The 487,500-nt window shown below is 40.5% G+C and overlaps 21 protein-coding genes and 2 non-coding genes across 66 annotated transcripts in view; 14 read left to right on the top strand and 9 right to left on the bottom strand.

Moving 5' to 3' along the window:
- LOC121325964 (guanine nucleotide-binding protein G(o) subunit alpha) overlaps positions 1–32,378 on the top strand; it is a 71,824-nt gene extending 39,446 nt beyond the window's left edge. The window contains exons 4-8 of one of the 3 annotated variants that reach the window (XM_041269062.1): positions 15,066–15,226; positions 17,934–18,062; positions 18,472–18,601; positions 21,279–21,432; positions 30,572–32,378. In XM_041269062.1, the coding sequence (XP_041124996.1) occupies positions 15,066–15,226; positions 17,934–18,062; positions 18,472–18,601; positions 21,279–21,432; positions 30,572–30,759 (762 nt within the window). In that variant the 3' untranslated portion in view covers positions 30,760–32,378. Of the gene's footprint in view, positions 1–15,065; positions 15,227–17,933; positions 18,063–18,471; positions 18,602–21,278; positions 21,433–22,158; positions 24,338–27,166; positions 27,321–30,571 lie in introns of those variants that run through there. The other 2 variants (XM_041269061.1, XM_041269060.1) reach the window with 2 other exon arrangements.
- Positions 32,379–38,017: 5,639 nt separating this feature from the next.
- Positions 38,018–44,960, bottom strand: LOC121325966 (tumor necrosis factor receptor type 1-associated DEATH domain protein-like). 3 transcript variants are annotated; one of them, XM_041269065.1, is made up of 6 exons: positions 44,448–44,956; positions 41,912–42,022; positions 40,310–40,460; positions 39,807–40,087; positions 38,729–38,915; positions 38,018–38,401 (listed from the first exon to the last, which is right to left on the bottom strand). In XM_041269065.1, the coding sequence occupies exons 2-6, from the start codon at positions 41,915–41,917 to the stop codon at positions 38,097–38,099; spliced, it is 930 nt and encodes a 309-aa protein (XP_041124999.1). In that variant the 5' UTR covers positions 41,918–42,022; positions 44,448–44,956; the 3' UTR covers positions 38,018–38,096. The 3 variants fall into 3 exon arrangements, with proteins under 3 accessions (XP_041124999.1, XP_041124998.1, XP_041124997.1); XM_041269064.1 differs by lacking the exon at positions 44,448–44,956 and adding an exon at positions 43,129–43,371; XM_041269063.1 differs by lacking the exon at positions 41,912–42,022 and having other exon boundaries at positions 44,448–44,960.
- Positions 44,002–47,563, top strand: fbxl8 (F-box and leucine-rich repeat protein 8). The gene is made up of 3 exons (XM_041269059.1): positions 44,002–44,069; positions 45,348–45,506; positions 46,334–47,563. The coding sequence occupies exons 2-3, from the start codon at positions 45,370–45,372 to the stop codon at positions 47,310–47,312; spliced, it is 1,116 nt and encodes a 371-aa protein (XP_041124993.1). The 5' UTR covers positions 44,002–44,069; positions 45,348–45,369; the 3' UTR covers positions 47,313–47,563.
- Positions 47,564–48,105: 542 nt separating this feature from the next.
- On the top strand, positions 48,106–57,044 carry hsf4 (heat shock transcription factor 4). The gene is made up of 12 exons (XM_041267605.1): positions 48,106–49,696; positions 50,906–51,014; positions 51,495–51,622; positions 51,931–52,055; positions 52,704–52,779; positions 53,040–53,107; positions 54,139–54,238; positions 54,922–55,028; positions 55,396–55,590; positions 56,014–56,119; positions 56,359–56,424; positions 56,679–57,044. Exons 1-12 carry the CDS (start codon positions 49,571–49,573, stop codon positions 56,736–56,738), a joined length of 1,266 nt encoding a protein of 421 aa, XP_041123539.1. The 5' UTR covers positions 48,106–49,570; the 3' UTR covers positions 56,739–57,044.
- Positions 57,045–59,934: 2,890 nt separating this feature from the next.
- Positions 59,935–66,229, bottom strand: ogfod1 (2-oxoglutarate and iron-dependent oxygenase domain containing 1). 5 transcript variants are annotated; one of them, XM_041269502.1, is made up of 13 exons: positions 65,961–66,229; positions 65,107–65,252; positions 64,911–64,957; positions 64,170–64,270; positions 63,955–64,071; positions 63,143–63,234; positions 62,793–62,921; positions 61,671–61,784; positions 61,413–61,492; positions 60,936–61,216; positions 60,515–60,643; positions 60,315–60,373; positions 59,935–60,117 (listed from the first exon to the last, which is right to left on the bottom strand). In XM_041269502.1, exons 1-13 carry the CDS (start codon positions 66,118–66,120, stop codon positions 59,956–59,958), a joined length of 1,617 nt encoding a protein of 538 aa, XP_041125436.1. In that variant the 5' UTR covers positions 66,121–66,229; the 3' UTR covers positions 59,935–59,955. The 5 variants fall into 5 exon arrangements, with proteins under 5 accessions (XP_041125436.1, XP_041125435.1, XP_041125437.1 ...); XM_041269501.1 differs by having other exon boundaries at positions 65,107–65,255; XM_041269503.1 differs by lacking the exon at positions 63,955–64,071 and having other exon boundaries at positions 65,107–65,255.
- Positions 66,230–67,887: 1,658 nt separating this feature from the next.
- Positions 67,888–71,916, bottom strand: LOC121326090 (cleavage and polyadenylation specificity factor subunit 5). 5 transcript variants are annotated; one of them, XM_041269258.1, is made up of 7 exons: positions 71,374–71,916; positions 70,443–70,643; positions 69,967–70,030; positions 69,253–69,357; positions 68,924–68,999; positions 68,724–68,838; positions 67,888–68,234 (listed from the first exon to the last, which is right to left on the bottom strand). In XM_041269258.1, exons 1-7 carry the CDS (start codon positions 71,490–71,492, stop codon positions 68,213–68,215), a joined length of 702 nt encoding a protein of 233 aa, XP_041125192.1. In that variant the 5' UTR covers positions 71,493–71,916; the 3' UTR covers positions 67,888–68,212. The 5 variants fall into 5 exon arrangements, with proteins under 5 accessions (XP_041125192.1, XP_041125193.1, XP_041125190.1 ...); XM_041269259.1 differs by having other exon boundaries at positions 69,253–69,342; positions 71,374–71,914; XM_041269256.1 differs by lacking the exon at positions 71,374–71,916 and adding an exon at positions 70,941–71,313.
- Positions 71,917–72,237: 321 nt separating this feature from the next.
- On the top strand, positions 72,238–80,637 carry LOC121325807 (5-hydroxytryptamine receptor 3A-like). Of its 4 annotated transcripts, none has more exons than XM_041268864.1 (11): positions 72,238–72,458; positions 73,523–73,633; positions 74,068–74,184; positions 75,536–75,693; positions 76,805–76,849; positions 76,947–77,056; positions 77,494–77,663; positions 78,213–78,373; positions 79,011–79,218; positions 79,527–79,736; positions 80,053–80,637. In XM_041268864.1, exons 3-11 carry the CDS (start codon positions 74,076–74,078, stop codon positions 80,334–80,336), a joined length of 1,455 nt encoding a protein of 484 aa, XP_041124798.1. In that variant the 5' UTR covers positions 72,238–72,458; positions 73,523–73,633; positions 74,068–74,075; the 3' UTR covers positions 80,337–80,637. The 4 variants fall into 4 exon arrangements, 3 of the variants coding, with proteins under 3 accessions (XP_041124798.1, XP_041124800.1, XP_041124799.1); XM_041268866.1 differs by having other exon boundaries at positions 79,527–79,561; XR_005951370.1 differs by lacking the exon at positions 74,068–74,184 and having other exon boundaries at positions 79,108–79,218.
- Positions 80,638–80,967: 330 nt separating this feature from the next.
- nlrc5 (NLR family, CARD domain containing 5) lies at positions 80,968–119,452 on the top strand. 4 transcript variants are annotated; one of them, XM_041268861.1, is made up of 52 exons: positions 80,970–81,065; positions 86,430–86,733; positions 87,223–87,294; positions 89,618–89,683; positions 90,088–91,813; positions 91,948–92,031; positions 92,301–92,384; positions 92,685–92,768; positions 92,938–93,027; positions 93,425–93,481; positions 94,195–94,239; positions 94,484–94,567; positions 95,100–95,183; positions 96,088–96,177; positions 97,479–97,544; positions 97,835–97,903; positions 98,070–98,153; positions 98,237–98,320; positions 99,050–99,139; positions 99,333–99,383; positions 99,747–99,809; positions 99,900–99,983; positions 100,299–100,382; positions 101,072–101,161; positions 101,544–101,603; positions 102,420–102,503; positions 102,834–102,917; positions 103,370–103,459; positions 104,405–104,470; positions 104,629–104,709; positions 105,043–105,126; positions 105,805–105,888; positions 106,031–106,114; positions 106,462–106,548; positions 107,195–107,275; positions 107,659–107,712; positions 108,294–108,377; positions 108,742–108,825; positions 109,167–109,250; positions 109,582–109,665; positions 109,988–110,074; positions 112,911–112,994; positions 113,108–113,191; positions 113,553–113,636; positions 114,022–114,105; positions 114,511–114,594; positions 114,984–115,067; positions 115,685–115,768; positions 116,264–116,347; positions 116,517–116,600; positions 117,171–117,254; positions 117,672–119,445. In XM_041268861.1, the coding sequence occupies exons 2-52, from the start codon at positions 86,442–86,444 to the stop codon at positions 117,751–117,753; spliced, it is 5,907 nt and encodes a 1,968-aa protein (XP_041124795.1). In that variant the 5' UTR covers positions 80,970–81,065; positions 86,430–86,441; the 3' UTR covers positions 117,754–119,445. The 4 variants fall into 4 exon arrangements, 3 of the variants coding, with proteins under 3 accessions (XP_041124796.1, XP_041124795.1, XP_041124797.1); XR_005951369.1 differs by lacking the exon at positions 117,672–119,445 and having other exon boundaries at positions 80,968–81,065; positions 116,517–116,739; positions 117,171–117,252; XM_041268862.1 differs by lacking the exon at positions 115,685–115,768 and having other exon boundaries at positions 80,968–81,065; positions 117,672–119,452.
- A 1,088-nt stretch (positions 119,453–120,540) lies between these two features.
- LOC121325447 (copine-2-like) lies at positions 120,541–149,819 on the top strand. Its single transcript, XM_041267923.1, has 16 exons — positions 120,541–121,101; positions 127,886–128,070; positions 129,879–130,058; positions 130,270–130,344; positions 131,522–131,593; positions 131,691–131,774; positions 132,818–132,907; positions 133,785–133,883; positions 135,892–135,978; positions 136,309–136,368; positions 138,591–138,724; positions 139,114–139,168; positions 140,805–140,856; positions 141,310–141,443; positions 148,587–148,823; positions 149,280–149,819. The coding sequence occupies exons 2-16, from the start codon at positions 127,903–127,905 to the stop codon at positions 149,385–149,387; spliced, it is 1,635 nt and encodes a 544-aa protein (XP_041123857.1). The 5' UTR covers positions 120,541–121,101; positions 127,886–127,902; the 3' UTR covers positions 149,388–149,819.
- Positions 138,118–172,837, bottom strand: LOC121325448 (PSME3-interacting protein-like). Of its 6 annotated transcripts, none has more exons than XM_041267925.1 (9): positions 172,741–172,836; positions 169,503–169,575; positions 169,155–169,293; positions 158,842–158,940; positions 158,030–158,151; positions 156,285–156,418; positions 155,659–155,723; positions 153,760–153,962; positions 153,353–153,654 (listed from the first exon to the last, which is right to left on the bottom strand). In XM_041267925.1, exons 3-8 carry the CDS (start codon positions 169,279–169,281, stop codon positions 153,769–153,771), a joined length of 741 nt encoding a protein of 246 aa, XP_041123859.1. In that variant the 5' UTR covers positions 169,282–169,293; positions 169,503–169,575; positions 172,741–172,836; the 3' UTR covers positions 153,353–153,654; positions 153,760–153,768. The 6 variants fall into 6 exon arrangements, with proteins under 6 accessions (XP_041123863.1, XP_041123862.1, XP_041123859.1 ...); XM_041267927.1 differs by having other exon boundaries at positions 153,825–153,962; positions 172,741–172,835; XM_041267929.1 differs by lacking the exons at positions 153,353–153,654; positions 153,760–153,962 and adding an exon at positions 138,118–138,155.
- Positions 172,838–176,375: 3,538 nt separating this feature from the next.
- On the top strand, positions 176,376–188,242 carry LOC121325828 (RING finger and SPRY domain-containing protein 1-like). Its single transcript, XM_041268914.1, has 15 exons — positions 176,376–176,667; positions 177,614–178,147; positions 179,684–179,736; positions 180,630–180,742; positions 181,075–181,201; positions 181,474–181,532; positions 181,782–181,848; positions 182,152–182,283; positions 182,978–183,093; positions 183,547–183,690; positions 184,559–184,670; positions 184,974–185,076; positions 185,466–185,618; positions 185,967–186,071; positions 186,886–188,242. The coding sequence occupies exons 2-15, from the start codon at positions 177,798–177,800 to the stop codon at positions 186,980–186,982; spliced, it is 1,731 nt and encodes a 576-aa protein (XP_041124848.1). The 5' UTR covers positions 176,376–176,667; positions 177,614–177,797; the 3' UTR covers positions 186,983–188,242.
- A 698-nt stretch (positions 188,243–188,940) lies between these two features.
- LOC121326300 (ADP-ribosylation factor-like 2 binding protein) lies at positions 188,941–194,233 on the top strand. 4 transcript variants are annotated; one of them, XM_041269557.1, is made up of 7 exons: positions 188,996–189,140; positions 190,281–190,344; positions 191,018–191,079; positions 191,351–191,475; positions 191,582–191,667; positions 192,110–192,197; positions 192,271–193,218. In XM_041269557.1, exons 1-7 carry the CDS (start codon positions 189,122–189,124, stop codon positions 192,277–192,279), a joined length of 453 nt encoding a protein of 150 aa, XP_041125491.1. In that variant the 5' UTR covers positions 188,996–189,121; the 3' UTR covers positions 192,280–193,218. The 4 variants fall into 4 exon arrangements, with proteins under 4 accessions (XP_041125490.1, XP_041125491.1, XP_041125488.1 ...); XM_041269554.1 differs by lacking the exon at positions 192,110–192,197 and adding an exon at positions 193,227–194,233 and having other exon boundaries at positions 189,033–189,140; positions 192,271–192,367; XM_041269555.1 differs by lacking the exon at positions 192,110–192,197 and adding an exon at positions 193,227–194,233 and having other exon boundaries at positions 189,034–189,140; positions 191,369–191,475; positions 192,271–192,367.
- Positions 194,234–195,082: 849 nt separating this feature from the next.
- On the bottom strand, positions 195,083–202,638 carry LOC121325245 (plasmolipin-like). 3 transcript variants are annotated; one of them, XM_041267643.1, is made up of 6 exons: positions 202,407–202,638; positions 199,927–199,972; positions 199,092–199,279; positions 196,386–196,556; positions 195,981–196,094; positions 195,083–195,787 (listed from the first exon to the last, which is right to left on the bottom strand). In XM_041267643.1, exons 3-6 carry the CDS (start codon positions 199,239–199,241, stop codon positions 195,668–195,670), a joined length of 555 nt encoding a protein of 184 aa, XP_041123577.1. In that variant the 5' UTR covers positions 199,242–199,279; positions 199,927–199,972; positions 202,407–202,638; the 3' UTR covers positions 195,083–195,667. The 3 variants fall into 3 exon arrangements, with proteins under 3 accessions (XP_041123577.1, XP_041123578.1, XP_041123579.1); XM_041267644.1 differs by having other exon boundaries at positions 199,092–199,508; positions 202,407–202,637; XM_041267645.1 differs by lacking the exon at positions 202,407–202,638 and adding an exon at positions 200,793–200,810.
- Positions 200,899–200,981, top strand: trnal-cag. The gene has a single exon. It is a non-coding gene; the product is annotated as a tRNA-Leu (tRNA).
- On the bottom strand, positions 201,253–201,335 carry trnal-cag. Its single transcript has one exon. It is a non-coding gene; the product is annotated as a tRNA-Leu (tRNA).
- A 6,263-nt stretch (positions 202,639–208,901) lies between the features above and the next one.
- tgm2l (transglutaminase 2, like) lies at positions 208,902–219,892 on the top strand. Of its 2 annotated transcripts, XM_041269526.1 has the most exons (13): positions 208,902–209,121; positions 209,663–209,839; positions 210,638–210,868; positions 211,703–211,821; positions 212,046–212,174; positions 212,900–213,077; positions 213,588–213,726; positions 213,905–214,008; positions 214,387–214,629; positions 216,385–216,651; positions 217,404–217,564; positions 218,299–218,435; positions 219,110–219,892. In XM_041269526.1, exons 1-13 carry the CDS (start codon positions 209,007–209,009, stop codon positions 219,261–219,263), a joined length of 2,154 nt encoding a protein of 717 aa, XP_041125460.1. In that variant the 5' UTR covers positions 208,902–209,006; the 3' UTR covers positions 219,264–219,892. The 2 variants fall into 2 exon arrangements, with proteins under 2 accessions (XP_041125460.1, XP_041125459.1); XM_041269525.1 differs by lacking the exon at positions 208,902–209,121 and having other exon boundaries at positions 209,147–209,839.
- Positions 219,893–224,571: 4,679 nt separating this feature from the next.
- fhod1 (formin homology 2 domain containing 1) lies at positions 224,572–282,276 on the top strand. Of its 4 annotated transcripts, none has more exons than XM_041269332.1 (25): positions 224,572–224,945; positions 229,711–229,817; positions 234,987–235,051; positions 249,126–249,193; positions 251,434–251,539; positions 253,339–253,433; positions 254,020–254,131; positions 254,496–254,590; positions 256,595–256,738; positions 259,359–259,738; positions 266,174–266,314; positions 267,359–267,463; positions 269,219–269,272; positions 270,436–270,605; positions 272,154–272,300; positions 274,415–275,388; positions 276,122–276,277; positions 276,520–276,702; positions 277,058–277,177; positions 277,426–277,587; positions 277,875–278,065; positions 278,589–278,781; positions 279,119–279,290; positions 280,362–280,538; positions 281,532–282,276. In XM_041269332.1, the coding sequence occupies exons 1-25, from the start codon at positions 224,781–224,783 to the stop codon at positions 281,606–281,608; spliced, it is 4,359 nt and encodes a 1,452-aa protein (XP_041125266.1). In that variant the 5' UTR covers positions 224,572–224,780; the 3' UTR covers positions 281,609–282,276. The 4 variants fall into 4 exon arrangements, with proteins under 4 accessions (XP_041125266.1, XP_041125267.1, XP_041125268.1 ...); XM_041269333.1 differs by having other exon boundaries at positions 266,207–266,314; XM_041269334.1 differs by lacking the exon at positions 269,219–269,272.
- A 1,716-nt stretch (positions 282,277–283,992) lies between these two features.
- LOC121325223 (sodium/hydrogen exchanger 5-like) lies at positions 283,993–312,756 on the top strand. The gene is made up of 16 exons (XM_041267598.1): positions 283,993–284,584; positions 293,599–293,901; positions 294,587–294,750; positions 295,129–295,207; positions 296,742–296,919; positions 298,082–298,302; positions 298,711–298,913; positions 300,430–300,519; positions 300,732–300,802; positions 301,111–301,240; positions 308,190–308,278; positions 308,905–309,031; positions 309,442–309,609; positions 310,341–310,413; positions 310,876–311,007; positions 311,914–312,756. Exons 1-16 carry the CDS (start codon positions 284,194–284,196, stop codon positions 312,453–312,455), a joined length of 2,961 nt encoding a protein of 986 aa, XP_041123532.1. The 5' UTR covers positions 283,993–284,193; the 3' UTR covers positions 312,456–312,756.
- A 33,163-nt stretch (positions 312,757–345,919) lies between these two features.
- plekhg4 (pleckstrin homology domain containing, family G (with RhoGef domain) member 4) lies at positions 345,920–401,798 on the top strand. Of its 3 annotated transcripts, none has more exons than XM_041267974.1 (23): positions 345,920–346,042; positions 355,783–355,980; positions 360,956–363,308; positions 366,801–367,010; positions 367,454–367,577; positions 367,938–368,031; positions 371,323–371,409; positions 372,999–373,115; positions 373,852–373,950; positions 375,158–375,306; positions 378,695–378,833; positions 379,109–379,231; positions 379,570–379,761; positions 389,408–390,399; positions 393,399–393,648; positions 395,170–395,259; positions 395,711–395,935; positions 396,438–396,608; positions 396,729–396,909; positions 397,130–397,246; positions 397,339–397,602; positions 397,935–398,158; positions 401,712–401,798. In XM_041267974.1, the coding sequence occupies exons 1-23, from the start codon at positions 346,040–346,042 to the stop codon at positions 401,715–401,717; spliced, it is 6,408 nt and encodes a 2,135-aa protein (XP_041123908.1). In that variant the 5' UTR covers positions 345,920–346,039; the 3' UTR covers positions 401,718–401,798. The 3 variants fall into 3 exon arrangements, with proteins under 3 accessions (XP_041123908.1, XP_041123907.1, XP_041123905.1); XM_041267973.1 differs by lacking the exon at positions 401,712–401,798 and adding an exon at positions 398,819–398,879; XM_041267971.1 differs by lacking the exon at positions 401,712–401,798 and having other exon boundaries at positions 397,935–398,311.
- A 528-nt stretch (positions 401,799–402,326) lies between these two features.
- LOC121325475 (BTB/POZ domain-containing protein KCTD19-like) lies at positions 402,327–411,745 on the bottom strand. Of its 6 annotated transcripts, XM_041267979.1 has the most exons (19): positions 411,482–411,745; positions 410,631–410,907; positions 410,051–410,355; positions 409,454–409,601; positions 409,145–409,336; positions 408,736–408,858; positions 408,290–408,506; positions 407,849–408,015; positions 407,306–407,427; positions 407,062–407,204; positions 406,742–406,825; positions 406,091–406,199; positions 405,139–405,814; positions 404,668–404,826; positions 404,213–404,257; positions 403,827–403,981; positions 403,524–403,625; positions 403,044–403,169; positions 402,327–402,413 (listed from the first exon to the last, which is right to left on the bottom strand). In XM_041267979.1, the coding sequence occupies exons 3-18, from the start codon at positions 410,336–410,338 to the stop codon at positions 403,047–403,049; spliced, it is 2,853 nt and encodes a 950-aa protein (XP_041123913.1). In that variant the 5' UTR covers positions 410,339–410,355; positions 410,631–410,907; positions 411,482–411,745; the 3' UTR covers positions 402,327–402,413; positions 403,044–403,046. The 6 variants fall into 6 exon arrangements, with proteins under 6 accessions (XP_041123913.1, XP_041123914.1, XP_041123911.1 ...); XM_041267980.1 differs by lacking the exon at positions 402,327–402,413 and having other exon boundaries at positions 403,039–403,169; positions 403,524–403,565; positions 411,482–411,744; XM_041267977.1 differs by lacking the exon at positions 402,327–402,413 and having other exon boundaries at positions 403,039–403,169; positions 410,051–410,351; positions 411,482–411,743.
- Positions 411,746–413,761: 2,016 nt separating this feature from the next.
- tppp3 (tubulin polymerization-promoting protein family member 3) lies at positions 413,762–418,511 on the bottom strand. The gene is made up of 3 exons (XM_041269316.1): positions 418,204–418,511; positions 417,690–417,843; positions 413,762–415,746 (listed from the first exon to the last, which is right to left on the bottom strand). The coding sequence occupies exons 1-3, from the start codon at positions 418,389–418,391 to the stop codon at positions 415,555–415,557; spliced, it is 534 nt and encodes a 177-aa protein (XP_041125250.1). The 5' UTR covers positions 418,392–418,511; the 3' UTR covers positions 413,762–415,554.
- Positions 418,512–429,604: 11,093 nt separating this feature from the next.
- Positions 429,605–460,515, bottom strand: zdhhc1 (zinc finger DHHC-type containing 1). 5 transcript variants are annotated; one of them, XM_041269114.1, is made up of 12 exons: positions 448,734–449,009; positions 448,136–448,385; positions 446,394–446,615; positions 445,976–446,151; positions 445,151–445,252; positions 444,331–444,455; positions 443,912–444,067; positions 441,867–441,988; positions 440,076–440,161; positions 433,476–433,599; positions 431,898–432,000; positions 429,605–431,053 (listed from the first exon to the last, which is right to left on the bottom strand). In XM_041269114.1, the coding sequence occupies exons 3-12, from the start codon at positions 446,613–446,615 to the stop codon at positions 430,500–430,502; spliced, it is 1,770 nt and encodes a 589-aa protein (XP_041125048.1). In that variant the 5' UTR covers positions 448,136–448,385; positions 448,734–449,009; the 3' UTR covers positions 429,605–430,499. The 5 variants fall into 5 exon arrangements, with proteins under 5 accessions (XP_041125048.1, XP_041125044.1, XP_041125046.1 ...); XM_041269110.1 differs by having other exon boundaries at positions 443,912–444,070; positions 448,734–449,008; XM_041269112.1 differs by lacking the exons at positions 448,136–448,385; positions 448,734–449,009 and adding an exon at positions 460,345–460,515 and having other exon boundaries at positions 443,912–444,070.
- Positions 460,516–478,875: 18,360 nt separating this feature from the next.
- The window catches only part of hsd11b2 (hydroxysteroid (11-beta) dehydrogenase 2), a 19,767-nt gene continuing 11,142 nt past the window's right edge, over positions 478,876–487,500 (top strand). The window contains exon 1 of the mRNA XM_041267473.1: positions 478,876–479,249. Coding sequence (XP_041123407.1) covers positions 478,976–479,249 — 274 coding nt within the window. The 5' untranslated portion in view covers positions 478,876–478,975. The remainder of the gene's footprint in view (positions 479,250–487,500) is intronic.

The following is a 487,500-nucleotide window of genomic DNA, read 5'->3' on the forward strand; positions in this document are numbered from 1 at the left end:
TAAGAAAACCAATCAGGATTATATAAAAAGTACTGCATTCAAGGGAACACACGTGACATGATTGAATTTATTCTCAAAGAAGGATAACTTTTGAGTGTGTTTGCTGCCCAGCTGAAGAGTGTGAAAGTAACTGAGCCTCTGCTTCTAGAACAGTCTAGAGTATCTCAATTTTCAAGCCCTCACTCAAAACAGACACATAATGCAATACAATCCAATGTTACTTATTTCTTACTGAGTTCTAAACATTGTAACACCTAGGGTTCTATTCACTTAACAACACACTGTTAAAGGTGCCTCTCCTTTAATGATTTCAGTCATAGCAGTGTTTAGCATCCTTCACTGTCTTGAACATTTGACTCCTTTATTAGCTATAGTCACTCTAAAAAACACTGCTGTTGTACGACCCTATTTAGCACATGTCCTCTGAGTGCCACTGCAGGGCAGCAGAAGGACCGTGGTCTCTGTCTGTACTTGGGCCGGTGGCAGAGGAGGGGGTGCCAAGTTGTTTTGGGGAGGCCACATTATGGAATAGGTGATCCAAGTAAAATAATTCACACCACAATATGACCCTCGAAATTCTCAAATTAGATACCGTTACACACTGCGCGAAAAGGCGGACCCTGCAGACGGGGTGGCTAATGGGGGGGGGGGGGGGGGGAGTAACACCCCTGGTTAACAGCAATAACATATGTTATAGTTAAATATATGTGTTTAACTAGACTTTGATTAATGATTTGTTATAGATTTGTTTTTATCTCGATCTGGGATCTGAACTGGGGGGGGGGGGGGGGCACGCCTCCCTATGGCCCTCCCCCTTGGCTCTGCCAGCCCTGGTCTCTGCTAACTGGGATGAATTAGGAACTGGTTGGTGCCAGTTGCGGTGGTTTTTGGAAGTGGATTACTGTCCAGTAAGAGCTACACGGCTGGCAGACCACAAGCAATTTCACTGCAACCCCCAATGAGAAAGAAGAGAAAGAGAGAGGGGAATGGAGTTCAAGTGCTTCAGCTGTTGCCAGAGTTACAGTGAAAGGCATTTTTGCTGCGGTTTGCACTGTGCTCTTTATTTCTAAATGAATTTGATACAGGATGTTAACAAGGCGAAAACTGTCTACTGTATAGGTGCTTTACAAAATATACTGAAATGTGTATTATATATTTACATAAACACTATTTTTTTAATTAATTATATATATATATATATATATATATATATATATAATATATATATATATACTAATATATAATATTATAATCTTTAATGTTTATCTATATTCTAAAAAATGCCTGGGTACTTTAAAAATACCTACCTGGGTAATTTCAACAAATCATTTAAAAATGTCAGGCGAAAAATGATCGATGAAAGGCAGTAAAAAGCCATTGCTCATTGTATTATGTGGGCTTTAAAATAATGATTTGTTCTTGGGTTAAAGGAAAAACCTCATTTCAAAATGTAATTAAATACCTATCAGTTATGCTCCATGGTATATGAAGCTTCAATTAATAAAGAGTAAGCGTTCTTTATTCCGATCTTAATATGGGAATGTTTATTTGAAGTCAGGTGGAAGCGCTTTGAGCACTGCTTGCGCTCCATTGCCAGGGTGTGCCTGATGGGCTGTAGTGACATCTTCCTTCCCACAAAGCTGATATCCAGGATATTCAGTGCCACTGAAAACAAACAATCAGATACTTAATGCTACGCCAGCATATTGAACCAAATTAGTGATAGGCTAATGCTGACAATTGAAATTTATTTTCGTTCCACGTACTGCGGTACAGTACAGCTCATCTATAATTATTCAGTTTAAACACAATGAACTAAATCGCACCGCTGCCAGGCAGTGTATTGTGTGTGTTTTAGCACTTTATGCATATGCATTAGGCTGAGCTGGAGATTGTTCTGTAGTGAATGAGGAGGGGGTAGGGGGGTCCTGTGTATTTTTAGCCCTGACCTGCTTTGTTCTGGTTGGCTAGTGCAGGGGGTGCACTGAGGGAATTAAAAGAAGAAAATAGCTTATTTTGAAGAAATGGCAAATGCAAGCTCTTCGAGGATGTGGTGGAAGTGAAGCAGCAGTACCCAAGCCTGGAAGTGAAGCGGCAGTACCCAAGCTTGGAAGAGAAGCGACAGTACCCAAGCCTGGAAGTGAAGTGGCAGTACCCAAGCCTGGAAGTGAAGCGGCAGTACCCAAGCTTGGAAGAGAAGCGACAGTACCCAAGCCTGGAAGTGAAGTGGCAGTACCCAAGCCTGGAAGTGAAGCGGCAGTACCCAAGCTTGGAAGAGAAGCGACAGTACTCAAGCCTGGAAGTGAACGGCAGTACCCAAGCCTGGAAGTGAAGCGACAGTACCCAAGCCTGGAAGTGAAGCGACAGTACCCAAGCCTGGAAGTGAAGCGACAGTACCCAAGCCTGGAAGTGAAGCGACAGTACCCAAGCCTGGAAGTGAAGCGACAGTACCCAAGCCTGGAAGTGAAGCGACAGTACCCAAGCCTGGAAGTGAAGCGGCAGTACCCAAGCCTGGAAGTGAAGCGACAGTACCCAAGCCTGGAAGTGAAGCGGCAGTACCCAAGCCTGGAAGTGAAGCGACAGTACCCAAGCCTGGAAGTGAAGCGACAGTACCCAAGCCTGGAAGTGAAGCGACAGTACCCAAGCCTGGAAGTGAAGCGGCAGTACCCAAGCCTGGAAGTGAAGCTGGAAGTGAAGCGGCAGTACCCAAGCCTGGAAGTAAAGCGGCAGTACCCAAGCCGCTGGGATACTGCTCGTCACTGGAACACAAAGTGCTGTGACAGGCTGCCGGAGCACTCTGCGAGCAGGGTGCAGGGAGGGTTGCGATCGCACAGGGACAAGGGAGGCCTTATTTAATTAGCTGTTGTTCCAAATGGAAGATTAGAGCTGAGGAGGCAACTAATACCAGCTAGCTATTGACTTTAAATAGAGATAGCAAGAGAATTCAAAAACAGCGAACAGCTTCATATTCTTCTTCATTTTCATATATATATATATATATAGAGAGAGAGAGAGAGAGATTTGCTGTTTTTGGATTCGCTCTCTATTTAAAATAAAGTCCTCTCCACTCTGCTCAAGTGCTCTGCACAATGTTTGCCTAAAATTGTATTCCTGCGAGTGTTCTGCACGTCATTAATGCCTTTACGAGGCCCTCCGTGGCGAGTTTCTGCACTCAATAGTGCACAGTGGGTGCCAGTCCATCCTCACCGCTGAGCTGCTGAGCCCTGGCTGTTGACTAGCAGGGTCTGTCTGCAGGAGCGTCTCAGCCTCTTCAGGAGCCCAGTGGCTTTCATTAGGAGGCGTGGCAGCCTGTCTGCAGCATTGAGATCCGACCAATTGAAGAGTCTCAGGGAACTAACCAAAAAACAAAACCAGAAAGACCAAAACACTGTAAAACCCTGAATAAGCATGTTCTTATGTGCATGTGTGTGAAGCCCTCACCTTTCACTTGCTTTAAATCTGTCTCAAAACCAGCATTCAGTTCACCAAGATCAAGAACTTGTAGAATAAAGAACACCCCCCCCCACACACACACACCTGTCCAGAGCAAGGGTACCATCTACAGGCCATGCTTGAGACCATGTGGACATTCTGCTCAGTGGGTAGATAGTAGGGGGTTATAGGAATACCCCTTTTCTGGATTGAACCAGGTAGTTTCTAGGAGAGGTCTTCTGTCTCATCTGAAAATTTGAAAAAAATGATATCTTGTTTATGTAGAGCCTACAGCACTGCAGAAATAAAGAATTGCAGTTCCAGCCATTTTCCTTGACTTGGTTATTGGCTCCCGGTAAACCCAGAGAGCGGTTTTCTTTTTTTTTGTCATCGCTGTTTAATCCTCCCCTCTGGATATGGAGTTCCTTGCGGAATATTAAACATGTTCTATTCTGATTCCAGTGACTGCACATTCTTGTGGTTTATTATTTCTTTATTTTTGTGTTATTGTTGTTGTTGTTGTTGTTGATTACCCTACATGGCAGTGCTCTGACGCCTGATTGGCCCAAACCTCTTGGTGCGAAGGACACTTCATTCCCCTCCTCGGCCTGCGTTTTCATTCCTTTTCCAGAAGCTGTCTTCTCTTGGCCCTTTGCTGTAAGGAGACAAGCGGTTGCCATAGAGACAAAGCTCCTAAGATGTTTAGAGTCTCTGGGATCAGAACATTTGCACCCACGTGATTTCTTTTTTTTTTTTAATTTTTAATTTCCTGCTCTTTTCCTTCTTTGTTATTGCACTATGTACCAGAGAACAGTATAGTCAGTCTGTCTAGACAGAGAGAGAGAGAGAGAGAGAGAGAGAGAGAGAGAGAGAGAGATGGGGTGGGCAGGGTCTTGAATCGTGATTGACAGAGAAGCTAATGTGAATAGACTTGAGGCTGCTCTCCATACAAAGGACCTGGGAGGAAGTTGCATTTTGGGTTTTGTTTTGGGTTGCTATAGATTGCTGTAGGGTTGGTGGTCGTGGTTGAGAGGGGAGGGTTCAGAACCAAAAATAGCAAATCCAGCAAATCCTCTCCAGGTCATTTCTTGTTTCTTTCCTTTATTTGTCAAAAAATAAAAAGGAGAAACTTCTGAAAATCTTGCTTGTCAGGTGTACTGGATATGCAACAAAGGTGTTTTTTCAGACCAATATAAAACCCAGCCCAGATACTAGACGCAAGTCCAAGGTTTCAGACACATTGTTTAGATAAAAGTTTTCTGTTGGTAAAATCATAACAAGCTGTACAATGATGAGACAAGTAACATGGTGAAGAACAGAGCAGAATAGAAAAACATAGCAAACAATGGAAAGCATTATTGTAAATGTGTGATAAACTGCAACATTACAGTGCAATACATTACTCATGCAACATCCCTTAACAGCATTAGAAAACAAAGCTCACAGCTGAGTAACCTGCCCTTGGAGCAAGCCACTGAAAAATATCTTGAACCTAAATTCACCAAGCATGTTCTTCTAAAGTTTTGCTCCATGCATGCAATGTGATTCAATCTCTGATAGGACAGAAACATGCAGGATCCACATGGGGCCACAAAGCAGTATATGATGCAAAACCGAGCCACTCCTGCAAACACACTTCTGCACTCCTGCCCCAGCCCCTGCTAATTAGCGGCCACTTCCCTTTTTGTGTTGAATAGCACTGTGGCATGTCGAAATCTATAATTGCATTACTTCTACACAACTAGCTAAACAAAGCCTAATTAATATTCAGCTTTGTCGGGTCCTGTTATGTGGTGATGCTGATATTGGTTGTTATTCTGTACGCTGTGGCCCGGCCCTTCTTCCTCTTTGGCAGGCATTCAGCAGTTTGAAAGCACTGCTCTGGCAATCCTATTAAAAGGTGGGGAAATATAATAAACAACCCAAATTACACAATTTAGTCTACAAGCAGCACAGAAGAGATTTACTGTCTGGAGGTTTCTAAAAATAAGGTTTAGGAGACACCTAATGAATACAGGGTCTGCTTTTATAAATGGCCTGCCTCACTGGATATAAAATGGAAGTCTTGGTGTAAATTAGAAGGGTATAGACATATGCTGGTTTGTAATGTCTGTAGATAGATAGATAGATAGATAGATAGATGCAGTTTGTTAGATAGATATATGAAGCCAATTTTCCAAGTGTTTTGTTATATCCTTATGTGCTGGGGAAGGACGCTTTTTAATATAGATTAAAATTAGGGTCATGTAGTCATACTTGTTAGTTAAAAAAAGAAAAAAGAAAAATAATGCAAAAAAATAAATAAATCCACTTTCTAGATTTTATCAAAAGAATGCTTCATTAGTCAATCAGGATTCATCAGTCAACCTGTTTGTTTTTTCAAGGTTAGTCATTTTGTAGAAGTCAGAGCCTGATAGTCCTGGCAAATTGAGTGACAAAAACTACTTAAAATAAGCAGCAGGCCGCGTGCAAGCTGGCAGTGGGGGTGAGGACGGGGATGGGCTGATCCGAGTACTAACCCACAGCTCCAATGTGAATATCACTGGATCTATAGGGACCCGGAACACAGCATGGTGCAGGTCTAAACCTGATAACCCCAGTGCACAGTCCCGATCCATGGAGGGGAAAGTGATGCAAGAAAACACCCAACCAGGAAAACTGATACCAAATAATAACGCAGGTGAATCTTTAGATTTGGCTTACCCTTATCCAAGTGGGGTAAAGTATAGGTATGCATGGTAAGCCATGGTAAATTATTGGCAATGCATAGTATAACCGTGGAAAAAGCACAGGAAAAACTGCAGCATTGCTTTGACTTTTATAAGGGACTGAAATCATGATCACTGCTAAAGGAATGCTTTTTGCAAAAATTTCATCTGGATGTTATCAATGCAAATACGTGGTTCCTATTCACTGCCCATTTCATTCTGGAGAATTTTGATCACAGTGATATTTGATTTGTCTTGTGTGTATGTATGTGTGTGTGTGTGTTTTTACTTTAAATGGAGCAAACAGTTAGCAAATCAGGCTCATTGTGTACTAGCTGGATATTGTGAGAAATGCATTTAGACCGCAGGTGCATTTCGCTCCTTTCTATGGCTCTTTGTACCAATTTGCTGCAAGAAAGTGTGCTACAGAATGCCAAGATGGGATATGGGAAATGACAGTGATCAGATCACAGTGGCCTGCCTACCACAGTGGAACAGCTGTAGCTGTTGTAAACTCACACCTACAATGAAGACCCAAACACAAGTAGCTATATTGTATTTTTTACAGAATACATTGTCTGTAGAGAAACTGGTAGCAAAAGGAACCCACTGAAATCCTGTATCGAACACCCCCTGTCTGCAGTCACTGCCCTGGGCTGAATGCTCATTTGTACCTGCAGGGTATGTACTGTAATACAGCAGACCTGGTTTTACATACAGTTTGTTGATAACAATTGAATCATAATAAGGCATACTAAGTATGGTACTGTAAAACAAAAACAGTATTAGTATTAGGCAGGCGGGCGGGCGGGTGGGCGGGCTGGCGGGCGGGCAGACAGACAGACAGACACCAGAACCCTAAAATTTGGATGTTACAACCTGCCGGTGAGTGCTGAAAGTATTCCTGGCTCTATGTTATTATCAAATAAAAGAGTGGAAATGAAGGCAGAGGCATATATTCTGCAGCATGGGAAGACCACACCCTGCTGATTATATCCGCCACACTTCAAAATGACTTTGCTTAAAGACATTTCACACCTGAAAAGAGACAACCAGCATCACCTTATACCTAAGAGGTCAGATTTATGGGCCAGCCTGTACATCAATAACACAGTGTATGGTTGTGGAGTTATATAAGGGTTATTTTATGGTCCATATCTGAGTAAATCATTTATAAAGGGTAGCAGAGTTGCCTTCAGGTTTAGGTTTAACCCATTTGTATTCAGTTCAGGGAGGAGCCGATTCTTTTATTTTTGTCACTGCTGTTCCTGTTATACCCATATAGCCCCTCCATTGGCACTGCTGCTGTTCATTTTAGTGAGTATTTGAACAGGAAAGCTGAAGCACTGAAGAGGCTGTGCGGTGTGGGCCTCACGTTTCTAAAGGTTCTGCCTCACTGTGGAATTGCAGGCTCTCAAAGAGGCCCTCATCAACAGGATTAAAGGAGTGCATTGAAGTTGTTATCCCTCTCATTATAAAAGCAAATTCCTATTTTAAAAGGCCTAACTGCTTTGAAAACTGTGATAATCTTAGCAGTTTAGAAAACAAGTGAAGCGTTAACTAAGTGGTTGAGGGGTGCAGTTAAATATTTCATAAAATCAATAATGTAATGACTGAAGCACTGAAGAAACACCCTGTGTGGTTCAGGCTGCATCGCAAGAAAGGTCTTGGTTGCTGTGGCAACTAGCTCAGGCAGTCACGTGATGCGGGAGGAGCGGAAGGGGGGAAGGGCGAGGAGGAGAACCCATTGATGACTGAGAGGCAGCCCGGTTGCATGTGTGGAATATGAAAAGGCGCTGGAGGTTGTAGCAGGGGTGTGTGGTCTTAAAAGATCTGCAGCAAGGGAGCACTGCACAAGCATCAAAAAATAAAGATGCGTTGTATACCAGGTTTAAAACTGAACTGTGTAAGAGCGCCACCTGTCTGCCAGCCCTGGGATGCACTTGAAAGCATTCATACCCTGTAGAGAAATGTTTGATAAATAATAATAATATGAATTAGTATTTGAAATAATACGACTGTCTAGCCTACAGCATAATTGACCCGCTCTTTTTGCACAGTTTATCCTTCTTGTTGGGTCAAACAAACTCTTCCAAGGTAGGGTTTGGATTGCTTGTTTGGATGTTATACAGAGATATCGATGTCATTTTTATTTTTCTCTCCAAGGTGTCAGTCAGCACCATTCTGCTGGTTTATACTGCAGAGAGAACAAGCAGGGCTCATTCCCATATGCATGTGCTGAATGGAAAAGCATCAGTCTTGCAGGAGGATTGAAAAGGGGTGCAGCACTCAGGCAGTCTGTCTCAGCAGCTGTTGTCAGGAAACCCCTTTCAGTGTGTTGCAAATGCTGCCTTCAAGTGTCCATTCTCAGAACTGCACAGCAGGTGATGGCATTTGACAGCCCAAAGGAATCTGTGTCTCCCATGCTCCTTTAAAAAAAAAAAAAAAACTGAATGAGATTGATTAATATTGCCAACACTTCATTAGGACAATCAAGTTTATAGATCTGCCAAATGTCCTGGGGAGACTGGATTGAAATGCAGACTGTTGACTATTCGGTCTGTCAGCTGTGGAACTGGAACTGTAGGCCTGTTGTTAATGTGTTCTCCCTTAAAGCTTATACATATGAGGTGGGCTTTTAAAACTGTTTATTTCTTTTGGTAATTCACTTTTTAGGTTGTTTTCCTATATGAAAATGTAATATATTATACTAAAATTATTTACAAATCCAAAGCAGTATGCTATAAATATGCTAGCAGCATTACTAATTGTAAACTCGTAACATGCTTTCATTTTTATAATCGTTAGACTTTGTTTTTTTATTATTATAAAGATATTGAAAATAGGGCATACAAGCTGACTAGCGCTTAACACAAAACCACAGCTGTTGACAAGCACAGGACAAATATTCCCTTTCTGTGGGTTGGGTGTGGCAGCAGGGGGTGTGTACTCTGGGTTGGGCGTGGCAGCAGGGGGCGTGTACTCTGGGTTGGGTGTGGCAGCAGGGGGTGTGTACTCTGGGTTGGGCGTGGCAGCAGGGGGTGTGTACTCTGGGTTGGGTGTGGCAGCAGGGGGGTGTGTACTCTGGGTTGGGTGTGGTAGCAGGGGGTGTGTACTCTGGGTTGGGTGTGGTAGCAGGGGGTGTGTACTCTGGGTTGGGTGTGGTAGCAGGGGGTGTGTACTCTGGGTTGGGTGTGGTGTGTGTACTCTGGGTTGGGCGTGGCAGCAGGGGGTGTGTACTCTGGGTTGGGTGTGGCAGCAGGGGGTGTGTACTCTGGGTTGGGTGTGGCAGCAGGGGGTGTGTACTCTGGGTTGGGTGTGGCAGCAGGGGGTGTGTACTCTGGGTTGGGTGTGGCAGCAGGTGGTGTGTACTCTGGGTTGGGCGTGGCAGCAGGGGGTGTGTACTCTGGGTTGGGCGTGGCAGCAGGGGGTGTGTACTCTGGGTTGGGTGTGGCAGCAGGGGGTGTGTACTCTGGGTTGGGTGTGGCAGCAGGGGGTGTGTACTCCGGGTTGGGTGTGGCAGCAGGGGGTGTGTACTCCGGGTTGGGTGTGGTAGCAGGGGGTGTGTACTCTGGGTTGGGTGTGGCAGCAGGGGGTGTGTACTCCGGGTTGGGTGTGGCAGCAGGGGGTGTGTACTCCGGGTTGGGTGTGGTAGCAGGGGGTGTGTACTCCGGGTTGGGTGCATTCCCATTGAGACCAGTTTTTTGGAGCTGACAGTAAAATGTTATTCACAGTATCATCTAGTGTAGCTTGATACAGGGATGTGGAGGGAGTGTCTGGCCGTGTCAATCTGGCTGGACTGGGGTCAGAACTGTTTAACCTCTGCAGAGCTGTATTCCGCCAACTATGTAAAGAAGCACAAAGAAAACTGGAGAAACTTCTAGAAGCACACTGAAAAAGATGCCAAAACGGGGGCTGATTTGAGCCACCTATAACGTCAGCCTCCTGGATCGTTTTACAGCACTGGATTTAAGAAACCCAGGATAACCACGAATCAGCAGGTGATGCAATCCAGGCTGGAAAAAACAATAAAATCCAGTTAGGGATTATCCTGCTGGGATATAAGCTAATCAAATCAATGAATTACATTGTATTAATATTTTACATTGAGTCATCACACTTCAGCCAAATTACTGTGAGATTCAACATGTTTTGCATGTGTGCACACAGTACAATAAAATACAATTCAATTCAATTCAATTCATTTCACATTTCTATAACCCCAAAGCGCTTCACACACACACACACACACACACACACACACACACACACACACACACACACACACACACACACGCACAAAGAACAATTAAACTGTTAATTAAAATAAATTATAAAAAATTGACACAAATGTGGTTTTAATTGTAAAATTTAAAAAAACTAAGATAAAAAATCATATATATATATATCTATATTTATATATATATATATATATATATATATATATATATATATATATATATATATATATATAACATTTGAATTAAAAAAAGCTTGGAAGTTGTCTATATGCAGTGCCGCCTCAAGACCGTCCTGCCAGCACCCTGGTCCCATTAAAATCACTGGACCTCACGTCTACCTCATTCTACCAGCCTTGTTGCAGCAGAAGCAGGAGGATTCACACATCCATTTCATTTGATTGCTGTCACTCGGCTCTGAACAGACAGCCGTCATAAATGGTTGTGGGGAGATGGGGCTAAATAGTTATTATTATATATTTTGCCTTTCAGTTTGTGTATTAAAATGTGGATCGTAAATATTACCCATTAATAACAATGTCATGATCATGAATGTATACACACAGACGAGTTTAGCAGCCTCTAATCAGCAAATTAAATGTTGTTACTGCTGTGTGCCTCTGATCTTATGACTGTATAATGAGCTGTCTTTGCTCACGTCGCCTTTCCTGAATGCAGTGATTAGATACCTAAGAGGTAGAATTCAACAGCCAATTCTAAAAGCCTAGTATCAATGCAATTCCACGAAGCACAGAACTACACTGAAACTCCTCGTCCACACAGTAGTGGGTGTTGGGGAGTGTTAAGCTGAGGGAACACAAAGTCACTTTGTGGCTTGGAACTTGGTTTCGGGGCACTGTGCAGCATACCAGAGGAGATGCCTCAAACCAGGTCTCCCTGTCTCTTGGAACCAGGTTTCAAGCCACTGTTCATGAAAAATTGGCTTCAGCTTTGCACATACCCAATTGAAACGCATGGCTTTTCAGGCTTCAAGATGTGTTTCAGTGGATGCTTGAATCGTCAGGTTGCTAGACTTCTGCCTTCATGTTTAAGATGGAAGTTCAGCAGCATTGATTGATTCTGTAGGGCTCTGTCCTTTGGCTTTCCTTTGCCCCTGATGCGGAGGCATGCTCCGTTCCTTTGACTTTTGACAAGCTTTCTTCCACGCATACCACTTTCAGAATGGTGCCCCTCTGCCTAGGAAGTGAACCAAGGGTGCGGATGGCAGACACTTAGGCACCTCATGCTCGGTTGTTGTGAAATGGAAGCAAGTAAACCATGAACTAATCCCCCTGGAGCCTGTTCTACCTTGCGAGCACCTAGCTCAGACATTTTCTGATTCGATGTCAGCCAGCCTGCATGCTGGTCTTCCTAACAGCGCATTGGTCCCCCTGCTTGCCTCCTAGGCAATGGAGCTCTGCCTCCAGTCTCCCTGGCCAATCAATTCAGTCTCCTGACTGGGTCTTTTACCCCTCCCTTCCAGGTCATCTGTCTAGCTAAATGACTGAAATCTCGAGATGGCTGACTGATAATGTATTCACTTTATGTCTACGACATGAATTATGAATAATACCGTTTTAATTAAAATCTAAAAGGTCACATTCGTTCTTGCTTTTGAACTACCAAATACCAGAATGTTCTACGAGGTGCTTCATATTTTTCAAAAAAAGCCTTGGATTGTCTCTGTTGTACTTCCCAAGCAGCACGGCATAGTCTTTAAAATAAATAAGGTCATTCTCATTAGAAAACAAAGCCCTTTCATAAAGGCTAAAGTCCAGTAGGAAGAGTCTGAAGTAGTCATCGTCATCAACATTTTATTATAACAGGTACATCTCAGAGAGCTGCACAATCAACAGCCAGCCTAAAGAGCATGGAAAAGCTCAAAGAAATATGAGAGCATTGCCACAGATTTGACACTTCAAAGTCCCACATTTATTTGGCCAGTTGCTGAGGTGACAACACAGTCAACTTGTAATAAGTGTTTAGAAGTCATGGATGAACCAGTTCTGATAATGCAGCATTACAAACATGTATTGCAATACGGCATCATTTGCAGCACACCATATGGCCAGGGCTGTTCTATTTTTACACTGTTTGACACACCACCACTAGGTAACTGGCATAGTCATTCGAAGGTGCTGAAACGCAGGCTGTTCTTTCGGAGGGCTGCTATTGGCTGTTTCAGGAGAGAGACCTGCTCTGTAAATGCTGTTTATTCCCTTGGCTACCTGGGGAACGAACCATCTCCCTGATTCAGAAGCGTGCTGTTCTTCTGCAGTCCCAGGAGGGCGTGAAATACAGAAGTAGCAGCAATGTGATATTCATTAAATGAACTTCCTGTGGGACGGCGCCCCCTGTCTGTCAGAGGTGCACCAGGATGGGGAAACGTGCGGCGGCTGACCTGAAATGCAAAGCTCGGGGGTTGAGAGACTCTCCATAGCCTACCTGCTGAGGCAGGGCACTGTTTTAAGGTCAGGCCCAGTTGGAGGCACGTCCTGGAGAGGAAATGCAAGCTGTTGCCAAGGCGTTAATTGCTCTTGAGCTTCGTAATGAATGTGCATTGCTGAGTGTGTGTATGCGGTGTGTGTCGGCTTTCATGTTTTAGGTGCTGACATGTGGAGTTTCACGTCAGAAATTAAGCTAAGTGAACAGTATGTGATCAGCAGCACAGTGCGGTACATAAACAACCCAATACCATTTTCAGTGTGGAGTCTTTTTTTATTTTTTAAATGTAGATTCTGAATGACTTTTCTCCTCCAGCAGTTTAATTAGTTAGTTTTATGATTTAATGTAATGCTCAAAACTAAGAATTTCTCCAGGCTTACCAGTGCCCTTAGGAACTATTTATTCGAACATTGCAGGCTTTTCTTGCTGAAATATATGACATCATTAATTAAAGACATGGTTTCTTGTAGACAGTTTGGTCAGTGAAAGCATGCTAAATCACAGAGGTGTGGTAAATCATGGTGAACGATATATAAAGCATGGTACATAAATAGACGAGCTAGTACTAAGCTAATACTTAGATACCAGCTCTAACCAATAGACTGCCTCACAACCCTGTAGTTTTATACATATTACAATAATTGCTATGAAAAGGTGTAGCAGTTTAAAGTCGTTAATTAGGAGGACCTCTCTTATCATCAGTGTGTAGATCTATGAGCCAGTTACTCCCTGCTTGAAGTGCAGTGATCTGGTGTGTGAAGCAGGTAGCATGAGAAAGATTGCTGTGGTGTGGTGAGATGCAGCCTGAAGCCCACAGACGCATAGCTAACTCCTAAAGTCTGCTTAAACTCGCACGAAAGTACGCTGGTTTTCATGACCACCTATAAACAGTGCAGTCCTGTCCTGTCTCACTAGTCATTGACCTGCTTTACTATTCTAATCTTATTATATCTAAACGTGACTCGCTGCTATCCCGGTTAATGAAGCCCCAATTACCATGTGCTTTCTTTAAATAGCACAGCTGTGAGCGTGGAGCACAGAGCTGGCCTTGTGCTGGGCTCCAGTGAGTTAGAGTCCTGGACTAAAAATGGAATTGTGCAATTCCTGATTAATTGCAATTAGAATGTTATTGTAATTGTAATTGTAATTGTAGTTGAACCTGCTAGTTAGATTTGTTATTGTAACTATACCTTGCAATTGCTTGCTTACAGTTAAATTACACATTTATTTGTCATTCGATCATTGAAAGAACAAATGAGGATGCTCTCCTGTGTAAGAGTCAGCTGCTCGACTCTGCAGTGCTTGTCTGGGGTTAGCAAGTTGTTTTTGTTGGGCAATTACTTTTCTTGCTGATGTCTGTGGTTTGCCGTTGCGACTGGCTGTCCGCTGCGTGGTGTTTATTTTTCATTTCTCTTTCTAGCTGGACTTCATTTTTCACAACATTTGTTATGGAAAAATGATTTCATTCCTCTGGAGGGACTAAAGAACGGCAGTGCTAACGGCCCAAAGGGGGGATGTATAGAAACAGATCTGCTCATTATCTGCAACCTTACTACCTGCTGCACTGCACGCCTTCCCCTGCCCATTGACACTGATCACAAGTGCAGCTCTCTCCTTGTGCTGCCTGGACTGCACTCCTCAGTGTTAAGAAGTACTGGATGTGATGAGTCTCTGGTTTTCTTTTTTTAAACCTGAGCAGTTTGGGATGGGTTGGGGATGTCAGCGGCCTTAACAAGTTCTTGTTCAGACAAGGTTCAGTAAACAGTGCTGATGTAATGGGTTATGCGATACACTGCCGTTATGTATTCTGTCCCGTGTCGGTGAGATGAAATGAGGTTAAGAGCTCTAAAACCACAGATGCAGAGCAGCCTGGCTCGCTGTCATTGTGGTTAGGATGCTTGCTTGCGGTGCGCAGGGTCGTCGGGTCGCGCCTAGCGTCTGCCCTGTTACACTGGGAGGAGATCCCTTGATGCATGAAACAGTTCTGTCACTCCCTGTTTGAGCCTCTAATGGCAAGACCTTGGCGTCTCTCAATGGCTTGTATTTTCACTTTTGACTACATTTAATAACTGTCGCACAGTGGGGGCCACTTTACAATAGTAACTGCTTTAACCTAAATGCTATTTTATAAGGTGGATCGGTACCGAGCACCGTTTCCCTGAGTGAGTTGAGTAGCCCTGCATGAAGGAATGCATGTACTGCGTGGGGAGTGACGGCTGCTGTTTCTCCCCTGTGTCTGCAGGCTGATGCCAAGATGGTGTGTGATGTGGTGAGCCGGATGGAGGACACAGAGCCCTACTCTCCCGAGCTCCTGTCAGCCATGATGAGACTGTGGGCAGACTCCGGCATGCAGGAGTGCTTCAACCGGGCCCGTGAATATCAGCTCAACGACTCTGCCAAATAGTGAGTACCCAGCACCCAAATCTGAATGGCTATGTTAAGGTATAGAAAGGTTATAAATGACCAATCTTGAGGTGCTCTCATACATTTGCACACATTTCTACACCACCTCAGACTGGGACCTGGGAGTTCCACCGTGATTTCTGACAGCACATGATAACATACGGCTAAGGTAAGACTGGACCTTGAGGTCCCGCCAGGATTGAAAGGGTTCATAGAGCTGGAAAACATTTTTCCAGAGGAGAGGGCTGTTGCACACCTCCATCAAACCAAGCTTTGGCCTTGCAGTCTCCAGCTACTGTGAAAATGTTATTTTAGGATCTGACGCAATTGATAATTTGTAACAGACAGTGCGTTTCCCTATGGGGTGGCAGTGCCATACAGCTGGAGGGGGATTAAGCTTTGCTAAAAATGGGATCTGTGATTACAGTGATTGCAGGAAAGAAGGGTGCACAACACTGCCACTTCAAACACCATTAGAATATGAAACCATGGATACGGAGCGCCAAATAAAGGCATAAGTAACAGTGGCCTGTTCCATGATCTGGAGAATACATACACTGTCGGTGCAGTAAGTAGTGTTTATCATACAAGACACAAGATCTTAGCCATCAGTTTAGTAGCAATGACTGGGGACAACATTAATTACCCAGGGAGTCCACTCAGACCTCTTGTTTACTAAATATCTTGGTATGTTTCCTGAGTGAGTAATCGCCTCCCTCTTCAAAAATAGGCAAACAGTTTATAAGAAGGCGTCCCGTCCCACAAATACAATGGCACGCAAGTGTTACCCATTTATTACCATCGCAGAATGACTGGCCGGGATCATTTGCTCTTATATATATTCAATCTCAAGACAGGAAGACCACCTATCTGTTGTGACAACTTAGTTGGCCCCTTGGCCAGTCATTATAAGCCAGCTGGACTGTATTTTAAATAGAGTGATAGGAAAAATGCTCCACTTGACAGCCACACACCAGAGTGATATATTGTCAATGACGTTTTTGTTCCAAGTGTGCGGAATGGCCATCAGGTTGCTGAAAGGGGTCCGCTCCCTCTTGCTTGCGCACGTTCCTTCACATCAGCTCTCTTCACTGAAGCCTCTGTACAGCAGCAGCTCCAGCCCTGCATTAGAGCAAGCTAGACAGGGCCAGAGACCTCTAGAGGCACGTGACTCTCTGCAGGTCCCTGGGGGAGTTTCAGTGTCTAGCGCTGCTTCTGATTTGTCCCTCCTGAAACCTACATTCTTTTTCCATCACTTTGGCGCAGCTGAACATCTTGTCTAGGCTGTTATCAGGAGGGATGATTTTAAATAGATAATAAATAGTGGAGGTACATGACAGAATTTAGTGAACGATGTGAAGTGACCGGAGCACTCGGATCACCCGGGGTCCTAGCCCACCCCACCCCACCCCCGTGCACTGGTGTAGATGAAATCCTGCCGGGTCACTTGTATTTCGACGCGTTATATATATTATATAATATATATATATATATATATATATATATATATATATATATATATATATATATATATATATATGTTATATCGAATCGCTGTTACAGAGTCCCTAGTCTCACAATACTAGTCACCAGAGTGGTCTGGTGAAAACTGTGAGGAATATGGGAATCCGATGATGCATGAGGAGGGGTGTGCATGATTAATTTTATTGGTCCAGAATCCGCAGTGAATTGAGCTTGATACACAGGAAAGATCCAGCCAGCTGAGGGTAATGTAAGCCCGGGGGAGCAGTGCCATACAGCTCCCTCAATATCAATTCCTGCTGCAGGACATGCAGTACTCAGGTGCAGAGATCTTTCACTGAATCCTATTGATTTGTGCTGGAGTTACTGTTTCAATTGCACTGGAAAGAGCTGTTCCTTCTGCGTAACTCTCACATTTCTCTGTTTGTGCTATTCATAAGTGTTGTGAAAACTGAAACCCGAACAGAAACTGGTGAGCTGCGGGTGACCAACTGAGGTTGGGAACACATTTTCACTGACCTCTTACTGGGCCGGAATTCTTTATGTGGGATAATGTGCCGGTAAAGCAAGCTAGCACCGACTCTACAACTGCCCCACTGTACAACTACCCCACTAAACAACTGCCCCAGTCTACAACTACCCCACTAAACAACTACCCCACTCTACAACTGCCCCACTCTACAACTACCCCACTCAACAACTGCCCCACTCTACAACTGCCCCACTCTACAACTGCCCCACTGTACAACTAACTAAACAACTGCCCCACTCTACAACTGCCCCACTCTACAACTGCCCCACTCTACAACTGCAGCACTCTACAACTGCCCCACTCTACAACTGCAGCACTCTACAACTGCCCCACTCTACAACTGCAGCACTCTCCAACTGCCCCACTCTACAACTGCCCCACTCTACAACTGCAGCACTCTCCAACTGCCCCACTCTACAACTGCCCCACTCTACAACTGCAGCACTCTCCAACTGCCCCACTCTACAACTGCTCCACTCTACAACTGAAGCACTCTCCAACTGCCCCACTCTACAACTGCCCCACTCTACAACTACCCAACTAAACAACTGCCCCACTCTCCAACTGCAGCACTGTACAACTGCCCCACTAAACAACTGCAGCACTTTACAATGCAGCACTCTACAACTGCTCCACTCTGTGGTAAACTAAAGGTGCCTGTGTCTAATTTCTCCTGGGTTTCTCTCCTCCTAGCTACCTAGACAGCTTAGATCGAATCGGGGCTGCAGACTACCAGCCGACAGAGCAGGACATCCTGAGGACCAGAGTCAAGACAACTGGAATCGTAGAAACTCACTTTACATTTAAAAATCTCCACTTCAGGTCAGTCGCTGTTCCGCTTTGTTTCTTTGATTTTGAAGTTCCTTTTTTTAAACTCTAACCCTAACCCTAACCTTGAACCCAACCACAACCCCCAACCCCAACACTAACCCTAACTCTAACCCCAACCCTAACACTAAACCTAACCCTAACCTTGAACCCAACCACAACCCCAACACTAACCCTAACTCTGACCTTAACCCTAATCCTAACACTAACCCTAACTTTAACCTGGAACCCAATCACAACCCTAACACTAACCCTAACTCTGATCCTAACACTAACACTAACCCTAACCCTTGCAGAATGTATTCCTTTATCAAAAAATGAAACTTTCTGAAGAATCTTTTCCATGTAATAAATACTGTATGGAGATAAAGGCTTTAGAAATTGAGTTCGTGTTGCTTCCCAGGCTTTTTGATGTGGGAGGCCAGCGATCAGAAAGGAAGAAATGGATTCATTGCTTTGAGGACGTGACAGCGATTATCTTCTGCGTGGCGCTCAGTGGCTACGACCAGGTGCTGCATGAAGACGAGACCACGGTGAGTTCAACACTTCTTGTACCGTGTGCCTCGTTTTCAAAACTTGGCTAGTGGATTTCAAGTAAATCCACTCGCTTCTATCAAGCTCAGTTCCTTTTTTCTTTTGTGTTTCAACTTGGCTTTCACTTATTGCCGTGTTTTGCTCAGTGTTGCTGTTGAAGAAATATGCAAAAGTGTGATTTTTTTTTTTTAGTTTTAGAGCTTTATTAATGAAGATCAATGTACCCCGCTTTGAGGGCCAGCCCCTTTATGTGTAGATTTCCTAAATATATCTTTTGCAGGGCTACACGGCACTGCATAAAACCTGTTTAATAAAGGGGACTCCACAGTAAGAGAAGTCTAAGTTAAAGATGCATTCAGTGTCACAGGTGTGGGTGAATCTGCTTATTATATTTGAGTTTGTGTTTTTCTTGCTTGCGTTAAAAATAGCAGTTCATGTAACAAGAGTTGTCTTTTCTTCCTTCGATAAGCCCTGTTGTGTTTCTGTGTGAGCATTCAGCTAACGACCTGGGTTCTTGTGACACAAATTATACGTAGTTTCTTTTTGGAATGAGGTTTGTGATTGCACTGTTGCTCTGAATAACCTTTAATGCATTTTCTTTGCAGGTTGTTTTTGTCAGTAGGGAATTGCTGCTATGTGTAGAACCCTAACGAGGATCTGTAAACTGAGTACAGTAGCAGAGTCACTCGGTTTATTCAGCTAAAGATAAAAAGAAAGAACTTCCCCGTGAACATACAGTATCTGGTCCTCACAGTGTGATGATCGCAAGGCAAAATGATCTTTCTTCTCATATAAATGTTCCAATTTTCCCAGACAATCGTACCAATAGTGCTGAAAACAAACAACAGAACTATATCATCTTAACCCTGTCACGCAATTTAAAATGTCATTTTCAGCCATGTCATTTTTTAACATTGCAGATTCTTCAATTCTTTAATTCTTTAACATTTACAGATTCTTTAATCTGCACGGGAAGTTGACTCTAATTCATGATTTAATGAATATTTGAATCCGCACAGCTGGGTTCCCCTTTGCTTTCTTCAGCACAGCTATTTCAGTTTCTATTGCCTATTCTTATATCACTCGGGGCAAAGGCTACATTGTTCTAGAATATCGGAACATTTCAGAAGTACATTTAAGTGCTTTTCTTGAGTATTTGTGGATTTTATGATCATCGTGCAATTGCAGGTACAGAAAATATCAATTCACCGTTTATTTAATTTGCAGCTGTTTTCTACCTTAAAGTTGGTTTAATGATAATATTGCTGTATATATTGTGTCTACCTGTTTTGAATATTTTCTATCGATCTGTGTTGTCTAGTGTTGTAATGTGTTACACTGTACTGTATGTATGTTGAACTGTTTTATAGAGACAGTAACTGGATGCAATAATGCTATTGGTTTGCAAAGCTGGGAAGCACAGCATGTGGAGTTTCTATAATTTTTTATTGTTTCTCCTAGATTTAGGAATGTTCAGTGCAGTCCTGTCCTTGACATTGTATTTGCTTTCAGTATACTGTGTGCTTAGTGTTAACTGGTAAGAAGGGAAACACATGTGATGTCACATACAGTATGAGGTGAAGGCAACGCCTGTCTTTTCAATGGTGGGTTCCCAAGACTCTTTTGGGTGCGCGTCTGTTTTCTCTGCTCCTGCACCCCCGTGCCCAGGCAGGAAGGTGGGCCGTGCAATCACCGTGCACCCTGGCTTCGGCCTTCTTGCTCCAAACATCTTCCAAGCGCCTCTGCACTTCACAACATTCCTTCCATCGGCTGACTTTTCTAACAAAATGCTAAAAACACAAGCGATTTTGAGAGACCAACCAAAATTTGGCAGGTATGAAGCTTCTCTTAAAAAAATTTCAAAACCCCTCCAAAGAGTTGAAAGCAGTACTCTGTGTTTGCGTGTGACTCCTGTGTGTGTGACTTTGCCATGAGCTCTCTCTCTCTCTCTCTCTCTCTCTCTCTCTCTCTCTCTCTCTCTCATTGCAGACTGTGCAAGTCCTCTTCCTAATTTGTTATCCTCTCTTGTGATTTTTTTTTTTTTTTTTGTTGCCTTATTTTATAAAACGCATGTTCTTGATGGAAGGCCTGTGATGGTTCCTGTCAGTGCATTTTGAATCAGTGGGCTTCTATCATCTGGCTAATTGTTATTTCTCTCTCGTTGTGGCTTTCTTTTTAGTCTTGCTAACTTCTGCAGTTGACTGCACTTTCTATGTTAGTGTAACCTCACCCTAACCGTTATACAACCCACCTCCAAATCACGCTGCTGTGAGGGTTGAGGCAAAGTCTGCAACCCTTGAGTGACTGCTTCCGACTCTCGATTAATTCAAGGATCTCACCCATCCTTGGTTAATTTACCTAATACCATGTGTGCCGGGGAAAAAAAAAAGAAATAAAGACAGAAAGAAGTTTGCATGACCTGAAGAGTTAGATCCAAGCATTGTGCAAATGCAGTATTGCTGCACACGCATGGTGCATGACCCTCACCTCCCATAGATAACCCTGTTTTATTAGTGCAATGTCAACCCTGCGAGCTCGAATGCCCTGTAGCTATTAGTTGTGTACAGACGGTGCAGTAGTGTGTCAAGAGAATGTCGTTTTTTTTCTTCTGTTCTTTTAAATGGGAAGCTTGTCTGCAGGTCTAGGCAGCTGATGCTGTGTCCTTTCTGTTTGCAGAACCGCATGCATGAGTCTCTGAAGCTATTTGACAGTATCTGTAACAACAAATGGTTTTCTGACACCTCCATCATCCTCTTTCTAAACAAAAAGGACATATTTGAGGAGAAAATTCTGAAATCCCCACTGACTATCTGCTTTCCAGAGTACACAGGTAAATAGGAGCTTTCCAAAATAACCAAATGTTTCTATAAACACACTGAATAAATGTACAGTTATGTTTAAAAAATCGATTCTCCTGCCCTTGATTGCTTTTAGTACTGTTATCAAACAGTAGGTTTACTTAACTCTGAAGCTCCTCTGAAAGTAAGACATTATAAAGCAGTCTTGTGCTGTACATTGATTAACACAGAGATAGGGGGATGGTTTTTGTGCTTTAAAGAAAGCAGACAGTTTTGGAATCTGAAAAGGGCAGGTTTAATTAGCTGTCAGTGTAGTCGCTTATACCTATGAGTCTGACAGATTGCATCTGCAGCTGTAAACAGCTCTGTGGAGGCGAGTGGGAGGGTGATAAGAGGATCCTAGTGACACTGCAGCTGAAGAAATCTGGAGTTTCAACGCCCTAAGTGGATGTCTTCCAAGTGACTGTAGTCATTAAAGACTACATCATATTCAGCTGAATAACGTGCTCGACGATACCCTTATAAACGTTTACCACAGTAAAAGCAAAGCAGACCAGGGTATTGTAAAGCATAACAAAAAAGGTGGCAAACTATGGTAAATGAAAAGTAATAATCGTGGTAAAACCTGCTAAACTACCGCTCAGATTGGCTGTGGTAAACTTGTGTAAGTGTAGCTTCATCCACTAATAGACCTTCAGTTTCAGTCTTTCATAATGTTGTTTTTTTTTCTTTGTCTTTTTTCTCCTTTGTTCCTTCAGGCCTGAACTCCTTTGCCGAGGCTGTGGCGTACATCACTCTGCAGTACGAGAGCAAGAACAAGTCTCCCAGCAAGGAGATCTACTCTCACATCACCTGCGCCACCGATACCAATAACATCCAGTTTGTCTTTGACGCTGTAACAGACGTCATTATCGCTAACAACCTGCGGGGCTGTGGATTGTACTAGGGGCAGACAAAGACACCAAAATAAAGAGTTCTTTCTCTTCAGGTTTACATCCACAAGTGTGCAGCCGGTGGAACTGTCTCACTGGGCTGATCTTAACAGCGGTTAAAACTTCTCCCTCGTATCTAGGAACACTTTCTTCTTTTCTATAGTAGCCTATAGCTACATCTTCTTAAAAATCCTTCCTTTTCACTGCACTAAGAAACCAAAAGCTTTTAAAAATAACTTAACAAACTTAGCCTAATTAGAGGTGCAGGTTTAAAACAAATGACAAGAGTTTACCATTTGAAACTGGGATTCTGTTAGTGGTGTCAGTGCTCTGTAGAGATCATGTGATCGCGCAGGATCCACAGTACAGTAACGGTCATTTCTCTCAGCCGTCAAACACCTGTCTAAATATAATACGTTGTTGATTTAAAAACTTGCCAGAAAAAATATGCTGTACACTGAACATTTTCTAAAAAGAGTTTTAATTTAAATGAAGTTAATCTCATAATATGAAGGTTTTTATTTCTAACTTTGTGTCTTTGGGCAACCCATCCAGGGATATAATATACATTTAATATCAAACACTCAAGCAGGGGCCCCAGAGGATGCCCGTCAAGCAGGTGTTTACAGCGTGCAAGACTGCCAAACGTTGTTTGCGTTTTCTTATTTTACAAGATGTACGTTGTCAGTTAGGACGGAGTGACGCGTGCATCTTTAGAATGCAACGTGACGTGAACGCTCTTCAGTGTATTTGTAAATAATGTGACTTCGTGTCTTTGATTTTCACTGTATTAATTGTAAAGTTGGGGTCAGTCACATATCTGATTTAACAGCTCACACTTTGCTATCTAAATTGCCTTGTATTTAGTTTACGCGGTGTTAAAAGCAGGGGAGGTGGGTGTGGCCATTAGAGCATTGAGTGTGTTTACAGTTTGTCTCGGGTGTGCTAACACATAGGTGCTTTTATAGGCTCATTTATAGACTATTAAGAGTCCGTTTCAAATGTCAGTGTTAATATTTTGACTGCAATATTAGTTACAGCGCATGTAAACTTTACTACAATGAACTACCAAATGCACATCCTGCTGACTTAATGGATTCCAATAGTGCAACCTCCTGTAACAATTCAAACTTGAGCGTTTGTACCAGAGCTGTGTTGATACCATGCAGTATACTCAGAGAGAGAGCAGAGAGACTGATGCATGTTCTTTGCCTTCTACTGTAGAAGTATTACTGAAAGTGTTTGTGACATTCAGTGAGGGATGTGTGTTTGCTTTTGGAAAGGCAAACATTCAGTTGGCTGGCACACCCCACACCTGCCTGTTGAGATACGTGCCAAAATATCCACTGTGCTGCTTGCTCGAGTCTAAAGTCACTGTGGCCTTGAAATGTTTCTCGAATCAGGCACCTCCTTATTATCGCTTAACGTGGCGCTATCACACGTGATTTACCTGACCTTACTCATATTCTGCAGACTTGCAAGGCTTTTAATGTCAGACCATGCAGGAGATATCTTATCTATTTCACCCAAGCAAGCAGAGCTTCAGTGTGATCAGATGTGCCACTTGTCTGATTGGCTCATTTAAACCGTTGGTTTTTTTTATTGCCTTTCAGATATTCAGTCTTAAAAGTTTGCAAAGCTGTTGCATTGAGAATCCTTAGAAAAAACATTTTGAACCTCATAGACTGCCAATCAGTCATTAATGATAGACGCTAACTTAAGCTCTTGAAGCTGTCACTGTAACGCCGGTCTTGAGAACTGCTTGTCCCATTTATAATAATAAAACTTGATGTGGAAATGTAATTTAGCACAATGTCTTGCCAGCGAATCTTTGGAACTTCTGCCTAAATCTAATGACATTTTGTTATAAGAAAAGACTCAATTTACTGTGAATGTAGGAGTGGTGATGTTCAGCAGGTCTGGTGAATCTTGGCTGCTCACTCAGATTCCATGAAGCGTTTTGCTATTGTAATTTATTCTGCAATGTAAGTCATACAAAACATTTTTTTAAATGTGTATTAGAGGAGGTGAATATATAAAAAAACCCAGAAGAACACTACTCTACAGTAAACTTTTCAATGCTCCATTAAACTTACAATGTACATGACTCCAGTATTGCGTGATTTACCAGTGTGAAGAGGAAAGCATATGCAGTCACTGATGTTGAGTTTAATGGTAATTCATTTGTAGCCCCTTCAGTTTTGCCTGTCTGTCCCCTAACAGCCCTGCTTAGCAGCACAGGTCAATGTGCAGGGACTCCTCTCAGGCTGGGTTCCTGGTGTGTGTGTGTGTGTGTGTGTGTGTGTGTGTGTGTGTGTGTGTGTGTGTGTGTGTGTGTGTGTGTGTGTGTGTGTGTGTGTGTGTGTGTGTGTGTGTGTGTGTGTGTGTGTGTGTGTGTGTGTGTGTGTGTGTGTGTGTGTGTGTGTGTGTGTGTGTGTGTGTGTGTGTGTTAATTTCCCCCATTCTTGTATGAGGGCCCTGTCAGCTTTGCATGCACTTAAAGGAATACTTTATACCCTCTGAATTTGCAGAAATGTATTTAATTTTTTTTGCAATTACTTTTGCAGGAGTGTGTATCCTTCCTCTCCTCCAAAGATCGGTGTTGTAGCCAAATATCATTTTGATAAATAAAACGTTGCAAAGAAAATGTTGCCTTTAGTGTTGAAGCGGATCAGTAAATAAGTAAATAAATCAATCCTGCCTTTGACTACTGAATGTCATTTTGCAAGTTATGCCTACTGACCCATGCAAACTTGGTTTGATGACAAGAGCTTTTATTTTTGGAATGGGGGGGATGTCTAATTTTGTTCTTGAAACGGACTGCATTTGCCCACGTCCGAATTTTTTTTGCCTAAGCATGGATGGGAGTGCATTCAGGTTAAAGCTACATGCCGGTTTATAGTGGTAGCGATGTTTACTTCGCAAAGGGATATAGTTATACAAGAATGGCAGCATGAGTTTTAGCAATGTGCAGCGATTCCAGCAACTTTCTAGCTGCAGAAAGAAGAACTTGGTAACTTGGTGCGTTGTTGTCCGTCCATGAGAAAGTTGCTAAAAACTTACCACATGCTCACACACATACACGGACACACACACGCACGCATGTACACACACGCAAGCACAGACACTCTTCTGAATATATATGAAAGCCCTGGTATCCTCATCAAGTCTGTTCAGCACTACCCTCCGAATGGCCCGTTCACCCAGCTCTGTAGATCTCCTATTCTTCTTGCTTGCTCACACGTTGCACTTCTAATTTCTTGCATGCTTGTTAAAGCTGCATTTTAATGTCATTCTGTATTCAAGTGGTTGTCAGTTTGTTAATAAATCCTTAGTTGCTGTAATTATTTATTGATTGGTGATTAATGTATTTATTAGTAAGATGTTAATAAAGTGCCAGCTCTTTCCCAGTGTGAGAGTGTGTTTAATTCTCTTCTCTCTCTCTCTCTCTCTCTCTCTCTCTCTCTCTCTCTCTCTCTCTCTCTCTCTCTCTCTCTCTCTCTCTCTCTCTCTCTCCCTCTTTGTTGTTCAGAAACATTTGATCCCCCCCCCCCCCCCCCCCCCCCCCCCCCCCCCCCAGTGAAACAGCATTTTGTTTCAAAATGATTTCAGTACAGGTATTTACAATTTAACAAAGTATCTGGAGTCCATCTTCCTCCACATGTGAACCAGTTAGTTTGCTACAGTGACTGGTATCTTTACAAACAAACCCTGCATCCTGAGGTTGCTGCTGGTTCATTGCATGCCCCATTTCAGCTGGTTTAGTGTTTTAACTTCAAGCTGTCTGTAGCCAGTTTGTTTGCGTGGTCATACTGAACTAACGACTTTTACAGTTATGGTGCATGTCATATTAACTGATCTTGTTCCTCTGTTTTACAATGAAATTAACTTTGACTGAAATCTTAGGCATTTTGGACAGTGCTAAAGTATGATTTTATTAACCCTTGAACTACTTGGTTATGCAGACACGCCCTGTGTCCTGAGTAACTTCATCAGAAGCAATACAAAAATGTTTTAAGTAGTTTTAATTTAAGGAGTTTTGGAAGAATTTGAGTTACTGTTTTAAGGAATGTTTTATTGAGGACTGTATTTTTAAAGCCTGTTTTATTTAATTGAATCAATCCCAAAACCATTTTTTCAACCATTTGAGTTTATTCTCATTTTTTTTTTTTTTTAACCTTCCTTAGGATAAAAACATGCCTTAAAACAGTCTTTAAAGTTTTGTGAATAGCACCTAGTATTATTATTATTATATACAGTGCATGCTCATGTGTGATGGGCATGTGAGCTGGTAAAATGTCACAGATTGACCCACTGTTTTCCAAAGCTCGATTCTTTGTCTGTCACCTGCAAGGTTTAAAAATCCAATTTCACTCACATGTGAAGTGGTGGGCTGGAGTTTAATGTGCATGAAGTACTGGATGCAGGGTATGAAGACACAACATCTCCCTCACCCTTGGTTGCATGGTCCCTCCAGGGCAGGCTTGAGACCTGCTTGCAGGGGGAGGGCTCTCATTGATGGTCCTTTTCCTGCTTTCTAGATAGACGGGGACTCGCAAGCACTCAAGAGGTGCTGAAAAGGGTGTACACTGCAGTTGTTTATAGTTCTTTATTCTGCATTGTTCCTGATGGCTGCAATACAAAATTAACAACATGTTGCTTCCTCTTTGTGTGTTAATACGAGTGCTTAACTACTAATGCTTTGGATATCCTTTCTCAGCGAATCACTTTGAAATAACAGTCCTGCTTTTCAAAGCTAACCTGTCCTTTTCCTTTCTCTCCTCTCCCTTTCTCTCTTCCTCTCTCCCTCTCTCTCCTCTACTTCCCGCTGCAGAACCGCATGCACGAGTCTCTCATGCTCTTCGATTCCATCTGTAACAACAAATTCTTCATTGATACTTCCATCATTCTCTTCCTCAACAAGAAGGACCTGTTTGGAGAGAAGATCAAGAAATCTCCCTTGACCATCTGCTTCCCTGAGTACACAGGTAGGAATCACATCACCGGCACCATTGAAATAACGGGGGGAAATATATTTGGGGTCACTTCAGTTTAGGGTGTCATTATATAAATGATTGTTGTAAAAACAAGGAGAAAGTTTATTGTAATGGATTTTTATTATCTCTAATCATAATCTATAACTGGTAATAACATAATTCATAACATGTTATAGATTGTTCATAACATGTTTATATATTGTATAAAAAACACTTAAGACATCTCTAAACTAGTGTGTTTCCCTGTTTTTTTCTCATCAGTGAACCGTACCCTGTAAGACAATTGATACAAAGGTCTCAAATGTAATTACCACGGTTGTCACTAGATGGCAGTGTCAAGCATTGTTGCTCCCTCTGGAGAAGTTATTGATCCTTACTGCCTGTCGAATAAGACAGCTTGCTGTTTGTTTTTATTCTCAGAAACACATCAAACATTGGGCTGACACACAGTTCCGAAATCTGTTTTGAAACCGGAGTGCATGTTTTGTTTTGGCCATTAAAGGGTTAATCACCACTCGATTGTTCGTTGGTAAGACCCCTGAGAAAGTTACTGTTCAATTGTGATGGCTGTATGGGCATCTGGAATGAACTTTTTTGTCTGTTGTTGTTTCAGCTTCCTCTCCAACTCTCTCGCTCTCTTTCTCTCTCCCCTCTTTCACAAATCTAAGAAATTGAAAAGAAACGCAGTTTAAAAAAAAAAAAAAAGCCGGAGGTGCTTAGCGTTGCAAAGTGCAGTCTGAATGAATGAAAGAAGGAATCCCCCCCCCCCCCCCCCATTTACAGACTCGGCAGTGTGGGCGGGTTCTTTCTCCGATTGATAGAAGACTCTAGCCTCTCAGACGTCATGAGCGTCAGTCCTCCCGCAGGCTGGAACTGGCTCTCAGCACTGGCAGGACCTATCTGCTGTTTTGACAGAATGGACCATAATGGTCTTTCATGGCTCCCTGAGCAAAGATGAGTAACCATTCTCTGGAAGTCGCTAGCCTGCCTTTGAAGCCTACACACTAAATCTTCATTGTAATGATTTGAATCAGGGTCCTGCCGTTCTTGTAACTCGGCATTAGTCCCGTGTCTTGTGTCTGTCTTTTTCTTAAAGCAGCTTTATGAGTTTAGGAGAAATGGTGTTCCGATCTGCTGATGTTTAGACTCCATTACGTCTCATCAGTGAAGACCTATCCTCTAAAAAACCCTTTTCATCTAAACGATCCTCTTAACCAGTCTGGAGGGGCGTCCTTCCTCCGGTATCTCAGGGGAATGAACATGATCCCAGCACCTGTTTTATACACGCTTTTTCAATGATGCCCAGTGCAGTTCAGATAAAAATGGGCTTGACTGCATCTTCCTGTAAGAGGAATAGAAATGCATCCAGGGTTAGAAACTCACGCTAGCCAGTCGCACCCAGTCCTGGTTTTCAGACTATCCTCAATTATATATGTACATGATCAGGTATGCTGAACTTTGTGCAATCAGTTACCCTGTTACAGAATGGGTTCCTCTCCCTATAGCTGCATGAACAGTTCCTAACAGTGAGACGTACTCAGTAATATGCCCAAACAAGCGTGATTCTGCAGTCCAAGACTGGGTGCAGGACTCATTCCTAACCCTGTGCATCTGTTCATGACCTGAGCGGAACGTGACTGTGATTCATGGTTCTATAAGCAGTGTTCTGCAGCTCGTCCTTGCTCTGGATGTGGGCCTGGTGGGTGCGTGGGCACACAGGTGGGCAGGTGGCTGGGTCTCTGATGGGCGGCAGAACGCTCGGAAGCTCAGATTGATTAAACATCACCACGATTCGATTAGATCATCCAGAAAGAGAGAAGAGTTTTGGTGCTCTGACTATGCACCAAGAGGTCCCTGACTAACACGCAGGATGGCTAAGCTGTTTACCTGAAACAAAACACAAAAACCACACAGGTTTAATACAGCACTTTGCACTGACTGCTCGGAGCACACCTTTTGCCTCCTTCTACTCAGAAGCCCCGAATATACTGGCTGCTGACTATTTAAACCCTGCACCTGGTCCTAATTTGTAATGATCCCCAGATGCGGGTGATAATTAAACAATAAAACAATTTAAACAACTAAACACAAATGTGCATTCGCACGTGTTTTTGAAAAAAATGAGAATAAAATCTTTAAAAAGGTTTTATGGATTGATTTAATGACTTGTCCAGTGCTTGCCGTCTTCACTACAACACGCAAACCAGTGCGTGATCCCAAAGCAGACATTTTCTTGCGAGGGTCCTTGTCAGAATAGCTTACTGCCTGCTGCTTCATGCAGGGAGGAACCAGCTTCCCTCGGGAAGGGCGCCAGCAGCAACAGGTTGCAGGGACCAGGCATCATCTGCCTGGGAAGGAACAGATGGAATTTGGACTCTTATGCAAGCATTAGCATGGAAGTCAGATATGCTGGCGGACTAAAGCACCCAGTCAGCTGCAGTAAAACAAACGCCTAGATTGTCTGCTCCCACCCTCACTTGCTGATAGGAGGACCCCCCCCCCCCAAGCTGCTTTCACAGTTCAATATTTTCTCTGCACTCCTGCAGCTTGTGTGTCCCATTCTGCATCCCGTATTTTTTCCTGCTGTTTCATTTGTAAAAGCAATGTGTTTGGAATGGCAGACTCCTCATTACAAGGACATGCGTCCCTATGTTAGGGTTCCTTGAGCCCATTCATTTGCATTGAGAAAAAATAAAACAGGTGTCTTTGGTATGTCTGTTACTTTAGACAGCACAATAACCACCTTGTTTTGTGGCTGACCACTCAACAAAGCATCCCGAAGGACAGCTCCTGATGGCTTTTGACTGTCTCCTCAACACTGTCGGGTTGGTTTTGAGTTTTTGTTGCATTAAGGTGCTTTGACAAGGGCTGCTGTTCTCTTCCACTTGTCTGCCATTGACGTATGCAATGTAGGCCACATCAGTCAAAGTGCCTTTATAATAGGAAATGCCAACAGCATCTTGTGCACATCTAGGGTACTGCTTACAACAATGAAGGAAGCCTGTCTATAGAGACACTGATCTAGACATGTATGATAGGCAACTAGAACTGAAGAGCAGCTCATCAGCTCATGTTAAAGCACCCTAACGCAGGCTTACAAAAAAACAGAAGTGTAACAGGAGACAAACTATGACAGTGCAACTTGAAGCTGCTTGTTCTTTATTCTAGGTATTGGGATGTTTTGCAAGGAGTTCTCTTTTTCAACCCCACTTTTATTGTCTCTCCTCTCCTTGCCTCGTCAGGACCCAACGCTTACGAGGATGCAGCTGCCTACATTCAAGCACAATTCGAGAGCAAGAACCGCTCGCCCAACAAGGAGATCTACTGTCACCTGACCTGTGCCACGGATACAAATAACATCCAGGTGGTGTTCGACGCTGTCACTGACATCATCATTGCCAACAATCTCAGAGGCTGTGGCTTGTACTGAGCGCTGTATACAAACTCATTTGGTAACTGTTATTAAAAATGCAAGTTGGTAAATAAAAGCGTAACGTATATATATATATGACAAAAAATAACAACAACAAAAAAAATAACAACAACTTTTTAGTTTATCTCAAAGAGCTGGCGATAGAACGGATCTATTCAAAACCCAGTCCCTCTGGTCCAAGGAAGCGAGAGACTTCTCATTCTCCACCCAGTCCCTTCTCACTATGTTTACTGATCTCAATGGAACAACCCTTTTTTCTTACAGAAATTACAACAATATTACGTGTCATTATTTTATTATTTAAGTTTTTTTATTCTTACTATTTGTATTATTTATATTGATATTTATTGTGAAAAAGGGGGCTGGCTTGAGGCGTTTTTGCCTCTGAATTTACAGTAAGAACAAAACAATTCTCAATACAAATATCGGGCTGGGTTTTCACTACTTTCTTAGTTCTGTTCAGCTCTTTGATATTTTAGAAATATTTCTGAGGACACGCAGGACAGCACAATATTAGCTCTTGCTCCATTTGTAAAAAAAAAAAAAATTTTGTAAATTTTTTTTTCTTCACTTGTGCGGAATGTTAATCCTCCCAAGTTGTCCACAGTAATGGGGCTGTATGTTTCTCCCGAGTCTGTGTGGGATGCACAGGGGTTTCCTTCGCTGCACAACACGCTAACGGCATATTAGCCAATGAAATCTGAAATATGTCATATTGGTGCCAACCTCCCCTTTGGCGGGCTTGGGATAGAAGTAGAACACTAGGTTATTGTAAGAAAGAACCAAAATCATGTCAGGAACCATGTAGTTTTGTTTTTTAAATCCCTCGCTCGCTCGCTCGCTCTCTCTCTCTCGCTCTCTCTCTATCTCTCTCTCTCTCTCTCTCTCTCTCTCTGACATTTTGGCCATTGTACAAAAAAAAGAAAAAAATTCATAAATCATGTAAATGTAATGTTATGCGCATCGAATGGTGGCTGTGTGGTTGTTTCCTTATAACACTAAGTCAGGTTCTAGCCAATACTTTGAAAGAATGACTATTTGAATGACTATTTCTCATGCTTTGTAGCTATTATAGATCCCCTCCTCCCCCTTTTTTAATGTTCTATTGTTTTTTTGGGGGTTTTTGTTTGTTTTTTCAACGGCTCCAAGACCGAACGTTCTTAGTGACCGATATTGATGTAAATGGACTGCACTGATTCCTTTCCTGCCTGATTGCTCTGCATTTGCAAGCGTCTTTACTGCACTGTCTGTTTTCAGAGCACTGTGAATCACAGGCAGTCCGGCTGTACAGTTAACATGGCTCATGTGCTTTCTCTTAGTCTCTAACTGTAATCCAACTGTCAACTGTCACCCTTCCAGAAAAGCACAGCCCTCGCTGGCCAGCAGATTCAAAACACGATAAATTCATATTCATTCATTCTCTCTCTCTCTCTCTCTCTCTCTCTCTCTCTCTCTCTCTCTCTCTCTCTCTCTCTCTCTCTCTCTCTCTGTGAATGCTTTTTTTGTGCTGCTTTTCTCTCTCTTAGTGAATGGTGTTTCTCTCATGTGGGATTTTTGTGCTGCAAAACCAATCGAATGTAGTGTTTACAATTAAAACCACAGTTTTCATCACTTCATTCTTTGTCCTTTCTACTTTGATTATAACTTTGATCTTTTCACTTAAATAATAATAATAATAATAATAATAATAATAATAATAATAATAATAATAATAATAAATTGCTTACATTATTATCAATCACCACTGTAAAAAAAAAAGGAAAATAATAATAAAAAAAACATGAAACAGTAAATATACAGCAAATGAAACCCAGTGGCTGATGAGAGCCGTACGTTTGTAAGCTTTCTTTTACCAATCAGTGTTTTTTTTGCTATATATTCTAGACACTGCCGGTCTTTCTCTTACAATGGAAATATTCATGTGATGCTCAATAAAGGGAATGTTTGTCTGTACCCACGGTCTCCCCAAGTTTGCTTTTCAGACTTTGTTGTTTTCTTGGCAGCTCCTGTAGATTGGGTTAATGTGTGACCAGCAGCATGGTTTCCATGTCAGCTGACGACAGCGGGGGGGGGGGGGTTCACCTGGGCGTCTTTTGCTGCTGCTGCTGTTGAGATAATTGAGAAACCACTTTCTGAAAACCAACATGTCTAACACCCCATATATCTAGAGAGAGAGAGAGAGAGAGTCTGTTTGGTGTATTTTTGTCTTTACATGCTAGAGCTTGATGAAACCCAGTGTACAGGTAATGGGAGTCTTACTTCCATCCCTGAAACAGCAGTGGTATTTATATCATGGCACCCGTTACAATCGAATGAACAGAACCCCTTTCACGATGATCCACCCGTGTATTATTCTATAGAGTCAGCCTCATCCCTGGGGCTTCAGAAGCAGTACCATTGTCAGATTTGTAAGTCATCTAATAAGGTTTAACAAATCCTTTCTAACAACCTGCCGTGTGTTCTATTTTATGTTAATTTACTATAAACGCCAAACAATAGCAGTTATGGCTGATTATGATGTATTTTGGAGAAATTTCACATTTTTCTTGAAATGACAAAAAATAAAATGCATGCGTTTTCCACCAGAGAGTGGAATCTGATTGACTTCAAACAGAAGGGTCAATAGTGTGGTCATCTTGAGATCACAGTGAAACCCCTTTTGATTCTCTTGTGTTGGGTCAGTAGTGTGGTCATGTTGAGTTCACAGTGAAATCTCTTCTCTTTTGATTCTCTTGTGTTGGGTCAGTAGTGTGGTCATGTTGAGTTCACAGTGAAATCTCTTCTCTTTTGATTCTCTTGTGTTGGGTCAGTAGTGTGGTCATGTTGAGTTCACAGTGAAATCTCTTCTCTTTTTATTCTCATGTATTGGGACAGTAGTGTGGTCATGTTGAGTTCACAGTGAAACCCCTTCTCTTGTGTTGGGTCAGTAGTGTGGTCATGTTGAGTTCACAGTGAAACCTCTTCTCTTTTGTTTCTGTTGTGTTGGTTATCTTAATGGACATGTGCTGAAGGGTTTTGGAAGATGTAAGTCAGCAGGGGAGACTAATTTAAAAAAAATAATTAAAGCATGAGGATGAAATAAGAAATTCCTTGTGATTGTTCAATTTCCAGAGACTGTTAGGATGTTCTTTTATCAACATGCATCATTAATGTAACATTTAGTGAGCCAACTCCACTTGTATATACATTTCAAAAGAGGTTACTGTGACCTCAACCAGCAAGAGCTATTTTGGACCAGCAGTTACATCCTGGTTTGGTTTTGATTCTCACAAAGTGCAATGATCCCAACTGTGTTCAACCAACAGATTGGTTCAGAAAATAAATGCCATAGCAATACATTAGGCAGTACCAAAGGGCTTTAATCTTGCACTTTCCTTTCAATTTATCAGCACATGGAAACATTCATATTGCACAATTGCAATGGTAATTGAGCCCAGGTCTGATAAGGACTGTTTAATTGGCTAATTAAAATTGTGGTTGGAACACAGGCTTGGGTTGCAATAACTGGATCAGAAGAGACACAGGTGGTTTGTAATAAAGACTGGTGACCCTGTGCATTGTGGTCAATAAAACTAAATGAAATGAAGCTTCAACACTGCCCTCAGCTGGTACTGCTGCAAAACTGTACTTTAACTGTTGGCCTGTTATCGTACTGTGTAGTAGGTACCTGGTTGGGCAATCATTTCTATTGAAAGAGATTTACGGTGGTATTGAAACAAATATTAATAATCATTTTTAAAAAGTTTTTGCTGCAAGCTAATTTAAAAAAAATATATAGTTTTTCGTAATGCTTGTTACAAGTAATTTGTTCTACTGTATATATTTGTATTACTGTCAAACCACTGAGAGTAATGGGTTTGCTAGATTTCAACCCAGTCCCCCAAGAAAGACCAGCACAGCATTTCACTGAACTAGCAAACTGCACCAAGAGTAATTATTACACATTATTACATTTTGTGGACCTGGGGATAAGTGGTTTTAATGTGTGACTTGAACTGGATTTAAAGCCAAACCTTTTAGGTCTATAAGGTAAATTAAACAACTCATTTTCAAAAGAAGAGATTAATAACACTCGTGGGATTTGAACCAATTACCCAGGGAATCAGTCACCAAATATTTGTACACTATGTAGAGTGAGACTGGGTAATATTTTCAACACACAAGGCAAGACGTGAATCACCTGAACCTGCCTGTAAGGGAGACCCTGATAGAGAGGCGGGTTTTGAATACAGCGGAAGATACAAGTCACAGGAATGCATCACAAAAAACAATTACAAGTCAGAAAACAGCAAGACAACAGAGTTGACTCAGGAATCCACTGGTTACTATGTATGGTGATCTCATATGGGAGGGATACAGAAACCTCTCTTCCACTCTTAATATGGGAACATACGAGAGACACAAATGCATGACGACCTCACACGAGGATGCCATTTTATTACGTGTCCAAAACTACTTTCTCAGTCAGCTATTTTCAGTATTTCACGCATGAAAGGATTAAACAAAGGAAAGAATTAGAAAAGAACAGTTGAGATGATTATTAGCTTCCTCTGGTAACCCTGAAAATAGGTGGGATTTCTTGAAACTAACCACAAGTGAAAACTTTGATACAGTTTAAGCTATTCGTCTTTATTTTTTTGCCCCTCATCAGTATTATGTCTTATAAAAACTGTTAAAAAATCAGCTGCTGAAAAAACAAAAACTGCTGCTGCTAAGAAAGCTGACATCTGCAAATAAATGAGTTCCAAAGCCTTGTCACACACACCAGACTACAACATTGCTGGAGAAACAAACAGCACGCACAGGGTTAAACTAACCCATGAACCACGTTCATTTTCCCTTGAAAACATAACATCACAAGTCCTATGGAATTTGATACGTTACATTTAGACTTCACTTTTGCATTAACAACATAAGAGTAAGTTATCATGACCATATAGGAAAAAGAAAATTTAAAGAACAGGAGTAGATGCCAGTAAGAAATTACAAAGAGCCCGTTCTCAAACGAGGCCAACAGCACTTAATGGGTTAATAATGTTAACCCTTGCAGTCCTGCAGGTCCTCAAGGTCCTTCCTTCTTGTAACGCCATTTAGAATTCTTAAAGTCCTGACGTAACGTTAAAGTCCCATTTAACAAAATATATGTAAAAAGAAAAAATAAAATTATCATGTAAACTCAATAAAGGAGTTGAGGACTGAAAGGGTTTAATCATGCTTGCTCTGCTAAAATGTGTTAACTGCTTTGAGGGGATCTGGTCTGGAAAGGCACTATATACAGTAAGTGCAACATATTTCATAAGTTAATACGCTGAGGGTGTCTCTGATTGTTATGAGAATTGTCATCTTGTGCACTCCCAAACTGTGGGAATTGATTTCTGTTATAATAAGCAATACCCCGCACTTATGAATCACGATACAACAACAATACAAAAGCACACTCAACAATGCATAGATGCACGTGTTTAAAAAACAAACGCAATTAACATTGATTGTCAGACTGTAGGAAAAAACTGATTTCACTCAAGCTGTGGAAACAGGTTTGTGCTAAGGGCAGAGGAGTGACATGCCAGAAGCCTTTCTAATCTTTTCGAATGCTGGTGAATGAGCTGCCTTCAACCCTCTGTCGAGTGAGAAAGCATTCTAAAACATTTCAGGGAAGTTGGATAACCATCCAGAGCTTTCTAAAAACAGATTCACTATTAGCGGTTAAGCCTGAAGACAACGTCAGCACTGAACAGAAAAACTGCATAACCAGTGTCTGCATGTTCTACAGCAGGGCTGCGTTCCCTGGAAAGAGAATTCCCTTGCCTCTGTGGAAGCTGCTGACACTAAAGCAGGGGCTCATCTTCATTGCAGCGCCATGTTGACAGATGCTGCCGTTCCTTGAACTGCTGTAACTGTACTTTCATCTAAGGCTTTCATTTAAGAGACAGTCCATCTGCCTCCTGACGCGGTCATAGGACCAACACCCCAAAAACTGTGGAATGCCAAACCTCCTTCTCAAAGCCAAGGGAGTGCCTGCTAATTCAATTATCACACCGCGATTACAGATTACATTAGCCTTTCCCATAAAATAATAATAAAAAACAATCATGCATACAAGGATTAAAAACTAAACACCTGCCTATCTATTTTAAAAATAGCACTAATGCAGCAAGCAATGAAGTGTCTGGCTGTGAATACTTGATTGCCAGTCGTATACTGGAAGATCACTCCTAACACAGATTCTTTCTTGGAGTCTGCGATAATGAGGTGCTCTGAGCTGATCTTTGAAATCTTTGTGGTCAGATTCCTTCAGCTCAGAGCCTGTGAGCTATTATTATTATTGGCAGCTCAAATGGTGTTGGAAGATCAGGTGCAGCATGCTTCCCGATCTGCACAGGTTTTTATTCAGCTGTACTACAGCTGGAACTCCCAACATAACCTATATAATACGAAGCAGGCAGCTGAAAGCCAGCTCTGGTTTGTCTTTCATATCCCATGCACCGTGGGGCAGGGGAGACACTGTTTTTCATATCCCATGCACCGTGGGGCAGGGGAGACACTGTTTTTCATATCCCATGCACCGTGGGGCAGGGGAGACACTGTTTTTCATATCCCATGCACCGTGGGGCAGGGGAGACACTGTTTTTCATATCCCATGCACCGTGGGGCAGGGGAGACACTGTTTTTCATATCCCATGCACCGTGGGGCAGGGGACCACTTCTTTTCAAAATGTACTTTTTTTTTTTTGTTTGACATGGAGTTGCACAGTTGACTAATTTAGGACAAATGTAAAATCCTGCTATAGATGGGGCAAATGTGGATCGGATTCACAAACAACAGATTACATATCACACATATAAAAAGTCTGTTCATCATGTTCTCAGTGCGAGTACACAACAGCACAAGGTCATTTTCTATTAACGGTCCTATTAAGAGATCATCACACAGATTATACACAGAACCCTGTGGTATAAGAATGTCATGCTAAAACTCATTTCGCAGAGATGGACTAACAGGTAAAAAGTGTGAATGAATTTTACTAAGCTTCTCTTACTACTACTGTGTGTTCTATCACTAAACATTTTCTATTTAAGGGTGGATATACTGTAGATAAAGTCAATCAGACTAGAAACTATTAGATCCAAAATCTCTCCATTTATGGCATTAGATGACCCCCCACCCCCCTCCCCCCGCAGCTATAAAATAAAAAACAATGGTCTTCATTAAAACGTACAGGAACAAAAATCAGAAAGAAAAATCAGAAGTCGTAATGGCAGGTCTGTATTGACAGGTAATAAAAAAAGAAGGTGACTAGAGTTAAGAAGAGGGGGTTCATGCTGCACTCGGCTCACTGCCTCTCTGCAGGCTGAATATCCAGCATCCGCTCTGCGATTCCCATCAGCCCATTCTCCTCCAAGGCGCTAATCAGCCTGCTCAGCTTGGCTTTCTTCCCCTCGGACTGGAGGAACTTGTTGAGCATCTGGTAGGCCTGCTCATAGAGGCCATCCTTGTCGAACTCATAAGCCAGGTTATCGATGGCAGGGTCCTTCAGGGCTCTGCATCCTTTCTGCAGAGAGCGGGCAACCTTCTTCCACTGCTTGCCAATTTCAAAGGCAAACTTCTGGTGATCCGAGGAGGTTAGCCGCCTGTCATCTGAAAGAACGGTTTGCTGCCTTTAATTTAGTGAAATTGTGACAAATGTGGTACCATTATTAACGGGTTAGGAAATAGCAGACAGGTGACAGTACAGTTGAAAGCTCGTGTTTTGAAATGGTATGCTGTTTTTAATTTAAAAAAAAAAATTGTGGATAAAATATTTTATTGTTTTTTAAATTGAATGTTTATAAATAAAGTCAAATTCATTAGTTCATCATATTCTACAAAAAATCATCAACATAATACATTTTGTATTTGAGTGTATAAAATACAGCTGTATTATGTATCTACCCTTAGACTTGATATTTTTATGCAGTCCCTTACCGTAAACTCTTCCTTGGAACTTGAAACTGTTGCTCGGGAGCAGAGAGCCTTCTTCCCTGGAGTTCAGGGAGGAGGATGAGGAGGAGAAGCCTTTGAGCACGGCTTCAGAAGGATGCCTGTTATTCAGCATCAAACTCTGAAGAGTCTTCTCCAGCTGGGCTACTTCATCATCCCTCAGCCTATCCGGCTGCAAACACAAATTGGAGGCGAACCCTGGGTCACTATGCATTTCATTATTTAGTGTTAATCAAAGGGGAAAAACTGCACTCAAAGCTACTCTCAAATTTACTGAAATATACCTTTGACCTTGAACTGTGCTGCCGTCCAACTGAAATGTCTGTTACGTGTGAAACACAAGTGTGTGGTTTGCATTTCTTTTTTGTTCAAATTTAGTATGTCCAATTATAATTTACCCCCCGATTTTCTCCCAGTTTGGAATTCCCCTCACTGCAGCAATTCCCCACAGGGCTCAGGAGACCCGAAGGTTCAGTGGGCGTCCTCTGATTTTTCACCCAGGAACTCAAGAGCGGGTAACTGTGAGCTACTGACTTCTGGAGGACAAAGGCCAGCCCTTGACCAGCAGGGTTCACTGTAGAGCGATGAGGAGAAACATTTCCTGTTGGTTTTATCTCCCTAATCCACAGGAGTGCCAGAGCCAATGCGACGCACCTTTTGGAGTCCCCAGCGCAGACTGGCCTACTTTGCACAGCCAGGACGCAAACCTGAGCTGTATGAGTCACCAGCGCACCACACGGCTTGCGCTTCTACCAGGTGAGCCACTCGGGGGCGCCAGCAGTTTGCATTTCTTTGATTAGTTATTTATTTGTGTCTCTGAAAAGGTCATTAAAGGCATAATGCATACTCTACACTTTGAACAGCATGGTTTACACTCGCTGTGCTTTGTGTGTGTGTTTTGATATTTGTAGCCACATGTGCTGGGTCACTAGTCAACTGGGGGAGTACTAAAATAATCTCACTACCCTCTTCACAGTGCAGGGTGCTTGTGTGTATCACTGAAGCCCCTCCCCTGGTATCCCTGTAGCTTTTAAACTACAATATTGTAAAAGACTCTTCTCACCTGGGCCTCCTTGATGCAGCGCAGACAGCGACCTCGATCTTTAAGAAAATCGTCCAGAGTTTTTCTGCCAGTTTTGAGCTTAGTATCAATCTCCAGTTCCTCTGTGACGGAGAGCACTGCCCTCAGGTGCTGACCCAAGCACTGCTTGAGGCCTGCACTGGCATAGCTCTCGAGAAACGTCGTGCAGTGCATCTCGTCAGAGAACTTGATCTGGATTATCAGGTCTGATTCAGTGTTGTGTATTTTCAGAATTTCATACCCATCCAGGCCACCCAAGGAATCTAAAGCAGTGTGAGACAACGGCAAACATATTGTGTCTGAAGCTGTGGCGAAAGCTAGTTACCGTTAACTTCACCTTGCAGGGCGAGCTCAAACTCCTTACAGTAGTGAGTTCTCTAACATACAGAGCCACAGGACATTAAAGGTGTCATTTAAGAGTGAATCACAACCTAGCGGGTTAGCCACTAGACATAGCCCAACCCAAGACACACTGGGCTACATACCTGATAGGGTTAGCTTAAGAGCTTTGAAAATGTTGATTTTCTGTTCCGGGTTTTTGTACAAGGCTGGAAGATCTACCTGTTGGAGGTTTGACTGAAGGAAGAGAAACGCACTTCCAGCCCACCCCCCAGATCCGCTGCTTGAGGTCAGTTTCTGAAAGAAAAAACACAAGCAAACAAAAACCACATTCAGCACAGTTGCCATCATTCCTTTCAAATCCCAATTCCCTTCACTGTCCGCCCAGTCAACCCAATACCTACACATAAGGATGCGCCTGTACTTATGAAAGTTAGCACATGTTTTAGCACTGAAGTAAACAGCGCTGATTTTTTTTTGTCTTTTGTTTTTTGGCACGGTCGTCGATGTCTAGTACTCATCAACACCCTATTTGTTTAACAGCTCTTCCAAGCAATTCCAATTCCAAGTACTTCAAAGCAATTCCTTCGAAAGACCTAGAACTGGAATTGGAAATGTATTTTAAAAAGGAACTGGAATTGAAAAAAGATAATTGACTCGACCCTGCTTGCAGTATCTCTCTCATCCTCTCCTTGAAAACAGGAACTTGCAATGAAACACCTCAGGTCCCTCAGGATTTACAGGAGAAGTCTATAACAATGTTAAATGTTTCAGTGCTGCAGACCTGTGTACCGGACTAGAAAAGAGAACTCCACTTAGAAATGTAAATACAGTATAATCGTAAATCTAGAAAAACTACTCACTTCTAAATCTTTTGTAGTCACCTATGTATTACTTTAGTATAAATAAATGTTAATTTGGATTCATATGTTGTTTTTTTCTGACTTTATGTGAACGAAAAGACACACATTTGCCCGTTTTCCCATTGGAAATAGTGATATTTTGAAATATCACTGTCCTGGTCACAAAAGCAAAATTTGTGGGGAATAATAGCCATTTTCTATACTTTTGAGGCATAAGCAATTAGGAAATAACACTTACTACCCAGGAACAAAAATTGTGTTACATAGTGTAATTAGTTATCCTTGGTTGGTCTTAGTACGGACATCTCTGGACCACGCATGTGAATCAATACTGTAACTATAATTTAAAGCTGAATTACACAACAACCCCACTGTCTGTACAGGGTGTGACATATCATGGGGTATACTGTTGCTTCGTGCTGCATTAGATTCTCACCAGCCAGAAGACAAAAGAATCATAAAACCAATATGGGCCAGGCTGTGTGAAACACACTGTTGCCGAATGAGCAGATCTAATCAGTGACAGATATTGAAACCTCCTCCTTTAAATCAATCTGTCTGAGATATACATTGTGTAGAAAAGTACACTGATTGTGTACAAATACCCAGCACAGTTCTGATGAACACTCATAGGCAAAAATGATGATGTTTGCATTTCTTCTGCTTCTTTACAATGTGTTATGTATTAGCATTGCTTATTATGAAACATTTTGCACTGTTGAGCTATCTGTAACACCCGCCACCCCCACTGCAGTAAGCAGAACACTGGCCTTAGACATTAGTACTGTATTCCCCCCAAGTTGAAAAGCCTCAAAGCTATAATGTCACCAGGCTGTTTCGCACTGCTGTGCATTGCTATAGACAAAGTGGAGCATAGTACACTACCTCCATACTGTCTGCCTCGTGTGCATTACGTGTTGCTTAAGTCCAAACCGCGCTTAAAATTTAGGCTTCTTTAAAGCTGCATGATCCACTGCAAAATCAAATCTCTAAAAACTGGAAGAAAAAATGAGAATGAGTCAGAGCATTGGAATGAGTCAGTGTGTAAATAGCTCTTGCCCAGCTTCATGAAGACTCTCTGGGAGGAGTCAGGTTGAGCAGCCAGTATCAGGAGTTTCAAAGTGTTTTGAAGCTAAGAGTAATTTCATTATTCTCAGAAGAAACTTGGCCTGCCTGCTTGCATGATGGAGCCCAGGCTGGTTCATATTTCCAACGCAGTCCCAGTTTGTCACCATGGGAGCAAAACAAACACACACAGCTTCTGAAAGTTTCTGACACCAAACTAGGAATGACACACACACACACACACACACACACACACACACACACACACACAAAGACTCAAACACACACAGACTCACACAGGTATAGTTTTTGTGTTTAAATAATTATTAGGTATGGTTAGTTAGGTTGTCGATTTTCTCAATTTCTCAACGTGAATAGTCGTTTACACAGCAACCCCTATAAAAAATATCAGTGTTATAAACTGTGCTCAAAGTGTGGATAAGTGTATGAAAGATGCGGTAAAAACATGGTAAAGAACATTTAGTAGATTACTGTACTAGTCAAAAGTTCATAAATAATAATAATTATAATAATAATAATAATGAATAAAAACAATAGTATTACTTTTCCTAATGCTGGGTAGTCAAATTTATCTTGGTTTGCCATGTTTTCTTAATATGCTTTTTCTGGGATTAAGAGCTTACCTTTATCACACATTGCTATGCCCTTTGCTACAGTACACTTTTATAAGGCGTAGTTCTCTTTTTAACCCACTCACTAGTAGCAGAATGAGATCTGCTGTGATTCTTAGCGATGTTGGTTTGGTACATTAATGCAATAATTAATAAATATAATATGAATTCCCAGATTTGTTTACCGACTCAAAAATAATGACCTGTAAAGTGTTCTAAGCCATTACATTTAAATATTTATCCCACAACCTCAAAAACAGAAGTTTTTAACATTGAAATACTTCTTAAACTCAATGGAAATCGAAAGTATATATCATTTTTGTTTTATGTATATCATTTCACAATATAAGCTGAAAAGACATGGGCATTAATAACTAATAATTTAAACAAAAATGTTGAACTTACCACTCTAAAAAAAAAAAAAAAAAAAAAAGTGTAACATAAATACACGCCCTACACAAGCGCATCCGGATTTCCCCAGATGGTCTCAGGTCGTACAGACTTCAAAATACACCTTGACAGAGTGAATGGAGCTTATGTTTTGAGGCAGTGACCAAATCGCAAACAATATATTGTTGCCGACAGGAAACTTTGAGGAACACCGATATCTCAATTAGTTTTTTATAAAAAAAAAAAAAAAAAAAAAAAAAAAAATCTGCTCTCTCTTCCTGTAAATTACAGTTGGTCACATGACCCCCGACATTCCTTAAATTTAAAATTACCAAACACCGCCCCTAGAGCCAGGGATGAGAAACTGCAATCTCATTTAGGGGTGCAGTGGCTGCAAATGATTACTGATTGATTGAAAGACTGTACTGCACATTATGCTTTGTTCAGACTGCTTTCAGTTTGACTCAGGTAATTAGTGTCAAAAAAGGCAGTCTGCCGTTTATGCTATTGTGCATCACCACGCATCGTTTTATAATAATAATAACAATAATAATAATAATAATAATAATGGTGCATCATGTAGATTAACGTGTACACTTAGTTGTCGATTTCCTATTGAAGTTGGTGTTGTGAAAAAAAAAAAAAACACTGAGCGACATAGCAAAATAGAGGGAGATGAACAGTGGGCGTTGCATAGAGTAAATTCTGCTTTATTTTTGCCAGGTTACATGGAATATATGGCAAGTTTGCATACTGTAATTTTAGGAATCTGGATTTTATAAACCCGCATTGCTGCAAATGTACACTCACTAACAGACACGCCCACGATTTAACTCCGCGTTTTCAATTGGTTGACACGCAGTTTTTTGATGACGTGACAGATACTAGCTCGCTTGCTTTCTGGGAAACAAACAGCTGATTTCCACAGAGGGAGGGTGTGTGTTCGTTGAAAAGCGGTAAGACTGATCTTATTTTTGTAACATTCTGCTAATAAAATGGACTGTAGCTTTCTTATAGATTATAAACGTTTCGAACTATAGCACTTTTTCAGTAAAAAAGTACAGTTTTGTTGTTTTTAATTTTAATTTAACATGAATTCATATATTAAAATAAGTTGGTTCAGAATTAACACTTTCCCATACTAAGTTGTGCATAAATGTACATTATTTTTCAGTTTGGTAAATATCACCTTTTTAGAGGCATACCCTATGGAAATAACTGGCTTTCAACAGAAACTGAATTTAGTTAGGTAAAAGCCCACTAAGTCGTGCTTTTTAAATTACAATACAGTGGAAAATGTAGCTTTATATTACAAAAAAAGAATGTATTACTACCAGGCTTCCCGGCGTCGTTTCTGTAACTATGGTTACCATGTTCACTGAGACAATCTGAGACCAGGCCAGGCCTGCTTCTCTTGAAGAAAGGTGATCAAAGGTAACTGAGACAGGTAAAACATACCAGAGTGCACTGGGGTGTGAGTTGAAAAGCCTGAACTGTGAACAGTAAGTGTGTGTTTCACAGCTTTGAAAGGTGGGGTAAGTCAGCGGAAATGAATGCTAAGACATTCTGTTCTTTTCTTTGCAGATTGTAAATAAGCAGCTAGAGGCCCGTTCCACATTACGTGTGTTACAGTTTGGACCCTCCTGCATTGTAATATAGGCTGAAAACTTGGTGGAACACATTTCTAACGTTATACAGCCAAAAGCTTCTAAAAGAACATTTTCTTTCAAGCTAGCTTTCTTGATTGAAATGTTCATAAGGAGTGTTTTCCAGAGTTCTTAGTGTTGCTGTAGCGCATGTAATGTGGAATGGGCTCAAACTGGAAAGGAAAGACAGACAGGTGATTTTATGCTTTGGTAAAGGCTTTTGAAGACAGACATGGAAGGCTGTTGTCACATATACAATGCTCCCTCATTGTAAGAACCAGTTAGCTGTCTCCTGTTTTCACTTGCCTTCATGTTATAAGGTGAAACTGTTAATTGTGGCTCCTGACTACAACGTTATAGAGGGGGTGCACTGTATCAGGGCTTACCTGTCAGGTGTATATTATAAATCATGTATTTCCAATTTGTTCATAGTTTTTTTTTTTTTTTCAAAATTTAAAATGCAAAAATATTAACTATTTGCATTTCAAAGTAAGAGTAAAAAGAAAAAATGAGTCAAAATGACAAGGGCTTGTTTTGTATTTATGTTTGTTTTTATAGTCTCGGATTTACAAGTCGTTCCTTTTTCAGTGAAACTTGCTAGAGCTCTGTGATGGAGATCCCAGTGGAAATTCTTGCCCAGATCTTCTCCTACTTACCTCTCTGTGACAGATACTCTGCATCCTCAGTGTGCAAGGCATGGGCTGAAGCCATCTCGTTCCCAACTATCTGGTATTACACAGAGGTCAGGTGGGTTAAACAGGGCAATGTAGCAGTCCTGTAATGCAATAGTATTTCATGAACGATACAGTGGAACCCCTGTTTGGAGAAAAAGGAGTTAAACGCACCAGGCTCCAGTTTCACAAAGTACTGCCAGCACTTAGCAGGCTGTTAGATAGCTAGCAAGCTGTCTTATTTTTACCTGTTTAAATGTTTTGGTTTTTTTTGTTTTTTAAGATTGAGCGATAAAGTTTAGTAGAAATCTGTTCAGCAAGTCTATATGATTAAAGGATAAATGGGTCATTTTATGGAAGTGAATTGGATTTAGCAGACTACTACCTAGAACTGCTTTGTGAAACTAGCTCCACTTGACTACCTCAGTTTAGATTAGAGGGCAGGTGTAGAGGAAATAATGCACTCAATATGAAAGAATAAAATCACACTTTCTGTGTATGATTGTGTGTGTGTGTGTATATGTATGTATGTATGTGTGTGTATATATATATGTATGTATATATATATATATATATATATATATATATATATATATATATATATATATATATATATATATATATATATATATATATATATATATATATATATACACTGTTTCCTCAACAAAGATATTCAGACTTCAAAAGCTGCTTGTACACAGAGAATAGTTGCTGAAAATATGTCATCTCTTAATGTAGGATAAACAAAATACTTGAACTGTGTGCCATATGCTTATTTTTTGTAACGCAGCCCTACAGTAGCTTTCAAGTATTTTGGTATAGAAAGATTGTGCGTGTAAGTCTTATCCTGGTGTTTTTGAGAAGGAGACTTTTTAACTTCATTTAAATTCTTATTCACAGTTGTGAGTCTGGAACTGAAGAACATGCTTTACAGACATTCTGCCACTTCATGACTAAAGTCAAGCACCTGAAGATAGTTCTGAATCAGTCAGAAGCGATCAATCGTGGCATTGCTATCAAGGTTATAAAACATGTGACCGATGCAAACAGCAGGCTGAGAAACCTCTGTGTCAGTTGCACAGGAGAGAACCCTTTGTTCTACTCAGGACAAGATATCCTGCAGACCTTTAGAAACGTCTGCCAGAACGAAGCGAGCGGTCTGTCTCTAAAGGAGGTTGATTTCCGCCACATGCCTTTCACTCTAGATGATTCTCTTATTATGCTGATCGCCACCAGAAGCCCACATTTACAGAGCCTGTATATCAATAACCAGACCCTGGTGTGCAATGTAACTGCAGAAACGGTTAAGCAGGTATTGACAGTATGTCCAGAGTTATCTGCTCTGGGGGTGTTCTATGCAAGTTTGTCGGAAAACGTGCTCAGCGAACTGCTGAAGCCAGAGAGACCCCCTTTCCGATTGCTGGAGCTGTTCTGTGAGCGGCTGGACAAGTACATCCCTGCTATTTCCAGACAGTTTTGGGTGGCACTGTGCAAAAGGCACCCGTCGCTATCTGTTAACATGATACTGGATCACACTTTACCTGCGAAGAAGATCACATGGATTTTACAGCCCGGAATCCCCATGAAGAGCCTGGACCTAATCACATACACATACCTGGTGAAAGAAGTCAATTTTGTAGCAAAAAACTACCATGCTTCATTGGAAAGGCTGGTTCTGCAGACCACATCCTCGGAGAAGCTGAACTCGGCGCTGACTGAGCTAGCCAGCTGCTGCGTCTGTCTGAAGGAGATCCACTGTTACTGCGTGGTTTCACAGGAGGTGGTGCAAGCCTTCATATCCTGCTGTCCGCGGCTGTGGAGGTACACGCTAAAGACTGTCAAAGAACCGCACCCATGGAGGTGCACTGTGATAAAGTGAAGCCAGCGGCAGGTGAACGATTTAGGGACAGCCTAATTGTGCTTCATCGCATATACTGTAGGACAGGGTCTTTACTGTATAATGACGCAAACAGGCGTACAAGTTAATAATTGGGTGTACTCTGTTTTATGTTAACTTGCAGTTATTCCTTTGGTTTCAAGCAGCGCTTGCGTCAAAGTACAGTAGTCTCCGCGTATAGGAACACCTCCTAAGAGAACGCTTCACCTAAGGGAACACCCTTGTGGTGAAACAGATTTTTCCCATTGTAAATGCCCCATCTAAAGGCACAAGAACTTCACTTAAAAGAACACCTTCTTGGCACAGATAGTGATGCGTTCACAACAGATACAGTACTGTTTTGTAACCTGATAACTAATTCATCATCATCAAACGTAAATTGTCAATGCAAGAGTGTCTTGAGGCATATCATTGACTCGTTTCGATTTCTGATTTCCACGAGTGCACCTCATCGTACAAAATGTCATGTAAACAAATGGCGAAATGCGCCGTGGTTTCTGTTGTTGCAAAAAGTTGAAAATTGTTAGAGCTTTTGAAAAACCTGAATGAGACACAAGTCACAGAGCAATTTGTTGTTTCCCTTTATGAGTTGCTTCACAGTTCTGTTCAATAATGTCTTGTACACTGCTGCTGCATTTTGTAACGTGTGTAGGGGTGCTGTGTTCATTTAGTTTGACAGTTAGTTTGTTACTTTATTATTATTATTATAGTTTATTAATATACACTTCCCTATTGCTTTTCTTTTACTTATTCAGTTTATTTCATATGTCGATGCACATGCATCATGACAAGTAATGCATATGTATTTATTTATTGATTGATTGATATTGTGTCTGGTGGCTAACTCCGTCTTGGAGAACATCTCGGCCTTAAGAACATTTTGTTTGCTTCCCGAGGGGTGTTCCCTTAGCTGGAGACTACTGTATAAGCACCCCCCTTACTCCCCCTGGCTAAGGATCATTATAAATTGACATTACTGGATAACAGAGCATGGTAGATTGAACTCTTGTGTGTGCATTTCTAATATAAAATCATTTGTATTTTTACTTTCATGTGTGTCTGTTTTTATTACTTTTGAAATGCATTGGAGGTTTTGCCAGTTTTGCTCCAGTGGTGGTTGTAGTCCCCTGTTCACAAGTGTACATTCTATGTGCACACAGCTAGCTAATATAAACACAGTATCAGGCAGAAGCATAACATGTAGAACTACGTGTCTCTTTAGGTGGATAACTGAATTGATGAAACCTAGGCCTTTTCTTGGTATATATGAGTTTCATGACAAACGGTTAGTTTTTCTGCAATCCCTGTTGTAAAATGCTCTTTAAAAAAAGAGTCCTGCTTATAAAATCATCCTTTAAAATTCACAAGGCTCCTCTACATTGTGGTCTAAAATCAGGCATCGCCCAGTAAAACCAATTAATTCAGGTTTACACAATCAATTTTGCACAAGCTGTGTCTATCACTGAAAAACAACAAAAGGGCGTGTCTAAAATGTATTTTATGTTTAGATGTTTTATAGATTAAAATGTATTTTCACAAACAACATGCCACCTAATTATTAAATATTTATTTGCGGTGCTGTGTATCTTAATCAAGACTTTTAATAAAAATGAAAACGTTTTTATTTCTGGTTATTTTCAAAGTTGTATCCATGCACCTTGAAACACATCCTTGCTGTGTTCGAATGCCCTGCTGCGATTTTTATGAAAACATCAGTAAAAATGTGATTTGAATATATTATTAATGGTGTGGTTTTCATGTTTTATTTTTTAAAATGACCACAGCATCAATGAGTGTTCATCCCATTTTTAAATATGTATCTTCATCTGCTACATGACTGCCAGAAATAGCAATTCACCACCATCATCACGCAGAATGCAGCTGCTGTACTGTATCCAACCAGATCTGACTCAGTTCAGATCATTGAATTTCTTGGAACAAATGGTGTTTCAACAATGACCTGCTCGTTCAGCTGTTAGCGGTGCTTCTCTTTTTGCAGCATTATGCTAGGAATGACTGTGTGCATTATTCACAGCATTGTGATGCGCTATATTGTTCTTTTATTCGCGCCATTGTTCCACGTGTATGGTGATGCGGTCAGCTTTGTGCTGACTTTGCATTGTGCGAGCACAGCTGATATGGCTCAGTAATGGGTCAGTGTCAGTCAGAGTTGGATAAGCCTTGTACTGTTACAGAGATGGAGTAGTTCCGTGCTGTCAGTTATTATTTTACTTAGCAAAATGCAGGAGTCTCCGAATTCTATCGGCATGGATGGAGGGTACACCAGCAATGTCCCTGCCTTCCTCACTAAACTCTGGACGCTGGTGGAGGATCCTGAAACCAACCATCTCATTTGCTGGAGTGCCGTAAGTACAAAACTTCTGAGGCCCAGTTCCTAAAACTTTATTTTTAGACCTTTTTGAAAGCCGGCTCTTTTTGTTTTCGTAAGCTTTCTCCAAGATTAGATAACCTCTTTGAAAACTGTTAGATATTCTAAACTTTATTTTAATTTCTCAAAACTGCCTTTAAATTAACACTTGCATTGAAGTGCCCTTTTTACAGTTTTTTAAATAATTTTTTTTTTTAAGTCTGTTTTTGTGAACATAATAAATACAGTTTGATATTTATAAAACTGCTCTAGGTTTTTGTTGGATTTCTTAAAAAAAAAAAAAAAAAAAAAAGTTTATTTAATCCATCATAGATAACCCTCTCCCAGTATTCGATCTCTTACATTGTTTAACTATGTCTGTCGATATGACAAACCTGTAGATGAAAATACTATCTATACCACTTGGTATTTAGACCTTTTCCCCCAGTGACAGAATGGCAGAGATATTCTCTGAATAGGCCTAATACCAGTGAAAGCAGTTTCTTAACCTTGGACACCCTCATCAATTGTCCACAGTTCTTGACAAAAAGCAACATACAGCCATCCCATAACAATCTGTATAGGTTTGATTTGGAGAATGCACACTGTATGTAAGTTAGGAAAAGCACTATATCTGGAGAATGGCAGTTATGTAAGTCATGCACCCTTCTCTTCAATCTGCAGTAGCTGTCTGAATTACTAATGCAATGGTCTGGTCATTTTTAGTTCAAATGGACTGCTTCATCAACACTCATTAGACCTCCTAGTTCTAGGTATTCTCACACAGACTGAACAAGAAAGGAATGAAAGATATTGCCATCTAAAACACAATTAGATTCCCTTACATTAATAGGGGCAAACAGCATGCTAAGAAGGGAGGAGGCTAGATGGTGTGAACAGTCTCTTCTCGGTCCTATCAGTTTGTATGTTCTTGTGTTTCTAATCTATATACTGCATACATTCATTTTGGGAAAGGGTAGAGATTTAGAAAACAATAACAAAGGTTTGAAATTGTACCATTGCATGTATTTTATGATTTGGGTATTTTGCTTGTGTTTTGTGATTGGTAGTAAGGTATCTAATGATATTAACTTTCCTGTACATTACAGTAGATTTTATTGTGTGTATTATACATAGACTTACACCTTTAATTTAAAAAAACAATTTAAAAATAATGATATATTGTTTTTTGTCACTCGTTTTCTAGACTGGTGCAAGCTTTCATGTCTTTGACCAGGGCAGATTTGCCAAGGAGGTGTTACCGAAATACTTCAAACACAACAACATGGCAAGCTTCGTTCGGCAGCTAAACATGTGTAAGTGTCATGCAAGTCTTCCAAGACATACTGCTGTTACACAGAGAACAGCAGGTGAGCCATTCAGATGCACACCGGAGAGAGTTTCATAGATGCTATTAGCAGTATGACTAAACTGTGTATTTCTAAGGTAGCATTGTTCACAGGGGATAGGTTGGATAGGGGTATTTTAATAATTGGCAAAGATGTTTTACATATAATAGTGCAGTTCTGTAAGTATGCTTTGCTGCATTCGATTGTTTGTTCAAACCCAAAGCTAGCAACCTTCATTTGAACAGCGGTCGATTTTAGAAACGCTGTGTGTTACCCTACTGTCTGACTTTGTGCAGGAACTTCTTTACCTTTAATCAACCTGTTCATTTCCTCGCTTTTCTCTCGCCAGTAAAGTACAATTAAATAACGTCAGGCAGGGTAACTGTAATATACTGAATACTTACAAAGGCTGGATAGGTTTTACTCTGTGCCTGTGATTCTGTGCAGACGGGTTCAGGAAGGTGGTGAACATTGAGCAGAGCGGGCTGGTGAAGCCGGAGAGGGATGACACTGAGTTCCAGCATCTGTACTTCCTGCAAGGCCATGAACTCCTCCTGGAGCACATCAAGCGGAAGGTAGGAGCGGCTGTGTGTTTCTGTCTGTCTGTCTATCTAATTACCAGTCTATCTGCCTTCCTGTCTGTCTGTATCTGTCAGGCTACTTATCTACAGTGCTGCTCAATAAGTCTGAGTGACAGAGGATCACATGATGTTATCCCTGCAGTGAGAGTCTTCTGGGCATCTGCTTGGCATTTTGAATGGAGGCCCTCCCCTTTGCTGACACTGGCCTGTGCTGCCGACCTGCAATTGAACTCCTTAAAGTGAAGCGGTACGAAGCGATGGCCTGCCTGACTCTCTCTCTGCTCTGTTGCATTCTGTGTCAGGTTTCACTAGTGAAGAGCGAGGAGACGAAGGTCCGGCAGGAGGATCTGAGCAAACTGCTGTATGAGATGCAGGTCCAGAGGAGTCAGCTGGAGAACATGGAGTGCCAGATGCAGGACATGAAACAGTCAGTATCCACAACCAGCTGATACAGCTGGGCACCCAGGGGAGAAGGGGGCACTGAAGGCAACGGTGCAAGCCCTTGATAAATCCCACTTTTTGAAAACGGGGAAGAATGGGTTTGAAGTTCCTAGCATTCTGTTGTTGTAATTCTGACTGGGTAGCCTGAATACTGCCGGAGGTTTGATATATCACATATCTGACTTCAGGCCTGTGCCTGCCATGTTAGCCACTTACAAAGAGAGATCACGCATATTTGTGCTGATGACTTCAGTTTTTCCATGATTTTTGTTTCCCAATTATAGTAATACACAGCATCAGTTCTGTCTGTTTTCTATAAACTATCATGAATTGACCAATCAAATCATGAAGGGTTCAAGTCTAAATGTATCACATTACATAAAATCAGCTAGTGTTCAGATTAATATAATCAGCTAGTGTTCAGATTAATATAATCAGCTAGTGTTTAATAGATTAATATATTTTGTACTTAATGGGTTAAGAAAGACTAAGAGTTTGTAAGCAAGTCTCTGAAACACTTCATGGTGGCTTTGCAGACACGGGTTATCAGTAGGTCAGTAGACTGTTTGATCAAAGTACTCCAGTGAAAAGGTTCTGAGGTGTATATATAACGGAACATGTGTTAATATTCCAGTCAAAACGAAGTCCTTTGGCGGGAAATTGTCTCTTTAAGACAGAACCACACACAGCAGCAGAAAGTAATGAACAAGGTAAGATAACATCAGCTTCCTTACTGAAATATCCAACTCCAGAGTAACTAGCTGCAAAAGAAGAGCTAAACCATGGAGAATCCGAGGACTATCGTGCATCCAGTAAGAGAAAAGGACCTTAAAGTCACATGACACAGTGAGGTCCTTTCCTTTTAACTAGCGCTCCCCCCCCCCCCCCCCCCCGCTCTGGTCAATTCTCAATGCCTTTCCTTCAATCTGTAAATCACTAACTCCTCATTCATTCAGATCTGTGTTTACAGCTGATTCAGTTCCTGTTCAGCCAGATGCAATTGAACTCGCACAGCAGCGTTGGAATCAAGAGAAAGCTGTGAGTGCACACTGCATTGCACGCACACACACAAACACACACATGGGGCGGGATTCCTAGTTGATGCACTAGCTCAGCTCGAATCAGTCACCTGACAGCCTGTTCCACAGGCACTGTACCCTGAGTGAATTGAGAGAAGCGCTGAGTCAGATCTGCTGACTGTTTCTGTTTGAACGGGGCAGATCTCATTCTATAGAAAGAGCCCTGTCAGCTCAGCTCAGGTCCTTTATTTAAATACATGACTGTGGTGGTGCTTGTGGGGGTGGAAAGAGTAAAACAAGTGTTGTGGTGGCGGCTGTGGGGATAGTGACACTTCCTGTAGGAGAACATTAGAGATGCATTCTACACTTTGATTAATACCTGTTCAGGCTTCAGTACAATATTCATTTTCTTGTTTGTTTTCTTTGTGCTCTTATTATCAGTGGTTAAAGTGGAAATCTGGAGGGGGGAGGGGCCCAGTGCCTAACCCACAAGGCTATTACTCTATCCACGCCTTCACTTGTAGTGGATTCCACTTCTCCAGGGGGGGCCCATGTGGGAAGATTAGGCCCATATCTGTTACTTGTGCCCTGTTTTATTTAAATAACAGTTGTTAATATTATCCCACACAATGGCATTTAACTGTACGGTTTCTGTGTATAATTGCATGCTCCTCCACAAACTTTCAATTATCCTATAATGTTGTTTCAGCTCCTCTTGCCCCCCAACTCCTTAATTTGAATCACTCATTATTATAACAGAAATCATTTTGTACAGTTTGGCATCTCACCTTAAACTGCACAAGATGGCATGTCTTATACCAGTGGTGCACAAAGCTTTTATATGCTGTCCCTTTAGTTTTAGTCACACCCCTTACTGACTCTCTGCGCCCCCCCACTTTGTGCACCACTGTCTTATGCAATCAAAGACAAACTGCACACACCACATTTACATATATTAAGATTGTATACAAAACGACTGCAGGACTGCACTGTACAAGTGCAGAGTCTCCCTCTAGCTTTAACCCTCTCTCTTGTCGTCTTGTTCTGCAGACCTCTCATGCTGGACGATGGAAATGCTGCCCCGCCCGCCTCCAAGTTTAGCTATCCTCTGTCAATGGAGCCTGTTCACGAGTCATTCTTTATTGAGTCTGTAAGTCCTATTCAGCGAGAACATTTTTTACATCTCACACTCCAGACTAACCTTTCTGTGAGTGAGGCTTACCAAGGGTGTGCAGGTCAGTGTTTAACAGGCTTCCAGAAATTTAAAACGCACTCTCTCCACGCACCGGGAATCCGATGAAAATAAGTATAATAATAAGCACAGCCCTCAATGGCCAGTAGATTCAAAAGATAAGTTCTCTCTCTCTCTCGCTCACGACAGCATAAGATTCAAGATAACTCTTTTCATAGCACAAATTCCAGAAGTCTATGTAGAGTGCTTCTACTCCTTACTGTATTGTCTGAGTTTATGAATAGCATTAACAGCTTTATTTAACCTACTTTGAGGTCTATTCAATTGATCTTTCAAGTATTACAATTTGAGTTCCAAGGTCTATCTTTACAGAATTTCAGTCTGCAAAAACACACAAAGTGCTATTTAGTAGTGGCATTGAGATCTACTAAAGTTTATTTTAATTGATGTTTTTATCAATATTAAAGTATGAAGTCTGGCTAATACCAACTGCATTGCTACAGCACTTAGCATCCATTCATACATGCTGGGTTGGAAAGATTTGACTCTCCTTTAACATAATTACTACCTCTGATTGAAATGTGATTCTTTTCATTGAAAAGCATGTCTTATTTGACCATGTGATGCACCTTTCCTTTCAGCCATCCACAGAAACTGCCTCCTGTTCAAACAGTGTTGTAATGGCTGGTGGACCCATCGTATCGGATGTCACTGAAGCGCCACAGCCAGGTTCATTGGAGGAATCCAGGTGAGAGGAGTGACTAAACAGGAGTGCTAGCCAAGCTTACAAGCACAGAGAGCTAAATTAATAAGCATTATTGGCACTGGCACCCATTGCTTGCAATTGCACTTTGATTTGGGATATGGTGGTCATGTTAGCATTCACACTGTTGAGATGTACCTGTGCTGGACCTGCAGGCACAAAGTTGCAAAACTAAACCAAACTAATCGTGCTGATATATTTGCATCCTTTGCTGCAACTACACTTGGATTGGGGACATGGTGAACTTAGTTAAACCTGTACTGTCTTTATAGATTTACATCTCAAAGGCAGGTTTGACCAGGCTTGTTTTGCTAAGAGCGTGCTGTTTGTTCTGATGTGTGTGGGTGCGCAGGGAGAAGTGTCTGCTGCTGATCAAGGAGGAGCCGATGAGCCCCAGGCTGCAAGGGCGTGGGGAGGCGGTTTCGCTGGGCTCCTGCGAGGGGTGCGCCGAGCCGCCCGTCCTGCCAGTCTCCATGGTGCAGTCCGTCCTGGAAGGCCAGGGTGCGGGGGGCTTGGAGAGGAGGACCAAGAGAGCTGCACTCGAAAGGTGAACCCCAACCCGCATGGTGCACTACACTCTCCCTGCCATAAGCCAGGTATTAGGCTATATCACGCTGGACATTAGATCAGGCACCCCGTTGCCTATCTTCACTACACACCAAAGTGATCTGAATTCGACACCCTAGCATTGTCAACCAGTAAGTGCCTCAACCAGGGTCCTAACCCTAACATTAACCTTAACCCCACGCTGTGGTTCAGTCATAGGTCCTACAGAGGCGGCTGTCTTCTTTGGAAGACTTACGCCACCAAGATGTTGTGATGCACAGTACCCAGAATAGAACACGCTGAATAGACAGTTTAAAACATGAAATGCATGTGCTGTTTTGCTAAGTTTATTTTGTTTTTCTGAAGGAAAAAAAAAAAAGGTTTTGATTTTGTTTACCAAGCTGAACTGTGTTCTTTTTTGCAGGACAGAAATGAGCGACAGTGTGGAGAATGTTGATATGAGCCTTGAGGATCTACAAGTGCTGTTAAGAAGTCATCAGCAGAACTTGGAGCTGTCCTCTGCCATTGAAGTGAGTGAAAACACAACTGTGATCAAAATAAAAAATAAAAAACAAGGTGACTGTTGAGGTGGACAGACGTGGGCTAGTTGTACCCATGTAATAAATGATGCTTTTCTTCTAGTTAATGCCATTATTCTATTATTATTATTATTATTATTATTGTTGTTGTTGTTGTTGTTGTTGTTGTTGTTATTATTATTATTGTTGTTGTTGTTATTATTATTGTTATTATTTTCTTTTTTTAACAGCCGTTCAGTACCAGTCTTCCTTATACTGAATGGAACTTTACAGACATGGAAACTCATTTGAAATCAGTGAGTTCTTTGTTGGCTTTGTTGATGACATCCTTCTAGTTTTATATGCAAATCCAGTTTTGATTCCTTCTTGATCTTTGAGAAATGCATTTTGATTTTAAATCCTCATGCTATAAAAAGTTTTTTTTTTCCCTTAAAAAACACCGCGCCCCCCCCACCAAAATAATCTCTGCATTTTTTACGTACAGGTACAAAAAATACACAGATTTTATCTAGTTTGGGAGAGTAAACTTTTCTCTGTTTACACTTTACAGTACATGTTTTTGCACCAAGATTCGGAAGCGTACAATGGATCTGCAAATGAAGACCAGTGAAGCCCCAAACACAGTGATAAAACGAACTTGAGTATCAACAGAAGGAGGTAACTTCTACTTCAGCCTTAGGTTCTCATCCAAGACAAGAGTATTGCATGTCAGCGCCTAAAACTGCACTGTTTATTAACCAGTGCTGATTAGGCCATCCAAAAACAAGTTCCCCAGGCTGCTATAGAAACTGTAAAGAGCTCTACGATGACAATGAAAAGAAGGGATCCAATCCGAGATCCACTGTATTGAACCCTCAACAATGTGGATTCCTCTCTCCATGTGATATGAACTCGCACTGCAAGTGGAACAGCCTACTACCGGTATCCCTTTTTATATAATTATCATTGTTATATTTTTGAAATACTGTATATTTGTATTTAAAATTTTATATATATATATATATATATATATATATATATATATATATATATATATATATATAGTACATGCATAAAGGATATAATCATGTTTTTAATTTGCATCACTGAATGAGTTAATTACCATATCTTGCTTTATTTGCACATTGCCATCAGTATTTCATATTTCTTTAAGCAACAGTATAAATGTGTTTATTGTGCTATATTACAGGCCTTTGCTGTTTTTATTGATTTATTTTTGTTCATTATATGGAAAATTGTATATTTTTACATGCTCCATTCACCCTTGCCACGTAAATTAAAAAAGCGATTGATGCGACACTAAAGCCTCTTGGCGAATCTGAACCTGAAGCCACAAGGCAGATACCCCCAAACTCTCTGTGTCACAGTGCAGTGAACAAACAACGACTCACCGTCAGAAAGCAACCCGGTAAGATAAGGAACGCATACTGTTACAACCCCGCCCTGTGGCTCATTTCCTAGCACTTTACTGGGGGGAACGCTTTCTACATGATTTGATCATGCTTTATTAAGGGTAGTGTGAATACAGTACCAGATCTTCCACTTACAGGTACGGTATTCATCCAGGAGACAGGACCCCTAAATCCCAAGCCACTGAGCTATTGCACACCCGATAAGAATATTTAAAAAATGCACTTGTTTAAACATTAAGGTCCCATATTCATAAAGACTGTGCTGAGAACACACGACTGCAATGCACTTACCAGCATGTCAGCACTTTGAGTATTTACCTTATGGTTTGCACTGCTGCACCTGTCACACTCTCTCTATATTGAAGTATATCCATATGGTTTACACTGCTGCACCTGTCACACTCTCTCTATATTGAAGTGTATCCTTATGGTTTACACTGCTGCACCTGTCACACTCTCTCTATATTGAAGTATATCCTTATGGTTTACACTGCTGCACCTGTTACACTATCTTTATAGATGCTTGTGCTCTTAATTAAGAAATGTGCAATAAGATGACCATTGGAATGTAAAGAAAAATGTAATGTATGGGCTTTACTAAATACAATGGTAGACCTGCACTACAGTGGCAAACACATTGCACTAGGAATACACACTGCGTGAGCCCAGGTAGGCTTGATCGTGAACAGTCCTTGTTTGGTTTTTATAGACAATGAATTTGGTGTGGTATGAAATGGTTGCTTATATCTTGAGGATTTTTTTAAAAGTTACAGTACTGCTTTCATTTTTCTTTTTTTGATGAGAGATGAAATGAATGTAACACCAGCAGTCAAAGAATTGCTGCTTGTTTAGGTACAGTAATTAGGGCTTCTGATTTTCAATTTCGATAAAACACCCCCAATACAAAAAAAAAATGAATGGGTGTGTATCCAATAAACACTGGAAAAACAGTGGCAATGGTTACTCAATTCACACAGACAATTCTACTACAAAAAAAAACACCTTTTCCAGTGCAGCTGGGCAATGTCCCTCCTTTCTGACTTGTATCTACCATTAATTCATTCTTAATGCTTGAACCCACACCAGCTATGGACTGGAAGCACATTCCTACATTTCCAGTGGAGACTCTGCTTGTGAGATTCAAAACGAGATTACAATTAAGAATGGGGGCTTGTTGACGAGATTTAAAGCTGTATTACAGTTACAATACGGAGGTTTTACAACAGAACTGCAAACTGTTGCGAAATGTTAAGTGCCTACACACAAACACCCCTGAAGAATGTGCCATGACCATGAGGATTCTGTTGTGGAAGACAGCAAAGGAAAGAAGGTACAACTTAAGTGTGTAAGTACTGTTGAGTTACTACTATACATATTTTGACAGAAAACAACGGGCAAGCATTTTGGAAAGTAACCAAAAACAATAATGTCATACAGTATATAAAAAGCGAAAGCCCCGAAAAAAAGATTTACACAAACCTCGAAAAAAAGCTACAAGCACCAAAAAATGAAATTAATAAAAACTGAAAAACAGAAGCCTTAAGTATAATGCATTTTTTATTTTATGCTGAAATAGCCAATATTCAGTGGTATTATGTTTATGCAATTTGTGTAGACGGGTAGAATAGTGGCTTTTTTTTTTAAATGTTACTTTCTTATTTCATAACACACAGTTAAGCTCTGTAACTCTGGATATTGTGTATCAAAGATGAAGGCAATGGATTATCTTTGTCTTCTTCAAAATTAATAAACTTTTTGAAAATCTTTAGGTGTGAATGTTTTGTGATTCCAATGACAGTTTTTCTTTAACACTGTGTAGAAATGCAAATCGAAATGCTACAGTCAAACCGGTTTATAGCTGGTTAAGATGCTGTCTAAAATGTTCTGTGTAAACCCAGTCCAGCTGCACGAACCGAGGACTGGATTACAGGGATTCTGCAGAACTCAGGTGTCGACATTCAGGCGAAGGAGGGTCATTGGTGTTGATCAGGCTAACCATTTCAAATGAAACAAGTGAAGAAGCAGCTGCTTGGGTTTGTGATGATCGCTGCTTTTCTGAGACTGTAATTCACACAAACAAAAGCAGCTGTTTCTTCACTCGTTTCACTTGGAGTGGTAAATAAGCCCCATCCACAGCAAGGACCCTCACCTGATTGTGGAGAGCCTGATCCAAACAATTGATTTGTGCAGCTCTAATATCCAGATGAGTAAACCTGGACAATGTGTACGTTTTAAACCTGCTTATAAATCCCAAAAGTAGTCTACATATCAGTCACTTACTTGATAAACCACAGGATTGGGAACAGAGTGGGAATCATAGATCAGAGGTGTTTCATACTGGTTTGACAGTCTTAAACCCTGCTTTGTTTCTCTCTGATTGAGGACACCAGCCAGTACAGTTCAGGGTGTTTTTAATCATTCATAGTAAACAAAGGAGAAGTCATAGAATCCTTGTCTGTCTGGGTTTTGCCTCAGACGCTCCAAGCTCTGGTGATTAATGTGCTTTACAAACTTTAATGTCTCTCTGTCTCTGTAAACCAGGGCCAGGGAGTTGTTCTCTGGATAGATGGTCAACAGCTGCAAAAAAAAAAAAAAAAAGAAATGTAAATAAATAAAAGCACAACTGTTACTAAACAACCATTCATCCAACGGGGGCGCAGGCGTCATCACGTCATACGCTCACTCATTCTTAACACATTTCTAACACAGCTGCTTCTTAGTAACAGCTTGTCGATAGTGGGGACTGCAGGGTTCTGCAAGAACTTGCCACTTACCTCTTCATCCTCTCCGTTTGCAATATATGACGTAAATCCTCCATATTCTGTCTGCCAGTCTGAAACATAAACCAAACAGCATCTTACACGAGTGCTACATCCAGTAGTTGTTTTTCACCGTACACACTGCTTTGTTGCATGTAGTACAGTCTGTATGCAATGTAGCAAAGAAACAACAGCAACACTGTTCATCCAGCTACCTTCGCAGCCGAGGAAGAGCAGCAGGTCCAGTGCGAACTCTGCGTTCCCCACGTCGGTGTCGTGAACGATGGTGTAATCCCCGCGCCTCCACCGCCGCAGCTCCCCACGGCACACAGGAGCGCTCCACTCTGCAGGGGGACACAACCTCGGCAAATCAGACCATTGCATTCCACGAGAATCAGGACTTCACATTTACCACTGGTTCAAACTGCAGACTATGCATCGTGCTGATGCTTTTATAGTCCTGCCTTTCTCTCACTCACCCCATGCAATGCAACAGTGCCACCTACTGCAGCATTTATATATCTGAAAGGGCCTAGTATAGGGTAGTGCAATGCAGAAGACTGACCACCAAAGTGCACTTGGTGGAAACGCTTCCTGTAGAAACAAAACGCTGCTCTACTTCTCAACGCTTCATACCTCCCATGGTCTTTCCTGGCGCTTCTTTTTCTTCTAGCCCAGCAATGGAGTTCCCAGCGGCATCTGAGGATCCAGCTACAGTCTCGTCAGTCTTCTCCTCTTTCTCCTCCTTGTCATCATCATCATCATCATCTTCTTCGTCGTCATCTCCGGACGCCAGGTAGTGCAGCTTGAGCCCAGTGAAATTGGAGAGCAGCAGGAACATGGCCTCCGAGGCCAGCAGCTCCCAGCACTGACTCACACACTCTGGTAGGGCAGCCTCCTCCGCACACTCATAGCACCTTCCAAAAAAAATCACAGGGATCACAGCAGCCAAAAACGCAAGACGCCCACAAATCAAACTACTGTACTCTCCTGAATCCCCTCTCTGGGGCACAAGGCTCTACCTAACCCCCGGTCAATTGAACTATCAAGTATTCTCCAACAAATCAATGTCCTCCGGTGTGTATAGGACAGACAGAAAGATACAAAGTTTACCTTTTGTTAGGAGGTCCTCTTCTTTTCCAAACAATATCTGACTTTCGTAGAGCTTCACACACCATGTCAAACTTGTCTGCCTGAACATGCACAAAGATTTAATTTAAGTGACATGTTAAATGACAGTGACGCATCTCTGGATCTCTGTGTACAGTACATGCACGTGGTGGATAACTGAGTTGGACATATGAGTGTAGTCTGTACTTGTAATAGCATGCGAACAGATTTCTATCCAACATCAGCATTTAAAACAATTACCTTGAGAAAGTCCTTTAAGAGAATCTCAGAGCTCTCCTCAAACTCCTCCTGCACCTGTGCCTGGTAAGCCAGGTCCATGTACTGGGGGTTCACCCACTCATAGAGCAGAGACTCCTGGGGACACACACACACACAGACATCACAGCCATTGAACCAGAACGTTTCTCCAGACTCCACTGGAAAACAACTCATTAAACTAGCTTAGCCATCCCAATTAACACACTAAGCACCCAAACAATCTGGATTTATGGAATTTGATACATTGCACTGAGACTTGACTTCTGCAGTTAACAAAATTAGAGTGAGTTATCATAACAATACAATTAAAGGGGACATTTAAATAGCAGAGAAATGCCACTTAAAAAAGATCCTAAATTACAAAGCAGCCTGTCCTCAAATGAGATTAATAAACAAAACACTTCAGAGGTTCTTCAAAACAGATTAAATGCCACATCTGTTTTAACTGAAACGACCCCCACAGACCCCCACATGTTGTTTCAATAACTGTGGTCACAGCTGTCAAGGCAATTTGCCATTGCTATATTAATACAGTAGCAAGACTGAACCCATTAGGAAAGGGAAGGTGCCTGGGCTTGTCACCTTTTGGAACTACTGTATAATTATAATGGACTTTGGTGGAGTACTCCTTAATAAGTGTATAAAATATCAGGTTAAACCAACAGCAAGCAATTGTTTCTGCTCCAATTCCTGATATTTAATAATTAATTCAATTTGATATTTTTGTTTAATTAGTGCAATCAGTACCAGTGCACGTCATCTCTAGCACGAATCAAGAACCATGTCAACAATGATTTAACCCTGAGAACACTGCACAAACAGCCACAACATATGCTCTGATGCAAACAAATGAGAAACAAACTTCCAATTATCTCATCACATGAGCACTTTGCTTTTGTTATTCATGGTAGTACATTTTTAAGCGCTTTAAGGATAGGGATTCCAGAATTTATACTTGATCCCAGGACTTAATAAGAACAACAATAACCATCTTCAAAACCTCCAAGCATGTTTTCCTTGTTTATTTTCTCGGGGCTGCTGGTTGTGAATGGTTTTGATCGGGTCTGTCCTGACAAGGCTGAAGATTCAGTAAGGGGAGCATACGTCACGTGGTATGTGTGGGGTCCGGGGCTGCGCGGGTTCCATATACCGGGGGGGTCTCTCCAACGAGCGCCCGTGAAACCAGCCGCTCACGGACAGCCGCCGCTTCCCTTCCGAGGTCACTTCAGACACCTGGCAAACGTGAACAAGAACATGTCACAAACCACTGCGCTGGAAACCAATCAAAGCTCTGCATTTCTAGATGCTTTATAGGTGCTGTGTTAAACTGAGGGAACACAAAGCCACTTTTTTGTGCAGGAACAGTGGCTTGAAACCTGGTTCCAGGAGACCTAGTTTGTGACAACTTTGCTGCATCAAACCCTAAGTCTCCCTGGGGGTGCTAAGACATTTACCTGGTGGAAGGAGACAGGCGACACCTCAAAGAACACTAACGTGTTGAGAGAGGGTAGCAGGGACTTCACTATCTGCTGAGGCTGGCAATGCTCTGATGCAAACAAATGAGAAACAAACATCCAGTTAAGTGTGGCTCGCCTTTCAGGCATACTACCAACAGGGCTGGAGTCAATACCTTTTTTCAATGCCAGCTCCTTTTTAAAATCAATTCCAATTCCAATTCCAATCCCTTCGCACACACATATTTCAGAGACACAATAATTGTTGCGATTGTTCAACTGTTTTCATCGGAAGCCAATTTCATTGACTAACAGTGATCAGTTTAAGTCCTGTGTTGCCACTGTGTAAGCTCATTTTAACAGAATGCAGCTAATTGCAATTTTGATCAATGATGTGTTGGAATTGATCACAAGGGAATGGGAATTGGAATGGAATTGATTTTAAAAAGGAATTGTAGATGCAATTGGAATAGAAACACAGGAGTTGAGCCCCAGCCTGACTCCACTGTTATGAGCGCTCTGGTAGCATGGCTGCATTTAAAAGCCTCTTTAGAACAAGCTTTACCTCTCAGTTTCACAGACCCTGATTAACACTAATCTCTCACTACCTAATGTTACAGAAGGTAAGGCAGCCCAAGATTAGGGCTAACCAGGGTCTGCGAAGCCACCCCCAGAAGGGTTAACTCTGAAAGGAATCCACAGCTAGAAAAGAACTCCAGTGGACTATTTCATTTGCCTTCCTCGTCAAGTACTACTGTACATCACAACCACATGACAGACTGAGCACTGTCGAAGGGATTTGAAACAGTTACCGTCTGTGCTGTACAAGTCCAGGGTGCCTCCATCACTTCTGTCCCACGGGGGAACTAGATAAAGGATGAATGCTACCCTCCTTCCTTCCAACTCATCATCGTGACAAAGCAGAACATCTATTAAAAAATATATATATATATATATATTTATATACGGCCACAGCGTTTATTTCTGAAGTGGATCTCTGCTGCACGTGTGTGTTGTCACAGCTTACCGGTGTATTCATACTTTGCACAGGATATGTCCACAGTGTTCTCCAGCTCCACCTGCATGATCTCCGAGAGCCAGGACCGAAACTGTTCAAACAGCACCTTTCTGTGTGAACGCAATCCGTTAACACAGGAAACCATCAGGGAGTGGCATTCTCATAAGAAATGTTAGAGCAGCAGAAGGCACACACACACACAAGAATGTACATTGTGACCGTACACACACTACTGCACAGATACAGCTGTTAAGAATTTTTTTTGTATATTATATACGGCTACACCTCTTACTATCTCTAGTATTTCAGTAATCTCATTTTAAAGTACGTGTTGTGTGCATGCAGTGAAAAAAATGCCATTTTAATAGCAAAACATACAGACCATTTTAAAGGTTGTTATTAAGACAAGCGTGAAACCACTCTCCCTGGTCCCCCCCTCACCCGGAATGCCCCACAAGCGAGTGTGCAAAAGCTGATCCACTCCTACAGCAATAATCAGGCACAAGAAACCTTATGTAACAGGGGGAAGGCTGGGCGCGATCTGGCAACCCTGCACACAGCAAGCAAGTCTTAACCACTATGCAAAAGAGCCAGGCTCACCTGCGTTTGTGGTTTTAGAGCTTTTAACCTCATCTCACTGACAGGGGACAGGACAGCATCCGTAACAGCATCATATCACACAACACTGCCCGCTACGCTTACTAAACAAAATAATTTAAAAAGTACAGGAGAGAAATCCTCCGTGCTTACCTCAAAGCTGAAATATGGGAGTCTTTCCTCTTTTTTAAGTCAGCTGACTGTCAAAATGAAAGTGTAGCCGGTTTATTTCACACTCTGCCACAGCTAAAACAAAATCAGTTTAATGAAAGACAATACACACTCAGACTACACTGCTCATTTCTAGGGTTTTATTTACTGATTGATTGACTGATTGATGTTGTCGTACCTGTTTAAACTTGTACAGGTCGTTGGATTTCTGATGGAAGTTCAGGTCCAGAAGCTCTTTCTGCAGCCCTTCAAGGAAGCTCTGACTCTGAATGAAGTCTTTTATTATGCAGTGGGGGAATGGGTTTGCATCCACTTCTATACCTGCTTCTGAGGAAACAGACCAAAGCACCAGGGTCACATGGCAATGTTCACTTCCAAACACCAGCTTTTTAATGACGAGCCATTAAGTACCAAAGCATTTTTTCTTTGAAAAAAAATCACAACACAAGCTGTATTTATGTAATTTGGTGCACTACATTCAGGCTTAACTTAGCAGAGTAAGTTATCATAACAATATAGTTCAAGAGAAAATTAAAATAACAGGCAGATGCCAGTTACAAATGCTCCAAAACAATTACAAAGTAGCCTATCCTCAAATGACGGCAATGGCACTTAATGGGTTAATGGAAGATATAAACATACTGGACCGACATTAGGATCTGCTCACTGGCAACAGATAACACAACGGTGCCGATTTAACAGTGATCTACTATTGCAAACCCTACCATAGTGAACTTTCACTACTGTATACATACACAGCATACAGCGCAGTGGAGGTACTGCTAGGATTTCAGACAGCGTTATTATAGTTATGTAGAATACATCTGCAAATGATTTTGTTAAAATAACAACCGCACATTTCCCTTAGGCCAGCTCGGCTGTTTGACCTCTTCCTTTAATAATATACTGTTTGTTCTCTATACTGATGACCCTCCTAGCCGCTGTCTGCAATTCAGTTTAGTAATGTACAGTAACCCGCGGTTTGCTAACATTAGTGCAGAGTCTGGACTGCACGTACACACACTCTCTTACCATGCGAGTATCGCTCTTTCCTTCTCCAAGTCTCTCGCACTCTGTTTTTTACCACTTCTTCGTTGATTACATCTGAAATTCCGACTTCTTCTTCTCGCTTCTCTTTCTTCTTTCCTGTGCCCTGGCTCTGGATGTTTAAATGCTTTCGTTTTGAGTTCATTTTTCTGCCCAGGTGAATTTTTTACAATGTCTTTTCTAAGCGGTGTACGCATATAACTGTAACACCAGAAGCTGAGCAGAAATTCAGAGCCTGAATCGCGGCTGCTGAAAAACAGTCACGTGGAGTCGGGTGGTTGAAAACTACAACTCCCACAATCCATTTCTCTCTGCCCACAATAGCACGACAAGAACAACAAACAGGATTATCAAGGCTGACGCTTTTTTTTTTAAAGTTACTTATTTTTTAAGGCTGACAAAACTGCTTTATTGCTGCCATCTACTGTTGAGTTCAGGAATAAACAAGCAAAAAAATAATAATGTTTCCATAACTACAGTACCATTTGGGAACTTGCGAAGTTGATCTGTGTGTATCTCTGAAACGCATATACCCGCACTCAATACCCACAAGTATCCAGTTACAGTGACGTTTTCTGGCGTATTTTCTGTACTGTAGAATGTCATACTGCACGGATTCATCTGCTCCCACATCACACTTAGCCTTGAATTTATATTTCTCTGTACAGGGCTCAATTTATGGATATGTATGTGTATATAGTCACTCATATTCATCCAGAGTGGTAGAACATTACCTACCAGTAGAAACGCTAGAAAATTAAGCAAAAGTGCCAAGCCTCATTCATTTCAGGAAGTTTGTGTCCTGTTTTAGGAGTGACTTTTACAAAAGAAGGCCAATGATAATGCATTCAAAATATATACAGAAACCTCACTCATTGGATGATCCCTCTTTGGCCTCTCTGAATAAGCAATTTACACGTGTCTGAATATTTCTTGTTTTGAGCAGTGGATGAGCAAACAATACATTCAAGCTTAACAGCAGCAACAAGTCCAGCCCTTTTGTAGCCCGGTGATTCTGGCTCCACTGGCACTAGAGTAACTAGAAAAATAGCATTTCGCCTTGAAAAGGTCTGCACTTGTAAAATTCCAGCAAAACAAGCTAAATTGCTTAAGACAAACATTCCAGCTGAATGACAAGGGCCTTAGCTGAACATTAGTCTAGTTGGCGTGGTTTCAGTTTCATTGCAAGTTATGGGTAAAAATCAGTCATTTTGGTTGTGTCAATATCAGTTAAGGGCAGTTGGTAGCAGCTAGTTTACATGTAACGTGAGAAGCAATAATGTGGAAATATGTATTTTATTATCAAGTGATGGCAAAAAATGGATATCACTGGCAACAATCTTCAACACACTTGAACAGACCAGGACCCTCGAGCCTAACCCATTTAAAATTAGCAATATTCATGTTTGGTGCAATCCCTTGTGCAAATAACACTCATCAAATCTGTGGAATTAAGCTATACCATAAAACATATTTACACCACTACATGGTGCCTACCATTGATCACATACTTACCCACGAAGGTCGAAGAAGGTGTTTTTTTTTTTTTTTTTTTTTTTTTTTTTTTTTTTTTACACACACCATACCTCTACACCACTTCATAGACAGATGAGTTAGTTTAGTTACACAATTAACTCAATGCATTACCTCACAAGCTACTCATTACAGATGTTGGAAAATATTTTACCCCAGTCTGTCCAATACAAAAAGGCAGCAAGCCTGGAATTTACACTGTAATGTGTTAATGGGGTTGACAACACATTTCTGCTGGGCTGTCAGATATGCTAATATTAAAATGAAACTAAACGAAATTAACACAGCTTGAAGTGTCTGGCTTCTAGACGCAAAGCATTACTTAAACCTTTACAAAGTGTCCACAGTATCTCTTAATAAGTACACAGCGGACAGACTGTCCAGGCATTGGGCAACACTTTTAATGAAGTACAAAAGTGGTAGCTATACTAAAAATGATAAATGTTTAACACAAAGCCTTCACTCCATTATTTAAAACAATTCACTTTTATTTTTATTTTTTTTTTTTTTTTAAATCAAGTTTAACCAATTTCTTAAAACAAGGAGACACTTTACACCGCTGTAACAAAACAATTAACTTTTTTTTGTTATTGTATTCCAAGGAACTTTCGTCCATATCTTCTTGCACTTTCTGAAGCTGTGCTCACAGAGACAGTTTCCTCAATCAATCAGTTAATCAAGTGTGCTGGAAAACTTGGTGGCGATCAGTTGTAAATAAAATTGAACCTGAAATATAAAAATAAAAGCTTTAATTAAAATGACAGGCAATGACCAGAGTGATGGAAACATGATTCCCACTGCATAGCAGTTTGATCCACTCCTGGTTTTACTATGAGTTTAATAAGACACACCTGAGCTTGTTATCTAAACACTATGACTAATCAGACTTGTAGTAAAACCTGGAATCAGTGAAATTGCCATGCAATAGGAGTCTTATTTCCATCCCTGCTATCTACTCAGCAATTTGGGTGTAGAGTGCTCCCTGGATATTTCACAAGTTTAACTCCAGATAGTCCACGTTAATTGTACTTGAAATGTATATTTTACTCTAGATGCCTTCACACATTCAATATTTCAAGTCAGGTAGTAAAAAAACAGGAAGCACTGTATATTTCAGTAGTATTTACTTAACATCTGGTAATGGACAAATTAAACAAACTGTATTCTATGCAATTGTACAATTACAAAGGTGTCCCTTAAACACATTTCTCTCACCTGCTAAGAAGCTGTGGCAGACTGGAGATGATGGGTCCGTAGCCTGGGGCGTTATCATACAACTCAAACAAGGGAGCCGCTACAAGTTTGTAGTTTTTTGGCACAGCGAACAGAGCTGCAACAAAACAGGGTAATAAATTAAAGAGCTGCAACCGATTGAACAGAGAACTGCACAGCCATAAAACAACAAACTCACTCACCTTTTTCCTGCAACTGCACCAGGAAAAGCTTCTTGTGTTCCTTAGGTTTAGTGATGTGAGCAGGAATATATGGGTACTGCCAAAAAAGGCATGGAAATGTATTGTTAAAGCAAGAAACAAAAACATAACCACTGCAACTAGCAAGTATCAAGCTGCTATGAAAATACACTAGTCTCAGTTTGTTTACTCTACACAAATACATTTATCCAGAGCACACTGTGCAGATTTGTGTTAAAATGTCATACAACTGGTCCCTGAAACGCACCAATCTAGAACTACCCAATTACCAGCTTGATTGTTTGAATCTAACTAGAAGGCTGTTTACTCACCTGCGGGGGTTCAAAGTTTGGTCTCCACCAATTTCCAATGCAGTCATCAATTACCCAATCCTGCTGCACACCATCCTGACGCCCAAGAATCTGTGGGTTAAAAAACTTTTAAAAACTAATTGCATGTCGAAAAAAGGTTGAGCAGTTTAAACAATCATATAATAATTGATACCGAGATCATAGTTTAAATCTTTACATATAAAAAAGGTGAAGGAGCAGTACATTTTACAGATTTGTATTTTAGAATGCATAGGAAAACACAAGTGTACTGTACTGTGTGTTTCTTTCTACACAGCTAAAGGGCTATTTTTTGCAGTTCATTATTTGTTAATCATTTGTTGTGAGGCAACTTCTTTTTAGTAGATTTTGAGCCTTGGTTCTATCTAGGATTCAGGTTGTTTTGTGAAATCAACAAGCAGTGTTGCTTCACGACACGTTCCCCTGCTCTATATGCTCTTCAACGACCTGCTCCGGATCACAAAATCAAACCTGTACTATAACAGAAACGCTAATGGTGTTCACAATTATATTCTAGGTTTGCAATTCAGTTCCTAAAATCCTAACAATGAACACACACATCTCTGGAGAACCTGGTGAGCGAAATTACAGCACTGCTTAGTGCTTTATGGACCCAACTGGCGTTATTTTATAATTGAATCCTGTCCCCTTTTAAATGAAATAAAGCTCTCAATACACGTTAGAAAAAATGAATACCTCCGTCATAAGACGCTTCAGTCCTTCCACTTCATCTTCCCCCGGGTTGAGTTCTCCTCCAGGTCTAAGAGAAAAGCAAAATGTACATCACTTGTGTTTGCAAATGATCCATATCTTATACAGCACATCAAAGGTGAAATGTGCTGTAATCAGGGTGGTTCCCCGTGCCTTCAGGAGAACCAACATCTAGGTTATGGCAGTGCCTCATGGTTACAGAATATAACAGGTTTGTGTTATTAAACTGGCAAGAAATACAGGTGTGACTCCTCAAAAACACTGCAGATCTGTGTACTATTATACATGGGCATCTGTTACTACACACACTGAAACAGGCAGCCATATAACCCCTTGCAACCCCAGGTGCCTACGGAAATGCAATTTTAATTGTACAAAATATATTGGGGGGAGGGTGCAACTTGAAACAGGCTTTATCTAGAGAAGCCTGAGAGTTTTCACTGTGCAATGTGTGTACTCACAGTTTGAAAAACGTAGTCCCCAGCTGCAATAACAAAACGTGAGGCAGTCTGTGCTCGTGGACGATCAGGACCCCCTCCACCGTCCGCCTCATTCCAGTCTTGTCAAACTCCTCCCGCATGCGCTGGAACCGCGCCGCGACCGAGCTGTCTTTCTCATACAGAGGCTCCTTCGTGCCAAAAGTGTAATTGGTTAGCGGGTACCTGAAGAGGCAGCAGAAGATACGCTGGTTAAACTGCACCGTTAGGGGCCAGGGCACACAAATGGAATCACATGCATTCTAGATTTGGACTGATTTATTTTTATTAAGTACAAGCTGAATTAAATTAATAAACTTTATTTGTAGTATAAAACCAGAAATACAACAAATGCTAGAAATACCAACCCATCTTTTGATAGGGCAGGTAGATAACACACCATCTTATCCTAACTAATGCGATTCAAATACAGCAGGTTATACATATACTCGTTAGGTCCTACTGCAGTGCGCATCACAACACCTGTGTCCACCACACATTTCCGCACAGGACTTAGCACTGGGGCTCCCTGAGGCGAAGCGTTGGCTCCCCACAGCCCAGTGCCCGAATCCAAGGCAGGCTGGATGCTGGCTCACACTCCACTGCTTGTGTACCTTCCCTGCCATTAACTTAAGCGCTGTATGACACCAGAAGCCCTTCCCCAAACAACTGCACAGGAATATATTTTAAACACGAATCATCATTTGAGATGTACAACAGAAATAATAATTAAAATGTTTTATTTATAATTATTGCTTAACCGAACCGATTATAATAGCTGAAGTTATCGACTGCCCAATAAATCCGAGTCGTATTAAATTACCGCTATTACAACTTAAACGCACATGGTAATTCAACAATGCATTGTGACTGTTGAAATGCTGAAGCAGAACAAACGCACAGATATTACACTCACAGGTTGATGGTCCTCTCCAGCGTGAGCGGTTTGTTCTGCTGCATGTATTTGTTATCGAATTGATTCAGCCCCCGGCGGGGCCAGCCTGTCTGGGAACGGTTGGGCAGGGTTACCGACATGACTCAGAGACGGGTGCTGTCTTTCACTATACACCCTCAAACCTAGAGCCCACGTATTTAATATCTAAATATCGCTTTCCCCGCGGCGAGCTCCCAAAGGTTAAATCTAGGGGAAGAGCAATCAAACAATGCTCCACCCGCTCCCTCCTGGCAAAGAGAAACTGCATCCGGAGCGCACACAGGCCTTTCCCGTGTTGCGCTATCAGCACTGGCAACAAGCCGCTGATATTTGTACGTTCCGACTCGTAAAAGGCTTTTGAATGATCGCAGTCTAAGCTTAGTTTCTATTTTCTAACGAGCAAACATGAACGAAATAAAGGCAATAAAGCGATTCCGGACGAGGGAGTCTGACTAGCAGGATCTCTTTGTGTTTTGTTGTTAGGATTGTTGCCTCGTCGATGCAAAAAAAGTAAACGCTTTCAAAATGGCTCCAACGCAGTGTCGTCATCAGCGTAACGCGCTTCTGATTTTTGTTTTTGCGTAACAAGCGTTAACGTCAATCATTAAAATAAAAAACAAAAAAAAACTAGCACTGTATTTGAAAGAAACATCTAAATAAATGTGTCGATAAATAAAAAAAATAACATTTGAACAACGTCACGTTTTCCGTTAGTCTTATTTTTAAGCTTTTAGTAAAACACGGTATATCTATATATTATTATATATATATATAAATATATATAATTTATATATATATATATATATATATATATATATATATATATATATATATATATGACCAACATAATTAACAGATCCAATTATAGGCTTTACCCTCCTGTTCCAAATCACATGTTACTGAGAAGAAAAACAACACATCTGCATCTGAAACAAAGCCTTTTTGCCTTTACAAAACCCACATTTATTTAAACTCACAAAATCTCCCCACAATAACAACCCCGTGTTGCACAAGCGCTAGCCCGTGGTCGAGCTGTCTGTGACAGTGCTGATAAACGGTCGTCATAGGTAAGCATATTTTCCCGTTAGGGTATTTTGTTTTAACAGTTATTATACAATTATTTATATCTTAAAACAAAAGAACAAGTAATAAACTGCCGCACTTGAAAATATATTAGTCATATAGTAGTCGTGGTCAATGTGTTTCTTTTAATTCGCAGTGTACATATTATTATGGTTTTCATAAAACTCCCACGGCCCGTTGTTTTCCTTTACTTGCATACACCTGAGTTTTTCGTTTAATCTTTCAAGTAATAATTTTAAAACAAGTCAATCTCATTTTGTAAAATAAAAAAAATCTAATCTTTTCTCTGATGTAATAAATTCTACAGCACTAACCTGTTTGAATGTGAAAGTAGACATGTTTATTTATTTATTTATTTTTAAAGAACCAGAAGAATATGTAAATATGCTTTTTGATATTACCAGTACAAACTGCACTGCCAGTAAGAACCCCTGAAACATTGCTGCAATAGTTTAACACATTCAATAAAAATAGATATTTTTAATTTTATTAGCCTACAGTTAGGGAAAGGGAAATGGGCAGTTTTATAATCCCGGTGCAAATTCTCCATGGTCAATTTTCCATATCTCATTCCTTCGCTACACCACAGAGAGGCAGCAGGACACTGCAACGATATCATCATGAAGGCATTTTTCTGCTTCAGCAACATTTTTGAATGTTATCGTTTTTATCCACTCCCACAAAAATGAAGGACATTCTAAATTGGGGGGAAATAATTGGGCACACTAAATTAAAAAACAAACAAAATAAATTCTAATCACAGACCTGTTATTTTGTAGCATGGATGGTAACCCTAACCCAATAAGTTAAAAGTTTATACTGTTACTGTTGACAGTCATCTAATGTTGTTCCTCTGTAACAGAAATTGTATGTGGATTTAATCAGTTATTTGTATGGATGTGCAAATACAACAATTTTATATCTCTGTTTCTCTTTGCACAAAATCGACAAGTGGTTGATATATAATTTATTTTTTTATTTCATTATTAAATGACCAGTGGAACAAATGACTGTGCTTGCAGCATCTAACTCTTCTGTTGTAACCCAGCTCTCACGGGACAATTTCTCTAAAAGAGGAGAGTGGGAACTTCTGCATGTTGATGTCCAGAACCGAAATCTTTCTTTCAGTGGCATTCTGTACAGTCAAGTCAAATACACGGTAAGAGTCATCAACAATGAGAAAAAAAGACATAGCTTGCTGTGCAGTCTGAAGTAATTGCTCAAGGGAGGAATTTGAGTCTCTCTCAATATTATTCATAAGAAATATTTATCGAAGATACATTAACCCTACTGTGCACGTTTCATATGTCAACAAGAAAAGCAAACTCAGAGGCGTCTTCTTGATCTGCTAACATTCTCATATTTCAAGTGTTTGAAAAAGTGTATTCGATTGTACTTGATAATATTCTGTTAATTTCTGTTGCAACATTGATCTACACTTTTGCAAATTAGGGTTACTGCCTGTACTGGTTTTCCCTTTGTAGAGTCACAGTCCTAATTTGCAACTATAAGTACAGTGTATGTAAAAGATGATAAGATGGCATTTGACTCATCTTCAGTATTATGTAATGTGTTGTCCTTGATCACTTAAAGCTAGGAAGATGTTTGTGAATAAAGCAAAACCTTTACAAAGTCTTCAAGAAATAACACTGTTACATACAGTCATGGCAAAATCTGTTTTCATCATACTTACTATCGTTGCACATTTGGGTAAGTGTCATTTTTTATATACATTTTCTTAAAAAAATAAAAATAAAAAATACTGTGACATACTGGTAATACTGGTAAAGTATAGCAAAATGTTACATAGCATAATGACAGCCTAGACAAGAATGGTCAAGGATAGAAAGAATGGTAAAAGGATGGCAAATATAATTTTTACAGTTTTCCCATGCTTTTCCCTTGCTTATACTCTGCATTTCCCATGGTTTACCCTGGGTTGCCACGTTTATTAATATGCTTTCAGTAGTTCGGTACAAACACCAATCACAAAATGTTTTAGTACAACTATTTATTGTGGAGAATGTGGAGTGTGTGATTTCACAGAGAATTATGATGTATATACGCTTTCATTTGGCATCAAACCTAACTTGGTTTGAGGGCTGGCTGCCTGGCCGAATGGACGAGGCGGAGACCCCCATTGATAAAATATAGAATTTTTTTTTAAGAAAGGTGGCGATGGGGAGGTGGTGGGTTACAATGAAATCGAAACGCAACTGAGAGGAAAGTGAAGAGGGTATTTATAGTGCTAACGATCTTAATTAGCTAATGTGTAAATTGAATGATTCAATTTGGTGACTCAGAGATTGGTGTCTGACCCTCCTCCCGAACTTTAATTAAAAATATCAATTACCATACCTCTCTATTGTTTACAATGCTTACCTATGCTTTAACATGCTTTCAATATATTGTATTACACTTTGCTATGCTTTTAGTATGGGAGACTTTCATAAAGGGCCTTAGTATCTCTACTTGCTTATTGGATATTTTATCTTCAGCTTTGTCTGTCATGTTTTATACATTTGCTTTTGAAGTTTATCAGCTGGTTTCACAAATGAGTGCTATTTGGGTCTATGAAAGCAGAGCTAGATTTCAAGTGTTTGTTTTGATTATGCTTTAAATGTGAATAATATCATTTTTTTACGTTAATTCACATTTTTTTAAAGAAGGAATCTAATTCCATGTTAATGTTAAAATATAAGAAACAAACCAGAAATGGATCACGTCCCAAACATTACCAGCCTGATTCTCATGGGTCATATTACTTGAGTTTATAATTGTACTCACCCCTTGAAAACCTCATTAGGTTAAGCTTGTTATGTTTGTTAAGCTTGCTATCAGTGGGAATATGCGGACATCAGAGCAGGGAAAAAATATGCAGGAGCTGTATTTTTCAGATTGAATCTACCCTTTGTCAAATATGCTAATAATGTGAATTGCTTTTCAGTTTCAGTCCTTTATTAAAGCAGATTTTACTCAAGCTAAGTTCCCAAGCTCTGAAAATCAGGCATACCCACTGATGTAACGTCACTTTAGGGTTAACACAGGTGTTTTTTTGCAGGTGTTTTGTTTTCTGAGGATTCCTGCGAATATTTTCAATTGATGGAACATTTGAACCTGACTGATTCTGTGCGTTTTTTACAATCCCGACCAGTAGATGATTGGAGAAAGCCTTCTCAAGTCTTCATTGACTCTACCGTGGCTAACATTATTCAACTGGTAAGAAACTCAGGGAGACCACGTTGGCATGGATCAACAATTCAACTTTTTAAATTTTTTTTTAATTAAAAACAAATGGGGGGGGGGGTTGCATGTTTAATGTATGGTTCAAACTGTTTGTGCAGTATAAGAACATTTCTTTTTTACATATATGTTTTGCTTCCTGAGTTAAAGCAGAGCTTGATGATGTCATTTTAGTAGAGCTTGATATCATTTTAGCAGAGCTTGATGATGTCATTTTAGTAGAGCTTGATGTCATTTAGCAGAGCTTGATGATGTCATTTTAGTAGAGTTTGATGCCATTTTAGCAGAGCTTGATGTCATTTTAGCAGAGCTTGATGTCATTTTAGCAGAGCTTGATGTCCCACACCCTACAACTAAATTGAACTCTGGTGAATTTAAATAAAATAACACATCAGTCTAATCCATGGGCACATTTCTAATCTATAGAAAGCTGCACAAGTACCAGCAATCAATGACTAATAGTGTTAAATATAAGCAGTTAAAATTGCTGAAGATATACTTTTAACGTGCAGCAGTAAGTAATGCCCCATAATCATGGTTCTGTTGCTGCCGTAAATAGTACAAAAATGTGTTCAGTGGGGCAGCATGTTTTATATATTTTTTCCATGTAGTACTCCCAATTATTTTCTCCCTCATTTTCTCCCCAATTTAGAATGTCCAGTCATTTTTTCTTCTCATCGCAGCAATTCCCCTCACAGCTTAGTAGATCTGAAGGTTTAGTGGGTGTCCTCAGATCCCAGGGACAAGCCAGGTTCCTCTTTTACACCCAGGGACTCGAGAGCGGATGTCAGCAAGCTACCGGCCTCTGGAGGACCAAGGCCAGCCCTGCAGGTGTCCGCTCTGATATCACTGGATGCCTGGCCAGCAGGGTTTGCTATAGCATGATGAGGAGAAGCAGTCCCTGCAGATTTTGCCTCCCTAACACATGGGAGCGACAGAGCCAAAGCAGCGCTCCCTTCAGAATGCCTTCGGAGTGTGAACATGCGCTGTATGATTCACCCTGCACACCATAAGCATTCTTTTAAATATTTACGTTTATTTTCCTTGGTCACAATAACTGGATGGTTTTTGGTTTGTTTTTTACTAGGAAGGGATGACACAAAGCCTTACAAGTCTGCTGTGGCTGGACATGGTAAGTACTATTGCATAGCACAAATCCATTGCTGTATGTATTTACATTTTAAAACTGCTTCAGTGTTTGTAGACTAACTGGTACTTGTAAATTACAGAAATGGAAAAACAGCTTTATATCATGGGATCCTAATAAGTTTTGTGGAATGGAGTCAATGACAATACCATTGGACCTGTTGTGGTTACCAGACCTCTATATCTATGAGGTGTAAGTGTATTTCACTGCAGTAGAGAGCTGTCACATTCTGCAGTCTGCAACACATATCTATGCTGGGTTGACATATTACCTTTGAGTGTGAAGCTGTTGCATGAGCTTCTGGCTTGTGTGTGTGCAGTTGCTGTTTCTCCTCAATGAGCTACAGCGAACACTGCTACCCGGTGATCTCAGAGCGGAACCTGCAGGGCTGGCCTTCGTCCTCCAGAGGCTTGTAGCCCACTGACATCTGCTCTTGAGCTCCTCGGTGTAGAAGAGAAAGCTGGCTTGGTCATGGGATCAGAGGACACCAACTGAACCTTTGGATCTCTTCAGCCGTGAGGAGAGAAAAATGTTTAGACATTCTAAATTGGGGGAAAATAATTGGGCACAATAAATTAAAGAACAAATAAAATAAAATAAATTCTAATCACAGAACTCTTATTTTGTAGCATGGATGGTGATGCAAGCCCTGTGGTTAATATTTTAGAAGTGAAACATGATGGCTCAGTTAAACATTCCAAGCCTATAAGACTTGTTAGTGCCTGCACGTTGGACATTTTTGGATTTCCTTTTGACACCCAAAAGTGCACAATAACTTTTGGTCCTTATGTGCATACAGGTGAGTTAATTAAATTAAAATATACAAGTTCAGATACACATCTATTAATAAACTTAATGCATAAACAGATATATAATATGTATCACAACAGAAGCAAAGATTGCTGGTGCAGTCTAATGCTGACCCAACTATTGGAGCTGCTAGTTCCAATTAAAGCTGTTTTAAAACAGGCACCAAAGCTGCATCTGCTTAGATCAGATAGAGCTGCTTGAGAGAGCAGGGTTTACAGTAGCACATCTCTTTCTTCCATTGTAACAGTTCCAACCTCTCAAATAAGCAAACGAAACATCACTAAAACTAACTCTTGATAGAAATAACTTAATCCAGTAAGTTAAAAGTTTATACTGTTACTGTTGACAGTCATCTAATACTGTTCCTCTGTAACAGAAATTGTATGTGGATTTAATCTAATCAGTTATTTGTATGGATGTGCAAATAAAACAATTCTATATCTCTGTGTCTCTTTGCACAAAATCGCACAAGTGGCTGAAGGTTTCATTCAATACACTGTTATAATTTCTTTTTTTTATTTCATTATTAAACGACCAGTGGAACAGATGACTGTGCTTGCAGCATCCAACTCTTCTGTTGTAACCCAGCGCTCAAGGGATAATTTCTCTAAAAGAGGAGAGTGGGAACTTCTGCATGTTGATGTCCAGAACCGAAATCTTTCTTTCAGTGGCATTCTGTACAGTCAAGTCAAATACACGGTAAGAGTCATCAACAATGAGAAAAAAAGACATAGCTTGCTGTGCAGTCTGAAGTAATTGCTCAAGGGAGGAATTTGAGTCTCTCTCAATATTATTCATAAGAAATATTTATCGAAGATACATTAACCCTACTGTGCACGTTTCATATGTCAACAAGAAAAGCAAACTCAGAGGCGTCTTCTTGATCTGCTAACATTCTCATATTTCAAGTGTTTGAAAAAGTGTATTCGATTGTACTTGATAATATTCTGTTAATTTCTGTTGCAACGTTGATCTACACTTTTGCAAATTAGGGTTACTGCCTGTACTGGTTTTCCCTTTGTAGAGTCACAGTCCTAATTTGCAACTATAAGTACAGTGTATGTAAAAGATGATAAGATGGCATTTGACTCATCTTCAGTATTATGTAATGTGTTGTCCTTGATCACTTAAAGCTAGGAAGATGTTTGTGAATAAAACAAAAGAATTGTTATCCCAGTATATAAAGTAACGCAATATTAAATTATTAAATTATTAAACCTATTAAAAGTATAATTTCAGGGGTGTGCAGTTGCATTGTAACCAGATTCATTTGCTTAGGAAAATGAAGATCAGTTCATTTTAAATAGCTATAATGTCTAATATCTCTTTTTTTCAGATAACATTAAAAAGGATACCAATTGTGTATGTGGTGAATTTGATATGCCCAGCAGGGCTTCTGATAATCTTGGATTTTTCTGGCATGTTTATTTCAGTAACTGGAGGGGAAAGGCTGGGGTTCAAGATCACAGTTGTCCTTGGATTCTTGGTTCTGCTTCTAATATTAAATGATCAGCTACCCAAAACAGACGTGTTTCCCATTCTAGGTAACACACAACACAACTATAGAGCTGATATTTTTCACATGGGCAACTACCTTCTTAAATTTATAAAAATTGTAGTAAACTTATCATAGGTACAGTGTGTCCTAAAAAAGTGTGATTAATGAAGACCCATGATGACAAAAACAAAACAGTAAAAACAGCAGCCCTCGTCCCATGGTATTCAATCCGTATTTCGATATTATCTGTAACATCCTATTTTTAAAATGTAACTTTCATGACTGTTAGACCCTTTTTTTGTCATCTGCCTATCAAATGCAATGTAAATAACGTTCCTCATATTGCATTCACAGGGGTGTTTTGCGGACTTTGCTTTGCACTGATGATAGTAAGTATAATGGGTACAGTCGGAGTCTTGTACATGGTGGAAATGTCATCCGTGAGCTCTGAGGTGCCGAGCTGGATGAAAAAGTGGGTGCTGAAGCACATGGCAAAAGCCCTTCTTGTGAAAACCAGTCACACAGCAGATACAGGAGCTGATGAGAGCATTATCGGTTTCTCAAGTAAGACCTTCCAAGTTATGAAAATAGAAAAAGGCAACAAAGCTGCTGCACACAGGAACACTAAAGTATTTCTTCCAAGCTAGTTTTTATACCTGATTTGATCATTTTCTTTAGTGTCTCAATTTGAACCCAAATTATTGTAATCTGTTGATTTTGTACAGCTGTCCTGTAGACTTGTTAGTTTACTGTCACTGCTGTAATTGTATTGAAATAAAGATAGCGCATCAATTCTGTTCCCACATTTTACAACAATAGTGTCTATATTACTGTCACACAGTGTCTTAACGCTATTGTGCTGATTATCTGCCTCTCTCAGATTCCAGCATACCAAGAACATCGATTCGAATGAAAAAAGCCACGGAGAAAACAAGCACGAAGGACAGTAGTGAAGCAATACTGCTGAAGAAGGTGCTGCTTGAAATCTTAATGATCAGACGCCACTTGGCCAATGCTAAACTCAAGGAGGAATCACAAAATGACTGGCACATGGTTGCTTATGTCTTAGACAGGTTTATCTGTATATTTTACTTTTTTAGCGTAGTAATCAGTATGGGAATATTAATTACTGTTTGGGCAATCCCACACATTGATTCTGCTTAAATTTGGAATCAACATGCTACTAGAGTCATTTTTGTTATCAGCATGAAATAAGGTATCGAGGAAAGCAAAAAACTAAGACATCAACCACCTGCCCAGTGATATTAGACAGTGGCTTAGTTCAAACCCCATTATATTTGCTGACATAAAGAATTCTTTTTTTCATATAACACTTTATTAATTCTTTTTTTTTTTTTTTTAAATAAACAAACTTGCCGTACAAGCTATTTATATTACTAAATGGATTATTTCAATAAAGCTTTCATTTTAAACCAAGAGCCAATTGTGTTATTAATTATGAAATTGTCTCTATTGTGACTTCTGGTATTTGAAAAGAGGTATGAAAACATGGTTTGAGATGCGCCTGGGCAATTTCTATATTGGCCTTTGTATTTGTTGATTTTTATATCCCGAGATCAGTGAGTATTTGTTGAAAATAGACTTGACCTAAAGTATTCTTGGCAATGCAAAATCTTTCAATTAAATAGTGTATTTAGCACTGTGTGTATTATTTTAGTCTGCCCCCCTTTTGAAAACCCCAAAAGGACAACTCAAGTCGATATAATGACGGTGAAAACTCGTGACATCGTGAAACACTAGATGGCAGTAATATGAATAATCTTTTTTTATTTCTCGGTCGGTTGCTGCAGATTTAACCTGAAAATAAAACTATTCTAGTTTGACTTTCACTTTCAGATTCCCACATCACAGTGCTCAGCACTCCAAGCTCCGGTAAGATGCAGAATATAGAAATGAATCATTGTTTAAAAACATTTTATTAATAACTCGCTTATACAGGGTTAAGGAAGAGGTTCTGCTAAGCGTTACATGTGTGTAAAATGTGTTACCAGTACGCAGGAGTGCACGCAACGCCGCTGCCGTACAGAAAGGGGTTAATCGGGGTGCGCCTTTGTTTAGTGAGAATAATATAACGCAACCTATAGATTGGCATATATGGATATATCTATCCATATATGGTAACGTTGCTTGTATGGCTTTTGATGCAAAGGTTGTGAGCAGCAGGGTTAATGTAACATTAATGCGACTGTATTATAATGTGCCCAGGAGCGTTCAGAAAACGGGGATTCCCAGACGCTCATGGGACGCCTTATACAATAAGATATTACTACTGAATAGCATTACACTTCGTCCTGACTTCAATACAACTGAATGTCTGTAATATTTCACTTTTGGGATGAAGTACTGTTGTATTAGCATATTGTACATGTGTACGAGTGGGCCTAATTAAGAGTTAAAAAAACAAACAAAAAAAAAAATAACACGTTATTTTTATTTTAATGTACAGAGTGAGGGGCCGGTCCTCATAAGTAAGTAAATATTCTTTAAAATAATACTCACATTTCAGCGAGGGTTCATTTATTAAGCAACGTGCAGGAAACCTAACTAGATGAAGCAGGTGCGACCGAGATTGGAATGGCTGCGTTCAACAGTTTAGAGATCCAAGCAGACAGAGCAGAACTTTACATGAATTCGGTTTTCTTTCTGGCAATGTACAGTACAGTTCCACATGCATCACGCAATTCAGAGACAGAGACCAGGTGATGTCAGTAGGGCGACTTTTTGTTGTGGTCCTTCAACCCGCTTTCAAGACAAAGAACAAATGTTGGGAAATTGTTATTGTTACAGTGTAATTTAGCTAGCGTGGTATTATGCCGGTGATTCATGGTTCATGTAACAGTAGTTACGGATATTCAATAATGCTCGAAGCCGACTACAGCACTGTTGTTCTTTAAAGGCTGTCAAAATATATTCAAATTATAATACAATTTACATCAGATATTCCATTAGATCAGTAATGGAAGCTAAAAAATGAGCAGGGCTGATATTATTGTTCACATGAAAACACAAAAGGGCCCACATGTTCCAAGCGATGCGCAATCCCTTCGCAAAATGAGTGCCTCGCAAAAAATGTGTGCTTTTGCACAAAAAAATTATATTTTCCAACACGACACAAAACAGTTGCGCAAAGTTGGATAGTAGCAGTTTTTTGCTCAATTTGCAAATGTGTTTGTGCCTCGCAAAACCACCTGCGCATTCAATACCAGTATAGCAGAAATGCACAAGTGCTACGCGTGAATGAACAGAACAGCAATACTACACGACAATGGACTGTTAACAATACCCTGCCAAGCAGCTGTCAGAGGTGCACAGTAAATACCAGTATTCCTCAGAAGAGTCAACACTCAAATGTAACCTGCACATGGATTGCAGAATCAAAGCTCAACACCATCAGTAGGATTGTCACCACCGAAGTTGCATTCACACCCCCACAAATATATAAATAAGCTACTAAATGGAGCATTGAAACAATGGAGCACAGGATAGTGTAGGTTATTCAACATATGACTTAAATAAAAAATATATTGTAGAGACTTGCTAACTGGATAAGTGTCAGCATGAACGAGACGGACAGACTATCTCTATAGCATCAAACTCCATTCTTCATTTAACTTTAAATTATACCTGAGTGCGCAATTACCGGGTGAGTGGCATGAAAAGGAAAGGAAGTCTTTGGAGAACGCAACTACATGGATATGTTACGGGTTGTGTCCTTGGGCACGGCAGCCCTTTGCCAATGTTGCCGAGTCTAGGGCGCTTAGTAAACGCATGTAATGGAAACATTATGCGCATGGCAAGCCTGTCACGCTTATCGCAAAACTTAGCCATTTTCATTCAAATTTGGCCTTCGGAACAATTCAAATATTTTTGTGCTTAAGCATATGAAATTTGCATACATGTATAAATTTGTATCTAATGTTTATCATTATCACAGGATGGCTGATAAGTTAGATATTTAAAGGGCCATCACAGACTCTGTGGAATTCAAACATGTATCTGTGCTCTGCTGTTTGCTGGGAAGTGAGTTTATGATTCCTCTACTTCTGTCTCCATAATTGTGACAGGTGTCACACAAATATGAGTTGATGTTACCTAGTCTAATTCATGCACATTTTTTGACTTTCTTGTTTTCTGTTACAGTACCGTCTGTTTTTTTTTTTTTTTTTTTTTTTAATTTCTCAGTATTACCCGTGATCTCGCTTATCAAACTTTTTTTTTGAAGAACTGTAAGTCGCCCTGGATAAGGGTGTCTGTTATAAGAAAATACACACATACATTAACAACAACAACAATTAATAATATTAATAATCCAGCTGGAATCACATGTTTTTTTAATTGCCTATATACATATATAGGCTATAAAAAAAAACTTGACAGATCCTGGGGGACAATTAATTCAAGTTAAATAAAATGGGCTGAACGGGCAGTGGAATAAGAAAGAAGCACATTTCACACATTAACTTTACTATGTATAAGCAGTGTATTTGATATTGAACCCTATGTGAATGCAAGGTAAGGAGGTGCAAACTGTTGCTTGATCGATCTAGGGTTTATATACTGCTGTATGTGTCTATTAAAATAAAGCTTTCCTGCATCATACAGGTAGTTGTTTAGTGTCTACCGGCTCGGTCTATGTTACGTACCGACGGTAAGTACTATGATAGCGCGCAGCTCTTGACTCTGGTTTAGGAGTTATTCTTTCAGCACTAAGAAAGCGTGCTTGGGAAACTGATCAGTTTTCTTTCGGTACGAAAGAACGATCATGATTACATCTTCCCTGTTTATTTTTTAAACATGTATTAACACTAGTGATGCTGTTGTTCACAATCGTTCTTTTGAATATAATCATTATATAGATGTGGACAGAACCTTGTATGATCGCAGGGTGTTTTCCATGGTAGTAGAACCTCGGAAAGCGCCTGCATTCCACTTAAGTGATTGGATGAATGATGTGCGCAGGGTTGAGGCTTGCTTTTTAAAAGTGTTATTTTGTGACTTGCAAAACTGGTTTTGTGCTGGGCGCATAATTTCGAACACGGAAGGATCTTGCAAACTGCCACTCCAAATTGCGCTATGCATACATTATATTTGTGCACAGCGCAAAACGGATTGTGGCACGCGAAAAACGTCACAAATTGGCACTTTTTACGCATTCCGCATAACGGCCATTTGCGACCTTCATAACCCTTAGTATTTGTTGTTGTTTTTGCTGTTGAAGATTTTCAACCAATTGTGTCACGTGTAACTGTGAAGATTACTGGTTTGCCACATGTTCTTGAAATTATAGCAATGGCAGCGACATACATTTGAACTCTTCTAATGTCCTTGCCTTCATTACAGCGCATTGAGTTTAATTAAAACATTTGTGACAGCTGCTCGTTCCAGTTTGCAGGATTATTTGGAAGAGCGTGCTTTTACAGGAGTCATCTCTCGTTCACCAAATGAAAATAAGGTAACATTGTAATAGTACAACCGTCAATACAACTAAAAACAGCATACAATGCCATAGCAATTTAATTAAAAAAATAAGAAAACTACCCAGGACAGCATAACACACTTTCATGTTGGTTATTAAAATACAACCATGCTACACTGACTTCAATCATAATGAAAGTGGATTCAGCTTTTATTTTTGTGGTAAAGAATCCTGTTAAATAACGTAATGTTTCTAATATTTAACCAGAAAAATTAGATTGCTTTGCCGGATTTAGTTTAAAAACAGACATGTTAACAAAAACATACTTAAAGGTTTTGAAATGTGTACTTTCAGATATAATTTATAAATATTGAAAACGCCTATCACAAACTCAACATTTATCTCTTATGTTGGATGCCAAGTGTACAATAACGAGTTCTGCAGATTTATCTGTTAGTTACTTTTAAAGACTGAGGCATTTTTCTTTTCAGATTTAATTGTCATATTGACTTTAAATGTTGAGTTTGTGATATGTGTTTTCAATGTTTATAAATTATGTATGAAAGTAATACATTTCAAAACCTTTAAGTATGTTTTTATTAACATTTATGTATTAAGCTAAATCTGGGGGGGGGGGGGATTACATTTTTTGGGTTAAATATTGAGAAAATTCTGAGATTTAAGTTAAACCCAGGATAAAACACCTGGTAAGATATGTGCATTTTTTTTTTTTTTTGTTGTTGTTGTTTTTTTCATTTAGCACCCCATAGAATCCTTCTACAGCGTTTCTTAAAAACAATCAAATTAACCAAATTAAAGTCATTTTTATTTTATCAAAAACAAACCTTAAAAAAAGTCATAAATAATATGCAAGTTAAATCATTGTCACCAGAACTACTACTAAAAAACAAAAACAAAAAAAAAAACAGTGTTGAGGTATGATATGAATTAGGCTTTGTTTAATAATGACTTGCTCCTCAGCTCCCCAGGCTGGTGGAGGGGTTCCTGTTAACCACTCTCAGGTTGTGTCAAAGAAGAATAGATGCTGAGTTTAGGAACCCACGATAGAGAATGTGGCAAACCGTGGCATATTGTTATCTATTTTGTGGAGTTCTGGTAGAACTCGCAGTGTCCAGCCTCAACCTAAGCCTTAGTGCTGAATGATACAGTTTAATACATTCTTTATTTAGTTGCCTCTTTTGTTCGCTTCTCATTTTCAGAGCCTTGCTTTCATTTTCAGCTTTACTGTTTGGCAGTTGATTAGATGTGTGCTGTTGATTTCGGTTTCTTTTTTGGGTTTTTTTAATATCAGTGCTGCCCATACTGCAGTGCTCAGTACTTCGCCTATGGGCAACATTGTGGAGTGCAACGCCAACATGCTTCCCTATTATTATTATTATTATTATTATTATTATTATTATTATTATTATTATTTATTTATTTCTTAGCAGAGGCCCTTACCCATCTCATTTCAGAAAATCTTCTGACACGCCTGAATAGTTAGTAAGCATAGCAAAAAAAACATTGATGCAATTACAACAATAGAGAGTCGTCCAGAACACAGGTAATAGGGTGTTAAACTGGGATACAAAACCTGTCAGGGCATTAGAGATCATGCAGTCCTTTTAAGATCCTCAGCATTGGATCATTGAAATAGGCTCCAACAACTTGCTGTTTTGAGATTATTTTGAACTGAGAGAATTAAAAACTACCTAAAACAAATAACAACAAAAAACCCAGCCGTTTTTCCAGGATGTTCCCCTTAATCACAATGAATGCAGTGGATGTGTGTATGGCTCAGTGACTGGTTTCCTTTGCAGCTATGTTGCAGAATGGATGAGGTCGACCTGTACTCGGAGCTGGGCGCTGTGAGGTCCCAGTTGGTGGAAGTGCTCAGTCTGGAGGCTGCTGGGGTTCTTCAGCAGCTCTGTAGCTTGCTGAATGCAGAGGAGCAGGAGGAGGTGAACAGGGCTGCAGACAGGAAGGGGAGAGTCTCACTTATAGTGGATCTGTTCAGGGACAAAGACACCGGGACATGTCGCCAGTTCATTGAGACTGTCTGCATGATATGCAACGGGTTGCCCATGCAACTGGAAACAAGGCTAATGTCTGCAGCCGGAGATGGTAAATAAAACAAAATATACACTTACATCAAGCATGGATCACTGACAATGAACCCTAACCTTTAAAAAGAGAAGGAGTGTGGAGGCGAAATTTTAAATAATTAATATTTTATGCCATGTGGAATCTCTTTGGCAGTGACTTTCAATGGTATCCCAGTCAGTATATCCTGCAATCTACAGCACACTGTCCACTTTTGATACACGGGCATCACAAAGGTTCCCATTGACAGCCCAGCGTAACAGCCTAGGAGTATACCTGTAGACAACTCTATGCTTCTGTAATATAAAACTCTTCAGTTTTCCTTTAATTATACTGCATATAACATAATATACCACACAGTCCCACTGCGTTCAGCAGAGGTGTCAGGGTGCTGAGCTCGCATTTTACATTTACTTTGTTCAGTTTAAAACAGCTTAAGCTAATGCAGCAAGTCTGGCAGGTTCGTTTTGCAGCATATTATTGAGATTCAGGGCACTGTTTTTTTTTAAGGCAATCCTAATGAAACACCCCCTACAGAGTATCCAAGCAGTGCTCAAGATGATCCATCTCACCCATTCCAAGGTAAAGGTGTATGAACTGTGTAGCTATACTCTCTCTCTCTCTCTCTCTCTCTCTCTCTCTCTCTCTCTCTCTCTCTCTCTCTCTCTCTCTCTCTCTATATATCTCTATATATATATATATATATATATATATATATATATATATAATGTATATATATACAGTGCCTTGCAAAAGTATTCAGACCCCTATCCAATTCTCTCATATTACCGAATTACAAATGGTACATTGAAATTTTGTTCTGTTTGATATTTTATTTTTAAACACTGAAACTCAGAATCAATTATTGTAAAGTGACATTGGTTTTATGTTGGGAAATATTTTTAAGAAAAATAAAAAACTGAAATATCTTGCTTGCATAAGTATTCAACCCCTGTGCTATGGAAGCTCCCAATTTGCACCGATGAAAGAAATTGCCCTAACGAGGGCACAATTACCTTACCATTGGCCTCCACCTGTGAACCATTAAAGTTGCTGTCACATTTTCTGGATAAAAACCCCACTGTTGAAGGATCATTGGTAAGGCTGTGAATCTGAAGGAAAATGAAGACCAAAGAGCATTCTACAGAAGTTAGAGATAAAGTAATACAAATGCATAGATTAGGGAAAGGGTACAAAATAATATCCAAGTGTTTGGATATCCCAGTGAGCACAGTGGGATCAATAATCAGGAAGTGGAGGCTGCATCACACCACCCAGGCACTGCCAAGAAAAGGCCGTCCCTCAAAACTCAGCGCTCAAACAAGAAGGAGACTTGTGAGAGAAGCCACAGAGAGTCCAACAATCACTCTGAAGGAGCTACAGAGTTCAGTGGCTGGGAGTGGAGTAATGGTGCACCAGTCAACCATATCAAGAGCTCTGCATAACACTGGGCTGTATGGGAGGGTGGCAAGAAAGAAGCCATTACTCAAAAAATACCATCTGAAAGCACGTCTGGAGTTTGCCAGAAAGCATGAGAGTGACCCAGCTGTGAGGTTTTGGTCAGGTGAGACCAAGATAGAGCTTTTTGGCCAAAACTCAAAGCGCTATGTGTGGCGCAAACCTAACACTGCCCACGCCTCAAGACACACCATCCCTACAGTGAAGTATGGTGGTGGCAGCATCATGCTGTGGGGATGCTTCTCATCAGCAGAGACTGGGCATCTTGTTACAATTGAAGGAAGAATGGATGGAGCAAAATACAGGAAAATACTGCAAGAGAATCTGCTTCAGTCTGCTAAAAAACTGAAGCTTAGGAGGAAATTCACCTTTCAGCAGGATGTACCAATGTTTCAATGTACCATTTGTAATTCAGTATATACATATATGGGTCATCATTGTTATTAATGTTATTTTGAACCATAGGTTCACATTAACCCTGATGTGTTAACAATGGCCCTGAACAGTAAGTGGTCTTTAGCATGCTGCTGTCCATGTCAGATAGCATGCTGTGCCAGACCATGCAGTTCTCTTTTAATTCTTTTTTAGACTTCTTAGAAATTACAACGTCCTACTTTCTGCTATTTCTTGTTATTATTACGTTTCAGATCTGAAATGTTATCTTCTGATCAGGAACAGCCTCTCCATGCTTCAGTTTGCATTTACAACGAAACACATCTTTGTGCTGATATTCCCCGTGTGGTGCCTAATAGAAGCTCTTCTTAACATTTAAGTAACATGAGCTGTGATGTCTCCTAGTATAGTGATAGCAGCAGCCCATGTTGTCTGTATCATTTTCAAAAGGAAGCCAATATCATTATTATAAGGCATCTGCCAAGCGATGACTTCCAAACAGCTGCCAAACATGCAACTAAATCTTGACTGTCCTAAGCGTTGCATGTTAGTAATGATCTTCACCTGCACTAAGAAACATTATCAGGTGAAGGGACGCATGGTTTGGGCATGAATGTTTTCTTCAAGCCAACTAACCTTTAAAATGCCTAAGGTTCTAGTGACTAGGTAGGTTAATACCTAAGCTTCTGGGCTACAAGGTAGCTGTGCAACTATCTATATGACTTTCTGAAACTATATACTATTTATATTTACTGCGTGCACATTTCCTTTGTAAGTATGTAGGGGACTTTACAATAACTTCATCAATAACCCTGTAATTACACTATTACTGCATGTGATCGTGACATAGTCATAACATAGTTACTACACAATCACATGCTGCACGGTGTAGATACAAAAAGTGTGACCTGTTTGTATAGAACCATTTGTTTTGTGCTGCCATGTTAAACAGCACCTGTACTAAACAACCCTTAACAGCCTCTGTTTGCAAGCTCTTTAGTAACCAGTGATGACATCATCTCCTTGATATCGTTTGTTTATTCATTTTTTTTAGAAATCCCCAGACGTCGCCCTGCGACTGAATCTGTGCCAGCTACTGAAACGAAGCACCCTCGGATTGGTGAGATGTGTAAAACAAACCACTGCCCCTTACACCGTGCTTTATATCTCTTTGTTTATCATCTTTCCACCTTCACTTAATGTTGGGGGTGTTTTTTTAGTCTAGCGCTGTTGGGATTGTGTATGATGGATGTCACATACCCACCCTGGTTTATGGATTGTTTTTACTAACTTTCTTAAAAGCATTTAAGAGGGTTTTAAAATGATAAAGATATAGATCTGGAACCCCTAACATATTTAGGTTTGTGGGGACTCTACTAAACACTTTTGAGACTTTAGCCATGCAATCAATGCACATTGCACTGTCCATTTCTAATTCCGTATTTGCAAGATGAAATCAAATAAATATGGTCCATGGATGCTCAGCAGGCATTTTTTTTTGTTTGTTTTTGCTTCATACTGCAGATTTTGCTGAAAAATACAAGTCCTCGATGATGAAGATGCTGCTGCTCAGGTATGAAAAAATCCCTGAAGACCCGCTGAAGCGGGGCACGCTGGACAAGACGTTTATAAGCATAGTGAAGAAGAACGTGACGAAGCTCAGGGAGCGGATCGACAGGACTCGAGATGAGCCCTGTGTCTCGCAGGACTCTGAGGATGGCACAGGCACCATGGTAAAGATCTCAGACTTACTTGAACCGAGCACTACCTCCGATTCTAGAGTGATCGTCCTGCTAGGGAAAGCAGGCACTGGGAAGACAATGCTCATGCACAGCATCTGTCACCAGTGGGCCAAGGGGACCTTCTCTCAGCTCCAGTTTACCTTTCTCTTTGAGTTCCGGCAGCTGAACCTCGTAAAAAGAAAGCTAACACTGAGGCAGCTCCTTTTTAACTTCTTCCTGTTGCCGGAGGAGGAGCAGGACGTAGTATTTGAGTTCATATCCTCAAACACACGGGGGGTCTGCTTGATATTCGACGGGTATGACGAGTTCCTGGGGAAGTTCAGTCCGGCGAGATCTGATATCTGCCGGGACCCCCTGAAACCCCTCTCTGTGGCCGAGCTTTTCTCAGGTCTGTACACTGGAAGCATCCTGAAAGGATGCACGCTGCTCGTCACCTGCAGACCCAAGGATGTTCTGGACCTGCCCCTGAGTGCCGTGGATCGCGTAGGAGAAGTCTTAGGGTTTGACCACAGAAGAGTCGAGGAGTACGCACTGCACTTCTTTAGGGACAGTCACTACAAGGAGCAAGCCGTGGCCTACCTCATGGACAACAGGAACATTTTGAACATGTGCTACGTGCCAGCGTTGTGCTTCATCAGTTGCGTCTGCCTCGATGACTTGCTTTCCACAGGATCCAGCCGGCCTCTGCTTCCCAGCACAATGACTCAGTTTTATATGAACATGCTGACAGCTTTCCTCAGGAAGAAGGAAGCGATCTCCAGCTCTGTGGCCACCGAGCCACTGCTGCTGCAGAAGTACAGACAGGAGATCAACGGATTGTGTCACCTCGCCATGAAAGGACTGGAGAAAAGTAACATTGTGTTTTACACTCGGGACGTGCCGGAGTCGGTCATGAGGTTCGCTTCCGAGAACGGATTTCTCACGGCGTTTGAGGTCAAGAAGGAGGACGGGACGAAAGACCTCGGCTGCGCCTTTGCTCATCTGACCATGCAGGAGTTCTTCGCTGCCTTGCACTTGGTCACTAGCAATAGCATCACTGAGTCCCAGCTCAAGAAAAAGTTCAACCTGAAATCGAAGTGGATATCCAGGAACGACCCCAAGTCTGTGTTTACAGACATGTTCCATATCTTCGTGTCAGGGCTGTCATCGCGAGAATGCACTCAGTTTCTCAGCAGACTGGCCAGACACGACTTACCCTGGGTAGAAAAGCGTCAGAAGGTTATTTTAGAGATTTTGAAGAAACTGGCAGCTTCCAACCTTACCGGTCCAAAAATCATTGAACTGTGCCATTGCACGTATGAAACCCAGGACCTGGAGCTAGCGAAGCTCATCGGGGCGTCCTTGAGATACGAACTAAGAAACTTCAGGCTCACACCAGTGGACATGATAGCTTTAGTATTCGTGATGAATACCGGGGGGTTGAGCGTCTGCTTGGATATCGCAGGCTGCTCCATGGAACGGGACTGTCTGGAGGTTCTGGCCAGCTGCAAGACCATCGACACACTCATGTAAGTATCATATGAAATTGTAAAACAAAGTGACAGCGCCATTAGCCTGTGTAGATTTGTATCCAGAGTGGCACTGAAATATTTTCACTTGTACATTTTGTTTTTTATTTAATTTTATGTTTTACTTCACACAGCTTCCGGAGCAGAAAATACAACGACAGATTCGCAGAAGCCTTGTCTGCTGTGCTACCTAAGATTGGATCTCTAAAGAGGTTTGAGTAAGTAGCCGTGCAAGGAGCTATACACACACAGCTAGCAGCAATGTGCTGGCACACCAAGACCTGAGAAACAATACAAAAAACTGTAGACTAGATTAGTTTGATTTTCATAACCACCTGTCAGTTATACTGAGTAATGTAACAGAACAGCTGACCTCCATAGAAAACAATTGAAGGTCAGTGTCCATTTGTTGTCCAGTAAATGTTTAAATAGTGACAGTATTTAGACTTGCTGCCACATGAACCAAGCCTCTGTTATCTGCTTCCAGGTTTGTCGGGGGTCATATTACCGAACTGGGAGCCACTAAACTGGCTGTTGCAATTCCGCACTGTCATCATCTTGAAGAGATAAAGTAATTGCTATTATTTACAGTATATTATAATTCCAATTGTTAACATGCTGTGTGCGTGACTAGCAACCAACAAAGTTCCACACTTTGAACTTGATTTGTTTGTTGTATTAAATAAGGTTTGGTTTTATAACTGGTGTTTTGTGTGAAGGTTATTACCTGTGGTTACGCCCATATTTATAGTTTGATGTTTGGTTCCAAAGTAGAGATGGCAAATAAGCAACAGCTACAACGACAACCAGCTTAGACCCTGCTGTTGAGCTTTTGTGGTTTGATAACAGCGCCTTTTATGTTATTTTGCAGTTTTAATGACAATTTCCTTACTGATGAGGGAATATCAGAAATTGCTAATTCTTTTCCAAACATGAAGAACCTCTATAAAATGACGTAAGTTCTGTATGGTATTTTTACACTAATTTGTTCTTTACCTCTGCAGTATTTAACACAGTGCAGTAGGCTGCAAGTCAGAAACAAACAAACAAACATATACACACAAATGTGTGCATATTCAAAAGACTGGGCTCTTCATTCATTTGTTTCTTCATCTCACCCGCAGTTTGGATAACAATGCTGCTACAGTGGACGGCACCCTCTCCCTGGTCAAAGCAATGAGCACATGCTCCAACATTGAGGAAATACGTGTTCTGTAAGTACTATCTGACAGGGCAGTGATGTCTAATGTATTATGATACCATGAGCTAGCTTCACTAAGCACATGTACCAGTTTGCCTCAAGCAAATTGTTAATGCTGCAAACTTATTAATAAACAACTAACTCAGTGTCAATAAGTTCTTTTAAAATAGTACCTACACCTTAAGTATTTTAAGTGTAACACTTCAGGATACATTTGGGGGTTTAGCTTTGTGTGTTTTATACCACTGGCCCCAGCTCGTCCTTTAAGTTCTCTTGCCTCGTTTCAGGGTACTAATCAATGCTTACGGATAATTATCTAGCAGATTCTTTAACTGCTTCATGCCAGGTTGCAGGGGAGCAATCAGCTGGGGCAATTTTTTAAAGTATTTATTTATTTATTTTTATCCAAGGGGGACCAAAACAGCTGAAGTCATTTTTACCAGGGGCTCAGGAATCCTTCCAGACAGGTAAGATCTCTTTACCACACAAGCATATTCAGTGGAGGTAGACACAGAACAGAAGGCACGCCTTTACACAGAGTACCGAGGGTAGAGAATGAGTTACCTAGCCATGTTGTTGATGCTGACAGTCTGTGAAGTCACCCAGGACTATTAAATACTCAGTGGTGCTGAATTTAGAAATACCAAAAGAAACTCAAAGTCCACGACACATTCTTCAACTAGAAGTATTTTTCAGTGAAGACAATTTTGTTTCCTTTTGCTCTAAGTGGTAAATCAAGGAAATACAGTTGTAAGAATTGTCTCATTGAGGTTTGAACTTTTTACATTTTATTCAATATTCTGCTTTCTTTTTTATGAACAATGTATGTGGATTTTTACCAAATAAAAACAAAACAAGCGAAACAGATGACACCTGAAATGTGTATTTTAAAATGAGCAGGGGCAGCATGCATCTGCTATACATCATATTACCAGCTGTCCAGCAAGTAAGCAGCTAGCGTCCAAGCCAGCATGCACAGCCCCTTAACTTAAACCACAAACTGGCCCGCTCCCCTCTCTGTGAGCCAGCCTCTTCACCTGAAAGCCTTGGGTTATGCACTGATTAGTGAGGTCTCTCCATTGGCTTGGCAAACAGTGAACCTCTTAATACCAGCCTCAGATATTGGATTGATTCTTTGGAGCTGCTCAGGTTGCTATATTCTTGTGGTCTTTGTTCACAGCTCCTCAGGAGAAGCCACTCGGTGCAGCTTGAACAGGAAGCTCAGGTATCCCTCAGAGCTTATATTAGTCTGTTCTGTACTTTTGTAATTGCAGTGTGTTTTAGGAAGCTCCTTCTTTGCAGTGTAGATACATTAAGGAAGCACTCCACTTTTGCCATCATGTTGTAAGTACAGGTACTGTACTTGATGAACTGCCACTCTAGTGCCCTTTTTAAAGGGGTTCGTTTGTGTGTTTGACCGTGTTGATTGACAGTTATTGAAACATCATTTTTTTATTTCTGTTTCCAAGTCTTGTGAAGTGCAGCATAACCTCACAGCATGTGGGGAAGCTCTGTGAGATTTTGCAAAGATGCTCGGGGCTCTCTGAAGTTGAGTAAGTACAAGAGCTGTTTTAAAGTCACTGAACACCTGTAGCTTCTTCACTGTGCTGGTCCCTGCAGAAGAAACTTCATCCCACCAGAGGAACCAACTTTCCAGACCCTCACTGAATTGTGTAGCAGTTTATTCCATTCCAGGTTTTATTACGAGCTTGATTAGCCACAGTGTGCAGGTAAAACGTGTCTGAGTAAAAGCAGGAATGGATCACACTGCTATGCAGTTGGGAGTCTTATTACCATCCCTGTATCTTATTGCAACCTCCCCTTTTTTTTAAACCAATGGAGAGTAGATTTTAGTCTATGTTTTTAATATGTATGATTTTAATATGTATGTTTGCCTGGGTTTCTCATTGATCAGCTGGGGGATTCCTCCAGAACTACTTCATTTATGCTGCCTACCCCTCAAGCTGTTTGGGAGGACACCTCTATTTTGTCCTCTGTGTGTCTATTTGCGATAAACTTCAGTGTAATAAAAAGCATGCATTACTTGTGAATGTATGCAATTCCTTTTTTTTTTCTTGTAACTAGCTTATCAGGAAATGATCTGCAAGATGACGGATGCAAAGTTCTGATTGACTGTCTTCCAAAACTCAATATTTCAAAGCAGATCATGTGAGTAGAACATCCTCTACATCATCTGGCCCGCTTTTTCTAATTAGCTTTTTGTATACTTCGAAACATTCGTTTTCTTTTGAATATTCATAAACTGATTTACATTTTCTCCCCATTCCTCATCCACTCAAAATATTAGATTTTCATGCCAGTATTTCAATTTATGTTTTATTAAAGCTAGTTACGGCACCCAGCACAACAATCAGAATTTGATTGGTCAACAGAATCAGGTTTGTTTGTGAACAGAGAACCAATGTGCGATGATTGAACGTCGTTTGATCCTCTGATGCCTAACGTGCCTTTTTGGAGTCAAAATAAAACAGCATTTTAAACAAAACATTGTGTATTTCCTATTCCAAAAATGTACCATGAAAATATTGAATGATAGACAAAACCGGGTGCAAATTAGTAAAAACTGAGGTTCATTTAATAAAGAATCCTGTAATTCCAGGTAAAATCCTCTATAGACCGGAAATGTGGAACACTAAATATACTGGACAATTGTTTGCACTTTAATTTACATGGGATTAATGGCTGTGTAGATGCATTGTAATAACTGGATAACTCCTGCACATTCATAGTCCAAACTTGTGTTAACACATGTAATTACACGACTGGTTACACCATGGTACAAGCCATTCCCATTTAATTACACACTTGTTCCACCAGTGGTTACCATCTAGGAGCAGGAACCATTGGTAGATGTCATGTTATTATTACCATGTTATTACATGGTTATTAGTGCACCCATAATATAAAGTTCTGCATTGTGCATTTTTATGTTGCTGGTTTTTGTATTCATTCATAGTTTTTGGGCTGTCTAAGTTATGGCAGAGAGAGTGGGATTTTGTTTTGGTTTTTGTCACTGAATTACCTGTGTTTTTCTGTACCCTTCCCTTCACAGTCTGAGTAACAACCACGTCTCGGTAAAGGGATTGTGCTCGCTGTCACACTCCCTCAATGTCTGTCCCAACGTGGTTGAAGTGGAGGTCAGGTAAGCGAGACTGTCACCCTCCCCCGGACAGACCTGTCTGTTCTGTTGTCTCTTAATACTGCATAGTTATTTTCTTTAAGTGATATTGCAGTAATCATGAAGGCCTTGCATGCAGTCAGTACTCTAAAGCTTCCTAACATGCGTTTGTTTGGTCTCCTTTGCACAACAGTCGCTATTATGCACATTCCATACTGTGCTTTTAGAGTATCAGAATCCACAGGTAGCAATGCAATAATCATTTGCAGAACATACCTCCGTCATGAGTTTTATCAGTTATCATGAGCTAACGCAGTATATTATTGTAGGTACATTGTACTGTATTGTAATAATTCAAAGGTAAAACTATGCTAAACTAAGGCAAGTAGACCCTGTTTCGTCTAATGCCTTTTTCAGTGTACCCCGAGGGAGTGTGGTAAACCGTCTTATCTACTTGACTGTTTCTTATGTGTTACCTTTGTACTGTGAGCAGCAAGCTGTGAATTGCAGCGGTAGAACATGTGTTTGTTAAACTTAAGAATAAAAAACAAAACTGACTGAAACAGAAAATGACATTCACAGTGAATCTAAAACCACAAGAAGACGTTATTAACTGCAATGCATTCAATAATAATAATAATGACTGATGGTTGCACAGTGCAATGCATGAGCAAGCTTGAAGCAGGAGCTGTGATTCAACCACAGGCTCTTTTACAAAAGCAAAGACCTTCTCATATAGAGTAAAACTCGAGTGGCAACTGAAAATAATCATTGCCGTGCAATTGTGAGTTTTTGTTTTAACATCAGCCTGTTAGATGTTATGGCAACAGGTGCACGGGTAGAAAACCATCTGAACGAAGTGAGAGGGGATGGGTTCAGATTCCTGTCTGAGACACACCCTCCATCACTGTTTATCTATATACAGTAGATTCATCCCATCTGTTACTTTGACTGTTGTCGTTCCGTTGTTTGAAATGAAGCTTGGTGGATTTCAGTATGCTACAGTTCTGCGTCAATAGCAAGGGCCTTGCTGAATGCCCCTGCAGGATTTCTTTAGGCTGCTGTACACACGTTCACGTCAAAGTACTGCCTTGAATCAGGTACAGCTCACCTTCCCCATTGTAACTGTCTGTGTGCATCACTTTCAGTGCACAGCAGTCGAAATAAAAGTGCTGCATGCAATTCAGTTTATGTTTTCATGTTTTAAGTCACCTAAATGAAAGCAGTCTTCATGAACACATGCATGGAAAGAGGTCCACACATGGCTTGCTAAATGTGTTCTGTTTTTCTGACCCACATTCCTAACTTACAGTTTTGTTCTACAGACATAAATCTCCAAAAACAGCAGTTATAAGGTTTGCAGGATCATCAGCAGGAGGCACATCTGACAGGTAATCCACAAACATTTTCTTAATGCAAACTTTATAAAGATTCATGCTGTTCTTTTTTGGAGGCAGTCAGGTTAGCGAGCTTGCAGGAAAGGAATTGAAATAGTCCCACTGGATAGCAGTTTGAACCTGCCCAGGATTCAGAATGAGCTTTAGAAGTGGGCACTACAGTAATTGGATTAAACTTATGCAGTGGAATTACTTTATTGTGGTAGCAGACCAGGGGAAAAGAAGCAGTCATCACAGTACACAATTAAATGATCATAACCCTGTTTTTTTTGTTTTTTTTGCAGCGATGCAAAGGGAGGTGACTCAGGAGGGAATACATTGAAACAGAACTTAAAGGTTTCGAAAAAACTCAGGTATTATTAAGTGGAGATGAAGATGATGATGATGATGATGATGATGATGATGATGATGATGATGATGATGATGATGATTATGGTGATGATTATTATTATTGTTATTATTATTATTATTATTATTATTAGTGATAATATTATTGCTGCCTCACGTTATCTTTTACAGGCTGACAAGCTGTAATATTCAACCAAGGCATCTTGAGAAGCTGTTTCAGACAGTGAAGCTCTGCAGTGATCTAGAGGTGCTCGAGTGAGTAGACAGTGCAGAGATATATTTGTATTTGAAGGCGTGTGTGAAACAAACAGAGTAACTAATCCCGTGTGACCCTGCAGCTTGTCAGACAATGCGCTGGGAGACCAAGGGCTCGCCAGGCTCGTCAAACACCTGCCGGGATTGCAAGGAATCAGAGTCATCAAGTGAGTCTTCCTGGAAATACAGAGATCAGACCAATAGAGGAAATAAGAACCGGAACCATGCGGGTCCGCGATGCAGTGAGGTCAGAGGACAGAGTCCCTCAGGGTCCTCCCTCCTGGTGCAGTGAGGTCAGTGGACAGAGTCCCTCAGGGTCCTTCCTCCTGCTGCAGTGAGGCCAGAGGACAGAGTCCCTCAGGGTCCTTCCTCCTGCTGCAGTGAGGTCATAAGACAGTCCCTCAGGATCCTTCCTCCTGCTGCAGTGAGGTCAGAGGACAGAGTCCCTCAGGGTCCTTCCTCCTGCTGCAGTGAGGTCATAAGACAGTCCCTCAGGATCCTTCCTCCTGCTGCAGTGAGGTCAGTGGACAGAGTCCCTCAGGAGCCTTCCTCCTGATGCAGTGAGGTCAGTGGACAGAGTCCCTCAGGATCCTTCCTCCTGCTGCAGTGAGGTCAGTGGACAGGGTCCCTCAGGGTCCTCCCTCCTGATGCAGTAAGGTCAGTGGACAGAGTCCCTCAGGATCCTTCCTCCTGATGCAGTGAGGTCAGTGGACAGAGTCCCTCAGGAGCCTTCCTCCTGCTGCAGTGAGGCCAGAGGACAGAGTTCCTCATGGTCCTCCCTCTTGATGATGTCATCCGTTACCTTAGAGACCCGTCCTGCTTCATTGTTAAGTCTGCTATCCACTGAGATGAAGTAATCGTGAAGGTCCTGTTGTAATGTCTCTTGTTCCCTGCAGTGTCAGTAATAACCAGGTCACCATGGATAGCATTCTCTGCCTGGCAGGCTCCTTGTGCACATGCAAAAACATCTGTGAAGTTGACATGAGGTACGTAGCACACTTTCAAACAGCTGGCAATACAAACAGGTGCTGTAAAAATCACTGGGCTTGAGTCATTCAGCTCTAGAGAGGTTGACTGCACTATACTATGGCAAAAGTAGTGTAGTATGCTGTAGAGAATGGAACATGTCAGTATGCAAAATATTTTTTTAACATAATTGCTTTTTTATTTATGTTTTAGTTCTGGAGGTGGTAAAAATCTGTTCATAAAATTTCAGAGAAGTCCTGTAAGGTAAGGAATATGAACTGTCCATCATCATTAGCGTCATAACCATCTTCGCACAATGTTTTCAGATAATAAAAAGGCGCCTAATAAAGATACCAAACCTGAAAAAAAGAACAACTCAGACTGTAGTGGCTTGTGAATAGCCTGGAGTTCTTCCTTATTCCTTTTAGAACTTTAAATGGTGTTTATTCCTTTCAGGCAAAAATTGAGCTAATAACCATTCAGAGTAAATAGCTTTGAGAATCCAGCCCTTATGCACACTTAACTTGCATCTGCTCTGGGACAGACCCTTTAAAAAGAAGTGCCTACATTATTTTTTCAATGCTGTCCCACTCTCTGAAACTCTGTTCTCAATGTTTTCTTACTCAGTGGAGCTCCCAGGACCTGTTCTGAAGAGCATAAAAATGGTCAGCGCTTTTCAAAGAGATTCAGGTAATGTTGTTAGTTAAAACCTTCTGTTTTGTGCGATTGTTGATTACGTGCGACTATTTATTGACTAACTGACCGCTGTGTGGTGCTCAGTCTTAGGGAGAGTGACATTAATGCAAGGAACATGGACAGACTGTGCAGGAGACTGATGCAGTGTGAAGGACTGGCAGAACTCGAGTGAGTATTTCTTTGTATGTTTGTGTGTGTGTGAATTGAATTTAGAGAGGCTGGTTGGTGCCATGCCGTGAGAACTTCATCTCACAGCTGTGCAAGCGAGAGCTCCTCAGTTGTGTGTGGTGGTTTTACATATTATGCTTTAACCACGCAGGTTTGAATCTGTTCTGTTTTTATGAATAAGGATTTTCAGGCAGGGTACAGTGTTGAGGAAACGCTTCGCCTCCCATCAGTGGCGAACTCTGTTTTCTAATACATTCTTATATTGATTCGCTGTTTACAATGTAATTGTCATGCTTTTCGTCTTCTCTTTTCCAGTTTTTCCGACAGTGTGTTGGATGATAAATCCATAGAGAAACTCCTGAGCCATCTACCGCAGCTGCAGCCGTTAAAACTACTGAAGTAAGACTTTTGTTTAGTGAAAGTGCTGGCTTGTGGTAAGCATAAGGATTCATACCATTCTTCCCTTCACAGCGATTGTAAAAGGGATATGAAATGAATTGTACTGAAATGTATGCTTCAGTGAATCCTATTTAAAGAGCAGCTTGATATGACTACGAAACATCACAGTTATATGTATTCTTTTTGACACTTTAAAATAGCACAATTCATAATGGATTCCATCTGAATAGCATAGGATTAACATCTCCCATGTCTGTGTCATGCGTACATTCAGTGTGAAGTTCACTCATGCATCAGTGCATACTGTATACAGTTCAACATCGCTTTAAAAATGGTTTAAAAAATGGTTTCTGAAACAGAAAATCATACACAAAGTTAGGGTTGCTATATGACTCCATGTACACACCCCAATGCAGTGTGGTAAGTGTAGTCCTGCTGTGAAAGGTACCTGAGGCATTGTGGTTGAAAAGCCTGAACTATCCCAAACTGTCCTAGTGTGCATGGAGTCACATAGTAACCCAACACAGTGACTCTTAACAAGAGGACGAGTACACTAGTTATGATACTGCAGCTGTAAATGCTCATGTATGCTGCATTTGGCAGTTGAGAGGATGTGACATTGATTTCTCTTGACGCATGAGAATCAGAATGGCACCTCTGTAACAGTCTCTTTCACTTTCCTGGTGCAGCATTAGCAACTCCAGAATCTCAACAGATGGAGCGTTACTGTTGGTGCAGTCTCTGCTGCACTGTGAGCGTGTCAGAGCCGTGGAACTGAGGTGAGCTCCTCGCCAGACACCCACGCATTCTAAAACAAGCAGAGGAACTAAATGAATAAATAACTGAGTTGTACTTAATGTTGTGAGTCAGTTCTTGCTGGTTTTATGTAGTTCTGTTCCTCTCTGAAAATTTGCACAACATAGATGCCTACGTAATCACTGGCCCAGAATGGCTCAGTATTGCCCAAGTTTGTTTGTGGTTTTGTGGTTTGAGTGTAATGCTGTTGTTAAGCAGAAAATGTCATAGTGTCGTAGTGTTGTTGCCTCCTTTACCTATCCAACATATTTCCTGTATATAAAACTATTAGTATGAGCATTGTGTAGCACTACATTTCAGTTTTGTTTCTGTGTTTGTTCATTTTTTTATTTTTTAAATACACAGGCCCAAAGGTGAAGCCTTCATAAAGTTTGTGAAAATTAAAGCAGACCAAGCAACTTGCAAGTAAGTTTCTATTGAAGCTTCCACACCCAGCCCTTCTCACTGTGTTCTGGTATTGAAGCTTCCACACCCAGCCCTTCTCACTGTGTTCTGGTATTGAAGCTTCCACACCCAGCCCTTCTCACTGTGTTCTGGTACTGAAGCTTCCACACCCAGCTCTTCTCACTGTGTTCTGGTATTGAAGCTTCCACACCCAGCCCTTCTCACTGTGTTCTGGTATTGAAGCTTCCACACCCAGCCCTTCTCACTGTGTTCTGGTATTGAAGCTTCCACACCCAGCCCTTCTCACTGTGTTCTGGTATTGAAGCTTCCACACCCAGCCCTTCTCACTGTGTTCTGGTATTGAAGCTTCCACACCCAGCCCTTCTCACTGTGTTCTGGTATTGAAGCTTCCACACCCAGCCCTTCTCACTGTGTTCTGGTATTGAAGCTTCCACACCCAGCCCTTCTCACTGTGTTCTGGTATTGAAGCTTCCACACCCAACTCTTCTTATTGAAGCATTACTTGGGGCCTGGTTCCAGATATTGCTCTTTCCTTTATTCATGTTCTATCTTTTTTTGTATTCACATGGAATTGTAATGAAGGACCACACAGTCTTTTACTAACTCATCTTTGAAAATACTGCTAGCTCCACTATTCTCTTGTTTGGTGAAATGAGGTCAAACTGAGATGCCACCAAGCCCAGGCTATACTATATAAGTAGACTTCCTGTTCCGTGCTCTGCAATACTGCATTCTGATCCTTCTTGCAGACACAGTGCACTGTTATGCTGTAAAAAATATTGATTTGATCACTATTGGGTTTCTTCTAATCTACAGGTTAAATGAATATAATCTGGACAAGAAGAACATCGAAAAACTTTCCTGGATACTGGAGCAGTGTTCTCATCTCTCTGAAGTGGAGTAAGTTTACAGCTGTGTGCGTTCATCACTGAGAAACAGTGAGAAACTCGTACCCCAAAGACACACCATTGCTTTAGGGAAAGTGTCAAACATGCCTCTTGAAAGTTTTATCAACAGGGAAATAACACAGGCGCTGTATTTTGTGATTGAATCTTCCCCTTAAAGTGCTACTGTGAAACATTTTAGTTTTCTGCATGCTTTCAGGTGGTTTATTGTTTATTTTCTCAAAGGGTTATTGTTATTTATTGTTTATGAAACAATCATTTTAGTGGTTTCCAAATTGAGTGCAATGCTTGTAGTATAATTTCCCGAACTGAACCTGTGTTTCAGTTTGTCCAGCAATTTACTAAAGGATGAAGGAGTGAAGTGTTTTTTGGATTCCTTACCTAGACTGCAGATTTCAAACGCTGTCAAGTGAGTGTCAGTCTTTCGAAATACTTCAACACTGAGTTGCAATCATAACGTCAATCCAGTAATTTCATAAACCTTTGCTTGAGACTCGAAGAATTCACACAATCAATATATTTCATAAATATTTGTTAGTTAAATAATGCTTTTCAAAACCTTTTTTCTGTGGTTCCTGGGGGTAAATTTCCTCACCAGCATGTTAGTAAATGCCTTCCAATCTTGGCATGTGACTCATTTAGAGCATAATGGCTGCTTGCCATAATAAAACACAAGGGTTCCTTTATACTTCAGGGGTTAGTAATTATGGTCCTGGTTTAGTGAAGCACTTCATCTGGCACAGATCAGTGGTGCAGGTGTTATTGGTTCAAGCACCTCATTTAGAACAAGGCCTAAATAACCTTTAACAAAACAAAATAAACACAGTTTCTCCTCGACCGTCTCTCCCTTTTATTCTGCAGTCTCAACAATAATAAGATCTCCCAAGTCGGGGTCCTATACTTGGTGGATTCTATGAGTATCTGCAGCCGGGTTGTGGAAGTTGAAGTTTGGTGAGATGAATCCTTTTTTTTTATTGTCTCTGCCTGTGCAAGAATGGCATTGGTCCAGGCAGTGAATGTGAAACCACATCGTACACATGCGCGTTACACTTTCAGTTTCTGTGCATTCTGTTCAGAACTTTCTGTTTGGTTTTGCTCTTCATGGTTGATCTATTATGAATCTGATGTGTGATCCCTGCCTTTCCCTTTGTTTTCATTTTACCATGCCATGCACATTTCCTTTATATAGCGTTCTTTATATGTAAACATCCTGGGGCACTTTACAAAAACAAACAGCAGGCCAAAAGTGATCCAACCTGCTCTCCAGTGAAAGGCCAAAGCAAAGAGATACGCTTTGAGCTTAGATTTAACACAACCTGCCAGTGAGATTCAAAGCGTGGGAGTGTGAGCAGTAAAAATACTGTATGTTATTAATCTAGTTTTTCTTTTAATAACCAAGAGGCCATCATTTGCAGATCTCAAAGTACAAGCCGGTTTGTAGGGAGTAAGTAACTGATGAGACAGGTAGGGCCACAACCATGAATAGCCTTGCAAGGGAGGAGCAGTGGTTTGAAATCAATGCTGTGCTTCACAGGAAGCCAATGAAGTGACCTTCAAACTGGGGAAATATAGCAAATAGACTTAGTGTGTGTATGTATTCTTGCTGTTGCATTTTGTGTCTGTTGCAATCTGCAAACAGGGAACTACAATAATCAACCACAGAGGTTACAAAAGCATGCCATTTTATGAACTAATCTAGTCTTGTTTGCTTGTTTTCAGTGCCATTGTATGAACTGATCTAGTCTTGTTTGCTTGTTTTCAGTGCCATTGTATGAACTGATCTAGTCTTGTTTGCTTGTTTTCAGTGCCATTGTATGAACTGATCTAGTCTTGTTTGCTTGTTTTCAGTGCCATTGTATGAACTGATCTAGTCTTGTTTTCTTGTTCATTACGCAGCTTGGGGACAGAAGAGAAATCCCTCATCAGGTTTATCCAGGGAGAGGAAAGGATCGGGGCTGTCAGGTAACAGAAACAGCAGCATTGAGATCGGCCACAGTTTAGATCATTAAAATAGACCCCGTAGTTCCTCAATACACTACTAGAGTATAACTACAGTGTTAATATAGAACACTCCACATGCATGCAGAGGCAGTATTCCAAATCCAGGTGTTTTATTTTAGGAGTATTTTGCAAGGCGACGGTCCTTCTGTGTCAGAGAGGGTCAAGGCAGGACCTTGTGCTGCAGTTCCCAGACACATCAGGTGTGTTGGCTTCATTCTTGTATTCTTGTGCTGATTTTTCTGATAGGGGTTTTTAACTGTATTGCCTGCATTGCTTTAGGGCTGCAGACTTTAGTAATACCTGTGTTTGTATAGCACCTGCATATTTAACAAAACGTTGGTTTGTTTCGTTAATGAAGAACTGCCTATACACTTCATTCCTATTTCGATATGTGTGACACATGTGGGCGAGGATAGTATAAGAATGATCAGAATTTAAAAAGTAAGCCCATGATAAGAAAGTGCTCAGTATTGTATACCCAGGTGTGTGCACGTTGTTCAGTATCCTCTGTGTAACTGTGTCCTCTCTTGCAGTCTCAAGGAGTGTAGCTTTGGGCTGGAACACTTAGTGAAGCTGGCTGGCATTCTGGAGAGGAGCCCCAACTTAGTGACGCTGGAGTGAGTGTTGAAACAGAGTAGCACAGCAGAGCATGTAACACACAGACAAATCAGCTTGAAGCAAGTTCAATGTGCTGCTTGGAGCTTTTCAAATACTTTTTCCTTCCCTTTGTTTGATTAATTTTTTTTTTTTTTTTATCCGTGCTGCTTAGTCCAAAGTACAGTTTTTTTTTTAATATTTACTTGGCTTGCCTCGAACTTTTATTAAATAAACTTAAAGTAGGGTTATATTAAAAGTATTGTTATATTACTTAATGTTTATCCAGTAGGGGTGTGCTGATACCTGTACTCGCACTTCAAGAAGTATTTATCGGCAGGTATTAAATAGATCCATTCATTACTGTGTTTCAAAACCAGAACAGCTGTCCTTCCCTCAGCTTTACAATTGAGTACCAATCTACATCAACTAAGTTCCACATGGAGTGTTTTAAAAGCTACCAGGAAGTGAATTTTCCACTCATCCGGGGTGCTTACATTTTTACCCTCGGAAACGAGGTACAGCAGTATGGCAGTTAAAATTAGAGAAAAAATCACTTCCAGATGGCTTTTAAAACCATGGATGTAGAAATGAATTCCCATTGATTGGTCCTCAGTTGTTAAGGCGAGGGACAAGGCAGTTGCGAGTGGATTATCAACACACCCCTCGTACCCAGTCTTTTATTTTCTCCTCTTTTTTAGCCTGTCCTATAACACACTAGAGAAGGAGGGGCTTCCAGCTCTGCAGAATGCATTGGCTAATCTGAAATCTCTGAGGAGCCTGCTGTGAGTGTTATTAATGTACCTCAATGCACGTGGTATACCTGTACTATTAGATTACACTTCAACTCCCATTTCCTTCTTGAATAGTCTGGCTGCATTAGAATATTACAGGCGCTGTGTGTTTTATGTGTCTTTTCTTTACCAGAATAAGGAACAATGGAATGACTTTCGAGGCTGTTGTAGATCTTGTCCGAGAGTTAAACAGCTGTCCGGATGTGCTAACAGTAAGGTAAGATCCACGCGGTACATGAGCACGACTGCATGACGCAGGCAGAGAGGTCTGCTTGCATGGATCAATGCTGTGTCGAGATTCACTCTGCCCTGTTACGGAGGGATGCATTGATGAAGTTAAATATTTGTCTGCTTTTTGTATTAAATTCACATAAATGATTAAGAATCCTGCCTTCATTCATTTCTCTTTCTGCATGTGCCCGTCACCCTGAGCTTTCAACCTCTTATCCTTCAAAGCCCTTATCATCTTCAGCATGCCATCATTTCAGGTGTGATTGCTTCTAGCTGTGAACCTGCCTGCGTTGTTTTCATTTTAACATACAATGATCTTGTTGTTAATGTCAGAATTGAAGAGCCATGGATTCAGTCTGAAGGGGCTGTTGGTCTAGTGTCCACGTGCATTCGGCTCAACTCAAACATAATGGAGATCAGGTAAGCTAGTCCTTATTAAGTGCTGAGGGTTCTAGCCTTCAATAACTTTTTTTTCTAGATTTGGAATCTGTCTTGCTTTCATTCAAATCCAGTGACAGAATCTCAATTTCAAAAGCCCCCCATGCTCAGTTTGTGTAACAAGATCTGTGAGCGTTTCCCTGTCCATTTTCATTGTTTGATGATGTGTCAATATGCTCTTGCGTTTCTTGTCAAATGTTAGGGGAGTTCACGACTTCTCAGTGCAGAGCTGCTGTTTGCTTTGCATATCGTTTTGAATAACAGTTTGAATATTGTTATGAATAATGCATATCCTGCATTGGCCACTGAACTAATAATTTCTTTGATAGGCTGTTACAGGAAGTTATCTGTGGTGCCCTTTAGCTCTTAAACTCAGAAACCCATTTCAGGATGTTGGCACTAACTAACGCTCGCCTCACCAGCCATCTACAGTATATTGTTTGGATGTGCAAACGTAAATAGTAACATCTGTTTCTTTAAATTTCCACTTACGCCTGAAGAAACTTTTGAGGTCTTGCATATCTTAGTTAATCTAATAAAGATCTCTTTTGAGGGTTGAAGTATGATTAAGGTTAATGAGTGCTGTGAACTCGTCTTCATGTAAACGGGTATGTTCTTTCATTCTCAGGGTTCATAAAAACACTGTCCACATCACAATGGAAAACCCAAATCTACCCACAACAGGAAATACGGACTCTGCAGTCCACAGGTACAGCATCACTGTCTGACAGTCTTCCACTCTTTGCCTGTTGCTTTGTTGTTGTTTATTGAACACGGAGCAGTACTTGTGTAAGAGGTTCATGCCCAGCCCTGTTACATCAGTGCCATGACCCAGATCTCAGGTTAGAGGGGGAAGAGTATGACAGGCAGTGTTGTGCGATGCACTGTTGTTATGGATTGTGTACAGTCCCCTGTTGGTCGGATGCCATGAGGTTAGAGGCTCTAAAACCAAGAATGCAAACGAGCTTGTTCATACCCTGCCTCCACCCTGTTACACTTGCAGAATCCCAGAAGGCATGTAAAATCCTGACAATGCTTCTAAACAGAATGGGTGTTGACTTTATTAACTGTGCCTTGTGGTTTGTGTTGCAGAGATCTTGGCTCCAGAGCTAGTGTATATGCAGGGAGTCCTGTGAGATTAATTAGGTAAGAACAGTTTTGTTGTAACGATACAAGGCGCTACAAGTCTTTTATTAAATCCTGTTTATTTAATTGAAGAATAGTGTTTGTTTCACAGTTTAAGTAAATTTGAAATCAGCTCATTCTTACTGAAGGTCTCTTTTATGGCAGTTTTCTAGTTTTGTGACATTAATTTCTATTACAAGACAGCATAGCGCTATTGAACTAGGGCTCTGCACATACTCGCACCCATGCTCGTAATTGCTTTGAAGAAGTGTTTATCGGCAGGGATTAAATGCATCCATTCATTAATGTTAAAAGTGTGGAAGTTAATTGCCATGGATTGGTACTCAGTTGTAAAGGCGAGGGAAGGACAGCTTTTCTTCTTTTGAAATCGACACATTACTGAACGGATTTATTTAAAACCTGCCATTAAAAACTTCTTGAAAGCAAGAAGGAGTATCACCCTACTATTGACACTTAGGAGTAAAACAAGTTGTTATCTTTCTATCACAGGTCAAAAACACTGGAGATTTCCATAGGGTTTTGAGTCACTTGGTATATTATTCCAGTATAGTGACTTGTTGTTTTCTTGGTATATTTCACAGCTTGATTCATTGTGGATTACAAGACCACAATCTTCCTCTTCTTGCATTCCTTGGCAAACACTGTTTGCAGCTACAGGAACTGGAGTAAGTGTTGTGTTCACACTCTGTGGCAGCCAGTGCACTTACTGTGGCAAGCTGCGCTGTGCTGTGAATGGGAACCTTTGTGACATGTATCTATTCAAACTGTACCCTGTCCTGCCATCATGAGATAACAGTATTTAGAATCCCAGTGAGACATTCCTCTTGTACTGCATATTCTAATTACACACATCCTTACAGAGTAACTCTACTGTAACTACAATTAGTGCTGTTATTGAAGTGCGGGGTGATTGTTTCACTTTGATTTAGCGTCTCTTGGTAGAAAACACATGTATATGTTTATGAGTGGTCTTGTACTGTATTGTACTGTACTGTGTTTGAGCTCTAAGCACGTCTTTCCATTGTCCAGTTTGTCTCACAGCAGCATTGGAAGCACGGGAGCAGTCACCTTGTCACAGATTCTCCCTTCTCTAGGGAGACTGAAGAAACTCAGGTGAGGAAGTCTGTGTTACTACCAACGTTGCCCAGGGAGCGGTTTCCTAGTAACACTTCATGTGCTTGTGTGAGCACATGCTTGGTAATACTCCCAGTTACAGGAAGCACCTTACAGGGTAATCAGAGAATACTCTTCAGTTAATCATATTGTACTGTATATATTATATTATAGTGAATCCATCATATTTCACTTTGTATCTTCCAATGATCCTCCTAAAATAATGAAGCTCCTATTGTGATATTATTCAGTAATTACACAGTTACACGGAAACATTAATAATTACATTATTACACTGCAGTAACCATATAGTTACATAGTAACTGTTATATATATTTCAGCCTTGAGTCCACACAAACCACAGCATATGAAATGGTGCAGTTGGCTGCAGGTCTGTCCAGGTGCCTCAGTTTAGAAAGCCTGAAGTAAGTACCAGAGGAGTTTAATCCTTACCCCATTAAATCCGTTGTCCTTAATCCTTACCCCATTAAGCGATATTGTCTGTAATCCTGAACCCATTAAATGCCGTCTCCTAATTTGAGGACAGGCTACTTTGTAACATTTTTAACCAGCATCTACCTGTTAATTAAATGTTCTCTTTCACTGTATTGTTTTACTCTAATGTTGCTAACTGGAAAAAAGTCAAGTCTAAATATAATGTGTCAAATGACATGAATACAGTCTGTGTTCTGATTTTTTCGGATTTATACATTGTGCACAGATAGAAGATGTTTGACTTTGTTTTGCTCACCCTAGTTTGTCACACAATAAGATTGGGGATGCAGGAGCGACTGCAGTGGCTGATCTCCTACCAGGAATGTCTCGACTCAGACAGATAAAGTACGCATTGAATATGAGCATGATGTACTGAATTGTATTTACACACAGTACAGTATTACAGTATGAGTATCCCTATAAATAATGACTATAGCAAAAGCATAGCAAAATGAAATCATTGTAAAGCATAGGTAGGCATTATAAAGCACATAGCGGGATGATAAATCAAGTTAAAAACATGACAAACCATTGCAAACTGCACAGTATCAGCAGGGGAAAAGCATAGGAAAACTGCAACATTACCTTGCAAATTGACCATGGTATTCTTTTATAAGGGTATGTTGAGTTGCTATGTCACTGCTTTTGCCTGTTTGTTTTTTTTCAGCATTTCCCGTTGCAGTACTGTTTCCTCCACGGGGGGGTTAGTGGTTGTTCAAGCACTTTGCAAGTGCACCGCCTTAGAAGAGATCAAGTAAGCGGTGCCATTTCTGCAGAGCTGTTAATGCCTGGTCATTTTTACGTTGCATGTGGCCACCTAGTGGTTGGTATTGGTAATACTGTATCTGCACACACTGACTTTACCATTGAACGTTTCAGGGCAAGGGCAAGGGCATGTTCTCAAAGTCTTGTAAATAAGTGGATCTTAACGGTAGGCATGTAATCGAATGGCTGCAAGCAGTGTACTACAGTAGTCACACAAAGCCCTGGTTCATTCTTATTACACTATGTAACACAATTTTTGTTCCTGGGTAGTAAGTGTTATTTCCTAATTGCTTATGCCTCAAAAGTATAGAAAATGGCTATTATTCCCCACAGACTTTGCTTTTGTGACCAGGACAGTGATATTTCAAAATGTACCTATGAGAAAAATGAGAAAATGGGCGAATTTGTGTCTTTTCGTTCACATAAAGTCAGAAAAAAACAACATATGAATCCAAATTAACATGTATTTATACTAAAGTAATACAAAAATGACTACAAAAGATTTAGAAGTGAGTAGTTTTTCGAGATTTACGATTATACTGTAAATCACTTTCATGAATCAGCCCCCAAATGTAGTCTCCCATCATGTTCTCGTTATACTGTCCTTGGTAGCGGCGTTCAAAGTCCAGTATATCCTGGTGGGTACGCTCCCATGTTCTCCTTGAATTTATCAAGATGAGCATCAAGGATATGGACTTTGAGGGACATCCTACAGCCCATTGTGCCGTAGTTCTTCACCAGAGTCTCAACCAGCTCCACATAGTTTTCGGCCTTGTGATTGCCCAGGAAGCCCCGAACCACTGTGACAAAGCTGTTCCAAGCTGCTTTCTCCTTACTAGTGAGCTTCTTGGGGAATTCATTGCACTCCAGGATCTTTTTTATCTGTGGTCCGATGAAGACACCGGCTTTGACCTTTGCCTCAGACTGCTTAGGGAAGAAGTCTTGAAGGTACTTGAAGGCTGCCGACTCCTTATCTAGAGCTCTGACAAATTGTTTCATAAGGCCCAATTTGATGTGCAGTGGTGGCATCAGCATCTTCCAGGGGTCCACCAGTGGCTCCCACTTGACGTTGTTCCTCCCCACAGAGAACTCGGTCCGCTGTGGCCAGTCCCGCCTGTGGTAGTGCGCCTTGGTGTCCCTGCTGTCCCAAAGGCAAAGATAGCAGGGAAACTTGGTAAAACCGCCTTGGAGACCCATCAGGAATGCCACCATTTTGAAGTCTCCTATGACCGCCCAGCCATACTCATCATACTTCAAGGCGTCCAGCAAGGTCTTGATGCTGTTGTAATCCTCTTTGAGGTGCATCGAGTGAGCCAGGGGAAGAGACGGGTACTTGTTACCATTATGGAGCAGCACGGCTTTGAGGCTCCTGGATGAGCTGTCAATGAAGAGGCGCCACTCATTCTGGTTACAGGCGATTCCGATTGCCTCGAACAGACTGGTCACATTGTGGCAGAAGCAGAGCCCATCTTGACGGGTGAAGAAGCTGGAAAAAGGTTGGTGACGCTTCCTCTGATCTGCGACTTGCACACTTTCATCCAACAAGTTCCACTGCTTGAGCCTAGACGTCAAAAGCTCGGCATTGGACTTGGTGAGACCAAGATCTCTAATCCAGTCGTTGAGGTCTTTTTGGTTGGGGTAGTATGGGTTTCTCTCCTCAGCTCCACCTCTGAAATTGTCATCTGGATCTACAACATCTTCCTCGCTCTCTGACTTGCTGCTCTCTTCTAAAGACGGCTGCTCTCTCTCCGGAGGAGTGGGTACGGGGAGCTCATGGCAGTGTGGCACCGGGGCGATGGATGAAGGAAGGTCCGGATACGTGATAGCAGGTGCATTCTTGCCAGTCCGACGTTTGGAAGGGTCCACCATGCAGAAGTAGCAGTTGCTTGAGTGGTCAGTGGGTTCCCGCCAAATTCTTGGGATAGCGAACTTCATGGCTCTCTTTTCCCCTCTGTACCATCCTACAAAAATACATTTATTTCACCCATGACTAATGTGTAAGAGATTCTCGCAACATTTTCATATATGATATATTTTTTCAATAACATTGAAAATTGTAAAACATTTTAAAATTAAAAACTTTTACAATTTTAAAAATTTTAACAAATTTTATAACATAAAATTCCAAGCAACAATTGTCCATCTTACCTTCCAGAGTTTTTTTGCAGTGCTCGCAGGTGAAATGAGGTGCCCAGGGTTTGTCTTGATCCCCGACAGGCATGCCGAAATATGCCTTGTAGGCCTCACACATCTTAGCAGATGCTTCCACAGAGTACTTTTTCGCTCTTGTCCTGATAAATTGGCCGCAGACATAGCAAAATGCGTCTGCCAGATGCTTGCAGCCTCTTGATGCCATCTCAGAAAAATGCAGATATGTATCCACTTAGGCAGCTGGAACTAAACTGAACTGGTGGGCTTAAGGCCCCTGTATTTATACTACTATTTATATTACTGGAAAGTTCTAGCAAGTTCTAGAAGTTACTCCAAGTTTACTCAGCACTGAATCTATCTGGAATGTTCTGGAAAATAGGTAAATTTCAAAATATCACTGTCCTGGTCATAAAAGCAAAGTTTGTGGGGAATAATAGCCATTTTCTATACTTTTGAGGCATAAGCAATTAGGAAATAACACTTACTACCCAGGAACCAAAAAAAAAAAAAAATTGTTACACTGTGTTATCATCACTTTCAGTAACTTCAACAACAAACCAAACCGTGATATCATAGATCTGCGATAATCAGCTGTCTCTTTTTTTATTCAAACAATTAGTCTCTTGCATAGATATATGTCTGAGTATTTCATAAGTATCTCTTGTTGGATACAGCTTGGACGCACTGCAGCTTGATCCCCGGGGGATTACCTGCCTCGCTGAAGCACTCTCAAGTATGACGTCAGCGAAGAAGTTAATGTGAGTACGACATCACGCTGTCACACAAGTAATAGGGAAGGCGTACAGCCTAGTAGAGGAACAGTTCATCTCCTGTGTCATCGCTCCTCACGTTGGGCGCGTTTCTGTTTCAGTTTGAGTGAAGTCAACACAAGCGCTGAGGGCGGCGTTTACCTGGTGGACTCCCTGAAGGGGTGCACCCGAATTGAAGAACTCGAGTAAGTTCCCTGTTATTAAAATCTATTTTGGCAAAGAATATTGTGCAATTATAAATTGTGGATCCACAGGGAAGGCAATGGGCAGGAAGGTCAAATCTCAGATGATGCATGCACCCCACACAACTGGAGAAAAGGAGGTACAGTCATAGCACTGTTGAAGTGCATTGTGTAATATCCTCTAGCATTGCACTGGCAGCTGTTTTTGCTGAAAATAGATTTTGTGAATTAATAATAAAGCAACAAGGAAACGCATTTGAAATAAAAGCAAAAAATAAAAAGAACTGTATTCTAATCAAACTCCACAATATATGTTTGTTATGCTTGCTTGTCATTCCTTGTTTTTATTTATTGTTTCTTACAGTCTGGGAAACAATCAGATCGGGGACAAGGGAGCTCTTAAACTGGTCCAGCACATTCCTGGCTGGAAGAATCTTCGAAAAATCAGGCAGGTTACCAATGCAGCTCTATCAGCACTCTGAGGAATCAGAGGAGAGCTTTCAGTGGCAGACGAGATCAGCATATTGATTACTGGAATTATAATGCATGCACATTGATCGAATGAGCAAACCTATAGAGTCACATCCAGAATTATAACATGGGCTTCTGGAAAGACCAAAATCACATTTTTAAAAGCAAGTTCTGCACATTCCTTTCAGCTCTAGTTATTATAAACAGTATATATATATATATATATATATATATATATATATATATATATATATATATATATATATATATATATATATATATATAAATAAGAAGGGGTCTCAGTGATGCTAATACACTCTGCTTTATTTATATTGATGACATTTAATCTGTTATTTCTTCAGCCTGTCTCAGAACAGCATTGGTGACGCAAGCGGAAGGAAACTTGCAGACGCTCTTTCAAACTGCAGACTTATTGAAGAGATCTGGTAAAGACAGCTCATTTATACATATACACTTGTTTACACTAGCAAGAGATAAAAAATAACTGGGGACAGAGCTTCCCTTATTTCGAGGGAAAGCATGTTCCAAAGATGATGCGGGTAACTGGCGAAAGCCAGATCTCCCATTGATCAGAGCCTTGTTTTTAGAACAACCAGCAATCATTGGTCACCAGAGCTTGGGGCAAAGTCTGTAATACAATGACTTGGAGTCACAAAGCTCTTTATTTCAAATTGTCATCAGCACAGTTCTTTCACAAATGAAACAAGCTCCCAATAAAGTTATTAAACCAGAAATAAAAAGCATAGACATTTCATTCAAGGGCTTGCAAGTAGTCTTTAAGTTGTAGTTGTTAATGTACTTTAAAAAAAAATGTTATTATATTTATTTAGTTTGGCAAATAACAGCATTGGTGATGAAGCTGCAGTTAAGCTGGCTGATGTCTTACCCATCATAACACACCTAAAGGTTTTAAGGTAAGCCTTTACTTGCTGCAGAATCGTGCACGTTCAGTTTAGAACGAGTAACTGCAAATATCTGCGTTGTGTTGTGTGCAAGATATGTATTGAGTGAATCGCAAAATGCATGCATGCAGCACTTTAGAAAGTTTTAAAGATATTTTTGAGTGTGCTTTTGAAAGAACAAGTTACATTGAGTCCTGCTAGTTTTAAAGTTTCAGATTTGTAGATCTAGCACATTGTAATTACCCTATACCGTTAAGCAATGTGCAGACACTAGTACTTTAGCGCCACCTACTGGATTTCTCCGTGCCTGTACCAGCAATCTGTGTCTGGACTCTGTACTGCCTCTGGGCCTGGATTAGCATCACATCAGAAGTTACATTCATGTTTTGTGCTCTTGTCAGTCTTCAGGCTAATAGAATCACTCCACATGGTGGCTCCAAACTGGCCCAAATGCTTCCCACTTGTAAACAGTTGGAGGAAATCAGGTAAGAGCAACTCTCCAGCCCTCTCTAGACTTCCAGTTCAGCACTGCATGCTTTACAGGGGCTGCTTGCTTCCGCTGTTCCATATCTAATACCCAGCGATTCAATATTATATTGGAACTTCGCTGTTTGGGCAAAATACTCATTCAAATTGGATTTAAAAAAAAAAAAAATCAATACTTTTGTACAATAATTACGTGCATAATTAATGAGCATTCTCGAAACACAAGCACGATTAAACCCTTTGTATCCTGGATCCACAGGTAGGGTTCTATAGTAGAAAACAGGATATTTGTGAAAGATTTTGTTCAGTTTTTCCACTTTGATAAAAGACACAGCAGGGTAACTACTCTGTGGGCAATGGAGGCCCATGGCAAACAGGAGTTGCCTTGGAGACGGTGCAAGAACAATACCTAGAGCAGCTTTGAGCCTGCTCTTGGGTAGGACACACTCCCATCGACTGAGACAGCGATGGCTGCGTTTACGCTACCAAAAGGGGCTCCCTGATGTCACGAGGATATTTCAGGTCCACAGCATCCTGAAGTACCTTCAGCTCTTTGTTTTACCGTCAGCATTGTTCAGATTTTTCAAAACCTTGTGCATTTATTTTTATCCTCCAGTTTGTCACAAAACACGATGGGAAGAGAAGGAGCGATTCATCTTGCAGACGCGCTGCCGCGTATGAAGTCTTTAAAGAGACTGGAGTAAGCTGTTTAAACTCAAAGCCAGCTTCCTTGCTGTCATGGATCTGTAACCACAATGCAAGCAGGAGATTTTCCGCGTTCTTGTTTTTGAGATTGAAAGTGACCTAGTTAAATTCCTCTTAAATGTAGGGTATCAGAGCGGAAATGTGTGTCACTTAATTTAGCAACTTCTTAAAATAAAAATAAAAAACTGGGAAATGTTCTGTTCAAGTTGCTTTGGATCAGAAAAAAAAAAAAGATTCCGATAATTGTCTGTATGGAGGTCTGGAACAGAGGTGTCCAAACTCAAGGCAAAAATAGTCTATAACCCACATTCAGGAACAAGTGCGTTCTGTCAGTATGAATAAGTACATTGACTTAACTGAGCACTAACATTCAAGGGATGTTTGTGAGTGTGCATTATGTATGATTTGTTACAGATAGCCCAGAGGCATTTGTATGGATTCACTGCTATTATTTGATTTATTTTCTGAACACTGCTGTTTCTGTTCACAGTCTGAAGCTGATAAACATCAGTGACAATGATTCTATCCACCTTGCTGCCTGCCTTGGCCACTGCCCTACCATTGAAGAAGTCAAGTGAGTGTGATGTTACCTTTCTGCATTGACACTGTTTCATCAGAGTATTGTTGCAGTTGGTTCACTTTTTTGCACAGCAATACTGTAGATACACAATGACGACAAACCAGTCCCGCACGAAACTCTATCAATCATCTCTTTTCTTTCACACATGTCATGTTGATTTCAGTCTGTCCTGGAACAACATTGGAGATGATGCTGCGCTTAAGATAGCGGAGATTCTGCCCAGAATGAACAGACTGAAAGGACTGGAGTGAGTAGCAGGAACAAGAACACATTCTGTGTACAGTGAAACCTGTGTCATCCAGCCCCCCTGCATGCCAGCATGCCTTCCCACAGCCCCCCAGCTGCTGAGCACAGGCCTGCTCATAGTCTTGAGGTCTGTCTGGAAGGTAGAAATCCCCAGGTGTTCTTGTGAATCCTGTGTCTGTTAATAAGTTCATTTACAGCACATTCATGAGCATTCATGTTTTTTTAATTAAGTTGCTAAGACCACCAGCATGGCTTGGTTTCTAAATATACATTCTAGCAGGAATTCTTAGTCTCAGTGTTGTGGTAATGCCATGAATAAATATGGAGACGAGTGGATTGCTTCCTGCTATCCTCACAGGTGTAATACACACAGCCCTCCAGGTATTTTCCTGCAGGATTTGCAAGGTTCCAGATTTGTGCCCTAGTACAAATATTTCTCACTTTGTAATGTTGAGTGGTTGAAGAAGTTATTTAGCACTTGATATTCCTACAGTGGTATCAATAAAAAAAAATCTGTAGTAGAAAAATTGACACAAGAGAGTACAAAAATGAAACGCTTTGTATTTTGCAGTTTGGAGTGTAATAATATTACAGAGTTGGGGGTGAAGAAACTAGCGGAGAGACTCTGGAATTGCTCTGCAGTGAAAGTACTGAGGTGAGTGATTCAAAAAGTTACTTTAGAGTCTCTTATTTCAAAAAGGATATCTGAAGAGCTGAAGAGGCTAGAAATAAGAGACACCCCACACACGATACATTAGTATTACACAAGTGTTATAGATCACAAAAACTCATACTGTAGCCCCTACTGGGCTGCTTTTTTAAAGCTGTTCTGCATTTGCTGTGCTCGGGGTGACATTTGTACACAGGACAGTAAGATGTGAACTGGGATTTTGACGATCATTTCTTTATTTCCACTGTAATTTATAATGATCACTATATATATATATATATATATATATATATATATATATATATATATATATATATATATATATATATATATATATTATATTACAGTATAATTGCTCAATAATCCTTTACTTCTTTTCTGCTCAAATATTTCTTCATTTAGACTGTGGAAAAACCAGATTCCAAAGGAAGTCGCTCAGGCTCTCCAGGATAAAGATTCAAGACTGAATTTCTCTTCCATATGACACACCCCTGTCCAGCACTGTGGCGTGGCAGAGTGAGACTACTATAGAGCTATTTCATTGCACTGGATCTGTTCAACAGATGAAATCTAATGAATGTGATGACTGGTTTCATTGAAACCTACTGTAATCCCAAAAAATGAAAGCACTTTAGATATCCTGTTTGCACTGCTGATGTATTACGATTGTAAATGCAAGGTATTATTTAAAAACGTCTTGACTGCTGTTATTTATGCTGTGTACAGCAGGGCTCGTCTGCATTCATGGCTGTAGAGCCTTTACTCTCATCTTATCTGACCGCCAGGGACCAGAATCCATAACGCCAGTGCATCACCCGGCACTGCCCCTATGCAAATATAGAGCTGCAAAGCCAAGACATTTAACCTAAGGCTCTTGTGTCTGTAACTGCTGCTGTCCTGCCTTTAGCAATAATGACATTGCATATATATGTAGATAGATAGATAGATGGATAGATGGATAGATAGATAGATGGATGTGTATTAGCTCGTTCTGAGCTGAAAAACATCAGGTTCTATTGCTGTTCAGAAGGCCAGGCTCAGCAGCCTCTTTTACATGAAGAGCAAGCCGAGAGCAAAGACACATTGCAAAACAGACAGTAACGTGGCTGCTGGGTCTCTGAGTGAACTGGAACATTGTTTAAAATGTATATTTATGTTTTATTTTTTTTTTAATTTATTTTTTTACTAAAAGTCTGTAGGAATCCAGTGGCATTCTGATCCCTTGTAAAAGTGTGCGATGGTAAAATAGCTGTTGCCTCAGATTTTACCATGCTTATACCATGCATGTACAGTACTGTCACTCTCTTTACTGTTGTTTTTGCAGTCATCCGCAATGCTAAGCTCACATGCTTTGACCAGTTTTCCCTTTCTTTCCAATGCTTTCCCGTTTCCCTTTCCACCACACTTTGCTGTGCTTTCCCCATGGTATACACAGTGAGCTCTTATAAGGGATGGATGAATAATTGAAAGCACCGGAAGACTAAGGGTAGCTCTGTCTTTGTGTTAGTCACTAAAGAGTTCTGTTTCAGAGAATGTTTGTGTGAGTCTTCATTTTTGTGATCAAATTATTTTGTCAGCTTCCTTTTTTCATAAAAAAAATATATTGTTTTTGCTCAATTCACAAGTCTTGTTTGTGTGTGTGTGTGTCCCCACAAGCGCTATAAATATCGGGTTCTGGGCATTGAACACTGAAGTCAGTTTAATAAACACATCCAGAACTTAAAAACAAAGAATTCTAAGGTTAAACTAGAAGAGACCATGTACTTGAGCTTCATATCGTTTTAACCAAGTTTAATAAAATGCCTTTGCATAGCGAAGCTAATGTCACTTCTCACTTTATTTATTCTGAGCCAACATATTTTAAAATCTCTTTGCTCACTTGTATTTGATAAACACACATTTCATGCTCCATTTCTATTGTATCTGTGAGAGTGGTTAACTGGCATCAAGACTCCACTTATAGATAATAATAAAAAATAAAAACCATACTGAAATATAAAGATATTCAAATGTGTAGGTGGGCATTACCCTCTGCTACCAGAAGATGGCAGTGTTGTAACAGTCTAAAAACCACTGGTGCTGCTGCTATCAACGGAGAAAGGGGTCAGTGTCCGGCTTTCTAAAATAACAAAATAAAATAAAAACTTTGGAATTCTGCCCGCTGTGCATTGACTGGGTCTGTTTTTTTTTTTTTTTTTTTTTTGTTTGTTTGTTTTTTTTAAATTAATATTACGTGACCCTTTCTTGAAGAGAAGAGTCATCCCTTGGCCTTGCAAAAGACTTTGTTTTGAAAATTCATCATAACTTTATTGGTGCCTGTGGCAGTGTGAAGACCATTGTAGGCTGTTCAGTTGATTTGGCTGAGAAGGGGTTAATGCCAGCTCAAGAAGCCCAGGTGCATGTGGTCAAGTTCAATTGCTAAATTGAGTGCTGATTAACCTGACTACCTGTATAGAAACACCTGGGTCAGTTTGAAAGTGAGTTCCGAGACAGGGCACCCGTTGGGCCGGGATCATGTACTGGTTAAAAAGTTCTGCTGGAAGGTTACGTCTGTCTGTATTTTGTGTGACCATCAGCCACCCTGTTAGTTTAGTTTATTCACTTTGTGCCCGCACAGCCAGCACAAGGAACATCTCAATACTGCAACCGCTAATACAAAGAGAGATCCAGCTCTGCTCCAGGAGTCCATGCTTTTTTGGAGCTATTCACTATTAGTTAGGCTTATCACTTACAATAGTTTTTAATCGTTTTTGTTAAAAGCTGGAGAATCATTATCCACAATTTCTGTATGATATCATTCTTTTAATCATCAAAATATGTATTAGCAGCTAGGGCATAACATAGTATATTATATAATATAATATATATATATATATATATATATATATATATATGAGTACCAAATGAACTGGTTCAAGTTTTAGAATCGTTTCAAATTCTTTAAAAAATCTATGCATTTATTTGAACATATTTTAGACGGTCGTAACCTCACAGACTGTAGGTAACAAGAACGTGTAAGACTGACGTTCCCTGTAAAATGTTATCGGATAACAAACGCCTCAACCATAAGCAAAAGCCAGCCTATATTGGGAACTGCCCATAGCTTGTCTTGCATGTGTCGTCACTTGAACTAGACGCGGTCCATGCTGATTGACCATTATATTTGCATCAGCACGCGTTAACAGCGAGACTGCTCTTTAGTTTGAAGCAAACGAAATGGACTTCATTGAGAACCAGTTTGTGAGCTCTGCCAGTGGGTATAAAGTCAAGGGTCCCAAAGCCAAACTGAAATCGAAAGTACGCACCTCTTGCGAGTATAAAGTACCGATTACACAACAGCAAGCAAGTGTTCATCGTCACGGGATGCAAAAATAAACCGAACGTATTCCACCCTGACTGCGCGTCTACTAGTACCACAGTATATGTAAAACACTAGAGCTAGTGTTTGCAAACATCGCTGGTAGTGCTGCTGTCTGAGTAATGCCCATGCCCTTTTCTGTTTTGAAGACGGCGTTTGAATTAATACACATCACATCAGAGAGAAGTGTTGGTGCTGCTGGAGTCGCCCAGATTGGGCGGAGCTGTTCTGTGCAAACTAAACCAGACAGTATCGCTGCCACAACACAGGCAGAGCAACGGCAACATTATATCGGCTATTAATAATCGAGCTCTGAAAGACAGTTCTTTTTGAAAATGCACTTTTTGGATATAATGCTTTCAACACATGCAGTTTTATAACTAAAATAAAAGACGTTTGCTACTTTGGACTGAACGGGAAGGAGACGGGGGGAAAAGCACCTAAGTACGGGCAGTACATAGTCAGTATTTTCGGGTAAGTAGCTGGCTTCATAAAAGTTCAAAATGAACAGTGGGTATTAAACTACAGTGACAACTCGGGTTGGGTACGAGGGGACGTAGTTTTAAAAAAGGAGCCAAGAGTCAACGCTTTCCCAGAGTAATATAGACTACAACCCTATTTTAGGCTACATGAAGTAAGTGACAGAAGTTGTTATGTGTGTGTTATTTGTTGTTGGCTACAATGACACAAATGTTTGAACGTGCCTGTAAAGAAAGGAAGCAGAAACGAAAGCAATTCGTTTAGATAAAGTAGGACGGGGAGCAGTTTACAGGGAGATATGAAGATGTGTTTGTGCTGTGTGTAGATGCGGGAAGCAGGGAATTCAAATACAAACACACACACGCACGGGGTAATTAACGAGTCAGAAACCTAGACCAAAAATGGGAAGGAAATGATTTTGGTTTACTAATAGCTTGCTTAAATGCATACAATTACAATAGGTGTACAGCCGTTCTGATTCGTACATGGAAATGGCCGTTGCTTTGTCAGCGTCAATAACGGAGCTTCAGTTTAAATCTTACACAATGCTTCAATTCATATCGAGTTGTTGTTGCTTAATGTTTGTACTTGCACTGCAGTAGGCAGCAGTACAGCGCAGGGTTATTCTCGCAGCAGTACAGCGCAGGGTTATTCTCGCTGCAGTACAGCGCAGGGTTATTCTCGCAGCAGTACAGCGCAGGGTTATTCTCGCTGCAGTACAGCGCAGGGTTATTCTCGCTTATTCTCGCAGTACAGCGCAGGGTTATTCTCGCTGCAGTACAGCGCAGGGTTATTCTCGCTGCAGTACAGCGCAGGGTTATTCTCGCTGCAGTACAGCGCAGGGTTATTCTCGCAGCAGTACAGCGCAGGGTTATTCTCGCTGCAGTACAGCGCAGGGTTATTCTCGCTGCAGTACAGCGCAGGGTTATTCTCGCTTATTCTCGCTGCAGTACAGCGCAGGGTTATTCTCGCTTATTCTCGCTGCAGTACAGCGCAGGGTTATTCTCGCTGCAGTACAGCGCAGGGTTATTCTCGCTTATTCTCGCTGCAGTACAGCGCAGGGTTATTCTCGCTGCAGTACAGCGCAGGGTTATTCTCGCTGCAGTACAGCGCAGGGTTATTCTCGCTGCAGTACAGCGCAGGGTTATTCTCGCTTATTCTCGCAGTACAGAGCAGGGTTATTCTCGCTGCAGTACAGCGCAGGGTTATTCTCGCTTATTCTCGCTGCAGTACAGCGCAGGGTTATTCTCGCTGCAGTACAGCGCAGGGTTATTCTCGCTGCAGTACAGCGCAGGGTTATTCTCGCTGCAGTACAGCACAGGGTTATTCTCGCTGCAGTACAGCGCAGGGTTATTCTCGCTTATTCTCGCTGCAGTACAGCGCAGGGTTATTCTCGCTGCAGTACAGCGCAGGGTTATTCTCGCTGCAGTACAGCGCAGGGTTATTCTCGCTTATTCTCGCTGCAGTACAGCGCAGGGTTATTCTCGCTTATTCTCGCTTCAGTACAGCGCAGGGTTATTCTCGCTGCAGTACAGCGCAGGGTTATTCTAGCTGCAGTACAGCGCAGGGTTATTCTCGCTGCAGTACAGCGCAGGGTTATTCTCGCTTATTCTCGCTGCAGTACAGCGCAGGGTTATTCTCGCTGCAGTACAGCGCAGGGTTATTCTCGCTTATTCTCGCTGCAGTACAGAGCAGGGTTATTCTCGCTGCAGTACAGTGCAGGGTTATTCTCGCTGCAGTACAGCGCAGGGTTATTCTCGCTTATTCTCGCTGCAGTACAGCGCAGGGTTATTCTCGTTTATTCTCGCTTCAGTACAGCGCAGGGTTATTCTCGCTTATTCTCGCTTCAGTACAGCGCAGGGTTATTCTCGCTGCAGTACAGGGCAGGATTATTCTAGCTGCAGTACAGCGCAGGGTTATTCTCGCTTATTCTCGCTGCAGTACAGCGCAGGGTTATTCTCGCTGCAGTACAGGGCAGGATTATTCTAGCTGCAGTACAGCGCAGGGTTATTCTCGCTGCAGTACAGCGCAGGGTTATTCTCGCTGCAGTACAGCGCAGGGTTATTCTCGCTGCAGTACAGCGCAGGGTTATTCTCGCTGCAGTACAGCGCAGGGTTATTCTCGCTGCAGTACAGCGCAGGGTTATTCTCGCTTATTCTCGCTGCAGTACAGTTATTCTCGCTGCAGTACAGCGCAGGGTTATTCTCGCTTATTCTCGCTGCAGTACAGCGCAGGGTTATTCTCGCTGATTCTCATTCAGTACAGCGCAGGGTTATTCTAGCTGCAGTACAGCGCAGGGTTATTCTCGCTGCAGTACAGCGCAGGGTTATTCTCGCTGCAGTACAGCGCAGGGTTATTCTCGCTGCAGTACAGCGCAGGGTTATTCTCGCAGCAGTACAGCGCAGGGTTATTCTCGCTGCAGTACAGCGCAGGGTTATTCTCGCTGCAGTACAGCGCAGGGTTATTCTCGCTGCAGTACAGCGCAGGGTTATTCTCGCTGCAGTACAGCGCAGGGTTATTCTCGCTGCAGTACAGCGCAGGGTTATTCTCGCTGCAGTACAGCGCAGGGTTATTCTCGCAGCAGTACAGCGCAGGGTTATTCTCGCTGCAGTACAGCGCAGGGTTATTCTCGCTGCAGTACAGCGCAGGGTTATTCTCGCTGCAGTACAGCGCAGGGTTATTCTCGCTGCAGTACAGCGCAGGGTTATTCTCGCTGCAGTACAGCGCAGGGTTATTCTCGCTGCAGTACAGGGCAGGGTTATTCTCGCTGCAGTACAGGGCAGGGTTATTCTCGCTGCAGTACAGCGCAGGGTTATTCTCGCTGCAGTACAGCGCAGGGTTATTCTCGCTGCAGTACAGCGCAGGGTTATTCTCGCTGCAGTACAGTGCACGGTTAAGAATAGTGTGTATACCGTAGATTCTGAGTCAAGACTCGCAGTGAGTCTAGTACCAGAGTGAAAGGAAGCCCCTCCTATGTCTTTTTTGTTTCCCTTGGCGAGCTAGTTTATAGAACAGCATCTCTGGCATTGGTGTCAAGTAATGCAAACACTGCTGTTTTATTATAGGGGGCTGCAGAAAGTGAGCTATACGGCAACACGTGGTGTTTTAATTTCCATTGCACACCCCGTCTCAACACATGCACGGGAAAGGGAAGCGCTTTGCACGCTAGGGGCAAGGGTGTCAGCATGGGAGTATTGATGCAGCGTGTTCTACTATCTCATGAGTTATTAAAGGTTGGAGTGCCCCATTTTAGAACTGTGTGTGTGTATATATATATAATAGAAAGTCTGGAAGAAGTTCCAGTTGCCCCACCTTTTATGAATGTGAACAAACTGGATAGCCAACAAGAAGAAGTGGAGTGTGCAGACAGGATTAAGGATGCAGCAGACAGACAGATACCACCCAGGAATTTTGTTTTTATAATGTATCATCATAGAGGAACACTGGGGCTTCAATCTGTCATTTTTACACTAGACATCTGAACATATTTCATCACTAGTTTCTTCTTTTTTAAGTGTGATTACAAACAGAATGGAAGAGTGTTAAAACTAACAGGAAGAGGCATCTGAATTACATATAAATCCCATTCATGTGGGAGGAGGAGGTGGGGGGGGGGGGCTTATTATACAACAGTCCATTCATAATCACACTGCACATTTCTTTGAACAGCAATATCAAACATCACTTAAAAAAAATGCTGAAATAAATAACTAGACATCTATTTCTTGTAAGTTTTTTTCCTCATCTACAAAAGCAAAACTGTTGCTACAAAAGATTTTTCCTTTAATTCTTTGTTTTTGAGAAATTTCTAGAAATTATAAATTTCCACTGGGGTATGTAAACCTTTGACTAAAACTGTGTGTGTGTGTGTGTGTGTAGATATATATATATATATATAGGTAGTTATTCTAATAGTTTTTGTGTTGTGATGTTCTTCACCACTCCCCATATATCTGGAGCATTGCAAGGAAACCAGACGAGTACTGATGGAGCGAATGGCCTCCTTTCATTTTAACAATAGGATAAGATAAATCCATGAATCATTTAACAGTGACATTTTAACATTGCAGATTGAACTCCAGATGCAGTATAATATAAAGTGTGTGAGTGACATATACATAAAAAAGTATGCATTTTATTCAGACTGCTAATTCCAGTAAGTGCTCTTTGAAGTACAGTATCCTGGGAAGTGGAGGGGATCAGCAAGCTCTAAAGCTGTTTCCAGTGCCAAATGCTTTTGCCAGGGCAATGGAGCTTTTATGAGCCGACTCTTATTAATGAGAATGAGTTACACACATATTGCTTAAACATTATCATATAGACATAATAATGTAGCACGTACTTACAAACAGAAATGAAGCAGTGGTCAGTTACCTAGCACTATAGAAGAAGCAGGGTCAGTCGTCCGGAATGTATGCTTTTTGAATGCACCTCCAAATGCTGCTGCTTTTTACAGACTTTGCAACTATTTGCATGGAAAGCCTAGTTGCTGGCTTATCTCTGTGTGTCAGGTGAAGGGACTAGTGGGGCTACTTTAAATAATGTAAAAATACAAAATAAACTCTTCCCTTATGACTGTACAGAAACCCAGAATTATATTTTCCCTTATAAAAGTGTGCTCTTTGCCCTTTATTGTATGCACCTGATCCCTCTAGTTTAAAATCCTGATCTTCTTACCATAGACCACATTGAGTAAATGCCTTTCAAATCATCAGCATCATTTCACCACTGCTGGGAAGTACCCTTCTGCTCTCAAACTGCATCCCCTGGATTTGCTATCGCCCCTTTTTGACTAATCCTCATGCAGATGAAGACCTTTGTGCAGAATCAAAGAGAGACCTCTTCACTTCGGATAAGGGCTGTTCATTCATTCCTCTAAGGATGACCACATGCTAGTGCAACACTGAAGGTCTAACTCGTAATTAATAAAGAATATAAAGGGATTAAGGATCTAGGTAAGTGGTGTTTACACATTTGGGCTATGAAGAGTTTCCATTGAGGACATTATGGTTTTGCAGATTACATTGTTGTTGTGACTGGGTTGAGTTTTCCATCACGTCACAGTCTGTTTCTTGAGACCAGATCATGTGGAAGGGATGTACAGTAGCTATTAAAAAGGAAGGTACTAGTTAAAGGTGTGTCATATCTATATATAAGCAGCTTTGCAGCGTGTAAGGAGCAAGCAGTGTGGCGTCCGTGAATTCAGAAAGGTTCGGGGAATTCCAGACCTGGATTAAAATAACAGTGCACATGCTTTATGGGCCCTGCTTTGGGCTGGGGGGTAAGTTTGCTGTTTAATCTGTACAGTAATATTCCAGTTTGTTTCTCCTTTTGCAATTCGATGCTCATTCGCTGCCTGATAGCTAGTTGTTCCACAGTGGACGGAAAGTCAGAATGAATTCCTTTAATACTGCCAGAGTCTGGACTGAGTCTGATTCACGGGTGCCTGCTGTTAACATGTTAGAATCAAGGAAGCGGGGATCTGTGCCATGATTTCCTTTTTTTAATTTGAAATTATTTCTTTGGCCTGAATGTGTTGTTTTGAATTACTGTACTTTGAAGAAAGACAAACTAGTTGGCAACCTTTAATTGGAATTCAATTGTAAACTCTGAACTGTTGTTTTTAAAATTGAACAGCCTTCTTTAAGCCCTTACTTATACTAACTGTCTTTTGTGAAGTGTTCCTAAAACCTGTCAGAGATCATTTATTGAAAGTGATTTGTGTTCAGAGTGTGAATGCTGTCTAATGTAACCCTATTTATTCCAGGTCAGAGACACAAAAAAGAGCAAATGAAGCAATGTTCTCTGTGCCTGAATCCTGAAGGCTAATCAGTCACTTCACTTTAATTAGAGAGGAGTTAAATTGCACTACAGGGCAGTTCTGAAATGCATTCTCCATTGCCTTGACAGCTAAGCACCTAAATATATACTGTAAGAGTGTCATCTGTGAACTTGTTTGCAATGTATTTTTAGTTCAGTGGCTTATTAAAAAAAAATATATATATATATATATATATATATATATATATATATATATATATATATATATATATATATAAAGCTTTAAAAAAAAAAAACAATGCACTCTCCTCTCTCCCAACGCTGTCAGTGGTCACCCTGTAATTGAAGCAAGTGTCACCCAGCACTGTGCCAAGACTAGATTTTCATTTAGTAATAGTGTGTACTTGATGACCAGAAGCAATGGTGCAGTGTGAGTTGAATATTCTATTTATTGGTGCTTTGATTACAGGATTTATGTACAGTACATAATTTGCAGGAGCCAAACAAGCCTTGATAATTAGATGGCTGAGTGAAATTTCACTCTTTCCACATTGGTAAGCCACTTCTGCAGCAGTAAGAGATGGAACAGCCGTCCTGTCCCATCAGCCTGCCCCAGTGCTCAGCCTCGTGTGCTGCTGCTTTGTTCAGAAGTCTTAGCGGCAGCTTTCTGCTGGCTTGTGGATGTTGAAAATCTTGTGGCTTTCACACAGCCTCAGTTCATCGTGCAATAAAGAGAAGTAACACAGCTGCTCCCTTTTTGCACTTGCAGTCTGATGAGGCTGATATTGACGTGTTGAATGTGTTTTTAAAGAAACTGCTGTGGTTTAAATGTTTAGAATGCTTTGTTGTTGACACTGAGTGTGTGATCTACATTCTCAGCTATCAGTGTAGCTACTGCAAATAGGTTCCAATGGAGACATGACTTATAAGAAGAAGAAGCGGCAGCAGCAGCCTCGTTGCTCTTGTTCACGTTGTTGGTTATCGCTGTGCTTTGCAGGCTGTTTCACAGACTACATGGCCTACACACTGAGCCCTGCCCCGGGGGGGCCTGTTGGGACCACATACTGCGTGACCAAGGTGGAGCTCTCCGTGAGCGGGCAGAATCTACTCGACAGAGATGTCACCTCCAAGTCAGACCCTTTCTGCGTTTTGTTCCTGGAAGTTAACGAAAAGTGGAAAGAGGTAGGTAATAAATAAATAAATAAATAAAACCACACTGCACAGAGTGAGTAATAAAAATAAAGAGCTTTAAACACAACATCACAGTTCAGCTGACCTCCTACGCACAATAATAAACAAAACTAATTACAACAAATAAATGAAAACCCCAAATGTACAATATATAATTTCAGCTTGGTGACATGGACAAATCACTTGTGTTCATGTGGCTTGTATGTCTGCAGAACCCCTTCGAGGAATTGCAGCCTTATTATGTACTGTTGGGTGTATAGTATTCCTTATGTAATTCACTGTAGCTTATCTGTCTATCTATCTGTATATTACGAAAGGTGAGAGCTATCCAAGAGTCTGCGGGGTAAGCTAGCACCTCCTAGTACTCCTTCCAGTTGATCTAGCCCTTTATACCTGGTGTTCAGTGACTCTTTGAACAAGGATACGAATGAGAAAGGTTAGTTAGAACTAAACATCTAGTCCTGAAATCAGCCCAAAGCACATATAAAAACCAGTCTGTGAAGTAATAATTGCAACAACACTCAAATCCCAGCCTGTCATGAAAGCTGTTTCAGTTTTAATATATTCAGGTCAGATTGACCTTTTATGCAACAGTGCGTGGTACAAGCTGAACTGTGGGTGGCGTTTACAAGGCGGGGCTCAGCGCCTTTGTGAAAGGAAGTTACTGAATGAGAGCATGAATGAGATGAGAGTCCTTGTAGCCAAGGTAACCCAGCATGCAAGATTTATGTTGGAACAGCATCAGATGATTGAATATTAAAAGAATGAAAAAGAAAAAAAAGTACAAGTGCAGAAGATGAGGTAGAAAACCCGCTAACTGCTAAATAAATTAGCATTCATTGGCATTTCCTTGAGGTATAATCTTTGGATTGAAAATGCGTTTGTCCTGATGATTTTAAACAGCCGGATCTTAGTACAGCCGGCCTGAGAGTCTGACACCCTTTCCCTGTATTTGCTTTGCATGTTGTGAGGATGATAATCAATAAATCACAATTGATCCCAGTGTCTAAAAAGTCTCTTAACAATTATCTGCTGGCAGCGGTGACGCTGGAATAATTAAACTCCAAACTCTAGCCAACACCTTTTAACCTCGAGTTAAATGTCAGGTTCACTGAACGTGGTCTTGTTTTTCTTCAGCCAGTTCATCAGACACACCTTTCTGAAATGCGAGACCCCCGACCCTTTTCTATTTCCAAGCAACCGCAGGGACTTCTGTTAGAAAGAGACATTGCTTGCCAGCTGCCGAAGCAACATCATTTTCAATAACAGAGGGAGGTGGGGGGGGGGGGGTCGACCAGAATCATAATGCATCAGAACAGCGCAGATATGAGAATTGCTTTGGCAGCCCCAAACAAAAGGAAATAATACATGCCCCATGAGCCTAGCATTCCCTGTGAATATCAATGACATGCATACAGGTTTGTTTGCTTTGCAGAGGAAATTGAATGGGAGTGGCACACTTGCCAGTGTAGCTGTGGGGTAAGCCTCAGGTTTAATAATCCTCAGTAATGTGGTGCCAGGGGGCTGGATCATCAGCAAGAACAAAAGACAAGTGCCTTGCCGTTGAGTCATAGAGCACAGTTATTAGTCACCACTGTTTGTTTTCTTCACTTTTGATAAATAGGCTTTGAAACCTGCAGTTTAATCATGCATTACTATTATTATTATTATTATTATTATTACTGATTTGAAAGTGTTGATATAACGCCCACCCTAATGTTTTTATTTGTTTGATGATATTAAATGCACACCCTGTCAGTTGTTGTTTTATCCTCTTGTTTTTTTTCCGTGCTTTGCAGATCAGCAGGACGGAAACAGCTATAAATAACCTGAACCCTGTTTTTGGGGTGAAGTTTGTGATTGACTATCACTTTGAGGAAATACAGAAGCTGAAGTTCGCCTTGTTTGACCAGGACAAGCCGAGCTTGCAGCTATACGAGCATGACTTTCTGGGCGAATTCACCTGCACTTTAGGAGTGGTACGTTTTCACTGGAGCAGCAGATTGCATTTCTGTGAACCTGTGCAAAGTCATAGTGAAGTTTCTTCATGACTGTCATTACAGTGCAATCAGTGGAAACTAATGCATCTACAATCTAGTGTGCTTAAAAATGTAAAAACTGTTTAAAACCTTAAATCACTTTATGTAATCCTGGCATTGCATTAGTTACCCATTTGCTGTATTTTTTCAGGTAGTTTCCAGCAAGAAACTGACAAGACCACTGGTGCTGGGAAACGGAAAGCCAGCTGGAAAGGGAACGATAACGGTACAAGTAAACTGGGTTCCTTTATTAGTGTGACAGTAATGTACTGGGGCCCATTCAATTGATCTAATCAACAGCTGGTCTAAATACGGCTACTGAGATCATTGAAGTCACCAGGGGGCTGGGGGTTTAGAGCTGACACTGTATTAGATCAATTGAATAGAGCCCCATTGTCTTTGCTGTGATCAGGGCTAGAGAATTACAAGGGAGGACCACTGCACTGGCACTGGTGTGTATTGCTGTCTGTTCTGGTAAAGTCCCAAACCTGGGAATGATTTCAGTGTGAAATATTTCCGAGGCCTTCTGTGGGGCGATTCTCAAGGATTTTCTTTCACCTTGTTTTCTGAAACGATTAAATGTTGAAGAGATTTGAGCATTTAGGTATTGTATTGTTTCCGCTCTGCCACCATGACATGCTTTTCCTGCTGAATGTGTTCACATGCTGTGTATTTCATGGATGCAGTTCTAGGTGTGGCACAGGGGCTAGCTGGAGGGGTTGGGCAGCTCCTATCTGTAGGTCTATTCAAAGCAAACTGGGAAGAGCAGGAGAGGAACGTTACTCATGCCCAAGTCAACATGCGCAGGCACACGTCACAGTGACCTCTGATATGTGGGGAAAAAAGGATCATAAAACCTGAGATTGCAGAAGGAGTGAAGAACAAACGTGATCTTTACACCCCGCTTGTGTTCATCCTGAAGTGTGGCTCATGATCAGTGATGAGCGTTTCCTGGTGGAGGAGGGGAAGCAGTCTTTGGAAAACGTTGCCTGCGTGTTGGAAAAACTGTCTTGCTGTTCAATTCTATTGGAATGTGAAGACTTGCATTCACACTTGGCTCCACCCCCCACCCCCCCAGTGATGGTGTCCATTCTCTCTAAGCTATGCACCCAAAGTAAACAAACCCCTGTCCACATTATCAGAAGTCCTTGTCTAAAAAGTGTTTTTTTTCTTGTGATAAAAGGAAGCTGCTGTCAATACAGTAAACTAAAAATAATACCCAAGAAGAAAGGAAAGCTAAACATGTGACATCTTTGAGCCAAATGGCTGTTTTACAATAAATCATTTACAAATAAACTGTATGGGTGTCTCCGTGTGTGTGTGTGTCTTATCTATAGATATTAAAAGACATGCTGTAGAAAAAAATGTTTTTTTCATTCAGATCTCTCTCTTTCTTCTTGTAGATAACTGCCCAAGAATTATCAGATAACAGAGTAATATCAATGAGCATGGCAGGCAGAAAGCTGGATAAGAAGGTAAGTCCGGAGCTTTGCTCCAGAATTGGAATTACTGTGCAGCCTAATCCGTACGAACCCGAAGTGAATTCCTAACCAGCTCTGCGTCTTGTTCCAGGATTTCTTCGGGAAATCAGATCCATATTTAGAATTTCACAAGCAAGGGGATGATGGGAAGTGGATGCTAGTGCACAGAACAGAGGTACGGGCTGTGATCTTTCCAGGAAAACCAACTCAGTTTTTTTCCATTCTACTGTTTGTTTTTCTGCCACATCAGTCTAAGAGGAAATGGGCCATGTGTGTCATTAACTATATTTTAGATTTTGTAAAAATAACATGTGGTTATTTTTGGATTGGAATATGTATACATATTTCATTCTTGCTGTAAAGAGAAAGGGGCATACATAACTATGTAATAACATGTGGTTAACCCATTATCCCTGCTATTACAATGTAACTACTGATGGAATATGGGTGCAATTACAAAGGGAATGGCTAGTTGTTACTGTGTTGTTACTATGAAATGACTAAACTGTGTTCAGAAGACCATTCCCCTGTATAACACAAGTAGGAGGCAGTGTGTTAGGAATTAATACAGTGTAATTACATGGTTATTCATGCACTGTAATCCGGAGTGCTACTGGTGGTAATGAAAACGGGGGGATTCTTCAACATTAAGCATTAAAATATTAAGCAGCTGCCCCAGCTACATTCGCAAGAGGAAGGTCTGTGTTTATACAATAGAAGTGACATGTGCAGTTTTTACTTTGGTACAGTACAGCTTTCTTATTTATATGACAAATACATGTATTTACTTATTTAGAATGTCAACATTTAAACGTTATGTTATGCCATAGTAATATCAATAGAATTATTTATCTTTTAGTTACTAGCTTTTGTTAGTTGGAAGTAGCTTGTCACGTCCAGCACATTGCCACCCAGCGGTGGTTTGTAGTTTGTAGCATGCCATTCAAGGACGTTCTCTTTTTTTGGAAAAGAGAGATACAAATTGTAACATAGTTTGCATTGCATGCCTGAATGCCTCGAACACGAAAGGATTTGATTCGTTTGGATCAGTCTTCGACTGGCTCTGTTCCATGGGGCTCCTGTGAAGTGGAGAACAGTGCATTGCTCTTGTTTTGTCATCGTGTCAAACCAGCCGTCGCTGGCAACAAGGGCAGCTGAGTAGCTGGGTTGAGATCGTGGGCGAGCGCTTCAAGAGATTTCTTGTGCTCTTGTTTGCAGGTTATAAAGAACACGCTGGATCCCGTGTGGAAACCTTTCAGCATGCCTCTGATTTCACTGTGTGGCGGAGATGTGGAAAAAACCATAAAGGTAACTTTTTTTGTTTACAGGAACCTTTATTTTTTAACAGGGTCCTCCCTTTTTAAAACTAAGTAAAAGACAAACCACAAACAAGAAAAACAAGCAAAAAACAAAAGCAGTGAAAGGAAAAGTTTAATGTTTCATATTGTCTGTAAGTTTCACAAGGACTGGCTTCACCACAGCAGTGAAGGAATCCAGTCTAAGAACCACTGGATTTAACTTACTAGATGGGCTGCCGGGAACAACCTGAGCAGAGACACTGAGATATAAACACAAGACAGATAGAGACAGATCATCCATGATCCACGATTCAAGAAGAATCCTGCCTGAATTCTGAACGCTTCAAGAAGAATCCTGCCTGAATTCTGAACGCTTCAAGAAGAATCCTGCCTGAATTCTGAGCACTTCAAGAAGAATCCTGCCTGAATTCTGAACACTTCAAGAAGAATCCTGCCTGAATTCTGAACGCTTCAAGAAGAATCCTGCCTGAATTCTGAACGCTTCAAGAAGAATCCTGCCTGAATTCTGAACGCTTCAAGAAGAATCCTGCCTGAATTCTGAACTTCAAGAAGAATCCTGCCTGAATTCTGAACACTTCAAGAAGAATCCTGCCTGAATTCTGAGCACTTCAAGAAGAATCCTGCCTGAATTCTGAACACTTCAAGAAGAATCCTGCCTGAATTCTGAATGATACAAAGATACTATACCAAGGGGCATTCTCAACTCAACATACTAGCGATGACATCACAATGGCATGAATGTATATAAAAAAAAAAAGAAACCTAGCCACAGTGATCCTATCCTAGCCTGTATTCTAAATGCTAGTAACATCTGATGTAATTGAATGTTGTTGCTTCTTCTTCTTCTTCTTCTTCTTCTCAATCAGATAATGTGCTATGATTATGACAACGATGGAGGCCACGACTTTATCGGGGAGTTTACTACGACGGTGTCAAAGATGTGTGAAGCGCAGAACACAACGGAGGTACTGACTGGCTTACCACAGCGCTGAAAGCTCAGAGCACAGCCGCCTGAAAGCATGGAAACTTGGGGTGCAAAAATTCATTAATTCATTGATTATTGATCATCTGTCCATAAATTTTCTGAGCTTCGATAACATATTGGTGAATCGATGCATCAAATTAAGGCCCTTTTTGAAGTCTCCTGTTGCAGGTTTGCATTAAAACCGTGAGTGTGTGAGAGTGCGCTTCTTTTAGTGCTAGTACGGTAAATTAGCGCGTTGCTAGGATACACACTTTAGGCCTCTACATTTCCGATGGACAAGCCAAAGGAGTAGACAATTGTATTCACGTTTTCTTGATTTAAAAATTAAGGCAATGTTGTTTTTTTTTTTTTGCTTTGTTTTGTTTTAAATCTATTAAACCTACCGTTTCAAAGCATGTTGTGTTTGGCTTACATGCCAATATTAATAAAAAGAAACTGAATTTAGTACGGCGGTTAAATGAGTCAGGATTTGTGAGATTAATTTAAATGTTTCGCATTGCTTTTGGACAAAATGTCAACAGTAATGAACAACCATAGTATATATATTTTTTTATTATTATTATTACAATGTTAAATGGACATCTAATGCAGAAGCAGGCATAGAAGTCCTTTGTATTTTTTTAAATATAATCTGAGGTGTTCTAATTTTGAATAGAAGTTGTGCCTTTTTATTTAACTATTATGACAAACTGTGTTTTTAGTTCATGGATCTTGAAACGTAATGTTTCTTCTTTATTTTGAAAAATAAAAAGTCAGTGGATCGATTATTGTTGATAAATGCCAATACGATAATCGAATATGAAATTAGGGTGCCAATTGCACCTCTACTGGAAAGTAGAAAGTACAAATATGCAGTCGCAGAGATCGAAACTCTGGTCGTTAAAACACTCTGAGCAGTTGCTTAGGGACTCGATGCTACACCTTTCCATGTGAATTTAAATTTCCACGTGAATGCAAGTGCTATGAAATAGCATGGTGGTAATGACAGAAACCAGCGCTATTCCACCTTGCATTCTGATGAAGCAGCATTGGACTGTTAAGCATTTGACCATCGTCTCTGGTTCAGATTATAAACCCATATATAAACCCCAAAACATATTTCAAACCGAAATGGATGCGCAAGATGTGTAAAAAATAAAGCCTTTTATTATGCGTTACCTGGAGAGAAGTACATGCTCAAACCAAGAACACATTGACATTAGCAAGCATGGTGTCTCGCTCTATACAGAGATCATCGCTGCTGCTGTTTTTTCCTGGGAGTATGGTGACATCATTTGCATTCCTATTAACTTCCATCATAATTGGTGTTTGTTCAGATGTGAGCGCTCAGGGTTTCTTTTAAAAGTCTACTCATGACAGCTTTTCTTTGAGATGCAAATAGGCTTGTCTATTTATGCCCTGCGTTGGGTTTTTATACAATAGCAATGGCATGACAATGTTCCCTGAAGAACGACTTACACGGAAACAAAGCCTACCTTAGCTTTTAGTGAAACACGGCAGATGGTGTTGGCTATTTATTTCCTGGTATATAAGTGCAGTATGTGTATAATCTATACATTGAGTTTATAACTAGCTGCTTATAAGGAGTAAGGCTTTGTGTGTGAATGGATATGTATTTAAATGATTATTATATATTTATAACCACTGGGAATGTTGTTCCCCAAAAACCTACTGTAATGAGAACGTCTTGTCTAAGTAGGACAAGCTACAAATTACACAAATTAGCCAAGTGACTTTTTTCCATCACCTGTGAGATTTGAAGATCATTTCAAATGAATGACCTGAACATCAATACATCCCCATTTTACCATGGTTGAAGAGATGCATTTAATTAACCATGTTTAAGCTGTATCAGAATGCACAGTAAAGGTTCACTACACAAGAATCTATTGCTTCTTTTTCCGAAACCAGCACTACATGGTATGGGATTAGACCTGTTTTCACAAGCACAGAGATTGAATCCCTTGTTTATCTTTTCTTTGTTGTAGATCGAGTTTGAATGCATTAACCCAAAGAAACAAAAGAAAAAAAAGAGCTATAAAAATTCTGGCATCATCATTCTGAAATCATGTAAGGTGAGTGTGACTGAAACATGTGAAGCTTAATCCCTTCCTTATCAGCTGGCAGCACTTTCATCATGCAGATACAGCCAGCCCGAAACAACCTTCTTTTAAAGGCATTCCGCAACAGCTAATCCATGCATGCATCTAGCATTCCTGTTACTGGAAATGCAGTCTCAGTCCTTTCTCAATGTGGTGCTTTTTAGTGAGACTAGATTCGTGTCAGCAAGCGTTACTAATACAGTAATGCGAACTGTTTTAATACAGTATTTGTTTTGTGTCGCTTGTCAGTTTTGGATAAGCTGCAAGAGTATGAGACTGAATGCCTCTCTTACAATTTTACAGATTGCAAGAGACTACTCGTTTTTGGATTACATTCTCGGTGGCTGTCAACTAATGTTTACCGTAAGTAATTTTAGTTTTGTAGTAAGTAAGTGTTAAAAAGAAGCTATGACTTCCAATGAGCTGTCCCCACGCTGTGTGCAGGAAAATGAGTAACAGTACGGTCCTGATCACTGCACAGCATGGAGCGAGTAACAGTACAGTCCTGATTACTGCACAGCATGGAGCGAGTAACAGTACAGACCTGATCACTGCACAGCATGGAGCGAGTAACAGTACAGTCCTGATCACTGCACAGCATGGAGCGAGTAACAGTACAGTCCTGATCACTGCACAGCATGGAGCGAGTAACAGTACAGTCCTGATCACTGCACAGCATGGATTTCCAGAGCTGTGTGACATCACTCTACACTGCAGCCACAAGTTGACTGGTCAGTTGTCTTTTGTGGTGGTGCTCATTCCTTGCTGTGAAGCTGAGGGAACACAAAGTCTCTGTGGCCTGAAACCTAGTCTCCTGAAACCAAGTTCCAAGCCACAAAGTGTCTTCGTGTTCCCTCAGCATTGCACTGTGGTCTTTGGTTTCCTGTTTCCAGGTGCATTGTGGTATGTTGCAATACATATCATGCTGTTTTTTTACTTGCATTTATTTTTGTTTCTGTCATTTTTACAAGTTAAGAAATACTAAAAGAAACATCTTCAATTCAATGCCAAGAGTTTCGACTAGAAGTATTTTTCTAAATGTCTCCAATGCCAACTAACTAACAAAAGAACTTGTGTGGCCCTTTATACTTAGCATGAACCCTATAACTTAGCATGAACTGGCAGGGGGGGTAGGGAATGGTGCTAAAAACAGGTATGAGAATACATTGAATATTTTTAGTTGAGAATAATACTTATAATATTAATGATAATAATAATAATAATAATAATAATAATAATAATAATAATAATAATATATAAATAATAATAATAATAATAACCTTGAAGACTGTAGAAAGACTGTTTGAAATGTGTCTGTGAACATTGTGGATGGTGAATGCAATTCCGCTTGTCCAGTGCACTGGTCTATATATAAATATAACAGGGTGTTTTTCTATTTACTCGCTGGTCTAAAGACACGCAGGAAGAGAAGATATGCGTTACTATGGAAACCACAGCGCTGTGCAGAAGCTTGAACTGATAAATGAAGGCAGTGATTCTAGTGAATAGGGGAAAAAATATGATAAATGAAGTTTTTTTTATTTTTTATTAAAGCATGAATCATTTCAATTTTAGATCTTTTTTTCAAATGTTTTTTTTCTATGCTATCTAGCCACATTTAGCTACAACAGATATGGAAAGGTTATTTAGAACTGCCATAATTTGGAGCCACTCTGAATAGCCTATTGTCCATTTTAAATGAACATTGATTAAAGATTGAGTAAAGAGTGAAATGTTATGTCACATGTCTTTAAAGATTTATAAGATACAGTGTTAAAAACAAATAGAAATAAATCAAATGCAGTTAATGATGTGTTGTTCATCCACACTTGCATTGAATTGCTGGCTCTCATTGTGAGGCTGTTGACCCCTCTTGTAATATACAGCATATTTAGACAGTGCTATGTTATAAAGCTGTACTGTGTACAAAGCGCAGGTTCCAGAAGCACACATTTCTATATCCAGTGAGACAGGATGCTTTCAGTTTCTATGGTAATGTACAGTTAGCTGCTATTCTCAATTGCAGTGGGGGGTGGGGAGGGTGTTCAAAAACGTCTCTGTATTCAGATCCCTGCAGAGTTGAGCTTTATTTCTTCATGTGCTGTTTTTTTCCTCTTCACATTCCTCCCGTGGACTGAACTGTTATTCAGCTGGAAGAGGAAACAACGAGATAATGCTCTGAAATGTGATTATTAAGCAGCACAAAAGATGTGCCATGTGCAGCCTGTGTTACAATCCCAGTAGCAACTGCATGCCCAACATCTTGCAATGTCACCAGACCGGTGTCACTCACATTATAATGCAAGAGCATTTACTGAGTGTTCGGTGTTTCGGGATCCCAATTATTGGATTTTATGGTTTTCTGGTCTCATGTAAAGCAAACAATGCGTTTCACAGCCAAAGAGGATAATTGGAGGAGCAGCTAAAGCCCTTGTCACATGGTTAATTAATTATACCAAAAGTTAACACTCTGCTTTGTACATTGGAGCGTGTGGATGTACCCGCAAGCCAGGCAACTTCATGCCAGCCACGTATAAATAAAATGACTACTGGATCATTACGTCATGCTTTTTTTTTTTCCCTAGGTTGGCATCGACTTCACAGCGTCCAATGGAAACCCACGGGATCCCTCCTCGTTGCACCATATCAACCCCATGGGGATGAACGAGTACCTGGCAGCGATATGGGCAGTGGGGCAGATCATCCAAGACTACGACACGTAAGCCCCTCCCACTATTGAGTGCTTGCAGTACGGTTAGGTATTATAGCAATGTGTATACAAACACCTCGATACACAGGTTTAACTGGTTCTTTATGGTTGTTTATTGATTGTTCGATTGTGACGGGCACGCAGACAACGGTACGATAACAACAGTTCTGCGATATGCAAAGTCACACATTCCAGCTATACCAATATCACAAGTTTGCACGTATGATTATGCATGCAGGCTGGACTGTGCATGTGTAAATGATATACTTGGCACACACTGTGTTCCGCTGTTCCCGGGGGGCGGCAGAGTTGTGCCTAATGTAGATGAGACCCAGCTTCAGGATTGTAGGCTTTTCTCTCTGTGCAGGATTTAAGGGATGATTCTTTTTTTCTTTCAGAGACAAAATGTTTCCTGCGCTGGGATTCGGTGCCCAGCTGCCCCCGGACTGGAAGGTAAACTGCTTCGGTGCCCAGGGTTTGAGTGACACTATTCCAGCTTCACCAGCAGGATGGTGATGAGGATGAACACAGCACCTTTTAGAGGGAATATCAGTGCAGAGAGACTAATCAGACTCTTTTATTACGCTTTGATGATCACTAACGTAATTGTAATTAGCTGGTTTAATGAAGCATAGTAAAACCATGACATAGCACTTGTAAACACATAGTCAATGAGTGGTGATGAGCAAACACAATATGGGCACAGTCTTTCAGATCTTCATGAAGAATGGGATTTCCTTGTATTCAGATCCCTTCAATATCCCTAGAGCTTGGCTGTGTAGGCTGAGCTGTATGTTTTTGTTTGGTCTTGCCATCACCAGTTTGATTGTGTGAAATGCAAGGATTCGGTTTTTTTTAGCAATATTACTTTAACCCTCTCCGCCAAATGATATTACTGGTAAGCTTGCAAACTCATGCAGCGTACGTGATTCAAGGGGTTTCAGTTGAGTGGTCCGATTTATTAATTCATGAATGAATTACTTATTGAAAGAGAAATATTGTTGATCTGCCTGTTTTGTTTCGGCTGCCCGATTAGTGGCGGGTACTAATTTATGTGGCAGGAGTGTGTGTACCATCAGTGTGTGCTTGAGAAAAGTGTGTCAGTCCGTGCTTGTGTGTGTGTGTCAGTGTGTGCGTGCGTGCGAGTGTGTGTGCGTGCGTGCGAGTATGTGTGTGTGCATGCAAGTGTGTGTGTCTCTGTGTGTCAGTGTGTGTGCGTGCGTGCAAGTATGTGTGTGTCTCTGTGTGGGTGTCTGTGTGCGTGCGTGCGTGCAAGTGTGTGTGTCTCGGTGTGTCGGTGTGTGTGTGTGTGTGCGTGCATGCGTGCGAGTATGTGTGTGTCTCTGTGTGGGTGTGTATCAGTGTGTGTGTGTGTGTCTCTGTGAGTGTATGTGTGTGTGATGGGGAGTGTGCCAGGAAAGCAAACAAGGTTGGATTATGAAGCGCAACAAAGAAAACCTTGTTTTGCTCAACCCAGATCTACAAAAGCAGCTCCCAGTGGAACGTTTGTTTACAGCTGCAGACAGATTATTGGGCACAGCTGTTTTAAAAACAGGAGCTCGGAAGTGGGAAGTGGAAGTTGCGCTTTAACCTAAAGAGCAGAGTGAATCTAAGACTGTCAGTAGAAGCATTTCAAAGGAGCATGCTCCCTTACCATTGAAAAGTGACAGATTTGAGAAGGCTTGGAGTCAAAAGCCAATGCTGAAAATATTATCTCTGTAGCAGCTGCCTTGCAAAATGTAAAGTTAGATCTCCCTTTGTCCTGTGCGTCCATGTATTGTTTTGGTTCGTGGAGCTGAAATAGAGTGTAGTTATTGGGTAATGCTCCAGTAAAATCCAGCTGCAGCTTACCAGGCTGTGGTATAGCCAGATCAAATACCTAAGCAACTTGTTCTCCCAAACTGTTTTTACTGCTTTTATATTTACAATAAATAACTACATGGAGGAATACAAAACCACCAGCTCTTGTCAATCCACAAGATCCTTTTGTGTTTGAGTGTTCATATTCTAACCCGTCCAGAACAGCATGCACAACTTTTAATATGTTCTGTAAGCAGGGGCTTCTAAAAGGGGTTTTCTGTTTCCGTAGGTATCGCATGAATTTGCCATTAACTTCGATCCCACAAACCCCTTTTGCTCAGGTGCGTATTCCCCAGTCCCATCCTTTTTTAAATCGAATTTGAGTTACCCTTTTGTTTTTTTTTTGACGTTCCGTTATTTCTTGATTTCGTCAGAACAGAATTCAATCCGCCGTGGGTTGCAATTCCCCAGTCCATCTGCGCTACCTGCACGAACCTTAGAGAGGCCAACAGCTAATTAAAATGAATTGGAACACTATTGGAATATCGCTGCCATCCACACTCATTTTGTTACAAAGCAGAATCACGTGGGTTTTGTAAAACCAACACTTCATTGAGGAAGCAATACATTGAAATGATCCAATTTACTCTAAAAGTTTAATGGTATAAATAATAGAATATGATTTTATAGTTATTTCTTTAACTTGCTTTGCATTAGCATTCTAAGAGGGATGTTATTTTGATACATTTTGTGTGAAGCTACTAATTAATTTTAAATTGATTTCCTCTCTGCAGGTGTGGAAGGGATAGTCCAGGCGTACTCGGCATGTCTACCTCATGTACGGTTTTATGGACCGACAAACTTCTCTCCGATAATCAACCACGTCGCCCGCTTTGCATCTCAGGCAGTGCAACAGGAAGTAGCCGCAGTAAGTATAAAAAGAATAGTATCTGTACAGGTGCCCTTTGTAACTTTTGCATGGCATTGGTGTATCCGAGTTGAAATGAAGAACACAGTCACATGGGTGGGATATCCTGCCATCATTTTAAACCCTGTTTAATTTAGAATCTGATGTCAGTACTGTTCAAGCTGTAACTTGTTTTTTTTTCTACAATGTGAAACAGTGATCCCCTTTATTTCAGAGGTCTGATTGATTTCGTGATCTAAGCGTGGGTGCAATGGAAAGGCTTTGTAATTGCACAGTTAAATGACAGCGGTGCTTCGTAGTAATTGAGGTTTTAAAAGCAACAATGTTTAAAGTTCTGTTAGTTAACACTGTGAGGAACCCTTCCATTGAAACAGGCCTCAGCACTGTTTTGGTGTGCATTTCCCAAGCACCCTTCGTTCTTGGGAAAGTAATGTGTATCATTATGCTAGTAACAGGCCCCAGTGGGACCAGGAGGGAGTGCCAGGATATAAATAACCTTCTTGCTTCTTTGCAGAGTATCTTGTGACTGAAGGGAGGTAATGACCGCCAGTTAAACACAGTTAAACACGCTGGGGAGGCTCTGGGAATGACTTGTTATATTTTATTAATGCACTGTTGGTCGCCTATATTATTTTCTATCAGCCATTATGAAAAGTCAAATAGTTACATACAGGTCTGTCAAATAACGCAGATGTATTTTAAATCAGAAATGTTTGTTGTTTTTTTAATACTGTTAAGTTTCTGATCTATGCGATGCCACTCTTCACATAGTTTCATTCATTCTGAATACCAAAGAGCACTGCATTCAATTCCTTAGTGGTTGATTTCAAGTAGGCAAGCTTTATAAACGGTGCAGATGACACTTTGGTGTTACTGGTTTTGAGAATTCCCCACTTTATTTACCAGGTCTGTAGAAAAGGCCACGGTGTGCAGTTTTTCATTGTCTTTAATCAATGTAACAGAGCAGTCTGGGCGCAAACTGGTGACCCCGCGCACCGCAAGTGAGCGTCCTAACCACTGTGCGGAAGAACCGGGCTCGTCTGCATCCGTGGTTATAGAGCATTTAACCTCACCTCATCTCACTGGCAGTGGACAGAATCTGTAACAGCAGTGCACCACATAACACTGCCCGTTCTGCGGCAGCTGACTGCAGTGAATTCTGTTTTATCACCCGTGAGGAGACACTATTGCAATGCCATTAAATTTAAAGTTATTTTTAGAATGGATTTGTATGAAACTTGTAGTTTCTAGAGGCACTGAAGCAAGGAAAACAATCTCTCTTGACCATGCATTGGCGACTCTGTCTTTGTTTTATAATGGAGCGGTTTATTACACCTTGTTTGGTGTAGGCTGGCGATCGTTATCTGAGCCATAGTGTCCTGCTGTTAGCTGGATGATCGTTTGACTTGGTTGTTTGTTCCTTAGTTAAGCGATGCTGCCCTGGAGTTTCTATACCATTGTTTTAATAATATTTATTTGAAGATTATCATGCTGGGTCGATCCACTGAGAGGAAGCATCTTGTTTGCAACGATGTCCTGAGCTGTTACTATTTCCCACGACCGGGTAACCGGGTGCTTGATAGCTGAGCTACAGTTTTATTGACCTGCATTGTGATTGAACCTGGACAACCAGCATCAAGGGAATTCTTTAGTCTGAACCAGGGTTCAGTCTGAACTGGCTTGGGGACACTGGCGTTCCAGAGGAAGTGTTGCAACTTGTCTGTGATTCTGTGTAGCGCGCCACTGCTGTCACACTGGTGAGACTCGTCACAATCATGCCTCTGAATACATTTATGCTCATCTGTACTGCGTCTGTTTCAAACTGGTTGGAGATCACTATAGCAACATATTATCTCTGTAGGCATTGTTTCTGGGATTGCTCAATTCTCTATTGGTGATTGTTGAGGACAGCAAGGATTATCAGAACATTTATAATACAATCGTGTTTGATTTGCCAATTTATTTCAGTTCTCTGAAACTGCTTGTGTTGGGCGATTTGTGTTAATGGTAAGAGTTTTACATTATATATATATATATATATATATATATATATATAGATAGACTCAGATACGTGAAACCCTGCTGTAAAAGTACCTAAAGCACACAAACCCTGATCTTGTGTAATAAAGCTTAGTGAAAGCATAGGAAAAGCATGGGGCAAAACTGCACAGTTACAATGCAAATTCACCATGGTGATCTTTTGTAAGGGTTTGGCTATATATCATATGCCTGAGATGAATTCAGCATTTTTAAAAAAGCAGTCATAGTAAATGTTAAAGTCATTCTATGTAGTAACTGTAAGAATGATATTCACAGCAAATACATACACTAGAAATGCATAACTAACAACATTTTAAATATGAGGGAGGGGGGTGGGGGGGTTGTCCAAACCATAAACCAGTTCAAATAAAGACGTCTCTAAATGGGCACCATGTACAGTATATATGACTGCATCGTACAAATGTGTTTACTGAAGAGTTCAGAAACAATATGTAAACGCTGTTCTGTGCTAGAAAATGTGACTTTTGACAATCTTTCCATGTAGGAACAGTGCGTGCTTTAGTGAGAAATCCAGACAGCTGAACAGTGTAAGACTGGTTAGAGGGGATAATAAGCAGTCATTACTGTGTTTCTGCTGGAAGGCTGTGAATGCAGAATGCACTTACGTGTAATTGCATACTGTCATTGCACATGCTGCAACATGCTCCTTTAATCTACTCTAGAGTTATTATTGTTTCTTTCCATTGATAGAGACATAATAATACAATAATTCACACAGTGTGGTTTCACAGTCCAGGGTAGAAATATATCCGCTTTTTCAATGGATCACTTCAGAGGCACCGCACCCTTTTTGGATGCCCAGTAGTCTGGGAAAGGGATAGCAGGTGTTATTAATATTATTCGTGTTTTATTTCCAGTAGCTACATGTGTTGTACTGTGTGTTTCCAGTGCTGCTTGGTGCTGTTCTTTTTAAGCACACTGTACCTGTTGCAAAGCACACCTGTCCACCTTTGTAAGAGGTGCAGAGGGATGTTTTTTCTTCTTTTTTTTACTGCTTCGTTCGGGACAGAGCGCTTTCTCTTGCTGCCGTGTCAGGTCCTCCTTGCTACTCGTGAAGCAGAGACTTGAGGCTGTGTGAGATGATGTATTTTAAATTGGCTAATAAACCACTCAAGTGTCTCTCAGAAAGCATGAGGCATGTGAAACCAATTCAAACTCCCAAATGAGGGGGCTCCTGAATGGCGCATCTGGTAAAGGCACTCCTCGTAGGGTGCAGGATGCGCCCTATAGCCTGGACGTCGCCGGTTTGAGTCCAGACTATTCCACTGCTGACCGTGGATGGGAGCTCCCAGGGGGCAGCGCATGATTGGCAGAGTGCCGCCCGGGGTGGGAGGGCTTAGGTTGGCCAGGGTGTCCTCAGCGCACCAGCGACCCCTGTAGTCTGGCTAGGCACCTGCGGGCTTGCCTGTAAGCTGCCCAGATCTGAGTTGTCCTCCAACGCCGTAGCTCTGAGGCGGCTGCACGGTGAGTTTCCAGTTTGAAAAGAAGCGTTCGGCTGATGGCACATGCTTCGGAGGACAGCGTGTGTTCATCTTCGCCGCTCCCGAGTCAGCGCGGGGGTAGTAGTGGTGAGTTGAGGCTATAGATAATTGGATATGCCAAATTGGAAGAAAATAATAAGATAATTGGCGACTACTACATTTATATATATATTTAAAAAAAAAAAAAAACTCCCAAAGGAAATTCTGTCCCTGCGCTGTTCCATTTTAAATAACCTTTTTGTCACTTTTCAACCACAGCAATGACAATTCTGACAACCAGCGAACACACCCCCACCCGTCATGACATCTAATAACTGGGCTCAGCAGCAGGAACATGGTTATCCATTGAAACTGTATTGCATTTGTCATAACTGGGAAATGATCAGTGTAAAACAGCTGTGTGTTCAATAACCCGTGGGTTATTCATATTGTCAAAGATTTGGGACTCATTATGGTTGTGAAGTAAACATTTAAAAATGTACCGATAACTGGTAATAATAAATCAGAATTGTGTCACGGACTTGCAGTATATATATATATACACACACTGAATGAGCAGCAAAGCAGAGCTGCAAAGACGGTCCCCAGTTGATGCAGCTAATGAGAGAATGAGAACCTGAGAAGCTAATGAGATCCTGATGATTAGGTCTGTTAGTGCATTAAAGACCCTGGCTTCTGAATGAGAACAGCAGGGGAACTGGACGCTATCAAAAGGGGGCTGTCCTTATCAGTTGCAGCTGCCAGCATAACTAGTGGTCGGCTTTGATAATCTGCGCAGCGGGCGAGATCTGAGAAAAACACCCGCTTTAGTCTTTTATAACCACGCAAGAAAAACAAATTACCAGTGGCTCCAGGGTGCCCACGCTTGTTATCTGCTGCAGGAGGTCAAATAAACCCAACAGAACAGGGCTGGCTTTTCATTAGCGTGGACAACAGGGGGGAAAAAAAAAAAAACCCTAGTGTTTGCTAAACAAGTCTCCTGTTTTAAATTTAATAAGGTGATTGTAACTCAGGAATCTGCACAAGTTTTCAGCAGGCCAGAGCTGAAGTTTTTGCAGGTTATTAAAATGGTTTTGCTGGTTCGAGCAAAATTCCTTTCATTGTAGACTTTGACCATCAGCTGACATGGCAGGAGTGCAGTAAAGTGTTAAATCAGAAGAGTACAGTAGCTGTAAACGTGGGCTGAGGAACAAAAACTCCCTTTAATGAGGGCCAGACTAGTTCTCACGAACGCACAACAGTCGTGTCACTGAAGAGCAGACATTCAAAGGCAGCTAAATGTCAAGTCAGCACGCAAACAAACAGAGACACTTGTGTGCAAAAAAAAAAATCCCCTTTCTTGCTGAAGAGCAACATGCCGGACCAGATAGATACCTTCAAAATGAAATCCGAAGGTTTCAGAAGGGGGGAGTCACGATGGAAATCAGCAAGCTTGGAGAATTAGAATCTGAGCACAAAGAGCGTTTTATAGAAAGAAAGAAAAAAGCTTGATTAAATCTCTGTTTCTATTTAAAGGAGTTCCTGCACTTGAAAGACAGCTGTACTGGATAGTTATTCAGACACAATGTACCTTTTATGTCATTCAATAAACTTTGTCACTGAACAGTCTCCTGTGCTAACTGGCATTTTTATTACCTTTATTACATTCCGAGCAGACATCAGCAGCCAACTGCCTTATGAACTGCAGCTAGTCCAGTATCACCAATGTTTCTTGCACAAGAGCCTGGGAAGCATTAAGCTGCTATAGATCCAGTTCATTGGAGGATACTGGCACGTTAACATATAATGAGGGCCAGTTCTCTTGTGTTTAACACGTTTTATTGTGATTTCTAGCTGTGTGTTAAAAACCGTGATGCACAAGACATCAGCTGCCTGAATAGTAACGATAAGAGCTACTGCATGTGAGAGAAAATAATTCATCACGTCTGTAACGCTGTGGCTCTGCATTCAGTCATGGGATACAAAAAGGACAAGAGGCTCTATGGAAAAGAGATTGGTCGCAAAAGGAAAGTGGGAATCTTCTCAGCTGAATTCTCCCCACGTTATTCAACAGGAATAGTTGTTTTCGAGAAGGTTAACCATGCAAGTCCTGTTCTGTTTTCCATCATGAAATGACTTGATGCTTTCCTGCTTCTCCTGCTTCATGGTGTTTTTTCCTGTTGGTGTCTCTGTAGGATCGGTGTAGTAAAGTCTGCTCCCTCAAGTCTTACTGGCCCTGTGTTTAGACAGTGGTATATGAAAACACATCTTGACAATGATCCATTCTGGCAGGCTGGGACCACCATTGTGCCAGAACAGTGAATCATCAGAATGAAATAAATTTTGGATTGCGGCTCTCCAGGACCAGGGTTGGCAATGTTCTATGCAATCTCTAGTACTGTCTTCTCCAGATTTGTGTAAAGCTATAACAAGTACAGTACTCTGCTACAAACAATTAAGCACTCGTCAACACACTCATTTATAGCACATAATCGATGCCAGGTCTGCATCAGTGCCTGAGGAGCTCATACCCTATACTGACACTATGGAGGGAGGTGGACAATTCACAGCACAGACCGTACCGTTGGATATTTGTATCACCTCACACCTCGCCCAATACCTGTTTTACAGTAAGCAACTCTGGTAGGGGCATTCAATACTGTTTCAATATAGGATTAAACAGGTTTCTAATGTGTAACATGCCTGTCTCTGAGTAGCCCTTCTTTGTTTGAAGCAGTGTAGTAGAGTAGTCCCTATGTACTGTACAGTTCTGAAGGTTGAAATTATCTGAAGTAAGCTTTATAACTACTCCATAAATGCCAAGGTCGGGAGGCAGAATCTCTGGATAAAAAAAAAAAAACAACCTCAAATGACTCTTTTATGTGTAGCAGACAGTAGAAGACTTGATAAGTGACTTTTTAAAAGTGTATTTGCGCAGTAAATTGAGAACGCCTCTGCACATAAGTCCCAGCTTGCTGTCTGTCATATTCATGTTGAGTTATGATATGCATGGAGTGTTTATCTGTTTGTCATTGTCCGTGTTGCTTTAGATTTGCTGAAACAAGATGTTTCAAGAAGGGACACTTCAGTAATGTATATATATATATATATATATACTATATATACTTAAATTATATTATATATATTATATACATATATATATATATATATATATATATATGACTGTTTGGTTTTTTTGTTGTTGTAATCAAAACTTACGACATCTTTCTACGTATGTTTGTACTTACGTTTGAACTTTTGACGAAGAAGGACTGCTTGACCCCAATTTTACATCCAATGTAGGGTATGGCTTTTATTAACCCCCCCCCAGTGTACACAGTGCAACTTAGTGGTTGAATGTTGTAATTGCAATAGCAATTTAAAAGGAAACATAAAGTCTAAATATTCACCTCAAGTTATTCCAGCCCAGGTCTTTGTTCCGACCATGTTCAGTAAACCACTGACCAGGGCTTAAAGTCAGTGAACTGTACCAATAAAAAAAGGACTGGACTGCCCATCCAGGACTGGAGTTGCCTACCCCTTCCATTACCCTGTGGGTTCTGTGATCTTCTGATGCTGATAGAATCCATGTGATGACGTGCTGGTCTGCTTCATTTTGCAGCAATATTTCATCCTGCTGATCATCACGGACGGCGTGATCAGCGATATGGACGAGACACGCCACGCCATCGTGCAGGCCTCCAAGCTGCCCATGTCTGTCATCATTGTTGGCGTGGGGAACGCAGACTTCGCCGCCATGGAGTTCCTGGACGGAGACAATCAGATCTTGAGGTCGTATACCGGCGAGGAGGCAGCGCGGGACATCGTGCAGTTTGTACCTTTCAGAGAGTTCAGAAACGTGAGTGCCCAATGCTCTTTCTTTCTGGGCAGCACCTTATGCGAGGGAGTTTCAAAAATGCTTCTCTAGTGATGACTGTTTTGTTGTGAAAGAGAAGACTTTGTTTTTTTTACATTTTTGTGTGCCAACTATCCCTGTGTATCTGTTTAAAGGCAGGGGTTGTTTTTTATGTTTTTTTTGTTTTTGTGATATTGACAGAGTCAAGAATGTCAGAGTAAAACAAAGCTGAGATGTTTGAGATAGGGTTGGGGTCTATTTTTCAATTCCATTCTCTTTTTTAAAATCAATTCCCAGTTCTTTATCAATTACTGAAGTAAAGCTTTGAAAATATACCCCAACATACTCAAACTACACCTTAATAAAATCAGTGAGAGCTTTGTGAATACTGCCCATATCCCATATCATCGCTGTGGCTATAATAATTGTGCTTTTTTCTGCTTGTTTGCTTTATCTCAGGCACCAAAAGAAACGTTGGCCAAATCCGTTCTGGCAGAGTTACCCCAGCAGGTCTCACAGTACTTCAAGCAGAAAAACCTGACGCCATGCAGCTCCGACCCTGAATAGACACACGCCAATCAATTCATCTTGCATGTTGCCAAAACCTCTAGCACTATTTTACAAAAAAGAAACTGCATGAAAGAGTTTTTATTCGCTCTGCCTGATTTTTAAACTACCGTCTTAATCAGCATCCAAGTCTTTTAAGAAGAACTCCCCCGTTCTTTCGGAAGAAACTGCAGAACACTAACTGGGATCGGCAGGAGGGAGCAGTCGCTGTCATCTAGTCTATGGTCTAACAGTCTGTAATATTTTTTAAATATTTTAATGTCAATATCTTAGAGTTATATACATATGAGCCTGTCTTGGTTAGTGACTTGTTAACTGTGATATAAAAAAGCAGTACTTTTGTCAAGTTCTACATGTTGACTATTTTATACTGTTTACTTATTGTTATCTTTGTTATACTCAGGTTTCAAACCAGTCAATAAATATACTTTTAACATGACACATTTTAGTTTTTGGAGTCCTCCCTTTTACATATTCCTTTTTTCTTTAGCTAATCCATATCATGGGAGAAATGTACAACATCAACAATGACTGAAGATGAATTGAATTAGGAGTTGAAAGGATGCAAATCTGCTCCCAAAATAGAGACATGTTTTATTAAAGCAAGTTTTTTTTAATAGGTGCCTACACTTAGCTGAGTGGATGTTAACAAAGTATTTCTACCTTTAGCTGCCCAGCAATCTTTTGTTTTCCTGAGTGTAACCCTCAGGTGTTCCTTTTTAGTTTTTTGGCCTGTGTTTGGAGTGGGGGCCTGGCTGAAGCTATGTGGGGCAGGGCGGGACAGGACAGTATATAAGGAGGAGCTTTTGTTAATGCAGTTAGTTCTGTGCTGGACTCTGTAGTGAAGGGTATTTTCTCTTGTCTAATTCACAGTTTAAATTTCAATGCTGGTTGACCAGATAACCTTTTACAATCACCTTTTACAATCATTCTGAGAAAGTAATGGTAGAGTTCCAGTACTGATGCATGTCATTTTATTTTATTATTTTTCCCTCTGATACAGCAGTTATTTTTGGGGGTTTTTTTTGCCACTCCGTGTCAATGGTCACTGAATGCCTATTTCCACAGACATTCTGTTAAAGATGGATGATACAGTACCAGTACTAAGGAATGTGCTTTGCTAGTGGAGAGCTTATCCAGACAGCCCGGACGAGGATTGGACCACGGGATCCCGTGCAATTCCTGCCAAGTAGAGAAGTCCCCTTCCCCATTGCAAGGGTGACAGCTACCAAGTAAGTGTTTAATTAGCACAACGCTGTCTGGCAGATATGCCATGGTTAAATGAGAGTGTTTTGCAGCACAATAGCCCTGGTAGTAACTCATGTATCCCCGAAGTCATGACTACAGCAATATCCACTCACAGTATATTCCAAAAAACACAGGACATGTTGGCGGGAGAGAAAGTGCTAAACAATATGGTGTAATTCCAATGATCATACTTGCTGAAATCCTTGCCACAGAATAACCGAGACACAGTATACCTGCTTATAGTGATCGCCCTGTTTTTAAAGAGTTTCCCCAATCCTTACCTGATTTCCAGCTATTCTGAATTTAACACTTTTTAGAAGAGGAAGATGCAGGTTTCCTTACAGCTAAAGCGATCTTTAGGCGACTAAACAAACTACTGTCTGCTTTCTGATAAACCAGCGTGCTGCACAGAAGGCTTCTATGGAAGACTGAACACCACTGAGGTGGGGCACTGCAGCTTTAAAACTGTGCAATGGAACGACAGATCATCCTCGGGCTAATTTAACGTGGGCTGCACAAGAAGGGGAAATCAGATGCTTCTTTTGACAGGGACTGCAGGATATGAACATGGAGATTAGAAAATAAAATTAAAGTAATATATAGACCATTGCTTAATTGCAGGCTACAAAACAGAGAAGGCATATATAAACATAAACAATGAATATATATACATATAACAGGTGGAGCCCAGCTACACACTGCTGGCACCAGGAAAGCCACCCCTAACAGCTCTGCATGCATAAGAACCCTTAATCCTTAACACCCTCTACCTGCCATGAGCCCTGGGTCTCTTTCAAACAGACTGAATCATATGGTGTTGCAAACTCTCTTCGCTCGCTACTCAGGAAGTCAGCTATAAACCCAGACCTCCTGAGGTGAAAGGTATGAAAGGATGTGAGCCTCGTGTGGGACATTTCAATAGACAGTAATGGAAAGAACAACAAGTGCATAATAAAGCGTAAGTGTTAGTGTATTAAGGATGCATTCAGGACACTGCACACTGAGCGCTTTCATTAAAACGTGAAGATACCACTAATGAGCGAGCGTTACTGTTCTTGAACAAGTGTCTTAATATTTTCATGAAATAACTTTGAAAAGCATAACTTCTGATTAGACATGCAAGAACAAACATGGTAAAGAATGTAATTAATGAAGTTGCCTTGTAAAGACGTCTTTTTAATTTGTTGGCATTAAAGTGCCTAAAGCCGGTTGGCATAGCTAATGGTATATCCATTCCATAAGGAATTATGAAGCGGGTGGAGGGGGACACACATAATCAAAATGTAAGAGGCATGACAAAATAACATGCTATCTTTCTATTTATTTTTAGTTACCAAGCAGACAGATACTGTACTGGTCAGCTCCAGTAACCTCTTTATTAGTGTGCCAGCGATTTCAGCTGATTTTGCAAAGTCTGTTTAAATTAGTACCGGGACTAACTGTTGGTCTGTACATATAAATACAATCACAGAATAGAAATCTCTCAGGATTAAAATAAACTGGTTATACTTTTAAACAGACTTTCAAATTGAAGGAGAGAAACCTTATTTATACAATGGTTTCCTTCTGGTGGATGCAGTCCTTTTATAGTCTATTGTACAAACGTGTATGAAAAACATACATTTCAAGCAATGCCCTGGCATTAATTTAAACCCTAAGTGAAATGACTGCTAGATCACCTGTTCTTCAGAGCAAAGGAGCTACCTTTCAGACTGGCTGCCAATGGTGGTCCAGCACTCCTAGTGAATGTGTAACCAGTGTCTCTAACGTTTTATACAAACTCACACCTTCTGTATGCACTCAAACTACTGCGTATGCTGGTGTTTGTTAACGAAAACAAGTGGTTGCATGGAGCCAATCTGGTTTTGTCACAGGACATGGCCTTTCCATTTCCTCCTTAAGGTTTGATGCAGAGGTTGCAAATTACTTCTAACATTTATGTATGCTAGAAGAATTGGACAGTAGGCAAAGAGAACAGCATGGATAGCTTTTGCTGGACGCTTCAGTAACACAGCTTTAGTTGCATAAATGTTACAATTTGAAAAGTAATCGTATGTTTTAGCTAAACAAAGCACCAGCAAAGCAATTAGCTATTCCTCATCAAAACCCTTTAACCACTATCAATTACTCGGAACAACCTGCAATGATGGCTCTGCCATTCTGACCTAACTTTGCTGTGTGCGTCTTATGAATCCCTTGTTATGCATTTTTGAAAGGAATATCAAGCACTTTACACAACACATGTACTCCTTTAAGCATCCACAGAATGGGCTATTTTGGTTCTGTGGCTTTGTTTCACAACCCTGCAGCACAGTGTAGATGGCTAGCTGCTACACCCAGAGACTGAGCACCCCTGCATGTGCTCAACTGTCCCCTCAGAGAAGTCACATGATATTTTAGGCTTCAGCAGACACTGCTCTGAGACACCCTGGTTTACATCAAAGTCGGCCCTGACTGATTGTTTATTGCTGTAAAAATAAATCTGCACACTTTCTACAAAGCAAAGCTAGTTTTTACACAAGTTCTAGTGATTCAAATTGTCAGTACTAATTGGTTGACCTCTGGTTGCACAGTAATTGCTGTATGGCCTTGTAACGGAACGGCAAATCAACATTACCTTCAATACAACTTAGGTTCGGATTCAATGAAAAAAAAAAACTTTAGACCCAAATAATCTTGTTTCAACACGACTAAAGTAACCAAAGACAGAAACAAAATAAATCAAAGTATTTATTTTCAGTTTTCAAAATCGCCACGTAACTTACAGCCATAATGTTTACATATTTTTTATATGAAAGAAAAATCTTGCTGTTCACGTTCTCTCTGTGCGCTGTAGAGTTTGAAAAAACCCTCTACCTAAATAAACCTTGACATTTCTGCCAAACATTAAGATGTGACATTTGAGAGCCTGGTATGCCTTCCGCTTGGTTGAATCCACAGTCTACTTAAAGAATCCTTCAGTCACATTCTCGCTCTGCAAAAGCGACATCAAATCTTCCCTTTTCTGCCGTTGGTCAAACTATATGGATGGAACACACAGGTAATTAGAAACACCACTGGAAGCCCAGGACGCTTGCATCAGCATGACTCCGACAGAACACACGCACAGGGTCATTTCGCTTGCCTCTCTGGGTTAATGGTCAGAGTGCAAGACAGAGGAGATGATGCTTCCTGCTGAGATAATGGTACCTTCGCTGTCTGTGCTAGAGTCGGAGTCGCTGCTTCCCGAGTAGGCCCCCAGGCCTGGCAGAATGCCCACACACACCGCCACAGAGGGGTGGTGCACCACAGAGCCAGCACCCGAGAACCTCCCCACCGCCTCGCTCCCTGAGGACAAACACAGCAGCTCATTAAACAGAACCTGGACCAGGCTGCCCACACGGTGCACCACAGAGCCAGCGCCCGAGCCCCCCCCCCGCCTCCTCACTCCCTGAGGACAGACACAGCAGCTCATTAAACAGAACCTGGACCAGGATGCCCACACGGTGCACCACAGAGCCAGCGCCCGAGCCCCTCCCTGCCGCCTCACTCCCTGAGGACAGACACAGCAGCTCATTAAACAGAACCTGGACCAGGCTGCCCACACGGTGCACCACAGAGCCAGCGCCCGAGCCCCCCCCCCGCCTCCTCACTCCCTGAGGACAGACACAGCAGCTCATTAAACAGAACCTGGACCAGGCTGCCCACACGGTGCACCACAGAGCCAGCGCCCGAGCCCCCCCCCCGCCTCCTCACTCCCTGAGGACAGACACAGCAGCTCATTAAACAGAACCTGGACCAGGATGCCCACACGGTGCACCACAGAGCCAGCGCCCGAGCCCCCCCCCCGCCTCCTCACTCCCTGAGGACAGACACAGCAGCTCATTAAACAGAACCTGGACCAGGATGCCCACACGGTGCACCACAGAGCCAGCGCCCGAGCCCCCCCCCCGCCTCCTCACTCCCTGAGGACAGACACAGCAGCTCATTAAACAGAACCTGGACCAGGCTGCCCACACGGTGCACCACAGAGCCAGCGCCCGAGCCCCTCCCTGCCGCCTCACTCCCTGAGGACAGACACAGCAGCTCATTAAACAGAACCTGGACCAGGCTGCCCACACGGTGCACCACAGGGCCAGACATTTTAAAGTGTATTTCAGAACACGAGTCAAGGGATCCTCAGAACTGTGGGCTGGTCCATTCAAGTGCATTAATGTAGGGGAGGCTTGAGCTTGCTCTCTTGTGCTTGTTCTAACCTTTTTATTACGGCATATGAAATTTTAGTTTTTTTAATGACTTTCTGCCCCCTCTGACTCCTATGAAATAGGACACTAGATTCTAAATAAGTCTGTTTTTCTTTTCACTAACTTAGTATTAATTGATGAACGCACCAGCAGTAAGCATGTGAATGCTGCACAGCTCCAGACTCTAATTAGAAGTCGTCTCATCTGAATCTCAGTATACAGTATATATTTTTTATGCTGATTAACCCTGGGGAGAAGAAATAGGGAAAAATGACTACTGCTAGCTAATTCCTCAATTAAGAAAATTGACGAGGCGTTCGGTGCTGTAGGTGGGAGACAGAGGGTTTGGAGAACAAAGAAAATACCGGGGGGAGTTTGCGGGTACTGTTTAGACAGTATTAACTACATAGCCTGAAACGGTTCAGTTAATCTGTTAAGTATACTCTATTGTTTGGACCCTACTTCAACATTAAGAGAATTTTCTATTCAAGTGAAGGAGCTGGATTGCTGTCTTCTTTTACCTTGGTTCGACACCTTCAGTGCTGTACCTGGTAAGAATGTTACTTTTTTCTACAGACAGAGCTGGGCTAACATTGGGATGTGCAGGGCATTATCAGTAGGATGTATAGAGGGAGTTTGGGGCTCTAATACATGGAAATGCATGAACTAAACAAGTTACATTAAATAAATACAGTTTGATGATAAATTAAAGGGGAGGGGGATCTGCTACAATGTACCTTAAAAAAAAAACACACACACACACACAATTTTGATTTGCGAATCTTACTCCGGTACTTTACCTCGATGGCTGCTGTCCTCTTTTATTTCTAACTTCTGTTTCTTCACACTGTCTGATGTGTCTGAACTAAAATAAAAAGGACAGGAAATGTGATTACAAAAAACTTCTAGACCACCAATGCCAATTAGGGCTGTTTGTTTTATTTTCAAATGCAGTGGTTTTGCAGCTTCATTACAAGCCAGCGAGTTGTAGGAGTACAGAACTGGACCTTTAACAGAAAATAAACACAACCCTCTGAACTATTAAAGCATACTCTTTCCAGTTCATCTTTTCCCTTACAGTTAACTGACCCTTAGCAGAGACTGCACCACTGTGAAAACCCGTCAATCTGCAGCTTAAGGCTGAATACCAACCACTGCTTTCCTACCACAAGAAGAAAGGTATGTGTGTCAACTGCTGTAACCCTAAAAATCAAACAATGAAACCACCAAACCAAACTTATCATTCATTGGTATCAGTCACTCGCTCTTCCACCTTCAACTTTTGGTTTGGGTTTAACTCATTGTCAAAGTTTCCCACAAGGGCGCTGAAGAATCATGTCAGTTCTGAAAGCTCCATTCTTCTTTCCAGACCCTCTGTTTCAGAGCCCCAATTTAGGGGCTGCACAGCCTTGTTCACAGAGCTCACCTCCTGCGTTTGACAGCTCCTGCCAGAAGCTTGGCCTGAGAGAATGTGTTCTTGTTCTCCACTGGTTTAATCACTGCTTTCTTCTCTGGTTCTTTCCTGGTCTCGGTGTTTGCTGTCAGTTTTGAGAGAGTGCTGTGAGAGCGGGGGGGGGGGTAGGGGTTAAGGACAACTGTTTTCGCCAAGACATCAAAAGAGATTGGAAAGCTTCTAGATACAAGCAAGTGCTAGATGTTACAGTGCTTATATTAGGATGCTGACTCTTTTTCACGCCCAAACTGCCCCTATTTTGTGCAAAGTATTTTCTTCCTAGTTTTGTACTGTAAGATTTTTTTTTTCCTTTCAGAAAATTTGCTTTTGCACTTAAACTAGGGCCCTACAGATCTGAAGGCTGTTAAGAGATTCTAATATACAAACATAGGTACACCACGAAAAAAATGTTTTACTCAACAAAATCAAAAAGTATTTATTAAACTATTGGAAATGGTAATGATTGATGGATTGCAGGATCGAAATATTAATGCCAGTGCGTTCTCCAATGTACTTATACAATAACTTGGGTTTTTCCATTTTTAGGCGGCACTTTTTTCCACCATGAAACAGAGGCTTAATTATCAGACCACACTTTACTAAGTGATGTGATTCGTTTAGAAAGATTTATGCAGGGATTACTTCTCGTAAGTGGACGAGGAGAATGTAGCGGTTAACTGTTATGAAGAGTTACACACGTGGTGAGTGGAGTCCGTTCTGAAACGAAGACCATAAGGGCAAACGAATTAAATTAATTAAAAAAAGCATGATATTGTCTATAAAGACAGGATATTTTATGGCACCACAGAGCTACTATACAGTCAAACCGGCTTACAGGGAGTGGAATTTAAATGATGACAGGGGGGAAAAAAAACAAACTGCAAATGAGTAAGAATAAAAAGTGTTATGCATTCCACGATGTAGAAGTATTATTTCTGCTGCTAATGTTATCTATTCCATTTTTTCTTATCCTAATAGCAGGATGCTAGCGAGCTTCAAAGCTGTTGAGGAGCATCTGTGAAAACACACAGCTCTCAGAACTGCTACTCATGAAAGCATGCGCCTCTCAAAGGCTGCACCCTGCATTCTACCTCTTCGTTAACAGAGAGAATCGTGCGCTGTTTTGGAAGAGCCTGCCTGTAATTCATTAGTGCTCTGTGCCTTCACTCAATCTAGAGCAGGCAGAGGTGTGCAATGTTTCACTTAGACTTGTCACAACCCCAGCATGTTTATCAAGCTGAAGCCTTAGACTATGTAGCGAACAGCAGCAAGACTGCTAGAAGAAGAGCCGTTCACATACCGTATACTCAGAACAATGAATACTTCACAACCATGGCAAATGAACCCACCGTTGTCCAAACTATCAGGCAGAACACCGCTGAAGACAATGGATCAGCCGGCTCTTTAAAGCTGAAAGCGCTTTACCGTTTGTCGCTTTCCAACCAGCTGATTTCAACAGCACTCCACTCAATCTTTCGTTGACTGCCTTTGGCATCTTTTCAACTAAAGCTCCAGACGTTTTAATAAATCATTCCCATTCCGTTTCATCTTGCATACAGTTGCAATGTCTGCAAAATGAAAGCGTTGTAGAAGAGCATGTGAAAACGTGGGCTGCTCAGGCCCTTGGGGAATGCATCATCAATGTGGAACACCAGCAACAGTGTTGCACTTTATGAGCTGGAGGCATTTGATTTGCTCCTTGGTGTTGGAAAGGATATTCTGTATTCATTCAATTCCTTCAGATCTTCATCTCTCCGCTGCTTCTCTACCAGCATCTGTTGCCTGGAAACCTCATCCAGGAAATTAGTTTCATCCTCGTCCAGACACTTCACCATGTTTTCTGAATGGAGAGATAACATGGTTTCCTTCTGCAATTACTGCACACAAAGGTCACTCTCAAACAATCAACAGGCCATCTCCTAATTGTCAAAACAAATGAACTACAGAAGCCTTTGTGTTACAAGGTCTGTCTTCAGGTTGTCAGTGAACATGTGTTAACATATATATATATATATATATATATATATATATATATATATATATATATATATATATATATAATATAAAAATACCTGCAGCAATCTGACAAAGAACTGCTTTTTTCAGTCAATGCAAGCCATTCACTTAGGGCTGGAAAATGAGTCACACACAGCTTTTGTTGACTCATTGCGGCTAATTACTTTTCACCAATAAACAGAAGGGCTACACACACACACACGATGACCACTCATAGGAACAGTCATAGCTTTATAAAGTAAGGCACACTCACAAACCGACCAGTGGACTCTATGACCAGGTCATGTTTGTAGACCATTTTAAACAAATATAGGAGTTAACCTGTTTATTTAATGCAAAGAAACAATATTATGAACTATACCACTTAGCATCTTTTATGGTTTTAAATAAAATAAAGTTGGCATTACAAGATACGCTCATCTCATTGTGTGGGTTATGATGAGGAGGTCTCCCAGCATGTTCAATAAAAGGAAGCACTCTGGGTTCATTCTGACACTGCTGCTGCAGCTCTTACTGAATTTGAACTGCTCCTCATACTCCTGCTGTTTCTTATCCTTCTGCTCCTGCAGCCGGTCAAACAGAGATCGAGGGTCATACACCTCCTCCGGGCATTCTGAAAGAAACACAGCAAGTTAACAAGCGTGAGCCGCACCTTGCCAGCCTGGGTGCATGACGGCACATTCCTGCACTGCAGCTTTCGATCCGGAGCCTGAATACAGCACATTCCTGCACTGCAGCTTTCGATCCGGAGCCTGAATACAGCACATTCCTGCACTGCAGCTTTCGATCCGGAGCCTGAATACAGCACATTCCTGCACTGCAGCTTTCGATCCGGAGCCTGAATACAGCACATTCCTGCACTGCAGCTTTCGATCCGGAGCCTGAATACAGCACATTCCTGCACTGCAGCTTTCGATCCGGAGCCTGAATACAGCACATTCCTGCACTGCAGCTTTCGATCCAGAGCCTAAATACAGCACATCCCTGCTGTCACTCCAGAGTCTGAATACAACACATCCCTGCTCTCTCACTCCAGTCTGAATACAGCACATCCCTGCTCTCTCAGTCCAGTCTGAATACAGCACATCCCTGCTCTCTCAGTCCAGTCTGAATACAGCACATCCCTGCTCTCTCACTCCAGTCTGAATACAGCACATCCCTGCTCTCTCACTCCAGTCTGAATACAGCACATCCCTGCTCTCTCACTCCAGTCTGAATACAACACATCCCTGCTCTCTCACTCCAGTCTGAATACAGCACATCCCTGCTCTCTGTCCAGTCTGAATACAGCACATCCTGCTCTCTCACTCCAGTCTGAATACAGCACATCCCTGCTCTCTCACTCCAGTCTGAATACAGCACATCCCTGCTCTCTCACTCCAGTCTGAATACAGCACATCCCTGCTCTCTCACTCCAGTCTGAATACAGCACATCCCTGCTCTCTCTTTCTCCAGTCTGAATACAGCACATCCCTGCTCTCTCACTCCAGTCTGAATACAGCACATCCCTGCTCTCTCAGTCCAGTCTGAATACAGCACATCCCTGCTCTCTCACTCCAGTCTGAATACAGCACATCCCTGCTCTCTCAGTCCAGTCTGAATACAGCACATCCCTGCTCTCTCACTCCAGTCTGAATACAGCACATCCCTGCTCTCTCACTCCAGTCTGAATACAACACATCCCTGCTCTCTCACTCCAGTCTGAATACAGCACATCCCTGCTCTCTCAGTCCAGTCTGAATACAGCACATCCCTGCTCTCTCAGTCCAGTCTGAATACAGCACATCCCTGCTCTCTCTGCTCCCGGAGTCTGAATACAGCACATTCCTGCACTGCAGCTTTCGATCCGGAGCCTGAATACAGCACATTCCTGCACTGCAGCTTTCGATCCGGAGTCTGAATACAGCACATTCCTGCACTGCAGCTTTCGATCCGGAGCCTGAATACAGCACATTCCTGCACTGCAGCTTTCGATCCGGAGCCTGAATACAGCACATTCCTGCACTGCAGCTTTCGATCCGGAGTCTGAATACAGCACATCCCTGCTCTCTCACTCCAGTCTGAATACAGCACATCCCTGCTCTCTCACTCCAGTCTGAATACAGCACATCCCTGCTCTCTCACTCCAGTCTGAATACAGCACATCCCTGCTCTCTCACTCCAGTCTGAATACAGCACATCCCTGCTCTCTCACTCCAGTCTGAATACAGCACATCCCTGCTCTCTCACTCCAGTCTGAATACAGCACATCCCTGCTCTCTCACTCCAGTCTGAATACAGCACATCCCTGCTCTCTCACTCCAGTCTGAATACAGCACATCCCTGCTCTCTCACTCCAGTCTGAATACAGCACATCCCTGCTCTCTCACTCCAGTCTGAATACAGCACATCCCTGCTCTCTCACTCCAGTCTGAATACAGCACATCCCTGCTCTCACTCACTCCAGTCTGAATACAGCACATCCCTGCTCTCTCACTCCAGTCTGAATACAGCACATCCCTGCTCTCTCACTCCAGTCTGAATACAGCACATCCCTGCTCTCTCAGTCCAGTCTGAATACAGCACATCCCTGCTCTCTCACTCCAGTCTGAATACAGCACATCCCTGCTCTCTCACTCCAGTCTGAATACAGCACATCCCTGCTCTCTCACTCCAGTCTGAATACAGCACATCCCTGCTCTCTCAGTCCAGTCTGAATACAACACATCCCTGCTCTCTCACTCCAGTCTGAATACAGCACATCCCTGCTCTCTCACTCCAGTCTGAATACAGCACATCCCTGCTCTCTCAGTCCAGTCTGAATACAACACATCCCTGCTCTCTCAGTCCAGTCTGAATACAGCACATCCCTGCTCTCTCTCCAGTCTGAATACAGCACATCCCTGCTCTCTCACTCCAGTCTGAATACAGCACATCCCTGCTCTCTCACTCCAGTCTGAATACAGCACATCCCTGCTCTCTCACTCCAGTCTGAATACAGCACATCCCTGCTCTCTCACTCCAGTCTGAATACAGCACATCCCTGCTCTCTCAGTCCAGTCTGAATACAGCACATCCCTGCTCTCTCAGTCCAGTCTGAATACAGCACATCCCTGCTCTCTCACTCCAGTCTGAATACAGCACATCCCTGCTCTCTCACTCCAGTCTGAATACAGCACATCCCTGCTCTCTCACTCCAGTCTGAATACAACACATCCCTGCTCTCTCACTCCAGTCTGAATACAGCACATCCTGCTCTCTCACTCCAGTCTGAATACAGCACACCCCTGCTCTCTCACTCCAGTCTGAATACAACACATCCCTGCTCTCTCAGTCCAGTCTGAATACAGCACATCCCTGCTCTCTCAGTCCAGTCTGAATACAGCACATCCCTGCTCTCTCAGTCCAGTCTGAATACAGCACATCAAGTTAGTATCAATTACGGTTCCTTTTGCCAGGGGTGAAAAGCACATCTGATAAAGTTAATTGCTGCTGAAAGGTGGACTTCATTTTCCAAGGTGTCACTGACGGGGAATGAAATCGTCACACCTTTGTCAAGAAACCTGGCCTTCTGTCATCATGGGCTCTTTCTCTGAAGCGACCGAACTTGCAAGAGGCTTTGTAACTGGGCAGTGTACCAGGCCAGTCCGTCCAGCATGCAGGTTTGATAAACTGAAAGGAGGAATAAAATCAGTACGGCATTAAAAGAAAGCTGCTCTGTCTGCTAAGAACAAACCCCCAGGCCTGATCCAAATCTCTCCCCCTGGGTATCAGACTCATGAAAGTAAAAATAGTTTGAGTCCTTCCAAGAGAACTCACCTGAAAGCACTATTTGCAAGCCTAGCTGGAAACAGCCACACATACATACAAAAAGAAAAAGAAAAGACAAATCTGATTCTGTTTTACATATAGTGGCAACATGTTTTGGGAGTGCTGCACAGAAGAACAATCGTGTATTGAAAACCAGTCAGTTAGTGAAGAGCCCTTCCACAGTACATGTGCATAAACAATACTTTAGTTTGTCTACCTGCCAAGGCTGGGTATATGGTTGGTGTATTTTTACAATTAATTTAAAACAGTTGTTATTCACAGCTACAGTGCGCTCCAAGTTTGTTCATACAGAAGCCAGTGGCATGGCAACACTCCTCGCCTTGAAAACATGAAAGCAAGACTGCTTCTCTGCTTGTCCTTGAAGCATGAATCCTGTTTGCAGCCCCCATTCATTCATTTTGATTCCATACTGTGTGATTCCGTTCAGTCTATTAATAGCATCTCTTTCTTACTCCCCAACAAAAAGTTTTGTAACTCGGCCGAGCTTTCAGCTTCTGCCTTCCACAGGTACAACACAAAAGGAGAAGAAAACAGAGTTGTGGCATCTAATTGATAGGATTTATATGCCAGCTTGTTTGTCTGCTCAGTCTTGGTTTTAAGTATTTATAATCTGTAGCACCGGCACAATGAAATATACCTGCACAGTACTTTTGACTGGCAGACCTGAGCTAGAGCTGAAACCTGACAGGCGGCCCCAGGCAAGCCGACCCCCACGAGTTTATTGATCTACTTCTTTTTATTACGCAGGACAGGAGATACTTTTAGTGAGACATTATTACCTGCTGTGCTCTTCAGATTTTTTCAGCCATACATCAACACACTGTAGCTCGATCTGCATGCAATCCTTTGCAGAGAAGACCTCAGCCGATGAAGTTATAGAGGTTCCGGGTACCTCTTTGAACAGTACGGTGTCATCTTGACTACCATGTCACAGTCACTCTGAACAAGCCTGGCTCTTCAATCCACACTGACACCGAACAACAACTAGCAGAGACCTTTCACAATCACCACTTACCGTTCTGCACTCTTGAGTTCAACCCATTTATGAAAATCTAAATTTGCAGAGCGTGGAGCACTAGCAGTTGGCGCAGAACGTGTGCACGTTGTAACCGAAGCGTCCCTCCAGCACAGCAATCATTTTCAGGGTCTAAACATGTTGGTATGCACTGCTGTTTTACCTTGCCTTCCCATTTTATAATGCAATGGGTTTTTCAAATCATTCTGTTTGTGTATTGCAGATTACATACCCAATCAACACCATCATTTAATATTGGCTGATGAACTGAAACATTTTAAATGAAATACAATTGATACAGAAAAGGATTTTAAGTTTCCACTTATGTCATCCAAAATAACTGAATGCAGAAAATTGTTTATTTCGGAAATGCTTTTTCATGGAGTGCTATCAGCATTTTCAAATGATTTTTGTCAAAACATTACCCTCTACAGCTTCAAGGCTTACAGTTTGATGGGTGGGGAAGTTTAGAGACAGAGAGAGACAGAAACATTTAGCTTATTGCTTACACAGGATGCAATCGTTATGTCTCCTTTAGTGATTACATAACTCTCCTGCCACCGAATCAGAACTACATGCAGCAGGACCAAGCTAAACTGTTTCTGTACACAGAATAAGCACAGCACACAGACCTACATTATTCAATTCGTCTTTCATCGTAATATTAAACACAAGTCATCCTATGGTATAGCCCACTATTTTTAATATTCTTTTTATTAAATGTAACTTCATAGTAAGTATCTATTAGTGTGGGGACTACACAGAGCAACGACAGCTTATTATCATAATAGAAGGCCAGAGTACAGAAATGGCCTCATGGTGTTTTAGCTTGTCTACATATTGACCAACGCTCTCAGGCAGAAATCCACCTGTCAAGAGGCACAGCTAAAAAGAAATTGTGTGAATTATGAAACCCCCCCCAGCTGTCCACAGAGAGTCTGCCTTTTCAGCTGACAGAAGACGAGCAGTCGGGGGGCTAAGCAAAGAGAAATGAGGGGGGGAGGGGGGAGGGTAACCTGCTGAAACAGACAGACAGACACAAGTGGAGACCTGCAGAGAGCTACAAGACATTGAAATCGACTGATCTAAACATACCAGCTGTTTGAAATACAAGCTTTGTGTGCCAAGATTATGAAAATCAAGCATTTAACCATGTGCATGTGAGTCTCTGCAGTGTGTTTTTATGTGTGTAAGCATATAGGAAACGCCAGGGACAAGCCGATCTTAATGAATTGCAGTATTTACATCAACTGAATTGGCCCCCTTATCCTGAGTAAATACATCAATCCTACCACAATCATCAAACAAAAAGATTGCAAAGTGGAGTGCTTAGGTCGGCCAGGGCGTCCTCAGCTCAACGCGCACTGTAGCCTCTGTAGACTGGCCAGGCGCCTGCGGGCTTGCCTGTAAGCTGCCCAGAGCTGCGTTGTCCTCTGACGCTGTAGCTCTGGGTTGGCTGCATGGCAGGCCTGCAAAGTGAAAGAAAGTGGTCGGCTGACGGCACACACTTCAGGGAGGACAGTGTGTGTTTGTCTTCGCCGTTCCCGAGTCAGCGCAGGGGTAGTAGCAAAGAGCTGAGCTTAAAAATACAATCGGATATGTCAAATTGGGAGAAAAGCTGGGTCAAATTATGGCGACTACTAAATTTTAAAAAACCAACAAATGGAAGTGTATACAACTTGTTTTTTTTTTTTGTAAATGTATATTGTAAACAGTGTGTATTTACTGTAATTAATTAATGAAGTACCTGACGCTCCTTGGAGAGCCTGTCTGCCGAGTGTGATTACGAGGTGTGGAATCTAAATCAGCAGGTAGGTGTGTTCCAGCGGGATATAAGGTATAAAAGGTTCCATTTATTCACCTCGGGGCTGCTGCAAAACCAAAGCTAACTGGGCAAAAGAAGCTGAAATTCACCTGTGTGTGTGTGGGAGGGCGAGTGAGCGAGAACCAGAACCAGGGTTGGATCCCGAAGAGTGAGTAAGCAAGTCGAAACCGCCGATAGCCGGGCCAGTAGAACAGAGAACACTAGTTCAGAGATTGTAGATCCCACCAAAGTTTTTGTACACTGTGTCGTATGTGCTCTGTACGCTGCTATTGCTGGCAGTGTCACGTGAGCTGTTCAGTGTGTTGATATGTAAATAAATCCTGTTCGTCTGCGGGGTGTATCAACTTCAACCTCCATCTAGGTCTCCTGCCTGTCACTCCGCAGCGAATGCACGCACCCACACGGCAGACGGCTACCCTGTCACAAGCGTGAATACCCTGTATCTTTCTAAACAAGGGATTAGGGGTAGCTTCCTTACAATACCTCTCTGGGCTTTACCATGCTTACCTATGCTTTACCATGCTTTATTACACTTTGCCACACTTTTACTATGGTGAACTGTTAGGGCTATTATATTTGTAGCTGAAATATGATGTCACTTTATATTCTAAAACTAAATCAATACATTAAAAAAGAAATCCAGTTAATATACTAAGCTGCCATAGTGGACTATTGGAAGGAGCATTCATCTCCAAAGATTCTCACAATTTCAAGCATCACACAGAAAATAATTTGAAATATATAAAAGATGACAGCGAAATGAAAAGCCACCCACGGGATAAAGGAAGGTGAATAGCAGAGTAATTACGTGTTACTTATTGAATGCCAGCAGCTCACGGTGCTTTTAAAACGTTACTTTGTTTTAGGATTTTATTATCCAGAGACGAAGGTGATAAGATATTGCCCTTATTATGATCCGACAGCCTGCATTAAAGGCAATGAAAGTTTTATAGGAGTATTATGCTACAGATCATTTGTAATTGTAAGCACATCAGTGCCCTGCAGTGTTTTCAAATAGTATTTAAAGAAAGAGATGTCAGTGTTGAAAATAACAACATTGGTATGAAATAAATCAATTCCTAATTCCAACTCCAATTCTCATTCCCTTTTAACCAATTTCAATTCCTTCAAGGGAATAGAGAGGGAGTGGGAATTGAGAACTTTTTTTTTTTTTAAGAATTGGAATTGAAAAATAAGGAATTTCCAGCATCCTACTGCTGTGAATAATAGCAGGAGCAAACGGTGTAATCTCACAGGGATGTAAAGGGAAGCATATTTGGAGAAAGTAAACAAACGTGACTATCAACCAAGGTTGTTTTATATACTGTATAACTATGACAGAATGTAACGTATTATAATATGGTAGTTGGGAGTCCATGCTTCATGTGTTCTGCCTGTAAAATGCCATTATAGAGGGCAATGGGAGCACATTCCAGGTAACTGTTTAAATGCTCGATTAAAGGTTTTGCAGATTTGAAATGAAAGTGGCCTTGTCTGAAGACCTTTCAATATTTTGCCTTGGATTAGACAGGCAATCTTCTGTTAGATAAGACATGCACAAATTCTTGAAATCTTTAAATTATGCACGAAACAAAGTTGTGGTGTTCTGGAACCAGGGATGAATTGAGGCAGGGGGTACTGGGGGGGGGGGGGGGGGCATTGTGCCAGACTCAGTTCTGTACAAAGAGCGAATGGACAAAGTAAAGACTAATGGCATTTGATAACATCTGGTTTAAAAAAATAAACCAGCGCCATACATTACTGTGTCATCTAAGTACATCTGACCACTGACAGTCTGATGGGAAAATGTTATACTTCAATTAGAAAGAGCTATGGCCCAGTATGGCACCCTGCGTGTGCTCAGTGGCTAATTACATAATGTACCATCTACTCTTAACTACCTACCTCCTTCTGTGTTCAGCAAGCTGGAAAGTTGAGCTACACAGTATACAGACACTGCTCTCATTTAATGGATGCAGTCTGTCTGTTGGTTTATTTACTTTTTTGTACATAAATAGATAGAAATCGAACTAATGGATCTGGGTAGCTCTGTCAGCCATACAAAAACTGCACAGTAAGCTTGCAACACCTTGTATAAAATCCTGGGTATGCATGAACACTATTCCTGGCTTCATGGTGCAAAATCTAACGTACCACTTATCTATGGAAACCTTTTCTTCCAAGAACAATACCTTAAAGATTTCAGAACATAATGTATGCTTTTTGAGAGCTCATGCAAGAAAATAGTCTGACTAACAATTGGCTTGTATATACATATATATTGTAAAGTTTTCTAAACCCAGTTCATATCCGAGACACAACTGTATTCCCTTTCCAATGACTTTTGATGCTGCTTGGCTAAAACCAAGGAGCACCTGGGATGAGCAGCTGTTCTGGCAGATGTTTAAAATTACAGTAAAACATGAAAGCTGTAAAGTAAAGCAAAAGAGGAATTACAAAGCGATCATGATGCTAGGAGTCTGCAGTGCGGTCTGATGATGTGCTGCAGTGCTTGTGAACAGGTACATGCTGTAATGTAGCTTAACAGACAATTTAGGTCGGTTGGGGAATCCTTGGCTTAACGCACACCAGCAACCCCTGCGGCTGGCCGGGCACCTGCAGGCCTGCCTGTGTTCAATTCAGAACTGCGTGCCCTCCAACGCTGTAGTTCTAGAATGGCTTCTTGGCGGGCTTGCATTGCGAAAAAAAAGTATTTCACAGCATTTAGGAGCTGAACCAACATCTGTCGTAAATTGAATTCATGCAATATCATCGGAGTCCCTGCAAGACTATTAAGAGTGGGATTTACCTGTTTAAACAGTATAACACAGTCTATGCCTTAGTAGCAGTCTTTCCAGTGGCTCCTGGTGCTCTCACTGCCTTGTCAGTGCTTGGCAACAGCCCGCTCGTGCATTAGTAAATTAGCTTGCAGTTCCACAGCTGGCACACCTGCTACACAGAGGAGCTTTTAAAAGCAGATAAACTGCGGCTTCTGTTATTGCTTCCTGTAATGCCTTCTGGCTCGTGCTGGGACAAATATCCGAACAAATATTTATTTTTACATGTAAGCAAAGGCAGAAAAAACTGTACACATTTTACTATACATATACTGCAGAAGTCAGGATACATCTGCAAACTGTAAGATATGAATGTATGTGATTCATAATAATCTAATGCAAACTATTGTAGATGCATGTAGAATAACACAGTTTCCCGCTAGGAGAATGTAGTAGACAGTAAGATCAACAGTCTTATCCTAGATGGGAAATCTTTAAATCAATCAATGACCAGTATAGTGGTTTGATATTACTCTAGAGGGCACCAAACCAGCAAAAGGACTTTCAGCCTCCCCAGAGCTATGCACACAGCCTGAATAAAAAGCGTGCTGTTAGAAATCTAGAATGGGTAATGTCAATGAAATCATGCAGATCATCATAATGCTCAGTGCAGATCTAGACTGAGACGCATAGTTTGGTTCACTGCACCCCCGCTATATCATGCAATGATGAAATCAACTCTGAAGCTACTGTATGTCACGCCCCAGGAGACAAGGAATAATTCCTGATGACAGCGTGCATGCATCACTAACCACTGCCGCAGACAAAGCACATGATACCAATGCTGCTCCTGCAAAGACCTCCCCTAAACTCTCAAACTATGGCAGCCGGGCTGCTACATCTGAGTGGCACACCTGGAGTAGCCTTCTAAACCCCTACAGCTCTGTCCTGATTCCAGAAGAACCATGTGACACTGAGACCTTCCAACTCTGCTGCATTTATACCACAGAACGGCCAGCAAAGCTCTTTATTCTTGGATCAGGAGGGCCATGGGGCCTGAGCCAAGGAATCAAAATTTTTAGAAAAATTTACACAATTCAGTAATGGAGCCACACAACTTATTAAGATGGCAAATGTTACAAAGAAAGGTAAGTGAAGGTAAAATAAAATTAGTACCTTTGTATTATCTTTGTGTATCTTTTACATTGCATTTACTGTTATATCGATCCTCTGATAAAGATTTAGTCACTAATTACAGTAGAACTGTAGTTTAGAACACATGCACACCACACCTCTGGTAGGTATGATTGAATGGTGTCCATGAACAAGGTCATAACGAGGGGGTTCTTTTCTTATTGAGTCCCCTGGCCCCTGTAGTAGTTTAAAAAGCATTCCCTTACCTTCTGGGTCCTCGGGTTTACGAACTTTCTCCCATTCCTCTTGTCTTTTCTTGCGTTTTTCCTCTATTTCAGTTTCTGACTCAAACTTCCGGTTCACAAAAACTTTCTCATCCCCTGCTCCAGCCATAATACAAAGCACCTGGAAATAAACATGGAGCTTAGCTATGAGGGAAACAACTAGAGCTCATCTGTTTGAAAGCTCTTTCTGGATTTACTGCAGCACTGTGTAGAGCTACGCCAGCTTCCTCTCGAAACTCCACCAATGCACCTAAGTATCCCTCCAATCAGTTATTCCTTCCAGTATCTCCCATTGATCTAACAGCTAGAGAAAAGTAGAGTAAGTTTTACCTAATTGATTAATCCAGGTATTCTTTACAGAGTCATCTGTCAAAACACAGGCCCAGGTGTAACTTGAATCAACCTGCAAGAGGAAAATAGTTTAGATTTTCTGTAGTTTGTACAGTACAGCAAAGTTTACCTACAAACAGGCACCACGTGTGTGCAATAACACCTTTCTATAGGGAACAGGAATTAACTAGTGGAAGCTAGTGTTATAATACCATTACAAGAGGAGGTATCTTAGCATAGTTTTGCCACAATGATAATACCTGTAGTACTGTATAATCTCAGTCAGTTACAGCTGTATAACACCACCCAAAATCACCATAAAGATAATTCTTCTATAGCTGATACTATAAACTTATAGATATATATAATGATATATATATATATATATATATATATATATATATATATATATATATATATATATTGTTACACATTTAATGTATTGTTAACTTCTTGACATGTCAGCGCTCTCTTCCATTACTAGTGAAAGGTGGCCCTCTGCAGGTAGAGATAGGAATAACAACATTATCCTTCCATCTAATCCAGTGGGGACTCCATCTCTGCTGCTTTGTATTACAACTGAGCTCTCAATTACTTAACTAGACCCTTAATTAAATGGATCATGTGCTTAATTAGACCTTTTTAATTGTTTTCCTCTCTTAAACAGCAGCAGATTTCAAGTTAGCTATAACATTTTATAAGTAAGGTGAACTCTGCAACTGTTTAAGAGCCTGAAAACAATTACAAAGGTCTAATTAAAGAAATGATCTGTTAATTAAGGCTCTAGTTAAGTAACTGAGAGCTCAGGTAGGATGAAAATCAGCAGATACAGGGGGTTCCAGGACCAGGGTTGGGAACCATTGTACAAAGGAAACATTGGCACTTCCAATCCATTGCAGGACTTTGTTCTAACTGCAACCTTAATTATTTAATTGACCTCCAACAGTGTCAATTAAATAATGTAGGATCTGGTTGGAACAAAGACCTGCAATGGAATAGATTGGAAATGCCAAAGATTGCCTAACAGTGGAGCAAACCACTAGGTTTAATTATGGGATCGCTAATGAAACTTATGAAATCTTGAATTCTCAAATCCCCTGTAAAAGTCACTTTCATTCCAGACTGTGAGTACAAGTTGCACAAAAATCCGAACCCTCTAGCCTTGCTTAATTGTTCAAGGTTTTGGCAGCCATTAATCAGGGTTGGCTGATTTAAATCAAGTCAATTTTAAATCACGGATTTAAATCACTTGATTTTTTTAAAGAAAAGAATTGATTGAAATCTTTTTTTTTCATTTACTATCTATTTTATATAGTTTCTCAAGGAAAAGACATGAAAAGTATGTTTTAAAAACCTTTCATTAACACAAACATCTTAAACTCTTACTGTCTATAAACGAAAACTCTAAGGGCTGTATTCTGATCACAGCGCAAATGCAGTGAGGACGGCGCTTGCCCTCAATTCTGTGGTACATAAATGGAGCGAATGCATAAAAAATAAAATAATTAATTAAATGGTATTCTAAAAATATGTCTGGTCCCGTCATAGAGCGCCTGACCCATTACACTATGTAACACAATTTTTGTTCCTGGGTAGTAAGTGTTATTTCCTAATTGCTTATGCCTCAAAAGTATAGAAAATGGCTATTATTCCCCACAAACTTTGCTTTTGTGACCAGGACAGTAAATACAGTATAATCGTAAATCTCGAAAAACTACTCACTTCTAAATCTTTTGTAGTCATTTTTGTATTACTTTAGTATAAATACATGTTAATTTGGATTCAAAGTTTTTTTTTTTTTTTTTTCTGACTTTATGTGAACGAAAAGACACACATTTGCCCGTTTTCCCATTGGAAATAGTGATATTTTGAAATATCACTGTCCTGGTCACAAAAGCAAAGTTTGTGGGGAATAATAACCATTTTCTATACTTTTGAGGCATAAGCAATTAGGAAATAACACTTACTACCCAGGAACAAAAAAAAAAAAAAAAAAAAAAAATGTTACACAGTGTTAACATATTCGCCGAAGCGATTCTTATGATCCAAATAGACAATTGAGCTCTGTGTTAGACCCGCTGAAACCAGGTTTATTGAGTAGTGCAATCAGGAACTTTAACAACTGAACACATTATAAAAAGCAAAGTAGTCTTAAGTAACAACTGGGTGTGTTTGGACTGGCACAGAAAGATGAAATCAAAGAAAGAAAGAAAGAAAGAAAGAAAGGCTGGGATGAGTGAGGGGTATTTTTCTCTGGCGTACTCCATCGCTAAATTCTTGTAGTTCACATTGAGAGGATGCCACGATGATAAATAATTTGCTTTATTTATGTATTCATTTAAGATCGAGTAATTTTGTCTGGTATGTAACCATTCACAAACCATTTACAACATCCTTAACATTTACAGTTTGGAGGTACTGTAGAGCTACAACTTGGGTACGACAAAAAATTACATAATAAAGAAAGAAATTTAAATCTTTTTTTTTTTTTTAATAAAAAACAAATCGCCAACCCTGACACTAATTAACGTCAGAAGTAGGGAGAACGTCAGACAAGCGTCCAAAAAAGTGCCAAATAGGCTCGGTTCGTCTGATAACAGACAGGCCTGTGACGCAGCTCTGTGTATGAGCATTTCTTAGATACCCGTCGGGTCTACATGTACAGTGTGTGTGTGTGTGTGTGTGTGTGTGTGTCTGTGTGTGTGTGTCTGTGTCTGACACGTGACAAAGTGAAAAAATGACTCTATATCGGATTTTCCCTTCAGACACACTTAATAAAATACCAACAGGAAAGAACCAAGGTTTACAGTAGACGGGATTTTCAAAGGCTAATTGAATTGATACAAAAATGGCAACTAGTATCTAAATATGTATTTCATGTTAAAACTAGCCTGAACACAGGAAGATAATACCTTGGTTATCCGATATACACAGGGGGTTCTCCCACTAGTCTTAACAGCATAACTTGCTAAAACAGAAACAGCTCAGAAAACAACTAATTTAATTCTCGTATAACCCAGGTATGTTTAACACAGTAGCCATGTTGCAGTGGTATAGGGTTGCCAGTTTGCGAGCTGGCGTAGTCAAGCAAAACTACGATGTAAAACCATTAATCACAGCAAATTGAATTTAAAACACACGCTTTAGTTAACGATATAACTTTTCCACATAACAACTTAGAATAAAAACAATCAATTTAAGACTTAGTCATTAACGTGCAGAAACATAACTTGTTTACCTAGACAGCTTCGTGTTGCACGGAAAACATTCCCTAAATCCCGAGGAGGCGAACATGGGTTCCGGCTAGGTAGTTATTTGGTATACAGAAGACACTAGTATTGATTAAAACGGAACAGAGAAGGATCACACTAGTCCTGATGACTAGTTTATCATTTAAGATTATTTCATGCAAGACGACGTATACGGACTTTTAACATTTGTTCTTAAAATAACCAGAAACCATTTTTTCCCCTAGTGATTTTATATAGATGCAAATATTTGTTTTAAAACCTAATCGCTGGCTATAGATTAAAAAAAAAAATAATAATAAAGTAATAAATAAATAAATACTGTAAAACGCTTTTTTTACCCGCAGCAGCTGTGCAAGTAAATATTTGTGGCTAGTGCCACTTCAACCGAATAAAATGAATATTCCCAACGTCTCTAAATTCTGTTGTAACCGCCGCGTATATTCATTTTCAGACATTAACAGCAGGAGTTGCTGTATTGTATTGCGTGTCCATGCCGGACAGAAAGGTGTGTTCCCCGGGACTGTAGTGGGTTCTGGGAGCTGTAGTTTAAGTGCAACAAACCCTATAGCATGTAGTACAGTATTATCAACTGTATGCAACATTACACTTTTCACATTCGTATATTTTGTATTTGACCTGATCCTCAGCTGTAGCAAAAACAGCAGGGATAATGACTTGAGCACTGTAACCTCAACAGCTATTACGCTGTTGCCAAAAACCCAGTTCCTGTATCATTTATCGCTGTTCCCAGTTTAAGGGGAAGAGATGTATTTTTCTGGCAAGGATTGAACTGGCATTCCAAACGGCACAGAAGACTTACTTGAGGAAATTGTGAATCATTATTCCCTGCTTGTGCCTTCGCCTGTATTCCTGTGCCTTGGAGAGGTGGTCTGTCTAGGGCAGTCTGTGCATTCACACTTGGAGAGGTGGTCTGTCTAGGGCAGTCTGTGCATTCACACTTGGAGAGGTGGTCTGTCTAGGGCAGTCTGTGCATTCACACTTGGGGAGAGGTGGTCTGTCTAGGGCAGTCTGTGCATTCACACTTGGGGAGAGGGTCTGTCAAGGGCAGTCTGTGTATTCACACTTGGGGAGAGGGTCTGTCAAGGGCAGTCTGTGTATTCACACTTGGGCTGTCTCTGTGTATTCACACTTGGGGAGAGGGTCTGTCAAGGGCAGTCTGTGTATTCACATACACAGACATTGTTTCTATACCACCCTTTCCTCCTTGATACTGAACTGATGACTGATTCTGTGTTCTGTGCCAGCCTGACTAATGCTTCAGTGGCAATGCAGCAGTTGCTCTGCAAGAACAGTGCAACAACTCAGTGCTAAGAGGGGCAATGGTAACATGAGGGCATTTGCAATTAAATGAGACAAATGTTTGAATCCATGGCATTCATAGTTGGACATATCGAGGGGACCCCTATGGTTTGTACTAATACTAACTGGTAATCCTCTGCAGTGCCATGGTACCAGGATCAGTGTGCACAGTCTGTTGTAAATCAGCTGTGTTTCTATTGCTTCTGGTTAATGCTGTGCTCTGCTCATTGTTCTGCAGGGGTTTCTTCAGTGTATAGCACTGATTTTATTAAGGTGTCCTAATAGTCTTCTATCAAACTCTTCTTTAAGGGTCATACTGCTGATCACCCCAGGCCACATGCAGCTGCAAGACCTGGGTGCTGCTGATGGGAAGGGAACCAGGATGTAGCCCCCCTGTGACCTGATTTACCTGTTAATACTGCAGCCCTTGAGGAACGTTTGCCATTCATCATCCAGGAATTCCAATTGCAGTCAGTTGAACAAAAAGAACCAGAATTTCAATTAAGAAGTCTCTTGTGTTCTGCATTTGCGTTAGAAAAGCATAAACCAGGGTTTTATTTCAACTCAGATCTTTTAACTAGACCCTTAATTGAACTAATAATTTGCTTAATTAGACCTTTTTAATTGTTCTTAGTTCCTAAAAAGTTGCAAAGTTCAAGTTACTTATAAAATGTTATAGCTAACTTGAAATCCGCAACTGTTTAAGAGCTGAAAACAAGTAAAAATGTCTAATTGAGCAAATTATTAGTTCAAATAAGGGTTTAGTTTAGTAATTGAGAGCTCAATTGGAATGAAAACCAGCAGCCACAGGGGGTCACCAGGACCAGGGTTAGGAAGCCCTGTCTAGATCAAACATGAACAAGGGCTACCCTCCCCTGCAGCATAGATCTAGCAGTACATGAAGCTCATTCATGAAATTGAACAGGCAAGTACACAAAGCATAAGGAGTCATTCCTAACAAACACTGTCAGCTCAGCCACTGGTTTTATTAGATTAAATCAAATAAACACTGGAAAAATAATATGTATTTTTTTCAGAATAAACTTTTCTGATAATGAAACGATTGTGCACTGAGTGGTTTCTTTTATCTAAGCAGATTTGGAGACATGCAGTGCTTTTGAAATGTGGTAGCGACATTATCACTGGTGCCTCATTGTCCTGCCTGAAGACACAGCCATTATTAACACACATGCATAGTAGTGCTGTGAGTGCTGTGTGTTCCCAGGGGAGGGCAGTTCAGCAGCGGTTGTGAAATAATCAAGCAGACTGTTACAGCTCCTTTCTGAACCCTGGAAAAACTGAACACGAACAGCTGCGCTATTCGCCATAATACTGCCCAACCGAGCTCAGTTATTGGACAACTAAGATGACCCCTAATTAGCATGCCAGCCCCCAATCCCCAACTAACTATATCCTAGCAGCACACAAATGGCACTCCCACCCTAATCATACCACACTAATATACTGCACAATACAAGGGACTAACTATGTGTTTATTCCTCTCTCCCTCTCACTGCTAGACATGTTGGATTTATTCAGGGATGTTGCCCTTGTCGGTGGGTTCTGCCATTAAACTATTGAGAGATATACAGGAGAAAACAAAGCTATCCATACAAATGAACCCAAGTTTTCGACGAGTGGGCCAACTGTAAAAACACTGCAGATGGCAGTCACTAGGGTGGTCATTATTATTATTTAGTAGGTGCCTTTATTCAAAGCGACTTACAGGGGTGAACTACGCATCACAACTGCACAAAGCGCTTTACAAGATACAAAACTAGGGTGTGTGAACTATGCATCAGCTGCAGAGTCACTTACAAGAACGCCTCACCCGAAAGACGGAGCACAAGGAGGTTAAGTGACTTACTCGGGGTCACACAGTGAGTCGGTGGCTGAGCTGGGATTTGAACCGGTGACCACTTGGTTACAAGCCTGTTTCTTTAACCACTGGTTCAAAACAAATACAAATACAGCCTCCATGTATCCAGACAACTGGTTGTGACTAAACTTGATATGGACATTCTTTAGCACAAGTTATTGAGAAAACATATAAACCTAAAGGAGTCCTGTATGCATGTCACACACATTTTTGCATTACTTATTTTTAATGACACCGACATCCCAAATGTTCTATTGACAGCCGTGTTGAAATGTGCATGTTGTATTCCCCTTCACTAAGCAGGTCCTGATATAGCCGACCCCGGTAAGGGCTGAAGGGGTTTTTGTTTTTCCAACATGTGTTCGAGGATCCCTTGTTGCTAGGAGGAGTCAGCGAGGGCGAGAGGATGAACAGTTCCGACAGTGACATCACCGCCACTTCTGAAACCGAGTCGCGATAGCCTTGGGAAGGGGACGCTTGCTTTGGCAGGTCAGAAATATGACGTATGCAGTATACCGGCATACCACAAAGGAAGGTTAAAAACAAAGAGACGACTGTCAGAAACAAACAAACAAACAAACATTGCCGCTGTTGTGTCAGGGTACGACTTGACACATTCCCGGAGTCTCCACCGAGGAGCCTGTGGAGGCCTGTTTTTAAACCCATCCCTGGGCCGGAGTGCTCAGAGATCGCTGAGGATCTGAGCTCTTTGCCGGTAAGTGTGGGTGTAAACGTCGGTCCGTTAGTCTTTTTCAAGATTCGTGGGTCGTTTTTGTTTTATTTTTTTTAATAATAAATAATGATAATAATAATAATAGTGTATATTTTACACGCTAATAATACGACTGTTGTAAAAAATAAATGTGAGGACGATAGCTTTGTTGCTCTGAACTGTCTTACGTTCCTAAGCCGTGTGTATTGTTTTGTTTCAATGTAGAAACTACATTGTTACCGATCCAAATGTATACATTTAAAAATAAAAACGAAACGTTAAGATTTGAGAACTCTGTCCTTGTTTTAGTTACCGTAGTTTCTCTAGAGAATCTGATACAAACAGTATTGGTAATAATATTCGCTTTACAACGGGGATGGACTTCCTGCACCGAGACCCATAGGCGCTATACCGGAGCGAAAAGCTGAAAACGGAAGATTTTTTCTGAGCATAGGATTGATATACAGCAGTCTGTAAACGAAACTGCAAACACCAGATTTATAATAAACAATTGCGCGGAAGTGCAAACGTGATTTATAGTTCAGTTATGTGATTCACAGTAGGAAAGTAGCTTTGCTATTATTCGTCAGGGACAATATACAATTTGTCACTGATACGTAATAAAACATAGTCGATGCTGTATACTCAGTCTAGCCAAATTAATAAATACAAATAAATAAATAGAAGATGAGGGGGTATGCAGGAACTGTAAACACAATAAAACGCAAACAAAATGACAATCTGTGTTTTCCAGATTCTATTTTTCTGATTTACATTTTACTCTAACACCTACAAAGTTTATGTACAAGCCTAATTTTGCAATAAACTATTTACACCTTTTAACCAGTATGATGGAACCCTTGAGACATCTACACAGGTGTCCTTGCCGTTGCGCATGTCAGTGTGCAACTGCAAACCAAAACTAAAAACTGTGTCTCTTGTATATTAGGTGAAAGAATTTGAGAAGCTAGCTGCTGATGAAGAGCTTGGCTGATGATGCTTGATTCTGCATCTCCGGTTGCACCATACCCTCCCCTCCTGCTGCTGCTGCTGCTGCTGCTGCTTACGGATTATGTCACAATGGTTGCTGTACCGTTCAGGATTGCCAAGAGATGGTTTTTTAAACCTTCTAAATGATCATAGCCACTTGGATTGTGTTCTATGCCAGTAAGAGCCTTGTGCAAGGTTTGCTGTTGACTCTAGAGCTGCACTTTCTAAGTTTTTGGGAAACTTCTGCAGCCGGGACCATGGGAAACAACTGCATTTGCCAAGAGGACAGTGATGCTGAGGACGGCACAGCTCCCGCAGACCAGCTGCGGCAAGTGGAGAACACGGCCGCAGAGCCAGAGGCGCGAAGCCGGACGCGGGACCCTGTTAGACCACCCAGGCGTGGCCGGGGACCACATGAACCCAGGAGAAAGAAACAAAATGTGGATGGGCTGGTGCTGGATACACTGGCTGTCATCAGGACACTAGTTGATAAGTAAGTAATACAGAGTACAACCTGGTGTAGGAAAACAATCTGTCTGACGATGCTGACTTCAGAATGGATTCAGGCACCTGTTGTTCTCAAGTGGTCAGTTTTAATTTCAGCTGCAGCAGATCCGAATACTGCACCTGAACTTGCGAACCTGCTTCAACACGGACCTGTGCATTTTATAACGTTACTGAGGGAGTCACCGAATCACCCCATGGGAGAACATCACACCGACTTGAATAAAGATCTACTGCTGTTTGGATGGATTGGGGGGGGGGGGGGGGGGGGGGTTGCTACCCCTGGTTTTTATCACTTAATGGACCCCCAGGAGTGGGGATCTGTTGCATGCTTATTTGTATTGTCATCAAGTTGGCAAACCATTGATAGTAGAAATCCATGAATACAGCCTGGACCTCTTTGGAAACTTTCAAAGGATTAGCAACTGTTAACCTTTAATCAGTTTTAAAGAAAAGTATAGTGACTTGATTCATAACTATACAGAATTGCATTCTTTTTTTCAATTAAGTAGATCACAGTTTCTGGTTTAAAATAAATAAAGATAATTAAAGTAATGTTACTTTCTCCAGTCTGCATCTAATTGCTTTGCTATGCTAGTTTGTGTTTGTTTTGGCCAATGTTTTAGGTTTCTGATTTGTACGCTTGCAGTATTGCTTCTTTGTGGCTTCAGTAAATGAAATGTAGAAAGCTTTAACTAGCAAGTCTGTTATTGTCTGGGAATTTTTTTTGCATACTTGTTTGGTGATGTATAATAATGTGTTCCTGTTGGTGTTGGCTGGTGACAGTGCCTATTTATAGTGTTAATGAGTAACAAAAACATGATTCTACATAATTTCATTATGTCCGTCATACTAAAGTTAGATTGCAATGTTGAGTGAGCAAATCTGAAATTGGCAGAATGTCATGACATGTCTCAGAAGAATTGTACATTGTAAGTGCTGTTTAAAAAAAAAAAAAAAAAAAAAGCAAAATATACCTTGAGTCACCCACCATTATGAAGCATAAGAGGACTGAAAGACCTGTTGCTAGGACACAGGGTTCAGAAAAAGCTTAACTATTTCAGAAATCTTGCCAATTGCAAGAGATTTTCTCTAGTTTTTTGTTTGAGCCATATTTTCAAAACAATTGCTTCTGTTCTCTTAAACACGTTTATTTTTATATATATATATATATATATATATATATATATATATATATATATATATATATATATATATATATATTACACACACACACACGCATATATATATATTTTTCAACAGATAAATGGGTTTTAAAAGCTACATTAGGTTCTTGAAGGAGGGTTGTGTGTAAGCAGGAGCTGTGACCAATGGATCAGCCCCAGTTAGGGAGCCAAGGAATACCAGTGGTGTCCAAATGTTCTTGTGCATTAATAATTGTCACTCTGTTTGTTTTCTACTTTCAAACTTCCTTACCAAATAATGATGATGAGTTGTTAGTAAGAATATGTTTGTCTTGTATTAAACTTACACTTACTCTGATTTTCTTTCTGCTTTGTTTTAGTGACCAGGAGCCACCATATTCCATGATCACTTTACATGAAATGGCTGAAACAGGTAACTAACAGTAGTTTATTCTTGAATGTTCATGTTTTTTACCAAAATAAACATGTTTTACAGTTCTTCACAGACTCCGATGAGCACTAACCTTGCACTGCTCAATGTTAACTTAGTTTGTCTCTAAAGTACTGGGCAGGGCTTGAAGCATAGCAGATACAGGACTGCTTGACTGCCTGAATTCCTTAATGTTAGGGAAAGCACTATGGCAGAGTGTCTAAAGTTGAACCCCATAATACTTACAATAGATTGAAAAGAATACTTAACACTTAAATATGTAGCGCCTTTCATAGAACCAGAGGAGCCCTGTCCCAGTAGGCCCAGTAGAGTTGAACTCTCACCACATGCAACATAAGACAAACAGCTAGAATTGATCATTGTGAGTTTCTTATCATTGTGGCAGCAGAAGATCTTGATTGGTCCAGCCTGGGGCCTGTGAAGCAGTTGTCTTCAATCTGCAGATCTAGTGGTTCTAGAGGAGAGATGTGTGGGTTTGTTACGTGAAGACTAGTGTACAGGTTGTCTCAGTCCGCTGCAACCACAAACCACCTAAAAAGAAGTGGTGGTTCAATTAAATAAATGCTCAGAAAGTGTTTTATCTACTGCAGCGTGTTAGGACAGTTCAGGATTTCACCAACACGTAACCACACCCCCAGTTCTCTCTTTTGCTCAACACCAGCCCTTAGGAAACCTCCCTGGAGATAAATACCAGTTTGCAGAGCCTGATTCCCGACATCTGGGTGTGTTTGTAATGCAGTTTTTAGTGCATCTTAATGCTGACCCCGTATCTGTTTACATGCCAGTTCCAGAAGGGCCGCTGCTGAAACATTTTTTGAACTGGGTCCAGCTGGAGTGTTCTTGCTCTCACATTCCCTCCACTTTCTTGTTCACAGACGAGGGCTGGCTGGAAGTTGTCCAGTCCTTGATCAGGGTGATTCCATTAGAAGATCCACTGGGACCAGCTGTCATAACTCTACTGCTTGACGAGTGCCCACTGCCAACCAAAGTAAGTCATGCCAGTAAAAAGGACTAAAGTATGCAGATGTCGTCAATTCCAGCACAAGCATCCTGTGTTGGGGTCTTGTTTCAGCATTCACAGCTTGATTTATAACAGCATTCAAATTATGTAGCTAGCGATGTAAGTAACAAATGCAGATTCGTCAGATGATGAAGCATGACACACTGAGGTTAGATGAACATGGCAAAGTTAAATGTTAATGCTGTAACTGAGCTTCAGTGCTTTTTAGTAACTGGGGGGGGGGGGGGGGGGGGGGTCGACACACACTGTCACAGTCTGACTGCTTTTATTTTATAGTTTGTAACATGTTTGTTTTTTAGGATGCGTTACAGAAGCTTTCTGAATTGCTGAATCTGAGTGGAGCTGTGGCGTGTCAGGACGCTTCCAGTCCTGCCAAACATCGCAACACCACGGCAGTTCTGGGATGCTTAGCGGAAAAACTAGCAGGTATGGGCCTGAAAGCAAAGTGCACCTGGACGGCTCATTAGAAAACTGATACTAAAAATGCAGACGTTCGCCATAAAATATCACACTCCTGATTTATGTACAGCTGCTGTGAGAATACAATTAATGAAAAACTATTTTTAAAAGTGTACATTCAAATATGTCCCCACTGTACAGTAGGTGCCAAGACCATATATAAAACACTGTTTTGAAATCTGCCTGCTGTGCATACCCATTTTTTTTTACTGTAATTTAAGCTTGTAATTTTGTTATAGGTCCTGCTAGCATAGGTCTTCTAAGTCCCGGGACTTTGGAGTATTTGTTGGAAAGCTTGGTGAGTACTGAACCATGGTTTAGATAGCTACTGAAACTTACAATTATCTCAATTTTACCACAGTGTAATATACATGTGATATATAGATTTCAGTAGGGTTTTAAATATGAAATACAAAAAATTTCAGGAGATGAGTTTATATTTTAGTTTCTTATGAGCGGATATTGTAACTTTTCTGCGATGCTGACCCCCATATTTGTTGTCTTATAGTTAGGATTGTGAATTAACGTGCTTGTTTCCTCCTCCCAGAGTTCAGAGTCACACCCGACAGTGATGCTTTTTGCTCTCATTGCACTTGAAAAATTTGCACAAACAAGTAAGTCCGATTATTCCTTTTGGCCCGTAAATAATTATGAACTACATGGGGAATTACTACTGAGTAAAAAATAAAATAAAAAATTATATGTATGGAACCTTCAGAAACCAAAAAAATGCATTTGAAACCAAGCACTTCATAACTTTTTATTTTTATTTTAGAATTGTTTTCTCTTTTTTCCTCTTAATCTCAATTTTCTTTGTACCTCGTGGATTCCTGATTGGATTTGGATCTTTAGTGTGGTGTTAACACAGCTTAATATGAAAATCAGCTACCATTTTAATAATGCTTTTGTAATTGTAGGTGAGAATAAGTTGACTGTGTCTGAGTCGTCTATCAGCAACCGGCTAATGATATTGGAGACCTGGGCAAACCACACCGACTCCCTGAAACGACAGGTTGGATTCTGCGCACAGTGGAGCTTAGACAATCTCTGTAAGATATTTCAAAAGCTGTCTGTCCATTCAAGAGTTACAATCCTAGTTTTGAGTATACAGGGATGGAAATAAGACTCCCATTACATAGCAGTTTGATCCACTCCTGGTTTCAGTATGAGTTTAAGACGACACGTCTGAGCTTTTTACCTCTGCAACGTGGCTAATCGAGCTCTTAGCAGAACCAGGAATGGGTGAAACTGTTATGCAAAGGAGTCTTATTTCCATCCCTGGTATATTTTTTTACGCAATTGTCTTAGACCCTTTATATTTAATGTAGCACTTAAACATTATACAGCTGTTGTTTCTAATTGAGAGTTCACTTTTATGCAGAAATAATAAAAATCCCATTGTTTTACCTTCTAAATATGTATTATCAGTAATTTGTAAATATCAATATATAAACAAAAGTATAAATGGTGTACCAAAGCTGTATGTGTGTGTGGGTAGGGGGTGGGGTTTGGGTAGGCAGAGCATTTAGTGCAGTAATAATTAGTACACAGTCTTTTTCTACTCATGAAATGTAGTTCTTGTGTATTCAGGGTCTTCTTGTCCTCGGCTAATATTGCTTGCTGTTCAGTGTTGTAAGAATTGAGAAATCACTCGTCACTGCGAGTTGCAGCTTCTTGTGGTTCTTGTTACAGTTGCGTTATGTTCTGCTTTTTGTTTTTTTTTGTTTTTTTGTTTTTTGTCAGTTCTGAAAGAGGGACGTCCGTTCACGTATGAGAAGGTGAACTTAAACAACATTAATGCCATGTTGAATAGCAATGATGTCAGCGAGTACCTCAAAATCTCACCGAGTGGGGTGGAGGTAGGGTCTTTCACTTATTAGTCCTGGGTAGTGGGGGGATGTTCAGTGCTTTTTACTCCAAATTGTGGTTGGTGCAATTTCTCTAAAAAAGGGCAGGGGAGAAACACAGTCATTGGGGAAAAAAAAAAAAAAAAAAAATATATATATATATATATATATATATATATATATATATATATATATATATATATATATGTATATATGTATATATATATATATATATATATATATATATATATATATATATATATATATATATATATATATATATATAGATAGCTTTTTCATAGTGAGAATGTTTTGGATTTTAAAAGTGTATCTTCTTGCATAATTGTAACGTGTAGTTTTTAATAGTGACAAATGGAAAGTGTGTTACTTGTAATGGAATGCAGTGTGTGGTACTTGCTTGTTGGTGATGTTTTGCACTGTGTTCTGTTCCCTTTGTCACTGTAGGCCCGCTGTGATGCCTCTTCATTTGAAAGCGTGCGGTGTACATTCTGTGTGGATTCCGGGGTCTGGTACTATGAAGTTACCGTTGTTACTTCAGGTGTAATGCAGATTGGTTGGGCGACCAAAGACAGTAAATTTCTTAATCATGTAAGTATCTATAATACTCTGCCATACTTTTGAAAGCACTGTACGTGTCATTGCGACTAATTGCCTAAAACAGCATGCATAGACCTGAAGTGTTTTTTTTATATGAATTTTATTTTTCTACTGCTAGAAGAAACAAAAAAAAAATCATGGTCCCTCTCATTCCACAGGACTGACTGCATTCTCATATTAATTCCTCCTTCTACTGCCAAACCTTTGCAGAATTTATGTAGCTCTCCTCCCCTTCATTCAGCTTCCCACAGTCAGGCAGGAACCAGGGTTGGAAAGCGTAGCTGGGGTATCTGCCATCTAAGGAAAAGTTTAAAAGTGGGATACCACTGGTTATCAGTGAAATACCATGAAAGGTACTTTAGAAGTCCTCTCTAGTTAGTGCAGTGATTGCACAAGCAGAGGCAATCCTGTACAAGCTCTGTACTCTATAAACCTTGAAGGGACCATCATCTGGGTCGGTGTGGCTGAGGGAGCCGTCCAGTCAGTCTGCATGCACATACAGTCATGAAACACCAGATTGAACTGATTTTGGGATTCAGTAACAGCTCTTATTGTTCAACACAAAAGGGACATTTTGCATTGAACCGTGGATTGCCCTGTCGACCTAAGCCCTCCCTACCCGGGTGGCCCTCTGCCAATTGTGCGCCGCCCGCTAGGAACCCCTGGTCACGGTCAGCAATGACATAGCCTGGATTCGAACCTGTGATCTCTAGGATATAGGGCGCATTCTGCACTCCACGTGGAGTGCCTTTACTGGATGCGCCACTCGGGAGTCCTACAGTGATACTGCTTAATGCTTGCTACCACCTGGTGTCCAAATACTGTATTGCACCAGTAACGTGGACATATTTTGTCACAGGAGGGTTATGGTATCGGTGATGATGAGTACTCCTGTGCATATGATGGCTGCCGGCAGCTGATTTGGTACAATGCCAGAAGTAAACCACATTCGCACCCATGCTGGAAGGAAGGTAAGAATGTTACCGTGAGCTTTTAAGGTATTATATGTAAAAGCTGTTAAAAAATGCATGCTTTCTGCCTAGTTGGGATTCCGTGGCGTCAGGCTGTGTATGCTCATGCCTGTGTTGCCCAAGTTAGCAGTTCTAATTGCCCACATTAGTCATGAAGATTAATTCTGTATTATTAAATGATATTCTTGTCTTGGTTGCCTGACCTTTTTTATATATAAAGAATGTGTTGCCCTATTAAATTGAGGAGGAATTGCAGTTTTTCCAGGTTGTAGACATTAATATTGGCATATTTACTCCCCTTAGGTGATACGATAGGATTTGTATTAGACTTAAGTAAGAAGCAGATGGTTTTTTATTTAAATGGAAACCAGCTTCCCCCAGAGAAACAAGTCTTCTCATCAGCCACGTAAGTACTCTGCATTAATAAACATTAGGTTGTGATGACCGAACTGACTGGAGATATGACCACTTTTTCTACACAGTTCAGATCACTTACTTTTGATTGCTTTGTTAGAAAACAAGGAGATTTGTTCGTAAGGCCCAGTCAACTTCCCCAAGAGCAAATTCATTTTGGCACACTAAACTGTGCAAAAATGAATGTTCAGATGTCTTCTCTGTATGAATGTGTTTATTTGATTATGTCAGTTATTTTCTCTGAAACCATATTAGTGTTTGGTAGTCCAGTTTTGCCTCAATTGCCAAGGTTTTTGCAGTTTTACAACCAATTCAACAGATTAAAACAAAAACAAAAAAAAGTATCCATATTTTTATTTGCTTTGTTTATTCTCCTGGCAGATCTGGCTTTTTTGCTGCAGCAAGTTTTATGTCTTACCAGCAGTGTGAGTTCAACTTTGGGGCAAAACCCTTCAGATATCAACCACCTGTTAAATTTAGCACCTTCAACGACTATGCCTCTCTTGCGTCTGACGAAAAGATTATACTGCCAAGGTAAAAACATCTGCACCTGTAACTTAAGAACATTGAAACCAGGATATTTGAGCAAGTCTTTTCATAGTTTGTATGGAGTATGTACCGTACTGCAGAAACTCTATATAATATTTGTTTCTACTACTTTGTACGTGTGAATTTCATATGTCCCTATCACAATGTAAATGTCAGCTTTGTTGAGTAGAGTATTTAATTACAAACTGAGGCTTTTACTGTCCTGACATTGTATGCGTTTTAGGTTTCAAATTGTGAAAAAATAGTGAAAGATAGGATTGCATGTTTGAAAAAAAAAAACTATATTGGAAACACAAACGCAATATAAAGTTGAATGGTGTTTTCCTATTTAAGACACAGGCGATTGGCTCTGCTGAAACAAGTGAGCATTCGAGACAACTGCTGTACACTGTGCTGTGACAAGATGGCAGACACAGCACTCAAGCCCTGCGGTCATAGGTATGCTACAGGTTCCCATCATTGTTTATTTATGTGTTGATTTATAATTTAGTTCCAGATTAAGTGTTGCTAAGCAGTTTTAGTTTTGTAAACACTCTTGTGTACAGTAAAGCACTAGGTGTAACGCATCTACCAAGAGACTATTTGATGTTCCTTCACCATGAATGTTAGGGTAGCAAAGGCAGTGGGTTGAATTCCTGCCTCAATTACAGTATTATTTTATATAATTTTAAAAAATGGTCAAATGGCTATAATTTTAAAGTAGGTACTTTATTTTCCCCCCAGAGTAATTCTCTATATGGAAAGATCATCAGGTTTGTGATAAAATCATGATGCTGCTGTAATGTGTTGGGGTTGCTTTAGACATAATTTCAAATTAATGAAGGGATATTGTTTTCTTCATTTTTTAGTTTAATGAGAAATCAACACCAATGTTGTTCCATGCATTTCACCTCTTGTATACATGGATTTAAAAACAAAAAATAAAAGTACAGAGTTGTCTCAGATATTTCTGAACATATTTCGGCAGTATTCTGCTTTCTAATTCTGGGTGTCCAGTAAGTCAGGCATTATAGGAAGTATCATGGGTTACACTGATTTGGGGTATTCTCTGTTAAATGGGTTGGCCACACTTCATTAAATATCTGCACCACATAGCAAAATTAATTGAATTCGTTCCTCTTGGCCCAAAAGCATCTCACACCCAGAATGAAATAGAGAAACAGACCATTTTCAGTTATGCTTATGACTTATTGAACACCCTGTAAATCCTGTATGGAATAATTCCAAATGTTTTATTTATTTTTCCCCACAGTGGTATGTGTATGGAGTGTGCTTTACTCCTGGAGACCTGCCCATTGTGTCGACAAGACATAAAGACCAGAGTCGCGCTGATCTCCCATGTTTCCTGACACTGGGGCAGCCGCAGCAGTCCTCTTTGTCACTGGGCAATGACAGTGAAAGAACGGAACTGTAAACAGACAGAACTTTTAGTGTCTTGTGCTGTGTAATGGCACCTAAAGATAAAATACGAGTTAAACTGAACAACGGCCAAGATCATGTTAACTTACAAAAATAAGAAAATGCCCCTCTGTTGGTTCTGTCACTATACATTGAAGATTTATCAAGACAACTTTCTTGGTTAAAAATAGAGATTTTCTCGGTGGTAATTAAAGTTCAATTCAATTATACATGACTTGTTTTAACTAAAAAATACATGGATCGTTATTCTAGTTGAAATGTGACCCTTGTGTGTCACTTCTCTTGTAATTCATATTGGTGAATTCACAGAATGTGAATTACACAACAGCAGTGAAAAGACAAAAGATGCCGAATCCATCAGCCCTTTTCGTTTTTTTGCCTAGATCGTAATAAAATGTCAACAGGAGCAAAAAGACAGGCATTTTTATCTGAAAGTAAGTCTTTTATAAGGGGATTCAACTTTAAACAGAACTAGCAAAAACAGGTTTCTTATTTTGGCTGGATGAACTGTTAAACTTTACACTGGAAGTAGGACAGAGAAAGCATTAAACGATCAGACAACATTCCTCTGCTCTTCTTATGAGGGCACAAAAGCAATCTGGTCAATGCTTTAATGCAAGCTGCTTATAACTTGAATAATATTTTACCGCTGATTCTTTAAGTTCGGGTAAATGATTTATTATTAACAGTCCAAAAAAAAACTGTCAAAGCAGAATCATCTGGACAATGCCAGGTTACTTTTAAGCTCAGAATACACAGATAAGTTATAAGAATTCCAAAGATCAGAGGGCACCTTTTTCTTTTTTTTCTAAATGGGGAAAGAAAAGGTGGTGGTGTTTGGTATTCTTTTTTTGGTTTGTAATATTTGTATTAAAATGTTACTGTCCATATTTAGAACCACATGTGAATAGCAAGACATTTTAGTTATTTATTTAATGAAATAAACAAAGTTTGTTATCAAATGAAAAATGTGTTCCTGCTCCAAATGGAACTGGAAAACTGTATTATAATTAAACTACGATTATTCTTTTTAAAGATACTTTTTCCATTTTTTTTTCTTTTGTTAAACAATATTGTTTACAGGACTTATGCACATGCAAAGTCCTGATGTCATTGTCAGAAAGATATTGGAAAAATAATGACTGATGTATAGATATTGTTTTCAAAAAATAAAAAAAGATATTTGAATATATCTGTAGTTCTTGTCTGTCTTGTTTTAAGTGTTAAGTTTACCAACTAAAACATGCAAGAAGTCACAAATGTGTTTGTCTTATTAGTCAACTATTTTATCTGGTTATGTTAAATTCACTGTGATCAAATGACTTTTGTTGGCAACACATTTGCATACTGTTGACCACGAAACTGACATCTGTCTTTTTGCATAATGTATTCACATGCAATGAGTTGTCTAACATGTTTAATTAATCTATTTTTCTCTAAAACATTTTGTATGGTGAGGGGAAGCCCTCAAAATCTTCTACACCACAATTTTCTATTGACGGCTGCCTGTTGTTTCAAAGGAGTGAGAGCCATGGCTTTAAAGTACCTACTGCTAGTTATTCTTGAATAACTGCCATTATGGTTATTAAGTATGGAAATCCACAAAAGTGTACCTTCTGTCAACTCACTGATAAGCTTTGTATTCCAGAAAGGCTGTTTACTTCAGAAACAAAGCAGCCCTCTGTTCGTTTCTCATACTTCTGAGGGGAATATTTGTTCATATTATTATTATTATTATTATTATTATTATTATTATTATTATTATTATTCTCTATATATTTGACTAACCCTGTTCACACAAACCTAACTTTGCCAACATTGTTTATTTGTGTCATTTTTCTATATATGTGTCTGTCTTAATCTTATGCATGATTTATATGCTCATAATACATTCGTATTATTTTTACTAGACTGCTGCTGCCACTTCTGATCTGCCTAATTCATGGTGTCCTTTTGTGCATCGGAACTGAAATTTACGTCCTCGTTTCCCGGCCGTTCTGGGAGGAGTTGGGGAGCTTGTTTCCGTTGCTGTGGAGTCGTTGTGTGAATGAAAGGAGAGATTCAAGTGAATGGCTGCAAGAGAGAGAAGTAAGGCGGTTATGTATTCAGTTCTCTTTTAATCTAATATATATATATATATATATATATATATATATATATATATATATATATATATATATATTTTTTAATTAACAGTCACAAAAGAACAAGTAAATAGTCATCTAAAAATGATTTGGTTAGGCAATAAACAGTATACCGGTTCAGTATTTGGTAACTTTTTTTTATAATTTGCTAGTCAAATACATTTTTTAAAAATTGCAAGTTACAGTGAATATTTCAAAACACGTACAGTTAAATTGCCGTTCTCTGTAACTACGTAGATAGGTACTGTCTGTACAACTAAAGGCTACATCGGTATTTAATGTGTACAACATGGCGAGTGTCTAGTTTTTATAATGGGATGGGGTTATTAAACACCTATTATGTTAAGGGTTCATGCAGACTGATTAATCCTAACTATTTGACTAGTTGTAATAAACTAGAACAGAGGTGCAGCTTACTGGTGCTGAATGATCAAACCCCGCCCAAATGTGAATGATTGTAAACGATGACCTGGATGTAAATAACACATTTTGTTGTACCTTCTTTTCCAAAGGGTAGAATAACCATTTCGTCCCTTGAGTGATAAGTGTTTCCATATATATCTTCAAATGCATCCATTCTTTAAGAGTGGCCAATTATGTTTTGTATTTTCAGCCTTCCCCGATTTGTTACGAACAATCGTAGCGTTTTACTGAACTGGAGAATTTCACGAAATACCCCACCCATTTTATATGGTATTGCTTTGAGCCAAATACCCCGTAAATTCGGTATCAATTCTAACATAATAACACTGACAGTCGATTCGCACTGGACTAAAAAGACACAGGACGGTTAAGTTACCGGATGTCCAGTAAGAAAATCAGAGGACCTCTGAGAGAATTATCGGGATGAAAATAAATGGACGGTTCACACAAGACTAAATGTCACCGATGTCGATAAAAGGTCCAAAACCACCTGTTAATGTGGTGATTTTTAGTCCCGTATGAATCTGGTTTAAGACTGTTCATAGTTACTGTAGTACTAAGGAGTTAGTTAGCCCGTCTGAGTGTCAGTGATGGGGTCACCACAGTTAACACTGCTGATGACGTGTTTTTTTTTTTTTTTTTTTTTTTCCCCTGTTTAAAGTTTTGTTTGGGGATAATGCCGTTGAAATGGAAAGCATTGAAGAAGAAGATTTTGCTATTTCAAAGTAAGTCTTTAAAAAAATACCCAAACAGCAGTCAAATGCTACCTTGACCAAAGTGTTAAATGAAATGTAGGCCATTATTGTGAATTGTTCAATAAATCACTTCTTAGAATAGTGTAATCTAATACATAAAATAAAATAGACACATAAATAAATAGAAATACAGTCTCTGCACCTTCCTCTTTTGGTCATTTAGTTGGGTGATGAGAGCTACAGGATTACTAAAAAGGTTCTAGTTTTTTTTGTGATGCAATTAAAGTAAATCTGTTTATGATTATTGTAGTAGAAGTAAACAAAGTAAACAACCTGTAACCCTCTGGGATAAGCCATAGGAGCATGAAGCATTTTACACCATCATCAACTAGCTATACGTGGTCGTGCTAGGATTGCCACTAATTCAACTGTGGCTCATAGTTTGACCAAATGAACCGATTAGCAGTAATCGTGGGATACTCAATGTTTAATTTAGATAAAGTAATCCAAGATTAGAGCTAATCAAGGTTTGTGAAACTAGCCGTGAAACAGTTAAACCAAAAACCACCATAGAAAAGTTGTGTGCTTGCCATGTGTCTGCACAATAAGTGCTGTTATTAGAGCAATTCCCATCCCTGTTATGGATTGTCATGAAAGTTAATGTCTATGTAGCTTTTGTTATAATACTGTAATATTTTTTTAGTTCATCCGATGCAGATGCTGCATTTGATGCTGTTGTTGGATACATAGAGGATATAATGATGGGTGAGTAGACTGATGTTTTAAGTGATCATGACAAAAGCTGCACACCTAGCAGCATGATTTAGTTGGAATGAAAACATACTTCATCTCTGTTCTTCAAACACATGTTTAACACCAACGGAAGCCATAATGAATCAAGGGCATAGTGTAGCCTCTGCTCCAAGTCAACAGTTTTAAATGTAACTTACTAAAAATTAATTAACCTCTTAATGAACTGCTTAATCAATGAATTGAACTTAACTTCAGACAAGGCAATTTGCATGAAGTTGCACAGTGTCGTTTAATTGGGCAGGTGATGAGTTTCAACAGCTTCAGAGAAACTTCATGGAAAAGCATTACCTGGAGTTTGAAGATTCCGAGGAGAATAAATTGAGCTACACACCCATCTTCAATGAGCATGTAAGTGTCCCATACAGCGCATGTGGTGCGTTGCTTTTGCACATGTGCTTTTCTGTTTACTTTCCTCTGCCACAAACTATTAACTGTTCACTTACTGCTTTGTTAGATCGATCTGCTGGAAAAGTATATTGAACAGCAGCTGACAGAAAGGATGCCTGGGTTCAGCATGTCAGCATTTACCACATCGTTACAGTAAGTTAGAGATGAAGAACAACATGCTTAAAAGACTTTTTTTTTAATTGAAATCCCTAAAGGTGTTCCTTAATATTTTTTTCATTATGTATTGAAATACATGTTTAAAAGGGGGATTGTGAACCTCAAAGATTCCTTTTATTCTTCAGTCTTTCCCTTTAAGTGGCTTAGTTTTAAGCATCCTAATGTGCAAAACAGCACATTAAATAAGCCGTCTTTATACACAAAAGTAATGTTTTGCTTGTAACGGCAATACACCCCTCCTTAACAAATACGTTTTCTGTGTGTAGGTATACTTGATACATCTTGCATAAAATGTAGTATTGCCATAGTGAAAGTAATACAAAAAACAGCAACAAATATCCCAAAGGTTCATTTAAGAACCCCCAGAACATGCCTAAGTTGTTTATTGTTACTATTTTGTTTCCCTTTCACAATACAGATCAGATCCGTTGCATTTGTTATCGATGGATTCTCCATTTCCACATGATTTGATTGAATTTGAAATCCTATGCAGATTCAGGGCTAAGGTAATGGGCTGTGAGACTGTTTGGGATATGGCTGATTTTGTTGTCCTTTTTAATTTTTTTCTTGCTGCTACAGACAGCATAAAGATGAGATAGCGGGAGACATATTCGACATGCTTCTGACATTCACCGACTTCCTGGCTTTCAAAGAAATGTTTCTTGATTACAGAGCTGTAAGTAAACAGTTTACTGCGGTGTCTCCAGACTCATTTTGTTAATGTCACCTAGGTATTGTGGGGCAATGAGCAGTTATCTGCTATTTAATACTTAGTGAATTATTACTTTTGTTCTTGCTTGTGATGTTTTTTATGTATCCCAAAAATCCAAATCCTGTTGAGGGGGGAAAAAAAAACACCAACAGGCTTGCAGTTAACTGAAGGGAATTCCTAAGGCATTAGTTGCCAATGGCTTAAAAACATTTTTACATTTTAAAAAACTGTTCTGGAACTGTTTTATTTAAAGACCCTTAGTTTATTTATAGATACGGTCAGTTTGTCTACTCTATCACTATTTAGAGCAGTAAGGGACTTTACAGAAAGTCTACCCTAGGAAACTAATCAAACATTTTCAGTGTCAAGTACTGAAAAAGTGACACATTATATAATGTTAGTTACTGGAATGCTGTTTTGAGTTCTCTTTCCTAATCTCTAAAAATGGTCTTTAGTTTTGAATCAAATAATCTTTCTTAGTGGAAGTGTATACAGGTCTGCAGAGTTGAAGTAAATCCAAGTGATTGTTCTTTAACACCCAGAGAAACCTGTTCAGTCTGAATACCTCGCCTGTTCCCAGATACGGAGATCCCATTGTAAATCATTAATGCACCAATAGACAACACCCAGTGCATGGGTCTTCATGCAGACGCTGGACGGCTGTAATTAGTTTGCAGACAGTGTTCAGACCAGGCCTGGACATGCATCTTATCACAGACTACTGAGTGCAAATTGTCCCTGCAGTCGATTTCTGGATAGTGTTTAGGAATGTGTGAATGTATAATGAACTTGATTGTATTTTTGTTTTTGTTTGCCTGTGTAGGAGAAAGAAGGTCGAGGTTTTGACCTCAGCGGTGGCCTGGTAGTGAGATCATTAACAACATCCTCTTCTGCATCCTTAACTGTAAACAATTGCCTGTCCTTTCAGTGACGTTTGACACACGTTTAAGTAAACACGGACTTATAAACTCATGCATTGCAATACGTGACTCATAAACTGACGTTCATATTAGATGTATGAGCTTTCTGTCCCCCAGCGCAATCAGGCATGTAAAAAAATAATGTAGGTATTCATAGGGGAACAGATCCGTCTTCATTTTTTTTTTTTTTTTTCAAATAATTGATGGAAATTAGACTCCCATTGCATAGCAGTTTGATCCAAGCCTTGTTTCATGATGAGTTTAAGACAACACACCTGAATTTGCTACCTATACTCTGTGGCAAGTCAAGCTTGTATTAAAACCTGGAATTGTGAAACTGCTATGCAGTAGGAGTCTTATTGCCATCCCTGAATTGGCAGCACTTCAGCCATGAGAAAAGTAGTTTATTCTTGTATCACTGATTGTGTTGATGCTTTTATTTTATATAATGCCTCACAGACCCATGGTATTTCATTTATATTATATATCTATGTTTCTCAGCAGCAGACTGCTTTACTACCATTGTTAATCTCCATACACCAGTATTATCTTTGGACAATTATGTATATTTGGATATTTAGTATTAGCAATAGCATTGATCAATTGAAGCACATTGGGGGGAGGGTTGCCTCATTTTCTTTGTATTCACGTTTATGGACTGTAAGCACACTACAGTGAATGTCAACTGTATTTACATAAGAGGAAAGAGTTAATATAACCTTTGTTTAATAGTTCGGTATGTTTGGGTGTGATCTCTCGCTTTAATTGTATAGATACTTGTTATATAAGAATTGGATTGCTTGTGTATTTTCTTGTATAGGTCTATTTATGTGAAGGGTTGAATATGTAACTGAAGCTTTCATATTTGTATATACACAATATGTATTTGGAATAAAATGGTCACAAAGTATATCTTTAAAATCAAATTGTGTTTTATGACTGTCAACTTTAGAAGGAAACTTTAGAAGGAACAGTCGTATATGTGTGTATATATATATATATATTATATATATATATATATATATATATATATATATATATATATATATATATATATATATATAGGACTTCTGTTTTTTGGGTTTTATTTGTATTTCAGTGCTTTTATCTATTTTCAAGTTTTATGTAAATCGTTTTTTTCAGGGCTTTCGTTTTTGGTATACTGTATGAAATTAGTGTTTTCGTTTACTTTCCAAAATGCTTGAGCGTTTTTTTTTTCTGTCAAAGTATTTATAGTAACTGGACAGTGCTTGCACACTTAAGTTGTACCTTCTTTCTTGTGCTGTTTTCCACAATGAAATCCCTGTGGTCACGGACACATTCTGGGGTTTTTATGTCTAGGCATTTTTTTACAATTCGCACAATTCTGTTTTAAATCCTTCGTATCTTAACTGTAATACAGTTTTTCTGCTTGCTAACAAGCCCCCAGTCCTGATTGTGATCTCGTTTTAAATCTCGCAGGAGGAGTCACCCATAGGTTTAAAATATTCAGAACAAATCAGTAATGTATACAAGCCAGAAAGGCAGGACATAGCCCAGCAGCACTGGGAAATGTATTTATTTTTCTAGTAGGTTTTATTTTTCATTGGGGGGGAAATGGTAAAGTCACGTGAATTGATGAACCATTTCCACAGGCTTTCCAGTGTTTATTGGCTATCCACCGATTTTATATATATATATATATATATATATATATATATATATATATATATATATATATATATATATATATATATATATATATATATATATATAGGACTTCTGTTTTTTGGGTTTTATTTGTATTTCAGTGTAAGGAGTGGGTTACTTTTACATAAAGTGTAACCAAAGTGTTAGTCGTTAGCCATTAGTGACTTTGTGTTATCTCTCTTCCATAATCATGAGGATGGAGAGATAGAAAGAGCATAATTAAAGCACAGGGCACATTAAGGTTGCCATGTTTACTGGAACAGGATAATCTACTGCACATGTGCCAAGCCATGACCTCGCACAATGGTGGCAAATGTCAGACGGATGAACCCATCAAAGCAATTGACTCGCTAGAAGTGTAGCGTAACTACTGCGAAGCTGCAGAAATTACAGCAGGGCATCATCCCTCCCACCAGCCCAAAAGAAGACATACAAAAAGTGTAACAATCACAGTGCTCTCTCATTGATTAGTTTCTAATGCGGTGCAGATTAAATATCATGTTTTAAAGTAAAAGACAGCCGCTTTTAACATTCTGCAAACGAAAAGCGGATAACACAAGGCTTGGTTTAACCTCAAAAAACATCAAAAAACAGTTTTTGTAAGTATGTACTCGTGTTGGTGTTCCCTGCTGCTTTTGTAGTGTGCTGTATTTGGCTATGCTGGGAGGTTTCCGGTCGCTTGGTTTGTTGCTGCGTTGCTGCCCTGTCCTCGGAACGCCATGAAGCTGAAGAAGGAGCTTGCACTGTAGGCGATCATAACCAGACATGCAAAGAACTGTTGGTGCAAAAAAAGGTGAGGCAGTTAGTTTAGGGACGCTGCTGGGTTTGTTATTAAAATCAATTTCCCACAGAACTGCACAGCAAAACCACCTGTGCTCGATAACCTACAGTAATGGACTCGATATAGTTTCACTGCAATCGGATTGGGTAGAAGAAGGGTTAAACAGAGTCCCAACATGTTTACTTACAGCTGCCGCCGCCAGGTTGTTGTAATCTGCAGCCCCGTTTATAGGAACTGATGCTGCGTTGGTTATGAAGGCAGTGATGTACAGGACAGTAGCATTGACATTAAAGATCATCATCTATCCATGGAAGAAAAGAAGACAAGTTATCGGCACTTTCTTTACAGTTTTTAGGAAGAATTATAACATGATATTTTAAATGCAGTTATTTTGTAATTGGCTCTATTTTTGTAAAGGGACAATGTGAAGAACAATGGGTAGATCTGGGGTGCCACTGAACTTATGAGTGGGGTGAAAAGGACCCTCCCCCCAAACACCACAGAACACGAGAGGCTAAGCAAACAAATAGTAACACAGTCCCTCCCTTAACTGTTTGTAAAACACTTTATTTCAGGTAAACATTTAACCTACCGCAATAGGCCAAGGAACAAATTGTGTTTTTTCGGGCACACCCAGGAAGTAGACCACAAACAGGCAGGTTGTTATTACCCAGAGTGTGACGCTAACAAACATCACCCATCCAAATGCATGGTTCATGTATGTGGAACCAGCAATCAGAGCCCACACCAGTAAACCCAGAACCTGACAAATACAAAAGAAATGCAATCAGTTCATTAAAGTAGGCAACTGCACTCAGCATTTGTTCTGTACTAACAAAAGGTTATCCTTTACTTGGTATCTGTACTGAGAAAAAAACCCAAAAATTAAATAGTTATTTTATTCAGTACCAAAACTTCCAGATAGTTAATGAATATGATTTGCTGTCAATACAATCTTAGTACAATATCCTACCCACCTGAACTAACTAGGGATAATCTCCAGTCAGTTGATAACCTATTATAATTGGGTACAGAAGCAAGGACTGAATTCACTGCAAGTGCCCCAGGCTATTAGGAACCGCTTTCTATTTGCTTCTTCTCCCCATTCATTTTTTTGCTTGTGTCTCCTAATAAATGATGGTTCCCTTAAAGGTGAAACAACTTCCATAATAAAGATTTTGCTTGTAGACGAAGTTCCCATTTTATTAATATGTAAGTAATAACAGCTTATGTTTTACGTCCCTTGGAAGCCAGTTTTATTTTCTTAATTTTAATCTATTGCTCTTTTTAAATGCTTTTTAATAGTGAGACTAATGCTTCCAATTAAGTGTTAACACGCTCAAAGATCAGAGTATTGCACAGGCACGCACACATAAACAGTGAATGTTTATAATTAGTTTATCTATTATTGATGCTAGATTGCGTTACAAACAATGGATTTGTGGCTTATCTGGGAAATGATACTTGAGTGATCTCCAGGAATATCCTGTGACTTAAAAAACTGCAGTCATGTCAATTCAATTGTGTACTATGCATTTATGGTTTTGGTTAGACTCGTGTTATAACCCAAATTTAAAAAGGAGCGATCCAACCTAATTGTGTTGACACAAGGGCTGACTGCAATGCTACAGGATTGAAGAGAGTTGAATTACTTTGGAAATTCTTCTTCTTTCAATATTTGCTCCATTGTAGCAAAAAAGATTGATTGGTTAAGTTGTTTACGTAAACCTTTTCAGTAAAAGTATGGGCTCGTATTTGTTTTGTATGTTTGCATACGTGGGAGTGAGCTTCACGTGACTGGTCACCTATAAAAAGTTTACTTTTGCTTCAGCAATAGAGTATCCTGATTCCATTTTTGATAGAAATGGAAATTGCTCACACTATTTCACTTGAACTTTTCAAAGCTGCATGCTGAAATGTATCCACCAATTCTGTGCCTCTCAGACACAGCTTGAATCTTTTCTCAATGTTTCTAATCTTTCGGATTTGATCTCCCTGTTGCATTATCTAGAGCTCTCATTTTGAATCATGTGATAAGTTCATATTATTGGGCCAATAGTACACTCCCTACACTACATACAACCAGCCATGATGGAGGTTTTGATAATATGGACCACTTTATGTATATTCAGATCCACACAGAGACCACGAGAACTCATCCCCAAGCCCGTAGCCAGACTGGAACCAGGGTTTGAGGTACGGTGCTTGAGCAGCAAGGTTGACTAAAATGATGTCACTCCTCAGAAGAGCTCAATTCCACCCTGGAATGAGGCTCATCATGCACTCCTCAGCACCATGTGATCTTAAGAACTTCAGCGGAGGTGAGGCTGTCCACCCACTCTTGAACAAACTTCCTAGTTTGGTTTCCTAGTTTAGATACTTTCCCCAAGACTCAGACCACAGCCCATGTCCAGTCTTTCAGTATTTAAGAAAAATAATAATAACTTAGGTGGGATATTGAAACAATGTTCCAGAAGCTTGTGTCACAAAGTAAAAGACATTCAAATTCAAAATGTATTTAAATAGAGTTGCTGGTCTTGTCTAACGTGTTTTTGTTTTGTAGATATTCATGTGCAGTAAAACCACATAAGCTTGGATGCATTACTGCATGCAAACTTTTCGATCATGCTGAAAATGCATTGTAACTGGTAAGTGAAATCATTCCCACGTGTTAAAATAGAGGTGAATAAACATGATCTCTGTCAGCAGTATCTGTAGAGTAGACTTGATGGAACAGCTTGTCTGTCACTGGGTAAGATCATCTGACTTCTAGGTCCAATTCAGCCCATGAATGAATGTTAATTGCTGTCGATAGTGAAGTTAGTTATAATGGATGCACACCAGTTCAGTGTTTATGAGCTGTAAAAAAAAAAAAATATCAGAGACTATTTTTTGTGTGGTTCTAGAGGCTTTTAGCTCAGTCCATTAAGATCTTTATTTAAGCAGAAAAGTAAAAAGCTTCTTTTACAGTAGTAACCTGGCCAACATGGTAGAAGCAGGTGACTCATACATTTTGAATAATTTTTATTGAAATGCTAGAAAGCAGTTCCATATACATATGAATAGCTTTGTATGAATACAATTGTTTTTACCCAACTGGGATTCATCGACGACAGTGGGATTATTTAAAGCAGACAGTCGCATAATTTGCAAACCTGAGCTAGTTGAACACCCACATTGAGAAAATACCTAACATTGTGCAAGTCAGGCTGTACCCATCATTGCACTTGCACACACAAGTACAGTACAATCACAAAGCAAGGACATTTAAAATATAAAAGTGGGAAACAACACTTACGATTTCCACCATCATCAGGATCCCAGGAATAGTCCTAATAAACAACACATCCATTTTGACAGGTCCCACTGAAAACCCACGGAAGCCAGAACTGGACTGGGTTGGCTGCGAGCTGGTTCCGGTGCTGACTTTAGCTGGAAATTCATCCATGGTGACTGGTAGTGCCCCGGAGTAGTAAACCCTTAAAACTTTTAAACCAGTTTAAAATTACTGCATTAAAAGAAAAACACACACAACAGAAAGATGTGGTTGTGCACACCCAGGTATATTTGTTTCAAGTCCAGTAAGCTCCTTCTCGTGGTTTCCTCGCTGTCTTTCAGATCCTGTTCATCATTGTTTTCCTCAGCCCAGTAAGTGGATATGTGTCTCTCCCTGGTGAGCTCGGCACACAATAGCCGAGCTGCTGAGGGCGTTCACCTGAGTTAAACATTTACATAAGCTCAGCACTGTAGGGCTGTTGAGCACTGTTAATAGCTGCCTGTCACTCAGGCTTGTGCCAATCCCAGCCTTTCTGAGCTTGTCTTACAATTGGCGTAACAGCCTGGTTGTACATAATATAACATAGCATAACAAAGTATACCTTTCTGACACAAACCCTTTAGAAATCTGAATCACCTGGGAGCTTAGAATGCAAGAAGAGCTTTGGGAAACACTGCTGTTGTGTTTTCATGTCGCCAGACTCTTCATGAAGGGTCCATTGTTACCACACCTCTTGCATTATCAGCACACAATGCCAGTGAATACAGACCTGAGTGTATTTTTATCTCAGTTGTTGTGAAGATTGCAAGCATTGTACAGAATACAAAAACAGAGTACAATAAGACTTTACTCTTACCAAGTGATCTTCAAGTGATGTTCAATGGCAATGCAATGATTCAGTTCTAAAGAGCAAGCATATGAGCAGAATGTTACCAGTGTGGTTATGCTGTCATGTTTTGATGTTCCATTAATGGAACACAGTTCACACCTGCGTGAAGCTTTTGAAGTAGGCTATAAGGTTAAATATACCTACTCCTAGCCCTGTGACAGAGAAGTCTTTTTATATGGAGTAAAATTACTACAATATATTTTCATAATTATCAGACCTTGATCCTTGCACTAAATACAAAATAACTAAAGAGCTGTCCATAACGTACTGCTGGTTTTGGAGCACACTGAAGAAAGCAATAGCCTGAAAGCTTGTCTACTTTAGTTTCCGATAGTTTTACTTTAGGTCCTGGAATTATGTCCCTCCTGTTTTTTAATTAGATTACAAATAGGTGAAATATGAGGGTAGTGTGATTATGAGTCCCTGAAACTGATGTTTTGTGAAATCCCTATTATAATCTTGCCCCCAGTAGCCAATAGGTATAAATGCATAAATCAGGCAGGTCATTCTTTCACTGGTGTCTATCTGCAACGGGCGTTTTTGTAGTTCAGTGTATATATATTGCGAGTTAGTTGACTGGCATCTCCCAGGCACCAGGGCAATGCATACTGCATCTCAACACGTTTTATCATGGTCAGCTGACTCAATAGATATATCTGCTTGTTCGGTGGCTAGGGATTGTTTATGCAGGAAGGGCGGGGCTGACGTGGTTAGTTTTATATTGCTTACACATTAGATATTGAAGTCAGCTGACCTGAGAATAACGTTGCATTTCTACAGTAAATAGAAAGGTAACGGCGAAGTTAAAGGTAAAATCTTATTGTCTGACATACCTTAATGCAGCATTGTTTAATACGGTTTGCTATACTCCAGGTGCGAATTTACCATAACCCGCTTTGTGTAAGCAGCGCAGTAACTTGTTTAAAAGTTTATACGCACGTCAGGATGGCCGAGCGGTCTAAGGCGCTGCGTTCAGGTCGCAGTCTCCTCTGGAGGCGTGGGTTCGAATCCCACTTCTGACAAAATACCTTTTGCGTTTAAAAATGTAATACAATTAAGCAGTAGGAAATTCTTTTTTTTTAAAGTAGAAAATTTTAAATATTGTTCAAATGATAAAGTAATTACTTACAGACACATTTATTTGACAATACTACTCTGAACTTTTTCAGTACAGCTTACATGGCAAATAAATCACTAACGATTGTATTAAAAGTGAATATAAAAACCATTGCATTTTCTTTTTTTTATTTAGCCAAAAATATCTTTATAAAAAAAAAAAAAAAAATCACTACTTGTCAGAAGTGGGATTCGAACCCACGCCTCCAGAGGAGACTGCGACCTGAACGCAGCGCCTTAGACCGCTCGGCCATCCTGACTGTTAATCTCTAAATGTTATGTACTTCAGTCAGGTGCACAACATAGTATGATGTTAATGTATTAATACGTTTATTTGCAAATAAACGCTGCGCTGTAAAACATTAGTTCCTCACCACGTCAACTGTGGTTGATTACACCGTGTAACATTTTTTTTTTTGTTCCTGGGTAGTAAGTGTTATTTCCTAATTGCTTATGCCTCAAAAGTATAGAAAATGGCTATTATTCCCCACAAACTTTGCTTTTGTGACCAGGACAGTGATATTTCAAAATATCACTATTTCCAATGGGAAAACGGGCAAAACATTTAGAAGTGAGTAGTTTTTCGAGATTTACGATTATACTGTATTTACAATCTCGAAAAACTAAACACTTTTAGATCGTTTGTAGTCATTTTTGTATTACTTTAGTATAAATACATGTTAATTTGGATTCATATGTTGTTTTTTTTCTGACTTTATATGAGACACACATTTGCCCGTTTTCCCATTGTAAATAGTGATATTTTGAAATATCACTGTCCTGGTCAAAAAAGCAAAGTTTGTGGGGAATAATAGCCATTTTCTATACTTTTGAGGCATAAGCAATTAGGAAATAACACTTACTACCCAGGAATAAACATTGTTTTACATAGTGTTATAAAAAGTTTCAGTTTGTCTTGTGTTTAGAAAGGAGGTGGGTGCAGAGACACTGTACTGAAGTCAAAATGCAGACTCAGTGGTGACGCGCTGGAGTCGTGAGCACAAGCGCATGGCGGTCATGCGACTTTTATAACAGGAACAAGTGACACTGTAGCAACGGGTTCTAGAGGATATTCCATGACAAAATTAAGAATAAATGAATAAATAAATAAATACATGGACATTTATTTATGTATTTCCCTTTGTTTGTCTATTTCTATATTTATTTATTTCACTTTTGCCACTTTGCTTTTTACATTTCACGCTGTCCATTTACATTTCGGCTACGCATTTCCACGTGACGCTTACATTTCATTGTGCCAAAACTACTTCTGTCAATCACAGCCATATATTATTATTATTATTATTATTATTATTATTATTATTTCCTACCTGACAGGCTGCTGGAAATGTACCTTGCTGCTGTTTCTCGCGTTTGCACATCTCATTACTTCACGTTGCTGTACCTGGTTTCAGAAACACCTTACACATTCTCGCTGATCGCTTACACCTGCCTGGCGTCCTACGTCATTCTTCTGTTTTTCTTATTTACTTTCGGGTACATCGAGCAGGGCTACCGTCTCCTTACACAAAGATCAGGCAAAACACTGACTGCAGCAGCCCGCACCAGCCAGAGTGCAAACAGAAAAGTCATCTTGGCCATCAGTGTCACCTATCATTGACCTGTGTGGGTCTTCTCAATGCTGCCAGACCCCCTGCATTAGCACGTGTAGAAATCCTGGTGCACAAGCTTTAGTAAAACCTGAATACCTGAATCTCTAAATCCCTCCAACCAGCCTGTTTTTAACTAATGCTAAACATATAATTGCATGCTCCAAACTGACCACTGCTGAGACCTGCAAGTAAACGGAAGTAAATTTCCAAGTGTTGAGGGCGGGTGAGCAAAGGTTCCTATCTGCTCAGTGTACCTGTCTCTGCCATTTGAAAAGGCTTGACAAAGCAATACAGCTTTGATTTAGAAGTAGGGTGCTGACATCTTCTTCACCTGGTTTAAGACACAAGTTTTTGTCATTAAACCGAAGCAGACAGTCGGTACATAAGTGCTAACAGTTTTTTGTAGCAGGTACAGTAGATTTAAGAGCAGTTGTGGAGAGCTCTCTTTATTACTGCTGTGGAATCTGATGAAGAACCATTTTTAGGGTCAGTTTTAATGATCTAAGCTGTGGTGAATGTTAGTACCACCATGCTAAAATGTATAAAGCTAGTTTCACTGTATATGCATTGTGTGTATTAATGCTAATACATGAGTCTATAAGTTATCCCTGGAGGAAACCCCAGCATGATTAATATTGTTAAAGAGCAGCAGTATTTAAACCCACTGCTGTTAAATTAATTACAATAAATCCATACAGTCTAGTGTCAGAGAAGCCTCCACTTCAAAGAGAGCAAACCCAATGGACGCTCTCACCAGGTATTTCCTAGGTTTGTTTGACATTTCAGTGTCTTTGACAATAATCTTGCAGAACTGTTTGTAAAGCCTTATATGAGGTGGAAGGCTTGTCTAGTAATACCACAGGCTCTGTGTGTTTTTATTTATTGTTCTTAACCACAAGTATGTGTCAACGAGAAGCAGAGAAATAAATATACCGAGAAGCCCGCTCTTGACGGTATGTCACTTCTTTGCCTTGCTCACGCTTCTGTGAGCTCGGAGGAGGCAAGCTTTGTTTTTATTTCTGTTGTATAAAAATATTTTTCACCCTGTCCATCTGTATCTTATTTATGGATTGGGATTGCCTAACAGCTGTGACAGTAGCATCCAACCCCCACCATGGATGAAAATGCAAAATGAAGATCTTGCATAATTATCTCACAGTGTGTACATGTAGGCTACGTACAGACGGACCGTTCACTCCATATATTCCCATATTCCCTGCGACTGGGAAATGCATCCCCTGCTGAGTGATAATAAAAGGCAGTTCATATGAACAACAGCTGGATTAGGAGGTTTGTATTAATAAGAGTGGAATTTAATTTGGGGGTCGAAGGAAAGAGACACCCCTCAGAGCAATGGTGCAGGTCACTGCAGCCCCGTAGAAGCTGCGGTGACCCACAGAAATGTAAAGCATACCATTTCTTTTAAAGGTGTAATGCTACGTCTGTCATGCAATTTTGAATCACCACATAGTGACATGAGGCATAAGAATGCGTTCAGTTGTTTTGCCCCTGCTCTGGCTCTGCTGGTCCTGTGTGTGGTTTGTAACTGTTTGCAGGTACTCTGGACACGGGCTGGAGCTAGAGAAGGCCCTCACACTCTCAGGTACAGCACAGAGGAAGCTGACTGTTTGCTTTACACGTGTCTCTATATTAAAGAGTTGCAGATGTGTAAATTGCAATCTGATAACAGACCATCATTTTTGTTGTGTAAGTTCTGCAATATATTAGGTGTGCAGTGTAGGTTTGAATCTCTCCAATAGAGATTTGTGGAATTCCATGTGCTTTATAATTGTTTTGCCTATACCATAAAAACATCTGGAGAATGCTGTGTATAATTTAAACAGTAGACACTCAATATGAGAAACAAAATTTATTTTTTTCGACCTCCTCTACCCCTACATTTGCTGCAAATGTTTGCTTTGGTTTTTGGACGTGTTGTTCGAGGAGTACGTTTTCACAGACAGCTGCAAGTGCCAACATTTGACCAAAGGGCTGATCTTGTAAATTTTATATAACAAGGGTGTTGATATAAACGTCTGCACATTCAGTTACACTTGCAGAGCCTGTAATAATGTTGCTTTAAACGATTCCTTTGTAACCCACAGCTGATGAAGTCTGTCCGAATATTTCCCAAAGAGATTTTTTTCAGTGTCATTGCAGTGTGACTGCAATAAGGTTCTGCTTCAACCGATAAGCGATTGTGAAATAAGATAGTGACCTCACTGCACACACACACAGTGAACGAAGTGACGGTGCAGATTACTATAGTGAAAGGAAGGTGCTGCAATGTGGCTGGAAATGTTTTCTCATCTCCAGCCAAAGGAAGTAAGTCTTACTGGAGCTTTTTGCAGACAAGTTGTAGAAAGTGGAGTTTTCTGTTTAAACCTGGGAAAGGGATGTTTTTTTTTTGTTTGTTGTGATTAAAATCGAAACCCACAGCATCCCAGGCTGTGCCCCTTCTTTTCTGCCACATCCTGCAAACATTATACAGCATGCTTATTGGAATGCCACGTTAGACCCAGGGAAAGAAATGAACTCACATCCGCAACAACATTTTGATTTAGTTTTTAAACCTGTACATATTCCATAAGGCCTGAACAATTCAAGCATATGTTAAAATGCCCCTAAGGAAGCGCCATTCATACTTCTTATAATCCAAGCTGATCCCATGCAGAGACTGTGATGCTGAATCGTTTTCATGGGCACAGGTCACGCTGCAGTTGGGGAGGTACATTTTTGTGCGGTTTGTATTTGATATGAATGAGGGGTGTTACTCAGGGCAGGTCATTGAAGTGTGAAGACCCCTTTTACTTTAACAGACCGTTTATTGTTTACTGTATAGAATTAAAATGCGTCAGTGTGTTCTATGTTGGAAGTTTTCACTCAGCGTTGTTTTTGTAAAGCCTGAGTCCTTGTTGCATTCCTTGCAAAAGCGAAGAGTCCACATTTCCACCCGCTGTGTAACATTCTGAAACGGGCAGTCACTGAGGAGCCGCCTCAGGGACAGTGAGGTCATTGTGTCAGCGCATGAGAAAATAGCCTGGGTGTGAGAATGACAGCCTGCTTTTCACCACTGTGTCAACAGGAAGAGAAGCAGGACTTCCAGTAACCTGGGAACCCACCTGGGCTGACATCAGCAAAATGAAACAACATCATCATTAAGACAGTCAGATAATAGGGTTTTTATGCCACTGTTTGAGGGAAAAGTATTCATCGATCCTCTTTCAAAATTTAAATGAATCCTTAAAAATGGTAACCTTGCTCGTTCCTTTACGATTTGCGCATTCCTTTAAGATTTGTTCCGAATTGCAACTTTGAATCTACTCTTGCATCTCTCACGAATTATCCCCAGTTTCATAACAGAAGTTGTCTTTTTTAAAATAGATTATCAGCATAGAAATAAGTACTTAAGTCAACGCTGCTTTATACAAATTTTGTACAAGCTATTTACTACAAATTGTCATTAGCACATTTTTTTCAGAAAGGAGAAACACACCCAAAAAGTTATCAAACCAGATGTAAACAGCTAAGACTGTAAATGAAACTTGTAAGTAGTCTTAAGTTGTTTCTTATTTGTTTTTTTTTTAATTTTTTTTCCATTCAGATAAACATTGCGCGAATGGCCATTTGGAATAGATAGCTGTGAGAATCTAGCCCTTTGTGTGCTGTGTTTGTTTTCAGGGCACACAGATGTTCCCTCTCACCATCGCTGCCTACCTGCTCCACCTTATCTTTACAAGATATAAGACAGGAGCTTCGTCGGCGTAACGCCCGGAACAATGTATTATGGGATACCCATGAGGTATCGCAAACAGAGCCAAGATAACAGAGATCATTCTGAAGACTCCCTGAGTGACACTGTAAACTCACCAGACGTGGAAGTTTCAGTGACCACAGTGTTCACTGAAACACCAGGAGAACCTCAGATAAAACTGGCTGAGCAAAACGTTGACCTCAGCTCATTTTGCAAATTTCGAGGCAATACGTTTCAATGCATTCATCAAAAAGAGACTAGACATCAAAGAGACTAAACATTAAAAAGAGACATCAAAAAGAGACAAGACATTGGTTAGTTGCAAAGAAACTAAACTGTCTGTGCCATTGTCACATTTGGCAACTGCTGTATTAAATCCATCTGATCCAACATGTGCTCTTGATAAGCTGCATTGTGACTTCTCTTCCTGTAGCAATAGTCATTTCTTGTGAAATGAGACACCACTTATAGTTTCAAAAACATGAATAAGATTTTTCCATAACAAAGACTATCGAGGGGGACGGACAAAAAACTAGACGGAGGGCAAACAGCACACTGAGAGCGAGACGCTCAGTTCTGGACAATATTTCTTCAGGCACAGTACAGTCATTTTGGGACTGCACGGCAATGGGCAGACTGCCATATTTATTGAATACAATGAACCCAATGCGGTTAAACACTGCTGTTGATTCAGAATCCCCCCACTGTGTGGGGATTCGTAGCTACATCGCAAGGAGTCTGCAGCGTTGTAATAGATGGACCGTCGTGTTTTATTCTCTGGTTCATTTGGTATGATGCCTTCTTTGAGTCATGTATTGTAATTCAAAGACATTGAAAAAGACTTCTAGACAAATTGTTTGTCATTGAGTTTCAGTTTCATTTAGCATTTTTAATTTCTGCAGTATTTAGAGCTTATTCGTTATGGATGATGTAATGTGACAGTGTGTATTGAGTGGTTATTAGTTATGGATTATGTCATGTGACTGTGTATTGAGTTGTTATTATGGATGATGTCATGTGACAGTGTGTATTGAGTGGTTATTAGTTATGGATGATGTCATGTGACAGTGTGTATTCAGTGATTATTAGTTATGGATGATGTCATGTGACAGTGTGTATTGAGTGGTTATTAGTTATGGATGATGTCATGTGACAGTGCGTATTGAGTGGTTATTATGGATGATGTCATGTGACAGTGTGTATTGAGTGGTTATTAGTTATGGATGATGTCATGTGACAGTGTGTATTGAGTTGTTATTATGGATGATGTCATGTGACAGTGTGTATTCAGTGATTATTAGTTATGGATGATGTCATGTGACAGTGTGTATTGAGTGGTTATTAGTTATGGATGATGTCATGTGACAGTGTGTATTGAGTTGTTATTATGGATGATGTCAGGTGACAGTGTGTATTGAGTTGTTATTATGGATGATGTCATGTGACAGTGTGTATTGAGTGATTATTAGTTATGGATGATGTAATGTGACAGTGTGTATTGAGTGATTATTAGTTATGGATGATGTAATGTGACAGTGTGTATTGCTGCACCGTGCAGCTCATAAAACAAATACATTATTGAATGTATTGAATACTTTGAAGGCTTCGTGAGGGCTCAGATACGTTGTTGTGCTGTTTATCAAAGTAGATTATTTCTTCACTAAACTTCAACTTGACTTTATTCTTTTTTTCTTTCTCAGGCTCACACTTTATAGAAGGACGATGCACAAGTACTCTCACTTATCTATCAAATCCAGGCTTTGCTTTAAAAACACTCAATCAGAAATATAAGGGAAAAACTGACACAAAATATAATGTCAAATATGTTACAGCTACTGCCTTCATTCGTATTCTTCTGATTCACAGTGAAGAAGCGCTTGACCACCTGACCTGCATTTCTAAAATATATATGGAATATATGGAATTCAGCCCCCACTGTGTCCCTCATGATTAACATGCATTCTCATAAGATGATTGCCTCTGGAATGACGGAGTTCACACTGAAGTCTGAAATGGGTCAAACTGCATTGCAGCGGGAGTCAGTCTCTGTGTATTGAGCACTCTGAACTGCACAGGCTGAGACGACCTGTGGGTTTATTAGCTTTTACTCAGGGTCAGGTCGTTTGCTACTGTGAAGGTACAATAGAGTAAAACACTGTCAGAAACTCAGAGCTCCCAAGATTCCAATAAACTCCTTCACAAGGAGCTGCTGTTTACCTTTACCCTCAAGACCTCCAACCCCAAACTTTGGGAATGAATAAGGTATTGCACTCAAAATACATGCATTTCATAATGAGTCTTGCACGGGTTATGCAAGTATTCAAAAGCAATCTTTTTTTTAACTGAATGTATTTGATAGGCGGGTATTCCATGAAAGATTGTGTCATTAAAGGAAAATAAAAAGGAAAACGAAGGGCAATATTGATGCAGAGTAGTTAATTTTGCGTGGCTAAGTCACGTCATGTGGTGTGTGGATTCTTTGTTGCAATACATGATGTAAGTGTTAGCACAGGGGTCTCAGGACAGCTCACTGAGTGATTCACATTCCTGTGCTGTATAAATACATGGACTGCTGGATCAGACAGTACCTAACAACTCACTCACAGAGCAACACAGGGAAAACAGGAGCTACAGACTTCAATCTGCGCAAGGGGATCGCAAGCATGGCAAGCCCGGGTGGTAAGGCATATCACTGTATTTAGTTTTACTAATCATTCATTTTTTAAAAGAAATGAATGATTGGATGAAGTGTTTAAATGGGTACGGTAAGTGTTGAAGGACACAAGACCTGACAGTACTGACAGCTCAATCATTCACACAAGTAGGACAACTTAAAACAACTTCACTTTGTGTTTAACTATTACATATAAAGCACCATACAAAGTGGAAATAACAACTTGTTGGTATTTGTATGGTTTCTCTAACATTAAAAGGTCTTTGTTTTAGAAGAAAAATGAACTAATCAACACTGCAGATCTGCGTACAGGGCAAGGTAAGGTCAGCAAACCTCTCTAGTACAACAGGAAACACTCGGAACAGCAGACCAGTGATGTACTAATGTGTATCTATCTGCATTTGTATTTATTTATTGATGTATTTGTTCAGTCTAAGAGGCTGGAGCCATTCAATCAGCTGTGCTTGGGTAGTCGTTCTGTTAGATTAAATGAATCCGGTCCCTTGCTATCTTTCCTGAGCCGAGCGCAATGTATTCTGTTGTCAGAGCTGCTGGAAGCAGTGGACCTGCACTGCCACTCCAATAACCGAGCCCACCACACTGACGAGGTGGACACCGAGAGGCTGGTGCTGCGCAGGGGCCAGCCCTTCACCCTCACTGTGCAGTGCAGGACCCGGCCGCTGCAGCACCTCACTGAGCAGTTGGCCCTCGTCCTCCACACCGGTGAGTATCCTTCTGTCTCGCCAGCACCTCACCAGCCCTGTGCAATCCTGTCCTGCACATATAATGAACCTCTAACTAGCTGTCTGTCTCTGGTATTTGCAATGCAGAGAGTACTCTACTGTAACTGATGGGTTTCAGAGGTTGCCTTGTGCTTGAGAATGCTATATATAACTTTACAGTAATAATTTGATTATTTGTAGGGTTTCATGTGGTTTTTCTGGCAAAACTTGAAGGGCTGTTTTAAGGAATGTTTTGTTAAGGACAATTTTCCAAGTGTTTGAGAGGGTTTATTAGTTTATTGTCCTTTTTCAAAGGACTCTCCTATAGAGTAACTAGAAAGAGCAGAGCTATTAACCCTGAGATTCGGCAACCTCTGTAAATATGCCATTAGATATTTCTGCAAATCAACTATAACTTCAAAAGGCAAATCCTATAGGCTGTAAAGAATTTCACAGAGCTTGCCATACCCCTGAACAGTAAGGTTTATTTTTATATATCATCTCCCAAAATGCACTGCATTGCATATTACACAAATGTCTGTCAACTTCAAATGATAGCCGTGCAGCCAACCAACAGATGCAATGTTATCATCCTTGAAGCATGCCACTCCTGTCTTGAGGACCTCTGCACTCTGTATCCGATTGTGATGAAATTTGGTGTGAGCTTTTGCATACCGTAGTGTCTATAGAAAGGGTATAACTCCAGTAGACACCAAAACCAAACCGTGAGAATGCTGAATCACTTTTTATTAATAGCGTGTTACAGGAGTTCACTGGGTTCGTTTTGTGCTCTGTGTAGGGAAGGATAATGGGACAGGAATCAAAGTGAGCGGCTCGGAAGCCAGGTCTGATAAGTGGAGGCTGAGTGTGCAGCCAGCGCAGAGCGAGCTCCTGGTGACGGTGTGCAGTCCTGCCAGCGCACCTATAGGCCTGTACAGGATGGATGTAGTGCTGTACTCCCAGGAGGGGCAGCTTCTACAGCAGATCCCCACAGGACAATTCTGCCTTCTCTTCAACCCCTGGTGCAAAGGTATGGACACTTCTGCCTTCTCTTCAACCCCTGGTGCAAAGCTATGTCTGCAGGGCTCCTTTTGTACTTCATCTCCTTTGATCTTCATCAAAAGTGCCTGGAGACTGAGAATAATAATTTCTATTTATCCCCAGCCCACACACAGTAGTGGAGGTTACATTCCTAGCAAGTAATGAAAAGAATGATGCCATGCTTTTTAATGACATGAAAATGCATTTGCTTCTTGAGTTCTGGGGGCTTTGGCCCTTTTATAGGACGCTCTCTCTATGGGGGTGAGGCAGTCCAGTATCCAGGCCTGTTGCTTATTTCTAAGACCCCCCTCCCCAGTGTTGAAATGAGTGGTGTTCTGTGTGCAGAGGGCTTGCTTTGCTCTCTACAAAGTTCGCACTGTAGCACGTTGACAAGTTTAACAGCCTGTAACAGGAACAGGCTAGAGGTTGGTTCATTTAATCTAAACAGCTTTTACATATGAGTACAGACAGAAATCCATTACACACACTCCCCTGAGACGCCCATGCACGGTGATACACAAAGGGCTGTATTTGAATGGCATGTATATGTTTATTATTATTATTATTATTATTATTATTATTATTATTATTATTATTATTATTATTATTATTATTATTATTATTATAATACCATACTGTATATTATTGTCTACCATACTGTATTTTACAGAATGAGGAAAGCTAGCAGCAGCAGGCCTACCATTGCTCCACATTGTTTTTGGTGTAAGAGCTTGTCTAGCTAGGTACCATGGATTACCTGCTAACACTGTGATCAGTTCTACTCAGGAAGCCTGTGATCTGAGTGCGTGGTTGTGCCTCCCAGATGATCCAGTGTTCCTGCCGGACGAGGAGATGCTGCAGGAGTACATCCTGAACGAAACGGGACTGCTCTACCAAGGATCCTGGGAGGACATCCACGCAGTGCCCTGGAATTTCGGACAAGTAACTGCTTATCTATTATTATTATTATTATTATTATTAATATCCATATTTATTTATTAACTGTGCTATAATTAAAATTGAATCCCAGTGTTAAAATATCAGTCAGCTTTATTTAATTAATCTCAAGAAGATAACACCTTATTGATTGATTGAGTTTTATTTAGCATCTCAGTGTGTCTGTCAGATTAATCCGCGCTGTTGCGTCGTGTTACCTGTGTCAATAGTTCGAGAAGGACATTGTGGACGTGTGCTTTGAAATCCTGGACAACAGTCTGTCAGCGCTGAAGAATCCTGTTGCTGATTTTCTGCAGAGGAGAGATCCTGTTTATGTCAGCAGAGTGGTGACGGCAATGGTAGGCTCACCGTACTGCTAATACCAGCAAAGATCAAGGAAGCAAAAGCCAGGCTGGGTCCTACTTCCATTCTGTATGAACCAGAGCAAAGTTTGTATCCAAAGAGAAAACAAAATACTGAACAGTTTAAGTACTGGTAGCAGTTATGTTAAGATTCCCATTCATAATCGCTCATAGACAATTGCGATGTGCACTTCTGTCTGGTTTCACAGACCCTGATAAGAACTAATCCTGGACTGCCTATAGTTACAGTACCTGTAGTCACAGCCCAGCTAATCGTGGGCTCTGAAACTCTTAGCAAGTGCACCTCTAAAGAAAGCCTGCAATGCCTTCTAGTGGATACATTTCAGACTGCACAGTAATTACTGCATTACTGCAGAGTGTATAGCAGACTCACGATAGCAATGTCTAATTAAAAGACACGCTTTTTAAAATACTTATTAAATTAAAAACTTTATTTTCTGTTCCTCTGTTTTTCAGGTTTGTCATTAAGTAACACTGGGATGGAAATAAGACTCAATGAGCCACAGTGTATTGTTATCAAGCTCCAGAGTTGTCTTATTGAACTCCTAGTAAAACCAGGATCAAACTGCTATGCAATAGGAGTTTTATTTCCATCCCTGTACAATGGAATAAATGCATTTCTTAGATGAAATGTCTGCAGTACGTAGTCCCTCCAGCTGGGGTATGTTGTCACTGTGTGTTCCCGTCTGTTCTGTGTGCAGATCAATGCGAATGATGACAAGGGCGTGCTGCTGGGCCGCTGGAGTGGGGATTATTCTGACGGCACCTCCCCGACCCGCTGGACTGGCAGCGTGCCTGTCCTGCGCCAGTGGAGCCGGAGCGGGGGGGAGAGGGTTCGATACGGGCAGTGCTGGGTCTTCACTGGGGTCGCTTGCACAGGTACAGGGTGACAGTGTCAATGGGCTGGGCTCACTTCACAGTGCACTGCATCTCTAATTAGGAAAGTCTAAAGCTGAGGGAACACAGAGCCACTTTTTCAGGAACAGTGGCTTAAAACCTGGTTCCAGGAGACCTAGTTTGAGGCAACTTTGCTGTATCAAACCCCAAGTCTCCCCTGGTTTGCCATGCAGTGGCCTGAAACCTAGTCTCCTGAAACCAAGTTCCAATCCACAAAATGGCTTCGTGTTCCCTCAACTTTAGAAGTGGCATAAAAATGATGTTAAGTGTGTCTCTGTGTATTTGAGGAGCAGTGTTTATGATTACAATCACTTGCACTAATGTGACTAAAACCTTGTTCATTTTGTTACTGTTGATCTGCCTTGGGGTTAGGTGGCTCTTCTGCAAATGTATGTACCGGATTTGTTCAGTGAGTTATCTCTCCCGCGGGTTGAGCAATGGCACAGGCAGACCACATTGGTATCAGTGTTGTTTCTTGTTTCATGTCTGCAGTATTGAGGTGCCTGGGCATCCCCACTCGATGCATTACTAACTACTCCTCTGCTCACGACACTGACGGCAACCTCCAAGTGGACCGGTACTACAGTGAGACTCTGGAGTCTCTGCCGGGCAAGAGGGACGACATGATCTGGTAGGCGGACCTCACTCTGCATATCTGCAACCTCTTCTGCATGAATGTAACCAGTTATGGCAGTCAGTCCATCACAGTTCAAGTTTACAAAGACTGTATTGTACTGATTAATAGTTTCTGGGTTATCTGTTACCTTTATAGAAGTTTAACGCAGTAAAAACACTGCTGTTTCCTGTAGGAATTATCACTGCTGGGTGGAATCGTGGATGGCTCGTAAAGACCTCCCTGCTGGCTTCGATGGCTGGCAGGTGCTGGACCCCACCCCCCAGGAGAGGAGCGATGGTAAAGTCTCACTGCACCCTCACTCGTTAAGAGATGTGACCAAACAGGCAGTTATACCACTGAAGCATAGGACACAATAAAGCAGAATCACTGGGCTGGGATATTCAAAAGCATTGTTCCCCCTCTCTCCTAACTTTTCTCTCACTCAAAGATAAATATTCCCCCTTGAATGCATGCAAAAATATTTTAATGAGCCTTCCATCCCAAGAATAAAAACCGATCCTCCAGTGTTATTAATTTACCAATTAAACGACTGGATGTTCTTCATTTTGCCTGACATTTTGCCTACAGTGTTGGTGTGAAAGTCAATATTTGATGTCTCTGTTTAAGCCACAATGCAAGCGTTGTGATTCAGTGTTGTGCTTTTCCTCTTGGAAGGTATATACTGTTGTGGCCCATGTCCTGTGAAAGCTATTAAAGAAGGCAACATTGACCTCAAGTACGACGCCCCGTTCATCTTCGCTGAGGTGAATGCAGACCTAGTGTGCTGGATTGTGGACAAGGAGGGCAGCTGCTCCCAGGCTGCTCTGCAGTGCCACCATGTGGGCAGGTGTATCAGTACAAAGAGCGTGCACGGAGACAAGAGGGAGGATGTCACGCAGCACTACAAATATCCTGAAGGTATTCCGTCTTACTCACTCTCTTTAGTTTAATTGGCTTCACGTTTAAATGTTAAACTGTTAAAGATAGTGTGTTGTTATCAACAAACACATTTATTTTGTCTTGAAAGTGGATTACAATTGCAACACATTGAGGATTCAGTATTTACCCCAACAAGGCTGAATTTAAAGGATGCATTAATAGTAAAATAAATAAATAAATAACATTTAGTAAAATTGTCCAATACAGTCAATGCGAAAATTGACTAAATTTCCATGTACAGTAAGCAGTGATCAGTGCGTTTCACAGACACAGATTGCAAGTGGCATTGGGGTTCATCAGTAAAAACAGAGTTTGTTCCCGATCCAAGCTCCTCATGCAGGAGGTTAAAAATGCAAAAACCTTTCAGACAGCTGCACAAGTGTGCTGTTTAGTCAATTGCCTTAACAATCAGGCAGTGATTATATACAAGTTTCAGTTTCAACACACTTTTGCATGAAACAAACATTAATAGATTGCATTTGAAGCAGGGTGGAATCATTTCTCTTTACTGGGTGAGTGATGTCATTGATCAGTGCTCCTTTTACTGGGTGAGTGATGTCACTGTTCTCTGCTCTCTTTACTGGGTGAGTGATGTCATTGTTCTGTGCTCCCTTTACTGGGTGAGTGATGTCACTGTTCTCTGCTCCCTTTACTGGGTGAGTAATGTCATTGTTCTGTGCTCCCTTTACTGGGTGTGTGATGTCATTGTTCTGTGCTCCCTTTACTGGGTGAGTGATGTCACTGTTCTCTGCTCCCTTTACTGGGTGAGTGATGTCATTGTTCTGTGCTCCCTTTACTGGGTGAGTGATGTCATTGTTCTGTGCTCCCTTTACTGGGTGAGTGATGTCATTGTTCTGTGCTCCCTTTACTGGGTGAGTGATGTCATTGTTCTGTGCTCCCTTTACTGGGTGAGTGATGTCATTGTTCTGTGCTCCCTTTACTGGGTGTGTGATGTCACTGTTCTCTGCTCCCTTTACTGGGTGAGTAATGTCATTGTTCTGTGCTCCCTTTACTGGGTGAGTGATGTCATTGTTCTGTGCTCCCTTTACTGGGTGTGTGATGTCATTGTTCTCTGCTCCCTTTACTGGGTGAGTAATGTCATTGTTCTCTGCTCCCTTTACTGGGTGAGTGATGTCATTGTTCTGTGCTCCCTTTACTGGGTGAGTGATGTCATTGTTCTGTGCTCCCTTTACTGGGTGAGTGATGTCATTGTTCTGTGCTCCCTTTACTGGGTGTGTGATGTCATTGTTCTGTGCTCCCTTTACTGGGTGAGTGATGTCACTGTTCTCTGCTCCCTTTACTGGGTGAGTGATGTCATTGTTCTGTGCTCCCTTTACTGGGTGAGTGATGTCATTGTTCTGTGCTCCCTTTACTGGGTGAGTGATGTCATTGTTCTGTGCTCCCTTTACTGGGTGAGTGATGTCATTGTTCTGTGCTCCCTTTACTGGGTGAGTGATGTCATTGTTCTGTGCTCCCTTTACTGGGTGAGTGATGTCATTGTTCTGTGCTCCCTTTACTGGGTGAGTGATGTCATTGTTCTGTGCTCCCTTTACTGGGTGAGTGATGTCATTGTTCTGTGCTCCCTTTACTGGGTGAGTGATGTCATTGTTCTGTGCTCCCTTTACTGGGTGAGTGATGTCATTGTTCTGTGCTCCCTTTACTGGGTGTGTGATGTCACTGTTCTCTGCTCCCTTTACTGGGTGAGGGATGTCATTGTTCTCTGCTCTTCTGCAGGCTCTGCCATGGAGAGAGAAGTGTACGCCAAAGCCGGGCTGAAAAACTCTGTCTTGAATTCCACGGAGAAGAGTCTGCAGATCGGTATCAAACACGTGCAGGCGGTCAACGGCAGCGACTTCGATATCTACGTGGAAGTGTCCAATAAGAGCTTCGAGGACAAAGACATCGGGCTGACGATTGTAGCGAAGACTGTCACTTACAACGGCATCCAGCTGCAGGAGTGCCACAGGAAGACCTCCACGTTCTCCGTGAAGGCGTCTAACGGTAACCTCAGAATGAAGCACCCTGTATACTGTGTACTGTATCCATTAAGAAATACTGACAGAAACGTCATACATTCTACACACGTTGCCACTAGAAGCTGTTTTGATGCATCAAAAGACAATAAAAAAGGCTAGACAAATAGTTTTTTCACATGTATTTAATTTATTTCAGTATTTCTAAATTTAGCCCTATTGAGTGTTTAATAGAAATACCATTTGAACTACCTTACTCTTTACTAAAAAACATCTAAATGCTGGTCAGATATGTGCTGTATCTGCATTCTGATCCAAGTCACTGAGCTGCATGCTGAGTACTGGGAGGCATCTGTATAGTTGTAATGTAATTACATGAGAACTAACACAGGATTTCCTGTTGAATTCCTAGAGTAAATATCTATTCATGACACATTCCCCAAATATTCACATCAATCCCTTAATCAACATGAATCTTAGGGCCTTTTCACATATGGTTAGTTTCTAAACCAACAGAACTGGGCTCCTGTACACACTTCGGTGCAAAAGAGCTGGGTTCTCTTCAAAGAGGACTCTGTCTTTTTTCTGATTCACTTGAATATTTTTAAGAACTGACTGTGCTTTCACATTGCACTGAAACAAACAAACCAAACTCAGTCCTTTTGCTTTGAGTTAGTCCTCTCTGATTCTGTGCAAAGTGCTTTGAGTTAGTCCTCTCTGATTCTGTGCAGAGCTCTGAGACTGTGGCTCGCCTCAGTGGTTGTGTTCTCTGTTCCTCAGCTAAGAAGGAAGTGCTGAGACTGAAGTATGAACATTATGGGAAGCATCTGTCTGAGCACCACCTGATCAGGATCACAGCCCTGCTGGAACAGAAAGGGAGAGGCGAGGTGATCCTGCATGAGTGCAACATCTCTCTCAGCACCCCGCAGCTGGCTATCAAGGTACACTACTGCACCTGGCACAGGGCAAACCAGGGGGAACTATGGGAATGCATAGTATAACCCATGGGAAAAGCATGGGGGGGAGTGCTAAATGACTGTGTATATTTACTGTGGTCAACTTTATAAGTGCTGTTGGTCTCTGGATTCAGTTTAAGGACAGTACTGTTTACATCTGTGTAATACCGCCTTGAAGCAAGTCTCAGAGCAATCACTACAGGAAACCAAGACTGAAAGAGCACAGAGCCAACCAGGGCACAAACTAGAAAGCACACCTGTAAACAAGATATTGCAACGGTTAAATTCATTTTATAAATAAATAAAAGCTAAAACTGTTCTAAAATATAGTTAGCTCATAATGGCAACTTTTGTGTCACTAATTTCAAACAAGGGGTTAAAACATAAATAATAACCAATTAGATTGATCGCTTGATATTGTGCTTTCTATTATATCTGCCAGATAAAAAGGGTGCAGGGAAAGCTTTCCTTTTTTTGATGCCATGCCATGTGACTTCTGAAAAGTGGAGTTTTGACCGAGCAAGGGCACATTTTACAGGTTTTTTCCCATGATAAAATGTTCCATTCTCTCAGGGCTGAGAACAGCCAGAATAGTGAATGTTACTCCTGTCCCAGCACACTGTATACTGTGCGGGAATCACAGCCTGCCTGCATCAGTGCTTGTGATGCTGCTTATGTTTTATGATGTGTGCTCAATGTTCGTTTGTGTTTCAATATAGATCATTGGCGAGCCTGTGGTTTCTCGGAAACTCACGGCACAAATCACGTTTGTGAACCCCTTGCCCATTACACTGAGTGAAGGGGTTTTCACCATTGAAGGCGCTGGATTGACAAACATGCAGGAGATTCAATCCCCGTAAGTATGTGCCATACCAGTGGAATCAGGCCCAGAACCATTTTCCACTGTGCCGACAGCGCAGTGCCAAAACCCCAAACCCATGTAGCAATGCCTCTGACAGGACACAGACATGGCACGACCAAGAGAAAATGACCTAACGGGAAAAAAAAACTGTTTAAAAAAATAAAGCAGTTTGCTTCAGTGGTTTCTCTATATTTTAAAGCAGGTTTGAATTATATATCATATATGTATGTGTTATTTAAATGTTATTGATGCTTTCATGAATAAGGTTACCCTGTTGGTATAAATACCAGAGAGTCTCACAATGTCTTCAAATTTTACAGAAATTCCCTATATATATATATATTAAAATATATATATATATATATATATATATATATATATATATATATATATATATATATTGAATACTATATATATATATATATATATATATATATATATATAGATAGATAGATAGATAGATAGATAGATAGATAGATAGATAGATAGATAGATAGATAGATAGATAGATAGATGGTTTGTAGAGGTTCGCTGTCTCAAAGCACACATACTGGAATGAGCCTGTCCCTGCCCTGGTGCTCAGCAATAGCTTCAGTGCTGGCATTGAGTTTCTGTCTGGCGTACACAGAGCTGCTGGTGCTGACGTTCTTCATGCCTTTGTCTTTCAGAAAAGAGATCAAACCGGGTCAGGAAGTGACCGTGAGCGTTTCATTCAAGCCAACCAAACCGGGGCTGCGCAAACTACTGGTGGACTTCGACACCAACAAGCTGAGAGACGTCAAAGGTTGTGCCAGCGTTATTGTACGTGACAAGAATATGTAGAGCAGCAGCACCAGTGTTGCAAAAACAGGGCACTTTTAAAAAAGTATCAAATAATATACAGTATATATCAAGAGAAGCATAAAGCCCACTGATTTATATGGGGGTTGTTTTACTCTTGAGACTGAAGTCTTTCTGTTGCTCAGGGCAGGGGCAGCACAAGCAAATGTTCTTCACTGTGTGGTGGGTTTGTGATCTGGCCTGTAGCAGACTGGGACCCAGATCATACACCTGGAAACCAAGCTGTATGCAAAGGTGAAAGCCTGGAGAGTGCTGTCCTTGTCGCTTCACATCATTTCATCATCTTACTGACTGAACTGCACCATCCATTCACTGATGCTAATCCTAGGTTACCCCAGCTTGCAAACTACAGCAGTTAGAAATCTGTAACGTATGTAAACCAGCGCCTAAGCTTGCTTGTGCTGTTCCCATAACAACCACGTGTTTACTGCATTTAAACACAAGAGTTTCTAAAGCAGCCCTAATTACAGTCACAGCCGCTTTTCTACTCACTACATGATCGGATCCAGTACAGTCAGTCCCCCAGTACTGTATGTTCATGTATTGTGCATGTAATGTGTATAGTATGTCATGAATATGAATTATTATATTAAAATGTGAATGTTGACCTCTGCTGTTGTAGTGTTAGTGATTTAAGCTCTTGGCATGCTGTTTAATGGGACGGGTCAAAGACATGAGAATTCCTTTGCAGGTAAGGATTGGGTTAAAATGTTTTAGATTAACGTAGACATTCTCTCTAAAACAAGTACCGTTCTCATAGATGGTTAATATATTTTGAATGGGATTTTACTTACTGATTAGAGGCAAATATTGTAATTTCCCTTCTTTCTTGTTGTAGTTATAAAGAAGTGTAATATTTTGCACATGTCCAGTTCATTGTGCATTAAACATTGAAGGGTTTCGTTGTTATACACAGCTAGATCTCTCTGCAGGCGTTTGTCAGTCCAGTAGGAAAGGCAGGATAATGTGACAGTAATTTAAAGTACTCTACACAATTTGGATTTAAAAATCAACAAGAATTACTCAGAAAACCAATGTTTGCAAATATTGACGTTGAGGTAATACTTGGTTTGAGTTCCGAACCTTATACAAATAAATATGAGTAAAAATGTCTATACAATTGCTTCAGCATCTGCACGAGATGACTAATGGAAGTACAGTATGGTGACGAGGAGCCAACACAACACTCCTTGTTATCGCTATAGAAACTAGTTTTCATAATGGATTCTGACAGGGGCTTGTTACAACAATACACACTGTGACACAGAGACAGACTAGGAACAGGGGATGCATGATTGGAAGGTATAATGTGTAAAAACACTGCTAAAAACAGAACACAATGGTATGTAAAGTATGCCTTGGAAAAGTAGCCTTTTTTAATAATAGTAGCTCTCTAATAATTGCACATCCAAGTCCTCAACAGGGGCTCTTTGTTTTCACTGGTTTTAGACAACATTTGATTCTTTTGTATTATTGTTCCTTATTCTTTACTGAATTCCCTTATACATGTTTAAACATAGTAAAAGGATAGCAAAGTGTGATAAAATATAATGAAAGCGTGGTAAACCATAGGCAAGCATTGTAAATTATAATGAGGCATGGTAAAGCCTATTCAAAAAACATGACAAACCATGGAAAATGCATAGTACTAACATGGGAAAAGCATGGTAAAAGTGCAGAAATAGCATGGTCACATTTCATAAGGGTTATATCTTGGTAAAAGCATTGCAAAGAGCTGTAAAGCAGTGAAGCTGAGTATAGCAGAATGACAATGCTGCTGTAAAGCTGAGTAACAGCACAAACACAAATCACGCTATGCAAGTAGCTACCTTGTGATTTCAGAATTCCAAGATATTTAAGCAGATCAGAGCAGCTAAGATCTTGGCACTGACATGGTTAAGAATCTGTGAATTGAAGCCTAGTTTGTGTTTTTGACTGGGATCGGTTTTCCAGGGAAACAGAAAAGGCGCTGAACCTCGATGTGGTCGTCACTGACCCCCTGAGTTATGGAAACATGTCTGTTTAGATTCATACAGTAAAGTAAATTCATAAAGTAAACTCAGAGAGTATCAGAGAGTAAATATCTAACAGAGCCGGATATTGGGCAATGCATGAGGAGGACAGAGCTAATTATTTCAATAGAGACAGGGGAGCAGCATGGTTCTGTTGCAGAGCGGAATCAGTTTCTAATTCAATGAGTTCAACTGCAAACCACATCAAAACACATTGCTGGAGCTCAAACCTGCACTCTACTCAGCCCTGCAATCCATGCCTTCCAGACCATCACATCCCGAGATACACATTGCTGGAGCTCAAACCTGCACTTTACTCAGCCCTGCAATCCATGCTCTCCAGACCATCACATCCCGAGATACACATTGCTGGAGCTCAAACCTGCACTCTACTCAGCCCTGCAATCCATGCCCTCCAGACCATCACATCCCGAGATACACATTGCTGGGGCTCAAACCTGCACTTTACTCAGCCCTGCAATCCATGCCCTCCAGACCATCACATCCCGAGATACACATTGCTGGGGCTCAAACCTGCACTCTACTCAGCCCTGCAATCCATGCCCTCCAGACCATCACATCCCGAGATACACATTGCTGGAGCTCAAACCTGCACTCTACTCAGCCCTGCAATCCATGCCCTCCAGACCATCACATCCCGAGATACACATTGCTGGAGCTCAAACCTGCACTCTACTCAGCCCTGCAATCCATGCCCTCCAGACCATCACATCCCGAGATACACATTGCTGGAGCTCAAACCTGCACTCTACTCAGCCCTGCAATCCATGCCCTCCAGACCATCACATCCCGAGATACACATTGCTGGGGCTCAAACCTGCACTCTACTCAGCCCTGCAATCCATGCCTTCCAGACCATCACATCCCGAGATACACATTGCTGGAGCTCAAACCTGCACTCTACTCAGCCCTGCAATCCATGCCCTCCAGACCATCACATCCCGAGATACACATTGCTGGAGCTCAAACCTGCACTCTACTCTGCAATCCATGCTCTCCAGACCATCACATCCCAAGATACACATTGCTGGGGCTCAAACCTGCACTCTACTCAGCCCTGCAATCCATGCCCTCCAGACCATCACATCCCGAGATACACATTGCTGGGGCTCAAACCTGCACTCTACTCAGCCCTGCAATCCATGCTCTCCAGACCATCACATCCCGAGATACACATTGCTGGAGCTCAAACCTGCACTCTACTCTGCAATCCATGCTCTCCAGACCATCACATCCCGAGATACACATTGCTGGAGCTCAAACCTGCACTTTACTCAGCCCTGCAATCCAAACCATCACATCCCGAGATACACATTGCTGGAGCTCAAACCTGCACTCTGCTCAGCAATCCATGCTCTCCAGACCATCAGACCATCTAGTAAACAACTAGAGCCTAGCCTTGCCTATGAGTCTCAGTCTGCAGCCTTCAAAACACAGATTACTGTGTAACATGTATTACATAAAAAAAAAAAAAAAACAGCAACTGGCTGGTGAATTCTGAGACATGCGGGTCGTTAATATAAAAGTAAAATATATATATTAAGAAGGATGGGTTTCAGCAGAGTACCTTTTTTCATCCTGTTAAATGACAATCTGGTTAATAGACTGTACTGCAATAGGATGACTAAGTACAAAGAAACTACACAATGCAATAATTATTACAATGTTATAAACTACACATGCAAAAGAAATCAATCAGATTGGTTTTGTTTTTTGTTTTTTTGTCCTGATGGGATAATTTATTGCAGTGTCACACTTTGTCTTTTAAATATAAAGCTCTGCGTCATGCTTTTTGTCAGGCTGCCAAAGAAAACTTGTCTGCCTTCTGAGCCATTCTGTCTAGATTTAGATCAGTCTCTGGGAACTGAACGACGGGCACAGTTTGATCGTGAGTCCTTGGTTACCAACCAGGTGCAGAGACGCCAGATCATGCAGTCAGCCTGCTTTCGGACCCTTCGACTACTCACCTTCACTTCCCTTCTTCGCAGTTTATATTCTGTCTAAAAAAAAGTGATATTGGAGGAGCGCAAAGGACTGAAGACTGAAAGCAGCTAGTGGGACAGTAGATCAGTCTGAATGCAGTACCTTGTGCTGTGTGTGTTTTCTAACCTGGCAGGTGTGTTCACGTGCTGAGCTTTCTTGCATTCTCCTCTAGATGGCAGCAGACACATTAAACACACTGAAGGAAACAAGCTGGTCAGGCTGCTGTAATTTATTTCAAAAGTGCAGCTTTCCCCTACGTGCATGCTAATAAACATGTCACCTGGCTGCTTTAAATTGTAACACTGCTTGACAACAAAAAGCGCAATAAAAATAAACCAATGCAATAAAATTAAGAACAAAAAAAACACATGGATATTTCCATTAAAAAAAAAAAAAAGTGCCAAATCAAACTTGAATGTTTGTCAAAGTCATAAAAAACCCTCAAGTTATATAACTGTCACACCGGTAGTTAAATGCTTGACATTGCAAAGGACACATTTACACTCCATCTCCCTCGCAGATATCTTTATAAAGAGCTTGTTAAGTCTAGCGCTCAATTCACATGTGATCACCAGTTCTGAGTTGAAACCCAGGTCCCGGTGAAAGGCTGGTGCTGCACCTCCCCACTGCGCCACTGCCACTGCCTTGAAGTGCCACACCTCAACTGAGAGGGAAGAGTGCCTTGATGTAAGCAGTTCAGAGAGCAGAGCTCATCTGCTCCAGATAACCGTGATAAGAAATCTGTTTGATCTCTCAGCTGTTTGGAGACTGGATGTGTATACATGAAGATAAGCTTCTAGTAGACTCAGATCATCTGTTAATACTGAGGAAGGATAGCAAATTAACAGTACACACGGACAACTGTAAAGTGACCATGCAAACTAGCTCAGTAATAATAATGGGTTACCAGATCACCAAATAACAACCATCAATAACCTATCTGTTTAAATACTGCAGCTCAAAGTAAATGGCAGCTTGTTGTTGGCCATCCATTTCATCAAGCTTATTTTATGCTATTCCTCTCAAGTCCAAACATGTCCAGAATCGAGTAAGATTATTCGCGTCACATCAAGTTACACTAACGTGTCTTTCCGGACAGCATTGGCCCAAGGCTAACTGCTTTAACCGTTGCAACTCATGCCAACCTTCTAAGCAGATGTTCTGCATTATATTCTCACACTATTTTTATTTGCATGACGAATTGCTGAAACACAGTTGCATGGGTTTCCTGAAAACGTCACCAGCTCCCTCTGGGAATTCTCCGCGGTGTGACCAGCTCATAGCAGCAGTAAGTTCAGTAGCGCGGTGTTTCGCTTCTCAGTGTATAAGCAGGGTGACTGAGAGGAGCAGCGGGTCAGTATGGCCGTATGATATATTACTTACTTACACAACACCGCGCTATCTGTCTGCGGTATTATTATTTTACCCAACGTTCAGGCAGAGGATTGTATTGGAATAATCGTTTCCTTAATTTTGCAACACCATGGCGTCAGTAGTGTGCCGAGTCCAGTTCCTGGACGATATGGACCCTTTCGTTTGCACCAATTTTCCCGAGCCCAGGAGACCGCCACCTTACACTCTGTATGAAGACATTTCCCTAATTGAGCAGTTGGCCGGTGTGCATAAGCTGCTGGAAGCTCCCTTAAAAGTAAGTTTGTTTTTCCTTGTTTCAGTTTAACGACGACGAGATGTTTGCTGCTTAACGAAAACACTAGTGTGATTGACGCGTGTTCTACCTGTACCTGAACATGTACCTGTACCTGTGCCTGTAGCTATACCTGTACACATACTGTCTGGCGTGTTGTTGGCGTTCCTTGTCGCTTAGTCTTGCATGTTCACACATCCGCGTGTTGCACAGTTTAAACTCTAAGACAGTTTAGAAGTCGTGATCCAACTAAGACTGTTCCAGCTGAGCAATTTCATTTTGTTTGTAACCGTGTATGGTCTTATTGCTAATAATACAACATTAACAAGATCATATCGTAAGGAACGGTGCATACAGCAAGAGCGGATCAACTAATTGTAATTGCCAACAAAAAATATTTACAAAATGTGTGTTTTTTTTAAAATATAAATATTGTTCTAAATGTGGTTTTCTCCTTTATTACAGTTTACGAAGTACAGTATGTTTTAAACTGCAGTTGGGAAAATATATTTTGTTTGTGATTTTATTGTTTTTGTTTTTATGAAGGTTTTAGAATATACAATATATAAGGTTTAAATAAAAACAAAACAAAACAAAACAAAAAAACCAACTAAGTAATAATGAGTAGCCTATTGTCCTTAAAGGACTCAAGTTGTGTCTAATATTTAAGAGGCCCAGTTGTATACGGTGAACAAGTGCCAGTCTGGTCCAGAACAGTACAGGTAGCTAACATTGTGGTAGCTAAAGTATAGAGATCAAACAAAAACCCTTTACAATAATACCAGCCCAAGACCTTAGCAATGTTTTTCCTTTAAATTAACTACGCTAACAAGCGTTTCTCTCATTTCCTATTTGGTAATTTTGCCCTATGTGGCAGTGACACACACTTGTGTGCTGTTCAAAAGTGGAAACACAGCCACATGGCAATGTGGAACTCATTAGCAGAGACCTATGACAGCTCTTTAATTGCATTCCTATATATCTCATTAATGCATGGGGTTGGGAACAGGACTTTGTACTGCAGAGCAAGCTGAGTAATTGAACCATCTGATGAGCTTGCTGTGCTTGTTAAATTCTGAACTGGGGATGCCGCATCTTCCTATTATTTCTCTACCTAACGTACTTGTACAGTATTTGCATACCATATACATTGCACATACAGTGCTACAATTCAAGCAATAGGGTTACCACGGTGACATGTGCATTGGCAATTAAGGGTGATGCAATTGTGTGTTTTTTAAAAGGCTTCTGATGTATAATCCAAATTGTGTTCTACATTTTGCCACTAGTGACTTTTTGTTCCTGTTCTTCAGTATACCCCATTGAATGATTGTGATTGAATAAGAGCACCTCATTGCGGTGTGTGTTTTCATAGCGTGGTATAATATCCGTAGAGAATGAATAATGCAGAGAAGTTATCATTTTCATTTATTTGAATCTGCCGTGATTCCGAATGATTAGTCCAGCCTCTACAGAACTATTTTCTGTACTGAAAAAAATAAGTGTTCAAAGCCCAACAACTTCTGGGTTTGTGCTCTGAGGCTGTAGTTAAACTGCTGTGCTTTGTTGCGTTTCCACTGTTCTCCTGACAGAAGCAAGTTCAAGTATTGCTTGATCTAGACTGCTCTTTTTACAGTAAAAACAAAACTCTTCGAAGAAGCTGAATGGAATATTGGGGTTATCAGAATAGCTACACATCCTCTCTCACTAGGGACAGCGGTAAAGTCACACTGCATCCTGTTTAGGATTTGTAATATCTTTGAATTGATCGCTGTATTTCTGTATGTTTGTAAGCTAAAGGAATTTTTCAGAAACACGACCTCCCAAACATGAAACATTCCTAACGATCCTAAGAATGAATTTATAAACAGAACGGGTTGAACTTTGTCCTGAAAAGCCTTCGCTGAACCAGAAACACTGTCCCAGTAGCATGCAGAAATGAGCTGAAAGGTCATGTATTACATTCCATTCTACTTGCATTCTACCTCTATTGTAGCTATTAATCCCAGAGGCTGGGCGCTGGTATATTCACTTGTTGTGTGGAGGCTGGGCACTGGTATATTCACTTGTTGTGTGGAGGCTGGGCACTGGTATATTAACTTGTTGTGTTGGGGCTGGGCGCTGGTATATTCACTTGTTGTGTGGCGGCTGGGCGCTGGTATATCCACTTGTTGTGTGGCGGCTGGGCGCTGGTATATTCACTTGTTGTGTGGCGGCTGGGCGCTGGTATATCCACTTGTTGTGTGGCGGCTGGGCGCTGGTATATCCACTTGTTGTGTGGCGGCTGGGCGCTGGTATATCCACTTGTTGTGTGGCGGCTGGGCGCTGGTATATCCACTTGTTGTGTGGCGGCTGGGCGCTGGTATATCCACTTGTTGTACTGGCATATTTCAATGCTTTGGAGATGTTCGTTTCCTCGTTTGAGTAAAACGAAAGATCACACCTGCAGGTAATAGAGAACAGAATCTTAAAGTCTTGTGAAAGTCGTTTCTCTGAGTTCTTCTTTCAGATCACAATGACATTGCTTCTTGAAGCACTTGCCCTCGTGGTTTGTATGCGTGACACCACACAGGAAGCCAAACTTAGCAATTGGATTTTGAATACTTTGTTGATGCATCGTAATATTCACCATGTACAATTAGTTCATTTGTTATGTCTTTTATTTTGAAAGGTGATCGGCACTGGAAAGTTGGAAGCGTAATGCTTGTATGTGAGAATCTCTTTAGAGGTTGGCTACAGTGGTAGCACAGCTGTAGAGCACAGCTCTAAAAATTGGGGGGGGGGGGGGGGGGGGGTAGGTCAGGCATGCTGGTGTTTGCTAGCACTGTAAGTGGAACAATCTCTATACTGGATAAGTTATAGACATGCCAGCCAATTTCAGATTCAACTGATTGAAGGGTTTTTAAACTTATGTGCAATGAGGTTTTCATTTATTCTCATTGTATTTATATACTATATAAACGGTCATCATAAATATGGACCCTTGCGGAACTGAAGCTGGCTTAGTTTACCTGTCAGTGTGCTTGTGAACCTGGCTTAGTTTACCTGTCAGTGCCCTTCTGAAGCTGGCTTAGTTTACCTGTCAGTGTGTTTGCCACCCTTTCTTAAATTTGCATATTAAGTTTCTTTTTTTGTGTTTTTATTTTTCAGTGAAGGGATCAGGGTTGATGTGGGTTATTGTTGTTATAAATGACCTCTTTGTGCTATTTTTAAAAGCAGACCCAGCACTCTCGCCTCCTGCAGTAGCTGCAGTTAACTGATACGGCCCCAGATGTTTCCTGTTCGTTCAAGCTGGAGAAGCAAGTCACTTGGTTGTAGAATCTTGATCAGCATGTTTTTTGTTAAAAAGGATAGTTTCTATCTTGTGTGGAAATGAATGAAAAGCCTCTTATTATCTGCTTGGGGTGTAAGATTTATGTTTTATGGCATAGCAGTCCTTGCAAGAAAAAAACAAAAAACTATGCCGAAGGCCATTAGTGTTTTTTGGCAATTATATATAATATATTTGAAGCTGCTAATAAGGCAGTGTAATTCAATTATGCATCTCAAAGAGCTTCACAGCATATACTGCATCGGAAGCAGAAATTTGACTCCAAGTGCACTTGCTGTGTCCTCTACTTATAGCTGCTGTAACACCACTCCTCTGTTCTTTTCTTCTTTTAAGGTCAGTTAAGTGCCACTTCCACTCTGCTGTTGCTATTGAAGTTTCGTAAAGTTTGTTTATCCAAACTGTACTGTGTTGTGTTATTGCAGGAATCTCAATGAAAGTGAGTGGCAGAGAGAGTCAACTTGCCATCTAATGATGATATAATGTATACAATGGGGGGTTTATCATGATCTGCTTTGGTGCTCAGGATGTTCACCTGACACTCCCAGTGCTTAAAGTAGCGGGGAAAAATGTGAGGCATTTGAGATATGGGGTCAGGTTTAATATTTTTATATTTGTGATTTCAGGAAAGGATGAGCTCAGGAATCTTAATGCAGTTTGACAGGATATTTGAACAAATGAAAAACGATTTTTAATGCCACCTACATTTTTTGGTGCAGTTTGTTTACCAATCAAAGAAGGAATTTTAGAACTGGTGACCATGGTAACCTAGCTATTAAATTGGCATTTATTTTTTTAGCCTGTTTGTAAAGCATGACTCACCGTAGGAATCTGTATGGGACTCTTCATTTGTTCTATTGTTCTTGCTGTATCCTTTTATACAACACTGTACAGACTTTATGTGATTGCAGTATGCTTTGTTTTGGAATTGTTTGTATTTCGAATGAGACTCTCTTAACAATGGAAATATCTAAATACTTACAATGGCGTAAACACTTGAGGAAAGGGGGGTTTGTTACACGGCAACCGGGTTTCACATAGACAGTCTGGGAAACGGCACCTGCTTTTGAAAGAAACAAAAAAAGATGTTTGCTGGTCATTGATAACAAAGCTGGAGACATGGCCAAACACAAAAAATAAATATTTTACCATCAATGCCTGCCTCGGGACTATCGACGGAATATACAATGCATCTTCGGTCCTGTTTACGTGGCGTCAATGATTTCATTTTATGTTGTCCAAACGTTTCTGATTGATTGCTTGAAGTTCCATGTGAACTAGACCTCAGCATTGCAAGATCCACTCAACAGAACAAGACCAACAGTTGTTAACAATGGATAATCCCAGGGATGGAAAAGCACACTCTGAAATGCTTTTTCTTCTTTTACACCTACTGTACTGTGTATGAGTTTGAACTTGTTTTATTTCATTTTCTCTTAGTTGGAAGACTGTGCTCTGCAGTTATCTCCGAGTGGAAACTATTTGGATTTGGATTTGACACTTTCAGAACAGAAGGATGACCTGGAACAGTTCTATGAAGATATTGGGTAATGTACCAAGCATTGTTAATGAATGAATGTGTTTTGTATATTCTGATAGCGGGTGTGCTTTCTGCAAAAGGATTCTAAAGGTGGCAACATCCTCAGATACAGTACCCTAATAATCCAGTAGCGCACATTGCAGTGCAACAGCAGTTTGACTCGCCATATCAACCATTACCGTTTTGGTAAAGCTTTGCAGAATTGCTAAGCAAAGCTGTGAGCTTCTTGTTAATTAGGAGAACATCATTTACAGAGGGCCTGAATTCAATGAAAGTTTATGGCAGTGCCACAGCAATTCTTTATAATGGCTTTGGCATCGCCATAATTTTGGTTTAATCCAGGCCCAGGGGGATAATGAGAAACCGGACTCAGCACTTACAGTTATGACAAGACCGGATTATGCAAGTTCATTCATTAAAGAACTGGCTGGAGAACTGAATGGGCTGAAAGAGCCAAGGCTGCCGACCCCAGCTGTAAGATCACAGTTCTGTTCAGATGGAATCTGTCCTTGAAGATGAGGGCTGTTTTTGTTCAAAGTCTATATTGTGGGCTGTGGTTAATGATATACAGTAGCGTCGCCACCCTTCGTACACTGCAGCCTCCATTCAGCAAACACTCGAATGCATATGTATATGTGTCCTTCAAAACAGATGCTGCTTGTTTGAGTGAATGAATCAAAATAGATTCCCATCATTCCTATGTTGGAGCAAACAGTGTGAGTCATTATATTATATTATATTATATGATACTATACACTGCTTTAAAAGCTGAAATTAGAACTGGTTTTATGACTGCAGTTCTGTATTGCACTGAACAATATTCCCAGCTGTTCCTTGGTATAAAAATGGTAATAGATCATTTTTCCCCCCCTGTGCATGCCACCAGCAGCTTTAGTTTACAATGGCCGGCAAAGCGAAATAATGATAATGAAATGAAAATGTATCTGTGTACTGTTATTTATTTCAGATGTGCCTTTGGGCATGACGCAAAACTTGCACAGAAAAGATAATTGCAGTTTCAAAGAATTCCCTGTTCACATTGTTTCCTTTTAGTTGTTCCCTATCCATATTTGTTTAATCTGCAGAAAACAAATGAATGCCAAACAGGCATCTGCGCGAACCAAGGGCATGATGTGACTATTCAAGATCATTGTAACTGCTGCTGACTCGCCCATCGTTCCTACACCAGTAGGCACCAGTAGGCCAGTTGCATAGCAGTTTCATCCAAACCATTTCTGGTTTTACTATGTTTATTAAGTCAAGATTACATAAAAACATCAGGAATGGAGCTTTCCACTCCACCCACCCCTTCATACGGGTAGGAATGTGTTTTTTTAACAATGTGCAATGGATTGTGGCCACAGACCATGTGCTGTACAAGATCACATGCTCTGAGTGCTGCCTTCTGAGCCACGGAAATCCACAGCTTTTGAGGAAGCCGACTGAGTTTTCCAAATGCGTGTTCAGTTTTATGTCGCTGTGTCCGGCTGCACCCAAGGCCATTGTCCCACAACTAAATTCAGTTTCATTTGCAATTATCTGAGGAATACACAGTGTTCTACATGCAGAGGACAGACAGAGTTTCACTGTGGGTTGAGTCTCGATGTGGGAGTTTACATGTCAGGTTTATTTTCATTACACCTTCATCGGTTTGACCTTGAAAGCCTCTGAAACAATTGCCTAGCAGAATAAAAAGAAGCCTAACATATGTAGCACTGCCCTGCCTAACCTGTTTCATTGTGATGAGAGGCCTTGCTTCAGTACAGAGCTGCCCTAGAGGTGCGCTGGGCATGGGGTGTTATTTCAGCCACTGAGGGGGGAGGGGGGGGGCTGAGTGAAAAAACAAAACAACCTTGTGGATTATGTCGTGCAGCTGGAGTGGAGTGGATTTCCTCTCCACGCTTACAGTGTGGTATTTAATGATTACGTGCTGTGGAGCCTGCGCAGGATTTCTATCAGTTCACTTTAATAATTAAGGACATGGGCTGGAACACACTGGACTTGGACTTCAGGGTAAAGATTGCCTAACCCTGACTGTAGGGCAGGAACTCCAGCTCCTAGGATAATTCCGGTCTGGGTCTTTTGTTCCAGCTGCATTAGTTACAGTATTGAATTCTGTCAATTAAATCTGGAGTGCACCAGATTTGATGACCCCTGTAAAATAGGTTTGTATTAGTCTACATCCATGCACTTCCAACTAAAACCTTTATTTTAAGACCACTTTCCCTAACCTTGTACCATCCAGTCCACTCTGACTGGTCCCTTCTCAACTACAATAATGCATGATATCAGCCTGCAAACACAGCTCCAATTTACTAGCATTAAACTTGCATAATGAACATTAAAATTGAGAAATAGCAAACTTGCATGTAGAGGGGAACATGTATTTTCTGGCAGGAACAAATGTTCGGGGGGAAACAATATTTGTTTACACTGTGGTGACGATGACCAGAAGGAATGCCAGTCTTGCAGCTAAGAGAATGGGACTCCTGAGGGGTCTGTATAGAAGAAAGGGCAGATAGTAGAACACTTGACAAGAGGGACATTTTGGAATCGGAGGGTTTCCACCTTTGTAGTCCTAATAAAAGAAATTAAGAAATTTTCCTGACCTCGTTTCTGCTCAGCACAAAGTCCAGTATATTTATCTTTGTTTCATGCATTCCTCTGACAATGTTTAAGGCAGGTAGTTTGTGCCCATTGGTAGTGCGCAGAAGAGTTGGTTTCAGGGTTATTGATTAGTTGATTTTCTATACTGGGAACGAATCCCCAGTAAAGGGCTGGAGGTGGGTTCCGTCTGAGGCACTGCTGGCTCCTTTATATGGGAGTGCTTGCGCACAAATGTGGGAAGCATTCTAAATACCATGAAGTCACAGAACTGTGTGGGTCGCAGCCTGGGACAGAAAAAAAAAAAAAAAGACTATTTCTCGTTGGACCAGTGTGAGTCTTCTGTGTTATGAAATTTAAGCAGGTGATTAGTACATTTTCATTGCTCAATGTAAAGGACCACTCTGCTTAAGCATCTGTCAACCAGCTGACAGGAGGTTCTTAATTAGTGTATGTAGATTATAAAAGCAGGAAAGAGATTCGTGTAGCAACTTGAAAATAGAACACGAAAAATGCTTTTCAAGTGTGCATTGAAATGTGTTTTGTAAGAACAATGATTTAAAGGACGTATACAGTGGCTTGCGAAAGCATTGACCCCCCTTGGCATTTTTCCTATTTTGTTGCCTTAAAATCTGGAATTAAAATTGATTTTTTGGGGGTTTGTATCATTTGATTTACACAACATGCCTACCACTTTGAAGATGCAAAATATTTTTTATTGTGAAACAAGAAATAAGACAAAAAAACAGAAAACTTGAGCGTGCATAAGTATTCGCCCCCCCAAAGTCAATACTTTGTAGAGCCACCTTTTGCAGCAATTACAGCTGCAAGTCTCTTGGGGTATGTATCTATAAGCTTGGCACATCTAGCCACTGGGATTTTTGCCCATTCTTCAAGGCAAAACTGCTCCAGCTCCTTCAAGTTGGATGGGTTCCGCTGGTGTACAGCAAACTTTAAGTCATACCACAGATTCTCAATTGGATTGAGGTCTGGGCTTTGACTAGGCCATTCCACGACATTTAAATGTTTCCCCTTAAACCACTCGAGTGTTGCTTTAGCAGTATGCTTAGGGTCATTGTCCTGCTGGAAGGTGAACCTCCATCCCAGTCTCAAATCTCTGGAAGACTGAAACAGGTTTCCCTCAAGAATTTCCCTGTATTTAGCGCCATCCATCATTCCTTCAATTCTGACCAGTTTCCCAGTCCCTGCCGATGAAAAACATCCCCACAGCATTATGCTGCCACCACCATGCTTCACTGTGGGGATGGTGTTCTCGGGGTGATGAGAGGTGTGGGGTTTGCGCCAGATATAGCGTTTTCCTTGATGGCCGAAAAGCTCAATTTTAGTCTCGTCTGACCAGAGTACCTTCTTCCATATGTTTGGGGAGTCTCTCACATGCCTTTTGGCAAACACCAAACATGTTTGCTTATTTTTTACTTTAAGCAATGGTTTTTTTCTGGCCACTCTTCCGTAAAGCCCAGCTCTGTGGAGTGTACGGCTTAAAGTGGTCCTATGGACAGATACTCCAATCTCCGCTGTGGAGCTTTGCAGCTCCTTCAGGGTTATCTTTGGTCTCTTTGTTGCCTCTCTGATTAATGCCCTCCTTGCCTGGTCCGTGAGTTTTGGTGGGCGGCCCTCTCTTGCCAGGTTTGTTGTGGTGCCATATTCTTTCAATTTTTTAATAATGGCTTTAATGGTGCTCTGTGGGATGTTCAAAGTTTCGGATATTTTTTTATAACCCAACCCTGATCTGTACTTCTCCACAACTTTGTCCCTGACCTGTTTGGAGAGCTCCTTGGTCTTCATGGTGCCGCTTGCTTGGTGGTGCCCCTTGCTTAGTGGTGTTGCAGTCTCTGGGGCCTTTCAGAACAGGTGTACATATACTGAGATCATGTGACAGATCATGTGACACTTAGATTGCACACAGTTGGACTTTATTTAACTAATTATGTGACTTCTGAAGGTAACTGTTTGCACCAGATCTTATTTAGAGGCTTAATAGCAAAGGGGGTGAATACATATGCACGCACCACTTTTCCGTTATTTATTTTTTAGAATTTTTTGAAACAAGCTATTTTTTTCATTTCACTTCACCAATTTGGACTATTTTGTGTATGTCCATTACATGAAATCCAAATAAAAATCCATTTTAATTCCAGGTTGTAAGGCAACAAAATAGGAAAAATGCCAAGGGGGGTCAATACTTTCGTAAGCCACTGTAGCTACATATGTGCCAGGAATGGAAACAAGACTCCAATTGTATAGCAGTTTCACCCATTCCAGGTTTTAATACAAGCTTGATTGGCCACAGTGTATAGGTAACAAGCTCAGGTGTGTCATATTAAACTCCTTGTGAAACCAAGAATGGATCAAACTGCTGTGCAATGGGAGTCTTATTGCTATCCCTTACCATTTTATGATTTACAATCATTATGTTGTATAATTTTTACCCTAGTGCCAATTAGCTGTTGCTTTGCTTTCAGGTCTGTTGCGGTTCTGAGCAATTCTGAGATATTTTGATATCTAATAGAAATAGCTGAGTGTTGCGTTTCCCCTCTTGTTTTCTTCACAGCAAGGGGAAGAAGCCTGTGCTGATCCTGCGGACCCAGCTGTCTGTTCGAGTCCATGCCATACTAGGTGGGTAGAAGATACTGGTTCAGTTTCATTCAAAAATACCTCCAGGGTGGTGTGTAACTGCACGAGGGGCAGGATTCTTGATCCATGTTTAGCGGCATCCTCCCTTCAGTGCAGCGTTGCTATTTGTTGCATCAGCTATGGCATTATTCAGTGTGTGTAAGCTCTGAGCAAATCACTACCAGTTATAATTTCAATTGTAACTTTAAATGTAGCCTTTTTTCATTTATAATACAGTTTTAAAGACTTTAGAACCATAACACTATGAGTATTGTATTACTGTACTGTATCCTTGTATTATTTGCCAGATTGAGGGGGTAGATGGCAGGTGTCCACGTTTAATAAAACCATTGAAATAATTCAGTTTTCAGAGTTACGAACATTTCAGACTTCCAAACAACCTCCATTCCCAAGGTGTCTGTAACTCTGAAGTTCTCATGTATATATATCAAGTTTTTGCTCAGACAGCCAAAGGGCTGAACTGTGTTTACTCTGTGCCTAGCTGGTGTAGTTTGTCAAGAACAAAGACCTTTTTCGTTTTTACATCAAGGTCTGCGTGAGGTGATCGGTAATGTGCGTGCATTAATCACTGAACTCCTGCATGTGTGCTGTGCTGCTGTGCATTGTCCAAAGCAAGGGTCTTTGTAACTAATCAGCCTTGGTTTATGGAGCTTAGTGTCTCTTCCAGTACATTCCTTTTCACTTATTTTTCAGCTACAAAAGGAAACTGTGCTGCTTTTCCAAGACGTGCTGTATTCAGAGCATCGCTGTGGAACAGCATGACCTACAGCTCCCTACACGATTCAGTTAAGCAGGCTGTGTATACAGGATTTCATTACACAGTGATTGAAAATGAGATACTTTTTTCCCCAAACTCGGCACATTTTCATTAGAAAACCTTAAATAGGGTGTAGGGCAGACCACAGAGTGTCGTCAGATTTTCCTTTATGTGATTTAATGGAAAACTATGCATACGTAATTTTTGTATAACAATTTCCCATTTAATTTAAAAGTTGGCTTTTCTTTTTATAACATTGTACAGAGTGTTCACCACAGAGCATGCTCTGCATTTCCAGCAATGTGTGGCATTTGACTCGGTTGTTGCTAACTTCCCTGTCCTGACCTTTTGCTTTTGAAAAACAGAGCAATGTCAAGCCAAAGCATGAAACAACAAACAACAAAATATTTGAATGTCACATTTTATTGAGTAAAAAAAAAAAAAAAAACAAAAAAAAAACTGTTCATTTGTTATGGTAAATCTACAGAAATCCAAGTTCAGTGGGCAAACATTCAGACAGTTTCAGTGCATAAACATTTGTCTGCTTGACATTATTTATTTATTTGTTGATAGATTTTTGCCGTATTATATTGTGATGATTTGTGCCTTGTCTTGGTGTGCAAGGAGGAATCAACAATACCTATTTAGATGTATTGGACATACGCCGTAGGTCAAGTAACCCCAAATTGTAAAGAAAGAAGAAACTGTCAAAGGCAGTCACGTAAGCTTGATGCAACCGACTGGACCCACGTACGACTAATAAATTAAACTTGCTAATCTGTGAACTACATCTAGTTGGTGTGCAAGGAAGGAAGTAGAGTGCCTAACATACGCTCGAGGATAATGGAAATTGTCAAAGAAAGAAACTGCAATCATGCAGAAGTGTGGATTGTTGCAGCACCAGACTGGACCCAGTGACTTTTAGTTTATTGTCCTGTCAATCAGCCAGCTTCATCTGGAGACAAAGCAGAGCCGTCCAGACATTCTGTAAACCGACAGGGTTAAGATTCAGATCATTAAAATAGGACCTATTGTGTACCAAGGTCGTTAAAAATCCAGCCGTGTACCACAGAGTCTCTTCACTATATAAAAATCTGTAAAAAGGCCGGGGAGTGTCCTGTTTTAGTGTCTTAAACAATGGCCTCGCTCTTTTTGGGTCCGTTGTGTTTCACCATTCCTATATCACGATGCAGTTTTATCTGGGTCCTTCCTCTGCGCTCTGTCCAGCCCTGTGCATGCCAGTTCTTTCCTATTTCACAATGCAGTTTAATTTGTGTCCTTCCTCTGCGCTCTGTCCAGCCCTGTGCATGCCAGTTCTTTCCTATTTCACAATGCAGTTTAATTTGTGTCATTCCTCTGTGCTCTGTCCAGCCCTGTGCATGCCAGTTCAAGGTGTATTCCCTCATTCAACAGCAGATACAGCTTTATTTAGAAAGCAGATTGTGCTGGGTGTGCCAGTTTGTTTAAAAGGATCTGGGCCACAGTATGCTTTCAGGGCAATGGTTCACATAATTACCTTATTTGGTGACTCGAATGTATTCCCTGTTCTTTAGCGCTATTGAAACAAGACTTGGGATGACAAAGCAGAACACACCTGTGTGACAACACAGAACTGTGTTCACATTCAATACACACTACATTTAAAAGACATACAGTACGGTGTCGCCCCTGTGAGAGACTGTTACTATAGAGCAGGGAGAGGGTGCTAGTAACACTTGCACCCACTGAACTCTTACAAACAGCACAGCTGCACAACAAAGTATTCATTTAATAAGAAATGAATATTGAAAGAAGCTTAATAAAACATTTTGACTAGAAGACTTTCTCTGCTTTAAAGACATAGAAAACATACAGAATGTTTATTTAATCTTTATAAAAGTTGACCATGGTATTTACACTGTATTTTTTGCAGATTTCCCATGCTTTTTCCCATGGTTATTATACTGTGCATTTACCATAGTTCACCCTGGTTCTCCATGTTTATTATGCTTTAGCATACCTCGCTATCCTTTACAGTGCTTACCTATGCTTTAGCTTTCACCAGTCTTTATTACACTTTACGGTGCTTGAGGACTCGGAGACTAAATTAAGTGTACTGAAGGCACGGCACAGACTCTGTGGACCTGACCGGGGAACAAGCTTGTTTCAAGCTCATGTTTCAAAAGGGGTCCTAATAACTGTTGCACGGTGGAACTGATTCTGCATCGTGGTGCCTGATTTGTATGGACTTCACCAGAGTCCAAGCCAAAACTGAACTAGCAACTGTACAATAAGCAGGGAACTTGTTTAGCTAGTCAGAGGTAAGAAAATGTTTTCTTAAGCCTTTGTTTTGATCCCTTTACAGTACTTGTGTTGCTCTGGGCTGTGCAGCGATAAGCACTGTCCCAGGGTTAGGACACTGCCTGTGTGTTCAGGGAGTATTTGTTTATTTCTCTTTGCTGTAGTTCTGCGAAGGGTAAAGATAACGGATGAAATGTGGAGCCTCTGTATCCTGAAGTAAAGCTAAACAGAGACGTGCTCAAGGTTTGGATATTCAGATATCCCTGGTATGTTTCATATTTCTGTTATCAGGAGACTCTGGCAACAGCTCAAGCTCATTAAACCCTTTTTTTGTTGTTTTTTTTTTCTGAATTGCGACAACAAGTGATGTATTTAATACAAATATTATTGTTTTTTGGGAACCTTGATGCTCAAACATTTCATTTGAATCAGATGACATGAGTAAACGAATAACACATTATCAGTGGGTAAAAAAAAGCACATTTTATTCTAGCGGAAAAATTATTTTTTTGCAACAAAGGTCACACCAGTCAATTACCCCTTCTCTCTCTCTCTCTCTCTCTCCACAATGTCTTTTTGAGATCTTGATTCTGGAACTTGTAGCCTCTTGAGGAAGACAAAGTGAGACTAGGGCATATAATACAGTGATGAATGTAGCCATGGGGTACCCAGCATTGTCACCCTTCTCTGGCCAGCGATACTGCTGTGATTTCCAACAGGGTGCATGGATTGGATATAAAAGTCCCCAGATTTCTCAGAGACATTTTCAGTCATACCCATCCAATGCATATCTACATAGATGACAGATACAAAACTTCCTCTCTGATAGAAAACTGCATCTTCTTCCTGAGCTCTGGATTCATCAGAGCCATCCCAGGAGATATTTACAGTTTCTGATTCCCTTATGGAGAGGGAAAAAACTTGAAGCTGAGCCTGAGAAACGGGGATGAATCTATGCAGGTGTTAATGCCCTTTGTGTTTAATGAGGACATGAACCTGTGTTTTAAGTGTTCAGCACTGGCCATGGTGTCGTTTCCAGATACAACCTTGTTCTTGCAGTCTTGCTTGACTGTTCCCCTGATGCCATCACAAGGGCCTTTGCCATGTGAAGTTGCTAAAATATTCCATTCTGCATCCAAGTTAAAGTCCAGTTTATGGTGGCAGGGATTTATGAAATTGGACCGGTTTTTATATTGGGCAGCATAACCAGCACTGAAGTAATGAACTGTCCTCAGGTGGGGAAGTTTTTCCTTCACTTGGATTGAAAGGATTCCTGGCAACTGTTCTACTCCACATCAATGGGAAGTTCTCAAATTTGGAATTGAGTGCAACACCTTGATTAACACCTTCCGTACTTTACTTCAGTACTATGATGGCAGTGCCAGTAACATCTTCGTATCACATAAAGGACGCTGTTCACCTGCAATAAAAGGTGCTGACTTTTTTTTCCCCACCGCTGAGCTGTTATTCATTTACTCATGTCATTTGATTTAAATTAAATGTTGAGATTTTTATGGTTTCACCCCAAGGTCAAAGGTCAAAAACTTTGTTAAGGTGTAACTTCCTTTTGTGTCTTCTACCTTTTTTTGAATTTACCGTGTGATTGACAATAAAATGACATGTCCCACAAGTCTGCAGCACAAACCATTTTTGAGTAAAAGGTTGGATAACATTAAGGGGGATACCCATCAACTATATTTTTACCTCTGTATAACTTTTAACCCCTTGACCTGATCAGTCTAAAAATGTCAATTTGAGCTTGTTTGGCTGAAACAGCCCTAAGAACCAAGTTTGGTGTAAATCGAAGATGGTACTGTTTTTAAAATCCAACTGTTTGGGGTGATTTGTCATGGAATGACCCCACAGTACCTTTAAACTGACAACAGATCAACAGGTGCTAGTCCACTGTTTCAAAGGGTGTTCTGTGAGTTAATCTGGTGCTTCTTTACAGCAGATGATAGTTTTGTTCCAGAACAATCAGTCTTCCTTGTGTCTCTGTAAATATTTCACCGTTTATGTGCAGGAATTAATTTTTGTTGCTTTCTGTACGAAGCAGTTTTGATGAGTTACTACAGGTTCTGGTTTGTTTCATTCTCAGCTGTTTTGGTAGAAACGGAGTGCAAAAATAATTAGGAACCTTTTTCCTGTTTATGTTCCATCCTCACAGTAAAAGTACATTACTGGCTTCCTCTGGGGAAAATCAAAGGGCTGGTTTCGGGAATAGAAACGCGTATGTACATGCAAGCGAGCGAGCGATACATAATAGGAAACCAGGATTGTTGTTCCCTGTCTGCATGGTGCATGACGTCTGAGCACCCAGCACGGCTGAGACCGGTATAGAAAACCACGCTAGGAGTCTCCGTTTTCTTCTAATGATCTTCTTGTGCACTGTTTGAACTTCAAGTGCTCAATTAGAAACTCTGAAGTATAAGAAGCACAGTTGAAGGGCCAGTCTTCTTGGAGGTTGATAAACATGTAACCTGCCTCATGCTTTTGATTTATTAGAGTATTTTACAGCGGTGGTTAACCCCACTTGATTGCATGCTGCATGTATTTGTAGGTGTAATCGTGCTGTAACCACGGTTAGTGCAATCCAGGGGTAGTTTCTCGTTGCTGTAGAATGCTGTAAAATCCAGCTGTGGTTTATGCTGCAGGAAATAATTTTTTTCCACTTTGCTTCTGACCCCAGATCAAAGACTCTAACTTTAAACTGGCTGGATTAGAGCTATAATTAAATTTGACCCAAGCAAACTTTTTTTAAATAATCTATCATTAGGGTGACCGTATGGCTATGTGACCTAATCGGTAGGTTTGCATTGACAGAGCCAAACTATATGATACACCTAAACTATTGCAAGTGTAAATGTAAACAGGACTTCCCAATACCAGCTTCTGCTGCTCCATTCAATAAGTGAACAGAGATCTGTTACATTTACAAGAACATTGTAATCTTGCTGGTCAGTTCCTGGTAAAGTGAACAGTTTTGCTGATCCTTGTCCGTTTCCTTTTTTGCTGTCGCTGATTAATGGTGCACATGTCTGCATAGAGATGAGAAAAACTGAGTCATGCCGAGACAAGCCTGCCATTAGTGCAGATGAGCTAGAGTTTCCTGAAGTTCATTTGAGAAATGGGAGAGGCTGCCTCGTAATGCAGGAAGCCAGGCTTAATTCTAAGTGTTAGTCTTGTCCTTATTAGCAATAAAGGCTGGGTAATAATAAGAGAGACCCTAGTTGTGATATAGTTGCTGTCTTGTTTCAGTATAGCACAAGCGTGCGTTTCATGCTCTGTAAATGTTTGACTGTTGTAGAGGAATCCGTATTGTTTATGTGAAACAGTGGTCTGTTTTTTGTTGTTTTTTTGTACCCTATTTCTGTGACACAAACAATGCGTTTTGAAACATTCTGTAACCATCCATGCACCCTTTTACGGTTTGAATGACAGTTTTATTTTTTCCTGTTGAACATTTTTTAAATAAAGATTGTCCGATTTCGTTTCTGGAGATTGCTGATTTTTTTTTTTTCAATTGTTTTTTTTATTCCACATCCAGCAATATAAAAGTATGTGCCTGTGTGCCCCGTGGGGTTTGCTTTGCCCCTCGCATTGCAGAGCTCCTGAGAGGAGCTATCGTTTCTGTAACCCGAGCTCAGAGGAATTCTCAGCAGGGCTGAGAGGTTAACTCTGCCGCTACTCCAGGGACACTTTAAAGGAAATGCTTGTGAAAATGTGTCAGTAGGAAGGAAAGATGTACCCCTGGGCCTCGTTGTATACCATATAACACTAACTCCCCATGTTTTAACTGCCTTCACACAATCCATTATCTTGGATTCAGTGAGACCCTGTTTTTCTATATAGTTACACTGAAGTGAAATCCGTGTAACTCTGTATTTGGTGGAAAGCTGCCCAAGTGGTTCAATAGATCAACAAGAATCTCAGCAAATAAATAATCAATTTCTTTAAGTAACTGCTGGAAAGAAATTAATATAGTGGATGGACGATTTTCACACAGGCTGGCATCGTGATGTATGTTTCTGTCTCTGTTGTGTTTTCACAGACCTGGCATTGTGCTGTATGTTTCTCTCTGTTGTGTTTTCACACAGGCTGGCATCATGCTGTATGTTTCTCTGGCTGTTGTGTTTTCACACAGGCTGGCATCGTGCTGTATGTTTCTCTCTCTGTTGTGTTTTCACACAGGCTGGCATCGTGATGTGTGTTTCTCTGGCTGTTGTGTTTTCACGCAGGCTGGCATCGTGCTGTATGTTTCTCTCTCTGTTGTGTTTTCACACAGGCTGGCATTGTGCTGTATGTTTCTCTGTTGTGTTTTCACACAGGCTGGCATCGTGATGTATGTTTCTCTCTCTGTTGTGTTTTCACACAGGCTGGCATCGTGATGTATGTTTCTTTCTCTGTTGTGTTTTCTCATAACCTTTTGGATATGTACAAGTCTCTTTACTCAGCTGTCCTCCACTGAAATGCTTTCCATGTGTGATCTGCAGAGCTAGTAAAGTGTTTTTTTTTTTTTGTTTGTTTTTCAATCTGGCACTGCATTTGGCAACACTAAAAGAAACTTAATAAAACCAATGACAAATGTTTGGACTAGGTTTTCTCATTGTCTCTGTCATTCATTTGAACACTGAAGACATTGAGAAAGACTTCTAGTCAGAACATTTGTTGTGGAATGTATTATGTTTCTTTAAAGTATTGCTAAATTCAGCACTATTGCATGTTTATTAGTTATGAAAGCCGCGGTTGTTCTTGGATAATCAAGTCATTACAGAAGGATGGGCAAAAGAAGTTTTGATAATTTTTTTTGATAATTATGTCGTACAGAGAAGTCCCATACAGTCAGTCCTAATAAGGTCCCTAACCCACAGGCTGCCCTGGGTCTATCACATTGCGCTACAGGATGGGAGCCCCTGACCCCCTGTGGTCTACAAGCAACCTGCAGAGCTGGTTATCGACTTAAGGCTAGTGAGGGATGGAGACATAAGAGACTTTGTAAGAGAAGCGATAAATAGGAGAGATTTGTTGTGCCTGAGGAGTTCATGCCACATTCAAGCCCAAGAGTATTACCTTTATGATGCGTCATGGGAGTCTGTTAGTGTAGTTTTACCTGTGAGTGAGGTAAGCTCCAGGGAGGGCCCTTGTTAATTTTAAACATCTGCAGCTGTTTAAATTGTTAAATCAGGGCCCCAAGTTGCAGAGGTTAAAGGGGTCAGAACATTAGAGCTCTGTATCGTTGTGCTTTGGAATTCCTTCCAGATTTGAAAGTGAAATAGTTTTATCAACAAGCAGGGCACACGGTTTGAACCTCAAACAAATGCAGCTCATGTTGACAGATTCTACAGTTTGGTAACTTTCATCCTTCAGGGCAGTTCCCCATACTGTACCTCTAAATACAGGAGAGAGAAATAATACTGTGTTTGAATAACGTGTTTACCTCCTGTCTTTCAGCACTTGGAGATTTGTGCAAACATACTTGGAAGGGTACACACTACAAAGAAAAACTGGTATTGCTTTAGTGCACTCGATGCAAACGAAGCTGAATATCACTTTGACTGGAGAGCAGCCTGTTGTTTCTCCTGGCTTTATCAGTACAAGTATCAGTAGGTCCATGAAGGAATCCCAAGGTTTGTAGGCATTTACTGGCCTTGCATTCTTTATGAATTGCTCACACAATGTGTTTTTTTTTCTTCTTTTTACTATGTGTTTGCCCAAGCCTATAGACCTGTCTGTGTGTTTCAGGGGAGTTTTTGTTGTTTGCTTTATTAGGCTCAGTGTAATGCTGTCTGTCGAGTCTGAAAGTTTTCAGAATGCAGTGGTTATACTGGACACCTCCACTCTGAATGCAGTACCCCTCATGCACATGTTTTAGTTCTGCCATCCTGGATCCAGTAATGAGGTTCGCCTCTGGCTGGTGTCTGATCTGGACTTTTACTAAGGCTTCCAGCATGCCTGGTAAACTAAAAAAGAAGCTGTGTTCAGAGAAACCATGTTAGTAAATGCACCAGTGTACAGAGGTGACGGCTTCATGGCGATTTCAGTGCAAACCAGGACACAAGACAGCCTTGAAAAGCAGAACCCTGGTAGTTTCTCCTGAATGTATGGTACAGTATGTAGCAGCGGTTACAATGAAGCAGGGATTATTGTAATAAACCCTAAAGGTCTGCGTGCGCAGCACAGAGTTGCCATGGTGAATGTCAGCTGATGATGTTACCATGCGGGCTAGCTGAGCCAATGTACATGTTTCCGGCTCGGCTGGCATGTGTGCACTGTGCTTTCCTAGATTTAGTTTTATAGAGTTTAAATTGATCACATTACTGCCTGTGTTCCTGCTGCTCTACTTTTAACCTGCTGTAAATGTTTTGGACGGACATTCAGGGTAGCGCCATGATTGATTGATTGATTATAAAAGAACAGTGGTATTGTCTTAGAGAAACGATACAGTGAGAAGGCTTCATCAATCAGCGGCCGATCACTGAGCACTGTAACGAAGAGACTTGTAAAGATCTATGCTGATCACACGTGGGGTCAGCCTAGTGAAGGTCATTATACCAGGATGCCAGTATATCTGTGGAGGGTGACTCACGGTTTACCGCACAGCTTGTAAACACTGGAGGTCAGCTTTATTAATATTGTTGTTATGGAATCTCATCTTGCCTACAGTTTTTGGTTTCACTGATTTTGGATTTTTGCAATTTTGTTTTGTTGAAGAAGGAATAATCATGCCTGGTGCTTGAAGGGTTAACAGAAAGAAATCGGTGTAATTGTGTATTTTAGACAGGATGATGTGACTGAGCCTGGCTAGAAGGCACATTCCTCAACTGTGCTGAGCTGAGCTTTACTGCACTGGTGTGTTAATGTAATGATGATGATTTTCCAAAAATGCATGGAAAGTCTGTTGTATTAAAATCTGTTGCATGTTTATATCCTAGTTTGAGGTGGGTTTATTTCAAGATCTAGTTCCACATATATATCCTGCCTGTGTGGCAATTTAGCTGACTGGACCATATGCGAAAGCTTTATTTCAAAGCTGTGATGGGCTGAGTTCATCTTTCAAAGTATGCAGAGGTGTTTGATGTTTTAATAAGAGTAGTTTAGAGAATTGTGTATAATTATCTACTTAAAGGCCTTTATGAGTATTGTAGCCCGTGAAAGAGAGAGAGACAGGGAGAGATTCATAGAGGGTGCTATAACAATCTGACATTCATCCCATAGTGACTTTCTGGATGCTTTTGTGTAAATCAACTTGGATCGTACTGCACCCGACAGGATAAATTTTGTTCTTGTAATCTACAGTGTATTTAGGAATAATAGCATTAAGCCACTCTTAATGTGGCATCATTGCCATGAGTCAAACTGGCGGATGTAAGCCATTTCAAGCAATCTAGCTCAATACAAAGGAATTCCAGATGGCTGTATCATTGGTCATTGGTTTTAGGTAGTCCTGGTGGGGTATTTTTGATCAGAAATATATATATATATATATATATATATGTGTGTGTGTGTGTGTGTATATATATATATATATATATATATATATATATATATATATATGTGTGTGTGTGTGTGTGTGTGTGTGTGTGTGTGTGTGTGTGTGTGTGTGTATATATATATATATATATATATATATATATATATATATATATATATATATATATAATATATATAATGTCATATTTTTAATAAAAAGAAGTACTTGTAATCTTTTAATTGGCACCCTCATATTGACTCCCATTTGCAGTATGCTGCAGAACAGGTATGTTGAAGTTCAAATGAGCGCTGTGTGTTTTTGCTGATTCAGTTCACAACATGCATAGGGCAGGGCTGTTCTATCTATTGGCAAGGTCTCCATTTACTGAGCTGTTGATAAATGGGACGCTTTGCAAAGACAACATTGTTCCTTGATGTACTGGTGAAACTGAACTAGTTGGCAGTATTAGTGCCTGAGCTTTCCAACTGATAAACATCTTCAGTATAATTGCCATATCATTTTTTCTTTTGGGGGGGGGGTTAGTGCTGGAGATGCAGCCCTTGTATTTGATGGCGTTGATGTGATCTGCATTTTGAAGCAGCACTGGCGACTCACCCAGAGTCTGTGTGGTCCTGTCTGGAATCCCCAATGCACCCCCAGGACATCCCTCTTCTGTGTGATCCTTGGAGTTTATTTCCTTTACTGAACATGCATGTTAAAAACAAACCCAGCTGTGCATTTCATCATGTTGATGGCACGGTGGCATGCTTATTAACAGCGGTCCTCTGCTTTTGGTGAGTGGTGTAAGGATGATAGTGTCTCTGCAGCTCTTCTGCAAAATGAATACAGCTCAACTGCTGCTTAAACTACTAGGCATTAAACAGCAGTGCATGACAGCACTTGTTCTAAAGAGTTTCCAAGTAACCTTTTTTTTTCTTTAATTTAAAAGCCTGAGAAGTATTCCAATGCACCACGGAGTTAACTTTGCATGCTGGTAAATGCTTTTTCAGCACGTCCCTTTTTGTTTGTTAAATGATGCTTTCTTATTTTGGCCTGGGTTCAGTAGAGGGTCTGCCTGTGGAAATGCGGTGTGGTTCTGCAGGGCTGTGTGATTTAAGATTGCTGCTAGTTTGGCAGTTTGTACGGTAGAAGAATGTGTTTTCCTCTGAAGCCCCATCTCTGCTAATGACGCCATTCGCTGTGTTTTAGTGAATGTCCTTATATGGGCTCTGAGATGTGTATACCTAGGATCTGAGCAGAGAGAGCATGTTAACCATATCCTCTGCAAAACCAGATGGGATCCACAAACCTGGCTCTGAGCTGCCACTACACTGTGTGAGCACCTTGCTCCTCCTGCTGGCCAGACAGAAGACAGACACGCTGTCCAGACTTGTTTTACTTGGTTTAAGCTTCAGAAATGGGGGTGGGTGACCCTTTGCCCCAGCCTTAATAAGCATTTCTGTTGACCTGCATTGACCCCTCACCACACCCCTGATAATCTCTTGGGCAGGTGGCTGACAGGCATAGTGAGATTGGCAGGCAGTGTGATTTCCATTAAGAAAGTGGTTCTTGCTTTAAATCCTGTCTTTCATCTAACATGTTGCCTCTTGTCTCTTCTGAGTTTGTTGCAGAATGTAGATGAGTGGTTTTGTAGCACAAAGCTGTGGTTTATAGAAGCTGTTCTATTTATGGATAAATATATATTTGTGCATAACCCTCGTCTTCATATCAAAGCCAGGTTTGTTTTTTTTCCTGGTGCTGCAGTTGCTGCTAGTTTACCATGCGCCTGGAGGCACCTGTCCATCAACCCTTTCAACATCGCTTTCAACACTATAGATCTTCACACATTCACTTCCGTCACCTGATCCCACCGACACCTTGGTCCACCCTAGTGTAGTGTTTGAGAAGCAGCCAGCATGCCACGCCCACACAGGGGATGCTGACAGCCGTGTCCCAGTCAATCGTGAAAACAAACCAGTCCAGGGTACGCCGCTTCGTCGTTCTCAGTCCGTTCTCGTACAAGTGAAAGCGGATGAGTTTTAATGTCTCATGAGGTTTCTTATAGAAGGGTAGGGGCCTATGGAAGGGGAGGAGCCTCTGAGAGGGGAGAGTCTCTGGAAGGGGAGGAGCCTATAGATTGTGTCAGTTAGAGATGCCCTTTCCCCTGCTTGGGAAAATGCTTGCGTTTTTTGATTTTCCACACTAACAGAGGTGTTGGATATCCAGCCAAAACTGCTGCTGAATTAGCAGTGCACTATTTCCTATAGAATTGGATAATATAGTGTTATACTTTTTATTTTTTAATATTTTTTTCATAGACTATTAGCAATAGGATTGCACTGTGTTTGTCTCCCCTACTGTATGCATCCATTATATATCCTCTATGATATTATGTATTAGACAGGTGATCTCTTCTCTCTCTTGCTTCTTGCTCTTAAGCTTATCCTTCCATATGTTCATTGTAAAGATGCATGCATATCATTTACAGTGGATACAGACACAGTTGGAAGAGAGTCTATCACACCAGGGTATTTCCAGGTTTTCCTGTTGGATTAGATGGGCTTTTATCTCTGTGGCTGGTATAATTAAACTTGCAGTAAAACCTGAAATGGCTCCAATTGCTTTGCAATGGGAGTCTTTTTTTCTGTCCTTTTGTATTCCGCTGTAACCTCCATTTACTCTTGTTGGAAAACATGGATTGAGAATTGATTAGCAGTTTGCTATGCATGTGGACTGGCTGTTGGAAAACATGGATCGAGAATTGATTAGGGGTTTGCTACGCATGTGGACTGGCAGAGCTATACTGGTGTTCTTTTCTGAAAAGAGACTAATATTGCAGATAGCAGACTGTTTGGTTCAAATTGCATGCACTGCTAACCACTGATAGAGACGTTGCGTCTACAAACTGCCCAACAATGACTGCAAGCTAACGAGATAACAATGCTGTGGACTAGAAGGAAACAGACTCTACAGACTTCAGAGAAATCAAAAGAGATAATCCCACTGGCATCAACGGGGGTCGCAAGGAGATAACAAAAGGCAGATGTATAGACCTTTTGTCTCCAGGAGTGTGAAGAATGCACTGAGTTCAGAGGTTGTCACACTAGACTACACACACAGACACACACACATTAACACTCACACAATAAATTAAATTACCTTTGCAATTGGTTAAGTGTCAGAGAAAGGGGAGGTGGACCATCTATACAGAAGGGTATTTAATGTCATGCAAACATTGTAATGTTGAGTATTGTGTTTGTCCTGTACCTGGGACCAGACTCCCTGCATATTTCAATAAACCTGGCAACTGATTGAAGAAAAGGACTCTGTGCATTTTCTTGAATCTACTTACTCACCATCTATTTTTTGTAAGTTACTTCAACTCTGACTAACATGAGGAGGGTAGGGTTATTTGTGCATTTTCTATGATAACAGGGCAGAAGAGAATTGCACACAACAGGACTGGAACATAACAGAGATGTTTATAAAAGCTATGTCAGCTAATCTTTAACATTTCATATTTATTCATTTGTTAATTTTTTTTTCAGAAAAGCTGTATAACTCTCATGGGCCCGAGCTGAGACGATCCCTCTTCTCTCTGAAGCAGTTATTTCAGGTATTCGTCTCAACAGTGAAACGTAGACAGCTGGAGACCCCAGGGTCCTGATCCTGAAGCAGGGGAATGCATCCTTGTCTTCTATTCCAGTGCACGGTCCTACATTATTGGTTTGATCTTCAGCAGGATCCATTGAATAACTGTGGAAGAGCTTGGAATGGACTGGAAGAGAAGAGGGTGCTGTAAACCCCGGGATGCTCTAAACCCCAGGATATACAGTGTGGTGCATGCATAATACCTGGCATTCAGCCAAGGCAAGGCTGCCTGCCCAGAGCACTGCTTTTTAATGAGAGCCGTGGGTGAGCTAATGTTTTGTGAGACTTGGCTGTCTTTGATTTGCATGTGGATTGAAGGCTTCCACATGTCACGCTCTGTCAAAGCACACCAATCAAACAGGAGGAGGAGGAGGGGCGAAAAAACTAACTATAAAACCAGACAAGTAAAAACAAGTCCAGCTGCAAAATCAATTCAATTAAATTTGGTGCCTGTGAGCCAAAAAATAACATCCATAGTCTATTATAATTTTACTGGTGAGCTTCCTGTAATTGCTGCTTCTAACCAGCAGGTGGCTCTAGGGAGCGATGTTATTGTTCTGCTAGTTACAGTAGGCATGTTATTACTTCAAAAATATCTGTTCCAAGACTAAGGGCAGGGCTTCCCAACCCTAGTCCTGGGAACCCCATGTGGCTTCTGGCTTTCATTCCAACTGCGCTCTCAATTACTTAACTAAACCCTTAATGGAACCAATAATTCGCGTAATTAGACCTTTTTAATTGTTCTCGGCTCCTAAAAAGTTGCAGAGTTCAAGTTACTTATAAAATGTTATAGCTAACTTGAAATCCGCAACTGTTTAAGAACTGAAAACAAGCAAAAAGGTCTAATTAAACAAGTTCAGTTCAATTTAGGGTCTAGTAAAGTAATTGAGAGCTCAGTTGGAATGAAAACCAGCAGACACAGGGTATCCCCAGGACCAGGGTTGGGAACCACTGACTTAGGGGCTGGTTTTCCATTGAGGGTAAATTGCCCATGTCATGCATTTACTATGCAGTGGGGAGTCTGCCTATAGACTGTGTTCCAGCAGTCTGTAATTTAGGGTTAAATATTCATGAAGTAGCATTTGATGTCATATTTAGATTTGGATTTCAGTATAAAAACATAAAAAAATGAATCAATTTATGATTTGTAACACTCCTATACCCCTGGCTTTACCAGTGGTGGCAGCAAACATCACCCTGAAAAGATATGTTTATATCTGCAAGCCATTCTATAAGCTTCTGCTACTGGAAGTAATGTGGATAATTGGATTTTGAGATGAGAGAGGTGTGATGGCAGGTCCTGCCAGTACACGAAGTCTGGGCATCGGCCCACTTTTCCCAGTGGCACAAGAAACACATTCCAAGCTTACTAAGTAACTCATTAGTGTGAGCAAGCTGTCATTTTTTAGTCTTTACAATTTTTTTTGTTTTTTTTTTAATGGCAGCAGACAAAAATACTGTATTATAACTTGGGTGCAGCTAACTTGCATGCATTCTCCACAAAGAATTTCAACATTCCTACAGATAAAACTGAACACAATGACTTGTTTTGAATGCTGTGTCCCTCTATCCTGTGTAAAATGGGTAGAGAAATGCTGAGTGTGCATGAGTTACCAGCCCTCCTAAAAGGTTCATTTATTAAAGCATAGGGAAGGGGTATTGGTATTGCACATGGACTGTAGGCAGAGTAAGTTATATACCAGCATTGACGAAGCACTGTAAAAAATGGAAAGCATGGTAAATTGCAAAACCTGTTCATGAATCCAAAGTAATAGTCCAGAACTTGTAATGCTGAATACACATTGGCATTCACAGATTAAAGAGCACTCGTTTGATCCTCTTCATGAATGGTCTTTTCTCTTCTGCTCTCATTAAAACCAATGTGGAATCATAATATGGGATTTTTTTAAATTTGATTTCTTCTGGTATTATTCTATTCTAGCCTCTTTTGGCAGACATTGAAATGGGATTTATAAGGACATTAGCTATAGTCTCTATGTAATTTGCTGTAGTATATTTCTTAGCGCTATTTGGTCGAGCTTTGAAGAAACACCACATTTTTTCACACTTTGTGACTCCACATCCGTTCTGTACCAGCTGTTAAATCACTTGCACTGTTCATCAGTGGTTAACATTAGAATTCATGCTAATCTGATGTAAATTAACTAGTTTTATGTGCTGTTTTTCTTTCCCCCTCCTATGCAGGATGATAAAGACCTGGTTCCGGAGTTTGTGATTTCAGAGGGGCTGACATGTCTCATTAAAGTCGGAGCCGAGGCGGATCAGAACTACCAGAATTACATCCTGAGAGGCGAGATCTGTTAATGTCCCGGGACAGAGAGCTAGCATAGTGAAACACAGCACTTCAAACACAGCATTGTGAAACACAGCACTTCAAACACAGCTAGCATTGTGAAACACAGCACTTCAAACACAGCTAGCATTGTGAAACACAGCACTTCAAACACAGCTAGCATTGTGAAACACAGCACTTCAAACACAGCTAGCATTGTGAAACACAGCACTTCAAACACAGCTAGCATTGTGAAACACAGCACTTCAAACACAGCTAGCATTGTGAAACACAGCACTTCAAACACAGCTAGCATTGTGAGACACAGCACTTCAAACACAGCATTGTGAAACACAGCACTTCAAACACAGCATTGTGAAACACAGCACTTCAAACACAGCTAGCATTGTGAAACACAGCACTTCAAACACAGCTAGCATTGTGAAACACAGCACTTCAAACACAGCATTGTGAAACACAGCACTTCAAACACAGCTAGCATTGTGAAACACAGCACTTCAAACACAGCTAGCATTGTGAAACACAGCACTTCAAACACAGCTAGCATTGTGAAACACAGCACTTCAAACACAGCTAGCATTGTGAAACACAGCACTTCAAACACAGCTAGCATTGTGAAACACAGCACTTCAAACACAGCTAGCATTGTGAAACACAGCACTTCAAACACAGCTAACATTGTGAAACACAGCACTTCAAACACAGCTAGCATTGTGAGACACAGCACTTCAAACACAGCATTATGAAACACAGCACTTCAAACACAGCTAGCATTGTGAAACACAGCTAGCATTGTGAAACACAGCACTTCAAACACAGCTAGCATTGTGAAACACAGCACTTCAAACACAGCTAGCATTGTGAAACACAACACTTCAAACACAGCAGCATTGTGAAACACAGCACTTCAAACACAGCTAGCATTGTGAAACATAGCACTTCAAACACAGCTAGCATTGTGAAACACAGCACTTCAAACACAGCTAGCATTGTGAAACACAGCACTTCAAACACAGCTAGCATTGTGAAACACAGCACTTCAAACACAGCTAGCATTGTGAAACACAACACTTCAAACACAGCTAGCATTGTGAAACACAGCACTTCAAACACAGCTAGCATTGTGAAACACAGCACTTCAAACACAGCTAGCATTGTGAAACACAGCACTTCAAACACAGCTAGCATTGTGAAACACAGCACTTCAAACACAGCTAGCATTGTGAAACACAGCACTTCAAACACAGCTAGCATTGTGAAACACAGCACTTCAAACACAGCTAGCATTGTGAAACACAGCACTTCAAACACTGGCAAACTGTGCTGCAGGGGGAAACAAAAGGGACTAGAACTCAGCGATTCAAGTCTGGCAATGCCATTCATAGTTATCTGATTAATATGTTTTTTAAAAAGGTCACAGTAAAACATGCATAAGACACAGACACATGCTCGCACACACACAATAAAACCACTTTTAAAATTCTTGAACCAAATAGTTGGAGGAAAGAGGTTTGCACAGTCCCTTTTTGGGGAATTGATATAATAAAATCATTTTGATTCACATACTTTTTTTTTTTCCCCACAAAGGAAATCTTTTCACAGCTGTGCCTATAGTTTCTATAAACTGTCATTGTAATACTGATCCATTCCAAGCTTGAACTCTTCGATTTGAGAATGTTGAAAAGGTTTTGATAGTAATGCTAATGATGCTGATTTCCTGGTGTATAGACAGCTTTCAGATCATTGATATTTATGATAATAATGCTAATGATGCTGATCTCCTGGTGTATTGACAGCTCTCAGTCAGATCATGCTCTTCGTGGATGGAATGAATGGTGTGATTAACCACAGTGAGACTCTCCAGTGGCTTTACACTCTCACTGGCAGCATGGTGAGTTGTATTGCAGACTAGCAGAGCAATTCTGTAAGGCAGGTTATCTAGGCATGGAGACCGAGGGCTTACTGGTTCCATGCAATCACATGCACAGTGAAAGGCAATGGAGCTGGCTATTGCAAAGTCTAAATAACTCCCTTATTTCAGAAGATAACAAAATGACTTTTCAAATTTTGACATGAGAAATAAATACCCTGAATGACTTCACCACCACATATAAAGCAATTGAATTTAGTTTTTTTTAAATATTAAATGAAAAATATATTTACTGTGGACACTGGGGGCTTCTGGCTCTTATTTCTTCCCTTTCTCCTATCGTGGCTGTGATCACCCTGTCTGTCTGTCTGTTCTTTTTTGTTTCTGCATTAAATTACCAGGTCTTTTGTGGCTCTCTATTGACAGGGGTGGACCTTCCCTTCGCCATAGCGGTATTCCCTCAGACCCCCCCCCCCCCCCCCCCCCCCCCCCCCCCCCCCCCTGGACTTGTAGGGTCGAGTCCCTAATGAGTGCGAAACAAAGTCAGGAGAGAGAGTGAGTGCGAGAGAGGGAGGAGTAACTCTCACTCTCTCTCTCTCCCCGTCAGCACCGTCTGGTTGTGAAGACTGCTCTGAAGTTGCTCATTGTGTTTGTGGAGTACACAGAGTCCAATGCTCAGCTTCTCATTCAGGCTGTCAGCACGGTCAGCAGGCAGAGAGGTGAGTCTGTCCATATTCTCAGTGGGATTTTAAAGCTCTGCACACCGCGCTCCCACGTTTTAAGTGAATGCATTATGAATGAACACTGATTGGTGTTGATCTGTAGCAACATTTTTTATTTCCTTTTTTCCATCATCCCTAACTTTACAATCTTAAACTCTGGTGCAATTCCTTTTTATTTATTTATTTATTAAACAGGAATAAACAACTCTGACATCTGATGCTAGGGCTTGTGTGTAGTCTTGCGTTTTCTCAGATTCATTCTAGAATTGTAAATGATGCTCCCGATGCTAATAACGACTTGGAGTAACTGTCTTTGAGGGTCTTGCCCACGTTGTCTTTTTCATTGTGGTTTGATGCACAGACACCAAGCCGTGGTCCTGTCTAATTGAAATACTGGAAGAGAAGAATGGAGCTGACGTGGAGCTGCTTGTATTCACAATGACACTAATAAACAAGGTACTGTGATCATTGAGACTTGCTTACCGCTTTGCAATGGATGCAATGATGTTGATTGTAAGGGTTTTCATATGAAGACCTGTATGAGTGCATTATGCATTGATGTTTACAAGTTCATGCACAATTCACTACACTAACAGAGTGAGTGATTACTTTGCACTCAGGTTTCTGTACTCATTTGGTGGCACTCAATCTTGCCCCTGCTTTTAAGAGTGATGTTCAAGATTTTAAAGTTTTCTAGTTGCTGCTGTAATGCTAGTTGCTACTAATGACTTTAAAATACTATTTCCTGTTAAATTAAGTAATCATCACTTTCACTAACTATTTATTTTCATTACCACTTCATTCACATGAAGCGTCGTCTGTCATAAAGATTGGCTGTTCTCCGATTGTTTCTGGGAAATCGCGTAAGTCAGATGATTTGTGTGAAGAAAAACGATTCACAGCATCATCCAAAAGTCTTTTAATTCTCAGACTCCAAATCATAAGCAGATAATTCTGGGATCATCCCAAACGTAACATTGCCTTCCCTGACCCTCTTGGAGCGAGTGATACATCCTTGATTTGGAAATAATATAGCTGCCTCCCAACATTGGCCAACAGTGTGATGTTTGGGGATCTGTAAAAATTGTGTTCCCTTGTATTGAATGGTTTTCTTTTTCACGGGCTGCTATCAGCATTGGTGTTCCAGGTGTGTTGTCGATCACCTCTGCCTGCCTAGCTGTGTCCTGCATCCTCTGTGCTTCAGGGTGCATTTTTCAGGTTGCATCTCGCATGCCTTGTTTGTCCAGCCTTTTCTTTTTTTCCTTCCAGTACATGTTTACACTTTATATTATCTTCCTAACCCTTTACCAGCCCTTCATATCCTCCAGCTTGTATCACTGTGTAGTGTTGGCCTGTCTCTGTGCCTTTCAAACTTTCAGCAAAGGGTTTCTTCTGGGTTGAAAGCACATCGGAGGGCAGACGGTGTGTATTCCAAAGTAAACGGCAAGCGTTTTAGATCTGCCAGAAATCTGCCATTTCCTTTTGACATGTGACCCCCAGGCAAGTATATCCATAAAAGTGGGCAATAACTCGCCGTGTTTCAGGAAGGGCGTGATGCCTGCTGTTGATTTATAACAGCTTAAAAATGCTTCACATCTCCTCAAAGAAATTGAACTAGCTCTTGTTTCCAACCCAGTGGTCAGCCCTGTGCTTTTATCCAGTGCTGAGCTGCTTTACTGGGCTGTTCTGATGTACCGACCTCCCTTGTCTCCCGGAGCCTGTTTAAAATCAGAGTGCTTGTGACGCACGCAGCTTGCGCTTTTCCTGTTGCTAAAAGTGCAGCACAGGTGCTGTAAATCAGTCCACGTACTGGAATGAGACCTGAATTGGAGTCGTTTTCCACGATGGTCTGTTGTAGACGAAGCTGCAGAATTTCACATAACTTTGGCAATTTTTTTTTTTTTTTTTTGAGGTCTCAGTTGAGTTATGAATGTAGAAATTATTATCCACTATTGTTTTAACTATTTTAAATAACACTTCTATGTAAAGTTTATTGATCACCAGTCCCTGGCTGATGCACACTATCAATAGCTAGTTAATATTCAAATGCAAATACAACAAACTTGCCCTTTCTACAGAAACCTTTGCTCCAGGGTACAGTTATAACTTTTTCTAAAAATTGAAACAAATTGGATCCCTTAATAAGCTTGCTTTTTTACTCATGCAGAAAAGAAGTAAAAACAGCTGTGCTTGTTCTGTTGGAGCTCCTTAAGTTCACCTCCTGAGTTATTCATGTTATTGTTTGTTTGTGTGTTTGTGTGTGTGTGTGTTTTTTTTTTAAATAAAAAGATGTAAACTTGGAACACTGGAGCAAAAGTGAATATGACCCAGCTGTTGTGTTATTTATAACATGTACTTTGTCCATTATATTAAACTGTGTTACTGCCGCAGACAGGATCCTTCGAAGGTGTCCAGCAATGCTGTCTGTGCGTCTGACCCGCTCTCTCTTCCTGTGTTCAGATACTGGCAGCTCTACCAGATCAGGACTCATTCTACGATCTCACTGACTGTCTGGAAACACAAGGCATGGAGACTGTCATCCACAGACACATGAACAACAAAGGAACCGATTCAGACCTGAAGCACCAGTTCACTTTATATGAGGTAGGAGCGTGTGCTGCATTCCCACGCGGAGACACTCCCCAGCACGGGTCTTTCAGCTCCAGTCAATCGGGAACATTCATATGTTGTCTTCTATTGTGGGCAGTAAAGTTCCAGGTTATTGCTTAAAAGAGTTCTTGAATGTGAAATCATTTTTGTTTGAGGAATATACTGTGGAAGATTTTCTCATTCCAATTAAAAAAAAAAGTACATTATGGGGGGAAAGGAGTTTGAAAAGCTCATACTGTAGAAGGACCTTCCCCTGAGTGAAGCTGAACTCCATATAGAACAGAACCGTGACTCTACCCGCTTTGTTCCAGTCAGTGACTGGATTGTCGGCTCCCTTTGTCTGAAGCCTAGGTTTCAACACACAGTTGAGTCACCGTGCTGTGTGTGTGTTCTCATCTGAGAGGCGCCTGAAGAGGGCTTTGTCATTTCTGCATGCACTTGAGGGGGGGTCTGATTTAGACTTCCAGTATTAGTAAGATAAACACCCGTCCAGAACCCTTCTTAAACACTGCAGACTGATGTAGTGGAGAAACACAGCTGATCCTCCTGCTTTCCATAAAAAGTTTATAGAGTTAACTGAATATTTTAATACTCCTTTACTGTTTATTTGCATAGCTTTGTCAGAGTGCTCTCTCTCTCTCTCTCTGGCTCTATTTCTTTCTCTCTGTCTCGATTTCACTCTCTCCTATCTTTCTATTTATTCTGTGGGTCTCAATAGAGATGTTCAGGATGTTTCTATTAATCTTTGGCAAGGGAGCTTGTTAAACAATTGCAGTTGGTAACACTTAGATGAGCACTTAGCTGTCCTTTGAACAGTTTATCTTTATAATCTCTGTGTCTCAGGGGCTGTTGGAGGTTATTAAGAAAAACTGCTGTGCACTGAGGGAAGTGCTCAGGGGTGTGTGCTGAACACTGAGGGAAGTGCTCAGGGGTGTGTGCTGCACACTGAGGGAAGTGCTCAGGGGTGTGTGCTGCACACTGAGGGAAGTGCTCGGGGGTGTGTGCTGCTTACTGAGGGAAGTGCTCAGGGGTGCGTGCTGTGCACTGAGGGAAGTGCTCAGGGGTGTGTGCTGCACACTGAGGGAAGTGCTCAGGGGTGTGTGCTGCTTACTGAGGGAAGTGCTCAGGGGTGCGTGCTGTGCACTGAGGGAAGTGCTCAGGGGTGTGTGCTGCACACTGAGGGAAGTGCTCAGGGGTGTGTGCTGCTTACTGAGGGAAGTGCTCAGGGGTGCGTGCTGTGCACTGAGGGAAGTGCTCAGGGGTGTGTGCTGCACACTGAGGGAAGTGCTCAGGGGTGTGTGCTGCACACTGAGGGAAGTGCTCAGGGGTGTGTGCTGCACACTGAGGGAAGTGCTCAGGGGTGTGTGCTGCGCACTGAGGGAAGTGCTCAGGGGTGCGTGCTGCACACTGAGGGAAGTGCTCAGGGGTGTGTGCTGCACACTGAGGGAAGTGCTCAGGGGTGTGTGCTGAACACTCAGGGAAGTGCTCAGGGGTGTGTGCTGCACACTGAGGGAAGTGCTCAGGGGTGCGTGCTGTGCACTGAGGGAAGTGCTCAGGGGTGCGTGCTGCGCACTGAGGGAAGTGCTTAGGGTTGTGTGCTGCACACTGAGGGAAGTGCTCAGGGGTGTGTGCTGCGCACTGAGGGAAGTGCTCAGGGGTGCGTGCTGCGCACTGAGGGAAGTACTCAGGGGTGCGTGCTGTGCACAGAGGGAAGTACTCAGGGGTGCATACTGGCTCAATAGTGTCAGCTCCTGCCTCTGTAAGCCTCCTCTGGAACATAAAAAACATGTAACAAAAACAACAAACAGTGTAAGGGGCTGTACTCGTGTAGCTGCGTCCCCTTTGTACTACCCAACTCCTCCCTGCAATCAGCCCGGTGCCCGGAGTAACCAATCGCTGCCTGGCCTGCAGCTGATTGCATGGGAATTGTTGAGTACATGCAGCTACACGCTTCCTCCAAGATGACGACTTCCTGTTTCCACCCACAGTCAAGTCGATCTGTCTATGGGGAAGTGTACTAACAACCTTACACAGTGCCCTTTTTGGTCGGGAGGGAGATTTACAGCTTTGATTATTTCTTTATCACAGGAGAGTAGACTGATGACTAACAGATGGGGATCTCAAAGACATTAAAGTGTTAGGAGTAATTTTGCTTTCACATAGTTGCTGTAGTACTCACTGAATGTTCTGGTGAAAAAGTCGTTCTTGAAACAGTAATGGTGAGATGCAGAACTGCTGTCAACAGCATTTTGTGCAAAAAAACAAAACAGTTTTCTAGTGAATTCTTTATGCATTCTGCTCAAAATATCTTATATGTGATACACTGATACACAATATGCACTTTAAATGAAAACAATATACAGTGTCAATTTTATTATTGAGCCAGGCAATTTGCCATCTTAGTTTATTTCTTAGCATGTGGTTAGCATAGGAATTCAGTTTACTGAAATAGAACCTAGACTGAGTCTGCGTCTCTTTAGTTTGATTGATTTGCAAGTACAATAACTGGAATCAGTTTTAACGTGGTGTTTGTAAATGGCCATGTTTGAAGTGGTGTTGGTTTGTCAGGCCCTGCATTAAGTTTGCTCGTGCTGTCCACCCCGTCTCTCTGCAGAATGCCTTGAAGTTTGAGGACGGCGAGCTGGACAGGGCCCTGCCCAACATGCGGAGGGACCGGAGGAAACTGGCGCCGAGCGCTGAGGAAGGCCGGAAGAGCAGGCGAACTTCTGGACAGAACATGACGGAGGCGGTGTTCGCCTCCACAACCCCGTCCTCCTGTGCCTCCCCCAGCCCCACCCTAGAGAGCAGCCTGCCCAGTCTCGACCGTTCCCACAGGACCCCCCTGCCCAGCGACAGGGCTTCCAGCTCCCAGGACTCGGGATCCCAGAGCTCGTCTCCCTCTCTATATCCAGACTCCAGGTCTCCCACCGCCGCCAGCAACGGCATCATTTTATCTGCCACCGAGCTCCAGCAGAGCGAAGGGCCCCCCAGCACGTGAGTATTGCACAGCACAGCACAGCACAGAACAGCACAGCACAGTTTCTGGGCTCGGTACAGCAGTATGGCAGTAAAAATGTCAGCACCCTAGATGAGAGGAAAATTTGCTTCCAATCATCTTTCAGAGTGTAGTTAATTGCCATTAATTGGTACTCGTTGTAAAGGTGAGGGAAGGACATCTTTTCTTTTTTTGAAATCAACACATTAATGAATGGATTTATTTAATACCTGTCAATTTACACTCCTACTTTGTACACACACATGATGCAAGTGGAAGGGGTATTTTTTATTATAAAAATATATATATTATTTATATGACTCACTGCTGTAATTAAGGTAAACGCTGTTCTTGTGCAGATAAGAAATTCATCTCTGGGGGGGAAAAAAATAAATATGAAGAAATCTTATTTTCTTTATTTTTTCTATTCCTTGAAAAGTTTACAAGAACAAACTGTCAGGTTTTGGGAATTTTTCATTTCAGCCCATCTGTCTGTCCCTCTCTTGACTCTAGATAACCTACATGTACATTTTGTAACTGAGGAATTTTATGTTCCCACACAATACCATCTTATTGCTGAATAATTTGAATTCGGTCATCGCTTCTGGAATTGATAAAGCACACTCGCTATGTGTTGCATTCACAGTTGGAGTGTATTGCATTCAATTGATTTCCAGTGTTATGACACGGCTGTGTCTGTGCAAGGTGATTGTACTGTAGCTAGCTGTCCTGTCCCTCTTGTTTAAGTGAGTGCTTTCGTGTTGTTTTCAGTGCTTGTATCAACAGAGCCCCTGCACCGCTGGCCTGTGAGAGCCTTGAGTAATGCTGACAGATTGGGGACTGCTTGAAATGCTTGCTCTGGAAAAGCATGTATATCAAAAGTTCAGAGCAGCCAGAAAAACAACACATGTGGGGGAACAAATCAAGGTGGACAGAGCTATGTAATACATTTGCCATGTAACTTTCCATATGTGGTTAAAAAAAAAAATAATAAAATAAGCGTTTCTCACACTGCATCTGCTGGAGCACGCTGCAGGGCTCAGCTGCTTGAGAATCTGCTCAGACATGCAGTACAAAGCAGATCCTCCATTTAGCCGAGTGGCCATACGAACTAGAGGCTCCTTCTCAATAAAATGAAATGCATCTAGTTTTTAAGGGAGTATTAGAACAGACCCCTCGATCTTCTGATCCAAGAGGGGCTTTACAGTGTTTACAGTGCAATGGACCCATCTATCCAGCTTGCTCTGAACTACACATTTCCAGAACAGTATTCAGTTGGTATTTTTTGTGCTAGTGATATTGTTGGGAGACTGTATCTAATCTTACAGTCTAAGGAGTCTGCTGCGTTGGCAATGAATAGTGCATCTCTAGAATGACCGTGCTACACCTCTGCCCCGGGGCCTGCGTGATTGGCAGATGTTCAATTCAATTCAGTTCAATTTTATTTTTATATAGCGCCTTTTGCAACATGTCACCACAAAGAGCTTTGCAAAGGCAAAAACAATACATATTACTGAACAGTGAACATTTAAAATAAAAAACAAAAACAGAATATATAAGCTATATTATAAAAACATGATTTTAATCTAGATTAAAACAGTGGGAACAATATGGGGGCAAGAGGATATCAGCTCATCTGGATGAGGCTATAGAAATGGGTTTTTAGTCTAGGCTTGAAGACATTGACTGAAGGGGCTTCTCTAATTGTAATGGGCAAGTTGTTCCATAATTTAGGTGCCATATAACTAAAAGATCTACCAGCTGAAGTTTTTTTCTGAATAATAGGTACAGACAGTAGGCCAGCACCGGAGCAGGTGATTGGGGCCACAGGGTTCCAAAATATCTTTAAGATATGGAGGTGCAAAACCATTTAAAGCTTTAAAGTTAGCAACAACACCTAAAATCTATTCTCAAATGCTCTCGCCTCTTGACCCAAGTTAAAGTTTGAGCTGCAGCATTTTGTACAAGTTGAAGGCGGGAAATAATGTTGTGGTTAGTCCCAATGAAAGGACCATTGCAGTAGTCAATAGGATATAAAAGCATGCATTAATCTCTCTGCATCCTGCATGGAAAGATTACCTCTGTCTTGCAATATTTCTTAAATGAAAAAAGGACATTTTTGTGACATTTCGAAAGAAAGTTCTGTATCAAATATAACACCTACGTTTTTTACTTCTGCCCTAAAATCTGTAGAGTCCATCAGATAAAACATAATTTCAATGTGTACCTTCGTGTTTTCTCTGAGGCCCCAGTATCATCACTTCTGTTTTGTCTGAATTTAACATTAAAACGTTATTAAACATCCAGTTCTTAATGTCAGCAAGACAGAAGATACATAGCCCTGTTTGAGGGACAAGTAAAGCTGAGTATCATAAGCGTAACAGTGGAAATTAACTCCATGAATAACGTCACCCAAGGGTAACATAAAGAAAATAAAATTGGGCCAAGAATTGAACCTTGAGGGACCCCACAAGTAACCTCTGATAAAAAGGAGGTCTCCTCTTCGATTTTTAGAAACTGAAATCTGTGTGAGAGATCCAAGAGAACCAAGACAAGACAGTCCCTGACAAGCAGAGGCAATGCTTGGCTATGTTAATGTATGTGATTGGAGACACATGTGTGCCGGACAGGTTTTTGCACACTCAGATTTGAAAGTAGCTTCTTTATCAGCTGTTTGTGTAGTTATGGGAGCTGGGGAGCGATACAGCTGTAATTCTGCTGGTAACTGTGGTGTGGTCTGGTTTAACTGCTCACAAGCAGCCGTTAGCATGTATCCTTTGACAGGCTATGAGTTCATCTATCACTGGGACAGTCCTCCTTGTTTTCACCCATGGTCCCTCGTTAGAGTAATAGAACATGGGGGATAAGAATGTCCCTCTTCTTTTCTGGGGGGGGATTTTATAATGGAGTTGATTGTAAACACCGTATTTCCTACTAAAGTACAGTTTGGCAGCTCTGGGCCCTGAACTGTATGCTGTATTCATAAGGCAATAGCTTACCACAAAATGCATAGCCATGCATTGCTCTGATGGAAATAAGACTCCTAGCAGTTTGCATAGCAGTTGTGTCCATTCCATGTTCTGTATGCCTATTTTTATGTGGCTGATTAAGCTCAGAAATTTTGTACTGGTATATTATAGCTTTTATGGTATAATGTCTGTGCTGTTTCTAGTGCTTGAAAGGCACAGCTAGTCTATACCCCAGAGCTTTATCAATCCATCTCTAGGTGCTTGTAGGGGTGTGCTTCAAACAGCAGGGATCATCCCACCCAGTTTGTACAGGGCTATGACAGTTCAGTAAGGTCTTTTGCAGCGAGGATTACTCGGACCATGTCAATAAAGTAAGCTTTAGGGCATCTCTTTAACACAGTCCAGCGCAGGGCTAAAAAAATAAACCTGCTCACTAGGTTTGTAGTGTTTTTCTCTAACAGATATCCGTAATTACTGAGGTCTGAATTACATGAAAAATATACATATAGCGCCTCTGTAATTCTGTAGTATTGCTAAAGAGTGATGCAAATGGAGGTGTGCGTTGAAAGGCTGGATCTGATTTAAATGAATAAACTAAATGAAATTTTAACAGCAGCTAAAATAACCCCAAGCAAACGAGAAGTAAAGAGAACAAGAGCCGTGAACACTGGAGAGACAGTAAGCTGTATTCTGTATCCCTGTTATTATTATTATTATTATTATTATTATTATTATTATTATTATTCCCTACGTCTCCCTTGAGGAAGCTGTGAAACGTTCTCCAGGCTGAAGAGGGCTTTCAGTCAGCCGGTGCAGCACACAAACACCAAACTGCATCCTTCAGAAACCTTCAAGCACAAAGCAGCCAGCACAACCCCAGCCTGCTCTGGATTGATCCTCTGCATTCTTTGGGATTAAGGAATTAATTCAGTAATGCTTTAGGGTAGTGTGTCTTGCGGACAGACAATTCTGCTCAATTTTATCTTTTAAGAAAATAATAATAATAATCTGCACGCATCTGGATGGTTATCAGTTTGCTAACTGAAGCTGTGGTTGAGATTTATTATTTTAGTTTTAAAGAATAAATATTATGGTCTTCTAGCATGACACAGTTAATGCAGGGCTGGCTTACATGCAACTGGAGTATTTCGGGGATCCGAGTGATTGTACTGTACTTCAAAAACACAAGTTAACAATCCAATGCAATGCAATATAATACAACACAATACTATATAATACAGTATTATATACTGTAATAGAGATTTAAAGCATCTTCTGTGAAGCACCGCTAAGCGCTGTACATTAAAACAAACAAAAAAAAACCTTGTCAAACTAATTTTTAAAATCTTGATTAAATGATGTTCACCAATGCAGAGTCCCTGATATGTTTCAGCATGAAACCTGAATAACCAGCCTGCCTCCCGCAGCTTTGAGCCGAGCCATCGGGATGGTCAATAGCATGAAATCATTCTATGCTTCAAACTTTACCTACTTGCTTACTGTAGTGTGCAGTCTCCCTTGCACACAAGAAACATTGCTTTGGTTTTTTATAACCATATTGGGTTATTTTATGTATGTATTTATTGCTGTGTAGCTGTAGAAATAGATCTCGCGGATGCTTCACATATCGAAATCTGCTGGCATGCTGTGTTAAATTTAGTTTTATTTTGTGTTCTTTACCTCTCCATTTCTTACATACCGTTCTAAGTTTAGAGCCTGTTAAAATCAAAACATTTTATTCCGTGTTGATAAACCGTCTCTGCTTATGAAGTTTTTCTTGGAACCAAAGTTTCCACACTTTATTGTTTTTTGTTTTTTTTTCCTTCCTTGTCAAGCTAGTCTTTGGGTGTTCAGCATTGACTAACTGTAACAACAATAATCGTTTATTTTGAAAAGAGGGGGCAGAAAGAGCCTGCCGTGGTTTTTAGAGTTGTTTTGTTTATAGACTTGGCAAATACGTATTTATTATTTATGTGTAAGTGTTGCATGATGACTGAACCTAGGTTCCACTGTAAAATATTATGAGTTGATTGAGTTCAGACGATTGTACGTTTCACAAAAAATTAGAAAAGGAGGCTGAAAATACTTTAGTAAACCAGACTGCTTTTATTCGGTATTACCACTTCAGCTACTAAATGTTAAACAAAAACATTGTTTTTATACCCTTTTTCCTTTTGGCTCTGATGCATGTAGAATTGTAAAATGTTTTTACTATCCTTACGCTATGCAAGTCAGTAACGGTTTCAGTGCAGTGTTCAAGCTCATTAAAAGAAGAACAAGATTTCCGTGGCCTTCACCTCTTTCTGAATGTTTTGATGTTTTAAATAAGGTTTATATTCATTAACCCTTTCTAAAAACATCCCTCAAGTGTCTGTCTAGCCACTGAGAAATAGTGTTGGTGGTGGTAATGTTGTTGTTGTTGTTGTTGTTGTTGTTGTTAATAATAATAATAATAATAATAATAATAATAATAATAATAATAATAAGAATAATAAGAAGAAGAGTTTTGTGAAGAGCCCTTATTTGGAATCTCATGTTTTGGACTCTGTTGAAGTAAACTCAAGCCTGGCTGGGTCCAAAATATTTCTGGATCGCTTCTATATGAAGTAACCACGGAGAGCGAGTACATCACCTCCTACTCATCCATGCACTGTAAATCACACGACTCCCTGGATGTAAGTACCTAAGGGTACTGTCCAGAATCATGGTATTACAGAGAAAAGAAAAAACGTGGCTGAATACAAATGTGTACAAACAGGAGCACTCTAACTGGGTTTGGCTCTCAGATAAAACAGTACCTCTTGAGACCTAGGCTCGGCAAGTCTAATAAAACACAGCTCCAGCCTGCCCTGCTAGTCCGAGCACAAGCAGTCATGCTGTCCCTGTCTAGAGCTCTGCAGTGCAGTGTCAATCAGCATTCATCATGATGATGTCATTGCTGACTAAACCCTAACCCTTTCTAGGTCTTTCCAGAGCTGGTAACACTGCTTCAGCAGGCAGTGATTTATACCTGACAAACTGCATGTGTTTGTTACAGTGTAGCAGTAATCACAGTATTAAAGCAGTCCATTGTACGTGCAATTAGTACCCACACTGCTGCTACTTGGATTGGATGTTAAGCATAGTTCAAATAAAAGTAACCCTGTTACTGCTGCTGAATACCGATTTACTGGTTTGCTTCTGCGTACTGCATTGATTTCATTTAAGGGCTTTTCCCTTAAAGGGGCTTTAAATGGACTCCTTGTCCTTGAATGATCATTAGAGTCTTTTGCACCAGCAGAGCCAGTTGAAATTCACTAAACTGCCACCTCTGACCAGGCTAGACCAGCACGGATCACTGCTGTCAATTCCAGCAGGTTGCACCTTCATATGTGGTTTAATAGTACAGACACGGTAGCTGCTATTGCAGTGTAATCAAAACCCCTGAAAGCTGCTCATTACTAACATCACTGATTTATCATTCAGATCATCTTCTCACAGCCCTGGTCCTTTCACTAGGGGGCGCTCATTCGTCAGTCATTATGTGCCACCTCTGGGCATTGGGAGAAGGTCTAGACTCTCTAGCGGTCAGTCGGTGTCCGGGGAAGCTTCTCCCACCTCTGCCAGGTTTGTAAACTGCATCTTCCTGCCATTTCTCCAATGAACACGAATTGTCACAAGACATGCTTTTAATCACATCAAACCAATCAGCCATTTCTCTAACCATTTCTCTTTGGCAAGGGTGAGCTGGCCATTGTCGTTCAGGCATGACGCATGACTGTCTTTGGGGGTTTTTACTGTGTTTTCTAAGAAGTTTCTATTTTGGTTCTTATCAAACACATACCAGTTCCTACTGTACATTGTATCATGTACTAGCTTGAGCTGGTCTGATATCTTAAGGACAGCTAAGCAAATAATGACTGTTCAATTTATTCATTAACTAAGTGTGTAGCAGGGATGATCCATTCCTGGTTTTACTTTGAGTGTTTAAAAAGACACACCTGAGCTTGTTACCTATACACTGTGGCTAATCAAGCTCGTAGTAAAACCTGGAATGGATGAAACTGCAGTGCAGTAGGAGGGTCATGTTGTTTCAGGTCATTCGGATACTGGATGCACTTCGAGGGGTATCTAGGGTAAATCTCTTTTTGTTTGATACTGTGGGCTTCAATCTCTTGAACCACACACATTTGACAAGTCGGTAGCTTTGCCTTTATCAAACAGTATGTGTTACAAACAAAAACCTACTGCATTGGCTTTTAATTGTTAAAATTGGTCAGGATAAATATTAGGTTTGTTAGATTCTATATGCAAACATTACATGTAGTTTTTAATATATGTGTTGGAGAAACCTGATTTGCATTTAAAAAAAAAACTATGAGGCAACTATACATGCATTGAAAACAGTTCCATGCTCCACAAACAGGAGCAGCACAGAATCCTCTGGTGTGAAAGACAAACAGAGTGTGTCAGTGTTGCACTGCCAATCCCAAGAGAGAGAGAGAGGAGAGAGGAGAGCAGAGAGAGAGAGAGAGAGAGAAAGGCAGGCTGACAGGAGACTGTTTTGTCTGGAGATATTGAAGGACCCTTGGTTCAGTTCTCCAGTGTTTGGATTTGTGCACCATTGCAATGCTGGCTCCACTGCTTCACCTTGCTTTCTCCTGTCTGCAGCCTTGCCTTGCAGGACTCCTCTCCCAACGGGAGCCAGTCGGATCTGCACTGCGCTCTGCCGGTGCCGGAGAAGGAGGGCACAACTTCTGAAAGAGGCATTTTCAAGTAAGTCGCTTGCAATGAATACATTTCTATAACTTTAGTAACTACTAAAGATGGCAGATAGACCCACTTTTTTAATTTTTATTTTTTATATTACTATATGGCATTTTTATACAGTATATAAAATAAATGTTTTACAAATGTGTTTATTTCTGAAGTTGCCGGGGTTAAAATTTGAATTTAAATAGTGTTAACGAAAGTGTTTCTTCTCTAGAAAATGCTTGACAGTGATTTTAAAAATGTCTTTTGATGAAACTTTCCAGTAGATTCCCATTAATTCCATAAGCCTGTTTGCATGTCATTCTAAAGAACAGCCGTGTGCATTTATGATAAGATAAGTCTTTCACAATTTATATGGACCTGTTTTTTGCAATTACATCAGGTATGTATTTAAGGAAGTCCTATGAAGTTTTTTCATTTTCATTAAAAAAAGCCCTGGAGCTGCTGAACAGTCTCTGCTACTCCTGCTATGATCCTGTAAGTGTAGACAAGTCATCAAGGGTTCCATTCATTTTACTATTGCTGCACCCCAACAGCGTTTAACCATTGCATTTCCAGGCTGCTGGTTTTATGAAACAATACTTTGTATTACGAGGGGTTTGCTAAAACACTCAACGCTCCTCCGTCTTGCCTTTCTCAGCCATGTACTGGATATCTATTTATTCTCCTTTTTTTTTTTTTTTTTTTTTTTTTACTAAAGTGTTTCTGTGCTTTTTTCTTTCCTTTTTTATAATGTTTGGCTTCAATCCTAATCTCTTTGCTTTCTGCTCTGCCATCCAACATTCCTGTCTGCTGCAAACCTCTTTTCCTTTTACAGACTCACCAAACTGACTCTGCTTGGTAAGTAGAAACAGCATGCTCAAAGAATGGGTGATTATTGTACACCATTGTGAGACCGTGTCATGTTGGGGGAGAACATTTAGAAATCTATCTGTTTTAAACTCCAAGCAGCAAGAACTGGCTGGAGCAGCAATGGAACACGTAGCTTTGGTTTGGAAGGCAATAATCTGCTTAATTTAATGGGCACCAAATTAGCCCATGCTGAGGGATTTCCAAGTCCCCAAAGAACTGCAGAACAGGGAAAAAGAATCGAGCTGAAAGTGTTTTACTGCTATTGGCATTTTAGTGTTCTTTCCATCATACCTATTATTATTATTATTATTATTATTATTATTATTATTATTATTATTATTATTATTATTACAGTTAATTATAAATGAGAGATTTTCAAACTCAGTGCAGTTTTCATCTTTCAGCATTGCTTTTATACAGCAGCCTGTCTTTCTGACCCTCCTCCTCTGCTATTTTCTGACCAAGGATATTACTTTTGCAAGTTTTGTATGTGTTATCGTTAGTGGAGAACACGATCGGATCTGCAGAGACATCGCACTTGCAGCCAGTGTCGTCAGGGGTAGATCCCAGAGGGTTCAACAGCTGGAATTGCATTGAGTTGTTGTAATATAAATGGACAGAATTAGATTAACACAAACAGTCTAGCTCGTTGTGTACTTGCTCATAGTTTTTAATAAAAAATAAATTGATTCCCATTAAAGACAGGAACAGAGTTAACTGCAGTTTTAAAATGTAAACCAGACCTGTATCTACAGAAGGTCCCCAGATATTCATAATAATTACCTGGATACTGACAGCATGCAGATAGTCAATGCATGCGTATGCTGTATACAGTGCGATTTATCATGGGCAGTGTGCTTTTAGAGAAATGTTTAAGAGGTTTTCAATACAATGTTTTTTTCTCAGGACAGAGGAGGTTTGTTCTGTAAATATGGATAAACCTGTCTTAAGAAAGTTTGAGTAAGTACTGGAGTGCAGAAATGGTCGTGGGTTTAATGTGCATGACGTGGTTTAATTTGGTTTCCAAAACATGCTTCCTTTTGTCATGAGGGCCCGGGCTTCAGTCTGATTGTTACCGTCAAAGCTGTGAGCTCCCCACTGTTCTGAACACAGGAATTGGGAATCCCACAGAAACGATTACTGCTGCTAATGCATGTATCATATTTAAAGGAGTGCTAACGAAGGGCGTTACAGAGATTTTCTTTACCTCATTTTAGCACTAGCATTGTTCTTGCTGCTTCCCCTTCTGTCTGTTTAAGGTGGGTTGGTTCTTTGCTTGTATGTTTTTATATTGTTTTGGAATGGCAAAGACAACAATGTAACTGTGACCTACAGTACAGGTACCAGGATGCAGCAGTTTATCTACACCCTTGCATTTGAAATAGTGACTGTGTTAATAAAGCTATGAAGAGGTAAGAAAATCGATTTTTAAAACCTTGTTTAGTACTCCTTTTAACAGCTAACCATTTACACGACTGACCTTCACCTCCCCTCTATTCGTTTAGAGATGTGGCAGGAGTTTTCTAGAACAGACAGTCCAGAATAGTTTAACAGAATACCTGTCTTTTATTGCCAGACTGTTTAGGAAACACTGCCATCTATTGGTCTTATAGTACACCTACAAAAATAAGCCATTGTGCTTAATCAACCTGGGCTGTATTGCTAGGCTCTTGGTAACAATCTGACTGCAAGGGACTCTGGATTGATTCTGTGGCGGACTGGCGGTGCATTTGGGATAATTTTGAATGCAAAATCCAGATGTTTATAGCTCTTGTACGGGTATTGACTTTCCACAGTCTAAAAGGGGAATTGCATGAATTCCTTGTGAAATAAGGTATGACAGTAAAATTGCTGTTCTTGTCCTCTTTTATGCAGTCTTTGGAAAGAGAACGGTAAGACAAATTAGTGTGTCCCAGTGAATTACCCCCCCCCCCCTTTTCCCCTCCTTAACTTCCAGTCAACCCAGCGCCCAATCCCTGTTGAGGGCTTGAGGAATGAATGGGGGATCATGCATGCAGCCTGAGATCTACTGGGGAGACGTTTCCGGCTACAAGTGATATTTTGGGAGGTTTAGATACCCCTTTTTTGCATGGCTTGATTTTGTTTTCATTGCAATCTTGCAGAAATCGCTTTTTGCAAAGCCTCGCTGCCACCCAAAGGGAAAAGGAAAAGAAAAGGTTTTCGCTCAGTAAAGGGAGGCTGGAAACTTTGTCTTCTGAAGAAGTGTCGTCATCCCCAGACATTGTTGTCACCACCCCAAAGGGTCGCAACTCACCAAGCAGTTTTAATGAAGGTAAATGCTTATTTTATTCATTAATGTAACCCTAGTGCTGATGTGAGAGGCTTGTCTGAAAGATGAGAACCAGAAGGGTTAAAAATGAATAAAAGATTAATCGATCAGGTTAGCTATAATCGATTAATTAAATTGGCCTTAGAAAAATTACATTCAATAAAGCAAATACTAAATGCAAAGTTAACACTGTATAAAATACCTTCAATCAGTCTAAAAATATGAATGCTTTTCTTAAGCGGCTGTCTTTGTGCTGTTATTTTCAAATACATTTTTTACTGAAATGTACGAGACTGTTTTTGTCTTGCTTTTCTTATTTGTGGAAAATCCTGGACTGCAATTTGAATCATTTAAAATAAATTGCTTTGCACTGCTTTATTTAAACTATTCAGGGGTTCTGTCATAGACCGAGGAGAGGCCCCTAACGTATTACCACTGTCCTTTCAGTAGCACAGCAGTATGAAACTGTTCACCTTCACTCTTCCTTGTGCAGTCTTCTACTCAGACCCAGTGAACGTTTCTCACATTAACACGGTTCAGTAGTCTTGTAGTCTTCCACGCAGCACCTTTAGGTGTGCAGGTGTCTCAAAACCTGTGTTCAGTTACTCCTCGATCAGCAACAAGAAGAGTTTAAGTTTGGCAGTGTCTGGCAATTTATCGAAATGTTTTCCAGTAAAGTTCACTATAATTAACGCATGTGTTGAATGATCAGGCTCTGAAAAAACAAAGTGCGTTGATTTTGATTTGCCAGCATTTCCGTTTCTTGTTGCTGCCAGGAAGGGGGAGGTGTGCAGTTTATATAAGTTTAATTTGTGCCGCTGCCAGTGGGCATCAACAAAGGGCAAGGTCATTAGAGTCGGGGCTACGTGATGTGATTACAGATCTGAATTTCCCATGAAGTGTTCTGACCTCTCGTGACTCAGGAAGCTGAACAGTGATTATTTCAGAGTTCTTTTTAGAGATGTAAATTAGAGCAGGGGGCCCTTGGAAGCTGAGGGTTTGGAAAGCTGTGAATGAGCTTTAAAGAGAGGAAAGCAGAGAAGGGACTGGGAGAGACCCATATTTACATATTGCTGTAAGGAAATCTTGTTGGGGGGTCATTAACAAAAATAAGAATCTCTGAATGAGATTGAACTGAAACACTTACCACCCCTAGGGCCTTTTCATCTCTTAGAATCTTTCCTATTCATTGAAATATATATACAGAAATGAAGTTTGATTAAGAGTTGGGCACAATTCTATTTACTACTTAGCTGGAAAAGAATACTTTTTATAAAGGAAGTCATTAGTTCATGACTTACAGAGAGTGAATGCAGAACAGTGTTATTTGGGATTCAAGTAGGGTCAAGTAGGACCTTTATCCTATATTTAGTTTATATTCATCATAAGACATCTTTTATTATTCAACTGCCATTTTCATTGACAAGAGAAAAAAAAAATGAGATGGTGAGAATAGTTACAGTGGACTTAAAGAGCTTGTCGCCCTGAACCGTGGAGATGTCTTGAGATGACAGGAGAGCAGCAAGGTGTATCTGTGTTTGTGTGTTGCAGGTGGGGAGCGTCTGAGTGCGAAGGAGCAGCAGAGGGAGGCAGCAAGCGAGAAGGAGCCTTGCTCAGCCTCCTCCTCCTCTTCGACCAGCAGCACCCTGGAACGAGAGGACAAGAGAGGCGACAGGCAGGCGGCACATAATGATCCAGGCAAGAGATCACATCTCCCCTCAGCCAGCCCTACCAGGGTCCCAAGAGAACATCAATCCCCCCTTCCCCTCTTCCCCAGCCAGCCCTGCCAGGGTCCCACAGGAAAGCAAGAGAACAAAAGAGAGAGGAAGCGCAGGGCTGCAAACCAACAGTTAAGATAGCAAAGGAGATTAATGTAGATGAGGGGAGGTGGGATGAAATCAGTTTTCAACATTGTGTTCAGCCAACATGAAAAATGAAATAACAAAACAAATAAAGCTAAAGGTTAATTTGAAAATTCAGCACACCTTGTGCCTGCTGTTAGAGAGTGCAGATTGCTCAGTGCTTCTAAGGGTAGGTCCTGCCCCCCTCCACCCCTCCCTATACTCTACAGTACAGTACATCCACGCAGCTGAGGAATTCAAGCTGCTGTTTAAGTGCAGTCAGAATCACAGTGCAGTAGGTGCAGAGCATCACAGTACTGAGTTTATCAGTGCAGGGTTTGCTTGATAACTCTACGGTGTGAACATGTGAAGCATACTTCAGCCCATTCACAAGCTGGCTGGTTCGAGAGTTTTCTATTCTGTTTATAATTCAGTAGAATCCCTTTATAAAACGATAGATAGATAGATAGATAGATAAATAGATAGATGAACGTGAGCGAATTCTACAGAGACGTTCTCTGTGTTTCATGTAGAAGGATGCGTTGTGTTTGTGTATGCATTGCAGATCCATTGTTCTGGAAAGGATTTATTTAACAATGAAATTAAATAAATCAATAATCCAATTGACGAGGAACGTTTTCCAAACCCTTGAACAATGTGGTAACAGTGTTGTGTATAATGTGTAGAACTGAAGAGTGCATTGCTCCCTCTTTTAATGGCTACGGTTAAGCATTTGAATTGCCTTGTTACAGTGTGCTGTCAGCCCCTTTGTTTAACCATTCGTTGCATGTTGTTTGTGGTGCGTAATCTTTCAAAATTAGATTTCTGTAGAACGCATTTGTTTGGGTATAGTGGTAATAGGCGGCTTGATAATATCGGCTGGTCTCTGGGATGCTGGCCAGACTGGTGACTACTCCCTAGCCTGGAGGCAGGAAGGTACCAGCAGTGGGGCAGCAGGCATGTAAACTGTGTACAGGGGGAGGTCAAAGCATTTACTTGCTTGTGCACCAGCAGCACATTGTTTGTTCTTGCATTTAGTTGTGGATCCACCACACAAGTTTATTCCCCAGCAGTCCAGCTGTGCGTGGATCGAGCAGAGGAGCTGAGTCTTTCTCATCCGTTAGACCCCTTCTTTTAAAATGGTAGCTTGTGGAAACACAGGAGTTTGTCCGCATGCTGCTCATTACTCGGGCAAGTGTTTCAGCCTTCACAACTGTTCAGGTTGGTGTTTTTTTTTTCCCCTTAAATTAGTTTTTGGGATTGCTGGAAGGCTGGGTAATTTGACGGCACATGATGGCACCTTTTTCAGTCATGGTTTGACAAACTGCAAAGACTTTAGTAGACATCTCCAGTTGGTGTGTATGAAAAAGATACTTAGATTAAAGGCTCAGCGTCATTTTTTTCTAAAAGCCTGTTTTTTCTTTTATGTACACTGAAACTTTCCTATGCACTTAATTGTATTGTAATTCTTGGTATGTATTGTCTGTATATAACTAAGTCGCCTTGGGTAACTGCGTCTGCTGAGAAATTAATAATAATAATAATAATAATAATAATAATAATAAAGTATGCAACACTTCTTAGACATTTGTTTCTTAATAATTAGTGCAGCTTGTATGTGTCGGGTATTGGAGCTTGAACTACAGTAGCTCAGGTTGCTTGAGTTAAGACTGTATGGTTAGACCACTCCAATAGACAAAATTGATAAGTATAATCTATTAACCTGTCTATTTTTGAAAGCTTACTTTACAGCATTTTTTCACACCTGCCTAAAACTTTTGCACAGTACTGTATATATAACATTTCATCTTGCCACTGTGCATAAATGATCTGCAATTGAGGGGAGCATATCTGTCTTTTCTGTGTCTACTGCATCTCTGTTGGTGCAGCCTGTCCCTTGTGTAATTTTAGAGGTGCAGCTCTTCTAAGCTCCTGTTGTGTAACTGTGTCGTGTCTTCTGCTTGGATGCAGGTCAAAGCCTCCTTCGGCAGAGCAGTCTGGAGCAGCACAGCACCCTTTCCAGCGACAGGAAGTTCATGCTCGACATGCTGTACTCCAGGAACAAAGCCGGGGCCCTGAAGACACCCCAGGAGGCTGAGAAGGTCGGGCAGGAGGAGGAGGGGGAGGTGGTGCATGAGGAGGAGAAGGAACCAGGAGAGGGTCGGAAGCCCTCCAGCAAGGCCTGTCTGGCCAGCCGCATCTCTGTCCTGGAGCCCCCCTACGAGTGGAGCGAGGAGAGCCAGCAGAGACCGGAGATGGAGAGCATGGCGGGGAGCGTGAGGGCGGCTAAGGAGAGGCTGAGCGAGGAGCAGCAGCAGCAGCAGCTCAGAAACCTCCGAGCGCAGTACAGCATCGACGCTGAAGTCAACTCCAAGAACCTGGAGAAGACCCTCATGACCCCCTTGTCAAGGGACGGCGAGTGCATGTGGGACCAGCTAGAGACACGCTTCAGGCAGCTGAAGATCAAGGACCTGGACTTCTCAGACCTGCTCGAGGATGAGGACATTGACGTCTTGGACATTGGCGTTTACGAACCGGGGGTTACAAACAGGGGCGCGGTCCCCCCTTCTCCCCTCACTCCTCTGGGCAGCACTGGCAACCTGCCTCCCCCTCCCCCTCCCTCTCCCCCTTACCCCCTCCCCCAGGAGGCAATGGGCGGGGGAGGGCCCCGCCCCCTGGAGAGAACGGGGGGACCTCTCTTGCCCCCCTGGGGGTCCGGCTACAGTACGGCGCCTGGTTCCCCCTTAAAGACTGAGGACAGCACCTTCACCAAGAAGAGGAAGACTGTTAAGCTCTTCTGGAAGGAGCTGAAACAATCTGAAAGCCCCAGGAAGTGCACGTTTGGGAGGGGCACAGTCTGGGCCTCCCTGGACAAGGTGACTGTGGACACTGCCAAGCTGGAGCACCTGTTTGAGTCTAAAGCCAAGGAACTCCCTACTGCTAAGGTATATACTGTGCAGTTAGGTCAGGGCATGACGTTTAAAGATCGTGGTTCACTAATCCTCACTGGGAGACTGGAAAGAGAACTAGGATAGCTCTCAGAGGTTCAGCACTATACAGCGTGTAGCCGATCAGGCTCTTTCATACTGTTTCACAGTCTGCATCCGTGCTGCTGCAGCTGAGCATGTTCAGAGGTACTGGATGCTCAGTGCATGTGTGGCTCTGTAAGTGATCAAGAATTGGCACAATACAAATCTTAAATGAGCATAAACAGTGTGCCCTGTTTTTGAAGGAGAGCAGAATAAAATTACTTCTTACTAGTTTTCATACTGTTACGTTTTGTTTTATTCCTGTAGATCTTGGTCTGATAGTATTAAACATTGTAATAGATCAGTAAAGTTTGCACAATGCAGACATGCAGGCAATAGCTTTCCAATTCTTATATGTTAGTTATTAGGTTTGGAGTTGATTCAGGTGGCATTTTCTTTTATATTAGTTTACTTGTTTTGCAGGGTGCATGAATGCTGATTTGTTTAATGGTTTTAAATGGAATAGCATGTCGTTTGTTGAAGAATGTTTTTAGATGAAATATTTAGCATTTATATAGAGTCTTTAATCTACATAGGATCTCCAAAACTCCACACAAATCACTGTACAAGTGAGCCATTGAGCTCCCACTGTGGGTGAAGTACTCCTTGCTTATTCATGGTATGTTTTCTTTCTACTTTCCTGTTGCAGAAAGGAGCTGAAATTAAAAAGCAGACAATAGTTGTGCTGGATCCCAAGAGAAGCAATGCAATTAACATTGGGATGACAGTGCTGCCCCCTGCTCACATCATCAAGACAGCCGTTCTCAACTTCGATGAATTCGCAATTAACAAAGAAGGCATTGAGGTAGGAGTTGAGGGGAGACCTTTCCAGTGGGAATGAGTGTAGCACCTGAAGTGTCCTGCTCCTGAATGTGCGCCCTTGACTGAGAGGGCTAGAACCACAAAGAACACTTTCAAAGCTGTTGCGTGTTTAACTGAACAGTGCACAGTGTCAATTAAATAATTCAAATTGGATACCCCCTCTCTTATTTCTTTTAACATTTAAAAAAAATATATCACCCCCGGTTTCCTGCTCTGCCTTCACAGAAAATCCTCACCATGGTCCCGACGGACGAGGAGAAGCAGAGGATCCAGGAAGCTCAGCTGGCCAACCCTGACGTTCCTCTGGGCACCGCTGAGCAGTTCCTGCTGATGCTGTCCTCCATCAGCGGACTGACCGCCAGGCTGCAGCTCTGGGCTTTTAAACTGGACTACGAGAGCATGGAGAAGGTAAGAGGAGTTGAGACACTGGCTCATAGGAGACGGCTTCAATTCAAACACAATGCAGGCAGTCAGCCACTTAATGAATCAATCAACCAACCATAGGACCAGTTGAGAATAGGTTCTGATTTGCAGGAGTGATCTAGGGGACAGAGAGATAGTGAGTTGTACTGGCTAAATATCTAATGTCCGTAGTGTAGCCCTTGGTTGAGCATCCTCGTGTGTGTCTATATATATATATATATATATATATATATATATATATATATATATATATATATATATATATATATATATATATATATATATATATATATTATTTATATTTCCTTTTAAAGGATTTCTCTTCTTTTTTCTTATGTAGGAGATTGCAGAACCATTGTTTGATCTGAAGCTGGGAATGGAGCAGCTTGCAAAGAATAAAACCTTCAAAAACATTCTGGCAACGCTGCTTGCAATTGGAAACTTCCTCAATTGTTCCAATGTAAGTATTTTTCTTAAGTTTTGAAGTGCTTAAAGCCAGTAGGAGCCTTGCAATCGAATGCATTTAATGTGCGCACTTTCAGAGGTTGTGTATTTTATATATGTTTTGCAATTTTTAAACATATATATTTTGATACTCTTTTGTGTTATCTATGTAGTTCAGTTAGTAGTGACCATATAGATTTCAATGGAGTGTTTAGTGTATATGTGTGTGTATATATACCGGTACATTTTCTTTTTTGTCTCCAGGCCAAAGGCTTTGAGCTGAGCTACTTGGAGAAAGTGACCGAGGTTAAAGACACAGTGCACAGGCAATCCCTGCTCTACCACACCGCTAACTTCGTAGTGGAGAACTTCCCAGAAACATCAGATGTGTATTCTGAGATCGCAGCCATCACACGCTCTGCTAAAGTAAGGGCAGGGGCAATGGTTAAAACCATTGCATGTGATACATCTGAGATGATGGCGCTCTATATATTACATTGAAGGGATCCATTGTAAATTAAAAAAAAAAAAATAGTACCTTTTTATTACACTTCTGTTTCCATTCATGCTGTTTAAAACATTTAGCAATGTATAAAAGTAATTATACGCTGGGCTATTTGATGTATAAAGGTAATTATACGCTGGGCTATTTGCCTGCAGTCAGCATTCCCATCTGCCTCTGTAAAGAGAGAATGCTGCTTGTTTCTCTCAAGGTGGATTTCAGTCAGCTGTCAGAAAGCCTGGTTCAGCTGGAGAGGAAGTGCAAGACGTCCTGGGACAACCTGAAGGTGATCGCCAAGCATGAGAGCAAACCCTCCCTGAAGAACAAACTGACAGAGTTCCTGAAGGACTGCACAGAGCGGATCATCATCCTGAAAGTGGTGCACCGACGCATCATCAACAGGTACAGGACGCCCCCTGGGGGCATTCAGGAGCGCAGCGACTTGGAGAGACAGCATTTCCACTCGACATGAAATCTGCTCTACAGTGCTCTGAGCTGCTCCGGAGGAGCGGAACTGAACGTGCCATTAACTGGGTTATTTCACTGAGCAGCTCTGAGCGCACCCACTGCTTCCAAGGCTCAGAGCAGCATTTCTCCAATCCAGAAAGCAAAAAAGCAAAACACATCAAAACTGTGCTTTCCAAAAAACATAAAAACCTCACTCACAGAGCAACAGGACCATGAATCATTCAGAATGATTGCAAACCTTATATAAAGGAAAGAGGATGAGATCGATAATGGAGACTATGACTGCTTACTGTGTAATGCGCTCTTGTTTCGTTCTAGCTGTTTTAAATGGGCGAGGGGTTAAAGGAAATTATCCTGGTGCCTAGTGGGCAGTTGTACACTTTTATTAAAGCAGTTTCGTTGCTCGCTTACTTGTCTGTTTGTGTTTACCGTGCGCTTTCTCCTCCCGGCTCGGCAGGTTTCATTCATTCTTGCTGTACCTCGGCCAGCCCTCTCACTCGGTGCGGGACATGAAGGTGACGCAGTTCTGCAGGATCATCAGCGAGTTTGCTTTGGAGTATCGCACTACGCGGGAGAGGGCCCTGCAGCAGAGGCAGAAGAGGGCTGAGTACCGAGAGAGGAACAAGACCCGGGGCAAGATGATCACAGAGGTGAGCAGGGGGAACTGGGCCTGCTTTAGAAGCGCAGATGAACACCTTATTGAAAGTGGAACGAGGGATAACGCATAATCATACATTTACAAAGAACATTACTACTATAAAGGGTTCTGATAGAACTGCATTATTCTTTTTCATTTTTGCATTATAATAATAATAATAATAATAATAAGAAGAAGAAGAAGAAGCTGGTAGTTATTAATTTAAGCACAGCAATTATTATTAATAATAATAATAACATTATTATTATTATTATTATTATTATTTTGTGTTATCATTGGTGCTGCTTTTGTCATGCTTTGTTACTCATAGCATTTCCTCTCCTCTCCAGACGGAGAAGTTCTCCAGTGCTGCTGGCCCCCCGGAGAGCAGCCCGGCTCCTGTGTCGGCTCCCAGCTCCCAGCAGCAGCAGGGCCAGGCAGACGAGGAGCATGAGAACATGAAGAACCTGCTGATCCCGAGTGCGGAGCCCAGCGGCACCCGTCGGAGCAGAGGCTACTACAGTAAGAGCAGTGAGCAGGACCAGCACTGCACACAGCACACACTGCAGGGCTGTGAGCAGTGTGCAGCGTGCACTGCACACAGCACACACTGCAGGGCTGTGTGCAGCGTGCAGCGTGCAGTGCACAGAGCACACACTGCAGGGCTGTTAGCAGTTAGCAGTGTGCAGCGTGCAGCATGCAGTGCACAGAGCACACACTGCAGGGCTGTGTGCAGTGTGCAGCGTGCAGTGCACAGAGCACACACTGCAGGGCTGTGTGCAGTGTGCAGCGTGCAGTGCACACAGCACACACTGCAGGGCTGTGAGCAGTGTGCAGCGTGCACTGCACACAGCACACACTGCAGGGCTGTGTGCAGCGTGCAGCGTGCAGTGCACAAAGCACACACTGCAGGGCTGTTAGCAGTTAGCAGTGTGCAGCGTGCAGCATGCAGTGCACAGAGCACACACTGCAGGGCTGTGTGCAGTGTGCAGCGTGCAGTGCACAGAGCACACACTGCAGGGCTGTGTGCAGTGTGCAGCGTGCAGTGCACACAGCACACACTGCAGGGCTGTGAGCAGTGTGCAGCGTGCAGTGCACACAGCACACACTGCAGGGCTGTGTGCAGTGTGCAGCGTGCAGTGCACACAGCACACACTGCAGGGCTGCTTCCACACACCCTGAGCACCACCCGAATAGGACTTATGCTAGCTGAGGCACGCTCGTCCTGTACTGCTGCTGATCAGGGGCTGTGAAACCAGATTACAGACAGTGTGTGTGTGTGTGTGTGTGTGTGTATAGTGTGTGTATAGTATGTCTGTGTGTAGTGGAGGTGCCAGTATGCATGTCACACTATAGAGGTTCTCATATATCTGGAGAACTGCTTATCCAGTTGTGATAAAACTTGGTTAGGACACTTTTCAACACGTTCTATTGAGAGAATCCAAATCTGTTTTTATTATAGCTGTCCCGTCATTCTGTTGCTGCTAGTCTAAAAAATATAAGGGCTGGCATACTATTGTATCAATCCATTTCACCTCTGCATACCTTGATTCTCTCATTTTATTATTTTTCTTTTTTTGTTGTTGTTGCTAGGTTTAGGTAGAACTAGTCCATTCAATTCGGCAGTGTCAAAGGAGGACAGTTCGAGTTCACAGGACGATGCCACTGATGAAATCATGGATCGTTTGGTTAAGTCTGTTACGCAAAACCCTAACCAGAGACCTTCGACACCAAAGGAGAGGAAGAGGTCCCGGGCAAACAGGAAGTCGTGTGAGTATCCCCTTCTCTTGCCTGTCACGTGCCATTCTTGATTCAAATAAGTAAATTAAAAAAGTTGTTATGTATATATTGGTAGTTAAATAATATACTTATCCAAGCTGCTGCTGTTGTTGTTATTATTATTATTATTATTATTATATTATTATTATTATTATTATTATTATTATTATTCATAATAAATTACTTTGGCATTTATTTGTTGCCCTTTTTTTTTTTAATCGGCTATTTTTCTAGTTCGATTTTTTTCTTTGTAATCATGGCTGGGATTCCCAATTCTATAAATCAGGAATAAGAAATCTGTCTGTAACCTTCCCTTTGGAATGATGTTATCCCAGTCTGCCTGATGCACTGCTTTGCATGGATCATTAGTAATGCTAAAACATAAACAGTGAACTTCCTTTGTTTTCATTTCTCAGTGAAGCACAGCACAGCAGATTGGGTCTAGATTCTGACCATGCAATGACCAATACTGTAATTAGATGCAAAATTGATACATCACGGCATTGGCTCATTTCCCATGTGTTTTTAATGACATTTATTTTCTTGTTATAAAATATGTTTTGTAACTCTAAAATGTATGTAACTCTAAGATGTTGCATATCAGTATACTCAATGGTATTGTATCAGTGATTCAGTGAAATAAAGAATAACAAGCATAGATGTGCATTTTATAGTGGTCTGCTGTTTTGAGTGGAGTTCTCTTATCTATTCTACTAGAGAGTTCTGCAGCGTTGAGTGGAGTTCTCGTTCATATACTGCTAGAGCGCTCTGCAGTGTTGAGTGGAGTTCTCTTTCCTATACTACTAGAGTGCTCTGCAGTGTTGAGTGGAGTTCTCTTTCCTATACTACTAGAGTGCTCTGCAGTGTTGAATGGAGTTCTGCTTCTTAGAGTGGAGTTCTGCTTGTGCAGTGTTGATCGAATGCAAGCCTCAATCGTCCTCAGTGTGTACAGTGACACTGACTGGTTCTCTCCTCTCTACACAGTGCGGAGGACCCTGAAGAGTGGGCTGACCCCTGAGGTGGTTCAGGCTCTGGGACTGACCAATGCCAGCGAGGTGTAACTGTGAAGTGTTTAGAGGCGGGGCGGGGGGGTTGCATGGAATCAGGACGTGACTTTGCATTGACATGGAGGAGTTTATGGAGTGGAGTCATTAGTCCCTAAAATGAAAAGGGACAAGGCTTTGAAGAGAGGTGTAGTACGTTCTGAAAAGCTTCCAGAAGGCTTTGGAATATGAAAAGTGCAAGAGTATGCTTGATGGAAGACGCTTGTCCCAACCTTGACATCATTGAAATTTCCAGAGGTGCTAAGCAGTTGGGTTGTAAACAAAAGAGGGGTCAGAAAAGCCTCTAAGTACAGGTTTGTGGGTGACAGAATAATCTCATTCCTGTCATGAACTTGCACAAGTTTACACTGTTTCAACTCCTGACTGACATGTTTTGCAGCCAGAAGTCTGAGGTGAAAATACCTGAGAAATTAAATGCATCAGTTTTCCTTAAAAGGCATCCAAACTGAAAATGTCCCTTTATCCAGTGCAGATAGCACATTCAGATGAATACCTTTGCTATAACATGTGTTCTTCACATTTGAGACCAACATAACAAATGGAAGTTTAGGATTGGTAAGATAAATACATGTCAGGGATAGAAATAACCCTCCCGTTGCATAGCAGCTTGACCCATTCCTGATTTTACTATGAGCTTGTTAACTATACACTGTGGCTAATCTAGCTCGTAGCAAAACCTGGAATGGGTGAAACAGCTATGCAGAATGAGTCTTATTTCCATGCCTGCAAGTATTTTGTTATCTACAACCACTTCAAGCTACCAACAGTAGACATTGATGCAATATTGCCATGATGGTAACCCAGTCCAATTATCCAGCTTGTGTTAAAGCCACTGTCTGTTTTACATTCGCACATTCCGTTTTTTTATAAAAACATTTTATATGGATATACATTTAATCTGCCTTGATAGCTGGGTGCAGCCCCCAAACTGTAACACCCTCCATACTGCTGAGTTGTATGTAGATATACTGTAGTTCTCAGGAACCTGGTGTAAATAGTGTGCTTTATATTAACCTGTTTCATAACAGTTGTGATTGTGCAGACTTGCATGCACATGAAGTGAATGCATTTTTCCTGGAGAGCAGAGAGATATTGTAACTTCTGCAACAGAAGGGAGCTTGCATGGATACAGCACACAGTATAGTGGTATTTCTGTTACAAGGCTCTACCGATGGCATGGACTGTGTTACTGTATGGGTGGTACACATATCGTGAAGCAATATATTCATCCATAATATGGATACAAGCTTTTGCACTGGGAGTATAATGTTATTAGCTGTTGCAGTATTAAGTCCTATGTAGCTGCATTGACAGCATCATGTATTTTGTTGTCTCCCTCTGCACTCTAGCATAAACTTACACACGTGTTATGAAACGGATCAAGGATTGAAAATTGATTGATTGTGTCTGTTTACACTATGGATGTATGACTTTTTTCATGTTTGTTAAATAAACGGAACACACTGGGTAGTGTGTAGTTTTATGGGCACATTTGGTACAAATATTCTGATTATTGTATGTTTTATTTTTTGACAATGTGCTTTTTGAATTTTTTGTTTTTGTTTTTGTTTTTTGTTTTTTAAATATGTTAACCAAGCGTTTATAAATATGACAAAGTCTGATGTATGTTGTTTTTTTCTTCTTGTGATTAAAATGTGGAGTGTACATTTCAATGCATAGTTTAATGTCTTTGTACAGTTTCCCCACGCTGCGAAAACAATACAATACAATTTCCCCACAAGGTGGCATTCATCAGTGTTCCACAAGGTGGCAGTAAATCTTCATCATAATCCCTGTTTTGATCCTGTTGTCAATTATTTTTGTTGTTGGTAAATTATAATTGTAATTGTAAATTATGTTGTGGAATACAGTATTCGAACAGTGTTCATTAGTAGACTAAACGATGGAGTTAGACAAGTGAGCAACAACATTAGTATTGAACTGTAACGAGGCTTACCTGCATGAATGGAACGAACAGACCGCCTCTACGCTTTCTATCAGTCGGTGAGCGGGTCGGGGCACAGTAACACACGCACACCTTGTGATAATAATAGCGTATTCAGTTAAATAACAGCAGTTCTCTTGAAAGTATTTGGAATTCAAATCAAATAGAAGTTTTAAAAACTGTCGACCAACCACTGTCTACCAATATAGGTATAAATAAAAGACTATTTTACACCCGTATATCTCAAACATGACATGGTACAGTACCCTATACTAGCATGCGGTACACCTATTGATTTAACATTATTCTTTGTTCCGCTAGTCCTATCTGTGGGTATATCGTCTCTGGAGGGATGGAGGTAAATGTTTTTTGCAGTTCCAGCTCATTGAGTGCTAAGGTGTTTGCAGCGCGGTGTCTGGGAATCATACAGCTATGCCGGTGTCCGCGCTTTACAATGCTTTTCAGTCACGTGTGAACCTGTGCCAGGCATTTCCAGCAGCAGGGCAATTCCACTGTACTGTGGATATGCTGACCGGAGAGCATGGAGCCTGGAGGCAGCTCACCTTGTTTGCTTCACTCGGATAACAAGAACTAAGGGCAGGGGACGGGGGGTTATGTTATAAAGCAGGTGCTAAAAATGCACTCCCCTGTTTTGTTCCAAATTCTAGTATTCATAACATCCACTTTCTTTGCGCCGTGGACTGCACACTTTCCGGGGAGCGACGCATCGGTTATTTCGGAGATTTTGGAACCTGTCGGGATCGCTGTAGAGTCTTTGCCTCCGCAGTCATCGGCACCGCCGCTCCACCAGCCATACGGAATCGATACGGGTAAAATCGCGTCTCCGGCAGCACGCGTCCCGGTTAATGACATCGCCGACCCTATTGTCAGCTCGACGAGCCCGGCAGGTAACCGGCACCGCGGGACCGAACCGGTGAGTTTTGAGATTGTGCAATGGAACTGGGAACACGCGCAAGGACCCTTTCTCGTTGCGGTGTGGATCACGGTGGCCAGCCTGGCAAAGATACGTAAGTAGTCAAATCCATTACTGCTGCACTAAAGTACCCGCATACGTTTGTATACCACACATGGGACTGGCTACGCTGCTGCAGAAGGCTGTTGCTTTCTTTTAAACAATCACACACAAGTTAGAAGAAATAGATGTCCACAATTATTTATTTCAGCAATTTTTCAAAAAATCCTAATTTGAAAGTATTCATACCCTTTGATGCTATGATAGTGTTGTCTACCAGGTGCTAGAAATTGCAATATGATCATGCATAATCTAATTCTAGAAAGTCTAAAAATGCTGGATTTGTAGGTGAACGTTCTTAGAGAGTATAAAGGGTTAGGCATAGGATGATTGCTGTCATTACCAATAAGACAATATGGGAAAAAGTGAAGAGTTATCTGAAGACCTTAGGCAGAAAATGATTTATTGTCATAAAGCTGGAGACGGATACAAGAAGATTTCCAAGCCTTTGAGTATCCCAATTTCAACTATTGTTTCTATTATCAAGAAGTACAAGACGCTTGGTACTGTCACAACGCCTCCTCGGTCTGGAAGAAAGAAGGTTCTTTCACCAAGAACAAGTAGAAGAATTGTGAGGAAGGTTAATAACAGTCTGAGATTGACTGCCAAAGATATTCAAAGTGAACTGGCTGCAGGTGGGACTGGGGTTTCCATTTCATCCACAGGTCCTGTATTGCATGCTGAAGGTCTCAATGGTTGCAGGCCAAGGAAAAAGCCACTCTTAGGAAAATGTCATAAGGACAATCGCTTAAAGTTTGCAAAACAGCATTTGAATGATGGATATGAAACGCTGATAGATGTCATGTTTGGAGAAAGTTTTCTAATTTCAGTTACATTATCCGTCAGTGACCGTGACCTGTAGGTTACAATAGTTACTTGCCCTTACATTTTTTTCTTTTTAATAAGGACTCAGTTAACTTCTCACAAGATGCTTTAAGTGGTATGAGTCACTAGAGCCTGTAGAGAATCTACTGGCAGCAGTGTAACATCAGCCAATACCTGAACAAACCTAATTCCAGTTCTTGGAAACACGACTCCTATTGCATGGCAGTTTACTCATTCCCAGTTTTTCTATGAGCTGGATTAGCCACAGTGCATCGGTAACAAGCTCAGGTGTGCCTTGTTAAACTCATAGGAAAACCTGGAATGGGAACTGCTATGCAACAGGAGTCTTAATTTCCATCCCTGGAATTAGATTTGTACAGGTACTGGCTGCAGCGAAATCATCTGGCTTTAGTGCCATTGAAAATGTAATGTTCCTGTTATACCATTTTCTATCATCAATGAGAGTTTGTAAATTGTGCAAATCAAATCAAAGGAATCAGAAGTGTAGTCTTTGGAACAGATTACAACCGACCAGGTGAAAGACTGGATCAAATTCATTTTATTCACTGCTTTAAAATATCAGCTATAGTGCAGTAATTCAGAATGGTGGCTATTGCACCGTGCAATTGAATTATTCATACCCATGTCATTCACTTTCATTATGTAAAACACTTTTCATGGTGAACAGGAGCACCTGCCTCCCAGCAAGGCAGCCCCAGATAAGTGTGAAGTGCTTAGTGCCGTTTGCTTTAAGATGGTGCAGATTTATTACGCTTCAGCTCCAGTGCAAACTGTAAATAAAACTGAAAAATAACACTTTTAGTGTCAGCGGCTGCCTTAGTCTTAGCCTCAGCCTCAGGTCTTCAAAGGAAGTGGGTCCCTCCTTTCAAATACATGCAGTCCTCTAACAGCACAGTGTTTTCATCAGCTGGTGAGGGCATTGCAATCACTTCATTAAGACTGTCTCAGAATCACAGCCACCTATTGAGTTTAACTGGATGAAGGCATTATTAGTGTTATATGTCCTGGTTAATAAAGCAAAGTAAGTGCATTCCTTTTTTTGTCAGTGATGCAAAGCGCAGTCATTCTCAGTATTATATTTTATTATCACTTCATTTTGAATTGGGGTGCCTTAAGAAGAAGCACTCTCTCTCTGTCTCTCTCTCTCTCTCTCTCTCGGTAACCCTTTTTATTATTAAAAACCTTTCCTGTATTAAGGGTCTGTTTTACCACTACAGAAACTGCTCTGACAAAAAAGCACCTTCCTACCTGGTGCTTTTAAAATGATTGCATTACGCTTATTTTCACGCTTAAATTCAATACAATCTTTTAGTCTACATCTTTGCTGGTTGGGGAGAGATTCCCCTGTAACAGTGTGTTTTTATGACTACGCTTGCTTGAGCTCAGATTATAAATAGCAACAGATTGCAAGTGCTCTTTGGTAAAAGTTCTAGTAAGAATTAGCTCAGATAAGAGCTGTCAAGTGTTTAGAAAACGCTCTTTTTTTTTCAGCCTTTTAATGTGGGCGCCGGAGGAGGCCTGCTTTGCTGAGCTGTCCTGACGTGCAGTCAGTGAAATGCTTGTTTCACGGGTTTCAATGCTCCTCAATTAGAGCACACAATCTATAATGCATTTTTTATTGACACTCTAGAGCCATTGGATCCGAGTTGTAGTTTAACAGAAAACAGCACATTTATTTCAGCACACACAGATTTGTGAAGTTTTCCCACAAACAAATACACAGCTGGAAAATATATCCTAGCTTAATTTTTTTATTATAACTTTTTTTTTAAATTTAGTAGTCTGCAATTGATTTTACCCCGTTTTTTCTCCCAATTTGAAATGGCCAGTTTAGACTCAGCTCACCGCTACCACCCCCGCGCTGACTCGAGAGAGGCAAGGACGAACACACGCTGTCCTCCGAAATGTATGCCGTCAGCCAACTGCTTTTTTTCACTCTGCAGACCTGCCATGCAGCCAACCCAGCGCTACGGCGTCTCAGAACAACGCAGCTCTGGGCAGCTTACAGGCAAGCCCGCAGGCGCCTATCCAAGCTACAGGGGTCGCTAGTGCGCGGTGAGGCGACGACACCCGGGCTGACCTAAGCCCTCCTCCTAGGCTACAGGGCGCATCCTGCACTCCACGTGGAGCGCCTTTACCTGATGCTCTACTCAGGACCTTAATGCTGAATACAGGAGTGACCTTAATACTGAAGGAGGCTTTATGTTGCTATCAGGACTGTAAAACAGTAGCACTAATGGTGACGTGGCCATTTTACAGAAGTGGCCTTGGGGAGCAAGCCTTCTTTTCTAGCCCTTGGATCACTGCTTCCATAAAACTGGAAGCCTGTCCTAGAGGAAGACATTCCCCTCTTTTGGGCTCCACCAATCATTTCTATTCCTCGGATGTCTGTCGTTACTGGACTGACGTGGATTGAGAGGGCTAGTTTCTTTTGAACAGCGCGGCGACATGTTGAGTTCATGATCTTTAATCTTGGAGGGATATCCAGATAATGATGGAGAATTTGCAGAGCGGTATTGCATTGCTGGCTGGGTTGTTTCTTTTTGTGTGGACCTCTGCAGATAACCTTTAAAAAAACAAAAACAAACCATCAACAACACCTAACCCTAACCCTAACCCTAACCTCTGGTACTGTCCAGATCTCACAGGCTGCCCTGCAGTATGTGTGTGTGTGTGTGTGTGTGTGTGTGTGTGTATATATGTATGTATGTTTGGTGCATACATTGTAAATGTTAAGTCTGCAGGAAGGTACCTGATCATGCTTCAGCATCTATAGAATCAGTATGAAATGAATTGTTATTCTAAAGAGTAAAACGTCTCAGACTGCAGGGAATTGATCAATTACAATGTGAATATAATCTCCTCCGAAATGCTTGGTCTCTATGTTGTATACTTTTGGTTTGCGGATTCATAACCCGCAATATTTTCAACGCTCATTAACACATTTTTTTATTATGAAAGGGAAAAAAAATGCCTATGCCACTAGCAATTCTAAAATTAATATGAAAAAACCTTGAGGCTGCTTACTGTACAAGGGAAACTAGTTGATGCATTTCTGTACCCTGAAGCACAGAGTGTTAAAATTGCATGCAAGAGATACAAAGACATTCTGTGCAAGAGATATGAAGCCTGTGACTCGTGAGTATTTCATTTTTGAGTGGAGGGGTCTTTATTAAGAATGACTAAACCAGAAGAAACAGAACTGACCTTTCAGACTCCAGCAGGACCCTGGAACCCATAGGGCATTCCAGAACAGACCTTTAGGGTTACTCATTTATTTAGTTAGGGCCTCCCATAAAACAATTATCAGTGTAGTATAACCCAGGTCTCTGAAGGTGGGGAGGCACAGCAGGTAGGAGATTGGACTGCTTAAAGAGCAACTTGTGCGGTGTGAAATATCACAGCTCACAGATTCGCTTTGCATGCCGTTTCTGTGCCTTGTGACTTTTAAAAATAAGAACTTAAAGCACCCCTGTGGTCTCCAAAGAGCTCTCAAACATGTATCTCCAAGGACAGCTGTTACAACAGAGTGTGCTATTTCGTACTGACTTATATCCAGTAGGGGCAGTGTTGCAGGGGGACAGGTTCATAGTTACACTCTGGCAGACCAGCTGTTCCTGGGGAGAATACATGCTCCAGAGCTCTGTTGAGGCCATCTAGGTACTTCTGCCTTTTTTTTAAAGTCACCAGAATTTGATGACAGGAACTGAAAATGATACACAAAGTGAATCTAACCCAAAAGAGCAACACTGAAGATATGATATTGTTAAGATATGTTAAGATATGCTCTTTACAGTAGGTGCAAGTTAACTCTTTCAGCTTTCTGCTACAGGTTAATAATATATTGAAAACTTTAATATGAGAAACTGGCTGTAGCATTCCTTATTGGGTTACAGTGATGTGGCTGCACTGCAATGGATCATACGGTTCATCCTCTAGATAACAGTCGCACAATGGGGAGAGTTTTTCACCCCTCATGCAAAACGGCACAAAGAAAATAAGCCACCTGTTTAAGTTAACAAATTGAGTTAGCCTGCAGCACTATGTGTGCAGAATTATTGATTAATCAGTGAACAGGTCTGAAACACTCATATCTACAGATATACTGCATAACAGCTCATGCTGGAAGTATAGGGGTCTATTTGAATCATATAAATATGTTCATTCATTGACTCAATGTTAATAGAGGCCAGGGCTGATTCAGTGACACACTACTTACAATAAAAGGACAGTGAAATGACGTTCGCGTCAACAATGAGGTTTACTGAATTTAGGGCAGCAGTAATGAGACCTAGCTCTGTTTTAGAATAGCCCATTAAAATAGAGCCCATCGTCACATGGTATGGCATTGTTTTCATCTGTGTGTTAATTCCAGGCAGCTGTCTCTTGGGTAGTGTTTGTGTACTGCCTGTGCATGACTGTGCTGTGCACTCTCTCCTTATTTCATATTCAGAGTAATCCTTTGAAGTGAGCAACAGAGCCTCTCTTCTGCTCCTGCCTGCTCGGTGACATATCTCAAGAACTGGGCAATTCGTACCCAGCTCTGAGTGAGTCTCCTATTTCTAGGAATATCTGTGAATCTTTGTGCCTCTGCCAGGCAAGAACTTGGCAAAGCTCCCGATACCTTTCATCGTGTCTCTGTAGGCTCCACTCTGTACACCTTTTCGCTGCGCTGCTTAAAATAGGCTGATAATTATGTGCAACTGATTATAATTTTAAAAAGAAGCACACTCTTGCATTGCAGAACTGCAGTAAGATGCTCTGTCAACCATATTTTAAACTAAAATAAATAAAACCAGGTTGTAATACTCCAGAGCCTTTCGTTCTGTGAATGTATTAATTGATTCACATTCTATCCACCTGCCAGAGTCCCTGAGCAATCATGCTTTTCAGTATAAACCACCAAACCTGTTTCACTTGTGACCTGCACCAGAGCCTGATTGAGACCCCAGAGACAGCAGGTACACACGGCTAATCTTTACACAAGAGTCCAACCGCCTGCACGTCAAAAGACCAGACCTTCCCCAAATAACACAGAGATCCAGGTCCAATATCAACCTATATAAACATGTACTGCAGTATTACATAGCTATTATGAATATATCTTTTTAAATTCTACTTTAGAATGAGCAAACTGAAGAGCAGCGAAAGCTTAGGACACCTAGCCCTGTATCACCAAAGCTGCTTGCCCAAACTTGGCAAAACTTAAGATGCTCATTTATAATCAGAAAAATTACTGGAAAGTGTAATGCAATGTTTTCACAGAACTGACAACCGGATTAGCTAACTGTGGAAAATCACAGAAGACCCTGGAAACAGCAGCTGGCTTGTTCAAAGATTCGCAATGACATACAGCAGATGAATACCGCTTTCTTTTTAATGCTTTTTCTTTTTTTTGCATCTTATGTCAAACAGGGATTTAGATAATGAAATCAGGAGATCAGCCTGTCGTCATCTTCAAAGGACATTTAAGAGAGCGAGAGCCACAGGATGCCAATGCCAAGGCTTTTGAAGTGCTATTCTGTTCCAGTAGATAGTTCTTTGATCATGAAATCCTGTTTAAAAGGTTTGTGTCTTGGTCTGGCATCTGGTCCCTGCTTAGCGTCTATATGAAGTTCTAGGATGTGACAGGTAACCGAGATGTAGCTTTTGAATACAATTAGCTTTGTGTGAACGGTGTGTGAGTGTGTGTGTTTTAGGGGAAGGGTTCAGTTGACAGCAACTAACAAATCAGTCTTTTTTATTATATATTTCAGGTCTCAAGTGGGCAGTTTTGAAATAAACACATTATAGCAAACACGGTAAAGCCTAGGTAATCATTGGAAAGCACAAAGAGGTATGGTAAAGTATATTTAAAAAACCATGGCAAACCGTGGTACGTTAAGATGAATGCATAATATAACCATGTGTTTTTAAATGAAATCTCAAATACAGAAATGCTACAGACCACAATAAACACTGGTTCCCTTCATGGAGTGTCTATGAGGCTTTGATAAAAACACTGGAGACATTCTGCTGCCCAGGTTGTCTTACTAGGGTGGGTATTGCTCTCCATGGTAGTACAGCTTGGCTGTTGTTCATGATAACATGGCATGCTGCATTCAGACCCATGCTATTTCCCTGCTCTCTGTTGCAATTAAATCTAACACAGGCACCGGAGGACATGTCCTGAACACACACCTGCAAATACAAACTAATTGAACCTTTGCATTTTAAACACACAGAAGCACAGTGGTGTGTTTATTTACTGAGTCTATATCCCTGTGTAGGTCAAACTCTCTCTAGTGATCTGAAGTGGTGTTAAAATGACAACGCACAGCTGTAAAGAAGTATTCCATGGAAGGAAAAATACCCAGAATGCCGAGTTTCTGAGCTCCTTCCTTCTTTTCACGTCCTGTGTGTTGCAGACTTGACTCTGCACTTTCCTCTGGTGTGATAGAACTGGGGTCACCTTGTGAGCTGCTAGAGACACAACTGCGCCCAGTTTCCATTCGTCACTGACAAGCAGGTCCAATCCAGCCTGGACTGAGAAATAAGAAATTCATTATCATTATTCATTGAGAATGCATGAAACCTCACCATCTACATAGTCAATGAATTTTACTATTAGATGTTATTTATTTTAGTATTATTTTATGCAAAACATGGAATTTACTGTTTTAGTACAGAACAGCAATTGTGCAATCTGATGGCTACTTTAAAAGGTCAGGATTAAGTTAAAAGGGTTGGATGTAGAAATGGGTAAGCTATCTGGAAGCGTGGCTGCTCCTGCAGCGTTTGCCTTTGGACAAAAAAAATAACTTGTAGCCTTTCCAGTGAATGGGTGTGTGTTGGGAAGCCGTGATCCCTGGGATGTCAGCATTGGAATACAAGAATAAAGCAGTCTCTGGATTGTTGTGATGTGTTGTCATGAGATCAAGGAGTCACGCAGGCATGGGGAGGGAGAGGATAATACAGCACTGTCTGAATACAATAACAAGGAGATTGTAGGGTAGTAGAGCAGGGTTAGGGTGCGTTCCGCTGAGATTTCTGTCACTAAATAATTAATGAAGGGGCTGTTTGTTTATTAAACAGGTCTAATCAGTAAAACAGACAGCGATGATGGGATCCATTCTTTAATAATTGATCCATGGGGTTAAATATTAATCTGATTTGTGTTTTGCTTTACCGCGCTGCGGTACAGTAGATGAGGCTGATGAGTGATTTAAGGTTGGCGCTGCCAGATTCAGTGCTGAAAAAGGTGGGACTCTTTTTTAATGAAGTACATTTATACTGCATTTAGAAATGTAATTAAGCTGAGATAAGTCAGGGATGGAAACAAGACTCCTATTGCATAGTGACTCATTTAGCTTGTTTGATAACAGAACCCATCTTTCACCTCTTATAGGCAATGGCCCTGAAGCAGTTATCACAGAGCTAATTCTATGCATTTACCGACGCCTCTGTGTAAAAGCACTGATATTTACAGATGCACTCACTCAGAAACATTTGACATGCTCTTTGCAGTGTTATTATGCATTTATAGCACTACCAACCCCCTGCCCATTAACTAAAGCACTGTAATAACATAACTCTGCCATTGATTTACTGTTGCCTGTACTTGCCTATCTGTGCAGCCATTCACACACTGCTCTATTACAATTCTATTAAATCAATAATGTCAGCCATAGTGGCCAGTGCCTGTAAGATCATTATCAATTATGTGGGCTACCTCTGCATGGATATTAATGCTATTATAACACTAAAGGTGTTTTTAGGCTATTTTTATGACTGGTTCGCTTAGGCTGCTTGCATTTATGAAGCTGTTTACTGTGAGTTTCAAGTCCTGTTAACTTATAGAGGGACTCTACCATGGAATAATGCACGCTCTTTTCAGAAGACCTGATTGGCTGAGACGATGAGTAAGGTTTATAACACAAGATAGACACTCCCCTCAGATGTGGAGCCAAGAAATAACCGGTATCTTCAAAAGGGGAATGCGGTATAGCACCACAATGACTAAGTGTAGTAATATTTTACTAAGTCACCAGTAGCTTTCATTGAGAAGCAGCATTAAAAAAAAGAAATGCACCCTATTTTGTGATTTACCAAATAACACATGAGTGTTTAAGGAAAGGCCTGTACCAGCTGATCACAGCTCCTGCTGCTGCGTGTCTTTCCCAGTGTTCCACCTGTCCAGCAAGGTGACCACAGTGGTGCCGGAGAGCTGCCTGCTCATCCTGCTCGGGCTGGGGCTGGGAGGCATCGTCCTGGCCGCCACCAACAGGACGGACTACCAGCTGGACCCCAAGATGTTCTTTCTGTTCCTGCTGCCCCCCATCGTCCTCGACTCGGGCTACTTCATGCCCAGCAGGCTGTTCTTTGACAACATCGGGACCATCCTGATGTATGCAGTCGTGGGCACTCTGTGGAACTCGTCTGCAACCGGGCTGGCTCTGTGGGGGATCAAGCAAGCGGGGCTGATGGGTAAGTCACAGGGACATCCCGTGAGGCAAGCTGAGGTGTACTGAGACAGTGTTCAAGGAATCAAGCATCTCAAACACAAAGCCTTCAGCACCCAGTTTGTTAGCACACACACAATATAAAACAAAACAAAACAAAAAACATCCAATCACCATAATTTTCAAAATTCCAGTATGTTGTATCCCGCGCATTACATAGGGCGCGTACTTATATATAGTATATAATATATATATATATTAATATATATATATCTAAATATATATATATATATAGATAAAAAAGTACAAAGTAAGTCATCAAATGAAACATTAGTAGTACCTTGAAGATATGTATAAGTTAATATGTCAAAAGTAGAGTGTTTTGTTATTGTAAGGTTTGAATATCCAGAGCTTAAGCAGATGACATCCCCGACACAATAAGGGACACGTGACGCATTACTTTATAGTATCATCTACTGTAGCAGATCATGAGATTCTGTGTACAGAAGCAAGAGTCACTCCCTTCAAAGGTGAAAATCCCAATCTGTCCCGCACCCACACCCAGCTCCCTGTAGTATCAGCTCCCTGTAGTATCAGCACCCTGTAGTATCAGCTCCCTGTAGTATCAGCTCCCTGTAGTATCAGCTCCCTGTAGTATCTGTGAAGTAAGAATTTGGAAGGGGTGGTCTGAGTCCCCCTTTGTGTTTCAGATAAGAAGGTGGACGCAGGACTGATGGACTTCCTCTTATTCGGGAGTCTGATCTCAGCTGTGGACCCCGTGGCTGTGCTGGCTGTCTTTGAAGAAGTCCACGTCAATGAAACGCTCTTCATAATTGTCTTTGGAGAGTCTCTGCTGAACGATGCTGTGACCGTGGTAAGGAAGCCGGCCCCAGCTCTTCAGCAGCACACTCGAGAACATGCTGACCACTGAGAATCGTACAGGGTGGCAATGAGGGAAACTGAGCAGCTGTTTATGCGGACTCATTGCACTAGCAGCTAGCGTTTTCCAATTTTCGAATGCTTAGTAAACCAACACAGGAAGATGTGTGCACTAACAAAGATATTGCAGCTCTCTTGAATGGTTCACTGTTAGCATGTAGTTTAAAAATCTAAAGAGGGCGATTGTGTTTTATATAATCCAGTCTGCAGGTCACTACAGACTGACATTTGCGTTCTTCTAGTTTAACTCACATTGACAATTGAGATCATTTTCCTATGACGTGCTCATTTTTCTATGTCTTTTTTTTTTCAGGTGTTGTATAAAGTGTTCAACACCTTTGTGGAGATGGGTTCAGATAAAGTCCGCGCTGTGGATTATGTGAAAGGTGTTGGTGAGTAGAGTATTTGAATTGGATCATTAAGGATGGGAATTCCTCAGAGAAAGCTCTTCAGGGTGTAAGAATCTCGCTCCTTGTGATCAGCTCTCCTAGCCTCTAGTCTGTGCACATTGTGTACATCCTTATATCAGCTTCCTTTTTGTTTTGACCTGTTGACCTAACTCAGAACTAAACTAAATGAAGCACAAACAGTGCAACAGCTGTATTGTGTAATATTTTATCTGATATTACTGTCAGGTAAATTAAAGGATGTTCACAGTGTTTTTATAGATTGAAATACACAAGAAAAACTGAAAAGATGTTTGTCTGAATCGACTGTCATGTATTCAGGACCTAAGTCTTACCAGGTTAAAACCGTGCACGGTCGTCTATAAGAAAAAATAAAAGCAAGTTATTTATCATAATCTCAGTGTCCCCTTATAACCGTTTACCACAGTATTTCTGCGTGTTATTTCTGCAGTTTTCCCATGGCTGTACTATGAATTTACTTTAGTTTACCCTGGTTTTCCATGTTTAATAATATTCATTACCATACTTTGCTATTCTTTACAGTGCGTTCGCTGTGCTTTATTATACTGTGCTACTGTATGCTGTGGTCTGCTACGTTGTAACTGTTTTGATTGTCTGCTCTATCTTAGGCTGATGTCACAAACAAAGCTTTTGGTAATAATAATTGCAGGTGAAAGTGTACTCGTGCACACGCCGCCATTGTTATTGGCTGTGCTGCGCACGCTGGCTTCTGAGCAGGTATCTCTGACTATATTATTGAGCCAGAAGGCTACCATCTGCTGCCTGAGTGAGACACATACTGATTTCTCCACCTCAGAGTCTCCACGGCAACAGGCTTGCTATTTACTGTAATTGTGTTTCAAGAACAACAATTCAATCAGGCCAGTTTTAAAAGGTCTGTTGTTATGTGAAATAATCCGTTCATGATTTATTTTATTTTATTTGATTAGCTTAAGCTCAGGGCAATCTATAACAATGAGCAATCCAGCAATCGGCCAAGACATTAAAAAATACTGATTAGCTGTATTTATAGATCAGCCGAATGAAAGGTTTGCAGACACAGTACTTGGTGTGCATCCTGTGGGTAAAGACCAGGATTGTATTTTGGATGTTGCCCCGGAGGTTGTGGTTGGGCTCCAGGACCCTGCTGGAAATCAGGCTGCTCCCCTTTGCATGGCTATTTTACAGTCTGCCCCATGCTTTTACCATTATTATACTATGCATTTACCACTACTATGGTTTACCATACCTCCCTGTGCTTTACAGTGCTTTACCATGCTTTCACTGTGCTTTATTACACTTTGCTGTTCTTTTACTATGGGAGATTTTTATAAGGGGACTACAGCATTGCAGTTTTAACAGCTAAACCACTGTGCCCTTTACCATCTGCTTTACATGTCTAGCCTATGCTTTACCATGGTTTTGCTGTGCTTTATGACACTTTGCTGTGTTTTACAAGGCTCCTCTCTTTTCCTCTCCTCTCCTCTCCTGTCCTGTCCTGTCCTGTCCTGTCCTGCAGCCTCGTTCTTTGTGGTGAGTCTGGGGGGGACAGTGGTGGGGCTGGTCTTTGCCTTCATCCTGGCCCTCACCACGCGCTTCACCAAGCGAGCCCGGATCATCGAGCCGCTCTTCGTGTTCCTGCTGGTGTACCTGTCCTACCTCACGGCAGAGATAGCCTCGCTGTCCTCCATCCTGGCGTGAGTAGGGTGTCCTACAGGGCAGCCCCAGGGGGCAGGGTTGAGAGTGGACTGCTGAGACCAGTGTGACCAGCAGGGTCACTGTAGATTCAGAAATGAAGTACTATCTTTGTGAGGTCACCAGCTGCCTTGTATGGGAGTGTCTTTGTTCTGAATCTGCTAAAGGAACCATGCTAAAGCAGCAAATCCATTTTTTATGGAACTGAATTCTTACTACTGTATGCTGTGCTATGCTATGCTATAGTACAGTAAGTGTGCTCCGTTAGTATGTGATTGCTGATGACATCGTTACATGAAAACAAAATGCAATATTTTATTTTTTTTTTAAAGTAAATGGAACACACTGTATACTGCAGAGCATGTGAAGGTCAAAGCTTAACGCTGGAATGAAGAAATCAAAGACAGTATGTGGGCTTAAGTTAAGAGACAGTTGTAAGGGAAAATAAACTGGGACAACGGAACATATTTCAACATTTGTGCTGCACGAACACCCCAGTGCTTTAGTTGCCTAGCAACATCAAGGCTGTTATTGTAACAGGTCAAAGTTCCTTGTTCTGCAAATATGACAATGACAGCATGGCACGTCTATAGTGCCTTTCAAGACCAGGTCCTCCCAAAGCACTGGACAAAGTTTACTAACAGTTTTAAGTGAATAAGAAACATTTTCATTTGTCAGTCAGATATTTAAAATCAATTCATAACCTTTCAAACTTTTAAAGACAGAGACAGGCTCTGCTCTTCTCACCAGAGGTGGTAAGGAATTCAAAGGCAGGGTCCGAGGTGTGAGGATTTCTTTTCACCCCTGGTGTGCATGCTGCTACATGCTGTGTTTCACTCAAATGTAGTAAATTGCCTAAAAACACAAAACAAAAGGTTTAGATTATTTTACAAGAGAATCAGTGTAAACCAGTGCTATTGCTATTCTAAGCATTTATTACAACACCTATTACTGCTACTCTGCTAGTACTACTACTACTAATACTAATAATAATAATAATAATAATAATAATAATAATAAAAGAACACAGAGATAGTTAATGCAGATTTCTGAAGAGATGTGAATACGTCTAGTGTAAGTGTACAGCGCCCTCCACTGGTGAGAATAGTGTGATGCATCTGTTAGCTGGTGATAATATATACAGCAGTTGGTCTCTCTGTCTAGGATGACGTTCTGTGGCATGTGCTGTAAGAAGTACGTGGAAGCCAACATTTCTCACAAGTCTCGCACCACAGTAAAGTACACCATGAAGACCATGGCCAGCATTGCGGAGACCATCATCTTCATGTTCCTGGGCATCTCCGCTGTGGACACCTCCAAGTGGACCTGGGACAGCGGCCTGGTGCTCTTCACTCTCGTCTTTGTGTTTGTGTTCAGAGCCGTGGGTGAGTGCTATGTAGCACCAGCCCCTTTTGTACTGCACCGGCACAGTGGGTAGTGCAAGCTGGCATGTGTTATTTAATAATATAAGAATACATTATGTAGAAAAAAAAAAATTATATATATATATATAAAATCCAAAATCGTCAGTGCAAGTACTTGATAAATCCCATTTTTTTAACTCAAGAAAGTCTCATTTCTGAGAGTGTGTGATTGATTACTGAGACATACTGACACATGAAACTACACTTCTCTGTATGCGGTTGAAAACTGGCACAGCAGGAGCACAGTGGGCTGGTACAGTATGTGACATGTTGGATACAGGGCAGCCTGTGTATGACTCTGTTTGCACATATGTGTGTGTGTGTGTGTGTGTGTGTGTGTGTGTGTGTGTGTTGTGTTTGTTTCCTCAGGTGTCATTCTCCAGACCTGGGTTCTGAATCGCTTCAGACTCTGCCCTCTGGACTGGATCGATCAGGTGGTGATGTCGTACGGTGGCCTGAGGGGAGCAGTGGCGTTTGCCTTGGTCATCCTTCTGGACAAGTCAAAGGTCAAAGCAAAGGATTACTTTGTGGCAACGACTATTACTGTGGTTTTCTTCACAGTGATGTTCCAGGTGAAGGTTTTTTTCTTAGTGTTATGGTGCTTTGGTAGTGATTTCACAGGTTTTACCTGATGAAGTTGTGTGCTGGAGTCCATTTCACACATCTTTCACACACCGATGGACCACCTTAACGTTATATGAATCCTGCTGCGGTTTCCCTTGATAGATTATTAACACCACTGAGTACAATAAAATATGCTGAAAAGATGTCCTCAGTATTTTGGAATGTACCTTTATATGTACAGTTGTTCTTAAGAAAGAGAGGTAGTGCGACCTAAAGTTTCCCATAGAATAGTGAAAGCATTGTAAAAACCAGAGGGGTACATAAAGCATTTAAAAAAAAAAAAAAAAAAAGAGGGCAAACCAGAGCAAACTGTGATATATGCATTGTATAATCAAGAGGGAAAACTGCAGAATGACTGTTCAGATTTACCGTGGTAAACTTTTATAAGGGTGTCTGTGGGGGGTCCTGAAAATGAACACAGGTATGATCAGTGACATCCCGGGGAAGGAACACCGGCTTGCGTGTCATTTAACTAAGCCTGTGTGCTCGTTTATTTTCATCTTTTAAAAATAGACTGGAGCCTTGGTTGTCTTGGTGACACAGTATCAAATGTTCCTGTTATTGTGCTTGTAATTAGTACACTAGCATTTCAACAGCAGAACGTCACAAAGACCCTAATGACACTGACAGTACCCAGCCTTCTTGCAGGGAGAAATAACTGCAGCACAGGTTGACATCCAGAACCGCGCACTGTTAAATACCAGACTGATACCTGCTCTACCAGAGAAAACATAACGATCTCACTGTGATTAATCACATGGAACCAAGGCTCTGGGCTTTATAATGAATATGAGTCTGAGCAGTTAAACTGTGATTATTATTATTATTATTATTATTATTATTTATTATTATTATTATTATTATTATTATTTCTCATTTTGGTACAGGCATGTTATATATTTGGTTGATGTTTAGTTTTTTAACAATGAAACACAGCTGTGATTTCTTCCATTAATCCTATAAATCATTTTTACAACCCTGCAGACAGTTCTGCATGTCAGCATTTTGCAATCCCACGGGATCTTCACAATACTGTAGCACACTGCCCTGTGTTATTGGGAGTGGCAGTATCAGGGGACATTACGTCACACTGAGGTTTTTCCATGTGGATATGCTGAATGTAAATCACAGTGATCTAAATTTCCATGATACTGATAGCTCTAGTGCATTCACAGCTGAGGCAATGGGGGGGACGGGGACACAGCAGATTCCATATCACCTAGGCACCACTCTGTTCTACGAGATAATGGGTTCCCTCTTCTCTCAGCCTCTAAAAATATTTTTTCTCAAGTTATGCTGCGAGAGGCTGAGAGTAATCTGTTAACCGTAGGAAGGGAGAATGCGAGAATATTATTATTAATATTATTATTATTATTATTATTATTATTATTATTATTATTATTATTATTATTATTATTATTTGGGTTTTCCCTTTTTCAATGATTTGTTTTCATCTTCCTCCAGGGACTGACTATTAAACCTCTTGTGAAATGGCTGAAAGTGAAACGCAGTAACCAGCACAAGCCTACCCTGAACGAGGAGCTTCATGAACGGGTAGGTACTGTACTGACGTCCTCCCAGGAAAAAGCGCTGGGGGCTCGCAGGTTTGTTTAGGAACGAAATCTCACAATCAAGTCTGCTAACACATAGTCCATAGGGGTATCCAACACAGGCATATGATCCAGAAGACAGTGTTTCTTGCATTTATAACATTATTAATATTATATCAGGAATGGGACCTTGTCCTATACTCTGTTTTTTTGTAGGCCTTTGACCACATCCTGGCTGCTGTTGAGGACATTGCTGGTCACCACGGTTACCACCATTGGAGAGATAAGTAAGTGACTTACAATGAAGCAATCCTGGCTTTACGTTAGCCCCAATACTGTATAATGCAAGAGTTTACAAAGTACTGCACCGTAGTTGTACCAGCAGGTGGCACTGTAATAAAGAATGTAATGCACTTGCTGGAATACATGCAGGAGACCTTGCTTATTGAATTACAGTTTATGTTATCTCATGTTTCTGGACCGACCTCTATGCGAAAATAGAGTTACAACTGGGACTGGGGATCTGTGTGTCAGTGTACCTACTGTAGATTTACATAAAACAGTTTATTTATTGATTGATTTGTTTATTTTTTAGGTGGGAACACTTTGACAAGAAGTACCTGAGCCAGCTGCTGATGCGGAAGTCGGCCTATCGCATCAAAGACGAGATCTGGGACGTGTACCAGAAATTGAACATCAGAGATGCCATGAGCTTCATTGATCAGGTGGGTTTCCAGCAAGCAGCTGGGAATTTGAAAGCATGACCTAGTTCCTGAATGGTTTCTTTTTCCTTGCAGGATGTTAGTTCCATCACTTTCTTTCAATCTGCAGTTTGCAATGAAATATGTATGTAGTTTTTCTTTTCTGGAGATGCAGTCCCTCTTTTCAACACCAGATGGAGCTGCAGGATTGCGCTCGGGGGGGTGGGGGTGAGTGCTGCAAGTTTAATGCTACTATCCTCTCCGGCTGTGCTGTCGTGAGATGCCTAGCTGCCAGAGAAAACCATACGGTCATAATCTAAACAAGCGGGCAGGTCGCGGTCCCAGACTGCTCGCACTGCCTCTCGTTCTGTTTGCACATGATCATATTTAAATCAATACTGATTGTGTTCAAAGCCCTGCATAGCTCCTGCCATCTGCCAGCTCATTGAGATTCTGACAGCGTTCCAAGGAGACCCCAATGGTCAGCCGATCTGTTGCTTGTGCCCCCCCCCCCTTTCTAACGCACTCACACTCTTCCACAAGCCTGAACAGTCAGCTTTGTGTCTATTTGAATCAAGGCCCCAGCAAGGCTGATCAAGGTTTTATCTAAATATTTCAGGTTAAATGAGAATGTGTGATTTAAAACTGAAATGCCTTGAAAGCATTAGGGTTGAGTACATTATATGAGTGTCTCAGATTGCTGTTATTTACGACCTTGGAAGGGTTTTGCAGCCCATCCCTCCACCTGGTTCATGCTTGTTATAATAGCTGAAATGTAAGCATGCAATCGTTGTAGCAGAGGGGTGTAATTGTGCATGCAGTGAACCTGGGGAACTGCAAAAGTTTTTTTTTTTTTTAACGTGATCCATTCCACAGATGTTGACAGCTTGATATCATCGGTGCATCTAGTTTAGATTTCTTTGCTGGCCTTTTCGGTTTAACATATGCAGTCAAATGAGCATTTAAATGAATTGTGTTATTGAATTTAGTTTTTTTCCTTGCAGAAAACAGTTGCCGCACTTTGCAAAATAGAATGCAAATCGGTCTCAATGTTTTAGCTGTCTTTGCGAGTACCTGTATCACCATATTAGCCAGACCAAATTGCTCAAACTAGAAAACCAGAAGAACACAGCTGTGCACTATAATGTCTGCTCTGTCTGCACACTGAAGGTGAGCACGTTTAGCCTGACGAGAAGAGCATTATCATCTAGCAGTGACTGTCTTCAGGGTTTTGAATGCTATTAGAAACAGGACAGTATCAGACAGGTATCTTTGTTTGTGTGTTTTGTATCTCACTTTTTATGGCAGTGCTATTTTTAAGCACAACTTGGTTTGTAATCCTCAGCATCAACGACGCCGACGAGACCAATCGGCTTTCGTGAACAAGCTGGTTTTTTAAATCCGATCTGTGTCTAGGTCAGAGGTTTCATGGTTTAGGCCAAACAAAAAAAAGCATTCTCAGATGAAGCAGAACATTCTCCACCAGTGGAATCGAACCTTGTAACCAGTGATTGCAGTGTTTGAAAATCCACAAGGCTGTGTCATCTTTTACTGCGGGATTGGCATGGAGACTAAGCCTAATATTTATTCTGCTACGATGGAAACCCCAAGGCTTTCTTTCTTTTTCGGTTTTGCAAACAAAGAAGATAGAGCTTTGGGCTTGCATCTTCAGAATCATTCATTAAGTGAACTTGCACATCTCACTGGTTAAATATATCTGACACAGTGATCTGAGCTCTGGCCCTTTGTTGTTGGGGTAGCAGTTGAAACCTTGCATAGGGAAGTGTAATAAAGGATTGTGAAAGCATGGTATACAAAATGAGAGCTCAGAGAGGTATGGTAAAATGGGAAATGCATTGCATAATGCTGGAAAAAGCATGGGAAGAACTGTAACATTTACTGTGGAAGTTTTATCAGCGTCTCCCAGCATCCTCTTTCATTTTTGTGACATGGAAATGGATCAGGGTCTGTAAAATGAATCTACAAAACAGGAAACTCAGAGAGGCTGCCACGCATGCACCAGGACAGTGCTGTGTAACATCTTTTGTTACCAGAATAAATAAAGGCTTTTTTAAGGTCACTTTTAATTAGTGAATCTTCCCAGCTTTCCAAAGAGAACCGGTGTGGAAATAATAAAGGTGGATTTCAAAGCCACGATTCCAGATAAGGGAATCCCCACCCTGCTCACATCTCCATAGTAACGGATACACTCCATCACTGTCCCACGGGGGGCAGGGGGTGATGATGACACTGTCCCGTACCGGAGTGTCCCATACGTCCTGTTAGAGGAGCAAGCGTGTGTATCTGAGTCTAAATGGTCAAGCTCCAGTTTTCAAAACACATTCGCACACAGTCCCCTGCCACCTGCCACACTTAACATGTACGCAACTGGAATCCGTTCCCCAGCTTTTTTAGCTGTGGATTTCTGAGCTGGGCTGTTTTGAACCGCGTTGACATATTTAGGCGTTTAGCCCTTATCTCTCTGTCCCGACTCAGCCCCCTGATTCCCTGGTGGTTGGTTAGCCTTGGCCCCGGAATCACATGGGAACTGAATTAAAGCAGAGCGAGTGATCGTGTCTCCGATATCTTCAGGGAATTCCTCCCTAATTAAACTTCCGTTTCACTGCCACTCAGACTCAGAGACAGCACCATTCTGGTGTTGTGTGCTGTGGATCGGCGCTGTCAGGATTAACAAACCGGATGTTTTTTTTTAACCCCTTAAGACTCACTAGGTCACATTTTCAAGCCTTTCATGGACTTCCTGGGGAGACACAGCAGTTCATTTTTCTGATGTTGAAACGAACAACCAAGGCCTCTGTTCTAATCTATTCACTTTACGGTTTGTAATGGAGTCACTAAATCCCATGCAATATGTGTGTTCCAACCTAGAGCTGCTCATTTGTATACGCATTGAAAAATGAGTTAGAAACAAGCAATACTTCTTGATCCAGTAAGTCGATGCAGCATTCTGGGCACTCAGTTCAAGGTACTTGTTTGGTTCAAAATGTTCACTGAGGCGCATTCAAGGAAGACAGTCCAATAAGGAAACTCAGCTCTGTTAGGGTTTTTTCCTTTTAATTCCAAATCATACACATATAATCAGACAGAGTGTCTTGTATCCTGGAAATATCATTTGAAAATGATCCCCCATTTCTTTGCACAGGATAAACAGCTTCACGTATTTATTCATGAAAGCCAGTGAGAAGTGCTTTGTGACGTACAAAGTGATTCAGCGTCCAAAGAAAAGAACTAAAAGCTCGCCAACGTCCTTATCTTTCCTCACTTGAGAAGCTTGAGTTTTTGCTGGTTGATATTATGAAAACATTGCAATAGTGTCCAGTGAAGCCCTGCTTTAATGATTTCATTTAAAGAAAAGCGGTCAGTTAATGTCTCCATCAACATATCATGTTCTCATCTTAATTACAAGGTAACTTGCAAGAGATAGATTGTGCAGTAAAAGCAGCCAGCTGTATTGTAGCACTTGAATTGTTCCTGTCATCTTAACCCTGCATAGGAACCCAATGATTCTGTCCTTGAATGCAACTCTGGAGATCCGTTCTGTTGAATTGCCTTTATCAGCTACTTAACCCTCTGCAGCCTTAAGCTGAGGGAACATGAAGGTTTCAGGCCACTGCACAGCACACCAGGGGAGACTTGGGGTTTGATGCAGCAAAGTTGGCTCAACCTAGGTCTCCTGGTACCAGGTTTAAGCTCCTGTCAGAAAAAAGACTACCAGGTTGGCATATTGATTATCCTGTCATACTGCTCCAACCTATTCATTTGCTTACATTTGTTACTTTAAAAAATAGATCTGTTTTTTAAAATGCCAGCTTAGGACTGCAGTTGGTGCTCTGGCTGTGAGCGAAAATGATTATTGTAATTTTGTGAAATAATGTTCCAGTTTGTTTTATTGAATGGGATTCTCATTTCTACCACTTTTAAAATCAACGAACCATCATTATTTCTCCCTTCAATTCGCTTGTAACCCCTGTAAAGAATTTCCTGTGCAGCACACCGCCTGTAAGAAACATCCATCCTTGCACATGTGGAGTGGCCTGGATGTACGGGCTTGCTTCCAGTCCCGAGGGCAGCCTGTAGCAGCCCCTGCTCTGCGGCGTGGAGAAAGGCTCCTGCAGGTGCTTCCTGCTGCTCTGCTGCTTACTTTGTCACAGATGGATCAGCTTTGGCAAGACTGTGCAAACTTCAAGGCTGTAACCACAGCACTTTAAAACAAGGGTACTCCCCTCACATCCCTCCTGTGCCAGAAGTAACTGTAGAAATGTGCTCCTGCCAAACCGCCGGTCTGTGGTGGCAAGCTTCACTTCAAGGTTTTCTCTGAAAAAGTCAAACTTTCCTCTTCTTAGTCAGCTGATCTCTGTTGTGGAATAAGGGATGTCAATGGCCAGGGATTCTACTGATTCCAAGACAGCGGAGATGAGAGTTGGAAATAGTAACAGGTCTTTGCTGCCAGCCGCGCGCCCACTGACTACCGATCAGAGGCTGGCTGCCACTGCCAAGGGAATCACAGAATCTCAAAACTGCATCACAAGACATGTGTTGTTATTATGATAGTTCAGCCTCGAAAGACATGCCACGAAGGAGCAGACTCTGCATTTGAAAGATGCATGACCCCGGTGATGGAAAGAAGCTGAGGGTTTGTACATACCAAGCAGCAGAACGTCTGCGTCACACTTAACATTTTGTACACATATCGGTATCTAGACTGCATGTCCAGTTGTGCTGAAACTTTCTTAGGAGATTCTTTATCACAATACAGTAACACCTGTCTAATCCCTATTGAAATGAATGGCGTGATCCCCTCTTCAATCCGGCATGATGCAGACCAGCACACAGACCAGCAATTCATGCCGGATTAGAATCATGGGCTATGTAGAGAAATCTGTACATCACACTGCTCTATATTTTACAGCTATCTATGATGGGTATAGGTCACGGTCATCTACTTCTTCATGATGCTGATAGCCCCAAATGTTTATTATCTCCTATTATTTCCTAAATCCCAAGTCATAACTGTCCCTTCTTGGTAATGATGGCCACTCTTATACTGCTCCAGTCTATTCACATAGCACGATAGGGTCACCGAAGAGTTACCAAGATTACAAATTCACATTTTACAAAAGAAAAAAGCACAGAGACTCTTGCAGGGCGCTTATAAATATATAATGCATTTCAAAGGGGCTAAAAATAGCATTCCCTTTTTATTTATTTCAAAAGGACTACACTTTGACCCTGTCTGTGCATTAAGCCTTTAATTCTGCATTGCTACTGAATTCAGTTGAATGTTTTTGAAACAAAATATTATGATAAAAATGGCCAATTAAAGCAGCTCAGGATCTTCACAGGCTGACTGAGCCAGCCTCGAGGCTCCGCAGGGGGAGGTGACTCAGTCCTATTACAATATCAAAGTCTCAAATTAATTTAGGGTTTTTCTCCCCTCTGAGGATAACTGCTGCTTGTGCTATTGTCTCATATGTTTGATTACAGTACAGTAAGTGATTGTTTTGTGAAATGTATCGCCTCAAGGCCCTTCATTTATTCCTAAGAGTAATGCTGCTACAAACTGAACGTTCCTCTCGTTGCATTAAAACATTTTACCCAAGCCCTCTGGCTGATGGGGTATAATGCATGATCTCAGGCTATATTTCCTGAGCTCAGAGGTTGCCTCTGAAGGAAATACATCCTGTTCTTTATTCTGCATTAAACTTGGCAATGCATGATTTAAGAAGGTGTGGACGACAATGAAATCAATTAGATTTTCACTGATCTATTATCGGCTCTAAATGATCACATGAACTCCCATTAACTGTGACTGTCTCCCTCTCTCTATGTCTTTTTCTTTTTTTCTCGGTCGGCTTTTTGACTTCTTGTTGTTTTTTTTTAAATATTAAAGTAAAACCATCCCACTGTACTCTCCCACAATAGAGGAGGGTCTGAAACGTGATTATAGCTCCTAATATGATCATCAATAATCAGTACAGGCAATCAGTAATGTTATGATAAACAAGTACTGTTCTAACCAAATTTACTGTGGCATGCACACTGGAACACAGGTTTGACCCGGGGTGCCCGAGTGAAGAATCAAGTTCTGGTGGTCTCAAACCTCATCCAGAAACCTCTGGAATATAAATATACAAAGAAACTGAGAATGTAAAACCCTGTTTAGACATCTGTGCACAGGAGTGATGGAGAGTCAGTCCTGAAGCCTGCTCCAGGCTCCACATCACCTCACCTCCTGATCTGTAACTGTGCAGCACAAAGCTCAGTCTAATATTAACACAGGGAAAACATGCTGGCCAACACGAACGGAACCCACAGGCCACCCAGCCGACTGAACAAAGGAAAGAGACGTCATGTTGCATTGTATTCAAAAGAGAAGTGAGGGAATTGTTGCAATTGAGATTTTGAAAAGTAAAATAGCCCACCAGATGACAAGGTGACATGACTTTTAATCCCCAGTACTTGCTATTGCTGTCTCATGTTTAGTGCATGCTGAAAGCTCGTTGTTTCTAATATTACAAGACAGACAAAAGATGAACCTCGCTCAACAGGGTTTTCATTATGTAACTTGAGAAGTTCTTAACCACACAAAAAATGCCCCTAATTGGAATGTTTGTAGCCTGTGTGTTTGAACCGAACGTACAGTGCCGTGATGAACAGTAATGAGTGACTCACAGACGGGGCTAGAAGACTGTCTTTACTGTTCTGTGGTGTAACCTGAACTTGATTTAGAAACAGATACAGCTACACACAGAGCAGCCTCGGAGAGCCAGCAGTGATCACTCCTACCGATAACAGGCAATTCAATAAGCGATTTCATCTAATACAATTATTTGCATGAAATAAAATCTGTATTATTATTATTATTATTATTATTATTATTATTGACTTCAGAGACGATTTCATGCTTCTCTGGAAATGGTTATTTTCAATGTGTTTTGTGTTTTTTCCCTAGGGAGGTCACATTCTCTCGTCCGCTAAGCTGTCCCTTCCTTCCTTGCCCAGCCGGATGTCATTTTCAGAAACTTCTGTCACAAACCTTCTGTAAGTAAAGAAAACTTGTGTTTTTATGACATTATTTTTTTAGGGCTGTGCTGATACTCGTTCTCATGCTAGTAATTGCCTTTAAGAAGTGTTTATCTGCAGGTATTAAATACAGCTATTCATTAACTTGTTTATCTATCTGTCTATCTATGGATCAGTATAGTCATTTTTCACACCACCTTACTCCAGAAATCCAGCTTTTAGGAGTCTTTTCAGAAGCGGACCCGATGGTGGATTAAGGGCATTTTTGCTGGAATAGTTAGTAAACCTGATAAATAATGATCTAAGCATGAACATGGCAGAGAACACATATAATAAGACATTAAACAGGTAAAGGAAATGTTTGCAATCCTATATTTGTAGGGACACCATATTTTTATTTACTATTTCTGTCTCCAGTCAGACAAAACTCCACGCAGGGTGAAAGTCGACAACAAACTAAATATTTTTTAAGGCATATTTAATTCTTAGAAAGGTGATTTACAAAGTCAGGACTATCTTTGTGGGGACATTTTCTCAAATTTTGTCTGCACATTGATAATAATACCTGCGCGCGCGCACACACACACACACACACACACAGCACCTCTTTTTTCACCTGCCTCTTGCGTTCTGTCCTTTGCTAGATGGGAGAATGGCAGTGGAGTGTGTCTGGATCTGCAGGTAATCGATACCGTGAGAAGTGGCAAAGACAAGGAGGACACGGTGATGCATCACGTCCTCGCAGGAAACCTGTACAAACCACGCAAGAGGGTGAGTCGGCACCCTATATTCAACACACAAAAAGATGTGACACCCCGTATTCAACACACACAAAGACATGACACCCCGTATTCAACACACACAAAGCCATACAAAGCCATACGATCACTGGTTTTGTGAAGTTATCTATTTTAGAGGCAGGAGGCCCATTCCATGTTCTGTGTGTTACAGCCTCATTAAAGATTGGCAATCACTCTGTAGAAGTTGTTGATCTATAAACACAGTATTTGGCCTATAAACGAAGCTTCTGCTACTTCACTATTTTTCACAAATGTATTATTGGGATTAAAATAAAGATTGATGATTGATATTCATGAACCTGTGTGCGTATGCATGTGTGCGTATGTGCGCGTGTGTATATGTGTGTGTGTGTGTGTCTCTGTGTGTGAGTGTGTCTCCAGTACCAGGCGAATTACAGCCGTCACTTCATCAGCGCGGATGAGCAGGAGTGGCAGGACCGCGAGGTGATCCAGAGGAACATGCGGTGCCGGCTTGAGTCCTTCAGATCCACCAAGCACAGCGTCTACCAGAACAAGGGCAAGTCCCGCCACAAGAAGAGCCAGAAGAAGGCAGGTTTCTCCTCCTCTCTTTGCACACCTTCACATCAGAGATCACATCCCAAAACACATGCTGTACACAAAGAGAACAAATCCATGACTTGGTTTATTTAAGGAATGCTGAGATTTCTTTAAATCAGACATTACATTATTGACATTGTTTTGGTAATTAAAGTGTCTCCGATGCACTTTCCCTGTGTCTCCTAAACTGTCTCTAACTCCACGCTGGACTGATCTTGGCAAAACACTTTCTTCTTCTTTCTTCTAGTAATGTAAACTAACTCTGACCGCAGGTTTTCATGATGAAAGACACTGTACTGCACCAGATGATTGAACGGTGCGAAGTGGAAAAGTACACAGACGTGAAATCCGAGATTCCCTATAAATAATAACGCTGCACTTGTGACCAAAGCTGTGCTTTCAATTAATTTCATCCACTGCACTGTATTCATACTATCCTGGACCTAATCCTCGAAAGCCTTGTAGAAAGTGAAAATCATTACTTGTATTTTATTATAACACAGACACAAGGCATTGTTAGTGCATGTTGATATGAGGATACCTGTATGTTGTTGCCCTGCTTTAAGGTTTTCCAAGTCATTGTTAAAAAGTACAGGATGAAAAACCATTCAGCTTCACAGCTAGAGCTCTTGCTGTTTGTAATTGAGGACTTTGCTTGGGATTACGGGGGTGATATATATATATATACCTATATATATGTGTGTGTGTGTGTGTGTTTACAGCACAGAAGCAATGATGTCAATGGAGATGTTCCCAATGGCAAACCCAAAAGAAACATCAGCTGGCAGGACACAGGTGAGAGTCCCATTCCAGCACTCCTCACTATGGATTAGAACAAGATGCATCATCTCAAGTGTTTTACATGCTGGCTTGTAGACCATGATCTCAAAACTGTGCCTGAGGGCAAAACTGTGGACATGTGTGTTATAACTGTGACTCCATCTGACATAATCTTCTGCAATCCTGCTTCTGTATAACAGAGGGACTGAAGTCATTATAAGTCTACTAGTCTGTGATCGCAATCTCTGCTTCACTGCCTCTTGATAAAGCAGAATATTATTTGACATTTCGTAAGTTAGTTCAGTGTCAGGAGGAAAAATCATCATGCCCAATACTACAGTATACGTTTACGCTACATTAGAGCAAAAAAAAAAGAATAATTCTGCTGGTCTGTGGCAGCTTGTTTAAAGCTCACTTCCCCTCTTCAAACCCTCTCGCTCTCACTAAGGAACAGTCTTCTTTTTCTGTCTTCCCCAGTGCCTGTTGTCATGACAATGGACTCGGAGGAGGAAGAGGAAGACAACTCAGGAGCTGAGAAGGAGGAGGATGAAGGGATCACCTTCGTGGCTCGAGCTGCAGATGAGGTCCTGCTGGAGGGGAAACAGTCAAGTGAGTCTCTTCACTAGAAACCAGCTTCTCTCCACGGTCCTCTGGTGCACCCCGAGTTCTCACAAGAAGACTCTTTCATACTATAAGAGAGACAGGGTCAACTGTATATATTAACTTGTATTATGGACCCTGACATTGTCTTTATAAAAAATATACAGTGTAAGGTGCTGTGTAAGATTGTTGTAATCTCTGCTAGAACTGATAAAATATTACCAAAAGAAGGGAGTGGGGTCAGAACTCGGTGAGAGAAGAGTGAGGAGAGCTGCATGACGTGTGAGCAGCCTGCAGCTTTCCTTGTATAGTAATCATCTCTGCACACAGCATTGTGCTGCGTTCCTCCATTGGTTCCTTTTGATTTGTTCTTTTCTGTCTCCTTTGTTTTTTTTGTCAAGGAAACTGTATGAACCAAATTGTATTTTTCCAAAAGAACTTCATCCACCCAAGAAGGGAGCGGATTATAGGCACCTTCCTGTTCTTTCAGAATGTCTTTGCTGTTAATCATTCACAATTCCTTGGCTGATTTTTTAATGCACAATAGGCTGTTAAGCTCAGTTCACTTGCGACTTAAACTGGATTTGAACTTGAATCACATGAGAACAGGCTGTTTGAGTTTATCACGGAAGGGTCTGCTTTGCTTTCAGGCTTTTCCCAAATTAGAAACTGCCAGCGTACCTGTTGTTAAGTCTGTGCTACAGCACATACCTACCAACACATCTAGTTTTCATTGCTTTCTTGAGACTTGAGTCTAGCTATGATTATATAGCAGAATTTTATTTATGAATTTTACTCTCCCTGGTTTTTATAATCTCTCTCTCTCTGCCCCATATGCTCCCCCTCTTGCTCTCTCTTTCTGTTTCCTCCTTTCTCTTTTGCCCCTGTCCCTACACCTCCATCCCCCACTCCCAGGTATTCTGGATGTGTATCAGAGCCCCTTCCTCCTCCCCCCGTCCCCCACCTGCACGGAGAAGGAGCTGCCCTGGAAGGGAGACCAAGGGGACCTCCCAGCCTGCGTCTCCTCGGAGACGACCAAGATCGTGCCCATTGACCTGCAGCAGGCCTGGAACCAGAGCATCTCATCCCTGGAAAGCCTGCCGCCCCCCACAACGTCCGAGGTGCAGCAGCTCCAGCACAGGACAGTGCCCCTGGTGATGCTGGAGGAACGCGGGGCCCCAGCTGCCCTCGCTAGGCCCCCGCTGGACCCCTGTTTCCAGTTCCCAGAGCACGCCACAGCCGCTGGTAGAAGCAGTGAGGAGGACAGCACGGAGTGCATCCAGCAGCAGGAGCTTCGGCCCCTCATGTCCTCCGACAAGCAGCCCAGACCAGGCCCATCTGCTGAGTCTGCCGGAGCCAGGTGGCCGGTCCAGTTCAACAGAGCTGCCCGGGTCTCTCTTCTGCAAAATGTAGTTACTGCCTCCCCTTACAAGGGCAGCGGCCAGACAGACCTTTAGTTACTGCACCCCTACATCCCCCAGCACATGTTACTTGAATGTAGCACTTTAAACCTGAGAGGAGATTCACTCTCAATTGTGTTTTTATTATTATTTATTATTATTATTATTATTATTGCACATGCAGAAAGGTTGAAACAATTTCAGTGCTCCATATGTTTCTGTTATTAACCATTAATCTCACATCTGTTGCTTGTCTTTTTTTGAAGGAATTGTTAAACCCAAAGTAATACATACAGCACATATATAAACACACACATACGTAAACACACACACACATATACTCACATACATACATACACACACACACATAAACACACACACATACATACACTCACATACATACATACACTCACATCCATACATAAACACATACAAACACATACATTCACATACATACAAACAAATAGACAGTTTCATTAGGGAATATTTAACGTGGTTAGACTGATCTTTTTCGATGTAACTTTTTAAATTATGCACAGGATTTTATTCGTTACTTGACTGTGTGACTGAGTTATGTACTGTGTCCTTTCAGCTCATTGACTGTTGTTGAAAAAGGGAAATGCAGTGCTGTGATATTGAGCAGAGCTGCAGGGTAGGTAAGAATCAGTTGATAGAGGTTTCACTGTGAGAGGAGCGGAACCCTTACCTCCACTCCCCCACCTCTCCAAGCGATTACAGCAGCTCCAACTAAAATAAGCCATTTTTAATAAACACCATTACAGGAGAGTTTAAGGTACTTCAATTTGTTATAGAGCCTATGTTGGAGAACTTTTACGTGAAATGAAATAACTGCTGATACTTATTTGAAAATCTGCAAGTGTTGATCTACAGATCTATAGAGAGAATGTAACCCTGTTTCAGTGGTTCCTTTTTAATTTCATGTGTTTATTCTTTGTACTGGGTTGGTAGTGTAGATTCTGATAAACATATTATTATTATTATTATATTATTATTATTATTATTATTATTATTATTATTATTATTATTATTGCATGGAATTGTGTGATGTATTTATTTTGTTCATGTAGTCCTATACATAAAACTTTAAAGAATGTTTTCTTAGCTTTTTATTATTCATACACCTAAGTTGTGGTGTTTATAATTATAACATGTTTACATATTTAAATGTTGCTTTTTGTGTTATAGTATTTTTATGAATTTTTTTTATGGTTTTTGCTATAATTGCATGCCTTGAAATGAATCCATCTGCTATATGAAACAGAATGAATTTGCTTCAGCAGTTCACACTATTTTAATTGATTTTCATTTGAGTGTGTTTATACAGCAGAGATTATATAATAGACTAAACCAATTGGGAAGTGTTTTAATGATCCAATCAGCTGTGTACCTCTGTTACCGTCGTATTCGTTATTGTTTTTATTGATTTTAATAAGCACCTGTTCAGAGCTGAAAATATACACCATTGAGTGAAATGAATGGAGAGGAATGGATCTGTGTGAAATGCATTGAGTCTGCCTACATGGTGACACGGTGGCACCCTGGCTTCCTTGGGATTGGCCAGTTCAGCCACTATATGGGTTAAAATTTTTGTATATGAGGAAGCTACAACACAGAAAATCTATTACAAGAAAATGCAGGTGAAAATAAATATCTTTTATTAGAAACTATCGCTTTAAAAACAAAACAAAAACTTAAAAAAAAAACACATGCTTAAATGTTTTCTATAAAAATGCATATTTAACTTGTAATGCTTTGTTATCTGTGGGGATTTCATGCAAGATATCTTGCAGACTAAGAAATTAAAACTAAGTGATTACACTGATGTCTTTATTTTTTATTAAATTGAAGTAATGTGCTGATTTTTCAGTAAAGTGAATTATGTTTCAAGATACCATTGATGCTGTTCTAAAATGTATTTTAATTGTGCATTTTTGTGCTTTGAAAAGGGACTGAATTGATGTAACTTGAAACTCAACTGCACTGAACTGTATTTATCCACAGAACAGGTATAGAAGAGGCACAGCAGAGCCAATGCGAAAGAAGCATGCCGTTACAAAGAAAGGTATGCAACATTGCAATGCCTTTTTAAAAATCAATAAATCCATGGTTCCCTACAACCTTCCCTCATGCTACCCAGTGAAAACCCAATGGTTGCTCGTACCAGTATGTGTGCTGAAAACATGCGTCTCAAAGAATGGTAATCCATTAGCACCCCAGAGCTTTCACAAAGGAATCCTGGACATGCTTTTCCACTTTGTTTCATAGAGCTGGTGGAGTGGTGTGCATCGCTGACATTCTAGAACATATTCAAACTTGGACACAAGCCTGCTGGGGAGGGTTCTTAACCTGTCTGCTATATAATTAGGCAAGGAAACCTGTGCATTTATTTTTTCACACCTCTATGTCGCACAGAAGGGGCAAGGCTCTCAAAGATTTTGAGTCGTCATTACCATGGATTTTGTCCAAAAAGGAAAAAAAAAACACACCCAATAAATTTACCAAAGCAGATATTCGGGTGCTTCTACTTTAAATTGTATTACGTGTGTTCATTTTAGAATTGTAATGGTGTTTTTTTTTTTTTCCTTTCAGAAAAAACAAAATGTTTTGGACTAAATAGTTTTGAGAATGTAACAAAAAAAATGTGCTGAAAACAATGTGGAGTTGAAATGCTTTGAGAATGGTTGAGTAAAGAGCAGACGTGATGACAGCGGTTCATTAGCATTCACATCTGACGCCATGTTTGCAGCTTTCTGTGCTGCCACACAGACGAGGCCGTGTGAGTTCATCCCAGTATAAATTCTAATACATTGTAATGACATTTCACCAGCTTTGTGTGCAACGTAATAGAGGGCTATGACTAAACCATCAGGAAAGTGTGCACAGTAAAAGTGTTATTACATGGCAACTCAAAGGTAGCCACTGTAAAGGATGGTAAAATCATACTCATCAAAATGGCAAACCAGGGTAGAGTATGGTAAAAGCATAAATACAGTGGTAAATGTTTATAGTGGAATATAGGACGTTATTTTGCTCAGGACAGCTTTGAAGAAAGGCTATTGCATGCTCATTTAACATGATCAACATGCTGAGCTGACCCCTGTCTTGCTGCAGGAGTGGCTTGACTTCAACAGGGACTGGTGCAAATATCATCAGCTCCTTTCATTAATATCTCCCATTATTCCTGACTCTCCAATGACCTTCCAAACAGACAGGCTCTGCATCACGTGACCACGCATTTTATTATGCCAATAATATTCTTCTAGGAGGTGTTAGTGTTCAGGACATCATTAATATAGCAATTAGATCACTTTTTTAAATTATTATTATCATCATTACTAAAGCAATGTAATGTGAACCCAAATGAAGTGTCATGTGAATTGTAAGCTGAGCGTATTGAGTTGGGGAGGAAGCCTGTTCTTCAGTAGGCTTCATTGATGGAGACTGTGTGTGAGCAACACTTGGTCACTGTCTGCTGTCCTGCCCACATTGGATAACAGCCATTGTTTTGTATAACACAGTCATTATTAATGTAGACAGCACCAGTTTATCTTTATTATATGTAAATATAAATATTTGGTTTTAAGGTATATTTTAAAATGCCGCAAACTGTTTACAGTTTGATCTTTTTTTCGTCGAATGTCTTTGAATAATCACGGACCATTCCAACACATTTCCAAACACGTTTTCCGGCGACAATGATTGACATGGACTTACCAAATGACCTGTGAGTAGTTAATCTCGAGCCTGGGGAAGAGCCAATTGGAGGTGGCGTTAGGCGGGGTTTTGTGTCGTTTGCCTGCTTCCCCTTGGATCTGCTGTTGTCAGAAAGTCGGAGGCGAAATTTGTACAGATAGGTAGGTGTTCGTGTAAGGGAGATCTTTCTTGATCCCAGTGAACATGTGCCTTATCTATCTGTCTATCTGTCTATCTGTCTATATCTCCCTAGGAATGTGGGAACGGTAGTTTATAAATAATCGTAGTGACCCAAAACAGAAGTGAGTGGTGTAAAGTTTATTTAGATTATAGTTAATAATAACGTAGTCATTATTGAATCCTAGTGGTTGTCGTTATTTTGAAACAGTTGCGGCAACAGACAAATAAATAAATTAAACTTTGGAATGTAGCTAGTGGAACAAAGCGGCGCTCTTTCCTCAGCCTGCACCACGTGTTTTTAATTGAACTGCAGCTAAGTTAATTACTTTTGATATAGCAACAACTAATCGGTCCTGTATGCTTGGAAAAAATATGCAAATATCTATATTGCTATCCATAAAGATTTTTAAGACAGAAATTCGTAACGTTAAAAAGTAGACAACCATACCTGCACATCCAGTTTGATTCACTCTATAACTTGTGTCAATGTTGAGTGTATTATTATTCTATAACTTGTGTCAATGTTGAGTGTATTATTATTCTATAACTTGTGTCAATGTTGAGTGTATTATTATTCTATAACTTGTGTCAATGTTGAGTGTATTATTATTCTATAACTTGTGTCAATGTTGAGTGTATTATTATTCTATAACTTGTGTCAATGTTGAGTGTATTATTATTCTATAACTTGTGTCAATATTGAGTGTATTATTATTCTATAACTTGTGTCAATGTTGAGTGTATTATTATTCTATAACTTGTGTCAATGTTGAGTGTATTATTATTCTATAACTTGTGTCAATGTTGAGTGTATTATTATTCTATAACTTGTGTCAATATTGAGTGTATTATTATTCTATAACTTGTGTCAATGTTGAGTGTATTATTATTCTATAACTTGTGTCAATGTTGAGTGTATTATTATTGTTGTTGTTGTTGTTGTTGTTCTTGTTGTTAGTCGTATAAACTGTCGTAAATGCATAGTATAACCATGGGAAAACTACGCATTTGCCACAAAATCATTTACTGCGGTAAACTTTTGTAGGTATACTGTAGGTTACGGTACTTATTTGCAAGAACTGGTTAAAGTATTTTTTTAAATCATTTTAATGGTGGTAGGAAATATATGTTGTTTACTATCAAAAATCTGAATGATTGAAAGAAAAAACAGGTTTTCATGGTTCACGCATTACGATATAGGCCTATAATACTTTAGTTTTTATTGCGCATCATGAAATGAAAATAAAATGATTTTAAAGTCGTGCTATGACTGCGTACTGCAGTAAGCTCTTACAGTATTTGCAGATGGTTTGATGTAACTGTGCTCAATAAATAGCTCTTGTTTCATGTGCTACTGATTCACATTAATAAGTGATTGTTCTATCAGTGGCTTGCCGGATACAGCAATGTTGGTAATTGTTCCCATCACTACTCCAAAAGAGTGCAATTAATTTGAAGAACAAATCCTGACCCTGTGTTTTGCAAGAAGGGTTGTTCCGAATGGAGACACATTTCTGAGGGTATTTTTAGTGTTTATTTCTTGAATAATGAGTTTTAAAGGGTGGAAGGAAGTAGGCGTCTTTGTCCAAATCTTTTTTCCCCCTAAAGGCTGAAGGATATGTGCAGTGGGGTTATGTCATCCATACTGCAGCAGTACTGTTCTGTAAGTTCATAACAAGTTCTTGACCTAGTCCAGAACAAGGCTTACAAATGTGCGCTTGAGTTGTGTAATGGAAACACTCAACATATACAAAAAAGTTCCCTTACCAGTGTTAATATCATTGACAGCTCTGCAGTAAGTTATTTTTCATACTGTGTATTCTGTATAGCAATGTGCAAGATGCATGTTCTCGTTTGTATTTCACCTTCATTAATACTGGGTTAATGAACCCTCGACTGTATTGTCGATTGTTGCCTGTCTTGTAATCCTTTAGGAAATTGCATGCTGGTTGCATCTCTTCTTCTTACCGTTCATGCTGCTGTCACAATACCTGTGTTGCTGTGTTATACACACCTTGCACTCACTTTCTGTGGCACTTGCCCTGAAATACAGCCCGTATACAGACAGACTCATCCCTGCTAGGCAGACACTCCTCCACTCAGCAGCCCTCACAAGTTTCGTTCTGAATAGCAGTGTGATGTAATGACATGTGGATAAAGGCTCTGTCAAGTGTGTGTTAACTGCTTGCATTGCAATGCGATTCCACACTGTTTGTGAGCTGCACTGTACATTTCACAGCCAGGCTCAGCAATGTGTTGTGTGAATAGAGGGAATGTTAATGCAGTTTATCCACTTGACTTCCGCAGTTTGATTTGTATCGTTAGGAGGGCTTATGAAAATACTGGGTGCTGGTTAATGGCACCAGTCTTTTTGTTTTGTTAGGTATATCAGTCTTTAAAAGCTAAATGTTTACTCAGCACCGTGCCTGCTAATAAAAAGTCTTGTTCGAGTAGGACCAGAGTACCTCTTCACATTTCTTTGCGCACATCAATGAGAAGTGAAGGTGGCAGTGGCACCTTGTGGAATGGGAGGCACAAACATTTCTTTCTCTTTCGTTAAACGTTTGTGTGTATGTGTGTGTGTTTCATTGTTGCACGCATTTAAATGGACCATATAAAAAAAAACTGTTTTCTAGTCTTATATGGGGACATACAAATACAAAAATGCATGGAAAATACAAATGCATGATAGACTCATATGAGGATGCCATTTCCCCCCATATAAAGCAATGTAAAAAAAATTGAAAAAAATGTCAATGGAAAATATATTTATTATCTGTCAAAAAACAATTTTTTTCAGCTACTTTCAATGTTTCATGTGTTACATTTTAATCATTTTAAGGAAACAAAGCTTGCAAAAACATTTGCCGGGGCTGTGCTGTTATTTTTGTAACCTTTGTATTTAATGTTTGTTTTCCAATCCTGACACATAAATGTACACATGCACACAGCAGGCGTTTATTTTAATAAATACCTCCGCTCTTCTTTAATGGTATAGAAATCCATCTGGGGTTTCTGCCATGTTTAGGTCATTAAAATAGACCCTGTAACCTGTCTTCCTTTTCATTGGTATATGTATTTATTTCAAATGTTATTTGAGGGCTGATGTAGGTAATTGCACAAGCATTGTAGTTCAGGGCATTAAATGAAATCTAATTGCACACTGTGTATAGTACAGCAGGTTATATAATGTGCAACGTCTGCAGTAGGCTCTTTAAAAAAACATGTTCCCATGAGTTCTTAGGCCATTGTCTGTGCAATCATGTGACCTACAGTACACTGGGTGAAGTCATCAGATTCTAAAAGATGGAAAGCTTTCCAAGCATACCACTGTGTGTGGCGTTTTAAACCAGCTGTCCTCATTTGAATCACTATTGAGAACCACTAGGCTGTAGTGGTGGAAACTTTCTCCAGCATCCAAAACCTGATCCCTAAATCCCTCTCCTCTGGAATTGATGCTAAAGCAAATACTCTCCTCGTACTGTAAACCCTGTACGAGAACAAAAATCTGAAAATGAAACCTGACAGTCTGTCTGCTTTCCTACGTGGACCTTTAACACAGCACCTAATTATCTAACTGGTTATAATAACATGGGCTCCTCTAGTTTCTTCTGTTACAGCCCTCTGAAATCAGTTTAGTAAACCAGACCAGGCCTCTGTCCACTGAAATATCATATGGTAGCAATCCAGTCCAACTTTGCGTTTGTTTTTAACGTCAAGTTAGATTGGTCCCGGTATTTTGTCTCTAATCTGGCAGCACTTGTGGTTATGATTAATGGCAAGGCGGAGAAGAAATTCAAAAGAAAACATGAAATGAGAAGAAGTGTATTTTGAATGGCTCAGCACCATGGCTTAGCTATATCCTGCCTGTGTGACAAGGTGAAGTGGAGACCATGCACTTTGCAAGCCTGTGCGTTAACTGCTGCACAGAAGAGCAGGGATGGAGCTTTTCAACTCATCTCACCTGCAGCACCAATCTGCACAGCATAGGCAGTTTTTATTGGGTGTCAGCAAAGTACGTAAGACTCCCATTTCATAACAGTTTGTCCATTCCTGGTTTTACTAGAACACACCTGGGCTTGTTACTCATACATTGTGGCAAATCAAGCTCGTAGTAAAACCTGGAATGGGGTAAACTGCTATGCAATAGGAGTCTTACTTCCATCCCTGCAGTGATGGAAGATCAAATGGCTATGGAAAGATAAGGTTGAAAAACTGTGTTATTAAAAAGTTGTTTTTGTGATTAAATAACTAGTTTGCTGAATTTGTTGATGGATTCTAGTCTACTTTTCGTCATAATTATTCCAGCCTGTGATCATTTGTAAATCCTGAATCACCCCTGTATTATCTTACAGTCAGATATAGTGTTTCCGTCTTCCTAATTATTGCAGTCTGAACTGCTCTTCCAGTTCGAAACCTGTCTGAACTAAGCAAGCTATAGTATCGTCGCAAGCCTTCTCACATTTCTGTAGTTAACCTTGTCTTTGACAGAGATGATTGGGTAATGACCCAGGTCTTTGGCAGTAGGTAATCTCTTCATTGTGCTGAGGGTCAGTCGGAGGGATATGGAGCTTTGTATTTATATCCAAATCCTCCCTTCATCTATAGACTTTGATCTTCGACTCACTCTTTAAACCTGTGGTTGTTTGATAGTCTCTACGATGTAAGTGGAAGCGCTTCGGCTTTACTAAGTAAAATACAGAGGTTGGACGTAAAAATGAGTAACACCTGTGACTACCAGGTGCAAGTGATTCGACATCTGCAAGGTGCTTGCATTGTTACGAGATTGGGTTACTGTGCAGGAATACGAAAATGCAGAGTGCTTTCGGACCAAACTGTCTGGTATGTTTTTCTAACTGCGTTTCTGCAGTGCTGCCGTGCTTGAGTTCACCCATGTGCATAACCTGCCCTGTGCTAGACTTGGAATTGCTCTGTGGGGCAGAAAATCTCCTGCTCAAATTCTTAAGTGGTGATGAGCCTGCGTATTGTGGAGCACTTTGTTTGGGTATGAAATGAGATTATAAAGGAACAGGAACAGGCACTGGTAATTTTCCATTTATATGTGGAGCTGAATGGATGGCTGACAGACAGAGAAACTGCGCTAGAAATGTATTTACTTAAAAGTAATACAAAATTGAATAGCTTGCAAAAAAAAGGTCCTGCTGTCCTATGCAAAATAAAAAGCATTGTGTGAACTCCCTGGCTTGATTGACCTTGATTAATCCTCCCACCCCCTCCCTGCCCAATTAACTAGCATCCCTGAAGCATATCTACACATTCATGCCCCATCTTCAATAAAATGTCAATACCAGGTTAATTAAAAAAAATCTGCTCTCTCTTGATTCTGCTGGCTTTTAATGAGTAATCTACAACAGTAACCCTATTGTATGCAGAATATTAGTACTCAGTATGCAAGTCTTGCACACATGTTTCCGGTACGAAGAGGAGGAAGAAGAAAAGTATTGTATTTTGACCCTGTAACTTTCCTGAGAGTACTGTAATGTATTGCCTGATGTATACAGTAACGTGGATATGAAATTCAGTATTTAAAATCATAAAGATAAGAATTTGTGTGTTTGGTTGTTTTCATAATGTTTTTTTTTTTATTTTTCCCTGCTTTTCTCCCAATTTGACATATCCAAATGTATTTTGAGCTCAGCCCACTGTTACCACCCCTGTGCTGACTTGGGAGTGGTAAAGAAGAGCACATGCTGTCCCCTGAAGTGTGTGCTGTCAGCTGACTGCTTTTTTTCACTATGCATCCCTGCCATGCATTCAACTGAGAGCTACAGTGTTGGAGGACAACGCAGCTCTGGGCAGCTTACAGGCAAGCCTGCATGCGCCCAGCCAGTAGACATGGTGTCTACGCTGAGCTGAGGACACCATGGCCGAACTAAGCCCTGGGCAGTGCCATGCCAATGGTGCGCTGCCCTCTGGGAACTCCCATCCACTGTCAGCAGTAGAATAGCCTGTACTTGAACCTGTGACCTCCAGGCTATAGGGTGTATTCTGCATTCCACACGGAGCGCCTTTACCGGATGCGCCACTTGGGAGTCCCCATTTTTCATAATGTTAACAATGAAACTGTACTGTATGCAGTGTATTACATGTGGGTGTGATGTGACAGATTGCTAATTGTATTTACTGTACATGAATTGCTTGTTCGGACATATTAAACAGAGGAGAAATGAGTTTGATTGTTTGATTGTAGTTTTAAAGGAAAAACCAAACTAATACTGTCTGGTGCAAATCCTTTTGAAACGTGAGCAGGACTATGTTGCTGAGTAAATATTGTGTAATATATCACAGCATTGTTTTAAATGGAGTTGCTAGTGTATTACCTTGCTTGTGTTTTGCACTTTTCCCATGGTTTTACTTTCCCATTTTCCTACTGTTTTAACATGCTTTCACTGTGCTTTGCTGTACTGGACCATGGTTAACCATGGTCTACTATGGTAAACATTTCTTAAGAAAGATCTATCATGGTATTCCCATGGTCCAGTATAGTAAGGGACAGTGGAAGCATGGGAAAAGTAAAGTAAAAGCACTGTAATGAATTCACCATGGCAAACTTTCATAAGAGGCGGGTGGCACAGATCTCCAGAGCTTCGGGTTAGTTTTAACAGCAGATTGCAGTAGCAGGTAAGGTCTGCTGTACCAAAACCGCCACTGTGACACTGCAGAAACAGAAAGCATGCTAATTGTGCAAATGGAAATCTTGCAGAAATCCAGCTTGCTGATTTGTTCTGTGTCTGACTTTTTGCCACGTCATGAAAGAACGGAACGTAGCTACAGCCGTTTCTTTTCTCTTGGAAGGAATGTGAATTCGTTTTTGTGATTCATTTTTTCCCTTTCATTTTACAAACTTGTACCACATGGAATAATTTCTGTGTAATTATTGAAACGCTGCCTTGTGATCAGCTTCCCCTTGCAGCAAAGCCCACAGACATTTAACTGCATGCTTACTTTCCATGATACTTGAAAGCAATCAGAATAACAAATCTTTTATTGTAATGTCTACAGTTTCACCATGAGCACTGCAGGACCATTGATCGTGTGATACAAACAGTTCATTAACAGGGGTGCAAGGCTGGCATTGTACAGCGTGAGACAGCAGCCATTAATTATAAAACAGTTCTGCTAGCCTGAATATTTAACAATACCCCTGATAGTAGTCATTAATATTTATAGATATTAATTATACGAGGAGGGGCATTCTTTTTTCTTTTTTTTATTAGCAGTCTCTTCAGAGGTTTTAGTTTACCCCTACTTGTCATTGCTTATCTAGTGTCAACGATAACGGGTCTGTTTCACATTGAAATAAACAGTATATAAATGAAATGGGTGTGAATGAGAAATTGAAGCGTGTGGGTTGATTAGGATCTCATTTGAATCTGTTGGGCAGGTGCTCGCCCATTTCATTTATGGTTTGTAATCTTTATCAGCAGTTACCTGTTTAAACTGCACTTTTGCAAAGTAAAATGAATCCGGTTGCGTCGCTGCGATTCCAGTAAATCCATACACAATGACATGGTAGCTTGGGTCATGCTCCAGTATAAACAGCCCCTCATGGTACAGCATGCTGTTTGCCTGTAGACAGATTTATAGTTGTATGTTTCTGTACCTTGTAATTTAGAGCAATGCTGGCTTATTAAATTAGAACGTGAATAATGCAGAAAAATGCTTAGTTTGTGATTTTTCTGGTTTTTTTGTAATGATGGTCTGCCATTCTGTTTTCAGTTTTTACTATGAAGCAGTGAATCTGAATGGCACAGTGTATTAAATAACCCACTAATGATGGGCTGTCTGAATAACCCATGAGCTTGGGTAAAGAATATGAAGTCCTTGTGATTTTTTATAATCATAGAAAGACCTCTGCCGTCGTATCGTGCACAACGCATGATTTGGATGAATGATGTAATCTTTTAATTGTATTAATGAATTAAACAAGATGGATCGGAGTGACATTTAAAATTGCTTTAATTACACATTAACTTGGCCTTATAAAACAACCCAAAAAACAAATGCCATTTACTATCCTACGGGTCAGATGAGATCTCAATGTTTCATTATTTCCCAGTGCCAGTCACACAGATATGAAGTACACCTTCCCACTGTAGAAACAATGAGCAGTGGTGCCCACAGTGTGCTTTCCTGATGCCTGACTGTGCACCTTGATAATCTCTTAAATGACCTGAGAATTTGAAGTAAAAGAACGTCACAGTTCTGAAACGATTTGGCTTGCAATGCTTTTCTGTCGGCTTGTAACAAACCGTTTTGTTAACTTAGTGTGTTGTGGCAAAGAACTCCACCTTGTGTAAAGTTGCCAAGTTAAGATAATGATCACTGCTACTGGCAACAAAACCTGTTTTGCCCATTTTAAACTGAGATTTTAAAGCAAATTATAGCATATATATATATATATATATATATATATATATATATATATATATATATATATATATATATACACACACACACAGTCACCACTCACATATCTGACCCTATAAAATGTTGGCTTCAGTGATGGTTAAACGCGTGTGACGCATATCTGATTATTTCATTTTGGCCGTTCCAACCCTTGTCCATGTATCAAAAATACATAGCTGAAAGGTCTGTGTTTTAAAAAAAGCAGGCTTCCATTTAGATGTACTGTATTGGTTTTCAACAGAATAAGTATTTTAATTTGAGTCGACACGTTAACTGCAATACAATGTACTTTTAAGTCTGTTATGTATTGTACCGGTATGTAAAATTCCCCATTAACGACGCAACAGCAAAATGAACTCTAAATGTTAACCATGCACAGAACTGCATAAAATGTAAAAGGCAATGCAATTTAGCAAAACCAAAAGATAAAAAAAAAACACCACAGTTTTCAGAATTAAAACAGTATCCAGTCAGTCTTCAGAATTGCAGAATATAGAGTTCGATAAAGCCCTAATGTCACAGTGCACTTTCACATGAAAATGCACAAAAACAACTAAAGATCACAGATAATAACAGTTTAATGATTAACTGTTACATTACCCTAGCTTGTCTCGATTGCTTTGTTTTGGCTGCATTTTCGTCAGGTGAAACTGGAGGAACCGCTGTGTAACTGCACAATATAAGACAGACTGATTTGGCATTAGAGAGATTTTTTTTTTTTTTTCAAATGCGGGCTGTGACGGATATTCAGATAAATTGTAACACTGAAGAAGTGGGTTTTGTATCAGGAAACTGGTGATGGAGTCGGAAATCGCGTGTGATGGGTAAGTGCATTCATTTGTTACATATTTATATAATGGAGATTGATTTTATTCTTAATACAGGGGTAGTAAAATAAGACTGACGTGCATCTGGGCAACGGATAACTGAGTGCTGACTGATTATATATATATATATATATATATATATATATATATAATATATATATATATATATATATATATATCACATACACAGGTGTAAAAGTGTGAAAAGGTAATGCAGTGTAATACAGTCCAGTCCTTTCTCTTAACTAAAAGCAGCTACAGTAAAGTAAGGCAACGCTGAGATTACAAAACTCCAGGTATCAGAAGAATGCAGTGGTGCTACTGTACTGTATATCCTTTTTTGTCTGAAGGAGGTTTCTTTCGTCCAGTTTCTCCCTGCTGTATTCGTGGGGAGCCTTGCACGCTGCAATATTCAAATGAGAGAGAGAGAGAGAGAGAGAGAGAGAGAGAGAGAGAGAGAGAGAGAGAGGAGTGGCAGAGGCAGAGGCAGAGCAGGCGAGGAGCAAGGCTGACAGTGAGAACACATACTATCTCGGAAGGCTGTTTGCAGGTTCTCCCTTTCATGCTCGTACAACCTTTTTAAGTGTTTTAATTGTGGGGGGTGGCTGGAAAGTTAAAAAAACAACAAGGAAAAACGGGCTGCCTGGACTTGAATGGAGATTGACTGCTTAGCCCGTTCCCTACTCCTTTGATATATGTGTGTTGCCTGAATTTCGAAGGTTGTCTTTCCTCCGGACCTGAAGAGATTGAGGGTTGCTGCTGGTGAGTTTTCTCTTCACCTGTTTGTGGAATTCGGCCTCTCGACCTGGCTGGCGGTGTCAGATATCCTGGAGTCCCTCTTACAGCAGGACTTTCCATTCATTAAATAATGGAACATGAAATCAATGGCTGTTTAGTGGCCAGCTGAATTGATCTGCTGTAATTCATTTGTAATTCTTTTAACAGATTGGATTGTGCTTTAATGAAAACGCAAAGTGTGTGCTTTCAAAACTGCTCTGTGGTGAATTGGTTTGATTGAATTCATGTATTTCAGAGGGACAAGCAGCCTAAGTGGTTCCACAGCTGGGTTGGTTTAATATTAGTAAGGGTCCATTCCCTGGGGGGCAGCTTAATAAAACCTTTTATTGTGACCAGCCAGTGCAAATCTAATTTACTAAAACATCTTGTTTAAGCCATTAGAACAATACCTTTTAAAGCACATTCTGGGGGAAAAAAAAAAGCAAAAAAACGAAATGACTTGCTGACGCTAATTGTGTAAAACATTTACTTGAATTGAGCCAGGGCACAGAGCCTGCATGTTTTGGAGAAAGCATGGCAGCGCTTTACAGTTTACACTTTTATAGCAAATGGCAGCTCGTATGAATAAAGATTGGATTAAATAGTAAAGCTTTTAACGCGAAAGTTAGCTGAAATGCAGAAGAAAATCATTTGCAGATCTTAGAGTAAGAACTCGCCTACATGTTTTAGTAGAGAATGTGCTGTGGTTTGAACACTTGGGTTGTCTTGCCTGTCTTAGTTGTGGAGCTCATCATGACATTGGCAGGCTTGTCAGTCACTCAGCTGTTCATTGCTCCTTGTTTCCCATGGTAACTGTCACAGGTATAATAATGAAGACAGGGCGCACGGTTTAACAAGGCTCTACTGCATCTGGGAATGCATGGCCAGGGTTGACCAGCCTCCTGGGTGCACACAGGACCCAAGGGCATTCAGATTTTTGGAAAAGCTAGCTAACTAATTATTTGGGGGGGGGGGGGGTGCATTTGTATTGGGACGATTTCATTGAGGTTTGTCAGTTTTGTGTATAAAAAGCAGACGTCATTGAAAAGACAATCACATGTGGCATGTTCTTTGATTCAGTCTCTGTCGTGTTTAGTTGTGATTGTTGAATGGCTGGATGTGTGTCTAGAATGCCCTCACGGCCTCATCTGTCGAAGTGTAGAGGTTTTTTGTGGATCTTTTTATGATTCCAGCTTTTAACCCTCGACAGTATTTTTGGACGCCATGCGAGTGCTCACTGCTGCGCCGTCATCTGCTTTTGTTTAAAGAAACACACCTGGAAAGATATACTGTACGTGAAACAGTTTCATTTTTTAAATTCATGTATTTGATTTCTGTTCGTAACTATGTTTCAGGTTTATGTGAGTAGAGGTTAAGGCTCCCTTATTTTTGGATTGATCCCGTTGTACCAGCATTCCAGAAAGTGTTCAAAATAAAGCAAGCTGGTCAGTCAAACACTGACATGGTAAAAGAGGTGAAAACGAGTAATTGATTCAAGCTGTTTACTACAAAAACATGCTGAGCACTGTAAACTATCCCAGTGGAGTGGAGTTCAGATCCACCAGCCTACACTGGGGAATACTAATCTCACAGCAGCTACGACTTACAACCTCTGTGAGAGTCACCACCTGGGGCTGGGCATTGCATGAGAAGGAAAACTGAACACATCAAACTGTAGCTCAAAGCTTTATTATATATGTACTGTATATATTGGGCAGACAATATCTCAACAGCTCAAAAGGAATATAAAGGCAAGGAAAACACATTTTCTTTTCTTGAAACTGAAAGTAAAAATAAATATGTTGTGGTTATGCTGTCAGTACTAGTGTGTATACACAGTACATTGTGTAATTGGACAGGTCGCATACACTGGCCGTATAGCCTCTTGTTTGAAGCATCTGCTTGTCTGGGTTAAACTAATCAGGTTGCCATCAGCTCAAGACCAGTTTGTGAGAAGGTAAAAGTTGATGGAGCACTGCAGAGAACTATTACTGTATGCCATTGTTGGTGCAGTAACTGTGTCAGTTATGTTAATGGTCCCAGATCTCCCTACCAGTTTCATTTGAATTACATTACGTAGCCAAATGATACACTTCTTTACAAATAACTGCATTTAGATTAATTGTTCATGTGTTGTGCTACAACTGTAATTGACTAGAAGTTATTACATTAGCTCCAAGTATAAACTGCGATGTGCTAGACTGCTGTATTGATATCTGTAATTTAAAGTGCCTTGCAGATGTATTTAGAGACGTGACTTGCTGTTAAGGTTTTGTTCAAATGGGTTTTAATGATGATTCCTGTGCTCTCTCCTCTTTCTGAATCTTTAAGCAATGTAACAATGCAATTCTGGAATGGAGTGTGCCTTACGACAGCCGCTGCGTTTCAATAGGGCTAGCAGCTCTTTGATATCTTAGAGTTTCTGAAAAGACAAAGTGTCCTGATGGAAACCTGGGCATGGCAGGCTGAATACATATGAACATTCCTCCTCTTCCTCCAAACAACTTCAATTCACTCCGACGTCTGCTATTCAAGTTAACTAGTGCAAAATGTAAAAAACTCGATACCCAATTGTAACAGGGAGAGATCTGTACTGACTCTGCTGGCGTGTTCACGGGCTGCAGGAAGAGGGCGGCAGTCGCCCAACAACCGCCTGTGAGTCATGGCAGTGACACGGGGAGGTGGGAAAGTGGGTATGTGGACTTTCCCCCTCTCTGAATGGCTGAGAGGCGGGTCTTGGGTGATTGTTGGTCCTATAAAATAACGCTCTGCTGTTTCCTCAGCTCTGCCCACTTAGACGCGCCAAGAGTGCGGAAGCTTTGATTCAGGACCGGGAATCAGCCGGGAGAAAAGAAAGATTCACAGCGAGACAGAGAGAGTGGGGAACCCTTGGGCAGACCCCGGCGTATTGTAAAAGAGCAGGCTAGTTAGCCTACAGAATAGGACGGTGATCCGGGTCGTGCGGGTAGCGGCGACCGGGATAACGCTGCCGAGTGCAGCACCTTTTATTTGTAGTTTTATTACTGTTTTATTTTCCCTTGTTCTTTTCGCCTTCTGTTTTCATTATTATTTCTTTGAGCACCTGCGAGTGCATTTGCTGTTCGTGTACCAGCTGTGGTATTTCCGTGGTGCTGTCTATCATCGTTGATAGGCAGCCCACGGTCAACAGTGCCCTCTGCCGGAGAAAAATAAGAACCGGTCTAAAATAAAACTGGGCACCTGTGTGGTGTTTCCAAGTACACCTGTCTGTCTCCTGGTCAGTGAATTACCCACACCCCTTCCACACCAATGTATACTTTTTTTGTTGGAATGAGAACGAAAATTACTCAAAACCTAGTTTTATTTGAAATAGTCATGGGTTTTATTCATGCAGCTTTTGTTCGTTAGTTATGTAAATAATGTTTCTTAAAGTCTGCTTTTATGGTTATGTTCTGGGCTGTGAAAGAAGCCAACAACAGTCTAGAACAGTTAATAATAAACAATTTGTTCCGTCATACAAATTTAAAAGAAAAAAAAAACACTGATGTGCTTTGTGATGGGCCCAAGTAACTTTTATTTTCAAAGTAATGTTTATCAAAAAAAAAAATCTTTTAAAATAATATTGTTCCTTGAGAAATTAACTCTGTCAGTAAACAAGCTTTGGCTTGCATTAATAGTGAGGTTCAGCTGGTTTTGAAAATGGCTTTAATCTGGATGCTATTATATATCACCCATGGTCAGAATACTAACGTTTGCCATGCGGTTGCAAATGTATAATTGTCATGCAGTCCTTTGGGGTTTGGTTGGGCTGGCTTCTGATTTTATTTGGCCAAAATTGTTCTAAAGAGCTGGAACAATAACCATATAAACTGGTAAAAGATTCTGCGGTCTAATGCGGCGATCACAAAATCCTTAGTACTTTCCATTCCTGTAATATGATTGAAATACAGTTTGCATTTTGAAAACAAAGCATGGCTTGTGTCCAGCATTCTGTCTTAAAGGTATGTTTCCCGATGTTTGATCACGCCCCTTCCCCGCCGAAGACAATGAAGAGTTGCCATTGTACCTCTTCCAAGATGTCAACCCAAAGCCTCTAATTTAAAGAGGGACGCTTTTCTCAAATGTATTTGGAAACACCCCCACGTTACCCAGTACACTCAGGAAGGACGGACTGGATGTTAAACTGAGCCGTCCCTCCTGAACTGACTTACCCTCAATCAGCTTCTGTAATATTATTGATTTCCCCAAATCCCAAAACTGACCTGATTCTCAGGCTTGTGTCCTTCAAGCAGGGGAGAAGTGTGCTCAGCAAGGTCGGATGCCAGCCTCCCGAAATCTGCCTGGTTAATTATCCAGTGCACCGTGTCTGTGTAGAGACATTCCGATATTCAGACACTCATTGGAACGCACTGGGAAGCAACAATGATCATGTTGGTATTTACTCTGTGTGACATCATTTTAAAAACGAGCGTACCAAAAACATACCATAACAAATGCATAAATGACATCTGAAATAAATAAAATGCGTTGTGCATACAGTACGGAAGACAGTTTCCCTCCTTTTTTTTAAAGTAAATTTGATGGGGTAGCAGGTACCTTAAAGAGCAGTGTTGCTGTGCTTGAGGTTGCTTCCTGCCCCCCCCAGTTTGAGAACGCTGGTCTATTGAGATGCCAGATGAACTTGTGCATGAAGGGCCATTGTATTGACTTCCATGCCTTGGTCTACAGCAGCTACAGTACTTCAAGAAGCTCCACCTCGCGATCCCAGCCAAAGACAGTTGGGAATGAGCAGATGAAGATGCACGCTAGAGCTTGTTATCAGTTTTTGAACTCTTCCACCAGCTAGTTTGGTTCTTTCTGAAAGGTGCCTTGAGAACAGGTTGGGGTTGTTGGGGAATTTGCTTTGACATTGTCTTTGGTTCTGATTTATGGGGGCCGTTTTCTCTTGGCAGAGACACTGAACTGCAGTGACCGGCTCCTCCGCTACGTTTCAGAAAGCCAGTAAAGCCGGGGCGGGGCAGGTCAGGTGTAATTAAACCAGAAGGTGTGTCAAGCTGGGGTGGGCCTCCATGCATAACTACACATTGCACTGAAAAACCAAACAAACATTTGACTGGAATCAAATTAAAGAAAGAAAAAAGATTGCTATTTTAGAAAAAAAGATTGCTATTTTAAAGCTTGCACACTGTTAATAATGTTTTTCTGCTCATTTAACAAGCGTGATTACATAGCAGTACCGTGCAAATGTTCTTTTAATACCTGGTTAGTGCAAATGCTGGTATGCTAACTACCAGATGTGCGTGAATAGTGTCATTTTAAAAGAAAGACCAAGTTACCCAACCCATAGAAAATGTTTTATAGGCTGTTAAGGGTACAGCAATGTCACAGTACTACTGCTGTGGGCAGTGTGACTGCCTGCAGGAATGCAAGCAATTTGTTTTGTGTAGGATTTGTGTGTGATATATTATAGATTGAGAATTACATGCTCAATATGTTTTCATTCAGCACTGAACAGGTATTTTTTTGATTAACCCCTGTTAATGGATGAAGTGCAAAGCATGCCTGAACTGTAACAAGGAATGCAAAGCGTGTTAATTTAAAGGCTTCTTATTGTTATACAGTAAAATGCACGCACCTGCATTTTGTTTATGGAGTATTATCAGTACTGATTTGGTACAGTGTTGACTACAGAACAGGCGTTATGAATCCTGTTGAACCATCAGGATTTGTAAGGCATGCAAGAAGCATGTTTTGAGGTATTGAACTGATATACAGTACAGATATACTCTACAGTATTCTTATACAGTACAATACAGTAGAATACTGGAATTGATAATCTGAGTTAAAGAGTTAATACTCTCTAGGATTGAGTCAAATGAACCACCGGTAATTTGCTTTTTACAGAACCATCAGTTCTGTCAGGCTTGCAAAAAATAGTGGCACAGTGCCATGGCCTTCTCTGTATTGCTTGCCAGAACTGTGAATTATTGCTTTCTTTCCAAGCGATAGTGGCTCATTATTGAAAAGGTTAAATCCATATTTGTTGGAGGATAAATTCTGGAAACAGATTTCTAAGTCTAATATTCAGTATGGTGCTGAGGATCAGTTGTCTTGTTTGACATGACATAATTGCAGTTCTTTTTCTAATTCATTTTAACCGGGTACGGATTTTCATTCTTTACTGTCTTTCTTTGTTTTCAGGTTAGCGACATTCAGATACCAAAAGACATCTGCAGCTGTGGTTACACGGCTCAAACCAAGTAACCCTTAATTACTTGTAGATGTTTCCGTGCAGGCTTAATTGACATCAAGGAGTCTAAATTACAGATATCCTTATCGCTTTATTATGTGAAGATACAAGGAGGCCTTTAAAAAACTGATGAGCGTTCTGTGGAGGCGTGGCTATCTCATTACTGCACACAGCCTCCAGCTCCAAGTGTTCTTTTGAAGCCTCCTAAAAAAATATAAACACTTGAGTTTTTTGAAGTGCAAATTATAAAGTAAAATTGAATGCACTGGGATTTTCTTTTCTTGTGCATATTCCAAAAAACACACCCCTGTAGTTTAACAAAATAACGCTCAGAAACGTGGCTGCAAATTTCTTTTAGCATGCAGTAAAACAGCTCTAGGTGTCGGAGCTGCTGCGGTCATTTTCTCACAGCATGTGATAAAAGTAAATGTAACATGGATCAATTGTGAAACTTTTCCAATGATACTTATATAAGATAGCATATTTTGGCCCTTCCACTGTACAGCTATTACAATATTTATCTGATGAAACTGCTTCAGTACTATCATGTTGCATATACTGAAACGAGTAGCGAATTCAATTACAGTTCTACAGTGAACGTCCTGCATAGCCATTCTGTTTCAGATGAATTGGCTGTTGTGAACTCATATTTCATAATGTATATTTAACTACTTTGTCGCTGGAATATTTAACAGCTACTGTAGGGTGATTTGTAATGTTGGTAATAATGTAATAGTTGAATACAGTAGTTTCATTCTATATTAATGAAAGGGTTTGGTTTTGGTGATGGAAGGTCCAATTACCTCCCTGGCTTCTCTCATCCCTGCAGTGAAACGCAGGGCAGGGGTTAATGAATTCCTTTGAAAGTGACTGTCTGCCAATCCATCATAAAGAGTCTTTCATTTGAATTCAAAAGACTGCAAGGCTCAGGAAATCATTTTTAGTCCTTGCACTAAGTTGGCTGAGCCTTTAAAATGCCAGTCTGTCCGGCTTTTACTGTTCTAGTCCCCCAATCCCTGGGGTCTGCTTTTATGATCTAAACACTGGCAGGTCTTAATTACGCTGCCCCTCTAGTTTATAAACCTGATTTTGTTTGTGTCCAATTTCACTGGATTTTCATTGTATGTGTTGGTAAATGTGCCAATAAATCAACACTAGAAGGATTTTTATCGAGTTCAAGGGTAGTGATATTAAGATAGACTCCTTATCCCTTATCATTGCAGTGCAGTTATTCATGTCTGCATCTGGTAGCTCTTTATATTACAGCATTATACCTGGGTCTTGGTACAGCTTTAACCTTGGAACTCTTGTCATTACTTTGCTTTTTGTAACTCTTTCATAATAAAACACAATAGGGACAACAACATGTGACTTTGATGACAGAAGGTAAATGTCTCGTTGTCTGTATATTTCTCCACGTCTTTTGAAGACAGATAAATAAAGGATTTTGCTGAGATCTAGTGTCTACAGGCCTTGTTCACAGTCAGGCTAACGTGTTTGTCTTTTGGATTAACTTTTCTATTGACATGGTCAGTACCACTGCTTAATGTCCCTACGTGATAAAGCCGCACTGTCAAACCATGTACTAAAGTATGTGTTTGTTTTTTAAATTGTACTGTAGCCCGGTGTGCACTGAATAATAATACAAGTCTGTAATGCATCAGAGAGTTCTGGCACCGCTTTTTATATGCACTGGAAAGCACTGCAGATTTAAAATGCGTGTTCAGGGGTTAGACATGGCTGAACCAGCGTGTTAACACTTTCTGCATTGTCTTAAGACAATTTACAGTGCTCCCACTGCTAATGAAATATGATGATGCAATGCAGGATGAAGTAAAAATACAGACAGGGAGTCAACCTTTGAATCTTGGGGGGAAAGGTTAAATTCCTCCTTTAAGCACTGTGCGTATGCCCATTCGAATAGCACCCGCCTTGCATGTACTGTAGTCTCTGATCCCCTTCAAATTGAGTACACACGGGGTGGATTGTAGAGGGTAAAGTTTACAGCCGGTGACCTCTTTCCCCCTTGTAGAAAAGTTTAAAATGGGACTCCATTGCATGGCGTTGCAGATAGGAGGGTGGCCTTCCTTCTCATGATAGCAGGGGCAATACTGGAGCCAAACCAGTTCCCTTGAGAGGTCTGCGCTGGTAAATTTCCACCATGCTGTAAGCCCAGTTTGCTAAAATAATATATATTTTTCCCTTTTATAAGCATTTTTTTCCAAAACATTACTTCTAGCATGTAAACCACTTTTTGCAGCTTGGCTATTACATCGGGAACAGATTTTAGTGCCCTGTGTTGTCGGAGCATGCCAGATAAACTAGTAGACTTGCAGAGTACACTGCCAAAAACTAAACTGGAAAACTACTGTGTGTACTTTGATGACCTAGTTTACACATGCATGCTAATTTAATCATTCTTCTTCTGCTGTGTGAAAGATTCAACCTTCAACTGAGTTATAGTCTACATGTGTGGGTCTGTGTCAGTTTTGTTTCCCACTTTTTTTCAAAGAAGATAGTGAGTGTTTTTAATGTTTTATTTATTTTTTCGATCTACACATATGCATGCATGAGCAATTCAGCAGGGCATGTTTAATGTTTGGGGGGTCATGTTTTTGTTTTCTTTTTTTTAGGTCAAATGTTTTGCAAAATATAATATCAAAGCTGTCTAATAGAAGAATATCTTGTTACAAGGAAAGAATAATAAGCCTTGGCCGTGAGAAAATCAAATATTTGATCGCTGTTATCCATTCACAGCAGAGGGTGCCAGTCAGTTTTCCCAGAAGGATGTGACTGGTGACAATTCAGGAAAAACAAACTAACTTTGAATCTGGAGACTGGTGTCATATGCATCTCATTAGTGCAAGGACTAATACAAAGAGAGACCAATGTAGACCATATTCTAAAATAATTCCAAACAATTACTATCCATCTAGAAATAATACACATACATATACACACACATGCATGTTTTAATAAGAGAGACACGTTTTGTTTTGTTTTCCTGTTTTCTCTTGGATGAAACACAGCAGTGCTTGCACTGTGTTATGCTCTGATTTCTGTAATCTTCCAGTAAAATGGGTCCAAGCCCAGTTTAAAACCTGCCGTATTCACTTTTCCTCTGGCCTTGTTGATCCACAACAACGCATAGTTCCCTTCTGTTCTTGATGACTTTTTTAACGGTCACCTCAAATATTTAAAACATGCAGTCTTAAGAAGGCATGGAATGTGTCATAAAGAGCTGCTATTTTTTAAAGTTGTGGATAAATGATGTGTTGCACACTTTTAAACATTCAATCATAGTTATTATTGTAGGAAACTAAGGCAATCAGACAAACTGTTCAGCTAATTCCTTCTTCAGCTTGCTGCATCACGTCGAAGAGAAACTCTAGATGCCGGGTGCATACATACACATACAGTACACTTCCACGTTTACCTATACAGTACGTTACCTATAGCTACACGGTTCATGATTCTCAAACCTCTGTTGTATTTACTGTAGAGGATATGCATGTCACTGACTTGTTTTTGCAGCTGTTATGGGCATTAAAGGAGCTAAGTATACTGTAATATGAAACTTGACATATTTTCAAATGATGGCACAGAGCTTGTTTTAGCTGATGGCTATAAAAAGGCAGTTGCCCAGTTGAACTAGATGACACTGTCGTAAGTTACAAGCAGACCTGTTTGCTGTACTGTCATGTTGGTGCTTTGTCACGTGATTTTAAGGTGAAAGCCTGTGGCAACGTATTATACTTTGAAAAGACAGTGAACACATAATGTTGTGATGGAGGTTACAGTATGATCATTAAAGACGTGACTGTGAAATGACAAAGCAGTGGATTCCGGTTTATTTATTTATTTATTTTATTACTGCTGTATGTGATTTTTGGGAAACCCATTTAAATAAAATTCTCGATGCTCTTGAATCATGTTTTAACTTGCAGTAATTGTTAGCAGTGCTTTCTGTCTCACACACCCTTATTATTTTCTCTGTCAGCTTTCCGCTTGTTAGCTTTTTAAATAAAGCGGTGCCATTGTTCTCTCCCTCAACAGCAGGGGGTATGGAATTAAAGTCATTTTCCAATACCCAATTACATGTATAACTAAATAAATGAACGCCCCCCCAACTCAGCATCTCCTTATGGACACCTGATTCATTTACATAAGAGAGCTGAACAAAGCACCCCGGTCACAGTGCCGCTGATCCTCTTTACAGTACATGACTGTCACAAACGTCACATTATTGACAACAATACAACTAAAAGAAGCAATTTCCATTTCCACTGTACCAAACAAAGGATAGCTGAGTGAAGAATAATAATAAATGAAAGAAAAAAAGAAACTGAATTATCTCTCGGTCAACATTTTTACAGATATTTGCTTTAAAGATTATGACGGCGAGCTGTCACTTTTATCAAATCTTACAACAACAGTGGCACAAGCAGACAATACTGATGACAGCTGCCGGGCAAAAGGACAAAGTGCTGCCAGTCGCAATGCTAGCACATGGGACCAGCCTGCATGTCATTAGAAGTGGCAGTCTGCCCTTTCACACTGGGGCTGTAAACTGGGGTTTGCTGTACGTGCCAATGCACCACATTTTTTGTGAAGGATTTATTGGGTTATTGTTATTCTGAACAGCTCATTAGCGCGCATTGGAGTATATGCTTTTGGTTATGTCTTCATTACGGTGAATTATTTTTAAATACATTGTAAAACATGTAACAGCAATAGTGTGTTTTTCTTATTTTTTTAGGACACGTATTGTGGATACTTTTCTGCTCTGATAAGGTTCTTCCACAGCCAGGTAGGAAATGAATTAAAATGTGTCTGTCGGTCTGTCGGTCTGTCAGCACATAATGCAAGCATTGGGGAATAACATACTGTTATTGCACGAACATTGAATGAGGGTGGAGTAAGAATACCCCTTGTAGTAACTATAGAACTGCTAATTGTGTAAATGCTTGTTCAGTACAGTACAGTTCAGTGCATCACCGTCATTGGAGGATTAAGCTGTTTCTGTGTTGTGAAGGAGAAAGACACATGAGTCTGTGAACTTTACTGTTTTGAAAAATGTCACAGGATACTTGCAAATACACTACAGAACTATCCTGTTTCTGATAGTCCTTAAAAAGTAGTCATGGTTTGTTAAATAATGTGCTACTGTGTAAGCAAGCTATTAAACAATCCATTAAAATACACAGTGTGAGATAATAAAATGGAACATACTGTAGTTAATTAACCCCCCTGAAATAAACCAGTTTCTGTTTTTTATGCTTACTGATGTTACTCACTTACTGATGTTACCTTTCCTTTATTTTTCTGCCTTAACGACGGTCCGGTTGAAGCCCTTTATGGTTTTAAATTCCCTGATTCAGGCTAATATTTGTGTAAAAAGCAGCTGTTTGTTCTCCTTCTCTTTGCTTGCAGGCAGCTCTGGTCTGTGTGCTTGTCTGTCTGGTGTTGTCATTTCAACAGAGTATGTTGGTAAATCAATATAACATAATTCTAGCTGCATTTACACAGCCAGTCTGTTGCTGCTGCAAGTTATTGTTTGTTTTATTGTTTGTTATTTTTTCTCTTGGCGCTCCAGCTCACTGGTGCATGCTAACAGAGCAGACTGACACATTGCTTACCAAGCAATTACTGCTTCCATGATACAGCATGTCTGTGTACCTGCTCACAACATGTTTCCCTGAAGCAAAACACGGACTGTGCAGCCTGAAATTATAGGGGGCTTATTGACCCAATGCAACATGACACTGCAGCGATTGTGTGTGTGTGCATAGATGTACTCTGTGCATTGTCTTTTGTAGATGAACAATATTAATAAAACACTGCTCTTTTTATTTGATTTCAAAGTTGTTTTCTTTGTACAGATCTTCCAGTTATTGTAAGACATGCTACTGTAAGCAGCGCACCATTCCATTCCACAACCTTGTAAAAATGACTCAAACGCTCCCAGTGATGTGCCTGATATTCGCTTCTCACGGTGCCATGGTTTCACCATCCAAACATAAATGCTACAGCTTGCTGCATTACCCTACCCTGCTTACTGTACTGTGAATCACCCTGGTCATTGCACAGTGCCCAATAGGTTTTCAATAGCCTATGTGTGCTGTATTTGAGATTTTTCTTGGTTAAATCAGACGTGCACTCCACCCTTCATTGTTCTTGGCACCCTGCCCTTTTTATTGTGTGCCATGCCCCTTTGCTTTAATGACCTGCTTACTGGAATCATATTTTCCATAGAATCTAATCTGGATCTTCAGCTGTTCCGCTATCCCCACGTCCTACTGTTAGAGAACGTCACCCAAAGCAGGGCAGTTAGCCATGCGTCAGTCCTGAAAGTCTTTATTCAGTCATTGATCACACAGGATTAGTAGCCGTGGCAGGTTGCTTTGTAGGGAGGACCCATTTAATCCTTGGGCACTTTGCTTTCTAACAGCATGTTATAGTCCCTGTGGACAAACTAATGAGTATTGTGATTTTTCTGTTGAATTACAGTCATTGGTACGAAACCCATTGTCTGTCTCCTTTGTGTAATCAATTTCTTACATCGCCAGTACATATATGAAAAATCAGGGAGTGCTGGGAGAGGGGACAAGACAGGGTAAAGAGGCACCTTTTCTCATGTCACTTTATTTCAGTGCGTAGAACCTACATCACTTCTCAGCAGCAAACATTAACAGTGTTTGTGATTCTTGAATTATTGCACTATGGTGTGATTTGAAATAAGGTCTTAAGGCTTAATAAATCATGCAGCAGTTATTACAAAGTAAGAAACATTGTAAACTGTGACATGTACTGTATTGCAGAATGCATTGTGTTGACCCGGAATGATGACGCACGACCCAGAAGGTTCACCCAGTATATAAATAACACTGTAGCGATACTCAGAAACAATAAGCGCACAGGCATTCTGTCAGATCAGCCTCTGAACTGGTGTCTGGTGCCTGTGGGACCCCTTCAGAGCTGTAACCAGGGGACAGAAGCTGAGGGCTGAGATGGAGACAGGGTGTCACTCACTGTGCATGTGCTGATGGCAGAGTGCATTGTGGTGCTTTCACAGGGGAGGTCACATGCAGGCTTGATTTGATTATGCACGGGGTGGGCAGGGAGGGTATCTTTATCTGATAATGGACAGTAACTAATCAGCACTTTGTGGAAATAATACAAAAGAAAAACATGTGAATATGTGAACTTCCCTTAATACACTCTGGAGTATCTAATACTACAAGACAAAGTTGTTTTTTGTAAACTTGCATTAATACAAACTATTTCAAGAAATCCAACAATCATCTTAGTTTCAAGCCTGGATCAAGGGTGTTTTTATATCACCCTAGATGACATTGTACAGCAGAGTCTGATTTCTAAGAAAAATGTTTTTAGTAGTATTTTTAACTATTATGGAGCGGTAAGTTAATACTGAACACCAAAAAGGTCAATAGTTTGAAAAAATAATTTAACTATCTTTTAAAACATTTTTTTATGTACAACACAAGACAATACAACATATCCTTTTATATCCCCTTCATGTACCATGTCTCTGAGTGGTGGTTTAATATCTTGTGTGAAAACGTAAGCTGGAGTAAAGAGACCATAATAATACAGTCCTTGGGAATCTGGCTCTTTTGTGCAATACTGCTTAAGAAATAGTGGCTGAATAGGATTTACTGTTGGGAGCAAGAGACAACCATGTGTTAGAAATCGTGCTCCAGGAAAAGAGCCTCATTGCAGTTAAATACACACACTAGATTCTTTAAGTGCTAGCAAACATTATAAATGTTACTGCTGTGCCTTGGAGTTTTCACAATGGAGTTGTTAAATGCAATTACTGCTTGATTTATAGTTGGAATTGCATGCAGGTCAGATCATAGTTTTCTCAGTGGTTTTAGATACCTGGCTATTAGCATTTAAATGAAATCATAAAACTGTTAAGAATCAAGTCAGTAAAACAAATGCTTTATTCAAAGAAGACGTGCATGTTTAAACACTTTCCTGCTTCATTTTTTTTAGTTTTCGTGTTGAATTCAGTGCAAAGGTAGGCACTGCTTTAACAAAATACATTTTTCTTTGAAAAAATCATAACACAAACTGTTCATGTAATTGGACACATTACATTTAGACTGTGAGAAAGTGAGAATTATTAGTTATCAAAACAGTATAGTTAAAGAGAAAAGTTGAATAAACTAAGGGGATAATTGAGGGGAGACTGGCTTTGAGTAAATGTGCTAATTTCAGGCTAATGTTATACTTCACATTAACTAAACAAATAACGGTCTTCTTCATGCTGAGGTTAGCGAAGTTTTTGAGTAACTATTTTTCGGTGAACGTACTGATCAGTTTCCACGCTCCTTCAATGAGCAGCCCTTTATTTTCTCAAAACCCAATTGCAAACTTTTAAAAACCGGCCCCACAGTTTTATCAATATCAGTAGTGCTTAGCGGACTCTGTATAAATGTGCAAATGACTTTGTCTAATGCATTGTTTTTTTACACAAATGTTTAATGTCTTGTATTGTGTTTACAGTGAGTGTCTCTCCTAGTAGAAATATCATATCCCATGTGTATAAAACAATGGCTCTTTTAATGTTCTGTTTATTTGCGGGTCAGCTGGTAACACAAGGGAACGATCAGCGAGTCAGATGATTTCATAGTTTTTGTATGAAAATATTTTGCGGCAGATCTGTATTTTGGCCTTTTTCTTTTTCAAGTTTCTGAAAACAAAAATTTACAGTGAATTTCAAACTTTTCTCTGCAGTAGTTTGGATAAGACTTGCCTCAGGTGTCTTATAATGTTGGATACATTTCCCTTAGTGCAGGGCATCGCTCTTGCTGAATTAGCGTTCATTCAGGTTTAACTGCTGTGTTTAAATCAAGGAGGCGCAGGAGATCTGTCACTTTGAATATGAATGCAAATAATTTGCATAAACAATCAAATTTAACAGCTGACTAATTTAACTACTTGCATTAATTAATACCGCAACAGATGTTAATTGCTTAGGAATTTCCACTGCACACCCACATTCTGTTGGCTTGATCGCTGTCAAAGAATTAATTCAGTTCTAGTCATTTAGGAATGCATGAACATTGTATCTGCAGTGATGACAGCATTTGTCTATATATATTCACATTTCAGTTCCTCAGTGGGGTAAATGCATTTGTGCAAATATCTATCCAATAAAATAGAGATTGTTTTTCTTAAACTGTTGTGCTTTTGTGTAACCTTACCTACTGTTTTGTGTGATGCAATAATAATTCACAAGTAGATGTAAAGCAAACTCTTAAAGAGTAAGTAGCAAGGATCTGAGAAATTTAGTGTCACACATCCACACATATTGCTACTTGCTATTACTTACTATTACGAAATATTTTTCGGAACCCCACTACTTACTCGTGAAACCCTCAGATATGAACTAGGTTCAGTTACTACTGTATGTAACAAAATGAATGCACTTCAAAAAAATCATCAGCAGGGTTACTATAAACTAAATCCTGTCATTTGAAGGAAGTAGCCCTGCAATGAACAATAGGTTAGTTACGACTGTGTGAAGTTATGTTTATATTTGAAGTCATGCACTTGCCAGAGGTGACTGATTCCTAAATGAACAATTGAATGAGAAAACGAACAACTGCGTACTGTGTAGAAGTTCTACTTCCAAGGTTGTCATGTAATCTGTATTTAGACACATTGACTGTGTGTACAGCCAAATCTTAATGACTCGCCAGGAGAGGAAAAAAAAAAACAAAAACACAGTTGTTAACTTAAGAAAGAAGGCTGAGTACAAATGATTTGGTATAAGTATGTCTAAAAGTGAAAAGCAAGCCTGGATGTTTCTTTAAGAAACCTACACAGATGGTATTAGGAACTGCTGTGTTACATTAGGGCAAACCGTTAATTAATTCCTGGTATTTGCTATAATGCCAATTCAAACAGATTTCCTTTATTAGTTCACATCCTCTTAATATCATATCTGTTTGTAAATTGGAACCAAACCTCCCTGCTTGAAATCCCATTACTGCACTGGAGCAGGTGGTGTTTTATCCTTGCGGGGTACCCTTACCGAGCTGCAGACTTGTTCAGTGTTCCGTGAGGTCCTGTTCATGCCCAGTTTCCCAGCTGCCTGAGACTGGGACTCTGAAAAGTCAAGGTCACAGCTGTATTGGGATTCCAGCCCATTGTCTCCAGGTTCTTCCTCCCTGTCCTGCTCTGCAACCACTACACCACACTGTCTTCTCAGGCATATTACTGTAGCTTTCTGGTATGAAAACGCTTACCATGTGCTTTTAACCAGAAATGAACTAGCAATATCATTGTAAATCTAATTTGCACTGAGGTGTCGTAACTGAACTGAACTCGGGAAAACATAATAATACAGTATTTAGCAGCCACTTTGATTCTTTCCCTCTAGCTGTGAGCAGCACGTTTGATAAAGATAATGAATAACATCGCCCTTGCCTACTCCTGCAAAACTGACATGCACAGTAGTCGTGTAATATGGTTCCTTTGTTTGCCTATATTTCCTGATGTGTGTTCTTCACTGTAGTAGGCATGTTTTGTGGTTGATGAGACATGATAAAGCGTTCCAGGGTACAGTAGGTGTCTGTGTAATGACGCTGCTGGCAGACGGCCTGGTTATCTCATTAAGTATTATCCTGGCTCTGGGATCCCTCTCTGCCTCTGCTGTGCAGCAGATAGTGGGGAATGTGGGGGAGCAGACATTGAAATAGCATTCAGTGTGTTAAGTACAAGTACATTTTAGTACTTAAGCAGTTTGCAGAGCAAAATATATATTTTTTTGCCAAATTGCACTTTAAGACTAATAAGTACAGTTAAGTGATCACACTAACATTTAGATGTTAGTGTGGGAAATAACTGCAGGCCTGAATTTTGTAAAGACATTAATAACTAGCCTAATGAAAAAGTTATTTTCAGGCTGTAATAATGAGAGATGGAAGTATACCACCTTGGCTTGTTCTTCTTAATGTGTTCAACTCTTTGCACGTTTCAGTGTTAAAAGGCTGTCTGTCGCCTCAGGAGATGGAAGCCAGTGGCATGTATAAGAGCCGCACAGTGAGTGGCTTCTCTTCAGTGTGTTTCTGTGGTTTTGGAAACCCATAATGTGAGTAAAGACTCCTGTGATGATATGCATGTGTGAATAGTGTGATGAGGGAAACAACATTCAGCTAGGATCAGAACTGCATTCACTCATCAGGGCAGCTCCGCTCAGCTCCATCCATCTTCTTCAAATGCACCTTATGACTCCCTATGCTGTAGTATATGTCTAGCCTTTGCATTGATAAGTTTTCCTTCTTTAAGGCAATAGAGTGTTTTACTACTGTGCTAACCATCTGTGGTTGATGTCCAGAGTACAGTTGCAAATTAAACACCAATGCTGGGTCTGAACTCCTTTTTTAGGGACTCATTCCCAACGCAGAATAAACTGATCCCTGGAAAGCAATTCAAACCAGAGTCCTGGCAGGCCGTAGCAGGCAGTGATTAGTGTTTAAAGCACTGTGCATCTGTGAATCTGTGGTTTCTGTACCTTTGTCATCCTGTGGGTTCTGAGCCTCTGTGATCCTGTGATCCTGTGAATTCTGTGCCTCTGTGATCCTGTGGGCTCTGAGCCTCTGTGATCCTGTGATCCTGTGAATTCTGTGCCTCTGTGATCCTTTGGGTTCTGAGCCTCTGCGATCCTGTGAGTTCTGAGCCTCTGTGATCCTGTGAGTTCTGAGCCTCTGTGATCCTGTGGGTTCTGAGCCTCTGTGATCCTGTGGGTTCTGTGCCTCTGTGATCCTGTGGGTTCTGAGCCTCTGTGATCCTGTGGGTTCTGTGCCTCTGTGATCTGGTGGGTTCTGTGCCTCTGTGATCCTGTGGATTCTGTGCCTCTGTGATCCTGTGAGTTCTGTGCCTCTGTAATCCTGTGGATTTCTAATCTGAAGGAAGGAAATACTTGGTAGTGCGAGAAGTGAGTAATGGTAAATTCACAAATCAGATAACGATGAATGCAGAAAAGCAAAGAAAAGAAACACTCTGGCTTCTGTATTACTCAATTACAAAAAAAATAAAAATAAATCCCAAAACAAACTTCATTGACAGCTGGCTTGGAGCCCCCCCCCATTCTGAAGTAATGTGGTTATTAAACCATGACTTGGGAGGAGGATATTGCAGGAACCTGTAGTTCGGCTCTTTCATATGAACATTTTCAGAGTTTGAAACCCAATTACTGACATCTGTATTTCATTTTTTCCAAAGGAGTATAGCATACAGGGGGACTGAAAGCACTCCTGATGCAGAGGATAACAAGCAAGGCTTTGTTGCTACTGAGTGCAATAAAGTGGAGGATCTAACAGCCGCCAAAGTGATTCTGCAGCTGTCAGAAAAAAAAAAATAACGGAAACGGGGCCTGAATAGAGGGCTGTACCCTCCAAAGAACAGAATTCTGCAAATACAAAATACACATTTAAGGGTTTTGAATTTGTACTTGATTTACATTATTACTGATTGGAAGTAGCCCCCCTCATCCCATCAGTCTGCATGTAGAGAGGCAGCAACAGGGTAGCCCTGTGCTCCGAGCACTGCCTTGCACACAGCAGGAAACTGCAGAGTGTAAGCTGAATGCTTCAACGAAGTGAGCATGCAGGAACCAGGCTACAGCACTAAAGAGTGGCCCAGCACAGTCCATTACTGCGTTCAGACCTGATGCATCTAGGGTCTGAGTTCTCAGAACTTCTACAGTGGATTCTGCTTCACTTTTTTATTTCCACTTAATTTTTTTTTTTTTATTGTCAGTGATTTACTATGTTTTGAAAATCATGCAAAAAGGTATAAGAGCAAGCTTTCATTCATTGTGTTGCTTTAATTAAACACTGTACTGTACTACTCTGTATCAATTTTTCAACGCAGGAATACAAACAACAAACATCCTCCCATCATAGAAACTTTTCAAGTGTTTTCAGCAACCCAATTTAAGACATTTCTCAGGTCTGGAAATCAAACTTCCATTGCAGAGCAGTATGATCCGTTCCATTTTACTTCACTGTGTATTGCTAATTAACCTTAAATACTGTCAAAAATATTGTATTGTTTATTATCTGAAGCTAACATATTGTTTTACACTGAATTTTGTTTCCTATTGAATAAACAAAAAAAGCAGTGCTTAACACATTCAGAAAGGCTAGGTTGTTGATTCAGTGGTTGCTGTTGTGTGTGAGAGTACCCCTGGAGGAGCCCTGGCTACAGCCGTATGTGTCAGGAGGCAGATTAGCTGGAGCTGGTAGGGGGGCGGGCTGGGGGGTGGATCACAGTGCCATGCTGTGTGAGTGCTGCTGCTGCAGAGTCTGCTTGGGTATGTCATCATTGGAGCACTGAGCTGCAGCATGAGTGTGGGGAAATACCACAGATTACTACAGGGAGGTACAAACAAATCATCAAACTGGATGTGCTGAGCAATAAAATAAGGATATGAGCTGAGGAACATGGTGAGTCAAAATTTCAAATCTGTTTGTATCTTCTGCCGTTAGTTCAGATTTTAAAAAAAAGTTTTTCTTCAATGGGGAGGTGTTGTGGGGGGAGGAGGGGTCTTGGCTACACTGGAGGTAGTGTTAGGATGACAAGGTAATCCGTCTGACCAGAAGTGTGTGTCACTCAGTGCTGTTTGTCTGGTACTGCAATTCCGAGAGAAACGTGTTGCAAACTACAATGTATGGAGATTAACTGGGATTGATCAGAATATTCCAGAGTTTCACTTCAAAAGCTAAATGAGAGGAGTAGGACCTGTCCTTTGCTACAGAACTTTCTGTATACTGTGAATGTGTTTTGATAGGGTTGAGTGAGGAGCATGCTTAACCAATTCAAATAATTTTGTTGAATTAGCAGCATGTTGCATTGTGTGTGTGTGTGTTTTGTTTAGTTCCCACTGTAGGGCTGTCTTGTTGATCTGGAGTTAGCATTAATAACGACACATCTTAACAGAAGAGTTTAAAACGCAGTGACTGAGTTGGTTTTACTGCTGCTCCAGTAATTACCCCTGTATGTCTGGAGCTCGTGGCTGTTGAGTATATCCCATCATGAGCCTCATGAATTGTAATTTGCTGATTTTATGAGGCAAAAGAAGTCTTTAGAAAGGCAGCATGCTGGAAATTTGAGACACAGCCTTGCTATTTTCTTTCCTTGAGTAGCTTTGATTGTCTCGGAGTTGTGGGAGTGTAAAAAGCCTCAATTCACTACACTGGCAATATAGTCATTTTAAACCAACTAAGGTAGGAATTTCTGCATGCTTTTCAGAGCTCAATAAGCCTAGTATAAATATTTCTGGGTGTCTTAAAACAGAACAGAAAGCATGCCTCACTGATTATTTGCTTGTACACACTTCCACATGCTTAATTGTACAGTCGCTATTCTGGCAGAATAGTGATCAGAGCTCTTAAAATACTCAATCTCTAGTGAAGAAACTGAAAACAAATGCTTAATTGAACTTGAAAAGGTTTCACTTGCAAAGTGAGCATTTCAGTATTGATGCCACTGCTTGAAATAGTTTCCTGTTAGTTCACTAGCCAGATTGAATTTGTTGCGGATTCCTCTGGTAATCTTTGGACGTCGCCTTAGCCGACGTTTTCGTCTCGTGCTGGTGCATCACTGTATCAAGCTCTCTGCTCTACCCAGAGTACACCCTGCCTTCTCCTGTCTGCGCTGCCAGGCTCATTTAATGCTGTTAAGTGTATTTCAGTTTCCAGTAATAATGGAAATACTTTTATTATGCAGTATCTTGGTATGCATTGCAGAAAGGCAGGAAGCTCTTTATCGATTCCAGTGTTTCGTTTTATCTTTGCTCTCATGCTGCTGAGCTCCAACGCTGACTTCGCTGCCTGAGGTTCTTGTTCTTTCTGCTCTTCCACTAAATGAAACGGGTCCTGACCTCGTCTGAGTGCTCTTTAAAACACCCTCGTTCTTGCTGAAAAACTCGCTGCACATTCAGTGTGTATCAAGGACTGGAACAATCTGAATGCAGGATCTGCCGTAGCTTTATCAGCTTCTCCTGAACGATTACAAATAATAATAATTATAATAATAGTAATATGCATCTTTGTGAGTTTCCGATATCTCATTTCTATTAAAAGACTACTTAACCCTTTACTGCCCAGTTTCCAATATATTTGACATTGAGAAAATAAGCATTACATAGGCCTGGGAACATACCCAGGACAGGAAAGGGTTAATATCCCTGTATCTGAGCACCAGTGGCCTGGCCAAGTACACACATCTGCGCCATTCATTTTATAGATGTGATAGTCACTGTACCTGTAAGTGCAGTGATGTGCCAAAAATGAAAGGGTAAATGATGCAAGAGCTTCAGGAAATCTATACAAAGCTTGTATTTCAGGGACATTGTGTGAAGAGTAGCCCATTAACAGTAAATCAGTTTAAAGGGTAAAGCCTGAGAGCTGTTGATCACTGTACTTTAGGTTTGTTTCAGGTTTGCATAGCAGAGCTTAATGAAGATGAATGTAAGAACATTTGCTGCTGGTTTTAATTGAAATGTATGGAGTCAGTGATGTGAAAAAACAAAACCACATTTGGCTTCATCTTTATTGTGTGATAGATTCAGTGTTTGACAGTCAGCAGATTATTCCATCTGCCAGTGTGATCAAGGATGCACGGCTTGACGAATGCAGCAAAAAAAACCTCTTCATCAGCAAAAATTAGGGTTACAGCTAAATACTCTACTGCCAAAACAGGGCAGTGAATACAGGATCTGTAGATGTTTTGAGTCTTATTGTCATACACAATTTTCTGTGTTAGCATCTTTAAATAAACTGTAATCCAGTGAAAGGTACAGTAAGCACCCCCATCTCAAAATATCCCTGACATTTGCACACAGCTAGCAAAAGTAATGATTTGATTGAATCCAGTTGTGTGCATCTCCTACTGTGGTACATTTACCAGTTGTGCAAGTATTCACAGAATGGCCTGTCTTCTACCCTGGCTCTTGTGTGCCTTTCTGTTACTGCTGTCTAAAATGTGAAAGGCTGATATTGGCAGTGTGTTTTAGATGTTCAGAGAGAAATATAACACGCTGTCACATCTGTGATTAAAGTGTGATACTGCCAACACACTTTGCCAGCTGCATGTGATTATAAACGTCGGTATTCAGGCACACCCTTTGACGGTGTGAAAGTCAGTTGTAATAAAATAAAAAAGAACAAAGGAGGCTGGGAAAGATGCGAGCCGGTAACTGCAATTTGTTGGTAAAATTGCGTGCAAGCAGCCTTCATCTTCTCTGGTGGAAAAGAGAAGAGTTACTGCAGAACATTGCATTTTTATTCTCCCTCCTTCTGCTGCGTTAAAAGCCAGTTTTGGAATAAGGAGGTGTTTATTATTTGGATTTCTACTGCCCAAAAAAAACGGTCAATGCTTCATTAATGCATCAGAATTAAGTTTAGGTATAATTTAGTGATTGTTTTTTTCACATCCTGTTTCCTTCCTTGTGTGGCCAGTAAACAGCATTTTGATTGAGCTTTCATAGAGTTTCACAAGGTTCAAAGAAACGAAACAAAGGATTTAATGTTCCTTAACTGCTGGGAAAGAAGCCAGGTCCTGCAAATGTGATAAAAATGATGAATCATCTTTTTAGGATGATCAGCCCTACTGTAGTAGCCCTGTTTGAGATTACTGGTAACTGGAAAAGGACTGAATGGATATTTTAGAGTAGAAACGGGTCTGCAGCACAGAACCGAGTTTGCTTCAGGTCTGACACCTACAGTGTGACTTCAGACCCCTTGAAGGGAGTGGGAACTGCAGCTTTACTGATTCGGGCAGAGCGTGGCACATTTACATTCAGAAAAAAAAGCAAGTGAATGCATTCGCTTATAGTGTACTTGGTGTGTGCTGTAGAGTCCCCATGCTCATCACTACCCCCGCCCCCCATTTTTCTTTTTCTAACCCAAGGCAGTTTATATCCTTATCTGTGAATCAGCTGTGAAGAATCCCACAAGATCCCCCTTTTTACCAGAATATCAAGCAGCATGTGTCATTCAGGGTCATTTTCTTTCAGTGAACTAACAGACTAACAGATATTTGAGTAAAGTCGCCGTACACAGATTATAATAGAGCACTGTATGTTTGATTTCACTGTTCAGTTTTATTAATTCTTGCAAAGGTAATTTTTTCAAAGCCAGCGATTTGTTTTATTATCACATATGCTAAGACATTGCATGCTTGCAGGGTTAGGTACAATGCTGGAAACTGTGTCTGTCCTTGTTTAGATTAGATAGTGAATTTACAGAAGAGATACAGGGGAGGAACACCTGTTTGACTGAGAAGAAAGGGTTCTGAACTTCAAGAGGAATAATGGCTTACAGTTTATAGCTTATCAGCCTTTATCACCTTGTTCACCAATGGTGTGTTATTCCATTCCATGTTAGTGATGAGGTTACAGTAGCTGCATGGTGCTGGAAAGGGAACAGTCATTCCAGGCCAGCTGAGGGGTGCTACAGAAACGTTTGTCATTAAATGTATCATGTTTCTTTGAGTATACTGTAGTATTGGGCTCTAGCACTGCAGGATTTGCACAGTGATGGTTTCATCAGACAGAGAGACTTAATGAGGTCAGGCTTTATCAGGGATGGAAATAAGACTCCTGTTGCATAACAGTTTCACCGACTCCATTCCAGGCTTTACCATGAGCTTGATTAGCCACAGTGTATAGGTACCAAGGTGTGTCTTATTACTCATAGTAAAACCAGGAATGGATCTGTACAATGGGAGTCTTATGTCTGTCCCTGCTTTGTGGAGAGAACAATGAGCTGACGGGAGTTCACGTTTCTGACTCTATAAAGTAAACAAGACTTGTTATGAATGCGACCCAGACCCTTCCGTGAGAACGTGGTGGTGGATCAGCAGCTGTTCCCAACCACTCTCCCATTCCAACACGTGTTCATACATGGGGGGTGGGGGGGGTTACTGTAGAAGCATTACTGTACAAGTAGGGGCACCGAGGGGTAGGGCAGACTCACACAAATGATTCTGAGGTCACTGATTAACACTTTGTATTTACAAAGGACAGTGCTGCTAGTGCAGCTTCTCACGGGAACGTTAGGATATAGTGCGTAGAACACAGTGTTTGTATTTGTATTGTGTTATCAGGGATGTTGCTCAAAACAAAACAATTTCTAACTAAAGCTGAAGACAATGTCAACAAAGTAATCATGCTGTAGCTCCCCAGAGCATTGGCTTCCCTACATAGTGGGGTTGTGTGGCAAGGTACCATGCATTATAATTTAAAGTACCTTTGTTCCACAGGAAATCTCTATGTGAAGAGGCATACTTTTCAGATCTCTTCCTCGTTTGCAATTGCATTATGGGAGATATTTCTTTTTTAATTAAATAATTCTGCAGTATTTCGTTTTGTAATCGCTTTAGTCGTTTAGGTTTTGCATTTCGGAAAGTTCTTCTGCCTTTTGTAATTCAGCTTGAAATGCTTTCTCTTAGCTTTTCGTAATTCGAATTAAAGGACTAAATATTCACAGAAAATCTAGGACCCCATTAACACTGTTAGAGCTTGTGTATTACAGGGAGAATTTCTGAGACATTAAAGTCTCTGATTTGTTTGAAGTGCTGCAGTTGGCATGTTATCAGAGAGAATATCTCAGGATAAATACAGAAGAGCCGGGCCTCTCAGACTGGAAGGAGGCTTTCATGGATGTTAAACACACTCGTGTTGGTTCGTGCTTGTGTGTTTTTATTGCTTTTGATTTTAATACTAGGGTTTTTTTGGGTGCTGAGGGTATTTTGTTTATCCCCGGTAGCTGTGGAACAATCAAAATCATTTTCTTGCTCTTAAGTTTACGAAGAGACCGTTTGCAGGTAAAGATTTGAAGTCTTTGTAATATTTGTTTGTGTTACTGTGGCTCTTCATTGTTTAGTTGCATTCTGTAAAAAGAAAAACTGGCTTAGTCAAGTAATGAATGGTATTATTGCAGCTAAAATCTGTTTGGATACTGTACATAAGATGTGAGTTCATTTAATTGGCTCTTGATTCCATTTCTTTAGTGAATATGGGGCTCTTTTTAAAGTTGTTGTAAATGTAGATTAGAAGGGGATACCTGATCTTGTAGCCCTTGCTGTTGAAAATGTGTTTATTGTTTCTTTAACGTGATCCCTACTGCACTAAAGGTATGTTTATAAGGCACTGACGGCACAGTCTCTCTTAGATGTGCTGTGCTGAATATCCTGTACATGTGCTGGCCTCGTAGTGTATTGCAGCAGCAGACATCTCCCTGGATTGTAGCAGTCTAACGGAGCTGGAGCATTGCCTAGTTCACTTCAGCACCTCTCTTATCCGTACAGAAAGAAACTATTTGCAGGAATTTAACCCATTCAGACCTAGATCTCATTTACAAGGGGAGTCCTGTCAACAAACATATACAGTAAAAGAACACAATGTCATGTGTGGTTCTGACTTAATCATTTTAGGAGTCATAAGTAAAGGACATTCACCCGAACATGTGCGGATCCTTAATCAGGATCAAAACAATTACAAGAAGCCCTAAACAACTTAGGGCTTCGATCATTTAAAAAAAAAATTAAAAGAGAGACTTATCAGATGTACCCCTTATATTATGGTTAAAAGACTTGAAAAGTTTTGGAAGCCGATATGCAAAGAACATTTTACCCAAACACTTGCCAACCCTTGGAACGAACAGGTTGGCAGAATCACAGGAACGCAGATAATAATTACTTAGTATAATTTATTTTTTCTGGACTAACTTCTGAATGCTGGTATTAGAAGAGCTCTTAATCTTATTACAGCACATTTGAACTTGGGTCGTAACCAGCTGTTGCTGTCAGGAGAAAGCAGTTTTATGTCTGTCTTTTAGTCAAGGTAAAATCCCTTGTGTTGTAATCGTTTTTCACGTGGACGTGTTTTATAGCTGTAAGCTTTTAATTTTTTTATTACTGCTCAAGTGCCATTTTAGAGTACGCCCTGTTTTACTTTTGACTGCAAACCATGTTGTCAGATGAAGAGGGTTTACTGTTACTGTTCATGAAGAAATGATCAGAGCGCCACGCGTGAGACCTAATGTCAGTGTAGGAAATGTGAAATCTATCTATGGTACTCCTAAAGCCAGTGTGCACAGTCTGCCCTGTTACTGAACACTGGTGGATCATCGAACAATACACATGTATATAAAGAAGGCATGGTGTACAGTGATCGACAGCCCTGGTAAAGGGCTGACAAAACAGGCTGCTTTTTTTTTTGTTAACAATGCAAACTGTATTTTTCTAAAAGGGATTGATAGTAATGCCAGGCTGAGACTGCAAATGTTTTTACAGTTACCTCCATGTAGGAATGATATATACTGTAAATATATATTTATTTATTTTTACCAGCCCAGGAACATGCCCATACTTGTTTATAAGAAATCAAAGCGATATAGCATTAGTGTAAATAATTCCATCGGCCAAGTAACTTGTTGTATCAACTAGGATACATGCTGTGCACAGGTACTGTAAGGGAAGACAGGTTTGGAATATCACGTTTAGGAGCTACTTGGTGAATTGTTTTTAATGCTGAGAGGGTTGTTACCAAGACAAGAAGATTCTTTTAGACTCTACCGTACTGCAGTGTCTGCTTCATTGACTGCAGATCTTTCTTTTTTGATGAAGATGTCTGGTGAAGTTGGTGAAAATCTTTTTAACCCTTTCAGTCCTGAATTATTCTTGTCGAGCTGAAGAATAAACTATAGACATGAACCGGACAAATGTTATGATTTTTTTCCTATACTGTATTTCTGCACTACCTCAGACTGGGAACTAGGGATTTCCGACGGCACATGTTATGATAAGGACAGAAAGTGTTAAAGCACAGAGGAGATGCCAGCTTTATTTTAATAGCTCTACACACACTGCTGTTTTAGCAACCTCTTTTTATGCTTTCTCAAAAGGCAGTTGGATTATGCAGTAGGCTCGGTATTTCAGTGAGGACAAGTTGTATTTGGTTTTCATGGTAACGACTGAGTTGGAAAATAGTTTTTTTTTTTCTTTATTAACCAGTTTTAAGGTGGTGTCAGGTGTTGCAGCGGACTAATATTGATCTTTTAGCAATTTAAAAATGATAATAAAAAGGTGAAATGAGCCTATATAAATGTTCTTTTCATAGCAACAGCTGCAATCTGCTTCTGATTACTGCAGTAGAATACAAGCTGTGGTCGGTTTCCATGATGTAGTGGTTCCAAGTCATCTACCAATATAATGCCAAGATTTTACAATTGTCATTGTAGCCAGTGTTAAGACCTTGTGTCACTCCTTGTCTAACTAAATCTTTTATCAAGGGGACTATTCTGTCCATCCGTCTGGTGATTGAGTTTTTTTCTAATCACATAGTATAATCTTTATTTTTTAACTACTGTCTTCTATATGCGATCTGTGCTAAAGTGTACGCTCCATGGAACCTCTCTCCCTGTTGCAGTGCGCTCCCCACTCCCTGCTCTCCTCTTGCTTCCTTTGAACTGTGTGTGTATTATCATATGGAACTATAGCACGAAATTGCTTCCTCCCTCTGTCTCATTAACCCAGTGTCCCATATGCATAGAGGAGAAAGAATCTAGTCACCAATCAGAAAAAAAAACGTATTTTGAAACCTGCATATGGTACTTTCAGAAACACCTCTTTTGTTGCTTAATAAAGTTGTAAAGGCAATTTGAAAATCCAGTTTTAGAAACATGTTTAAAATGTTCATGTTTATGGTTAACTAAAGGCTGCTGACTTACACTTAACTTAGACTACCAGGAATTACAGCCCATTGTTTATAGTAAATGACATTTTGTTATGATGTAAACAGAATAGTCATGCACCCATTTTAAGACTGAAACTGTGGGTTGATGTATGTTGTTAAATTTCATTTTTTAATCTCAGTTCAGTTTATTTATTGAAGCTGGAGAGAACTTGATGACGTACTGAGACGTATGTTCATACTGGGACTGTGCCATGTCATGTTCATACTGGGACTGTGCCATGTCATGTTCATACTGGGACTGTGCCATGTCATGTTCATACGGGGACTGTGCCATGTCATGTTCATACTGGGACTGTGCCATGTCATGTTCATACTGGGACTGTGCCATGTCATGTTCATACGGGGACTGTGCCATGTCATGTTCATACTGGGACTGTGCCATGCCGTTGCCAAGCTGCTATGGCAAGGTTGGGAGGGACTGTGCAGTACCGGTATAGCTACTGTTTATTTTATTTTCTGCTGTCCTCTAACTCTCTGAACAACAGAACGAGTAATTTTTACAGTATTTAATTACGGACTAGAAATACTAGTCTAGTTTGTGATTCACAGCATTTGAAATGACACCTTTTAAGTCATTGACTGTTTACCTAGAATTAATGTAACAGTATCTTGGAACCAGCCATAAGTGAAAATGCATTCCAAGCATTGGTATGAAGCCGGTTCTGTTGCTGAAGCAGGATCACACTGACAGACTGGTTGGATTTGCTGGCACACTCATGCTATATCGCATGTACGTGTCCCGGTCGCTTATTTGGAAGGTTTATGGTAAACCGGATAATCATGAACAAAATAATTATGGAAAGATACGATTATGTGAATCGTATTTTAACATTGTTGCATGCTGTACTGTACAGTATATAAAGCTGCTGTTTTGTGATAATATCTATATCGCCTCTGGATTACACAACAGAGTGAACCATGTGCTTTCTCTTGCCTTCTCTGTCTCGTCCCCTGATCGATCTCCTGTGCCGCCTGCACTAGCCAGCTACAGGAAGTCCACAGGAGAGGAGCTCCGTGATTCTGTTTGGACAGCTGCACCTGTCATTCTGTTACTCGAGTATCCCGTGGGAACCTTATATAATCAGCAGCATAATCCTCGCCAAACAGTCTAGTCAGTGTAGAGCTGAGCCGTGAATGTGTGCAGCAGGCAGCAAGCAGCAGACCCTCGCCTTCCTTTATTACCCCAATCCTTGTTAATATCATTAGCAGGCACCGGTCTCAGGTTTCCTCCTTCGTTCACTGATCACGTTTCAAATAGGTTGGGTTTTTTTTGCGCTGTGTTTTGAAAAGAGAGCCTCGGTTTAAATCTCCTTCAGTGAAAGGTGTTTAACTAAGGAGGACTTTTTTTCCCCTAAAGCAAGACAGAATGTAAATGTATGATTACCCTTTTGTAAGTTTTATTTGTAATTGCTCTTCTTCCCGCAGGATTGTGACTCGCTGGACAGCTGCATACAGAGCACCCTGTCAGCGCTGTACCCCCCATTCGAGGCCACTGCAGGCACAGTCCTGTGCCAGGTCTTTGATGTAGTGGAGAAAACCTACCGTGGTGACGGACTGCGCTATCTCATTGATTTCCTGCTCCCTTCCAAGCACATCCTTCAGTGTATTCAGCAGGATGCCTGTGTAAGTAACCGCATCAGTGGAAAAAGTTCAGCAAAATATCGCAGAAAATCTATTTAATGACTAACCCACAATTAATTCAAAACTGCTGTAGCATTTCATCAAGTAGCTTAAATGCGCGCTGACGTTCTTAAAAGGCTAAAGCCAGTGGTACTCCTTTTACTTAAGTGTCAGCAAATTTGGCTTTTCATTATTGCTCTTCGGTAGTTCGGTTTACATTGACACAGCGGTAGGAAAGCGAAGATGTTATTGCAGATCCTTCTCCAGCCAGCCCTGCAGCTGGCTGGTAATTGTGAGCAGGCTTTCTGGCAAAGCCCATCCTCTCCCAACAGGAGTGCCACTGCAGCAGCATGAGGTCCATTGTTGCCAACTTAGCGATTTTGTCACTAGATCTAGCTACTTTTGTGTTTCCCTAGTGAAAAAAACAATGTCAAAGTGACTAGCAACAAATGTAGAGACGTTCCCTGCCGACAACAGTGATTTTCAGAGAAAGAAGTCTCCAAAGTGTTTTATCACAGTATCGGTCACAAGCAGCTCAATACACCACGCTTCTCCCCTCCTGAAATAGTACAGTGGTGGCGATCTTATAGAGCAGATCTGCACAGTTCTGGACAGAATCGCAGAGATGCGCATTTTTCGAGGGCTGCTGCGTGACGTCACTCTACTCCACCCGCAGAAACGTGTGCAGATCCTGCGCAGCCCAGCGCAGCTTTGAAAAGATGCTGCAGAGACTGGCGGCGGCTGTGAACCAAAGAGATCCAGAGTGACCTGCTAATCAATCATAGTGCAAATAACTACAGCTGCTCCTTCTAACGGAAACAAACCACATCAATTATTTAAACAAACATAATGTACTAAATCTGTGATAAGTGATGCATAATGTTACAATAAAGTTAATGTGAATCAATTACATCAAACTGACTCTGTACAGCTAGATAATCCAGACAAATATAAAACATTTAAAAATGATCAACCGTCATTAATACTATTATAATATTGTTTACATTGATGTTTACTTTTAATGGTTAAGCGATTTTGAGAGAAGTGGTGAGTTGTTTAGCGACATTTTTGGCGACTTTAGAATATCTCAATAGCAGCTCTGTGAGGTTACTCTGAGGCTTCCTGCTTTGTGGAGTTGGCAACACTGTGATGGTCTCCTACAATCAACAGTGAGGCTGATGAAAAACAGTGAAAACAAAAACTGAAGCTAGCAGTATGAAACGTGTCGTGTAATCCATAGTAGAGAGCAACTTTATTTTGTAAAATAGATTTAAAAACATGGCTGGGAGGGATATTATTAATTTGTATACCAGTGGGGAAAAAAAAAATAATAATAAAAAAATATATATATGTATATATAATTTCTCTTTTCTTATAATGTCATATTTCTTTCATTAAAAAAAGCAATTGCCGTGGCTTTTAGATAGTTCTTCTGCTGTTTCCACTAGTAGGCTAGGCAAAGCCTTTCTCTAGTTAACCATTACCCCTTCATTTTCAGAGTGATGTGGGGGGGGGGGGGGGGGGGTGTCATGGTGACCCTCATTGAGCGAGCGTGCTATTTTTACGACAGAATTCATTCTGCTGTTGCTAACATTGCTAGAATGCAAGGACCTGCAAATCCTTTTTGCAGATTGAAATTGCTTTCGGGACAACAGTGGGGCATAAAGCAAAGCATTGTGAACCAGCCCATCTTGTGCAGAATCCTCCAAGAGTATTTAGAAATCCTGCCTTTTTTATTGCATGTCAATGAGGAGACCCTTTGCTGTTGCTGTGTCCCCATACAGCCGGATAACAGTGGGACACCTTATCTGCTTATAGTTTCATGAAGGTAGCCTAAATCATCTCAGCATTGAAAGCTGAAAGCACAATGCTGGGATTAAGTCATTAAAATGCTGACCTGTGATTCCTGTGCACATTCAGACACTCGACCTGTGTTGAATTAACTTCATTACATCGCTGGTCCTACTGAAATTCAACAATTGATCCAGGCTGTTTAAATTCATTACAGTAATGCAGTGTTATCATCAGTTAAACATGCTAGCCAAAAATTGTATTATCGGTGTAACCACACCTCACCCGGATTTATAGCCCAGAAAACTATTACAAGGATTTTGTTTTTTTCCTGCTCATTATTTGTAAATGACATTCATCTTGAATATGCAGCTTTGGTTTTATAAAGGTACTTTGTCTGCAGTGCACACGAAATGATTCATAAATAGCTGCCTGTTGACTGGCTCTCGTGGTAAAAGGGATGCATTTCAGACCCGTTTAGATGATTTCCACAAACAGCATCAGATGTCTTATCTCGAGCATCACTGGGTACTCTGAGCAGGATCTTACAACTTACCAGCCAGAGTCATCAAACACGCCATAGCACTTCACTTAGGCAGATGTTTAGAGGAGAAGACGTTTGAAGGCGTATTGGAGATATCTGTTGTTTCTTCTTGATATCAAGTGGACCTTGTGATGCCGTGGATATTTCATCCATAAAACGGGTTTTCAACCAGGGGTACGCCTAAGGGTCAGGGGGTACGCAGAACAACTCAGAAATGCACAAATAAAATGAAAGTAAGAGAAAATAAAGATATTAATTTTTTTTTTAACGGTATTATATATTCTCTAAACCATGGTGAATGCTTATTTAATCTTTGTTTAGCAGCTCAAAGTGAACTGCTAATGAAAAAAAAACACAGAATCTAGCATGTCCACATTTTCCACCTGTACAGCATGCACAATTTTGATTGCGTGGATTTCCACTCTGAGATACAGGTGAAGCAGGCGTCTGGCGATAGTACCTGGAGAGCGGTCTGTGCTGCTCATGATCTTTGCTGTTTTCAATTTGTACTATCAGTGAAGCACAAATACTGCCTTTTAATTATTTCCATCCAAAGACATGTAATTACGTTTTCAGAATGAAGCCATCTGTTTGGTTTTCTGTCACAGCAATTTGTCAGTCCCAGACTGTTGTGAAAAATTATATATTAAATAAGTGGGGGAAAAAAGAACACGATTATTCTACATTTTATTGCAACTGTGGTACCATTCAGTGGGCGGAAATTATAAAGGGGTACAAGCTGAAACCACCCGACACAAGGTGTACAGTGTCAAACAAAAGTTGAAAACCCCTGGTATAAAACACTCGATAGAAAATGAAAAAGCATTGAAAAAGACTAGTTGAAGTGTTTATCATTGAATCTATCAACTCCCTTTTAGCATTTCTTGATGTTACAATGTACAGGATGTGATAAAAGTGCGGACGTGTCTTGATGAACTCTGATGTGGCAGTCGTGTTGCTAACGCAGAGCTTCTTCAAGAGGCTAGTGATGGATATCGCTTTGTGTTATTGTTTAACTTGATGGACATTGCTGGTACACCAGCACAGTAAGACAGCGTCTGAAAGGCTGGATAAGAATCTTTCATTTCCTGTTGGGGGCCTCTGCTGCCACCGGATTGGAGAACATTAGTGCCTATAGGCTACTCCTTGTGCTCTGTCTAAAAACGTTGTGCTCCTCTTTTAGTTTTTGCCATGAATACGGTCCGACTCGCAGGAGAATGAGGAGTTTTCATCAGGTAGACACACCGTCGTGTTTCTGTAAATAATAAGACTGTAAAACTGACGACCTTTGTTTGTAATTGTTTCATGTGACGCAGAGATTTGTAGATATTGTTCCATGCGGTTACACTGCTGTTGAACATTGGCAAGTTCTCACCTCCTAAGATCCGGCTTTTAAAAGTCTATTGATTCAGTGTACCCTCCACCCTGGAAAGCATCCCAGAAACTATGTTCCTTTTGTAGCTTTTAATAAACAGGCTGATCCTTTTTACAGGGCTGTACTTCTGTAGGTGTTTTACAAGGTGAATGTAAGTGATGTCCCTAGTGTGAGAAGAACAAACCTCAGTGGTGCCATCAGAGTGCTTTTAAAATTGCTGTGTATTTTTTTTTGGCAGAAACCCCCCCCCAAAAATAGTATGAGTCCAATCTAATTCTAAGATTGGAAACCGCTCAACTATTTATTATGTGAATTAAATTCTACTGTGAAATCAATGCTAGTGGAAGAATATCTATCCCTCTGTTCCTCAGCCCTCTCCCAATCCCCTCTTCTTCCGACTCTATCTTTCTCTCCCCAACTCTTTTTCTCTCTCTCTCTCTCTCTCTCTCTCTCTCTCTCTCTCTCTCTCTCTCTCTCTCTCTCTCTACCCCCCTCCCACTCTCCCTCTCAATCTCTCGGGACTGCGATGACCAGCTCTGTGCTTGCAGTGATCAGATCTTTACTGAAATCAAATCCTATGCAGTGTGGGGGGCAGAATCTAGACACTCATCACCACCAGCACCAACCTCTTGCTTTTGAGAGCATGCAACTGTATATCCAGATACAGGAAGAAAAGCCTCAGCATCTGATAAATAATGATGTTCTACCTGTGCTTCTCATAGCTATGGTTTGACAGAGGTAAATATCCACTGGCTTCCTATATGTAACCAAATACACTAAAGCTGCACAAAGTGACCCTCTGTAGGCTGCAATAAAGTTCCATTGTTACAAGAGCTTGAGATGGAAAGCTAAAAGAACCCCTGACATATTAAATACTGAATGAATTTCATTATAGTTCTCTCGATAGGGTGCCACAGTGATCCTCTTCTACTTCTTGCACCTGTTGGATTCATTTCTAGTCTAGTACTGGATTGTGTGCACATTTACAATATTTTCAATCTATGCTTTCCCCATGGCTTTGCTATGTTTATCAGTACGTTTTGTCATACCTCATTTTTCTTTACAATGCTTACCTATTCTTTGCATGCTTTCACTATGCTTTATTACACTTTGCAATGCTTTTACTATGGAAAACATTTCTTACGGGTTGTTTATAATAATAAGGTAACAATCAGTCGCTGAAGCAGTAGAAACATGACCATGTTTAGGTTTTTTTAAACGGCACATTCCAGATCAAGATTATTCACTTTTTTTTTTTTTTTTAACAGGTCCAGTACTGTGGGAATCTCTTTCGTCATGAAGGCTGGCCTTTGTGCATTCATGAGAAGATTGTAGTCCATCTGGCTTCCCTAGACTGGCGATCCCTACAGCCAGGAGATTTCTACCTGCAAGCAGTGCCGTACTTGAAGAACACCCCGCGGATAGTGTTGAAATGCTTAGCGAGGGACGGGCACAATGTAGAGGAGCTGGAGGTGCCGGAGATAACGTACACTTCCATTTTCACCACGGAATGGCTGGATTCAATTAACCAGGAGCGCATGGGAACAGCTCTGGAACACTGCCTCTTATCTACTGACAGCAACATCTTTCGGGTGCCTTGGGAGGAGGTGGTCCGACCAGAGTTCAGGAACAAACCGAGAATGATCGAGAACGTGTCGGGGATCGCTAGAGCTTCAGGTGACGGGACTTGCCCGAAAGCATTGCAGGAAAGCCAGCGCTTGGCAAACAGTTCAGGCCCCTCGGCCTCCAAGGGGCAGATGCAAAAAGGACCCGACATCCGGAGGACTTCCAGTCAGCCCTGCTTCGATGCTGTGAACTGGTTAGACCTCTCGGATAACATGTCAGAGGAGTTCGACCAGGACCTTGAAGGGGAGTATGTCGAACTGGCAGACTTCCCCTTGCCCAGGTTTTTCCCACAGAAAGGCTCTTTGACTGAATCTATAAGCCTGAATTATAGGAATCGAAATAAACCAAAGACTTTCTTGGAAGCAAAAACATCTGACTGTCAGAATAATAGCACTTGTTTGCAAACCTTGATCTGTACGAACCTTATAGAACAGAACCTGAACGCGCCAAGCGGGTTCTGCTCAAAATCAACAAGCACATCTATTGGCATAAGAACTGGCAGCCCAGCAGAAGAAGGGAAGGTGAATGGGGCAGTTGGGGCGAGAGTAGACAGCACTTTAAATGATATGGAAGGTATAACACAGGAGATTGTTACAGCTGTGCCTGATTCAGGTTCTCTGAAAGAGCCAGGCTGTATCAGTGGAGTTCCTGATGTACAGGGATGTGAAGAGAGCAGCACTCTGAACAAAGGGCTGCCTAGTCACAGCAGCAGCTGTAATACACACTCGCCAAGTCATGGAATTCAGACAGATTTCAGTGATAACTTATTAAGTTGTGAGAGTAACTCTGATGATTTACAGGAATGCAGAGGGATTCCAGAAAGAGAAAAGGGGGTGGTGGTTGTTGTTGTTGAGAGTGGTAATAGTCGTCCATTAATCACAACAGACATGATGCACAGCCTAAGAGACACCCATGACAGAGCCTGTGATGAGAATGACAGCGCACTGATCAATGCCTCTCCTGCTTCTTTCACTGAACAATCCCAGCAACAAGCGCATACACAAAGGGAGTACAGCAGCGATTGTGGCCAGTTACTTACCCAGAGCGTTGATCCCCAGCACAAAGCCAACCCAATACCCGAGCACATTAATCCCTTGTGTGAGCCCTCAGATGTGAGCACCGCAGCAGCTAGCCCATTGTTGTTTAGCGCAGACCGTGCTGTGTCATCCCAGAAGACACATGGCGATGAGCTGGAACCGGGTCTCTCCCATTTTAAAAGCACTTCAAAGGAACAGGTAGGCTGTTCAGCTGAAGTGCAGGACCGAGACTGTGTCAATGGACGTGTTTGTAATGGGGAGGAAAGGCCACAGGAGGCTGATCTGGTAAGCAAGGACTCAGCTAGTGTAGAATCCACAGAGACCGAAGAACCTAATGGCAATGCTGACAGGGCAGGACACAAAGGGGTCATGCACGGACATTCCACACAGACCACCTCACATTCACAGCTGGCTTTATCACATTCGGGAACACCTGACGAGGATGGAGTCTCGCCTGCAAGCACAGGTGATAGAGACGCGAAGGAAATAGGCTGCCCATTGCAGGAAGCGAGTTGCAGGGAGGCTTCCGATCAGGTAGAAACAGAGCACAAACCAAGCACAGTTACAGGTGAGGACAGAAGTATGGAATGCGCAACTGAGAGCTCAGAAATCCCTTTTAGTAACAGTGCGGTCGATAGAGAATCGGCAGGATTGCATTCCGTTTCAGATCTGACAAGTTCGGAACGTCCCGCTGGGTTACACATAGAAAAGAATGGCGATGAGAGCTGCAGCGATAAGTTGGCTAATACAATGGCATTGGAGGATGGCCGTTCATTACCAGCCACAGCAGCACAGCACCAGAGACTGGAGGATGCTGTGTGTATGGGTGGAACTGGTTTCTCTGAGACACTTGCACAGGGCAGGGAGGAACAAAGAAACAAGCCTGAAATGACTCTGAAAGTAATTCCCAGCTCTGTAGGTGGGGATCAGGATACTTCAATGGAATCACACCAGAAAGGTAGACAGTATCTTCAATGTTTTATATATATAATGTTCAATGATCTATTCTGTCCTCTCTCTATTTCCTTCTTATGCAATGTGATGATCTGATTTGGGATTTTAATGATTTTTTTTTTTTTATATCACTGTGAAGCTGGGATCTGACTTCAACTAGGTAGTCAATCATCAACATTGAAAAGATCATTTAATGATACTGTACAAAGCTTCCATTGACGTGAAATGACCATAAGGAACCCTCCTACCTGAGCTTTGCCCGCTGCCACTGCTGCCCAGTATCCTGTATTAGTCTCATGTTGTATACAGGAGAATACCAGCAGGCAGGAAAACGAATCACATACTGTAGAGAATTCAAGAGAATTGCTCTCTGAAGGTGGAAGTAGAAACGTTGTATCTAGTTATTAAAATAGTGATTTTTCAATTTATCAATTATGTTTCTTCTTCATTTGATATATGTCCTTTTGATTTATTTTGCAGTATAAGTTTAATTAGTTATCCTAGTTATGCTGACCGGATTAAAATAGACTGTTGTCTGTTCTAATTCTAGACATTAAAAAGACATTTTAACAGGGTTTCTGCCTGGGGACTGTAGCAGTCAATTACAGACTATCACTCCGTGTGCACAGGTTACACAGTGAAGTGATACAGTGCCTCATGGCTGTGTTTCATTCTGTGAGAAAGGAGAAAGCAAGACCACATCCTTGTACTGTACACTCACAATACAGCAAGTTAGGGTGGATATTATTATTATTAAAATGAATATCCTGTTTTAAAAAATGTGAAGATTGGTTGTTGAAGGGTTGAGATTTATTTTAGGGTATTTTCCTGATTACATTTTTGTTCCCACAAGGGAAAAAATAAAAGATATTGTGGTAGTTATGATTAGGTCTATTTTTACTGTTAGTTTTGCATTAGTAGTCATTTTCTTCTCCTAATGATCTTGTTGAAAAGCAAAATAGGAAAATTTGTGTCTAAAAAAAGCCCTGCATACTTTTTATGTTCCACCTGCTTCATGACTGTTGCCCTGTGCTGGAATGGAAATTAGTGTGAAGTCGTGTTGTTGATTACATTGCTTAAAATGAAAACCAATCACGGGTATACTTAAGAGTGGTGGTGCTTACTTCCTCCCCTATATTCTGGCAAGGAAGTCGTAAATCAGGACTCCAAGGGGATCCTTCCAAAACACTGTGGAAAGGAAGATACACACTGTAAATAGGTGATAGATCATTCTGAACTGAAGGAGTCATGAACAGTATAATATGTGTACATTATGTTATTATAGTTTCCAATATATACTGCAAAGTGTGATTCTTTTGCCCCTTTCAACAGTCATTATCCTGTTTTGTGAATACCAACTTGGCAAACATTGCTCTTGCCCGTATCTTAACTGCATAGATTTCCTGCATTAGCATGCACATTTTTGCGAAATCATTCCGTTCAATGTTCTTTAAGAGTCTGCTTGTTTGATCACTGGTGAAGCCGTCTAGAGAGCTGGATAGTGAGAGTGTGTCTTGTTCTGCTTCCTGTCTGGACATCAGAGACAATAACGATATACTGTAGAGGTATTGTCTTTGTTGAATTAGTGTTAAAGATATTTCCACTGTGATTGCAGTATTAGGGAAAACAAAAATGTTATCTGTTTGCAAGAAGTGTCTGAACTGTTTAAAAAAATATTCACAGTGTCTTCCAGCCGTGGACACACCTCATAGAATCCCACGTTCTGTACCCAACTCAGAAAAGTTACGTCAAAGAGAACTGATCAAATATAGTTACTGTGGTTTAACCTCATGAATCGTACTCATTCACAACAGCTTTGGTTTTTTTCAGCGATCGTGTAATTTAATAGCAGTGTTTACTTTTAAAGTGGGAGAGGTGTTAAGTAACATATGGCTGCAAGTGGAGCATAGCAGTGCTGGGCTGTGAGGGCAGACTGTATTAAGAGATGATGACAAGTTTAGTTTGTTGTTTTCAAAATACATAGAGATGGATGGCACTGCTCCTGTGTCCAGGTGGGTGGTACTGTAAGCTTGAGCGAGAAACAGTCCTGGAAAAGAAAAAAAAACATAGCAAGCTTCAGAGTTCATTAATGTGTTACAAACAGCCTTCTGTAATCACCACCCTTGATCGACCCATTGTTTGTTCATTTAGCATGTTCATAAATCACAGCCTAAAAGTCAAATGTTCTGAAAACAGACATATAATTCTATAAGCCTCATAGCATAATAGAGTTCTGTGAGTGTATTTTGTATGTACACTATATGGTTTGCGGTAGATCAGAGCTCAGTTTCTCACACACAATAGATTCATTCTGCTTCTATAATGACATTTATTAATGGATTTGACGATCTCAGTTGATACACACTAAACTTTGGAATGTAAAAACATAGACATGATATACAGTATGATGCACAGTGTAGGCTTCAGTTAACTGCCCTGGGTAGATTCAAGGAAAGAAAGCAATTATATGCTGTAGTTATGCCACATTTCTTTGGGTCTTTATTGTGTATTTCACAGGGCTGATATGACAGTGTTGTACATGCTTTGTCGAGGTTGAAGTGTGTCCAGATTGAAATAAAAATCTGGTAACTATACAGTTCATTTTACAAAGCAAAAAAAGCAAGAAAAGAAAACAAAGTAGTGGTGCCCAGAAAAATATTAACTGCCAACAATAATGAATTTGAGAGTATGGTATATATGAAGTCTTTTTTGCAGTCAAAGCAAGTCTAAACATTGGGTCAGATATTCCACTTGTTTGGTTGGCAGGAAGTATATCCACTTGCTGTGCGGGGCTCAGGTGTCAGCACTTTTAACTCACTCGATCTCTAATAAGCCTTGTGCATCTTTCTGGCAGAGACCATTGCTGTATATCAGCAGTGGAACAGTCTATAAAACAAGTGCCAGGGCCCTGGAAAGCTGACCACGCTGGTGCTTACTCAAAGAGTCATTCAAACAGCAGGTTAAGTCTTGACAAACCCAGGGCAGACCGCAGGGCCTCACTCCAAAGTTTAAAAGTGAATTGAAACCAGCTGTGGGGCATGGATTCGGAGAGTAGTATTCTGTACTGTAGGTGTTATTTTATATTACCGTATCTGGAATTCTAATAGCATTCCTGTCCAAAAACAAGACTTCCAGTTCTGTGTATAGAAAACGGGAGTCTGCCTGACTTTCACAGCTTGGTTGTGGGGCTTGTAGAACGTTACTGCAGTTTGTAAATTTAAAGGAATGCCTTTGTACTGACAAGTCATCCTTTTCAGCTCTCATATAGGATTTGCTTTTCTCCTTCAAGCATAAACGTTTCTGAATCTTTCCACTACCAAGTCCCATCGTTTCCCATATACTGTACTCTGTGAGAGTACTGTAAGTGTGTTCGAACACAGTCTTTCAGATCTCCTGCTCTTTAACACGCTGCAGATCTAGATGCAAGTAAACCCTTAAGGATATGTGTGTCTAGCTCCTCAGAACGCATCAATGCATTTGTACCTTTTTCCCGTAGGTGTGGAAGAACAGAAGGAGCAGGGCGCTGAGGCTCCTGTGTCTCCTGCCAGGCAGCTCTGTGAAGCTGTGAGCCGGGAGGAGAGAGTGGTCCAGAAGCACCAGGAGTCTCTCTCTTTTGTTCCCCTCTCTTCAAAGCTGCAGACTGTACCGACCCAGGCGCTGGATATCAACCCTGCTGTGCTGGACTCGGGAGTGGTCTGTTTGCCTGGTGTGTGCCAGCACTGCAATCGAGACTCCCTGTCTATTCTCAAAGCTGCTGCTTTCTACCAGCATGACACATAATACATCTATTTTTAATTAAACATTTTCCTTTGCTTTATATATTTTGGAAAAATGGCATCCTCATATGAGGTCATCATGCACTTCCATATGTCCACATGCAAAGACTGGAAGAGAGCTTATTTTTTATTTTTTTTATCCGCCCCCATATGAGGTCACCATGCATGAAAGGGTTACAAAACCTGCAGCAAACAATTCAAATATTTGCTTTCAGGGCTTCAAAGTATACCTCATTTGATCCTTACTTATACAGTAGCATTTAAAAAAACTCTAGACTAAAGCTAGTAAGGAAACAAGATGTCTTGAGTAGAATTGTGGCAGTTTGTGTGTTTCACAGCTAAAGTCTTTTTCTCCTCTTTTTCTTTGCATCAGGTACAAGAGACAGATGCGGGCGTGCCCTTGTGATTGTCACAACCAGGAACACGATTTGGTTAAACCCCAATTGCAACAGCGCCCAGCTTGTACGGCTTCTTGTCTATTTCTACACAATTCTCAGGTAACAGACTTCAACCCTGATTACTGGATCGTGCTTCTGCTTTTGTTACACAGATGGCATTTTTATGACATGTCTTTATGAAGAATTGAAATCTGTTTTTTTTTAATGGCGTTCTGATTCTACGCCTGTATGCATATTGAAACAGTACCTGGTTCTTTTTGAAGACTATGAGTTAGGTACAAAAACGTTGCATTTTTATGTCAGGGTCTGCTGCAGAAATAGCACCGATACTGTAGCGAAGGATAATCTGTGACGGAAACACACAATTTGTGTTAAACACAGAAAACCTTTTTTAATAATGTGTACCGTCTTGTGAGTGAGGATGAAATGAATAAAGTCTGATCTCTTTGACGTGAACAGGAAGGCGGTCCGAACCCTGGGTCTGACTGTTCTGGTTGATGCCCGTAGATGCTCGCCTGTTCCAGCACTGTTCAAAGCATTTAACCAACTACAGGTAATAGAGTCGAACAGTATTACAACTTATACCGTGCTCTTAACGCATGTGAACGTGTTGAAATCCAATCAGCCGACGGGAAGTGCTCCTCCTTTTCCAGAAACAGGAATAAGGCCCAGCGGCATTGTTCATTTGTGATTGTATTCAAATAATGATGAAAAAAAGCATCCTAAGCTTCAGACGTTTTCTCAACAGTATTGACCTGGTAATCTGCTCAGCTTTAAGAAATACGTATCTGTGCCTGTATGGAATTCTGTGCTAAAAGAAAAAAAAAAGTCATTTATTGGAATGTGCTTTAGAAATATTTATGTGAGAGGATATCATTTTTCATGCGTATTTATTGGATGCTCCAGGCACAGAGCAAACTGTTCATTCATATGAGTACATTTATGACTGTGTATTGCATTGAAAGCATTTGATAAACTATAAGCTTTCACTGAAGCTCTCAGTTATGCTTAATTTAATCCAGCATATCATATGTAATGTGTTTTGTGTTTTGTGTGTGTATCTATATATATATATAAAAGGATTGTGCAAAAATATATTGGTGCTTTAATAAAGAATGAATGTGCTTGTCTAGACTGTATGAAAGAAATGAAGCATCTCTCTGTGGCAAGGGCTCTTCAGAGCAATCTGCTTGCATAGTTCCTAACAGGATTTTAAATTACACTCTATAATAAGCGAGAAATGATAATAATCCTGTCTAGGTTACAGTGTCATTGCCAAAGGGATAGAACATAATGGGTGTTGCTGTCTTAATTTGCATTTACATTACTCCTGGATAGGTAGGTATGGAAATGACCTTCACGGCATTGGCAGAGAAAGGTAACAATAGGTTTGGGGGTCAGGTTTCCAGATCTTTTGTGAGCGTGACGAATGGAGTGATAGCTCTGATCAAATTAAACATAGCCTCGGGCTATCTCAAAAGGGTGTGTGTTTCATAGAGATAGCATCTTCTTAATAAAAGGTCTGATCAGACATCGTGTCCGTTTGCAGGGCTGCATCTTTCACAGAGAGGAGGTCAGTGAGCAGTGGTTCCAGTGGTTGTGTTGTAGGCAGTCCCAGCAACGAAGCAGTGGTGCTAACAAAATAAAAACAAACAAAAAAATAAATACCTCAGGTTCCTGTTTTTGATTGCTCTTTCTTATGCACATCTTTTTTTATGGTTAGGCATAGATAACTTAGCAGGATTTAAAAAGGCTTCACTCTGAGCTGATGAAGCTTTTGAACAAAATGTAAAGTAGCTTGTCCTAGTGCAGCCCCAAGGCCTGAGACGGAACAGTAAGCCCTTGTTTACAGGGGACCGCAGAAGGGTTCAGGGTTTCAGCAAACATGGAGAGGGTAATTGGTTAATGGAGAAATCGTCAATTAGTCTGAATATCAGCTTTCATTGCAAGCTCTTTACTTGTTATTAGTTTGCACTGAGAAATGCACTTTGCATTTCTTTATTTAGCAATGCAATAAAATCATTGATGTTTGAACAAAACAAATTAAATTCTGTAAATAATATCAAATCTTGCAGCAAACCTTTTTTTTTTTTATCTGAATGAGACTATAGTTTTGCATAGTATACTGTTTAAGTTTACAGATCCAGATTGTAATGTCAGTAAGCTATTAGTTTAAACCCTTTTATAATTGTGGGAACCTTTTGATATGAATGTGGAGAAAAAACAGAACAAACCGTCTGGAGGCCCTCATGCTCAAATCTGAATAGTTTGTTAAACTGGTGGGAAACAAGGTGCTTAGTAAGACCTGGCCAGCAGGAAATAGTGATAAGAAACAGACAATGTCTGCACTGGAGAATCTGGGATCTCTCGTATGTATATCAGAACCAGTCAGCTAACAAAGAAATTAAAGAAACTAAGCTTCCAAGTACAGCAAAAAAAGACGGTATGGATGGATAGATCAGAGGCGTACTCACAGAGCTAAACTCAAGTTTACTGGATCTTTTTGACTTGAGAAATAATTTTCAGTATCAGGACCGGGTTGCTTGCTGAGACAGCCCAGTTTATGGTTGTGTTTTTCTGGGAAGGCCATCTCAGTTGACCTAATTTTCACTTGTTTAATTTGCTACAAAGCAAGTGGTATCTGTTTTCCCAGTCAGATTTCTTTTGCCTGATGTTCAGGCATTCGAGCGAATCGAGTATTGATCTACACTTCCCCAGAGGGTGGTGAGATTCCTTGAACGCAATTCAGTCATTTCATTATTTTGACAGGTTGATTAACTTTACTGTTGCTGATGAATGAACTTAGATTGGACGTTGCACTCACGGTAATTACGATACAGACTTTCTGAAAACACTTCATAATGCTCTGCTGTACCCCCCAATCTAAAAAAAAAAAAAACAGTGTGTTTTCTAAATACAGCAACAGACAGGAAGTGAAAAGTCTGAAGGCAAGCGCTGGAAATAAACTTTGATAAAAAAATGCTGCCAGGCATTCATATACTGTGCAGAAGTGAGAGGCACAAAAGCAAGATACCACTACACTGCATCCAGGAAAACCAGCTCGCAAAAAAGGAAAAACTAAATGTAATCTGAAACTGATTGTGATTGCCGTTAACAATCAGAGTTTGCCTCGAGAATATCCTTGGACTTCAGCAGTGGATTGAGAAGAGTACATAAATCAAAATGTCTAGAAGGGACTCTTGTATAGGCTGTGTTTTGAAACCCAGCTATTGCTCTTTCCCTTTCACTCGTTGCTGAAAACGACAGCAGAGGAAACTGATCTCCCTTCGCCGGGCTGTTATTACCAGACAGAAATGGCAGAACACCCGAGTGGTGTGTGTAATGGATCAGGCTTCCGCGCGGGGATCTGATCTCATTACCCGTCTCTGCTCTCTGAGGGCTTGGCTGTTCCACTCCATGTTCTATTACAAAGAATTTGGAACATGCTGTTATGTTCTGCACTGAAACGTTGTTTTGCATCTGATGCTAATAAAACTTATGTTATCTACGAAACCATAAGAATATCCTGGCTAACCCAGCGCTGCTTTACAAGGCAGTATGGTGTGATGGCAGACTAGGGTTCTGAATTCATACCAGCGGTACTTGAACAATAGCGACCCTGATGAATTCTCAAAGCAAGATAGTAGTCACTGTTTAGTGTCACTGTTGTTCTTGAAAAGCTCATAGAGATCAATGAAAGTATTGTAATTACTCAGTGTAATATGCATGATTTCAATGCTAATAAATATTAAACATTTATGCAATTCTTGTTTTAACGTTCCTTGAATGACTTGCTATTGTGTTAATGTTGCGTGCTGTTTAAATACTACCCTTTGTCTTATAGGAAGCTGTCCCTAATTGTATTCACACTGTTCTGCTGCTTGCTGAAAGAGACCTCACCTTTCGCATGGAAAAGCCCACAGCTATGCAGGTAGTTAGATATTGCAGTGGGGAACTGGGAAGAAATTATGAAAAAAAACTAAACTAAAATTATATATGTATATATATATCTACTACAACGTCTATTTCTAAATCTACATTTTTTGATAATTTTAATATTACAATATATATTATATATATTGAACTGTCTTTTGTTATCGACTGTTCAGTTTTGCAGTGCAGTGTGTAATCCTGTGCAGAGGGCACTCTCTGACCTCAGTGACCCCTGTGCTTTTCTGTCTGGAGTGACAAATCACTTTGCTCTCAGGCTTTTTAGCAGGTTTTAGGAGGTTTTAGCAGGCAATGAAAGGTTAGAAGGTACTCGGTACAGTATAAGAATCTCTGATCTCCTGTGGTTTTGAGAGGACATTCACCAGCTAATGGCAGGCCTGCAAAAGAGGTTCTGTTTTGTCTTTCCCTGCAAGAAACCTGATTCATGGACCGCTCAGAGACTTCAGTATGCTCTGCTAAAAAAAAAAAAAAAAATACACACCACCAGATGTTGTTGAAAAAACACAGGCGCTGCAACAAGTAAAGTGTCTCATCCCAGCACTACTGTTTATCAATGAAGTAATATTAAGAAAGAGTTAAGGGTTGTATTTGATGTTTGTTTAAATCAGCTAAGCACATACAATAGCCAGTAACAGGCTCCTGGCTTCTTCAACAGTTCCCTGCAGGCACCTCGGTTCTGTTCAGCTTTGTTAACTGAAGGAATTGTTAACTTGTAGCGCACTTCCATTTGCTTTGATCGAGCAGACGTTACACTTTATAACGCTGATTTAGGGTCTGTTTTCTGAAAACGTACTGTCTGGCAGTATCTTCCATATGCAGGTATACTGCTTATGTTTTTCTTTTCTTTTTAGGGCAACTTGAATAGAAAATGTAACTTATTTTCTGATAGTTTAGCACAAAACAGATTCCTGTGTCTATGAACTATTTTAGCTGACATACTGTATGCAAATCTAACATAAGAGTAATCAATAAGAACGGGTAAAAGACAAATAACTATTTTCCAATCAATGATATGGATCCTTTGCTCCCAGCCCCATGGCTGGTCTGCTGCTTAGTCAGGAGCTGACCAGTTGGCTTCGAGCTACTGCAGCCCCACCCTCCACAAGATTGCTCAGTAGCAGGATTAATATATTAATGGCATTGTTTAAAATGTTCTCATGGTGCTCATGTCAAAGGCTAGTTGTTGTAGGCTACACCCAACAACCCAACCAGCAATGAAGAAGAATAAAGAGCCAATCTGTCTTGTTGTGAACTGTGGCCAAGCTGTTTTCTACATTGACACCTTTTTAGTAATGGCTGTTATTGGGTATTGTTACTGCTATTATAACATGAAGGGGTGGGTTGTGTTTTTATGTCTTAGCGCTGCATCCTAGTTTAGTTTTGGAGCTCTCTTGAAGGTGTTGGGGGGGGGGGGGGGGGGGATGGGGGGGGGTGTACGGTGGTGCAGTGGCAGGATCCAGTCAGAGCGCAAGGGTATCGTTGCAGAGAGACACACCTGCGACCAGAGATCGGGATGATGTAATGTATTGTCTTTGTCATCGAAGCCGAGGCTTTTGTTTGCTCCCGCAGTTCGAACTCCTCACATCCCTGAAGTCCCTCCACAAGCACATGGACGCCTCTCAGCTTCCACTGGAGTTCGATGGGACCTTTCCATTCTGCCACAGCGACTGGGTGTGCTTTCGCACGGTAGGTTCTCTCTCCACTGCCCTGCATTCCTTTACAGAGTCAAGTTGCGTGTTTAGAAGAATCAACTTTATCTTTGTTGATTTGCGGGCTGCCAGAGTGCTTCATTTATTACTCACAAGCTTCTTTTCTCTGAATTATGCATTCCATTGACTTTAAGAAAAGATCAATCTCAGTTAAACAAGCAGAGTATATTTTTTGTTTGCTGTATTTCTAATTTTATAGCTGCACAAAGTGTTACCTGCTGCCTTCCAAGAGCTGTTTTTGTTATAATTGTTTTGTTAATTAAAATGTTGTAATTGTTTTTTCTGTTTAGTTTTCGTGTGAGAATGTAACCTGGTAGTTATTTGGAGTGCAAATCGGATTTAAATTGCACATACTGATTTGGAGGTGCTTTTCCAGAGAGTAAATAATGAAGTAAACGGAGAAGGATCAGTGAATGGGAAGAAGTTAGAGCACAGAGCAGAACAATGCACTGCTCCTGCTGTCTGTCCAGAAGCGAAGACTGTGAGAATATGCCAGCAAAATGACTGTCAGTGACACCAGGATAAAGACTGAGGGTGTTTACAGCTAATGCTTAATAGGATATGAGTAAAATATTCCGGCTTCTGTATGATGATGCATAATGGTATTTTGTTCATCTTCCTGGCCAGTGCATATAACTTTTTGACAATCTTTTTTGAGAATGCATTTCTTATATTCAGGTTTTGTTAATGCATGTTATTTCTGTCCCTTGCAGAAATTGGAGCAGCTGGTACAGTGTTGCAGGTCAGCGTTCGGCTTCCTCCAGGTCACCATTGCCAGTCTGGAGTCTAGTAGAGTACCTGGGACAGCAGAGGTAACTGAAACAGCATGCAGCGAGGGGCTGCCCAGAGCACAGTCATTATTCACTGCAGTAGCAAAACCAAGAGCCGCCTGCAGGACCAGATTCACCAAGCAAAGTTTCAGCAGCAAAAACTTAATGAGAACTGTTAATTTCTAGTGAGACCTTGCAAACCTTGCACAAATCCCTTACATCATATTTTAATATTGGAATGCGTAATCAAGACTAAAATCCTCAAAAGAAATCGAGATTTCCACCCTAAATCTTTAATACATTCATTTGAGAAATTACTTTCCAAAGATTAGCATGCACGTTCCTATATTGTATTGAACTGAGGCAATACAATTCTTTGTGTTTCTGATGGCCTTGCTTTGCGTTGCATATGCAATGAATTGGCTCGGCTGACCTTTTGAATATCTGTGGATTGCCTGCTGTTATTGGGTGATAACCAGGGACTGGGGTTTATTTACACACAGGAAGCACCAGTGTAATCTATGGTAAAAGGGGTTTCATTTGAAGCTTTGTAGGAACCCCTGGGGGCAAGTGTATCTCTCTAAACCGATCTCTACTCAGCGGGTTGGATAAATGGACTTTGATGTTGATGCAAAGGGAAATGAGTCTGGTGATGGGATATTGATTTCCCTGGGCATATTAGTTCTAAACAGGATTCTTTACCAATTCAGGAAGGGGTCTAGGGACAGATAAACTGAGAGACAAGGAAGCAAATTGTTTCCATGACATTCAGCTGAAGGCATTCTACATTCTTCTGCGGCACCTATAGAACATACGCCACACACCAGCCAGATAGCAGTCTCCTTCAAATGTCAATGGGGGATCAACTTGCTCAGACAAGAGAATGGCAGGAGATTAACACAGTGACAGGTGACTTACATGTTTAATCCAGGGAGATTACAGGGCTTGGGGCATACTGTCAGGTTTTTGAGATGTTCATTGTTGACAGAAAAATTCCCAGGAGGGGTCCTGATTTTCATCTGTTCCTTTGTGTTCTTTCTTAACATGTCAGATTACATGCTTGACCATTTATCCTGTTCTGAGGTGTTTAGCAGAGTCTTTTTTTTTTTTTTCTTTTTACAAATGTAAAAGTTTTCATACACACTCTTTTATGTTTAAAATAAAAAAAAATACCCATAATACTCATTTTCAATGCCTGTGTAAGGACAGGCATATATTAGTTAATGGTGTTCTTTTTCCCCTCCCACAGGAAGCCCAGGTTTTACTCCTGAGGTACAGAGACCTAATGAAAAGAGTTCTTGAAGATAACCGATTGGTCAGGCTGCAGCTGGAGGGAGGAGCCACCCTTTCCAGACTGAAGAAAGAGGAGTCCTGCGTGACGCTGACTGAAGATTACAGGTACACTGCTGGCAGAGTCTAGCCTTGTTTAATCCCAGCCGGTCCTTTGATAACAGACATCTAGAATGTTTATAGCTAAGCACAGACTGTATTAAACTGCAGTGCAGCTGTTACAGGTATCGTTACCCATTCTGGGGTGTATAAAGCCAATGCCTCTCATCTTGTAGCTGCTCGCACTGCGCTTCAGCAGTGACATTGACTATTCTTCTAATGAGCTTTGTGAGGCCAGTCATAATACAACAGAATACCTGCTGTTTAAATCAGTTCTGCAAAACGTGTTTCAAAGTGTAAACTTGACCTGCATCAGTAATTATGTCCTTTATAACATGAAATCTGACCTTCAGCGAACGGTAATAAGAATAACTGGCTCATCCTGGTAGAGCAACAGGAGTTGGAACATTATTTACAAGTAATAATCTTAGCTTGATTAAAAGCACAGAAGTGTCTGTCAATTAAATGTATGTTTCCTCTAGCAGCCACTATAATTCCACCAAGCAGCAGTTTGTGGAAATTGGTAATTAACATTCCTGTTGCATTCATCAGCTCACAAATACTTTCCTGAGTCTCTCAAGGCTCACCTTCTCTTTGTTTAAACTGGCAACCCTGCAGCGTATTTTATGAAGGAATGTGAATATTTTCTAACTAAAGTCTTTGCTAAAGTTATTTTTTTCTTCACTTTTTTTTTTTAAAGCTGCTCCATTCTTTGGTGATGAGAGAGCTTGTCTTTCAGTTCAGTCAAAACTTTTCCTTGGCTCACCTCTTTTCCTGGTCTGGTGTGGCACAGAACAGTTCTTTATAATGCCTGCCTCTTGTCAGTGTGGCAGTAGCTGTTGTTTTGTTTCATAGTAAAGGAAATCGGAGCCAGAGAACGACATGGCAAATATATGGCTGAATGGACAGATAGTCAGATTTATGGCCTTCCCAAGAGGGATGCCTTTTTCAAAAAATAACTCAGGCTTGTTTTGTGACATTCTTTCACACAATGTGATACTGAAGTGAGAGAAAGAACGCACTGGAGTTCATTCTTTACAGATGACATGTGTGGACAGACTTAGTGCTTTCTCTGCTGTACAGTTCACCATTGCTTAGTGTGTGTGTGTGTGTGTGTGTCTGTGAAGTTCTTACTTTCTTAGCCTTAAAGGAAAGGGAAAGGGAGTATTTTTACAGGTGAACTTTGTTTGGTTAAAATCAGTCAACAGAAACTGCGCAAGTGCATTTCAACTATCCTTTTGTATTGTTTCTTTTAGCGCGTAATTAAGATTGTTTTAACTGTCTCCCTCTTTCCTGTCTGGTTTTAATGGTGCTTTTCCCCAAGTTGTGCTGTCGATACGCAAGTCCAAATTTATCTCAAGGTCAGTGTTGGCTCAACTACATACAAGCTGACTGAGTCACTTCCCACTGCAAGAAGATGAAGCGAGTTCTGAACTTGTATGCCTTACTGCTTCATCATTATTATTAATACACAAGAAAGGCGTTAGTGTTCTTTCAACTGCAAATATTTAACAATGAGTAACCTAAAACCAGAACCCTTTATTTGAAGCATTAATCTTTAACTTTTGCATGTAGTGTTTGCACCATGACTATCTAGTTAATTATAGAAAGGGTGTGTGCGTTAGAGGGCTGCTGGTGTACCACAGGAATAATAGGAAAAGAAAAGCTTCGTTTAATGAAAAAAGTTACTCACATTCACAATTGGGGCCAATCTGTACTGTGATATCCAGCTTCTGTACTGATCGTTTTATTTTTAATTTATTTTCTTATTCTGTAGGTATTTTAAAAGTTTAACACTGATTTTGCAGGGTTCTCATGTTTATACTACTTTTTTTTACCATATATTTCACCATGGTTTGGCATGTTTTTAAATGTGCTTCAACATGCCTAACTAGGCTTTGCACTAGACTTTACTATAACATTTTGCTCTGCTGTTACCAAGATATATTTTAATAAGGGAAAGTTCATCAACATTAGTGACATTACTGATAACTAGGAAGGGAAACAATAGAAGAGTAACACAGAGACATGCTGCTCAGTGCACTGTCTGAACAAAGCCCTTATTTCACAGCATACTCAAGCTGCCACACAACACTTTGCATAATAATTCAGAAGAAATTCCCTGTTATGAATGGGTTGTTGTTTTCAAGGGTCCTGCCTTGTTGTTGCTAGGATATCGTCAGGATATCGACATCACACAAATTACATTTTAATACTTTGTTGACCTAAGCCAAAAAAAAAACAGCTCCTTTTATTTTCTTTTTAGTTAACACGTGCATTAGTAAACTGTGTGACGCCACTGTCATCGAGTTACAGGACGATGAAGTGAAATGGATAAGTGTTTACTGTGATGTTCTGTATTTATTAGAGTGCTAATGGATATTGTTAATAATAGTGTGTAACAAAAACCCATACATATAATGAAAGCCATGTACATGCCTGTGGAAAACTGGCTCATTTAGTGTGAAAGCACACTCAGTTGTCTTGCTGGTAGACGAGATCGTATTAAAAAGCTGCATTTTGGCACCATGCCTTTTTTCAAGAATGTCAGAAGGTGACAGTTGCAGAACGATCTTCTGTTTACAGTATATCTAAAGTATACTTGATTTGTTTCTGTCAGTTCATTTCTTCATGAAGGTGTCTGTGTCACACACATGCCTGTGTCAGCTGTTTTGATGTCAAAGGTTATGTGGAAGAAACTGAGTCACCAAACTGGGGCACCCCAGGGATTGATTGCTGAGTGATTGAAGAGTGATGTTGCATGCAGACAGCAGGGGGCGCCTCCAGTCCATAGAGTTTGAAGAAATAATGTCAGAAAGAATATTGTAGTTTCATGGAAAGGGGATTCAGGTTTAAACCTTTGAGTTTTACAAGTTTCTCCAACTGACTTAACCCCCCCCCCACCCCCCCACCCCCCCAACCCCCCCTAAGGTATTTATTTTTGATTTGGCAGCATGACTCTTAACATGCATTACATCCTGTTCTTGAGCTATTAAAGAGCTGTTTGAACCAAGGGAATAATTCTTCAGGCACACACACACACACACTCAGACAGAGGGGTTCTTTAAAGGACAGCTGCCATTCTCCTCGGTCTCCCCGGAACTGATAGGGTGTTAGAAATCCAACAAGGGGACAGCTGCCCAGAGCAGCTAGGAGCAGCACAGTCCACTGGACAACTGTAAATGCCTTCTGGGCTGCGGTATAATATTATACTGGGTGGGGTCCTATTTATATTCCTATTCACCTAGTATTGAAAAATGAGACACTTGTAGCAAGTGGTAAGTAGCACGACATGTTTTATTGTAATGAGATGCTGCTGTCTGTCTTTCTTTAAAAACAATGTCTTTTTTTATATATACTCTCTCTTCTCTCTCTCTCTCTCTCTGCCTCGTTCTAGAGATGCCATCGAGATGGTTACGGGTCTGTATAACCAGGTTGATGAGTCGGTCCATCGTCTTGTCATGCTGTCCAATAAGTGCATGCAGGAGCTGGAGTTTGTAATAGAGTTTAAAACTTTGGAAGAAGGGTTCAAGGAGGTAAGAGATGTAGCCTATTTTTTGTTCATTCTTTTTTTTCTGTAACGTTGTGCTAAATCAGAAAGTCTGAATTTCTAATTTTATTTTTTATTGACGTTTCCACATTCCTGTATATTTTCTAAGAACATTATCAAACCGATTTAAATAATTATATGTATGTAATCAAACTCTTTCAATCAGTTTGATAACGTTCTCATAAAAATGTGCAGAAATCTGGTATGGAACTTTTGAAAAGTGCACCAGCATTCATTTCTTTTGTTTTTGTGTCCTGGCAGGTTAGCGGCTGGATTGAGCAGGTTGGAGAAAGTCGACTGAAGAAGCTGAGTGAGCTGGATGATTCTCTGGAGCAGTTACGTTGCACACAGACTGACTTCAGAGACTTCTACTCGTCAGCATATGTACGTTTAAACAAGAAGTGACAGAAGTTACTTTGTGTCTTTGTGTAGGAGGGGTGCTGCTGATAATGGAACTCCATCCCAAACCCGGTTGTCCTGCAACCTTTCATTTTAGCATGTATCTGATATTTGTATTGGTTTAAATAATGTGTTCCAGTCTCTGATGTCACGCTGTATTATTGTACTCTACATACGTTTCAAAGGGTGTAAAAAAAAAAAAAAAGCCTCAGAAATGCAAAAAATATAACTTGAAACTTGCTTATTATGTTCTTAAAAAAAAAAAAAAAGCAAAATAAAAATGAGATTGTATTGCTGCTCATGATGTGTATTTGGCCTGTTAGACGTACTGCAAGAATGGTGAGGGGCTCTTGAAGAAGCTGGAGCCGTGGGAAGACGTCTCCTCCGCAGAGCTGCAGGTCTATGAAGTGAAAGTGCATTCGTTTTGGGAGCAGCTGAAGGACTTCTCACTGAGAGTGGAGGATGCCAAAGGGAAGATCGACAAGACAGTCAAGCTGTATGAGTTTTTCGACAAGGTGAGGCGCACGTTGATTTGTTTCATAAAGCTGCTTGCAGGCCAGAGAATGATTGAACAGATGACGGATGTGTGTATAGCTTGACAGCAGATTACAGTGAATGTAGATGGTGTTGTACAATGCAAGAGGACATGACGAGCAAGGAGAGATCCGATCGTTTCACGCTTGTTGACTGATTGACACAGGCATGTTCTGAATTTTTTTTATTTTAATGCAGTTCCATGTAGCTCTGCCACTGGTGAATGACTTCAGTGCACACAACAATGAGCGGCTTCTGAGATGCTGTAGGCAGCTGGGCAGTGGTGGTGGTGGTGGGGGGGGCGCTGTAGCTTTGAAATGGGGTGAAAGGCATTGTTACGGCTCTGTGTTAAGCCAAGCCAGTCAGCTCGGTGTTTGGGTAGGGGACCCGCTAGGAACACTGCTGCTCCTGCTCAGACCTGGGGTCAAGTGTAATTGCAATTACAATTACAGCAGAATTGTTTGCTGAAATTATAGTTACAATTACAGAGCTAGTTTGTTGAATTACAGTTACAGTTACAACTATGCGGCAGTAAATACATTATTATTACAAATATACTGAAAAGTAACACAAACACCTACATGTTTACTCTATTCTAAATAACCAAGCAATAATCACAGGTACAAACACCGAAACATGCTAGATAACTTCATTTATTTTCAAACAAAGGGTGGTCACCAAAAGTGATTGAAAATACAAGGACAATGATCCAAAAGTGATTGATAATACAAGGACAATGATTGAATTGAAATCAATTACGAATTGCACAATTACAGTGGTAACAGGTCCCAGGTCTGGTGTTGGTTGATCTGTTCCCTGTATCCGATTTCATCCTGTGAGCTGGCGTGGGGTTAGGGGGACACTGAACTGTACCAGGCGCTGTCCTTGGGACAGGATGTAAAACAAGAAGACTGCAGATTAAAGATCGTGTGGCAGGAATGCTAAGCCTGGTATCTTGGCTTGCTGAACCCCCAGTATAAGCAGGTACATTCCTGGATGAATTCCCTGTACACAAGCTCATTCTCACCCTGGGCAATCCCTGTAAACTAGATGCTGTATCTCACTGGATCTGTCCAGCATAGTTATCCTCTCCCATCTGTTTAAAATCACATCAATACAGGATTATCAACTGGGGGGGGATGGTGACAAAACAGCAGTACTATCTGAACACAAGGAAACTAAAGAAAAAATCTGTGGCAGTGATATCATTGTACTACTGTTTGGTAATCAGCTGCATATGGCTCTGACTCACAAACATTTTTGGCATAAAATGGCCAAGTTGTCAACCATGCTTTCTAAAAAATAAAATGAAACAGTCCAGCCCGGGACTGTTGAGCGGTTTTTATTTCATGCTCTGGTCACGAGTCCAGCTTAACTCTGCTTCCACAGCGCCAGGGGTGCCTTAAAGATAGTTTAGCAGCCAGAGATAAAGAAGTGAAGCATTGTCTCATTGTGCATTTGTGTCTTGTTTTAGATTCACAGTAATTTGATCAGGGCTATAAATTATTATTTCATATTGCTGTTTCTTTCCGATGAAAGAACATCATGAGCTATTGGATCTGGAATCAGCATATAGTAAAGTTGTTTTGATGCATATTTTCTCACTGGGCTACTTCCCCCCCATAACCCTGAGTGTCCTTTGGCTGCCTCTTGTACTCCCCATCCACCAGGTTTCTTACCATCTGTCATCATATTTCAACACTGGCTTTTGTTCCAATTAGGCTAGAGGGCTACACATAACTTGATATAACTTTTTACAAAAAACTTTTTTAAAATCCTGTTTTGGTTCCTGGTGACAGGTACTTTGTGTGCTGATATACAACTGGGGAAGTTACAAGGCTTATACAAGTGTGTCTGTTTCCTCTGAACTCCAGTAATCCACATAGAAGCTGTGAGCTGTGAGCTGATCACGGCAGTCCAGAGCTCTCTAATTCTGTGTGAGATGTTTGATATTAAATGTAGTCTTCATGGCTGCTGAAATATTTTTATTCTGCCAATCACAGAATGAGGTTACACAGCAGAGCTGGTCCTGATTACTGTATATTGCATTGGTCTTTAGACTGGGTCCAGTTCTGTATTTGCAGTTTGTACATCAGGCCATAAAACCTAACAGCAGTTTGCTGGGGTGGGCAACAGTAGGAAGCACCCATTCAGACTTTCAGACTCAGCCAACAAAAGCATGGTCCTTTTGACAGCGTAACGTTTTTAAAACACGGCATGTTAACATATCTATTGTGGAATTTCATAAAAAAAAAAAAAAATGAACCGTTTATACAGCTTGTTATCATTTAAATGTGGTTTCTGTTCAGACTTTTATTCTCAGGCAAATGTTTTCACTGGTCTGTCACAATGAGTGGCAAACAGCACAGAGCGAATAATGACGCCAAGGAAGCTAGCTCTACTCCTGCTGTTATTTGTGTCTGTAATCACTGGGTAGCCCGGGTCCCAGTCAACTTGTTATTGCAAATACACTGTGCTTAGCAACCCCTCGGAATGCCCCATTGCCCTAGTGTATACTAATGCCATGATTTCCTTTTAATATTCTATGGACATCGGCATGCATCCTAACCTCCTGCCAGACTGAGTGGCTGTTATTGTGTTAAATTGTTCTTGCATTGACTTGAAAAATAATAGCAAGTACCCTTGTTATAATCAGCCAAGAGAACCTACCTTCTCCAGTCACTGCGGATTCCAGCCCTGGCACCACTGAGTCCAGCTGGGATCTGAACTGCATGCATTGAGTCTGAAGATCTTCATCCCACCAGGAGGCTGAGCATTGTTCAAGCAGTGCAGTTAACATTTGGCTTTAGCATGACCAAAAAGCAAACTTGGCTGACTGCAAAGGGAATTAGCATTTCTACCAACCTCTCCACTTGTAGGAGCTACTGCGGTGCTTTGAAGAGAGACTTAAGAAAGCTGATGACAAGGAATTTTAAATCTCGCTGCCTCTCTTACTGTGCACCACAGTGTGTGTTTAAACCACCTCTTTGATGTCTATGACCAAAGCATAAAAAAATAAAAATACATAAAAACAAATAAATGCCTAAGAGCATTCAAACCTGAACAGGGTTTATGTATTTAATTGTGTTCTTTGTTTTAAAATAGATGGAGTCTTTTTAGAGGTTCTGTTGCTATGTCATAGAGAGGGGCGCCTGCAGCCAGGGTCCCAAATCAATTAACAGTATAGAGAAGCACAGCCAGGCAGAGAGGTGCTGTGTGTTACAAAGTGGTGGCGTGTTGATTCTGCTGGAGCATATTGATTTCTGAGGGGAGAGTTTAGTTATTGTTCTGCGTCATGGTGTCCAGATACTGACCCTTCCATATCGTGAGACTAGCCATCAGAAAAAATGTGCCGGTGTTACAAGCAATGCTTTTGTTGTAAATTTCAGATCTCTTTGTTTTCTCAAATGTTTTTTTTTTTTTTTTTTTAAATAATCTGGGAGTGTTTACATCAATCACAAATATTTGTTCTCAACCCCAGACTTGCTCTAGTATAAACCATTTCCAGTTCATTGCATTTGGGAGTTTTCTGAATATGGAAAGTCATGCGATTAAAATAATTAAATTGCTCAGGATTTGAAAAGCCAGTTAAAGTAAGCATTAAGTCGTAGTACAGCCCTATTGGATAAAATATGGACAGAATTAAAATAGCTGCCTTGACAATACAAAGACACATGTGGAGGATAAACTACCCTGTGAGAGCCGACCGTCTTTCCAAGGGGCCTGCTGTTCTCATCCCAGGCTGCCCATACTAATTACCCCCATGCAGTCTTTATTACCCCGTTTACCCCCGCAGATATCCCTGCCGGGCCGAGAGAGAGGCTGATAGTACACGTGGTACAGACACTCCCACGAATCCCTGGATGTATATTGGACTCGATTTACTAAGCCTTTGCCACAGTGTGATGTTTCCACCAAAAGAAAAAGAATAAGAGTTGTTAATTTAGGAATAAACATCTCCAAATGATAGTTTAAGAGGTCCCTGCAATGCACCTACCATAGTTACAGTCTTTTAGCAGGTTCTTTAGGACTTCTTTTGAAGATCTTTGATCTTCCAAGGCTTTTTTAATCTGTTGTTGCTGTGTAACATGGTGTTGATTTTAATAAAAGCGCTGATGGAAATTGTCCAGTTTTGAGCTCTTGTGAACCCCACCTACAGTGTCTTCTCCCTGCTGCTTATCGATTATTCCATCAATAGGGTATTGACTGGCGGTGTGAAAGAGTGAAGACGGCAGTCCCATAAGCACACTGCTGTCAAGGCAGCAGCTGCTATTCATTTAATACATTCAAATCTTCAGGAAATTCATTTAACAATTGGATGACTCGGTGAGTCAAGCATGTTGCTTGTAAGTTGCATGGTTGGCTTACAGATTATTATTATTATTATTATTATTATTATTATTATTATTATTATTAGATATAATTATATTAAATACACATTTACTTAATTACTGATAGGTCTGTTAATTACTCTGAATGCTTACATCTGTTTGTTTGTTTATGTTTCTTATCTTGCCACCTTTTCCAGTTTCCTCGCCATTAAAAGTGGAGGGGATTGATGTCAACCAAATGTGTTGTTTGTTTTGGGGGGGTTCTTATCACTCTCTAAGTAAAGTCTCCAAATCCAGGTAGCGTGCCAGTGGCAAGTTTTGCTTTCCCTCTCTCCACACTGGACTGGCTTTGTAGTGCTGGCACTAGACACCCCCTCCCCCATCCCTCACTGCCTGTTGGCTCTGCTTTTTATTCAGTTACCCAGGATAGCCCAGCTGGTATTTAGGCTTGCATTTGCCTGTGAATAGTGGGAGTGAGTAGGGAGCAGGATCTGGGCGCCAGTTGCTCAGTCTGTCTCAGCACAGGGTGGTAGCAGGTCCACAGAGCACTAATGAAGAGCTAAAGGAATTGCACTGAACCAGGATCTGGGGTTTGTCTACTGGGATATTCAGGTAGGGACAAATAGAGACTTGAATGTGCTCCAGACTCATTGTAATGCCTGCAGGAGTAGAGGCAGCTTCCACACTGTTACATAATGTTAATGTGTGACAGCATGGTGATATAGTGTACTAAACAGTTAATAATCCAAAATCTGAAGATCAGATTAAGTGCTTTCAAGTACATTTCTTTAGATTTTATGATTATTGCTTTTTTATTGTCATGTTATTAATAATGTAGATTAAAAAACAACTCTTTTTTTTTTGGTTTGTTTGTTTGTTTTTGTATATTTATTTAAACTGTCCAAATTAGTCAAGATGACCAAGGCGTTTCTCTTAAGTGATCCACGTGGATTTCACTGAAGTTGACACGTTTGCCTGCCTGGGTTGTCTTTGGTGCATTATAGTTAGCTGTAACAGACTTGGTTGTGATTTTTTGTAATTGGCAGTGATGGACTTGCAGTATATTCCCATTTTTATCTGTCCCCAGAGAGTCTAAATAATCACACTGTGGATGAAAGCAACGCACGCACACACACGCACTCACGCACGCACTTCAACAGTGAGCAATCCTGGGCCTGAAACTCATTACATTCAGTAAGCTGACATTGATTCCAGCAGACCTGACGTTCTGTGTTCAGAGATCAATATATGAATGTAATAGTGTGCTCCTGAGTCACCACGAGGTTCAGTGAACCATGTTTATAAATACTTCATGCTTCAGGTTGTTCTCGATAATGGATCGAAACAGAATACAGGTAAATAAATAAATAAAACAAATGGCAAATGGCAGTCCCCATAGTTTTTCCCAGGTGTTCTGCATGGTTAAATACTCAGGTCATGTGTGACTGCTGCTTATTGAGGTCTAAAGACTTTAAGGCACTAATAAGTTGAATAAATGCTATTAGCCCAGAGTCCTGTTGGGGTTTCTTGGGTAAAAGTAACCTTTGACCCTTTTTCTAATTTGACCAAGGCAGATGTATCAGATGGTGTCTGATTTGAATTTTGAAAGCTCTGTGACAAGTAAATGTCACTGAGTGCGAGTGTGAACAAGCAACATTATGTCACCTTATGGTTTTCAAATCCATAAATTATGGACTTCAAATCACTGTGATTTCCAATTATTATTAGAATTTTTTTTTTCGCAACATCACATTTGCAGGTCATATGCTATGATTGAAGCTCCACCATTGGAGTGAAATTGACAGAACATGGAAGTTTTAGGTATAAGAAAGAAGCAGCTGTAGCTATTTGAAATACCTGCATATCCCAAATTAAAAGTGTAAAGAAAATAGCAAAGAACTTCTACCTACAAAAAAGGAGGGACCAATGCTAACATTATGAGTGCTAATTAGAGGCAAGGGAATGGATTGCAAAGCCTTGCTTTGCACTCTTATTTCATCATTTTGAAATCAGTTGTTAATGCTGCACACCAACGTGTATCACAGCTCCTGTTTGCTGCATTACACTGCTGAGTGCCACGTTACTCTGCATACAAGTACAGGGTCTGATTTTAAATGAAGTCAACCGACAGTTGTGTCTGAAATGTCTAACTTTGTCTTTAGTATTTTAAGGGGTGTGGGGGTGTGGGCAGGCACACTTTTCTCCAAGGCAAGCAGACTCCAGATACAGTGTAGAATCCCAGCAGCTGCTGCTTCTTCTTCTTCTTGTTCCTTTGCATATCCAATGAGATTATTAAAGCACACTCCATTCAATCGGGGCCCGCACCAACAAAAGTGAAATGCACACATGCAGGCACAAGACCCTGCATCTGTCACAGTCTGCTACTTCGCCTTGGCTAATGCATCTAACCGTGCATAGCAGAGCACAGCATAGCATGCAAAGAGACAGGCTTTATCATTTTGAAAGGAGTGAAACTTATTTTCTGGCATTAAAAAGCAACTCATTCAATGAAGTTAGGAGAAGCAAGTGGAGGAAAAGTTGTGAGGTTGGATTTAGATTATGTGCCGATAGGAAGTTTCTAATATTATAAAGTACTTCTTAACTTTATATAAAGAAACTGGTTATCCTGTGGATGTATCTTGTATTGTGTAATTCCTGAGAGAATATAAGTGGTTGTAATACTCTTTGCTGCAGTGAGCAAATAAAGGGTCTGTATCTCTGTGTGTGGTCCTGGTAAAAGTATAAGTTTCACAATGTCATTGGGGCAGGTCCTTTTTCTTAGCCTCATGACAGTCCAGTGTAAGGGTAAAATGCCTTGTCTTCTTAAAGACCTGTTTCAGAGAGCTGCTGAATCAATCATGCAGCAGGCAGGGTATTCTCAAAGCTGACCTTTGCTGCTGGTCCATCTTTTGTTTCCATGTTGTTTTTTGCCAGTCGTCTTACATAGTCTGAGCTACTTCCTTGTTTAAAGAAATCCCTTTAAAAGGCTCCGCGCTTTGTTTCTTTTCCAGGCTAAATGGACAATGTGAATTGGATCTTTTTGTTTTTTCATACGTTTTTGTTCAAGCAGAGCAGAAATTTGAAATCTTTCTTACTGGTACTTAAAGTTTGTGCATAAGCGTCAGCCACAGCAACATCAGGTACATTAACACAGTTACGATTACAGTTTTCCTTGAGACGTATGCAGAACCACACCCATTCTGGAAAAGCTGCTGCCTTGCTGGTATATGAAAGCGGCAGCAAACATTTGTTTTAGCTTTCCAGGTTTTCTCACCCAAATGGCTGAGTGTTGTATTGTACTGTAGCCTGGCAGCTGCCTCACAGCTTGCCAGAGCCCCAAGACAATTAGCAGATATATGATAATACAGCAGCACATTTCAGCAGTGGATTGAAGCTGTGATTGCCATCAAGCCATTTCAGTTCTCCATTGTCTGAGAAGATCCCTGCCGTTGCTGGGTGTCTTTTCTGCTCTTTTCTTTCTATTGTCAACAGCAGCGCTGCAAGAATGATTGCATTAGAATCTAAAGCTAAGACAGCGACGCTGCAAGAACGATTACACTAGAATCAATAGCTAAGACAGCGACGCTGCAAGAACGATTACACTAGAATCAATAGCTAAGACAGCGACGCTGCAAGAACGATTACACTAGAATCAATAGCCAAGACAGCGACACTGCAAGAACGATTACACTAGAATCAATAGCTAAGACAGCGACGCTGCAAGAACGATTACACTAGAATGGCTCCATTCTAGGACCTGGATTTCAAGCAGGTTTTTGCCCCAATTATTTCCTCAGAAAGAGCAGTTACTTTTGTTATAGGTCTAACTTGTGCTTTCAAATTAAAACACATTTTTGAGAAAACAAGTGGGAGCGACTTTGCACTTGTGTTAGTAACTGACCGGACCTACCTACTCATTATTTTCTCATGATGTATTTTGTTTTCAGTTTTTAGTGTTGTCACTCGTTGTTAGTGGGATATGACCTGTGGCGTTCCACTGAAAACCTTGGTATGTGACAGTTGTATCACAGCGGCTTTATAAGAAGGTCATGTTTGGAATGTGGGGGACGGGGAGACGGAGAAGGGTTTAGAGGAGAGCAGAGAAATGTCACCGATCAGCTAAAAGAAAACAAAAAACCAAAATTCCACTTTGGTGGGGGAACTGTGGACTAATGGCTCTTCCCTCAGCGAGGACAATCGAAGGAATGTCTTGGATGTCAGGGAATTCAAAGCCTTTCTTTTGGCACTGGAATTCTGGTTTGATGTTTGATGTCCGCTAAAGTAGAAATCTGTGCTGAACATTTTGATTGTTGGGATGTTTTACTTTTGAACTTTATGTCTCAATATGTGCACAGTCTTGCAGTACATATATGCTTTTTGATACATTGGCCAGTTCCCTTTAGTTTGTCGTGATAAAAATACACTGTGGCTTTGTAGTTTATCATGATGCCTACAAATTCACTGTGCTTTACTACACTTTGCTATGCTTTTGACATTGTATACCATGGTAACCAAAAAATAAATAAAAAATGTACAGGTTTTATCAAATAAAACATTTATTAACTAATTGTATTGGTGATATTGTATTATTAATTAAAAGAATATACCTGACTTATTAAGGAAAAATGCAATAATACAAAACAAGTGGTGCAAGAGGGCTTGCATTATTTTAAGTGTTCTTCAGGCATTTAGTCAATTTATTTTAAACTTGAAAGCAAAGTACTTTTAATTAAACTTATGTTACCAATAGCATGCTAGCATTGCTTGAAGGAACTCATTTGCAAAATCATTACCAGCCATTAGGAACAAAAGGCTCAGTGTGTTTACAAGTGTTACAACTTTACAGGACACAAAAGCTGAATCCAAGTGTGAGGGATTCATGTAAAATGATCACTGCTTAAAGTAACACCTTACAGATTCACCCCCACTTCACTGGATCACACGCACAGAAGTGAGGCCTGCTGATCATCATTTACAGTAACAAAACACAGCCTCTTCAGTAAGGGCTATGCAGCAAAAGTGCAGACCACATGGGTCACCCTGCCCTGCAAAGTGAAAAAAAGAATCGGCTTTCAGTCTGTCTGAGGCTGCTGTAATAAAGAGCTGCTTGTCTTATCTCCTAAAACAACTTAAAAGTCCTATTGTAACGATGAAGCACTTTGTTGGCTGGAGTTAGTTGTGCCACACAGTGTCACTTTTCATGTGTTTGTAGAGCAGAGATGCTGATGAATGTTTGCATTCTTCTTTCTCTGATGGGTGGCTCCGTCTGATCCTGTCTCTTTCTTTCCTGCCGCAGGCTTACGAGTGGGCACTGGATGGTATGCGCCACCTTGCCTGCATCACCATGGAGGATTGCAGCATGCCAGAGAAGTGCGGTACGGTCATCAAGTGCCTGGATGGATACCGGCGGCAGCACCCAGATATACCCGAGGCCAAATTCACAGAAATGAAGGAGCTGGCAGGCGAATTAAAAAATGACAGAGGACTGAAGCAGTGGAAGTTCGCCTGGTCTAAGTGCCAGGAAACCAAGCAGATGTTTGAGAAGAAGCTGGAGGCCGCTCTGAGGACCAGGAGGTCCCTGCCCTTGGACAGGGCAGTGTCGTCAGACGAGGGCAGCGTTAAGAGCTGCAGCGGCGCTAACCCGGCGAGTAGGCGGCACTCGGAGGGCTCAGATCAGAGGCTGCAGCACGAGCGCAGCCACAGCATTTCATATTCCTGCAGCAGGAAATCGACCTCCGGCGGCTGGACCAGGGACAGACTGGCGACCCATTCACCCGGCAGTTACTACGGAGCCGGGAGCAATGGTCTGGAGGACTCCATGGCAGAATACGTTCTCAATAGGACCCCCACCCCAGGCCGGCATGGCTTTGATCACAGGGTGCCAGGGCAGGCAGGTGCTGCTCCGGATTCTCACAAACTGACCCGCAGCACTTCTTCAGAGGAGACTGGCAGAGACACCCTCACGGCAGGACTCCAGGGCAGGGCTTCCTCCTGCTCCTACAGCCTGGGTTCAGGCAGCCAGCAGGGGAGGAGGCTGCTGAGGAAAACCCAGAGTTTCGAGGTTGCTCCCAGTGAGGGGCTGCGGTACGGCACCTGTCACAGAACTCTCAGCGAGCCTGCCAGGCACGGCAACACTGGGGTTTTTATCAAGGGCCTGGAAGTAAGCAGTACAGAGATTGTAGACCGGACCTGTACATCCAGGCAGCAGGCACCCCACAGCTGGTCTCCTTCCCAGGCAGATGAACAGAGGAGCAGCACCCCAATACCTGAAGCGAGGGTCAAGGGCAGGTAGGTGTCAAAGGTTCCCCATCTGTGAAGTCGATTTAGTGCTGGGTTTCCAAACGCTTTTGGAGTTCTGTATTTAATACAAATACTTGCATGACAGTGATTTGTGTGAAGGGAAAACCACAATGTGCTAGCAGTGCTGATAGAGTAGGTTCAGTAAGAGGAAAACAACGTTGTTTTTGTTTGCTCCCTTTTTATGTTTATATATTCCTGTTTGTAAAAGAACAACCCTTCCTGGTTGCTAGGCATCATGGGAGCCCCAATCACATGACTCGTAGGAGACACTGGGAGAGCTTCCAAAGCCTGCTGGGAGACTGGATATATAGTAAATACATTATTGCAGCATTCAGATACAACTTATAGTAAATATATTCGTGCAGCGTTCAGGTACGATTTTGTACAGCAGAGCGGTAGAGTATGACACAAGGGGTGGCTATTTCGTTTTCCTGTTTAAGAGGAGAAGGATTTTGCTTCATAGACAGTTAATTGGGAGCAGAGGAACAGGCTGATCTTGGCTCCTTTGTCCTGGTAGGAAAGTTTACCAACCACAGGCAGGTCCAGCCACCCTTTGTTGAGGGGCTCTGAATGTAAAACATACATTTATAATAATAATAATACTTATTATAATACCACTGGGAAAAAAAAAAAAAAATCTTACATGGCAGAACAAATAAAAGCTTAATAAGGCTGCCTTTAGCAGTGGTTCTACACATTGCAATAACAATGCAGGCAGCCACGTTGTAATACATCTTTAGTTAGCCAAAATATATAAAAAATTCTAATACAACTCTGTGTCAAGTGTATTGCCAATAAACACAAGAACATTTCTTTCTATCCAAACCATCTATTAAACACCATGCAGGGCAATGCCAGAAACAGCTACCCATATGCTTTTAGGCACGGAATCTTTAAAAACAGATGAAATGAATACGCTGAGAAATACTGCTCCCTTAAGCCATTTCTTGTCACAGTTCACAGTGCATTTAGCCTTCTTTGATTCCCCTTTAATGAGTTTTCCATGGGCATACCAATAGTGGTATCTTCAAGAGTCACTTTCCCACATGGAAAAGTACTGTAAAGACATCTCAAAGTGCTTTTATGGCAGTGCTGACTGTCGTACCATGATGTTGTATCTTGTTATTACCAAAGAATGATTTGATTGGTTGGATATTTCTTATTACATATAAAATACAGTAGAACTTGAAGAGTGTCCTCTTTGATATGTGCCACCCGTGTCTGCCCTCCATCCGAGTTTCTTGTTCTTCGTCATGGTTCCCTGTGTCCTTCGCCCATTTTAAAAGGCTCCTATTTCTCCAGCCTGGACCCGATTTACTGAACAACCTTCGGAGCCCTTTACATTAACGCAAGCCAATGAGGACCTACTTTCTGTCAGGTCTCTCGTTGTTTGTCTGGAACCATCATCCGCAGACGCTTCTCTCCCTCTCTCCAGTATGGAGGCTGGTCAGTCTGTGCCCTGACCCCAGATAACCAGTGATCGCTCTCAGAGTTAGCATGTTTCTGCTTTACAGTCTCATCTAAACTTCTGCTTTTTGTTTTTGTTTTCCAGCTATCATTTAATATATTATACAGGTCTGCAGTTAATAATGTGGGGTATGTCAGTTTTTCCATAAGTTGATTTAATTGACTGGAACTTGAAAGTATGATTTTACTATATAAATATATACACAGTCTCACAATTGGCAATACATATGATATTTGCTAGTAAAAATTGATTGATATATTAAAGCTTGATGTATGTGAAAGTTTTAGCTGTGGTGTTTCTAGATTAACTGTATCTACAAAAATTAAGTTTGTGGTATAGCGAGCAGCTCTTGTTCAAGATCAGTACCGGTAAACTAAACTACTGAGGCCTGGATCAGAGGAAAAAGAACTCTTACACGATACCCAGTGGAACGGAAAGCATGTGACCAAAAGAATAAGCGCTGAGCGAGATATCCACAAAAGAACACAGTAGGAAATCTTTCAGCTTCCATTCAAATCCACTTCACTTAGGGAAAGCATGATGTCATCTCGTTCTCACTAGAGCTAATTATCACATCGGGCGAGTTCAGGGGTCTGCAGAAGCAGACTCTGCACCATAGGGTTAGCTGATCCTACAATTAAATTAAATTAAAAAAACTGTTTGCATCCTGAATCATCATCATCATCATCATCATCATCATCATCATCACCCTTCTTTAATCCAGACTGATGAATGCCTTTACACTGTACCAGGTCCTCTCCTCCTTACACGGGTCACAACTGTGTTTGAAATGATCTGTCCAATCTCACGCAGCCTCCTTGGGTTTGTGTCTTTGGATCAAACCTGCGGTTTAACTTCAGATTAGGAAACAGATCCCCAGGACCCTTTGGAGTTGGGAATTAACCTTCCAGCTTGTTGAAGGTGTTAGCCACCCTCTGTCACTGGAAACAAAAGGTTATTGGCTTCATGTATGAGGTAGTGGAGGCTGGTAGACACGGTACTGTAGCTCTCTGAGTATCATTTCTATAAGGAATGTATACTGTACGCCCTTGTTTGAGAGCAGTGCAGAAAAGCAGCAATGTAATGATTGCATTGTTGTTCAGAGCAGTTTCTTGCTGGTTGTATTCAATTGAGAACTATTTTACTTGATGAATGTTTGCCATTCCATGAAAACAGTGAAGTTTGTCACACTGATAAGTCATCTTTATCTAGACTAATGGCAATCATAATGATACACAGAAGTTTCATCATAAAAAGGTATTGTGCTTTCCAGTAGTCTGATATTGATACAACAAATGTTACATTTCCATGGAATGACCTTTGTATTTTTGCACTTGCAAAGAAGGGCATGATGACATCTCCCTGTGTCTAGACCTTAGGGGATGTTTAATATCATTTATTGTTCTTATTGTTTTAAAATCACACTGTGAAGCTTTTAGTGAAAAAAAAAAAAAGAACCTGCATACAATATGATGCCTGTGTGTAACCGAGCGAGCCTGGTGTGTTTTGTCCTTTGCAGCAAACTGAGGCACATTGTGGATGAGATGGTGACCACAGAGCAGGAGTTTGTGCGCTCGCTGCACTACATCATTGATAACTACTTCCCTGAGATGGAGCGGCCGGACCTGCCCCAGGACCTGCGGGGGAAGCGCAGCGTCATCTTCGGAAACCTGGAGAAGCTCTTCGATTTCCACAGCCAGTACTTCCTCAAGGAGCTGGAGAGCTGCTGCAACCACCCGCTGAGAGTCAGCCATTGCTTCCTGAGACACGTGAGAGCCTTTCACTGCTACTAAAAAAACACCTTCCACTGCTTCCTCAGACACGTGAGAGCCTTTCACTGCTACTAAAAAAAACACCTTCCACTGCTTCCTGAGACACGTGAGAGCCTTTCACTGCTACTAAAAAAAACACCTTCCACTGCTTCCTCAGACACGTGAGAGCCTTTCACTGCTACTAAAAAAAACACCTTCCACTGCTTCCTCAGACACGTGAGAGCCTTTCACTGCTACTTAAAAAAACACCTTCCACTGCTTCCTCAGACACGTGAGAGCCTTTCACTGCTACTAAAAAAAACACCTTCCACTGCTTCCTCAGACACGTGAGAGCCTTTCACTGCTACTTAAAAAAAACACCTTCCACTGCTTCCTCAGACACGTGAGAGCCTTTCACTGCTACTTAAAAAAACACCTTCCACTGCTTCCTCAGACACGTGAGAGCCTTTCACTGCTACTAAAAAAAACACCTTCCACTGCTTCCTCAGACACGTGAGAGCCTTTCACTGCTACTAAAAAAAACACCTTCCACTGCTTCCTCAGACACGTGAGAGCCTTTCACTGCTACTTAAAAAAAACACCTTCCACTGCTTCCTCAGACACGTGAGAGCCTTTCACTGCTACTTAAAAAAAACACCTTCCACTGCTTCCTCAGACACGTGAGAGCCTTTCACTGCTACTTAAAAAAAACACCTTCCACTGCTTCCTGAGACACTTGATACCACACAGTTACCTCGTTTATTTGCACAATGTAATAGGATTCAAGCTACTTGTTTGTGTTCTGTGTGCTCTCCAGCAGGAGCTCATTAGCATAATAATAATAATAATAATAATAATAATAATAATAATAATAATAATAATAATAATAATAATACCTTAAAAAAAATGTATCAGAAAATGAAGGTTTAAGAGTAACCTGTGCTTTTAGTAAAATACTGTATTTCGTTATCAGCAAGAAACCCATAGAGGTTAGAGGTAGTGTACTCAAGTTCTGATGATGCAATATGCTTCAGAGTAGCTTACAAAGAAGTGAGTCGAAAAGCTTGAACACACACTTGCCTTTTCTCACAATGCTTGGTTTGTAAAGGAGACAAATGATGTATAGACAAGCAAACACCCGGTGTACTTCAAATACACATGCCATGTACCCAGAAGAGTTGGGGTCACTCGCTTCACAGTTCATAAAGCAGGATTTAAAAAAAAAGAAAAGAGAAAGACAAATTCTGCCCTCTTGTGGTTCTCGCAGATGTGGGGGGGTGTCCCTCCAGACTCAGACTGTGCCCAGTCTGGAGTCTGAGATCTGAACCCGTGGTGGTAACACTGCACTGCAGGAACAAATCCAGCACAATGTAGACATTCATAACTTTATAACAGCATAGTCCTAAATGAAGGCTTTATCTAAAGCATGTCTACTTGAGGATAGCTATTCAATTTAAAAGCAGTTTTACTGTACGTTTGATGTAAGAATATCTACAAATGTATAATTGTAATACTGTATCATTATTTCTCTAATTACAGCAAGACCAGTTTGGGATGTATGCCTTGTACAGTAAGAACAAACCAAAATCTGATGCCCTGCTGGCTAGTCATGGGAATGCCTTCTTTAGGGTAAGTATTGCATTGTAAGTGCACTATCTGGGACTGGTAACAAAACTATATATATATATATATATATATATATATATAGATATTTATAATATAAATAGCCTAGTTTTAACCTTGCAAAAATAATATTATAATACAGGCTTTGTTTCAAAATTCAAATATGACTGCTCTTTAAAATCAGAATTCAAGTCAAAAGGACAATTCTAGGTGTAATTCTAGGTGTAAAAGTTTCCATGGACACGCACACTGATAAATAAGAAGCCACGCCCAAGACTTGCGCATTAATTGATTGCTGAAACATTTGTATTTACAGACAGATGAACAGGATTTCTGTGCTCTGTGCAAAACAGACATTTCAGTCCCGGATGCAGCCTTCCTCAATTTGAAGTCTGAATTGCACATGTTTATTTGTTCTGAGCTTGATCACAACCCAATGCGTTTCCCTTCCCTGCAGTATAAGCAGTTGCAGCTCGGGGATAAGATGGATCTGGCCTCCTACCTGTTGAAGCCAGTCCAGAGGATGAGTAAATACGCCCTGCTCCTGAAGGACCTGATAAAGGAGTGCAGCGAGGCACAAGAGCAGGAGCTCAACTACCTCCGAGCAGCTGCCGAAATGGTCAAGTTCCAGCTTCGCCACGGCAACGACCTGCTGGCGATGGATGCCATCAGAGATTGCGATGTGAGTACAGTGAACTCTTCATCTGATATGCAGTACACAGCACAAGCTGAATGGTGCTGGGATTGCTTTGAAATGGTAGACTGTAATAGACTTATCATCATTTTTAATGTGGGGTTCACGAAAAGCATTGGTTGTAATTTTGTTAGCAGGACATAGGGGTGCACGGTGTGTGGATAGGTAAAGTGTGATATTGCATTTTGCGCGTGACTTCATCTTTATTGTTGCGAATGGTTGTACTGTACATTAGTTTCGCAGACCTCGAGTAGCACTAATCTACTTTAGGTATGTTGTTTCAAGATTAGTGCTAATCAGGTCATGTGAAACCACCCAAGAATAAGATTTTCAGGTTTTGTTTTTTTTTTTTTCCCAGAACAAATACATTTTTGTTCACTTAGCAAAACTACTTACAAACCCCCATATAAGATATATTGTTTTTTTTTTTTATAGAGAACCAAGTAGTACACAACATGGAAAGCAATACGTGTTTCTGTTTTATGTACAGGTGAACCTGAAGGAACAAGGGCAGCTGGTACGACAGGGCGAGTTTACTGTCTGCTACGGGCGGAAGAAGTGTCAGCGCCATGTGTTCTTGTTTGAGGATCTTGTGCTCTTCAGCAAACCCAAACGAGTTGTGGGGGGTCTAGATGTCTACATCTACAAGCATTCTTTTAAGGTGAGACATTTTAAATCAGTCAAAAATGTAGATCTCGTTGAAGAATGTAATACTGCTGGTTTTAAAGCATTGTGTTTTCTATCATTGCATTAATCAGCTCTTTCTTCTCTTTCCTGGTAGACTGCAGATGTTGGTTTGACAGAGAATAGTGGGGACAGCGGTCTGCGCTTTGAGATCTGGTTCAGGAGACGAAAATCAAAAAACCAAACGCACATCCTTCAAGCAAGTACACCTGAGGTCAAGCGTGCCTGGACTGCTGATGTAGCTAAAATACTTTGGCAGCAAGCTACAAGAAATAAAGGTAATTAACCTTCCGATCATCGTTTTGTTGTGAACGCCTTCCTTCCAGCCAGCTCACCATTAAGACCCAGCCTGATCAGATCTCCCTCTGTTATGATCAGCTCTTTGTGAAGTCCCTTTGCTTGATTCTAATGCAACACCATTCAGTAGAATTTATTAAAATCAGGATGTAGTAGAATGATTTGTACTTAAAAATATATATGTGTGTATTTTCTTTTCAGAAGTACGAATGCAAGAGATGGTGTCAATGGGCGTGGGTAACAAACCCTACCTGGACATTAAACCCAGCGATGCTGCCATCAATGACAGAGCCATTGACTATATTATGAAAGGAAGAGGTTTGTTTGTTGTTTTGTAAGCATAAAATACAACAAATAAATCCATATAGAAACTCATGATTCATTTCTTCGTTTCCTTTGTTTGTTTCCAGGGGCCAGAACGAGGGCGTCCATCGCGGTGTCTTTGTTTGACCACTCCAACCCCTTCAAGAGGACGCAAACACCCATTTCTGGAAGTAGTGCCCCTTCAGCCTGCAATACACCTTCCTCTTCATTACTGGGGCCTCTTAACCTACACATGTATACCAGCCAGTCCTTGCTGCCTGGGGTAATGGCCACAGACAGGCCTTTCTGCATTGGTACTTGCATAGAGGAAGATGAGCTGGAACATGAGACTAGCAGCCAGCCGTCGATGAGTAAGTGCGCTTGTGTGTTTGTTTAGATCATTTGTGAAAGCATGCATTCTTGTTACTGTATTTGTATTGTAGGACCCTGCAAGAGACTTAAGATCTGCTGTTTTAATCGGAGTAAAGCATTGCAATCATAAGTTCAGTCAAATACACAAAATACCAAATTAGCATTCACTTATAAAACTGAATAACTAGCATTGTAAGGAAGATATTGTTGCTAATAAATGACACCAGGTTGAAATATAACAAACACACTTCTTTAATGGCAGTGGTAGAACAAAGAGTACCTATATTATTTTTAGAGACGAGAGAATAATTATCCTGTGTTTCACTCTTAGCTACAGAAAGTTCCGAGTCTTCCTCCCGTTGTATGTCGGGCAGTGGTTCCAGTGGATCAGACAGTGGCTGTGTGTCCAACATTCTCCCTGAAACCCTGTCGGAGGAGCCTGGATCACCGTGTGATACAACATGCTACTCCCCGTCTGGATCCAGACGCGGCTCGAGCGCCACGTCGCCACTCGACGACAAGCCGAGATTCACAAACAGCCAGTACATTTCAGCAGTAAGTATACAGGCATGCTATCCCAATATGTCATCTGCCGCTACATTTTCAAAGCTTTTCAAATGCAAACTGATCGATAGTATTGCCATCTTTTGTTGTTTACTTTATTGCACCGTTTCTATCTGCCTCAGAGGGATTGAAGATTTATAATTTTGAGCATTATTCATTACTATTCAAAAGCATTAAAAAACGAATGAACTCCGACATGTCCCCTCTTTATCACTCCTGACATGGTACAGCATGTACGGGTGTACTTTGTGTGTGGTTCAACTATAATTACCCAGTTCAGGGCTCTAATAAGGCTGTACATTTTGACAGACTGGAAACGCAATGTCATTTAACCTAATAATCTTGCTTTTCTTCATTTCCGCACAATATTCCTTCACTTGCAGCTATTTCTAACCCAAAGGGCTTTAGATAAAGAAAAAATTATATGTTTTGTATAGAGGACAGTGATTTACAATTATAGAGTTGAAAAGTAACAGTCAACCTTAATTTATCAAGGGTTTTTCAATGCAAGTAATGGAAAAATCTGTTTGAGTCTTGTATAAGTGGTAATATAATACAAACCCAGTGGTTTGCTACAAAAGGCAGTGCTAGTCTAACTTAACCCTTCATTTAACCCATTAATAACTACTGCTTTTGTCCTTCCACCTGCAGAAAACACGCCAAATCATAAGTCCATCCACAATAGTGTGAGAGCTGTTATCCCCACCTTTATTAAGTAAGTAGGGAGGTGCTTTTTGTTTCATCGCAGGAAGTTATCTGCCTTTTTTTTTTTTTTTTTTTTAAATGATCCATAACAATTTCCCTAAAAAATGTTTTAAAATAAATAAATAAATAATAACTTGCTTTGCAGTTTAATAAACATTAATCTCCCCACAGACAATGGGTATACTATAACCTTGTTTAACAACCATGTGCAAAGTAGGGTTGGCCATGCTCCGGCTCTGGAGCCCTGGAGCCCTGGAGCCAGCTTTGCGACCTGGCGCCAGAGCGGAGCGTGCCATTTTTCTGAGCTGAGCTCTGGAGCCAGAGCAGAGCTGGAGCTGGGGATGCTGGAGCCGGAGCGGAGCATGCCATTTTTCTGAGCTGAGCTCCGGAGCAGGAGCTGGGGATGCTGGAGCCGGAGCGTAACGTGCCATTTTTCTAAGCTGAGCTCTGGAGCTGGAGCGGAGCTGGAGCTGGGAATGCTGGAGCCAGAGCGGAGCATGCCATTTTTCTGAGCTGAGCTCCGGAGCAGGAGCTGGGGATGCTGGAGCCGGAGCGGAGCATGCCATTTTTTAAAGCTGAGCTCTGGAGCTGGAGCGGAGCTGGAGCTGGGGATGCTGGAGCCAGAGCGGAGCGTGCCATTTTTCTGAGCTGAGCTCCGGAGCCGGAGCAGAGCTGGAGCTGGGGATGCTGGTGCCGGAGAGGAGCGTGCCATTTTTCTGAGCTGAGCTGCGGAGCTGGAGTTGGGGATGCTGGAGCCGGAGCGGAGCGTGCCATTTTTCTGAGCTGAGCTCCGGAGCCGGAGCAGAGCTGGAGCTGGGGATGCTGGTGCCAGAGTGGAGCGTGCCATTTTTCTGAGCTGAGCTCCAGAGCTGGAGCAGAGCTGGAGCTGGGGATGCTGGAGTAGGGACACTGGAGTGCTCTGGACCACTATTTCCTCCCTTTCACATTTGAAAAAATCCTTCCTGAATTATTCAGTTTAAACATTTGAATAAACAAAATAAATTAGTAATAAAATAAGTACATTTAAATTCAGAGGTACTGTGTAATGCACATAACATTTCTGCTGATTATAAAGGGTCGTCCAGAATTCTCAACTAGAATCACGTATTCCGGTATCTGCAGCTGTAAGTGCATAGTAAGAGGACAGTGAGAGAATTATTGGAATGCAATCCAAATGTACATAGCAGGCTAGGGTTGAATAATAAAATAAAAGTTTGGTAAAGATTGGTACAGAATCATGGCAGTTCTCATCTTCACAATGTAGTTCATTAAATGAAATGTATATTATAGTAATACTTAACATAAGATACTGTACTTTATAGAAAACTGATTCTGTTCAAATAACATTTATTTTACTTCTGTACAGATACCTGTTCAAGATTCAGACATGTATTTGAATATTTATTCATTTGCAAAACGTTATCAAAGTTATTACATGTAACACTGTTAAAGTTGGAAAACATCCCACTATTAAAGTTGAAAAAATCACGTGTGCATTTCAGGTAAAACATATAGTAGACACCTACACGTATGCAGCGATCACCTTTGGGTAGCTGTTTTTTTTTTTTTTTTCAATCAAGCTGTTTGCTTCCTTTATTTTCAAAGTGGTTAATTTACCTTTTGTAGTCAATGAAAACGTAAGCTCTACCATGGAAGTGGTATGACACAGTGGGTTAATTCACTAGTATGCTGTGCTGTTTCACCTTGGGATCAGCACCAGCTTATTCCTTCCTTCGTTTTCAAAGAATTGGATCATGTCCTATGTAGACAATGAAAGTTTTTTCACAAAATTGAGGTAGCACAGTGGGCTACTTCACCAACATATTTTACTGTTTCACCATGGGGGACTGGGATCAAATCCTGCTCATTCCTTCCATTATTGTTGAAAGACTTGGTGAATTTGCCTTATAGGCAATGAAAACACAGACTCTGCCATGGCAGTGATATGGCACAGTGGGCTAATTCACTGGTATGTTGTACTGTTTTACCTCAGGGGATTGGGTTCAAATCCTGCGGATTCCTTTTTAGCCCACTGCACCACCAGCTCCCACAGGAAAGCTGTATTTCACACTGACTATATAAGACTATCAGCAGGATTTGAACCCAGTCCCCAAGGTAAAACAGTACAGCATACCACTGAATTAGCCCACTGTGCCATATCACTTCAATGGAAAAGCTTCTTTTTCCTCGACCAAAAGTAAAATAGCATAAACTGTGACACAAACAAAACCTAATGGCTCTACTATTGCTTGAAGCCATGGGAATACTTCCAGCTATATAAAAATGTCATCATTATTTTATCAAAAAGCAGACTCTGCTCTCGCCCTCCCACCCCAGCTCATACTTTGTAGGCTTTCCCCTAATATACATGTAGAATACAGTCTACATTAATACACATTTGTTTTAAGATCTTAAAACCAGATTTTACATTCTTGTCTTATTAAAAACCTGATTGAACAATTAAAATAAATAAATAAATAAATTGGGTGTTATTATGATAGTCAAAAACGTACATTACTGATCAGAAGTTTTGGTAGCAGTGTGGAGCTGCACCAGAGCAGCCCCAGAGCTGGAGCAGGGGCAGCTGGAGCCAGCCTGGAGCTGGAGCAGAGGCTGCTGGAGGACCAGCCTGGAGCTGGAGCCGGGGCTGCTGGAGCTGGAGCAGGGGGTCTTCATAAGTTCTGCAGCCGGCCTGGTAGTTGAGCTACCGGAGCTGGAGCATGGCTAACTAGTTTAATGAACCGTAGGACTGTAATCTATAATCTACAGAACATGTACCTTAGCAGTTATATATGCATACAGTTTCACTAAAATACTTTTGTACTTTTTTTCTTTTAAGGTGTGATGTCTGGCTGCTCTTGAAAAGGGCAGTGTGGAATCCCTTTCAGAACAGAAGAGAAAACAAAATCAATATTTTTTTTTTTTTGTGCTTGTCAAAACAGAGCAAAACTTTTATACAAATACTGAAAAACTGGAAAGATAGCACTGCCTAAAAGTTGTTTCATAGCATTCTTTTATGGCACAATATTTGACTGCAAATATTCTTCTATTTAACTTTTGGAAAATGTACCAGTGATTTTGGGTAGATTTCTGTAAATTTTTGAAAAGTTGTAAATAATTATTGTAATAGTTTACAATGCAGTTACACATTGTTCCTTGTGCATTCTTGACCACTTGAGCTGCAGACTGAGATAAACAGCAGATATGCCGTATTTGTAACAAATGTAAAGCTGGAGGGAGCTGGTACAATACAGCCAATGATATTTTGTGCTTACCTGATCACTTAGACATTGCACTTCTGGTTCTGTGATTTAATTAAAGGAAGCAGCATGTTCTTCTTCCTATGGTTATATTTGAGTTATTTTCCAAATTGATTGTTTCTTTAATACACAGTGTAAATTCAGGGGTTTAAATGTAATGGATTTATATTGCAATTCAGGATGGACTAATCCATCTGTCCGCCTCTCCAGAAGTCAGATTTAACCCAGCCAGCCAGGCTGATTGATGGAGGGCACTGGTCTCACTGCAGGTGAATGTCCAACTGTAAAACATATCAAGTAGGAAACAGAACCACTGAATTCACAAGAAATGCAGTTTATTAATAAAAACTTTTACAGAAAATATTTCAACCATGGACAAAAATAAAGTGTTATAATTGTTTAACTTCCTTTTCTTGCTAAAAAAAAAGAAAAAGGTTGTTTGTTCAGGTTACCTTAAAAACACACAGCAGTTTATAAAATGTACAATTTGTAAATAAGGAGATACTTTGCACCAGTGGTCCTTTGTGCTTTAGTGGAAAGGAGAGGGTTACAATAACTTTTTACACTTCTGTTAACTAGCAAAGCAGGGGATCACTAAAGTGCCATTCTTAACACGTAATAAACTTAATTTTCATTTAGAGCTGCAGCATTAATGTTTACTCAAGTTTCAGTTTTGTTAACTCCTAACACATGTTCTAAGTATTTAATAAAAAGGAACTGCTTTGTATCCAAATCCTAGTTTTCTGGCTCAATTATTATTGCACTATACAAAAAAGTCCAGGTGTGGAAGGCTGGACAAAGAAACACATACACAGACACCCTTGACCATAGGGAAGAATAAAGGACACGTATTTGACATCAACAAAAGAAGTGTTCCTTCTTTTAGGTATAAAGTATATTTGTACAGTCACCGGTCAATCCTTGTGCAATGAATATAGAGTTGAGTCTTCATCTGGAAAAAGTACTGCTGATTTACAGAATCCCCTCAACAATATTTCAATGCAGTCATTATACCTCCTCGCAAAAAGCAATGTAAACTGTAAAAGTAAAGCATGTGATTAAAATATAGAACAAGAATAAACCTAACAAATGCAAACTTCTCCATAAGCAAAATGGTATCAAAGATTGCAGCCAAAACCAAACCATTCTTAATTTAGCATTTTTGTACTGCAATGTCATACAACAAACTCCCTTCTCTATTAACTGGTTGTCCCTAATGAATTTAGCAACCACTGTTTAATACTCTTGAAAAATGTCAAAAGTAGAAAAACAAATAACAAGAAACCCATGAAATGAGGGCAGATGTCAAACATTTAACAGTACCAAAGTTGCCTATTGTAATGCTTCCATCTAGTAGTGGTGAAAATGACAATCAGATGCATGGTTCTTACCTTAATCCACTGGAGCACCTGATCATGGATTTCTTTCTGGTTCTTAAAAAATGCCATATTCAGTAAATCTGCAACAAACTGTTCTGGTGGAATCTGCTGAGTCTAGTGCAAAGTATTTTGTATAATTTATTATTTTTAATTTAAAATGATTTTAAATTAAATCTACATAGAGTGATCAACACAGAAGCCACATTTAATTTACACTACAGTATAATAAATCATGTGGTCTCTTCACTCTAGTATAGTTAACCATAATTTAGTTTAACAAGGCAATACAAACAGTAAAAGGTTATTTCATCCTACCCAAAGCAAGTTCACCAGGTTAGCAATTTTCATCGTAGCTTCCTCTGAGTCTTCCAGTCTTTTAGAATCCAAGATAAGGCCTGTCAAAAAACGATGGCATTCTCTGGCATATAAGATTTCTTCATACGTCAAATTAAAATGTATAAAAGCAATATCTGAAAAACAAATAAAACAAGATTGAAATTACTATTACATTCTGTGCTCTACTCAAAAGTTTGTGTCATTTATGCCCCAACTACTGTATGTATTTTTTAAAAGATGGAAATGTGAAGTATGAATGCACCCATGTAAACAGACCCAGCTTCACTGTTTGAGATGCTTCAGTTTAGTGCACTAGAGGACAGTTACACACAAAAGTTTAAACAAAAATATTATCAATTGCTTACCTGGAAGATCTTTCCTTTCATCTAGATGCATATGTGGACATGCACCTGTGAACAATGCAACACATTGGCCAATCACATAACTACAACTAAAGGGTTAAAATAAACAACAACAACTTTGTTTTAACCTTTATTTAGGGATTTACCCTGAAAAGCCAATCCACCAAGTGTCCCTGAATCTGCATGCCCTCTCTAATCCTGGCTTTGTTTTGCTGAATTACTTTGGAGCCATGAGAACACTACTTTACACTGAGGTTTAAATTACAGACCACCTCAGTAATGGTTTTACACGCTGTTTCTAGCGCTACTATTTTTATGACAGTGGGATTCAACATAAGGTTTCCCAGACTGATACTCCTGGAATGTGTTGAGCCCCCCTCATCTTTCCCGTCCCTTGTTTAATTATTTTGTACAGAACAATGCTCTTATAGCTGGAACTCTTTGTAACCAGTAATGACCTGAGTGTGCAGTGTTCACAGTGTAAATGACACTTTCTCTGAACGACTCTGAGCTGGGGTTCACCACCACTGGGGGGTGCTCCACTCGAATGATACAACCACTGCAGGTGAGCGGTTTCTCAGCCTGTCGAAGTTTTTTGGACTTTCTGAACATCTTTCCTAAAAAAAAATGGAAACAAATATAATAAATATAAGAAACAGGGTAGCAAATAAAGCCTGACAGCCCTTACTTTTCCTAAGACTACTTTTCCAAAAATGATTGTTCAACGAGCATACAAGGCAGTAACGGGAGTTTTGAATACAGAACTATGTTACAACACCAAACAGATGAATTCAAATACAATGCAAACCACTCTAGCCATAAACAGCATAACAGTGTGATTAAAAACTTTACTATGATGCCACGGTGTCTAAAGTGAGGATAATGCTCCCAATTTAACCATTTTTAATGTACAGTAACTGTAATCTTACCATTCAACAGATTACCAGTCAACAAGGAAGCACACGTTTTGTCATGATGAAGCCTCTGCAGTAATGGATCACCATATGCTCTGAGCTCCACTTTTGGAGCCCTAACAACGCCAGTGTATTTGCTTTTGTTTCTACATTTTCTGGCATCAGCCAGGGAATGCATTGCAGAGCCTCGTTTGAGATACTCTTCGAAGACTTGCTTAGAAAAGCAGGTTGAAAACCCAGTGGTATTCAGTACCTGCAGTATTCCCCGATCAGATGGAAAATGCTCTCCAAGAAAAGCGTGTGCTAAAGGTGTGTTAAAGCTCAAGCTTGTGCTTCCTTTAGACGTACTTCTGCCTGCAGGAAATGAAGAAGACATGCACTCGCTGGTGTTGGCACCCCAGTTCTCAACTAATCTCACAAGTTTCTTTAGCGGTGCAGCAAGTTGAGCTTTGGATTGTACCTCAGGCTCTACAGCGTACTTTGCTGCCCTTTTTTGTGGAACGGCTTCTGAACTTGTGTGAGGTGTGGAACTTATAGGGTAAGAAAGAGTCTTGGTGGACTGGCTTTGCATTGTGGTAGGTGGCTTACAATCCCAGTAAGGTGATGCTGCTCTTCTGTATAAATCTAATGTATCCTGACCATCAGTCTTCTGGGGTCTATTATATTCTTCTGCAAAATCATTTAATTGCTCCTATGAAAGAAAAAAAAAAAACATTTCCCTTTATTTTACTGTTTCTTATCTCATATAAAAAGATATTCATAAAAACTAAAGAATCATCTCATTTGGTGATTCAGAATTTTTTGACAGTCCACAATGTTAAGATCTTTAAGACCTCCCTCTCATTGTTTCTGCCCTAATTGACATCCTTGGGGCCATACATCAGGCCAACATTGCCAGGTGAAGATCCAGTAATACATAGCTTTACTGTTCTCCTATTACCTCTGCCGGCATTCGCAGAATCCTTACCTCATATTTAAGCTCCTCTATCTCAGCTTCATCTTCCTTAAAACCGTCAAATGATCCACCAGACGAAAATGATACCTTACTGCCTGATTCGCTGCATTTATACCACATTCTGGGGTTAAAAATAATATGAAAATACTTAAATCCTGTTTTATAATGGTGTGCCTAAGCATAGCAAAAACTGTTAACTCAATTGTGCAATAACAGCTTTTTAGAATCTTCAGATGTGTTCCTTGGTTTTGCAGAAGTGGGACTGATAATGTAGTTGCACAGGTGACTTCAATTGTAAAATGAATATCCAACAATCCTTTTAGAATAGGTTAGAGAAAGAGTGAGGCGGTTTACAATGGCATATATATCATATATATATCATACATAATTACTACACTGATGGAACAAGTTATTTTATTTAGCAAAGTTATAATAGATGTGTAGCTTTATAAGGTTTAAAGGTTAGGGTAACTAACCAGAATGTAGCAGATATTTACAGCATATTGAAGTAGGCAGTTGTTTTTCAGCAGCTGTACTCTGGCTCCCTCTTGTGGCCAGAAATAAGTTGCCTATTTAGTAAGGCTCTCGATTATCACGTGAAAAGAGAAAACTAATATATTGAATTAATTTAGGACTACTGTCAAAAACACGCAACGTTCGTACCTATAGGCACTGCACTGATACAATGCCTCTGAAAGCACAGATATCTGGTACTCTTCTACCTCATGACAAAGTAAGGGCCACTCTCTGCATTGTAAAAAAAAAAAAAAAAAAAAATTAAAAATAATTAAAACAAAAGTAAATATTCAAAGAAAACAATATATAAATGCATTGCAAATTTAGAAAGTTAGATTGGTACAATATTTTATATTCCAACATTAGAAAAGTTGATACCAACTACAAAGTGTCACTCTATATATGACCACTCCTATTGAAATAATAAACATGTTTTGCCTTGAAGTTGTGAATATGCTATACTGTACTTGAATTCAGATGGTAGAAGCAGTCTGCCAACTCGAAGAAAGTTGAGAATGTGTCGGAACATCTGTCCATCCCCTTGGATGTAGAGGCTCTGACCAAAGGCAATCCAGCGAACCTTCTTGAAGTTTGAAAGCAGCTCTGGATACTGAAAGACAAACGGAACTGAGCTGCTTTTTTTCCCCTTAGAAAACCACAACAAAGAGTAGGATCATTTCTAAATGAATCTCATCATTTTCTCCTACCTACCTTCAACAGGGTTTTCAGATAAGTTGCATACCAATGAGTTCCTATATAAATTTTAACAATCTGATACACTGTGACATTTTCAATACTAGCAGTCCAAGCTTTTCCTCTCATCTCCAGAGATCCTAAAAACAGGACCAAAACAATACGAAAACATATTAAACTGAAATTTAAAACTGAATTCACTTATGAATCTCACTTAACACTACACTAAATTATGTTCAAGAAAAAAAAAATACAAAAAATATTTGCAGTAAACAAAGACCAGGATCATACTGTTTCAAACTGAAACCACTCACTAGTGACCAATAAATCATGATCGATCATTATATACAAAGTGTACTGACCTGGATGATTGAGGGTCATATTCACAAAGCTTTCACCACTGTGCTAAAATGCTGCTACAGAACTAGCAACAATAAACAAAAGCACATGTAGAGTGATTACAATAACCCCCTGAGTTTTTTAACATCAATATTTGGAGGGTGTGAATACTGCCCCAAGTGAATTCACCACTCACTCTTTCATGCTGTACATGCGACTTACTGATTTCTGAATCTTGGACCGCTGTCTCTTTTCTGCTTATCAGGTACTCCCTAATGGCATCTTTCATTGCCCGATAAGCATTGTCTTGTTTATCCACATACTTGCAAAGTTCACTCAGCTCAGATATGTTTTCAGTCAGTGGCAGTCGACTTGTCCCTAACCAGTTCCTGGCAATTCAAAACATATAAATAAAAGCAGGACACAACCAAGAAACTCCACTGGGTCTATTATCTCAATGATTTATCTACAAGAAAAGTCATGTTTGCAGATATTGAATTGGGTAGTAGATTGCAGAGGACGCTATGAGTCCTATACATCTCACTGCAGTAATGATGATACTTGCTTTGGAGGTCTGCTCCACCAATAGCATGACTAAGAATACAACAAAAGAAACATGTTTTCTATATAAGCTGTATACGTTATTGAACATTATTTACTTACCTGGCATGCTGAAAGATAACACCTTTGCCAGTGATGTACACTTTACTCCCTTCCAAGTTGCTGTCCACATGGAGCTGTCCCAGTGCTGAATCAGGGTACTTCACTAGCAACTCCAGAACCATGACATAGAGGGGCCTGGACGCACAGGCTGGCAAAGAACTAGGACTAGTGTCTTGCTTGTTAACCGAATAGTAGTCACAGTCTATCCCACTGTTTTCTGAGTTAAATACATGATAACAACGCATTTATAGTAGGCTTATTTGTTTTTGAGGGGGTTGTATTGTTTGTTTGTTTTTTGTTTTAAGCTGTAACACAGCTTCAGCTTGGTATAGCGTGTATACTTAACAAAATACTTTATACAACTATCCTGAAGTCTATGCATGAAGAATATAAACAATTAGTAGCTTTAATACTACAATAATGTTTATTAACAAGTATTTACTTACGTTTGTGTTCCTTTACAGCCTGTATTAATTCAGAAAGTCCCAGGATGTCTGCTTCATTAGTCAAGATTTCGTAATCAGTGAATTTATCAGGCAGTAAAATATTCTCAGTATGGAGATAATTAGCTTAAAAAATAAAACAAGCAATAAACAGAGATGGACTGTTGTTTAATGTTTGAAGTTGCTTGTCATTGGGCATCTTAAGTGTCACTCAGTATGCAAGGTTAGACAGTAGTAGCAGGTTTCAGAACTGTTTTTACAGCACAGCTCAATAGGCCTGCTATTTGGAGTTTTTCAGGCAGCTATAGAAGAATAATGTATTTATCTGGGGTTTGCCTGATTGCTCAAACTCCTGGCTCCTGATGATTTCAATAATGTGTTTAACCCAGGATTGCTCCCAATAGCACCTTACCTATGAACCTGAACTCACTGCATCCACATTCTATTATGACAACCTCCTCACACAACCAGAGTAAGTTGTCCTCATTGACTAGGCTGGGGTACTTTTTCACCAAATCCAGTAGAAGAAAGCAAAAATGAACCTCTTCATCAGTGTCCAACAACGGTGTACCGATCAATCCCAGGGGGGCTTTATCATGCAACCCTGCCCAGAAACAGAACACTTTTAAAATTAAGACCAGCTTATTCACTTCAAAAATGTACGTTGTACCCAATGCCATTATTTGACCATACTTCCACTAATATTCGTTCTGATTTTTACCTGTTGATACTGGACTTCTGATCAGCTCTGGTAACTTGGTATTGCATATTCGTGTTTTCCAGTAATTCACAGAAGCTCTTTCAGAAACGTGGGCGTCTACAGGACGTGCACGTAAATAATGTTTTCCAGTCTTAAAATTTTCTAAAGCCTGGAGAATGAAAAATAAGTGACGTGAATTAAGTGATGGACACGCTATATCCATATGCAGAATGTTAGTTATTAAATATTACTTTGGATTAGGCCAGTCCATGGTGCAGTGTGATGACGCTTTCTTTATGTCAAAGCAGTGAAACGCTTAAAGCGCTTTGCGATGGTGGTCCACTATGAAAGGCTCTATATAAAATTAAGATTGATTGATTGAAACAGAACCTCTCCGTAAAGGAAAGTAAAATTACGTTCTTTCAAATATTGCAGTTGAAATTGGTACTATATAAAAATCACTCATGCATGTCCTAAAACATATTTAACAAGGAAAAAAAAAACATTCCAGTATTGGTATACAATATCATCTCTTATCTTCCTATAAGTGTCTTTGTAATAGCTCAACCATATTTATTTAGGAGATAAAAACACATTTAATTTGCTGATTTATATTACCTCTAGTAAGGATGTTAAGTTCAAGACAGACGCTTGCTCAGACAACAGGTTTACTTCAGATGCACAGGATGAAGCCAGTTTGGCTGTGTGAATGTAATAATGCAGATGCCTGAAGGTGCAACCGTCCCTATCAATAAATAATCTGGAGTCTTGGAACCGGCTCAGAGAGAACGCTTCTTTCCACAAGACAGATTCCTGAAAACCAGCTAGCCTGTTCAAAGGAATGGAGAAAAGACATCCTCCCACATTGAAGTGAAAGCACTTCTGAGAAACCTCTTCCCCTTCCATCGAAGATTTCTTCCTATCTACAAAACAAGTGTTACGTCTTTAAATGTATAAGCAGCATTTCCATACAGTTTGCTTCCGTTTTCAATATTTACAAAGATAATTGTTTCACTGGTGTTGCTAAAATTTGTAAAGGTGTTCATTTTGTCAAATTAATTTCTAGTTATCTGCAAAACTGTCGTCAACAGGCATATCATCCTACAAAAAGATGTGTACATCAATTTGAATAACGACATTTGTTTACTGCCAAACGATTAAGTTACAATTACAACAAATAAAACGTAAAGTGACATACCGTTAAATTCGTAGTTTTACTTTATTTCCCTGTTGTTTGAATGCATCGATGGTATTGCTTAAAAATAAATCCGTTTTTGTTTAGAATGCGTCTCGAGCCTCAAAGCTGTTCCTCACGAGCCGGTATATTTATTATTTAAATCGCCCCAATTTGCCTGCAATAGGTAGCGCGGGAGTCCAGGTACAGTACCTGTGCCCCAATGCAGAATTTGGTTCTTGTAAATTACATAGCGTTGTTTTGGGTAAATTGAACTTTCTCCCAATTTGAACTGCTTAACCTGGCAAAAAAAAAAAAAAAAAAAAAAAACACACACCACGTGACTCCAATGCCGCTATCAACACAGGCTCAATGAAGAAGGTTAATTGAGTGACGGAATAATTAACCTAATTAAACTACAGGCGAATGGACAAGCATTTACTGTACGCTTCAAAACGTTTCATACAAAAACATGTACATGCCATTATTTACAGATGTAAATTACTACTGATTATTCCCATACAGTAACGTCTCGAAACTGATCATTCATTATTTAAAAACATTTCTAAAAACACAAACAAAATTAAATCACTTTCTGTACCCACAGTTAAGATCGTAAGTGGTCAGAATGTGACAAATAATAACGAAATACAAAGTTTTTTTTTTTTATTTTACAATAAATATATGTATACAAATAAGTTAATAGTGATTGCAAACAAGCTGTAAATACTTATAAATATTAGATGAGGACCCAAAGCAAATCTAAATTCAACAGTGCATATTGTTACATTAAAACTGATTTAATATGTTTAATATACTTCAAGTACAAAACGTATTTTAAAAAACAACAAAAGAAAAACAAACAGACACCTCACCCAGTTAACGAGTTTAATGATCAATCCTATACCTGCTTGTACTGCCTTTGTCACGCACTTCAGCTGGCCTGAGATTCATCTTTTAGTTCGTCCCCAGTGCTCTTGTTTTGTGTTGCTGTGAGCACCTCGTCCTGTACAGTGTGTGACGTGTTTACCTATGGCTGGTGAATCCTTGATCAAGTCTGCGTTTTCAATTATCCCACTCTCGCTTATCAACAACTCCTGCGCCGCCAGGATTTCAAACTTGTCCGAGCGTGCGTTGTTTCACAGAAAACATCCCCCATTCCAATGCTGGGAATCCAACACCATAGTAAAATTAACTTTGAAATCTCCGTGTGTAATAAAACAGTGTTTATACAACACCACAGTAAAATGATTTCTGAAATCTTTGTTGGCAAGAAAAAGTCCCATTCCATCTTCTATTGTGTTTGATGCATACCACATGTGTTGTTGGCCAGACTGTTTCTGAAATCATACATTTTTACAGACTGTAATCCTAAATCTAATTGCTGTGATATGAGGTCATATTTATTGTGTACAAGTAACTGATTAACAGAGCAGCTTTAAATGGTCTATTTTAATGATCTAAACGGTGGTTGGTCTAAATACCAATGCTCTTAGGCTATGTTTTAATCCAGCTGGGTTTTTCTCCAAGGTTGATTATTCTGAACCTCAGGTTGAAGGTTCATGAAAATTATAGTGCCACCTACAGCGCAGTGCTCCCTAACACCGTGCTGTCACTTCAGTGCCCGCTGGTGGTCAAAGAACGTCACAGTAGCACCTGGCATGCATTGACCAGGCCCAGCTCTGCTTAGATGATTTTCAGACTGACAAGTCTGTATGGCAGGCGGCCATAATATATGATACTTTTATTATTTTAAAAGCAGGCATTATTTCATCAGAGGAGAGGGTAAAAGTGATTAGTAAGGTTAGTTGGTTGAATTGAAATCTACTGAAATTCAACCTTCTTGGGAAGAGAGACGTATAAAAACATCCTGGCCCTGCATGAATTAAAGCCAGCTGCACAAACAAAGTGAAAACAATCGGCTAATTAAAGGATTACCCAAGCAATTCAGCTGCGATATGTAATTGCAAAAGCTAATTACTGGCATATGCTATTCCTAGACACCTCCTGGTTGCATTGGCTCCCCCCGGATCTCTCTTGATGAACTATTTATTAAGTCTTCAGCCGAGCCATTCGTTAGCTAACGAAGTGTAAAGTTACCATAATAATCCACAGCATATGGAAGGGCCTATGTAGAGCAGATTCAGTCGTAGTCAAGGTGTAAAGTGTTTATGACTGCCTTTTACTTATACTCTTTAAATATACATTAATATTTGAAGAAAACACACAGTGTGAAGAATAGAGCCCTTTGTCTCAAATGTTACTGAAACCGTTGGAATGGTGAAATCGTGGAGTGCTCAGTGACGGGCATTCATGCAACTCTTTGTAAAGAAAGTTGGAGTTCATTATCTCAGCTGTGGGACAAACCGCAGCTGTGGCTACACAGGCTTATAAATGTGAGGCTGTCTGCTCCACTAGCTATAGAGCCCTATGTCTGTGACACATTATTAATAATGTTATTTAAAAAGCTAGCATTTTGCACTGGGGTTGAGTGTTCGATATTGCAGGGAATTCTATGAAGACATGGTACACACACACACACGCACACACCCAGTGAGGCGTGCCCTGGTCTGCAAACCTAATAAACTATCTAAGCTACACACGTATCACAACTGCCAGCTTACAAATTCAAAGAACCCATTGCCAGCCAGGGAGGGGTGGGGTACGGGTCATGCGAGTGTATCTTATGATCTGTATGTGGCATAAATCATCAAGCCATGACAAAACATTAAAGGGCTGGGGGTAGACTGGGCTTGAAGTGTGCTGAGTTCTGACAGATATGTTTTTGATTAGAGCTTCTAGGGAGATGTCCCAAACAAGCGTTGCCATGAGGTTGTGTGTTTGGTTACAGACAGTGAGGCGGCTGGAGCCAGGTGTTTGAATGTTTTTGTGTATGAGCCGCTCCCATGGCAACAGGGACCCACACCGGCTTCCTGCAGCCTGCCAGAGTTGTGAACTGATGTGACTGCACTTTCATTTCCTGTCTAAGTGCAGCCCTGTACATCCACTGGAGTGACTTCAATTAAAACTGGCCCGTCAGGAGAGCTGGCTGCTCCCAGTCAGTTTGTGACGAGGCTTTTCACAAGCCCCTCTCGTTGTTTTGAAGACTCTTCATTATGCTCAATGCCTAGATTCATTAAGAAATCACAATTAAATTCTATGAATGCAGTTTTATTCATATGATTACTGTCCATGTTACACACCTCTAAAAAACACAGGATACATTGTTTACATTTTTTTTGTTTCTATTTTTTTTTTTTTTACAAAGAAATAAATAATCTGGATTGAAAAGAAGTTTAAAGCTGAGGGAACATAATGCTTCGAACTTGGCTTCAGGAGACTAGGGGAGACTTGGGGTTTGATACAGCAAAGTTGCCTCAAACTAGGTCTCCCGGTCTCCTAGAACCAGTTTTAAAGCCACTCCTGAAAAAGTGGCTTTGTGTTCCCTCAGCTTAAGAAAAAAAAGGATTTTAAAAGCAAACTGCAATTTCTGCTGCCCAATGAAGATCTTGTTTATGGTTTGTTTGGAAGGATAATGCAAACTCCATTCAATCACAACTACGTTTGCCATCTACTCTTTGTGTATATACAGTAAATGTGTTTTCTTCTATGATATGTGCTGTAATCCTTGTGGATGTAGCACAATGTAGCAACGGTTTTATCACTTTTAAAATGTCAAAATAAACAAAAACAGACAAGAGCCGTAGCACCTGGACATCCCATTCTGAGATAAAGAAGAATGAGTGTGTCCCAATCAAACCTTTAGCAATTAACCAGTTATCCAGCAATCACTGAAACCGCTGTTGGGCGATCGCTCTCATTTCATGGTTTTACTTCAAATGGTCAACAGTTCCAGTTTTGCCTTTCATTTGACAGTTGTTGCTCTAGATTTTGTGGCCACAGGATTTCATTTATTTAATTTGTGTTTCTTGTCCTGTTTATGATCAAAGCTAATTTCTAATTTCTTGATTGTGATGTACTGACTTGCCAGACGCCCCCCTCCCCCAAGTCTGTCAAAGCTTTAAAGCAGATTATGAGAGTCAAAGAGAAAGAGTCTTCTTATATGCAAAACAGAGATCCTCATTATCATGCTAGTTCCAATTGCTGTACTATCGACTGGCTATCCTCAGAACAGAAATATACAGCAAAGCTGAAAACCATATAAGAGCTGCTAAAAACACAGAGGCTTGGTAAGAACGTTACATTGAGAGGCACAGAGGAATTATGTGCAACTCAGAAAAACAAAACAAAGAAATCATCTTTAAACCCTTTAAGACATATTCCAGCCAGGTTTACTGAGCTTGTGGTCATGAGCGCAACATTCATTGAAAGGGTTTTACATGCAAATAAGCTTTTTCATAATAGTGTTCATTTATTTTAAAAAATGGTGTGTGTATGTGTGTGTGTGTCATAGATCAGGCTTGGATAACTTCAGTCCCGCAGGGCCATTCTTATAATAAACAGCTTGAGGTCCTGGATTGGGGTTTAATTGGTTCAACAAACCAGAGGTGTTCAAGAGTTGACTCTTCCAGTCCTGGTCTTTGTTCCAATCCTGTTCTAAATTGTTTAATTGAAGCAATTAAACTTCCATCCAGACCATGAAGCATTTAATTATATACTTTTACCTGTTAAACCTGGAGTGGAATGGCCCTCCAGGACTGTGATTGGACACCCTTGAATTAAACAATTAAGAACATGGTTGGCACAAAGAGCTGGTCGATAAATTGCCCATCCATGTCATAGGCCTGAATTAAATCAAAAATAAAAGATTGCACAGGAGCAGAAGCTCAGTAACCTGTCCCTTCCTCTATAACAGATTATCTGAAGCTGGTATTTATTTGCATATTGCCTATTGTCATGGTTATATATAGTAATAACAACAATGCATCTGTTAATAAGTGTTACTGCAGATTTTGACACAAACAGGCTGGATGACGAGGGCCCCAGGCTATTTTTCCTGCAGTTTTTCATCGTAAGTGCCAGCGTTCTTGTACGAGCCCACGTATCCAGTGTTTTCAACCAGGTCCTCTCGGCCCCCTTTGCCTTTTCCTTTGCCGCTCTCGTCAAACCGCTCCTTGTGTGATCCCGTGTATTTGGACGCGTCCGTCAGCCTGTCCACGCCACCCTTCTTAGTGATTTTCTGTAACAAATGAAACAAAAATCATTTGTATTTTAGCGAAGTGAGATTTGTCAAATTACATTTCGGGACTGGTTCCACAGCCAAGCTGTGATCAAACCAAGAAGAACACTTGTTTGTATCTGTTCTAGCTCTCTGGCCAACTTAAACATTAGCGGGTGGCTGGTCTCTGGTTGCAGGGGCTTAGTCCTTCATAAATATTTGAATAAATACAAGAATATGCGAACCTGGCAGCGGCTCCCTGGGTGTGCAATTCCAAATCTTTATTACCCCCAGTGCACAAACTGTCTCTTCCATGTGATTTCTGAGCTCCTGACCTGAAGACAGAAAGACTTTCCAGTGGCTCCCCTCACTTATCTCTGTAGCTGTGACTCCCACAAGCCTTTCTGAGCAGTGAGGGGGCATGCTTCAGTTCCACAACCCATTTACACAAGATGAGTAGCCTGGAGGTCCCTCAGCAATGTGGAATATGAGCACACTGCACACAGTGACAGGTTATGTTGTATTAAGAGAAGAGGATTAATGTTTGCCTAACGTGGGACTTTTTCTATAAGGACATGCCTCAGGTTAGAAGTAGCATGTCATGGCAGAACATTGTCAAGTGTTGTCATTGAGCAATGTTGAAGTTACAGCAATGAAAATAGACATGGCTAATTCATTCGAGCACACCTTATTAGGGGAAAAGCGGTCTAAGATGCAAGTTCCACTTTCTTTACATCCTGTTCCAAGGGATTTAAAACAGGGGCTGAGATTTGCACCCCACATTTATTCACTGTTTGTTTATTTTTTGCAAACGTGACAACTGCCAAGAAACAATCTCCCAGATTTTTTTTTAAATCTGTTTCATTAAAGTGTTTTGAAAAAACAAAACAAAGCTATTGAGGTTCAATGGACACAAAGAATACTTTGTCCCACTCTTCTGTGCTAGAGAAAGAGAGGGATGAGAGACGTCTATTCACAGCATGACATCAGAGAGAGAACCAGTTGAACTGTGCAAGACCCTGTGAAGAGCCACGCCTGTCAGCTGAGTTATGGTTACAATTTAAATAATAAAACCAAAATGCAGCGTCCGACACAAGCTTGTAAAACACTGTCTCCAAGTTACAAACCAAAGCCAGCATAGAAACGTTTCCTGAATATTAAAACGTTATACATTTTTTTATTTAACTCGCAGGTTTAATTCCATGGTAGAGCTGCATGGCTGTCCCATGTGGGTACCTGGAAGACAGTGCTTGCCCTCACATTATAAGGGGGGGAGAAGGCATTGAAATCCATGTGGGGTTTACTGTATCACAGTCTTGTATTTCATGAGATGTGTTTATTGCCCCAGATGTTTTTAATCTACTTGAATCTCTTTTTGAAAAAATGATTAACAACGGTTTGCAGAACCCGACTTCTACAATAACAAACATGTACTGTCCCTTGTTAAAGATTACTGCTGTACATGACAAAAACACAGCAAACAGCAGTAAATGCATGGTGATCATGTTGTAGCACAGGTAGGCATGGTGAATCATAGAGATGCATGAGAAAGCTTGGTAAACAATTAACAAACCGCCTTGTATAATCGCAGTAAAAGCATATTAAAACTGACAAAAACAGTCACTTTTTATAAGGGTTATTTTTAAAACCTCTTACAAAAAAGGCATTTATCAAAATGGAATTGAACCTATGTTTTTGTGGGCAGTAAACATTCTTACCCATATTAGAAAATATGAAGGAAAACATGTAATGGTGACCTGGATTTCTCCTCACCCCCAGTCTATAGTAGCCCACTGGCCTCCTACGGGATCTTAAAGTCATTATGGAGCACAACCCTAAAGAGAAGCGCAGAGAAAGTGGTGCATGCATTATACAAGCGAGTGTTAGTGCGCATTAAGTCATGAGATCTAACCAGTGTATCTGTGGCACATTTTGTACACGGCTCTTGGACAATGATGTCTTACCGTGACCCCCACGTTGGCAGGCTCCTTGCCTTCAATCAGCTTGTATATGGAGCTCACAGCCTCCTCTTTGCTCTTCCCTTTGAATCTCTTTGGTCCCAACTCCACCAGAGCCTTCTTAAACTCCTCGAAGGTGATCACGCGGGCAGTCTTAGCTCTGAAGGTGACAATGTGGGCAGTTTTGTACAGCCAGACTTTATACAGACCCCTCTGCCACCCCGGTGTAGGGCTACAGTTTTATGGCTCCCAAGTTTTATCAGATAGATTTTAACAGTAATTTGGCTCCGCTTTATAACAGGAACTAGACTACAAGCTGACTGGGGCCCACTGACAGTCTTTTTTGAGAGGTGTTTCATTAATGACAATGTAGTCTTCTTACACAGAATACACAGTAGTCTGTCATAATAATTGCACATACAATACATTTCCCAGCCTGATCTTTGTGCTACGGGACGTGCATTGTAACACAGAGTACATAGCGAACCAATAAAAACCTCCCTGCTGATCTCACACTTACTTCACTTTGGAGAAGACGATATCTACGTCGGTGCTGGTGACAGATTTGCCGTCGATGATTTTACAGTCCTTGCACAGCTTGGCCCAGTTCTTGCCGTTCAGTTCCTTGCCAGTGGCCTTGGTGTCGCCGTGAACGGAAAACTTCCTGAAGGCCTCCTCAAGGAGCGACATGTCTGTGCTTTCAGCCATCTTTAACACCGCTGGAAGGGAAAGTATTTGGCATTTAGTCCACACATGTGGGAAACAAATACTAGCAGCTACAGGTGCAGTCTGGGAGAAAACGTTAAAACAACTGCAGCTTTATTGACGCAAATGAAACATGTCTCTGTTATTCCCTTTTGGTAGCAACACTGAAGAAGCTCAAATAGTGGTTTCTGTGAGTGGTTCCAATCCCTTACAGAGCTCCGGAGCTGTTCTACCGGCAAGACATGCTCTTCCCTTTGCAGGCATGAACATACTGAGCCCTCTGCTCAATCTGTTGCTATAGCTGACTGTTTGTTGTTGTCTCCTGTAATGGTTCTCCAGGCTCCCAGGTCTGTGTGCTTCTGCACTGCTTGCTTTCAGTCCCTTGGGACCGTGTTGCCGCTGCGTGTCACTATTTGTATTGCTTTCCACCACAGATCAGCGGCATTGCCTTTAACCACAGTAATGTACAATTCGAAAAAACATTGGGCAGGATGCCAGATGTCTAAAATCTTCCAAGTTGCTGAAAATGTCATGGATTCTATTTTAAGACTATGAATTCCTGATTTCCCAGGGATTCTCATGGCTTCCCACTCCTTGACATTTCCAGTGCCAGCTGTACATTACAAGAGAATATATAATACAAATAAAAACCATGCAGTCTAAGAGAGGACTGCAGTAGCATTCCAGAAGGGGATCTGTTATCGCAATCCCAAGACTTTTCAGCCCAGAGTATAATTAAATCAGCAATAGATTCAACAGCTTTCATTGCTTGTCAGTGTTTTGAAGATGAAGTACCGGTGTAACAAAGACAGCTATTGCTTTATAAATGACGTCTTTTGTGTTATTTTGGCTTCTCTAACTGTTGGGACTTGCTTAACTGTACTTTAGCCCACACAGTAGATCAACATTCTCCCTTTCCCCAGCCAGAAAAAAACCCAGAGCCCCAGTATTTCTTATTTGAACCATACGGCTTCAGTATAAACCGATCACATCTTGCTGCCTTCCTGCAAAAGGAATGTATCAATACCACACCTAAGAGCATGACTGAAACATGACAGAATGCCCAACTCTGCCCCTTTTCAATAGAAACCCGGTCTATTGTGCTTCTCAACATTTTCAAAGCTGAATGAAGGACAGCAGCAGGGTGGGATGAGAGATGCAGTTCCAGGGGCTGCTTAGGTCTTTGGGAGCTTAAGGATTTTTAGAGGCTGAATGAGAAGCCTATTTAGACAGTGCATGGATGTGCAGGTAGACGACTGTCTTAACAGAAGGCCACCCACATATCATTCAATCACTGCTTTGGTCAAACATCCAACGAGAGAGAATAAACTGTATGAGGCAGCTAGGAAAGTGAGAGGATCCCCAAGAGCATGGGAGACTGGGAGGCATTTCTCTATAGAAAAGATTCACACACACACTCGCATTTTGTTATGACTGTAGCACCTAGGTTAAACGGATGTCTATGTTTCAAAGCTAGGATCAGCTTTCCCCATTTCCTTGGCAGCAGGGTATCACTGTGTGAAAAAGGTGAATTTGAGTTGAGTTGTGATTGCTTACAGTTGACAACACAGTGTGGGGTGGCTCGTAACTAATGGGGACTGGTCAGCATTGCTGTAAAAAGGGACAGATGTGGAGTGCAAGGGTTCTCGTACCCGCAAAAATGAAACAGAGCTCTCACAGTTCTTCCAACTTTTAGGAGTTATTTTTTAATACTCACCAAATGCAAAACTCAGACTGTTTATTCCAGAATAAAACTCCAATAAAAAATCAAACAAATGTTTTTGATTTTTCAACACTGTACTTTGTTGGTTCAGGAAAGGGCCAAAGGGTTATCGAATTGGTGTCATAGCAACATCGCATCAAAACAAACAGGCAACAGTAAAGGACTTGTACAATTATGCATGACAGGAAATTCCTTAACAATTATAGCATACAGTATACTTTCCCACAAAAATAGTCATTAGCATCCATAACTAATGTGTGTACAAAATCTGTAAAATTATTTGATGACAAGTCTGTTTAATGTTTAAAAATAATTGTGAAAAATTCTGGAAAAAATCAGCAGTGCACCTGTTCTACAGACACTTACTGCAAAAAAAATAAGAGAAAGATCTGGAACAGTAATATTGCTGCATATTTACCAGCCCAGCTACAGTAATGGACGTGAATGTTGAACTCCATTTAAATTCATTGCTTTCAAATAAAAATAATCCTTTGTATCCCTGCTGACATTCCTTGTAGGTTCCCCTTTACCTCTGCACTGCTCCTTCGTCCTGTTTCTAGTCAGTGAAACTCAAACACAGAGCAGTGCTTTTGTTCACACTTTATTTCAGTTTTGCTTGAATCATGACATTTCTATTTAACATCAGTAAAGTCATCTATTTTGAGAATGCCTTCTTTTATGTAATAATTACACTTTGTTTTCTGTTAAGAGTTCTCCCTTGTAGGTTTTTCAAATTAAAAACATTGATGACAATGCAAACTTTAAAAATGTGCTACAGGTTAAGATGGTATGTACTGTATCATGCTGAAAAATGAAACCTTGAAACATTCAAATGGAAGTATATTCTGAGTGCTTTGTTTATGCTGCTAAAAAAAAAAAAAAAAATCGCTTTGAAATATTCCATGCTTATTTTGGTGTGAATTTGGAATGAATTATTGAAATGCTGTTACTTAGTACTTTCTGCAATATTGGATAAAACACTTTTCACATTTTAATTGATATTGTAAAACTACAAAGACAAACTGACATTTCAATATTCACTTTGCCACTATAGCCAACACATACATTTTCACATTCTAATAAATAAATAAAAAAAAATTCACAGAACTTGAAAAAAGAAAATCTGGGACCAATATACTGTATATATATATATAAATACTTTTTTCAGAATCATTTTTATTTTTAAAATGTGCATTAATCTGGCCAAAATGTAACTTGCATCATAGAATTTATGTTAACACACACACACACACATATACTATTTTGACAGTATAAAGTTTCTTTTATTAAATATCTCCTACAGATTTGGATTTTGTTGATGTGAGTTGCCGTCTTTTTTCACCTCTGGAAGGTATTTATTTGATACATTTTCCTTGGACAGGGCACCCCTACTTTAAAGGAAATTGAAAAACAATCTTTTAGTGCTGATGTGTATATATATATATATATATATATATATATATATATTATATATATATATATATATATATATATATATAATGTTTCCATTTTTTTTTTTCTAATGTGATTTTTGTTACTAGAGTATAAGAACAATATTTGTTTTTGCATGTTTTTTAAACTTGTTTGCATGGTTAAGAAAAGGTAGCTCCGATTTTAAACTCACTCACACACACATAAATAAATGTTTACATTTTGCTAACGAGACTTTTAGTATAATATAAAACAAAATCACTTTTTTCCATGCTAAGAAAAAAAGTCATTTTGTGTTTGTGTGTGTGTGTATATATATATATATACACACACACACACACACACACACCAAGTCATATAAATATACGTCAAACATTTATATAATTTTCAACGTAAGTGTCTTCGTTTTATAAATTTTCAGTTGCTTTCCCCTGTCACGTTCAAACTTCCTTCGTCGGAAGTAGAATGGAGACCCTTTCAACAGGGTGCTCTTTCTACTTTTAGGAGAGCCGTCCTAGTCCTGCAGCGCCTGCCTGGCTCCCTCTATACTGAAATGCTGCTTTAAAGGCTGCAGGCTGTTATCTTCTGTTTATTCCTGTATCCATAGAGACATCCTGTTTAACATCAAGGGAGTGCTAGAAAAATGCTTCACTAGAACTGAGTGACCAAGGTCATTTAATAGTTCAGCAGCACAGTCTCTTTAAAAAAATAAAGAGAATCAATCTATAGAGGGGAGTTAGAAAGTCATTAATGGCAGTGCATGCAATGGGAGCATTTACACCAAGGGTCACAATACTGTAGTCAAAATAGTGAACTGTGTTGGTAAAGTGCGCATGTAAAGTATAGGAGGGGAGAGGAAGACAACCTGGATTTTAAATCGCTAATGTGATATAATATCAGCTACTTGCTTTGATACACTGTCACAGATCGATTGAATGACCCTTCTAAACTGCACCCAGCTGTATCTGTGTTATATCAATAGTATATTTACTGTATTCTATTAATTCAGCTCGGAAAAATGTCTGTAGGGCTGCATGGAGTTGCCTGGTTTCTCACTGTCGCTGCCCCTGCCTCATTCTGCAATTAGCCATATAATAGCATCATATAATTAGCATCATATAATCAAAACGCATGGCTGAAGACATGGTGCACAAGGGAAGGCTTCACCTATCTTGATCATTGGACCACATTCTACAACGAGGACCATCTGTATAGACGGGACGGACTGCATTTAAATAACAAGGGAACCAGTCTACTTGGAGAAAAAATCCTCGAGCAGGTTCAGAAGCATTTAAACTAGAAAGGAAGGGTGGAGAAATCAACAAAAAAACAGAAGGGAGACTGCAGCAAAACAAGAACAACAACTCAGGTAAGACAACCATTAAATGTATTTATCTAAATGCTAGAAGTATCAGAAACAAAATTCTAGAACTTGAAGCTACTGCACTAACAAGTAACTATGATGTGATAGGTGTTACTGAAACTTGGTTGTCTGAGAGTGATGGGGACGAATATAATATTTGTGGGTATACACTGTATAGGAAAGACAGGCAGGACATATAATGTACAGTTCACAGCCTACCTCTGTAAAGCACTTTGTGATTGTTGTCCATAAGAAAGGCACTATATAAAGATATTATTTTTATTATTATTAACCATAGATCTGAATCCTCTGAAGCCAGGGGCTGGTCACCAACCCCTGGGAGACTCGGTTACCCCTGCACTCTGTATTCTGTCAGGGGATTCACTTCAGCATGTCCAGTTACTCCTGGTGCCACAGGTTACCATCACCAGTTCATGTTTCAGACTGGCTTCCTACAGGGGTTCAGCACTGACGGTTAACCGCTGTGTGTTCACAGGCCTGCAGCCACAGGGTGTGCACAGAATGCTGCTCTTAGAAACTGCAAACACACTCAAGTTGCTTCTCCTCCACACAAGTCTGAGCTTGCTTTATTGATAACAGTTGTGAAGCCAATATGAAATGCAGGTGCATATGATAGTGAGGTTCTCAAAGCGCTTGCAGAATGGCTGTAGTGGAATGCCGTGCTAGCGTACATGGGATTGTTAAAGGGGATGTACAGGTTTCCACTCTATTCCAGTCCTAGGATGTCACATGCTAAAGAGTTACAACATGATAATCCTGTTCTTTTATTTTTATTCATAAGTGGACATAATGAATGATCTCAAAACACTTGAAGATTCTTATTTTTTCTCGGGTATTATGGTGAGAATGTTATACAACGTTTTCTAACAGGGAGCTATTTCATTGCAGCACAGGGTTACCAATCTGAACAGGAGCTCTGCATTTGAAATGCCTTTTACTTTGTTGAACTAAATAAATGCCTTATACTGGTTCAAAGGATAACCACCTACTTAGTTACAGGTTAAATTAGAAGCATACTTTTTTTTGCAACTACTGTACTGAAGCATATTAAAACGAACGGCTGTTTTATTTAAATATGATGTGTCCTTTTGAGTAAGCAGTAGGTTGTAATATTTGTGCAAGCTTGGGCATGGCCATCACACAAACCTATATTATCCAAATTCAGCATTACTCAATGTTTATGTTCAGCAAACAGGATTTGCCAAGTACAATACAACATAAGCTGCACTTACAAGTGTGATGCGTTTTGCTCTAGCTAATGGCTAAATCAATCAATCAATCTGTCAATCATCAGACGTATTCCACAATTGGTCTAAAAAGCCACACATCACATATGACCTGAACAAGCGTTGACAAACTTCCCCAGGCTGCTGGCTTCATCCTATTTGATGTTGCTAGACTGCTAAATATCTTCTTGTAAAACCTTTCCTAGCATTGCGACTCTCTAACTCCGCGGGATGGTTCGCTGCCAATGAGATGCCTCCATGGTGTTTGATAGGTGACATTTTGTTGGAACTAGTATTGTTTTTTTTGGCATTCGCAGCCACATCCTTGTGGAGACAGTTTGGTAATGGAAGTACGATGATAACATCATCTTGCATTATGGCAGAGGTCCCTGCAAAGACATCTACTTATTCAATCAACAGCTGGGGATTAGTTTGTCAGGAGTGAAAACAACCTGAGCCCCACACGTGTGCAGCCACCCAGACTGTAGGTACAGTGGCTGGTTTCCCCTAATACTGCCACTTTTCTGAATCACCTTAAATTGGTTTAAAAGTCCCACAAGTGAGACAGACAAAACTTCATTTGACTACATTCCTTATTTTTTAAAAGCACCAGTTTGTAGATTCAGTAAAAAAAAAAAGAAAAAAATACAGAAGCACTGCAATACACCTCTTTTTTCCCTACATATTCCATGGCATTATTCATCTAATCCTGCAGACAGACATTCTGCAAACCTTTAAATGAAAACTTGAGCCGTATTCTGACCAACCTTATTCCCACTGCATTCAATCAAATTCCCAGTAAAAAGAACACACTCCAGCAAACAAAGACTGCATGCTGCAATAGAAGTGAAAATAAATGCACAATGTATTTATTTTTATACAATCTCCCTCCTAGAAGTGTAAACAATCTGAGCAATTACTGCAGTACCATGTTGTTTAGTGGAATATAATACTGTCTAAAGAGCAATTAGAGCTCTGACATCCTCGCTCAGCTTCCCCGTTTAATAAACAGAATAGTAACTTGAGCTAGATGATGACTGGATGAGGAGTGAAGAGAGGACCAAAAGTGGCAATAAATGAAGCGTATACAAATTAAAAATAGATAGCAGAAGCACTCCTTTAACATAATTCTTTCAATGCAATGGTGTGTTCAAACAGTGCAATACTGTAAGATTAACCTAACAGTTTGTGTGTGTGCAGTTGTATTTACTGTTTGCTTTCCTTGCCAATGGCAGTTTAATAATGGCCATTGTGGTGAGCTTGGTCCCCATTATACTGCCATTTATTTCATTTTTTTAATCTTTGGAAAACATACCTCTGAAATGCTGCTGCTGCTAAGGCATAATGATCCCTGTTTGTATTGGGTTTGAAGGGCTCTGTGGCTTGACAGCAGGGCTGTTACATTAAGACTAAAGATATGTTTTGTCTTGCAGCTTGTCAGGCTCTGGGAACATCCATACTTTGCTGTGTTAAAAGGAAGGCGCTTCATAACTCCCTATTGTATTGTATAGTATTGAACTGTAAAATACAGAGGTCAGTGTTGTACCTTGTGTGTGGTGGCTGCAAATATTGTTATTTTAGTTATTGCACACATGCAGTGTGAAGGAGACAGTGTTAAAAGTTCATTTGTCTGTACTGAGAGTTCAAGTAAATTGTTAAAATAGCGCAAAGGCTCGGCTGTTCAAATTCTCCACGATTCCCTTTGTGCGGCATGGCATTTCTGAAAAAAAATGAGGCATCAAAGCTGTGTTTTCATTGACAGTTCTTCTTGAATAATAAACATTGTTTTTGCCATAAACACAGATAGCTCTGACAAATTGCTGTAGACAAAAGGCGTTTCCATGGAAATACTCATTATTATGATTTGTATTGTGTGTGTATATGTATGTATATTACACACACACACACTTTAAAAAATGTGATAACGTACAATAGTTTTATAGCTTTAGCAAAACATCCTTAAATGAGTTTTCTACAGAACCCTGTCTAGAAATGAGTTTTCTACAGAACCACAATCAAGGCCAATAATCTAAAATAAGACAGCCCGCTCAATATGAGCCTTCCAGTGAAAACGCCCTGCGCAAGAGTATTGCTGCTAGACTGATGTAGTTAGTGTAGTAGGTGTTCTATTAAAGTTAATCACTGTTAAATCCAAGTGTATGACAATCCAGGCCTGAATTCCTCTTAATGTACAGCTTTATGTATATAACCATTCACAAGTCTGCTGGAGTTCGGTGCTACTTAAACAGCTTCAGGTACAGTAATACAAAGGGAACTATTAATAAGGGAAACAGTGGAATCGGTGTGATACATTTGTTCTGTACAGTGTCAATTGCTCCTATAAATTATACCAGTTTTTAAAATAAATAATATTATTATTATTAATAATAATATCTGCTCAAAGACACTAAAACCCAGGATGCTGAAACTCTTCCGTCTCCAATCATCTGCTGTCAGCGACTCACATTTATTACTTTTTCATTGTGGCAAAAAGCCATGCCAAATCAGCCAGACTCAAAACAGCACTTCATATTTCTGCTGGTTGTGAAAACAAATGCGGTCACCAAGGAAGCAGCTGAGATAAGCCTGAAGTAACTCCTTGAGTGCCACGATGCACAGAGAAGACAAGCCAACATCCAATCAAAATTACAGCACCTGCTTTAATGTCATTGAAGGTCTCTACAGCGCCTGAAGGAATATAGCAATCCATACAGTCTCTGTATTCAGAAGACGCTAACAGCTGTCTAGAAACGGTTTAAGTATATTAATTGTACCATTGTTTTGTTTTTTTTGCAGAAAGCAGCAAAAAGACATCCACACATGTTTTTCATTACAATTTTATCAGTGACTTCATCTGGGTTTAGCGGTTTAAAGCTAAAACAAAACAGTAGTGTGTTCATTACTTACTCTTAACGGGATGGTCAGGCAATGCAAGGTTAGCCTCCCCCCAGAACCCCAGGTGCCCCTGATTGTAGGGAATGAGTGGCTCTGATAAAAATGCAGGCACAGTTACAATGGAGGTATGTGTGGAGTTAAGAGAAGCAGCAGAGCAAAGTCTTACCCAGCCACAGTCATATTTACACCAAACCGTGGACTTGTTTTTACAGGGCAGCTGGCCCAATGGGAATGGCAATAAAATGTGATCAGTGTGGTTAGTCTGAGCTTCTATTGAAAAACAAATACAATGCATTCACATGCCAATCGCCCATGAAAATGAAATCTTCATGCGGGATTATAAACAAACACCTTTATTAGCAGATTTGTGAAGATTACATTTCAAATACACAAATATGTACATAAACATTTTAGTGCAAATATAGTGTGGGTATCTCTCCTAAGTCTTTAACAAAGAGCAGATGTACTTGACACACAGTATAGTTATTTTATGGACACTAATGTGTGTATCTCGTTTCAGAGCAAACAGAAAATTCAACATACAATAATAATTTATTTAATACGTTAGGACTTAGTAAAATTGTTTAAATAAATACGGCTGTTCTATTTCTAGACAGGGTTTTGAGTTTAATCATCCATTTCATCCACTGAACATTTCACCTTTAGAGAAGGCTTCTAAAAATATTTATCACCCGGATATAACTTTTTGAATTTCAGATCCGCGAGATAAAAAAAAACAAACAAACCTATATGTAAAAATATTCATGGAGCTTATGCAAAACACTACTAGCACTGCAGTTTTCAGAATAAGTAGAGCATGCATGTTTTGTGTCACGCAGAAACTGACGAAAGGGAGGGAGGTGGTTCAACTTTAAACCCTGATGTTAACAACACACCCCTACCTAAGCATTTGATCCAAGTGATGCAAGGAACATACGTCTACTATGTGCCAAAATCTGGATCATGCTCTCCCACTCTCCTGGTGTCCTGTGGCATAACTAAGCGCAGGAAATTTAAGAAATACTCCTGAAAATCCTGAGATAATATGTGGGATTACAGCTGACATGACCTGATGTTTCACTGATCCTAGCAACAATACAAAACTATTCCCATTAACACTTTAGTTCACAGATGTGTTACGAACAGTCAGAAGCATCTATAAAACAAGGTTTATAAAAGGGATGTGATGAACAATAATTGAAGTTTATAAAACATGAAACAAAAGGCAATAAACTGCATTACTTTTCAGATACAAGTGATCAGAAACAATCGATAATCATGTCATTAATTATGCTATTAACAATTATAAAATACAAATAGAAATATTGAGAGTATTATTACACACTTGTTATTGTTTTTTGCACTATTGTTTATAATCTTTTATTACGGATATAGTCCATCTGTCTTCTCAGGTCTGTTTGTATTTCTGTGCCTGTGTGTCTGTCTTTATATGTCACCAGTTGTATGGGGTTGCTTTGTTTTTGCAGTACAGTTATTATACACTTTTGCCATTGTTTTGTTTTTGCTATTGTTTAAAACCGACCCCTAAGCTAAAGTGTTACCACAATTACAATGTGCATTGTAATAAACCGATACCTTTAATACCTTTTATAGATGCTTATATACAAATCTGTAAACCAAAAGGGGGATCATTGTTTTAAATACAATGCTGGAAACCCTCAACACTGCACTGTCTGGTGCCTACCTAAACCCAGCAGAAAATGGGGTTTGTGTGACTATTGGATTTTTGTCCAAGCATTCCCCATCAAATTCTCCACCACATTTATGTTGAAACATTTTAAAAAAGAACCTCAAAATACACAAATCCCCTTAAAAATCAACATTGGCATTTTAAGACAAAGATGAATCACAGTTCCACATCTATACACATCCACATTAAAGACAACACAACTCTTAGAATACGTTTAACCACGTCGTTTCAAATCTAAACAACTTGGATCTGGTAGAAAGATAGATAAAGACACTTTAAAAGAGGTTTTTACAGTGTTCAGAGTCAGACGACAAAAGGATTACAAATACTGTATAAAACATCCTGTCAAATGCAAAACTCTAGGTTAAAACACATTACTCTACATGGTATGTTTGTAGTGTATAAATCGAGACCATCAGAATCAACACTGGATATGATGCTATGTTGAAGTCAGTGCTAAGGCATTTAGAGGAAAATAAAATATTTTAATAATTTGCACGTCTCATTTCTGCACGCCTGGTTGTTTTCCGATAGTTTTATATATTTGCTGTTTAAGTCCTCTCAAATTATTTGCCTCTGCTTAGTGTTTTCTCTTTATGACAAACAAAAAAACAAACAAACAAACAAACAAACAAATACAGATAAAAGACTTTGTAACGTAAGGAAGAAAGGTTTTGGACTGGGCTTATAAACCTACTTGGACGGATATCATAAAGTTGCTGTTATTTCAACCAATGGCTAGATTTAAAAAAAAAAAAAAAAAAAAAAAATATATATATATATATATATATATATATATATATATATATTTATATACATTTTAACATATTTAAAATTGTAAAACACATTTTAAATATTAAAATTGGTTCATTTAAATTAAAAAGGATATGACATTTAAAAAATGTTGCACTGAGAGGTTAAACTGATTGTAAGAACTGAAGCAATTACAAGCTGGTGTGCCTGGCTGGTGCATTCCCTACACAGCCAGCAATCAAAAGTCTTTAATGATAAGGTATTTCCTTTCACTATGGCACAAACCAGACTTAGAAACACATGTGTACTCATGTGTACTGCTGCAGAGGTATAGCTGCTGTACACACACACAATGTAAAATTGTTCAGCCTATCGAGATGTGCGAGGGTGGGGTCACTACAGACAGGTGGTTCATCTATATAGGTGCCGAGGTCACTATTTAAAATACCACAAAACACTAAGGAATCAAACCAATAGAAAAGAGAAAGGGGATTTTCAGCTGGCTTACCTTGACCAGACTGGTGCTGTATATGGTACTTCCTTCCCATCACATTTTAGCCTTTGGCATTGAACAGAGTATATCAAGAAATATACTATCTCAGTATCTCGCCCCAGTAACTGATAATATTAGTTGAAATCATTTCAGATAACTTTGTAACCTAATCAATATTAACCATTATTACAGGGTAAGGGATACAATTATGATCAAATACAATTATTATTATTATTATTATTTTTTTTTTTTTTTACACAATTTCTCAGGATTTCAACAGCTGATTTATCATTTTTGTATTTTACTTTTTCTTTAAAAATTAAAAAAAAAAAAATCTGTTTGCAATTTATTTAAAAACACAGCTTTACTATTAATCTGCAGATCAGTAGTGGTGCTGCTGCCAGAGATGGGGAGTAACGCATTACTGTAATCCGATTACTGTAACTGGTAGCTGATTACTTTCTGAAAGTAACCTCCCCCATCACTGGGTCCTGTTCACGCTAGTGTTGTACCTGTCCTGTCTCTGCTGCTGTCGTGCTTGTGGCTTTCCTTACTGGTCCTTTTCCTTTTACTGTGTCCAGGGGAGCCCTCCTCCACTGCGGTGGGGTTACCCCAGCGCCGAGGGGCCCTGCAGTCCCCGCTGCTCTTACTCACGTACACGGTGGGGGGCTGAGGGAGCAGCTTGAATCTCTGCTCCGTGCTCAGGGGACTCTTCAAGCTGCTCCTTGTGGCTCTGGGCTGCATGGAGGGTACAGACCGCAGGGGCCGGTGGTCCTGTGGGGAGAGGCAAGGTTTGGAGAGCAGGTTCTGTTGGGAGTTGCGGTGGCTGGTGTATCCTCCCATAGCAGCACTGCCGAGGCGGGTCTGTGCGACGGGAATCTCGTCCATGGACTCTGCAGAATCAGAGTGGTAGTCAGCAGGGGGCCCCGCGGCCTGGACTGGGGTGGCGCTGGCTACCAGGGAAGGTAGAGAGGCTCTTTGAGGAAAGGCTGGGATGGGAAGCATGAGACTCTGGGAGGCAGCAACGGTAAGAGCACCAAACGGGGGTCCTGGAGGAGGAGGGGAGAGAAGAATGGGGAAAGGTTCAGGTCTTGACACCAAGGGATTCACATACAGTCAATCATCCAGAACTTCAACGATCAATTGGAATTCCAAGGTAAAACTACAAGCAGCAGCCGCTCAGGGGCGTGTATGTTTAGAGACTGGTGGTGTTTATATACAACTGATTTAACATGGGTCCCTCCACACACAGATATATAGACAGAACTGTGTGTGATGTAGTAGCAAGGACTTGGTTTACTTGTGTGCTACTGTCAGAAGCCTGCTCATTTTGATAGAACAGTGGCCACATGCAGCATAAGAAACCTGGTCTGGGGATGAAGGGCAGAGAACACAACAAGTAATGTTCTGTTAAATTATGTACGATTGTATTATGTCTCATGTGAAACGTAACACACGTAAACTATCAGCTAAAATGAACACGCTCCTGCAAATGAAAACCATTTCTGCAGTTACCATATTTACAGTCTGTCTATGACTGGTTTCTACCCTGGGGTTTTCATTGTAATCCTGAAAAAAAAGGTAACAAACAGGGACATTGAGGCTGGCTTATGCCACCTCTGAGGGAGCGATGTGATCCTTGTCAGATCCTAATGAACCTCAGCTGTCCGCTGAAACCCATCTGCTGAGCTTAGCAAGCGTGCTGAAAGACATCCCAATACCTGGGTTTGTGGTACTCAATTTTGGAGGCTCAGTATTGGTTACTGACATACAGGTGAACACTTTGTTTGCACATTCTAGAACCTAGTGGTGTTCTGTAACTAACTCTGCAGGCAGCATGTTCTGTCAATGGAATTCCTTGCCCTACACCGGCAGTCAGCCCCACTCTCTTACCTGGATCAGAAGGAGACACTCCTGGGAGTTTGTTTGAATTGTTTACCAGCGACCTGTCATTGATAACTTCTGCTGGCACTTTATGCACTTTCTTCTTTCTCTTCTGCAAAATGGAAATTGAAAGGGGAACTGAACAGCAGAATTTATTTATTTTTAGCGATCCAGGTTTCAATTACTGAGCTTTCTGCAAAACACGTTACCGGTTCAGCAGGGTACTGTACAAGCCCTTTGTTTCGTCATTCAAGAAATGTATGTTACCCTTAATTCATACTGCACATATAATTAGGGCTTCTGTTTTGCGGTTTTTATTAATTTTATTTTTCGGTGCTTATTTTTTGCTATTTGAGTTTTATGTAAATTATTTTCTTTCCGGGGCTTTCACTTTTTATATACTGTATGAAATTATTGTTTTCCATTTTTCCTAAATGCTTGTGAGCAGTAACTCGACAGTACTTGCACACTTAAGTTGTACCTTCTTTCCTTTGCTGTCTTCCACAACATAATCCTCATGGTCATGGCACATTCCTCAGGGGTTTTTGTGTGTAGGCATTTTTTTACATTTCACAACAATTTGCAATTCTGTTTTAAATCCTCCATATCGTAAGTGTAATACAGCTTTAACTCCAGTAAACAAACCTCCATTCTTAATTGTAATCTCATTTTAAATCTAACAAGCAGTCTCCAATAGAAATACAGGAATGTGCTGCCACTAAGTAATTGGGGCAGGTTTAAAGTATTCAGAACGAATCAATGATAGATACAGGTCAGGAAGAAGGGACATTGCCCAGCTGCACTTCATAAAAAAAAAAAAAAAAAGGAAAAGTCAGCGTGACTTAAGTAACCATTTCCAGTGTTCTTCCAGTGTTGTTTTTTTTTTTTAATTGTGTCTGGGGTGTTTTATTGCTTATCTGTTAAAACCAAAAATCAGAAGCGTGTAAGGGATCTGTCTATTAATCACATCTTACTTTAAGTTTCATTAAAACCTGTAGTTAGTTCTTTTTTGTGAAGTTGTTTACCTTACTTCAAATCAATTCTTTTTTTTATTGACTATTGTTTATTTTATTATTATTTATTTCTTAGCAGACGCCCTTACCCAGTGTGATTTTCAATGTTTCAGTGTTTTATTTTGCAAACCTTTAACTTTGAAACAAGGAAATTTGAAGACATTTAAATAACAAAAAATAAATAAAAAAATAAGCAAAACCACACCCACTGCTGCTCTGCTTTGTATGTGTATTTACTTCAATTCAAAGTCAAGGTAAGCTTGTGGAAAGTTACTGATAAGGACACACTCCTTATTTTGGTAGGACATATGGAGGTTGTCAGTGTCTTATACTCTTCCTGTGTCTTGTAATCACCTGTAGTAACACAGAGAATTGTTGAAGAATGAAGTAACCACAGACCAGGTATAAAAAGTCTTGTTTAAAGATCTTTGCTAGACAAGGGGAATGAAGACTGCAGACTCTTGTCTCAGAAATTGGTAATAGTATTAAAACATACTGGGTTAATCCATACAATAAGCCTCAGACCAGCGAGCCAGATGCAGGAGGAATCTGTGAGTGTGAGAATGCTGCTGACCTGTGTGCTTGTCCTTGCCCAGCTGGCTGGCTGCTGCTCGCTGGAGAAGGTGGGACAGGGTTCCTCTCCTGCTTTACTGCTGCTGGACTTCCTCAGGATCCCGTTTCCATAGCGCTTCGATATGCTGGCACCAGGGAACAGCAAACACATCGTTAAAGAAACTTGTGCCCGGTTATGTGCCTGATTCATGGCATTTATTCAGGTTAGATTGGACTGGATCCAAGAATTATGCTTAGGATACGGATCTGGAAGTAAAGAACATGTGATATAGGTAAGTTCGCCTACGTAATATAGTTGAAAGTCTGAAGTTATCATCAAGTTTGAGTTAATAGAAGAAGTTCCATGATTTGTGATCAAGTGTTTAAAGTTATTGCTATCGATTTAGAAACAGAGAAAAGACATATTTGCAGAAATATATGGTCAAGCACGAGAACGTCAACAGTAAACAGAACAACTTTACAGCTGTTGAATAAGCACCTGTAACCTTCACAAAATCAACTTTTTACTTTCATTTTTCATCTGTTTTGTATCTTACAGTAAGTACTATCCATTGTTGCTGCTTACTAGTATCCACAGCAACTTCCGATTACTGAAAGCACAGCTAGTAAGTTGTACACACAGCTGAATGATAACGAAAGTCACAACAACAAAGGCGTGCGTCCCTGGTAACTGACGAAGTGTTTTCCTACAGAAGCACTGATGCCTCATTGTGTTCATAGGATTTGCCGTTGAACTTTGTCTCTTCACCACTACATGGAGTCACTCCACTGAAAGAATAACGCTTTCTTGCAGACAAACTTTGAGCTTATCAGCACTGAATTAAGCAGTCCCATAGTAACGGCCAAAAATGCCCAATAGACCTTAACAGCTGTTCTCTGTAGCTATACAGAAATAAAAAAGCAATAACAAGGGAAATTTAAAACAAATACTGAACCACTAAAAGCTTAACAGAAAGGGCTTGATTCTCAAAGCTCTATTGTTCAAAAACACACATAACAAAGCGGTTACAACACCAGACAAACTGACATTTTGAGGCTTGTGAGTTGAATTGTAATTGCTGTTGTCTTTTGGACAAAAATGGCATTAATGACAATTTGGAATAAATATCTTAAGAATCTGGCCCAAAATCCTTAACAGCATTTATAATCATGTGTGATGCCGATAAACAGTACAGGTACGCATGTACAGGAAAGTGGAGGCGAAGTATTTCGCTGCATTACTGTTTTTTGTTTTACTATCCAAGCCTGGTTGAACAGCCCTTTAATTCAATTCAGTACAGAACGTCCAACATTGTTTCACACATACCACTTATTAAGATGGGCATCCCAGTATTTTAAACACGACTCTGCTTCAAATTGCTTCAAGCACTCTTGGTGGGTGCTCCCTTGCCCTTGATAACTGCTTGGTCTGTCTTAGCAAAATAATATGAGCTTAGACAGTATCTTCTAAATCAGAGTCTACTGAAGCGTAAAAAAAATAAATAAATACAAAATAAAAAACCTGCATCTTGCTGTAGTATAGTGCAAGAGTATTCTGAAAAAACACTTGACTAGGATTATTACACACTGTAAATTTATGGACTGCACATGGCCATTGCTGTACAGTGCTTTGTAGACTTGCAATATATCTTCCTAATTATAAACACTGCGCAGACTTCTTAAACATTGTTGTGGTTTGCGATGCAAACCCATGCAAGAGCCAATTAAAACAAGACAGTTAAACCTTCCTCTGATGCAACAGTGCAGCCAGTGTTTTAAATGTGGTTTCAATTTGTACTGGCCGAGTTCCAGGTACCATTCATATGCAGGGTATTTAGTATTACTCTTTCAACAGAAGGACTCGATGGGTTTCATTCCGGCTGTCAAAAGAAGCAACCTAGGCTTCTCATTCCGGCTGTCAAAAGAAGAAACTTAGGCTTATTGTGTATTGTATTGTATTGTATTGTATTATATATATATATATATATATATATATATATATATATATATATATATATATATATATATAAATTCATTCTTCTTTTTTGAAAAACTTTACAAATGATCATAGTTTCTTTTGTTACAACCACATGCACGTTAGTTAGCGACGTAATAGGAATTTATAATGCAGTAAACTACACATCACACTTAATGTGCAGCCATTACGAGTTAAAATGGGTTAGAAAGTTTAATACATATGTGTTTTACATTTTTCTTTAAGGCTGCTAAATCCATTGCCTTTGATGCCGTGTTTTTTTTTTTTTTCTCCATGTACACAATGCTGCTCATGGAAAAGATATTTGCTTACAGACACACTGTTTTTATTCATCAAACAGTCGCCTAGGCAACACCATGGCTGCCTAACAACTATAATGCAATTACTGTAACTGCTAACCACGGTACTGTTTACAAGCTATTATAAAAAATGTACTAACTGGTGTACAGTTTGTAATATGCTGCCGTAAACAGAACATGATAAAAGAGTTTCCCTGCCAGTTTCTGAAACACTGAGTTACAAGTGCTCCCTAATTATAGTACTGTAGTGGGGAGCCATAGCATGTTGGTAGTGATTGGCCTTTTAATAAGCAGCAGCTGTAGTCATACCACCTCACAACTGTACCTGCAATATAAAAGGGTCAGCTGTAGCTGGTTGTGCACAAATCGATGGAAGTACAGCCTCACTAATCCGACTCAATCTGGACCCGGCCCCGTTCTATAATAGAATAGTAATAGAAATCACTGTGCATTATGAGGGGCCTGTAACTGAAAGCTTTACAGTGTAATGCTGTGCAACAACAAGCTCAGGCACTATAAACAAGAAGCAAACAGATAATACAACGAGTTGTTCGGACAGCCAAGGCTGAAGAGTACCTTTTAAATGCATTTAAGATTACTGCAGTGCTTTTCCACCGGCCCATTTCCTTGTCACGCTAAGACTTGCTGGAATCGGCAGAAGATCCTCATGCTCTGCAAGTCACATGAGGATTGAACATTTCACCCATCACCAAGATAGCTATGCAGTTTTTATTTTAAATGAGTCATAGAGACTGTATCGTGGCAGTGTGAACAGTGCTGATAAATGGACAGAGGAGGGTGACCTGCAGAAATAGCTCACCTTTCCCTTCTGCTCCAAATATTTTCTATTAAATAATGCAACCCTGAGATGCAGAATGAGCAAACAAGTCCCATAACAAAGAAGCATATCCAACACTACACTTATTTCATGTCTGGCAACACAACCAGGCCACACTGCCTGCAACTACACAAGTCAGGTAAATGCAGTTATATAAACTGAACCAAAGCAACATTTCCAGATGCCTCATATTAACAAGATAATGTAAAAGCAGCACCCACTTAACAAAAATTGGTCACTCGATTGTCTGGTTTGTTATCCTTTTAGAGCAAATTACATTTTGTATTTCAGAATAAATGATGGATTCATTTGTGAAAAGCATAAAACGGTGGTGTTTTATTTTGTCTTTTCAGAGTACAGCAGAGACTGTCCTTTTTATGCCACACAATGTTTTTTGAGGCACTTTTAATGTTGTGCAGGTCACTGCCATGCTCAGGACTAACCTTTGGCAAAGGCTGGGTTTATTCTAAACTGAAGAAGATCAAAACAATGTGTATGTGCACTTCAAATACTTCTTTTGACAAGCACACTTTTTATAAATGGCCTTTTTGCTGCGAACAGTACTGACACACAGATGATGGATGAGCACTGACTACAAAAAAACAAATATGCAGAAAGATTCACTCTCTTCAAAAAGGACAACACTGTTTAAAGTGTTCAAACAAGTTGAATACCCTACATACAAAGACCTGACACAGCTTTGAGTTTTATTTACTCAATTTCTTTTTGTTTTGTTCCAGCCCTTACTCATAATAGCAACCCTCTGATCTTACTTTCCCCTTCTGTTTTCATGTAAATGTTCTGTAATATTAAACTTTGCAAAGCTGCAGGACAGATCTGAAGAAAGTTAAAGTCATTGTTATGCCATGCTTTGAAGTCTAGTAACATATTACCCTTTTAGAATATTTAGAAAATAGGATAATTTAGTATTTGTATACCAACTATACCACAATCTTAAACACCTTTATTATATTACAACTGATCTACTGAAGCAGCTAAAATGACTAAAATGATTTCATAAGGAAATAAACTATGGTGTCTTAAGAGTTACAGAACATTGTAACACATTACAGCAATGTGTGCTTCAACCTTAGTTTGTTTTATAATAAATCTGCATTGGATGATATTTATGTGCCACAGACTTGCAGCAATAGCCAACACAGATACCAAAATAGCTTAAGATTTTCCATGGGCTGCACAGCATAACTCAACCTGATCTCTTTTACACTCATTTCTAAAATATATTTTTATCTTTTTTATTTTTATTTTTTGCTACTTCTTGTAATTTTACCTGAACTTAACATGAAAGTATGCGCCAGATGGGGGCAAAGACTCCTGGAAAAATCAGTATATATGCTGAATATTTCTATAGAACCGTAACACCAAAATATATACCAAACTTGATTTGATTATAAAATCAAACTCAACAACGAAAAAACAAAAAGTAATACACTTTGTTACACAACGTTCTTTAAAGATTAAAATCGTATACATCCGTTTGCTGCTAATGCCTTGTGTAATATTTAGGCTGCTGCTGCGTGCATGTCCTGTGTGCTGACACGATCCTCTCGCTCTCCTACAGTCTCGAGGGCTCTGATCAGCACTCTTCTGCCCTACCTTGTGCAATATTTAGGCTGCTGCTGCGTGCATGTCCTGTGTGCTGACACGATCCTCTCGCTCTCCTACAGTCTCGAGGGCTCTGATCAGCACTCTTCTGCCCTACCTTGTGCAATATTTAGGCTGCTGCTGCGTGCATGTCCTGTGTGCTGACACGATCCTCTCGCTCTCCTACAGTCTCGAGGGCTCTGATCAGCACTCTTCTGCCCTACCTTGTGCAATATTTAGGCTGCTGCTGCGTGCATGTCCTGTGTGCTGACACGATCCTCTCGCTCTCCTACAGTCTCGAGGGCTCTGATCAGCACTCTTCTGCCCTACCTTGTGCAATATTTAGGCTGCTGCTGCGTGCATGTCCTGTGTGCTGACATGATCCTCTCGCTCTCCTACAGTCTCGAGGGCTCTGATCAGCACTCTTCTGCCCTACCTTGGTCTTCGGGGAGGTTTTCTGCTCGTCTTACCGACGTGTCATGCCTATACCTTTCATTGTCTTCACCAGTCAAGGTTGCAACAGGGGGGCTATGAGTCTCAACCTTTAACTCTTATGCTTTGCTGTTTGACTGGCTATTCTGGACCCTCCCTGGTACCGTCATCTTGTCTACACCTAAGCTGGTTCTGCCTGCCACACTGATGCCTGTCTCTGGAGCTTCAATTGGAGAGTTCCTAAAAGGAATATAAATGTAACTCAACTTTAAGATAAATATACATATCATTCGGCACGCTAAACTGTAATCCTACAAGAGAGACATATGCAGCTTAACTTTACCCATACAGCACCAGTTTTGAAAATACCTGTTTAGCTTATTGCTGGCATTACAATAATATAAAAATATTAAACAGTTGAATAAACAGTCCAGCAATTCTATTCACAGTACTCCACAAGTAAAGCTTAGCATTTTACTGTAACTACATGAAAAAATATGAAGCACTTTGATAAAAAAAGGTGCATTGACAGACTCGTTGCTCTACACAGGTTCAGTGCTGTGTATCACCCGATTGTAATTTAAATAGCGCCCCTTTTAATGTAAACGCATAATTAATCCTCTCAATTGTTTCTTTGCTAATTCTGCCCTGTTATTTGCTAAAGGTGCATCTCCACAAAGAATGTCTTTTTAACATTATAGCTTTATTAAATGCAGGTAGAGTGGAAAGAAATAAACTAGACAATAATTAAATACACAATTAATTTAGCTTACTTATTACTTCAGGAAAGCCCTGCCTTGACCCCAGTACCTCAGGTCTAAGTTTTTCAGCATAGAGAGGAATGCAGTGCTTGGCATTTGTTGTCGACTTTTTTGCTTTCTTGTTCTCTACGTGTTTACGACTGGCAATATGACCTTATGGCATCGACTCGACTAATCAAATTGATGACGCCCGAGTGCCGCATCTAGTAAAGGTGCTCTGCGTGGAGTGCAGGATGAGCCCTATAGCCTGGAGATCGCAGGTTCATATCCAAGCTATGTCACTGCCGACTGTGAACGGGGGTTCCTAGGGGGCAGCACACAACTGGCTGAGCACCGCCCAGGTAGGGAGGGCTCAGGTCAGTAGGGCAATCCACGGTTCACCGCACACCAGTGACCCCTGTGGCTGACAGGGCGCCTGTGGGTCTACAGTGGAGCCATTCAGATCTGTGTTGTCCTCCGGCACTATGGGTTTGATGGCTTTGCTGTGGATCCGCAATGCGAAAAATGCTGGATTGGCAGGAGCACGTTTCCAAGGACGCAGGTTTCAGCCTCCTTTCCTGAGTCGCTGGGGTAAAAAAAATAATAATTGGGCATTCCAAATTGGGGAGAAAACCAGAGTAAAAAAACCATTGGCGATGACTACATTTAAAAAAAAAAATGTTCTTTTTAAAAAGTCTGTTTGGTAACTTACTCTTTTCCTGATGCTAACATTACAGCAGGATCTTGCACCTGGAGCTCAGGATTGGTGTACCCCACAGTCCCTGAGTAACCAACATCCTAGCAAAGAAATAAAATACCGTAAAAAAAAAAAAAGAAAAAGAACCTTTTCCTACACACAAGCTTTTAAATGCAATGCAGGTGGCAGCCTCCTGTTAAATCAATCCATATCTTCAAAACACTGAAAAGACTAAGAAATACATGTCAAGTGCAGTAAAGAAAAAATTTAGCTAATGCTATCATCAAAATAAAGAAATCATGAGAAGCTATGAATCTCATTCACTAGAAATATTGTATACAGTATTAGGTTACAACAGTACTTGGAGATTTCTGACAACACAGCTCCTATTTCCGAACTAGTGTGTTCATGTCTGGATTTATATTACAATGAAATTGATGCCTGCATCAATCTTCCCCAGGAGTCAGTATACAGCATGTGTCAAATGTACGTTTTTATTTAGAAGGCGTACTGTTCACATATACTGAAAGTGTGGACGTTTTGTCACAAGCTGCTGACCAATCTGTTGCTAGCAGTCCCCCTGTGCTACTCAAGCATGGCTTGCAGAGATGCAAACACTGTCTTGGATTACACAGCAGATACACTGGTGAAAAGTAAATTAGCACAACACACATCCATTAACAAAGCACCTTGAGCTATGAAAGAGCTTTGCATCCAGATGGGGAGCCAGCCAAGCCAAATAAATGAAATGAGGAGGCCTGTGATGTAACCCAAATAAACAGCAATATACACAAACTGCATTGAGGCATGGAGGGAAGCTTCATAGAATGAACTCTTATTCATATCTTTAAATAATAAATATGGAACAGACCCACTCATATTGCGTTACTTCATCCTGGGTTGCCTTGCACCTCCAATAGACCACTATTTAGAAGTTATTGGCCTAAGACCAGGTATGGAAATGTAGAATTATGTTTCTATCTTTTATTCTAAAAACACCTTAACTACAGCTGAAAAAGAAGCCTGTAGAATTGCAAAGAAAAAGACATAGGAACCTACTTTTATGTACGATTATATAAACGTTACTGTCCGATCTCGAATTGTCCATGCAGTCATCCTGAGGAATTCAGAGAAGCTTTTATAATTTCAGCATTTCATCATTAGGCTCCGTTCTAACAAACAGTACCAGCTTGGACAGATCGGAAATGCTGATCAGATCCCCGTATTTTTCAACATGCCAAGTAATACCACAGTTCACAAACAGGGAGAAAAACTGATGCAAGTAATCACGACTAATGTTTTGTGTGACAGCAGACGACCCAAAATGCCTCCATGTGAGTAACAGGTTGTATCTTTGTAAATGAAGATTTATTTTATGCTTTATTGTTTCATCAAATTGATGGTGGGAAATTTGGGCTGCGTCTTAAATTCAAGGGAGTCTTAAATCTGAAGGAATACGGTACTTAAGTAAAGCAAAGATATGTACTGGAGAACTAAATCACTGCTATTGGTATTTGCTTTCCTCTCTTTGTTTGCTAGAATGGTCTGAAGCAAGCAGGTGAGCAGGAAAAGCCATATCCTCTGGTACTCAAATGAGCTCTGAAGTGAATGAAGGGAGCTTGTACTTCACATACAGAACACACTGACATTAGGTTGTAATGCACCAAAAGTCATTTGAAATGCAGTCAGTCAATTCATAGGGTATTAATGATTATTAAATCATCCAGAGTACTGAAATTCAGTTTGTTTTTCCTTTTATAAAACCGTGGGTAAAAGCAATTTCGACTCACAGGTTCTTTCTCATACCTTTATTGGATTCATTTTTGGAGGTACAGCTTCCTTCCCCTCGTCCTGCTCGTCACTGCTCATGGCCTCATGGCGATGGCGCTGATGCGTGATATATGCATATGTACTTAATCTGTTCCACACTACAAAAAAAAAATAAGAAATTATGCACATTATTATTAACGGCACTAATTGTATGACTCAGTGCAGTAAACAGGCTGTGCACTAGAGAGCCAGAGTTTGCCTCTCAGCACCACAATGTTGTCATATTTTAAACTAGAAATGATGTTGACGATAAGTATCTGTTCCCAGTATCCAAAATACTGATGGGAATTAAAAATGCATGTAAACGTGCTGATCGAGTAGGACCAACCCAATTAGCAATTCACATTTTATCTTGTGCATGCAAGTGTTTAGCTCAGGTCCTGCGTTTAAATCCAGTTTTCTGTTTTAAGAGAACGCTACGCTTATGGTAAATCTTGCACAAATGTCTCAAAAAGACAAGGTTACAGGGAAAGGGCTGTGTCCACTTGTAGTTTGGCACTGCTCCTTCATTAAGGTTTGTTCAGGGATGTGAAATGAAGCTAGAAATAGAAATAATTCTGTTTATAATGGTTTATGATTTATGACCATAATCATTCCTGGTAGCAGTTTAATTGTAAGCTTTGATTGCATTCACACAGCAAGCCAAATCGTTGCATTTCTCCAGGTTTTAGGTGCCCAGCACCTGTCAAGATTTAAAAATCCCCCCCATGATGTATGTTTAGACAACTTTCTAATCCATTCATAGCCTAACCACTGCCAGTTTCTAAGCAAATTACGATGGTCTCCCGTTTTCCATTCCACTGCCTGTTTGTTATTAGCACTTACAGGATTAGAACAGGTCTTAAAGAACGAGTACTTTAGGTGGCAATTACAAATGCTGAACTCCACTTCCATCTAATGCAGACCTCTCAGAGTGTGTGTACTGCATGTGTACTGACCAAATTAGCCACCTGCTGCCACAGCAAGCAAGGATGGGTGCACTTTATTGCAGTGTCGACAGCCAAACAGCACATTGCTGATTCATCTTGAGTAGCAAATGGTTTGCCAGTCTGAGTGGTCAGCCTATAGCTATAATGGGTGTGAATTGTTGCCAGCTGTGGTGCCTGTGTGGAGATGCTGAATCTCATCTATTCTGATAGCCATTACGACCACAGGAACATGTCAGGAATGTACTGCAGGCATTCAGCCTTATGAAAGTTAACTGCTGGCTCAGCATCTTTCTGAAATCCCCCTCCCCATGCTGCCTTGTGATCACGCCTCAGGGGACATCCCTTTCTCTTCGATGCGGGTGAAGGAGCAGTTTCTCCATGTCCATTTAATCATGAGGCTTTTCAACTTGACACACACTCACTAAGACAGTGCCCACTGCCTTCCAATTCATTAACAAGATTCATATCTTATTACATTTAGATTCACACTGACATTTCTAACAGAAAAGTAGTGTAACAACAGGCAGTATTTTTAACAGGCACTATTAAAACTGTTTCTACACTGCCACTGTGTGGAAGTCAACCGCACTGTAGCGAAGATGCCTTTGCATTTTGAATGCTTCCCGCTCTCTACCATGTGGTCAAATAATATATTCAGGAGGAAAAAAAAAACGAGCTAAAGAAGTAAAATATAAAATAGGTAACATATTGGTTTTAACACTTTTTCCAGGATTACAGAGAAACAGGCAAAAGCAGCTCAAACGTGGAAGCAGAAACGACAAGTCTGTGCATCATGGCCACATAAATAAAAGAAACTTCTAACAGAACATGAATCGGAGCATTAAAAAGCCCAGTTCAAAGGACGGGCTATGTGATCCTGTTCGTTACTATTACAACATACAACACTAATCACAGAATCAAAGGGAACACTTTACAGTGAGTGCCACTTTGTATATATTAGAGTGCTGGAAATATACCGCAGTATATTCTTCAGTGATCGGATGCAATTTGAAATGGGCGAACCCCATGATGAAGCGTTACAGGATTGTAAAATGAGGCTGCTTATTGAATCAGACTGTTTCAAACACTTACTGAGATAGATGTGGAAGATTAGCAGATGGCTCAGCAGGATGGTGGAGAGAAGCCCCAGAGCGATAGTGATGGCAGCCAGAGCAGGGATCGCGGGCCCCGTCGTCGGCACTGGAGCCACTGGCAGGAACACAAACCACATGCCAGAATCATTTCTGACTGCTGGTGAAAAGCATGGAGTGTGTTAAAAACAAAAACAAACAAATAAATGGAATTAAACACAAGCATATGGAGGGTCTTCATAATCTCAGCCTACATACATCTATAGAAACATGTATGTATGAGGATTCTTCCCATTGGTAAAGACAGTCAGGCCTTAACAGAAGCAGGGACAAGGATTTCCAACATCCAACACTGCTTTCATGTCTCATTTGATGATCAGACAATGTGCAAAACACATGATATCAATTGCTGCCATCTACCTCGAAAGTATTTGTCGGAGCGCAGCATTGTCGGATCTGCGAAGAACTCAACAAACACATACAAGGCGATGATGACCACAAGAAGTATTCCGAGAAGGGCTGAAATCACACTGTTCAGGAAAAGCCTAAAAATAAAGCATGGCATGTTCAGAAAACAAGGAGAGCGCTTTATTTTACATTCTTTAGAGTTACATGACAATAAGAGATGCACTGAATTGAACAATTTCAAGATGCTTTATGAGAAGCAAGAACACAGTACTGGTATGTATCACTCTCCAAGGAGATTGACCAATTCTTTGTCACAATGCACTCTTGGAAGGTTGGTGTGTCGGTTTTGGTTTTGGCCAAACAGCTGTTTTTTTTTTTTTGTTGTTACTTCTGTTTTCAGTGACCTTTGAGACCCAAGTATTTCCAAACTACTTTATTGGAAGCGACAGCTAAATTTAATACAATTCAACAATATTCAATAAAAAGCATTCAAGTTCCTGCATGTAAACTGAGAGAATTAGATTTTAGTAAATCCATACTGAATAAATAAAATGCTCATTTAAGTGCACATAACAAACATTTTGAGAACCTGTTGAACATTAAATGAACTGTGACCTGCATTGCAAATTATAACAATCTGTTTTAGCGATAGTTTGTTATCAAATCCACTTTCCAGTAATGGAGGGACGACCCACCGGGCGTGGAAAGCTTACGTCTAGTGGATAATTATTTATATCACTCTGGACTGTTTATGAAGAGAATATGCTTTACTTTTCAGTATTGTTTAACTTATGGACAGAATGGTATCACTGTTTGAAACAATCAGTCTTACCAGTAATTCCTGCTGCCCACACAATTGTTCAGCCATTTACAGTGATGATCAAAATTGGCAACACACTTGTTACATGCACTGCAGTGCTTGGACTTGGGGCTCCTGTCAATAAATTAGCACTCAATTAGGATACATCAAGCAACACCCAGCTTGTTAAAATGCTTGAGACAGAGGACAAGCATAATGAGATTGGGGAGGCTGGAAGTTCATTTCTTTATCTGACTTTCCTCTGGCCTGTTTTGGTACAGTATGTAATGATTGAGGAAATAATAAATAAAAAGCTTGTTTCAAGGTCTTTCCAACACAAAATCATTCACGGAGCTGGAATATCAATAGTCAAAATACATAGCATACATATGGAATAATCTGCATGCTCACGTCTTCAAACCTGGTTTGTCATGAAAACTGAAGCTCAAATACAATCATTCGCTCCTCAGTTCTAAACCTCACTGTCCGCTATGCACAATGAATCTCTTATCACATTATTTATTACAAGAGGAGCAAAAAGCCAGCAACAGTTTCTTCTTTTTTTATTAATCTGAAAATGTTATATTGTCACACTGTGGGATATAATAATCTAACATTAGGTAAGCTGATCTCTAGAGAGCAGGACGACTCTACAAGTACTTGATTACTTTTAAATCACCCTAGGCTTATTTTCATTACCCTATAAATTGTTCTGCCAAATGTACTATTAACCATGAGAAACTTAGCATTACATATAGCTGGAAATCATTAATATGGAAGAGATGCCATACAAGACTCCCTCGAAAACCTACCCTTTGCACTCAATTCTAACACACATGTAAATATTGCAATGCTTACACATCCACCTCACAGAGGTAACAGTGGCAGTTCTCAATCACATGTGCATGCTTGGTGCGGTCCAACACTGGAACCGGGCCTCTGTAGTTCTTGACTCTGACATTCCTGTCGGCAGGGTCAAGAGTGACAGCAGTCAGATGGACAAACAGATGACAAACGAACATGACGCCAGTACACTGGGCAGAGGGTCAAGGTCTACTTCCAAAAGAAAATGACTTTCCACCAAACATGTTCATAATATTCCTGCTAATAGTAATTATCTAAACACCTCTGTTTCCATTGCTAGGTGTCTAGAATAAAGATTTACTAAAAAAAAAAAAAAAAGCTGATGTGATTCATCAAGGGGGATTTCCTATTAGTACAAGCATTATAGATAGCTGAGCTTTCTCTGGGACTGTGATGATGTTTGAAAGGATACGATATATCCTGCAGGCACCCAATGAGTCGGCAGGAGAGGGATGAAGATGCCAAAGCCGATGACAGCGAAGTAGATGTAGAGCAGCCAGGCCAGCAGCTGGAAGGGGTGCGGGGGCCAGCTCCAGCCGTTAGTCCTGGAGCACTGGGAGAGGTCAGCCGGGAGGGACGTCCCAGCTTCATTCTCAGGGGCTGTCCGGTTTGGGTTCTTGCTGCAGATATTCATCTGTAAGAGACCAGTGGATAATACACCTTAACTGAAAATAACACTTTAGTTTAAGAAAACAAAATGTAAGTGAGAAATTCATAATATAAAAATGCCTCTTACAGGCCTATATACTGTATAACTTTACTGTATAACATTACACATTCACTTATATGTACTTTCAGTAGCACAGACAGATTCCTATGAATTGCCAGATTCTCTCTCAAATAGCAGCTTTCAGGCTTTACTGGTTAAAACAATACTGTAAGACCGAACACTTCTTTAAGTGTGCCACTATTACAAACAATTGAATTATCACACAAGTGTAACCTGGCGGTTTTTCAAAATTGTTCAGCCTTAGGGGTCTTAAATAATGAGGCTAGACATGCAAAAAAGTTATATAAAAACACGTTCAATTAAAACTATAAAAGGCAGATGAAAATAATAAGGCTTTACAAAGGACTTCTTATTCATTAAATTATCTCTATGCCCTGTGGCCAAAATTACAATAGTAAACTAACTTTCGCGTTCACTGCTTCTCATATGTTAACTTACTTAAGCAACAACAGCTTATTCTGCAGGTGGTGAATGACTGATATCCTTGTTATTGTTCACCTTCCAAACAGAGCAGCACAGCAACTGCGAGCGCGCTCGCGCAAGCAAGCAAGCAAGCAAGCAAGCAAGCACACACACACACACACACACACACACACCACCAGCATGGTAACTGTGCATGCGAGCACACACGCACGCACACACCAGCATGGTAACTGTGCATGCATGCATGCATGCATGCACACACACACACACACCAGCATGGTAACTGTGCATGCATGCACGCACACACACACACACACACACACACACCCACCCACCAGCATGGTAACTGTGCATGCGAGCACACACGCACGCACACACCAGCATGGTAACTGTGCATGCATGCACGCATGCACACACACACACACACACACACACACACACACACACACACAAGCATGGTAACTGCACGTGTGCACACGCACACACAGCAGCAGCAACATGGTAACTGCACACACACACACAGAGGAGCATGGTAACTGCACGCACACACACACAGAGGAGCATGGTAACTGCAGGCACATATACACACACACACAGCAGCATGGTATCTGCACACAGAGCATTCAAACAGAATACAGCCACTTTTTGGTACTACTCATGTTTTCTGCCATAATAAAACTGCTTCTAGGGTTTGCATATTTTTCCACAGATAAAATAAAAAGAGGTTACTAATGTTACTTTTCATTATTTGTGGGGTAGAGTACTGTAGCTCTAAATCTAGTGAGCTAACTCGGGTCCTGCATGTGTTCATACCGATTATACAAAAAACAAAAACACATTAATATGATCGAGCTTCTTTAAAAAGTACTGTACTGTACAGTACTTTCAGCTTTTCAACAAACTGCCTATTGCCCATCTCAAGATTCCCAGTCATAGTATCAATATGAAACAGAATAGTGATCTTAAGTTGCAATTATTTAGTTATAACATAAATAACCTACCTTTCAATTAGGAATGCAATGCAGTTCGGGACAAAGCGTATCCTAGTCTTTGACATCTCAGAATAAACACAGAATCAAACATCTTGGCCTGCTCTTTCACCGGGAGTTCAACAGACTTCTTGTCCGTGGTTTAGTCACAGATTCCCTACCCCTTTTCAACCCTGACTGGGATGGATTTCTGTATTCTAGTTCTGCTTTCTCCAACAGTACACGATCCCAAACACGGGGGTAAGCGGGGTTGTTTCAACATCTAGGATGTAACAATTGTATTTAACTTAGTACATTTTACTCGGAAAAAAGAAAGAGAAAACAAATATAGGCTATATATATAGATATATATATATATATATATATAATTATATATATATATATATATATATAGTATATAATATACATCTACACATAACGATGTATGTGTGTGTACATAAGGACTGTAGACGAGACGATGACGCACCCCAACCATAAACAATAAGGTCAACAAAGCGCATGAAATTCATTAAAGACACATTCCCTCCTTCAACAGACCTCTAGTTTTCACATGTACTTGTTTTTGTCTTTTATCTAAATCATTCATATAATATATATATATATAGCTCACCGCAAAATATGACTATAATTATACTTATTGTTTCATTATTTTGAAAAGCAGCCGCTGACGTCTCGCCTGTACCCTGTTACAGTCGCATTGGTTTGAAGATTTTCCTTTCAACTTCGACATTAAACATTCTTTCAGTGTAAAATTAACATGCTTTTTTTTTTTGCTCGAAATGTTATGTATGAATATGAATTATAATAAGCGGCGGCAGCTTTTCCATTTCCAGGCGCGACCCCGTTACCCTGGAAACGACCTAGTTCTTCTCTCCGATTGGTTAACTGGGTGTCAGCCACTATGGCACAGCTCAGCGACCAAAATTATTTTAGCTCTGGGCAGTGGTAGCATTTCTGCCCAAGTACTGAATGAAATCTCTGATTAACCAGAAGAATATATTTAGGGCGTCTAGTTTTCAGGTTTTATTTTTGATCACGTGATGTACCTTTAAACATGTTTTGAGCCAATTGTCTTTCTTAATCAAACACTAATTACCAATGGAAGTTGTTTCTTTTTACCCTCATATGTTGATTGCGTTAACAAACTACGTGCATTGAACTCCCCTGACTCTGTTTGAACCTGCATTTCGTTCTGGCTCTACTCGCCGAATTGAGCTTATTAATTTCCACTGCGTTAGTTTCTAGCAGTGCGTGGCTAATTAAAACAAACTGGTATTCAGTTGAGGCTTAACAACTATAAATAAGATAATAAGAAAACATAAATAAAATCCGGTACTAAATTCAGGAAGCATATGTCTTCTGAAACATGCTATTAATCTAAAAAGCAGATCACTGAGATTTCAAAATATTCTGTTCAAATTATTTCTATTGCCTTTCTTGTGCGGGTGAAACTGCTAAAACCCGATTGAAAAGTGCATTTTCTTAAAAGTGAATTGAAAGAGTTAATATTGTAATCTATTAAGAAAATGTTGATTGAAATCGGTCTGATATTGTGGCATATTAAATATTTTTTATGCTGCTACACTACATATCCAGCAGGTGGTACTCTTGTGTAGCAATACAACACTAGTACCAGTACAGCGATTACACACCTCCCGGGACACTGAGAAATGATAGATACCAAGCTGTGCTTCATTTGCGTAATTCTTGAGCAATGCATCAGATGTGATCATTCCAAGTTGCAATTAGGAAATATTTCTCTGACCTTACAAAACCAATCCTGTAGCCTGACTTCTGGTTATCAGAGACTGTATCTACACCAAATTCCTGCAGATTGTGCCAAAATGTTGTCGTAGAAGAAACCCTTTTCATCTTGCATGCCAAGCGCAAATGACACGATTGTCGAATGGCAGTGTTTGTGATAGACAGTGCTTAAGACCTATGAAAACTGACCATGAAATTTAACAAATAAAAAAAATACCAGTAGCACTGGGTGAATTTGATTTTGAAAGCAAATTAAATCACAGGATTTGAACAGGACTTTCAATGGAGCCATGTCAAAAAGTTTTGCACCATCCTGCTGAATAACCCTATGTTCATATATTAAATTACACCCCATTTGTAGTTTTCCATATACTGGCACACGTTAAAATGTGACATTTCAAAATCTAACATGAACTACTGTACTACTATGTCTTCCGGTAGACTTTTGCGATGTCATTTTTTAGTTTCTTTGACTACATGATGTTAAATAAAAGAGCTACATAATAAATAAATAAATAAATAAATAAATAAATAAATAAATAAAGTCAGTCTCAATCCTTGGTGGTGCAAGACTTTTAATTATGTAAACCTTATCTGGTCCAAAACAAAGTTGCCAAGACAAACTTTAGTATTATCAAATGGAGTCCCGGTACTGCTTAGCGTTAGACAGATAGAATTACCTTCTATCTGAGCATTTCAGAGACAAATGTAAAGCCGTGTATTCCCCGGCGATTCCAAACAGCTCTTGAAAGCTGGAATATGTCACTTCCAAGCTACAGCTTTCTCCAGGAAACATGCAGTCCTGGCCAGTTGCATGCATTTTTAGATTACAAACGAGGACACGATGTGAAATTCTCAATATACGTATCATTGTGTTAGCTTCAGGAGTCACTTCCAGTCAATCGTCACCTTTGTTCTAATTACAGTCACCGAACACATTCCAGCGATTACTGTGTCGAATTTCACACGTGTGTTCAGATCATTGCTTGGTAGCTGCTGAGTGTGTATTGCCCTGTTGAAGTAATCGTTAAGTCCCCAGTTCAATCAATCAGTCTTTATTTTTATATAGCACCTTTCACAATAGATCACTGCAAAGCTCTTTACAAAGATAAATACATTACGAAATATTACAAAAAGTGACAACAAGCAGTAAAAATGAACACAGAAGAAAAACAAAACAATAAAACAAGCAAGAAAGTGTATGAAAATGTCGGGAAAAAGTGCTTTTCAATTGGATGATATTTCTTAGATGAAAGAAAGAGATTTTGATAACATTTGTAATGTGTGGTTCTGTAGAAAGATCTGGGTCAAAGATCACTCTGAGGCTTCTCATTTCCACTCTAAACTCAGGAGCTGAGCCGTCAAGGACGAAATCAGACAAATGTATAATATTTTTTTGTTTCTGAGTTCGCAGAATCATCATCTCTGTTTTGTCTAAGTGTAACAATAAAACGATTTTAAACATCCATTTTTTGATGTCAGCAAGACAGCTATTCAAAATATTTGCGTAAAGGTGTCACCATGTTTGAGAGAGAGATATAACTGGGTATCCACAATGCAACAATAAAAATAAACTCCATGTCTACAAATGAGGGTAGCATAAACTAAGAAAACAGAATTGGGCCAAGAACTGAGCCCTGTGGGACCCTGCATGTAACTTCTGACAAAAAAGAAGTCTCCTCCTCAATTTTAATAAATTGAAGCCTATTTGAGAGAAACCAAGAAAGGGCACTACCAGAAAATCCCACCATATTTTTAATGTGATCAATTAAAACAGAATGATCAATAGTGTCGCATGCAGCACTTAAATCTAGTAATATAAGAACCGAAGGAGAACCCATATCAGAGGATAACAGCACATCATTTACCACTCGAATAAGTGCTGTCTCAGGGAGAAGGCCTGAACCCAGGATAAAATTTCTCATATGTTATGAACACTCAGAAATGAGTCGCTCAGCCACCACTCTCTCTAATACTTCAGACAGAAATGGGAGATTGGAAACAGATGTAGTTGTTAAGAACATTGGGATCTAAGGTGGGTTTCTTGAGCAGAAATTTTACTACAATTTTAAACAATGAGTTAGGAACAGTACCTGATAAAAGAGAACTGTTAACAATATTTAAAACTGCAGTGCTTATTTTGTGGAATACTTCTTCAAAAAGTGAAGTGGGAATATGGTCTAACACACGTGTTGTGTGTTTAATCTTTTTAACTATAGTAATGAGATCCAGTTCACAAAGCAAGGAAAAACTAAAGTTGGTAAAGTGTGTCTGGGTGCTGTTTGATCAAGGGTAAGAGTATCATTATTATTGTTAGCTGACACATCTAAATTTGGTACGCAGTTAGGTGTCTGATTTCTAATGCCAGTGACTTTCTTTTTAAAGCGATTCATAAAGTCATAACAGCATTGATAAGCACTTGATAGAACAGACTCTCAATGTGGGTTTGTTAATTTTGCTATAGACTGAAAGAGAAATCTAGGCTTGTTCTTGCTTGTTTCAATACAATTTGAATAACAAGCTGATTTTGCTATAGATAGTGAAGCAATATTTTGAAATATTATCTTTCCAAATGAGATAATGGACCTTATATTTAGTTGCTCTCTATCTACATTCTAATTTGCGACACGCACGTTTGTGACGTGTCGTGTTATTAAACCATTATGTTGAAGCTATAGTAATTTTAGATTATTATTGCATCCTACAAAACCTTTCAAATATTAGTATACCTTCCCTTAGAGCTGTTGTTGCTGGAAGTAGCCCTCCACAGCAAAGCTCCTGGGATCACTGATAGCACATAAGCCAAGAGGAATGAGATAGCAGGACTCCTAAAACAAGAAAACAATGAGGATGGAAGCAGCAAGAGCACGGTTTCCTCCCCACGCTTGCGGGGAACTGACACCCTCTGAGTTCTTGATTAATAGCACTGCTTTCCTCCCTTCCAGGCGCTGAGCTACAGCTGTGCACAGAGAAGCCTGCAGAGAGCCATTGAGGTGTCAGTACCTGGAGCAATGAGGTGCAATCTTTATTTGGCTTTCAATCCTCTGCCAAGTATTACAATGAATCAAAAAAAGACAAAACGATCAGAGAAGATTCATTTCGCTGCCCTATTTTCTTCATATAAATTCCCTTATAAACATTTCATTTAAGACAAATGGAGACATTGCATTGCATTGCATTTTTTTTAATGGTTATTTAAAAAGTTATTATTATGAAATATTTGAAAAATCTGAAAAAATGATACCGCTTGACTGCCAGAGTGGCATTTTGCTGGCTATGTCTTTCCGTGCTATCTCTACGTAATGCCATAGCAATTTGGTGGAAAGAATCTGCCAATGGAAACAGGTGGCAGTGTGAGGGCTCGGTGCCCATGGAAAGTTAGAAGAAGTCATGTTTTTTGGCAGCAGTTGTGTAGCGAAAATGACCCCTGGCATCACTGATCATTGTGGCTTGTTTTAAGCCTTTCTAGACAGTGCAAAGGTATACTATTCCTGGGGGGGGGGGGGTTGCCTTTTGTCTGCTTACACATTTGCTTTGTTTTAGTGTGTTTGCTTTCCCCATGCTTTACCATCTTCACTTCACCACACATGCCTTGCTTTCACTGTGTTGGTTTTAACCCAGGCATTTCTCTTCCCTCAGGCTTGGTCAGGTTGCTCAGCCCTGATTTAAAGCAGTGAAGTCTTTCCATTTTAAAGTTGTATGATGGAACGCTGGGATCTACTGACTCCCCATGTCACCAATTCTATCCCCCCTGTTTTACATTGAGAAGACTCTGTTGTAAATTGTGTGTTTGTGTGTGTGTGTGTTTATTTTCAGGATAGTGCATGTTTAAACATGAAGAGGGAGTATTTGCGAGTATTAAAGATTTCTAAACTGGCCTGTTTCAGGAGACAGAATTGGCGAGAAAGCAAATGAAATGCATGCGTCACCGACACTTCTTGCCGTTTCATTACACAGAATTTCATTCTCTTGTTTTTTCTTTTGAAGGTTGGCTGAAACCACATAAAAGCCATATATGTAAAACATAAACATATTGTAGAGTTTTACAACACCTTTGTGAAATACTCATAACCTGAGGTAGAAATCACTGCACGAGGAATCTAAATGGAATATATATATTATATTGCAAAACCTGAGCGTTTAACAATACATCATTTATCTTTTTATGGGCTCCCTGCAGAACCACAGTTGCTTTGCAGAACACCAGATCTCTGGGATATGTCTTTAGGCTAGCTATAAAAGCAAAGCCTTTTTTATGTAAATAATCATCCCCAGTAACTACACTTCAGCTAATTATGAAAGGCCTGGTGATTTCCTCTGGGGTTTTTTTGTAGAGCCAGGACCAGACCACAAAGTTGCTTTACAAATTACATATAATGCTTAGAAGATTGTTCATAGTCTGCACATTGACTTTGGCCAGTAACCATTGGATTTCCAGCATGTGCTTGAGGGCCCTGCTGGAAATTCCAGTTCCAAAACAGTGAAATACAACTTTTAGCTTGTTTGGAAAATCACCCAACAGACAATCAACTACAGTAATCCTACTACTGGAATCAAACCAGATCGCTTTCTTAAAATATATATGACAATATTAATTTATAAATATTATATATTAGCATATATATATATATATATATATATATATATATATATATATATATACAGTTGAAAAGAGCCAGGCTCCTCTGCATTTGTGGTGTTAGAGCTTTTAACCTCATTTCATCTCACCGACAGGGGACAGGACAGAATCCATAATGGCAGTGTATCTCACAACACTGCCCATTACAGATGGAAAAGACTCCAGCCGTTTAAAAAAAAGGAGAAATGGAAGAGTCTTGTAAGCACAGAATGAATGGCTCCTTGTTCTTTGAGCAGGTGACTTTGTGGTGGTCAAGCTCGGAGACAGACTAAACTATCCGATGGCCTTTTTCAGGATTCCGGGTCTGGGAATGTCTGGGAGAGAGTGGAGTCATCGTGTAAATGGACAATACATTTGTAACTAAATAAAGACTTGTCTAATGCAACAGTATGTTTATTTTAAAAGGTCTGGAGGACAGAGTGAGGTCTTCTGTGCATTAATAGACTCTTCTGTGGAGATGTATGCTGCAAACTTTCTGATGACTAAGCAAGGCAAATTCCCACTTGGCACTCAAAATAGCTCAAGACAATGTTCATCATTATTTACCGTTGACATTCTCTTTTAAAGCAATATCGTACTAACAATATTCACCCACCAGGAATTATAGAATGCCAATTATAATCAAAGGTAAATAATAACACCTCAAAGAGTAATGAATGCTTTAATATGATGTGCTGCCTTCCATCTTTAATATACAGTCAGTCTCTTTCAATTAGGAGAACTTTTTATTTTTATGGGACTCACACTCGGAGACTTGCCAGCGTCGATATCATATCAACTGTCAGCATGCAGTAAGTGCTGAGTAATTTAAATAAATTTTGTGTATAAGTCGGTTTTGATGAAGTTTGAAATATCTGGCTTTTTTTTTTAAATGCATCTTGAATTTATTTAAATCCAATGACAGAATGACAGGTGAATTGCTCTGTGATGCAAATTAAGCGCATAGCTTGAAATAATGAACCGAATACCCCAGAAAGGACTATGTTAGTGGCGTGTGTGTTTCATTCCCAAGGACGATGTTAACAACAAAACAGGAGCTAGTGTATTTATTTAGCTAGTCTCATTTGTGAAAAAAAATCATCAGCGTTCATAGAATATTATCTGTATTGTTAAAGAAACTAACAAACTCAGGAAATATCGCACTGATATCTGGAGAATAGCATCATTCTGGGAAATGTATGTAGTCAATATTTGTAGATGGTACCTACTAGGTATCTAAATGTAGATTGATGTGCATGGATGTGTGTCATAAATAATTTTCCTGGTACTGGTAGTCATGATTTTAAGCCAAGATGTACGTTAATTTATGACCTTGGAGAAGATGTAATCCTATTTTTGAATAAATGTTGTACAAAACAATAAATTACCACGAAGGTTAAGAAGAAACAAGAGAATGAACAGCTGGGTCTTTATCTGTGGAAAAAAAACACCTACTGACTCTGTCAAATAAAACTGGAACGATTTGAAGCGCTGTGCACTTAAAAAAATAATTAACATCCGTTATATCGTCACTTTATTTTACCAGCATGCTATCTTTCTCAACACTGTTCCTAATTAAGGTAATCCAGATGCAGGATTAAACCAAAGATGAATTATCCAGTAGGTTATCTAAGGACAGTGAGGTCAGTGAGTGGCATTGAGCCATGTGAGAAACCCCAGGCCATGGTCAACCAGAGACACTGACTTTCAAAAGGGCTGTGCTGCTACTCCTACTCGCAATTGCATTTAAGAACAATTTAATGTCAGGTGTGAAATAAATCCATTCATTAATGTGTGGATTTCAAAACGAGAAAACCTGCCCTTCGCTCGATGGCAATTCACTTCCGTGTCTTAAAAGCCAATTGGAAGCAAATTTTCCTCTCATCTAGAGCGCTGATATTTTTACTAATGTCACCATTCACATTAATAAATGAATTTATTTAATACCTGCTGATAAATATTTCTTAAAGGCAATTACCATAAAAACATGTGTATAAGTCATACCGGTATATAAGTCACTCCCCCCTTTTTAGGAACCCCTAAAAATAAGGTTTTTACAGTATTAATACGAGTACAAGTATTAGCATGGCCCTAGATTTCAGTACTTTGGTATTGGGTACTCTATACTTATTGCAAAATGATTCACTCTTTTTGGCATGTGTTTACCAGTCTCTGTTGATACTCATGCTTGTGCGGTGACAGGGAAACAAGGTAAGGCAGTAATATTGATCTGCGGTCATGTGTTTAAATGTTCAGCAGGCCATGCCTGTTGAAAGCCCTTCCTCACTGTACCATTACGCTCCATGCAGGCTGTTGATTCAGCCAGTGCTAAACATTCCAGGGACATCCACACATGAATAGTACAGAAAATGCTGTATAGAAAATTAGCATTTCAACTATGTCACTAAATAGCAATCTAATAGTGGATTAGGGTTATGTGTAGGTGCTCCGGACCAGTTGACAATGTGCCAATGCGATGAGCTTTATAACTCTCAAATGATGGTTGAAGCAGTGTGTTATTATTAACACAGATCTGGGGAATATTAAAAATATGTTGGCTCTGTAGATATGTTGGGTGTAGCCCAGTACAATTCCCTTGTATTAGAATAAGAAAATACTTTCTTGGATTTATTAGTTCAGGTGGCTGTAAATACAGATTTCACGGTGTGTAATTTTCTAATTCTTCCTTGAGAACATGTTTTATAACACTGTGCTGCTACAGCATGCGATTTGATTTGTGTTCCTATCCATTAAGACTTGCTCATTTACAACATTTATTTTACAGGGCCCTTTAAAATACTGTAATAAATCACTCAGCTTTCAGAGTAACAAACATATCAATTATATCATTTTAAATGTATTCTTTGCTTCTGAGCAGCAGCTGAACAAATGTACCCGGGATGGAGATATTCAAGCTAAAGTGAAACGGCTGTCAATGATACCAAACTTTTTAACTTGTTGACTCTGGAGACCAGTACTGCTGCCCCTCTCATCTCATCAGCTCAGCTAGTCAGAAAAGACTCATAAACTGAAAATATAATTAACAGGTTTCAGAGGGTTTCAATGGAGAATCCCAGTCTGATACGTTAGTCTAATAGGTGAGGGATTTATTACAGTGAGGCCCTGAAAAATAAACATCTATGAGGTGCAAACCTGATTCTGGCACGTGAAGTATTTGTAACGACTCTGGATATGGGGCTCATCACACTAAATTGCTGCTTTTGAAGCTATGGTTCTTGTTGTAATAAACGGGTGGCTACATTGCTACGGCCTTGGCATTCCAATAATCTAATGGAAGTAATCCTATTAAAATATTCTAATAGAAGTAATCCTATTAAAATATCCTAATAGAAGTAATCCTATTACAATAATCTCATAGAAGTAATCCTATTGCAATAATATCATAGAAGTAATCCTATTGCAATAATATCATAGAAGTAATCCCACTGCAATAATCTAATGGAAGTAATAAAAAAAAAAAACGTTATTATAACTTTAAAGTCGGTTTCAAAGCTCTTTTCAAAATGTCTGCTCTAGTGCACTGGGGTTTGAGATCTGTCCTCTAAATCACTGCAGGAAGAGCAATTTAAAAAAAAAAGTGCTCTGGTTTTTCTGTTCTGCACCACATCATGGATCGTTATTGCTGTGTTACCTGTTTGACAGTGTGGGCAATAATCCTACACGATCAGTGCACTGGAGTGGCTATTTTAAAAATAGCTTTGAAACTGACTTGAAAGTGTTAGAAGTTGTCAGGATGTTAACAATGAAAAGGAAAATGTGGGGACGTGGAACGTTATATTTTTCGGAACCCCGCTACTTACTCTTTAACTTGCAGAGTTTTAAACACTTGAACCTGATATTTTCTTTATCGGACACCAGCTAAAGAGATCAGGTGTACAGTCCAACAAATGAATAGGGTTTATTCTTGATTTGACTGAATCTGCTCTGCCATTGGATAAACTACAGTAAGCAATGCTGGTTTGTTCAGGGTAGACCAAAAAGTGTGTGCAATAAAACCGTGATATTTACATAACAGAGAGCGAACAGAGACCCAACACATCTACAGATGAATTCTAATGCTTTTATAACTTTATCCGTGATTCACGTATACTTACTGTTCCTCTTGAGGGAGAGTTCTTGCTGTACATGTTGCTGGTACAGCACATGCACTGCTAAAACACCTTGTTAATACAGCTGATCTTTTTGGCATCCTTTTAAGCAAATGTTGGCTCCATCATAACTTCAAACTGACTCAGTTAAGGCAACGTGCTAAACGTCTGTCTGCTTGCTATACTTACCACAGTTTTATCGCAGACATTGAAATGAAAGTTTGTAGAAAGCATTATTTTGTAATTATTCGACAGTATAGTAATATAACTGGGCGTCACTGGTGCTGTTTGTACATGAGAACTGTTTTTCTTAGCATATAAAACAGGAATGCAATTACACTGAAGAGTCTGTTTAACATCAGTCAATAATTGTTTCAAATATCCCATACGGGGGGGGGGGGGGGGTATTTATTTCTATGAAAATTGATTAAGGGATTTACCAGTTGAAGGACAAAAGAAAAAAAGAACATCAGAAACATCTGGCGACTTAATTAGCTGTTTCCTGATGAGCTGGAGCGAGGAACAGACCATTGCTTCTCTTTCATAATAGCAATATTATGAAACATTATTTGCTGCTACTGCTACAAGCTGAGAGAGAGCCCAGCACACACGTTGCCAACACTCTTCTGCAAAATAAGATCTTGTTCATCAAGGTAGGTATTAAACCAAAGTGCAATTTACAAACAAGTACCACACAGCTTGGAAACACTCTTTAAATTGTCAAAAACACAGTAACATTTGTGACATTAACACTAACATTTTCATTACACACACATAGCGTAGCACATAGCTTCATTTTCCACTCTGCCTAATCTGGACACTCCTGGCAGGCTGAAGTGGCTTTTAGAAGACGTATGCTGGACAGTCCCCGAGCATTCATACCTACCTCCCAATATCTATACTGGCAATATTCTGCTACATAGATTAAGCGAAATAGGTTGCAGTGGTGTGTTATAATGAGTAATTTAAATTGAGTACAAAAAAACATGAATGCATGTAAGGCAGAAAAAAAGCTTGTTTAAACTCCTGCAGGAAATTACGGTAAACCCTTCCAGTTGTGCTCTGCTGCCTTGCCTGGGTACAGATCTCAATCTTTTCCTGACAGCCCTGTGCTTCTATTGTGCAGTACAGACTGCCCATATTTGTCTCAATAAACAGTGTTTTCTTATTAAAACTGGTAACAGCACAATTCAATACGAAATTCATTTTGCCAAGAAAAGCATTTGTTTTAAGAGTGCTGAAATAATTGTAGATAACTTGTTTGCAGGGGACATATTGAATACCCTAAAACAAAAGCATTCAGTCTACGGACAGAAAATAGAAAGCATATGTCAGATGTTTATCTTCAAATCATTGTAGTGGTTCTGATTTATGTTTTTAATTGTTTAATTGTTTAATTCTCTCATGATGTTCATTAGATTTTTCCTCAAACAAAAGTCCAATTACATCTGATAATCCAGACAATACAGTCGGAATTATTTATTTATTTTCGGGAGCATAAAACTAAATTAGAAGTTCGTCTTTCTTATCTCAATATCAATTTTTCAAGCAGCTTCTAGAATAATGTATGACAAATCACATGAAAAAAAAGAACTACCTAAAAAAAGCATACCGTAATTCTCAGAACAAGGCTCCACACTGTGTAGAATTTAAATTATAATCCAGGGCTGTTGTCTGGAAGCTGTTTATGAGCAGTTTGAATCATTGCTTGTCAGACTTATCTAAAGTACCTTTAAATAAAGCCTGCATTCAGTCCCTCGACCGGCTGTGAACCCTCTGCATGCACCCTCCTCCAGTTCACACTGCTCGAACTCTGCAGTGACAGCTTGGCTTCATGAGCTTTGGTAAAATTTTAAGCGTCTTGGAGAATGTTGTACAGCCATTTCCCTTTCTCAGGAACGTTAGCTGCGCACAAAGTTGATGGCAGTCATGTGAAAGTTGCTTAAGAGAACTGTCTGCAGGAAATGACATTGCTGTTGTTGATATAATTATGGAACACAGTTCACTTTGCTTTGCACCTCGCCGGCTGTTTGAAGTGAGGCAGGTGGTCGTCAGTTTTGCTCCAACATTGAATTCATATTTTTTTTTTTCTCTGTATCTGAATCCACCTGGATTAACTGTGCCTGTAAAATCCTAGTTGCCGGCTTCTTTTTGAGTGCTTTGGAACTTTGGGGGTTTGAAACCTTTCAAAGCAAATGAACTGATTTCTGGCTTGTGTGCCCTGAAGACAATGCAGCATTGTAACAATTATTATCTTAATTATTAAAACACAATTTACCTTGGCCCTGCTGAAGTCTCTTCCCACTTTTGATATCAGAATTAGTTTTCCGAAAACGTAGTTTTACTGAAAAATATCGTAATTCTTATGCTCATGTAAATGCACTGTGAAGCAAACTAAAAAAACAACAGCCGACTTGAACTGAGTCATCCTCAGGACTTATCAAATCACTATGGGCTGATTGAATCAATATATAGTCTGCACCACTTAATTGGGACACTGATCATCAGGCTCTGCTTAAATGGGGCAGAACTCTGGGAGATAGTTCTTCTCAATGGTATTTATATTGTTTAATTGGGATATCACTTTGTTTAATTGGGATACAGTATTTTAAAATGATGAACAGAGATCGCTTTTCAGAGCAAGACAGGGGCCCGTTTCATAAAGTTCTGCGATGGCGATCTGCATTGAGAAAAATCAGTAACAAGGGTAATCAACTTATTACAGTGCAATTACAACATAGTTAGAGAGTAATTACAATACAGTTAGAGAGCAATTACAACATAGTTAGAGAGTAATTACAATACAGTTAGAGAGCAATTACAACATAGTTAGAGAGCAATTACAACATAGTTAGAGGCACTTAATGTTAGGTGTCACTTTCTGCTTTTTAAAAGCGACTTACCCAATATAACAAAGATTAAGACCACAGAAAATTCTAAGTAACTATTTAGTTTTCCTAGAAGTTCTTTCTTTACCAAAGGAATGCATTGCCTGTGGACTTGAATTGCTGGAGTCCAGGGAGCACTTTAAATTCATTACATTAACTGGGGAAATATCTCACCAGTACATCTGTATCTAGGAATGTGGTACCAGAAAGCTTTGGAACTCAAATCCCCACAGTCAGTTTATTGATCAGCTATAAGTCGCTGATTTCAGCATTTAAAAATGATTTGAAATTCCGGTAAATGTTAAAAGATTCCTTCTGTATTTTGGTCTACCTTATTATGTGTTGTCTACCTAATCTAGTGTGGTTGACATTCTCATTGTGCCCTGTCTGCACTGCCTGTAGAAGACGTAGTCCAAAGTCCAATCCACTAACGCAGCCTGGGTCTTTAATACAAGGTTTGAGTCTGCCACAGGCACGTTGAAGATCCCTTTCTAATAGCAGCGCCCCACCCTGAAGAAACCCAAGCAGGACCATCAGCAAACCAACCAGGTATGACTCTGACCCAGTTCTAACCCCAGCACCTCATTCAGCACCTTGCTGACACTGTGTTATGAGTTGGCCCATTCTCACTGGTATTATTCGTACAATCAAAGCTCATCCACCACATTGACATGGAGGGGGAGAATTTTATTGTGAATGGGTTATATTATATCCCTTATTTTTTAATATTTGTTTTTGTAGTAAAAAATGTATCATGTACCAATCTCTATACATTTAAGTATTTATTCTTTGGCAATCAAATTGTCTCCATTTACGTGTAGGGAAACAGAAGGAACCCCGGGTGTGCTGCAGCAGCCTGCATTATTTTTGTTGAGAATTCCACTCCTGGTTCTCCCAGTAGCTCATTAGTAGTACTGCACCATTGTGCTTAGTAGTACAGAGCCATTGTACTGCCACCATGGTGTTGTTCCAGGCACGAAGATTACAATCACTTCCTTTCTCGGTTGTTTCCATTGAATGATGATACACATTTGTTTTACTTTACAGCGCACTCTGGAAACAGGATACAGAAAGCTTGCGAGCAGAAAAGCAATTGTCTCTGCTAAGACAGTGGTGATGATTGAGACACCCAGTCAGTTCTGGTACACTGCAACCCCTATAACAAACAATAGATGGCATTGATAATGGCTTTATTTGTATCATACAGTACATCACCCAAATTCCATTCCTAATGGACTGGAATTCACCTAAATATAGCACGTATCTGATTGATCTCTTCTCGCATCTCTTGCCAGAAAACATGTGTTTGCTTGATTTTGCACATAGTTTATAATTTGCAGAAGGAAACAAAAATGTGTTTGGAGTGGCATAGGAGCAATGTACACTGAAGGTGCAATTCCAGACAGACAACACAACTGGCAGTTAGTTTCTCTGACAGCAGCTGGTCTTGAGGCATGTTTTAGCTGATAATAATACAGCTCTGGGACCCTATAGAATTAACTCATTTTGCTTCATAAAGTCGAAGGAAACCTGCTGAATAATGTAACGTTAACATATTGAATTACACACCGCTTTGTAGTTTTCCATATACTTCAGGATAAACTGAAAAAAATTGACATTTAACAATCTAACATGAAATATTTTACTACTATTATGACTTGCGGTAGACTTTTGCAAATCATTTTGTAGTTTCCCTAATTACAGGATGTTAAATAAAAGATCTAATGTATGTTCATATATATATATATATATATATATATATATATATATATATATATATATATATATATATATATATATATATATATATATATATATACACACAGTGCCTTGCAAAAGTATTCAGACTCCTGACCGATTCTTTTATATTACTGAATTACAAATGGTTCATTGAAATTTCGTTCTGTTCGATATTTTATTTTAAAACACTTAAACTCAAAATCAATTTTTGTGTTGGGAAATATTTTTAAGAAAAATAAAAAAACTGAAATATCTTGTTTGCATAAGTATTAAACCCCCACACATTAATATTTGGTAGAGCCACCTTTCGCTGCAATAACAGCTTTAAGTCTTTTGGGGTAAGTATGTACCAGCTTTGCACACAGTGTCGGAGTGATTTTGACTCATTCTTCTTGGCAGATTTGCTCCAGGTTGTTCAGGTTGGTTGGACGACGCTTGTGGACTGCAATTTTCAAATAGTGCCACAGATTCTCAATGGGATTGAGATCAGGACTTTGACTGGGCCACTGTAATACATTCACCTTTTTATTCTTGAGCCACTCCAATGTTGCTTTGGCTTTGTGCTTGGGATTGTCCTGCTGAAAGGTGAATTTCCTCCCAAGCTTCAGTTTTTTAGCAGATTGAAGCAGATTCTCTTGCAGTATTTTCCTGTAATTTGTTCCATCCTTTCTTCCTTCAATTGTAACAAGATGCCCAGTCCCTGCTGATGAGAAGCATCCCCACAGCATGATGCTGCCACCACCATACTTCACTGTAGGGATGGTGTATCTTGAGGCATGGGCAGTGTTAGGTTTGTGCCACACAGCGCTTTGAGTTGTGGCCAAAAAGCTCTATCTTGGTCTCATCTGACCACAAAACCTTTTCCCACATCGCAGCTGGGTCACTCTCATGCTTTCTGGCAAACTCCAGACGTGCTTTCAGATGGTAATTTTTGAGTAACGGCTTCTTTCTTGCCACCCTCCCATACAGGCCATTGTTATGCAGAGCTCTTGATATGGCTGACTGGTGCACCATTACTCCACTCCCAGCCACTGAACTCTGTAGCTCCTTCAAAGTGATTGTTGGCCTCTCTGTGGCTTCTCTCACAAGTCTCCTTCTTGTTTGAGCACTGAGTTTTGAGGGACGGCCTTTTCTTGGCAATGCCTGGCTGGTGTGATGCAGCTTCCACTTCCTGATTATTGATCCAACTGTGCTCACTGGAATAGCCAAACACTTGGATATTATTTTGTACCCTTTCCCTAATCTATGCATTTGTATTACTTTATCTCTAACTTCTGTAGAATGCTCTTTGGTCTTAATTTTCCTTCAGATTCACAGCCTTACCAATGATCCTTCAACAGTGGGGTTTTTATCCAGAAAATGTGACAGCAACTTTAATGGTTCACAGGTGGAGGCCAATGGTAAGGTAATTGTGTCCTCGTTAGGGCAATTTCTTTCATCGGTGCAAACTGGGAGCTTCCACAGCACAGGGGTTGAATACTTATGCAAGCAAGATATTTCAGTTTTTTATTTTTCTTAAAAATATTTCCCAACATAAAACCAATGTCACCTTACAATAATTGATTCTGAGTTTCAGTGTTTTAAAATAAAATATCAAACAGAACAAAATTTCAATGTACCATTTGTAATTCGGTAATATGAGAGAATTGGTCAGGGGTCTGAATACTTTTGCAAGGCACTGTGTGTGTATATATATATATATATATATATATATATATATATATATATATATATATATATATGTGTGTGTGTGTGTGTGTGTGTGTCTTGTTCAGTGTACGTGTGTAATACTTATATATAAATATCCTTGTTATTTTTCAGATAAATGATTCCTTTAATCTCTGGTTTTGTTTTGTTTTTGTAAAAAGGGTTATGCCATGTAGTATGGTCTCCACAAAATATTTAGAAAATGTTTGACTAAAAAACGAAAACTTTTTTTTCTGTCTGGACCCTCGTAGTCATGTGACTAGAAGGCTGTGCATAACAGTCGTCAGTTCCTGGCTCCAGGGGAGAGAGGAGGCAGGTCATGGATAGTGGAGCACATGGGTCAATACAAACTTGTGCATTGCTACTGTGACTGTTAGTCTGAAGGCTGATCTTCTTCTTCTTCTTAGCTCACCTTAAGAGGTGAAGAAATAGGAGCAGTTCCCATAGTAATCTCATAATCTCATAAAGCCTGTTATTTTCAGAAGATCTGTCCGGTTGCCAGTCCTTACACAGCCATACTAATTAAACATAAACATCACATGAAGTGGCAGGTCCTTGTGTTGAGAGTGTAGTGAGCACATTGTGTGTGTGTGTGTGTGTGTGTGTGTGTGTATATAAACATGGGGGACTACAACAAAGCAACCAGAGAGTGGCTGACAGCTGCACTTAGTGTTCAGTAAATATGTCCCACCCCCTTCATTTTCTATATCCTAATTCCTTTCAGATTCTGTATTTTCACTACAGTATATAGCAGGTCTGTAACACTAGGGTGTTAAAATAGCATGCAAGTAGATTCTCGTGCATCCAACACAATACAAAACGCTTGCTTTTCTTTTGTGTTTTTATATCCATGAAAACCCTCAGTGAGCTCCACACACAGCACATTGTTAGTGGTGCTCTCCATGTTTGCGTTAATAAAGGACCTTCAACCTCCTGAACATTTATCCTCCGAATAAAGACGCCCTTATCCAGCCTGCTAGGAGTAACCACTGAATGCAGGTAGGCTGAAGAACAATTAGTGGCTATATGTGCATGAATGAATAGATAGAGTCCATTCCATGCCAGGAGCAAGCAGGCACATGATAGTGGATAGCTATTTTCGTATTTTCCATGGTCTTTAATCGACAGGAGAAAACATAATCTTCATATTAGAGAATGAAAAACTTACAGAGACCTTCAATTCTACTCTATTGTGTTGTTTGGCTGAATTTACATAGTAACCTAATATAAACCTAATATAAATGTGTGTGTGTGGGGGGGGGGGGGGCTTTTTTCAACATCTATAAACATAGCTGAACTTTTTTTTTTCTTTTTAATAATCCATCCATCCATTATCTGTAACTGCTTAATCCTGTAGAGGGTCGCGGTGAGCCAGAGCCTAACCCGGTAGACACAGGGGCTCAAGGCGGGACTACACCCTAGATAGGATCCCAGTCCATCACAGGGCAACTAACAGAGGCCAGTCCACTCAGCCAGTGTGTCTTTGGACTGTGGGAGGAAACTGGAGTACCCAGAGGAAACCCATGCAAACACGAGGAGAGCATGCAAACTCCACACAGACAGACAGCTGAGGCTGAAATCGAACCCAGGACCCTGGAGCTCTGAGGCAGCAGCGCTAACCACCATGCAAATATGCAGCCCCTCTTCTTATTAATAATAATCATAATTATATACAGAGGAGTAGGGTTTCAAAAATGGAAAGTGCAAACTAGGAGAAAAGGCTTCAGTTCCCCCCCTCGCAGCATGTGCTGGATATCCATGTCAGATCTATACCGGAGTAAATAATGGAGGCCTGCCAAGCACACACAATATAAAGCAGGACCTGCTGCCAAGAAGCAGCAAAGGTACTGAATGTTCTTTAGCAGTGCAGATTTGGCTCGGATCCTGCCACTCACGTCCTCACAAATTTTTCCCATCACTTATTTTAAACCCGTAATTGTCTTTGACAGTTCAAGCTTAGAAGACACTTGCCTTATATTCCAAATGTGAATTTCAAATCCCTCCCTATGTTTGGGACCACAAGTGAACGTTATACTGTATATTAGCTATGGTGAAAGTCGCCCTGTAAACTTGTGCCTTTTTTATGAGCAGAATTTAGTCTCCGTACTGAAGAGGATGTTACATGTTTCTGCATATATCCAGCGAACTGCTTATCCCATTGTTGTAAAACTTGGCTATTTAGGATACATTATTTAGGATATAAGGTTGTGGAGATATGTCGCCCTGGATAAGGGCATCTGCTAAGACATTAATTAATTAAAATAATAATAATAATAATACATAGCGGTGTATGTTTGTCCATCCATCTGTCCATCTGTATGTTCACTTACATTTTTGCATATATCTGGGTCTCCTGTATGCCACACATCTGGAGAATTACTTATTGGATTATAATTAAACATTTCATTGCTAACTCTTACTCTATTCTATTCTGTAATACTGTTGATATATGTTATGATCATCAACTTTTTTTTATTGTACTGATAAATCTAATTTTTAATATACAGCCGTAGCAATGGGGTATTATTATTATTATTATTATTATTATTATTATTATTGTTGTTGTACCGAATCTGTATCGTTGTTCGGTGGGACGACAAAATTTACCGTTTGCTCAGTAAATATTAGACATTAGCAACAAGCACCCTGCTTCCCAGTTTAAAATGTGCCTGCAATTATTTAACCAGTGCAATAGAGAGACCATAGCTGCCAGTCTGAATAATAGTAGGAAAATCCTTTTAGGTTAGAACACATTGCCATGGAGATGCCAGAGCACCAGAGAAGCAGTAAAGACTCATGGAATATGTATCACGCTTAGTCTCCTTGCTCCTAATCAAAGAGGGAGACACCAGGAGGCTAGAGACACTCTGTGTGCATCAGTGGGGACGCATGCTCCAAGCAGAAGTCTATTAATTGCTTTATAAAATCCCCTTTGCAGTCAACACAAAGGAAATCTATACATACATACACACTGTTTGTGGGCTAGAGCCTTTCAGACTTAGGGTAGTTATTTTTAATTTGTTCTTATCTCTGGCTATTTGCCATTCTAGTTCTATTGCCTGTGGGAAACCATGGGTGTGGACAATGGTGACAGGTGGAGATCAGTGGCAGAGGTATTGAGGCTGGCTCACTCCTGCCAACAGTGTAAGAGCACAATGAACATGGCGTTTCAGCAGGGAGGAGTAGCTGTGGAGGCTGGATATTCTCTACAAGGGCCCAGAAAGCCAACCATTTTGAGACCATTCCTTGTAAAAGATGATGTCTGCAGTCTTAAAAAACACTTTACAGCTATTACACATTACCGAGATACTGTAGATTTGCATAACCAATGATGCAGTCGTGTGACTGTGATGCCATCAACATTCCAGTTGCCACCTTGCATGTGTTTTAACGAGACACTAGTTTTGTAAGAGTTTTTAGCCTGATTAAAAATAAATTAATAAAAGGCATAAACTGAATTGGATAAAAAAATAAAAAATAAAATAAAATAAAATCATACTCAAGCAGTGAAAGCCAAGCACATTTTGTGGCGCAAATGAATCCTGTGGGATGTGGTTGAAGATAAATGAACAGAATCCTCACTCCCTGTTAGCATACCATGGCACCTGCAGCAGCCACCCCCTTGTTTCCTGCAACTGATCGGACCGTATACAGTATGGACAGTAGACAGTGAGACACAGCACACAGGCTCAGCTACAAATAACATGCCTCACGTGCTTCCAGAAGCAGGGGGGAGTCTTGCATGAAGTTTTTTTTTAATTTTTCTATAATCCCACTGGGCCATTAGGATGTAAAATTATTAAAATAGAACACTTTCTGACCAGGTCAGAACAATATTTGCCTAGATTGGATCCAGCTGGAGTCCACTGTCCAGAGAACATGTACGATAACACATTTGAAAATACACTACAAAAATGAATTATATTACCTTCACTGTATCAATCAATCAATCAATCTTTATTTTATGGACCACCATGACAAAGCGCTTTACAAGATGCAGTAACAAGAAGAAAATCCATAATAATTTAAATACAGAAAAATGCATAATACATGATATAAAGTAAAAAACAATGCATAATACATTAAATACAGTGAAAAGTGCATACTACACGATAGAAGCATAATACATGAAATAGTAACAGCGACACAGCAGCTAATAGCAGATATCGGGCTTAAAGAACATGACTCTAAATGAGCGTTCTGCAAGTGTGGTGCACTTTCGCTTGGGGATAACAAGCATTCCAGAGCTGGAGGACATAGCGAGTGAGCAGGTTAAGGAGGTACTCGGGACCTATGTGATGAAGGAGATGGTACCCCCCCCCCCACACACACACACACACACACACACTGCAGCAGGGGGCACCAGAAGCACAGGGGGCCATTTGCATCATTAAGATATAGGTTTCTCATTTAAATACTGAATAGTTATTCCACCACCTTTTTGCAAGTTGCACCCATACCACTTGTCATAAAACAGCAGAAAAGTGTTTTATTTTATAATGAAAACAGCGTTCGGGATATGAGTCGTGTTAAAACAGACAGAGACAGTGAGTTTCGGACTGTCGGAAACGCTTTGATATGAGGGGATGATGTATCTAAAGAAAACAGAACAAAACTCCAGACTTCAGATCACAAATGTGTAGGCTGTACTTCTGAAATGTGGAGGGGGTTTACTTAGCTGTACAGATTGCATGACTCCCTGAAGGAGTCATGGGACTCTGTTTGCAGACACAATGGCTGTAAAGCATAACTGACAAAGATAGCAAGACTGATTGCTGCTAAGATGAAACAGATTTCTTCAATACGTGGTGAATGCAGGTGTTCTTTACTGTACTCTTTACTAAATACTGTTTAGATAAAGAGTGACTCATGGTTATGTCTAAATTGTAAGCTGGAACGGGTACTTGGGTGCCTGCCCATTTTATCAGTCCCATCCCAGATTTCTTTCTTCTACCTGGTTTAAGCATTAATGTCTGATGCAGTGGCCCTGACCAGCTAGAAAACTGTAGCAGCAGCTTGACAAAAGACAAGGTTGGTTATCTGGGGAGGATATTACAGTAATTCTAGTAAGACATGTTTTTGCGCGTCAATATATTTTGTATGTGCTTTTAGGTTGTATTTTGGTCGTGTTTAAACTCCCAACCCTTCTGTTCCTGTCTGCCTTTTATTTTTGTTGCCATAAGCTGCTTTTCTCAGTGTTTTGAAGACAACAATGTGCATATAGGTTAGCCAGTGTCTGAAGTCAGAATGTCCTTCATTAGATTTTAGTCCACCAAACCCTTCACAGTCTTACAGCCTTTAATATGCAAGAGGGTTTGATCAGCTTTCTAATCCGGTCATGCACTGTTCTGTGTAGTAAACAACAGAAGCCAAGGAAGCACGTGGAAATTGCCCCATGGGTTTATTCTACTAGGTTGTTTTTGCTCCTCACAGGGCAAAAACTAATGTGGGGTGCAATTTTTTTGGTTGTAGCCAATGACGACAAAATCCTAGAAACGCCACTGCATTTCACATAACTTATTACGTTATCTACCTTATAAATGATTTATAAAATAATTGGTGTTATTTGAATGTCTTTGGTAATGTAATTCCTGCACTCCAAAACAGTCAATTATGGAGATTAACAGGTACATGTAACAAATAATCTTTAGAGGATTCCATGGCCCCTGACATACAATATTGTTCATTGACAGTATAAAACTACAACAGCGCAGTGGAAGGTGCACCCAGGGGAGCGCCACCAGCATATTCAATCCAGAGATGTTTCACCATGTTTTACAGGCGTGTGTTTTCTTTAAACATCTGGATTTCCATGTTGTACCAGTTGAATCTGTTTCCTGTACAGACTGTTCCTCCCGACAGAAGTACACTTGGCAACTGGTCAGTGTGTCCTTAGTTAACTTAGAAGTAGTTCCTGTGGTCCACTCATTGCAGCACAAATTCTTTTTTTTTCCTTTATTCACCCAGTCTGCTGTTTGAGCTCCTGTTGCTTTATATGTGTAAGCCTGTGTTGCACAGCAAGGCCCATTCTAGCCCAGATGCTTACTGAACCAATTCATGAATGGAGTACAGAGGAAAGCTACAGCTCTCAACTGGTCTAAGCGAAGGCAGGAACAGTAGAAGCAGTGGCGACAGACATTTCACCCTCAATCTAATTCTTACTGATAGGCTTGAGTGCCTGTTGTGCAGAATTTTTGTGCTTGACATGAGCAAATTCATTGTCACTGCATTCAAAACCATGCTTCCAGAGGTGAAAGGCTGCTGTGTGTGCCCTGGTGTTTTTGGCTTATTGATGCTGGAACATTAGACTTTTTAATTAGGAGTTTGCAGATTCAGTTTAAAATAAGGAAATTAAATCTTATATAATTATCTGTTCATTTAATTTACTGGAAACGTCTGGCACTGCACCTGAAAAATATCGTGCGTCTTCCAAGAAAATGCCTCTGCACCTTTTCTCATACTAAAGATGCCTTAATTAGAAAAAAAAAGTTTTCTGGTTGGCTGAGAAACATTCAGCCATCTTAAAGAACTGTGTTTCATTCATTTCTTGTTGGTGGTAATTGAAACTGAATACTGGTTTTCAATGGAAACTCAAGACTGCTTATCAGTGTTCAGTTCTGAAGCCAATAAGCCCAGGTATCCTTGCCTCATTGGCTTCCCACATTATTTCATTAAGAACCAAGAATCCCTTTTTGTTTCCTCCAGTTTCGTCTCTTTGCAAAGTGTTTTCACTGCTGCAGATTTTTTTTTTTTTTTTTTTTTCTACAGGGTTGAATGTCGAGATATTTTTAAAGACAGGGCTGTCTTTTCACTCCCTGCTTGTGCAACGAGAAGAAAAGAAACATTTCTGCCGCTGTATTCTCACTAAAGCAGGGATCAAAACTCACACAGTGTGCAATAATGCATGAAAAGATAAGGCACAATCAGCTCTTGCATGCAGGTTATTAATAACTGTATGTATGATGCCTGTTTTGTAGGACACTGTAGACTCTGTGGAGGTACAAGAGGAATGGATGATCATTGATCATCATATAAAATTATCCCCAATATCTTTGGAGAACCAAGATGGGCAAACAAGCAGCTTTCTTGCAGTCAGTCAGTGGTAGCTACTGTATATCAAATGGGAGTCAAGTTGTATGATTTCAAAAGGCTACGCCAACACATTTTCTGTCGGAGACAACGCCCCAAGGAAGGTGGCAGCAATAGGGTTTGTCAGAAGGCGTGCTTGAGGGGTGTGCTTGGGTGTACAAAGGAGAGGCGGTGGAAATTGGAAAATTGGCTGTCTTTCTTGGAAATAATTAAATGAAATAAGGACCAACCTAGAATAAAATATAATAATGCCAAACAAGACAAATGATGTTGCAGATACCTTAATAACATCGATCCCTAAGCATTTCTGATTTGTAGCAATCATTGCCTCTTGTAAGAAGAATAATTGCTTCGAAAAACAAGCATAATAATGATATTTTTAACATGCAAAGCACAGAGGTGTCTGCTAAGTGTATACATCTGACACGTACCACTGTACCTGCGTTATGCCCTGTACTGTGTATAATGATGCTCTCTGCATAAATTACACAATTACAAACTCATCTCCCACATAAAAATCCTATCAGTCACCTTCAATCAGGTCGTCTCCACAATCTGAACCAGCACACCTTTACTTGGAGGTTTCTGAGCAACTGAGATGGTTTGCAGACGTCCATAGTTAAAGTCAAGGTTGTACAACACTTGATATGTCTTCTAAATCCAGTTTGTCTAATACAGTACAACTAATAGTCCCACGGATGCAAGTCACATTTTGTGGTTGCTTTCTTTTTGACTTCTACCTGTGATCCCTTTAACATGCAAATCTATAATGTTCAATTAATCTGGGCCCATTACTGAATTTTTTTACAGAAAGGCAGTCTTCATAGAATCCTGTAGCCTTTTTAATCAACAGAGAAAGTAAGGCAGTCACTGTATAATATTTAAATGAAACCACTAATAAAAAAAAACAAAAGTTATATGGTGGTTTACTTGGAAACCAGAAATACACTTTTTTTTTGTCACTGAACAAGTGACGAGGCAGCTCACTCACGCACATTCTCATCATTCTGACCATTTATTAGTATTCAGGTTCACTGCTTGCAAATTTTTTACGTTGCATGTTTTTCAGAATTTCATGCTGCGCAAAATCCTTAGAAAATCCTGAAAAAGTGAAACAAGAGCCCAAATAGATAAATAAAGGCTAAGAAAACCCTGATTTTTATGTCTGTCTTTCTGTTAGTCAGTCTTTGTAATGTAGGTGCCAGTCTTACAGTTTTACATATATCTGGGGAAGCATAGTTGAATCATAGAACATTCTGTAGTACAGATTATTGGGTTAATCGCAATTTGTTCAATCACACAATGCCTGTCTCTACCTATGTATCACCTTAACATTTTGCATATACTGGTAGTTTTCTGTGATATGGTATCATGCATGTTGCTAGCATATTCAATATTCCAGTGCTATCCGTTTCAACACCAGTGTTGTTCACATTGGGCCCCAGTTTCTGGCTGCACTACAGAATGTTCTCAAATTCTGATGAACAGGAAAGTATGTGTTATGCAATTCTTTCCCCCAAGGTTCTATGTTCATTCTTTGCTGTCTAAGACAAAGGAAAAAATAGAAATGCTCTTTTGCCCAATATGATGTTTTCATATGAAGGCGGGTTTGTACTGTACTGCAGATGAAACAGTAAATATTCCATCCTCATGTTTAGCCAGCATGGGTGAAACTGTACCTCTGTTTAGGCTTTTGCCGCATTGGCTGCAGGGGAATAGGAAGGGGTGTCAGTTCTTTATAACTAACTCGATTTATTACTCAAACCTGCAGCTTTAGAAACGCTGGATACAGTAAACTGTACAATATCAGGTACTGAGGTTAAAAAATTTAGATAGCATTCAACCTATGTTATGCATTGTCATACTTTTACTGTGCTTTACTAAACTATACTAGCTTTACTGCATTCTAAAGGTTGGTTTCACAGACTCCAATTAACACTACTATTGGATTACTGAAAGTAACCAGGACCTAACCGGGGCCTGTGAAACCAGCCACAAGGTTTTACTATGGTATATAACTGCAATGAAGGAATGGGTTTTGCAGTATGCAGTTTGCATATAATATTTGCTTTTTTTCAGGAGGCTAAGAGTTCAATATTGCAGGAACCTTTTATCAATTTGTGTGAGATTACAGACTGTTATTTGTTAATCAAGAATAATAATCGTTAAACACCACACACACTTAAGCGTATTCGGAATGGAGTTTATCTTTTGCCAGCTCCAGACCGAACGGAAATGTTTAGGGACCGACCATAAAATCTAAAAAACATGTGCCGTGCAGACTAATAAGATCCGGGAGGGTTGTGGATGACAGAGGAATTCACTCACAGCATTTGCATTATGAATATTATATGAATCATTATGATGCTAAAGTATTCAGAATACAGGTATTGAGATGTCACATATTGTACTGGAGATCAGAACACATTGCAATATGTTTAATATTATTTCAGGCAAGTCATCATACAGGACTCAACAAGAGATATAAAGGCTGGTGGTTTCTGCAGTGGTGACAGCTGAGATTGGTACTAGCTTGTTATTTGATTGCTCCTATTTATTTAAAATATTTATCCAGGAATTCCAATATATTTAGCAGGCGTGTGGTCATGGAGTGTAAAATGGGCCAGAGATTCCCTTTTTCCTGTTTGATCTGCTTTTATTTATCTGTCCTTGAACCAGCAATCTCTGCTGAAGCTGCACTATTGAAAAGAAGAAACAGCAGAGCTAAAAGCCCAAGTGAAGCCCAGGGAAATCTTAAATCAAGAAATAAAGTTGGGAATGAGTACAAGATCGGCAAAAATGACAAAGACTGAAGAGGTCAGAGACAGATCCAAACTGGGATTTGTACAAGGGTAACAGTTCCAGTGCTATTCTGAGCTCCAGGCTTTGTTATAGACTTGTTTGTGTCAAATTCCTGAATAATTAATAGCATTGGATTGTAGCAGATTACACAGTCAATCTAGCACAGGCGCTGGTGATACTTCATGTTCTTTATTGACATCACATGTTCCTTATATTTGCAAAGCTTCTTTCTCTACAGTGTGTTATTTTAATTGTCTTTTATTAAAACAACTTTAAAGTATATAAGAGTACTTTTGCCAACGTTTTCCAAACACAGGTTTTTATTGAAGTAGCATGAATCAACAGCACACAACCTGAATAGCTAACCACTGAACATAAAGTTCTCATTATTGAAAGAGCAGGATTAAAAATAGGCTGTACACTTTTGCATCTTCACTTTATGCAACACTTACAAAAGGCAGTTGTTGTATTATTAACTACCAAAACAGTTTGTATCCGCCACTGCTAGACATCTGTGGCTGATCAAAAACAAAAAAATGCTGAACTGACCGTATACCGCTGATAGTCTTCAAAGAGATTTTACACAGAGAGGAAAGTTAGTCATTTTATGCCACTCATGTGGTTTTCGTTTGTCCTCAGTTCTTCTGTGCTCTCGTTGAAAACTTGAAAGACGCTCCGGTACCGCTGCCAGATTGTGAAGAAAGATGAGCATCGCATTCAAGTTATTGGTCTGCTTGTGTTTCAAGTGAATTGGGTGTAGATGCTGACTGCATCATTTAAAGAGTGAGCGGCCTGTGCCACTGACACACACGGGATGCATTTGCTTAGCTGCTAAGTGAGATGTGGATTCTTCTGCACATACATAAACCCTGTGGGCAGGTGTTCTTTTTTATGGATTCCTTAACATCTAAACATAGCTGCTCCGTGTCCAGCTTCAGTATTATAGCTATGTGCTGTGTGCATTCCCTACTGCATGTCGTGAACCTGACAGTGGCTGTTTGTTCAACTGTAAAATCACATGTAACTGACTCATGGAAGATCTTTTTTTTTTAAATAATACAGTATTCTCACCTTGGTCCCAACTCTGTTTTTTCTACCTTGCACATACAGCAGGGGGCACTGTTGTGCTAGAAATGACTACTACACTGCGCCACCCATGGTCAAGCAGTGGAATTGCAGCAAGCTCTGTTGGTAAGTATTAAGACCAGCAGCGCTAGAATAGGCGTTTACAAAAACAAAAAAAACCTTCATGAGAGAATGTGGAGCAATATTCGTTTTATTTAAATTAAGGCTAATGATGTGTATTTTATTTGCTTATTGCACTGTGCAGTAGGTTGTCTTTAAACAAACTAACATATTGCTGTATATTTCATAGGAAAATGAATGAAATCGAATTCTGTCATTGGATTTTAGGAATTCTTCTACTGGCTGCCAGGAGCTGGCATGGTGGTGTTGTGATTGGAAGTCATTGTGGCACTGGGATTCTCCAGGAGCTGGCATGGTGGTGTTGTGATTGGAAGTCACTGTGGCACTGGGATTCTCCAGGAGCTGGCATGGTGGTGTTGTGATTGGAAGTCATTGTGGCACTGGGATTCTCCAGGAGCTGGCATGGTGGTGTTGTGATTGGAAGTCATTGTGGCACTGGGATTCTCCAGGAGCTGGCATGGCGGTGTTGTGATTGGAAGTCACTGTGGCACTGGGATTCTCCAGGAGCTGGCATGGTGGTGTTGTGATTGGAAGTCATTGTGGCACTGGGATTCTCCAGGAGCTGGCATGGTGGTGTTGTGATTGGAAGTCATTGTGGCACTGGGATTCTCCAGGAGCTGGCATGGCGGTGTTGTGATTGGAAGTCATTGTGGCACTGGGATTCTCCAGGAGCTGGCATGGTGGTGTTGTGATTGGAAGCCATTGTGGCACTGGGATTCTTGTCGATTCAGGCATTCTTCCTGTACACTGTATATGTGCTACCTGCCTATCTTCTTGTTCTCAATTCGATGTAAAGACCAACAACAGTTTGAACTGTCTGTCCTCTCTGTTTTATTCATTCAGTATCTAGTTTGTGATCGAGAGGTATTGAAGCCCATTGTCCATATGTGGCTAGAGTACTTAGGCAGTAATTCAACAAAAAACATTTCAGGAAGATATTAATATTAATACTTTACATTAAGTGTATCTAATTACTGTGTATTTACATAGTAGTTACATAGTAAATACATGTGTATTTACATACAATTACAATGCCATTATGCATAGTTACAGTGTACTTAACGTGTACATCTTTTTGCATGATAAATGTAGTATACAGTTGTATCAGAAAAGGACTAGGTTCAGAGTTAGGATAAGGGTCAGGGTTATATCATGCAAAAAGCTTTACACATTAATCACACTGTACATTGTAAGTACACCTGTATTTACTAAGTAACTATTCAATACTCAGTAATTACAAACAATTAATGTAAAGTGTTACCAAATTACTTTAAATAACAATGACAGTAATTACACTTCAGAACATGCATGCTGTGGTTCTTAGCAAACAATACAGCAGCTTTACAACTGCACTGCATACTGAACAGTACGATGCAACAGTATTCTGCTGCTTTTACAGTACTTCTGCTAATTTGCTGCGTGTGTAAAAAGGTGTAGAGCCCTGTCTTGTGTCTCACAGTGAGCCTAGTTAGGCAAGACCTGTTGTGTCCTAGTTTTCCCTTTCTTGCCATGTTGATCACTTACACAAGGTGTTCAGAAACAGTTGCAATGTTATCAGTGCATTCCTTATTCTTCAGTTCACTCTCTATTCATCACAGGGATTCTGGCTTCCAGTCACACTAAATTGTCGTTGCCCTTCAAAGGAGACTGTGTCACTGGTGCCCTTTTCAGACCTAACTAGTATATTTTTGGCAAAAGGCAAATATTGATCTAATAAATGCACCCTGAAAAAGTGCCCCCTTCAAATCCTATTCCTTGTTTTGATAGCACAGTATAACTCTCACTCTGCTCTTTTAAATCTTTTACACTTGAATACCACCAGAGCTGAAGCACATCATTAAAGGACCACAGGGCACTGTTTGTGATCTGGTGCGAAATGTGTTCTGTTTGTTTCAAACCAAGTAAACAACAGTGTGCAAGTGGCACTAAAAGTGTGAACGATTAATATAAGTTGCAAATCGTGTCAAACACATGCATCTAACACATAAGCATGGGGCATATGAAACGTGCAGCTAGGCTCTTTGTGCAAAAAAAGCATTGCTTGTGTTCCTGAATATTTTCTTCTATTGAGTACACAGAAAAACCTCTCCAAGACCGCTCGGAGGACCAAGAGCAAATTGTTACTATGCCATCAAGTACCTATAAGTGTGATATACACAGTAATGTTTATCCTTTATTTCTTAATGTCCAGTGTTTTGCTATTAACATATTTAAATGAATTACTTTCTGGATATAAGTACACTATGTCGCATTTAGATCAAGTTGATTTGCTAAAACATAATTATCTAAGCAAATTTAAACATGGACCTTTACAGTAAAAGCATATTCAGAACACCCACTTGTGTAAAAAAAAACAAAAAACTAAACAAAACAAAAAACAGAGGACTTTGGATAACTGAGTATCTTTTGTATATTTAAAACAGACCCATTCTTGTTCGTTTACAGAACATACTGGACTGGAATCAATGTAGAAATCTACCTACCTGCCTGGGTTCTGCATGCCAAATACAAACTATATTAAACTGTTGTATGAACAAAGTTCCTCAAACAAAAGCAATGCATCTTCACCTGTCAGTTCATTGCTGGGTGACAGTAATATATTGTGCTATATTGTCACCCTGGCAGTTCTCTGCATGCTCTTGGAACAGCTCTATAGATTGTGCTGTTTCCAACAGTGTACAGTCCACTGGAAAAAAAAAAAAAAACATTTAAATGCACTTAAAGTTTAGCCATTGGCCACAGATTAGATCTCTCTAAGCCCCTCCCCTCTGAAACTGTCTGCTCCATATATAACCAGTGTGTGCACAAGCCAATCATCTGTCTGTGCTCTGTGTTGAACATAGCAGGAGACACCACATGGTTGTACATTTGTAATTGTGAGCCTCTCCAGTCCCAGAGCTGAGCTGCTGTGTGTGGGGTCCCAGGTGCCATGGAGCAGTCTGCTCTGTCTTTTTGGATGCACTTGGGGGTGATGTCTGTTTTCTTTGGGGTGACTGTGAAGAGAATCCTGGCCTCTGGAAGGAGCTCTGCTCCAGCCCTGCTTGTGTATTTCGCTCTGTTTCTTCTCATGGAGAGGCTCTGCTCCTTCTGCCTGCCAACTTATGTGGGACTTGGTGTTTTCTGTGCCGCATGCTGGCTCATCATGGGCACTGTTGCTGCAGTAAAGCCTCTGCCTGTGGAAGGCAAGGCAGTTTTCATAACAGGTAGGAAAGCTCACAAACTGGTTTGGTTTATAACTTACTAGTGTTGCTGTTGCACAGCCAAAACACGAAGCTCCACATAGTTTTTAATCTGTGATATTTTAACATGGTGTTTACTTTGTGTTGGGATATTTAGTCATAGCAATGCTCTCCCATTGTTGTGTTTTAAAGTGCTGCATTATGTGCAGTGGGGATATGCATAACTTATTTTATATTCTTTTCATGTGGTATAAAATGGTAATTCATATCAGTTATTATATCAGGTTGATTACATTACGAGCAGTGCTGTCAGTTGATTCTCCTGCTATGTACATGTCATAAATGTACCTATTAATCTACCTGCTTCTCCAAGGATAACTTCAAACTGCATGCTTTTCCTTACCCTTTATGAAAATGAATGACGCACACCACTGTATTGCATGCTTGTAGTGTATACACTTCACATACAGGTACACTAACTACACCTACTTACACTATTGCTACCATTTACTAATATTTACTCCATGCTCTTAGCATATAATTCTGTGGGACTCCACACACTAACAGCATATATTTCCACAATCATATAATTTTGTTGTAAGTTCATGTATAACGTACAGAAAAGTGTAAATACAGCTTAGTACCTGTATTGTGAAGTATATGTATAATATTGGATATTTGGATACATTTTATTTCTTATGATGCTGGTGTTTTAAAGCTCTCGTTGTAGCCTCTCCATTGCAAAGAAGTTAAACTGTGCTTGTCTGTGAATATATTCCTTTCAAAGGAAGTGGTAAAAAACACCTGAGAGGTCTTTACAATAATTTGTTCAGGAAGGAAGCTTGCAGACTGAAGGCTTGACATCTGTGTCTTTATTTCAGAGAAAGGTCTTTACTTCAATCTATAAGCATCAATGGTATTCAAAAGCTAAAGCCAATACCCCAGAATGAAAAGCAACAGCATTTTATAATAAGTGATTTAGCAGGTCCTGTATCCTGTTACCCTAAACAAACAGCCCTAACAGAACATTTCCCCTCAAAACACTTACTTCATAGCAACACGTGCCTAAATGCATAACTACCTTTCTTTTGTGCACGGTGCTACTAAACAAATTGAGATACAAATTGACAATGAAAATAAATACATAATTACATAACAATGCAATTATTACAAAGTTGACACATTAACATGTGTATCACCCGTCAAGTGACCAGCCATTCATAATGGCTTGTAACAAAACTCTCCAAGATTGCATTACATTTTACTTGAGCAGTTCTGAAGAGGTGTAAGGTCACGCAAAAGAACAGTAACAATAGGTCACCATGGTGACCCTGAAGATTCTCAAGATACAAGTACAGATCTGCCACATGAGTATGGGCTCCTTCACAGGACAGATTTGTCACCCAGGCAACAAGGATCATCTTCATCATAACTAATAAAACTGTAATGGAACAGTTAACGCAGTCCCAGGTTTGGGACTAGGTTAACCAGTGACACCTGGACTTCATTAGAGAAAGGGAGGAAGCTCGGGTGAAATGCACTAATGATTCACTACTCATTCCACCTAAATAGTGTGTATTTATCACATTTTTGGCATCTGTGGTATCAGCATGTGGACCGTGCATTCTTCAGGTGGAGTGGACAGGGTATTAGAATAATAATAATTCAATATTGAAAAGGCATGGCACTTTAAAGATGCCAGGTCTATTCAATTACAAGTAAAAAAAAATGTAACAAAGGGATTTGTAAACCAAACATCTGTAAGTGCATGCAAATTTCTTTAGTACATTTCTGTTTGTAAAATAATAAACAAGGAGGATCTTATTGAGTGATTTAAAGGACAGAGATATTTAGATCCGTAGATTAATTTAATAGACTTCCTTGACTGCTGTCCTTATGCTATTTGCATTTCAGCAATTTTCATCATTTACACTGGGAATGTACTTACCCAACTGGGACTCTGTGCAAAACAGCAAGTGAATTGAACACCTGTAATCTCCAAACCAGTGCTGAGGTTTGCTATTGCATCTTGAGCAGATGCCAAGCCTGAACCATTTCTCATTCATTGACAGTGGAGTTCCTTGAAAAAGAGTTTAACTATAACACATCTATTCCAGTGCAAGCTCATTAGCAGTAGCACAGTTCCTTATCTCAAATCCAGCCATCAAGGCACTTAAAAGTAATTATTATTGCTATCTGAATTTATCTCTCCTTGCTCTTTGCAATATTCTATCAGTTTCCTTTAAGAGGCACAGCCAGGATAAAATCAAGTTTGCCTGTTGTTGTTTTTTTATTTCTCTCTATGGAGTACTTTGGTTTAATGGTGGTAGTCTGTTTCTGTAAGAACATGTTTCTTTAGAGTGGCTGGAAATATCAGCTCACTGTTTCTACATGTTCCAAGTTCAGCGGTGTCAATAAGTACACGCCCCCTCCATCCCAGTCCAAGACGCTGAACCTTTAGACTGTGAAGAATGTATTACCCATGTCCTGGTTAATCATAAAGCCGTGGGCACAACTGGACTCAGGACTCCCAGCCCTCCAAGGGGGCGACAGCATCTAGCACAGCTGCGCCACCCCAGCAGCTATTGCATTGTCCCCTCGAGCTGCTGCTGCTACTTAGGCTGCACTGGAATTCACAAGCAGCTGGTCACGCTGGGTGCTTGCTCAGTTCCTCTGCAGTTCACTTTCTAGAACACAGAGGTCATTTTTCCGAAAGCAGATTCCACCCATCAACTAGCTCTGTCATCTTGGCCATGTACAGCAAGCATGTGCAGACAGTGTTTGTATATCTTTGACTCCTGTCACGGACCTGCAGCTGGTCTGGTCTGGCCTCCAGCACAGGAAGTTGCACTCCAAAAACCGAGGCACAGGGTCTCCTGGATTCATTTTATTATGCATAATGAACATCTACAGTGGAGGTGCCTGTGCATACCACATATCTAGGGAACCCTTAATCCAACTGTGATGAAACTTGATCAGGATTTTTTTAGCAGGGGGGTATCAGAATCCACCTGGATTTATGTCATTGATGTCACACCAATATATGAGGGAACACCAGCACAAACAGTACAGCAGTGTCTATTCTCATTGCTACTCACTGCACTTTTAAGAATAGCCCCCACCATTCACACACAGGATGACATTGTTACAACAATGGTACAGAAATGCAGTCATAGGAACCAAATCATGCTAGTCGTTCTATCTGTTAGTTCTGCACCAGTGCTGCTCAGCAGGACACAGATCCAGCAGCAAACATGCTGAGTTTATCTGGCTGCCAATGACTCACTTTTTGCCAGCAGCATCTCTGGGAACAGTCTCCTAATGATGGTCACCATGGAGATGGAGTTTTTAACCAAGTGGAATTTGCCCATTCCCTGGATTAGTTGCACGGCTGCTGTGGAGTATTTCTATTTTTAAACTTACGTTTAGTAAATCCTACAACAGGAACCGTCCTGACCAAATTCAAAAGCATGTTCAGTACGTGTATACAGGCTGTACAAATACTTAAAAGGTACTGTATATACATATATATGTTCCATAGAAATCAGTGTGGAAGAAAGCCGATGATATCAGGTGACGAAACAGTTAAACTATTTTCCTGCTGCCCTTTCACATTGCTGTTTTTGGAAGAGCAATGTGAAAGGTCAGATTAATTCATTCTCTAACTTGACCCGGGGACGACTTAACAACTAAAAAGCTTTAAACCTCTTATTAAACAGTCCTAAACGAGTCAACGGATTTACCGACATTCCACGGGGGATCAAGGCTTAACCCTTCAGGACCAGGCATTTCTTAGTGGGATGTTCCCCCAGACCAAGGTTATTTGGCTGTAATTGACTCTCTTCCTATAAAAATTCACAAGAAATATATTTTGTACAGTAGCATCTTGAAATTGGTGTCCTTGTTTTCCGAACACTCTGGGAACATTATAAAGTACTTCAGAAACCATACAAACTTTTTGCTTTGTTTTATGATTGTATATTCTACTTAGAGATGCACGTATAAAAATGTGTTATTCTATGACCCAAGTGACCTTCCAATACTGAAAATTTTGTTTGGGCAAATTTCAACACATTGTTTCACCTGAGTGATTGCAATGATGTAATGCATGTTTATTCTCAGGGTCTTTATAAGCAATAATGGATACTACTCTCGATTTATTTTCTCAAAATAACTATTTATAATTAAAATAATAGTTCATTCCATTATTATCAGTAATAAGGGAACAAGAACATACCTGATCAATTTAGTTCTTGAAACAGTATCTGTTTATATCCACTCATTTCTTAACATATATATTAAAACACGAGACAGAATAAATGTCAACTATATCAGATTTACAGTCTTTTAAATTTTTTTAAAAATGAATTCCTGTGATGTTTAGTTTATGCATGGTGCTTGAAAATGTCTCCGTCCTTTAAAAATGAAACACCCGTCTCAGTGACGTCACACGAAAAAAATAAATAAAAAAAGCAGGCAGTGAAATTCAATCCCTCCCCTATCCAGTGTGTTACTGCAAAGTATGGTGGCCCAGTAAGTCAAATAAATGAAGTGCGTTTTGTATCATTTTTATTGTGTTTACCCGATCCCGGGTCTAGAATGACCCTTCAGTATGATCGTGTTTACACAATCCTGGTCCTTAAAGACTTAAGGATGGGGTACATTTGCAGTTCCATGATGGCACAGTCGAAAGGCGCTTTCTGTAGCCGTTGCATTTTCGTGTAGTCCCTCTGCATCCTGACCTTACCTTCCACAAGAAGAGAAGAATAACTGAATGAGAAGGTATGCGGTGGCTAATGCCAGCCTCACAGGGACACTACAAACTTACTCAGTAGTGTGAAGAGGCACAGGAAGCCTCTTGTAACACAGCAGTTCAAATTGAACATTTGCACAGTTGGAGTGAACTTGGCCCCAGGTGTAGCTCTGTATGTCCAAGCCACCTATCGATGTCTTTCTTTATTGTCTAACCCTGAGGCTGGACTCTGCTCCTCTTCTGATGCACCCTGAGCCCATGCAGGGCACACACTGGATCTAGAGTTCTGATTCACCCTGAGCCCATGCAGGGCACACACTGGATCAGAGTTCTGATGCACCCTGAGCCCATGCAGGGCACACACTGGATCAGAGTTCTGATGCACCCTGAGCCCATGCAGGGCACACACTGGATCAGAGTTCTGATGCACCCTGAGCCCATGCAGGCCAAACACTGGATCAGAGTTCTGATGCACCCTGAGCCCATGCAGGGCAAACACTGGATCAGAGTTCTGATGCACCCTGAGCCCATGCAGGGCACACACTGGATCAGAGTTCTGATGCACCCTGAGCCCATGAAAGGCACACACTGAATCTAGCGCCACCCTTGTGGGAGCCCACTAAAATGGCCCACAACCAGAGATGTACAAATAGAAGGGTATTGCATTAAAGTAAGTTTGCTTGCTCTTGTTCTCAGTTCATGCAGACGGTGATGACTTGTTCAGTATTGCCTCTTGTCACCTTTGAATGACCTTCTTGTAATAAAATTAGCAGAAGACATGGCCAGTCATTAAATACATCACCCAAACACACAATCGTAAGATAATATATTTAAACAAACTAAAAGAAATGTGGTTATCAAATTAATCCTAACTTCTATTGTTGAACCTTTATGTGCTTGCAACACCTAATAGGCTTACAAAATTTATGTAATCAGTTTGTCGGCTAGGTTTATTTCCTGAGATTTTGTTTAACCTTAATTCTGCTCCCCGCCTGCTGGTGAGATGAGGTATTGACATGTGTCAGGAGCAGTCGCTGTAATCATTGGGTTCCTAAAGTAAAGCAGCAGGGCAGCGCTATAACAAGCTTGTGAATCACGCTGAAGGTTAAAGATGCAAATATCTCACTGCAGGGTAACATGCACCCATGGCGTAACCTCCCTGCAGCTGAGTTTCATTAATTTTAAAACCAGCGGCAGACAGAAACTAGAAACACACTGGCGCTCTGGAGGCAAAGATGCAATTAGAGGTGATTTACTCTCCATCGCAGCCTGTTCACTGCTTCTTTAAACAGCTGTCGTTACCGAGAGTGCAAAGAACTTGATCATGAGGTCTAGTTTTGTATGGACCCCCTGAGGAATGGCTAGCATAGGCTAACCACCAATCAATGTGTTTATTTTCATATTGGCTACATTTGTAGAGTCCTCATTCAAACAACGTCTGTCTGTCTGTATGTCTGTCGATCACTCTCCACATGGTGAGCACGATAACTGCCTAGCTTTAGCACCAATCTTCATCAAACTGTTATCATGCACTCATACCTTCCTCTAGACATTTCAGATTGCACGGTCTGAACTTGCCTGTAGAGGAGTTTACTGAAATTATATCATTTGTGTCAGTGAAATGCCGCCAACTGCTTTAGATTAAGGAATGATTACACTGAGAACAGGTCCTTATCTCCACAATGGATCACTTTATTCCTTTACATATTATTAATGTGTGAGAAAACATTGACCTGAGCGTCTTGGCACTGAGTAACATGTCTAATTATTATCCAGCTCCGAGAACACGGACACGCAGCACTGACATTCTGGAGCATTTCTTTGTTGTTATTTTCCTAGTATGTGGAACTTTGAACTCAGGACCTTGCTGGAAACCTCCAGGCACCCATATGTAACGATTAGGAAGTGATTTAAAATAATTTAAAAAAAACATGGGACTCTTTATCAATATTGTTGTGACCAAATGGTAATGGGACATTACTCATAACTCTTGGAAAGCTTATCCAATTTTTATAAGTTAAAGAGTTAATACAAGAGTTACGGTATTTTAAAATGAATGCCTTGCACAAAAAAACCTGGAGTCACACAAATTCAAATTGTACCGCATTATCTTTTTTTATTATTGATTTTGCTAATCAATCATTGCAAACAAATAAAGCTGGATAATATGATTTAACTGCTCCCTAAAATCCATTGAACCTAAAATATAATGCTAGACAGAACTGCCATGTTTAGCTTATTGGAAAAGAGAAAACAGAAAAAAAAAAAAAACCTGCAAGAATACTTTGGCAATCCATTGCAACACTATGGTACAGTGGAGAATCTCTACTAGACAAGTCAATGGAAAAGGAAGCCAGAGGAGCAGCCACACAAGAGCATTGCGGTTTATGAGACAGTGGTTTGTGCATTCCGGAATAATCTAAATATTTTCCATCGGAAAAATAAGAAATTGGAAAATGTGCAAGCTTACAAACAAGAGTGAAATCACACTGAGGGTGACATCTTCCGAATGTAAACTATTTTAAAAGGAGAATAAACAGCTTTGTAGTATTAACCACACTCAAACTGGTTTCTTCCGAGTTGTGTAACAACGAAGACAGTGTCGTTTTCATTTGTGTTTTGTAGGATCGAAGGCTTAGAAAATCTCTGCATTTAAAACAGCCAAATATTTTACAGGAAAGTGAAAGAAAAGAAAAATACTAGTCTTTAAGATCCTGTTTCAGCTTTATTATCGTCAAAGAACTCATTCCAAGGTTTGCCTTTTATATGGAAGAACTCAATATATGTTCATCGAGGCACAATTCAGTCACCAGCAGTGAAGTCCTGGATTGACTTTTACCCTGCTCTCTTCTACCAAGGAATCCATAGCCACCACTCTCCACGAAGGAACTCTGTGTGCTATTTATTGAAATTGATCAACTGTAAATATCTGGGTGGCTTTAAACTTGCTTTGTGGGTACACTGGAATGCAATGTTACTCAATGTTCTTGGAATCACGCCACAGCAAATCTGTCTAAGAAAGATATGTTGAGCCAGACACTAAAAATATCCTGACTCTGTATTTATGTAGTCTGTGTTGCCATTACACTTTCATTTGAAATGTCTGCCATTTACAACAGGGAACAAACAAGCCCCGTTTGACCTTTCCTAAATGTAGAACCTTTTTATTTATTTTTTTACTTGACCAATATATTCCTACTTCCAGCAGGATGGCAGAAGTCTATAGAAAGTCTAAATTAATTCCAGAGAAACTTGGAAACTTCATGGCAATGTTTCAAACAGAGATGAAGCCGTTTTAATAAGCTTATCTTAATAAAATAATAAACAGCCTACATGTTTTGCGACTCAATGTACAAAGGACCTCAACAATAGCACCATGTGCTGTGTGCTGACTTTCTTCGGTTCTAGTCTGAACAAGGGCAGCTGGACTTTGCACGGATGAAAAATGCCTTTACTATAACATGCTCTTGTTTATAACAAATAAAACAAAAGGCAACAATTTGGCTTCAGAAATCAATTGAG

This window comes from Polyodon spathula, chromosome 13, assembly GCF_017654505.1.
Source record: "Polyodon spathula isolate WHYD16114869_AA chromosome 13, ASM1765450v1, whole genome shotgun sequence".
Lineage (NCBI taxonomy): Eukaryota > Metazoa > Chordata > Actinopteri > Acipenseriformes > Polyodontidae > Polyodon > Polyodon spathula.

Excerpts from the sequence above, each read along its gene's own strand:
- LOC121325245 (XM_041267643.1), bottom strand. The coding sequence starts at position 199,241 with ATGGATGAATTTCCAGCTAAAGTCAGCACCGGAACCAGCTCGCAGCCA. Across the intron at positions 196,557-199,091 it reads TCCTGATGATGGTGGAAATC|GTTCTGGGTTTACTGGTGTG; the intron begins GTAAGTGTTGTT and ends TGTATTTGTCAG. Across the intron at positions 196,095-196,385 it reads TTGTTCCTTGGCCTATTGCG|ATGATGATCTTTAATGTCAA; the intron begins GTAGGTTAAATG and ends TTCCATGGATAG.
- LOC121325475 (XM_041267979.1), bottom strand. The coding sequence starts at position 410,338 with ATGGAAGGGGAAGAGGTTTCTCAGAAGTGCTTTCACTTCAATGTGGGA. Across the intron at positions 405,815-406,090 it reads TAGAGGAGCTTAAATATGAG|GAGCAATTAAATGATTTTGC; the intron begins GTAAGGATTCTG and ends TTTCTTTCATAG. Across the intron at positions 403,170-403,523 it reads AGGTGCTCCAGTGGATTAAG|TTTACATTGCTTTTTGCGAG; the intron begins GTAAGAACCATG and ends TTACTTTTACAG.
- LOC121326090 (XM_041269256.1), bottom strand. The coding sequence starts at position 71,083 with ATGGCAGGGAAGGTACACAAGCAGTGGAGTGTGAGCCAGCATCCAGCC. Across the intron at positions 70,644-70,940 it reads GAAATGTGTGGTGGACACAG|GTACCCGCTAACCAATTACA; the intron begins GTGTTGTGATGC and ends CTGCCTCTTCAG. Across the intron at positions 69,000-69,252 it reads CAAACTTTGAACCCCCGCAG|TACCCATATATTCCTGCTCA; the intron begins GTGAGTAAACAG and ends CTTTTTTGGCAG.
- LOC121325807 (XM_041268864.1), top strand. The coding sequence starts at position 74,076 with ATGTTTGTGAATAAAGCAAAACCTTTACAAAGTCTTCAAGAAATAACA. Across the intron at positions 75,694-76,804 it reads TGGCTAACATTATTCAACTG|GAAGGGATGACACAAAGCCT; the intron begins GTAAGAAACTCA and ends GTTTTTTACTAG. Across the intron at positions 77,057-77,493 it reads GACCTCTATATCTATGAGGT|CATGGATGGTGATGCAAGCC; the intron begins GTAAGTGTATTT and ends CTTATTTTGTAG.
- LOC121325448 (XM_041267925.1), bottom strand. The coding sequence starts at position 169,281 with ATGGCTGGAGCAGGGGATGAGAAAGTTTTTGTGAACCGGAAGTTTGAG. Across the intron at positions 158,941-169,154 it reads TAAACCCGAGGACCCAGAAG|AATGCCCGGAGGAGGTGTAT; the intron begins GTAAGGGAATGC and ends TGTTTCTTTCAG. Across the intron at positions 156,419-158,029 it reads AGGAATTGAATGAATACAGA|AGCACTCTCTCAAAACTGAC; the intron begins ATATCCTTTCCA and ends CCCCGCTCTCAC.
- zdhhc1 (XM_041269112.1), bottom strand. The coding sequence starts at position 446,615 with ATGAATATCTGCAGCAAGAACCCAAACCGGACAGCCCCTGAGAATGAA. Across the intron at positions 440,162-441,866 it reads CAAAAATGAATCCAATAAAG|GATGTTGGTTACTCAGGGAC; the intron begins GTATGAGAAAGA and ends TTTCTTTGCTAG. Across the intron at positions 432,001-433,475 it reads GGGCAAGGACAAGCACACAG|AAGAGAAAGAAGAAAGTGCA; the intron begins GTCAGCAGCATT and ends TCCATTTTGCAG.
- LOC121325828 (XM_041268914.1), top strand. The coding sequence starts at position 177,798 with ATGATCATAGCCACTTGGATTGTGTTCTATGCCAGTAAGAGCCTTGTG. Across the intron at positions 180,743-181,074 it reads AGTGCCCACTGCCAACCAAA|GATGCGTTACAGAAGCTTTC; the intron begins GTAAGTCATGCC and ends TTTGTTTTTTAG. Across the intron at positions 186,072-186,885 it reads CTCAAGCCCTGCGGTCATAG|TGGTATGTGTATGGAGTGTG; the intron begins GTATGCTACAGG and ends TTTTCCCCACAG.
- tppp3 (XM_041269316.1), bottom strand. The coding sequence starts at position 418,391 with ATGGCTGAAAGCACAGACATGTCGCTCCTTGAGGAGGCCTTCAGGAAG. Across the intron at positions 417,844-418,203 it reads ATCGTCTTCTCCAAAGTGAA|AGCTAAGACTGCCCGCGTGA; the intron begins GTAAGTGTGAGA and ends TGTCACCTTCAG. Across the intron at positions 415,747-417,689 it reads CTGCCAACGTGGGGGTCACG|AAAATCACTAAGAAGGGTGG; the intron begins GTAAGACATCAT and ends CATTTGTTACAG.
- LOC121325447 (XM_041267923.1), top strand. The coding sequence starts at position 127,903 with ATGGCCTACACACTGAGCCCTGCCCCGGGGGGGCCTGTTGGGACCACA. Across the intron at positions 128,071-129,878 it reads TTAACGAAAAGTGGAAAGAG|ATCAGCAGGACGGAAACAGC; the intron begins GTAGGTAATAAA and ends CGTGCTTTGCAG. Across the intron at positions 131,594-131,690 it reads GCAGAAAGCTGGATAAGAAG|GATTTCTTCGGGAAATCAGA; the intron begins GTAAGTCCGGAG and ends GTCTTGTTCCAG.
- hsf4 (XM_041267605.1), top strand. The coding sequence starts at position 49,571 with ATGCAGGAGTCTCCGAATTCTATCGGCATGGATGGAGGGTACACCAGC. Across the intron at positions 52,780-53,039 it reads AGCAGAAAGTAATGAACAAG|CTGATTCAGTTCCTGTTCAG; the intron begins GTAAGATAACAT and ends CTGTGTTTACAG. Across the intron at positions 55,591-56,013 it reads AAGAGAGCTGCACTCGAAAG|GACAGAAATGAGCGACAGTG; the intron begins GTGAACCCCAAC and ends TCTTTTTTGCAG.
- fhod1 (XM_041269332.1), top strand. The coding sequence starts at position 224,781 with ATGGCGTCAGTAGTGTGCCGAGTCCAGTTCCTGGACGATATGGACCCT. Across the intron at positions 249,194-251,433 it reads CTCTGAAGCAGTTATTTCAG|GATGATAAAGACCTGGTTCC; the intron begins GTATTCGTCTCA and ends CCTCCTATGCAG. Across the intron at positions 251,540-253,338 it reads CCAGAATTACATCCTGAGAG|CTCTCAGTCAGATCATGCTC; the intron begins GCGAGATCTGTT and ends GTGTATTGACAG.
- LOC121325966 (XM_041269063.1), bottom strand. The coding sequence starts at position 44,486 with ATGGTAACCATAGTTACAGAAACGACGCCGGGAAGCCTG. Across the intron at positions 40,088-40,309 it reads TCTTAAGCTAACCCTATCAG|ATTCCTTGGGTGGCCTGGAT; the intron begins GTATGTAGCCCA and ends ACACTGCTTTAG. Across the intron at positions 38,402-38,728 it reads GTTCCAAGGAAGAGTTTACG|ATGACAGGCGGCTAACCTCC; the intron begins GTAAGGGACTGC and ends CCGTTCTTTCAG.
- plekhg4 (XM_041267971.1), top strand. Across the intron at positions 373,951-375,157 it reads GAGTACCTGGGACAGCAGAG|GAAGCCCAGGTTTTACTCCT; the intron begins GTAACTGAAACA and ends CCCCTCCCACAG. Across the intron at positions 397,603-397,934 it reads TAGCAGCCAGCCGTCGATGA|CTACAGAAAGTTCCGAGTCT; the intron begins GTAAGTGCGCTT and ends TTTCACTCTTAG.
- nlrc5 (XM_041268861.1), top strand. The coding sequence starts at position 86,442 with ATGGATGAGGTCGACCTGTACTCGGAGCTGGGCGCTGTGAGGTCCCAG. Across the intron at positions 99,384-99,746 it reads TTTCAGAGAAGTCCTGTAAG|TGGAGCTCCCAGGACCTGTT; the intron begins GTAAGGAATATG and ends TTTCTTACTCAG. Across the intron at positions 103,460-104,404 it reads GTTGTGGAAGTTGAAGTTTG|CTTGGGGACAGAAGAGAAAT; the intron begins GTGAGATGAATC and ends TTCATTACGCAG.
- LOC121325223 (XM_041267598.1), top strand. The coding sequence starts at position 284,194 with ATGCACTCCCCTGTTTTGTTCCAAATTCTAGTATTCATAACATCCACT. Across the intron at positions 301,241-308,189 it reads CCATGAGCTTCATTGATCAG|GGAGGTCACATTCTCTCGTC; the intron begins GTGGGTTTCCAG and ends TTTTTTCCCTAG. Across the intron at positions 311,008-311,913 it reads GCTGGAGGGGAAACAGTCAA|GTATTCTGGATGTGTATCAG; the intron begins GTGAGTCTCTTC and ends CCCCACTCCCAG.
- LOC121326300 (XM_041269554.1), top strand. Across the intron at positions 191,476-191,581 it reads CACCCATCTTCAATGAGCAT|ATCGATCTGCTGGAAAAGTA; the intron begins GTAAGTGTCCCA and ends CTGCTTTGTTAG. Across the intron at positions 192,368-193,226 it reads TGTTTCTTGATTACAGAGCT|GAGAAAGAAGGTCGAGGTTT; the intron begins GTAAGTAAACAG and ends TTGCCTGTGTAG.
- ogfod1 (XM_041269501.1), bottom strand. The coding sequence starts at position 66,120 with ATGAACTCAAAACGAAAGCATTTAAACATCCAGAGCCAGGGCACAGGA. Across the intron at positions 65,256-65,960 it reads GAAAGAGCGATACTCGCATG|AAGCAGGTATAGAAGTGGAT; the intron begins GTAAGAGAGTGT and ends CTGTTTCCTCAG. Across the intron at positions 62,922-63,142 it reads CGCCTGTCTCCTTCCACCAG|GTGTCTGAAGTGACCTCGGA; the intron begins GTAAATGTCTTA and ends CACGTTTGCCAG.
- tgm2l (XM_041269525.1), top strand. The coding sequence starts at position 209,500 with ATGTGTATCTATCTGCATTTGTATTTATTTATTGATGTATTTGTTCAG. Across the intron at positions 213,078-213,587 it reads CACTGGGGTCGCTTGCACAG|TATTGAGGTGCCTGGGCATC; the intron begins GTACAGGGTGAC and ends TCATGTCTGCAG. Across the intron at positions 213,727-213,904 it reads AAGAGGGACGACATGATCTG|GAATTATCACTGCTGGGTGG; the intron begins GTAGGCGGACCT and ends TGTTTCCTGTAG.
- fbxl8 (XM_041269059.1), top strand. The coding sequence starts at position 45,370 with ATGGAGATCCCAGTGGAAATTCTTGCCCAGATCTTCTCCTACTTACCT. Across the intron at positions 45,507-46,333 it reads TGGTATTACACAGAGGTCAG|TTGTGAGTCTGGAACTGAAG; the intron begins GTGGGTTAAACA and ends TCTTATTCACAG.